The 537,500-nt window shown below is 37.7% G+C and overlaps 22 protein-coding genes and 3 long non-coding RNA genes across 54 annotated transcripts in view; 13 read left to right on the forward strand and 12 right to left on the reverse strand.

Annotated features, from left to right (window-relative positions):
* sh2b3 (SH2B adaptor protein 3) overlaps positions 1–18,769 on the forward strand; it is a 78,184-nt gene extending 59,415 nt beyond the window's left edge. Inside the window, exons 4-8 of one of the 2 annotated variants that reach the window (XM_067439550.1) lie at positions 179–273; positions 3,693–3,778; positions 4,092–4,309; positions 5,131–5,302; positions 15,189–18,769. In XM_067439550.1, coding sequence (XP_067295651.1) covers positions 179–273; positions 3,693–3,778; positions 4,092–4,309; positions 5,131–5,302; positions 15,189–15,541 — 924 coding nt within the window. In that variant the 3' untranslated portion in view covers positions 15,542–18,769. The remainder of the gene's footprint in view (positions 1–178; positions 274–3,692; positions 3,779–4,091; positions 4,310–5,130; positions 5,303–15,188) is intronic. The other variant, XM_067439551.1, reaches the window with a different exon arrangement.
* A 1,644-nt stretch (positions 18,770–20,413) lies between these two features.
* Positions 20,414–67,517, forward strand: gak (cyclin G associated kinase). 5 transcript variants are annotated; one of them, XM_067439534.1, is made up of 29 exons: positions 20,414–20,767; positions 28,360–28,421; positions 28,923–28,982; positions 29,193–29,307; positions 30,645–30,787; positions 31,343–31,468; positions 32,894–32,983; positions 33,198–33,333; positions 33,453–33,565; positions 34,592–34,642; positions 36,205–36,280; positions 39,919–40,039; positions 43,145–43,194; positions 43,296–43,444; positions 44,137–44,259; positions 45,583–45,716; positions 48,975–49,169; positions 49,261–49,378; positions 50,919–50,998; positions 51,098–51,291; positions 53,200–53,364; positions 54,463–54,888; positions 55,420–55,554; positions 59,434–59,574; positions 61,264–61,350; positions 61,448–61,708; positions 64,583–64,749; positions 64,841–65,017; positions 65,583–67,517. In XM_067439534.1, exons 1-29 carry the CDS (start codon positions 20,623–20,625, stop codon positions 65,682–65,684), a joined length of 3,942 nt encoding a protein of 1,313 aa, XP_067295635.1. In that variant the 5' UTR covers positions 20,414–20,622; the 3' UTR covers positions 65,685–67,517. The 5 variants fall into 5 exon arrangements, with proteins under 5 accessions (XP_067295635.1, XP_067295636.1, XP_067295638.1 ...); XM_067439535.1 differs by having other exon boundaries at positions 64,601–64,749; XM_067439537.1 differs by lacking the exon at positions 59,434–59,574.
* Positions 67,518–77,118: 9,601 nt separating this feature from the next.
* Positions 77,119–96,173, reverse strand: LOC137071495 (UDP-glucuronosyltransferase 2A2-like). Of its 3 annotated transcripts, XM_067439554.1 has the most exons (8): positions 95,461–96,173; positions 93,807–93,808; positions 84,032–84,656; positions 82,339–82,487; positions 81,693–81,824; positions 79,083–79,170; positions 77,798–78,020; positions 77,119–77,700 (listed from the first exon to the last, which is right to left on the reverse strand). In XM_067439554.1, exons 1-8 carry the CDS (start codon positions 96,164–96,166, stop codon positions 77,418–77,420), a joined length of 2,208 nt encoding a protein of 735 aa, XP_067295655.1. In that variant the 5' UTR covers positions 96,167–96,173; the 3' UTR covers positions 77,119–77,417. The 3 variants fall into 3 exon arrangements, with proteins under 3 accessions (XP_067295655.1, XP_067295653.1, XP_067295654.1); XM_067439552.1 differs by lacking the exons at positions 93,807–93,808; positions 95,461–96,173 and having other exon boundaries at positions 84,011–84,914; XM_067439553.1 differs by lacking the exons at positions 77,119–77,700; positions 77,798–78,020; positions 79,083–79,170; ... (2 more) ...; positions 84,032–84,656; positions 93,807–93,808 and adding exons at positions 91,533–91,925; positions 92,023–92,245; positions 92,617–92,704; positions 92,881–93,012; positions 94,778–94,926.
* Positions 96,174–97,410: 1,237 nt separating this feature from the next.
* LOC137071492 (UDP-glucuronosyltransferase 2A1-like) lies at positions 97,411–148,822 on the reverse strand. 8 transcript variants are annotated; one of them, XM_067439543.1, is made up of 13 exons: positions 131,601–133,412; positions 130,965–131,113; positions 127,129–127,260; positions 126,865–126,952; positions 120,478–120,697; positions 120,233–120,336; positions 102,824–102,972; positions 101,143–101,274; positions 100,879–100,966; positions 100,284–100,506; positions 100,083–100,186; positions 99,179–99,251; positions 97,411–97,544 (listed from the first exon to the last, which is right to left on the reverse strand). In XM_067439543.1, exons 1-12 carry the CDS (start codon positions 132,304–132,306, stop codon positions 99,190–99,192), a joined length of 2,157 nt encoding a protein of 718 aa, XP_067295644.1. In that variant the 5' UTR covers positions 132,307–133,412; the 3' UTR covers positions 97,411–97,544; positions 99,179–99,189. The 8 variants fall into 8 exon arrangements, with proteins under 8 accessions (XP_067295644.1, XP_067295648.1, XP_067295645.1 ...); XM_067439542.1 differs by lacking the exons at positions 97,411–97,544; positions 99,179–99,251 and having other exon boundaries at positions 99,281–100,186; XM_067439547.1 differs by lacking the exons at positions 97,411–97,544; positions 99,179–99,251; positions 126,865–126,952; ... (1 more) ...; positions 130,965–131,113; positions 131,601–133,412 and adding an exon at positions 120,898–121,015 and having other exon boundaries at positions 99,274–100,186.
* tal2 (T-cell acute lymphocytic leukemia 2) lies at positions 143,769–145,348 on the reverse strand. Its single transcript, XM_067439556.1, has 2 exons — positions 144,851–145,348; positions 143,769–144,679 (listed from the first exon to the last, which is right to left on the reverse strand). The coding sequence occupies exon 2, from the start codon at positions 144,662–144,664 to the stop codon at positions 144,335–144,337; it is 330 nt and encodes a 109-aa protein (XP_067295657.1). The 5' UTR covers positions 144,665–144,679; positions 144,851–145,348; the 3' UTR covers positions 143,769–144,334.
* Positions 148,823–149,179: 357 nt separating the features above from the next.
* Positions 149,180–174,095, reverse strand: LOC137071491 (protein shortage in chiasmata 1 ortholog). Of its 2 annotated transcripts, XM_067439539.1 has the most exons (29): positions 173,720–174,095; positions 173,360–173,480; positions 172,361–172,451; positions 171,739–171,929; positions 171,310–171,469; positions 171,088–171,193; positions 170,829–170,973; positions 170,372–170,467; positions 170,141–170,270; positions 169,739–169,833; positions 169,390–169,653; positions 169,206–169,235; positions 168,392–168,922; positions 167,116–167,283; positions 166,163–166,333; positions 165,952–166,047; positions 165,070–165,245; positions 163,921–163,984; positions 163,761–163,830; positions 163,492–163,667; positions 163,088–163,202; positions 160,721–160,829; positions 160,508–160,635; positions 159,143–159,230; positions 158,860–158,991; positions 155,366–155,515; positions 151,272–151,455; positions 150,178–150,552; positions 149,180–149,483 (listed from the first exon to the last, which is right to left on the reverse strand). In XM_067439539.1, the coding sequence occupies exons 1-29, from the start codon at positions 173,813–173,815 to the stop codon at positions 149,398–149,400; spliced, it is 4,344 nt and encodes a 1,447-aa protein (XP_067295640.1). In that variant the 5' UTR covers positions 173,816–174,095; the 3' UTR covers positions 149,180–149,397. The 2 variants fall into 2 exon arrangements, with proteins under 2 accessions (XP_067295640.1, XP_067295641.1); XM_067439540.1 differs by lacking the exons at positions 149,180–149,483; positions 151,272–151,455 and having other exon boundaries at positions 150,184–150,552.
* Positions 174,096–174,867: 772 nt separating this feature from the next.
* susd1 (sushi domain containing 1) lies at positions 174,868–203,193 on the reverse strand. Of its 3 annotated transcripts, none has more exons than XM_067439558.1 (20): positions 202,967–203,193; positions 202,409–202,867; positions 200,672–200,815; positions 200,392–200,541; positions 188,746–188,898; positions 185,766–185,918; positions 185,390–185,569; positions 185,122–185,301; positions 184,384–184,563; positions 184,102–184,281; positions 182,681–182,860; positions 182,321–182,500; positions 180,950–181,114; positions 180,323–180,414; positions 180,047–180,233; positions 177,318–177,411; positions 175,408–175,663; positions 175,273–175,312; positions 175,073–175,166; positions 174,868–174,970 (listed from the first exon to the last, which is right to left on the reverse strand). In XM_067439558.1, exons 2-20 carry the CDS (start codon positions 202,461–202,463, stop codon positions 174,928–174,930), a joined length of 2,706 nt encoding a protein of 901 aa, XP_067295659.1. In that variant the 5' UTR covers positions 202,464–202,867; positions 202,967–203,193; the 3' UTR covers positions 174,868–174,927. The 3 variants fall into 3 exon arrangements, with proteins under 3 accessions (XP_067295659.1, XP_067295658.1, XP_067295660.1); XM_067439557.1 differs by having other exon boundaries at positions 185,766–185,945; XM_067439559.1 differs by lacking the exon at positions 182,321–182,500 and having other exon boundaries at positions 185,766–185,945.
* Positions 203,194–203,407: 214 nt separating this feature from the next.
* si:ch211-12e13.12 (uncharacterized) lies at positions 203,408–209,211 on the reverse strand. Of its 3 annotated transcripts, none has more exons than XM_067440288.1 (3): positions 208,488–209,211; positions 208,294–208,376; positions 203,408–206,403 (listed from the first exon to the last, which is right to left on the reverse strand). In XM_067440288.1, exons 2-3 carry the CDS (start codon positions 208,319–208,321, stop codon positions 205,751–205,753), a joined length of 681 nt encoding a protein of 226 aa, XP_067296389.1. In that variant the 5' UTR covers positions 208,322–208,376; positions 208,488–209,211; the 3' UTR covers positions 203,408–205,750. The 3 variants fall into 3 exon arrangements, with proteins under 3 accessions (XP_067296389.1, XP_067296390.1, XP_067296388.1); XM_067440289.1 differs by having other exon boundaries at positions 203,408–204,604; positions 205,750–206,403; positions 208,294–209,211; XM_067440287.1 differs by having other exon boundaries at positions 208,294–209,211.
* Positions 209,212–210,779: 1,568 nt separating this feature from the next.
* Positions 210,780–228,828, forward strand: lrp13 (low-density lipoprotein receptor related-protein 13). The gene is made up of 21 exons (XM_067439560.1): positions 210,780–210,932; positions 212,103–212,276; positions 213,477–213,686; positions 215,311–215,511; positions 215,599–215,808; positions 216,605–216,834; positions 216,931–217,060; positions 217,357–217,544; positions 218,607–218,790; positions 219,878–220,090; positions 220,577–220,760; positions 221,060–221,261; positions 222,594–222,758; positions 222,890–223,090; positions 223,954–224,497; positions 224,934–225,053; positions 225,143–225,250; positions 225,491–225,724; positions 227,129–227,450; positions 227,528–227,636; positions 228,743–228,828. The coding sequence occupies exons 1-21, from the start codon at positions 210,881–210,883 to the stop codon at positions 228,767–228,769; spliced, it is 4,008 nt and encodes a 1,335-aa protein (XP_067295661.1). The 5' UTR covers positions 210,780–210,880; the 3' UTR covers positions 228,770–228,828.
* A 5,489-nt stretch (positions 228,829–234,317) lies between these two features.
* rchy1 (ring finger and CHY zinc finger domain containing 1) lies at positions 234,318–243,835 on the reverse strand. The gene is made up of 8 exons (XM_067439561.1): positions 243,719–243,835; positions 243,182–243,301; positions 242,849–242,964; positions 242,630–242,708; positions 242,449–242,552; positions 239,936–239,965; positions 239,579–239,699; positions 234,318–236,935 (listed from the first exon to the last, which is right to left on the reverse strand). The coding sequence occupies exons 1-8, from the start codon at positions 243,770–243,772 to the stop codon at positions 236,750–236,752; spliced, it is 810 nt and encodes a 269-aa protein (XP_067295662.1). The 5' UTR covers positions 243,773–243,835; the 3' UTR covers positions 234,318–236,749.
* A 1,905-nt stretch (positions 243,836–245,740) lies between these two features.
* On the forward strand, positions 245,741–250,996 carry kcnv2b (potassium channel, subfamily V, member 2b). The gene is made up of 2 exons (XM_067439841.1): positions 245,741–248,116; positions 250,724–250,996. Exons 1-2 carry the CDS (start codon positions 246,809–246,811, stop codon positions 250,994–250,996), a joined length of 1,581 nt encoding a protein of 526 aa, XP_067295942.1. The 5' UTR covers positions 245,741–246,808.
* Positions 250,997–263,687: 12,691 nt separating this feature from the next.
* idua (alpha-L-iduronidase) lies at positions 263,688–278,330 on the reverse strand. The gene is made up of 15 exons (XM_067439562.1): positions 277,996–278,330; positions 277,402–277,542; positions 275,462–275,544; positions 275,097–275,204; positions 274,858–274,953; positions 273,527–273,729; positions 272,879–273,058; positions 271,183–271,399; positions 269,898–270,107; positions 268,749–268,870; positions 267,150–267,275; positions 266,627–266,703; positions 266,447–266,547; positions 266,269–266,365; positions 263,688–263,828 (listed from the first exon to the last, which is right to left on the reverse strand). Exons 1-15 carry the CDS (start codon positions 278,154–278,156, stop codon positions 263,807–263,809), a joined length of 1,944 nt encoding a protein of 647 aa, XP_067295663.1. The 5' UTR covers positions 278,157–278,330; the 3' UTR covers positions 263,688–263,806.
* A 629-nt stretch (positions 278,331–278,959) lies between these two features.
* Positions 278,960–280,792, reverse strand: si:ch211-155m12.1 (uncharacterized protein LOC567653 homolog). Its single transcript, XM_067440290.1, has 3 exons — positions 280,691–280,792; positions 280,558–280,605; positions 278,960–279,657 (listed from the first exon to the last, which is right to left on the reverse strand). The coding sequence occupies exons 1-3, from the start codon at positions 280,742–280,744 to the stop codon at positions 278,992–278,994; spliced, it is 768 nt and encodes a 255-aa protein (XP_067296391.1). The 5' UTR covers positions 280,745–280,792; the 3' UTR covers positions 278,960–278,991.
* A 1,595-nt stretch (positions 280,793–282,387) lies between these two features.
* On the forward strand, positions 282,388–283,474 carry LOC137072074 (uncharacterized). Its single transcript, XR_010904612.1, has 3 exons — positions 282,388–282,464; positions 282,548–282,592; positions 283,147–283,474. It is a non-coding gene; the product is annotated as an uncharacterized lncRNA (long non-coding RNA).
* Positions 283,475–284,293: 819 nt separating this feature from the next.
* tnksb (tankyrase, TRF1-interacting ankyrin-related ADP-ribose polymerase b) lies at positions 284,294–320,312 on the reverse strand. Of its 7 annotated transcripts, none has more exons than XM_067439566.1 (29): positions 319,678–320,312; positions 317,551–317,775; positions 315,973–316,068; positions 315,378–315,414; positions 311,493–311,568; positions 309,792–309,908; positions 307,390–307,410; positions 305,186–305,280; positions 304,003–304,069; positions 303,686–303,872; positions 302,502–302,620; positions 302,323–302,414; positions 302,165–302,243; positions 301,107–301,278; positions 300,902–300,981; positions 296,869–297,014; positions 296,608–296,773; positions 294,885–295,104; positions 294,686–294,795; positions 292,547–292,735; positions 291,769–292,006; positions 289,980–290,059; positions 289,762–289,882; positions 289,569–289,666; positions 289,412–289,486; positions 288,695–288,800; positions 287,627–287,813; positions 287,374–287,530; positions 284,294–284,711 (listed from the first exon to the last, which is right to left on the reverse strand). In XM_067439566.1, the coding sequence occupies exons 1-29, from the start codon at positions 320,168–320,170 to the stop codon at positions 284,625–284,627; spliced, it is 3,936 nt and encodes a 1,311-aa protein (XP_067295667.1). In that variant the 5' UTR covers positions 320,171–320,312; the 3' UTR covers positions 284,294–284,624. The 7 variants fall into 7 exon arrangements, with proteins under 7 accessions (XP_067295667.1, XP_067295665.1, XP_067295670.1 ...); XM_067439564.1 differs by having other exon boundaries at positions 302,135–302,243; XM_067439569.1 differs by lacking the exon at positions 309,792–309,908.
* A 4,704-nt stretch (positions 320,313–325,016) lies between these two features.
* On the reverse strand, positions 325,017–327,953 carry LOC137072075 (uncharacterized). The gene is made up of 3 exons (XR_010904613.1): positions 327,736–327,953; positions 327,094–327,131; positions 325,017–326,442 (listed from the first exon to the last, which is right to left on the reverse strand). It is a non-coding gene; the product is annotated as an uncharacterized lncRNA (long non-coding RNA).
* Positions 327,954–329,357: 1,404 nt separating this feature from the next.
* LOC137072076 (uncharacterized) lies at positions 329,358–333,516 on the forward strand. 2 transcript variants are annotated; one of them, XR_010904615.1, is made up of 5 exons: positions 329,358–329,490; positions 330,072–330,186; positions 330,271–330,380; positions 330,520–331,952; positions 331,995–333,516. It is a non-coding gene; the product is annotated as an uncharacterized lncRNA (long non-coding RNA). The 2 variants fall into 2 exon arrangements; XR_010904614.1 differs by having other exon boundaries at positions 330,520–333,516.
* A 1,917-nt stretch (positions 333,517–335,433) lies between these two features.
* Positions 335,434–350,123, reverse strand: agpat9l (1-acylglycerol-3-phosphate O-acyltransferase 9, like). Its single transcript, XM_067439573.1, has 13 exons — positions 349,916–350,123; positions 349,464–349,638; positions 348,323–348,389; positions 346,099–346,393; positions 344,864–344,938; positions 343,974–344,063; positions 340,472–340,565; positions 339,396–339,511; positions 338,583–338,638; positions 338,376–338,461; positions 337,530–337,658; positions 337,320–337,399; positions 335,434–336,202 (listed from the first exon to the last, which is right to left on the reverse strand). Exons 2-13 carry the CDS (start codon positions 349,605–349,607, stop codon positions 336,103–336,105), a joined length of 1,332 nt encoding a protein of 443 aa, XP_067295674.1. The 5' UTR covers positions 349,608–349,638; positions 349,916–350,123; the 3' UTR covers positions 335,434–336,102.
* A 3,998-nt stretch (positions 350,124–354,121) lies between these two features.
* Positions 354,122–400,033, forward strand: adamts12 (ADAM metallopeptidase with thrombospondin type 1 motif, 12). 2 transcript variants are annotated; one of them, XM_067439571.1, is made up of 24 exons: positions 354,122–354,456; positions 355,147–355,505; positions 368,156–368,336; positions 369,887–370,134; positions 370,245–370,328; positions 370,743–370,867; positions 372,325–372,474; positions 374,667–374,810; positions 374,944–375,088; positions 376,882–376,974; positions 377,459–377,604; positions 378,883–379,052; positions 381,139–381,272; positions 383,211–383,331; positions 383,716–383,960; positions 384,571–384,712; positions 386,942–387,068; positions 387,450–387,660; positions 389,364–390,284; positions 391,835–391,987; positions 392,061–392,234; positions 392,711–392,857; positions 395,389–395,542; positions 397,036–400,033. In XM_067439571.1, the coding sequence occupies exons 1-24, from the start codon at positions 354,345–354,347 to the stop codon at positions 397,149–397,151; spliced, it is 4,602 nt and encodes a 1,533-aa protein (XP_067295672.1). In that variant the 5' UTR covers positions 354,122–354,344; the 3' UTR covers positions 397,152–400,033. The 2 variants fall into 2 exon arrangements, with proteins under 2 accessions (XP_067295672.1, XP_067295673.1); XM_067439572.1 differs by lacking the exon at positions 370,245–370,328.
* Positions 400,034–412,438: 12,405 nt separating this feature from the next.
* fgf10b (fibroblast growth factor 10b) lies at positions 412,439–431,224 on the forward strand. Its single transcript, XM_067440292.1, has 3 exons — positions 412,439–412,986; positions 428,822–428,925; positions 430,547–431,224. The coding sequence occupies exons 1-3, from the start codon at positions 412,689–412,691 to the stop codon at positions 430,736–430,738; spliced, it is 594 nt and encodes a 197-aa protein (XP_067296393.1). The 5' UTR covers positions 412,439–412,688; the 3' UTR covers positions 430,739–431,224.
* A 3,531-nt stretch (positions 431,225–434,755) lies between these two features.
* On the forward strand, positions 434,756–461,748 carry mybbp1a (MYB binding protein (P160) 1a). Its single transcript, XM_067439574.1, has 27 exons — positions 434,756–434,997; positions 436,643–436,738; positions 436,821–436,904; positions 437,012–437,086; positions 437,209–437,316; positions 438,655–438,845; positions 440,572–440,739; positions 441,017–441,134; positions 443,241–443,530; positions 444,113–444,223; positions 444,336–444,461; positions 448,493–448,699; positions 448,842–448,950; positions 450,929–451,016; positions 451,264–451,427; positions 452,125–452,247; positions 452,337–452,462; positions 453,026–453,199; positions 453,505–453,662; positions 454,393–454,527; positions 454,657–454,714; positions 454,793–454,924; positions 459,404–459,472; positions 459,597–459,707; positions 460,188–460,286; positions 460,383–460,507; positions 461,147–461,748. The coding sequence occupies exons 1-27, from the start codon at positions 434,815–434,817 to the stop codon at positions 461,469–461,471; spliced, it is 3,753 nt and encodes a 1,250-aa protein (XP_067295675.1). The 5' UTR covers positions 434,756–434,814; the 3' UTR covers positions 461,472–461,748.
* A 2,115-nt stretch (positions 461,749–463,863) lies between these two features.
* On the forward strand, positions 463,864–478,755 carry paip1 (poly(A) binding protein interacting protein 1). The gene is made up of 11 exons (XM_067439576.1): positions 463,864–464,234; positions 465,485–465,615; positions 465,691–465,888; positions 467,314–467,426; positions 467,747–467,858; positions 469,050–469,175; positions 469,452–469,558; positions 470,693–470,810; positions 471,881–471,935; positions 475,601–475,679; positions 477,849–478,755. Exons 1-11 carry the CDS (start codon positions 464,093–464,095, stop codon positions 477,940–477,942), a joined length of 1,275 nt encoding a protein of 424 aa, XP_067295677.1. The 5' UTR covers positions 463,864–464,092; the 3' UTR covers positions 477,943–478,755.
* Positions 478,756–482,384: 3,629 nt separating this feature from the next.
* c3h5orf34 (chromosome 3 C5orf34 homolog) lies at positions 482,385–492,481 on the forward strand. 2 transcript variants are annotated; one of them, XM_067440293.1, is made up of 12 exons: positions 482,385–482,751; positions 483,269–483,358; positions 483,465–484,069; positions 484,222–484,320; positions 485,502–485,622; positions 485,784–485,875; positions 486,420–486,489; positions 486,587–486,751; positions 487,512–487,633; positions 487,710–487,832; positions 488,330–488,370; positions 492,125–492,481. In XM_067440293.1, the coding sequence occupies exons 1-12, from the start codon at positions 482,557–482,559 to the stop codon at positions 492,313–492,315; spliced, it is 1,914 nt and encodes a 637-aa protein (XP_067296394.1). In that variant the 5' UTR covers positions 482,385–482,556; the 3' UTR covers positions 492,316–492,481. The 2 variants fall into 2 exon arrangements, with proteins under 2 accessions (XP_067296394.1, XP_067296395.1); XM_067440294.1 differs by having other exon boundaries at positions 486,590–486,751.
* Positions 492,482–493,056: 575 nt separating this feature from the next.
* On the forward strand, positions 493,057–510,042 carry LOC137072079 (FYN-binding protein 1). Its single transcript, XM_067440295.1, has 18 exons — positions 493,057–493,156; positions 496,705–497,248; positions 498,894–499,044; positions 500,319–500,386; positions 500,642–500,664; positions 500,916–500,956; positions 503,466–503,622; positions 504,078–504,237; positions 504,406–504,511; positions 504,606–504,616; positions 504,762–504,819; positions 505,636–505,679; positions 505,933–505,999; positions 509,066–509,165; positions 509,242–509,404; positions 509,496–509,526; positions 509,796–509,827; positions 509,920–510,042. The coding sequence occupies exons 1-18, from the start codon at positions 493,154–493,156 to the stop codon at positions 509,940–509,942; spliced, it is 1,782 nt and encodes a 593-aa protein (XP_067296396.1). The 5' UTR covers positions 493,057–493,153; the 3' UTR covers positions 509,943–510,042.
* A 545-nt stretch (positions 510,043–510,587) lies between these two features.
* Positions 510,588–537,500, forward strand: part of rictora (RPTOR independent companion of MTOR, complex 2 a) — a 36,890-nt gene continuing 9,977 nt past the window's right edge. For both annotated transcript variants that reach the window (XM_067439577.1, XM_067439578.1), the window contains exons 1-31: positions 510,588–510,677; positions 510,813–510,860; positions 511,646–511,743; positions 516,905–516,969; positions 517,106–517,237; positions 518,934–518,997; positions 519,110–519,236; positions 521,293–521,462; positions 521,561–521,628; positions 522,200–522,267; positions 522,353–522,435; positions 523,125–523,212; positions 523,321–523,411; positions 523,507–523,573; positions 523,667–523,747; positions 524,809–524,909; positions 525,020–525,185; positions 526,072–526,173; positions 526,803–526,849; positions 527,021–527,156; positions 528,739–528,938; positions 529,300–529,426; positions 530,611–530,775; positions 531,051–531,127; positions 531,757–531,835; positions 531,940–532,049; positions 534,453–534,540; positions 534,631–534,723; positions 534,842–534,948; positions 535,518–535,747; positions 536,821–537,500. The exon at positions 536,821–537,500 is cut by the window's right edge and continues 317 nt beyond it. In XM_067439577.1, coding sequence (XP_067295678.1) covers positions 510,608–510,677; positions 510,813–510,860; positions 511,646–511,743; positions 516,905–516,969; positions 517,106–517,237; positions 518,934–518,997; positions 519,110–519,236; positions 521,293–521,462; positions 521,561–521,628; positions 522,200–522,267; positions 522,353–522,435; positions 523,125–523,212; positions 523,321–523,411; positions 523,507–523,573; positions 523,667–523,747; positions 524,809–524,909; positions 525,020–525,185; positions 526,072–526,173; positions 526,803–526,849; positions 527,021–527,156; positions 528,739–528,938; positions 529,300–529,426; positions 530,611–530,775; positions 531,051–531,127; positions 531,757–531,835; positions 531,940–532,049; positions 534,453–534,540; positions 534,631–534,723; positions 534,842–534,948; positions 535,518–535,747; positions 536,821–537,500 — 3,828 coding nt within the window. In that variant the 5' untranslated portion in view covers positions 510,588–510,607. The remainder of the gene's footprint in view (positions 510,678–510,812; positions 510,861–511,645; positions 511,744–516,904; positions 516,970–517,105; positions 517,238–518,933; positions 518,998–519,109; positions 519,237–521,292; positions 521,463–521,560; positions 521,629–522,199; positions 522,268–522,352; positions 522,436–523,124; positions 523,213–523,320; positions 523,412–523,506; positions 523,574–523,666; positions 523,748–524,808; positions 524,910–525,019; positions 525,186–526,071; positions 526,174–526,802; positions 526,850–527,020; positions 527,157–528,738; positions 528,939–529,299; positions 529,427–530,610; positions 530,776–531,050; positions 531,128–531,756; positions 531,836–531,939; positions 532,050–534,452; positions 534,541–534,630; positions 534,724–534,841; positions 534,949–535,517; positions 535,748–536,820) is intronic.

Below are 537,500 nucleotides of genomic sequence, written 5' to 3' on the forward strand. Positions count from 1 at the left end.
AAGTTAAAAATAACATAAAATGGGACATGCCATTTATTCTTTGAAATCTTGAAACTGACACAACTAAAAAGTGTATTAACTGATGCAGATAATCACAGAATAATGTGCCAAGTTCGTTTCTAAATCTTTCATTTTCTTGTGTTCTCTCTCTCTCACTCTCTCTCTGTTCTCTGCTCAGGTTACTGGTTATCCACGTAGTTTTATATTTGAGGCTGATAATGAGCAGCAGGTGAGCTCTTGGACCACAGAGCTCAGAGAATGCATCACCATCAGGTGAGAGCAGCGCTTTCTGCATTTTAACTAAATTTACTTCTGAAGATTCCAGACATCTGCAAAAGTTCCTGACATTCCCCTACTGAGAAAACCCACTCACTTCCTCTTACACACACACACACACACACACACACACACCACATACGCACACACGTTTGGTTTTCTTGTTTTATGGGGACATTCCATAGATGTAATGATTTGTATGCTGTACAAACTATATATTCTATCGCCCCGAACCTACCCATCACAGAAAACGTACTGCATTTTTACATAAAAAAATAAAAAAACATCACTTAGCATGATGTATAAGCTGTTGTCCCCATGGGGACCAAAAAATTTCCCCACAATGTCAAGGATTTTATCTTTGCTGTCCGCATAACGTAGGGTTTACCAGGACCCCACACACACACTCAATAACACAACAGCTCTATTTTAACAAGGCTCAACTTAGTACTGAAGAACACCACAGTGTTTGGTTTCTCATGCATTATTGTAGTTTTTTTTTCTTCTTAATTTAGATGTTTACTTGAAGACATGTTCATACGTACCATGTGTGCGTTCTGTACATGCTATGTCTGTCATAAAATGCATGTTTGTGTGTGTGTGTGTGCACAAATGTGTTTCATTTCCTTTTATTGGTGTGAGGGTACTAAGAACTCAAGCCTGTGTGAATATATCAATGTGAGTTTTAGGAAGAGAGAGAGAGAGAGTGAGGTCTTCCTGTTATTCTGATTACTAAGAATCTCAAGAACTCGACTCAGCACATCTCATGGCCTCCTTTTTCTCCATGCCCCCTTGTCTCTTGTTTACTTTGTAATTTTCTTTATTTTTTTTACCCCTTTTTTTGGTCCACCCTGTGTGTATACGTTCGTCTTGACATAAGAGCATCATATGTGTTGTTGTTTTTTTGGTCTAAGAATTACAAGACACATTTCCTGACTCGAACCAAAAGCTTTTGTGCTGCTCTCTCCCGCAACTTCCCCAAATGCCCCTCCCTAATTCTTGCTTCTGCTCTCTTCCTCTGTTCTTTCCTTCATTTTGTCCCTGTAGGTTTCAAAGTGACGTCTGTTTTCTGTCTAATTTTTAACCTATAGCATCTGCCTTCTTCTCAAACCCAGTTCATCTCTGTATTCATTGCATTCATATTTTATTATTTTATTTATGTATTTATCTTCAATTAGTCCCAAATTTCTCCCTGTTTTTCATGTTTATACACACACACACACACACACACACACACATATATATATATATATATATATATATATATATATATATATATATATATATATATATATATATATATATATATATATATATATATATATATATATATACTCACCTAAAGGATTATTAGGAACACCTGTTCAATTTCTCATTAATGCAATTATCTAAACAACCAATCACATGGCAGTTACTTCAATGCATTTAGGGGTGTGGTCCTGTTCAAGACAATCTCCTGAACTCCAAACTGAATGTCAAAGGTAATTTAAGCAATTTTGAGCGTGGCATGGTTGTTGGTGCCAGACGGGCCGGTCTGAGTATTTCACAATCTGCTCGGTTACTTTCAGGGAGTTTCACACACAACCATTTCTAGGGTTTACAAAGAATGGTGTGAAAAGGGAAAAACATCCAGTATGCGGCAGTCCTGTGGGCGAAAATGCCTTGTTGATGCTAGAGGTCAGAGGAGCCGACTGATTCAAGCTGATAGAAGAGCAACTTTGACTGAAATAACACCTCGTTACAATCGAGGTATGGAAGCCATTCCATTCCAATGTGTGTTGAATTCCAACACAGACACACCTCATTCTACTGGATGGCAAAAACAGTGCTAGTAGTACCTGAAAAGTAATCGGAATCAAATAATAACTATTGACCATGCCAAATTTTTTTTGAAAAGGAATGTTTTGAGTGAGGAAAAGAAGGGTTCAATTCTGGCTTTACTTGCAGAGGGATACAGTGAGCGTTGGGTTGCTTCCATCCTTAAAATTTCAAAGACGGCGGTTCATAAGAACAAGGTCAAGCAGCAGATATTTGGGACAACAAAGCTACAGACCGGCAGAGGGCGAAAACGACTCTCCACTGAACGGAATGACCGCCAACTCATTCGAATGTCACTCAACAACCGTAGGATGACATCAAGTGACCTACAAAAAGAATGGCAAAAGGCAGCTGGGGTGAAGTGCACGGCGAGGACGGTTCCAAGTCGTCAAAGCTAGAAAAAAGCCCTTCATCAATGAGAAGCAAAGAAGAGCCAGGCTGAGGTTTGCAAGAGACCATAAGGATTGGACTGTAGAGGATTGGAGTAAGGTCATCTTCTCTGATGAGTCCAATTTTCAGCTTTGTCCAAGATCTGGCCGTCTAATGGTTAGATGGAGGCCTGGAGAGGCCTACAAGCCACAATGTCTCACACCCACTGTGAAATTTGGTGGAGGATCGGTGGTGATCTGGGGGAGCTTCAGCAAGGCTGGAATCGTGCAGATTTATCTTTGTGACGGACGCATAAATCAAACCCCGTACAAGGTGGTCCTGGAAGATAACTTGATTCTTTCTCCTCTGAAAATGTTCCCCAACTCTGAGGACTGTTTTTTTCCGGCAGGACAATGCTCCATGCCACACAGCCAGGTCAATCAAGGTGTGGATGGACGACCACCAGATCAAGACCCTGTCATGGCCAGCCCAATCTCCAGATCTGAACCCCATTTAAAAACCTCTGGAATGTGATCAAGAGGAAGATGAATGGCCACAAGCCATCAAACAAATCCGAGCTGCATGAATTTTTGCACCAGGAGTGGCATAAAGTCACCCAACATCAATGTGAAAGACTGGTGGAGAGCATGCCGAGACACATGAAAGCTGTGATTCAAAATAAGGGTTATTCCACCAAATACTGAAATTCATCCATTTATCTAAATGTTACGCAATATATTGAATTACAAATTTTCTATTTAAGCACATTAAATTTTTTGTTAATTACAATAACATTTACTTAAATAGAAATAAATAAAAATGATGTATTTTAAAATAAAACAACACATTTTGTATTTTATTATACATATTATACATACATATTTTATTTTTTGTATTATTAAAAAAATAAAAAATTTTAAAGAAGAAAAATATTCTTTAAAATAAATGTCAGCTGGTTTGATATTTTGTTGTGTAATGCAGCGGCATCCACACATTTATAAGTCTAACACAAATGTATGCATACCTTTTAGGGCCTTTTATGCATGGCAAAAACAAAACAAAAATCTTTACCTTGTATGATTGTTTTAGAACATTTTTAAGTCATCAAATAATGTGTATGTGCATTTGCATATGCGATGTCATGTTATGAACTGTGACATTCTGGGACTTCTTCATCGTGCAATTAAAGAAGTACATAGATGTTTATGAGAGTGTGTGTGTGATTCCAGGTCAGATGGTGTAGATGGAGAACCATTTCCTGTTAGTGACTTGCTGAATGCAGCTCACAGAGGGAGCACAGAGCCCAGCGGCCAGGGTGAGTCACGCACATACACACACATCTTCCTCTCGTTTTTCACTCTCATTTATGCAGGTACTCTAAAATAACTGCTTGAAAAGGCATTTGTTGATCTCGGTACCTGTTATAAACGGGATCAAAACTTTTTATTGTTTGCATGTTTTTTACATTTAAACAGTGTGACAGTTTAATCTCAACTGTTAGTTTGTAAAAATGTTGCAGTGGAAATTGTAACTCTTCTGCATGGTAATCAACCACTTGCTGTAGATTGAAAATCGGATAAGAGTCACATTTAGATATCTGTAAACATACGGTCTCGTGTGTCCCTCAGCAGGATCTCTGGGCTTTGGACTCACAGAGCACGCCTACAACAAAACGGATCACTTCCTGTCCTCTTACCCATGGTTCCATGGGCCCATATCACGTGTGCGGGCTGCCTACCTTGTACAGCATGCCGGGGTCAACGGTCATGGGAACTTCCTGGTGAGACAGAGCGAGACACGGAGAGGAGACTATGTCCTCACGTTTAACTACCAAGGCAGAGCAAAGGTAACAAACTCAACATTATTTTCATTAGGGATGTACAGTATATCAATACCAAATGGGTATTGCTAAAAAAAATTCAATTATATTTTATTTATTATTATATTTTTAAATGCATACGTATTAATTTTAAAGGCCTCATCCTTGGGCTACTACTGGAAGTAAATAATATCTGTATCTGTATAATCAGTATAATGTATTTTTGAGGGTTTTAAAAAAAACAATCTAAAAACAAGTATGAAACAATCAATAATCGTTTTACTGTACATGTATACTGTTTTTTAAATGCGCGCACACACACACGTGCACGTTTGTTTCACTATATTAGTGAGGACATTGCATAGACTTCCATTGATTTTATATCAGGTTAATGATATTTTCTATCCCCTAACCCAAATCCCTAAACCTAAACCTAACCATGCCACAAATATGTGCAGAACAATAGATTTATATAAAAAAATGTTTTGGCCTTTTTAACAAGTCAAATGTCCTCACTAATCAGTTGTCATAATATTTTACTATATAAGTGAGGACATTTGTGTCCTTACACGTATAGCCAAACAAGGCACACACACTCACTCAAAAAAGCCAGAAAAAAACTTTCCCACAATTATTACTAGACATTTTACACATTTAAATTAAAATGAAAAAATGCTTTCTATTTAAGTGCATTGAATATTTTATTAATTAAAAATGTTTTTTGCTTAAATACAAATATATTAAAATAATGTATATTAAAATAACACTTTTATCACTTCACATCAATATTACTGCTGCTCATTATTTCCATGTTTATTTCTATATTCACTGTTTTCCTTCCTTTGCAGCATTTGCGTCTATCTTTAACCGAATGGGGTCAGTGTCGTGTGCAGCACCTGCGTTTCCCATCAGTCACAGACATGCTGAATCACTTCCGCAACTGCCCGATCCCGCTGGAATGCGGCGCCGCATGTGACGTTATGTTGGCCAGTTATGTACGGGTAAACCCCACTCACACAGGTGAGACTACAGAAATATATACATGTAAATATATACAGTATAGCATGGCTTTTTACCCGGGGTTATGAAACTCTCCTCCTAAGCCAAACATGGGCAATGTGAAACGATACAGTGTTAGAATAGTATAACTAGATGCCTAGCTTAACCAATCACGTGTCTCATATTCACGTGCTTTGGACCATCACAGAAACCGTTAAATGGTGACGGAAAATTGGCTTGAAGAAAAGAACATGTCATTCTTATCTTTATAAAAAAGAACAGTCCCTTCAGGATAAACTTGATAGTATAGTCTGGTCGGGCTGCAACGGATGGCAGTTGATCCGCGATCCACACGGACCAGGCCCCGCGGTTCGGCACGCATGTGATTTGCAGATTAATTGCCAAGTTTAATCATAGAGTGAAAGTTTTTTTTCTTGACAATTAAAACCATTCAAGCACAGGAAGGGGTGACAGAGAGGCGCGTTTCAGAACACCGTATTGATTCCTCTTTGCGCTTGAACGGACACACACAAAATTGTTAAAATACCCATCTCAGCAAGTATTCTCATAAACACAGTCGGTTATGTCGTAAGTGAACGTAAACAGTTAAGAAAGAAATCGGATGTGTATCAGTATATTGGATTCGTGCGTTTTAGGTCATAAAGTAATTTAATGTTATTTAATGTAATTTAATGTTAATCAAACAAGAAAACACCTTTAACAAAGATTAATCTATATTTAATATATAAGTGAACCCTATAGTGTTATTTTACATTTATTGATCTGTAATGTCTGTAAATGAATTCTACTGTAAGACCTTACTTTGTTTAAAACTTTGTAATATTGTATTTATCTTTGATTGCAATTTGTGTATTTGTTCATATTTTATTACTGACTGTTCTTTAATGTTTAATTATTAAAAGCTAGATTTTTTTGCTGTGGTATCAAAGTACTTAAAGTGGGCTTTAAGTAATAAATGAAAAGCAAAGTTACATTAGTGAACCGATCCGTGACTCAAAAACCGTAATATGATCCGAACCATGAGTCTAGTGATCCATTACGCCACTACAGTCTGCAGTGTATAATGTAAAGATGTGCAGATAGATATATGTTTAGGAATGTACAGTGTGACACGTCAGATAATGTGAATACCTCAGATTAATTGTTAACCCATGTAAACTATGAGCATTGTGAAACATGAAGGAAGATGAAGCGCAGGATTCTGTTTGCTCAGGGTTTACAATGACCCTGGGTTAACTATTTCAAGTGTGAAAAGCCCTATATTTTCGTTCTAATGGCTTAATGCAAGATATATAAGTGCTGTCATGAGTAGTTTTGGAGGGATAAAAAGTCCTTTTAGCATCCTTTTGCACATACAATAAATTGTTGCTCGAGTGCAACAAATGTTTTCTTAGCAGACAACTTGATTTAAATCACTTTTGAGTCATTTTTGCAGCTTGATGTATAGCATCTGATGTTCGAATAGATTATAATTGTTGATTTAGTCACCAAAGCCTTTTTTTCCCAAACATTTGGTGCTTGGCAAGAATTAATTTTGGACTTATTAATGTGTGTAATGTATTGTGTGCAAACCACATTAAATAGCATTATTCAAATATATATAAAAAATGTTTGACTAGTTGTAATCACACACTGTTTAAGTACCAATATCAAATGTTGATGTATCAAAAGTTGAAAACATGCATATAATTATTTTTTTGTCTCTATATGTCAAACACACACACACACACACACACACACACACACACACACACACACACACAAACACACACACACACACACACACACACACACTCAGGAGCGTTTTCCTCTTATGCTTTGTGGTTTAGATGGGTTTTAGTTGTTCTGAGAGACATGACACTCTCTCTCTCTCTCTCTCTCAAACACACAAACACATACGCATCCATACACACTTGTCATATCATCACAACTACAGACTAACCTGGCGTCAAGTCTCTGTTTCCTGCTGTCCCACCTTCACAAGCTGTAATAATGTGGTCAAGCTAAAATACACACATATACGCAAAGCCTAATACCGTGTTTTATCACACACATTTACCAATATGCTCTATTTGGAGCACATACTTCTCTGACACACACTCACTTACGGTTACACTCGCAGAGGATGCTGATGTTGTAAATGTGAAGACGATGCCCTCTATGGGATACAGGGAGTATTGTTTGATAACTGAGGACATTTTTAAAGGGATACTTTACTGCTTTTTCATATTAAACTGTTATTCCCGTAACTAAAACGAGTTGATACATACCTCTCTCGTCTCAGTGCGTGCTCTTAATCTCTCTGACGCGCGGTGACGATCTGATAGCATTTAGCTTAGCCCACTAAGCCCAGTTCATTCACTATGGAACCAAACAGAGATCAAGTTAGAAGCGACCAAACACCTCCACGTTTTCCCTATTTAAATACAGTTACACGAATAGTTGAACGATCAAGTAGGTGACATAAAATAAAACATGGCGCTTTTCTAAGCGAATTAAAAAGGAGAACTATACTGTATGGCGGAATAGCACTTCTGAGAGTACTTCGACTCGGCGCAGTAAAAAGTCCCGGCTAAAACATCCTCCCTCACATCTCGCCCTCACTCTCTCATTTCTGTATATAGGGGGAAGGGGGAGATGTGAGGGAAGATGTTTTAGCAAACAATAACAAAATTTGCATTTAGAAGATGTAACATTTCAAAACGGATAGTCTCTCACTTTCGCCATTATGGATCAATGATTTTAATGACATCACTGTACTTCAGCTTCTCATTAGATTTTCCATCCAATCCAATGCTCTCTAGAATATAAAGTGTCCCGTCCCCCTACATAATAAATAGGCGCTGAAGCTGCGACTGAAATCGGTCACTGGTTCACTCTATCACTATTTTCTACATGATGAGTGGCACATAGTGCACAATATAGGGTATCAGAAACATATCAAACTCATTTGTATTCTACGCAGAATGCCAAATTTTAAAGCGAAATGTAGGAGATTAGGAGGAGAAACGTTTAGACAGAAACAGCACTGACGAATGGAAGAGATAAAACCGATGCCATGCATGCACCAACATAAATTTCAAAACGAAAACTACACTTTTCAAACTACACATCCTCAGCATGATTATGTTCACTGTTTTGTTTTAATAACAGTTTCCAATTAAATCTAAAAGGGGATTCTTTAGACTGTGGCTGTCATAAGCTGTCAAATGCAACTTTGCCAAGCACAATGGCTTTAGCTATTGACAGAAAACGCTATTGGCTAAAGCGCCCTGTCTTCCTGTTTCAGTAGAAATTACATCGTCACATTACTTCAGTAGGGCTTTAATGTAAGAAGTAAAACGCTGGATGAGAAAATAGTCAAAACTAGTTAATAATCAATTTATTTGCATAATTGTAGTATCTACTATTTAAAAGTGTGCGGTTGGTAAAACATTTTTTGTATATTTTTGAACGAAGCCTCTTATGTTCACTAAGGCACAGAAAAAAACACTTATGTTTCAAAAATATGTTCATATATTTTTATACTTGTATATTTACAAGTATAAAAATATATGAACATATTTTTGAAACATAAGTGTTTTTTTCTGTAATGCAAAGCTTAATTTTTCAGTCTTCAGTGATATCTCATGTCTTATCACATGATAAGACAGAAGTCATTCTAATATGCTGATTTAATGCTTAGGATACATTCATTATTATCAATGTTGAAAGCCGTAGGTCTGCGCTTAATATTTTTGTGGTAACCGTGATTCATTTGTTTGGGATTCTTTGAATTGAATGAAACAGGGTGTCCGCGGGGTTTTAAAAAGTATTAAAAAGTGATAAATCAAAATTGTCAAATTTAAGGCCATTAAAAGTGTTAAATGTGGTCTCAGAGGTATTTTTTTTTTTCCGAATTAGGTATTATTTTTTCAGACTATCAGGTGTCCTATTCTGATTGAAATTCTATCTGCGTTCGCGTTAGTTCGTTTAAATATGGGCTTTAGCATATCTGGGCACATAATCAAAGATCTTTCGTCTCCGTCTCAACGTATGTTTGATGCTGACGTCATATTCAGTGGTCGTTCGGCATCATCTCAGATCAACAGAAGTGGCTGGCTTACGTTTTATTTTAGACTTGCTTCAAGGCATATCTTCAACGACTATCCTTGTAAGAGCAATCTTAAATGATTTAGTCTAAAAAGTCTAAAATGAACAAAAAGAGTTGTGAGAGAATGAGGCGCGATCCATAGACAGTATATTAACAGTGAGATCCGCGTATCTGTCGGCTCTTAAAGGGACAGCAGCCAATAAAGCTTCCTGTCAGTAAAGTTAAAGAACAAAGGGAACAGAGAAAATGACTCGCTGCTCTTGACTAAATCATTTTTGTAGCTTTAATAAGGATTAACTATTTAATTTATAGTTTATGCAGTGCAGACTGCATATAACTTTGATAACTTTATTACATTTCTGTATATTTCCTAACTGTTAAGACTATTATGGGTCTTTTAGTGTTAAACTGTTATGACTATTAAGATTTATTATGGGTTTATGTTAGTATTGTTTTAAGTTTACTTAAATTAAAAACTGTTATATTTTTAAAGCCTAATAATAAATGTAAAAATAAAATAAAAATCAGTAGCTAATTAATAGGCGTATCAGTAATAGGCTACTGTCCTTCATTCATAAAAAGATGCCATTTAAACAAGTATTTAAAATATACTGTCTTTGTGTTGTTTCTACATTAATTTGATTAACTGTGAAATTATTATATTAAAAAATATATTAAAAACGTACAAAAACATTTCTTTTTTATTGCGATTAATCACAGAAAAAATGTGTGATTTAATCTAGTTAAAGTTTTTAATCGATTGACAGCACTAGTTTTTAGTATTTTGTTAAATTCAACAACTTATCACAGTTATAGAAATGTAATATTTGGCTTAGGTTTTGTTGTTGGAACAAAACTAAATAATAAATATTATTTAATTGCTGAATACAACAATTCAGCAACTAAATAATTTAATTGCTGAATTACCAATTATTAAATTAAATCAAATGTGTATGCAGTAATGCTTCTCCTTAACCAACCTTTGTGAATGTTGAGATCTAACAGATTTCCTCCTGGTGTCGATTATAATCTATTCTTTTTTGTATGTTATACATGTCAAAATCTGTGTAAATAATAGAAAGGTCGCTGATTAACACTTGCAATTCAGTGTTGTGATGTTTTTAAAAAATATTCTGAAGGTAGTAAAAAAGGTATTAAAAAGTAGTAAATTTAACTTAAGGATTGATGTATATACCCTGTGAAAAGTTCAAGAGAACATTATTTATTTGAAATGGAAATCTTTTGCATGTTTAAAAAAAAAAATCCTAAATTAATTGGTCAAAAAGTGCGGTAACTGAATTTTACAAATAAAAGCAAACTTCTGAATACTTTTGAGTAAGCTACAGTTTCTGATAAAGTGTAATGTTCACCGTCATAGACGGATAAAACAATTTTTGGTTGAATCTAAATGAAAACTGCATTGTTTTATAAAGTTTCCTGGGCTGCACTTATAATGTTCATCAAAAATGTTCATAATTTAGATATAAAAGGCATTTTTCGTATCCTGATTTTAGCCCTCTGAGGTCTCACAGCAGACACGGCCCTTTAAACGGAGCGGTTAAATCAGTGAAAAAGCCCACTGCTGTGATTGGCTAACATCTTTGTATATGAAATATCTAAGTATTACATGTGGAACACTCGAAAACTTGTAGCATGTTTTTAATATTACAGCTCTTAAAGTGAACTAATCTTGAAAAGTTTTGACAATAGCATTATATTTAGATTTATAGCATTATATTTAGATTGTGGCATGAAAGGTGGCGGTAATGAGCATTGCAGCGGATCGCAGACAACAATTGCAACATGATTTCTACACATAAACCAGTGACTAAACACTCAACTTCACGTTGTTTCTCTTAGTAGGATTAACATAATCTCTTAATTAAACTGTGATTTTATATATATATATATATATATATATATATATATATATATATATATATATATATATATATATATATATAATATGTTGAGTGTTTAGTCACTGGTTTGATTTACTGACACTAGGGCTGTTTTGAATGCCATTTTTTGAGCTTTGAAGCTTAGGTGGCAATCAATATCGAATATTTGAAGCTTCGGTGGGTGGGGCTAAATATATAATAATAGTGTTGGTTTGCATTTGTATCATCTTTCACGACTTCACGTTTCACTCTTCGGCATCGTAAATGTGTTGCAGCAGACCCAGTGGAGTGCAGTGTTGCATTTGGTGCAATATGATCAGGTGGCACACATTCTTTAAATATTAATAAACATTTAATAATCTTTTAAATAGAACAGTTTCCGGTACGCATTACACGGGCAGGTTTATGCTCCGAAAACAGACAGTGCACAAGTGATACAAAACACAGTGTAGTGTAGTCTGGCTCCATTATCTTCATTAATTTTCTGAAGCCTTCGCCATCAACTACATTAACGGGCCTCATATCCATAGCGACAAACTCTACTATGGCATCTGTTATCTCTCTCGTTCTTTTCTCTGTTAACGGTTTTCGGATCTGCTGTGAAGGTTTGGGTTTTGTTGAGCATGTTGATGGCTGCGATACCTGTGGATGTACCTATAAACAAATTATTATTAGCCTGTGCTGCTGTATGTTTTTAAATAGTGTCGTATTTGCAATTAGCCTATTTATCATAGCAAATTAAGCGCATAAAAGCAGGTTTTTGTTTTTTTTTGGCGCATGCTACTTACTTGTGATTTTTCAAACTTGTGGTGCTGTTGTGGTAGGCCAGTTTCAAATCGCATATTTGACACACTACCTTTGTCTTGTCATCCTCACTTAATTTAAAGTGCTACCAAACAGCTGAGGTCTTGGGCATTTTGTAACTATTCAGTATGAGATGAAATAAATCACTACGTTCGCCAATGGGTGGTTCAAGCATGAGTGAGAATGAGTCCGCGACGGAAGTCACGTGTAAAAAACAAAAAACAAATATTCGAATCTCAAAACTGAAAATCGAATGCCACCTCACCGAACGAATATTCGATTATTCTAGTACAGCCCTAACTGACACACAGACAAAGAACATCTGACTGTAGATGAATCATTACATATCAGAACTCAATGATCAGGCATTAGAATTAACACAGTTACTTACATGTTGTGGCATTACTGTCAAGTATCCCAAAATTGCGACTGATATACCAAATAATCTACAGTGAAATGTACTGAATAGAAATGAATAATGCTCTGATACATTCATATTGTTGAAAATGGATAACCACTAGGATAAAAAATAGCATTAGGACCTTTTGAAAGGTAATGTTATTTTAAGTCAAGTGATCCTGTCTCTCTTCTCTCCTCGTCATCTCACTAACACGCCTGTGGGTGCGGCCGAAGTTGCAATGATGAAGTAGCTGTTGATCTTCTTCTACAAAGGCAGTAGATACTAGCGGTGTAAGAATATATTGTGTCACAATATATCGCAATACAAAAAGCAACAATATGTATCGTGGATAGTGACTATATGTATTGTGAATAGATCACTTAAATGAGTTTTAGTGTCAGTACTACATTAAGGGTTAGTTCACCATAAAATAAAAATTCTGTTCATCTTCGGAACACAGTTTAAGATATTTTAATATTTGGACCGAGAGCTTTCTGTTCCTCCATTGAATGTACACTCACCTAAAGGATTATTAGGAACACCTGTTCAATTTCTCATTGATGCAATTATCTTATCAACCAATCACATGGCAGTTACTTCAATGCATTTAGGGGTGTGGTCCTGGTCAAGACAATCTCCTGAACTCCAAACTAAATGTCAGAGTGGGAAAGAAAGGTGATTTAAGCAATTTTGAGCGTGGCATGGTTGTTGGTGCCAGACGGGCCGGTCTGAGTATTTCACAATCTGCTCAGTTACTTTCAGGGATTTTCACGCACAACCATTTCTAGGGTTTACAAAGAATGGTGTGAAAAAGGGAAAACATCCAGTATGCAGCAGTCCTGTGGGTGAAAATAGGGACTTTAAGCAACAGCCACTGATGGAACGGCAACGGCGTTCTGGCGTTCTATTGCGCATGCGTGACTTTAACTGCTACTTCGTGACGTTCTACTGTAACCGGGAGAACAGCTGATTTGCCGTAGTCATTAATACGTGACAGATTAGATAAGTAAATATAGTTATGTGGCATTTTAATTGTATCTGTTTATAATTTAATGCCAAAAGCAACCATTTCCTTGCTTTTTAAATTACATGTTTCTTTATGTTTGGTCAAATTATGTTAAATGAACCATTACGCCGTCTCTTTATTGTTGCTTAGTGATTTTTGCGTTCTTTGGCTACGGCAGTTAAAAGTTTATTTCCGGTCGCTGTTGCTGTTCCATCAGTGGCTGTTGCTTAAAATCCCTAATGCCTTGTTGATGCTCGAGGTCAGAGGAGAATGGGCCGACAGATTCAAGCTGATAGAAGAGCACCTTTGACTGAAATAACCACTCGTTACAACCGAGGTATGCAGCAAAGCATTTGTGAAAAGCTTTGTGCCCTGGATGTGCATCCTGCAAATCTCCATCAACTGCAAGATGTTATCCTATCAATATGGGCCAACATTTCTAAAGAATGCTTTCAGCACCTTGTTGAATCAATGCCACGTAGAATTAAGACAGTTCTGAAAGCGAAAGGGGGTTAAACACAGTATTAGTATGGTGTTCCTAATAATCATTTAGGTGAGTGTACACCCCTATTGTAATACCATGTTTAACATTTTAATCAACAGTAAAGTTTTTGTTAACCTTTTACTATATATGTCTTGGTGGATCACAATATCGAATCGTAAGTTCAACATCGTGATATGCATGGGCGTCGGAACCATTGTGTGTGGGTGGGACAAGACCCACCCACTTTTTAAGACTAATGATATTGGACCCACTCTTTTTTATCGTCTCTAATTCAACACATGTCTGCTTACATTGACTACCCCTTAACCAAGAAACTTATTAAGAAACGTATTATTAAACACATGTTAAACGCTTTATTTCCCCTTTTCTAATATTTTCTATTTTTTTATTGAAAATAAATACCTTTCCGATCTGATCCGCAAAAGGCGGAATCGAACCTAAGCTCGATATGCGTCAAAACTTGATGCCATGCGTCTTACCCCTACTCTATAGCAAAGGTAAATAATTCAGTGATTTCTGTCATTTTGTCTGGCCCAATCAATCGTTTAGTAAACGGCACTTTTTCTGTCTGGACACGGAGCATAAAAAACATGCAACTTGTTCACTATCATTATCTGTGAAACTGTTGATTATGGCAGTTAAATTAATATAGCCTTTTTATTAGACTATTGGTATTGACTGGTTTGAGGTCTTTTTTGGTATAGGAAAGGGATATGGCCTAAAACGCACCATAATGCAGGAAATCACATCTATGAAATCATTTTTTTTGGGGGGGGGAGAACCCCCAGACCCCCCGCAAAACAATTTCCCCACCTAGCATATTTTGTCTTAGCCGCTACTTACCCACCCACTTTTTATTTGCTTCCGACGCCGATGGTGATATGTATTAAATCGTGACATGAGGGTATCGTTACACCCCTAATAGATACACATTCCACAACGTGTCGTTCACTGGGCTTGGTTACATTAAAAGCTGTCTTTGGACTAACAAGGAAGTTTTCAGTTCTGAAACTTACAGAATATTCTTATAGTATAATGACCTTTTATGTCAAAAGCTCAAGGAAAATGTGATTTCTCAGTTCATGACCCCTTAAAAGACTAAAAAACCAAAATGCTTAACTAGTTTAAAAAAATGTATAACTATAATAACAGTGTTCTCTCTGTTCCATCTCTCTAGGTCAGAGTTCAGCTATTGGCTCTCCGGTGTTGGTGCCCTTCTCTCGCTGGAGCTCAGAGCCGAGTCTGGCTCATTGTAGCCCGGATTCATGCCCTCACTCCAGCCCTTCCATGGCCCAGTCATTCTCGCCTCCATCAGCGTTAGTCGCGCTTCCCCACCATATGCCCCCTTCCCTTCCGGATCGGCCCGTTCCCGTACCCCTGCGCCGGAGTGAGTCGGTGGGCCGTAGAAACCTGCTCCGCCACCCTAACCCCCTGCCGCCCCTCCTGCCCAACCGGGACTCTGACTATGAACTAGAGCCGCTTGACAGGGGGCGCAAGAGAGCGATCGACAACCAATACATGTTCTTCTGACAGAAACGGGATGAAAAAGCGAACAAAAGAAGGCGCAGATGAAAAGTGCTCCAGAATTCCCGACCGGACGGAGAGCATTCGGCAGACTTGGAAAGAGATCTAGTCGTGCACAAGACTCGGGGTAACCGTGCGACGCACATGTGCCTGAATGATACCGCCAGAGGCCTGACACCTAACACGACGGCTGTCTACCTTGTGAATGTATTATACAGATGTTCCACTATCAAATCTGTGTGTATTATAGAATAACTAAAGTAGGAAGAAGAAGCACAACGCTGCTCATGGGGCTACAGTGGATTTGTTGGAGATATGGGAAAGTTTCACAATGGCAGTAAGTTGAACACAAACCAAGGGTCTATTCAAACACGTCTGTGTCTACACTGGAAGTGGCCGACATTGCGACAACTTGAGGTCGTCTACACTGGAAGCGTTTACAGACCAGTCAGCTGCAAGCTTGAGACTAGACTTGAGCAATTAGTAAAATGACAATAAAATCACCTGAAAAAAAAATCATTATTTTCAACAGAAATCTGTTATAAATTTGATTTTGCGCGTGTTAGTATTCATACAACTGCAGATGTATATGGTTAAATAAATAAAAAATGATCAAAATTAGTACATCAGACCAGAAACGTCTCGAGCTGGCTTTGATATAACGGTCAGAAGTTATTTAAACATGTAAAGAATACAATTTATAGGTTTTCAATAAAAATCACATCATTTTAGATGTGGCTGGAGTAGTCAGAAGAGAAATGGGGCATCCGCATCAACTGCTTACAGTGTAGACAGCTCTGTTAATTATAACCGGAGCTATTTCGTTTTCGTGCTGCCACTTTCGTGCTGACATGTCCGATGTAGATACTGTGTTAAACATCTAAAAGATCCAAATAGTTTAGTCTGGCTCCACGCACACACACACTTTTCAGATTGTTTAATTCATGTTCAGTTGTAGTAATACACAGGTTTTTATGTTTCATGCATAAGGAGACCAAATAATATAGACCATAGAACCGCATGTTGGTCGCAAAGCCGAGGCCTAAATGTAGTATGTCTCTCAACATCATCTTGGATAATAGTGGTTTACAATTTAACTGACCAAAGAGTAAAATTAACCAAACCAATCCAGCAATAAATAGTATTATAGGCAATACGTTTTGTCATGCCTAATTGTAATTTTTTTAACCTTTTAATTGATTCTTTCTAACACATTTTAACTCTTATGTGTTTCATGGCTTCATAAGCTGTGGAAATACTACTTTTAAACTAACAACTACCAAATCGGACACCATAAATAGTAGATTTTAAGCTATTTTTCTAAATTAACGCATTTTTCAGTAAATGCATTAAAAAAAACACACAAAAAAAAAAAACATTGCTCGTCATTTTCGGAGTTTGTCTTCCTTTGTGTCTCTTTGAATCGTTGTGAATGTCTTTCTTTATGGCTTAACACTACCACAATAGTCAAATCTCTGTCAAGTGCAGATACCCAAATTACTTTATATCTCATCCATACATAATTTGGCCAATCTCACATTTCACCCCCCAGTCAAAAGAAAAAAATATGATTACAGTAAAACAAATAGAATTGTGAGTGTGTGTGTGTCCGCGTGTGCGCGCGTGCGTGCGTGCGTGCGTGCGCGTGTGTGTGGGTGTGTACCTGATACTCTACGTAAACCCTACGTTAAGGAGGATGAAATGTTCAGAGAAAAATGTCAGTATCCTAAATCCTTGTGGGGACATTTTTTGTCCCATGATAAAAACTGCTTATAAATCATACTAAGTGATTTTTTTTTTTTTTTTTTTTTTGAAAATGCTGAAAGTTCTTTTTGATTGGATAAGTTTAGGGTTTGGGAGTAGAATAGACAGTTTGTACAGTAAAAAAAAAAATTATATATATGGAAAGTCCCCATAAAACAATGTGTGTGCATGTGCGTGTGTGCATAATATATTTACTAATATAATATTTTTTTGCTATATTTATTTTAAACATTATATTTTTCATTAAATTTAGGACCATAATTAATTCTCATAATGCTTCAAGATTATATGCGTGTTTTACAATTACTGTATAACACAACTTTTATACAATATTATTATTAATATAATTAAAAGAAAATAATAATCAATGTACAATTTAAGATTTTTCTTTTGGTTGTGGGGTGAAATGTGACATTACAGACAGGTTTTGTAAGATTCATGCAGTTCACAAATCCGATTGTCAAGTAATGATGCAAAGCAAGAAACCTTTGGTTACTCTCTCATCTGCTTTGCTGCAGAATTCGGTCTCTGCTACAGTACATTTTATTCCTGCTACTCTTCTGTTGTTTCTTCCTTATTGTAACAAGACTCAATACCACATGAACCGTTTCATACTTAAATATTAGGTGACCCTTTTTACCCTCTATAATTAAATAGTTTTTTAAATGATATGAAAGCGTGAACTGTACCTGTGTATCACTACCTCGCATTGCATTGTGGACTGTGTGTTCCAGGTGGACTGTTTTTTTTATGATTGGACGGACGGTGTCAGAGCAGCATTGCGCAGATTTTATTCAATTACTTGTGTTATTGACATGCATGTCCACTAATATCTTAATAAGTGACATGCTCTATTAAATCAGCAGAGTATTGTTTAACTGACTGATGCTTTGCAGATGGCCAAAAAGTCCTGTTGTAATTATAAAACACTTGTTTTTATGCAAATAGTTTGTAACATGATTTTTTTCATATGTACAGATTGCATTTGGTATCCCTGACTTTATCAGAAAAACAAGAGCTGCATTGTCTGGTAATGAATGGCTTACTCCAAAAGTAGTGCTCAACGGGCCATATTGACAAAGTACACCTCAGAGTCATTTGCACTGTTATATAATGTGATTGAAATGGGGAAGATCTGATCCTGAAGCTGTGCTGTGCTCTTTGAGATGTTTTGTACATACAGGCCCTGAATTGCAGCACTTTGCTTTATTGTCGCAAATGTATCCCTTCTGAGGTCCCTCAAAGTTCAATTGATGAATGTATGTCTTCTCTCTCTATACTGTTGTTACGTTTCAGAGCACTGTAAACCCCTGGGCTTCACCCTCAGCTAGTTTAACCACTCCACCACGGCTTTCTGATCAAACTTTCCAGTTACTTTCTATGTAGCAATATGCATATTAAATTATACCAACTGTATATTTGATCTTTTTTTAGGAAAGAAAAATAAAGTGACTTTCAAGCCACAAAGAATTTTTGCTTCTTTATGGTAGGTGTATTGAACAAAATAAGAAAATATATATACACACAATATAAATAACATTGACTAATTTACTTTCTAATTTGTGTCTTGAAGTTAATTCTTAATTCGAGCATTATTTTGCACCAAAACCTTATGCAATATGCAAATGTACTATGGTTCTGTTAAACACCTAAAAAGTACCATGGCATTGCTAAAATACTTAAGACTTTTTTAGAAGTCATATATGATCACACACCGATCAGGTGAAGTTATTAACACTTATTGTCTCTTCATAGTCGGTGGGATATATTAGGCAGCAAGTGAACATTTTGTCCTCAAAGTTGATGCAGGAAAAATGGGCAAGCATAAAGAATTTAAGCGGGTTTAACAAAAGCCAAATTGTGACGGCTAGACGACAGAGCATCTCCAAAACTGCAGCTCTTGTGGGGTGTTTCCAGTCTGCAGTGGTCAGTATCTATCAAAAGTGCTCCAAGGAAGGAACAGTGCTGAACCGGAGACAGGGTCATGGGCGGCCAAGGCTCATTGATGCACGTGGGGATCGAAGGCTGGCCCGTGTGGTCCGATCAAACAGACGAGCTACTGGAGCTCAAATTGCTCAAGAAGTTAATGCAGGTTCTGGGTGTCAGAATACACATGCCCATGCTGACCCCTCTCCACCGCCAAAAGCACCAACATTGAGAATCAGAGCTGGAGTCTGGACCAGAGTAATAGAAGAAGGTGGCCTGGTCTGATGAATCGTGTTTTCCACGTGCGTGTACCTGCGGGAACACATGGCACCAGGATGCACTATGGGAAGAAGGCGAGCTGGTGGAGGTAGTGTGATGGAGGCCACCGTTTCCTCGGGAGAGCCCCAGCCAGTAGCTCGCTTTCTCTGCCTTTTTGTCATAATATTTCATGACTTGTTATTATTTTCACTCTTTACCATTACTGTAATACATTAGGCTTATATCAAAACATAAATATATAATTAAAAGTTTTGCAGTATGGTAATTATAATTAATTATAATGCAAATATTATATAATTTAAGTGACAGTAAAACTGTGATATATGGTATTAATATTGTTTGTTACAGTATTGCATTTATTGTCCCAACTTATAGTCTAATGTTTTCATTCACTTATGCTTCCACTATATAAGTCAGTGGATAAAACCTTCTGAATATATGATTATGGTAAGTTTGAAAACACTTCAAAAGTACCACGATAATACCAAGGTATATTTTAAAGTACAGGATTACCACCCTCATTCCACAACTGTACCACCCGACTGCCACCTGCTTTTCTTTTGCTTTCTTTCTTTTTTTGTAATTGTAAAGGTTTGGTACCAAAAAGTATGTTTGGGGTATGGTGTGCTACTTGTAGCCTACTATGGGAGTATGGGATTATTCTGGGAAGAGCTTTCCAGTCACTCTACCATGTAAATACTATGAATTTCAATGATGCATCACTGACTGTGGTATTACCACAGTATTGTAGACTTATTCTAAACATTTTAGGTTTGTACGTCAGTAAACTTTGATGGATGAATAGAGTACAGTGCACCTTCTAAACATCTTTTATCAGATAAATGACAGACGGACAGACCTGCCAAACAAGAGGAGAGTTTGAAAGAATCTCGTGTGCGTGACGTCACAGCCCACGTCAGCACCTTGCGGAAATAACGCTGAACGAGAGCAGGTCGATCGGAACCAGTACTCCGAGATGTTTTCATACTCGAATAGAGAGTTTCAGATCTAAATTAACGCATCGTTAATTAGGTACGCCACTAGTTGAGTTAGTGCCCTTGTTTTCCCATCCGGTGCCGGTTCCGGTTAACAGGCGCAACAGGAAAAAGAGGGACAAAATGTCCCTGTTCCAGTCAGCGCTCGATTTCCTGGCCGGGCCTGGCGGATCCATCGGCGCCGCAAGCCGGGATCAGAACGACTTCGTCGGGCAGGTGGTGGAGCTCGGAGAGCTGAAGATCCGGATCAAACGAGTCATTGCGGAAGGTAAAAGCTTCATTCAAAATAGCATCAGGCTAGTCATGCTAACCTGTGATTATGCTACAAACATGTATTTTATTTAAAATAGCTTTGAATTTAACTGTAGAATGGCAGTGATATATTATTATTCACATTTACAAATACTGACTTAAGTGTATATGTGTGTATTTAGGAATTTAGTGTAATGACAGTGGACTAAAACTAGCTGGCTAAGTTGTTAGCAAGTCACTTGACTCTGATACACCTGACATGAACCCCGATATTTCATATGCTCATCTGTATGTTATTGAGGCATTCAGATATATGGATATAGTCATTCAATAGCATATCTATATAAATTGCCACTTAAATAATAGTTCATAAATTGATAGTCCGTAAGTCTCGGTAAATGGTATGTTTTATTAGTGGTCTCTCTCATCCCTTTAAAAAAGTACTATAATAGGAGCATTTAGTGCTATGGAACATTGGAATGGTACTGAATTTCACAAATTTATATCATAGTCATAGTAATTCGGCACTTATTTCTATAAAGTAATGTGTGTGTGTCATATGTCACATTTTATAAGAATTTGTGTCTATTTGTTTCTTGAATGTACACATAGGCTACATGCAAAATTATTTTTAAATGGCAATCTCAGTGAGTATCCTTGCAATGTCATAAACACAGTTGTTCGTGGCTTATGTGAATGTAAACTATTGAGGGGCCCTATCATGATACTGACCGTGCATTTGGATTTAAAGTGACAGCAGCCTTATATTCCTGCTGCAGTGTGGCATTAATGAAACATCAGAATACAAAGAGACAATAACGTTTGTAGCTTTTAGGGATGGCTCGATACCACAATTTTGGCTTCGGTACGGTACCACAATCTAATACCGAAGTACCGATATTAAATCGATACCACAAGGTCTGATATTAGCGCGGGTATATTGCACGCAAATGAGAACAATTATGCAAGTTTTGAGTTTATAAAGTGGGAAAATACCACAAATTTTTATTAGTTAATTAATCAGCAAAGCTTATCACATCAAATCAGTCATTTGAAAACTTTCTTGTGAGAAATAATTTCAGCAAAAATCTCCCAAAATTAGCAAATTGCTTCTGGTTTCAAAAGACATCGCACTACACTAAAGCAATCTGCATAATCCGATTCAACATTTCACGCTCGTCTCGGGATGGAGAACGGAAATCATTTGAACACGCAAGAGATTTTATAGCATTTTGTAATAACAGTTACAGGAGATATGAGCTCATACAACACACACACACACGCCTGTCACTTAGTCACGCTCGCACATTACACATTAAGTTTCCTTAAACAGTCAAATACACAGAATTATGTACAAATGTCCGTCTTTAGTGAGTATTCACATAAACACAGGCGGTTGTGTCTAACGCGAATGTAAATAGTGCAATAGTACGCGTGCAAATATAATGAGATCTAAATGTCATTGGTTGAAACGAACGCTGGAGATTGTGATATTCGATCTTATATTAGGCTATGTGTGTGCGTTGATCAGTGTAAAAAAGAAAATAAATGTCTAAATGAGATGGTTTGAATGATTCACTGACCTGTCGATCTCTTAAGAAGTCTTAAAGTCAGGATAGTGACAGATGCTTCTTGGCTAGGTTTGATGGTTCTTCATCAGTTTTATAAGCAAAGTCATTACAAATTTCACTTCTACTCCTCTCTTTATTAATTCGTTTTGGGCATCTTGAGTGAGATTCAACTGCTTTTTGTTCGTCTATATTGTTGTCACATTTGCCGGTTGTTTCGGGTCAGTTTGGGTAGCGCGCTGCCATCTAGCGGTGAACTTCGGAAAAGCAGCATATACCGAAATGTGCCAAATCATGATATCGTACCGTTTTAAATAAAATATATACCGGTATTTTTCCAGTACCGGTATACCGCGCATCCCTAGTAGCTTTAAATGTGCAATATGTAGTATTTTTGCAGTAAAATATCCAAAAGACACCAGGCCGGTGTTATATATTTTGTTCAGTTGAGTTCTTACAATATCGCAAATGTTTCCAACTATTTGTAAATTGTGAGAAAATTGCTATTTTAACCAAGGAGCCGGGACATCTGAGGGAGTCGCCTGTCAGTGGCGTCATATCTGCGTTACCCTGAGTTTCTGTTTTATTCTGCAGAAGCGCTTTTCTCTTAGCAGTGTGAACGAGTGTCACAGCAGCCGCTGAGCATACGCACAGAGTAACGTCATAACATCATTTTAAACATGCACTTAAATGTATCTAATATGATAAAAAGAGCTGCATCACCTCATACCAATGACCGGAAAAGCAGAAATAGTGCGCGCGCCCGGCGACTGTGTTCCGTCCCGACATAATAAAAGTCCCGGTACTCGCGAGCCGTGTGTTGGCATAACAATCACTCAAGCAGCCGTGCTCAGCTCCACAACACTCGGTCCTGCTCTGCTTCACACTACAGTAACGTTAATAACCGCATTCATGAACATGATTTCTGCCTGAGTCCTATTTTCCACTGGCTGTGAGGTGAAGACCACATGTCCCAAGATGCTGCGCTCAAACTTGGCGTCATCAAACTACCCCTTTGTTTAGAATAGGTGCCCTCCAGTGGACGGAAAGTTGCATAGTGCACCTTTAACAAAGACTAATTATATTTAATTTATGCAGTGAGTACTATGTAGTGTTATTTTTCATTTAATTATTCAATTTCTGTACCGGAATACTGTTAGACTTACACATTAATTAAACAGTGCGTTATGTTTTTCAGGGATCGTTGTTCTATTGTATTTCTCTATGCTTGCAATTTGTTTATGATTTCCTATGCAAACTTTTCTATTAGTATTTGTTTCCAAATAGAGCTATTTAAGTCATCTGGTGATATTTTCATATTGCCAAAAATTTTCCAGTAACTTTCTAATAATGTCAGTCTATAGTGTGTATGAATTTTAAATTGTTTTTGTTTCTGAAAGAAGTCTCTTATGCTCACCAAGGCTGCATTTATTTGATATAATAGAGTAAAACTGTTCTGATATTTCATATACTACTATTTAAAATACTGAATTGTCAGCATCATTACTGCAGTCTTCAGTCACATGGTCCTTCAGAAATCATTCTAATATGCTGATTTGCTGCTCAAGAAACATTTCTAATTATTATCAATGCTGAAAACAGTTGTGAATATAAAGTTCAAAAGAACCACATTTATTTGACATAGAAGTCTTTTGTAACATAATAAATGTCTTTACTGTCACATTTCATAAAATGATTGTGCCCTTGATATATACAAGTTGTTTATTCATAAATTGTGTATTTTGCTCAGGCCTTTTGAAATCTGTTGGATTATGGCAGTAAAATCAGTGTATGTCCATAACTCCTCTCATATAACTGGCTCAAGTGTGTTGACATAAACAGGCCTTGAATGGAAACAGAGGGCATTCTGGGTAAACGGGAATGATTTACATGGTGGTGGTGAGGTATAGTGGTTACAGGTCTAGGCCGGTAACCAGAAAGTTGGAAGTTTGAACACTGCAAGTGGTGAACTATATTCATTAACGCCAGGTTCCTGTCATTGTAATGAGTGCGTTGCAAGTTGTTTTGGATGAAAGCATAATTTAAATGACAAAGTATCTGTCTCAGTATTGTTTACATAATAGTTGTAAATTCTTTGTAAGTTCTTTGTATATGACATTTCTGGGCTGTAATGTTGATGAGAAATTGATTTCAGAAAAGGCGTTCTTGAAATGTTTGGGCTCAGTAAACTTCATACCTATAAGCTCTTCTTCTGTTACTGCGTTTTGCACTGTTCTTTGCAATTTTGTAATGCGTGTGAATGTCAGTGCAGTGTAACGTGAAGCTCGAAAGCTTCTTTTGATTCGTGGAGCCTGACTCAGGCCTCCACTGGTATTCATTTACCCATTGCCATGGTTACAGGTCGTTTTGGTCGCTTGAGGATTGTTTCACAAGTGTCCATAAATACCTGCCATTGTCACTTTTGTTCATCTAAAGACATACACACCTGTGATTAGTTGACCTAATACAGTCAGTCAACATCTGCTTATGGAACCTTACTTTCAATATTTTATTTGTTACATATAATGTTCATTTTAATAATCAGAGGTATATTCTCAGATATTTCTATTAAAATGTTTGTGGCGGAACAGAAACATTCTTGAAAGATGTTTCTTATTTTTATATCTTCGCACATAGATTAGCCTAACTGAGATCATTTTTACTTTCTTAATACATGTTACTGGTCATCAGTGTATTCTTTTACAAAGATAAAAAAAATTTGTCTTTGTAATCTTTCATTAATATGTATATTTTAGCTAGTCATTTTTAAGCTATATAAACAAATGTATATATTTATTAGGGGTGTGACGAGCCACCTGTCTCACGAGAACGAGACAAGATTTTTACATGGTATTTTTAAGAAATCTTCAATGATGAAATGCATAGAAAAATAGTTTGGAGGTGCATTTAAAATGTTTTTCTCATCTTGTAATGAATGTCATTTCAGTTCAACTTTCTTTCTATGAATTATCATATGCAGTAAAAGACAACAAGCACTGTAAAGGTTTTGCCAAAAGCTCAACTGACTGGCTTCTCTCCTGTATGATTGTCTCTTCAGACCTTAGACCTGCACATGAGCTTCTTTTGACCTCCTGATTGAACTCCTTCCCACAAATTGATCATAGATATTAAGTGCAAACAATAACCATAATCAAACTTGTCAATATTCAAAGTCCAAATAGAGACCAGCTTTTTCTTCAAGCATGATACAGAGCAAGCATGATACATTATATATTATATACGATATGATCATATGTATTAGGTCTGGCTCGCAGTCTCCACTCTAATTCATCCCAAAGGTGTTCTATCGGGTTGAGGTCAGGACCCTGTGCAGGTCAGTCCAGTTCCTCCACACCAAAACTCCCTCATCCATGTCTTTATGGACCGACGCTTTGTGCACTGGTGTGCAGTCATGTTGGAACTGGAAGGGGCCTTCCCCAAACTGTTACCACAAAGCTGGGAGTATGAAATTGCCCAAAATGTATTGGTATGCTGAAGCATTAAGAGTTCCTTTCACTGGAACTGGAACTACCCCTGAAAAACAACCCCACACCATAATCCCCTTTCCACCAAACTTTCCACTTGCTTTCCACCACTGCATCCAACACTTTGCATTGCACTTGGAGATGTAAGGCTTGGAAGAGCTGCTAGGCCATGGAAACCCATTCCATAAAGCTCTCTACACACTGATCTTGACCTAATCTGAAGGCCACACAAAGTTTGGAGGTCTGTAGCTATTGACCCTGCAGAAAGTTTGCGACTTCTGCACACTGTACACCCAATTGGACCCCGCTCCGTGATTTTACGTGGCCTAACACTTTTGGCTAAAGCACTATTCGCACGGAATTAGTATTATCTAGGGACCTCTGTGATTTAGAAAACACCCTCTCACATCTGAGTTTTGCGTGGCACATTCGCACGGGATAAGCAAAGCCTGTGATTTTACTTGAATTTACTGACTTCTCCCGGATATGATGTCAAGACTTCGTTATAGATATAGCTGTATGAAATCATAAACAGGTATCAATATCGTTTTGATTATTTTATAGTAATAAATAAACATAATTTCGTTCAGTTAGCGAACAGACGCCATGAACTGAGCTCAGACCAGCGGCAGGAGTCAGATTTCATTTATCACGAGTGAGAAGCTGAATATATATAGGCTACGGCGGAAGATTCAGTTTCAAAACTAAATGTAAAAGCACCTATTTAAACAAGCTTGTCATTGTACTGTACTGTTCTGTTCTGTTTTTCATTAAGAACAGTATTGATGTTAGTATTAAACACACCATTCAATCAGATTACTCCCAAATTGATACTCATTCTAAAGTGAAAGTATAATCCGTGCGGGCGCGGCTGCACAGGAATTCGTAACGGTGCGCATTTTGAATGCAGAATTTATTCTTCGTGAAAGATAAAGATAGAAATGCTCACAGGAAGAAAAAAAAAGCTTGCCAAAATTATATACGATCCGCCTAATCCTGTCGAAATCACAGAGATGTCGATTCGGACGGGACTACTATTATCACAGGACCTCAGTGTTCGGCGAAATATGGTAGGTCATTTAAGGGGGAATTTTTACTTTACAAATTAGAGACATGGCCGATTCGCATGGGATTAAGATCACAGACATTCTCTGCAATTATTACAAATCACCAGAGGTCCCCAGATAATACTAGTCCCGTGCGATTGGGGCTTTTAAGTGGCTGTTGTTCCCAATTGCTTCCACTTTGTTATAATACCACTAACAGTTGAACATGGAATATTTAGTAGTGAGGAAATTTCACAAATGGCATCCTATCGCATTTCCACACTTGACTTCACTGAGCTCCTGAGAGCGACCCATTCGTTCACAAATGTTTGTAGAAGCATTGCATGCCAAGGTGCGTGATTTTATACAACTGTGGCCATGGAAATGATTGACACACCTGAATTCAATGATTTAGAGGGGTGTCCCAATACTTCTGGCAATATAGTGTATATTGTTCCATCTTTTAAATTACTTGCATTTTTAAACTCGCCATGAAATCAAAATTGATCATTCTTATTTATGTACTATTTTAGTATTTATTATAAAATATTTATCTGTGCACTTCATTATTTTTTTAAATTCATGTTCTCGCAATCTTCTCTACCTGTTATGTGCTATGGCGCGAGGGCCAAGCTCCATCTTACATCTTTTCTCACTTCAGAAGCTGTTTCGATTTGATATACAAAGGGCTGGGCGATATGGCCCAAAAAATGATCACAATATAATTTTCCATATCAGTCGATATCGTTAAATATCACGATAAATGTAAAATATTTATTTCTTTAAAGTTTAAAGGCATATTTTTGCTCCTGAGTGAAAGATGTAGAAAACAGACAGTTGACTGTGGTATTAAAGTATCCTTTATTGTCAAAACATAAACACTTCCCAAACAGCTGAACAGAACAAAACTGAGGTAGATTTATTTATTAAAATCTTAACTTTTACTTATTCATACTTTTCAGTAATTCAATATTGGGTCTATTGGTAAATGGCACATTTGAAATTTACTTTTGAAACATTCCATGTTATTTATTTTTTTAAGATTATGTACTTTTAAAAATCAGTTCTATTTAGTTTTTAAATTTCTGCCATATCATTTCAGTTAGCTAGATGTTTTTAAATGAATGCTGTGCAATAAGATAAAGATCCTATCAGTGGTTCATAAATGTTGTGTTGTCGTAGCTGTAGTCGTGATGAGTTAATTCCTTGTGTGTCTGTTTGTTGAATAATGATTGCTGAAGGGAGACTTTTTTTCTTTTCTTTTCTTTGTGAATGTTGCAAATGTACTCTGGAATACTGACTCATTCATCTGTTGAGGGTTTTATAATGTGTCATTAATTACTGACTCATGTGCCGGCTGATTGTGTAGAGTAGTCTACTTGTCTTTTCGGAAATCAGCTCTCTGTCTCGTGTCCTGTTTGTGCAATTCCAAGTCAGCATAAAATTCAGATTGGTGTCATCACAGTGAACCTAAAATAAACATTGATGCAATGTTCCCTTTCTTTATAGGTGGCTTTGCGTTTGTGTATGAAGCGCAGGATTTGGGCAGCAGTAAGGACTATGCGCTCAAGGTATGATGACCTCGTCACACGTAAAATATGTTAACGTTCAGATTGTTTCAGATAACCTCAAAAATGACTGCCATTATATGTGCTAAAGAAGTTCAATATAGCAGTGAATGAATATTTACCAATATTTATCCCCCTGTAAAATATATATTTTTAAAAATCTTTACTTAAGCATTTTTTTTTTGTTGCTATTAACGATCATATAACAGTGTTGTTATTATAAACTTAGACTATTACTTTTAATGGTATTATTACCGGTACTTTTTTAAATCAATAAAAAATCTTTGGTAATTGAAATGATGAAATAAAATAAATATTAGAATTAAACTTAAAAAACTTAAACCTAAATTAGAAATGTTCTCTTGGCAACTAACTGAAATAAGTTAGTACTATCATTACTATAAAATTAATTAAAGCAAAATATTTATATTAAAATAAGAAGAAATTAAAAATATTTTAAAAAGAAGTTGTGGTTTATTTACTAGTTTGTATGTTTGTGTGCAGAGACTTCTCTCCAATGAAGAGGAAAAGAACAAGGCCATCATTCAGGAAGTCTGCTTTATGGTAATAACTAAACAGCTTTGTTTAAACAAATTGACTACATTTATTACACAATGTCCTAACTAGGCACAGCTTTTTCATGCCTAGTTAGATGAAGATGTTGCTGGCTAAAGCATCTCTTGCATTTTTCTTTCACCAGTTTGTAAAAAAAGAGCATTACCCAGTAAATCAAGACCTTTCTAAACACTGTGCTTCTCCATATTCACTGTGTAGAAAAAGCTCTCTGGTCACCCCAACGTCGTTCAGTTCTGCTCCGCTGCGTCCATCAGTAAAGAAGAGTCGGACACGGGCCAGGCTGAGTTCCTCATCCTCACAGAGCTCTGTAGAGGTATGAACACATCATCACATACACATCTCGTTAAAGGGTGTGTTAGTAATATGCACCTATAAACCACCTTAATGGCAAATGAATTGATGTATCAAATTCAAGTCACACTTTAAGAAAATGTAATTGTTATTTGCAGATATCAAACTGCAAAAGGGGGTTGAGTCTGAACACCGGTAACACTGGAAACACAGACTATCGTAGCAAGCCTAGCCTGCACATGTACTCTGTTAGCCCTTTGCTGCGTACGATCACACCGGTGTGATTAGAACCGTCAGTGCATCACATGATTAACTGCTAAATTCAAATGTGCTTTTGCGCTTTGGCTGGCTCAGAGCATATAAGCTTTGTTTTAGGTTTTAGACATTTAAATGCAAATAAGTATCAGCATAATACATTTATAGTTTGTAAAATACACACTGATGTCTATGGAAGTGGCAATAACAATCTATTCAAATATAAATGTGAGCCAACAAGCTTGTGAATATTTTGAATAAAAAAAGGAAATAAAAGTGATCCTACATAAAAGCCATACATCTGTCATACAGCGATATTGTGGCTGAGGTGTCACGTGACAAGCATGAAATATATATATATATATACACTAGCCTAAATAATATTATTTTGGTAATGTTTTCATTTAATTTTATGCTTGTTGGAAACAATGTTCAGATTAAAATATTTTGCAAATATCAAGCTTATAGTCACTGTCAATCTTTATATTGATGCAGAACCTGCATATACAAATTAAGAGAACGTTCAACATGCAAGGTAATTATGATTAATATAAAAAAGGGGCGCTACCCAATTGTAATGCGACAAGTGGGAAGAATGAGCCTAGAGTCCACTAAAAAAAATATCACAAGTATTTTTTTTAAATATACAAATTGGAACATAATATACATTTTATATAAATTGCAGTATTTTTAAAAGCTTTTTAAAATAACTTTTCTCTCCATTTCTTCTATTCTCTTGCTTGCTTCCTAATCTAGTTGTCTAATAAACCTGGCGTTACAAATATTGTTGGTTCTTTGATAAATGCTTTTGTTCCTCTTTTGTAAGTTGTTTTTTTAAAGCTCCTGTTAAATGTGGAAAATATAAATAAATGTTAATGTAAAGAGATCATGGCATTAATCATGATTTAACTGACTTTAACAGAGTTTGGTTTTAGTTACTGGATGATCACTGATTTGCATCTAAACTCATGTATCTTCAGTTTTTATAAACGCGAAAGGGAAACTCTTGACTGACTTAACACATTCCACTCTCTCCTTCTGACTTTCTGGCACTGGCATTGGTTTCCTGTGTAAACGTTGACCTCCACCCTCTGTTTCCTGCAGGCCAGCTGGTTGATTTTGTGAAGAAGGTGGAGCAGAAAGGACCCATGTCATGTGACACAGTGCTGAAGATCTTTTACCAGTCATGCCGTGCTGTGCAGCACATGCACAAACAGTCTCCACCAATCATACATCGTGACTTGAAGGTGAGGCTCCTCCCTCTTTCAGACTGCAGGCTGAATCCTTGAATAATGATTTATTTACAGAACATCAAAGTGAGATATGAACAAAGACGTGTTTATTTATTAGGTTATTTATAATAAGACTTATTAAAGCATTGGGGTGAATTGCTTCGAAACATATTTTGACGCTAAAATCTAGAAGTGTTTTGTATTAGAAAATTGTAACTTTATTTTAATGACAATTTCAGTTAATAAGTACATTTTAATTTTATAATAATAATAATATTTTTAATTACATTAATTATTTATTTATTTGTATATTTTTTGCCATTCATATATTCTCTGGAGTTGATTTTTATTACAGATTTTTTTGTTGATTTATAATAATTTTTGTAAATTTAATTTAAATAAAATGTTTAAATCTAAATAAGCATTATGCAGTACAATGAATACTACGATAGTTTTTTGTATATATATTGGTGACACATTGCTTTAATAGTATGCAAAACAATGTGTATTCTCTTTTGAGCTGTGCCAAATGATTAAGTAAATTGTTTGATAATTATTTCTTCTCTGTAGATCGAGAACTTGTTGATCAGTCACCAGGGCACCATGAAGCTGTGTGACTTTGGCAGCGCCACTACCGTGGCACATTACCCAGACTACAGTTGGTCTGCTCATAAGAGATCTATGGTGGAAGATGAGGTAAGAAATGCAAAACATGAATCATCATCATCGCCATGAACCCATCCAGCTTTATGCTATATAAATATTAGTACCAGTTTAACATCGTTCATGACATCCTTGTCCTCTGGTTGGTTCATTTTGCTATAGACTGTGATTTATGGATTGTCACAATAATTGTGGAAATGATAACATTATGTGGCCAGAGAGAAATATTTTGCGGTGATTGTATTAAAATCTCTGGCTATTTCCCGTGGAAGCCTCTACTGATTTAATTGTTTTGTTGATTAAATTAGTTTGTTTGGTTTCTGCTCCTCTTAAATCAGTTATTGGTAATAAATTGAAACCCACGCAGTGCATAAAACCTGCCATTTCTCTACACATGAATGTCTTTTTTTGCTTCTTCAATTTTTTTGCTACTTTGCATTGTGCATTTTTGTAAGAACCCAATGAGGACCCATTTTTAGCATTTTGCAAGCTTTTTTTTCTGTAGTGTTTTGTTGTTTAGTTTTTTATATGCACAGTACATAGATGTTGTGTTCTGTAGTGGAATATAAGAATTTAATAATTTGATTCCACATGGATGCTTTAATTTATTTGCAATAAAAACATTAAAGGTGCACTATGTAGTATTTTTGCAGTAAAATATCCCAAAACCGCTAGGCTGGTGTTAAATATTTTTTTCAGTTGAGTACTTGCAATATCCCAAATGTTTCCAACTATTTGTAATTTGTGAGAAAATTGCTATTTTAACTAAGGACCGGGACGTTTCAGCATAGCGTCTGAGGAAATCACCTGTCAATTGCCTAATATCTGCGCTACCCTCGGGTTTTACTTGGCAGGAGCTCTTTACTCTTAGCAGAACGCACGGAGTAACGTCATAACATCATTTTCAACACGCCTAAATGTATCTAATATGATAAACAGAGCTGCATTACCTCATAATCATAACCGGAAGAGCGGAAATGGTGCGGGCGCCCGGCGAATGTGTCCCGTCCCGTCATAATAAAAGTCCCGGTGTTCGCGAGGCGGGTATTTGTGTAACAATCGCTCCAGCAGCCGTGCTCAGCTCCACAACACTCGGTCCTGCTCTGCTTCACACTACAGTAACGTTAATAACCGCATCCATGAACATGATTTCTCCCCATGTCCTATTTTCCACCGGCTGTGAGGTGAAGACCACATGTCCCAAGATGCTGCGCTCAAACTTTGCGTCATCAAACTACGCATTTGTTTTGAATAGGCGACCTCTAGTGGACGGAAAGTTGCATAGTGCACCTTTAATGTTACAAAAAATGCTTTTAAATAATAATTCAAATACATGCTGAACTTTTTATTCCTCAAAGAATCCTAAAAAATATTGATCTTTTAACACAAAGGCCACTTAAACATAAATCATTTCTCTTTTATTTTTATTTTTTATTCTCTGTTCTCTGTGTCTCTCAGATCACTAGAAACACGACTCCAGCGTACAGGACACCAGAGATGATTGACCTGTATTCCAACTACCCAATAAATGAGAAACAAGACATATGGGTGAGTTAGTTCATGAGTAAGAACAGTTAGGACTGAATGGTTGGAAAAATAAGAAGTCTGAAAAGGAAAGATGATTTAGAGACAAAACAAGTTGATGCAAAGTTTTAATAAAAGATTACAAAGGTTTGTAACACAGTGTAACACACTCTCTTTTTTTTTTATTTCTCTGCAGTTATTGTAAGTTGTGTTTTTAAAGAGTCTTTGTTCCCTATAGGCTCTGGGCTGCATCCTGTACCTGCTTTGTTTTAAGCAGCACCCGTTTGAAGAGGGAGCCAAACTCCAGATAGTAAACGGCAAATACAACATTCCACAAAATGACACCAAGTACACAGTTTTTCATCAACTCATCCGTAAGTATCCCACAGGCAGCTAACTGCATTCCCTCTTCCCGAACTCTTTCCTACTTCATACAGTCATTTTGGTCGTGAATGCAATTGCATGAAAAAAAAGCCTTGTGTGTTTGTTCCAGGATCTATGTTGAAAATCAATCCAGAGGAGCGATTGTCCATCGGTGAGCTTGTTAACCAACTGCAGGAGATCGCTGCAGCCAGGAACGTCAACCCCAAATCTCCCATTACTGAGGTACTGAAGGTCTCTTAGATCAAGTCTTTACTAGTCATTCATAGGTTGCTAAATATGTGATGCAGGAGTTTATAATGGTCAACCAAAATGGCTTTTTAAAAATCAAATCACCTGTTCTGTTAATCTGCCAAGCCGACACAGTTATTATAATTTAGCTAGATTGATTAATCTGTCAGTATTTAGTCATTCTGAGATCAGCCGATAACTGTATCCACTTTGCAGATTAACCAAGGGCCCTATTTTAACGATCTGAGCACATGGACTGAAGTCCATGGTGCAGGTCCTCTTGTGCTAGTTTAACAATGAAAAAAAAACGCTCTGCTCTAGATGCATGGTCTAAAAGAGTTGTACCTAGTGTCTCAATGAGTCATGGGTGTGTTTTAGGCATAACGTGCAATAAACCTAGCAGTCTCATCTCCTATTCCCTTTAAAAGCCAGTTGTGCTCGCATCATGCCGGGTACGCTATTTACATGTCGGAATTTGCGAGTGGAAAGACTAAGCGCTTTTGAGAGGATTCCTTTTATTTTTAAAATTTAAAATGTTTGTGTGCTGCTGCGCGTCCCTGTGTGTGTAATGAGCAGTGTAGGCGCAGTTGTGCACCTGCATATAGGCTCATATTACTAACACACCCTTTAAATAACAGTGTGCTATTGACCAGGTGTTTGTTGGTCAATGGTGCAGTCATTTTCCGTTGCCCTAAAATAGCAACACACCAACAATGCGCCTGAACACACTTGGTTTTCAGACCGGCACACCCAAGATGGGCGCGAGTGCATTTGCTATTTAAACAGTGTGGTGCTGGACATGAAAATCTTTACTCTGTCAGGCTGAAACTCGCATTGTGCCAGGTGTATGATGGGGACCTTCTTGCGTTTTTACTGATCAGATGATTTGTTAAAACGGTTCTATTTACACTTGGCCATACGAATATAAATCCGATCTTCAATTCCCGTGCTATATGCAAATTTAATGGAGTTCACATCGACGAAAGCAACAGATATGAGCTGTATTTTATTTATCATCAGCTAATTTCAAGATCAAAGACCGCAATAGGAGAGAGAGCGGCATCAACACTGGTAAGATCATTTAGTCTCACTACTTTTAATGAAGACTATTGTGTGTTGAGCGTCTGCAGCATTCATTTGCGGCAGTTTGTCATAATTGGCTACAGCATGTTATATAGCCTATAACATGCTCTCACGCGTTTATTTCTTTTACATTTTTGAGAGGAATAAATATTTACATATTCGTAAATATTTCACATGTGATTTCAACAACCAGATGAATTTACACTTTCATTCATTCACAACCTCCTGAAGTGGTTTGAGTCCGTCTCGAAAGCGTCTCTGAGGGGGTTTACACCTGGTCTTTTCACGATCGCATAGCTATCCGATCAGAGAAAACGCATGAAGTGGCCAGGTGTAAAACAGGCCTCAAGATGTAAGCTTATGTCAGTTATACATATATATGTAGTGCTGTCAAACGATTAATCGCATCCAAAATAAAAGTTTTTTTACATAATGTGTGTACTGTCACTGTTTATTATGTATATATGAGGGTTTTTTATTTATATATAACATATTGATATTTATATACGGTATATACATGAAAATATTTCTTAAATATGTGTGTGTCCAAATGTGTATGTGCGCACACATTATGTAAACACAAACTTTTATTTTGTATGCGATTAATCATATTACATCTAACTCCATTACAAACATTTAATATTCTGTGTACATTTAAAATATACGAATAATTTGCAGTCATTCAGTTATTGCAAGTAGTATGTGTGTGTATATATGTGAAATCAAAAATCGCCCTCTGGACTCAATATATCAGCATGAGCTATTGAAAAAGCCACTGTCAATTCATCTTGATTTTAGTAAACTCTCCTTCCGAGCTTCTGTTTGATCACCAGACGGGTTCGGTTGGTTGAATGAGGCTCTTTTGGTGCTTTATTTGAAACAGACCTCTCATTCTTTCACACTCCGACATGCGCGCACACACACATGCTGAGACGGGCAGAGTCTCACATACTGATCGCAACTCTCTGAAGGGCCATTTAGAGACGCCGCCACTCTCTTCCTTTCGAGTTCTGTCCTTCTTTCCTTTCCTCCCTCCATGACCTCCTGGAGACAAAGGAGCATTCTCATCCCTCTTTTTCTCTCTGACCTAATGGCCACTGATCTCACTACATAAGACAGAAACAGGACTGGTAAACAAGTGGGTGGACAAGAAAAGGATTGGGCTGTGGATTAATAATGATGCATGCGTATGATCTAGTTAAGAGCGTCCATACAGCATTTGAATGAGTGTTTGCTTACAGAAGTCAGTGTTATGGTCCTATGTGCACACATGGTGGAGAGGGCGGCTTTAGATGCATCTGATCTGGGTTAAGAAGGGGTTTCTCTCTGGATTAAAGTGATTACCACCAACAGCCAAGCAGAGAGAGAGAGAGACAGAGTCATCCTGATGTTCTGCAATCACTGACTAGCGTTCAGATCCATAAATATTCTGGAGTCTGGGTTCCTGCTTTTCTCCTGATGTGTGTGTGCATCGGACTGTTGTCCAGATGAGTCTGTTAAGTTCTTACTACTGTCTGAAGTCTGTGTATGACGGCTATGAATCCCTACAGCTCCTGGAGCAGAACGGAGGTTTCGGGAACAACAGCGCGCAGCTTCCTTCTCAGATCAACAACATCAACAACGCCGGTGAGTTCTGCGTTCAACTCCTCTTCTTTTTTTCTAGGTTTATGTAGATTTGACATGTGGCTGCGTCCTCCTCATTCAGATGTCATTCCCTGTGTGTAACTGATGTGATCTGTTCTCTGGAGTGATTTCACAGACTGTGCTGTTCGATCTTATCCTGTCGTACGATCTGTTGATGCACTGACCTCCGGTGTTTAGATGCATTACATGTGGCAAGTTTCTCTTTTTTGTGATGGCGCTTTACATTTTCAGTTCTTTAACATGCATATAGTTAGTTCATTATTTTAGTTGGTATATTTATTTTATATATGTTAACTTGGTTATAATTATTCTTGTTAGTTATTATTTTGTTTGTTAATGCTTGTTTGTTTTTTATTTACTTTTTTAGGTCACTTTTTAATGATTGTTTGAGTTATCATTGGTTATTGTTGGTTGTTTTTAGTTTTATATTTGTTAGTTATTGTTATTATTAGTTACTGTGGATTAATTGGTTAGTTATTCTTTAGTTTATTAACGTTGTTTTGACTTTTTTTAGTTAACTTTAGTAACTGTTTGGTTATTAATTTGTGTTTGTTATTTTTCTAGTAATGTTTTAATTGGTTGGTTATTTTTTGTAGTTAGTTTTCTTATTGTTGCTTGGTTTTTGTTTTGTTTGTTATTTTTAGTTTTTGTTAATATATCAGATATTGTTATTCTCAATAATTATTAGTTGTTGTTTGGTTATTCATTTTTGTTAGTTCTTTTTGATAGTTTTTTAGTCCGTCATTATTTTATTAATGTTTATTTTTCGGTTGGTTCTTGTTTATAGTTAGTTTTTTTTTATTGTTGCTTGGCCTTTGTTTTGTTTGTTATTTTTGTTACAATGTTTTAGTGATTGTTATTGTTACTAATTATTAGTTGGTTTGTTAGGTATTTTTTGCTGTTAATGTTTTCTGTTAGTTATGTTTGTAGTTACACGTTATACATTTTTAGGTAATGTTTATGTTAAGGGTTGTTTCATTAGTTAATCCTGTTGGTTGTTTGATTAGTTATTTTTTTTAATGTTTTTGGTTTGGTTTAATTAGTATACATATACTCTTCTGTGAAATATTTCATCACCTGTAAAGCTTACTCTTTGTGAGTGCTTGTGTAGAGTAAAACTATTAACCTCTACAAATTATAACATGCAGTGTATAATAATATAGACAAGTAATATCCGGCACAGCTGTATTTTAAATTGAACACTTTGTTAAACTGCTAAAAAGCTCTTAATACCACACATTAATGTGTTCAGGAACTTGCTAAGTAGTGTAAACAATGATTTCTGGCTTTAGACCCACCAGCTTTTGTGGCAATGAGAAGTACTTTGTTTGTGATAGATTCATATCAAAGGTTATTGAAGCTTTTACCGGATACAGCTCCATCAGTCATGTTATTATAGTTTTTTTTTTAAACCACACACACACCGTTTGAATGATCTCTTCATGACACCTATGAGTTCATCAGCGTGGCTTTTCACCTTACAGAAATTCTCACACACACGCAAATGCATTGAATTTATTGTACATAAAGACATTCGCTCATGCCTGCTCACACCACTAGACTTAATAGGGATCCGAGACGTGTTTCATCCTTCAGGATGTGACTTGAACAGCAGTGGATGGATGCATCAGTAAGAACCAACTTAATTTTCAAAAAAAAATCCTGGACATTATATTTCATCCAAAATGTTTCAGAAGTGTAACCCTCCACTTACCTTCATGCTGCCATAATACTGTACACAAACTGATAATGCCTCATACACACCCCTGCCCCCATATTTACCCCAACGGATGGTTTCTCTCTCCATGCTGTAAGAGGATTGACCTGTAGCCACCATCTGCTGAGTTTACTCTAATTTTCTGACTGAATACAATCAGAAACCGATAATACTACTCACGTAACCGCACATGTGATCCTGTCTCAGTTTTAGCCCATTAAAAGGGTCATATTTGTAGCGTTTCCTTTTTCACCTTCAATCCACTTGTAATGTTAAGCAAGGTTTGTGGCACCACAGATAATTAAACAGGCTGTTTTTGCTAAGACTTCTACATCTAAATAGCCTCTGTAATCTTCGGAGACTAGTGTAGTTTACAACGTTTTGGTTTGTTATTGTTAGTAAAAAAACTAATGAACTAAAACTGTTCATTGTATGTTAATTTTAGTTATTGTTGAAATTAACATTAACTTGGATTAAGAAATGTTGTTTGTTCATAAAGATCTTGACCAAAAATTATGCAACTTGTGATGGTAATTAATGTTGTGATGTTATTTACTTAAATGTTTGGTCAATATCTTGTGTTGGCCATGCAAGAGTCCAGTACTCTGAAAAATCTCCTCCAGCACATCCAAAAGCCTTTCATTTAATTTAAGGTCTGGACTCAGAGGAGCCAATTCAACTGTGAAAAATAAGTTTTCATTAGCTTGACATGGTCATACTCAATTCTAGTCAGAATATGAGTCTGAAACTGCTCCATTGGGCTGTGATTATGGTGCATGTTTCAACCGAACCAGGAAAGACATCAATTGGATAAACCTACAACCAATCAGAGCAACGACGCGACGTCAACAGAGTTCAACTGCACTGTGTTGCCAAGTCGGCGTTTTTTTCCGCGGGCTGTTTTCTATGTCCGCGACTACTGTGTGATATATAGACCCATGAGTGCGAATTTTAGCAGGCAACCTTGCCAAAATAACACATTTGACCCCCAAACACAATTTTTTTTCCCGGAGAACCCCCCGAGAAGCTATTGTTTAGGTCTAGTAGTTGCCGGGTTTTGTTGTAAAAACTTGGCAACCCTGTCTGCACGCACGCTGAAATAAACGATCTTTGCCGGTGTTGTAAAAAAATAAAATAATTTGATGATACACAGAGTACTTACCCAACATGATTATACATGAATGATTATACATGAATGATTATATATGAATGCATATACAAACAAGCTCTCCGTTTAGGATTCGAGCAAATATAATCCAAGCCCCTTTGATGACGTGATGATTACGTTACTGTTGATCATCTGTCCGTCATCGTCTAAAGCCCGCCCTGATGATTTCATTGGTCTGAACAGTTTCTGTTCGGAGATAATTACTCCTTTATGGAGCGAGGCCAGACCGAACTGCCCGGCCTAAAAATGTTGTGGGCAGGGCTAGATTCGGCTGGCATCCAGGCTAATTTTTCATGCTCCCACACAACCATTCTTTAATCATTTGAGCTGATGAATCTTGACATTGTCATCTTGGAATATGGCCATGATTTGTCTTCCTTACATGGTTGTTTAAGAAATGAAAAGCTACATACTCCATCAGTTAGGATTAGAGGAAATGTTACCAAACATAACATACTAGAAACATAACAATTACTGCAATAATAATCCGATCATTCACTTTTTAAAACCAAACAGTGTTTTTTTTTTTTTTTTTGAAACGGACAGTGAATGCTAGTTATTTGGTTTTGCATAGCATTACAACTATGCAGCTTTTTCTGGTTAAAGGCAACCTACCTAAACTGGAAGACAGCATCAGACACCCATGCAAAGCTCAGTTTGCATGGTTTAAAATCTGATTTAACTGTGCACTAATACCTTTTGTATTTTAAAAAATGTTGGTGTTTGTATCTCCAGGTGTGTATGAAACAGACCCAGCCATGGGTGGAGGCTTCCTGGATATTCTAAAAGGAGGAACTGAAAGATTCCTCACCAACATCAAAGACACTTCATCCAAAGTCATCCAGTCGGTGGCCAGGTGAGCGACTCATTCATACTGCAGTAAAACACCCCTGCGGCTGCCGCCCATTAACATGTACACACGCCTTGCTCGAGTATGTTTTTGCATGCCTTGGTTTCGCTATGATGCATCACTTTACGCTGAGCCATTGACAGATTTAGCCTAATGAAGGAAGAGGTTGTAGTGGTGTAGAGAGTACTAGTAATCTTCTGGCGGTTTATCTGATATCACATAATCTATTCTAGTTCACAAGCAATGCCACCTGCTGCTAACTTTAAGCATGTTTTCTATAGTCTGTGCTCTATTCATGATATAAATAGATTCAGAGGCTCTTTTTTTCATGTTTGAAAATGGAAAGATTCCTTTGGACAAATTGTGCAGTAGCATTACACGTATCATTCACAGAGCGAATGCATTGGGATGGGAACAAAAAATAAATTAAGATGGAGGACGAGTAACTTTATAACAAAAGAGAAGATAATTACTCACCCTCATGTCCTTGCAAACCCATAATACTATCATTCATCTTCGGAAAACAAATGACAATCTTTTGTATTAAATCTGAGAGCTTTTTTTTTTGAGAGCAATTTTGTTGTCTTGACATTTTTATTGTCATTTTTGTAATTCTAATACTTTTAAAACTGAAATAATATTTTATAAGTTTATGTTTAAAACTTCCACTTATTTCAGTTAAGGCTCCTACACACTACAAGATAATAAGGATGATTGTGGGCCCACTTCTCCCCTTCGGAGAAATCTAGGATTATATTGATGGTTCTACAGATTATATTATCTTTTTTTCTGTGGGGTGTTTCCTGTGTTTGTGATTTAATCTGCTCGAAGAATGTCGGGCCGCACCAATCTCGTATAGTAAATATCCAACATGTTGAATATTTGCGATCAGAAATCCTGTTGTGTTGGGGAAACGCCTGAGGACAAACGTGCAGGCACTCTATAGATCGCGTGGAACAAAACGATATCCGATCAGAAAGTGAGCGGACGGAAGCTTAATTATCTCTGAGACGTCATCTAAACTTTTTATCTTTTTTTTCCCCCTGTAAAAGGCAGTCCAGATGATTTTGCTAAATATCCTGTTTACAGTCAGGACTGTTGTTTGTGAATACAGTGTGTTAGTGTGCGTTGTGCTGTCTTGTTCACATCTTGGCACTCCTCCCACTATAGCAGGGGTCTCCAAACTCGGTCCTGAAGGGCCGATGTCTTGCAGAGTTTAGCTCCAACTCCAATTAAACTCACCTGAACCAGCTAATCAAGTTCTAAATAGGCATACTAGAAACTTTCAGACCGCTGTTTTAGAGCTGGTTGGAGCTAAACTCTGCCGGACAGTGTTTAGTCACCCCTGCACTATAGGAACAAAACTATAATTAAATCTATAGTTGTTGTTTGTTTGTTTTTATCTCTCACATTTTGAAAATCTCTTACGATTCATAACTTATTACCAGTTAGTAAGGTAGTTAAATTTTGGTTTTGGGCAGGATTAGGGGATGTTGAATATGGTCACTAATAAACAGCCAATATCCTAGAAAAATGCATGCTAATAAAAAAAACTAGTTAATAGTGACAATTGGACCCTAAACTAAAGTGTTTGTTAACGTTAACAACAAAATAAAAATGTTGTTTCATCAGATTCTACCTTATTTGATTACGTGCTGCACAATTATTCCTGCACAATAAACATGTAATCCCTGATATCCTATTTTACAAACCATCAATTTGTATGATTTTTTTCTTTTTAATGCTCTGCTTTTGATAATTTTTCTGTAGAATAACATGTGCTTATGCGTCCTACTCAAAAACGAAGGACATTCATACAAGTAAATGGGTCAATTCTGAGTCCATGTTGATTTGATCATCAGAAGGTAAATTTGATCTGTCTAATTGTAGTGACTGGATGTTAATCTCTTGGTAAACTCAATCAGGGTTTTGTTTGACACACACCGATCTACCAGATCATAAATTCCCCTCCATAATCCGTTTGCGTTTATTAATCATGTTTAATAATCACCCCCATCGTCCCCACAAGTCTGTCCTGTTTATTTTCTCCTCAGTTGGCCCAATTTGCTTTAATTTATTTTTGTTCATTGTCTTTTGTTCATTTTGTTCCTGAATCACATTTCTCGGTCCCAAATCACCAACCCCTTTCAGCTCCAGGTAACTATGGGACAACACCTTTGTGTCTGTGTTTGCGTTAACCGCGTGTGTGTGTGTGTGTGTGTGTAGGGATGTTGTGTGAACTTCACTTCACGTTCATCTCATGGCTTTGTATGCTGTTTGTTCATAACCACAGTCTGCTCCCATCAGCACAGCTTAATCAATAGAATTAAAGTTTGAACAGCTTGCCTACTAAATACATATGTGTGAATGCTGCTCTTTGAAATGACTTTAAAGGAATAGTTCACTTTATTATAAACTATATCATGTAATCAAAAATATAATAGTAATCAAAATATCTATAGACCTTATGTGGCCCTGTCCCTTTTCAGTGCTGTGCTTATTGTGTTCTGTCTTCCGATTTGTATTTCCACAGTATGAAGGTAAGATCTTACGGATTTATGAATGAACCACTCATTTTAAAATCGGACATTTATGACATCTGCTCATGACAAATTTATTTTACTCTACAATAAGTAAATCCACTTCATCAGCTAAAAACTCTTTGACAGCAATGCCATAGAAATTTAGAGCTAAAGCAAAAACGGAAGTTCAAACACAAAATTCGAAAGATGGCTGCGTGCTTGTTTCTCTGCTGCATAAGGTCTACAGTAACTATCAAAAAATGTTGTTTTTGAAACATGTCTTTCTCACCAAGTCTGATCGTAAAACGTGTGGTCAGAGCTGAACTTTCAGCATCATCATTACTCTAGTCAGCGTCACATGATCCTTCAGAAATCATTCTAATGTGATGATTTGCTGATCAAGAAACATTTCCTTTTGAGTGAACTATCCCTTTAACTGTATTCTTTGCATTTTTAGTCCCAGATTTAGTAAAGTTTGATGACTTGAGTTTTGATACAAGTCGTTACTCTTATTCCTCTTGTAATCTAGAGGCTTTTCTTGCTTTGGTGTTGTGTTCACACATTTAAACATTTGTCTGTACTGTCTCAGTTATGCTAAGGGAGACCTGGACCTGTCCTACATCACCTCCAGACTAGCAGGTACACTCGCCTGTGCAATAGGACTCTAGATTGATTTTGAATGTCTTAATCCTAATGGTGTAAATTTAATGAATTGTCTGTTTGTTTATGTGCTTTTGCAGTCATGTCTTTCCCAGCTGAAGGAGTCGAATCTGCCATTAAGAATAATATTGAGGATGTGCGTCTGTTCCTGGATTCTCGACACGCGGGCCATTATGCAGTATACAACCTCTCCAAACGCTCCTATAGACCAGCCAGGTTTCACAACAGGGTGAGTGTGTATAGCTAAGCGTTTTGTGCTTTTTCTAAAATTCAAATAATTAACAGATTAGAGTGACATATTGTTGTCTTTCCAAATATTATAAATCCAATGTTGTAAATAAATAAACTAGCTTTAGATTTAAGTTAAATGAGTTGAAGTAAAATAAAAAATTTGATTAAAAAAAACTTACAACACACACCAAAGACATGTAAGCAAACCAAAAACAGGATATGATATCATAAGATTCAATAATAGCAATAATAGAAGTGGTCTAAATATTAAACAAATGTACATATAGATTCATGCGGAAGTCTCAGGACCAAAACATTGTCATCCAATCATTGCATTTGGACCGATATGAAATATGAAAATAAAAAACTCATTTGAAAATAATAATAAATACTATAATTGTAAATAATAACTAAATAAACCCATTGTAGATGCCATACCTAATTTGATAAATATGAAAAAAAGCCTAGATAGAAGTACAGCAACATTGATTGAGCCAATGGCATAAGTTTGTGGCGGGGCTATTAAATGAAGAAACCTGCTGTTTGTCATATTATCATTATTGGCAGGTTAATGACACCCTTCACTTTTAAATATGGTGTTGACTCGGTCTATTGTCAACACATATTGTAATTGTTTTTCTGTGCTGTTGTGTACTTAATAAAGCTCATAATTGTATCGTGTGTGTGCAGGTATCAGAGTGTGGCTGGCAACCTAGACGAGCTCCTACTCTGAAGAACTTGTACAGTATATGTAAGAACATGCATCAATGGCTCAAACAGGACCAGAGAAACATCTGCATTGTACATTGTCTGGTGAGCACACACACACACACAGCTCTTTTCCACCGACTTTACTAACTACATTTACATGGACACCTTTTGTTCAGATTACATTTGGATGAATTTGAAGGTAGTGTTTTCATAAACGTCAGATAAAGTGATCGGGTTAATGTCACAAGCTTCAAATCAGATTTTTTATTTATTTTTGCATGCATGCATGCAGTTTCCTGCTGTTTATTCATACGAGCAGACTTAATATTTATCTATTTCGACTCCTAATGAGGAGACAACGAGCACATGAACCGTTGTGCGATGCAGTAAAAATGCCAGAAACAAGGACTGGTGGGACCTCAGTATTTTCAGTTTTCGGTTTTCAACCTGATCATGTCTTTACATGTCCTCTCGTTTGGATTAGAAAAGGTTTAGACTACCGTACTTCTAGCAGTCAGAATAAAAGTCAGCCAAATCATTCTGACCTGGTTACGTTTGACTTTTTTTGTTAAGTTTTTATTTAATTGTGTTACTAGTCCGATTACAATCAGATTATTAGGGGCCATGTAAACGCTAGGGGTATGAATCATCACTGGTCTCACGATTCACTTCATATATTAATCTTCAATTTTTTTTCTATTGCTGCACATGGCTGTGTTTTTGTTAATGAATACAAGCAGTCAGATACCGGTATATAATCTCTCTTTTTATTTTATCTGCTCCAAGAAAGTACACTTCCTGAATATAGCAAACATCAAACCAAACTCTGAACACACAGTCTGAACACAGCAGACGACAGGAGCATTTAGAGCTAATAAACGAGTAAATAGGCTACTAAAAGCATGAAACTGTCAAGTAATGTACTTTAGTTACAATAACGCTCTCACACCCACTCACAAGGGCTCGCACACACAGACACACACATTCTCGAGCACGCACACACTCGCAGGCTGTAAATGGTAAAATAGTGGGTGCATTTTTTAAAATTATTATTATTCACTTTTTTTTCTCCTCCTTCCGGCATTTTACTCCAGCATGAGAAGCGTGTGTGTAACGAATGACGTCAGTAGGCTATAATCGATTAGTCTATTACTGCATCGATGCTGAATTGTCCACGTCCGCATCGATGCAATGATCATATTTCAGCACCCCTAGTAAATGCAGCTACTGTCTGTTAATTCTTAACCTGTCCACAAACAAACATTACATTGATGTCTTTGTTGACAAGTCGTAATCTTAGTTTTGATAAACTATTTTAACATCCCAATTAATTTAATTCAACATTTCCATCAGAAAAAAAATTACAAGATACCCAGGTGTGTCTTTTGTCATCATCTTAATGTACCTGTGTGTTTTTGTACACAGGATGGACGGGCAGCGTCGGCTGTGGTGGTTTGTGCGTTCCTCTGTTTCTGTCGTCTGTTTTCTACGGCCGAGGCTGCAGTTTACATGTTCAGCATGAAGCGATGTCCACCGGGTATCTCGCCCTCACACAAGCGGTAAAAACTTCCCCTTTTTTTCTCTCACTTTTTTACATCGAATAAGACACAACGTGCACACATGTCAGGACAGGTTGTTCTAGAACAGAAATAGATGCTTTGTGGATAAATTCAGCAGAACATGAGCAGTGAGCCACAAGTGTGGCAGTTCTTTTGGTGCTGAGGTCACTTCCTTCCACAAATGTTCTTGGGCTCGCCAAGAGCTTCTGAAGAACTTTGCAAGCTCACGGGACTCTTTTGACTCTAACCAAGTGTGAATGTACTAGATGTAAAGGAAGTGACATAACCTTGAACAGGATCAATTCTGTTGCTCACTAGAAGCAAAGAGCACTGATCTGCCATTAAAGGAATATCCTCAGGCAGTCCTTTTCTATTTAGCTATAGTTAATCTTTTTTTTAGTTTTAGTAATTTTAGTACTAACTTAAATCAGTTAGTAGCCAAGGTCCATCCATCCACTTATCCACTTCCACTTATCCGGGGCTGGGTCGCGGGGGCAACAGTCTAAGCAGAGACGCCCAGACTTCCTTCTCTCTGGCCACTTCCTCCAGCTCCTCCAGGGGTACCCCGAGGCGTTAAGAGACATAATCTCTCCAGCGTGTCCTGGGTCTTCCCTAGGGCCTCCTCCCGGTGGGACGTGCCCGGAACACCTCCCTGGGAAGGTGTCCGGGAGGCATCCGAAATAGATCCCCGAGCCACCTCAGCTGGCTCCTCTCGATGTGAAGGAGCAACGGCTCTACTCTGAGCTCCTCCTGAGTGACCGAGCTTCTCACCCTATCTCAAAGGGAGCGCCCAGCCACCCTGCGAAGAAAGCTCATTTCAGCCGCCTGTATCTGGAATCTTGTCCTTTCGCTCATGACCATAGGTGAGAGTAGGAACGTAGATTGATTCACCTTACGGCTCAGCTCCTTCTTCACCACGACAGATCGGTACATTACTGCAGATGCTGCACCGATCCGTCTGTCAGTCTCCCGTTCCATCCTTCCCTCACTCGTGAAAAAGACCCCAAGATACTTAAACTCCTCCACTTGAGGCAAGAACTCTCCACCAACTTGAAGTGAGCAAGCTACCATTTTCCGACTGAGAACCATGGCCTCGGACTTGGAGGTGCTGATTCTCATCCCAGCCGCTTCACACTCGGCTGCAAACCGTCCCAGTGCACGCTGAAGGCCCTGGTCTGAGGTTGCCAACACGACAACATCATCTGCAAAGAGCAGTGACGGAATCGCGTGGTCCCCAAACCGGACACTCTCCGGCCCTTGGCTGCGTCTAGAAATTCTGTCCATAAAAGTTATGAACAAAACCGGTGACAAAAGGCAGCCCTGCCGGAGACCAACATGCACCGGGAACAAATTTGACTTACTGCGGTATAATGTGAACCAAGCTCCTGCTCCGGTCGTAAAGGGACCGTACAGCCCTAAGCAAGGGGCCCCGGACCCCATACTCCCAGAGCACAGGGTGCCACAAGGAACACAGTCGAATGCCTTCTCCAAATCCACAAAGCACATGTGGACTGGTTGGGCAAACTCCCATGAACCCTCCAGCACCCTGTGAAGGATATAGAGCTGGTCCAGTGTTCCACGACCGGGACGAAAACCACACTGCTCCTCCTGAATTCGAGGTTCCACTGTCGGCTGAATTCTCCTGCAAGCCATTGTGTCTATTCAGAAGACTTGGATTTGGATTAGACACTCAATTAGTTATTTTTACAATGCTTTTAAGACATTTATTGGATCTTTTACATTTACATTTACGCATTTGGCAGACGCTTTTATCCAAAGCGACTTACATTGCATTCAAGGTACACATTTTACATTTTTGTCAATTCTTGCTTCCCCTGGGAATCGAACCCATGACCTTGGCGTTGCTAGCGCCATGTTCTTCTCATTGAGCTATAGAAAAGACAAAAGACTTCTGATCCAAAGTTTGAGAGGAATGGACAGTCACGCCGCTGGCCGTCTTGATGCCCTAAGCGTCAATACTTTGATGCCCGCAGCACTGGGAATGGACTTAAATGGAGGGACAGAAATCGCAGGTTTTATAACAAACATCTTTATTTGTGTGTAGAACCTAAACGAAACAACACATAGGCTGTGTGCACGGCTTCTGTGCTATTTTGCGTGCATTCGACCAGTCAGCGTACTGCTGTCACAGTGTAACATGCTATCCAAGCACGCAGGTGAATTTTTTTTTTTTTTTTTTTTTTTAGTAATCGCGGCTTTGATTGATTACATAATCGTAGCATCCAAAATCGTAATCGCGATTAGAAATTAGATTAATTGTGCAGCCCTGCTTTTAAGCAACTTAACAACTCAAGCAACACACATTTTTGTACATATCTCATGATATCTCCTGATATGTGAGATCTGCTTGAGGATTTGGGGTAAGTTCACAGCAACGATTGCATTGATCTCTGTTTTCACTGTTCATGAGAAGGAGGTCAGACTTCTCATACCACACCTTAGATGTTAATGATGAACTATGAGGATTTCGTAGGTTGTTAAATAGAGCTTTCTAAGCAATCATCACGGGTTATATTTTAAAATGTTCACTATTGCTTTTGAAAACCTCTTTGTTTGAACCTGTGGTATACTGAAATATTTTGAAGCAATTATTTAAGGGGCTATTCAACAGTTTTGTCACTTTTTTTCCATTAAGAAGTTACAAATGTGTTGAATGTTGCCGCTTAAATGTGTTTTGGTCCAAGAACAGAATGTTATGTTGTTGAGCTGTAGATTTACACTACCGACCAAAAGTTTGGAATTATATTTATATTATATTATATTAGTTAATATTTTCTTATTTTTCTGAAAGAAGCCTCTTAGCAAGCTGCAGTTATTAGATCAGAGTTACAGTAAAAACAGTAATACTTGGAAAACATTTAAAAATAATATTTCAATGTTAATTTTTAATATCGTTTCTCCAGTATTTAGTGTCACATGATCCTTCAGATTTCACATAAATATTAAGTAACAAAAAACAACAACTTACATTACTAATAATTGAGCACTAATAATTGATAACATTTTGGCGCCAAAATCATCATATTATAATGCAATAAAATATTACTGTTCTACAGCACTTTGGATAAAATAAATGCATCCTTGGTGAACATAAGAGAAGTCTTTGCACTGGTTGTCTTACTTTGGCACGACCAGTGCATTTACGACCAGTGCACATAAATGCACAGGTCGTGCATGTCATCATAACTGTGTTAACAGATTGCCTTTACCAGTGACTGTTGTTGTTGTTGTTTGTAGGTATATTGAATACATGTGTGATATGATGGCAGAGGAGCCCATAATCCCCCACAGCAAGCCTATAACCGTCCGCTCTGTCGCCATGACACCCGTACCACTCTTTAATAAGCAGCGGAACGGCTGCCGACCCTTCTGTGAGGTTTACGTCGGTGATGAGCGCGTCGCAACCACCTCTCAAGAGTATGACAGAATGAGGTAAGTCCACACTGTGATGAAACTTGTCACATAATCCAGTACTGATGGATATGATGATAATCATCTCTAACTAACTTTGCCGTTTCTGCAGGGATTTTAAGATGGAGGATGGGCGAGCTGAGATTCCTCTGAATATAACCGTGCAGGGTGACGTCCTGATAGTGATTTATCACGCCCGCTCCACGCTTGGTGGACGCCTGCAGGCCAAAGTAAGACACCACAGTGACTGATATGTGTGTATATTCTCCCCATACATTAGCAAGATCGGGGTTAACATACAAAAAAAATGGAGTTACTGATCAGTTGGCCAGTAGCTGTGTTCGGAAATGCTTGATTATGACAAACACAAAAAAATGTTTTTTATTTGAAAGAAAGAATTAAATTTGTATAGAGGCAATATTTTTTACGTTTTTAATCTCTCCCTGGCTAACCCAGAATAAACTGGCTTGGAAGAAATTAATTAAATTCAATTTTAATAAATAAATACAATTAAATAAGTTGCTTAGGGCTGGGCGAAGCGCAAAACATGAGCGCAATAGCCAAACATGTCCACCAAACAGTAGGGAAAATAGCTCAATGGAATGCAAAAACCAGTAAAGAACTACTACTGTATGTTTGATATTTCATGTTTGCATGATGGTGACAGGCTGAAAGATGCTGTTCCTTTAAACGTTTTTACAAAGCATTTGTTGTCAGTAGCCTATGACTGGTGTTATTTATTGCTATTACTTTTTGTCTAAGAAATATTTTGCATTTTTCTTTTTCATTATATTATTTCTGAGTATATATTACTTATAGATCAAGATATTGATATTGTGCAATATTTGCCTTCATATTTCATGGATACATGATGGATGTGTGCCCTTGGAATCTAAATTTCACCAGATGGTTTGTAACGAGATTTTTTAACTTTCAACCGAAAGGTTGGTGGTTCAATCCCCGGTTCCACCTGACCAAGTGTCGAAGTGTCCATGAGCAAGACACCTAACCCCAGCTGCTCCTGACGAGCTGGATGGCGCCTTACATGGCTGACATCGCCGTCGGTGTATGAATGGGTGAATGTGAGGCAAAATGTAAAGCGCTTTGGATGGCCATAGGGTCTGTTAAAAGCGCTATATAAATGCAGTCCATTTACCATTTTACCATTTACTTGCATTTTAAGTTGACGAGTTCAAAAAATCGTGCTATATATCAAAAATCGATTTCTGAAAAACAGAGATTTCGTTTTTTTTGCCATATCGCCTAGCCCTATAAAAAAAATAACCATCCTGCATCTTTAACAAATTGTACCGCATTTGCCATAATTCCACCAATTTTAAGGCACCATGATGAAAATACAAGGAACACAATTAGGATGAGTTTCTTCTTGCCACAATGTGAGGGATGGATGGGCAGATAATTCATTTGTCATAGGGGGAACATATAGATGAATATATACTATTAATGAAACAATGCAAAATACTGTTGTTGTTTTTCCTCCTGAATATAGCCTTTTCATATGCCGCATTAAATAAAACAGTAAAATAAATAGTGTTTTAGACAATAAAAATATGAATGGACTGGTAAATGTTCTCATTTCAGTCAGTTCTATTCCATTTTCCTCTATTACTTGCTTTCAACAGATCTTCACACCTTATGTTCCTCAAACCTGACAATTTCAACTCATAATTCAGGACAAGCTGTTCATATTTTGTTGGTGCTTCTTAGTCATTGTCAGTCATTGCAGACATGTTGCGTTGTTTTTTGTAGATGGCTTCCATGAAGGTGTTTCAGATTCAGTTCCATACAGGCTTTGTGCCGAGAAACGCCTCCACTGTCAAATTTGCAAAGTAAGTTTCAGATTACTCTTAAAAGGATCTCATATCAATTTCACTTTCAGTTGTATGTCAAAATGTGATGCTCTTTTGAAATGATGCATGTATTTACAGATATGATCTTGACGCGTGTGACATCCAGGAGAAATACCCTGACCTCTTCCAGGTACATGTAAATGTTGAGGTGGAGCCTCAGGATCGCCCTAGCAACAAGACTACGCCCTGGGAAAACTTTGCCACAAAAGGACTCAATCCCAAGATCCTTTTCTCCAGCCGAGATGAACAGCAAGAGATCCTGACAAAATTTGGTGAGCTTTCTCTCTTTATTTGGTCGTTTTTTCCTGATTCTTCAGGGTTCTTGTAGAAGTCTTACTAAGGACCTTATATAACATCTTATTAAGTCTTAAAATGTCTTCAATTCAGTTTGATCAATTTTAAGGTCATAAACAACCTTAAATCACTTAAATAATATAGCAAATGTCTTAAATATCATGTTAGGACATCTTAAATTTGGGTATGAAAAAACAGGAATCAAGATACGGCCTATTGTGATTATATAACTTCAAAAGGCCATGATTTCATTCAAATGATTAATGTGAACCATTGATTGGTCTGCTGTTGATGAAGTATGGCAATGTTTTTTTATTGTGTTTGTATTGTAATATGTTGCAAATGGTTGTAAGAGAGTATCATTTTGCTTCGTCAGCTATTTGAATGAGCAGCTGGATGTTGTAAAGCATAGACATTTAAAAATAAAAGTACTGGTCTATTTCAGGCTTGTTTTTAATTAAAAGTACTGTATTAGGCATAAAATCTTTTTCTTTTTTTCTGGATATTACTACTACTTTGGTTACACAATAAACTAGGGCTGTGTGTTAAATCATAAGTGATTTTCGATTCCATCCAGGGCACATTCCCTTCCTTTACAATGGTGTGTTTTCCTTCCTCCCTAAAAGCCCAAACTTAACAACCAAATCAGCCAAATAAGAAAATGTAGTAAAAGGGAGTCTACTGTTGCTAAACTGCAGGACGTGTTTGATATTAAACAGTGTTGTTAGAACCGCATTAAGCCACAAAAGAGACACTGTTCCCCAGGCGGCTTTATGTGCATCCGATCCAAGTCAGAGCCAAACGCGGATGAGCTAATGGACTTCGGATATGTGCCTAAACGCGCGTAAAAAAAAAAAAAATTGGATGAGTATTCACATAAATACAGTGGGTGATGTCTTACATGCATGTGTAATGGCAATATTGGATCTGTGCATTAGCTCTTATAGTGACAGCAGCCTAATAAACCTGCTGCAGTCTGTCATTAATGATAATCAAACAAAGGGAAATCATTTATTCATCTTGACTGAATAACTTCAGTAGCTTTAAGAAGGAATAATCTATATTTGTTCATCAAGACTATTTCATGTTATATGGAGTGTTATTTTACATTTGAAAAATGTTTTTTGTTCGCATTTTGAAGATAAAAGCATTCGAAATGTACAGCGTCTCACTTCCCGAATATGGATCAACGATTTTGATTACATCCTTCTGCACCCTCAGCTTCTCATCAGTTTTTCTGTCCAATCAAATACTCTCTAGGATCTGAAGTATCCCGCCCCCTCCATTATAAATAGACGCTGAAGCTGCGGCTGGAATCAGTCACTTGTTCACACACTTAATATTTTCTACATGGGGAATGGCACATAGTGTGCTATATAAGGGTACAATTTAGTCAGTGTAAATATTCTTTCTATTGGGGCGAATGAAGTCTAGTTTCACGTTGGTGTCACTCTAGACCAGAGACAGCACAGGGCGGATCATATACATGAGTCGGCTCAGACCACAAAACATATCTGACCATTTGAATTCTACCCTGAGAGTTGTATTTTAAAGCAATATGGAGGAGAAATGGTTAGGCGGACTCTGCATTAGAAACCACTCTATTGAGTAAGACACACCAGTGCCATGCAGCAACATCAAGTGCACACTTTTCAAATTGCAGATCCTCTGCATGATTATGATCACCGTTTTGCTGTAGTAACAGCTCTACAGTATCTGCACATTGTGTCCCACCCTGTCTTCCTGTTTCAGTGGAAATTACACTGAATAACGTTTCAAGGAACTTCAGCAGGACCTAAAGCTCTTAGATACCCTGCATTCATTGTTACACATTTCCAATTAGTTTTACCTTGACATTTTTGCTCCTAATCTTTCTGATTGGTCAGGTAAACCAGAGCTTCCACGTCAGCCTGGTTCAACAGCCTGCTACGCCTCTGAACCTTCCCAGCCGGAGCACTCGCCTGAAGGGCCTCAGACCGAACCCGATTCACCTTCTCCTCAAAGCACTGACACCAATGCCAACAGCTTCTTTCAGATGCTTGACTGGGAAGGTATATAGCACATTTATATCCATTTCAGTTAATAAGAACACAGTCCCTACACATTGTTGGCTGCCTCTGCACATTAAAGGTGAATTATGTAACTTTTTAAATGTTAAAACTAGGGCTGTGATGCTCTAAATAAAGTGCTCAAATAAAAAAATCTTCAGTTGCTATCTACCTTTGATTGTGATTTACTCGATTGCAATTTACCCCTTTAACCAGCAAAAATTCATAAAATCTGCATTATTAGATCTCTGCATATGTTTGGGTTGCTTATAACTTTCAACTGGGAACGCATTGTGCGGCATTTCACCAAAACTTGTCACCATTTTGTTTTAATGTAACTGTAGCATTTCTATTGTAAAGAAGTGGACGAATATTAAAGATTAAATAGTCATTTGAATTAAACATAGTTAGGCCAATATTACAACAAAAATCACCAGGCCGATGTCGGCATGTTATAAAATGTAATGTACATAAGTTAATTATTTATATTATGTATTTTACATTTATTTTAAGTGCTCTTCAATAAAACCATACGATTACTTGCTTTTTATTCTTAATTTGAATCAATTATTATTGCCTCCTTATTATATATGTATTGTAAGGCATTTTAAAAGCTATTGTTCACTTAGGTCTATTTTTATTACCGCAAAAAAAATATTATTTTAGTACTGGAATAAAATATTATTTGAGTACCAGTATTCAATTAATGGTCAAATTATCAACTGAATATTTGATTACCAAAATAATCATTAGTGACAGCTCTAGTTAAAAGTTCACATTCAATGAAGAATGCTTATTTTATTCCCAGCGATTGCTCATGATCTGCTATTGATGAATTATGACCGTTTACTTTGTGATGTTTATATTGTAATATGTTTTAGATGGATGTTAGAATGCATATTTTATCTCATCTTTTTGATTGAGCAGCTGGAAGTAAAGACATTTCAAAATAAGAGTCTTGGTCTATTTGGGCTTGTTTATAAATAAAAGTCCCGTATTATGCAGAATTATGCGTCACGCCCTGAAGTTTATAGCACTTAATACACAGAAAGTGATTTTAATTTTGACATCTGTTTGTACTGTTTTATGGTGTATTTACAGATGGCAGTCGGCATTTCGATCGCTCCGACAGCCAATTGGATGACCAGGAGGATTTGAGCGGCGGTTCGGAGGAGGAGTCCGTGTCATACTCCGCCCCCATTGACGGGACTCTGTCACGTGACACCAGTGAACCTCTTTTCGAGGCGGATTTCACAACCACAACACCTGACCCCCAGCCCGACACAGAGGACCTGCTCGGCCTGAACTCTGACCCCTGTCCTCTGGCCGAGACCTCTCAGCCGGGCGTTTCTGCAGTGACTGGTTTGAAAAGTTCTGCTAGTAACAGTGATTTACTGAACGATCTGTTCGCTCCTCCATCCAACGCTGCGCCTCCTGCTAGCACAGAAGACCTGATTGGAGAAGGTACAGGAGAAGATCTGTTCTTCTCCAACACGTCCAGCCAACCGGCACCAACGGCTAATAAAGGTACAAGAGATTTTCTACAAGAGTGTTTAAATATAGTGGCCGGTAATTCATTTTCCTCTTTTATCAATTATCATTACTGTAATGATAAACACATATATATTTTATTTATAAATGTTAATACATAATCTTTTATGCCAAATGTTTTTATTTATTATATACATACTAGGTGGAGAAATTGCACCAACATCAGCATTAGGTTAAATTATTAAATTAATTAGTAGTGATGAAAATATTGCCATAGTATTACAAAAATAGGGTGTTATAATACAAAAATTTGAACTATCAATGAAAATAACAGAGGCACTGAATAACATTTATTTATTTATTATTTTTCATTTTATGTTGGGGTAATATCACCTGGACATTTTCTTTGATATTTACCCTCATATTATTATTTATTTATTAATAATATTTTTACACATTTTTCCCCAATTGTTCTAAATTACAATGACTAAATAAAATGTAATGGTTGAGTTGAGACCCCTGATATGATTATAAAATATAAACGCCTCATTCATTCATTTTCTGTAGACTTCTTTGACCCCTTTGGTGTGGGGTCTGCATCTTCAGGGTCAGATCTGTTTGGTGACCTTCTGGGGTCAGACAGTGGAAGTAGTGGGTTCAAAGCTCCGCCTCCTGCATCCAACTCCAGCCTTTTTAACCTCAGTGAGTTCTGCTCTGGTTTACATAGTATTGTACTACTAAATCATTGTCTTTTTTTAAAAATATATACAGTCCCTGACAAAAGTCTTGTCGCTTGTGTACAAATTGACCTAAAGTGCCACTGAAATATATTTCTAATCAAGATTTTTTTTTACAAGAAATGGCTCATTTTAATCCCATCAGCTTTTGTGATAATGTTTCAGTGAAAAACTAAACTTTCAAAAAGTATTCTAATATTCACAGCTTGGTAAAGCCCATTGAGTCAATTTTTGCAAAGATATAAGTGTTGTCACCTTGTCATATGAGCTTCACCTGTGACTAATAATGGATCGATTAGGTCTCAAGTGTGTATAAAAAGAACCCCAGTACTCTAGACCTTCACATCAACTGCAACTAGACCTTTGCAAACATGCCTAAGATTCACCCTGAGACTAAAGTTTTAATTATCAAGAGGCTGAAGACCAGATCCACTGCTGATGTGGCAGACACCTTCAATGTGTCTCAGCGTCAAGTACAGAGGATAAAAAAAGATTTGAAGAGACTGGAGACGTTTTTGACAAGCCCAGGTCAGGCAGACCCCGCAAGACAACTGCTCAAGAGGACCGTTTGTTGGCTCGAAAATCCAAGGCCAGCCCATTTTCCACTGAAGCAGAGCTCCACGAGACCTGGTCACCTGAAGTCCCTGTGTCAACCAGAACAGTTTGTCGGATTCTGTCTCGAAATGGCCTCCATGGTCGAATCAGTGCCCAGAAGCCAGCACTAAACAAAAGACAATTGAAAAACCGTGTGGCATTTGCCAAGGCCCACAGCCTGCTAAAAGGATGGACGCTGGAAAAGTGGCAGAAGGTGGATTTTTCAGATGAATCTTCTGTTGAATTACACCACAGTCGCCGCAAATATTGCAGGAGACCTACTGGTGCCCGAATGGATCCGAGATTCACCCAGAAAACAGTGAAGTTTGGTGGCAGAAAAATCATGGTCTGGGGTTACATCCAGTATGAGGGTGTGCGAGAGATCTGCAGGGTGGAAGGCAACATCAATAGTCTAAAATACCAAGAAATCTTAGCTACCTCTTATATTCCCAACCATAAAAGAGCCCAAATTCTGCAGCAGGACGGTGCTCCATCGCATACTTCCATCTCCACATCAAAGTTCCTCAAGGCGTAGAAGATCAAGATGCTCCAGGATTGGCTAGCCCAGTCACCAGACATGAACATCATTGAGCATATGTGGGGTAGGATGAAAGAGGACGCATGGAAGATGAAACCAAAGAATATTGATGAACTCTGGGAGGCATGCAAGACTGCTTTCTTAGCTATTCCTGATGACTTCATCAATAAATTGTATGAATCCTTGCCAAACCGCATGGATGCAGTCCTTCAAGCTCATGGAAGTCATACAAGATATTAAATTTGGATCTCAGCACCACAACTTAATTTGCTGACATATTTTTGTATTTGCAGTAAATTTGTTCAATTTCTGTATAGGCGAAAACTTTTGTCTTGCCAAAATTTGACCTTTCTGTCTTGATTAAATGATAAATATTTTTTCTATGAAAATTATTTCTTTCAGTGCATTAAACATCATTTGGAAAGGTTTTAGCTTTTCATATGAGCTATTTCTAACACCAATTAATTAATTAAAAGTCAGGTTACTATCAGGTATTTCTAGAAAATAGATAAGTGACAAGACTTTTGTCAGGGACTGTATATGTATATATATTATTGTGATCGTGTTAAAGTATAACTTTAAGATCAGCTATTTATTTTTTTAGGCTGCTTTTTAATACATTTTTGTTTTTAAAAATAGGGCTGTCACTAACAATTATTTTCATAATCTGACGATTATTTTACAGATTAATGGAGTAATTAGATTTTTTTTTTTTTTTTTTAACTAGACCTAAGCATCCAATAGCCTTTAAAATGACATGTATAATAACGAGGCAATAATAATTTTCATATAACAATTTCAATTATTAAAATCAATTTTATACTCCAAAAAATGTATAAAAAAAAATAATATACTATACATAAAATAGACAATCATCTTTTGTCCATTATGTATTATAACAAATGCCTGCAGAGTACGGCTGTCAAAATTGCTCAAAAATGACTTCCGAATATTCCCCCTTAAAAAAATCTGGTTGTGCATTTTGTCAATGATGCGCATTACGTCAATAACAGGACAAATTAATACAAAGAGACATAACTACTTGTATAGTTTGTCTATTTAAGTTTAAACAGTATTACTTACACAAAAACAAGTAAATTAACTAATGGCCGAGACCGCAGAGTGCAGACCTCTCTCTCTCTCTCGCCCTCAGCTCACTCTCTCTGTGCATAACTGTTTAAATGAAAAAACTTTTAAGTGCTGATCAAGAGTTTTGTACAAGCAATTAAAGGTTGTGACTCTTGTCTCAAATAAAGCAGGCTTCATTAAGTGATTGAAACAAATATTATTAATATTAATTTAAGTTTTACAGCATATTGAACGCTCCTAGGAAGCTGTAGTAAACATGGAACTTTTCCTTGACATGAAACGGTAAATAATCACACCATTGAAAGCAGTGCATTTATCCTTTATTCATGCAATATCTCTTCAGTCAGTACAGTAGCCTACACTTTAGTAATGCTTCTGTTTAACATTAAATAAAATGAGGCATGGTATGCTAACTGTATCTTACAAAGCTTGCATACAACTCTATCTCGCGGCTAAACAATTTTACTTCCTACCGACCAAAATCCAAAGTACTTTCAGACATGGCTTTTTAGATTTTGGTGTTAAAATCGCTTTCTCTGCTGCGGTCGAGTTGGCCTGTGCACTTTCTGCCATCTTCCATGCAAGACACGTCAACTTTCAGCATTGACACTGTGCCGCCTGACTGACAGTGCGACTCCTGTGACCTGTCCCTGAACCCAGGGCCGCGTTATTCTAATGGGCAACATGGGCTGCAGCCCAGGGCCCCGAACACCAGGGGGCCCCCGAGACAATTCTCTTTTGCGTTATCCTTTTTGTTTTTTTTGGGATCGAGGTAATTATGCGTACGTTCTACGTTGAGCATCGTTGTCACACACCCGAATTGAGTCACAGCGGACACCCAGTACATCGTCACCTCAACATGTCGAACGAAAATGTAAGAAAATATGGGCCCCGCAAAAGCTTAGCCCAGGGCCCCACAAAGGCTTGACACGGCCCTGCCTGAACCCCCATGCGCGCGCTCACTCGCAAAGCAGCCAGCCACGCCTCTACTACCGCGGAAGGTTTTTTTCCCACTTTTATTTTTATTCCAATAGTAATTTTCACCTTCGAAATTCGTTTTTTTTTTTTAACTATTCGATTATATATATTTGAATTTAGAATATTCGTTGACAGCCCTACTGCAGAGTGTTGTTACAGATCAAATCCTGGTTTAATATTGGCCAAACAGTATTTAATTATAATCAATTGATTAAATGATAACTTAATGTTTAATATTTGGCTACTTCTTTAAAATAGAAATGCCACCGCCACTGTAATTTTTTGAATAAGAACATTTGGACATCAAAGTTTAGACTTTTATTTTGAAATCTCGATGAACGGTTTGCAAATTTAGAAGCATATAATGACGTATTCTCCTGTGTTTACCTATATTTATAAATGATGTACCTTACAAATCTGAAAAAATTATAAACATTGCGTTCCCAGATGAATGTTATAAGCATCTCAAACTCACAGCAAATCAATAACTCAAATTTAATCAAGGAATCGTGACAGCCCTAATTTTAAATATAAATATACAGTTTAAGTTCTGTGTTGTTTTCAAACTAAATGTTGGGGTGTCTAAAAAGTGTTTTTCATAAAATATTTCATATAAAAATTTATATTTATTAAATATCTTGCCAGATAAGTTAGCAAGTGAGACTCCGAAGATGACATCATCAGCGAGTCAGCCTGATCTGTTAGGTGGGTGGGACAACTGGACCACAGGTGGAGCCAGCACGACTATTAACATGTCCACCGCTGCCAGCAAACCTGCTATGAGTGGTAGTCAAACATTCATTCCTTCATTCAGATAACCAGACCTTAAAAGCAGTTACTTCATTTAAGTTGGTAATGGTAACACTTTACAACAACGTCTAATTTGTTAATTTTGCATAAACTAACAATAATATTAGCATGAAAAGGAAGTTGCAATAGTTTTTTCCTTCTCTATTGTTTTTTTTTTTCTTTCCTATTGATGTATATTAGATTTAAACAGCTTCTCGACCAAAAAAACGTAGGGCCTTTTTGTTGATAGGGAATGGATTGGATGGTTGTGGTTTGCTATTGGTGGATCTCATGAGTGACAGGTTGTCCCGCCCTCACACCAGTAAACATGTCATCAGAAAAGAGAAGAGCTGTTGAATTAAAAAAATATATATATAAATTTGTCTGATAAATCATTTATAATAAACACTGTATTCCATGAAAAATATGAACAATGAAAAATATACACAATATTGCCAAAATTCTTAATCCACAGGGTTTAATATAGAGTTGGCCCACCCTTTGCAGCAATAACAGTTCCAACTTTTCTGGGAAGGCTTTCCACAAGGTTTAGGAGTGTGTTTATGGGAATTTTTGACCATTCTTCTAGAAGCACATTTGTGAGGTCAGGCACTGATGATGGACGAGAAGGCCTGGCTCACAGTCTCCGCTCTAATTCATCATAAAAGTTTTCTATCGAGTTGAGGTCAGGCCAGTCCCTCCACACCAAATGTCTTTATGGACCTTGCTTTGTGCACTGGTACAGTGTCATGTTGGGACAAGAAGGGGCCATCCCTAAACTATTCCCACAAAGATGGGAACATGAAATTGTCTAAAATGTCTTGGTATCCTGAAGCATTAAGAGTTCCTTTCACTGGAACTAAAGGGACCAAGCCCAACCCCTGAAAAACAACCCCGAACCATACACCCCCACTCATTCCAGGAAGCTCTCTACACTGTTCTTGAGCTAATCTGAAGGCCACATGAAGTTTGGAGGTGTGTAGCTATTGACTCTACAGAAAGTTGGCGACCTCTGCGCACTGTGCACCTCAGCATGCGCTGACCCCACTCTGTGATTTTAATTTTTATGTGTCCTACCACTTTGTGGCTGTTGTTCCCAATTGGGGAATATTTAGTAGTGAGGAAATTTCATGAATGGACTTATTGCATCACGGCACCACGCTTGAATTCACTGAGCTCCTGAGAGTGACCCATTCGTTCACAAATGTTTGTAGAAGCGCCTGCATGCCTAGTGCTTGATTTTATACACCTGTGGCCATGGAAGATATTGGAACAACTGAATTCAATAATTTGGAGGGGTGTCCCAATACTTTTGGCAATATAGTGTATTTTACAGCAATTATTTTTAAGCTTTGTTAATGTTAGTTAATAAAAAATGTCTTGTTCATGTTGGTATTGGTAACAGATATAACTTTTGATCTTTAAAATGTATTTGTTAATATTGAGATTAACATTACCATTAGTAAATGCTAGCTAGACGTATTGATAGTTCGTTAAGTAAGGTTTCATTTGTTTAAATTATTTATTTAAATACGTTATTGTAAAGTGTTACCATTAAATGTAACAATTACCCTGTTAATGCAATCAAACTTCCTGTTTACCAGCCAAACAGTTTACAAGATTATTTGTAAGACTACTCATAAGTGTTTAATAAGTTTATTTTTGAACCCATCTTTTTTTGTGCAGCCTTAGGTCTCTCATCTTTCTCCAAGGCCAAATCTCAGAGCTTTGACCCCTTTGCAGACCTGGCCAACCTGGGCTCAACACTACCTGGTATGTTTTACTGTGTAAAATGTCTGGGTTGACCCTTTATCAGACTACTAAGTCCTAAATCCTTCACATTATATTACTAACACTAATTTGCGTTTAGGCTCGTCCAGTGCTGGTTTCTCTGGTTCAGGTTATAAAGCGGCACCCTCTGCTGGTGGCCCAAAGAACTCAGCTCAGCAGTGGCAGAAGACTCCTCGGCCCTCATCTGGCCCGAACAAACCTTGGATGCCTCTTAACTCAGCTTCCAGGCAGCAAACCCAGCCCTCCAAACCTGTTACCCAACCGGCTAAACCAAACTACGCCCCCAGCTTCAGTGTAATCGGTGGACGAGAAGAGAGGGGGATCCGTGGACCAACATTTGGTAAGGCTTATAAACAAATGCATGAAAGTTGCAAACACAAATTTGAAATGAGGCCATTGCTAATAATTGTTTGAGCAAAAAACAAGATATTTAATCTTGCGTATTCTGCATGTTTCTGCAAAGTTACAAAGTCCATAGCAAAAGAAGTGAATCCCTGAATCAGAAAACACTTGCCTCGTTTGTAGTCCTGCCATTATTTCCATGACTTAAAGGGATAGTTCATTCAATAAATGACAATTACCCCATGATTTACTCACCTTCAAGCTATCCTAGGTGTATATGAGATTCTTCTTTCAGACAAACACAGAGTTGTTACAAAAAAGTCTTGAATCTTCCAAGCTTTATAAGTGGCAGCCCAACGTTTAAAGCCCAAAAATGTGCATCAATTGATTATAAAAGTGCTCCATATGGCTCCAGCCTTTTGAACCGAAGCAATGCATTTGTGACCAGTCACGGAAACAGACAGGGATAGATTCTGAAAGTGTAGTCTCCAAGCTTTCCAACGATGTGCAACACATGGAAATCTGATCATATTTGGAGAAGTTGTGGCCATCTGAATGTAGGCATTTAGAAAAGTTTAAACGAGAGAATACAGCCTCTAAAATTTTGCAGTTCTCACCTGTTCTCACCTGCTGGGAGTGACAATAGGGCTCATTTACATCTCATTTAGATAAGCCATATCCCCTGTAAAGCTGCATGGTTGCTAGTAACGACAGACACTACGGGAAAAATCAGCCCGCATACTATTAATAATAAAGGACAGCAGATGCTAACATTACCAACTAAAAGTCCATTATAGTAAGGGGGGTTTTTGGCAACTGATACAATGCTAACGATTACATTTAAAACGACAGTTAAGAACAATAGGTAGGTATGGGAAGGTCTAAACATGAGATAACGTGTGTGTGTTCTTAGAATGAACACAAAACAACAAACTTTGGTGTTTATGGAAACACACCCCATAAGAAACAGAAAAGTAAACCTTCAATGAAATAAGTCGTTCGGGCACACTTTCTGTTTCCCGGGGTCTTCTTAATGGATATACTTTGTGTCTGTTTGAAGGGGATAAAGATAGAGAAATGGGTAAAGTCCAGAACCGTGGCTATAGTGTAGGGGTAAGGCGCATTTCATTAAGTTTTGACGCAAATCGATCAGAGGTTTGAATCCGCCTTTTGCCACACTCTCTAACCGAGAAACACTTATTAATAAACACATGTTAGATGCTTTATTTCTACTTTTCTAATATTTTTTCAATTCTTTTTGAAAATAAATGCCTTTCTGATATGTGATGGGAAAAGAGAGTAGAGAGAGTGTAGTAAAAGGCAGATTCAAACCTGATTGAGTTGCATCAAAACTTAATGACATGCGCCTTACCCCTTCACTATAGCCACGGTTACAGATTTGACTCTGTCTTTATCCCCGTCAAATGTTACTATCGATATAGCCTTCTTACGGTCCAACTCGTCTGACGCCAGTCTGATACATTCTTCCTTTTCTTCATCTTCGCTCAGTTGTAGATTAGGGTATTTTCCAGTCTTATTATGCCGCTTTCATCGTCGCTCAGATCATCTCTACAGACGGCCAGAGCGCTGCATAAATAATTAGCCACGCGTCCCTTGGAGGGCAGGACAATAACAAAAGCCAGTATGAAAATACACACAGACAAAACAAGGTGATTTCAACCTCAAAATGTACACTTTTATATATACCATTAATGCCATCTCAAACACGGAGAGGCTTCTTCGTGATTTCAACTAACAGATTCTGCAAAAAAGCGAAAATCATATAATATGAAAAAAAACCTGCTTCTTTCTCATTTTGCTTGAAAGTAGAGCTGCCGACTTGTGTCCCTTGTTTCCGTGACGGGTCACATTTGTGTAAAAAAGTAAAGTAAAAATATCTAGCTTCCGCCAGACTGCCTTCCATATTGAAGTTGCGAAAAACGCGCAACTGATGTAACGCAGGGCGTAGCTCAAGTGTTTTGATCTGTGAAAGGTGTTACACTTCATTCATAAGTTGAATACAGATGGCGGTCTAGAACATCGATTCGCTTCAGAAGGCCTTTATTAACCCCCTGGAGCCTTATGGATTTACTTTTGGATGGATGGATACACTTTTTTGGGCTGCCATTATAAAGCTTAGATCAGCCAGGATATTTTTAATATAACTCTGAATGTATTTGTCTGAAAGAAGAATGTCATATACACCTTGGATGACTTGAGGGTGAGTAAATCATGGAATAATTTCTATGGTTTCAGATTTTTGCCATAATCATAATCTCAGCCCGACTGAGAGGGCAAAAAAAGAATAGGATGAACTTCCAATACTTGCGTCATTGTTTACGTAGATTTAGCACTGCTTACAGCTGCTCATGGAGCCTTGGGAGCTGAAACTTGATTATGGTTAAGGGGCATTTAATTTCTGACCCACATGCTCTAAGTGGTTGACCAATCAGAGCAGACTGGAAAGTGGGCTTTAAAAAGGCAGTAACTAAAACAGATGCTGCGCCCCAAATCGAATGCCAAAAGAGTAGTGTCACCGAATACATATTATTCGGAAAAAGTAGGCGAAAAGTCCTCGGATGACCTAGTACTTCCACTGATATTCTGAAGTGTGCATTCGATGGACTCTTTACCTACCATCAGGGCCACGGGAAAGGATTAATGAAGGTTGCAAAGTAAATATAATTCAAATGTATTCTATCAGACTCCAAATAAAAATTAAATTATGAAATTGTAAGCGACTTAAAAATAATATTTCTTATCAAGACTGAGTCTCAAATGGTGACTGAATGCAATAATTGTCATGGGCGATTTGGTGCATTAATACTTTTCATGCATTTGTTGTGGTTGTTATTGTGCTTTTGTTGTACAGAGTGTTTCTGTCCTTTAGGTCCAAAGCCCAAAGTGAAAGAAGACGACTTTGAGGATCTTTTGTCCACACAAGGTTTTGGCTCCAAACCTGACAGGAAGACGCCCAGAACCATTGCTGAGATGAGGAAGCAGGAGCTGTCTAAAGACATGGACCCTCTTAAACTTCAGGTATAGATGACCGCTTGGCTCAGATTCTTAAGAACATATTTGCTGGTGGATGTGCTTTGGGCTTGATGATGTTTGTTTGTTTGTTTGTTAGATCTTGGATTGGATCGAGGGGAAGGAGCGGAACATCAGGGCGCTGCTCTCCACGCTGCACACGGTCCTTTGGGAGGGAGAAACCCGCTGGAAGCCCATCACCATGGCAGATCTCGTCACACCTGACCAGGTGAAGAGGGTCTACAGGAAGGCTGTGCTTGTCGTGCACCCAGACAAGGTATGGGATATTTACATTGCAGCAATGTTCAGAAGACGAAGAAGGAAAATAACACATTTTATTTTTTCATCAAAATGTACAAACTTAGCCTCTGAATTTTTTGCAGAGGCTGTATAGGTGGAGAATTTGTTTTAAATCAATAATACCAGTCTATTTCAGTCAAGTCACCTTTATTTCTAAAGCACTTTATACAATAGTGATCATTTCAAAGCAGCTTTACAGTGACAACAGGAAATCAATGATTCAGTGATGCAGACAGAATTCAATTCTTCTGTAAAGCAGTGCTATTTTATGCCACTGAACACGTTTTTGACATATTTTGAGTTTCACTCTTCAACTGTTGATTAAAAGTAGTTTAGTCGCTATTTTTCATTAAAGATTATGAAGGTCCAAAAAAAAATGTTTATGGATTGATCGTTCACTATCAATCCAGTAACCTGCATTAAGACAATAAAAAGGGTCACTTTTGATTTCATTCATGATGCTAAAGAATTGGTGTAACTCATCTTTGTGTCCAGGATCAATGAAGAAGTAATGATTTTTTTTTTCTTCTCTGGTCTTCCAGGCAACAGGTCAGCCGTACGAGCAGTACGCTAAAATGATCTTCATGGAGCTGAGCGATGCCTGGTCCGAGTTTGAGAACCAAGGAGGCAAAGCCCTGTTCTGAACGCGCTCAGTGAGCGTCTGCCAGGTGCAGCGTGCCCCCTACAGGCAGCCTGAGGCACAGCGCGCTCTCTCCACACACACACACACAGGCTGACAGTAGGACAGATCAATCACAGGAAGAAAACAGACCTCTTTCTGTTTGAGGAACGGACAGATCTCTTCCTGAACTACCACATGCGCTCTGGCTGAAACCTGTAGCGTTGGATTTCTTCTGCTTCAAAAGGGCACCATGCTAGCATCCTTTTGGCATTTGTAGACAAAATAACCACACACACCTGAGACTAAAGTCTGTCTTGCACTTGAAAACAGACATTATCATCACTGATCTATTTTATGCCATTCTATGCATCACACGGTCATTCTTTGGTTTTCACCTTTTTGGTTTCCGATCAGTGTGGTTTGTCAAATATTGATGTAAATATTCACTCGTGTGTGTTTGAGGGTGGATCGTGTTCATGTGAAGAGAAAGCAGAGACTTCTGCTCTCCACGATGTGAAGTTTTTGTTAGACTTTTCATTACTTTCACTTCAGTTTTATCATGTTTCCACTGATCTCAAGTGTTAATTCTCTCCAGGCACCTCGTTGGAAGGTGTTTGTGTATTTGTGTGTTCAGGGCTCATTTTCTGTAGTCCAAAGGGTATTCCAGTGACCGATACAAACTTAACATCAACAAAACCTCTGAGCTTTCCATAGTTTTTTTTTTTTTTTTATATCAAGGACCAATCAGAAATGTCTGTCTTATTTATTGTTTTGAAAGCTGTACTTGGCTGATGGATATTAAAAAATAAGGACTAAAATATCAAAACTATTGTAAATGGAACAAAAAAAAAGCTGAGCATTTTGCAAAACTAAAATCATTCCAAAGCATCTACTAATATGAATGTGCTTTTTAAAATTATTGCTGGCCATTTGGAATGTAATTCTGTCTCTTTTTTGTTTTTGTATTCCTTGTACTATTATCCTATTTTTAATGTGTTAGCAAGCCTTCACAATATTTTATTTGATGTTTTCATAATCTCTTAATAATGACACTAGAAAGTTTGCACCAATCCCTCCAGTCATCAGGCCAAATTCAAAATGCACCCATATCAACAACACAAAAAAAAAAGAAAAATTCTGATGCAACTTATTACACAATGACGTTAGAGTGGAAATGATTTAGTGTTGTTTTTATATATAGACCTTTAGCTTCCGATATTTTTTTGTTATAGAAAAATCAAAGACTGGACGAAAACACTGAATCATTTAGACATGGCGAGTTAAGTTCCGTAACCTTTCTGAGATTATTGACGTGTGAGGCTTGCAGCACAGGAGGCGATACAGTCGGACTGAACCGAACCGTACCCTTCCATCTGTTATTGGTTTCTGAGAGCTAAAGCGCCCACTGTTGAAGAGACTGATGGCTCAGTTGAGTGATTTTGGAAATGTTTCAGCTTATTCACCCTCCACCAAAGTCATAAACGGCCAGAAATATTTCAAACTGGAATGTGGCATTTCCGCTCAATCTTTACTGATTGTATTAAATGGATTCTGATGTAAATAAATGACTTTGTTCAGGCTAAATAAATGTCCTTATACTTAAGTTATGGGTAAGATAAATATATTCACAGGATAAGAAGTATATGTAAGTAAATAAACAACGCTGCTGTATTTTGGTGGAGAGTGAATATTTTAATAATAATTTTCTTCCTCTTGCCCACTCACCTTTCCTTTGGATGTAAAACTGTTTCTCGCCAGCTGCCTCCTGCAATGGAGAACAAAATCACGGTCTTAAAAGATTCTTTTTTTTGACATTTTCTTTTGACCAATAAACCATAATCATGGTTTGGGGTTAGATTGTCTCTTATTTGAGTCTATATGTCACCTAATGATAAAAAAGTAAGTATTTGAAGGTTTGGCGATATATGCATTTTTGTACATTTGATCTTGAATGTATACAAAATTGTGCATATCATGCACGTTTGACTATATGCATTAATTATTTACCTCAGTTGATCAGTTTAACCATATGCCATTCATTTTTAGTATGCACTACTAGTACATAGTCGTGACGGTGTCCAAAATCGAAACAATTTGTAGTAGTCCGAGACCTTTAGTGGACATTATCGAGTGAATTCATTCAATCCCATGATGCACTACCATTACAAGAGTATATAAAATACATATGTAGTATATACGTCTAAATCCAAAATCACCTACTTTCCTACTATATATACCTATCATAGATTCTGAAGTGTGCATCGCATATCTATGGAGTAGTGATCGAACTATTTTTTTAAACGATACCGATTATTTGAGTGTTTACGTGCCGATAACGAAGAACCAATATTTATTTATTGTATTATTTCTGTTTCTTACAATTATAGCAACAGCACCGAACTGAACTTTTTAAACACTGTAATTTTTGCAATTTCACTCCCTTACATACAGAACAAAAAAAACATTTACATCAATAAATAGTGAGAAATTAGAGTTGTTGTTTTTTTAAATACAGCACAAAATGTCTTTTAAACATTAATGCCGTTTCATTTTTTATTTATAAATACAGCATATTAACAACAGGCAAAATAAATGTTCAGTCTAATGTTTTCAAATGGAGAACACAAATAAAAGAGTTGAGTCTATCAACTTCCGCATAACTAGAAGCATAAATATAAGCATTCATTTTAAACTATAGTTTTAAAAGATGTATGTGTTTAATAGACTAAAGTGAATATTTTCTGGAATATGCGTTGTCAGAAAAATAAACATAACCGCGAAAACGTCATAGCTATTACAGAGTCTGATACTTTATCAAAATTATTAATAATGTTTGTGTCGGTCTAGATCAGAGATGCCCAAACTAGGGCCCGTTGGCCCGTGGTAACCTTTGATTTGGCCCACCGAGGTCCGAGAGAGAGAGCCTACATTTTGAAATGATAAACGCTCAAACATTATAATAAGCATGCATGTTTATTTTCCGTCAGTGAAACAACTCACTGCAGCCTGTAAAACAATTAAACAATTATCAGTAAATAATGGTAACCCAAAGAGTATAAGAAAATTAATTATTAGTTAAAAAAAGATTTGTAGATAGATTCCTAGCCTTTTCCCCCTTAAAGATGCGTCCTATGCCGGTCTGCGCTTTGAGATGAATGTGGGACATGAGCTGGATAGACACCTTTTCTAATATCTTTGTCTTCATGATGTTGCAAAGCAACACTTGTTGTAAAAGGGCTGAAGAGTGAATTTTATCTTCCACAGGGCCAAGACATTTAGGCTATGTTTGATTATGCACCGCTAGAAAAAGCGAAAGTAAAACCGCTGGGTGCACGTGAACTGCGCTATTCAAATAAACTTGACGCGTAAAACAGCTGGGTGCACGTGAACTGCGCTATTCAAATAAACTTGACGCGCCTCAAATCTAATAACAAGCACAAACATAAAATTTAATAAAATAAAATTTGTCAAAAGGTATTCGTCCTACAGTCTTTACCATAGATGTGAATGGGCAGGGCCGGTGCTAGCCATTTGGGTGCCCTAAGCACAAATGCTTGGCGGTGCCCCCCCCTCCCCTCCCCCTACCCACCCAACCCTATCCTCCCCTCCCCAAACAAACACCCACCCACCAAAGAAATAACTACCATTCAGAATTTCTTATTTAGGTTCTCTTTACTTCCAAAATAACTGCTGCAAATGAATAATTGAAACTGAACAATGTAAACACAGAAAGTTAAAAGTGCAAAAAAAAAGTTTTGTGTAAATAGAATAAGTCTATGAATTTTATAAAGTATGAATTTTAAAGTGCACGTTTTAAACTGCTAATAACCATGCATAACTGCACAGTACAAATTACTCAACAGAGGGACTACATCTCTATAAAGAGTCCATTCTGCTATTCTATAGAACTATATTAAACATTTTCACTACCATCAGTTGTCAGAGGCCCTACAGAGGCACACGTCTACATTTCCTAGCTGCAAAATCAGCTATCAGGTCATCATATGACAGTTTCTGAGCCACGTCCCCATTGATAACCACAAGACAAAATATTCAGGGATTCTACTGAAAACCAGAGGGAGTCTAGCACAGAGATTCACCTTTTTCTCGACTAATTTGGTCTAGGCCTATGTTTTGAAGTACTTAAATTGTCTGGTTGTAATTGGTTGCAATCACTATGGCACATCCAGTTAGAATGCAATAAGGACTCTGATGTTTCTTCTGTAACATTTATTCTCCACCATAAGTCGGGGCAAGTTTGTGGTTCTGAAAATATACATACAAATTGGTAAATAACAATATACAAAAGGATGCCAATAGCAGTACACATAAATGATGTGTAATTATGATAACAATGGACAAATAACAGTACAAAGTACTAAACTGTTACACAAGAAATGAAATCCGCACTTACTAGCCTATAAATTGTCATGTAGGCTTATTTTATCATCATGTAAGAATCCTGTTCTGAGCGGGGCTCGAACTCCCGGCCGTAACGTCATTAGCGCCATTCCGGCTGCCTTTATGTAAACAACACAACGGTGCATTTACGGCATACACATTTAGCTCGCGAATGTACAACAAAGAATATAGCACTCATGGTAAATATATGTAAACATGTCTTATAATAATTATAGTACAGAGGAATACTCGTTCTCCATTAGAATTGTCTATGCACGATTGCGATAGATAAGGATCTATGCTACTAATACTTTCAGTTCGCGGTAAACTATGATTTTAAACAATCATAGTACATTATTATGTACACATGACAGTCCTTCATAACAGCCTATATTACTTTTGTATTGCATTTGTTTATTAACATGCTTTTAGAAATATTTTATGTGTTATTTATACTAGTAGGCTAGCCTATTGTGATGATTTTTTCACGACCCAGATTTTTTGGTGCCCCCCCAAGCACTTGGTGCCCTACGCGCCGTGCGTGATGTGCGTGTGCGGAGCGCCCTGTGAATGGGTATAATATACTTAATTATACGCAAACGAAAGGAAGAAGCATTAATATTTTCCTGTGAAAATGAGTGCGACGCGAGTGAAGATTTGAGAAAAGAAACCAGATGTCCATCAAATCGGGTGACCAGAACGCAAAACAGAATTAAAAAGCTGGCAGATCTTAAATTGGGCTCAGCCCACCTCTCTCATCCAGGGCTGCAATGTTACATCTGCGAATTTATTTCCTTTTTAAACAAAGTTTTGTGCTTTTACTCCTGTGGTAATATTCACGTAAAACAGCATTCAGATACCAAACACTGGGTTAATGACGAAGATAGAGCTTTAAGTAGAAAATAGTTTTTATGTAAAGAGATAAATTAAAATAAAAAGTGCACAACTCTTCTTAAGTGGAAGGAAGCTACCTTTTTTCCCCATCACGTGGAAACTTGTGCGGGTGAGTCCTTATTTGGGTTAATAAAATAATGAAATTATAGTTTTTAAGTAGAAAATAGTATTTATGTAAAGAGATATAATTTACTATACTCTGTATTTTATCTTTTTATAAAAATAAAAATAAACGACGATATCATCGTCCATTGCGATGTTTTACTGTAAACATTGTCAACTGCCAATTTAGGGGACATCTCCCAACCCTATTTGCAAACAGTCTGTTCCTTTTTTTAAAGAGTAAAATATCCGTCAACATTATGAATCTGGATCATTGTGTATTTGACATTGAACCGTATTTTACATTGAACACTTGGGGATTGTTGCCCATTTAATTGGTCATTAAAATGCAACACTTTACAAATAAAACTGCATTAGTTAATCAGATTACATTTGTTTTATATTTATTGTAAACATTATGAAATGAATAAACCCATAGCAACTTTAATGTAGGCCTAATACAGTTTGATTTATGATTTTTTTTTTAATTACTTTCGGCCCACGTCTCTCAATCAAGTTTGATTTTTGGCCCTTCATAGGAAAAAGTTTGGGCACCTCTGGTCTAGATTATGAAATATGATGACAAAGCGCTTTCTTCATCTCGCAGAGGACTAATAATTCATTTTCACAGAGCTGTAATTCTTTAGATGTTCATTATATAAATGTTATATAGAAGACGTTAATATAATTTAAGGAGTTTTAATTAAACGAGTCAATCTTCTTTAAAGTTACATATAGTGACTGCTGGAGCGACTTTACGAGATGAACATAAACAGAGAGATAAGTTTGGCGCTTTTATTTCTATTACGTTAATTATTTAATTATTATTACGTCTTTATTGTGACATGACGGATTAACTTAACCTGACTGACTCCGTGAGTTTGTCTCTATTTTTAGCGCCAAGTTTAAACTACATAAGGCATCTCATGACATCTTATCTGTGCATATCTCATTTGTGCATTACTATTATGTTAGATAAAGTTTATAAATTAAGGGCTGCAGGTTATTTTACCTTTGAACCATGCTTTGAACACTGTTGTTGACTCATCTCCCCTCAGACGCAGCTAAAGGCGTGCTTGGGCACATTTCTCAAAACCTCCACATGCCACAAGATGGCGTCATTTATCTGTGAGTCCGATTTTACAAACCTGATACCCGATTATGGGAAAATGCTTAAATATCGGGAAACCGGTCGATCACTTACGAGGCTTGTTTCTGCAACAAGAATGCATGAAAAAAGTAATTGTGACTTTTCCCCTCAGAATTGCATGGTCAGAACTATGAGATTAAAAAGTCTTTTAAAAGATCTTATATATTTAAACAAGCTTCCATAACTATCCCACACTGTAAAAACATATTTAGAAAAAAAGTTAACTGGTTGCCTTAAAATTCATTGAAATTAAAATTGAGTTAATACCATGAACATTTTTTTGAGATCGACAACCTTTATTAAAATTTTATTAAAATATTTTGTAAACATAATTATGTGCGGTAATTGTGTTTTATTTCGGATGACGCAGTGAAACATGCCAAATAGTGCTATTTTCATGATTTATCAATTTTTTATGTGGTTCAGATACAATCATATTTTGAGTTTCTATTTATTAAACAAATTTCCTTAATTGTATCAACTCAAATTTTTTATTTCAATAAACTCAAAATTAAGGCAACCAGGTTACTTACTTTTTTTAAAGTTAAACCAACAAAAAAAACTTTTACAGTGCATGAGGCCACGGGAGAGGATTTATTAATAACTCTGGTATAGGTCACGTACTACATCCGCCATATTGTCATTATCACATCCGGATTGCATTCATAATACACACATTCATATGGTTGTGAAGTAATTACTTATTTAAAATAAGTACCTAGAGTGTATCTGATTTCGGACACAGCCCACTCAATGTCCACCCATTTTCCAAACCGCTGATCCAATGTGTAGCATTCCTTTTTTTAATTTTAAGGTTTATACATGATACTTTTCATGACAGAGTTCAAGATAAATCTTTTAACCCTACTACTGAAGCAGCTCCCAGTTTGCTCAATTTTAAATTATTAACCCTTTATAGTTGCTACAGAGCTACCATATGACAAGAATTAACTTCTACTAATTTCCTTGTTATTCAGGGGAAAAAATACAATATATTGCACTGTGGGAATTAAAACGGTAGGCCTTAAAGTAGCCAGTGATGTGCTGTTTTTAATTTGAATACGTACTACCGGCACATCCGGGAACTAAACTGTCCATTTCGTCACCGCCCCTTTAAGGGGAAAATAAACGCCTTCCCATAGACTTCAATAGGTGGTCAAGCATTTGTGCTTTGTAAATTTAATATTTCTAAAGTCCCTCTTAAATTGTCTACATTCCACCAGCAAGTACTTTTAGCCTGGAAATTTTGCATGAATTTGACAGTCACATGCCAATATATTGGTTGCCAATAAATCCTTATTTTTAAGGAATCGGTTTAACAGGGATATTAACCATCTTATGAATTTGTTTGACAATTGTGGAAATCTTTTAACTTACAAACAATTCATGCAATTCGTTGTTAAAGCTATTTCTCCTACTCTGGTTCAGCTTGTTAGAATTCATATTCAATATAACTCAACAATAATGATAAACCCAAAATTAATATTAAACAGCATTGAATGGATTGATTAAACAAAATGCAACAACAAACATGTTGGTACTATTTTTCCAAAGAAATGACACCTAGATGAACTTTTTTGGAACTCTATTATTAATACTATTAATTATTGACAGCTTGTGTAGCAGGTGTGCTTTAAGAATTTTGTGATTCCACTTGTCATGACCATTTTTGGGTTTTCCCCTTATCTTTCCGACCGCCATGCAGATTTGGGGGGTGGGCACACTTTGCTACTTCCCAGTCTGCATGAGATTTCACAGCGGTAGGTCGCATAAGTTTATGTGGTGACTTATAAAGGGCCGTATATTGTGTAATTGATTAGTTTACACAATATACATGTATGGTTGTCCCTCTGTAATGTGTAATCATATACTTCATTGCTTTATCTTCTTTCTTTAAGTGTTTTTCCTAACTTTAATTTAATCTTTATCTTTCTCAGCGTCGTGCATGGCTGCCGCGCGCTGTTCTAATTGCTGCACGAGTCCTCATATATGTCTCTGTTACACCAGGTACATGAGTTATTGTTAAAAGTTCTTAAAATGTGCTTTTGTAAAAGTATATTTGCCCCAGTCTGCATGAGATTTCACAGCGCGTCGTGCATGGCTGCCGCGCGCTGTTCTAATTGCTGCACGAGTCCTCATATATGTCTCTGTTACACCAGATCAATAAAAAGGACTTGATGGGAGAAAGAGTTTGTGAGTGATTCCTTAAAAAGATAACACAACGCAGATAATACACCGCTACACTTGGTTAATTCCCATTTAATGGTATTAATAATAAAACTAAAGAAACAGAATTTTGCATCCCATCTACCCTGTTAAATCGTTCATTTCAAGATACTTTAATATTGATCTCCTTTTGTAAAAGTGAGAAACAGCTGTTGACATTTGTTTTTCGAATGCAAAATTATTCAAAGTTTTTATAGGGATTCGACAGATTTTATCTTTAATTTAGTGAAAATGTATTATTTTACATTAAACGATATTATGAAAACAATGTTAAAGATCATGAATACATTGTTAATCTATTTATATTGCTGGCAAAATGTTATACACATAAACAAAAGTATGTAAATTCATCCCCAAACTTTAAAGTGTTTATAAGGGAATTTGACTCTTATGTATTAGCATGGTTAAATTATAAATGTTTGATCCCCTGCTATCAATTAATGCCACACATTGTTAAGCACTACTGTATGTTACGCAGCAAAAAAGTTACTTTGAAAAGTAATGCATTACAATATTGTGTTACTCCCTTAAAAAGTAACTAACTGCGTTACTTAGTTACCTTTTAAGAAAAGTAATGCGTTGTTACTTTTGCATTACTTTTTCTGACCTGGGCTGGGATTTTGTTTTTTATGACATCATTGTTCTATTTCTGTGCAAATTTAAAAAGCCTTTCACAACAAATTTGGAATAATAAGCTGAACGAAATGCAAACCCACATGAGTACAGTAGAGGACGCAGCTCCAACAATACTTTAGCTGTGCCGCCGTTCTGGAAACGGATGAATAAGATACAGGAGAAGAAAGTTTAACACCTACTGCACCAATAAAAACTAAACAAAAAAAAATATATGTTTTTGCTTATGGTTTAACTGAATTATCAAAGGTCAGCAGCAAGTACATTGTCAATAAAATGAGATAAAAGGCATAAAATGTTTTATTTAAAACATTTATCTATTGGAGGTTGATTTAGCATTTAGCACAGATTTGATTCATTTTAAGAAATACTGAATCTTTTTGTGCAAGTGAGATGAGTAAATGGCTGTTCACATTTAGTCTAGAGCTAAAATAACCATCATGTTTACGCACAACGCTTTTGATTTTTTCCCCAGCACTGAGACAAAAGAGCTGTCAATGGGAAAAAGTAACCGGAATTACTTATTTGAAAAAGTAACTCTGATATTTTGCTGTAATTAAGTCGTTTTAAAAGTAATGTCCCACCCCCCAAACACAACACTGATGTTATGCTATGTTTGTTATCTGTTCCACCTTCAATAATAATAATATAAAAAACTAAATACAACGGCTTGACAGAAAAGTGTACTCAGTACTCTAAATATAAAGATATAATATATACATTTAAAGAAGTTACTCAAAAACAAAGTAAAATCATGGCTTACCTGGAGACTCTCTGAGTTACGAGTAAATGTCCAAGTGAGACAGCTCTGGGTGGGTGCAGTCGTTACACCAGTTTGACACTGGGAGAATGATTGCATGAGTATATAAATCTACCTTTTATTAAAAAAATATTCTAAAAGAAATGTGCATTTCATTTAATCTAATCGAATTTATTTAAATTTAATCGAAATTGATTTGTATGGCTGAAGCCATGTCATGCAATAAAAACTTATTTGAAAAAATAGTTCATGCTTAGAATAATGCAGGAACATACGAGGGTTTTAAACGGGAAGCACAAACTATACAAAAGTGGCAGCCTTTCCAGCACTCACTCCTTCAAGTGGACTATATTAGTGGAGTAATGTAAGGGAATAGTGAATGAGGGTATAAATTTGAACCACAGACTGTAAAAAAACAGAGCTTTTAACATTTAAACAGAGCTGTGCTCTCAGGTCACGCAGCGTCAGCGTCATCTGTTGCGTCAGAATACGCCGATCTGTGACGTCATCATGGACCACAATGCTCTTATTATGAAATTAGAAACTTTTCCTAAATTTTTAAAGACCTTCATAATTTGCAACTAACACAATTTAACTTTATTTGATAACTATACTAACTCAATTACACAAGCTGCATACTGTTTAAAAAGTACTACGATTATTAATACAATTCAGTAATAAGAATAATTTTAATCAAGCTGGTATGAACCCGCTACAAGTCTAACGTTACCCATCTAAAATACAGCCTACAGTTACATTTCAGACCATCATCCACGCAGCAAATCTCTTGCTCACCAAACTGCTCTAATCATCTCGGGTTTTAACCGATCATATAAGGAAAATTGACAGGATCACATGAAGAGTTTGCTTGCTTGTTGATGGTCGGCTGGTTGTTCGCGATGTGTGAAGTAAACTACTAAAGGAGACATTACACCTTTAAAATAAAAGTCCCGTTGCGATGATTTACAACGACCACTGAGGGCAGTCACGTTCCTCACGAGTGAACGCAGCATTTAGGGTTTCCTCTTCATCATTTAAAATTAAAAGTTCTAATGTTTAAACACAATATTTCAATCCGTTTTAAAATCTTATATGTAAAAATACATTTAGATCCCAGTCATTTAGAACAGATTTATCCAGTGACTGAAGAAAAATAAGGGCAAGACCAAACAATATTAGCACTACAATATTGAATGTCAAGAGTAAAGCACAGTACAAACGCAAAACAGCACTGTATATGATGAAAAGTAAACAGATTTAGTGTTTTATTTGTAAAATACTTAATTTAATTACAATGTATTGATATAGTGCTTTTAAAAATATATCATTCAAAACAGTAAGAGTAGTGCCTTATAATCTCAAATCAATCAAAACAAGGTTACAGGGGGAAAATAAGAATTATTATAATTATTGGTATAAAAAATTACAGCATTCTAGTCTAGTATTGTAAAATGAGAACATCTAAAGTTGAGTGATGTGGTGATGAGCAATGTGCTATTGACAGCTGAAGGTAGAGATGCAAGTCTTGCGTTGGTAGAATATTGTTCATAATGTTCAGTTAAAAAAAATGATACGTTTTTTTTTTTAAATCACTCTTTTTTGCTTTTCTGCTTTGATCTAAAACAACAGCGCATTAAGAAGAATTTGCACATTTTAAAACAGACGTAGAGGACTACAGTCAGGATAGTGAAAAGAAAAGCGAACACATCCAGACAGTGGTACTGGTACCAGGTAAGGTTGTGCGCTTCTACACGCAGGTGTTTAGCACCTTTATTGCGCATGACGAACTCAATCCAGAACACCGACTCATCCAAAGGCTTCATTGGTCTGTCATGATGAATCCTGGACAGACGCATTGCATTCTCTTTATACCTGCGGAGATGAAGAGATATAATGTAATATGTCTGTGTATACTGTGTCTGTGTTATTCAGTGCCAGCAGTGTAAATCAAATGATGTGAGTGACTCACGAGGGATCATTAATGATGGCGTTGAGTCCATCCACCAGCTCTTGCGGCTGCATGGTCTTGATGTTGTCCATAATAACTGCAACCCCTTTGGCCTTCATATGAGCCAAATTATCTGGCTGGTCACCAAACAAGGGGATCCCGACCATTGGAACAGCATGATATATGGCCTCATATATGCCATTAGTGCCTCCATGAGTGATAAACGCTCTGGTTTTAGGGTGGCCTGGATCAGGAGACAAACAACACATGAAGGGGACAGTTTATTGCGCAAACTCCCAATTAACAAAACTTTTAAGAAAACTTCTATTTCATGCATTCTGACACTGTTAAAGAGTTGGATTCTCATGATAAACACGCCCATCAACAAGCTTCGTTCAGGTTACGGAAGCCGTCTGCAGCGCTGTCGTTTTGTTTTTAGACCACAAAATCGACAATGTCCCTAAAGAAGTGTGTTTCTGGTTGTTAGGTAAAGATAACCTTGGTTAACTTCCCAAATAACCCAGCGTTAAGGAAACAGTGGGTGCAGTTTGCTTTCCCAGAGCAGGAACGGAGCTGTGCAAGTGTGTTTGTTTGCTCCCGGTCATGAGTCAAATCTGCAGGCGGTGATCGAAAGTGGATCAAATGTCTGTTTTGTTGGCAATTGGCGAGTAAGTGCTTATTATGTAAACATAAACGTATAATGAATATAAAGTTATCAAAGGATAATGCCATGATGCATTTTGTGTGTGTGTGTTCGCGCTTGTGACTCTTTAGCTTCGCCCACTGCAAGTCTGCATGAGTTTGTCTGTTTTACATTTACATTTTACATTTATGCATTTGGATAATTTTGTCCACAGCGACTTACATTGCATTCAAGGTATATTATTACATTATTGTCAATTCTTGCTTTCTCTCGGAATCGAACCCATGACCTTGGCATTGCTAGTGCCACGCTCTACTGGTTGAGCTACAGGAAAGTCTATGCGATTGGAGTTGGAGTGAGCTGGACTGGAGTTGGACTGAGCTATGCTGTTTTAGTACAGCATATTTGTCTTTTACAAATCTGATAAAACTAAAGACTCTTTGGAGATATGAAGGATGTAATACCACTCTGTATTGACTGAGACTGGCAGAAACTGTGTGTGTTATGTACCCATTAACAATTATCTTCATGTTTTTTTTAAACCCATGCGGACCTCATTTACACACACTACCAGGTTAATGTTTCATCATTTTCCTTTTTTTATTTTTATTTTTATTAAAAATAAATTAAAAGTTAAAAACAATGATAAATTATAATACAAACCCAATAAATCATTCTGAGGGATCCACTTATATATTCTGGTGTTTTCACCAAGAGTATCTGGCTTCTCTCCACCGTATCTCCATAAGACCTGTGAATAAAACACACAACCACACTCTCCACTGATCAGTGTATGATGACAAAGGTCTCAGTCAACTCCCTAGTTCAGTAGTCAGGGCACTGATCAGGGAGTCGGACATTTTAATCAGTCCTACAAGTGTACTGAAACATTGGCACTAAAAAAATCCCACAAAGCACTGTCAAAACCAGGGGAGCCTCGATGCTCACTATTTTCCTTTAATGGAAGTCCTGAAGCATGGAACATAAATCATGTGAGCCAATACACGATAATATAGTTGTTGTTTTTTAAAATACAAACCATTATTTAATAATATTTCAGTATAAACCTTTTTTTACAATCTATGGTATAAACACACATCACCAGTCTAGGCAGGTAATGAACATAATCTGGCAAACATTTATCATTTATTTACGGCTGAAAAGTTGCAGTAACAAGCAAATAATTTAACATGATGTAACATGATATTGCGCCAGAACGCTCACCACACACCAGCTGATTGGTGGAGAGAAGAACGAATGATTAAGCCAATCATTATATGGCGATTATTAGGAGGCCATGATGGACAGAGGCCAGTGGGCAAATTTGGGGATTTTTAACAAACACATAGAGTCGGGACCTCAGTTTAACGTCTCATCTGAAAGATGAAGATATTAGCTCTGCTGTTGTTCATAAATAAAAGTAATGATATCATACATGTTATACAATAATGTATGTTATACAACATTGTCATGTTTGCTGAAAAAAAGTCTTAAAGGGTTAGTTCACCCAAAAATGAAATTGATGTCATTAATAACTCACCCTAATGTCGTTCCACACCCATAAGACCTCCGCTCATCTTCAGAACACAGTTTAAGATATTTTATATTTAGTCCGAGAGCGTATGGAAGTGTACGCACACTATACTGTCCATGTACAGAAAGGGAATAAAAACATCATCAAAGTAGTCCATATGTGACATCAGTTAGTTAATTAGAATCTCTTGAAGCATCGAAAATACATTTTGGTCCAAAAATAACAAAAACAACTATTCTGCATTGTCTTCTCTTCCGCGTTTGTTTTCAAACCTCAAATAAAGATTAAAACGGTCATTAATCAGCGGATTGATTCATGATTCAGATCGCGTGTCAAACTGCTGAAATCACGTGACACTTGGGGATCTGAATCATGAATCAATCCAAAGATTCATGACAGTTTGAATCTTTATTTTAGCCTGACGTGGTCATACTCAATTCTAGTCAGAATATGAGTCTGAAACTGCTCCATTGGGCTGTGATTATGGGGCATGTTTCAACCGAACCAGGAAAGACCTCAATTGGATAGACCTACAACCAATCAGAGCAACGAAGCGACGCATCGTCAAATGTCAACAGAGCTCAACTGCACTGTGTTGCCAAGTCCGCATTTTTTTTAACCGCGGGTTGTTTTCTATGTCCGCGGGTTGAAGCGACTATTATGTGATATATAGACCCATGAGTGCGAATTTTGGCAGGCAACCTTGCCAAAATAACACACATTTTACCCCCCAAACTCCATTTTTTTTTTCGGAGAACCCCCGAGAAGCTATTGTTTTGGACTAGTAGTTGCCGGATTTTGTTGTAAAAACTTGGCAACCCTGTCTGCACGCACGCTGGAATAAACGATCTTTGCCGGTGTTGTAAAAAAATAAAAGAATTTAATGATACACAGAGTACTTACCCAACATGATCATCATTTCTGAGAGAAATTGTGAAGGTGAATGCAGATACAAACAAGCTCTCCGTTTAAGATTTGAACAAATATAATCCAAGCCCCTTTGATGACGAGATGATTACGTTATCATGTTGATCATCTGTCCGTCATCGTCTAAAGCCCGCCCTGATGATTTCATTGGTCCGAACAGTTTCTGTTCGGGGATAATTACTCCTCTATGGAGCGAGGCCAGACCGAACTGCCTGACCTAAAAATGTTGTGGCGAGGCTAAGTTCGGCTGGCATCCAGGCTATCTTTAATTGAGGTTTGAAAACAAACGCGGAAGAGAAGACAATGCTGAATAAAGTGACCAAAATGTATTTTCGATGCTTCAAGAGATACTAATTAACTAACTGATGTCACATATGGACTACTTTGATGATGTTTTTATTAGCTTTCTGGACATGGACAGTATAGTGTGTATACACTTAGATACGCTGCCGGACTAGATATAAAATATCTTAAATTGTGTTCTGAAGATGAACGGAGGTCTTACGGGTGTGGAACGACATTAGGGTGAGTCATTAATGACATCAATTTCATTTTTGGGTGAACAAACCCTTTAAGTGTTCCAAAGTGTAGCGAGTACTGTCCTTACCAGTGCTCTAATTTGTGTACATAATATACTGATTTACAACCTAGTCAAGGGAGCTGATTGCACCCAGTGAGATTTTAGAAACTCAATAAATGAGTAAATGTGACAATGTAATGAGAACTGAACTATGAACAATGAAATTAGTTTCCTTCATTAAAATCGCATAGAGAAGCAGTGCTTATGAGTTCATGATATTTATTGATATTACCTTCTGTGGGATCTGTGCCAGTGCAGAGGCGATCCTATTGCTCGTCTCATTGGGCATTTTGTCTATCAAAGACCCCAAAGTGAAGACCACAATCCCATCATCCCCTGAGCTCTGCACAAACTCCTCCATGTCCTACACATTAAAAGACATTGTGTGAAAAGGGACTCTGCATAATATATTTTTGCAAAATCAAATATGTCTTAAATAATGGCGGCAAGATCAGTGTTATTTGATAGCACTTTGCCCATTCACATGAAGGACTAGAACTTTAAAGTTTTAATAATAATTCTGATTCTATGAGAATAGGGAAGTCCACATCAGAGCAATGGATGAACCCAACCGACTTTAAAGTCGAGTCAAATTCAAAGCGTTATTGTCATATGCACAGTGAGGAAAACAAGTTTCCCAGTATAATGAAGTTCTTTCTTTGCTGTCCACATTGAATGCCAAGAAAAGTGCAAAGTATGTAAAATCCAATCAGAGCAGTTACTGGATCAACAACATTTGATTCACTTACTAAACTACAAATTATTTAAAACCATGATAATTCTCTTGGATTTACGATTCAAGTCATATGTTTTACATAATTCAGATCTTCAATTAACAGCAAAAGGGGAGAATATATATTAAAAAGAAAGACATGCACCTTGGGTAATGGCTTGGCGGGAGTGCAGTGAAGCCCTCCAATGTATTTGAAGTTGGGCAGGAATGGCCGTGGAAACTCAAAATCCCAGTAGGTTCGGATTAACCAGATATCAGCTTTACCCATCATCTCACAATAGGAAGTGGGCCGACCTGAAATGAGGTTAAATACAAGAAAAGCTCTTTCAACAGCATTTTTCACATGTTTATTTCCACTGAAAATAATTTCAGTTCATTCCTCAAATAAAACAAAATGTGTTTAACACTTTAAAAATCCAAAATTTCTTTTAAAATTTTAGTTTTAGACTTTTAATTCATGACCAGTGTTTTGTGTTGCTCTATCCTCTGCGGAGTCTGCACTGCAGTGTTCGTCAATACGTCATGTGTCAGGTCAGGGGTTACTCTTTCTCCGTAAATCCATGTGTAATGGCTAGTTATTTTAGTTTGTAAAGTTTCACCGCTCATCCTCACGTCCACTGGCTGTTGAGCGATCACAATGTGTTGCGTGATATCTCTGCGCCCAAGTGCTTCGACTGTGCTTCCCCATAATATAGTCCCAAGTCAATATCTGCCTAGAAAATCACCTAGTCTTAATCTGCATCACTATTTGTACTGATTGTGAATACACAGGCCACAAGAAGTAATAGGGTGGGTGTTGTTGTTTTTTTGGATCACTTTTTCTCAGGACATGCTAGCTGGCAACATAGGATTCCATTCATTATGCTAAGCTAAGTTAGCGGCGACCCTGCCAAACTAAAACAATGCATGCACTGAGACAAAAAAATGCATTTGCCCGTTGAAAAAGCCCTATTTCAAAAAAAACGGTGGAGTGTTCCTTTAAAGGCACAATGTGTAGTTTTTTGCTGTTAGAGTTTTTGCTACTAAAAACAAAGGCACAGCTTGATGATGCTAAGACGGAGAGTGGATTCATAAGAGATGTCGTCTTTACCTCACAGCTGGGAGAAACGAATCGGGACGGGACTTGGGCAGAAATCATGTTCATGGATGAGATTATAAACGCTACTGTAGTATAAAGCAGAGCAGAGCTGAGTGCTGTGGGAGCTGAGCAAGGCCACTGGAGTGATTGCTAATGAGAGACAAGCGTGACACGCAGCTGGAGAGCAGTGGAACTTTTATTTTGCCACAGTTGCCACTTCGGCTTCTTCCAGTCAAGCGTGGTGTAACGAAGCTCTGTTTTATCATATTAGATACATTTGAGCGTGTTGAAAATGATGTACTAACATTTATCTGTGTATTCGCTCGGCGGCAACTATGTGACACTTGTTGCACACTACAGTGAGCAAGATCGATATTAGTCAACATGGTAGGCTACTCAAGGTAAAAAATAAAAAATAAAAAAAAATATTCAAACAGCGTAACTAAACGCGTAGAGCTATATAGCAATGACTAGGTTTTTCCTTTGTCTAATAAAAACGTGTTTCTGGTGTTTTGATGGTTTCTACAAAATAAAACCGAAACTGATGGTAATGTGAGTATGATCATTCCTGGTAAAATAAAAACTCTACCTAATTTTAAACATTTTTGGTAACATCTGGGATAATGCAAGTGCACAAGTCATCAAAATATAACACCGTTCTAGTGGTTTTGGGTCATTTGAATCCAAAAAATCTTACATATTGTGCCTTTAATAAAAATGGGAAGTAGGCTATACTTACGTAAGGGTTTCTTTAACTCACCAAAATATTCTGTGTAATAGTTGTCAAATTTTTTCCAAGCAATAATGGCAAAGGCATCTTGAGAAAGGTAGAACAGCATATTGATGATTCGCTCAGTAAAGCTCATCTTGTCAGTGAGTTTACTCATGGCTCCAGGGACAAATGATGGTGGAGCTGGTATCTGACCACACATCCGCTCTGCAGTTTGTGCGATGGAGAATCGGAAGGTGTAAACCAAGGGAATGTCCAGCTCTTCAGCCACAATATCACTGCACGGGTAAATCGGATCTGACAGAACAACATCGAACTTTCCATTACGCAGTTTGTCCATCAACTCAGGAGATTTCAAAATGCCGTCACAGTATGACAGAGACATATCCTGAAGTTTGGAAGTAATCTTGTAGACTTTAATTTGAATCTGCAGTAAGTTTAACTCATCCATTTCATACATTGAGAAGTGCAGAAAATCCTCAAAGAAATCTCGCATCTCCTGTTCATCCATGGACACGCTGAAGGGCTGGTAGGAGAAGCGATCCGATTCTTTAGCTTTCATGAGGAGAGAGACATCCGGTACCAACACCGTGACATTGTGTCCCCTGTCAATCAATGTTTCCAACACAATCTTCAGATTGATCCAGTGACTGCCCTCAGTATACCAAACTAAAATATTCCCACATTCTGTAGGGCTGAACACAGTAAGGAAGAAAAGAAAACCGACTATGTGTCTCATGATTGCCCGAGAAAGCGTGAGATCAACAGTGTCCCGCCTCGAAACACAGTCCTTAACCTGATATATTACCAGTGCAAAGTCAAGGCGTTTATCAATAAAGTATTCAGGTAAAAAGCTGTAGGCCAACGAGAAAGGTAAAGGAAGTTCACGTGTAGCTTTTATCTTCTTTGTGATTGATAACTGGGGGAAAGTACCAACTATGTAGGCTGCGGTCTTTCAGCATATTTGTTCTATAGGCTACGATTAACCTTGACTGAACATTTTACGTTTCTCGTCGTAGTTCATGCATATTCATATTTCGCAAGGACCATATGCAAGGTCCAATAAAGTTTATGGTTTTCCCCTTTCTCTGTTTATGACTTTCCGCGTTCACTTTAAATGTAAACAGAGTTGATTATCAGTCATTTGAATGGGCAGAGCAGAGAGCACAGTTTCTGTTAGTCATGTTCATACATGAACCTTTATGGCAAGCCGTTTTAGCATTTCATGCCCTTGTTTGTTGGCCTGCTCGGGGCTAGTTCTAGACATTTGGAGGCCCAAGGCAAAATTTATGTTTAAGTGAGTTTACTCACTTCGGGCACCACACCACTCAAAAAACATAAGATTCCCAACGTTTTTATTCATAGGCCTACATTTCATTTGTAGAGAGAGTCTGGGCACTCTCCATTAACAAGTGTTTACTTCTGCAAAGGCAGGAACTCTGTTGAAGTTCAAAACTCTGCCCTGAGCCACTCTAGATCTGCCATAACCAATCGCTAACGTTTGATCGTGAGGTCATGCGCCCTTCCTGTTTCTCAAAAATCCGTCAAAATAAATGTGCAGGCCACCTGATAAAACCATAGGATAAAACCTAAAACTTATTCGGATTGTGATTTATTCACGCCACGGTTTCACAGAGTTTTTTGATCGGGAACATGATTGTATGCTGTAAATAAAATGTCATATGCTTGGTATGATAATAAATGCTGCTATAAATAACTGACCAATTCAAATGTTTACATGCTTTTTTTTATTTGTTTGAGCGGTGATGAATATTGCTCTTGTAAATACTTGCCAGCAGTTTAAAGAAATACAAGTCTAGAAATGCATCCAAATAACAGCAAAGCACAACCGTACGGTTCTCTGCAGTGGTCAAAAATGATTATAAACAGTGAATTTTGAAGTTATATATTCTAGAAAACTCAGAGATGTGGATTCAGCCAGCTATTACATCACCACACGACCTTGGTGTTTGTCAAAAGCAGTAGGTAACTCGGCTGGGGATTTTTACGCAGGTGGTGGGAATTAACGGACCGCAATAAAATAACTATAAAAGCCGGCCCCTAAATTAAATGATGGTAATACCTTCCGACCCCATGAGAAACACTTACTGTCCGAATAGAGCTTCAGCCAAGTTGCAATTACAATTAGGCCTATATCTGCATTTATGTTAACCTACACTTTCAAACATGAAAATGTAATTTATTAATATGTATTCGTGTCAAAATGGCATATAAACATCTTTTCCTAATCTATTTTGCCTAGCAACGCTTCCAACACGCTCGCGTGTCGCGTGAAAAATAGGCGTCTCTTCTATTTGAAGCATGCATGCGTTTTCCGCGTGGCTCGGACCGCTCGTCTGACGCAGGTCGAAATAAAAACGGACACGCCACGCAGCCGAGACGCTCACGGCACGCTTGCAGTGTGTCCCCGGCCCAAATACCAAACATTTAAATATTCTTCTGTTATTGAAAAACTGTTGCTTTAATTACCTTTAACAAAAGTTAAAATTGCTACTTAATGCCACGTTCCTGACAACCCATTTCCCGTGTTTTTCAAACCTACCAGTGAAAGTGCACTGGAACGGCCGTTAAACCCATTATTTCCCACCCGTGAACATGGCAGCCCCTACGGATGTGGTGTTTATGAAGCTTTTTTAGTGGTAGCTTGTTCTCAGTCCATTGAGTGCAAGAATAAATAAATACCAAATACATTTCCAAATGTAATGTAAAATAAAAGGTATAACAGCTTCTCTTGCCTTATGCTCCGTTTTTCTCCTCCGTTTCCCTCAAATGAGCAAGGAGTAAGCACCTTTGGCAATAGAAATGATTGTAAATGAGTTTAAGCGCTGTACGGTCCGACATGATTTGTTTACATCTAGCTACCACAATTTCTGGAATGCTACAAAGTCGTGAGTCATGGTTTGAATTAGTAACTTGCGGGCTGACAAAACTGCCTGCAATGCAGCCTAAATCTACAACATGTTTTAAACCCTCAAATATTAGATCAAATTAGTGCACAATCAACTTTGCACTGCTGCCTGCGATTGTGTTAAAGATCAGACAAATTTCCACATGCATCTTCAAAACTGGATGTTTTGGGAAGTTCTACAGCAAGTTTTTGTGCCATCAAGTGGTTTTAGAGAAAAAATAAATAATATATAGCCGCGCGGAAAACGCGTGCATGCTTCAAATAGAAGAGACGCCTAATTTTCACGCGAAACGTATAATATATATATATATATACATTCACGAATACATATTGATCAAATACTTATTTTCCTATATATATAGTGAGGAAAATAAATATTTATTTATTTATTTATTTTCCTCACTATATATATAGAAAAATAAGTATTTGAACACCATGCTATTTTGCAAGTTCTCCCACTTAGAAATCATGGAGGGGTCTGAAATTGTCATCGTAGGTGCATGTCCACTGTGAGAGACATAATCTAAAAAAAAGAATCCAGAAATCACAATGTATGATTTTTTTTAACTATTTATTTTTATGATACAGCTGCAAATAAGTATTTGAACACCTGAGAAAATCAAAGTTGATATTTGGTGCAGTAGCCTTTGTTTGCAATTACAGAGGTCAAACATTTCCTGTAGTTTTTCACCTGGTCTGCACACACTGCAGGAGGGATTTTGGCCCACTCCTCCACACAGATCTTCTCTAGATCAGTCAGGTTTCTGGCCTGTCGCTGAGTAACACTGAGTTTAAACTCCCTCCAAAGATTCTCTATTGGGTTAAGGTCTGGAGACTGCTAGGCCACGCCAGAATCTTGATATGCTTCTTACAGAGCCACTCCTTGGTTATCCTGGCTGTGTGCTTCAGGTCATTGTCATGTTAGAAGACTCAGCCTTGAGCCCTCTTCAATGCTCTAACTGAGGGAAGGAGGTTGTTCCCCAAAATCTCCCAATACATGACCCCGTCCTCTCCTTAATATTGTGCAGTCGCCCTGCCCCATGTGCAGAAAAACACCCCAAAGTTCTATTTTGGTCTCATCTGACCACATGACTTTCTCCCATGACTCCTCTGGATCATCCAAATGGTCTTTGGCAAACTTAAGACGGGCCTGGACATGTGCTGGTTTAAGCAGGGGAACCTTCCATGCCATTCATGATTTCAAACCATGACGTCTTAGTGTATTATCAACAGTAACCTTGGAAACGGTGGTCCCAGCTCTTTTCAGGTCATTGACCAGCTCCCGTGTAGTTCTGGGCTGATTTCTTATTTCTTTATGTATATACAGTGAGGAATATGTATATGTATGTGTGTGTGTGTGTGTGTGTGTGTGTGCGTGTGTGTGTGTGTGTGTGTGTGTGTGTGTGTGTGTGTGTGTGTGTGTGTGTGTGTGTGTGTGTGTGTTTCGCCCAGAATTTAGTGAAACTGTGGTGGGTGGACCTCAGTCCCTCTAGGGAGGTCTGAGGGCATTGACTTTGACTGAACTTTAAAGGGGACTAAAAGCTCTTTTTAGTTGTGATATAGTGTCTCAGTCTACTTTACACTACATACTACTACTACTAATAATAATAATAATGATAATAATATGTAATATGTAATATAAATGTGATATTATTCCTATGACAGAGTAATATCCAACAAATGCACAAAAAAAAAAAAACTGTCCAAATATTGCGTAACTGGTGCCCTGAGAAGAAACAAAACAGATAATGATAAAAAATGTCTGATGTTGTTCTGCTTTGAGTTTATGGTTGATATATCACCCAACACTTCTTTATTTTTAAATTAAACTGAACTTTCAAACTGCTGATTTCCTGGTTTAAAAGGGGGGTGGCTCCAAGCTCCAAGCTCAGGCATTTGTCAGGTTAGAAGACATATTGAATTTCACACAAATTAAAATGTGAGGTGTACACGTCTTTACAATGGCATGCATTGTATTTTTCCCTGTAAAGCTGCAAATGCTACGCATGTAGGGTGTTACTGACCTTCATGACCCTACAGTTAATCTTTACATGCCCCATGTTTGCTTGAGCCAAAAAGCATAATAGCAAAAAACTAAGCTCAAAATGCCTAAAAAAAATACATAATTTTAATTTTGTATGACTCAACATACATAAAACTAACTAAAAAGATTGCATTTTAACAGATGAACCTTTAATATACTATTACAAATGTTAACCTGGATTTTGCAAATATTTAAACATGAATACCCAAGATTAATTACCAACTCAGGTTTAAAAAATTAAAAGTATGAAAGATAAAACAATTATGATTTTAAGTGTGAAAAGTGCACACACACACACACACACACACACACACACACAAAATACTGAAGTACAAACAGATGCCTTTATGTGTATACAAATAAACAAATTTATTTTAAATTCAAATAGAATCTGTGTTGGTGGGATGGTTGAAATATGTTTAGGATAAATTGCTGGTGAATTTTTAATAAGTATAACATGTTCCTAGAGCAACGTCTTTGTTGATCCTGGAACAACATTCCAATTAGATTAGATTTAAAATTAGATTAGACCAATTAGATTTAAAGGGTTAGTTCACCCAAAAATGAAAATTATTTAATTAATGACTCACCCTCATGTCGTTGGACACCCGTAACACCTTCGTTCATCTTCGGAACACAAATGAAGATATTTTTGTTGAAAGCTGATGGCTGAGAAAGGCTTCAGAAAGGCCTCCATTGGCATTCAGTACATTCCCACTCACAAGACCCATAAAGGCACTAAACACGTCGATACGATACTTTATCCGCCGCGTGATAGTGGCGCTCCTCTCCTCTTCCGGGTCATGAACAGCGGATCTGCGTCATATTCTCACGCATGCGTCGAGTTTACGTCAATAACTTGGTGGATAAAGTCGTTACTTTGATTTTTGTGCACACAATAACTTTTTTCTTCGCATTGTAAAATTATTGTACAGCCACTGTAGTGAGATGGACTTTGTATCGATGTGTTTAGAGCCTTTATGGGTCTTGTGAGTGGGAATGTACTGAATGCAAATGGAGGCCTTTTTGACGCCTTTCTCAGCCATCAGCTTTCAACAAAAACATCTTCATTTGTGTTCTGAAAATGAACGAAGGTGTTACGGGTGTCCAACGACATGAGGGTGAGTAAATAATGAAATCATTTTCATTTTTTTGGGTGAACTAACCCTTTAAGGGACAAGTTTACTGTTTATGCCACGTTTGGCTTACAGCCGGGGTTAGGTGCTTCTACATCAGTGTTATTCACTACCATTTCCCTCTGATTTTAGGGATCACTTATGAGTAGGGTTAGGAATACGACTACATTTTTGGATAAAAATGTAGTTCTCGGATCAACAAAATATGCTGACCCAGAAACGTCTTACTTGGCAAAATCACAGAGACCATTTCATAGTATGTTTGTAGCACAAGTCTTTTAAGGGGTGATGAATTGAGAAATCAACTTTCCCTTGAGCTTTTGATATATATATATATATATAAGGTCATGATAATATACAATTATCCTGTAAGTTTCAGAGCTGAAAACTTTCTTTTTTAGTCAAAGAAAAGCTTTTATAGACACCAGGGCCAGAAAACGATCGAGATCTTCATTCTTATGTCATAGCGCTACGAAACATCACCTCTTCAGAACGTGTAATTCAGGAGCCCTGCCCACCGACTCATGGAGCTGATCGGCTCTAGCCAGCAGCAATAAACATGCTGAAGAAGATAGCAAGATATTGTGGAAGAACACAGTCGCTGCATAAGCTTCCTTCGGATCCTAATATTAGGAATGTGTGATGCTTCATTTATTTTTAATGAAGTTCCAGCTCACGTGGGGAAGAACGTTTGTGTGTTCACTTCATTTCACTGCAGAATCGTTCATAAACAAGCCTCAAGTGCTGGATTTGCAGACACAATGTTGTGCCTTCTATATTAGATCCGACAGGGATGGTGCAACAAACTTTTGATTTTTGAACGTGATTAAAAAATTCTATTTTTATATGTAATAGTAGTCCTGAGGCTGTACCAGATCAAAATGTACGCCCGTTGGCAGAAATTATTTCTTGATCTGGGCGCGCACGTGTGTGTGTGTGTGTGAGCGTGTGGTTCGCGCTTATATCGACTGATCGTGCGGGTGCGGGCCTTGTAATACAATCGCGGGTGGATCAGAATAAAATGTTTGTTTGATAAAGGCAAGTTGCAGTTGCCGCTTTCAAAATAATCTCTCCTTCATGTGAATTGAACTGACAGGGGCTAGATATGACAGCGGAGCTGAAGCTCATTAAATATGCAAATCTTATCCAATCGTAGCCGTGGGCGTTTACTTCCAAGTCTCCAGTGCGGCACGCCCATTAAACCCAGTGTTCAGAAGACAGCCTCAAAACCAGTGTAGAAAATAGCCTATTGCTTATTAGTTACGATGTTTTGTATGTAAAAAACACAAACATTTAAAAAAAAGAAAAAAAGACAGTTCACGACACCTTTAAAAATAAATCTTCTGTCTCCAAATGACCACTAAGGGCCACAATGTATTGCTTACTGGTGTTGTGTTATAAATAAGAGCCCAACAATATAGCTAGATCCCAAATATACATATATTAAAAGTTTAACATTTCAAGTGTAAATCATTTGAAAACATTTAAAATGAATAAATCATACAGAATGTTCAAAGCAATGCAAAACACTATCACTCTTTTTTGCTTTTCTGCTGTGATCTAAAACAGCAGCGCATTATGAAGAATTTGCACATTTTAAACCAGACGTAGAGGACTACAGTCAGGATAGTGAAAAGAAAAGCGAACACATCCAGACAGTGGTACTGGTACCAGGTCAGGTTGTGCGCTTCTACACGCAGGTGTTTAGCACCTTTATTGCGCATGACGAACTCAATCCAGAACACCGACTCATCCAAAGCCTTCATTGGTCTGTCATGATGAATCCTGGACAGACGCATTGCATTCTCTTTATACCTGCGGAGATGAAGAGATATAATGTAATATGTCTGTGTATACTGTGTCTGTGTTATGCAGTGCCAGCAGTGTAAATCAAATGATGTGAGTGACTCACGAGGGGTCATTAATGACGGTGTTGAGTCCATCCACCAGCTCTTGCGGCTGCATGGTCTTGATGTTGTCCATAATAACTGCAACCCCTTTGGCCTTCATATGAGCCAAATTATCTGGCTGGTCAGCAAACAAGGGGATCCCGACCATTGGAACAGCATGATATATGGCCTCATATATGCCATTAGTGCCTCCATGAGTGATAAACGCTCTGGTTTTAGGGTGGCCTGGATCAGAAGACAAACATGGATTAACAATCATGGAAAAGCAAAAGTCATTGGGACAGATTATATGAAGTAAACTCCAAATTACACAACCAAGACTCAAGAAGAATTTAAACAGTGCAAATAATAAATTGTTGTATAGCCTACTGAATAAATAATGGCCTATAAGAATAGAATGACAGGATTTTTTTAAACCCTCCGCCTAATTTTCTAATTTTCTTCCAATGTTACCTTTAGTGTATTTTTTTTAAACTATTTTTAAGCAGGAATGCTTTTTTTTAATATAATCTTTTCATATATTTAAAAATATATAAATGAAAGTATTTGTATTTGCTTTAAAAAAGTTGCATACAATGATAAATCATAATACAAACCCAATAAATCATTCTGAGGGATCCACTTATATATTCTGGTGTTTTCACCAAGAGTATCTGGCTTCTCTCCACCGTATCTCCATAAGACCTGTGAATAAAACACACAACCACACTCTCCACTGATCAGTGATAATAACGAGATTATAAAGAAACTACTTGAGTAAATGTTCACAAAACTACTTTCCTTTATTAAAATCACATAGATCAGCAGTGTTTATGAGTTCATGATGTTTGGGTGGAACAGATGTAAGAATGGTCAGTTACCTTCTGTGGGATCTGTGCCAGTGCAGAGGCGATCCTATTGCTCGTCTCATTGGGCATTTTGTCTATCAAAGACCCCAAAGTGAAGACCACAATCCCATCATCCCCTGAGCTCTGCACAAACTCCTCCATGTCCTACACATTAAAAGACATTATGATCGTATAGTGTGAATATGTACACTGATCACTGTTAATTCAAGTGCAAATGACTCGAGTCATTTCTTTTTAGTTAATAAAAAATATAAAATAAAGTTTGTACATTTTGTTTTTATGTTTAAGTTGCATACAATCACAATTGAGCTAATATAAATGACGCAAAAAGACTTGAGCCACTGCTGACTCCAGAGGAGATAAAATGATAGACATTGTGAGCGTACGCCACCTTGGCAGTTGATGTATCTCAGTATGCCACTGCAGTTGAGGTAGAATCCAGGAGGCCGAGGCTGCATGCCCATTACATACAGTGCCCCAATATATTCTGGAGCCATCTGTTGTGACAAAAACATGCCTGGATACTTGTTCTAAGGGCCCTCCGGCCCATGGGGACGTGGGGAGACAGGGACAGCTCAAAGGACCTTGTACTGTTATGCCTGACCCTCAAAGGCAAACCACAGAAAAGGTCTGTGTCGAGGTAGAATCACGATGTGAAAGTATGTGTCCTTCAGGTCGATTGATGTGAACCAATCTTAGGAATGAATGCATGTGATGATGCACTTCTGCGCTAGCATCTTAAACAAAAGCTTGGAAAGGGCCCAATTCAAGACACACAGATCAAAGTTCAAACATAACCTACCACCTTTCTTGGGTATGATGAATTTAGGGCTGTAAAACCCACGATCTCCATGCACAGAACATGGACGTTTTTGCCTGCCACCGTTTGGACGTACAGCTGCATGGTAAGCCTTGGCAGCCAGCTGCCGTTGTCTTACATCTCTTGGACTTGAGACGCGGACAATTCTGCTAGATGGCAGCAACTTTGCAATTGCATGCTCCACCTGGGGAATGTTCTCGTAACCCCTGGCAGCCCCACCATCAAGCGTAGTGAGAGCGGAGAAGATTGGGAAGCAGCTTCGGGCAGTAAAAGTTGCCTTACACAACTTAAAAATCTCCTCATGCACTTCCGGAACCGTTGTGGCTGTGAACCACATGCCGCACCCAGGAACCAAACATCCAACGGTAAGTGCTTGGGACAAGGTGGAGGGTTCCTCTCCAAGCCCTCGGGCAAGCATGGCTGTCAACTCTGCATCATCTTCCTCTGCGCAGGACAATAGCCCATCTCTTCACTCTGAGATCAGATGTCAATATGCTAGGTCCATGAGAAGGACCACCATCATTCGGCACAGAACACTGCAGAGGAGTGGGAGGTCCGTGGGGACTGGCTACCCCAAATTTACCCCTTTAGGTCTCCCCGAGTGTTAACCATGCTTGTGGCTCTGCGTTGCACGCTGCGTGCTGGGTAACAGCAGAAGGGAATCGATCGCTCACAAGGAAGGAGTCTCACCACAGTGTTAACATGGTCATATTCTTGCAATGAGGAGATGAACCATCCATGAACACGGTCTCAGCATGCTTTCAGCAGTGATCGTGGCGGTCAGATGAAAACAGATTCAGACAAATTCCACTCACCAATTCAACTGGCTGGTGATCCCTAGTGAGTCCCCATTTGTCAGTCGACATAACATAGTAGCGACTGACAGATGGGGAAATGCAAGTTATTACTGATTTAAGTGTATGTTCTTGAACCACCAACTTTTTTTGACCTTTTTGCGTTGCTTGTGTTTGGCATAGCACCTAATTTCTTCCATAATTGGAAGAATTATGTGTGCTAGATAATTTGTTCAGATATCCTATCCTTTTAACAACAACAAATGAGGTAGAATCTTTAAAAAGACAGATGCACCTTGGGTAATGGCTTGGCGGGAGTGCAGTGAAGCCCTCCAATGTATTTGAAGTTGGGCAGGAATGGCCGTGGAAACTCAAAATCCCAGTAGGTTCGGATTAACCAGATATCAGCTTTACCCATCATCTCACAAAAGGAAGTGGGCCGACCTGAAATGAGGAGTGCATAATAGCTTTACACAAACAAAAAAAATTGTTGCACACTGTGTATTTAAGACATGCTTCATACATAAATGCAAATCTGTAAATGCCATATGAAGAAGTTTGAAACCGTAGGAAAAACGGATTGGTTGATGGTCCAAGAATTCATAAACCCTTTATTTGGTGACTATCAGCATGACTAAACTGAAATGTGTCCCTTATATTGATTACATGCTGTGATGATGACAAATGTCCGCACTGTGCACTGATCATTTCTCTTTCAGAGTTTGAAGGAATATTCTGAGTTAGTTGAAGGTAAGCTCCATCAACATAATTTGGGGCATGTTGATTACACTTAAAATAAATTAAAATAATTTAAATTTGTTCCCCAGATGAAGCTAAATATCTTAGTTAACAGTAAGGTTTAAAATAGAAAAGAGTCATGCTCAGGCCAATGATTTATTAGCTTATATGGGTTTGAAACTACATGATGTGACAGAATTAATTTGTCAGTAAACTCTCCGGAAACTTTCTTTAACTCACCTAAATATTCTGTGTAATAGTTGTCATATTTTTTCCAAGCAATAATGGCAAAGGCATCTTGAGAAAGGTAGAACAGCATATTGATGATTCGCTCAGTAAAGCTCATCTTGTCAGTGAGTTTACTCATGGCTCCAGGGACAAATGATGGTGGAGCTGGTATCTGACCACACATCCGCTCTGCAGTGTGAGCGATGGAGAATCGTAATGTGTAAACCAAGGGAATGTCCAGCTCTTCAGCCACAATATCACTGCACGCGTAAATCGGATCTGACAGAACAACATCGAACTTTCCATTACGCAGTTTGTCCATCAACTCTGGAGATTTCAAAATGCCGTCACAGTGTGCCAGAGACATATACTGATGTTTGGAAGCTAACTGATAACATTTGATTGCAATCTGCAGCAAACTTAACTCATCCATCTCATACACTGAAAAATGCAGAAATTCTTCAATGAACTGTTGCATCTCCTGTTCATCCATGGACACGCTGAAGGGCTGGTAGGAGAAGCGATCCGATTTTTTAGCTTTCATGAAGAGAGAGGCATCCGGTACCAACACCGTGACATTGTGTCCCCTGTCAATTAATGTTTCCAACACAATCTTCAGATTGATCCAGTGACTGCCCTCAGTATACCAAACTAAAATATTCCCACATTCTGTAGGGCTGAACACAGTAAGTAGAGAAAGAAATAGTACGAGTCTCATGATTGCCAGTGATAGATTGTGAGATATTTAGTCTCTTACCTCATGTGCTGAACAGTCTGGTATAATTATTAACATAGTATATAGATTTTGACAAGTCATGGTGCTCATAAATCAACAGGGTAAAAGGTAGAGGCCAAAGAGAAAGGTAAAGAAGGTTAATTACAGCTTTAAAAATGTGTTATTAGAAATCACTCTTTATTACAATATTTGAAGCAGAATTGTGTCCCACCCTATGTATCTAATTCATGGTGAGAAAAAACTTTTTATTCTCATTATTACAAGTATTGAACCTTACAGCAAGTGCAAATCTACTCTCATGGTAGGCTTACTTGTTTTTGAGCTTGATGGCTTTATACATTTAACGGCCGTTTCCTCACGTGTGATTAACGCACAGAGGTGATTTACTGCGGACGCAAGCATCAGTTGTGCGCTCAGTTATTAATGGCATTTAAAAATGGAATTCAATATCCAGTAGAATGCATGTAGTGATTCCATTTTTGTGCTCCACTATCGTACTTTTTTTAGCAATAGCAGTGATATAAATGAAAACCAGCAGCTGATTGGACAGATGCACAGACCCAAGTCACATATATCTAATCACCTGCTTTTTTATGTTTCTTATGGGCCAATGAGGGTCTTTTTTTGTTCGCGCTGAAGTAAATACATAGGGTAGTTAAAGGGGTGATGAATTGAGGAATCAACTTTTCCTTGAGCTTTTGATATATAAAAGGTCGTGGTAATATAAGAAAAGCTTTTATAGACACCAGGCTCAGCAAATGGTCCTGTGCTTCATATTGACGTCAGTGCGCGACGAAACACCGCCTCTACAGCGAGTCTAATCCAGTAGCCTCGCTCACCGACTCATGGAGGACTCGTGCAAGCTGGTCAACAACAATAAACATGCAGAGGAAGATTAAGATATTGCGCTATTCCTGGTTGTGAAGAACACAGTCGCTGCATAAGCTTTCTTCTGATCCTAGGAATGAGAGGTTAAACTTTATTTTTAATGAAGTTTCAGCTCACGTGTGGAAGACATGTTCACTTCAGTTCACTGCGGGATCGTTTCAAACAAATCTCCGGTCGATGCTGGATTTGGATCCGAAAGGAATGGTGCAACACACATGTGAGTAAAACGTGTTTTTATATGTAATAGTACTGCATTGTTATAGATCATTTTGCTTATGTGTACGTGTCTGACAGAGCATACCTTTAGCACGCTGGACTCAGACATGTATGGGCCAGGGCTCGTAAAGCCCAGCAGGCTGATCAATCTCTTAGTATTCCGTTCTTGTTCTGCTATTCTCTCTCTCGAGTTGACATCTGAAGGGCGTCGCTCGCGCCGAACATGTATGTGTGTGATATCGTCTGATCTTGCAGGCTACGTGTAATATAAAAATAATAGTCAAATCAATCACGGGTCGATGAAAAATAAAACATTGTTTTTGTTTGATAAAAACGTTTACGAGCCCTGTAATCGAGAGAATCATTCTGGTTGCCGATTCTCCCTCATTCTCTTCTCTCTCTGAACTGACAGAGGAGCTTAAGCTCATTAAATATGCAAATCTTATCCAATTCAAGCCGTGGGCATTCCAAGTCTCCAGTGCTTCACGCCCACCAAAACCCAGCGTTTTGGAGAGAGCCTCAAAACCAATGTAGAAAATAGCCTATTACTTATTAGTTGATGTTTTTGAATGTAAAAACCACACAAACATCATTAGTTGACCACAGACAACAGTATAAAAAAATTAAAAAGACAGTTCATGACACCTTTAAAAAAAAAAAAAAAGTCTGGCCAATCCGGGGCCCCCTCTACACATCGGGCCCCCTAGGCAAGCCTGTGTGTTAATCCGCGCCTGCTTGGGCGACTGTCACTCTCTCTCGCTACCCTGGCTAACACCGCTTTCGCTACAGAATCTCCCCACCCGTTTAATTTGAGCAGTTCAAGAGGCACGAAACCTAGGCGAAATAATGGCAGAAAAACAACATTCAAAGTTCACAGTGCCGGGTTTTGCAGTCAGCGAAGGCAAACAATGCAAAAAAAGGAAGACAGTACAAGAAAAGACAATGCACAAAAAGTATTTGGATAAACAATCAAATGCGAGTAAATATCAGCGTGGCTTTTCAACGATGGCGAGAACTGAGGTACCTCAACGGGCTGAAAAACGACTCCTTGATGGCTGTATTTCTGCTGGACAGGTAATCTTTCATTTTGATTATAGATTTTTTTGGTTTATGTTTTCATGAAGCATGTATCAAGAGCACATGAAGCTGCCTAATATAGCTAACATAACAATACTTAGCATAAAGTTACAATATTATACACTTAGCCATTAGTAGAGATGATAAATACTCAATATGCGTAGCTCAAGTTAATCGCTGTCGTGTTGAATTTCGCAAAATTTAAATTTAGATAACAAAATGCATGTGTAAAAGCTAGTACACCGCATCCAGGAACTTTTTTTAGAACTAAGTTAGCTTTAGCTGCTAGTAATCAACAAATTCATCTTCATCACAGTATAACTGATGTTATTGGAAAAACATGTATCAATGATAGCCTTTTCTTTGCCTTGTAAATATAACTAGCTCATTACCGAATCAAACAAAAATATATTTTAAACTTTACTAGTACCGGTATTCTAGCTTGATAGTGAGTACTAAAAGACATCTTATTTGTTTATATTCATACTGATAAAGTTAGATGTTTTATTACATGTGATTCTGACATGTTGTCACTACATGCACACTGCTCATCTGAGGTGAATAATGCGTCTTCCAGCTGAGCGGTCGGTGAGGCGCGTTCGTGTGTTTTGGGGGCGTGGCTTTGGAAAGAGCTCAGAAGGGAGAATGTGGAGTGAATGGAAATAATGAGCTGTCTTTAAAACAGTCGTGAGAGGTCTACAGACACTCAATTTTTATACTTTCTTTTTCAGAGTACTTACATTTTAAATATGTATTGATATATAAAGAAAGTTTAAACAAATTTGGAAAAAAAGTTTTTTAACCAATTCTTACCTACCCTACCTTTAATTGTCTTTCTCTCCAGAGCAGTTAACAGTGGGATTATCATTGCAGGTGAAGATTGGATCTGAAAGAATATCATCAAACTTTCAGTTCCATAATTTGTCCTTCACAGTACATCCTCATATTTAGAAACAATCTCGTAAAATTTCATTTTAATCTGCAGCAAATTTAGATGATCAGTCACATGCACTGAGAAATGCAAAAGCTCTTCAAGGAAGTCTTGCAAGTCCTGTGCAGTCACAAGCACATTGAAGTGCTGGCAGAAAAGGCAAACCGATTCTTTGGTATCCGTGAAGGATTCGGCACAAGCACGGTTACATTGTGCCCGCTGCCAATCAACTTTTCCAACATGACTTTCAGATTGATAAAATGACTGCCTCTAGTATGGCAAACTATAATATTCCCACATTCTCTAGAGTTGAACACAGCAAGTAGATGAAGAACAATACAAAATTGTAACCAATACTGTAAAAGAGTCAAGGTTTTCATTCAATGGTACACACTTTAGGGCAATATGGTCCAGATGTCCCGGTTTCACTTTTTCTACTTTGAAATTAAGAATCTGGATTATTATAATTCATTGCAAACATAAACTGACATTTCTTACAGGCACACTTAAGCAGAAAATATAAATAATCAACAGTTGTTAGGAATTTAGCGTGCCCGAGATGCACATATATGAACTGTATTTTTCTATCGGTCAAAATCAATCACTCGTTTTTTCTTTTGCTTTTCTGCTGTGATCTAAAACAGCAACGCATTATGAAGAATTTGCACATTTTAAACCAGACGTAGAGGACTACAGTCAGGATAGTGAAAAGAAAAGCGAACACATCCAGACAGTGGTACTGGTACCAGGTAAGGTTGTGCGCTTCTACACGCAGGTGTTTAGCACCTTTATTGCGCATGACGAACTCAATCCAGAACACCGACTCATCCAAAGGCTTCATTGGTCTGTCATGATGAATCCTGGACAGACGCGTTGCATTCTCTTTATACCTGCGGAGATGAAGAGATATAATGTAATATGTCTGTGTATACTGTGTCTGTGTTATGCAGTGCCAGCAGTGTAAATCAAATGATGTGAGTGACTCACGAGGGGTCATTAATGACGGCGTTGAGTCCATCCACCAGCTCTTGTGGCTGCATGGTCTTGATGTTGTCCATAATAACTGCAACCCCTTTGGCCTTCATATGAGCCAAATTATCTGGCTGGTCACCAAACAAGGGGATCCCAACCATTGGAACAGCATGATATATGGCCTCATATATGCCATTAGTGCCTCCATGAGTGATAAACGCTCTGGTTTTAGGGTGGCCTGGATCAGGAGACAAACATGGATTAACAATCATGGAAAAGCAAAAGTCATTGGGACAGATTATATGAAGCAAACTCCAAATTACACAACCAAGACTCAAGAAGAATTTAAACAGCGCAAATAATAAATTGTTGTATAGCCTACTGAATAAATAATGGCCTATAAGAATAGAATGACAATTAAACCCTCCGCCTTATTTTCTAATTTTCTAATTTTCTAAATTTTGTTACCTTTAGTGTATTTTTTTTAAAACTATTTTTAAGCAGGAATGCTTTTTTTTATATAATCTTTTCATATATTTAAAAATATATAAATGAAAGTATTGTATTTGCTTTAAAAAAGTTGCATACAATGATAAATTATAATACAAACCCAATAAATCATTCTGAGGGATCCACTTATATATTCTGGTGTTTTCACCAAGAGTATCTGGCTTCTCTCCACCGTATCTCCATAAGACCTGTGAATAAAACACACAACCACACTCTCCACTGATCAGTGATAATAACGAGATTATAAAGAAACTACTTGAGTAAATGTTCACAAAACTACTTTCCTTTATTAAAATCACATAGATCAGCAGTGTTTATGAGTTCATGATGTTTGGGTGGAACAGATGTAAGAATGGTCAGTTACCTTCTGTGGGATCTGTGCCAGTGCAGAGGCGATCCTATTGCTCGTCTCATTGGGCATTTTGTCTATCAAAGACCCCAAAGTGAAGACCACAATCCCATCATCCCCTGAGCTCTGCACAAACTCCTCCATGTCCTACACATTAAAAGACATCATGAACTTATAGTGTGAAAATGGACTCTGATTACTGTTAATTCAAGTGCAAATGACTCGAGTCATCTTTTAGTTAATAAAAAATATAAAATAAAGTTTGTACATTTTGTTTTTATGTTTAAGTTGCATACAATCACAATTGAGCTAATATAAATGACGCAAAGAGACTTGAGCCACTGCTGACTCCAGAGGAGATAAAATGATAGACATTGTGAGCGTACGCCACCTTGGCAGTTGATGTATCTCAGTATTTGGGTAGCATCCAGGAGGCCGAGGCTGCATGCCCATTTTATACAGTGCCCCAATATATTCTGGAGCCATCTGTTGTGACAAAAACATGCCTGGAGACTTGTTCTAAGGGCCCTCCGGCCCATGGGGACGTGGGGAGACAGGGACAGCTCAAAGGACCTTGTACTGTTATGCCTGACCCTCAAAGGCAAATCAAAGAAAAGGTCTGTGTCGAGGTAGAATCACGATGTGAAAGTATGTGTCCTTCAGGTCGATTGATGTGAACCAATCTTAGGAATGAATGCATGTGATGATGCACTTCTGCGCTAGCATCTTAAACAAAAGCTTGGAAATGGCCCAATTCAAGACAAACAGATCAAAGATCAAACATAACCTACCATCTTTCTTGGGTATGATGAATTTAGGGCTGTAAAACCCACGATCTCCATGCGCAGGACATGGACGTTTTTGCCTGCCACCGTTTGGATGCTTCCTCTGTACAGCTGCATGGTAAGCCTTGGCAGCCAGCTGCCGTTGTCTTACATCTCTTGGACTTGAGACGCGGACAATTCTGCTAGATGGCAGCAACTTTGCAATTGCATGCTCCACCTGGGGAATGTTCTCGTAACCGTTGTGGCTGTGAACCACATGCCGCACCCAGGAACCAAACATCCAACGGTAAGTGCTTGGGACAAGGTGGAGGGTTCCTCTCCAAGCCCACGGGCAAGCATGGTCGTCAACTCTGCCTCATCTTCCTCTGCGTAGGACAATAGCCCATCTCTTCGCTCTGAGATCAGATGTCAATATGCTAGGTCCATGAGAAGGACCACCATCATTCGGCACAGAACACTGCAGAGGAGTGGGAGGTCCGTGGGGACTGGCTACCCCACTGTAACCCTCAGGTCTCCCCGAGTGTTAACCATGCTTGTGGCTCTGCGTTGCACGCTGCGTGCTGGATCACAGCAGAAGGGAATCGATCGCTCACAAGGAAGGAGTCTCACCACAGTGTTAACATGGTCATATTCTTGCAATGAGGAGATGAACCATCCATGAACACGGTCTCAGCATGCTTTCAGCAGTGATCGTGGCGGTCAGATGAAAACAGATTCAGACAAATTCCACTCACCAATTCAACTGGCTGGTGATCCCTAGTGAGTCCCCATTTGTCAGTCGACATAAGTAGCGACTGACAGATGGGGAAATGCAAGTTATTACTGATTTAAGTGTATGTTTTAAGAAATGCAGATATCCTATCTTCTTAATAACTACAAATGAGGTAGAATCTTTAAAAAGACAGATGCACCTTGGGTAATGGCTTGGCAGGAGTGCAGTGAAGCCCTCCAATGTATTTGAAGTTGGGCAGGAATGGCCGTGGAAACTCAAAATCCCAGTAGGTTCGGATTAACCAGATATCAGCTTTACCCATCATCTCACAATAGGAAGTGGGCCGACCTGAAATGAGGAGTGCATAATAGCTTTACACAAACAAAAAAATTGTTGCACACTGTGTATTTAAGACATGCTTCATACATAAATTCAAATCTGTAAATGCCATATGAAGAAGTTTGAAACCGTAGGAAAAACGGATTGGTTGATGGTACAAGAATTCATAAACCCTTTATTTGGAGACTATCAGCATGACTAAACTGAAATGTGTCCCTTATATTGATTACATGCTGTGATGATGACAAATGTCCGCACTGTGCACTGATCATTTCTCATTCAGAGAGTTTGAAGGAATATTCTGAGTTCAGTTGAAGGTAAACTCCATCAACATAATTTGGGGCATGTTGATTACCCTTAAAATGATTAAAATTTGTTCCCCAGATAAAGCTAAATATCTTAGTTAACAGTAAGGTTTAAAATATAAAAGAGTCATGCTCAGGCCAATGATTTATTAGCTTATATGGGTTTGAAACTGTCATGTTCTGTAGGAATATTTTGCGTTTAGTGTTACTTTCTCCCCCTAGTGGGCATCTTGGAGTAATTCATTGTGTTCATATATAATTCTTACATTGCTTTCATTGGTTGATTTTATCACATGGTGCAGTCATATCAGGAAACCGATTAGTAGTTATATTCCATGCGGTCAGCTTGCAGCTCTAGTCACCTTATCCTGTCTCATATCCTGTTTGTGCCTTTGGAAAGCATCGCTTGTAAGTTATATTTGAATTTATAGTTAATTACATTGATTCACATGCGTCATGTAAGACTTTTTGTGATGTTACTTGAATATTTATTTGTTAACATGTGAAAACTGCCACTGTATAGCATTTCATATATTGATAGTTTAGCTATTGAGCTGCACGTAATATTTAGATGTTATTCACAGCTATAAGCATACCAGCTGAATGTTATATGTTACAACTTTGTAGCTTAAAGGTATATTATTTTATGTCTGTTAATTTATGACGTGTTTTCATAGCATTCAGTGATTGTACTATCTTTCTGTATCATTTCAGTTTTACAAAGATTCCTTCATGAGAATTACGACAACAGTAAAGAGCATTGAACTTTACTTCAGCCTCTGACTTTCTCTTGAAGCCTGTTAGCTATCTGTCGATTTGTGTACAGTCACACACACTGAGGACAGAATAGTAAAAAAGCGACTTCACAGCGGGCAAAACAACAACGAGAAGATTAGGAACTGAGCCAGTACATTATCTCAAGCATACTAAGGCTTCTTTATATATCCCTTCTAATACATCTTGGAGGATCGTTAACCATAATGTCGCAAACCAGTGAAGCAGGATTGGGAAAAGCGTCCATCACTGACGGTGGTGCTAAAGAGCAAGAGACAGCACATGAAGCAAGATCACAACGTTCCATCTCATCAAGCACATCTAAAGTATCCTCAGCTAGCAGGGCCGCTGCTAAGGCCCGTGCTAAAGTTGAAGCTGCCCGTGCACGCGCCACGTTCGTTCAGAGAGAAGCTGAACTGAAGATAAAAGAGGCACATCTAGCAGCTGATTTGAAGGTCAAGGAGGCATGTATAGCCGCCGAGTTATCAGCTTTGGAGCATGAGAGGGAGATTGCAGTAGCCTTGGCTGAAGCTGAAGTTCTTGAGGCAGCAGTAGAGAACGAAAGTTCACAGGGCAGTAAGAGTCTCCACGATTCAGTTCAAGTCGCCATTCAGCGCACCCGTGAATATGTCGAACATCACTCCCAATTACGTCTTAATGAGGAAAACCCCCCAGTACTTGAACCATACACGCCATCACGGTTGCCGTTAATCAAACCCGATGTCCAATCAGACAGAAAGGAGCATTTCCCTGGTCCCAGCAGTGCTTCTCACTTCGTACCCAAGAATGAGGGTGCAATCCAGGCTGCAGCACAACAGCCAGAAAAAGCAACGTCTGTGGTTCATCAACTCACCACAAGGGATGACAGCCATAAAGCGCAGCAGCCCGAAAGGCCAACACCAGCAATTCATAACTACTCCTTTGAGCACCTCATCTCTACTCATCCTCACCCTTGCTCTGTCAGTAGAGCCTCAGTACAGCCACATAAAGCGTATGTGGACGACAGGGCAGGTATGAGCGATATTGCAAGGTACTTGGTACGTCGAGAGCTTGTGAATTCTGGCCTGATCAAATTTAATGATCGTCCAGAAAATTACTGGGCATGGAAGTCTTCATTCTGCAACGCTATTGTAGGACTGAACTTAAGTGCAGGTGAGGAGCTTGACCTCTTAACAAAATGGTTGGGAAATCAGTCTTCAGAGCACATCATACGGATACGTTCTGTGCATGTTGCCAGACCTGATATAGGTTTAAGAATGGCTTGGGATCGCCTAGAGGAGTGCTACGGCTCCCCTGAGGTTATTGAAAGAGCGCTCTTTGAGAGGATGGAGAACTTTCGTAAAATCAGTCATAAGGACCCTGTAAAGCTCAGAGAGTTGGGAGACCTGCTAAGAGAGTTAGCATCTGCAAAATCTGAGGGTTTTCTGCCAGGGCTCTCATACTTGGACACCGCCAGGGGTGTCAACCCTATCGTTGAGAAGTTGCCTATTGGCCTGCAAGAGAGGTGGTTAGCTCAAGGCTCACAATACAAGGAGCAACACAACGTATGTTTTCCTCCATTTGCATACTTTGCAGACTTCATATGCAGTGAAGCACGCCGAAGAAATGACCCAAGCTTCACTCTCTCAACAGCCACTGTAACCCCATTGAATAGTTCCCACAGGTTTGCTACAGGTCCATTAAAGCTTGAACGAGGGGAAAAGAGACCAGTATATGGCAAAAGCTATGTCTCTGCTCACAAGACTGGAATTGCATCGCTTCAAACAGCTTCTCAGGCAGACAGTTCAAACAGCAGACGAGGAGAAATAGACAAACAATGCCCTATCCACAAGAAGCCACATCCTCTGAAAAAGTGTAGAGGTTTTCGAAGTAAGTCACTAGAAGAGCGCAAGGCTTTTCTTAAGGAAAATAGGATATGTTTCAGATGTTGCTCTTCTACCATTCACCTGGCAAAGGACTGTGAGGTAGCTTTGAAGTGCACAGAATGTGAGAGCAACAGCCATATTGCAGCACTGCATCCTGGACCCCCAACATGGGAAAGGAGAGGTCCCTCCTCAGAGCATGGCGGGGAGGGTGAAAGAGAAACACTTTCGCTGGCAGTCACCTCTAGGTGCACAGAGGTCTGTGGTGAGGGTAAGGAACCTAGATCCTGTTCCAAGATTTGCCTAGTGAAAGTTTATCCTAAATCACGCCCTGATAAAGCTGTGAAAATGTATGTCGTTCTGGATGACCAGAGCAACAGGTCCCTGGCCAGGTCAGAATTCTTTGATCTCTTTAAAATTGAAGGGTCGAACTCGCCATACACTTTGCGCACATGTTCAGGGGTCACTGAAGCATGTGGGAGAAGAGCCACAGGGTTCATGGTGGAGTCACTGGATGAAACGACAAGTTTGATGCTTCCTACACTCATTGAATGCAATCACATGCCAAATGACCGCACAGAGATTCCAACTCCAGCAGCTGCACAGCACTACACACACCTGAAGTCCATAGCCCACAAGATACCACAACTAGATCTAGAGGCCCAGATACTCCTTCTTCTGGGACGCGACATCCTCCAGGTTCACAAGGTCAGAGAACATCGCAATGGGCCACCTAGAGCACCCTATGCTCAAAGACTAGACCTTGGCTGGGTTGTTATAGGTAACGTCTGCTTGGGCTCAGCTCACAGGACAGAGTCTGTGAATTCTTTTCGGACTAACGTGCTGGAAAATGGACGACCATCTCTCCTTACTCCATGTCCCAACTATATTCAAGTCAAGGAGAGGTTTGGGGACAAAGGAATATACTGCACATCTCTTCGTGGCCTTACACACCACACCCCAGTCCTCCATGACTGCAGCCTTGGCAGTGCGATCTTTGAGAGAACCAAGGATGATGACAAAGTGGGTCTCTCCATCGAAGATGAGCTTTTCCTGGAGCTTATGGATAAAGAAATGTTTATGGATGAGTCCAACAGCTGGGTGGCGCCTCTTCCATTTCGATCACCACGGCGACAGCTGCCAAACAATCGAGAGCAAGCTCTTAATCGCCTTGCCGCTTTGTGTCGCACATTTGAAAGAAAGCCTGAGATGAAAACTCACTTTGTGAACTTCATGCAGAAGATCTTCGATCACGACCAGGCAGAGTTAGCTCCATCGCTGCAAGAGGGAGAGGAACGGTGGTACTTACCCATATTCGGTGTCTACCACCCTCAGAAGCCGAATCAGATTCGAGTCGTGTTTGATTCCAGTGCTCAGCATCATGGGATTTCTCTCAACGATGTGTTACTTAAAGGCCCAGATCTGAATAACAGCTTACTTGGAGTTTTACTACGCTTCCGCAGAGAGTCAGTAGCAGTGGTAGCAGACATTGAGCAGATGTTTTACAGTTTTACTGTCAGAGAAGACCATCGAGACTTCCTTCGGTTCCTCTGGTTCAGGGACAACGAACCAGGCAAAGAGATTGTTGAGTACAGGATGAAAGTCCATGTGTTCGGCAACAGCCCGTCGCCAGCGGTAGCTATCTATGGTCTTCGTCGCGCGGCACAACATGGAGCAAAGGAGTATGGCTCAGAGGCCCAACACTTTGTGGAGCGCGACTTCTATGTCGACGACGGCCTCAAGTCTCTACCATCAGCTGTTGAAGCCATAGATATGCTGAAAAAGGCACAGGAGATGCTTGCCAGCTCAAACTTACGTCTCCACAAGATAGCGTCGAACCACTCTGACGTTTTGGATGCCTTTCCACCAGAAGACCACGCAAAGGGTTTGCAGAACCTGGACTTCAATGATAATTCAGCCCTCATTCAACGCAGCTTAGGGCTCAGCTGGGATCTTAAACATGACATTTTCACCTTCAGAGTAGCATCTACCGAGAAGCCTTTTACCCGTAGAGGTGTTCTAGCCACCGTGAACAGTCTGTTTGACCCTCTCGGATTTGTGGCGCCAATCATTATACAAGGGAAGTTCCTATTACGAGAACTCACTAGCACTGAAGCCCTCGACTGGGATAAGCCTCTTCCACACGAGAAACAAGCTGAATGGAGAATGTGGAAAGACTCGTTGCAAAACCTGAGTGAGCTCAAAATTCCAAGAGCTTACGCACCTACTACCCTTACCACTACTCAAAAGAAAGAGCTCCACATCTTCTCGGATGCCTCAGTGAAGGCCATCGCCGCTGTAGCTTACCTCAAGGTGATCAACAATGATGGAGAGTGTCACGTGGGATTTGTTTTGGGAAAGGCAAAACTGGTGCCCTCATCTACTCACACTATCCCAAGATTGGAACTGGGAGCAGCGGTATTGGCAGTAGAAATGGCAGAGTTGATAGAGAGTGAGTTGGACATCAAATTAGACGCATTGCGGTTTTACACAGACAGCAAGGTTGTCTTGGGGTACATATACAATCAGACCAGGCGGTTTTATGTCTACGTTTCCAACAGAGTCCAGCGAATCAGGAAGTCCACCAAACCTGAGCAGTGGCACTACGTCTGTACCACGCAGAATCCGGCAGATCATGCTACACGTTCTGTGCCTGCGGCAGAGTTAGCTAGCACAACCTGGCTCACAGGGCCTCCGTTTTTGTCCCTTCCTGAAGGAGTAGCCACTTCAGAAGAGGAGTCATATGGACTCATTGATCCGGATGCAGATGTTGATGTGCGTTCTCATGCCACCACTCTCTCTACTCCATCATTTAGTCTGGGATCTCATCGGTTTGAACGGTTCTCGTCTTGGAAGTCTCTGGTTCGAGCTATAGCATTCCTGACACACATCAGTCAGTCTCAAAGAAGTGCAGTAAAAACCAAGGTTGACATCTGTAGTGGCTGGCATCGATGTGAAAAACCTCACAAGGCAGAAGAGCTGTCCAAGGCAGAAACTCTTATTGTCAAGTGTATGCAAAGAGAAACTTACAGCAAAGAGTTCACCTGCTTGGTTGCTGGGAAAGACATCTCAAAAGATAGTTCATTGAGAAAGCTGAACCCCTATGTGGATGAAGAGGGTCTCCTGAGAATAGGAGGCAGGCTCAAACATGCAGAACTTGACACTAATGAAAAGTTCCCTCTCATTATTCCAGGTCGCAGCCATGTTGCAACATTGCTTGTGCGTCATTACCATGACAAAGTTAAGCATCAAGGTCGTGTTTTTACAGAAGGCTCTGTTCGTGCAGCTGGATTCTGGATCATTGGAGCTAAGAAATGTATCAGCAGTATCATTCACAAATGTGTTACATGTAACAAGCTTCGGGGGAAAAGCGCTGAACAGAAGATGGCAGATCTACCCATAGATCGTCTGAGTACTGAGCCACCCTTCACTTACGTGGGGCTTGATGTTTTCGGCCCTTGGGCTGTCACCACAAGAAGAACCCGCGGTGGACAGGCTAACAGCAAAAGGTGGGCTGTACTTTTCACCTGCATGAGCACACGGGCCGTGCACATAGAGCTGATAGAGGCGATGGACACGTCAAGCTTCATCAATGCATTGCGCAGATTCTTTGCTCTGCGGGGGCCTGCTAAGCAAATCCGTTCAGACTGTGGAACCAACTTTACAGGTGCCTGCAAGGAGTTGCACATACTCCTTACCGATCCCAAAGAGCCCAATGTAAGGAGGTACTTGGGTGAAGAGGGTTGCTCTTGGATATTTAACTCTCCACATTCCTCCCACATGGGAGGATCTTGGGAGCGAATGATTGGTTTCGCCAGACGGATACTCAACTCCATGCTTATGCAAACCAACCCTTCATGCCTCACTCATGAGGTGTTGTCTACTTTAATGGCAGAGATCACAGCAATTATTAATGCTAGGCCACTCGCACCTATTTCTTCAGACCCGGAGTCACCCTTTCTCCTTACCCCTGCTACACTTCTGACTCAGAAGATGTCTACTTACCCTCCTCCTCCGGGAAACTTTGACAATACAGACCTTCACCGCCAGCAGTGGAGAAGGGTGCAGCATCTGGCCAACACATTTTGGAGCAGATGGAGACGTGAATACCTTCCTACACTGCAAAGCCGAAGCAAGTGGCAGGACGTACGACCTAATATTGAGAAAGGTGACCTGGTTCTGCTTAAGGATAACCAGGCGAAGCGGAATGAATGGCCCATAGCTCTGGTTACAAGGACATTCCCTGATGAAGATGAGAAGGTCAGGAAGATCGAACTCAAGGTCACAAGATCTGGGTCAGCGAGGACCTTCTTGAGACCTGTTTCTGAGACAATCCTTCTCAAGAGTGCTAAGGAATTAAACTGATTTAGTTCCCCTTTATTCAGACTCAATAAGATTATCCAGATAGTGGTATTTAATCAATACCAGACGGGGAGTGTCATGTTCTGTAGGAATATTTTGCGTTTAGTGTTACTTTCTCCCCCTAGTGGGCATCTTGGAGTAATTCATTGTGTTCATATATAATTCTTACATTGCTTTCATTGGTTGATTTTATCACATGGTGCAGTCATATCAGGAAACCGATTAGTAGTTATATTCCATGCGGTCAGCTTGCAGCTCTAGTCACCTTATCCTGTCTCATATCCTGTTTGTGCCTTTGGAAAGCATCGTTTGTAAGTTATATTTGAATTTATAGTTAATTACATTGATTCACATGCGTCATGTAAGACTTTTTGTGATGTTACTTGAATATTTATTTGTTAACATGTGAAAACTGCCACTGTATAGCATTTCATATATTGATAGTTTAGCTATTGAGCTGCACGTAATATTTAGATGTTATTCACAGCTATAAGCATACCAGCTGAATGTTATATGTTACAACTTTGTAGCTTAAAGGTATATTATTTTATGTCTGTTAATTTATGACGTGTTTTCATAGCATTCAGTGATTGTACTATCTTTCTGTATCATTTCAGTTTTACAAAGATTCCTTCATGAGAATTACGACAACAGTAAAGAGCATTGAACTTTACTTCAGCCTCTGACTTTCTCTTGAAGCCTGTTAGCTATCTGTCGATTTGTGTACAGTCACACACACTGAGGACAGAATAGAAACTACATGATGTGACAGAATTAATTTGTCAGTAAACACTCCGGAAACTTTCTTTAACTCACCTAAATATTCAGTGTAATAGTTGTCAAATTTTTTCCAAGCAATAATGGCCAAAGTATCTTGAGAAAGGTAGAACAGCATATTGATGATTCGCTCAGTAAAGCTCATCTTGTCAGTGAGTTTACTCAAGGCTCCAGGGACAAATGATGGTGGAGCTGGTATCTGACCACACATCCGCTCTGCAATGTGAGCGATGGAGAATCGGAAGGTGTAAACCAAGGGAATGTCCAGCTCTTCAGCCACAATATCACTGCACGCGTAAATCGGATCTGACAGAACAACATCGAACTTTCCATTGCGCAGTTTGTCCATCAACTCAGGAGATTTCAAAATGCCGTCACAGTGTGCCAGAGAAATATCCTGATGTTTGGAAGCTAACTGATAAAATTTTATAGTAATCTGCAGCAAACTTAACTCATCCATCTCATACACTGAAAAATGCAGAAATTCTTCAATGAACTGTCGCATCTCCTGTTCATCCATGGACACGCTGAAGGGCTGGTAGGAGAAGCGATCCGATTTTTTAGCTTTCATGAAGAGAGAGGCATCCGGTATCAACACCGTGACATTGTGTCCCCTGCCAATCAATGTTTCCAACACAATCTTCAGATTGATCCAGTGACTGCCCTCAGTATACCAAACTAAAATATTCCCACATTCTGTAGGGCTGAACACAGTGAGTAGAGAAAGAAATAGTACGAGTCTCATGATTGCCAGTGATAGATTGTGAGATATTTAGTCTCTTACCTCATGTGCTGAAACGTCTGGTATAATTATTAACATAGTATATAGATTTTAACAAGTCATGGTGCTCATAAATCAACAGGGTAAAAGGTAGAGGCCAAAGAGAAAGTTAAAGAAGGTTCATTACAGCTTTAAAAATGTGTTATTAGAAATCACTCTTTATTACAATATTTGAAGCAGAATTGTGTCCCACCCTATGTATCTAATTCATGGTGAGAAAAAACTTTTTATTCTCATTATTACAAGTATTGAAGCTTACAGCAAGTGCAAATCTACTCTCATGGTAGGCTTACTGTCACAGAACGCTCAACTGCGCCTCCTCCTGGTTTCACCAGATCCCTCTCTCCTGCGTATTAGGACTGCATGCTCCTATTAACCTCATTAACTCTGTATCATCACCTGTGGACCCTCAGCTCACCTTTATGGACTGCTATGTTCTTTGTTCATTTGTGAAGTCTTGATTTACCTACACGCTGTCTCTAGCTTATTTCTTGTGTTTGCTCTTGTATTTTTGACATGGACTTTGATATAGTTTTTGAACCTAAAGCCTAGTTCAGACTGCACGATTTTCAAACTCGTCGGGTCACTGCTCTATTCACACTGCGTGACTATCTGGGGTATCATTCAGTCACTGCTGTGTTCACACTGCACGATGGTTTGATGACAGAGGAGTTCACACTGCATGACTGAACAAGAGGAAGAATCGCCGACAACTCTCTCTCTCTCCGGTGTGCAAACTGCGTTTCCCGAGTAAACAACGCGAGATCACACGTGCGTCAGGCCGGAGTTCTCCCGCGAGACTTTGAATTGTTATTAAAAATGATAAACTGCACAAAGTTTGCTTCAAATTGTATGTGTGCTGTTTGGGGAAAAAAAGATTATGGCGGAAGAAATTGTTGGAGAGACAGAGGGAGCCAGGATTGTGTTCTGCAAAGACAGTTTGAGGTAAATAAACAATTTTGTAATGTGCTGCTGCTGTGGCTGGATGTGCAAATGTTTGGCCGTTGTTTCTGTTTGATAGAATTGTAAATATATTTATAAAAATACTGAAATTCTGCTCTATAACTCCTCCCTGAACCTCCTGCTGCCCTGTATCTCACTCTTTCATTGGCTGTCGGTCATCGCCAATGTAATTTTCAGTCAGAACGCAGTTCACACAGCAGGAGTTTGAATCGCCGACAGGTCCAGATATTTAGCATGCCAAATATCTCACCGGCGTCGGCGACTCGTTGGCGATTCTCTCTGATCGCGTCTTTGATCATTCACACTGCGTGATTGTCACTCGCGTGCACGAGCACAGATTTGCCTATGATCTAGGGCATTTGTCAGCGATTTCGCAAAACCTGTCGGCGACTCAAAATCGGGGCAAAAATCGGGCAGTGTGAACTAGGCTTAAGCCGCCTGCCTCTGACCTATGCCTGTCTGACCTACGTTTCTTGGATTGCCCTTGTTTTCTGTATTAATAAAACACTGCAGATGGATCCGAACGCCTCAGTCTCTTCGTCACAGAAGATTTCACCACAACAGGATCCAGCAGATTTCCTTCGCCTGGCCTCCGAGGTTTCCGCTCAAGCTAAGGTGCTGACTACCCATCAACAGCAGCTGGTGAAACTAACCTCCCTCACGGAGGAGCTTGTGAGATCTGTCCGAGGACATTGTCTCAGACCGTGGGCCTCAGTTTACCTCCCGTGTCTGGAGAGCGTTGTGTGGCAAGCTCAATATCAATGTCAGTTTAACGTCTGGTTACCATCCCCATGCCAACGGGCAGGTCGAACGTCTCAATCAGGATTTGATTCGTTTTCTGAGAATGTACTGCCATCAGAATCAGCAGGACTGGAGTCGCTTTCTGGCCTGGGCGGAGTATGCCCAGAATTCTCTGTTAAAACCTGACAGCAAGAAGCTGTCTCCTCGTTTCGTCGGACCATTCAAGTTCCTTCGTCAGATAACTCCTGTTTCTTTTCGTTTGGAACTCCCCGCTCATTACAAGATCTCACCCACATTTCATGTGTCCCTTTTCAGACCCGCTGTTGCCCCCAGGAGAGAGAGGAGCCGGGAGGAGGTTGCTCTGGTGCAGACTCCCCCCATTGAGATGGACGGTTTGGAGGCTTTCCGGGTGCGAGAGATCCTGAACTCCAAGCGTCACGGCGGGGGGTTGCAATACCTCATCGATTGGGAGGGGTACGGCCCAGAGGAACACTCCTGGGTCAGGTCCCAGGATGGGGGGGGGGGGGGGGGGGTTCTGTCACAGAACGCTCGACTGCACCTCCTCCTGGTTTCACCAGATCCCTCTCTCCTGCGTATTAGGACTGCATGCTCCTATTAACCTCATTAACTCTGTATCATTATCACCTGTGGACCCTCAGCTCACCTTTATATGGACTGCTATGTTCTTTGTTCATTTGTGAAGTCTTGATTTACCTACACTCTGTCTCTAGCTTATTTTTGTGTTTGCTCTTGTATTTTTGACTTGGACTTTGATATCGTTTTTGAACCTAAGCCGCCAGCCTCTGACCTATGCCTGTCTGACCTACGTTTCTTGGAATGCCCTTGTTTTCTGTATTAATAAAACACTGCAGATGGATCCGAACTCCTCAGTCTCTTCGTCACACTTACTTGTTTTTGAGCTTTATGGCTTTAAACATTTAACGGCCGTTTCCTCACGTGTGATTAACACACAGAAGTGATTTACTGTGTACGCAAGCATCAGTTGTGCGCTCAGTTATTAATGGCATTTAAAAATGGAATTCAATATCCAGTAGAATGCGTGTAGTGATTCCATTTTTGTGCTCCACTATCATACTTTTTTTTAGCAATAGCAGTGATATAAATGAAAACCAGCAGCTGATTGGACAGATGCACAGACCCAAGTCACATATATCTAATCACCTGCTTTTTTATGTTTCTTATGGGCCAATGAGGGTCTTTTTTTGTTTGCGCTGAAGTAAATACATAGGGTAGTTAAAGGGGTGATGAATTGAGGAATCAACTTTTCCTTGAGCTTTTGATATACAGTATTGTTCAAAATAATAGCAGTACAATGTGACTAACCAGAATAATCAAGGTTTTTCGTATATTTTTTATTGCTACGTGGCAAACAAGTTATCAGTAGGTTCAGTAAATTGTCAGAAAACAAACAAGACCCAGCATTCATGATATGCACGCTCTTAAGGCTGTGCAATTGGGCAATTAGTTGAAAGGGGTGTGTTCAAAAAAATAGCAGTGTCTACCTTTGACTGTACAAACTCAAAACTATTTTGTACAAACTTTTTTTTTTCTGGGATTTAGCAATCCTGTGAATCACTAAACTAATATTTAGTTGTATGACCACAGTTTTTTAACACTGCTTGACATCTGTGTGGCATGGAGTCAACCAACTTGTGGCCCCTCTCAGCTGTTATTCCACTCCATGATTCTTTAACAACATTCCACAATTCATTCACATTTCTTGGTTTTGCTTCAGAAACAGCATTTTTGATATCACCCCACAAGTTCTCAATTGGATTAAGGTCTGGAGATTGGGCTGGCCACCCCATAACATTAATTTTGTTGGTTTGGAACCAAGACTTTGCCCGTTTACTAGTGTGTTTTGGGTCATTGTCTTGTTGAAACAACCGTTTCAAGGGCATGTCCTCTTCAGCATAGGGCAACATGACCTCTTCAAGTATTTTAACATATGCAAACTGATCCATGATCCCTGCTATGCGATAAATAGGCCCAACACCATAGTAGGAGAAACATGCCCATATCATGATGCTTGCACCTCCATGCTTCACTGTCTTCACTGTGTACTGTGGCTTGAATTCAGAGTTCGGGGGTCGTCTCACAAACTGCCTGTGGCCCTTGGACCCAAAAAGAACAATTTTACTCTCATCAGTCCACAAAATGTTCCTCCATTTCTCTTTAGGCCAGTTGATGTGTTCTTTGGCAAATTGTAACCTCTTCTGCACATGCCTTTTTTTTTAACAGAGGGACTTTGCGGGGGATTCTTGAAAATAGATTAGCTTCACACAGACGTCTTCTAACTGTCACAGTACTTACAGGTAACTCCAGACTGTCTTTGATCATCCTGGAGGTGATCATTGGCTGAGCCTTTGCCATTCTGGTTATTCTTTTATCCATTTTGATGGTTGTCTTCCGTTTTCTTCCACGTCTCTCTGGTTTTGCTCTCCATTTTAAGGCATTGGAGATCATTTTAGCTGAACAGTCTATCATTTTTTGCACCTCTTTATAGGTTTTCCCCTCTCTAATCAACTTTTTAATCAAAGTACGCTGTTCTTCTGAACAATGTCTTGAACGACCCATTTTCCTCAGCTTTCAAATGCATGTTCAACAAGTGTTGGCTTCATCCTTAAATAGGGGCCACCTGATTCACACCTGTTTCTTCACAAAATTGATGACCTCAGTGATTGAATGCCACACTGCTATTTTTTTGAACACACCCCTTTCAACGAATTCAACTAATTGCCCAATTGCACAGCCTTAAGAGCGTGCATATCATGAATGCTGGGTCTCATTTGTTTTCTGAGAATCTACTGAACCTACTGGTAACTTGTTTGCTACGTAGCAATAAAAAAAATATACGAAAAACCTTGATTATTCTGGTTAGTCACATTGTACTGCTATTATTTTGAACAAGACTGTATAAAAGGTCATGGTAATATAAGAAAAGCTTTTATAGACACCAGGCTCAGCAAACGGTCCTGTGCTTCATATTGACGTCAGTGTGCGACGAAACACCGCCTCTACAGCGAGTCTAATCCAGTAGCCTCGCTCACCGACTCATGGAGGACTCGTGCAAGCTGGTCAACAACAATAAACATGCAGAGGAAGATTAAGATATTGCGCTATTCCTGGTTGTGAAGAACACAGTCGCTGCATAAGCTTCCTTCTGATCCTAGGAATGAGTGGTTGAACTTTATTTTTAATGAAGTTTCAGCTCACATGTGGAAGACATGTTCACTTCAGTTCACTGCAGGATCGTTTCAAACAAATCTCCGGTCGATGCTGGATTTGGATCCGAAAGGAATGGTGCAACACACATGTGAGTAAAATGTGTTTTTATATGTAATAGTACTGCATTGTTATAGATCGTTTTGCTTATGTGTATGTGTCTAACAGAGCATACCTTTAGCACGCTGGACTCAGACATGTATGGGCCAGGGCTCGTAAAGCCCAGCAGGCCGATCAATCTCTTAGTATTCCGTTCTTGTTCTGCTATTCTATCTGAAGGGCGTCGCTCGCGCCGAACGTGTATGTGTGTGCGCGTGGTTCGCGCTTATATCGTCTGATCTTGCAGGCTACGTGTAATATAAAAATAATAGTCAAATCAATCGCGGGTCGATGAAAAATAAAACATTGTTTTTGTTTGATAAAAACGTTTACAAACCCTGTAATCGAGAGAATCATTCTGGTTGCCGATTCTCCCTCATTCTCTTCTCTCTCTGAACTGACAGGGGAGCTTAAGCTCATTAAATATGCAAATCTTATCCAATTCAAGCCGTGGGCATTCCAAGTCTCCAGTGCTTCACGCCCACCAAAACCCAGCGTTTTGGAGAGAGCCTCAAAACCAATGTAAAAATAGCCTATTACTTATTAGTTGATGTTTTTGAATGTAAAAAACACACAAACATCATTAGTTGACCACAGACAACAGTATAAAAAAATTAAAAAGACAGTTCATGACACCTTTAAAAAAAAAAAAAAGTCTGGCCAATCCGGGGCCCCCTCTACACATGGGGCTGCAGCCTAGGCAAGCCTGCGCGTTAATCTGCTCCTGCTTGGGCGACTGTCATTCTCTCTCGCTACCCTGGCTAACATCGCTTTCGCGACAGAATCTCCCCACCCGTTTAATTTGAGCAGTTCAAGAGGCACGAAACCTAGGCGAAATAATGGCAGAAAAACAACATTCAAAGTTCACAGTGCCGGGTTTTGCAATCAGCGAAGGCAAACAATGCAAAAAAAGGAAGACAGTACAAGAAAAGACAATGCACAAAAAGTATTTGGATAAACAATCAAATGCGAGTAAATTTCAGCGTGGCTTTTCAACGATGGCGAGAACTGAGGTACCTCAACGGGCTGAAAAACGACTCCTTGATGGCTGTATTTCTGCTGGACAGGTAATCTTTCATTTTGATTATATATTTTTTTTGGTTTATGTTTTCATGAAGCATGTATCAAGAGCACACGAAGCTGCCTAATATAGCTAGCATAACAATACTTAGCATAAAGTTACAATATTATACACTTAGCCATTAGTAGAGATGATAAATACTCAATATGCGTAGCTCAAGTTAATCGCTGTCGTGTTGAATTTCGCAAAATTTAAATTTAGATAACAAAATGCATGTGTAAAAGCTAGTACACCGCATCCAGGAACTTTTTTTAGAACTAAGTTAGCTTTAGCTGCTAGTAATCAACAAATTCATCTTCATCACAGTATAACTGATGTTATTGGAAAAACATGTATCAATGATACCCGTTTTCTTTGCCTTATAAATATAACTAGCTCATTACCGAATCAAACAAAAATATATTTTAAACTTTACTAGTACCGGTATTCTAGCTTGATAGTGAGTACTAAAAGACATCTTATTTGTTTATATTCATTCTGATAAAGTTAGATTTTGTATTACATGTGATTCTGACATGTTGTCACTACATGCACACTGCTCATCTGAGGTAAATAATGCGTCTTCCAGCTGAGCGGTGGGTGAGGCGCGTTCATGTGTTTTGGGGGCGTGGCTTTGGAAAGAGCCCAGAAGGGAGAATGTGGAGTGAATGGAAATAATGAGCTGTCTTTAAAACAGTCGTGAGAGGTCTACAGACACTCAATTTTGATACTTTCTTTTTCAGAGTACTTACATTTTAATTATGTATTGATATATAAAGAAAGTTAAAACAAATTTGGAAAAAAAGTTTTTTAACTAATTCTTACCTACCCTACCTTTAATTTTCTTTCTCTCCAGAGCAGTTAAAGGTGAACTATGTAGTATTTTTGCAGTATTATCTGTATTATAGTATTTATCTGCTTTACCCTCGGTTTCGACTTTTATTTGGCAGGAGCGCTTTACTCTTAGCAGTGTGAACAAGTGAACGCACGGAGTAACGTCATAACATCGTTTTAAACACACTTAAATGTATCTAATATGATAAACAGAGCTCCATTACCTCAAAATCATAACCGGAAGAGCAGATCTGTGCAGGCGCCCGGCAAATGAGTCCCGTCCCGTCATAATAAAAGTCCCGGTATTCGCGAGGCGGGTATTTGTTTAACAATCGCTCCAGCAGCTGTGCTCAGGTCCATAACAATCGGTCCTGCTCTGCTTTAGACTACAGTAACGTTAATAACCGCATGCATGAACGTGATTCTGTTTCCACCCCGCCCGAGTCCTATTTTCCACCGACTGTGATGAGAAGACCACATCTCCCAAGATGCTTCGCTCACACTTTGCGTCATCAAACTATGCATTTGTTTTGCATAGGCGCCCTCCAGTGGACGAAAGCTGCATAGTGCACCTTTAACAGTGGGATTATCATTGCAGGTGAAGATTGGATCTGAAAGAACATCATCAAACTTTCAGTTCCATAATTTGTCCTTCACAGTACATCCTCATATTTAGAAACAATCTCATAAAATTTCATTTTAATCTGCAGCAAATTTAGATGATCAGTCACATGCACTGAGAAATGCAAAAGCTCTTCAAGGAAGTCTTGCAAGTCCTGTGCAGTCACAAGCACATTGAAGTGCTGGCAGAAAAGGCAAACCGATTCTTTGGTATCCGTGAAGGATTCGGCACAAGCACGGTTACATTGTGCCCGCTGCCAATCAACTTTTCCAACATGACTTTCAGATTGATACAATGACTGCCTCTAGTATGGCAAACTATAATATTCCCACATTCTCTAGAGTTGAACACAGCAAGTAGATGAAGAACAATACAAAATTGTAAATGAGTCAAGGTTATACTGTTATACAATACTGTAAAAGAGTCAAGGTTTTCATTCAATGGTACACACTTTAGGGCAATATGGTCCAGATGTCCCGGTTTTACTTTTTCTACTTTGAAATTAAGAATCTGGATTATTATAATTCATTGCAAACATAAACTGACATTTCTTACAGGCACACTAAAGCAGAAAATATAAATAATCAACAGTTGTTAGGAATCTAGCGTGCCCGAGATGCACATATATGAACTGTATTTTTCTATCGGTCAAAATCATTCACTCATTTTTTCTTTTGCATTTCTGCTTTGATCTAAAACAGCAACGCATTATGAAGAATTTGCACATTTTAAACCAGACGTAGAGGACTACAGTCAGGATAGTGAAAAGAAAAGCGAACACATCCAGACAGTGGTACTGGTACCAGGTAAGGTTGTGCGCTTCTACACGCAGGTGTTTAGCACCTTTATTGCGCATGACGAACTCAATCCAGAACACCGACTCATCCAAAGGCTTCATTGGTCTGTCATGATGAATCCTGGACAGACGCATTGCATTCTCTTTATACCTGCGGAGATGAAGACAAATACAATGTCTTTTTATATGTTGCATACTGTTCATCTATCTATTGTGTCAGTAATGAATATTAATAAGAGAACCATATCAACACAGAAGTCTTGTCATAGCTGTATAATGACAGTCAACTCACGAGGGATTGTTAATAACTGCACTGAGTCCATCCACCAGGTCTTGAATCTGCATTCTGTTGAAGTCCATGACAACTGCAACCCCTTTGGCCTTCATATGAGCCAAATTATCTGGCTGGTCACCAAACAAAGGGATCCCGACCATTGGAACAGCATGATATATGGCCTCATATATGCCATTAGTGCCTCCATGAGTGATAAACGCTCTGGTTTTAGGGTGGCCTGGATCAGGAGACAAACACAGAAGATTGTGTTGGTAACAAACCTCAGTAGGGGGCGCTAGAGTTTCATGCAAATTTAACTGAATGTAGCATTATTTAGTCAGTTAGCTATAAATGTCAACAGTTTAACATAAGTTATTCTAATATCTTTATTTGTCTTAAAATTAAAATAAATACACAATCACAAATTATAATACAAACCCAAAAAATCATTCTGAAGGATCCATTCATATATTCTGGTGTTTTTACCAAGAGTATCTGGCTCGTCTCCGTTGTATCGCCATAAGACCTGTGAATAAAACATACACAACCATACGCACAATTGATATGTGTATATAGACAATAAGATTATAGAGAATCACTATCTGACGTCAAACTTCCCATTCTGCAATTTGTCCATCAACTCTGGAGAGTATAGAGCACCATCACAGTATGCAAGACACAAATCTTGATCTTTGGAGACAAACTGGTAGAATCTGATATGAATTTGCAGTAAATTTAACTGATCCATCTCATTCATTGAGAAATGTAAAAAATCCTCAAAGGAGTCTTGGATGTCCTGTGCAGACATGGACACGCTGAAGGGCTGGTAGGAGAAGCGATCCGATTCACTGGCATGCATGAAGAGAGAGGCATCCGGTATCAACACCGTGACATTGTGTCCCCTGTCAATCAATGTTTCCAACACAATCTTCAGATTGATCCAGTGACTGCCCTCAGTATACCAAACTAAAATATTCCCACATTCTGTGGGGCTGAACACAGTGCGTAGAGAAAGAAAAACAACTATGCGTCTCATGATTGCCAGTGACAGAGTGTGATCACTCAGTGTCCCACCGTGAACCTTTATTGCTGGAACCGTTCCATCAAAAACACACTTCTTTGGTGACATGGTTGAAATCGTGAAGTCCTGTGACAGCAGTGGAGTGCGCATTTGCTCTCTCGCTCTGGTCGTGCTTGCACCCTTCCAGGAGAAAAGCCCGTACAAGGAAATTCGCCCCATTCTACGTCACAGACCCATACACGAAAAAAACTTTCCGAAACTTGTAAGAAACCAAAACTTTTGCGATATTTTCTAAATGTCGATAACAAATTATTGCGAAATGACAAAGTTTCCATTATCCGCAGTTAGGCGACTAAAATGTATAATTTTCCTGTCACGACATTTCATTCCAAAATGATGGCACTTGGTAGGCTTGTATATCCCATCCACTGCACCAGCCATTATTTTTTTGGAAGGAGACGTGTGTGATATCCAAGCATTAATGGCAAGGAAAGCCCCTTAGGTGTGTTTATATGAGGTATATACCCACGTATATGAGGTGTGTGTGTGTTTCTCCCTCAGATCTGCTTCAAAGTCTTCATGATAATGTGGCATTTCTGTTTAGAATCCGGTATTCCTGTAATTCTATTGTATTTTATAAGTTTAATAAAGAACTCAGTCTCTTCTGTCCAAACAAACCGTCATCTGTTAAGAATTATCGACTTTTAAGCACGCCAGGTTGACGCATATACAGGGAGTGCAGAATTATTAGGCAAATGAGTATTTTGACCACATCATCCTCGTTATGCATGTTGTCTTACTCCAAGCTGTATAGGCTGGAAAGCCTACTACCAATTAAGCACATTAGGTGATGTGCATCTCGTAATGAGAAGGGGTGTGGTCTAATGACATCAACAGCCTATATCAGGTGTGCATAATTATTAGGCAACTTCCTTTCCTTTGGCAAAATGGGTCAAAAGAAGGACTTGACAGGCTCAGAAAAGTCAAAAATAGTGAGATTTATTGCAGAGGGATGCAGCAGTCTTAAAATAGCCAAGCTTCTGAAGCGTGATCATCGAACAATCAAGCGTTTCATTCAAAATAGTCAACAGGGTCGCAAGAAGCGTGTGGAAAAACCAAGGCGCAAAATAACTGCCCGTGAACTGAGAAAAGTCAAGCGTGCAGCTGCCAAGATGCCACTTGCCACCAGTTTTCAGAGCCATATTTCAGAGCTCCAACATCACTGGAGTGCCCAAAAGCACAAGGTGTGCAATACTCAGAGACATGGCCAAGGTAAGAAAGGCAGAAAGTCGACCACCACTGAACAAGACACACAAGCTGAAACGTCAAGACTGGGCCAAGAAATATCTCAAGACTGATTTTTCTAAGGTTTTATGGACTGATGAAATGAGAGTGAGTCTTGATGGGCCAGATGGATGGGCCCGTGGCTGGATTGGTAAAGGGCAGAGAGCTCCAGTCCGACTCAGACGCCAGCAAGGTGGAGGTGGAGTACTGGTTTGGGCTGGTATCATCAAAGATGAGCTTGTGGGGCCTTTTCGGGTTGAGGATGGAGTCAAGCTCAACTCCCAGTCCTACTGCCAGTTTCTGGAAGACACCTTCTTCAAGCAGTGGTACAGGAAAAAGTCTGCATCCTTCAAGAAAAACATGATTTTCATGCAGGACAATGCTCCCTCAGTACTCCAAGTACTCCACAGCGTGGCTGGCAAGAAGGGTATAAAAGAAGAAAATCAAATGATATGGCCTCCTTGTTCACCTGATCTGAACCCCATTGAGAACCTGTGGTCCATCATCAAATGTGCGATTTACAAGGAGGGAAAACGGTACACCTCTCTGAACAGTGTCTGGGAGGCTGTGGTTGCTGCTGCACGCAATGTTGATGATGAACAGATCAAAACACTGACAGAATCCATGGATGGCAGGCTTTTGAGTGTCCTTGCAAAGAAAGGTGGCTATATTGGTCACTGATTTGTTTTTGTTTGGTTTTTGAATGTCAGAAATGTATATTTGTGAATGTTGAGATGTTATATTGGTTTCACTGGTAAAAATAAATAATTGAAATGGGTATAAATTAGTTTTTTGTTAAGTTGCTTAATAATTATGCACAGTAATAGTCACCTGCACACACAGATATCCCCCTAAAATAGCTAAAACTAAAAACTAAAACTTCCAAAAATATTCAGCTTTGATATTAATGAGTTTGTGTTCATTGAGAACATGGTTGTTGTTCAATAATAAAATTAATCCTCAAAAATACAACTTGCCTAATAATTCTGCACTCCCTGTAGAGAAGAGTGAAATGTTTGAATTTGCATGGTGGTAACAAATTTTTTTTCTTTTCTTTTTTTGGACCCACTTTATATTAGGTGGCCTTAACTACTATGTAGTAACATTTTAATTAATAATTTGATACAATGCACTTATTGTGTAAGTACATGTTTTTACATTGTACTTACATTTTTAAAAATACCTGCATGTAATTACGTCTGTAATTAATTTCTGTAGTTTGTAGTTAATTTCTGTACATTTGTAATTACACAGTTGGCACTTCCCTTACACCTAACCCTACCCTTAAACTGACCCACACCACCACACCTGACCCTAACTCTACCCGTATTACCAGCTACTCTACTAGCCTAGTGTTTTAAAGTTACGCACTGTCCTTATCAGGAGAAAATATATGTAGTTTTAAAGACATAAGATCTCGTTTTTACGAGAAAATATGTTGTTAAAAAACACAGTATCTCGTTATTATGACACAATTGAGTGGGAAAAATAATATAGGCCCTATAGCAGCAGGGGGCGTTTTCATTGCAGTTTTACGAAAATGTCCTTTTTCGAATTGCCTGTAAAACCACCTCATGAGAATGTAAAAACATTTTTGCGATATATAGGAGAAATTGGCGCAAATCCATTGGCCGTATTTTCAATTCGCAATTTCAATTTGTGAAATTTGAAGGGTAATGGAAACGTTAAATATCGTTGGCTATCGTTAAATTGTGATTACCATCATTTTTCAAAATATATTCTTTGGTGTTAAACAGAAGAAAGAAATTCATACAGGTTTGGAACAACAAGAGTGATAGTAAGTGATAATGGAATTTTCATTTTTGGGTGAACTGTCCCTTTAACCCTCTACACCCTTACCTTAACCAATACATTTGCTTCTGATTTGCTCTGAACTTGTTTAGGAGGGGGTGGCTTCAGGCTTTTGTCAGGATAGAAGACTGAAGATTGAATTTTGCACAAATGAAAATGTGAGGCATAATGTACAAATCTTAACAGTGGTATGCACTGTATTTGTCCCTGTTATGCTTGCTTGCTCCAATGGTACGCATGTAGGGTGTTATAGACCTTCATGACCCTACAGTTGATCTTTCCATGACCCATGCTGCGAGCTTGGGGCAAAAAGCATAACAGCAAAAAAGTAAAGCTCAAGCTGTCTAAAAAAATACATAATTTCAATTTTGCATGACTCAACATACTTAAAACTAACTAACAAGGTTGCATTTTCACAGCTGAACCTTAAATATACTATTACAAATGTTAACCTGGATTTTGCAAATGCAGTGTCAAATATTTAAACATGAATACCCAAGATTAATTACCAACCCAGGTTTTAAAAATAGTATGAAAGATGAAACAATTATGATTTTAAGTGTGAAAAGCACACACATACACACAGACACAAAAATAAATAAATAAATACTGAAGCAAAAACAGATGACTTTATGTGTATACAAATAAAACACAAATAGTGTATTAATATGCCCTAGTTCCTATTTTTCAATCTAAAATAAAAACAAATTTATTTAAAATTCAAAAAGATTCTGTGTTGTTGGGATGGTTGCTTTATTTTTAGGATAAAATGCTGGTGAACTTTTTTTTTTAATAAGTACAACATGTTCCTGGAGGAACATCTTTGTTGATCCTGGAACAACATTCCAGTCCACCAATTAGATTTAAGGGACAAGTTTACTGTTTATGCCACATTTGGCTTAAAGCCAGGGTTCTACATCAGTGTTATTCACCACCATTTCCCTCTGATTTTAGGGATTACTTATGGGTAGGGTTAGGAATACGACTACATTTTTTGATATAAGAATGTGGTTCTAGGATCAACAAAATATGCTGACCCAGGATTCCAGGAACATGACTTACTTGGAAAAATCACAGTGACCATTTCACAGTATGTTTGTAGCACAAGGTTTAAAAAAAAAAAATCTCTCTTTTAAAAGATAAAAATAAGTCTCCTAATGACCCCTAGGTATAAGCCACAATGTATTGCTTACTGGTGTTGCATTATAAATAAGAGTCCAATGACATAGCTAGAGCCCAAATATGCAGATGTTAAAAGTTTAACATTTAAAATGTAACTAATTTGAATAAATCACACAATGTTCAAAGCAATGCAAAACACTATCACTCTTTTTTGCTTTTCTGCTGTGATCTAAAACAGCAGCGTATTATGAAGAATTTGCACATTTTAAAACAGACGTAGAGGACTACAGTCAGGATAGTGAAAAGAAAAGCGAACACATCCAGACAGTGGTACTGGTACCAGGTAAGGTTGTGCGCTTCTACACGCAGGTGTTTAGCACCTTTATTGCGCATGACGAACTCAATCCAGAACACCGACTCATCCAAAGGCTTCATTGGTCTGTCATGATGAATCCTGGACAGACGCGTTGCATTCTCTTTATACCTGCGGAGATGAAGAGATATAATGTAATATGTCTGTGTATACTGTGTCTGTGTTATGCAGTGCCAGCAGTGTAAATCAAATGATGTGAGTGACTCACGAGGGGTCATTAATGACGGCGTTGAGTCCATCCACCAGCTCTTGCGGCTGCATGGTCTTGATGCTGTCCATAATAACTGCAACCCCTTTGGCCTTCATATGAGCCAAATTATCTGGCTGGTCACCAAACAAGGGGATCCCGACCATTGGAACAGCATGATATATGGCCTCATATATGCCATTAGTGCCTCCATGAGTGATAAACGCTCTTGTTTTAGGGTGGCCTGGATCAGAAGACAAACATGGATTAACAATCATGGAAAAGCAAAAGTCATTGGGACAGATTATATGAAGCAAACTCCAAATTACACAACCAAGACTCAAGAAGAATTTAAACAGCGCAAATAATAATTTGTTGTATAGCCTACTGAATAAATAATGGCCTATAAGAATAGAATGACAGGATTTTTTTAAACCCTCCGCCTAATTTTCTTCCATTGTTACCTTTAGTGTATTTTTTTAAAACTATTTTTAAGCAGGAATGCTTTTTTTAATATAATCTTATCATATATTTAAAAATATATATGAACGTATTTGTATTTGCTTTAAAAAAAAGTTGCATACAATGATAAATTATAATACAAACCCAATAAATCATTCTGAGGGATCCACTTATATATTCTGGTGTTTTCACCAAGAGTATCTGGCTTCTCTCCACCGTATCTCCATAAGACCTGTGAATAAAACACACAACCACACTCTCCACTGATCAGTGATAATAACGAGATTATAAAGACACTACTTGAGTAAATGTTCACAAAACTACTTTCCTTTATTAAAATCACATAGATCAGCAGTGTTTATGAGTTCATGATGTTTGGGTGGAACAGATGTAAGAATGGTCAGTTACCTTCTGTGGGATCTGTGCCAGTGCAGAGGCGATCCTATTGCTCGTCTCATTGGGCATTTTGTCTATCAAAGACCCCAAAGTGAAGACCACAATCCCATCATCCCCTGAGCTCTGCACAAACTCCTCCATGTCCTACACATTAAAAGACATTATGAACTTATAGTGTGAAAATGGACTCTGATTACTGTTAATTCAAGTGCAAATGACTCGAGTCATCTTTTAGTTAATAAAAAAATATAAAATAATGTTTGTACATTTTGTTTTTATGTTTAAGTTGCATACAATCACAATTGAGCTAATATAAATGACGCAAAGAGACTTGAGCCACTGCTGACTCCAGAGGAGATAAAATGATAGACATTGTGAGCGTACGCCACCTTGGCAGTTGATGTATCTCAGTATGCCACTGCAGTTGAGGTAGAATCCAGGAGCCCGAGGCTGCATGCCCATTACATACAGTGCCCCAATATATTCTGGAGCCATCTGTTGTGACAAAAACATGCCTGGATACTTGTTCTAAGGGCCCTCCAGCCCATGGGGACGTTGGGACAGGGATAGCTCAAAGGACCTTGTACTGTTATGCCTGACCCTCAAAGGCAAACCACAGAAAAGGTCTGTGTCGAGGTAGAATCACGATGTGAAAGTATGTGTCCTTCAGGTCGATTGATGTGAACCAATCTTAGGAATGAATGCATGTGATGATGCACTTCTGCGCTAGCATCTTAAACAAAAGCATGGAAAGGGCCCAATTCAAGACACACAGATCGAAGTTCAATCGTAACCTACCAACTTTCTTGGGTATGATGAATTAAGGGCTGTAAAACGCTGACCTCATCTCGGCTAGAGGGACCGCAATCTACATGCGCAGGACAAGGACGTTTTTCCCTGTCACCGCTTTGACGCTTGGCGAACTGAATCACATAGCCGGGTCTGAATGTCTTTTACCCCTTTTTCCACCAAGGCAGTGCTGGTGCTAGTTCGGAGCCAGAGCCTAGTTTCAAATCGGTTCTTTGTTTTTCCACAGCCAAAGCACCAGCTCCGATCTAGAAAAAGTGGTTCTTAAGTAGCAGCAAAACATTGCTGGGCTAGAAGTAAGAACCGCTTGCGTCAGCAGCTGGGGGCAGAAATATCATGATCAACAAGACGAATACAAACTTGTGACTGACATTTTTTAAATAGCAGCTAATCAAGCTAACAGCAGTTCAATTATAATCTCCGTCTATGCAAATCATGGTGATCTGCACGAATGTGTTGGATTTGCAGCGTTTTGATGCCGATGTAGGATCATACAGCCATGATTCATTGTTGATAGAAGGCTTGTTCGAGATGCATCAAGCTGTGTGCAGCCCAACTACCGTATGACATCAAAGTAATGTTACAGTGAGATGCGAACGACTCCTTATGCTTCTGAATCCCTCATGTGGTATTTTGATATTATACGCAGATCGGTCCGCTCAGCGCCGATGCATTTCGAAAAAGCCTGTCATGTTTGTATTTCCCGCTGCTGCGCTAGCATTGCTGAGAACGATGAGACGCATACAGTGACATAAGACCTGGCTCTGTGGTGGCTCTCTAGCCTGTGGAAAGCCAAACCGGTTCTTAAAGGCTTGTCCGTCGAACCAACTTAGAACTGACACTAGCACTGGCTCTGAACTGAATCTGTCTCTTCCGTGATACCCTGAAAATTTTGAATAATCCGATCTAATATGATTTCCGACCTGTAAGGTTGCCAGAATAATAATCTTACACGGTGTGTTAATAGGCCAGAGGAGAACTGGCACCCCGACTGAGTCTGGTTTCTCCCAAGGTTTATTTTTCTCCATCATGCCCCGATGGAGTTTTGGTTCCTTGCCACTGTCGCCTTTGGCTTGGCTTGCTCAGTTGGGGACACTAAAAATATGATTAAAGTTATTCAACTTATTATACAAATAAAATATATGAATTAGGTCTTATTTAATTCTATAAACTATAATACTGATCTGCCAACATTGTCGCTATATGATAAATTAAAATAAGCTGATAACATCACTGTTTTCTCCAGTACGGCTGTACAGCCAAATCTAATTTTGTCGCAATATTACCCTGTTTGACACTGTGAAGCTGCTTTGACACAATCGTGATTGTAAAAGCGCTATATAAATAAAGTTGATTGATTGATTGAACTAACACCTGGTTCATTCTGGTGGAAAAGGGCATTATGTAAGCCAACTGGACAGGCTGGGAAGCGCTAAGCACACAGGGTGGAAGTCATCTGTCCAGCGGCATGGTAAACCTTAGCGGCCAGAGCTGCCGTTGTCTTACATCCCTTGGAGTTAAGAAGTGGACAATTCTGCTAGATGGCGGAATGATCTCGTACCAACCATTAATGGTAGTGAGAGTGGAGAAGATTGCGAAGCAGCTTCGGGCAGGAAATGTTGCTTTTCACAATCTTCCTTGTGAATCTCCTCATGCATTTCCGGGAAGAACCGTTGTGGCTGTGAACCACATGCCGCACCCAGGAACCAAACATCCAACGGTAAGTGCTTGGGAGAAGGTGGAGGGTTCCTCTCCAAGCCCACGGGCAAGCATGGCTGTCAACTCTGCATCATCTTCCTCTGCGTAGGACAATAGCCCATCTCTTCACTCTGAGATCAGATGTCAATATGCTAGGTCCATGAGAAGGAACACCATCATTCAGCACAGAACACTGCAGAGGAGTGGGAGGTCCGTGGGGACTGGCTACCCCAAATTTACCCCTTTAGGTCTCCCCGAGTGTTAACCATGCTTGTGGCTCTGCGTTGCATGCTGCGTGCTGGATAACAGCAGAAGGGAATCGATCGCTCACAAGGAAGGAGTCTCACCACAGTGTTAACATGGTCATATTCTTGCAATGAGGAGATGAACCATCCATGAACACGGTCTCAGCATGCTTTCAGCAGTGATCGTGGCGGTCAGATGAAAACAGATTCAGACAAATTCCACTTACCAATTTAACTGGCTGGTGATCCCTAGTGAGTCCCCATTTGTCGGTCAACATAACATTTATTATACTGATTTAAAGGGTTAGTTCACCCCAAAACATTTTAATTTCATTAATGATTCACCCTAATGTCGTTCCACACCCGTAAGACCTCCGTTCATCTTCAGAACACAGTTTAAGATATTTTATATTTTAGTCCCAGAGCATATGCAATCTATGCACACTTTACTGTCCGTGTCCAGAAAACTAATAAAAACATCATCATCATTTTGGTCCAAAAATAACAAAAACTACAACTTTATTCAGCATTAGTCTTCTCTTCCGTGTTTGTTTTCAATCCTCAAATAAAGATTCAAATGGCCATGAATCAGCGAATCGATTAATGATTCAGATCGCCAATGTCACGTGATTAGTGTGCAGTGTCCAGCAGTTTGGATCACGTGTCAAACTGCCAAACTGCTAAAATCACTTGACATTGGCAATCCGAATCATTGATCGAAAACACATGCAAAAGAGAAGACTATATACTGTTATTTTTGGACCAAAATGTATTTTCGATGCTTCAAGAGATTCTAATCAACCAACTGATGTCACATATGGACTACTTTGATGATGTTTTTATTAGCTTTCTGGACATGGACAGTATAGTGTGCATAGACTGCATATGCTCTGGGACTAAAATATAAAATAACTTAAACTGTGTTTTGAAGATGAACTGAGGTCTTACGGGTGTGGAACAACTTTAGGGTGAGTCATTAATGACATCAATTTCATTTTTGGGTGAACTAACCCTATAAGTGTATGTTTTAAGAAATTCAGATATCCTATCTTCTTAATAACTACAAATGAGGTAGAATCTTTAAAAAGACAGATGCACCTTGGGTAATGGCTTGGCGGGAGTGCAGTGAAGCCCTCCAATGTATTTGAAGTTGGGCAGGAATGGCCGTGGAAACTCAAAATCCCAGTAGGTTCGGATTAACCAGATATCAGCTTTACCCATCATCTCACAATAGGAAGTGGGCCGACCTGAAATGAGGAGTGCATAATAGCTTTACACAAGTTTTTGTTTTTTCACAGTGTATTTAAGACATGCTTCATACATTAATTAAAATCTCTAAATGCCATATGAATAAGTTTGAAACCGTAGGAAAAACTGACTGGTTGATGGTACAATGACTAAACTAAGAAATGTATACCTTACTTTCATTACATGCTGTGATGATGGCAAATGTCCGCACTGTGCACTGATCATTTCTCTTTCAGAGTTTGAAGGAATATTCTGAGTTCAGTTCAAGGTAAGCTCCATCAACATAATTTGGGGCATGTTGATTACCCTTAAAATAATTAAAATTTGTTCCCCAGATAAAGCTAAATATCTTAGTTAACAGTAAGGTTTAAAATATAAAAGAGTCATGCTCAGGCCAATGATTTATTAGCTTATATGGGTTTGAAACTACATGATGTGACAGAATTAATTTGTCAGTAAACTCTCCGGAAACTTTCTTTAACTCACCTAAATATTCAGTGTAATAGTTGTCAATTTTTTTCCACAGACTAATGGCCAAAGCATCTTGAGAAAGGTAGAACAGCATATTGATGATTCGCTCAGTAAAGCTCATCTTGTCAGTGAGTTTACTCATTGCTCCAGGGACAAATGATGGTGGAGCTGGTATCTGACCACACATCCGCTCTGCAGTGTGAGCGATGGAGAATCGGAAGGTGTAAACCAAGGGAATGTCCAGCTCTTCAGCCACAATATCACTGCACGCGTAAATCGGATCTGACAGAACAACATCGAACTTTCCATTACGCAGTTTGTCCATCAACTCTGGAGATTTCAAAATGCCGTCACAGTGTGCCAGAGAAATATCATGATATTTGGAAGCTAACTGATAAAATTTTATAGTAATCTGCAGCAAACTTAACTCATCCATCTCATACACTGAAAAATGCAGAAATTCTTCAATGAACTGTCGCATCTCCTGTTCATCCATGGACACGCTGAAGGGCTGGTAGGAGAAGCGATCCGATTCTTTAGCTTTCATGAAGAGAGAGGCATCCGGTACCAACACCGTGACATTGTGTCCCCTGTCAATCAATGTTTCCAACACAATCTTCAGATTGATCCAGTGACTGCCCTCAGTATACCAAACTAAAATATTCCCACATTCTGTAGGGCTGAACACAGTGAGTAGAGAAAGAAATAGTACGAGTCTCATGATTGCCAGTGATAGATTGTGAGATATTTAGTCTCTTACCTCATGTGCTGAACAGTCTGGTATAATGATTAACATAGTATATAGATTTTAACAAGTCAACAAGATTTAACAAGGTGCTCATAAATCAACAGGGTAAAAGGTAGAAGCCAAAGAGAAAGGTAAAGAAGGTTCATTACAGCTTTAAAAATGTGTTATTAGAAATCACTCTTTATCATAATATTTGAAGCAGAATTGTGTCCCACCCTATGTATCTAATTCATGGTGAGAAAAAACTTTTAATTCTCATTATTACAAGTATTAAACCTTACAGCAAGTGCAAATCTACTCTCATGGTAGGCTTACTTGTTTTTGAGCTTGACGTCTGCTGTATACATTTAACGGTCTATTGTGTTGGATCTCTCACAAAATCTTTACTTGCTTTAGCAACCCTGTTAAGAGACTATGATAAACGTTAAAAATGGCAGATGATACTGTTTCACAATATCACTTCAGCAGCTCCTTTGTGTTAAGGATCGATTTATTTCATCCAAGAAATATTTAAAGTAGTATAAGCTGTGCTTGCCTGTGCAAAACTTGCTCATTGCTACATGGGATGGCTGTTAGGTCCCAAGTAAAAATGGGTTAATGATAAAAATTGCCTACTTTATCCCAATTGTAGTTTTTAACCAACCCTTCACAAAAATCAAACAGAATGAACAGTGCATTTTGGAAAAATATCTAATGACTATCCTGAGCTGTGATTCCAAAGACAGTAGAATGTAAAAAAAAAAAAACAACTTAAAAAAGTTTAAAATGTTAATGACAAATATGTTCTGACACTTTTGTTCATATCACAATTTTTTGTGGGGTTGGTAGGATAATTTTTTCCATGGAACACAAAAGAAATAGTTTCTCTGCACAAACTATTTAAAACTGTTATTATACGGGGTATTTGACATTATGCAACAAAGGCTGTCGATAAATCTTATAGGAATTAGTGCACTAAAAAATTAATTTCTATAAATACCCTCGTCGCACCAAGCCCTAGTGTGATCACCTTTGTCAAGCATTAAAAAAACACCCACCATAAAAGAATGATGTACTCTCTTCCAAGTCTTCTAATTATTCATTAATTGTCTTTCTCTCCAGAGCAGTTAACAGTGGGATTATCATTGCAGATGAAGATTGGATCTGAAAGAACATCATCAAACTTTCAGTTCCATAATATGTCCTTCACAGTACATCCTCATATTTAGAAACAATCTCATAAAATTTCATTTTAATCTGCAGCAAATTTAGATGATCAGTCACATGCACTGAGAAATGCAAAAGCTCTTCAAGGAAGTCTTGCAAGTCCTGTACAGTCACAAGCACATTGAAGTGCTGGCAGAAAAGGCAAACCGATTCTTTGGTATCCACGAAGGATTCGGCACGATTACATTGTGCCCGCTGCCAATCAACTTTTCCAACATGACTTTCAGATTGATACAATGACTGCCTCTAGTATGGCAAACTAAAATATTCCCATATTTTCTAGAGTTGAACACAGCAAGTAGATGAAGAACAATACAAAATTGTAACCAATACTGTAAAAGAGTCAAGGTTTTCATTCAATGGTACACACTTTAGGGCAATATGGTCCAGATGTCCCGGTTTCACTTTTTCTACTTTGAAATTAAGAATCTTGATTATTATAATTCATTGCAAACATAAACTGACATTTCTTACAGGCACACTTAAGCAGAAAATATAAATAATCAACAGTTGTTAAGAATCTAGCGTGCCTGAGATGCACATATATGAACTGTATTTTTGTATCGATCAAAATCATTCACTCGTTTTTTCTTTTGCTTTTCTGCTTTGATCTAAAACAGCAGCGCATTATGAAGAGTTTGCACATTTTAAAACAGACGTAGAGGACTACAGTCAGGATAGTGAAAAGAAAAGCGAACACATCCAGACAGTGGTACTGGTACCAGGTAAGGTTGTGCGCTTCTACACGCAGGTGTTTAGCACCTTTATTGCGCATGACGAACTCAATCCAGAACACCGACTCATCCAAAGGCTTCATTGGTCTGTCATGATGAATCCTGGACAGACGCGTTGCATTCTCTTTATACCTGCGGAGATGAAGACAAATACAATGTCTTTTTATACGTTGCATACTGTTCATCTATCTATTGTGTCAGTAATGAATATTAATAAGAGAACCATATCAACACAGAAGTCTTGTCATAGCTGTATAATGACAGTCAACTCACGAGGGATTGTTAATAACTGCACTGAGTCCATCCACCAGGTCTTGAATCTGCATTCTGTTGAAGTCCATGACAACTGCAACCCCTTTGGCCTTCATATGAGCCAAATTATCTGGCTGGTCACCAAACAAGGGGATCCCGACCATTGGAACAGCATGATATATGGCCTCATATATGCCATTAGTGCCTCCATGAGTGATAAACGCTCTGGTTTTAGGGTGGCCTGGATCAGGAGACAAACACAGAAGATTGTATTGGTAACAAACCTCAGTAGGGGGCGCTAGAGTTTCATGCAAATGACTGTGCAATTTAACTGAATGTAGCATTATTTAGTCAGTTAGCTATAAATGTCAACATTAGTAATTGTAATATCTTTATTTGTCTTAAAATAAAAATAAATACACAATCACAAATTATAATACAAACCCAATAAATCATTCTGAGGGATCCATTCATATATTCTGGTGTTTTCACCAAGAGTATCTGGCTTGTCTCCTTTGTATCGCCATAAGACCTGTGAATAAAACATACACAACCATACACACAATCGATATGTGTATATAGACAATAAGATTATAGAGCATCACTATCTGACCTAGATGGACTGATATTAAAGGGATGATGCATGAGGGTGAGTAATTCATTTTTGGGTGAACTAACCCTTTAAATGTAGTGCATGTAAAAGTTTCTATTTTCCCCTTCCAAAGAAAGTAAAAATAATACAGAAAAGAATATAAAGGTGGTAAAATAACCTTCTGTGGGATCTGTGCCAGTGCAGAGGCGATCATATTGCTCCTCTCTTTGGTTATGTTGTTTACCATGGACCCCAGAGTGAAGACCACAATCCCATCATCCCCTGAGCTCTGTACAAACTCCTCCAGATCCTACATAAAAAAGAATGTTAATTTCTTAAATAAAGAACTTTAATTTGTTGTTTTTCATGGCAAAGGTGAACTTGGCTCCCCTACATAAAAAGGATTTTATTAAATGTATCAATTCTCATGGCAAAGGCGAACGTGGCAAGAGCCTTTTGATACATCATCCTCTTTTGTTTAGTTATTATTTCTGTAAGCTTAATGTTGATTGGCTGCCAATCAACACAAGACAGAAATGTCAGAGGAATTTATTCAATCCTCTTCTATTTTGAAGGCTCGAGTGTAAAAAAAACAACAACAACAAAACAAAACAGTGACTTAATTTCATCAAAATCAACCTGTAGGTGTTTTAAATTGGTAAGAGGGCACTCAACTTGAGCCACTGAAAATAAACACTGACCCCTAGAAATAATTACATATTTTGGAGTCATTTGTGGGATTACGTTTGGTACCTGTCAGGTATCTTTACCAGTATCTTTACCATACTGTTTTTCTCCCCTAGTTTGAGGATTCAAAGCACGTGTCTCATGAATTTCATATTTTGTGATGTTTTTTTTTTTACAGCAAATGGAGCAGACTATTAAAAAGACAGATGCACCTTGGGTAATGGCTTGGCAGGAGTGCAGTGAAGCCCTCCAATGTATTTGAAGTTGGGTAGGAATGGCCGTGGAAATTCAAAATCCCAGTAGGTTCGGATTAACCAGATATCAGCTTTACCCATCATCTCACAATAGGAAGTGGGCCGTCCTGGAATTAAAGATTGTAAACAACAAAAATTAGTTTTTATTTAAAGTACAATAATTGTTTTCTCCTTGTTTATTCAACTCACCTAAATATTCAGTGTAATAGTTGTCAATTTTTTTCCACAGACTAATGGCCAAAGCATCTTGAGAAAGGTAGAACAGCATATTGATGATTCGCTCAGTAAAGCTCATCTTGTCAGTGAGTTTACTCATGGCTCCAGGGACAAATGATGGTGGAGCTGGTCTCTGAGCACACATCCGCTCTACAGTGTGAGCGATGGAGAATCGTAATGTGTAAACCAAGGGAATGTCCAGCTTTTCAGCCAATACCTCACTGCATGGGAAGATCGGATCGGCCAGCATGACGTCAAACTTCCCATTCTGCAATTTGTCCATCAACTCTGGAGAGTATAGAGCACCATCACAGTATGCAAGACACAAATCTTGATCTTTGGAGACAAACTGGTAGAATCTGATATGAATCTGCAGTAAGTTTAACTGATCCATCTCATACATTGAGAAATGTAAAAAATCCTCAAAGGAGTCTTGCATGTCCTGTGCTGACATGGACACGCTGAAGGGCTGGTAGGAGAAGCGATCCGATTCACTGGCATGAATGAAGAGAGACGCATCCGGTATCAACACCGTGACATTGTGTCCCCTGTCAATCAATGTTTCCAACACAATCTTCAGATTGATCCAGTGACTGCCCTCAGTAAACCAAACTAAAATATTCCCACATTCTGTAGGGCTGAACACAGTGAGTAGAGAAAGAAATAGTACGAGTCTCATGATTGCCAGTGACAGAGTGTGATCACTCAGTGTCCCACAACCAGGTACTGTATAATTATTAACCTAGAAGGGCAAAGTCATGGTTGAGGTCAGTCAATAAACTGTACAGGTAAAAGGTATCGATCTATCTTTAAAATATTTTGTGGTAAAATTATTAATTTTTATTTTATTTGTTTATGTAACAAATTAGCCAAATGCTAATTTGCAGCCCCAGTCTCTGGTTAGGCTTAACAAACAATAGAAGCTGAGGCTGTGCACAACCATCAATGTTCACAAACCTGCTTTTGTGTGATATTTTTTATTTTAGGTTTCTTCCAAAGTAATGCACCTTTAACTAAAAAAGTGGATTGTGCAAATTTAGTTTTTTTTTTTCTTCGTACTATGCAATTCTGATTAGTTGCACCTCTTGTGGTGATTCCCTTACTACTCTGTTTGGATATTAATTGTTATATGATATCTGAAACATGACTTTATACATGTTAAAATATTTTAATTTTAAGAAATTTTAAGAGACTTTAAGAGATAAATTGAAAATAAACAATTTTCAAAACTAAGCAAACTATTTTTTGGAACATATTTCAATGATGCCACCTAATTGATTTAGGTTACATCTTATTTGGTAATACTTTATTTTGCAGTGTCATTGTAACATGTAGTAACTTTAGCAATAACTATTAATTACAGTGTAATAATACACTTAAATACACTCAAAAAATTATTTTGTTACATTTAAATTCTGTCCACTTTACTTAAACATATCTAATTTTGTCTCAACTTAATTTAATTAAAACTGAAGTTTACTTAATTAATTTGTGTTAAAACTAAATGAAATATCTGTGCTGACATAACTAACTGGGCAGTGGATCTGTAGTTCCCAGCATGCTTTGCAAGGGACTGCGTTAGGAGAGTAAATTTATGTATTTAAGTGTTATTTTATGTGTTTTTCAGTAAAGGGAAAGATGTTGTTAGTTTATAGTGTTTATGTTGGTCATTGAGGATATAATTTTGTGGTTACCATTATGCAGAAGAGTGGCGCCTTAAGCTGTGGGCACTTATGCACAGATTCATTGGATGGAATTCCTACTCTAAATAAAATCTGAGTTAGTACAATGAGTCGTTTTTGCATTTTATTTCTAAAAATATGATTGTTGTTATTTGAAAGTTTTAAAGGTAAATTAAATTGATAAATGTTTACCATACATAATAAACTTTTATAAATATAACATAACATTATTAAGTAAATTGCAAATATAAATATTATGTAACAGTAACAAATTCAAATCAGTCAGCGTTACTTGAATTTCTTTTGTTCATATAACTAAATTATTTGTAAAAATTGCTCAATAAAGAGATATTTTCACGGCCGCAATTCAAGACGGAACAGCGACGCAGCCGAGACGCGGAACATCCCAACATCATGCTGGACGCTGATGACGCTAGCCCGGTGCAAACGCCGCCAATCATCGGCAACCTCAGCCACCATGCAGTTCAAGCCCGAGGGAGACCACCAGCGAGCAGCCGACACCCAGAAGAGAGAGCAGCCGCAGCGAGCAACATCAAATGTCCTTATAACCAGAAGCAACCACAACAATTTAAAGAAAAACAGCAGAGAAGCGGTGAAAAACACTGAATGGTGAATAAAGTCCTCTCAGTGGCTTCCAGCAATCAGCAAAAGTCCCGGTGTATATAAAAAAATCAAGTACCTAGGCATTCAGATGCTTCTACAAACATTTGTGAAAGAATGGGTCGCTCTCAGGAGCTCAGTGAATTCAAGCGTGGTACCGTGATAGGTTGCCACGTGCCACTTGTGCAATAAGTCCACTCATGACATTTCCTCACTACTAAATATTCCATGATCAACTGTTAGTGGTATTTTAATGTTAGTGGAAGCAATTGGGAACAACAGCAACTCAGCCACAAAAGTGGTAGGCCACATAAAATCACAAGAGCGGGGTCAGTGCATGCTGAGGCACACAGAAGTCGCCAACTTTCTGTCAGTAGTTACACACCTCCAAACTTTGTGTGGCCTTCAGATTAGATCACCAAGTGCAATGCAAATCCAACAGGACTGTGCACCAGTGCACAAAGCAAGGCCCATAAAGACATGGATGAGGGAGTTTGGTGTGGAGGGACTTGACTGGCCTACAAAGAGTCCTGACCTCAACCCGATAGAACACCTTTGGGATGAATTTGAGCAGAGATGCGAGCTTCTCGTCCAACATCAGTGCCTGACCTCACAAATTAACTTCTTAAAGAATGGTCAGAAATGCCCATAAACACACTCCTAAACCTTATGAAAAAAAGCCTAATGGGTTGTCATTAAGGTTCATGTGCATGTAAAGGCAGGCGAAACAAACTCACAGAGCAATATGCACCACGTTGCTAGGAGACACATAGCAAATGAAAACAATGTGTTCTAGACATGTTTGGTATCTTCTGAATGGCTGGATTTAGTTTAAAGCTAAAAATTGCAGTATGTGCCCATCCCTGCATTATTTTCTGCAAAATCTGTCAACCCTAAGTGCCCAAAATTGGTTCCCGATTCCCGGTCATTTGTTCCCTGACATTCAGCAACTACACTGGAAAAAAATGTTTTGTAGGATTTACTTTGAATCTATTTTGACTCAAAAATTGCTAGTAAATTTTACAAATAGTTGTAATGAAACTGCAATTGAATTAAACATGAAATTCTGAAGTAGAAAGTCAAACAGTATTTTATTTTAAAGCTACACTGTGTGATATTTTTGGGGATATTTCACCCCCATCTAGCGGTGTAAAGGTATATGACCATCCAGTGAATAATAGTTTCTGTTCCTCTCAATTCCGATTTCGTTTTAACTCCTACGGTGGCCTATTTAGTCCAAGATTAAGATGGCCATCCCCCTCTTCACATTCAACATGGTGCCATTGAGTGTTAAAACGCGAAAGGCGAAGCCTGAATTTATGGGTATGTCCCTCTGTGGCTAATGTACTTTCAAATTGGAGGGGCAACATGGCGACCGGCATTCGAACCCCTCACCCGTATGTATTTTCAATGGCATATTATAAACTTATGAAAATACTTTATTACTTGAAAGAAGTAAATATACATTAATGAGCACATATATTTTTGAAAAAACTAAGTGTTTTTAGCTAAGAATAAACTAAAAAAGTTACACAGTGTAGCTTTAACACTTCTAATCTTGGTTTTATTTTTTTATTGTTTTTAAAAACATTGTTTACACTTAATTTTAAGGTGTCAGTATTACAGTGCAATTATACATTTAAGTGTTAACTACATGTTCTAACTATAGGGTTAGGGTTAAGATTAGGGTTCGGTTGAGGGTTAATTGCACGTAACTATGCATCATTTTTATGTATTACCATGGTACCTACATGTAACGTGTAACAATGACACTGTAAAACAAAGGGTTACCTAAAAAAATTGCCAGTGAAACTTCAACTCTTCCAGACTGTGTACTGTGCCACTAGGATGGGAGAACATATTTCTCAATAACAACTAAAAACATAAATCACAATAGCAAACATTTATAGCCTTCTCCATAGTATTTCTGTTTCTGTTTCAGAGGTTTTACTTTTCCCTTAATCCAAAATGTTTTTTTCACTGTGAGTTACAGCATGTTGCTTTTTGAAGTATATATTTGCTTAATCTGATTACAGATCATTGGATTGTCAGTGTGCCATAAAAAAGTGCTCTAGAGAGAGCCGCTGTCCAGCCAACAATGGCCGTCCCTCCAGCCAGCAATGCACCTGCCGCACTCTAACCAGCTCTCCTGTCTTGCACAGATAACACTTTCTACCCTCTCTTCCATTTTTTATGTGTGTGGGGGGTGCAAATATAAGGATTTATGACCCCTCCAGTCCTTTTTTTTTGGAGACGGGGGCTCAGACAGAGTGGGAAAAATTTTGCATGCAGCATGTGAATTGGTTTAGACGTATAAAGAGATCAGGGCTAATCGGTTGGCACCAGAGACACTTCTGCATTCAGCCTCCTTTCGGGGAGGGCAACGGAGCGCGGGAGTGAATGCATGTGAGAGAGGGAGGGAGGGAGAAGCCCATGATCTGCTCCATTGTGATAACAGATTTAGGCAGAGTGTGGGGTTCCGATAAGGAAAAGCACACTCAATAGAAGATTAGCCGCATACTTGGAGTAGAACAGTGAAGGAGAGGAGGACACTTGGAAAGAAGAGGAGACGTGGGATGTGTTAGTCATGCTGAAACAGATTCGGTTTATTATTTATTATTAATAATTACGCTCTTTTCATCATGTTAAAATTTGCTTTAAATATCAGTTGCTTGTGTTATAGAGCTTAAGTCTAATCTTAGCAGATTTATCCATTTAAAACGTATCACAGCACAATATATTGATGAAAGAAGTCTTAGATATGCATAGTCCAAAAAAAATATAAAGTGCTTTTCACAATGCACATTGTTTCAAAGCAGCTTTAAAGGAAATCATGATGATAGTGTTTATAATATCTTAATATCATCATGCCTTAAATTTGCATTAAGCAGATTAGAGCTGGATGATAATATAGTTTTGTGACAAAAAAAAAAATCAAGCAGTTGAGATTTGCTATTTAGTTCATATCTAAATGGGAGTATACTGTATGTACGCAGATTAAATTGGTCATACTTATATATAAAGCTTTGTATAAAGAGCGGGGGCGATGATAAAGTAACATTTTGTGCCGAATTAAAAAAAATTAAGCAATTTAGTTTTGCTATGTGGATAAAGTTAGATATACTTACACCGTGTATATATATATATATATATATATATATATATATATATATATATATATATATATATATATATATATATATATATATATATATATATATATATACACACTCTAAAAAATGCTGGGTTGTTTTAACCCAATGTTGGGTCAAATATGGACTAACCCAGCGAATGGGTTGTTTTAATCCCACGGTTGGGTTAAATATTTGCTTAAAACAATCCAATCTCTGGGTTAAAGCAACCCAACTGCTGGGGTAGTCCATATTTGACCCAACATTAGGATGTTTTTTACTCAGAATTTTTTAGAGTGTATATATATATATATTTAAATATATATAATAAATATATATAAACTTTATATAAAGATCTGAGTGATAATCTAGTTACATTTTGTGTCAGAAAAAAAATTATACATAAAATCTCAATTGCTTGATTTTTTACTATGATATAATATATGTGAGTATACTGTATGTATAGCCTATATCCCACTTTATATATTGAGCTGTGCAATAAATTAATTGTTTATGGTATATGTTTAGTTTATTCTAAACATTGTTCGTTTTTTCAGATATTTAAAGTTATGACGTGTGTTGTTTGAACATTAGATCTAAAACAGAAGGGTTAGGATTAAAATTAAAATAAAATTAGGATTAAAATTAAGATAAAATCATATATATGAAAAATCATTTATATAAAATCTTAATTGCATGATTGTTTGCTATTAATTGTGAGTATACTGTATGTATACCCTAAATCCCACTTTATATATTGAACTGTGCGATAAATTAATTGTTTATGGTATATTTTTGGTTTATTCTAAACATTGTTAGTTTTGTCAGATATTTAAAGTTATGATGCGTGATCTTTTGAACATTAGATCTAAAACAGAAGGGTTAGTTTAAATAAGCATTAGTAGCCTTTCACAGTCGCCAGCTTCGCTTGTCCGTGTTTGGTTTTAGGATCACAAAGTTTCCTTTTTTGTGTTTGCAGTTGTGATTGTGTGTTGTGTTAAATGGCGATTAGTACAGAGGGCGGTCAGCTGCTGATTTCAAACGGAACAGCTGCCCATAAACTCACTCTTCCTCTGTGATGATGACTCGAACACGTTTTCTTTTACACTTAAGGTCAAAAGTGGTCTATAGACCAGTGTGATCGGAACATAAACAATAGATGTATGCTCATTCCCAGTGTTACATACATTTATCCAAAATCATCTTATAATAGGCTGAATGTCACAAAGTAATTGTTAGGTCTTATTTCGCCCCAAAAATCTAAATAAAATAAATACATTTTCAGTTTGACCTCCTGACTTTAACACATTTACCCCTCAAAAAATATTAATTGCAGTAAAATATGACTTGTTCTTAACATGCATAAAGGACATATTCTTTGCATGTTCCATGGGATTCGGCCAGCTACTAAACATTTGAAATAGTCAGTGTATATGAATCATTTGTTTAGTCTAGTCACTTCTTTATAGGGGTGCAGTTTAAGAGGTTAAACATTTTTTTAAAACATTTTTTTTTTTTTTACAAAAGTAGAGACCTCAGACACACAGTTTGTGTTTTTAGTTTTGTGTAAAATCCTTTTTAAATGTCTAATTAAATTACGATACATTTTCTGAACTGATGTTCGATTGTAAATCTTTCTGCACCTGATTGGTCACTGGCGAGTGTGGATTTTGACTCCAAGATGACCTCTGGCATTAGACCAAAAGTTAAGCTGTGTATACAATCCCCTCTCTCATGTGGCTTGGACACTTCCAGAGGTCATCGCTATGGTCACACAGCTCTTAAACTGCCGCTGCAGTGACCAATTATCTGACCACAACATAAAAGCCAGCATCTTCAGAGCAGACCAATACGGTCACACACACTTTCACCAGCCTGATGACGTTCGATTAAGATATTTTAGTTAATTCGAAGAATGTTTGAATAAGCCTTTTTACTTATTTGAATATAAAACCGACTAATAAATGAACAAAATACATAATAATTTTCAAGTAACATTTATACGATTCATGAGAAAAAACATTCTACAATATTTTATAATAATGAATGCACAAAAATAATCTTTGGCAAAACATATTTTGTATTTGCAAATGCAGAGAAGTTTAAACAATAACATTTTCCATTTAATAAATTACAATTTAATGTACAACTAGTTGCATGTGCTGAATCCATTGTTAGCATAAATATTAAATAAAAACATTAAATACAATCAAATAAATTAACATTTGAAATCTGAGCCGTTCACTGGCTTCAATCTCAAACAAAACATTCTTGAGTTTTTAGGAGATTAAATTATATTAATACTAAAAAAAGTATTGAGGAGATGCTTCCAAAGTGCATTCTTGACAATGCTTATGTTGTTCAGGGTTTCCACTCGATTACGCATGACAGCAAATTTTAAAGTACTGGTGAATAAAGTGTCTCTGGGTTCCCACAGATCATTCATTTCCAAAACAGCACGAGTGATTGTGATGTCATAGTGAATACATGAACATTCCGAGTTCCGGAAATCCACTCCAGCTTCGTCTCTCTCCATGGCGATGGAACTTTCAAAAAAATGTCACAATCACAGAATCCTCTCACAGAATGCTCACGCCTCAGTTCAGAAGCGCATGTTGGTTCAGTTCTACCACGCTTCTGAACTGTCGCAGCTGGATCCGGGCGAGGGTGGGTCGGTGTCGCTGGTCCAGGTGCGGTCGGTGCGCAGGTTCTGCATGTTCCCAGTGAGGAGCGTGAGGAGCGCGGCTTGCGAGTGAGTCGACGGCTCTCCGCCCTGGCTCTCCAGCAGAGTCACCAGGAAGTTGATGTAGCGCATGGCCAGCCGCAGGATCTCGTTCTTGCTGAGCTTTTTCTCAGGCGGGTGCGTGGGAATGAGTTTCCGCAGCTCCGCGAAGGCTGTGTTAACATTGTGTTGGCGCCAGCGCTCTCGTGTGTTGGTGAAAACCTTCCTGGTCATGATACTGCGGTACTTCTGAAAAAAACACACACAAAAAAACAGACGGTCATGCCATTGCATATTACCTATTGGGGGGAATATATATATATATATATATATATTTTTTTTTTTATATATACATACAATATATACTTTTTTTTTTTAATTCGATAGAACTAATTCTGTTACAAACAAACAATATCTTACCACTTTCCGTTGTCTTGAAGCTCTATGAACGCTGGTGCATCAGGAACAAATTTTCTTGCATGAAAAATCCAAAAATAGTCCCGACGGCAGGTGAAAGGAGCAGCGAGCAGAGGGTTTAGGAAAGATAAAATGCTGTCAGGTTATACTCGCCCGCATCCGTCCTCTCACTCTCACTGAACCCTTGAAAAAACTCCTCAGACAGAAAACAGGGTGAGGGAGAGAGAGGATGTGAGAGAGGGGTGGGGTTTGGCTTGCGCCTCTCATTTTTATAGTCATGCTGCTGTGACGTCGCAGGGTGTGAGTGGAGGAAAATATTTTACATCTGCCATTAATGCGTTTAAATCGATTAACATAATTCATCATGTTCTCATTCACAGCTATAGCATTCAGGGGCTAAATACGAGGAAATCCAGCTTTTGACCGACTGAACATGTAGAACAAAATGCAGTCTAGTGTTTAAACCAAGCACGGCACATTAATATAAAGCTTTTGTCTCATGCAGCGTATCCCAGACTTAATCTTGACTTCACAGCAGCGTCAGAAAATCTATTCTATTTTTGCTCTATTCTTTTATTTTTTACATTATTAAATGTTTAAATTATATTAATATAATAATTTATATTAATTATAATTATAGTAATTTATAATTTATATTTAATCTTGACTTTACAGCAGTTACAAAACTATATATTAAATACTAAATATTCATTTTAATTTTAAATATATACATTATTTTCATGACATTTAACTTTTTTAATTACAACTTTCAAGGTTTAAAAGAAATACTGCATTCATAAATACTTCACACTGCCAGGCGGTCATATAAACAGGCCAAACTAATTAAAAGGAAGGTATAATCATATGATTTTCATTCTAACATTGTGTTTAACCAAAAAGTTCACTATGCTTCTAAATTGTTTTGAAAGTTATTTTAGTGTTTTGATGTTTAATCCACTGAATAATATCCAATATAATAATGCTTTCCTCTCTTTAAATGTCAGCTTATAAATCTTCACAATGCAGATCTTCTCTAATGGCACTTAATGACGTGAAGGAACCAGCGTATACCATTTTTATTGATGTGAGTTTAAGTTTATTCATTATTATTTTCTTACACACTTTCACATTCACCCCATCGGGCAACAACAGAAACGACGGACTATTCAAAGCAGACTTATTGCCTATGAGCTCTAACAAATACGTGGCCGTTGTATAAAATGTGTTTCTCTCTATTGTCGGGATGCTGGACGTCCACCTGCTAACAGATCTATTACAGCCACTCTGACCCATAGTGAAGTGACATCATAATGAAAACCTTCCTCTGATTGGACAACACGGTGCCAAAAACCGCACGGCATATTCACTCTGACGGAGTAATAATATGGGTTTTGTCTGGATGATGGTAATCTTGTTTAGCATGTCCTGGGGCTCCACATAAATTACACTAGGTTATGACAGAGGCAAGCTTGTGGATCAGCACATTCTTTGGGGCCAAGGTCTCCGAAGCCCCCTCTCGCCCTCTCCCGCACTCTCAACCTCCCTTCAGATCAAAAGCTGGTGTCTCGCTGCAGCAATTGTTGCGTTAAAAGTCTCTCTGAGAATTGTGGGGGATTTGCATAATGGGATTATGGAGGGATTAGGAGTCAGGCAGAGGACAGACACAGTTAGAACGGAGTTGAATTCACAACTCCATTCATACAGACTCGACCGCTCGACACTCCTTGCACCTGCAGAGCTGCCTTTCAGATCGGCCAAAAACTTCAACAACACGCAAACCTGCCCGAAACGAAACTCTCAAACTTTCGGCCTACCTGAGCTCCGGTTTCTCGCGGCATATCGCAATTGTTTCTCCAGCAATGCAAAATGAAGGCTTCAGCTGCCCAGATGTTTCTCCTGTGAAAATACTCCAGTAATCTCTCAGATTCGGTCCAAAATCTGCAATCAAAAGTTATAATAGTCAATATTAATTCAAATATTTCTCATTAAATTCTTATAACGATACCAATGATCAGCGCTGTGCAATCCAAACAAACTATCAAATACGTCTGTTTTCATTAAGCTTCATGAAATTCCAAGACAAAGCTGATGTTTACATGAATTAAAAGCAACTGAGAACTAAATTTTAAGGAAATATGAAAGAAATACAATTTTGCTTTAAAAATAATAATATATATTTATACATTACATCATTTAAATACATCTAAAATTTATATTATATATTTAAACATCACACATACATCTATTTTAAATATCAACATTTTAATAAATGTTAACAAATATAAATTATATTGAAATATAAATTGTATAATTCATATTTCATCAGGCAAATAGCTACAATATATTATTTAAAATAAAAATAATATAAAGTAAAACTGTAAAGTATACACACACACACACTTTTTAGTATCTATTATTTAGATTTAAAAATAAAAATATATATTATATTTGAAGTATATACAGTATATTATATTATTTGTATTATTTGTATTATATATACAGTATATTATATTATTTGATATTATTTGTACTGTGTGTGTGTGTGTATGTGTATACATAAATAAAATGGGTGGAAAAGGAAAAAAATAGCCAATTAGCAAAATAAAGCAAGTAACTTACTGTATGGTTAGTGGTTTGTTCAGACTGCCTCAGCGAGGACCTATTAATGGTAGGAACCTTTCCCAACTGTTTCCAAACCCATTTGAGCATTTAGTACACTGTTGACAATGCAGTAAGAGTGACAATTGATTTGACCCAATGCTTGCAATGAAGAGAGCAGTTAAAAAGGGTCAGATTTGAACAGCATGCTCTGTTCTCACAGCTTTTTTCCATCTGAAAGAGCGCGGTGATTACGGTCACATTACTGACGCGTTTATTTAAAGCGCTGTGTTTTACTGCCTCAGACTGGACACACGTCTTCCCCCTCACGCCCTTGTGTCCGAAAACTGTGGTTTTATTTGCTTTTGTTTGTGTAGGCAAACGTGGCAGTTCAGATGGTGTTCGAGTTATTTATGGAGCTTGTTTAGCGTTTTACAGAGGCTGAGACTAACGGGGGGTGCAGAGAGAATGAAAGGGAGCGTGATGGAGAGAGGAAAATGCCCTATGGGAGTGTCTTTTCTCGAGCTCATTCCTGCGAGGGGCTGCCGTCAGACTGCTGGCGCGCTGAGATAAGCCCCTCCGACCCCCATCACTCTCCCTCTCTTCCTCCTCCTCTCAACGTGCGCTGCTTTCTCGCTGCTCTGACTGTCAGCGATAAGAAGATTGTCCTGTAATTGAATGACTATCTTTCTATCACACTCATTTAAGAAAATAGCGAAGGGCTGGAAACGTGTGTGGTGTGGGAGATAAATTAATGGCCACTGTCACCATATTCACCAAATGACATCCAGACCGGTAATTTAGAAAATGTTTTTTTAATGCCAATCAATTCAGCTTCACATCCCGAATGATTTATTCAGTTCCAGACCAGTACACAAATGCGTAGCCACAGCGTGACCTCCTCTAAATAAGCGATGTTGCAGGAGTAACGTGTAGCAAGAAATGCACGCAGTCGCATGTTTGTCAATACAGTGGCACATTTGAATAGAGCTCTTGCATCTGAATGCAGATGCATTCTTCACACCTGCTTCTGTGTACATACTATAAAGCTAACAGATGCATGTGTGCACACGTTCACTCTCCACTGTAGGTCAAAGGTCAGTAGATAAAGGAGCCACGTAATACTGCGGCCTAGTAATTAGAGGAAAAAAACAACACGGCACTAAATACTTTTGAACAATCAAAACTCAAACCCTCTGCTGTGTCCTATGTACGTTTAAAAAGAAAAATCTAGTTAAATCGAATAAAAACCTGTTCTAAAAAAAATAACAAATAAAATAAAAAACCCACAAAACTTCACACATTTAGATTATGTAAATTTCCTTGACTTTACTAGCTGTTTGTGATTTTTTTTAATGTTTATTTAAATTTTAGAGAATAACTGTAACAAGTAATTAGTGCATTATTTGTAGTAGTTATTTATAATCATATATTAAAAATAATTGTATAGTTGAACATTAGAAAAAAAATTAGTTACAGATGTTTAATAAAATAATTTTTATTTTAAACCACTGACTCTGGGACCCCTTTGAAAAACAATAAATACAAAAATTATTAATATATTTTTAATCTGCAACTGTTAAATAAAATAAATACAACTATTAAATCTAATACAAAGATTAAGTTAAATTTAATTAAATAAAAATGCCAATTTATACATTTATAAATGACAGAAATGTTAGATTTTTTTTCTTTACTGTAATTTCAGTTAACTGTCCTGACACAAAGAATACTATAAATACACCTAAAAGATGATATCTTTAATATGAACAATATCTACAATATCTACATATATGTTGATATAAAATCATTACCCATACAAACATATGGATGAAGTGTATTAATTTCACATTATATTCAACATAAAAATTTAAAATACATATGAACATGAGAAGTATTCTGACATTTCACTCTAACGAGTGATATACCGAAGAGAAAGAAGGAAAACTTTCTCAGAAAAATCTCAGTCTGGTCTGTCCGTCATTCCTGCCTGGAACTCGCTCACATAGCAGTTTTCCTCTCTTGCATTGTGGAAACACTGGGAATAAATACACAGACAAACTAATGGAGCAAAACATTTAAAAAATGTCTGGTTTTGACCATACAGTGAAAGACAATGGGCTCTACATGCCTATGGAGCTAAATTAATTAATTTAGAAAATATGATTCCCAAATGCAAAAGCTGATTCACACTCACAAAGAGTTTATATTTACAAACAACAATTCACAAACTCGTAACTCAATTCATATTGACAAAATACATTTACAATCACAAATGCAAAGTACAAATACATACGCACGTTTCTGAATGCTTTGTATATTGTGGATATGAATTAGGCAAATAAATTAAAAAAACTGTGAATGTTAAGTAGCTTATGCATTTGTGAATCATGTTTTCTGAATAAATTGAGTAACTATTTTAGCTCTATAGATCTAATCTAAAAATATTTTTGACAAAAGAAAGTCATCCATGTTAAGATTCACAAATGCAAAGCACACTTTCATAAAAGTATGTATGCATATTTATGAATGTTTCATATTTTATAAATTAAGATTATGAATTTTTTTGAACTGCTGTTTGCAAATATATAAACTTTTTGGCGAGTGTGAATTAGCTTATTGAGACTATTTTAGCTTCGTAGATCTGTTGTTGTTTTTTTGTGCTCTGCAGATGAAAGGAAATCACACAGGTTAGTATGTTGCTGCATGTGTGTGTGTGTGTGTGCATGTACCACTGTGCGCGTCTTCTCCTTGCCTCTTCCTCTCCTCTCCTGTCTTGTGAGGCGGATCGTTCTCAGGTGAGCTCCAGTGAGTCTGACCCTCCGGCCTAGAGCTGAATGCACACACAGTGTTCCTGCTCCATAGCACTTCAGGAGTTAGCAGAGGAGCCAAGGGAAAACCGGCAGACCCTCGGGTAACAGCTCGGCCTGGCACTGGATTTGGGTTTTGAATGAATCCTTCACCCTGCGGCTGCCAGGCGCTCGCTGTAGCTGAAGCTTGGCTGAACTGACTTGGCAATAAGGGTTTGTATGAGTTAGAGTGAGTTGAATCTGGGAGAGATAATTTGTTTTCTCGCCATGTTTCTTCTCCTCTTCTTCTGTCATGACCTGCAAATGTGATAAAGAAACTATTTAAATCATTGCTCTGTTTTTATCTGTGGACAGAGTCAACAAACTAGGTTTTCCCCATAGCCATACTCACACCTACCAACCATTTATCTTTCTAACTGGGCAGTAAACTGTATAGTGACATGACGTGAAGGCCAAGTATGGCAACTGATAATGCCGAACTATATTTAGCATTATCATTATTGTAAGAAGATACAATTAATACAAATCAATCAATATACTGTATCTATATATTGTGACATTGTGAGAGGGTGCGTCATAGAAGGGAGGTGTGCGCCATCTAGTTGGTTGCAGAACGGGGACCACAATCTAAGATGGCCACCCAGCTCCTGGACTACAATTACAAGGTTCCTCAGCGGCTCAGCAGTTGTGAGTAAAGGAGAAGAGCTGTTAATGAGCTAAGAGACAGAGAAAGGGTAGAATATATAGAGAGAAGCTGAAAGAGTGTTTTTTGTTGTAGTTTTGGAGCTTTAAATTGATGATTAAAAAGAAACTAGTGGCTTGATCTCTGCCTGGACTCGATTTGTGACGCAACCCCTACCCTACTTCTCACAATGTCACTATATATATATATATATATATATATATATATATATATATATATATAGATGTTTCATACCAATATATTGGTGCCTGGCAAGTATTAATTTCGATCCAGTCTGTGAGCACAATTGTCTTCTCTAAACACTAAGACTGACCAAATAACAGGCTACGTGGCATCTTATCCTCCAGGTCTAACTGAGGTTTATCAAGATCCTGAGTCCAGGAAGGCAGATGAGGATGAGAAGGGTGAGCTGGGCTGTTTATGTGTGAGAAGGGTGTATTCTCACTCTTCAAGGTGGCCGTTTTGACTTTGGACTCGGCTGTAATATCACTGAAAAGCTGCAGAAAAACAAAGAGTGTGGAAAAAGCCATGTTTCCTTTGACCTATTTTTATGCAAATGTTAAGATATTTGGGATTTTAAAAACACTGGATGGAAACGCCAAGATGTGCATAAATTCTACAATGTAAATAAAACATGTACGCACTCATTTTGAGGCAGATCGTATTTTTTTATTCAAAAAGCGCATTATGGGGACCATTTTTTCCCCCCGATGCGCAACCCAAAAAATAAAAAACTCACGTGACTTGCCTCAACAGAGGATATGATCAGGTCTGTGTACTTTTGCATTCATTCATTTTTCGATTTAATATCAAGTTGAAAAATTAGAAAACGGCTCATTTATAAATTTTTTGCCACACAGATTTTGATAGTTGGACTCAATAAAACCAGTGGTGTGTCAAAGAACAAACCCGAAAAATGTATTAATGAGCCATTTTCAATTTTTTCAACTTGATATTAAATCGAAAAACAAATGAACGCAAAAGTACACGGACCTGGCTCATCAAACAACCGGACTAAGGAATGCTTTGACACAGATCATGCTGGGCAGGGACTAGAAAGGGTTTTCTTCTCTATAGGCATGAGTTCGACAACCTACGGAGGGTTGCCACCTTCAATACAGAAAAATAAGGGACGCCTGCCGCAGCGGTGGCCACACCCCTTGGGGCCACGATGACCACAGTCCCGATGGTGTGCCAGTGCAGTGGTCGTATTTCATAACTTAAAACGTGTTTTCATAATTTGTATATATATTAAGATTGATACCAATGGACATTATAATAGGATATCTGCTATTGAAATCAGTGTGAACAGATGCACTCAGTATAATACACAGCTATGACAATGAAAAACAAACTCAGCTGCTGTAACCTAGAGGGGAGTAGGATAAGAAATTGCTTACTCGAGTAATTTTATGTTGTGAACAAAGATTTTGACTAAAATATTTGTCATTGTTTGCAGTAACACCATCCAAACAGTGAAACCACACCTAAATAACTGTAAATGATATACTATCTATATATAAAATCATTTCTTATTTTAATAACACACATAACATTTTTATTTTTGGTAAGTTAAGTAAATATATTTATGTATTATTCCGTTTTTATATAGTCTGTTAATTCTATAGTATTGGATGATGCAATTATTTAAATTTGTTAAGCATAACAAATAGTTGTCTATTTTATTCCTAAAAGGTCCTATTTTGATTAAATATGTATATATATCTTATCTCTTATTAAAGTAATGCTTGTGTCTGACTGTACAACTTAACCTTAATAAACAAATACCATAACATCATTAATGTAGCCTACATTATTAACATTGTTTCTTAATAGGCAGCATATGAAATCTAACGTTATCAATCAAAAAATTATTTTGATATAGGGTATTTGGACCTGCATCCGCCATCGTTTCAAATGGATTCTGCCCATATTGAAAAGAACCGGCGAGGCGGGGTCCCCTCCTCTTCTGACTCTGATTGGCCGTGATTCACGGCCTGTGAACCTGAAACAAACCAATCAAACAAACCAACGACGGCAGCGACCCAATTAGGGGCAGAATAGGACGTGTCTTCACACAATGCGGGTGGACCTATGTAAAATACGGGACATATCAAAGCAATACGGGACGCGTCATTTTTCCTGAAAATACGGGACGATTCCGTATTTCACGGGACGGGTGGCAACCCTAAACCTACGTGCAAGAGAAATATTGGCTGATTATTCCAGAAATAATAATGTAGGTTTATCTCGCATTGGCACCCACATAATTTATGATGAACCAAAAAAAACCTTACCCAATTGCAGCAACTTTCATTTTTATTAGACATTTTGCACCCCTAATGTGGCGTGCTGCATAGTCAATCACTGAAACGACATTGACTTGATTTGAAGAACAAATAACATACACAGCAGTTGGACAGTGACGTTTAGCGCTGCGGCGAAGAAGAAAAAAATTACGCCATATAAGATAAAAATCAAGAAAAATGATTTTCTTGATTTTTCGAAAATCGAAAAATATTTTCGAAAATCGAAAAATAAATGAATGCAACATACACGGACGGGATATGATTGCATAACCGGTGAATCAATTTCATCGCACAGCATCTAAAATTTGGCTTAATCATTCTGAAATGCCAGTCTCTCACCAAAATTATTTGGTATAATGACCACCCAAAAGAGTCTCACATGACTGTGTTCCAAAACAACAGGCATCCGCCTCTGAATTCAACATGACAATGTTTATTGTGTTTCATTTGCTGTGCGCTCTGAGGCGGAAGTAATTTATGATGTACAAAAAAAGAGCCACAGTGGCTTCCCCAATTGCAGAAACTTTCATTTTTTTTACATACATTTTGGACAAACTTCCTAGGAAGTGATGATTTTGTTCTCTTAACCCTTAAAGACCTAGAACATTTTAGGGGCGCCTGATGTGCCTCTACTTTTCTTTGTTTTTCTCCCCCATTCTAGCAGTTAGCATCAAGTGCTATATATCATTTTAAACAGGAGAACCTGAAGTTTCCATCTAGCTCATTTGATGTCCCAATTTTACATTTATTTATTCTGAGAATGGATTCAATTAATATAATTTCAAGAAAAATGGCAGCAAAAATATGATGTTTTTACTGTGAACTCGAACAGAACTTCATGAAGTTTGGATTTTTTTCCTTTAGAAAGTTAGACTTGGTTGTTTTACACTTCCAGATGAAATGTTGTCTACATGTAACAATCCCTCAGCAAGTTATAGCCATTTATTATAACATTATTCTAGGCGTTTCTAGGTTTTTGAGTGAAAACAGGTGTATTTTATTGACTGATAATGTGTCCTAAAAAGTTCAAGTAATAAAGTAAATAGAAAGATTGTTATATAATAACAACACTGAAACAAACATTTTTCTTCAGAGAAATATATTATAATTTGGGCATGAAAAACAAACACAAACAATACATCAAGTTGTGACAAGAAACCGTGAAATAAAATATACTGAGGCTACTTTTACATGTGGGCGGCTATTTTCATAAACGGACATTTCAACTTCTCTGCACATAATCTTCTCAAACAAAAATTGAGGAAAATATAATAGTGAAAATGTGTAAAACACAAACTACATACAAATAGAGAAATATACTGACTGTGTGCTTTGATCTGAGAGAGAGCGCTTTGCACGCGTTTATTTCTGTTTGGTTTCATGATGCATGCAAATTCACACCCACGTTCATTTTTCAGAGAAACGTGATTCGTGGTTCAAAAGACCAAACACTGTGTTTATTGGTTGAGTTGATGAAAGTTTCAACGAATCTGGGCACAGGGGGGTGGGACTAATAAAAAAAAAAAATCTGTTTGGCACAGGGGAACAACCCACGTGTGTTTCTTGGACAAATCAATGCTGCATATTTTGATGACGCATCCACGCTGACTATGGAGCCTCTGAATGATCAATCGCGAAACATATTATACCTATGGAAAGGGGAGATTCTCCTCTTTACGGTGCAGTTTACAGCATACAGATTGGATCAGCGATTAAAAAGTTATTAAACATTTTGGAACGATAGTTATTTTTAGTCAATGCTGCATATTTTGATGACGCATCCACGCTGACTATGGAGCCTCTGAATGATCAATCGCGAAACATATTATACCTTTGGAAAGCGGAGATTCTCCTCTTTACTGTGCAGTTTACAGCATACAGATTGGATTAGCGGTTAAAAAGTTATTAAACATTTTAGAACGATAGTTATTTTTAGCCGCGGGCGGCTGTCTCGGTCTTTAAGGGTTAAACACATGGGATGGAATCTTCATTCGCAAATTATTTATGCAATAAGTTAAATCTGCAACTTTGGATGGAAACATAGTTACTGTCAACAAGACCTGGCTTTGATTTTGGATACTAGTGAATCTAGCAGTACCTTAATGACTTTTTGAGGGATCTGTGGGAACATTTCCTGCAGCTCAGAGAAAGAAGCTCCCAGCAGCCACTGCAGTGATGGAGCTCTCCTCAACATCACTTGAGCGATCAGAGGATTAATGCATGGAAACTGCAATAGGCAATGCTCTGCCTAAAACAAACACACATTAATGCATCAGTGAGTTGAGCACACAGAATGAAATTAAACACTCAGCTCCATCTGTTGAAGAAAATCTTGTGATGTTGACAGTTGTTGATAATTTTCTATTTTTCACACACATATTAAATCTTTCCCCGCTAAAATTGCGGAATTTTCGTAATTTGAGTGAAAACACTTTTATGCATCTTTTGAAAGAGTACTAAAACTATGGATCAAAACACATGCTAAGTAGATGCAGAAACAAGCGATATCATATGTAATCATATTCATATGGGAAATAATGTGATTCTCACATTAAACAGCATATAAATCAAAACTGCCTAATGTTAATGAATGAAATGTCGACCCAGAACGAGCGTTAGGACTGTAAAGCTCTGTCTCGGCTCTGTGTAGTGTCCGTTTTTATTTCGGCTCCCATGTTAACAGGTTAGAGCTTGCATACTGCCTGTGTGACACTTGCATCTCAGACGCAGCTTGAGCCGCCCCGAAAACATGTGCATGCTAGAAATAGAACCGACGCATATTTTTCACGTGACACGCAAGTGTGTTGGAAGCGTTTACAGGCAAAATAGAATAGGAAAAGTATAGAAATGTTTATATGTTAAAATAAATTCAAATAAGCTGATAACATCACTGTTTTCTCCAGAATGACTGATTTCAACCAGATGATCCTACAGTCAGTGTTTGTATCGCTGCCTGTCTGACAGACATTTCTGACTGGATGAAGGAGCATCACCTTAAACTCTTAAAATCTTCCAAAGACAGAATTACTTGTTTTCTCAGCCAACCCAGCACTTCATCAAAATTTCTCCATTCAGCTTGGTTCATCAACCATAACTCCATCCAGGACAGCCAGGAACTTTGGAGTTGTGATTGATGACCAGTTAAACTTTACTGACTACATTACTGCAACAGCCCGGTCCTGCAGATTTGCTTTATACAACATTAGAAAGATCAGACCCTTCCTATCAGAACAGGCTGCATAACTCCTGGTTCAAGCTCTTGTTCTCTCCAGACTGGACTATTGTAATGCTCTTCTGGCTGGGCTTCCAGCATGCACTATCAAACCCTTGCAGCTGATCCAGAATGCAGCGGCGAGAGTGGTCTTTAATGAGCCGAAGAGAGCGCATGTTACGCCTCTCTTCATCAGACTGCACTGGTTGCCAATGGCTGCTCGCATCAAATTCAAGGCACTAGTTCTCGCCTACAAAACAACCACTGGCTCTGCACCAATATACCTAAACTCGCTTGTTCAGACTTACACAACCTCCAGAAGCTTGCGTTCTGCGAGTGAGCGGCGCCTCGTGGTTCCATCCCAAAGAGCATGAAATCGCTCTCGCGGACATTTTACTGGACCGTTCCCACCTGGTGGAATGACCTGCCGATCTCAATTCGTGCTGCCGAGTCTGTAGCCATTTTTAAAAAACATCTTAAGACACATCTTTTCCAATTGCACCTGACCAATACAGAATAGCACTTACTGATCACCACAACAACGACCAAAAAGCGCACACTTCTGGATCATATCTACGTCTCTCATCCGGATTTGTGCCTTCAGGCGGGTGTGTTACATAGTTATCATAGCTATCATAATCCAGTGTACTGTATTTTGCGTACGTGAGTTTTTGTTGTGGATGGCTATTGTTGTGCGTTTAGCTAGAATGCCATACAAAACCAACCCATTGGGCCACTGAATCTGCATTAACGACAACAGTTGGGGCAACAGCCTTAGTCCTAATGGGTTGTTATCATGGCTATCAAAATCCAGTGTTCTGTATTTTGCGTACGTGAGTTTTTGTTGTAGGTGGCTATTGTAGATGGCTATTGTAGATGGCTATAAAATAAAAAAATAAAATAAAAATTGTGTACTGTGCTAATTAATTGAGACTTCTTACAGCTCTTACAGGTTGTTGGCCTTGTTTGTTTCGTTGCTTCTATTGCTCTCCCCTTTTTTGTAAGTCGCTTTGGATAAAAGCGTCTGCTAAATGATTAAATGTAAATGTAAACACTGTGAAGATGCTTTGAAACAATCGTCATTGTAAAAGCGCTATATAAATAAAGTTGATTGATTGATTGATATATCATTTTGACAAAAATACATATTAATAAATGACATTCTGATGTTTGGAAGTGTCTATAGGTTAACATAAATGCAGATATAGGCATAATTGTAAATAATATAAAAAAAACATAATTATCGATTTTGAAATTTTGCACCAGTCAATACAGAACAAAATATTCTGTAGCATATTTTGCCATCAATACTGCCGACAATGTCTTTATTGTATCAGTAGGCTATATATCTATGCTTAATATGAAGTATAGGCCTTCCCTGTATGTCAGCAGCGTTGCATCAGACATGCTTCTGATGTGCAAAGACACAGAAAACGGTATGTAGCCGTCACGCGGCTGACACACAACAGAAACGTCACGCTCACACCACACTTGCAGTGTGTCGCCGGCCTTGGACAAGTCTTACAAATTAGTATTTTATTTTTCTTTAAGACTGGTCACAACTTTTTCAACTTCAAGTCAACTGAAAAATAAGATTGATTACTCCTCGGAAACTGCTAATTGGTGAAACTAGTTCTTAAGACACAGTCTTAACATAGTGACTAAGTTTATGCCACTTGTGTTACTAGCTATTGATTGGGTACTAAATAGATTTATAGAAATGCACTAAGTAAATTTTTTTCATTAATATCTAACAGTGTTGACAAATCGTAGGCACACAGTCATGAAATATTATCTTAAGTGCAATCTTATGAACGTCTTAGTTATGTTTTAACTTAATTTAAAGTAAAATACTAATTTTAATAAATATTATTTTAGTTACATTTTTGACAACTTGTATTAGCCTACCATGGTTCCAGAAACATGGCAATAGTATGTGAAAGTGTGGGAGAAACATTTCTAATTTAATCAAAGACAACAAGTAAATAAATATTTCTTCAATATTAATTTGTGCATTTTTAAAATGTTTAATAAAGATGCAAAAAGTCGAATAGAAATGCGAAAAAGAACTCAATTTTTATTTTGTGTTCACGGTTCTAATTTAAATGTTAGTATTCAATATAGTTTTTTTGTTTGTTTTTTCCAGTTTTCTCATGAATAAAATAGAAATGTATGCAAATGCACAAAGGGACCATTTCTATTTATCTTTAATATATATTTTAATCTACATTATATTAAGTACTATATACTGTTACATGTATAGTCTGAGCACAGATGATTTAGGGTACTGACGATCAGTGACAAGTTTTAAGAAATAAAGAAAAATAATTTAAAAAAGTAAAATGAGTATGTACTAGAAAAATTTTAGACCTATCATTCACCTCTGTGGGCTGCACACTGAGCCAGTCTCTATCCAACCAGCTCAGTCCATCTCTCTCTGAATTCATCAGAGTATGTAAGGAGATCTGATAGATGTAGCTGGCTATCTCTTCTTCCTCACACACCATTATCACCTGAAACACACACACATGCCATGGTCAATAAATATTGACACAAACTATATATATATATATATATATATATAAAATGTCAAACCTGGCCTTGATATAACCTTTTGAAACCAATGTTTGTTATCTGCTATTAAAATGGCCATAATAAATGTACCTTGACATCAAACTTCTCAGACTTGTTTCCAAACAACACAGATGCAGAGTAGATGTGAACCAGATTTATATAGATACTACTGGAAATCCTAAAAATGAGGGAAAACAGTGTTTAGTCTTTTAATCTATATAAATAAAACTGTGTCAGTCACGGCTGGTGTTTTCATGGCAAGAGTTTTGTCTTCTGATGGCTATGCATAGGAATCAACACATTGGGGCCTGTTTTAACGATCTTAGCGCATTGTCTAAAGTACACGGCAAAATCCACTTTTGCTAGTTTTTTAGTATTAACTACAAAATTAGTTGTTCCAATTTAGCAGACTTTAAGTATACCATTTAGTATACAAAAATAAAAATTGCAGGGCATTTATATTAAGTCCAGAAATATGTAAATGTATTTGTAGTTATACTTATAAATGTATTTCAAATACATTTTGATATATTTATTTTTCACTAGGGTAGTCATTCTGTCTTGTGCAAGTTCCAATATCTATCAACAACCTTGCAAAAAAAATATTCATAGTATATTAATATCATCTATATTTGTATTTTGAGCGAATATGGTGTAAAATAAATGTTCATTTAAAGGTGCAGTGTGTAGTATTTGAGGATCTATTGAAAGAAATGCAATATAATATCCATAACTATGTTTTCAGTGGAGTATAAAGACCTTACACAATGAACTGTTATGTTTGTATTACCTTAGAATGAGCCTTTTCTATCTACATACACCGCAGGTCCCCTTACAGTGAAGTCACCATTTTGTGCCGCCATTTTTCTACAGTAGCCCTAAACAGACAATATTCTCTACTATTGAGAATAAGCTCTACTAAGAGCTAGCTACTCTCTACTGTCTCAGATGACGATATCTTAGTCCTTTGTCAGCCACGGTAGCTTCTCCACCTGCTTCGAAAGGAAGGGGTGAGTGGTGGGTGGTTGCAGTTTGCAACCTCACCTATAGATGCTGCTAAAATTTACAGTCTGCCTTATAAATTTAACTATTTCAACCACTGTATTTCATATCATTCATATGGATACTGGTATAGGCATCGGCAATTTTGGCAACTAATTAGAGTTAAAAGGCATGATTAGATATGGCTTGTTAAATTTCCAGTTATGCATGTAACATTTAATTTAAGATATACATCTGGCACATAAAATGCAAGGCTAACAATAACATTTACACAATCATTGTTTTGTGCTGGGGTGAGTGAAAATCTGAATCAGTCTTAGAAAGAAATGTATGTTGCCACAAGTAAAATCTATCTGTCCAATTGGGACTTCAAAAAACAAATCCTTACTGTTGAGCCCTGATAATAATGAATGGTAACATGATCAGAAAGATGTAAATTTATTTCAAACTGACAGTGCCCTGTGGTTCTCGGTGCAGTGCAGAATGAGCCAGCAGCGGCTGAACTGCAGAGATAGGGCTGAGAGTCTCTTGACGACAAGCTCAGATGCTTCTCCAATCTTCTTCTCTAACTCACTCAGATCCTGAACACAAACATAATTTACATTGTTCAGTCCAGGGTCACTTTGTGAATGGTGGTCTGGTGAGCAAGTGTGTATGGAGCGTCACCTGGATGAGGATGGCAGTGATCTCATCCACAGTGATGACATCATAACGGGATCCGCCCAGATGCAGTGCAGATGCAGAGTGTTTCCTCTCCAGCAGAACAATATCGTACCTGCCAACAACAGTCTATGTACATCAGTATACACTTTTAAAAAGTTTCTTAAATAAAGGTTCTATAGTGGCATCTATCGGTTCCATGAAAAACCTTTAACATCCATTGAACATTTCCTTTCCAAAAAAGGTTCCTTTATAGTGGAAAAAGGTCCTTTCGATTTTTTAAATGTTCTTCACACTAAGGTGCGTTCACACTTGTCATGTTTGGTTCGATTAAAACGAACCCTGGTGCGATTGCTCGGTTGGTGCGGTTCATTTGAACATATGTGAACGCTGCCATCCGAACCCTGGTGCGCACCAAAAAAGCGGACCGAGACCGCTAAAAAGATGGGTCTCGGTCCGCTTCCAAACGAACTCGGGTGCGGTTCGATTGATATATGAACGTAACACGGACCAAAGACATGTAAACAGACCAAAAACCGGACGTAATGTCACATGATGCAACGCATTGTCAGCTGATTTGATGACGTGGAAAGATCGGTGTATCCAAAATGAGTAACGTTAACGTTAGAGGGCAAACGTGGAGCAACGAGGAGGTGCCTAATCAATATTTGGCCAGACGAGCGTGTTTCGAAAATGCTAGAAAAAACGCACAAAAAGCAAACCTGGTTCTTATCATCAAAGGACCTGTGTTGCCCATTATTATCCGGTTCAGACGACAGAACGGCCGTCTCTTTTCTGCACAACGGAGGAAATCCTAGTGCTGTTTTGAATGTTTTGAACATTTTATGAGCTCATGAGTTCTCGGCGGGTAAAAATAATGCCAAATGTACACGCATACAATGACCGCGTTTAATCCAGCACACAGCGTTGTTTTGAATGTTTTGAACATTTTATGAGCTCTTCATGTGTTCTCAGCTGGTAAAAATAATGCCATATGTACACGCATAAAATGACCGTGTGTAATCCAGCACACAGCATTGTTTTGAATGTTCGGTAAGCAGCTCCTACGTCATATAAGCCGACCAATCAGGTTGTGAGCGTCTCCCTATGTCTTTGGTTCGGTAACTTTAGGTTCGCTGTTAAAAATGCCAGTGTGAAAGCTAAGCGGACCAGGACTATATGTTTTGTTTTTTGGTCCGGACCAAACGAACCAAACTAACCGAACTACAAGTGTGAACGCACCCTAAGAAAATAATGGTTATTTTAAAAAGGGTTCATTGAAAGGTTCTTTGGGCAATCAAAAATGGTCCTTGTATGGCATTGCTGCAAACGCCCCTGGTGGAACTTTTTTTTTTTAAGTGTCATGAACTGGCTTTTTTAATATTTTTATACTGTTGTCTGAGGTCAACTAATGACATTAGTTTGGTTTTTACATTCAAACTCATAATAACTAATAAGTGATGGGCTATTTTCGACAGTGGTTTTGAGGCTCTCTCCTGAACGCTGGGTTTTGATGGGCATGCCGCAATGGAGACTTGGAAGTAAACGCCAATATTAGCTTTTAATATGCTTCAGCTTCTTCCGTTCATTCATATGTGGAGTAACACAGCACTTGTTTTATCATATTATATACTGTGGCAAGGGGGGCGTGGTTTAGCGAGGTCTGCAGCGGGAGAGAGAGCCGCGGGACGAGCGGTAAGTGAGTGGGTTGGACGCAGATTAATAACAACTGTATCTTGTTCCAGTAATGGGCGTGGAGAGAGGATAAAACGCCAGTGGAACCGGAAGCCTGAGAGAGAGAGACGGACTGTTGACGCGACAACTCCAGAGACTGAGATATCCCGGAAGCCGGAAGTGCCAACCCGGAAGTGATCGTTGTGTTTATGAGAAACCACACCATTGAGTGTGCTGATGTGTTTGAGAGTTACAAATAAAGTTAAAGCGTCAACAGTCCAGCCGACCCCTGTGTCCTCTTCCTTCCACACCCACGAACTCGTTACATATACATTTGAGTGTGTTGAAATTTATGTTATAATGTTACTCTCTGCATTCACTCGGTGGCCACGAGATACTTGTTGCAAACTACAGTAAGCTAGATCGATATTCGGTATGGTAAAATAAAATCAATGGTAACGCAAGCATGATGTCATTGGTAGGTGATTTCTGAAGGCTCGTGTGGCACTGAAGCCTGGAGTAATGATGCTGAAAATTAAGCATTGCATTTTTAAATATATTAACAGTTATTTTATATAGTAATATTTAACAAAACTGTTCTTATCAAATAAATGCAGAATTTATATAATATATAAAACAATGACACACCTATTTAAAAAAAATGACAGTAGTTTCTGACAACAACTTTGATAAACTCACGTAGTCTCCAGTATGCGCTGCACCTTTAAGCGGTTCAGTAAACCATCCGTGATGAGCAACACAAACGGAATAGTGTCCAGATATGATTTAACAGTTGATTCCTCTGAGATATCTGCTAATGAATGATTCAAATGACATCATTCAAATGAGGATCATGCAACACTGAAATCATAAATAAGCTTATTAAAGAATCCATCATCCAACATTTTATCAGTCAAAATTTGTACCTATAATTGTACTCGAATGTTTAACACTGTGTTGAATGCTGTGTTAAAATAAAGGAACGATATTTCTTCCAAGCAAATTCAACCAGATAATTGTGCATTAAACATCAAATATGTTCTTCTTGGCTGTGATTATTGACTTGACAGCATCATGTGAGCATAAAGGATTGTTGGACTCACTGGTTTCAGGCACTGCAGTGGAGAAGGAGATAAAGTTGACGTTTTTCTCTGAACACACACTGCCAAAGGGCGAGTGACCCACACAGGAAAGCTCAAACACAACACTGAAACTCTGCCATGGGAAATCAGGACCAATGTGCTGACTGCACACAACGACACACCTACTGTAGGACAGTCTGAGGGGAAAGGAGACAGACAGCACATTAAATCAGGCCTTATATCAACACCTCAGTATTCAGTATACAGCTTTAGATAGCACAAAAAGAGACCTGTCCATCACTTCTCTGCTCAATACTTTATGCTTTCCTTCATCCGGGATGATTTCAGACACAGAGTTTCCTAAACACACACACACACACACACACACACACACGGAATCAGGCAGGACAATCACATAGTAACAATCTTGTTCTTGAGAAAATAACTCACCTGATACCTGGTTGAGAGCTCTAAGCAGGTCTGTGTTTACACCATTCACAGTCAACACTAGGACCTGCTCACATACAACAACAGCCATTAAATATTCATTCTGTAAAACGTGCTTTCTTTGAAAAGTATGCTTAGTCAAGTTAAAGGTGCACTATGTAACTTTTTAAAACAAAGGCATAGTTTGTTGACGCCAAGTTTGAGTTCAGAATCCTGGGACATGTGGTCTTCCCCTCACAGCCACCTGTATAGCGATGTGTGAAAGCGTTCATGTGATTGGCTTATAAGTTAACAATCCTCCACGTGGGGTGCGTTCTTGTGATTGGCTAAAACAAGGGCGATATCTGATTGGTTGCTGATCATTCCCTGTTTAAAAAGGGCATTTGTGTGTTGAGCCAAATCAGGGGAGTCTCAAAATTCACACACAAATGCAGTGGAGTTTACAGACCGCAAGCAGTTTGTAAATCAAGATATATTTGTGTGTGCATCAGAAATACATTTCTGAATCTTGCCCTGTGCATTTCTGAATCTTTGCATTTGTAAATTTTCTTTGCATTTCTGAATTTTGTGTGTATTTATGAATTTTGTGTGCATTTATGAATTTTGTGTGTATTTATGAATTTTGTATGCATTTGTGAATCTTCTGTGCTTTTTTAATTTTGTGTGTGCGTTTGTGAATTTTTTGTGCATTTGTGTATCCTGTGTGTGCATTTATGAATCATGTGTGCATTTATTAATCCTGTGTGTGCATATGTGAATGTAGTGTGTGTATTTATCTTTATTGATACTCATTTAGCTCCATATTGATGTTTGATACTGTCGCTATGGTTACTGCTATGGTTAGGTAGAATGCAGCTGTGATTTCAGGTGTTTGATCATACTGCTGAATGAACATATTCAAGCAGCTACCTTAATCTCCTGAATGAACAAAACATTTCAGGATTCACAGTTGTAAGCAGTTGCTGCTGTAAATCCCAAGAAGTGAACCAGCCATAGTAAACACAATTCCTAATTAGGCCTACAGTCCATAAACTGTCTTTTGTGATAAATAATACCATAAGATCAAAGTTCATACATAGATTGTTTACGGTTATTATTTTTGGTAAATTATTAGTTATTAGGTATTGGTAAATTAACCAAAGGAAATCTCACTCTAATGTTGTGGTTATCATGGGAGTTCATCCATGTGTTGATTTGCTCCTGGAGCTCCAGTAGTTTAGGGTTGGACTGCTGCCTCTTCTGACTCAGATACTGCAACACCTCAAACTTCCTTAACAGCTCATCCAAACAGCTCAGAGTACAGGAGTCCTTCACCTGAGCCAGGTACTCTATTCAAAGACAGATTTTACAGGTGTGTGAGTAAATTTATATTAAAGCTACACTGTAACAATCAAATCACAAATGATTCTCAATTCAAAGAAAAAATCAAGACTGTGATTTAATTAAGTATATAGTCTATGAGCTTCAGAGTGGCACTGTTACAAGCATGCAGCTAACAGTGTTTTAAACAGTTTTGTTTAAAATAATTCACAATATTTACTAAAATATTTTATGTGCACTTGCATGTAATGTGACCATTAATCAATATCAGAGAACTGTGAGCATGCAAATGTGTCATTAAATTACTGAAATATTAATTGAAAATCTCAGGGGTTACATCAAGTAAATATTTTATGTCTAAGGTGTTCAGCTGATAAAAACAAATGTTTAGGAACCAAGCTCCGGAATTTTCTCAAGATCTCAAGAATACCTCAGATATCAAGATACCAAAGTCTGCAATGTAAAAGTTCATATCAAACGTTTCTCCTCCAATCTTCCAAGACAAATGATCTGAGCTATACTATCCACATTAATTTGAAAGCTCCATGTTAACAGTTGACTCATTTGCTAATATTTTATTTCAGAAAATCTGATATAAAGTTGATCAATAAATGAAACAAGCAAAATCACCAGTCATACGTAATGAAAGGGTGACCTTTCAGCAATATCATACCATTTCTATGAGACATGAGTGTTTTTCTCCCTAAAATTTACCAGTGGCTGCGTTGAGGTCACATCTGAACAGGACGTGTTCCTTCAGCATTACCAGAATATGTAGCAGTGCCATCTCATTAAACGCACTGTCTGCATCTGCCACATAAATAATACAAAACCATCTTATTTAAAAACAATCATGTGGTGAGATATGGAAAGTACCGTGTAGTTGAACCACTACAGACTCCTGTGAGAAAGTGTAACTTCTGACCCTGATTTTTCTGAAGCATTTGCTCTTGCTGCTTTAGGAGGAATCGTGTGAGTTCAGAAGACAGAGTGCCAAAATCTCGGCTGTTCAAAGCAGAGATGCCAAACTTCTGCATTTTTTTTAGAGAGGGCAGAGCCAACGCATGCAGTTCCTTATACGCATCTCTCTGACATTCTACAGGAATAAACAGAGAAATACAGTGAATAATTTCCAAATTTAAACAAATAAATAATTAAAAATATACAAAAACATGTTTGTGCTTACAACAGTTTGTCTAATAATTAAACTACCGTATTTTCCGGACTATAAGTCGCTCCGGAGTATAAGTCGCATCAGTCAAAAAATGCATCATGAAGAGGAAAAAAACATATATAAGTCGCACTGGACTATAAGTCGCACTGGACTATAAGTCGCATTAGGGCAGTTTGAAGTGAGTGAGAAACTTGTAAGGGACTGGCGAAAAGCAGAGGTTACTTTAACTGTAATGAAGAAAAAAAAGAAAGCTACTTGCGGACTGTAAGCAAGATGGCTAGCCCAGAACTGAAAAGAACGAGTCCATAGATGCTTGAACTCTCTGCCGGGAGAGGCTCAGGACCGCGCAAGACGAACGCTGTGTGAATCATTCTCCGCTGCATAGTTTACAACATGCAGTTTGTAATTTGCAGAATAAGATTTTCTTTATGGGGGCATTTTGTTTGTGTTCAGTCTTTCTAAGTTGTTGTCTTTAAGTTAATATTTCAGTTAAGAGTTTTTTTTTTCTGTTTTCAGTTTTTTTTCTGGGGTAGGCAACAGGAGCAGCATAGAGCGCCCTCTCGCGGCTATATGTTTATTCTTGTCAGTGTGAATTAAATTTGATATATAAGTCACACCTAACTATAAGTCGCAGGACCAGCCAAACTATGAAAAAAAGTGCGACTTATAGTCCGGAAAATACAGTATTTCAAATCTGCTGATACCTGTGGCTTGGACGTATACAGTCTTGCTGATGGTCTCTTGTTTCTCTTCACAGGGAAAGCTCTTCTCAGTGGCAATAACACTCCTTTTTGTATCTGAAGCATGATTCACTGCATTTATTCTGTTATCTGCCAATGCTTTCCCAGTAGAATTCTGACTCGCGGTTACATCTGAAAGCAAAAATTACTTTTGAAATATGTGTCTTGTGGAATCCCAACAATGGATTTAATAACATATGCCTGTCAACATCAACATCACCTATTCGGTGACAAAAAAGCAATAAGGTAGAAGCAGGATAGATGCTAAGTAAGCAGAATAAGATACTTGTGTTCCGGTTGTATAACTAATATATGTCAGAGAAGTCCAACAAACATTTTGCTGTTCCTATACACTTGTGTTCTATATAAATATCACTTAAAAATCAGCATGAAATTAAAATAGACAATTCTTGTTTTTGTTTTTTATGGATTATTTTAAGATTGAACATTGGTCTGGGGAGTCTGCTCTATATTTTCTACTGCACAAGAGCCGTGATAAATGAGAATTATTCAGATGACTGTATGCAATTGGATAGTCCTTCAACCAATCAGACCACAAGAGGCGTGATCAACAGGCAACGACACATCGCTTCTCTATCTGTTATTGTGTTAAACCAGCTAATAGCGCACCAGGTGGATAAGCCAGTCTGTGATTGGTTTCTGCAAAAGTGTAACAGAAGCAGTAGAAATGAATGTACAGGATTCCAGACTGAGTTGCAGGGATGAAATCAAATCACCAGCAGATCAGGCTGGGTTTACCCAGTCTAATGGTATATAGCAGTGTGTTATAAATTATTTATACAAGCACTTCATTTTGTGCACTCCAGCAATCTGTCAGTCAAATTACATGTGATCAGAGGAATTAGAAAACAGTAACAGTCTAATCAATTCTTTAAAAAAACGACTGGACAAAATCAAGTACCCCCTACATTTTTTACTCATTCAAGATGCCATTTACTTAGACATGCATCAAAATAAGGAAGAAAGATCCTATCCTGCTTCATACTTTTGTAACACTAATAAATCTTTAATTCATTAACTCATCAATGAATGAGTTCCCGTCAGATTCTCTTCCACCGGCAACAGGTGGAGACAACTAACATGATTCCACAAAAACAAAGACGTCATCAAGCTACACCTTTGTTTTGAATAAGCGACCTCTAGCTGTGAAAATTACATATTGTTCTTTGAAGTTTCATGCCAACTTTAAACACTATTAATAGTCCTGGATTTACTCTACCTGCAGATGTTGGACTGCTCCATTGAGGTTTTTGCACTGGACTTTTCTTCATCGTTCTTAATGTAACAAAAGACAACAAAGAGTCCAAATTTTCATTTTTGCCTCGCAAACTGTTTGACAACAGAGATGGTTTAGAGATTCTCTCTTCTCTTCTCTGTTCTGACTTCTCAGGAAGCTTGTGTAAAGTGGATATCACTTCAATATCTTTAACACTGTGCTTCAATAGAGATAACTTAGGCATCTCGACCAATTTAGAAAAGCTGTGTTGCTTTTCTGAAAGACAAGCGGAGGAATTTGTCTGACTCCCAAAGCAACTTTCTGGTGGACAAGACATGTGTTGCTCTATCTCTGCAGCTTTACAGCCTATTCCTCCAGTTGTTGTCACTGTAGAACTGTCTGCTTTGTGAGAAATGCGCTCCATTATAAAGAATTTCACAGTCTTCCCTCTCTCCACCTGTGTAGGTACGGCTGACTGCAGAGGCTTACTCTGGGAAGGGTGAACTGCAGTGTGACAACCTGAAGGTGGCACTGCTGAGAAACCAGAATAAAGCATTTAAGTTGAGCTCAAACAACAGCATATGTGGCATAATATTGATTACCAACTTAAAGTAAAAAACTCCTGCGAATGTTTACGTTTATCTTGATTGTTATATCTTTGTGAGTACAGTCTATAGAAAAAAAATAAACGAAATTTTTAAAATAAACGGAAAAATTTTTTTTTATTATATATATATATATATATATATATATATATATATATATATATATATATATATGGCTCATAACTGAAATGAGAGAAACATAAAAAGCTCACCAGCATTTGAAGCAAATTTACTCAGCGACTCTGTAAAGACCCAACATTAACATACAGAATTTAAGAGCGACATTGCATTTTGGCAAAACCTCAAAACCATTATTTGTATATTTAAAGAGTAATATTGCATAGCCATTTAAAATAGATCTTTAGACTACACGCATAGTTTACAATAAGATCTTACCATCTATTTTCACAATGGACAGTGGTGAGAATATTTCATCCATGTGTGGCTCTCTCACAGCTCTCTTGCATTCTTCTGAGGAAATTTTCTCAGTATACATGGAGAGACTACTGAAGTTTTTAGGCAATGTCCCTATACTGTCCGTTGGGTAAAACTGGCCCATATTGTCTTTGGGTTCTGGAACTGGTTCCATCTCCACCTTCAGCTGTGTAAGAAGCTCTGGAAGTGACTGAAGGTGGACCATGGGCTTAGTTACCTTTGGTTCTGTACACACAACAATGAAGTTTAAGGACTATTCACACATTATGGATAGAAACCAATGCATTCTCACATTACATATCCACATTACCGGCAAGTAAAATCTGAGACACACAATGGGGATGTTTCTCTGCCATCCAAACAGCTTTTTCCATATTTTCACAATGACTGTCTGACAAGAAACGCCTATGAAAAGTATAGTAAACATTATTGCCAGTGTTTTATGAATTATGAGTAGTCTTTTCATTAATCTAAATGAAATGAAAACTGACCATATTAACATGCATGGTCTTATTGTGAACAAGTCAACGTTTTTGCACATTATTTCCCCAAAATATCCTGCATACTTGAAAAAATGTCACATTATGAAAGCAGAATTGAAAAAAAATTTAAACTAACCTGTTGTAGGTTTCATTGAACATCCTAAGACATATTTACTGCAACAAACATTTACAGCCTTCTCTCCTTATAATAACAAAAGCAACAAACTCACAGCTTATAAACTGGTGACAGTATTTCAGCTGACTGTCTGCTGGACACAAACAGGTCTGGTAGACACAGCGTACGATTACAAGGAGAAAGAAGCAGGTCTAATTCCAGCTCAGCATAAGACCTTGAAGCAGCTGGAATGAAAGGTTTTGAAGTCACTGGAGATTAGCAGAGCAATCTACAGCAAGAAAAACTCTTTGATTATGATTAAATATGAAGAGTCAATGCATACTACCTGGAGATTTTGGCTGCTCAAAGGTGATGTTAGCAAAGCTGCTTTCAGCCATTTGCAGGACCTCTAACTCAGTAGTGTGTTTATCAGCAGAGATGGCTATTTTTTAAATTAAAATAATTATTGACATTTTATGAAATACAATGGCTCCAAAAAAGTCCCATTTATATAATCTAAATGTATTATTGCAATTGCATTAGATAACAAAATATAAAAGCAAGTGGCATTTGCACTTTTCTGACAATTACTTGCAATGACTTTTATTCAACTGGTGTTTGAACAGTGGATCTATTGTTTTATTTAAAACCTAACAAATGTCCTTTTGTGAAATGCTTTGCTATGAAGGTGTACTTGTGCTTCTTTCTTTATAATAAAAACCACTTGCTTTAATATTTACTCTAAAATAACTGCTCTTAGGGGCCATTGTATATTTTTTTGTTATGAATAGGTCATGATTTACCTTCTTTAAGAAGATCTTTTAAGGAGAAACATTCATCTATTGGTTCTCGGATGACATTTAGAAAATCTTGTACTTTTGCAATGGAAAAAATGGGCTCTTTTCTTTGGGAGGAATCCATACATACTTCAACAGGCAACATTAGTGACTGTGGAGAAATCACAGCTAGTGTATTTGAAATACTAAAGCATATTCATTAGCTGCAAAAAGCACAACCAAACAGAGATTTTTTACTATAACATGACTCAGTTTTGTAGTTTACCTCTTCATTCAGTACTGCCTCTATTTTGAACTCCTCTGTAACATTTCCTCCAGTAAACGTGGCACCCATTACCTCATCTAAAACTGCATCGTATGAGGCACAGTGTCTAGAAGGAAACATAGGTGAGCTGAAAATACCATTTTAGTGCATACATATGCATTCATATGCATTACAGTAATGATCCTCTCTTCCCAGAAGAAAGAAATATATAGCATTTTGTACCTAAAAACAACCCCTTCTAAGAGATTTACTGAAGAATTGAGAACAGGATCCGAGACAGTCATGACCTTCAGTTTATGAAGCATTGTTTGAAATGGAGGCAGGTGGCTTTTGAACCGCTGCAGATGGTCTCCGAATATCACCTCCTCTGGCAGAGTCAGATCTGAGATTTCAGAAACAAGTTGAGGAAGGATTATCATCCTTCCACTGAGAGGCCATCAGAAGGACTTCTAAGGTCCAAGAACGTATAAAGATCCTTTTGAAATCCCTTTGAAACCAAGCCATGTGATGTGCTGGGTATTTTTAGCACACGTCTACCCCTTTTTTAGGTAGAACATCAAAAGCAAAAATAAACTGGGCTGATATAAAAGTGTTGCAGTATAGAGAAATGATACAAAAATATAAATAAATACTAAATACTCCAGTTCTTACCATCACAGGTAAAGCAACATGCATCTGGTGCACATGGACTGTAACTCTCTTCCCAAGGTGATCTGATGGCACTGCTCTCAACTCCATCTAAAAGCCAGCAGACTTCTGAGGTACCAATACTGCATTGAGAGGCAGGATTAGAGCTGGGAACCACTTCCCCAAGTCCTTTTCCCATCAGCAACACACTGAACCTAAACACAACAGAGCTCAATATGAAGAACCTGTATTTAAACACAACAGAGAGAAATGCAGGGGCTGTTTACACGACACCAAATAAAAAATTATAATAATAATTTTGCATTTATGCATTTTGGCCATTCATTCACATGACAGCAGCGTTTTGGCAGCCTGAAAACGTTCATATTTAAAACTGGAGATGTCTTGCGCATGCATATCACGTGTTCAGTCTATAGGCGCGTAGTGTTTCTTTACAAAGTGACAACGTCAGCTACTGGTCTGGCATGCATAATAGAGCATAAAAAGCAAAGGAAAAACTTTAAGTACATTGTTGTCGTGTAAATGTACCCTTACTCTCCGCTTGGTGTGGACACAATCTGCAGACACAAATATGAAAGCAACTGAGATAGATCATTTTAGAGGGCATTACAGAAACAATTCAAACCTTTCCAAACAGTCACTGAAATGTATGTTGGCCTTCAAGTCATCCATCACAGATCCAGTCACTTGTAGAGTACACATGGATATTTTGTTCGCTGTCATAAATGACACAAGTCAGTGTTTATATGCTATCAATGAATATCACCAAAAGTCTCTGGGGGTTAGATAGCAACATGATATTAACAGTACATTATTTTAAGAGCAAAGTTTTTCATTTCCATACAATGAAAGTAGACTTCTTATTCAAAAAAAGCCTTGCCCCTTGTGAATCACGAAAAGAGCAAAGGAAGCTTTATTTAGTTAACAAAAACTGAAAAGCTCAATTGCATTACACAGGGGGGGAAAAAAATCATCTTATTTCATCTCCTCTCATTTTAGAGGTCTTCAACCCTGCTCCTGGGGACCCACTGTCCTGCAAAGTTTCTTTCCAACCTGGTCTCAAATTAACTCATTTCCTTTCATTTAGACTATCTTAAGTTTAACTGATACTGGGCTGGGATTTTCTTAATTTCCCAGCATTTTGCCCATAGCACTCAAAATGCTAAAATTAAGTGTTAGTAGTGATTCATGTTTTGTTATGTTTGAGTGCCTTTTATGGGCCTTGAGAGAGGAAATGACATTGGTGTCAATGAAGCCTGTCTGAGCTCTTGGATTTCAACAAAAATATCTTCATTTGTGCTCCGAAGATGAAAGTGTTACAGGTGTTGAACGACATTAGGGTAAGTAATTAATGACAGAATTTTCATTTTTTGGGTGAACTAACTAACCCTTTAAGCTATATTGCCAAGTCCTATTAAAGATGGCTTTCATTTTCTTGCTAAACTCAGAATTTTGAGGGGGTTTGGGGGAAGCAGCGAAGAATATGTAATCTATGCTGCCTTTAAAAATCGATCAGGAAGTGAAGCTAACATTAGATTCATATTGGCCTTGATGCCATCAGCCCTTACAATTCATCCTCTGAAGGCAGCATTTTTAAGATTTTTGCCAAACTTGCGATACTTACTCCATGGTACTCGGTAAGCAATGTCTGACAGGTGTCCATTGTGAGGGTAAAAGTTACTGACCAGCTGGAATGGAACTGGAAGTTCTAACAAGTCCATCATCAGTCTGCGTCTCACTGAGGCCTAAAACAGATGACATCTCAATATTAACAAGTTTGCTTATTTAAGTATATATTTCATAATTGTTGTACGTTACCCTTATTCTCATTTTTTTTTATTACCCCCTCAAGCAGGCTTCCTTAGATGTTTTTGTAAAATTGCTATGTTTATTCAAAAAATACATAAAAATCTCAATAGAGGTTAACTAAATATGACAGTAACGTTAGATGAATGAAAATAAGTGTAACACGTTATGAACTTACCTCTGAGATGTAATCAATACCCTTATACCTGACAGTGATGAAACTTGCACTTTGTTGGGTTTGACCACATAAATTAGACATGGTGTGATTATTCATGTTGAAACCACACCAACGGATATTAAAACAAACAAAAAAACTAATACATTTAAATATATCGTCCAAATATCGTCTCGCTTGTTGTGGATTAACGTTAACGTTAATCTGAAATCGTGAGATGTCGGTTATTTTGAAGTGAAGAACGACGACGAAAATATTAATTACATTAATTTATACAGGATTATAGAGTTAGACAGTCAGTTGTGTGATTAAAACTGATCGTGACCAATAAATCCAAAGTTAAACTGTCTGAGGCGAGACCTCTCATTTCCGTCGCAGCGCGCCTACTCGGTGATTGACAGGAAGCTACAAGACCACGCCCACTGCGAGCTTTCTCTACTGAATTTCGTTTTTCCTGTTTTTTTTCCACTAACAAAATTTAAATGATAAATCATACACACACACACACACACACACACACACACACACACACACACACACACACACACACACACACACACACACACACACACACACATATATATATATATATATATATATATAATAATATATATAAATTCAGTAGAGAAAGTGCATTACAAAACAAAACAAAAAATCTCAAAATTAAAATGATAAATCAAATAATAAACAGACCCCCCCCCCTTCTCTCATATATATATATACAATCATACATACATTCACACATATATATATGTGTGAATGTATGTATGATTGTATATTCTCTCATTTAATATTCCAGACAATCCATTTCATTGGCATGCTGATGAAATAAAACAGTTGTATCGGGGAAAGCAGTGGTAGTGCTCTGCCATCTAAAGGACATATTTATATATATTTTTAAATCCTCATGCAAACTACTACCTTTCAACACTGTGAAAAGCAATGCTGTCTATGTGCACTCTGAGCAATATTTAATATACTTTTCTTGATATTATTTTTCTCAACTTTTTAAGCGTTTCTGTTGGTTTTTATTATAATAAAATATCCTTCTGTAAATTATATTCACTAACTTCCTTTACTATGACTGTACAGTGAATACCATGGTAGGATGTTTCTGATCCCATGATTTAAAGATGACACAAGATAACTCATCAGTATCATAAACAGTACAGCTTTATTTCAGAACAAAGGAATCGGTGTGTAAGGACGGTTTATAAAACTGGAGAAAATCTAGGACTGGACTTTTTGCAGTACCTGTAAAAAATAAAAAAAAAAAAAAAAAACATCAGAAAATATTTTGACAGCGTATAAAGAAAATACAAGGCACAAAATCTGATCCTGTCAATGCGATCTCACCAGCTGTACCAGTATCCTATGACAATGACCGAGCCAACAGCACTTATGGATCCAAAAGTTACAAGAGCAGACATCTTCATGATGTAGGATGTCCCTAATGTGAGAAAATAAATGGTTTATATTGAGCCACATTGGGTTATTTTTGACATAAAATTTGCATGTGGCACAAACTATATCACAAAGAGATTTATGATCCTTACCTCTGGCCTTAGCCCAGACTACACAACACTGTGTTCTAGACTAAAACAAAACGATAACACAGAGAGAAATTAGAGAAAATTCAAAGAATTTTGTAATGCACTAACTTTACAGGTTCTCTTAAGATGTCCTCCCACCTTTCCCCATTGACATAGAGTGCGGAGGATAATATGATAGTCTTTTCCATTTTCCAGAGGTGCGTTGAAGTAGTCTCCATACAGCTGTTGATCCCCTACAGTGAAGTTCAGTTCTGCACCCAGACCGCTGAGCTGTATCTGGGCCGTAACGTACCCTTGGTCACATATCTGCTGCGAGGAGAACCGCGGACTTACAGACGAGCTGCAGTCAAACAGCATCACGCCCTCGACTGGTAACACAAACACCTGGTACATACTGAAAACACATTCACAGAAACTGAATGTTGAATTAATTAGTATATGCAGTGGGATTTTATACAGTATGCATTTTTTGGAACACTTTTTAATAAGGATTTATTTGTTAACATTAGTTGACACGGACTAACAATAAAGAAAAAAGTGAATTCTTAAGTATTTATTAAAGCTGCAGCACGTGGGTTTTACTGTCAGTCACCGTACCGATGTGGATACTGTACTTCAGAAAAAAAAAAAGAATTTTCACCGTAAAATGTCATCTGAACAAGTAACATGCCTGCCACTTTTTTAATACTAACTGAGGAAAATAAGCATTATAAATCGCTTAGCTCATATCACACCAAACTGTGCCAATTATTATTATTAGTTAAACTTTGTTGTCAAATTTTTCATGTTAACAACATCAGCATTGCATGACTACATGTATTTAGTGTGTATTAATTAGTAAATTAATTACCAACTTTATCAACACATTATTACAAGCTTACCATTGTGAATCGGGCTAAGGTAAGAAGATAGTTTTGAACACTGGCTGGTTATGTACTTGCTCAAAAATATATTTTGCATCATTTTTAACCAAAAAAAAGTTACGTACTGCAGTTTTAATCTTAGTTAAATGTTAATTTGAACATTTTCTAATGCATTAAGCAAAAGGTGTATCTGTTAATATATTATTTGATTGACCTGAGCTACAATAACATTGAACAGTTGTATTTTTATGAATTAATGTTAACAAAGATGGCTAAATATGGTAACTAATGTATTGCTCAAAGTTAGTAAATGTTAGTCAATTGTCACACCCGGCTTTGCCATGCTGGGGGTGCTTATTCCACTATAGATAGAATGTGTGGGTTGTGTTTCTTCCCCCAGGCTATAGGGGGAGCTGTCCGTTTTCGGTCCATCTGATTGTAGGGGATGAAAAGGATCTCCAGCCAGTTGCTCACTGCTCAAGGCTGCTGCTCTGAGCTGGGCGTCTCTGCTTTTGCTCCTGCTTTTTTGTTGTTTTCTTTTGTATTGCACCTGTTTGATACTTTACTGATTGGCACTACATTTTTGATTAGTTTATCTTTGTTTCTCTTTTACTGATTAACAGTAATTGATTTCAAATCATAAATTCATTATCTTTATCCGTGTTGAAATAAATTATTTTGGATTTAACTTTACTAACGGTGTGGTCTCCCCTATGTCATTGCTACTGTGATCTAAGTGGTCATGACACAATGCATGAACTAATTTTAACTATAACTGGACCTTATTGTAAAGTGTTTCCCATTTTTAAAATATTTGTTCTTTTCCAGGTCACTAATTAAATCAACTAATTTCTGACTTTGATCATCAGACCTTCTTTGTACAAATGATTTAAACATCTCAAATAATGCGGGAGAACATGATCATCAGATTTTGTTCACATCAGCTTAAGTGTCATATAAAACACATTTTTCAGTGCACATTTTCAAAAAGTCTTATGCTTGTACTATAATTTGTAATTAAAACCTGTATTTTAAATTAGAAAAAAAGTCAAAGCATTTTGAGTCTGGTCTCAGATGTTTGAATCCATTGCATATGCCCATATGGCATTAACTTCTTATTATTTTATTAGGCATTATTTGGCATTAACACTTTAAAAAAATGAAACTTATAAAAACTGTCCTTACCATATTGAGTCAAGTGTGTTGGCCGATCTCCGTAATTTGAGAGTGGGCGATGAACCCTCTACTTCACTGTATTTAATCTCTGGTGTGGGGGGCACTAACAAAGAACAAGAAGTACAGTGTACAAATCAAAATACAACAAGAATTTTTTTTGTTTTGGATGTCAGTAAGTACTCATGAATCCAACTATTTTAATGCAAGTGTTTGTGTCAGAAATTCAACATGGAAATTCAAATGTTGAAATTCAAATTCAACATTTCCCAAAAATGAAAAATCTGTCTTAATTTTCTCATCTTCAAGTTGTTCCAAACTTGTATGAGTTTCTTTCTTCTTTAAACACATTTGTTCCTGGTCTTATTGTCAACAATTCAACATTGCACTCCAAAACACTTAAAAGTAAAATTAGTTGGTTCAACTTAACTAAGCTTTTAGAGTTTACTTGTACTAAACAAATTGGGTTAGTCTGTCTATAAAATTCTCATGACATTTACTCATCAATTACTAAGTTGTAATTAATTAACATGTTATTTTAAGGTGACGTAGTTAGTAGTTACATGTTAATACATGTACTTACTATTAGGGATGGGCATTTTCCCAAAATATTGTATTCGAATATTTGGGCTCATAAAAATCGAATATTCGTTTATTTAAATTAGGTATTTTGAGAAAATAAGAGATGTTTCTTTTTTTTTCTCTAAACATGTCGTCACCATTTCTGAACAAGCTTATGATTAGGCAATGTACACAACACGCTTACGTTATATCTTAAGGTTTTTAAAACATTAAACAGTGTGTAAAAAAATGCCTAAAGAACAAAAGCATTATAAGCTCAAGGAGCACGAGCGCAGAGCGCGTCAGTTAGCGTGACGTACACACACACACACACACACACAGACGTCAATAGGCTATAGCCTACCGACCTGTGTGTGTGTGTGTGTGTGTTTGATATGGCTGATGTGTTTACTTTGTATTGTTTCACATTTTCATGTAGGGATAAACTATATTATTGGATTATGATATTATTCTCGGGTGAGAAAATGCGCCACTGACAGGCGTTGCGGAGACAAAGATAGCGGTTAAGTGAAGTTTGAGTGAAGAACTTTGTGTTTTCTGTTCATAAACCCTCAAAGAACTTTAAAGGAAGCATTTGTCTCGAGATCATTTTGCTATCATAAGTTATCTCACTCGCACTCGGGGTAACTTAGCTACAGATGAGCTTACCTGCACTCCTGAGCAGTGATCGCTCATTCCACTGGTGTTTGGATTTCATGTGATTCTCGTTTGTGGTGGTGATATCATTATAACTCAGTTTCAGTAATTGATTTCATCAAAAGTAACTCCATTTTGTGCATTTTCATCATAGTGCAAACAGCATTTTCAATTTTCATCGAAGTAACGTTAATTCCAAACATTGCGAGGCAGACGACGACATTGTGATCAAATACACTTAACTTATTAACCTGCTCCACAACGCCACCCAGTGGATTGAGATATAACTGCGAGATTTAGAGGGATTTCTCATGGATTCACTGTGTAGCCAGTTGCTTGTGACTTTTTATTTTATGTCATCCTACTTTTATTATTTTATTTTACCTTACCTTATTTGTGTTGAAATAAATATTTTTGTAAATGTTTTAACTTCATCACAACTTAATGTTACCCTTTCATTGTTATTTATGTATAATTTTCAATGGTTCCAGTCGGGAGTTCCTACCAATTGTGGTAGGTGGGGCCTTAATTAGTGGGGCACCTTAGGATGCGTCATCGCTTCCTCTTTAAGCGTTCGCGCTCAGTCTGACTGTGAATGCAGACGGGGAAGTGCGGCGTGAGACAGTAGGCCTTCCAGTGTGTGTGTTTTCTAATTTTGCTCCAACCTAGTTTTTCTTTAAAGTAAATAAATGTACATCCTTCATCTCATCCATGTTTGGCTGTCCTTCTGTCCTGAGGGTACCACTTGATATCTGCTACAACTGCATTTACTGCCAGCCAATTAACAAAATAAAATTCGAATAGTATTTTGAGTTTTCGAATGTTAATTACAGATCGACTATTCGAATATTCGTGCACACCCCTACTTACTATATTAGTAATAACAGTAAGTTATGTGTAATTTCAAGTAACTAATCCTAAACCAAACCCTAACCATAACTCTATAGTAAGTACATGTTGTTAAATAATATTACTCAGTACTTATTTGAGGAAGTACAATGTAACTACACCACCTTAAAATAAAGTGTAACCAAAAATTGTTACCTCAACAGTCTTTTGTCAAAATGCAATAACTTGCTCCACCATTGAAACAACTTCCCTTTTCGGTTGACATCACTTAGGTCGTACAAACTATTGATTTGTTTCAATAGCCATTTAGGCGTTTCTTCACTCATAGGTAAAGCAACTTAAAAACATTAACACAGTAATTTATTGTCTGTTTAATTTACTCTATGAGTCTTTGCAATAATGTAAAGTCAAGTCAGTTTTATTTTAATAGCGCTATATACAATAGTAAAAAAGAATGTCATCAAATATTAGACAGGCAAATAATGGCAATGGCAATTAACAATTTAAATGACGCAAAACAACTAATTTAATGTTTTTCACTGAATTTCCTATGAGTTTCGCTCAGAAAAATGTCACCTTACACAAGTAAAAATAAATTGCAAATGCCATTTGACCTTGACATTCGATGTTTGTGGGTCCTGGATGTTTGCACGAAAGCAGCTTTTATTTTGTACCTGGTATGCTAGTGTTGGCCGTCACTGTAGACGTGGCTTGTGTGGACTCGGCTGTAATGGTTATGGTGTAGTTTGTAGCAGGCAAGAGATTTAAACAGAATACGGGCACTGGAGCTGTGGAGCTGAACATATTTTTTCTCCTGTCACTGAACAGCTGATCAAAGTCTCGCAATCCAACGAATGTCACCTGTGTTGAGATCGTACATACAACCTCATTTCATGAAGAGACAACTTTGGGAATGCAACAGTGCAAAGATGTAGCTGATGAATACTCACTATGTATTTCTCCGTATATCCCTCGTTCTCTGCATTCCAGCGCAGACATCTTTCATTAATCACCACCAGATTGTTAATTGTCAGTTTCAGTTCTGGAAAACAGAGAATCAGGTGCAAATTAGACCAGATTTTATATCAACGCATGGGCGTCGCTAGGCCCTTTTAGGGGGGCTTCAGCCCCCTTAAACTTATGCCTCAGCCCCCCTAAACATTTTTTTATTAACCTTTAAAACATATGAAACTGGCGGGAGGCTTCGACTTCATCTCTACAATCCGCAGCGGCTCTGAGCAGAGCTCAGTGCACGTCAGAAGCAGAGGTATGTGTGTGTGTAGTGATGGGGAGTCGACTCCAAGAGACTCCAGTACAGGAGTCAACTCTCAGTGTCGACTCTGTTGTTGTGTCCGAAATCGCTCTATTTTACTGAATCTCTCATCTAAAGTGCATGGAAGTTGAGTGCACTATAAGCAAGGAGTGAGTGAAATGAAGCGAGCCACGAGATAATACACTGACATCGTGGACACCGCATCAGAGAGCTGTCGCAGAAACTTTGTCACACATTTATTTGAGACAACGGCCACTCTTTTGGCTATGTGACACTTTGCTGAACAATGACAGTGTGTGTTTACCTTTGCAATGCAGGGTGGCTTTCTGCCACTTCCCTGTGATGTCACATATTGAAATGTCACTTCCTGCGTGTCTGTAGTGTCCTTTAACACAGCGGTGGATCACTGCAGTGCTGTTGTCCCATGCTACCTCTGCTTGCGGCACCTCTGGTGCAGGGCCACAATGTGCTACAGAGAGAAAAACACAGAAATGGTTACGAATATTTGTTCAGATGTTGTTCTGAAATATGTTGATTCAAATATAGGACATTTGTGACAAAATAGATGTGAGTTTGTGCTCTTTTTCTCAGTAATTTGTCCTTGTGGATTAGTAGCCATTCTGTATTTGGCTGGCAGTCATATGTTATTTCTGACAGTCAGTTTAACTACAAAAAAAATATTGAACATGTCCACTATTATTATTACGCAAGGGGAAAATAGATCATTTAAAAGTTGGTATCACACTACAGACAATAAAAAAGTCAATTTCCACAACATTCTGCATTAAAAACAATTATGAGATATTTAACGGTTCTTGAGCTAAAATTAAACCATTATAAAACACAAAATGAGGAAACAGCTAAACAAATGAAATCGCAAGATAGAAAAGCATCAAACCATCCTTTTTGCAAACAGAAATATTAATTAATAAATTGTAAAATGATAAATATAAAACGTTTGACGTTTATAAGCAGCAACTGTAATTATAACTCTTACTTGAATAGAGGAAGAGTTCACTGTGATAAACTATGTGATTTTAATGTGTTCATTTCACTTTTTTTGGATAAGTTCCTAAAATATAGACCTTCTAATCGCTTCACACGTGACAAACAACCCCTGTTAAAAAAAAATACAGTATTTATGGTATTCGTGGTATTTACACTAACAATCAAGTTTAGGGTCAGTGAGATTTCTTCAATAATTTTTTGAAACAAGTCTCTTATGCTCACCAAGACTGCATGTATTTGATCAAAAAAGAAAAATAACAGTAATATTGTGAAATATTACAATTTAAAATAAATTCCTGTGATCAAAGCTGAATTTTCAGCATCATTACTCCAGTCTTCAGTGTCACATGATCCTTCAGAAATCATTCTAATATGAGGATTTACTGCTCAAAAAAAGCACTGCTTACTATTATTATCAGTTTAAAACAGTTAAGTTGCATTTTTGCCTTTTTGTTGAAACTGAGACATTATTTCCATGATTCTTTAATGAATAGAAAGTTCAAAAGAACTGCATTTATTGAAATTGAAAGCTTTTGTGACGTTAAATGTCTTTACTCTCGCTTTTGATTAATTTAATGCATCCTTGGGGAGTTTTAGGAATTAAAAAAATCATTGACCCCAAACCTTTAAGCGTAGTGTATGTCATTATAGGAATTCAGTTGTTTACCTGTACATGTTACAGACACTTTTTCCCATGTTCCATCTGATGTGCATGTTGACGTGTTTTTGTCACTCTCCTGTTTGAGTCCATTTTTACATGTGTACTGAACCACACTGCCTAGTACGGATGCTTTGTTCCACTTAATATCAGTTAGTGGGAATTCTGGGGGAGGCCCACAGTTTATCTCTGTTCATTAAGAACAGTGTAGAGTGTTAGAAATAAAGATCACTGCAAAAATGGTGCATATATCCTTATTTCCAATTGAAACTATGATGAACTAAAGCAGTTTAAATGTTTTTTTTTTCATTTGTGAAGTATAAAAATTGATGTGAAGGTGAGTAAATGATGACAGAACGTTGTCAGTACCTTCACATCTCATGTTAACTTTGCTCCACTTTGCATTTGGGTTACACAGTGACACATTTCCTTCACCCACGGTGCGATATCCAGCTTCACACACATAAAGGGCCACAGAGCCCAGACTGGAGCTGTTATTCCACAACACAACTGAGTGAGGTAGTGAGATGGGGACGCCACAGTCTACTTCTAAACAAACACACATACAGACACACTGTACATGTGCATACATTATCAGCTTATTAAAGAGGACAGCACGGAAACAACACATAGGTCATTCTCATGAAATGGTCTACCACAAATGTGCAGTGTGTGAAATTTTGTGGCATCTAGAGGTGAGGTTATGAATTGCAATAACCCACCACTTACCCCTCCCTTTCGAAGCACATAGAGAAGCTACAGGGGTTGACACAGGACAAAAATGTCGCCGTCGGAGAGAGCAGAGAGTGACTAGCGCTCTGTAGAGTAGTTTGTCCGTTTAGGGCTACTGTATAAACACGGCAGCACAAAATGGTGACATCACTGTAAGGGGACCCGTGGTGTAAGTAGGACAATTCTCAGTATGCTGGTGCTGAACAGAAAGTCTAGACAAATCATCTAATGCATTTTCTTGGAAAATGCACGAAGCATTTTACAAAATAAATAAAACTGAAAGCAGGCAAGGTTATTTTATTTCATGTAAAATTCAAATGTAAGGCTGTTAAATGCATATTAGTGGGGGAAAAAAACATTTATTTTTAAAATTTAAACAGAATTTTTGCATTTCTAATACACTTAATAATGTTACACATATTACCGGTATATAATCTACAGCTAAATTCAGTAATTATATCACTATCATATTATAATTACTAATATTAATAATAAAAATTGTCCTCAGTAGAGCTGCTTTTAGCTCAATCAGATTTGTTTCATGAACTCTGCAAAATCAACAACAACATCGTCGGCCACTCTCAACTGACTTGAACTGAACAACAACTGCTTATAGCCAAATTAATTGTTTCATAATTTGATAATTTTGCACTATTATTGAACTAAACTGAATCAACAATAAACTGACCTGAGCTAAATATTGACATGATTGTCTTTTGCTTTATTGTTAAACAGATTTTGCTTCATAACTAATGAACTTTCAACATAACACTTAATTAACTAATTTAAATCAACCTTGGACTAAATTGAGTTGACTGGCACTATTATCTTTTTAGAGCTGCTTTATTGTTTTTGTTTCATAACTGAAGAACAGAAATACTGCTCGTTTTCAGTTTATTACTGTGAAGCTGCTTTAATACAATCTATATAAAGTGCTTTATAAATAAATGTGACTTGATTTGACTTGACCGACATAAATTGCACCGTTTCCTGAGAATGACCCATTCACGAAATAAAGAGAAAACATGTTAACAAGAAATAAAAGTGCAGAAATATACCTTGACAAAGAAAATCAGGATGACTCCAGATTCCCTCTGAATCGCAAACTGACGTATCTCCTTCCCTAACATTATGAAATCCTTCAACGCACTTATAAGACACACTAGACCCAACTTTAGTGTCTCCTCTCCATATCATAACAGAGAGGGGAAGAGAAGGCGGTATACCACATCTCACCTCTGAGAAACAACAAAAACCTTGAAAAAATCTTCAGTTTACACAGTAAAAAAATTCATTTTTAAACCTAATTTTGAGTCAAAATAAATCATGCAAAGAATTACCTTCACACAACAGAGTTGGTTTTGTCCAATAACCGTTCTCAGCGCACACAGATATATTATGTCCTTGTTTAGGATAGTAACCGTGTTTGCAGTGATATGTTACAATGCTGTTAAATGTGACTCTGCCATTCCATATCTGTACAGTGAGGGGCAGTATAAGAGGATCCCCACACACAATCTCTGTTGAGAAGGAAATTACATGTCAATGGTTATGACAGAATCACTGCAGCATAAAGAGGATTAACTTTGCTTACACACTCAAAAAATAATGGCTCTTTATTGGCATTGAGGGTCCCATAAAGAACCTTTAACATCCATATAATCTTTCCATTGCACAAAAAGTTATTTTTCTCTTTAAAATAGGGTTCATACTATAATATATATATATATATATATATATATATATATATATATATATATATATATATATATATATATATATATATATATATATATATATATATATATATATTATAGTTTATATATATATATATATTATATTATATATATATATATATATAAAGTTGCATGGGGAACCGAAAACCATTCTTCTATTGCTGCAAAACACCCCTTTTTGGAACATTTATTTTTGAGTGTAAGAAAAATAGTCAGAAGTTGAGGTAAGTATGTGTTATTATTAAAAAATATATATGGAAAAATGTTGTTTAGATTTAAAGTTATCTGTGCTTTAAATGTCTTTTAATTTTCTTTAAACATAAAAAAAAAGAATCTCTGTACCTTCACAAGAATAGTCTGGGTTACTCCACTGACCGTCGGTTTTACACACGGACATATTTCCTGTATCCAAACTGTGATATCCAGTTAAACAGTTATACAGAGCCACAGAACCGATCTTACTGACACCGTTCCAGAATAACACTGAGTAAGGCAGGACCGGAGGAGAACCGCATTGTATCTCTAAACACACATAAACAATCTCTCAACAGATTCTTTCCTTGAGATACGCCGTCATATTTCTGTTGACATAATAAACAGAAGCAGATACCTTCACACTGGAAGTCAGGACGGCTCCATGTCCCATGAGCAGTACATACTGACACATTCTCACGTCCACTGTTATAAAACTGTGGGTCACACACATACAGCGCCAATGATCCCATTCGAGAGACGTTATTCCAAACCATTTTTGAATGAGGCACAAGCAGAGGTTCCCCACAGTCCACTTCTATATAGAAATTGATTATATTTGATATCAGGTGACAGTTCAATATGCAATTAATTTGTATAAGCCTGTGTGTTTAATCCCAACACTTTTTGTTTGTGTTGAATATCTTGTTGTAACAAAATGTGTGGAACAATTGCTGTAATTTTGTTTAGCAAATGTGTTGCAATTGCTGTGTCATATACCTAATTTATGTTACCTTCACAGATCAAACTTGGTCCATGCCACTTTCCATCCAGACCACAGATGGATGAGTTTTGTCCTGTCCTCCACTGAAATCCCTCCTTGCAGCCGTACTGTAGTTCACTGCTGTAGTGTGTGATACTGGGGGAGAGCTGTTCGGCGTGGATGACTGAAGGAGGAGACCCGCAGTCTATCACTATAGAAACCATACACACCAAAACAGATCCATTATAAATTAGATGTTTATCTGCTTACCCCCAGTGCATCAAACATGTAGGTGTCTTTGTTTCTTCAGTTGAACACAAATGAAGATTTTTAACTTCAACCGTTGCTGTGTGCCAGTCAGTTGATGGTGTGAATAGGTAACAATTCTATGAGAGCAAAACAAACAAACAAAAAAACATGCTTAGACAACTAAGAAACCGAACAGTATTTAAGTTTTTTTTTTTTACCTCATATCCCGAGGAGTCTCATCAAGTTTTCCCACCGCTGTAACTTCCGTCTGATAAGGTTAAACTGATGCGATCATAGATATACATTATTTAGATGCCTCATTCGACCGATCCGCACAGGCACTAATGAGGAATCTATATTTATATCTATGATCATGTCAGTTTGACCTTATCAGATGGAAGTTATAGACGATGGGAAACTTGATGACACTCGTCGGGATATGAGGTAAAAAAAAAAAACTTAAATACTGTTCGGTTTCTCACATTAAGAAATCAATGTGTCGTCAGGAGCAGCAGGGGTTTTGTGCACGTTGTCTAAGCATGTTTTTTTTTTCTCTCATAGAATTGTTACCTATTCACACCATTGGATGCACTGGGGGTAAGCAGATAAACATACATTTTTTGGGGGCATGAACTAACCCTTTAATATTAACATAAATATCCTCACCAGCCACTGTGTGTGTTTTCCAAAGTTACAAGCCACTCAGCATTTTCACTGGCCACAATTTTGACATTGATACCATGAGGAAAAACGTCCATAAATATTTTATAATATCAACTCATCATTTGTCAGCAGCAGGTATATTAGGCTGCTGTCACTTTAAGACCTGACACACAGATCCATTACACTGTTACACATGCGTTTTCTTTCTCAACAGTTTACGTTCACTTAAAACAGAACTTGCTGTGTTTACATGAATACTAGCCAAGACTGGCATTTCGACATTATTTTGTGTGTATTTTACTGTTTAAAGCTAAACTGTGTAACTTTTTTTTGTTTATTCTTAGCTAAAAACACAGTTCTTTCAAAAATATATGTGCTCATTAATGTATATTTACTTCTTTCAAGTAATAAAGTATTCTCGTAAGTTTATAATATGCCATTGAAAATACATACGGGTGAGGGGTTCGCCATGTTGCCCCTCTATCTTGAAAGTACATTAGCCAAAGAGGGACATACCCATAAATTCAAGCTTTGGCTTTTGTATTTTAACACTCGATGGCACCGTGTCGAATGTGAAGAGGGGGATTGCTTGAGACAGCCATAAGAAAAACCAAAATCCTTTTTGAAAGTCTTTTGCTGATGGAGGATCACTCTTATTCTCGAGGATATGTATTAAAAGCGAAAAAGAGAATTAAGATGGCAACGCAACAGGCAAAAAACAAGACAAAAGTGAATATTGGAGTGGCCTTTCCAAGATGGAAAGAGCTCATGAGGAGCAATGATTTTAAAAACGACGCCAATGGTGCCTGCTTTCTTCTCGACAGGTAATCGGCCTACATAGGAGTTAAAACGAAATCGGAATTGAGAGGAACAGAAACTAATATTCACTGGATGGTCATATACCTTTACACCGCTAGATGGGGGAAAATATCACACAGTGTAGCTTTAAGTGCAATAAGCAGTGAAAAACAACTCAATTTAATACTGAGAGGCGGGTTTATGTGTGGACACTTTGTGCGAGCACAAAATCTGCGGGAATGTGAAAAATTATGCGCTTTATTATGCGCAACCCCAAGCCGACCTTCAAGCCCTGTAACACCAAATATATTTATCTGGAGTGTGTGAGGAGAGGTGGGTTTGTGTGTCAACTCGCTGTCGGAGAGATGCTGACACAGCACAGCTGGCTCTATTCTGCGGAAAATGAGTGTTGGAAGTGTTTCAGATATTTTACAATAGATATATTGTAACAATACATATATTTACAATAGATATATTTTACAATTGTTTTTGAAAAATTTATATTTGTGACATTACTACATTGCACTTAGATCAGCAGGATTTTTTTTGACGGTCCACTTTAGACATTTTAAGACCGATAAGTAATTTTACTTATACCCAAAGTGCACGCACATAAAGCCACTTCTCACTATTCGTTTTTTTTTTTTTTTTGCTGCTTTTTGTGCCTAAACAATCAATACACATAAAATAATGTCAAAACGGCAGTCAGTACTTGCTCAGGTTATCTAAATGGTTACTAGGGCATTACTAGGTGGTGGCCAAGTAAAAAGTCTGATATTCCGGTCTCTAGATATGGTTCAGGTCTCTGCTCCAATGTAAATCTATGACATTTTTTTATCCAGTAAAAATCACAAGTCTTGTATAATTTAGAAAACTAAAAGAACACCTCTCCTTAATAAGCTATGCAATTAGAGGTATGTTCTGAGCAAGCACCACTATTAATATCTTTGGACAATTCTCACTATTAAGTTAACTAACTATTGACTTTTGCCTCAATAAACTCCTAAACACTGCTTATTAATAGTTAGTAACATGGTAAGGTAGTTAAGTTCAGGTACAGGGTAGGATTAAGGGATGTAGAATATGGTCATGCAGAATAAGGTATTAATATGTGCTTTATAATAACTACTAATCAGCCAATATCATAATATGCTTGCTAATAAGCAACTAGTTAATAGTGAGAATATTACTGCACTAAATAAAGTGTTCTTTTCATTCATTCATAAACCATTCAGGAGATTTCAGGTTCAAGATTTCAATGAGTGATGTGTTAATGTAAAGGACATTGGCCCCATTCTTACCCTTGCAGTAAGCTGCGTCTCGGTTTGGATTAAAGGGTTCAGATCCATCTTGGACTTTGTAACCCGTCTGACAGGAGCAGGTGAAATCTCCCTTTGTGTTTTGGCAGAGACCTCCTTCACCACAGACCCCCTGGACACTGCATTCGTCTATATCTATATACAAAAACAACATCGTGAAGTGAGAGAAGAAATGTGCTGCCTGAAATCACCAGAACAGAATCTATGATGACAGCATTTTAATGCCACTGTAATGTGTAGATCTATGTCTCTTTAGTTTTAGTTTGGTTCTGGTTTGCCTGAGTTAGATTTGCTTATTAGTTTCCATAGTTCACAATTTACACACCTGTCCAGTTTTACGTTGATTAGTGTATTTTAGGGGTTGAACGACTTCAGATTTTATGCGATTAAAGTTGAAGTGACGTCAGTTAGTCACATCATTAATGAACAAATAAGCCTTGAACTCAGGTTGCCTTGTGCATGGCATATGACGCTGCACTGAACACAAGGCTATTGCTGCTACATAACACCTTATTTCTATTAGTTCTTTTGCAGTTTATTAGGGCCCAAGCCCTGAAAGGGCGCAGAGCCCTATTGTTCTTCTAAGGATTATTAGGGCCCAAGCCCTGAAAGGGCGCAGAGCCCTATTGTTCTTCTAAGGATTATTAGGGCCCAAGCCCTGAAAGGGCGCAGAGCCCTATTGTTCTTCTAAGGATTATTAGGGCCCAAGCCCTGAAAGGGCGCAGAGCCCTATTGTTCTTCTAAGGATTATTATTATTAGGGCCCAAGCCCTGAAAGGGCGCAGAGCCCTATTGTTCTTCTAAGGATTATTTTTTTTTTTTTTTGTTATTATTATTATTTATTATTTTTTTACGCGACTATTTGGGCATTTTTGGGGCCCTTCCCATGCTCGAAAACTCTTGAAACTTTGCACACGCATCAGAATGCGCGGCCATCAGGGCCGGGCTGAGGCTGGGACCCGGGCGTGGCAGGGGGGCTCGACAGCGCCCCCTAAAGTGGGCTCTGAAAACGTGGTCTATAAATCAAACACACTTGCACGTACACATATGAAACTCGGTACACATATAGAGCTCATCGGGCCGAACAACTTTCGTGCTCTAAGTTATGCGTCAGCCCAACAGGAAGTGAGCTATTATGGGTTGTTCAGAAAACCCATGCTGTGGAATTTGCGATACTCCTCCTAGACGATTCACCCGATCAGCACCAAACTCGGTCAGCATGAAGTCAAGACACTGAGGATGCTAGATTGCGAGCAACTTTTTGATATCTCAAACGGTTTGGCCGTGGCGAAGAGACGAATTTACGGCGAGAAAAGGCAAACAGGAAGTGTATTATAACTTCTGCATACATTAATTCATTTTGATGAAACTTCAGCTGTGTGTTCGTTGTAAGAGGACGATCACATGGATATGACTTTTGTGAGTCAAAGTTATAGCGCCACCAACTGGCAGCAGGAAGTGTGTCACTTTCAAAAATGCTTTAAATCCCCATCTTATTTTCACCCGATTTACTTCAAACTTCATCAGTATAATGTCAAAACATGGCAGATATAGACATATAAATGGATTCCTGATTCTTGAAATACTGTTGTCATGGCAACGTGTCAAAGTCCAATAATCTTTTTAGGTGTTTTTGAGACACTTAGCATGCTTGAAATTGCATGAAACTCAACACACACATCTGACATGCTGTCCAGAAGATGCAAGCAAAGATTCAGAAACGGGCGTGGTAGAGGGGCTCAGTAGCGCCATCTTTTGTCCAAAGTGGGGGGTTAGTTTTATGTACATTCACCAAACTCGGTATATATATTGTACATTTCGAGCCGGACAACTTTCTAATTTAAAGTCATTAGCTCTGACCAACAGGAAGTCAGATAATTTGGTTGGAAGATAACAAGAAGTCGAAAGCGAGCTCTGAGTTTTTACCTTCTCCTCAAAAGCGATTCATTGAATCTCCTCCAAACTTGGACAACATGAAGTAAATATACAGAAGATGCTAAAATGCGAACGGTTATTGGATATCTCAAACGGTGTTCCCGTAGCAAAAGCCTAAAAAATACAAAATATGGACACAAGTACCTGGTTCATAAATAAGGCTATACTCCCACCTGCTGGTTATTCTATATATCACACTGTTTTTTTTTTTTTTTTTTCAAAACTTATGCTCTCCCTTAAATGACCAGTAGAGGGCAATATTGTATAAGTTTTCAAGCAGAAAAACGTGCCTCTGTTTGTGTGTGTGAATGGTTTTCTAACCTGGTGGGGACTTAAACCTGAATGCACACAGACTCATGGGGACGTCCCAATGGGTACAAAAGCTTATAAATCAGACAGAATGAGTTACTTTGAAAATGTGAAAATGCAGAAAGTTTCCTGTGATGGGCAGAGGCAGTGTAGGACAGAATATATGGTTTGTACAGCATAAAAACCATTATATCTATGCTGAGTCCCCAAAAAGATGGTGAACCAGACGTGTGTGTGTGTGTGTGTGTGTGTGTGTGTGTGTGTGTGTGTGTGTGTGTGTGTGTGTGTGTGTGTGTGTGTGTCTGTGTGTGTCTGTGTGTGTCTGTGTGTGTGTGTGTGTGTGTTGGGAGGGGGGGATGGGCTGAGCTTAGCTGATAAGGGTTGCCTGCAGCATACTTCAGCATTACTACTGTGTGTGTGTGTGTGTGTGTGTGTGTGTGTGTGTGTGTGTGTGTGTGTGTGTGTGTGTGTGTGTGTGTGTGTGTGTGTGTGTGTGTGTGTGTGTGTGTGTGTGTTATTTTTTCTAGCCTGGTGGGGACTTCAACCTGAATGCACACAGACTCATGGGGACACGTGTCACTGATTTCTACTGTGTGTGTGTGTGTGTGTGTGTGTGTGTGTGTGTGAGCCACTCTTCTGTCTAAAACAATTACCTGTCAATGCTGTGCTTTGGCCTGCATTAAAGGATTAAACATATTATTCTGGGTTTGAATAAAAAAATAAATGTATAAAACCAGTTTATTTGTAGGGCATTGACAATATTGTTTTATATAATTAGTTACCCCCCCCCTCCTCAGGATCACTCTGTGTGTGTGTGTGTGTGTGTGTGTGTGTGTGTGTGTGTGTGTGTGTGTGTGTGTGTGTGTGTGTGTGTGTGTGTGTGTGTGTGTGTGTGTGTGTGTGTGTGTGTGTGTGGAGGGGGTCTCTCTCACTCTGTGTGTCACCTTGTCTCTTGTTTTTTTAATAATTTAACCCTTTCATATCATAGGCTATCACAAATATCTATCACTTTATTGTGAAAAATAAGTAAAACAAAAACATATATTATATCTTTAATTAAATACTGGTCTTTTGAACTTACAAAATTTTGAGCTGCAAAAAATACATTTGCACATAATTGAAAGTGATATCCTAATACTTTTAATTGTTTTCTATAACATGGGCTTTAAAGAAGGTCATGTGCTGTGTTTGCAAAGATCACGCATGACACCTCTTTAAACTAATTATTTATTAATAGAATTCAAATGAATAAAAAAATTAAATTTCACATGAATTTATAAAAGTGGCTGTTTATAATAAACTTCCATAAATTTTATGCACGCATATTACTCTTCCCTGACACTGATATTAAAATCATTGTTGCGGTCTCTGTGATTTGGCTTAATTTATTTTTAAGAGAAGTGTAAGGATAATACAACTTCAGCATTTGGACAGTATTCTGCACTCATTTTGAAATTGACATTTGAAATCATCTGACATAAAATTAATGAATAAAATGTAATTGATCTCAGAGATGTGAGTGTTGTGGTTCCTGGTCATAGCAGCACCAGTTGCTGCAGTTAATGAGGTGAATTCAAATGACTTTGACATAGTCCCTTTATTTATTTTTTCCCATATTAAATGCCTATTGGCCTGCTGTGCACAGTTAAGCTGATGCCACCGGGGTGGCGGTGCCCCCGGCTTGGGCCCGTCATCGCTGCTCGCAGCTTTAATTATTATTAGGGCCCAAGCCCTGAAAGGGCGCAGAGCCCTATTGTTCTTCTAAGGATTATTTTTTTTTGTTATTATTTATTATTTTTTTACGCGACTATTTGGGCATTTTTGGGGCCCTTCCCATGCTCGAAAACTCTTGAAACTTTGCACACGCATCAGAATGCGCGGCCATCAGGGCCGGGCTGAGGCTGGGACCCGGGCGTGGCAGGGGGGCTCGACAGCGCCCCCTAAAGTGGGGTCTGAAAACGGGGTCTATAAATCAAACACACTTGCACGTACATATATGAAACTCGGTACACATATAGAGCTCATCGGGCCGAACAACTTTCGTGCTCTAAGTTATGCGTCAGCCCAACAGGAAGTGAGCTATTATGGGTTGTTCGGAAAACGCATGCTGTGGAATTTGCGATACTCCTCCTAGACGATTCACCCGATCAGCACAAAACTCGGTCAGCATGAAGTCAAGACACTGAGGATGCTAAATTGCGAGCAACTTTTTGATATCTCAAACGGTTTGGCCGTGGCGAAGAGACGAATTTATGGCGAGAAAAGGGAAACAGGAAGTGTGTAATAACTTCTGCATACATTAATTCATTTTGATTAAACTTCAGCTGTGTGTTCGTTGTAAGAGGCCGATCACATGGATATGACTTTTGTGAGTCAAAGTTATAGCGCCACCAACTGGCAGCAGGAAGTGTCACTTTTGTCCAAAGAGGAGGGTTAGTTTTATCTACATTCACCAAACTCGGTATATATATAGTACTTTTCGAGCCGGACAACTTTCTAATTTACTGTCATTAGCTCTGACCAACAGGAAGTCAGATAATTTGGTTGGAAGATAACACAAAGTGGAAAGCGAGCTCTGAGTTTTTACCTTCTCCTCAAAAGCGATTCATTCAATCTCCTCCAAACTCGGACAACATGAAGTAAATATACAGAAGATGCTAAAATGCGAACGGTTATTGGATATCTCAAACGGTGTTCCCGTAGCAAAAGCCTAAAAAACACAAAATAGGGACACACGTGCCTGGTTCATAAATAAGGCTATACTCCCACCTGCTGGTTATTCTATATATCACACGCTGTTTTTCTGTTTTTTTTTTTCTGTTTTTTCAACACTTATGCTCTCCCTTAAATGACCAGTAGAGGGCAATATTGTATAAGTTTTCAAGCAAAAAACCTTGCCTCTCTGGGTGTGTGAATGGTTTTCTAACCTGGTGGGGACTTAAACCTGAATGCACACAGACTCATTGGGACTTCCCAATGGGTACAAAAGCTTATAAATCAGACAGAATGAGTTCTTTTGAAGAAAGTTTTGTGTGATGGGTAGGTTTAGGGGCAGGAGCAGTGTAGGATGACAGAATATATGGTTTGTACAGCATAAAAACCATTACATCTATGAGTCCCCAGAAAGATAGTGAACCAGACATGAGTGTGTGTGTATGTGTGTGTGTTTGTGGGTGGGTGGGTGTGTGTGTGTTTGTGGGTGGGTGTGTGTGTGTGTGTTGTGGATGGGGGATGGTGGATGGGCTTAACTGATAAGAGTTGCCTGCAGCATACTTCAGCATTACTACTGTGTGTGTGTGTGTGTTCATGTGTTCGTGCGTGCGTGCGTGTGTGTGTGTTCTTTTTTCTAGCCTGGTGGGGACTTCAACCTGAATGCACACAGACTCATGGGGACACGTGTCACTGATTTCTACAGTGTGTGTGTGTGTGTGTGTGTGTGTGTGTGTGTGTGTGTGTGTGTGTGTGTGTGTGTGTGTGTGTGTGTGAGCCACTCTTCTGTCTAAAAAGATTACCTCTCAATGCTGTGCTTTGGCCTGCATTAAAGGATAAAACATATTATTCTGGGTTTGAATAAAAAAATGAATGTATAAAACCAGTTTATTTGTAGGGCATTGACAATATTGTTTTATATAATTAGTTAAATAATTGTGTTAATACAAATAATTATTAATAAAAAATATAAATATAAAAAAACATTACTAACAAAAGAAAAAACCCATTTAATTGTCTTTAAAAAAAAAAAAAAAAGTAGTGTGTGTAACTTAAAAAATGAGAAGATTAATGCCTTTTGTTTAAGGACAAAAATGAGAACCAATGAGCTACCGGCATATAGAATAACCAGAAGGTGAGAGTGTAGCCTTTTTTAGTAACCAGGTTGGATATGTCCTAGGGAACACTGTTTTGAAGATTAAACTATTGTTGTTATTGCAACACAGTGTTTTCAGACAGTGAAATAAAAACAATGTTCTCTCACTGTTTAGATTTTGTGTCTGTAATTCCCCTCCCCCCTCTCTCAGGATCACTCTATGTGTGTGTGTGGAGGGGGTCTCTCTCCCTCTCTCAGGATCACTCTATGTGTGTGTGTGTGTGTGTGGAGGGGGTCTCTCTCACTCTGTGTGTGTCGCCTTGTTTTTTTTTTTTTTTTCATAATTTAACCCTTTCATATCATAGGCTATATCAGCAATTTCTATCACTTTATTGTGAAAAATAAGTTTAAAAAATGTATTATATATATAACACTGGTCTTCTGAACTTACAATATTTTGAGCTGCAAAAAATGCATTTGCACATAATTGAAAGTGACCTATTATATCCTAATACTTTTAATTGTTTTCTATCACATGAGCTTTAAAGAAGGTCATGTGCTGTGTTTGCAAAGATCACGTATGTCACCTCTTTACACTAATAATTTATTGATATAATTCAAATGGATTAAAAAAATAATTTCACATGATCTTATAAAAGTGGCTGTTTATAATAAACTTCTATAAATGATATGCACGCATATTACTCTTACCTGACACTGATATTAAAATCATTGTTGCGGTCTCTGTGATTTGGCTTAATTTATTTTTAAGAGAAGTGTAAGGATAATACAACTTCAGCATTTGGACGGTATTCTGCACTCATTTTGAAATTGACATTTGACATCATCTAACATAAAATTAAAGAATAAAATGTAATTGATCTCAGAGATGTGAGTGTTGTGGTTCCTGGTCATAGCAGCACCAGTTGCTGCAGTTAATGAGGTGAATTCAAATGACTTTGACATAGTCCCATTATTTATTTTTTTCCATATTAAATGCCTATTGCCTGCTGTGCACAGTTTAGCTGATGCCACCGGGGTGGCGGTGCCACCGGCTTGGGCCCGCCATCGCTGCTCGCAGCTTTAATTATTATTATTATTATTATCTTTTCGCCTTTTGGGCATTTTTGGGGCACTTAACGTGCTCGAAAACTCTTGAAACTTTTCACACGCATCGGAATGCACGGCCAACAGGGTCGGGCAGAGGCCTTTGACCCGGGCGTGGCAGGGGGGCTCAACAGCGCCCCCTTGAAAAACAGGGTCTATATATTAAACACACTTGCACGTACATGTATGAAACTCGGTACACTAATAGATCTCATCAGGCCGAACAACTTCCGCACTCATAGTCATAAGCTTCGCCCAACAGGAAGTGAGCTATAATGGGTTGTTCGGAAAACGCATGCTCTGGAATTTGCGGTACTCCTCCTAGACGATTCACCCGATCAGCACCAAACTCGGTCAGCCTGAAGTCAAGACATTGAGGATGCCAAATTGCGAGCAACTTTTTGATATCTCAAACGGTTTTGCCGTGGCGAAGAGACGAATTTATGGCGAGAAAAGGGAAACAGGAAGTGTGTTATAACTTTTGCATACATTAATTCATTTAGATGAAACTTCAGCTGTGTGTTCGTTGTAAGAGGCTGATCACATGGATATGACTTTTGTGAGTCAAAGTTATAGCGCCACCAACTGGCAGCAGGAAGTGTGGCTTTTGTCCAAAGTGGGGGGTTAGTTTTATCTGCAGTCACCAAACTCGGTATATATATTGTACTTTTCGAGCCGGACAACTTTCTAATTTACAGTCATTAGCTCTGACCAACAGGAAGTCAGATAATTTGGTTGGAAGATAATAAGAAGTGGCAAAGCGAGCTCTGAGTTTTTACCTTCTCCTCAAAAGCGATTCATTCAATCTCCTCCAAACTCGGACAACATGAAGTAAATATACAGAAGATGCTAAAATGCGAACGGTTATTGGATATCTCAAACGGTGTTCCCGTAGCAAAAGCCCAAAAAACACAAAATAAGAACACAAGTGCCTGATTCATTAATAAGGCTATACTCCCACCTGCTGGTTATTCTATATAGCACACTGTGGGTTTTTTTTTGTTTTTTTTTTCAACACATCCTCTCCCTTAAATGTCCAGTAGAGGGCAATATTGTATAAGTTTTCAAGCAAAAAAAACTTGCCTCTGTGTGTGTGTGTGTGTGTGTGAATGGTTTTCTAGCCTGGTGGGGACTTCAACCTGAATGCACAAAGACTCATGGGGACTTCCCAATGGGTACAAAAGCTTATAAATCAAACAGAATGAGTTACTTTGAAAAGGTGAAAATGCAGAAAGTTGTGTGATGGGTAGATTTAGGGGCAGGGGCAGTGTAGGAGGACAGAATTAATGTTTTGTACAGCATAAAAACCATTACGTCTATGGTGAGTCCCCAGAAAGATAGTGAACCAGATATGAGTGTGTGTGTGTGTGTGTGTGTGTGTGTGTGTGTGTGTGTGTGTGTGTGTGTGTGTGTGTGTGTGTGTGTGTGTGTGTGTGTGTGTGTGTGTGTGTGTGTGTGTGTGTGTGTGTGTGTGTGTGTGTGTGTGTGTGTGTGTGTGTGTGTGTGTGTGTGTGTGTGTGTTTTTCTAGCCTGGTGGGGACTTAAACCTGAATGCACACAGACTCATGAGGACTCGTGTCACTGTAGGGACCTAAACTGAGGTCCCAATGGGTACAGAAGCTTATAAATCAGACAGAATGAGTTCTTTTGAAAAGGTGAAAATGCAGAAAGTTGTGTGATGGGTAGGTTTTGGGGTAGGAGCAGTGTAGGAGGACAGAATATATGGAGTGTACAGCATAAAAACCATTACGTCTATGGTGAGTCCCCAAAAAGATAGTGAACCAGACATGAGTGTAAGTGTGTGTGTGTGTGTGTGTGTGTGTGTGTGTGTGTGTGTGTGTGTGTGTGTGTGTGTGTGTGTGTGAGAGAGAGAGAGAGAGAGAGAGAGACACTTTTCTGTCTAAAAAGATTACCTCTCAATGCTTTGGCCTGCATTAAAGGATTAAACATATTATTCTGGGTTTGAATAAAAAAATAAATGTATAAAACAAGTTTATTTGTAGGGCATTGACAATATTGTTTTATATAATTAGTTAAATAATTGTGGTAATACAAATAATTATAATTAAAAAAATATAAATATAAAAAAATTACCCCCCCTCTCCCTCTCTCAGGATCACTCTGTGTGTGTGCGTGTGTGTGTGTGTGTGTGTGTGTGTGTGTGTGTGTGTGTGTGTGTGTGTGTGTGTAGGGGGTCTCTCTCACTCTGTGTGTGTGTCACCTTGTCTCTTGTTTTTTCATAATTTAACCCTTTCATTTCATAGGCTATCACAAATATCTATCACTTTATTGTGAAAAATAAGTAAAACAAAAACATATATTATATCTTTAATTAAACACTGGTCTTCTGAACTTACAAAATTTTGAGCTGCAAAAAATACATTTGCACATAATTGAAAGTGATATCCTAATACTTTTAATTGTTTTCTATAACATGGGCTTTAAAGAAGGTCATGTGCTGTGTTTGCAAAGATCACGTATGACACCTCTTTAACCTAATTATTTATTGATAGAATTCAAATGGATAAAAAAAAAAAAATTCACATGATTTTATAAAAGTGGCTGTTTATAATAAACTTCCATAAATTATATGCACGCATATTACTCTTACCTGACACTGATATTAAAATCATTGTTGCGGTCTCTGTGATTTGGCTTAATTTATTTTTAAGAGAAGTGTAAGGATAATACAACTTCAGCATTTGGACAGTATTCTGCACTCATTTTGAAATTGACATTTGACATCACCTGACATAAAATTAAAGAATAAAATTTAACTGATCTCATAGATGTGAGTGTTGTGGTTCCTGGTCATAGCAGCACCAGTTGCTGCAGTTAATGAGGTGAATTCAAATGACTTTGACATAGTCCCTTTATTTATTTTTTCCCATATTAAATGCCTATTGGCCTGCTGTGCACAGTAAAGCTGATGCCACCGGGGTGGCGGTGCCACCGGCTTGGGCCCGTCATCGCTGCTCGCAGCTTTAATTTATTTTATATTTCTCACAGATTTCGGCTAGTTCTACAATCTACAGATACAAATAGAGTTACAGCAAAGATTTCATTTATATGAATGCATTATAGAGAGAGAGAGAGAGAGAGAGAGAGAGAGAGAGAGAGCGATTGCATGTGAATGAATTCTACCTGGCAGCATCTCTACTGATAGTGAAGCTGTTGGTTTTAGTAACTATGAAAAATATGCTAAAACTTTTCAGTTTAAGCTATTTTATTGATAAATCCTAGAACAGTGTTGACAATACATTTCTGCACTCCTAAATTATTCTGTGTGGATGGTTTCAATGTGATGTTTGAGCTACTGTCTGAATGTGTGTGTGTTATGATGCAGTAGCGCATTAGTTTATAATCTTACGTGCACAATAAGCTGTTTAAAACGTGCATTTACACGATCGATTTTGAGCGTCCAGATGGTATAATCAAACATATCTTGTGGAGCACTCTTTAAGTATGCATTTTTCATTTTAACTGTTGAAAACAGAGCGTAAAAGTAGACTTCAAAGATTTATTATCCTTTTGCGGCCTCTGTAGGCCACGATCAGCGACTAGTCGATGTCAAGCTTGAAGCGTCATGGCAGAGCATTAAAGTCGACTAGTCTGTGCAACCCCTGTATTTAACCCATCAGTTCATTCAGTTCTTCTAGTTTCCAGATCAAAACAAAGCAAAATAAGATTTATATTACACATCATTAACTGAATATTTTTTATAGTTTATTATTATTATTTTTTACAAATACATTGCAATATATAAAAAGGGCTTACAAATGAGTAAAATCTGCATTTTTATTATAGAACGATTTCTTAACCTGTTAACAGTCAGTTAACACTTGGTGCACTGTAAAGTTTGCTTTACAGTAGACTTAAACTTGTATAACTTTTTCTACATTTTTAAAGCTTTCACTTCTGCAATAATCTGCTGAGTGTCTGAAAGCAATTATGAATTACAACCATTTAAGTTCTGATCTATGCACTCAGAAAGGGTAGTGACAGGCAACAGGTTGTTTTCTGATTTGTACAGCTGCATAAAACAGCTTAAGTGCACAAGTGTTGTGACACTTATTCCCCCCAACATATAATGTAATTTGGCAATTATTCGTTCAAAATTATTTCTATGTGCTATGCTGTTCATTTCTCAGTTTTCGTAATGTTTTTTAGTTTGTTCATTGTTTGTTTTTAGCCAGGAGAAGTGTGTTTCCTTTAATGTAGTTTAACACATTTCACATGAAGCAACTCCCACTTAACATTTTTGAGCCACAGTTGTGCAATACATTTCACAGAACTTGTTAGCAAATTATGCCATTCAGGATATATCACTTTGGACACACCATGCTCACACCCATCCTGTAACATCTCGTTGAGAAGTACAATCAGCAAAACAACAATGCAATGGGGAAGATGTGCTGCGGCACAAATGATACGGCTCCAGAAATTAATTCATTTACTGAACTGAAAACTCACCATGGCAGTACGTTCCATCATTGGGTATGAATGTGTTCATGTGATTTGACGGGCTGTAGCCTGCAAGACAGGTGCAGTAATAGCTGCCATACGTATTGTGACATTTGGTGTGATCGCCACAGATTCTACCCAGCTGACACTCATCTTTATCTGTAAAACCAGAGGAATAAATATGATAATCACAGATGTGTGTAGTTACAGAAGCCCACACACAATGGCAGGCCTGCCTAAGTTGAGTCATCTGTTTATCAATCAAAAACAGTACTCAGAATATTCAAACCTTGGCAATAAGTCCTTCCGTTGCCAACAAATCCATACATGCAGTTGCACACTTTCCCCCCAGATCCGTCAGTTTTATCATCACAGGTAGCATTTCGATGACAAGAGGCACAAACATCCACTGTGTCTGCCTTCACTCTTATATCTGAGGAGAAGAGTGAAATAAATGAATACAAATATATACTATTGTGTGTGTGTGTGTGTGTGTGTGTGTGTGTGTGTGTGTGTGTGTGTGTGTGTGTGTGTGTGTGTGTGTGTGTGTGTGTGTGTACACACTATATTGCCAAAAGTTTTGGGGCACCTGCCTTTACACATATTAACTTTAATGACTTCCCATTCTTAATCCTTACCTTTGTAGCTATAACAGCTTCAACTCTTCTGGGAAGGCTTTCCACAAGGTTTAGGAGTGTGTTTATGGGAATTTTTGACCATTCTTCTAGAAGTGCATTTGTGAGGTCAGACACTTATGTCGGACGAGAAGGCCTGGCTCACAGTCTCCGCTCTAATTCATCATAAAAGTGTTCAATCAGGTTGAGGTCAGTCCAGTCCCTCCACACTAAATTCCCTCATCCATGTCTTTATGGACCTTGCTTTGTGCACTGGTGCACAGTCACATTGGAACAGGAAGTGGCCATCCCCAAACTGTTCCCACATTGTTGGGAGCATGAAATTTTCCTTAAATATCTTGGTATTCTGAAGCATTAATTGCTCACTCCAGAGAATACGTCTCCACTGCTCTAGAGTCCAGTGGCTTTACACCACTGCAACCAATGCTTTGCAATCCACTAGATGTAAGGCTTGGATGAGCTGCTCGGCCATGGAAACCCATGAAGCTCTCTAAACACTGTTCTTGAGCTAATCTGAAAGCCACACGAAGGTCTGTGGCTATTGACTGCAGAAAGTTGGCTTCTTCACACTGTACGCCTCAGGATGCACTGACCCCGCTCTGTGATTTTCATGCTTCCTTTCCTGGTGATTTTCAACCTATCACGGGACCACGCTTGAATTCACTGAGCTTCTAGGAGTGACCCATTCTTTCACAAAAGTTTGTAGAAGCGTCTGCCTAGGTGCTTGATTTAATAAACCTGTGGCCACTGAAAGATTGGAACACCTGAATTCAAAGATTAGGAGGGGTGTCCCAATACTTTTGGCAATATAGTGTGTGTGTGTGTGTGTGTGTGTGTGTGTGTGTGTGTGTGTGTGTGTGTGTGTGTGTGTGTGATATTACTGTGTATATAAAACCTAAATCTTTTTTTATTTATTTTTATTTTTTTACAAAAAATAAATAAGAAATATTTTAAATTCTGCACATTTCGAGGAAAATTAGTTACATTAATTGAGACGGTGGTCATATCATTTTGGATGCTCATCAGGTTAAAGCAAATATAAACACTTTATCAAATCAACACTAACTGTTATCGTGGTAATATCATTTGTAATGAAAGGATTAAAGAATTAAATTTAAAAAATGCTAAAAAGAATTTTAACTCTTAAGATTGGGTGTACTGTAAATATCCTAAATTATATGGTATACACGTATATATATATATATATATATATATATATATATATATATATATATATATATATATATATATATATGCACACACACACAATTTTGACAATCAATAGTTGCATAATTTTATTAACTTAAGGATTAAATCATTTTATTTCAATCTCTGATAACTATTTGGAAATATTAGAAAATTGTGATTAGTATAAAGTGACATATACTGACCTTTAAAGATGCTTTGAATCATCAGGAAGCATAAGGCCACTCTTTTGACTGTCATCGCTGTTTTTCTCTCCTCTCTTCTTGCGAACTCAGTGCATCACTGTTCTGTTCCACATTTCTCCTAATTTCCCCCTAAAGACCCTCCTCCTCCATTCTGAACTCTGTTGATAGTGGTGAATGAGTGTGGTGCAGAACGGTTAGTTGAGGTCAAGCACATCTCCTCTCAGCTTTCTGAAGGACATAGCGGTCTGTGTGGTTTGTAATGAGCGTGCGTCTATTATCATCAGCGCTGACACATTCAGTTAAATGTCACTCTTCATGAGGGAACCTGCTCCTTCTTATGGCCACAGGAATTGCACCATCACTGGCCACATGCTGATTATGACTATTTTTGGCTGCTGTTTATGAAAGCTGCCAAACTGCTGTGAATACACCCATCTTTCATTTCCGCTGATGGGAAATCTATAAAACAAAAAATCCTTTGTGTTATCGGTGTCATTTTGTTTACATGTCACGTATGATTAAAGTTGGCTACTAATAACATTAAATTCATAGCCTTACCTTTTTGGAGGTGTAGATCTCGTCTACATATTTCTGATGCACAGAAGAATAACCAACTTTTAATAAAACAAAATTAAGTATTAAGTTCCTTTCCAAAAATGTCACATTAGAATCATTCTTAATACAAACAAACAATAAAAAAATGTCTTTATAATGTCATGACAAAAAGAGTACAAAACTAAATAAATGAACGTACAAGCGAGTGACACATCTAGTGGATGGTGAGTTAACCCAGTTTGGAAATGACAGATAAGAGTTCTCTGCCCTATCACCCTCCTTACACACCCCTCACATACACACACACACACTAACACAGCAACCCCTCCCAACAACGCACACACCCTCACTCAACTCATCCGGAAACCTCCACTGAGATGAGAACCCATTTCCTCCACCTGATCTCTGCACATGTGAAACCGCAGAGAAACAAAAGCAATGTGCTGCTGTGAACATATGCACTGCTTTTATTCAAATGTACAAAACAGACACCATTGAAGAGCCATATGAAGAGCTCATGAGCACAGTACAGAAAATGTGCAGTTCTACCGTCTGAGATGTTTGGCTATGTTCTGAATTTAAAACTAGTGAATACTGCAAAGTACACACTCAATATTTTTAAGCATGTGAAACAGTGTGCTAAAGGTTTTAAAAAGTAGTATGCACCATTGTTACAGCATTACATGCAAGATAACTGGACACTGAAATGAAAAGCTTTTTAGCCTCATTATGCATAGAAATGTTGTGTAAAAGGTTTTGGTAGTCAGATAATAATAATTTAAAAAAGTTGAAATAAACATGTTAAAAATCGCAGCTGATCTAACATCGGGCTCATTCATCACACTGGCCATGGATGGACACAAAAGTTCAAATTTCAGATATTTTCTGTTATATACTGGTAACAAGATTAAAAATACTTTCAAATGCCACTGCCATTTAAACAGCAATAGTGTTATTTAGGTATACTACAGTTTAAAAGTCAGTAAGATTTTTTTGTCTTTGAAATGAACACTTTTATTTAGCAAGGACGTATTAAATGAATGAAAGTGACAAAGATATTTATAATGTGACAAAAAAAAAATAATTTCACATAAATGCTTTTCTTTTGAACTTTCTATTCATGAATCCTGAAAAGCCCTGAAGCCACAAAACTGTGTTCAACATTGATAACATATTAAATATAACATTATACATTTTTAAAATGTATTAAAAGAGAAAATAGTTATTTCAAATTGTAATAATATTTCACAATATTAATGTTTTACTGTATTTTTGAATAAATAAATACAGTTGTGGCATTGTTATTTTTTATAATATAAAAATCGTGCCGACTCCAAACTTTTTAATAGTATATCTAGCAATAATCATATTCATCATGTAAACGAACACCCGCTAGCACCTTTGAAGGCAGAGCACAGTTACACAGAGTTTTTAACAGTGTTCTGATACATTTTAGTCACCGAACGAACAAAATCGTGCTTGCCTATAGCTATAAATATCTGCCTATATGGCTAGAAATATCTGCGTCTGAATTTTTCTCTGTGCAGTTGATTGTACCTGCACATTTCCAGCGGTGCTCTCTGACTTCTTAAAAACTTAGCTCAGCACTGAATATTTCACAAGCCCAGGGTTACGGCACAACTGTGATGAAAGACAAACACATACAAATGTATAATTCACAAAAACACTATTGTGCCAGACATACAGGAAAAGCAACCCAAACCTGGTAAGGTTTAAATTAGCTCTGACTGGCAGCATCAGCTTTCAAAACCTTTAAAAACTAGCTCCTCACAGCAATTGTGCTCATGCAGAAACAAATGTACTCCTTCAGGAGGCATATCATGGAAAACAGGATTTTTTTCAGCTCTTAAGAAGTAAAAGATTTTCACTTTTCCTTCCCTACCTTTTTTCCTCATATAATATATATATATATATATCATTTGCTTCATTCTAAGGGATCAAGAGAGAGCGATTTAAAAATGCTCCTAAAAAACTCAATTATGACCTTGACTACCATTCTGAAATGTCATTTCCTATCTACCTTTTTTCTTCATTAAAATATTCTTTAGCTAGGAAACATGTCACGTCATGGAAGTAAAAATAGGTTATGAAAGTCATTTAATGACTTAAAAAAAGAAAACAATAAACTTGTTCAATTCTAAGGGTCAGAGAAAGAGTTAAAAATGGTCATGAAAAACATAATTATCAGTGTTTGGGTGAAAGAAACCTTGACTAAAGGCCCGTTCACACCAAGGACAGTAATTATAACAATAAAGATATAGTTTCTATAATAAAGATATATTTTAAAAATCGTTTTAAATGTAAAATAATAGCACCACAACATAATGACAGGAATGATTTTGTTGGAATCACTTTCAGAATTATTTTTTCTATCCGATGAACGATAAAAAAATTGAGGGCCAATCTTCTTTAAAGCGCTCAAGTATTTAAAGCGGCAGATTACAAAACTGCAGTGTGTGTAACTGGTCCTACTTGGCCCACTCCGAGCAGGATTCGAATTGCAGTCTCCGATGTGGGACCGGGCACACTAACAAGGGTCTGCTAGCGACTCTTTCGAATGCCTTTTGAGTCCAGGGGAGTGAGGTTCACATGCAAAGGTCTAACTGTCCGTAACGTGTTTATAATAAACAGTAATCTAATATAGTTGATGTTATAGTCATCTTTATCGTCCTTGATGTGAACGGCCCTTAACATCCTAATATTACTTTTAAGGGGGGAAAAAATACTGCTAAAAACTGTATAATATTCCCCTTGTTTATAGAAACCTCATATGATAACACAGAGGCAGCAGGAGCGTGTGTGTTTTTTGGGCAGCTCCGGCTCCTCATGAGGTGTCTCCATGGTTGAGCCCTGCTCTTGACTCCGCCCATCACACAAAGAGTGGGAGGAGTCAGATGAGATTGACTGGAGACGCCCACACACAAGCTCAGCAGCGTTCCCGTCAGTGGTAGACATGTCCGTCACTGTCCTCTCTCTCAGGGACATATCATCATCATCCTCATCAATCAGCACCACGTCTGCTTTAACGTCCACCTGGATGCACGGAACGGTCTGAACATCCTCCGAGCTCTCCAGGTTACTAGAGTCGATGAAACCCATGAGAGACGACTTGTCCATGTCCAGTGACGCGTCGATTAGACTGTCCTCGGCCTCGTGCTGCAGATATTGCATCTCTTTCAGATTTTGGAGATTGGAAACGCTCCATACATTACATGTCTGTTCATTCACAGCATTTTCTAGAACACCGTTCACTGCGACTTCTGTCGGATTTGCTTTTCTTCCATCATCAGTCGTGACCTCTAAGGTCAGTTCGGGCTCCAATATGGTCTTCTGCGGGTCCCTGAAAAGCGTCCCAGCCTTTTGAGAATTGTTCATCATACACTTTCGCTTCTTCACACAAGTTGTCTTTCCAACAGAGCCTAGGACAGTGAAAAAGAGGACGCATATTGCTATACATCTTAAATAATGCAAAAGTCACTGTTACGATATCAAGGCACTTATGCAGTTGATAGGAAGTTCACAATTTTGCATGTGTTGCGATGTAATTGCTTTGTCAAAAGAAACAGGGGGCCCCATCATGCAATGCAGCACAAGACACAACGCAAGTGTTTTTTGCTAGTTTCAGCCCGCACAGTTATCATTTTCACGTTGTTTAAATAGGAAATTCACTTTTGCGCATCTGTTCGCCTATGGGTGTGCTGGTCTAAACACGAGGTGTGTTCAGGTGCATTATTAGCGCATTGCAATTTTGAGGTGACTGACCAACAAAACTGGTCTAAAGTCAATAGCACAGTATTTTTTTGTGTTATTTAAAGAGCACATTAGTAATATGCAGCTATAGGAGGGTGCACAATGCACGTACACTTCTTATTAGAAACAGGGAAGCGCAGCAGCACACAAACATAGAACATAGAATAGAAAAATAAAAAGTATTACCATGTCAAAGATTATTATTTTGTACATAAAGATAAAAGTGCCTACGTCATAATGGATAGTCATTGCATTGTCAAAATACCTATTTGCAGTAATGAAAAATTTAATTGACTACATATTTAACCAATCGTGCCAATACGCACATGTATTTAAACTGATTTGTTGGGTTGAGGGTGTTTATATTCCGCCATGTAAATAGTAAATTAAAGGTAATGGGAGATGAGATTCTGATTGGTTTATTGCATGTTATGCTCAAAACACACCCCATGACTCATTAAGAGACTAGGTACAAATCTTTAAGACCATACGTGAGCATTTTTTGTACTTGCAAAAGTGGATTTGGACACGCCCTTAGTGCACCTGCGCCATGTGCTTCAGAGAATGTGCTTTGAACGTTAAAATATGGCCCTGAAAGAGTCTCCATAATATCCTGATCTACTGTAAAAATTGTAGGAAAACAAATTGCTGCCTTAAATACAATCAACTTGGATAACTAAGTTATTTCAACTTAAATTACATTAAACTGACATACAGTGAATAATGACTTGAATCTCATTTAACTTAAAAAAATTTTTATTTTGACGAGAAATGTAAAAACATATATGTTGTCAATTTATTGATCATATCATGTATAATGACAACTAGTATCTATAGATATGGCTTGATTGATATCCCTTCTTTAATCGGTTTAAGATATGTTTTTCATCCATAAATCATATGTTCAAGCACTTCTTTTTAACAAGCCACACAATTTGAGGAAACATTCATATCTGGGATGAGTTATACAGTATGTTGAGTTTGTGTTATGTTTAGCTTAACAGTGGTTCACTCAAATCACTGAGCAATAGTAAAAGTTACGATTAGCAAACAATTCTTTTTTTATTTGTCATGAATTTTGAATGAACAATCTGTCTGTTTATACCTTTCAATAATTTGGGATCATAAGATTGAATGTTTTTGAAAGAATCCTCTTATGCCCATCAAGGCTGCATTTGTTTGATTAAAAATACAGGGAAAAATTAAATATTGTGAAATAGTATTAACATTTCAAATATCTGATTTCTATATGCATATATTTTAAAGAGTAATTTATTCCTGTGATGTTAAAGCTTATTTTTCAGTATCATTACTCCAGTCTTTTTATCAATTTTGAAAACAACTGCTTCATATTTTTGTGGAAAGCATGAGACATTTTATCTATCTATCTATCTATCTATCTATCTATCTATCTATCTATCTATCTATCTATCTATCTATCTATCTATCTATCTATCTATCTATCTATCTATCTATCTATCTATCTATCTATCTATCTATCTATCCTGAATGAGATGTTTTTGTTAAATTAAAGTGTCCTGAGATCCTTCTCTACTCACCAGAGTTAGCGTTGTCTTTGGTGACCATGGCAAGCCCTTTCTAACACACCTCGGAGAGCGCTGGTCCAAGAGAGAGATCACATCTGTAACGTCAAGGAAAAAGAAAAAGAAATAAGATCTCCTCTAAATCCTCTACAGATTCAGGATTACCACAAAGTAATTAACCTCTTGCTCTTCCTCTACCACACTAATACCTCAACATCCATTTCTTTACTTTTAGTATCCACAGATTCAGCACCGTTAATGCCCCAGATGTTGCAAACAAACAAACAAAAAAAAAACATATACCCACAGATGCACTAAGACACTTTATGATATTGAGAGAAAAGAAAGATGAAGAAACAGCAGTGGATAAGGGAATGAAAATTGGAGGTGGGCAGTTTTTTCCCCGGCACTCTCCACAGGATGAATACAGACATGAAGCCTTTAAAAGCAGCAAAAATAACTCAAAGTTCCCAGGAGACTTCAAGGCATTTTCAGAGGAAGAAAGACATTCTATCCGGCGCGGCCGTCACTCGTGAGGAACACAAAAAAAACCCAGACACATCTGCATATCAAGAGTCACAAACAATACAGCACAAACTACAGAAACGATCCTACTTCTCTTAGAAATAAGATAGTAAAGTTTTACCAAAGCTTATTAGACAATATTGAACTTACACTTTCATTATTTTCTTCTTTGATCACACACAGAAGCTTTTCTGCTCACCGCTCCAAACACACTGATTACACATGACTGCACATTACACACGACAGAATCAGGCCTTTATGAATTAATGATGTCGATATGAGCAGTCAAGAATTCACTCTTATAACAGATATTATTTTATCTTGTCTAAGTCTATATATATTGTATGTACGTATGTATGTGTGTATACATATATATGTGTGTGCGCATATATGTACAGTAATATATATATATATATATATATATATATATATATATATATATATATATATATATATATATATATATATATATATATATATATATATATATATATATATCAGGGTATATGCAGGAATCCTGAAGTTAATTTCAATACCTTTTTAAGACTTTTTAAAGCCGTGATAAGACTTTTTAATACTTTATCACCTTTTAATACTTTTCAAGACCCCGCGGATACCCTGTATATACTGTACATATACACATATACTGCTATATACATATACATATATACACATGCATATGTAATACACACACACACACACTATCTCAAATGTTTCTAAGAATGTTTAAATCCAGAGAAATAAGCAATTTTAACCGGGACATGTAATATCGATATATCACTGAGCTTTTTATTTACATTATGACAATATATAATGCTTGACAGATGTTTATAAAAAAATACATCAATTTAGTCTGAACAAAATATAAATGGTATATAAAATAAATATAAATAGTTTAGTAACTTGTTTTAAATAGACTGTATTACTTAGTGATCATAGACATTCAACTAAGTGTCTTTAAGTCAACTTACTTGCAGTTGGTCAAAGTTAAAACAAGCTCGTCATTTGAGTCTTTGTTTTTCCACAATTGTCCTCGCTTTTTGCGGAGAGATTCATGAACATATCTGGTCATAAGGTAAACAGAACCTGGCAAATGTCTCTGGGAGTCGAAGACTGTGTGAGTTTTAAAGGAGACGTGAGAAGTGTAAAAGCCAGAATGAAAGAGGCACGCCACAGTTACACCTGCCACTACAGCTAAACATGCGCTAAAATGATACATATTCCAGCTTTTTTCCAAAACATGTAAAGAGGAATACTGTTTATGGTGTCCTCATAGTTATTTTATGATACATTTTTGCTCGTTTCTTCTTTCTGTTGATGTTTTTTGATCGTGATTATAGAGGAGAACGCAGCGCTTTATCGCCCTCTAGTGTCTGGGAATATCAACAGCAAAAATTGCCAACGTAACCACAACCTGACAAGATGCACATTATTAATTATTAACTTTTAGTATATTAAATAACTAAATGAAATGTTATAATGATAAAAAATTATATTTTTTATAATAATAAAATTATATGTTTATATATAAAATGATATATGACACTAATTAAAGTAGCCTATAAGTATTAAAACTAATAATATAAATAAAATTATGGAATTTATGCTGCCTTCACGTGCTATCGGCATTATCGTAAATATAGTTTCCTAGTTTCAAATTTGGTCATGAATGTGCTCTCAAGTCACAATTTGAATGCTTGTAATCACTTCAGAAGTGGGAAGCTTAGGAAATTTCCAATAGCACGAGAAGGTAGCAGTAGCCTAATAAATTGTGTTTGATATTACTGTATTATTTCAATAATAATTGTTAATATTAATAATAAGGTAATACATTGGTAATATTGTATTAACTCTAATAAATAAATAAAAATAACTAGGCTATAGAAATTAATTTAAGTAGACCGTTTATTACATTTGTGTTCGGTAGGCTAGCCCAGGGCCGCTAGCCTATTAAATCTGACATCATCACTCAGGTGTCAATCATCTGATCAATTAAACCGCATCGATCGCAGCTGCTCGCGCGCTTAAAGCGGCACACTGTGACCTAAGGAGTTTTGACTCGCTTTTCCCTTCAGTCATGTGTTTAGCGCTGCTGAGCATCGCTTCAGGAATCCTTCTGCTACTGAGAGGTCAGATGAAAGTCTCACATTTAACTTTAGTGTAATATTTTCCTCCTCCGCCGATTTAGGCGACTCGTCCAGATATCGAGAAACTAGGGCAGCAATAGGTGGCGGTGTTCGTCGCTGCATACGAAATTACAAACGAATAGCAAACTATATTCCTCCTGTTAGAATAAACCACTTTATTTTCACTTTCATAGACAATTTAGTATTTATTTCAAGACTCTCTGATTGTATCTTTATAGTTTGCATTCTTGCAGGCACTGCCTTAATTTGCATGCATCGAAATACAAACTTCTTTCTCTACAATTTGAAGCTGCCTTTGCTTTTAATTTGACCAACAAAAAAGATGCTTTTTTGTATAGGCTATATAGAGCCTATAGACCCACATTTATGTTTTTATTTTTACTTCATCTATTCAGACACATCATGAACACAGAAAATCATGGAAATGGTTTAAAATGGTTCAATCATCCTGAACAAAGCCTCACTTGTATTGTCCGTGTTAGATGAAATCTGTTTCCCGTTTATTTCCGATGGAAACTAAACCAAAATCTTACTGAAAGCTCACTTTTTGAGATATTAGGCTCAAATGTGCGATACAGCCAGTAGTATATTCCTGCACAACCGGAGGCTGCAGTTTCAGGACCCTCGCAGTTTTAGAGTTAAATATGTTTTGTTAGATTTCATTTAAAATGGCATGCATAATACGCATACAATTCTATACCTTCAATTTAAGTTTATTTTTTTACACTTTTCACTAAAGCAATTTACCAACTTTCTTCCTTAAAGAGCCCAAGCTGAGTCTATGCCCCATAAGCATTCAAGACTTACAACTGTCGAAGTTGCAAATTTCACTTTCAGGTCTATGCTCAAAAAGTGAGTAAATGGATAACTATTGCATAAATATAATTTAGTAGCAAAAATCCCCTAAAAATACAATATTTACTCAAACATTATCAAACTAGAATACAGTGCACTAATTTTATTAAAATTAAAAAGAAAATTGGTCATTTGACCGCTGCGCAAAGGGCACAGAAGAGTTAAATGATTTCTTCCCAACAAAACTACAATGATTAAATTGTGCTAATAGGCTACATCTTGGTAGTTTTTGTTGTAATGCTTTGAATTTAAAATGAGTGCATTACAGTAATTGATGTTGTGCTGTCTCTTCTCTAGCTGAATGTGTTCTGGCTGCAGAGGCTTCTGAACATGTTCCCCTGCGCTGCAGATTGGGCTTCACACCCTGTAAGGATGGATCAGAGTGTGTGCTCTACAGCCATGTGTGTGATGGTGAGACTGACTGTCCTGACGGCTCAGACGAAGATGAATGTGCCTCTGTCTGCGGCATAGGTATGTTTTTATACACTTGTTACAAACATTTTTATTTAATTCTCAAATTATTTTCCAGAATGCAGGGTTAATAAAATATAACAATACATCAATATAACATGAATAATTGGTATCTGCTGACAGAAGCAGTTATTTTCACCATCAGCTGACAATTGTTTAAAAACAGTCAATGATCAGGGCCGATTATATACTGTAACTCAAAAGGGGGTGGAAACTTGTAAGACTGCAACTTATACTTTTTGTGAAAAAAATGATGTATTGATTTTAGGGATGTTGAATTTAGACCGACAATGTGTTTAACTGTTTTAAGTCTTATCCGGCTCTATTTGAACCTATGAATCCCTATGGATAAGTCCCAGCGTTCATAATCTGTCCATTTTAAAATTTAAAACGATTCAAACAAACAGCGTTTTGACGCTCATGAATATGACGTGACTGATTGCCATGCAAAAAAATGCATGAACATTGAAAGGTGTCTTGTAATCGCTCAAGTTTATAGTTCAAATTATACAGGCATGTTTGCTTAAATTTGTCATGAGTTTCTTTTAAACTACCTTGTGTGCATTTGAGTTGTAGCTCTACAAACATTTGTTTTATTTGTGTATTTATATCTGAACATAAATAGTCATTGAATATTATTTTGGTTTTTTTCTAGGTTTTTTCTTTAATAAAATCAAACTAGCCATTTAAGCAGATATCATTTCTGAATAATCTGCTGTATCTGCAGAAAAATGTAGTATCAGTGCATTTAAAGTAGATGCCAAGGCAACATCTCATTTTCATTTTAGTATTTTTTGATATACTAAAACGACTAAAACTGAAATGGAAAGTAATCAAATAAAATTACTAACTTTCAAATTGAAATGAAGACAGAACACATTAAAACAATTCTAAACTACATTATCTCAATACTAAAATAACACCATGGAGACTTTATTCTCTGGCCTTGTTCACATTTTTTGGTTGAAGTCTAACCACTTTTTAAATTCATATAGATGTATAGAATTGTAGTGTAGTCTGTTGTTTAAGTCTATATAATGATGCACTTACATCAGAAGTAACTAATTACAGAATAGGTTTTCCCTTTACTTTTTCAGAGGGAAAGTAATTAAATTACAGTAATGCGTTACATCAACTATCGCCATTTGTTGTAGGCTTAGAAGAATGATTTAACAGAGCACTATTTCCATCTGTTCTCAGGTCAGTTTCAATGTGCACATGGTAAGAAGTGCATTGAAAGACGGCAGATGTGTGACGGTGTGGCTCAGTGTCAGGATCGCTCGGATGAAGTTGACTGCTTTAAGCAGGAGGATTGCGCTCATCGTTGTGACAAAACCCGCTGCATCCCAGAATCCTTTGTGTGTGATGGAGACTCCGACTGTGTGGACGGCAGTGACGAGGCCAGCTGTGGTAGGGGTTTTATGTATTACTGGATTATAGACTTGATTAGAGGTGTAAAATCATCTGTGTAGGTTTAGAAAGAGCTTAAAAGAATACATGCTTCATATATTTAAGCATGCACTTATGTATATTGATCGAGCATAACATTAAGCAATGAGCACCTTCCTAATATTGTGTTTATTAGGAAATAATAAACACCCTTTTGCTGCAAAAACAGCCCTGACCCGTCAAGGCATGGACTCCATTAGACCCCTGAAGGTGTGCTGTGGTATCTGGCACCAAGATGTTAACAGCAGGTTCTGTAAGTTGAGGTGGGGCCTCCATGGATCTAACTCTGATCAACACAATTGGGTTGAGATCTGGGGAATTTGGAGGCCAAGTCAACACCTCAAACTTGTGCTCCTCAAACCATTCCTGAACCATTCTTGGTAGCAGGGCTGGTTGTCCTGCTGATAGAGGCCACAGCCACCAGGGAATACAGTTTCCATGAAAGGGTGTACATGGTTTGCAACAATGCTTCGGATGGCAGGACCCAAGGTTTCCCAGCAGAACTTTGCCCAATGCATCACACGTACTCCAACTTGTTTTCCCACAGTGCATCCTAGTGCAATGTGTTCCCCAGTAAGAGAAAAACATGATTCATTAGACCAGGCCACCTCCTTCCATTGCTCAGTGGTCTAGCTCTGATGTTCACAGGCCCAGTGTTTGGCCCCTGACTGGTCTGTGGCTATGCAGCCCAATACACAAAACTGCAATGCACTGTTTCCTGATGCCTTTCTATCAGAACCAGCATTAACTTCTTGAGCCATTTGAGCTACAGTAGCTCGTCTGTTTGATCGGACCACATGTGCCAGCCTTCACTCCCCACATGCATCAATGAGCCTCGGCCGCCCATGACCCTGTCGCCAGTTCACCACTGTTCCTTCCTTGGAGCACTTTTGATAGATACTGACCACTGCAGACTGGAAACACCCCACAAGAGCTGCAGTTTTGGAGATGCTCCTCAGACCCAGTCATATAGCATCACAATTTGACGCTTGTCAAACTTGCTCAAATCCTTGCGCTTGCCGATTTTTCCTTCTAACACCAACTTTTAAGGGGGATGTTCACTTACTGCCTTATATAGCCCATCCACTAACGGGTGCCATGAAGAGAATTGGTATACTTCACCTGTTGGATCATAACATTATGCCTGATCTATATATCTATTTACATCACAAGGTTATTGGTGCTGATGTTAACTGCTAAAAAAACAATTCACCTTGACCCTGAAAACACTTTTTTTTTTTTTTCAAATTAATCTGGGTGGGTAGCAACTTAAACCAGCTTCATCCAACAGGCCTAAAGACTTCTAGTTTGTACTTGAGTTTTTTTTCCTCATGATTTCTCATTCTCAGACTTTATACTTCTCAATTCTGGTGTTCTACAGTATCTTGCAATTCTGGCTTTTATAGAATTTGAGAAATCTGCATTTGCAAGTTATAAACTCCAAATTGCAAATAGTCAGAATTGCGAGGCTTTTTGAAAGATGGAACCTCTTATACCTTTTTATTTTGGTCTGTGGTGGAAACTACAATTTCCAAAAAACATGCTTTTTTTTTTTCTCTTGCCGGCTCCAAAATTAACCCTGAAGATGGCATCAAGGAGGAAGACAATACAGTGGAGGAAGTTGCAGAAAACATTCCTGCAACTAAAGGACCCCTGCGCTGTTCTATCGGCTCTAAGTTATGTAGAGACGGGATGGACTGTGTACTGTATAATCACCTGTGTGACGGAGAGTTGGACTGTAAGGACGGATCTGATGAAGAAGAGTGCTCTGTGCAGTGTGAATCTGGTGCGTAAACCACATGGTAACATTCATTCATGGACTTTTACAGTACATTCCTGCTTGAGTGTTGGTGTTCTGTCCATCTGTTCTCAGGTCAGTTTCAATGTGCACATGGTAAGAAGTGCATTGAACGACGGCAGGTGTGTGACGGTGTGGCTCAGTGTCAGGATCGCTCAGATGAAGTCGACTGCTTAAAGCAGGAGGACTGCGCTCATCGTTGTGACAAAACACGCTGCATCCCAGAATCCTTCGTGTGTGATGGAGACTCCGACTGTGCGGACGGCAGCGACGAGGCCAGCTGTGGTAGGGGTTTAAATCTTTCTTGAGGCAGCAACTTTGGTTGACTTTTTTTTTTTTTTTTTTTTTTTTTTTTGTGGGTGTGGGGTTAAAATTGTCAATTGCTCATTGAAATTAAGTTTTCGTTCACCTGAAATAAGGGAAAATATACACATTTTAGATAAACTAATTTGCCATAGCCATTTCAAGGTTTGTTTTCTCTAGCTGCCAGGCGCTGTTGTCATGCGGATGAGCGGCCAGAACGCATTTTGTTTTCTATTTTGGGTGAAAATGGGGTCTCGTATGTGGTCCCAAAGTAAAGAACAAACTGTTTTTTTTGGGAACAGAAATTAATCAATCAAACTCTAACTGGACTAAACTGTTTCTGGACTAAATGTTGCTTTGGCAACTAACTGAGAAATTGAAGTGAAAATATAATGCATTTAAAGGAATCTAATCTAACTATTACTAAAATGTAAAGTTAAAATTAACTGCAAATATACAAATCAAAGCGCATTAAATATGAAATGCTATAATGGTAAACTAATACTATAATAAGATACTAAATTAACAACTGCTACATTATGCATGTTTCTGCAAGTCTGAGATCAGCTTTACAATAAAGCATGGTTATGAAAGTAAACATCCCATGATTTATTTTATTTTTCCTTACTTGAATTTAAGGTATACTTCACTGCTGGAAAATTAATGTTTATTTATGTATTGGTTCTAATTCTAAACCGAAACTCAAATGAGCACGGGCTTTCATTCACGGCCGCAGATCACTCATGTTTTAAATCCCCTTTCACGTCATGTCCTATAGGTGAGGAGAGCTGCAGCAGTGCTGATTGGCGGTGCAGCAGCGGTCAGTGCGTGTCGGTCGGTATGCGCTGCGATGGACACCCAGACTGCAGAGATCATTCTGATGAGGAGGACTGCGCTGAACCTCCGCCGTGCAGCACACAACGCCGCTGTCCCAAGAGCCAGGAGTGTCTGCTGGACGAGTGGATGTGTGATGGAGAGATGGACTGCAAGGATGGCACAGATGAGAAGGTGTGCATTTAAATGACCAAAAACACACTAAAGGAACACTGCACATGAAAATGATTGGGATCTCAACCATCTGACTGACTTTCTCACGTGCAACAGAACTGTAAGGAGATTCCAGTGCAGTGTGGGGAGTTTCAGTGGCCGTGCTCCTCTAAAACGCAGTGCATTCCACAAACCTGGCGCTGTGACGGCTCTGAAGACTGCAAGGATGGGAGCGACGAATCTGGTTGTGAGTTTCTACAGTTATTATACTGGAACAGGCGGAGCCCAGCTCCTTCCCCAATGCAAGAGAATTCCCAAATGCTTTAAACATTAGAAATGAGTCGACATAATCACTATTTTTCTATTCTACTCCATTTACTTTAATACACATTCCTGTTCTTATTGTGAACAATTAATTTAACAGTTCTCCTACCACTTGTCATAGATACCTTTAACAATTATTAATGGCTGATCAATGGCATTTATTTCAAAGCTTTGGGAGAGTCACTCCATTTAATGAGCGTCTGGTCTGTGTTTTAACAGGTCCGAGTGTGTCCTGTCTTCCTCATCTGTTCCAGTGTGGTAGTTCGGAGTGTGTGGACCTGTCTCAGCTCTGTAATGGGGTTACTAACTGTCCGGATGGTTCTGATGAGGGCGGAAGCTGCCAGACAGACAAATGCTCTGAACAGTCAAAGTGTGCACAGGATTGTCACAGCACACCTACAGGGACGGTACAACTTCCTCTTTCTGTCCTAATATTATAAAATGTCTGAATATTAAAAGCTACCAGGCTCATAGTTTGCGTAACAAAATAGAAATGCAATAGTTATAAAATGTTGGTGTGTAAGTTTTAAAATGTTTTTTAAAAGTCTTTTATGCTCACCAAGGCTGCAATTATTTTTATAAAGACAGTAAACAATATAAAACATAACTAATATTAATTTAAAAAAAAACTGAATTCTCATCTTTTTTGTGGAAATTAAAAAAAAATTAGGATTATTTTAATAAATTGGAAAAGAACATTTGTAATACTTTTTTAACGTTATAAATATCTATTTAATACATCCTCTCTGAATAAAATTATTTAAATGTATAAAAAAACATCAGGTGTTGCCATCATACAACCTAAATTTGGGTAGGAAAGTTTCAATGAAATTTAAAAAGCAGAAAGATAATTTGGCTGATCTTACAAAATAGTTATATTCAGCATGCCCCAATCTGCCCTCAGGTCGTTTCATGCATAATTTGGTGTATCGTAAATTATATTTTGTGTCCTGAATGTCTGTTAAATGCAGAGTAAGACGATTGAAATTCACCAGTTTACTACTTGCCATTTTCACGAATAACAGGCAAATTACTAAATTAGGAAATGTTAATGAAATCACAGTGAAATGGGACTGCTTGTCTGACAGTATTGCACATTTATTGACACTAAAGCCCTTTTTTTGACAGTCAGTCCAAACTAGAATGACATTTGACATATCGACATAGAATTTATACGCTAAAGCTAAAAGACTGTTGGCATTTGCAGAATTATTAATAATTGGCATTTCCATCAGGTACATCAGTTAACACGACCTTTTTTCGCATAAAAAAAAATAAAAATCCTTGGCTTGAAATCTGGCTGATGTTGACCAGTTAGTGGCACTGTCCTCAGACTGGTTGTTTTCAGGTCATGTGCTTGGTTTCAATATAGCACAGCAATATCAAGATGCAACCTCTCACTTTGGTGCTTGGTCTCTTATTGCTTACTAATATTATTTTGTGCCTCCTTTTACTGTTATTTTCTATAGCGCTGTTGGTGCAGGATTGGCTACAAGCCTGTAGATGATGGTCTGGTGTGTGTGGATGTAGATGAGTGTGTGGACCATCCAGGTGTCTGTTCACACTATTGTAACAACACTCAGGGCTCATTTGTGTGCTTCTGTAGTCAAGGTTATGTTCTGGAACCTGATGGTCGCAGCTGCAAAATAACAGGTATGTTATGAGCAAAAGTTTAATGCACTTTTTTTCTGGTGCAATACAGGCATGCACAGTGTGGCATGCACACTGAGGAAAAAAGGTGTAAAACTATGCATGTGCAACTAACATTTTAAATATGGTTGTTTTACCTAATTGGATGCATATTTAATTCACCTAGTGTTATCTAAAAAAATAAAACTATTTAGCATTTCAAAGAGGTTAAATTGCCTAATTAAAAGATTCTTGTTGCACAAATGAAAGCATTGTGGGCTAGAATATTCCACATTAGTGATGCATACTGTATATATAAGCAGATGTAATGGGTTGTGAGTACTGCATGTATACACGGTAAACGTACTGTAGAAATGCAGTAGTAGATGTTCAATGGGATAAAGGAGACTGGGTTTGAAAGTAAATTTGTTTGTTTTTTTAAACCACTAGATGGCAAACGCATCACAGCACTTATCTAAACATCTGCTTTTCACTAGTGATCCTTCAACAGTTTTATTAGTGCCTTAAGTTAGGACTAAGTGCACAATTAACTGTAAATAGTTGGCTGACTTAAATTTCTTGATGTGACATGGTTAATCATTTAAGTTGGGTGTCCACCATATTTATAATACATTTACAAATGATATGAATCATCATAGTCATTAATACTGTAAATATACTGCATATTAGTAATTTCAGAAACTCCTCTTGACTTTTTTCTGTATTTTTAATGATAACTGAGTTTGAGTAATTTTTTTTATTTATCAAAAACCGTAAACCTCAAACTTTCTGAAGTCATTGTTTTGAACATGTAAAACATAACTTGTGCTAAAGTATTTGAAGGCCTATCAATACTGGATACCACCTCATACATTTATACAATATTCTTAAACCAAACAAATGTGTTGCTCCATCAGTGTTAAATAAAAAGTAATTAATTATACATAAAGTAATGAAAAGCAAATTTTCCTTAAGGTGTTTCTTTAGCCCTGTTGTACCCCTATGGTAGTATGCTATTCCAAAAATAGTACATGTGGGAAAGGTCACTAATACAAAGCAAACACACTGTGGTGCACTCCAGTATATTCATTCACCTTCAATTCTGTCTCAGGTGAGCCGTACCTGCTGGCATCAGTGCAGTCTGAGGTCTTTCTGCTGGGTCTGAGGAGCTCCAGTCTGGACGTTCTCGTCTCGTCAGAAAAGCATTTTGTCCTGTCACTCGACTATGACTGGCAGAAGCAGAAAGTGTATTGGATCAACCTCAACACTGACAACATAAAATGGCTGTCACTGGATCAGAAAAGCAAAGGGACCATTATTAAAGGTCAGTAGTTACCTATGAATAAAAGTATTAAAAATATATATTTTTCTGAAACTGAATAAACAACTATTATGAGACACTTTAACCAATAAAATAAAAATTTGACAAATGTTGGGGTTACTAAACTGCAGAAAAAATAAGTAGATTAAAGCTAAATATAAAATAGGAATACTATAATAGTATGTAAATGGTAAAAATAATACAGTTAAAGGTGATACAATAAGTTCCAATGAGTAACATTTGTCATTTTTAAATCCACTTAGTCATTCAAGGTTTCTACACAGACATTTTGGTTCAAAATTTGTACTAAACTAATTTTTAAATGACATGGGCATTAAATTCAGACATTTATGATACTGCCTGACCATGACTCAACAGGTCATGTTTCATTGAAACGCACAATGTTTAAATATGGCTGGTTTTTTGGAGTTCATGTTTTTGATGTCACAGACTTACTTGCTCTTAAATTTGCATTTCTATCTTTGTCAGGTATCAATGCACACAGTCTGGCAGTAGATTGGGTTGCGAGAAACCTCTACTGGGCCGATGGCGTCAAAGGTCAAATCAATGCAGTGGGACTGGAAAATGATGCCAGCAAAACCACAGATCGTGTGACAATCCTGGGTGAAGATCTTGGGGAGCTTCGCTCAATCGCTCTGCTGCCACAGAAAGGGTGAGTAAACATTTGTCGTCATTCTTGGTTTTCAGATTTATTTTTGCCACACATTATTAAATCAATTAACATCAAGCAACCAGACATTCTGCCTGCTGCTTGGTTTGGATCATGATTGCATAATGTTTCTGGCATGTTTGGCAGCTGTATATGATTTACAGAGCTGCCAGTGAGCACTAATGTTTCAGTCAATGTTTAACATAAAATATTGTGTGTATGTATATTAGTTACACTTTCATATTTGGGAATCACTGATTGGGAAAGTCTTATGTAAGCTGACCCTGATGTCATCCTTTCAGAATAATGTTCTGGTCAGAAACTGGGGACGAGGCTCAGATAGAAAGAGCAGGGATGGACGGCTCAGACAGACGTGTGCTGGTCAGTCACTCTCTCCGGTGGCCGGTCAGTCTGACTGTGGACAACATTCATCAGAGACTCTACTGGACGGATGAGAAACTCAAGTGTATAGGCTCGGCCAATATTGATGGAGGAGATATTAAGGTAGTGGTTGTGTCCACAATGCATTTTGAGGACTGTTGCATTTAAAAAAAAAAGTATAATAGAGCAAAATGGTAGCTTCTAACAGGCTCTGCTAGTACCTGAATGTTTATAGTTGTGTACTTTGTTTTTGGATGAACAATCCTGTCCATCAATCAATTTTCTGTTGATACACAACTCAAGTACTTGAGTAATTGTTCATTAGGAGATCTGCACTTTTACTCAAGTGTACATAAACTTAACTTAAGTACATTAAAAATCAGGTACTTTTACTAAAGTGAAATTGAATGGGTAAGAAGTACTGATCAATGTTTATTCATTTATTCTAGCCAGCACTACTTGGACTAGTCCTTGTTAACTGCACTAGGAAAAGTTTATGTAATCTGCAAATTAGCAAACTTGTATTACCAAAAAATGATTACACGCCATCAAAACATTAAACTTCAATAATACTCAATTAAAGTTGCTGATAATGTAAGTGTGAATAAGGGAAATGTACCATATAGAATGGTGTTAAAATTAGGGAAAATGTAGTAAGATTGTAAGAGGAACTTTATGCAAACATTCTAGTTGATATTATCTGAAGCTGCTACAGATGGAGAGGCAAATGCAGACATGTCCACCTTCAAACATTTAATTGGGCTTAAACGGCCTTGGTTTCATAAATATCAAAGGAACCTGAATATGATTTTCGTTTATAATCACTACTAAAATTGTGACAATCATTGAATCTGAGTTGATTCAAGAACAGCCATTATCAGATTTGCCAGTGACTTGTTCTTTTTTTTTTTTTCTTTGAACCATTTCAACGTGTTTATTGGAATGAATTGGCTCGTTCACAAATCGAACACCGTTCTCTTGCTTCTCAGATCGAGTGGTTATTTCTTCAGTTCAGATGGAGAAATTAAATGCTTTGACATGTAAAGGTCACTTCAGATTAGGGTCCAATTCTCACTATTAACCAACTGTGGTTTTTGCCTAAAAATCATAATTACTGCTTATTAATATTTTGAAAGGTAGTTGTAATTAAGTTTAGGAATTAGGAAGCTCATGCAGAATACAGCTTTAATATTTGCTTTAAGTACTAATAAACAGCCAATATGCTAGTAATATGCATGCTAAAAAGCAACTAAATAGTGAGAATTGGACCCTAAACTAAAGTGTTACTCAAAGTTAATATACTTTGGAATTTAATAAAATGTATAGATACTTGAAGTGTGACTACTGTCCTCTACTAGATAGATATGGGTCCTCCAAGTTGAAAATGATCAACTATTCCAGCATCTTTTTAAAACATTCAATAATTCTCCTCCTCTCTCTTCCACAATTTTGCAGCTCTTGCAGCTGATGGAGACCCCCAGTCCATTCTCGGTGTCTGTATTCAATGATAAGGTCTACTGGTCTGACACTAAAAGAGGAACCATTCAGAGAGCTCTCAAAACCACAGGCAAACAGCGCCAAGTCCTGCTCAAACGTCCTGGACAGCCATTCGGTTTGAAGGCAAGTATTTGAGCACTCAAACAAATTAAACCCAACAGATGTTTTTAAAGTGTGTATTTGCTTGCTTGAAACGTACATGTGTAATTTGTAATGAAGTTCAAATTGGGTAACTGGTGCTTGTGCCTCTACAGGTCATTCATGCTCTTTTCCAAGAGGGTGTCTCTAACCCCTGTGCTTCCCAGCACTGCTCTCACCTGTGTGTTTTAGCACCAGGGCTGAAGGCCGTTTGCAAGTGTCCATCTCAGTTGATGTTGGATGAAGATGGCCTCACCTGCTCCAAACCCAAAGACTCCTCCTTCCTGCTGTTTCTTTCTCCTGCTGCAGTCACACAGGTTTTGCCATTAATACTTGATGGTTAAAATTAGATGTTATAAGTTAATATATTAATTCATAAGTGTGGTTTATGTAATTGATCTTATAAATTCATCTTGCTGTGATTTTTGCCAAAATGTGGTGAATGACAATTGAAACAGTCTCTTTGATTCTAGCATGGTCAGGAAAAAGGTTAGTTAGGCCTGTTTGAAAGCAATATTTGAATGCATTAAGTCTGCTTCCCTGATGGATGCACGTTTTAATAAACCACATATGATCCAGTTAAGTTAATGCGCACCTGTAGTTGCACCAAATGAGAGCGCAAAAGTAATGAATTAATAAAAGAAATATATTTTAAGTCGCTGTGCCCCTGCATATGTTTGGAAACATTTTATTATTGATAATTTATGGCATGCAAGTGTAATGTAAGCATGAAATGAGACTTTATTGCATCTTTTTTGCTAAATTAATTAACTATGTGCCTGGAACACTATCCTAACCAATGGATAGAACAATGTGCCTGCCCTACATTTAACAATTCATTGCACTCGGATAAATGTTACAATATGGAAGGATATGTCACCTAGATTGTAGTCATACAGTTGGTAACGTGGATGTAGCAAACATGACTGCTTTTAAAACATCGGTAAGAATATGATAAACCACAAACCAATCAGTAATTTTGCATGTCACTCTTTTCCAGCAAAAACAATGTTTATGGATTTGAGGTACATTTTATAGCTGTATAAATTCCAGATTTTGTAAGCTAAAACTGAATTATTTAAATTCAGTGGTTCTAATAAAGTTTTAAGAGAAATCCTTGAACGTCATACATCTCAAGTCTTCTATGCAAATTCTGTATTAAACATTGTCTTTCTCTCAGATTTATTTACAGAACCGCCACAGTGGTGTGGACCTGAAAAACTGGCCTGAACATCGCCGCTTGGACCTTCCCAACATGGACAAGTCAACCATGTTAGATTTAGTGCTTCGCGACCTTACCCTGTACGTGTCCGATGGTGGTCAGCCAGTTGTGAGACTCTTCAAGATGAAGGACGCCGCGCTGGTGCCTCGTGGGAAACTTCTCCAGCTACATAAAGACTCGCTGCGCGTGTTTGCCGTGGACTGGATCACACTGAATGTGTACTGGAGCAGTGAGAAGCTTCCTGGCCTGCAGGTCACCTCACCGGATGGCAAGCACACCAGTGTGTTGATAAAGGACGATGTCGGAGCCATTGAATCCATTGCTTTGGACCCACACAGTGGACGCCTCTGCTTTTCAAACAAAGTCCAGGAAGGTCAGATGACCAGGGTGGAGTGTGCCTTTATGAATGGACAGAACAGGACAGTGGTGTGGAGTACTTCAGTGCGGCCAACCTCACTGCTCTTGACAGATGAAGGGAATAAACTGTACTGGGCTGACACTGGTAAGCTTTTTTTCTTGTATGTGTACACAAAGTACTGCTCCATTTGGAAACCATTACCATTTTAATGTTTTTGAAGTCTCTTATGCTCATCAAGCTTAAATTAAACTGTAATATTGTGAAATATTACAATTTTAAATGGTTTTGTTTTAATATACTTTTAAAATGTATTCCTGTGATTCAAAGCTGAATTTCAGCATTGATTTATGATTCATTTGATTATGCTTATTTATTTGTACTTTGAATAGTTTAATTTGTGCATTTTATTTTTGTTAACTTGTTTTTTTTTTATTGCTTTGGTTTTTGTCAATTGTTAATGTTTTACTTTTGTTTTTCCCAAAGGAATCACATTTGAGCTAGAAAGATTTTGTAATGTAGTAGTTTTTACACAGTAAGATCAGTTTACACACTTTTCCTTTTAAAATGGTCTCTTCTCTAGGTCTTGCAGTAATTGGTTCAGTTGGCATAGATGGTTCTGGATACAAGGAAATAAAGACAGAAGACGGCTTAACGGCATTTGCTTTGGTTAACAAAGTGCTTGTTTGGATTACTAAAAAAGGTACATTGGTATGGAAGAACACAACTTCCCCATACAATCTTAAGGTGTTTTTTGTTGTTTTTTTACCTGATAATCTGTCCATTGTTTAGGCTCCACTAAGTGTTGGTTCAGTGATAATGAGCATATGGGGAAGCCGTGGTTTGAAGTGGACACTGAGATCATCGATCTGAAAGCATTTGCAAAGTCAAGACAAAAAGGTGAGCGGGAAATCATTTCAAACCTGGTAAACTTCACTTAACTGTGGGCCATTGGGCATTTGTAGATGCTGTGGTACAGTGGTAGCAGATTCTTGTTTCTTTAGTCCAGACTCGAACCCGTGTCCTCTGCCTGTCATTTCCTGATCTCATTCTTCCCTCCTATTGGTCCCTCTTCTGTCCTTTCTTTCAAAGGCATAAATACATGGAAATTATGGAGCATTAATTAGTTTCCTATTTCAGGCACTAATCTCTGCTCTAATGGTAACGGAGGCTGCAGTCACCTGTGTCTTGCGTTCCCTGGAGGAATGACGTGCCACTGTGCCCATGATCACCGCCTTGTCAATGGCAAAGACTGCAGCTCAGACCCCCGCTGTCCTGAAGGCACCAAACCTTGCCTTAGTGAGGACCTCTGTCTACCTCTGGAGAAGTTCTGCAATGGTGTCGCCGACTGCCCAGATCATTCTGATGAGAACTGTGAGGAATCGCCCAACCCAACCTTAGGCTTAAATTATTATTTTTTTTACAATTTGGGAAGGGGAAAAGTTAGCTTTAAGTGTGGATTATGCTGATGCACAGGTAGTCACTGAGGTGAACGTGTATGCACCATAAATAAGAATCTCAAACCTGTGAATAATGTAAAGGTCATTTCACCCCTAAATCAAAAGAGAAAAATAGGAAATTAAATTTTGCACAATGCAAATCATAATTGTCCTAAAAATAAGCTTAACTTTTTAGGACACTTTCTTGACAATTATGCTTATGATTGTAGGTTTTCCTCATTTGCTTTAAATAATTTTATAAATTCAGAATTAATTTAATTATATACATTTACAGTACAAAAGGATTAGGGCCTTTTTTTTTTTTAAACCATCTTGAGATTAAATTTATACAAGCTTAAACTCAATTTTGAAAATGAAGTAGTGTTTTGAGAAACTAATTAAATTGAGAGTTGAAAATAGTTAGTCAATTGAGACTGTTATGTCCTATATTCATATGCAATGAACTGAGAATTTCCTTTATTTTTAGAAAAAAAAGAGTTAAATTGAGTACTCAACATTTTTTGTAAATTTCTAAACTCTATTAAAGCATGTTTATTCTCAACATTTAGTCTTTTCTCAATTTAACACTTCTCAACATTTCTTAATTCTAGTAAATGTAATCTCTCATGACTTCCCTAATCCTATTTTATAGTAATAAGAACTGCAAAACTATAGTAATGGTCTTAAAGGGTTACTTCAGCGATTAGCATATGGCTCTGTCAGTAGAAACCCTGGAGTATATTCAAATTATTGTGCTCCCAGACCGAACACGCACTGTGACTGTATGCTGCAAGCACTGTCGCGATTTACCTCAGCTCTCCTCATGACGGTGAATGTAATCTGACTCCTGCAGCGTTTGTGCCGTGACACTCGCTCAACGACTCGCTCATTATATTGAACAGACACGTTCAGTATTTAATTGTACTTTATCACTTTCCCATTGTTCCTTTTCATAAAAGGAGTTCAATTGGAGAACAGTCACAGTAAACCAGTAGTTTGCTTGGGAGTGGCCTCACAGGGCAGCGACACATTCTGGGAACTGTTCTTTCATCCCCATGAGACAAATACATTTATTTTCTCAGTCTAGAAGGCACAATTCAAAAACTTCATTTCTACTACATTAATGTCCCAGTTTAAATAGATTAATCTTCCCAGCGCTGAAGTACCCCTTTTAAGTAAGCCTATATATCAGTGCTATCCATGAACTGCTGTGTTTTATAAATTTTCATCTAGCTTCTGTTTTCATTTTAGTTCAAGTTGTCTTTTGGAAGTTATATTTATGTATTTTTTCCTAGTTAACTATAATAACCCTTTGTTTATTCTTGTTTTAACTCCTCAGGTCTCCAAGATACAAAACCAAAAACCGTTCGGATCAATCCTAAATCGTTTCGTCCAGGTTTAAGTGAGACTGTCATTCCAGAGAACGTGGAGTCTAAGGCATGTGGTGACTCACTGTGTAACGGCAAGGGTAAATGTGTGACCCAGAACGGAGCGCCCGTGTGCGTCTGTGAGGCAGGTTATGGTGGAGAGCATTGCCAGGATGGTTCAGGTGGGCTCTCACAGGGGCCGATTGTGTACGGAGGGGTTGGACTGGGTGTCGCTGTTGTCGTCCTTGGGGTTGCTGTCGGCATCATCCAAAAGAGAAAAGCCGCAAATCAGAGGTACGCTGTAATCTACTTTCATTTACTCAAAGTTAAAATCATATTGGTATTGAGGATTACAGTATGTTTGTGTTTAGGCAAGGAGCACAGGCTGTGGATGTGCAGGAAACGGGCATGAAGGAACTAGAGAGCGTACAAAAGCCATCTTCAGCAAACCCTAATGGAAAGGAGACAGAATTGTCAGAGGTAGGAAATAACGATGAAGGGGTGTAACTATATGCATTTTTCCTGGACCATCACAGTTCAGATGACATAGTCACAGGCAATCCACACTACAGTCCAGAAGAGGGCACATGCGTTAATGCAATGCTGTTTGCCAACCGCCACATAACGGAAAAGACAATCAGCACCAAACTAAAACAAGAGTTCAGATGGCACGCTATAGCTTTCTAGTAGCCTATATAGTTTCAATTAATTTGACTCTCCACAAGCTTTAAGGAAAGGAAACCGAGACTGCAGAAAACGGTATTCTGCGGGGGTTTTGCTTTAACTTTTTTTATTGTAAGTATGCAAATAAAAACAGTTAATGGTTTGTGATGTCTTACGCTTATCTATATGATCATAGAGTATTAAGTTGTTTCCACTGTTATGAGACTATCATTTATCACTGCCAATTTTTCAGTTAGTCTCAGTACAGTCCAGTGATGAGGTGTCCTGGAAATTGGATGCCTCGGGTGCTATTTTACTTGCGGTCTTCTCGTGAAAGTGAAGTAGGCTCTTTCTCCCCCTTGCTCAAATTTCCCTGATTTCTTGAAAAAGCATAATTGAACTGTGCAACCGCCATTGTCACCACGTTAATGAACTCTTTCCCTGAAAATGCTAGCATAGGCTATGAACAACACATTAATCAAACCAGCATTTTACAGCGCAGCATTTATTACTCAAATTGATTGATTGACCAATTTTAGAGTATTTTGGGGGGTACACACTGAACTGTGACTTTCGTGTATGGTTACACCCCTGATAAAATGGTAATATAACCCAAAAATTGTCATTTACTCACCCTCTTTTAATTCCAAAATCTTAATTTTTCATTTCACTGCTGATGAAAAATATTCCCATGAGTGAAGATTGTTAGAAGGTTTTGCCATGATTTCAGTCTTTGGAACTTAATTCATCTATGCCAAGACAACTGAGACTGGTACACTTCTATTTCTGTGCTCCACAGAAAAATCCATATTTTGGCTGTAAAACGCCATGAGGGTGACTGATTGACAAATGTCATTTTGGGTGAACTATTCCTTTTAATGTGAAGAGTACAAGATTTAACATTGTCTTTGTTCTGTCTTTAGGAAACCGTGGTAACGTCTGTGGACTAGCTTCATCATGTCAGCTGTAGCATCTTGGTTTCTTTGCAATAAAGTCCTGTTACAGTTTATTAACTTTGCAATCTGTAATCAAACTGTTTCATAACCATCATTCTGTACTTATTTTTTTTTTAATGGGTCCAAAGGCAAAATCATTTGAAACTTACCAACTTGGATGCCAACTGATATCTTGGTTTACCACATAAGTACAGCAGAAATTAAGTTTTGCCACAGCACCACACTGTACCTGTCAAAATGAAAGATTAAAGTCAATTTTTAAGAAACCTGTTGTGAAATGATCTCCTTGACCACAAGTTTGGGAAGGAAGATAATGGGTGGGGCTGCCTGGAAAAATTTGACCCCACCTACAATGACCATCAATTCAATAGAGGTTTAGCACTTAAAAACTGCATAGGAAGGTACAACACTAGAGGACGACTGAGACATCGACAGGTAACGATTTCGTTTCAATTTTTACTCTTAAATACTTGTAATTTGCATAAAATCCGTTAATCTTTTCTAAAATAGGATGAAGAATCTTATTTTTGTCAGCCTACTAAGCGTTGCCCTTGGCTTTCCAGTGGGTTCACCTTTGCATAAGGTGAGTTTCGCAATTAATAAATGTAATTAAATATAATTTAAATTAATTCATAATTAAATGTAATGTAACTAAACTAATATTGTTGCATTTAATTATAAAATATAATTAAACTGCATTTAATGACTTGTCACAGACGTAATGAATGGTTTCAGTAAACTGTAATCAGTTCAAATAAACAGGTTTTTGTCTTTTATGATCCAGAGAGAAAAACGCAGACATCAGCTGGGTTTTGGTCATGGATATGAACAGGTTAATCTGTTCATTCAGCCGGACCGTTACAATGACTTCACTCCTGTAATTCACATCCCTGATCGTGCCAGACCTTCCGTTTCCAGGCCAGTGACCCAACGGCCAAGAGTTACCTCACAGCAACGTCCTACAACATCAATGGTGCAGCCGGTGACTTTTGGTGTCCCCTGCCCTCCCCCCAGAGGTGACGGTTTAAACAATGACCAACTACCAGTTTTCTTCTACGTCGACCCCAAGGAGTGGAGCTCGATGGGTGCGGACGGACCCCTTTCCCCTGGCCAGTCTGGTTCCAACAACCTTCAGCCTGGTTTCGTCATTCTCCCTGGTGTCTTCCTCCCTGCATCCGAGGACGGCCAAGTAACACAAAATACCGATGGGCTAAAAGCACCAGACCCCCTGAGGGTCACTGAATCTAACAGAAAACAGAAAGATTGTTAATGAGACTGGGATTTCTCTTAAGAGGCAATATATTCACTTAATGATCTTTTAAGGCCCATTCACACCAAGGAGGATATTGATAGTTAAAAATCGCTCTAATTCTATTAGGTTAGGTTAGTCCAAATAAAACAATTTAAGCATTTAACTGTTACCATCCTACTGGCGAGATGCTTGCTGCTTTTTTTAAATTATCATATTTTAGTGATTTATCATTAAATTAGATATAATTTGAAAGCTTAACTCATTCATCCTGTGAAAACAGTAATTTGGGAAACTTTTTTTTTAATCCATGAAATGTGGATGACACCCAGTGGCTGTTATATAGTGCCTAAATCTCACAGGAACTTAAATTGTTTTGACGTCAACTTAAATTTTACAACAATTACTATAAAATATTTTTAAATAAAATTTAGTAGTTAATTTACAGTAACTTAACTTCCACAATTTTCATCTTTTGAATTGCGTTTCACTTTAGCAATAATCTGCTGAGTGTCTTTGGAATAAAGACCCAAGTTTGGTCTTGTTTTTAAAGCACTCTTGAATTACAGCCGTTTACGTTTAAATGTGCATTTTCACACCTATTCTCAAAAAGGGGCAATTTAAGGGATTAAAAGAGAACTGCTTTTTAAAAACTTTTCTTCCTTGCAGTTTTCTTGCGATTCTAACAGTTGTGAGTTTATCACACAATTCTGAATTAGTAACACTCAATTGTTAGTTACCTTTTTTTAATTCTGTGGCAGAAACCCCATCGCTTCCATTCCACACTGCAGCTGTTATGATGGCGAAACCAATGAATGATATTGTTGGAATCACTTTTGACAACGCTTAAAATAAACAGAACATTATCATTAATTTTGTGGAAATGGATTAGGTTTTTTTTTTAGTATGAACAGGCCTTTATGAATACATTGGTTTCCCTGAAATTGGCAAACTGCAATATATTTTTCTTATATAATTTCCCAAACAAGGTTATATATATGAACAATTAAATACTGAAATAGAAATGTACTCATCTTCATGTTCTAACCTTATTTTAGATAGTCTGCCAGAAAATAGTCAAAAGAATTGGAATATACACAAATTATACTGTCTTGAATACGTTTGACTTTATTCTGCAGAAAACAAATACAATGGAAGTCAGTGCGGTCTGACATTGTAGATCTTTGTTCCACAGAAGAAAATCATACTTCTGTGGAATTGACTGACTTGAGGCTGATTAAATTATAGAATATTCATTTTTGTGACAACTATCCCTTTAAATATTTACAGTCTTGTGTTTGTGGTTTTATTCCAGTTTGTGTTGATTAAAAATAGTTGTGACTGGGTTTCCTGCTGTGTTTTTGTGCTCCGACTGGAATCTCTGCTGTAGGCTGTTTGTCACACTGTGGCTCGTCTCATCATGTTTTCACCACAGACATGATTAATGTGTTTTCTTGTAAAAGCATTTTGGGCTTTTTGAATAATCTTTACCATAAGAGTACATAACTAGTCCTTGGGTGTGCTTTTAATTAAGTTCAGTCAACCAAACAAAACATGTTTACTGGAATTAACAAACCACCTCCATACAATCTCTTCAGGGGAGGTCTGGCTTCCGTCTAAAACCCTGCAAACCTAATGTGAAATTATAGAGAAAAGGAGCATAAACCAATCAAAGAATTGACACAACGTAAATTTGTCTGTGGGAAACTAAGTCTCATAAATGCTGTTCCACTAAGTGCAAGACTGTCATACTGCAAATATTTTATTCAGAGAAGGAACAAGGTAATGTTACCAATTTATACTTTTATATTGCATTATTTTGAAAGCAATGTTTGTTCCCTTTAATGTTAACAATTTGTCTTTATTGTCAGATAGTTTTTATCAGTTTTCATTCTCTAACGGGGAAAGCCGTTGAATAAGAGATGGATGGTTTGGCACCAGCACTGTTTGGATTATTTTTAGTGTCTTTCTCCATTTCTAAACCGGTAAGAACACTTCATATTTTAATGTTCACAAGCTTAATGAGTGCATAAGTAAACAGTCAGGTTGTTTACTTCATGGTAATTAATACAGTATTTGTGCCCACTTGATACTTTTGTATGGCATTTACTTGCACATTTATAAATTTGTGAAATGGATAACCAGTGGTTATAGCCATTGCCTCTGTAAACATTTACAAATTAAGATGAATCAGATTAATAATTTAGAATAAAAACCCAACACATCTTTGTCCTGAAACAAACGCTGTAAAAGTGATCTGTTGACTTAACGTAAAAACAGTATTGCCTTCTAATTAAAGGGATAGTTCATGTTCAGATCAAATCAAATGAAAGTCATTTACTCAACCTCATGTTCCAAACCTGTATTTCTTCTGCTGTAGACACGCTGAAGAATGTTGGGTAACCAACCAGTTGTTGGGCACCATTGACTTTTAACATTGACTTTTTTTTATGGAAGTCGATAATGTCCCAATACCGTTTGGTGACAAACATTGTCATAATGTACTCATCCTCAAGTGGTTTCAAACCTGTATACATTTCTTCAGCACAAACTCTGATCAAAATATCACCTTTTTCGCTTTTGGGTGCACTATCCCTTTATGTAAATAAACTTAATGTGTAATTGAGAAAATTAAGTTGTGGAATTGTCAAGGTCATACCTTAATTGTTCAATAAAATGTTTATTTACTTTAAAGAGTACATAAAACAGTTTCTGCCAATCTCATGTTAATCTTGCAGTAGCCTATTGCATCATTCATATCCCTGAAGAGATTAGTTTTAAAAGACAGATGCGCTGTACCGATTCTTTCTGAAAACAGAAATTTCAACACTCTTACAGTGTAAATGTCAGAGTGCATGAAATGGCATTAGACCCCCCCCTTTAAAATTAAGTCAGCTGATCACTTTGTACAGTGTATCTTTGAGTAACTGTACAGCACTGTGCTTTACAAATACATTACAAAAGATCTGATTATCTAAGAAATTGCAAAGTGCTTTTTGTTTATGTATAATCCTCTGACAGGTTGCTCCGTATCACAGGCCGGCGTTATCCAGTTCTGAATCCTCCGAATCAAATGATTCGAGCTCTTCTGAGGAGACTACAGTACTGAGAACGACACAACCACCCATTGAGCTGAACACCATGAGACCGGACGAGCTGCACCAAACCAGTGACCATACCGCACCTCCAGGCCTGGCGCAGACCTCACCTCCCTCTACCAACACGGAGCAAAAGGTTGTGGAGCTGGACCTGAATACAAGCCTCGGTCCTCTTCCGCCGGTCACTGCTGCACCAGCTCTCGTGGCTCCAGACGTCACCACCCCAGAACTACGGTGTTACACGGTAGAGCTCACCAGTCCGGAGGCCAAACCTGCCAGAGGAGATAACATTTAGTTAGCCAGCTTATATTTACTTGGCTCGTCTATTCTTAATGTCATGGTTTTTGTTGTAGGCTTACCTGTAAGAGGTTGATTCTATTCAACCTATCTTCTATTGCTTTCACTGTTCTTAGCAGCAGTTGAATTATTTTCAGACTTGCAGTGTAACTTTTATCTGATGCATTTGTACTTTTTTTTTTTTTTTTGGTAACTTAACAATAAGGTTGTGTTAATGCATTGGTTAACATGAGCTAATCATGAACACATCTGTTTACCATTAGTGAATCTTTACCATTGGTTCATAAAGCTGTTCATGGTTTATTCATGTTAGTTCAGTGTATTAACTAATGTTTACAAGATTAATAATGCACTAGTAAATGTTGAAGTTAACATGACCTAATAATGAACTGCACTTATAAAGCATTTATTTGTTAATTTAGTTAACCTTAAAATAAAGTGTTACCGGTTCATTACTTAACATCAGTTAAGTTATTAACTAGTTGCTTATTAGCATGCATATTACTAGGATATTGGCGCTTTATTAGTACTTATAAAGCGCATAATGCCTTATTCTGCATGACCATATTCTACAGCCCTAAATCCTACCCAATACCTAAACTTAACTACTACAAAAACTACCTTACTATTAATAAGCAGTGATTTTAGGAGGTTTTTGAGGCAAAAGTCGTAGTTAATAGTACGTTACCCATGAACCTTATTGTAAAGTGTTACCCATTTTTCATTATTAGTTGAAACATTTAAAGAGAGAGTTCACCCAAAAATAAAAATTGTTATTGTTCCTCACCCTCATTCATAAAATGAAGGTTGAACTACTGTAATCACGTGGACCATGTCTTTACTACCTTTCTGGACCTTGAAAGTAACCAGAGGACCAGTTGAAACATTAAATGTCACACAGTATTCAGCATTTTATTTTAAATACAAACAAACTGTATATTTTGAAGGAAAAATAAACATGTGAAATTCAGTAAAATATCAGTATTTGGCTAAAAGGTTGTTTGCATTCAGAACAGGTCCTTGATTTGTGTTTACAACTGCTCAAATTTAATTCCCCTGCCTAGTAGGATTTTTTTTTTTTCTTCCTTCATTACTTCTCACTGTGACAATTACTCATTAACAAAAATGGTTATTTATTGAATGACTGATCTAGATGTTCTAGACCTCTATTAAGTATGGTTTTAACTTTTCAAAAACATTGGCTTTGTGTCGTCTGTGTGCAACATGCCAAATAGAAGCAATTAATAAACATATTTCTGACCAGTGTACAGTGGCTTGTTTTTTATTTTATTTTTAGCAGTGTTCACCACATGTAAAACTTTTGGGACAATATGGTACTCCCAAACAGCTTTTCTAAAACCCCAAAGGAAAATCCTGACGCATCCTATGATGTCATGACTCAGGAATGCATACTGAAATCTCCTTTAAAATTTGGTATGGTAGCACTATTTCCTTTTTTTTTTTTACTTGGATTATTCCACAATTCATCCCTGATATGTAATCAGAGACTGTGTCAACTAGACTCTCCCCTGTGAAGGCCTTCATTTACCCCACTGTACATGTTACAGAAATTAAAAACGCTTGCACACGTAGTCGGCCATACTTGCCAAAAGATTAAATGTGTAATGTGTGTATGCGTCACCATTTTAACAAATTAACTTTTAAGTCTACATGAAGTTTCAAGCTTTGTTTTTCCTCTTTCCCTGGGGACCCACTGACCTGCGGTTTAGCTCCAAACCTAATCAAAGATGGCAGAAGCTAGTCAAGCTCAGGATCACTTGTTGAAAAATCACAGGCAGGTGTGCTGAAGCAGGTTGGAAATAAACTCCAGGACAGTGGCTCTCCAGGGGCTGGTTGCATAAACCACTTGGGCTAGTCTTAGTCATCTAACTTTTTTTTTTTTAAATCAGTTAGGTAAAATGGTAGATTGTTTCAATTTTTAAATTAGAAAAGTGATTACATTTTGACTAATTGCTAATTGGACAAATTAGTGCTTAAGACAATCATAAACATTGTGGCTAAGTTTATGCAACTAGCCCGAGGAGCAGTGTTAAAGACCTCTGCTCTAGCCACCAGGCGCTGTTGTCGTGAGGAGCGGCCCGAACACATTGAGTTTCCTGTTTTGGTTGAAAATGGTGTCGTGGAAGTGGTCTCAAAGTAAATGTTTTTTTTTTTTACAACAGAAATTAATCAGTCGAAAACGTACTTTAGCTGGACAACTTTTTAAAACAGCCAAAACAATCTTTCGTTAATTTCCTATCACCATAAAGCTGCTTTGAAATGATCTGTATTGTAAAGTGCTATATAAAATAAAGGTGGTTTGATTATTCATGGTAGTTTTAAATAAAAGTATGTCAATAACAATTTTACAATTAGTTAATGGTTCAAATGTCATCTCAAAAATAACATTTCCGGTTGAGAAAAGCACCGTCTCCTACGCCTGAAAGCTGCATGAACTTGTATTTCACAAGCCTTTCAGCGACGCTGAGCTCACCATTCACTGCTGCCAGCAGAACACAATATGTGAAAGTCATAACCTACCGCTGCAGGAACGGGAGATATTGCAGAAATGAATACCACCATCTCATAACTGGATGGTGCAACCTAATGGGTAATGATCTGACTGAAATGCGGTTTAAACCCTGCAGGCGGCAATTCATGACGTTTGGCCACCGGTGTTTTTGAGAGCAAGTAAGGTGAGAAGAAAAATGAATTACATTCTCAAACATGCCCGAGAGTCTGTCACACTCAAAACATATTTCTGAAAAAAAAATACAGAGGACAACATACTTTCTAGAAGGGAAAACTTTAGGAACATCACTTCAGGTTTTTTTATTTAAAAAAATTAAAATGCGCAACACGATCATTTGGTTTTATTTTTATAACACAGTTAGTTTTTTTTGTCCAGCATTAACCAATAAATAGCATTACATCATTTTAAAATAAGCAAAAGTCCGGCAATGAAATCCACTGTCCCTGACTGAATATCTGAGCTCACCTTACTTTTAATATTATTAAAAAATATATATTCTTGATAGATGATGAGGATTCAGTAATCAGATCATAGTAAAAGTTGATCCTCGTTGTACAGAACTATCTAACATTCGTTATGACAAAAAGCATGTGGAGAATTCAAGAAATATGTATGTTGCAAATCCTATTGTTCCGGAACAGTTGGTTTCCATCACAGAAAAATAAAAGGCAGCTCAAAGTTCTCATCCAGTTTAATCCAGCAAAAAAAAACGAGAGCAGCTGTACAGTGAGAAGTAATGAGGGAAGAGTGTCAATTGTGTAAAAGCTTAACTGGGAGATGATTTGTGAGCCTAAACGTCACTCGTGGTGCGGCGTGTCGGTCTCCTCTTCAAGCGGCTGCTCCGCGGGCTGTTGTGCGTCTACAGCAGGGGGCGCAATCAGCCCGCCGTCCTGCGCCGTATTATAAGAGCCACAGGTGCTGCACTTCATGCCCAACACGTGGAAGGCCACAGTGCAGTGAGCCTGGCAGTCATTGCATATGATCTGTGAACACACAGTGAAGCTGACTTATTGGGGAAAATCGCAAAAACATTTCACAGTAAAATCAAAGGAAAAAATAAGTGCAACTTTTGTCAGTTCAAAAAACTGCAAACGTCTTATTGAAGAAAATTGAAGCTACTGCTCTGTTTATTAAAAGCACAACTCAGTGATCGATTATATGACAAAAACACAATTTGGAAGATTGATTCATGGTGTATATTTTGAGCAAAGAAAAGTTATATAGTGTACTTTAAAATAAATAAAGCAAAAAGAAAATAAAGCCCACTGAATGAATGAAGCCACTTTTAGGGTGATTTTTAATGTATACATTTTTGGGTCACTTTTTTGTCATTCCCATTATTTTCAATCATAATTCTCATTTTCTGTAAAACAGTAAAAAGTACTATAACAATGACATTTTATTAAATCAATTATTATTTTATTTTTTGCATAACAGAATGCCATTTTTTTAAGAAATGTTAGAAATGTTATGCCATTTAGAGGAAATGTTCTTAATTGTTATAAAAACAAAATTCATAATGGTCCTACAAATACAATAATTTTTTTTTTATTATATATATATATATATATATATATATATATATATATATATATATACATAATATATTTGTGTATAATGTATTCAAATATATAATAATAATATATACATACACGAGAGATATATATATATATATATATATATATATATATATATATATATATATATATACACACATAATGGCATATGAAAATTAGAAATGTTGCCTGAAAAAAGGAAGTTGACGTATTACTAAAACTAAAATAACATTCTTAACTAAAATATTTAGCTTTAAAAATTTTAAACTAATAAAAGTGACAAAAGAACAAACTAAAATTAAAATTAAAACTTAAAACATAAAAATCAATTAATATTAAATACTATTAAAAAAAATACTACAATCAGGGTATATACATCAATCCTTAAGTTAAATTTACTACTTTTTAATACCTTTTTTACTACCTTCAGAATATTTTTTAAAAACATCACAACACTGAATTGCAAGTGTTAATCAGCGACCTTTCTATTATTTACACAGATTTTGACATATATAACATACAAAAAAGAATAGATTATAATCGACACCAGGAGGAAATCTGTTAGATCTCAACATTCACAAAGGTTGGTTAAGGAGAAGCATTACTGCATACACATTTGATTTAATTTAATAATTGGTAATTCAGCAATTAAATTATTTAGTTGCTGAATTGTTGTATTCAGCAATTAAATAATATTTATTATTTAGTTTTGTTCCAACAACAAAACCTAAGCCAAATATTACATTTCTATAACTGTGATAAGTTGTTGAGTTTAACAAAATACTAAAAACTAGTGCTGTCAATCGATTAAAAACTTTGACTAGATTAAATCACACATTTTTTCTGTGATTAATCGCAATAAAAAAAGAAATGTTTTTGTACGTTTTTAATATATTTTTTAATATAATAATTTCACAGTTAATCAAATTAATGTAGAAACAACACAAAGACAGAATATTTTAAATACTTGTTTAAATGGCATCTTTTTATGAATGAAGGACAGTAGCCTATTACTGATACGCCTATTAATTAGCTACTGATTTTTATTTTATTTTTACATTTATTATTAGGCTTTAAAAATATAACAGTTTTTAATTTAAGTAAACTTAAAACAATGCTAACATAAACCCATAATAAATCCTGTCTTAACAGTTAGGAAATATACAGAAATGTAATAAAGTTATCAAAGTTATATGCAGTCTGCACTGCATAAACTATTAATTAAATAGTTAATCCTTATTAAAGCTACAAAAGTTATTTAGTCAAGAGCAGCGAGTCATTTTCTCTTTTCCCTTTGTTCTTTAATTTTACTGACAGGAAGCTTTATTGGCTGCTGTCCCTTTAAGAGCCGACAGATACGCAGATCTCACTGTTAATATACTGTCTATGGATCGCGCCTCATTCTCTCACAACTCTTTTTGTTCATTTTAGACTTTTTAGACTAAATCATTTAAGATTGCTCTTACAAGGATAGTCGTTGAAGATATGCCTTGAAGCAAGTCTAAAATAAAACGTAAGCCAGCCACTTCTGTTGATCTGAGATGATGCCGAACGACCACTGAATATGACGTCAGCATCAAACATACGTTGAGACGGAGACGAAAGATCTTTGATTATGTGCCCAAATATGCTAAAGCCCATAGTTAAACGAACTTACGCGAACGCAGATAGAATTTCAATCAGAATAGGACACCTGATAGTCTGAAAAAATAATACCTAATTCGGAAAAAAAATAATACCTCTGAGACCACATTTAACACTTTTAATGGCCTTAAATTTGACAATTTTGATTTATCACTTTTTAATACTTTTTAAAACCCCGCGGACACCCTGACAATAGTACATTCAAATAAAAATCAGGATAGGCAATCTATAAATGTAAGAAAAATATTATATTGAGGTTCACACTGAAATGAGCAAAGCAGATTTCTCCACATCTGAGCTGAACAGTACATCTTACAGACTCATTAAGGAATATTCACTTCTGCTTGTCTATGCATTGCTCCTCATTTGCATGTCCATTGGGATAAAGTGTCTGCTTAGTGGACATGCAAATGAAGGCTCCGTTACCTTCACTGTAGTATCCTGGTACTCTGTGGGCATGGGAGACTGGGCAATTTCCATATCTTTCTGTTCCCAATACTCCTTCATGTTAAAGGCGGAGTGCATACACAGGGGACAGCGGTAAGCACTGTGGGACAGACCACCAGATGTAAGCACATCTCTCCAATACTGAACATTATCCTATACAAGGCCATGACTGGTTCAATGAGGATCATATAAACAGTTTAGAGAGGCTGATATTGTATATCAGATAGCTGTGACACTTCAACAGTAAAAGAAATGTCACTATGAATATATGCAAAATCAACCTCAAGTCATATGAAATCATTAATACAATAGTCCCAAATCAATAACATTCCTTACCCAGTTCTAAACATGTCCTCAAAGCATGTTCTGCAAGAAAGAAAAACAGTGTTTTTACATCAAATCACATTAATTTGACAGCACATGGGTTAGGCCACCAGATAATACACACACAGTGACAGATTTAATTTATGCTTTTATTCACATACACCCTAGTCTGAATGCCAGCCGAACTCAGCCCCGCCTACAACATTTGAGCTTGGGCGGTTCGGTCTGGACTTGATCCACAGAGGAGTGATTATGCCTGAACAGAAACTGTTCGGCCCAATGAAATCATCAGGGCGGGCTTTAGACGATGATGGACAGATGATAAACAGTAGCGTAATCATCAACGTCATCAAAGGCACTTGGGTTGAATATGTTCAAATCCTAAACGGAGAGCTTGTTCGTATATGCATTCACCTCACTATTTCTCTCAAAAATGATGATCATGTTGGTAAGTACTCTGTGTTAGGGGTGCACCGATCCGACTTTTTCAGTCCCGATACTGATGCCTGGGCTTTATGTATCTGTCAATACCCGATACCGATCCGATACTATTAAATTGATAATAAACTGTACACCTTCCTTGAAGAGACTAAAGGCATCAGACTTTACTAAATCAAGATAATAAGACAAAATAACAGACATATGCACCATGTTGAATTCTTATTTATTTAAAAAACAATTGTGCATTCAAATCTAAAATATAATTTAGGGCTCGACATTAAGCATGCTCATGTCTCTCCTTCGGATAAGTAAAATGGTCATTCACTTGTCCGAGTAAAAAATGTGCTTGTCTGGAAAAAAGTTAGATGTGTTAGGTGTGTGTGTGTGTGTGTGTGTGTGTGTGTGTGTGTGTGTGTGTGTGTGTGTGTGTCTGTGTGTGTTGTAAATATAACTTATTCTGAAGCAATATTCACTCACAGTTAGTGTTCAATCAGCTTTGACATATTTCAAATCTGCATATTTGTGATATTTTACCTTTATAAAGGGCATTTTCCCCTAATCTTATTAAATATAAGCTATGCATCAGGTTTCATATTATATTCTTAAATTTGATCTATACATTAAATTAAAATAAGACACTATAGAGATGTTACCAATCAAATTAAATGATTTACCCAGAAAAATTACTACTGCATTAAATAATGTTATGTGATTTGTATTTTTGAATAAACAAAATAAATGTTGAAAAATATAGGAAACTAAACCACCAGTATAGGTGAGTCTTAATGAGTGAGTCATTGAGTCATTAATTCAAACGATTCATTCAAACGACTGATTCCTTTAAGAATGAGGCAGTCGTTTACGAACAGGTTATTGAGTCTTTGATTCAACCACTGAATCGTTCAAAACACGTGAGATGTGTTATGGTTCTGCTGTTTGGAACTTTGTTTGGAACTATTTTCGCAGCTGAAATAGAACAAAAACACTCAATATTGCATCTAAAATGTAAGTAACTAATGTCAATGATTGTTTATGGAGCTGTCATAGGAAATCAGTGATATTTTCAATCGTGATGGTATTCAGGAAAACAGCCCATTTGGTTGTGTGATGTTGTTTAACTGTATCATATGTTATAAAGATAAAACGTAACATTTTGAATGTTTGCCAAAATTACTATGTGTGAGCGGCGCTTTTTTGATTTCTTCTCAAGATGCGCGAGCGTCAACAGCGTGTCGTTACCGTCAGTTCACTACATTAGCCTTGGCTTTATCCATATCCACTATCAGTCACTTACACTAAATTCATCCTTTGCATAGTGCAAAGTCAGATGCTGAGCTGTATTGTCCACTCCTTTAGTGTTTGCTGAGCTGCAGGAATGCAGCGTGCTTTTTAACATGGTGTTTCTGGATTAAATTGGTAGACGAACTAGTTGGCGTGGTAAGCATAAAATCTCTCTACACATCCGTCTCTCTGGCTCGCTCCATGTTGCTTCGAGCATGCGACACACGTGAAGCTGACGAATGACGTAGTTCTGCTGCGAAAAAACAAAAAAACAAACACCTGGATCGGCCTGTGGATCTGTTCATTTTTCCGATCCCCGATCCAGCTTTGTCGTCAGTATCGCGGCCGATATCCGATCCTAATATCGGATCGGTGCACCCCTACTCTGTGTATCCTTAAATTATTTTTTACGACACCAGCAAAGATTGTTTACACTCATCTTACAGGTTTGGAACGACATGAGGGGGAATTTTCATTTTTTAGTGAACTATCCCTTTAAATCAGGTACATAAATCTACCACAGCTTTAAGCATGCGAAATGACATCACACTCTGCAGCCTCTTTTTTTGTTTGTTTTTACAAAAAGAGATTTTAAAAAATGTAATATGCAATCTACTCCACTTTACTGCAACAACTGCAATCTTGCGGATTTAAAGTTAGGTTTCAATTTGACTTTTCTAGTTCACTTCTTCGCTTGAGCTTGCGTTTCTAGTCTCTGACATTCACATGTGTATGAATGGAAGTCAATGGAAAGAAAAATGTAGCGAGACCGCTCTTACCATATCAGATTATCAAACACTCACTTGTGTAGCAGATGGCCACATGAGAGCACATGAGCCCCTATTCTGGACGTGTGGATGTCCTCCATACACACAGGGCAGTTCTGCCTAGAGACATTCTCAACACACTGAAATGACAAACACTGCTTAATATTTCACTAATAACAATAAAACGATCAAATAACACACGGATCAGGAGACTTACCTTGTGATTATCTTTAAGATCATTGGCTAAACATAAATTACACTTTGTACAATGGAAGTATTTCTCTCTTGGGCCAATTCTAAAAGTGACAGAAGGAGGAAGGGGTCAGTAAGAATTACAAATGTTGTGCTTTGGATCAATAATCATGGCACCTCTCATTTGTAAGATGTTTTGCATGAAAGTGTGTGCTAAATTAATAAAGGTAAATGGCATGCAAACCTGCATATCCCACAGGGCTGGCAGTGGTACTGCTTCTTGTCTTTGTCAAATAGATGGCAGATGTCACAGTAATACTCCCCAAACTTCACTTCACATTCTTTACATGTCTGTTGAGCCTGATAAACACAAAAGGGGAATTATGTCAAATGTGCCTGCGAATGCCAATTAATTATATGTACTTATAGTACTTGAGAAGAGTATTAAAAGACAAACTTTATTCATTCTTTCACTTTTGTGATAAAATATTATCCAGAAATAATAACCAGACATTGACAGGATTTGTGAGACTCAAATTCTATGATGTTCAGAGCTAAGCTTAAAATGTGTCTTTACCTCTTGTATAGTATTGCACGCTGCACATTTGACTTCTCGGACCTTAAATCGGTCCATTTGATGGTTCTCTTCACCATCATGACAAAGTCTGCAAACATAAAACTTCCCACAGCAGGGCGCCTGCAGAGAGACACACCACAAATACACAATCCATCACCATCAATGTATACAACAGTCCGCACATCTTATAGCTAACACAGCAGTCTCTACTTAGCGTTACATACTTCACAATATGTTGCAGGTAACGTTACAACTAAAAATGCTATTTATTTGAGTAAAGCAACACGTCTAAACTAACCTTATTTGTTGCCTTTAAACCAACAATAATTTAAATTTTAACTTCATAAAGCAATCGTATATTAAACATAACAAATAGTAAATGGGTGTTCACATTTCATAGTTAGCTATATGCTAATTACTTATGTTTCAATCACACGTTACCGTAAGATCACTGAAATATTTACCCAAACGATCATGCTAACTTATTGACATTGGCAAGCATATGAGAAACACAACGTGTCATTAAATGACGCTTACTTTTAACAAACAGCTGCGAACATAATGCTCACATCCAGCTTCTGTGGCGGCCATGTTTCCTACAAATGCAAGAAAACTTTATTTAACACTCAGCTCCGTAGGTTTCTTGAAGGAGGCTAGATGATTTTATGTTATATATTTTTAATGATACAGTTTGCAGAGTACAACGGTCTACTCTAAAGGCACACCTTATTAAAAAATAGCTTTTCATTAATCTCATGGTGTTTGCAGATATATGTGCGTGAAAAATAAAAGTGGTTTATTTTGTTTGAAAATCAAAGCTGATACTTGTTCAGAACAATCACTTTAGCAAAGTTTTTTATTTAAAAACTTTTTCTGTTTATTTTGACTAATAAAATACTATTTAAAATCCACAATACTCAATAAAAATGCTCAGGCTACGAAATAATTTTAAAAAGATTCTGAAAGCATTGAAGGAGATCCCATAATAATTTAATATAGATTTGCAGTAGTAACAAAAAAATTAATATATTTTTTAATATTTCTTTCATAATAAATATGGTGATTATCTCTATGGTGAACACCCTAATATACAATATTTACAATAAAATTCTAGCTATGTAATTTCAACATTTGGAAAAGTTAGCGTATTATAATTAATATGCTAATTATTGTGCTCCCCCCCCCCCCCCCCCCCCAACAACAGGGAAGCTGTTAACCCCCAAAATACCATACTTTTACATAGATATTCTTGAAAAATTGTCGGGTTTTTTTTACCTTAATTTTACCTTAATTACCTTAAATAAAACTGAAATTCATTAAGAAGACATTTGTCTTAAAATATATTAAATAACTGTAGCAATTATTTTATGCTACATCAATCTACAACCTTTTTTTTAAATCAAATATTAGATCAAATTAGTGCAGAATCAACCATAGATGGAATCAATTGCGAAAGATCAGACACATTTCCACGTGCATCTTGAAAAGTTTTGGAGAGTGCTGAGACGTTTTGTGCCATCTAGTGGTTTAGAGTAGAATAAAATCAAAGGATCCCTTTACTCGGTCCCAGTAGTTGTCCCTTTGTTTTAATATAAAATCATCAATATTGTAGTTTAGTGGACAAATCCTTTATTAGATGAACTGCAAATAAAATCACACCCATTTCAATATCTTTAAGCTCACTGAGAATAAAAATCTCTTTTACAGGAGTGCCTTGGCCAAGATAAGCAGCCTAAATGTGAATATCACCCAGATGCCATATCACCCTGTTGCCCAAGTCTGGTTGCCGACTGAAGTTAAGCAGGGCTAAGCCTTATCAGTATCTGGGTGGGCGACCTCCTGGGGGGTAGCTGCTGGAAGAGGTGTTAGTGAGGCCAGCAGGGGGTCTTCCTCACCCTATAGTCTGTGTGGGTCCTAAAGGCCCAATGCTGACACTATGCTCTCAAAAAGCACCATATACTTCAGATGAGATGTTAAATTGAGGGCCTGACTCTCTGTGGTCATTAAAAATCCCTCTATGTCCTTCGAAAAGACATCCTGGCCAAATTTGCCTATATAAAAATTATATCATCCCCCCATATAAATCCTGGCTTCATTACTCTGTCTCACTGTGTTGGTCATGAACTGAGCATAGTGACAGACGGTGGCAGCATCTGCCCCTAAAAGATTAAAAACTTGCCCATTGTCTTTCCTGAAATGATTGCCTAATCTGATCTTCTGTGGATTTAAACCCTTAAGAGTCTATAAGGCACTGAACATGTAAGTATTCATGTTACATCTGAAAACATGATTTATTAAGGGACTTGATATTGTAAAACTTGCTTACATGCTCAGTTACTCTCTCTTTCTCTATCATGCCTTTGAGATCTGGAGAAATGTGGATGTGCTTGATGGCTATTATTTATTTTATATAGTGGATTATTTGTGCATTGATTCTTAGTTACAACCTATTTAGACTTTTATATGGGGAAAAAATGTTTTTAAGATATAGAATAAAGAGCTATAATAACAAGAATCAAACCAAACAGAATACAATAGAGAAGTTTATATGGATTATATCTGAAGAAGAGAAAACCTTGTAGAGGCCTAGTAGATGTGGATGACAAATATCTTAACACAAGTTACTGAATAAATATAAATGAATTCTTTCATATATTTTCCATACAAATCACACTGTACGTTTTGTCATGAGATCAGGTTGAAACCTAGATCTCGAAGGTCTTAGTGAGCCGGTTACCTTAAGTGACCTTGCTTTATCTCTTCTGCTCTTTCCAATGTTTACAACTCTAGATTCATGCCTATTTGAATTTTCTTTTTGAAACCAGATAAACACTGCATGTTATTCAAAGAAATCATATTTTTGAACCTCCATTCATCTTCCCCAGTTTTATATCAGGTTATACATATCAAGTTCAAAATAACATTTTTAAAATAGAAGTATTTAGTAACATTATACATGTATTTCCTGTCACTTTGATCTATTTAATGTGTTTTTGCTGAATAAAAGTATTTATAAAAAATAATCATATACCTCACAATTTTGAATAGTGTACCAAAGTTTCCACAAAAATATTAAGCAGCAGAACATGTTTTTAACATTGATGATAATAGTAAATGTTGCTTGAGCAGGAAATCCACATATGACAATGATTTCTGAAGGATCATGTGACAGTTTTAAGGTCTAGTTTCCCTCCTTCATGAATTCCTTCATGTCCATTAACTTCTGTTTGGCTGCTTGTTTAAATGTTACTATCATTATCCTCTAGTCTAGTAAATATCTGCTTTACCATTAACTAGATAAAAATACCCATAGTTTAGAAGCAGTTTATGAATAAGATGGATGTCGAAAGGGTCTGGGTAAGTTGGTAAGACGAGCATTCATTCATTGGACAGCGTGCACTTCAAAGAATCCAAAGCCGACGTCACCCTCAAGCAAAAGCTTAATGGATAATGTCATTTAAGTTGAACTCTTAGCTCCTTATAAACAGCATTAGGGCACTGGTGCTTCCTCCTGCCTCTCTCTTTACACTTAAATAGGGTAGATTTCCCATCAGTTAAGCTCTGAGATTTACAGGAGCGCTGTACAGTTGCTATCCTCCTCTAGGAGGATAGCGGAGGACTGAGAGGATGTTCAGCTACCAGAGAAACAGGAGACAGAGCCTCTTTCCCAACTGCAAACTAGCAACCTCTGAGTCAACAGACGACGGTGTCCCGTTCGCTAAAGAGCGTTTGGTAAAACAGTGGAGCTCTTTAAGCGAACTACAGACAGATATCTATGACATCTCTGGAGATGTCGACCATGAGGAGGTTGAGAAGCATTTAGAGCCTTCATTATGGTTTACCAGCATATCACCAAGCAGGAATTGCACGCTTAACCTCAACGTTGGAGGAAAGTCCTACCGGATCACCTATAAAATGGCAGCGAGATACCCACAGAGCAGAATTGGCCGTCTGGCCACCTACACTGACCTCAACATGAAGCTGAACCTCTGTGATGACTACGTTGTGAAGGACAACGAATATTTCTTCGACCGAGATCCAGACGTCTTCAACAGCATCTTCAACTTCTACAGGACTGGTGTGCTGTGGATCAAGGACGAGCTCTGTCCGAGGAACTTCTTGGAGGAGATCAATTATTGGGGCGTTCGGATAAAATACTCTCAGAGGTGCTGTCGGATCCTGCTCGAGGAGAAACATGATGAGTTGTGTGAGCAGCTCAAAGTTCAGAAGGAACTTGAGGCAGAGGTGGAAATCGAAGAAAACGAGGAGGCATTCGACAGCATGTTTCTCGGCGAGATGCGGCACTCGCTTTGGAATTTCATGGAGAAACCGTTCTCCTCCATACCGGCCAAACTCATGGCGGTCGCCTCGAGTATGTTTGTGCTGGTGTCGCTGGTTACTATGACTCTGACTACGGTAGAAGAAATGGAGAACTTGACATCTACTAACCAGTTAAATGACAAGACATACGGAGAGTTTGTAGAGACTGTGTGCATAACCTTCTTCACCACTGAGTACCTGTTGCGTCTAGTTTCAACGCCCAATATCGGTCACTTCGTTAAGAGCATACTGAATGCAGTAGACCTCCTGGCCATCCTACCGCAGTTTCTGCAGCTCATACTTGAGGGATTTGAGCCCTTTGGTTCAGGGAACCAGAATGCTGACATGGAGACTGTAGGTCAGGTGAGCAAGGTTGGACAAGTGCTGCGAATCATGCGACTAATGCGTATTTTTCGGGTTCTGAAACTGGCTCGGCACTCCACAGGGATGAGAGCGTTTGGCTTCACATTGAGGCAGTGCTATCAGCAGGTGGGATGTCTCTTCCTCTTTATCGCCATGGGGATCTTCACATTCTCTGCCATGGTTTATAGTGTCGAACACGACGTCCCTAATACCAACTTTACCAGTATTCCACATTCTTGGTGGTGGGCATCTGTAAGTAAAAAAAATTTCTATTAACCATGCATATATGATATAGATGATGTTACTCAGTCAGTACTCATCCTAATGCCTTTCAAAACCAGTATCACTTTCTTTTCACTGTGGAAAACACAAAAGGAGATATTAATAGAGTGTAACAGCAGGGTATTGAAGACAAAATCACATTATTTTTCTCCTTAGGGAAAATTACTAAGATAAACCAATAAACCTTCTTTGGAATTCCTGGAGAAAAATCTATCACCAAACCAAGCTCTATCTTTTAAGATTGAACATTGGTCTGGGAGTCTGCTCTGTATTTTTTACTGCACAAGAGGCGTGATTAACGGGCATTGTTCAAATGACTCTATGCAATTGGATAGTCATTCAACCAATCAGACCAACGATACATTGCTTTTCTATCTGTCATTGTGTTAAACCAGCCAATAGCGCGCCAGGTGGATAAGTCGGTTTGTGATTGGTCCCCGCAAATATAACAGAAGCAGGATAAAAGTATGTACAGGTTTCCAGCCTGAGCTGCAGGGCGAAATCAAATCGCTGGCAGATCGGGCTGGGTTTACCCAGTCTAGTATTAACCATGATATGAGTCAGAACAAGCAAATCATGCCAAAATAACTTTTTTCACTCTCATGAAGCACTGCAAATGAGGTGATAAGCTTCATTCTCCCCACTATAAAAACATGTGTCGACTAAACAACAAAAAATGACACAACAGTTTGCAGAATTTTTTTAGTCATTACAACATTTAGTGAATTTATGTTCAACCATCAAACAACCTTGAGTTAGAAGAATAATACTTATAATTATTGGAAGCATAAACACAAATTTTTAATTGATTACTAAAATAAATTAAGCTGCTCTAACTATCAGAGTTGTAGCCCTGGAACATATTAATCTTATCTATTTCAGTTCAAATCAACAGCTATCGTGGCACATGCTAACATAACTTTTGGATAATTAATGAACAAGTTAGATATTACTTGTCACCGGCATTAGCACAGTCATTGCTTACAGAGTCACTGTAGTGTGTACCTTCATGTACACTTCTACTTCTCAATGGTAATCACCAAAACTTCAACACAGAAAGCTAAAGCACAGATCCATTATACGGTTACATGTATTTTCAATTTACATGTAACGGTTTACGTTCACCTAAAACTGTGTTTATTTGAATAGTCGCCAAGACCGACATTTTGACATTATTTTGCGTCTATTTGTTTAAAAAGCAGCAAAAAATAACTACATTTAGAAGCGGCTTCATGTGCACACACTTTGGGTGTGAGGAACACTTTGGGAATGTGTCCCGCTCCGAAATCCAACCCTGTAACACCAATATTCTTCTGAAGCAAATGAACAAATGAGTGAGTGAGGGAAGGCAGGCTTGTGTGTAACTCCCTGTCGGAGAGATAAGAGGAGAGGCGCAGCTGGTACTATTGTGTCTATTTTGTGGAAAATGTGCATTGGAAGCGTTTCAGATATTTCAGTATCGATATGTATTGAATTTTGTTTATTTTTGACAACACTACATTGCTCTTTGTTTATTAAAGGAAGTGTATGTAAGATTGTGGCCAAAACTGGTACTGCAATGACTTTCAAATGACTGTAGAGCGGTGTATCCCCTCTCCCCCTCCCCCTGACTCGAGGCTGCCAGGTTGGCTGCAGGATCAGCAGGAACGTTTGTAGCTGCAGCTGTGGTAACTAGAGCAGATCTGGCAACCCGGATGCCCAAACACTACTGACTTTGTGATTGGTCGAAAGGTGGAGGGCGGAGCTTCAGGCCAAAACACAACATGTCAACATCAGTCGAGGGCTACAACAACAACTTTTAAATGACAATATCCTGGCCGGACTACTGTTGTCAGTGATATAAGTATTTGAAATTAACATGATTTAATTAATGTCTACTGACATATAAGGGTCATTTTATGATTAATTGAAATACATTTCTTACATACAGTTCCTTTAACTGAAATATATATTTATATATATATATATATATATATATATATTATTGTAGGAGTGTCTGTGTTACTGCTGAAATCCACCCACATCTGGCAGGTGTTAATGCCAAGGCCTTTATGTATTTATATAAGCATCTTTTATTGAATAGTGCTATATTTCTCCATTGTTTTTAATTTGATTGTCTTTTGCAATCCTTTTTCTTTCCCACAGTTTTGTACCTTTGTAGTTTTGTACAATTTTCAAATGTTGTGATTCACCTTGTAGGTTGTTGGTTTGGTGCATGGCTTACAACTCTTTTGCAAAAAAAAAAGTTTAATATGGGAAAAATACTGAAAAAGTTGCCAGGCATTATTTCTCTCTTTAGCACAATATCATGATTTGCAGTAAATTTTCATTGAAATCTAATATGTCTATTTCAGACTTGGAAAATGGTGCACAAGTCATTTTAACTAATTTATGAAGTTTGCATGGTGGTTTTGGATCTTGACTACTCATGGTCCCATCCACTTTAAATTGTGTGACGTTCTGCTAAACTTCTACTTTGGTTTTCTATGGAAGAAAGAAAGTCATAGAGGTTTACAACAACATGAGGTTGTGTAAATTATTTATTTTGATAAGTTTACCAACAACTTCTCATTCCAGGTGAGCATCTCCACTGTAGGCTATGGTGACATGTATCCAGAAACCCTTTTGGGACGGATATTTGCCTTTGGCTGCATTTCCTTTGGGATCATTTTGAATGGCCTTCCAATTTCTATCCTCTTCAACAAGTTCTCAGATTACTATGCTAAACTGAAGTCTCACGAATACACTTCCACCATGAAGAACAGAGGGAAGCTTAACTTCATCCTGAGAGCAAAGAAGAAACTAAAAGAGTGTGGCTGCATTGAAACTACTGACACTAATGTTTCGTAGACACTAGAAAATTGAATTCCCAAAAATGTACACATTGTTTTAATGTTTTGCAATTGTTAAGATGTACTGAATCTTGTCTGAATGGAATCATTTTCTAGAAAGTCTCTTATGTAAAAGTGCCAAATGATAAAATTTTCAAACACAAGTATTAAGTAACACAAACAAGTGGTACATACTTACAGTATGTTTATTTAGAACAGAGCTCCTGTTCTTTGATCATTATCGATTGTTTCGTTTTCATGGCATAAACACATCTTTGTAAATAAAGTAGCTACATTTTAATGTTTGGACATAATGTTTTTTATAATTCGATACCAAAGTAGTTTTAATTAATTCATACAATTTTTAATTATTTTCATTTTTTTTTTCCTGGTTACAGAAGCACATTTAGCCACATAACACTGACTCTGACCTGCATTATCCTCACAGCTGACATTCTACCTTGCACGTCTTGATTTAGCCGCATTTCTTGATCCACAATCCCGTCCAAAAATGTTGTCCTAACCATATACCCACCCCTTAACCTAACCCTATACCCATAACTTATCTCTAAAATCAGAGGGAAATGTTAGTGTGGCAAGGGGGGCGTGGTTCAGCGAGGTCTGCAGCGGGAGAGAGAGCCGCGGGACGAGCGGTAAGTGAGTGGGTTGGAAGCAGATTAATAACACCTGTCTCTCGTTCCAGTAATGAGCGCGGAGAGGGGATAAAACCTAGGTGGAACCGGAGATCCAGGAGAGAGAGAGGGACTGCTGACGCGACACACACACACACTCACGGACATTGAGTTGTGAGACACGTTGACCCGGAAGCGGAACGTTTAACCGGAACCCGGAAGTGACTGAGAGAGATACACACGGGCAATAGCCGTGTGAAGAGACTGAGTTTTGTTATAATAAAGAGAAGCGTCAGCAGTCAAACCGACCCCCTTGTCCTCTTCCTTCCTTACACAAACGAACTTTATCACACTGGTGCCGAAACCCGGGAAGGAAGTAGGACAGCGCCGCCGCCATGACAACGCCCTCCGCCTCGCCATTTGCGGACATCATCACCTCCCTCGCGGTCCTCCACCAAGACCAACATCAGGCAATGCTGGACCTGCGGGCGGACCAGGAGCGCCGCTTCGAGGCGATTGTCCGCGGCCAGCAAGAGGACCGCGAGCGGTTCCGGAGCTGGATGGATCGGGAGGTTCGCGCCGAAGCCGCCGGGCGGGCTAGCGCATCGGTCCACATGCCCCTCCACAAGATGGGGCCAGAGGACGATCCGGAGGCCTTCATAGACCTCTTCCAGAAGACCGCGGAGGCCTCCGGCTGGCCCCGGGCACAGTGGCCGGTGCGCCTCATTCCATTACTAACAGGAGAAGCCCAGGCGGCCGCCCAACATCTGCCGGTAGCGAACCTCCTGAAGTACGAGGATCTAAAAAGGGCCATCCTACAGAGGGTCGGTCGGACCCCGGAGCAACACCGCCAGAGGTTCCGCTCCCTGGAATGGGGCGAGGCCGGCCGACCCTTCGCTATGGCCCAACAGCTCCGGGACTCGTGCCGCAGATGGCTCTTGGCCGGCGGAAGCGACGTGGACCATACCATCGATCTGGTGGTGCTGGAGCAATTCATCACTCGGCTCCCAAGAAAGACCGCCGAGTGGGTCCAGTGCCACCGGCCCACGTCGCTGGAGACGGCCATCCAGCTGGCGGAGGACCACCTGGTGGCGTGCCCGGGGGTCGGCGAGCCCTCACTAACTTCTCACTCTCTCTCTCCCCCCTCTGTCTCTCCCTCTCGCCCTGTCCCTCTCCCCAGGTCCCGTCCTCCAGGCCCTCCTCGCGTTCCCCCCAGAGGTCGGGGTGGGATGGGCCCAGGACCGTCCGGGAGTTCGCGGGCTCCGCCCAGGGGGGCGGGGCCGCTGGGGGCGGGTGGTGATAATGGCTCCGGTTGCACACCCTCCCCGCGCTCATTTTCCAACCCACTCCCCGCCGCAGGGGTGGCGGGTAAGCCTGGGCTGGCCTGCTGGCGGTGCGGTGATCCGGATCATTTTGTGGACCGATGTCCGAGGATGGACATCGGGACAATGATCCGGATCCCGGACGTCCAGCGGACCACCCCCGATCAAGCAGGAGAGTACCAAATTCCTGTAAGTATCAAGGGGGGTACATATCAGGCCTTGGTGGATTCAGGATGTAACCAAACCTCGATCCATCAAAGCCTGATGCAGCCTGGGGCATTGGATACAAGCCGCATGGTTAAGGTGCGGTGTGTGCACGGGGATGTGGTGGAATATCCGGTTGTCCCAGTCACGATACAGTTTAGGGGGAAAAAGCATAGTGTTGAGGTGGCGGTTAGTCCCCACCTCCGGCATCCGCTAATTCTGGGGACGAATTGGCCCGCCTTTTCGGCATTATTGGGGTCGTTATGCGCGGATGCCGCTTGGGAAAACAAGGCTAGGAACGGGGCGGTGCGAGTGCAGGTTGGCGAGACTGATACGGGACCCTTGGGAACAGCTTCAGAGGAACCGAGCGGGGTCGAGAGACTGATTCTCTCGGACCGCGATGACTTCCCTCTGGAGCAGTCTCAAGATGAGACCCTAAAACATGCATTTCAGCAGGTCCGCTCTATCGACGGTCAGTCTCTCCAACCCGCGTTGCCCGTCACGTATCCTTATTTTGCCATAATTAAGGATCGGTTGTATCGAGTGACCCAAGACACTCAGACAAAAGTGGATACAACCCAGTTATTAGTACCAAAGAGCCGCCGGGAAATGCTTTTCCAGGCGGCTCACTCGAACCCGATGGCGGGCCACCTGGGGCAGGCGGCCACACTGAATCGCTTAATGACCCGATTTTTTTGGCCAGGCATTCATGACAATGTGCGCAGGTGGTGCGCGTCTCGCCCTGAATGTCAGTTGGTGAATCCACTGGCCGCCCCAAAAGCGCCATTGCGCCCCCTTCCATTAATGCAGGTCCCCTTCGAGAGAATTGCGATGGACCACATCGGGCCATTGGAGCGATCCGCACGCGGACATCGTTTTGCGTTAGTCATCGTGGACTACGCAACACGATATCCGGAGGCAGTGGCTCTCCGCAACATCTCCGCGAAGAGTGTTGCGGACGCACTGTTTCGTCTGATCTCCCGAGTGGGGATTCCGAAAGAAATCCTCACTGATCAAGGCACGGCGTTTATGTCACGCACGATGAGCGAACTCTACGGATTATTGGGCATTAAATCCATTCGAACAAGCGTCTATCACCCACAAACGGACGGCTTGGTCGAACGATTTAATCGCACTCTTAAATCCATGATCCGTAAGTTCGTACAGGAAGACGCCAAAAATTGGGATCGGTGGTTAGAACCCCTCTTATTTGCCGTGCGGGAGGTTCCACAAGCCTCCACGGGGTTTTCCCCCTTCGAGCTTCTCTACGGACGACAGCCACGGGGGGTGCTGGACGTCCTACGAGAAACTTGGGAGGAGGGACCTTCTTTGGCCAAAAACGAAATTCAGTACGTCATGGACTTGCGAACAAAACTCCACACCTTGGGGCGGCTATCTAGGGAGAATTTGTTGCAAGCCCAGGACCGCCAGAGCCGGTCATATAACAGGGGTACAAAACTACGCAAATTCACACCGGGAGAGAAAGTGCTCGTTCTACTCCCTACGTCGAGCTCAAAATTAATGTCAAAGTGGCAGGGGCCGTTTGAGGTCGCACGACAGATAGGAGAGCTCGATTATGAAGTGATACGATCCGATAGGAACGGGGCACGTCAAATATACCACCTCAACCTGCTAAAAAAATGGAATGAGGTGGAATCAGTGTTGTTGGCAACGGTGATCGGGGGAGAGGATGATCTCGGGCCAGAGGCGAGCATTAAAGCGCAATCAGTCGCGCTGGCCCCTGGGGGAGATCACCTCTCACCGTTACAACTCGCTGATTTATCAAAATTGCAGGCGGAGTTCGCTGACGTGTTCTCGCCCCTACCGGGACGTACCGACTTGATTCAGCACCATATCGAGACCGAGCCGGGCGTGGTAGTTCGCAGCCGGCCGTATCGCTTGCCTGAACATAAGAAAAAAGTAGTTCAGGAAGAATTAGGCGCAATGCTCGACATGGGAGTAATCGAGGAGTCCAACAGTGACTGGGCGAGCCCGATAGTTTTGGTCCCCAAAACAGACGGCTCGGTCAGGTTCTGTGTGGACTACCGCAAGGTGAACGCTGTGTCGAAATTCGACGCGTATCCAATGCCGCGGGTTGACGAGTTGCTTGATCGGTTAGGCACGGCTCGATTTTATTCGACACTGGACTTAACAAAGGGCTATTGGCAGATCCCCTTGTCTCCATTGTCCAAAGAAAAGACAGCTTTCACCACGCCGTTTGGATTACACCAATTTGTCACGCTTCCTTTCGGCTTGTTCGGAGCGCCCGCAACCTTCCAGCGACTCATGGATAGGATTTTGCGCCCCCATGCGGCGTATGCTGCTGCGTACCTGGATGACATAGTGATTTATAGTCACGATTGGCAGCGGCATATGCAGCATGTGAGGGCGGTCCTGAGGTCGCTGAGGGGAGCGGGGCTCACGGCCAACCCAAAGAAGTGTGCGATTGGGCGGGTGGAAGTAAGGTATCTGGGCTTCCACTTGGGTCATGGTCAGGTGCGTCCCCAAATTGATAAGACTGCCGCAATTGCAACCTGTCCGAGGCCCAAGACCAAAAAGGAGGTAAGACAGTTTTTGGGGCTGGCGGGATATTATAGACGGTTTATACCAAATTATTCGGACCTCACCAGCCCTTTGACTGATCTTACTAGAAAGGGGCTACCAGATACGGTCCAGTGGACGGAGCCGTGTCAACAGGCTTTTACCCAAGTGAAGGCTGCTCTATGTGGCGGGCCGCTTTTACACTCCCCTGACTTTTCTCTCCCTTTCTTGTTGCAGACTGACGCGTCGGACAGGGGGCTGGGCGCAGTCCTGGCCCAGGAGGTGGAGGGGGGAGAGCGGCCGGTGCTGTACATTAGCCGTAAGCTCTCCAAGAGGGAAGCTAAGTACAGCACCATAGAGAAGGAGTGTTTGGCCATCAGATGGGCCGTTCTCACTCTCCGCTATTACCTCCTGGGGCGGGAGTTCACCCTCTGTTCGGACCACGCTCCTCTCCAATGGCTCCACCGCATGAAGGATACCAACGCGCGGATCACCCGTTGGTATCTAGCTCTTCAGCCGTTTAAATTCAAGGTGGTCCACAGGCCGGGTGCTCAGATGGCTGTGGCCGATTTCCTCTCCAGAAATGGGGGGGGGGGGGCTGCAGGCCGGACGGCTCCCCGGCCTGAGTCGGGCGGTGGGGGTATGTGGCAAGGGGGGCGTGGTTCAGCGAGGTCTGCAGCGGGAGAGAGAGCCGCGGGACGAGCGGTAAGTGAGTGGGTTGGAAGCAGATTAATAACACCTGTCTCTCGTTCCAGTAATGAGCGCGGAGAGGGGATAAAACCTAGGTGGAACCGGAGATCCAGGAGAGAGAGAGGGACTGCTGACGCGACACACACACACACTCACGGACATTGAGTTGTGAGACACGTTGACCCGGAAGCGGAACGTTTAACCGGAACCCGGAAGTGACTGAGAGAGATACACACGGGCAATAGCCGTGTGAAGAGACTGAGTTTTGTTATAATAAAGAGAAGCGTCAGCAGTCAAACCGACCCCCTTGTCCTCTTCCTTCCTTACACAAACGAACTTTATCACAGTTAGTTAAATAATACTGATGTAGAAGCCCCTAACCCTGGTTGTAAGCCTAAACTTGACATAAAATCCCTCAAATCTGGATTGGAATGTTGTTGCAGGATCATCATGATGCACTTAGTGAAAACAGGTCTACTTCTAACCTTACCTCCCCCTTTGAACTCGACCTGACTGACAACCACAATAGAAGATTAATCTAATTTATAAATAGCAATAATCTAATTTACAGGGATCCCATGATGTGTCCAATTGAATTAACGCTGTATTTAGCCTCCAGAGACCGAGCTATTCCTTATTTGTTCTCAGCAATTTCTCTGAGACCTTTGGGTTCAGTAAGGTCAAATTAGTTTCCAGTTTTTATATATAGCATTTTAAAGGATTAGTTCACTTCAAAATTAAAATTTCCTGGCATTTTACTTACCCTCATCTCATCCAAGGTGATCCTTCTTCAGGGTGAAAATAAATAAAAAAAAGTGTGGAAAACTTTTTTTGGGAGGGTGGAGGATGGGGGTATCAGGATTTTCATTTTGAGGTGGTTTTAGAAATATAATTACATTGGCTATATTTTTATGTTTTATAAAGAGTACAATTAGTAAGTGTAAGCCACATTTCTTTAACCTTTTTCTTGTAAAGATGTAAAACTCTGCATGATCTAATTTCTGATTATTTTAGTAAGAAGCTGTAAAAACTTTTAAAAGGTACATTATTTTCTTCATCCATTGCATACAATATTGGATTTCCTCTTGTATAACACACACAAACTAGTAAACAATTTACACTCGTTATTTACTACATTTCAAACAAAGATGGCAAATTAACGACTAGACAAGTAACACATTTATTAAATGTTTTTTTTTGTGTGTGTGTGTGTGTGTGTGTGTAGAAAACGTGTCATTTTTATGTAGAAAGACTTAGAATTAGTACTCAAAAATTCTTGTTTACAACTTTAAAAACGTACTCGGTTACTTTCGTAACCTCGGTTCCCTGAGAGAGAGGAACGAGTATTACGTATGGGAAAAACTCCTTTTCTCGAGAATGTGAAGCAAAACTTTTAATAAAGGTATCTATGTAAAGCGCAGTGAGCTGCACGGCCATAGCCCAGCGCGACGAGCGCTCTGATTGGCCGGGCTGCGGCAACTGCAGGAACCTATGGTGAGGCGGCTGAGAGGAACGAACCAATGGAAGCCAGAAGCCCGCCGAAAAAGGTGCTTATATTTGCATACAGGAGGCTATATAAGACCCTAATTCGCCATAGGTGTCAGGTTTTAAGATCGACTGAAGCGATACCTGAGAAGCATAAACACGGCACGGAACGTAATACTCGTTCCTCTCTCTCAGGGAACCGAGGTTACGAAAGTAACCGAGTACGTTCCCTTTCGAGAGAGGTTCCTCGTATTACGTATGGGAACACAATGTAAAGCGCCGTGTGTGCTGACTGACCCAATATACCCAAAGCACATGTTATAAACCCCCGAGACACCGACAGAGGCGGCTTATAAGGGGAATGAAGAACCGGAAGAGTCGGTTCGTTTGAACAGCTGATCGGACATAGTCGGATCTTATGATGAATGAATAGTGCTTAAGGACTAATGTGTACAGGCCAAAATGTAAGGCAATCTGTTTGCCAGGGTCAAGATAGAGCCTAGATGGAGAGAAGCCCTGCTTGTAGAGCTGGAACCTCCAACTTGTAGAATCTGATAAAAGTGGACGGAGAGGCCCAGCCTGCCGCCGCACAGATATCTTCCAAAGAAATGTCACACGACCAAGCCCAAGATGAGGCCATGCCTCTAGAGGAGTGGGCTTAAATGCCTGTAGGACAGGTTAGGTCCTGGACCTATATGCTAGTGGGACTGCATCCACTATCCAGTGTGAGAGACTGTTTCATGACAGCACAAACTTTAGTGCGGCCACCGAAGCAATGAAGAGCTGATCCGACTGCCTGAAGGGGGCGGAGCGCTCTAGATACAATCTCAATGCTCTGACTGGGCAGAATAGGTTTGCGTCTTATTCTCTCTGAGACGCGGGTTAAGCAGTGCAAAGACCTGCATACTGAAGGGGTTGATAGCACTTTCAGCATAAAACCATGCCTCGGTTTGAGCACAACCTTGAAGTTGCTGGACCCAAACTCAAGACAGGAAGGGCTCACGGAGAGTGCAGGTAAGCCACCCACTCGGTTAACCGAGGCCACAGCCAGCAGAAAAACGGTTTTGAGTGATATGTGCTTCAAGCTCGTGTTCTGAAGTGGTTAGGAGGGGGAACCCTTCACGGCCTCCAAAACCATGGCGAGGTCCCAAATAGGGACCGAGGTAGGGGCAAGGCGGGCTGAATCTCCTGGCCCCTTTAAGAAAACACACAATAAGATCACTTTTCCCTAGTGAATGTGCCGCGATCGGAGCGTGGCTAGCTGCTATGGCGGAGACACACACCCCGAGTATGGAGGGGGGACGACCCGCATCCATTAGCTCTTGGAGAAAGCGAGCGGTTCCGCCAGTTCGCATGAGTGTGCGTCGATGTTTCGCGTAGCACATTGGTTAGAAAACCACTGACCACTTCAAAGCAGAGCTGCCAGATAGCAGGGGCTCTAGCTTCCGAAATAGTGTTCATAACTTGTCAGAGAGGTTCCCGGATACCGTTGATGGGCCATACGTGGAGGGCCCACAGCTCGGGATTGGGATGCCAGACCTTCCCTTTCATTGGCAGAATAGGCATGGGGCTGTGTCTGACAGCTGAAACAGTATGGAGAACCATGTGCGGTTCTTCCAAAGTGGGGCTATTAAAAAGCACAGACTGCAGCTGGATCGCGATCGGAGGGAACATATAGAGGGAGTCTGGGCCAACATGGGCCAGGGCATCCCTGCGTTTGCAGAAAAAATATTGGGCAGCGTGTGCTGTGCGAGCTGAATTGTTTGCGGGTAAAGGGACCATCCCCCTGGGGACATGGGTCCTCTGGATAACATGTCCGGACCCTGATTCAGAATACCTGGCACGTAAGCCGCCCTTAGGGAGCTCAGATTGTGCTCTGCCCATAAAAGGAGATGCTTAGCCATGCAGTGAACAGAGTCTGATCTCGGCTGCCCTAGCGATTTTATGTACATTATCAAGACGTGGTGGTTCTTATGCCGTAAGTCTTGAGTCTATGACAATGACTGTACTGATAAGCCTGCCCCTCGAAGGCGAATCTCAAGAATGGCCTGTAGTGGGGGTGGGGGGTTATCGTAACGTGAAGTATGCGTTTTTCAGATCTATTGAGAAAACCCAATCCCCGGGGCGAATGTGCGCGAGGATTTGTTTCACCGTCAGCACCTTGAAACGAGAGTGTCATAAGTGCTTTGTTCAGATGCCTGGAAAATGGGCCTGAGACCGCCACCCATTTTCGGCATGAGGAATTAGCGACAGTAAAAACCTGACTCGCTAGCGTCGGGTGTACTGTTTTCGCCGCTCTCTCCTTTAACAGTCTCAATGCCTCAGCGAGAAGCACGTGACTGACACTGCTTCTTACAGAGGGCTCGACCACGGCTTGAATCGCGGGGTCTGCGAGCAACACTGTAGCGAGAACCTCGTTTTATATGTTCAACACCCAATATTATATACCAGGAATGGCCTGCCAGGCCTGGGCTCGTAAAGCCAGGGGTTGAATTAGATTCGGGGGCTGGCCGCTTAGTAATAGGGGCCTGTTAGCCGGGTTGCTTGTGCTGTAACACTGCTTGTAACACTGTGGGGATAGTGTTAGTTTTGGCGGTGCAGGCTTTGCAGTGGGCGCACGCCTCACATTTATATTGTGTGTGCGAGAGTGAACTTTGTGAAAAGTGCTTGGGTGCAGGAGTGCAGACTGTAAAGTGGGCACATTTCCTACATAGAAAGCTCTTTTGTGTGTAGTGTAAACAATGTGCAGTGGCGCACAACCTACGTAGAATACCCACGGTGCAAACCAGTGAGCAAATCCACAGGGGTAAACGCACACAGCATTAGTGTGCAGACGAGCGTGTTTAACACAGGCTAGTTGACTGCAATATTTCATCTCCAGTCACTTAACTTAAGGGAACTGGGAGAATGTAAGGAAGTGCGGGTGGTATGTGAGCCATTCCACAATGCCGTTATGCTCTAGTCTAGACTGAAAGCGCGCATGCAGACAAGCGTGTTTGACCACAGGCTAGTTGACTGCAATAAGGCTAGTTGACTTTATATGGTGTAATCCGGCCGCGGCGGGATTTATTTGTGATTTTGTGAGGCTGAATTAACAGTGCTTATGTAGGGGTGCACACTGTGTAGTGGACACTTTGTCTACAGTGTAAAAACCTTTCCAGCCGCCTGAATAAAGGGGACTGGAAGTGATAGAGTGAAAAAAGGGCTTAGCTTGGCAGCCATTTTCCGACGCCCTTATGCTCTGACAGTGAGCGCGTGCTATGACGTAAGCCGCGCTCTAGTCAGCAACGCGCTGTGGAAGGGGCGCGCGCTATCATGACAAGGCAGCCATTACAACTTCCTTGGCAGTAAGCGCGCGCTGCAGCGACATTGTTCTTGACATACCCAACAGCCCGAGCTCGCTCGTCTAACTTACTCTAGTATTCTCTGTCCGCAGCGCTTCAGCACGGCGGCGGTAGAATGAGCACGGCGAGAGCTTCGGCTCGAGTTAGTTTATTCACTCTAGTATTCTCTGTCCGCGGCGATAGAGCGACAGGACGAGAGAATTGGAAGCGTGAGGTAAAACTCTGTCCGCGGCGCTTCTAGCACGGCGAGAGCTTCGGCTCGAGTTTGTTTATTCACTCTAGTATTCTCTGTCCGCGGCGATATCGCGACAGAACGAGAATTGGAAGCGTGAGGAAAAACTCTGTCCGCGGCGCTTCTAGCACGGCGAGAGCTTCGGCTCGAGTTAGTTTATTCACTCTAGTATTCTCTGTCCGCGGCGATAGAGCGACAGGACGAGAGAATTGGAAGCGTGAGGTAAAACTCTGTCCGCGGCGCTTCTAGCACGGCGAGAGCTTCGGCTCGAGTTTGTTTATTCACTCTAGTATTCTCTGTCCGCGGCGATATCGCGACAGAACGAGAATTGGAAGCGTGAGGAAAAACTCTGTCCGCGGCGCTTCTAGCACGGCGAGAGCTTCGGCTCGAGTTAGTTAATTCACTCTAGTATTCTCTGTCCGCGGCGATAGAGCGACAGGACGAGAGAATTGGAAGCGTGAGGTAAAACTCTGTCCGCGGCGCTTCTAGCACGGCGAGAGCTTCGGCTCGAGTTTGTTCATTCACTCTAGTATTCTCTGTCCGCGGCGATAGAGCGACAGGACGAGAGAATTGGAAGCGTGAGGTAAAACTCTGTCCGCGGCGCTTCTAGCACGGCGAGAGCTTCGGCTCGAGTTTGTTTATTCACTCTAGTATTCTCTGTCCGCGGCGATAGAGCGACAGGACGAGAGAATTGGAAGCGTGAGGTAAAACTCTGTCCGCGGCGCTTCTAGCACGGCGAGAGCTTCGGCTCGAGTTTGTTCATTCACTCTAGTATTCTCTGTCCGCGGCGATAGAGCGACAGGACGAGAGAATTGGAAGCGTGAGGTAAAACTCTGTCCGCGGCGCTTCTAGCACGGCGAGAGCTTCGGCTCGAGTTTGTTTATTCACTCTAGTATTCTCTGTCCGCGGCGATAGAGCGACAGGACGAGAGAATTGGAAGCGTGAGGTAAAACTCTGTCCGCGGCGCTTCTAGCACGGCGAGAGCTTCGGCTCGAGTTTGTTTATTCACTCTAGTATTCTCTGTCCGCGGCGATATCGCGACTGAACTAGAGAAGAGGAAGACTGAGGAAAAACTCAATCTGTCCGCGGCGCCTCCTCAGCGCGACGGTATAGTGACGAGAGCTTCGGCTCGAGTTCGCCTATTCACTCTAGTATTCTCTGTCCGCGGCTGTAGCGCGACGGAATGAGAGAAGAGTGGGAACAACTCTGTGGCAGCGGCGGAAGAAGAGCCGCGGCGGCGGCAGAGTGAAGAGAGCTTCGGCTTGAGTGTGCTCATGTCCTCTAACATTCTCTCTTTCCGCGGCGCTATTCAGCGGGACGGGATGAGAGCAGAGGGAGAGTGAGAAGAGCTCCGGCGGAACGAGAGAGTCCTCGAGTAGAACAAGCCTGTAAGCTCTAGAAGTGGCGTTGCAGCGGCAACACACACACAAACACATATAACACTCAACATAGACACAGTTTAAAGGATATATAACGCCGGATGGCGTAGCTGGAACGGCAGAGAAGGCGGAGAGGGAGTCCGTCGTCCTCAGCTGCAGGTTCCGCTGGTGCCTTTTCAACGGCGGTGCTTCTTCCGGAGACCAGCGAAGGTATCGCTGAAGGAGATAAAATCTGACACCTATGGCGAATTAGGGTCTTATATAGCCTCCTGTATGCAAATATAAGCACCTTTTTCGGCGGGCTTCTGGCTTCCATTGGTTCGTTCCTCTCAGCCGCCTCACCATAGGTTCCTGCAGTTGCCGCAGCCCGGCCAATCAGAGCGCTCCTCGCGCTGGGCTATGGCCGTGCAGCTCACTGCGCTTTACATAGATACCTTTATTAAAAGTTTTGCTTCACATTCTCGAGAAAAGGAGTTTTTCCCATACGTAATACGAGGAACCTCTCTCGAAAGGGAACAATGGTTTGTCAGGTGGCTCTGACAAAACACTCCCAAAGATGCGAGGAAGAATCCTTGGTAGGGAGGAATGAATATACTATCTCAAGATACTTTTTAGGTACACACATATTTTTAATATTACATATTTTATAAATAAATAAAAAAGAATTGCAAGCCTCTTTTCTGACTCGTCGACGACAGCGCGGTTGGACTCCAGACCTGCAGGTGGCGGTGTGACGTCAGCGAGCTCATATAAGCGTCACTTCATCTCGCTGTGCTCTTGCGCTTCCCTGACCTCTGCAGACTGAGTGCGGTCCTGAAGTCCGGCGAAATGGTTCCTCCAGTGCAAGTCTCGCCGCTGATTAAGGTTTGTCTTCACAAATCCATTATTCTAGATGTTTATTACTCGATTCAAACAAAGAAAGGGGTCTACAGGACTATCTTTCCCTCCTCATAGCGGGCTAGTGTGTTGACGTCTGTTAAGATGGCCTGCATGCTGAAAGTCATATTTCCTTCCTTCTCTCTCTGTTAATAAAAACAGAATTATTGATATTACTGAGATTTGCTTTGTCTTTCAGACAGCCAGATGGTCTGCATTGCTTGTTGGCATTATCTATGGAAAGCGCAGATATGGTAAGAACGAGCAAGTTTATCTGAACCCGTTTGACAGGTGTTCAAATGACATTCTGTGGTTGAAAGACTTATATCACATACACCTAGTGTGTGTGTGTGTGTGTGTAAACATGTAACATGTTTTAGAGGTTCATTCACACATATATTTAAACTTATCAACTCTTAGAGTGCATATTCCTGTAGGTTTGAACTACATAATATCGGTTTTAATTCAATAGAAAATGTATAAGACTGATAGTTGGTGACCAAAGTGTTGCTGCATCTGTTGTAGAAAGTAAAAAAAAAAATTACACTCTTTATAAAGACCTTGCATTTGATGTAAAAGATTTTTCTTTATCTCCAGATAATCTGAAACCAATTGCAGAGGAGGAGAGGAGAATAGAAGAGGAGGAGAAGAAGGTGCGAGAGGAGAAGGAACGCATTGCTAAACAACTAGCAGAAGGTAAGGTTTCACCTTAAAGGGTTAGTTCACTTAAAAAATAAAATTCTGTCATTAATTACTTACCCACATGTCATTCATCTTCGGAACACAAATTATCCTCCATTGACACAGTTATTTCCTCTCAAAACCCATAAAAGGCACTAAAGACGTTGTTACAAAGCCCATCGCACTACAGTGGCGCTACATCTACAATCATTCTATGAAGCGTCGAGAATAGTTTTGTGCGCAGCGACTAAAATAACAACTTGTATAGTTATGGGCCAAAGCCACGTGATTTCAGCAGTTTGACACGTGATCCGAATCATGAATCGATACGGATTCATAACGCTTTGAAAATTTGTTTTGATATTGGCCCATCACTGTATAATTATTTTTATTTTTTTTGCACAAAAACTATTCTCGTTGCTTCATAAAATGATTGTAGAGCCACTGTAGTGAGATGGGCTTTGTAACGACGTCTTTAGTGCCTTTTAAAAAAAAAAGAGAGAGGGACTTTGTAACAATGTCTTTAGTGCCTTTTTTTTTAATGGTCTTGAGAGAGAAAATTACATTTGTGTCAATGGAGGCCTTTCTGAGGCATCGGATTTCAACAAAAATATCTTCGTGTTCCGAAGATGAACGGAGGTTTTACGGGTGTCGAACAACAACATAAGGATAAGTAATTAATGACAGAATTTTCGTTTTGGGGTGAAGTAACCCTTTAACATTTTAATAGAGATTATTCTGTAAATTAATCAGTTGTTTGCTCATTTGGTCACCCTAACTCTTTTTAATTTTATTTATTATTATTCAACAGCTAATGAGGATACAATCCTGAAGTGAGCTGCCCAAAATGCCATTGTAAAGATCTTGTTATCTGTCTGGATAAAGAATGATGCTTGTATTCTGCCATTTTGGTTTTACAGTGCCCTTTTCAAACCTTTCAATGTTTTCTCTAATAGATCATGCCAGACTAGTACCTTTTTTGTGTAAAAAAAATATTCACTAAATACATGTGAATGACCTTGTATAAATTTCCTCTGATCTGACACTGGTTTGTTCTTTTATTGAAGAACCTTTTGATTGCAACATGATTCAGATGTAGTACATGCAATGTAATGTTAAATATACCCTGAATCAGAGTTTCACTTTGGTAAACATCCACACCAATATTTATTAATAAACTGTTTATCCCTGTTTCTTTGTATTTAATTTTGATGTGTAAAAATAATTGAAATGTCCAGATTGTTTAAAGCATGAATTGAGATTGCAGTGTTTAATGTTAAACAGTATTGTTTCTGTGAGAAAAGGAAATACTTCAAGTTATTCAAAAATTCATTATACAGTTATGTTCCATTCAAACATTAACCAGTCCACTTTTATCTCAGATGCGTCTGTGGACTGTCTTTTATACTGCAATCAAATCCTTGTGCCAAGCTCTGGTCTGATTGGCTGGCTTTATGCAACTTCAGTTAGTTAAAGGTGCACAGACTTGTATAATTCTGCTGGTTACAAAATAGTTGTTTTTAAGTTGTGTGCTTTTTATAAACTAACTATGTTTGTCAGGTTAGAGTTTGAGGAACTTGGTAACTATTATTTGAGTGTTCCCTCACTTATAGTGGTATCAGGTAAACGCCCATAAATACATGTAAAAACAAAATGAACTGTGGTTGGACACTATGTTGGTCAAACCAATCTCATCTTGTATTAATGAGTGTCTGTTGGTCAAAATAAGATACAAAGTGAACTATAATAATGTATGTGGACAGTTATTTTAGTGTCATTGAGATACTATTATGGTTTTTGTTCATATTTTGGTAAATTCACCCAAAAATGTTTGAATTAATGACAATTTTCATTTTTGGGTGAACTTTCCCTTAAACTATAATAACCCTGGCTGATCAAGACTACCGGTCCTCTGAATATTTCTCTGTGACAGAATATTCTCCATTTCTTCCCCAGTAATCCACAGCTCTCACTCTGTAGTAACCCCTCACCTCCAGACTCTCTGTGGAGGGAAAAACACAAGCAGTTCGACATATAGATCAGTGCTTGAAGGGATGCATTTTGAATCCAATTGAGCTCATACCTGGAGAATAAGTGAAGTGTGTGAAAATAGTGTCTCTGTGATTAATCCTCTGGAAAGTTGTCTGATCTTTGGAAAACTCCACTTCATATGTCTTTATACACCTACGAAGGGCATGCACATTGCATTTAGTGTCATTAAATTAACTATTTTGATGAACCGCTGTATTTAAACAGTTCTTACTTCGTGCCGATGCAGTGATCCTTCCAAATGATTAGAACTTGTCCTTTGGTGACGGTGATGAAACGCACCCCATTCACCTGCAGAAGGATAACTGCAATATTAAAACCAAACCACAAGGTTTCTAAATCTCTGCAAATAACATGCACCTGGAATGCAGAAGTTTTGCAATCATACTTAAATTAATTTCATGCACAGACAGATGCAATTTTGGGACGTAAATGAACAGCAGATGTAATAAATTCACTCCACAGCATGACTTCAACATTATACAATATTTAACTCAAGGGCAGGTCCAAAACGTGCATCCTGAGAAGCTTTTAAAAAGTATTAAAGGAGTTCACATTGATAAACACGTTTTATATTTGTCTACAAAACCAATTTAAAGTACTTCAGCATCAACCTTCAGATCAGAACATTTTTAAAATCATGAGAAACAAATTTAGTCAAGTGTGATTGGTAGTGTAACCTTGATGCATTAAATAAGATGGCTGTGTTGTCAATGTTATGTCATGTAGCCACTAACCTGGTTGGGCTTTTCTTTAGACTGGGCACATATATGTACAAGCAGCACTGAGGGGACAGAAAGCGTTGTCTTCAGTGTCAGAGAGCCATCGGATGGGACCGGCAGAGGTCCATCAGTTTGTGGGTCCTAGGACATACACATTCATTTAAAGACTCCAAAAAACCAGTTTATTTTGAAACCATAAAGGTTTTATAGCTCATTAACATGTGGCCACTCACACTTTAAAAAAAAATCTACGATATAATTGTAGCAAATAGTGATGGCCTAGGAAATTGACATCTTCAATATTAATTTAAATATTAATAAAATTTGTTAAAAGAGTCCGCAATGAAATTGTACTAACATAAGAAATTATGAACATTTGCAAAACCAAGAGAGAACTAAAGAATGAAATATTAATAACTGATTATGTTGTAGTCAATGTATGCTTATTCCTGTGAGCTATTTTTATGTTATTTTTTTGCTTAGCAAAATAAAACCTGTAGATGTGGTTTGCCTTCTTTGCTAAATAATTTGGTCATACAAATACCGTAACCAAATTTAGAGTTTTGTTCTTTCCTCATATTTAAAATGTATAAAAATATAACATTTTCCTGACAATTTGTTGGTTTAATTGAAGTTGTACGGTCAGTAAAAACAAATAGCCCACCCGGACATCACTTTTGACCACTACAGTAAATAAAAAACATTATTGGAGTATGTTTTACTGGAAAGTACCATTTCATACGGTTTCTACTTCAAAATTTCACATTTAATTCAATGTGTTATCTTTACGTATTAAAGGTACCGTAGCAAAAACAGCTTATTTAAATGGTTAGTTCACCCAAAAAATGTAATTATCCGATAATTTACTCACCCTCAAGCCATTATAGATGTATACGACTTTCTTCTTTCAGAGAAACACAACCTGAGTTATATTAAAAATATCCTGGCTCTTCCAAGGTCACACGGGAGTGAATGGTACTCTAGATGTTGAAGTCCAAAGTCCATCATAAAAGTGATCTATAAGGCTAGTTCTGGCAAAAGAGTGACCTCTGACCCGATGGATGACGTATTGATGAACGTGGAAGTGCAGAGGATTGAGCAAAACAAAACACTGGTCATGAATTAGACGTCTAAAAGACTAGAATTCTAGAATTAATGTCAGAGGAGCTTGAGTTTGCTGCCCACGTGCCCAGCCCTATTTCTTTAAACCGCGAGAGGTGTCTACACTCATCTAAGCTTACACTACTTTATAATGGATGGATACACTTTTTTGGGCTTCAAAACCTAGGGTACCTTTCACTCCTATTATAAAGCTTGGAAGCATCAGGATATTTTTTTAATAACTCTGATTGTGTTTGGTTGAAAGAAGAAAGTCATATACACCTAGGATGGCTTGGGTGGGAGGGTGGGGTAAATTATGGGATAATTTTGGGTGAACTAACCCTTTAACACACAAGGTCAGAGAAAGGTTGGAATATGGTCATAAAACACTAAATTATGTTTTGGCGCAAGAAACCAGTAACATTATAAGCAAATGTCAAGGAAGTCATCAATAACTGAAAAAGTGTGTGTTATAAAGGAGTGTGCATGTGTGTGTGCGCGTGTGTGTTGAACCTCTTGGCTCCGCAGCTGTGTGAACTGCTGTGCAGTGGGATATTCAGGGCTGCCCATGCTCTCCCAAAGTTTAAATGGGTTTGACACATTATTATCCATGTAGTGTGTCACATACATCAGACCTACAAATACAGACAAGATACTGACTATAAATACAAGCATATTCTATATTTTTGTTATACACAATACACATAGTTTCAAAGCAGCTCATGGGTCAGAAAAAGCAGCAGAAAATCATGATGTTAATGATACAATAACTTTCAGCCATAAAGTTGCATTTAGCAGATTAGAGCTGGGTGATAGTATAGTTTATTTTGTGACGATAAAACCAATCAAGCAGTTTTTGCTATAGTTTATATCGACCCGAGTATACTGTATGTATGCGGATAAAGTTAGAGATACTTATATATACAACTTTATATAAAAAGCTAGAGATAATGAAAAATTGAATGGTTGTCCTAAACTGTATGACAATTTTTGAAAATAAAAATTGTTGTTCAAAAAAAAAAAAAAAAAAAAAAGCTAGACGATAATTTAGTTACATTCTGCAACGAAATACAAAAAAAACAAGCATTTGAGATTTGCTATATCGTATTTATCCCTTTATGTGACTGTACTATATGTAAAACAATGCAGTTAGATATAACATATATATATATAACTTTATATGCGAGCTGTGTGATGATTTAGGTTACATTTTATGATGAAATAAACAATAATCCAGCCAAAATTTGCTGTACAGTATATATTGATTTATGTGAGTATACTTTATAGTATATGTGGGTAAAATTGGATGTAGCTTATATCCAAATTTTAATATATCATTGGGCGATAATATATATTTTACATTTTCCAAAGATAAAGAATTGAGTAATTATGATTCGCTATATAGTACATACTGCTTAATGTGAGTGTACTGTATCTGCACTTATAATAGCTGTAGAATTCATTATTAATTATACAATTATTAATTAATTCAAATTATTAATTCATTATTTGGTGATATGGAGAATTATGACACCTTATGAAAAGTTTGTTCAGTGTATAACTATTTGATGTAGTAAAGCCTATTCAGTTCTACATTAATGAATACATATATTGATTGAAGTGTTTTTTTATTGCATAGGATGGTCTTTTGTGGTTACTGACCCATACGTTGAGGTATTCCAGAGAGGCGCAGACTGATGATGTCAGCGGTGGTGGAGGTCTGGTTATCTCTGCTGTTGTATAGCAGGACGGTGGTCTGCCAGCTATCGGCTGTGTACGGCACCCGAGGGGCGTGAACGGTGGCCAACACACCCACCGACGAATTCACTTGAGAGCTGTCAGTCAACACCTCAGCCTGCACCTGAGTCTCACCTGAGGAACAATAAATTAATATGAGATTATCACAAACTCCTATAAATACCACTGTGTTTATCTGCAGTGCTCACTGATCATAAATCAACAGCAAAGTCTAACAATTCGGAACAATTATGCACTGTGTGATATGCAGTAGTAGTGGGCGATATAAGCATTTATACCAATTTTATTTATTTTTATTAATAAATTAGGGCGTTGTGTTTTCAGGTGTTAAATTAAGCTGTAGTTAAATTCATCTGAAAATTTGTTCAATGTCACTGTTTCACTCAGTGAGTTCAGCCCTCCAAAACAATTTCGGCCAAACCTAAAATTCAGCCAAATATTTTCCGTTATTTTCCTCACTAATATACACGTTTTTATGGCACATAAAACGTTAAATATTTGGCCCATTAGACTTATTTTAAATGAACATATTAAACTTAAATTAAACTAATTAAAATAAACATATTACATATTAAAGTAAATATAGCAAAATATTATACATATTATTATATAAATATATATAGAATTACATAAATTAACAAAAAAATAAACATTACAATAAGGTTTCATTAGTTAACATCAGTTAACTACATTAGTTAGCATGGACTAACAACAAACAATACTTCTACAGCATCTATTAATCTTATTAATGTTAATTAATGTACTAATACATGATTCAAATCAAAAGTATATTTGTTAACATTAGTTAATGCACTGTGAACTAACATGAACGTGCAATGAACAACGTTATATCAACTTAGTTGGTGTTAGTATACATTAACTAATGTTAACAAATGAGGCCTTTTTTTATAAAGCCTTATCAAATTAATTATATACATTCATTTTTATGTTTATTTTTAAATAGAATATTAAATTATATTAATATTTTAGTCAATATATCAATACATATTTTTATAGAGAAGTAATTCAAAGATTCAGCACATGTTTTATCTGCTTGGTATTCTTTCTTCTAAGTTTTGAAACACATTGGCATCATTCTGTTGAACTTCTTTAGCTGATTATACAGTTTGATATACTTAACTGGCATATCACCCACTAACACTGATGATTCATTATATACTTTCATTACCTAACAATGCCAGCAGGCCCATCACAGTCAGGACTGGTTTTCGCAGCAGCTGCACGTGTGGCGGGTTTGTGTTGTTGATCTGGAATCGAGCGGTGAGCGTGCGCTGGGTAAATGGGTGTGGGTGGTAACTAAGGAAAGCATTGTCGTTGCTAAGCAGCGTGTAGTTGATGGTACTGTTCTGGTCAGCGATGAGCAGGTTCTGATGCTGTGAGATGACCTACAACACACCAGAGGCATGACTGGAGACTGTAATACTGCATCAAATATACATAACTTCCTAAATTACAGAGCTTTAATGAATTAATAAGGAATGCAATTCATTTAAGAAAAAATAAAATAAAGACCCCATTAGGAAAAAATATATATTTTGTGTCTTTAAGTTTAAGGTAGTGCTGCACAGTTTGGTGGAAAAAGTCTCATTGTGATTTTTCCGAAAAACAATTAGTCTGAATAAAAAGAATAAATAAATATATAGTACCTTTTTTATGTTTTTGAAACAAAAAGACAGCTATACTGTTAAATATTATTACAATTTAAATTAATTGGTTTCTGTTGTAATATATTTTAAAATGTAATTTATTCCTGTAATCAAAAAATGAATTTTCACGTCACATGATCCTTCATTAATCATTCTAATATGCAGATTTGCTGCTCAAGAAACATTTATGATTATTACTAATGTTAAATTAATATTATTATTTTTCTGGAAACATTGATGAATCAAAAGAATCATTAATTATAAATAGAAAGTTTTTTGTAATATTTATTAATTACATAAATGTCTTTTGTGATCAATCTAATGTGCCTTCGCTAGATAAAAGTATTAATTTCTTTCTTTTTTCCATAACTGTTTATGTATAGTGATACAAATCCATTTACTCTATTTTATTTTATTTTTTAATCCTCAAAAAGCTTTAACACTTTCAGTAATCAATCCAGCCCTTTTCTGAGCAATATAATATCCGCCTACGACCACTGATGGACCTTCCCATATTAGCATATTTCAACCCTTAGCCAGTTGTGCATTGTCCACCAAGGCAAAAGACAGGTGGGGTGAGCAGTAGCTCATTGTAATTTAAAGAGAATTGCACTAAAACGGGTCGCTGGCTGTGAACAGAGCTGTTTTTGAGGAGGAAAAAAGGGTGTTGTTTTACACAAAATTTTAGGAATTTTAACCAAAGTACGCTACAGACTTCATATGAAGTCCCTAAAGAATCATTCCAGCTTGTGAAAAATGGCCATCTGATGACCACTTTAAAGGGATAGTTTACTCAAAAATTAAAAATTCATAATTTCTCACCTTCCAGCTGTTCCAAACCTGTATGTGTTTCTTTGTTCTTCACGAATGAAGATATTTTGAAGAAAGTTTGTAACCAGGCCGCTTTGGGGCACTTTTGACAAAAAGTTTCCCACATTCTTCAAAAAAATCTTCCTTTGTGTTCAACAGAATAAAGAGATTTATACAGGTTTGGAACAACCTGAGGGTGAATAAATGATGACAGAATTTTTGGGTGAACTATCCCTTTAGGAATGGGATCTGGACAATATGATTGGCTGAATGCAATTCTGATCCAGGACCTACAAGGGATGTTGAATGAAGAATATGTCCTTCATGTAAATCAAATTTAGATATCGTCCTACTGACAAAGTATGAAATGAGATATTAGAGTGAGAACAGAGAAGCACTCTCATTTACCTTAACCACCATGGCTGCATAGGTGACATCCGCTCTCCAGGTGAGCGGTTTGTTCCAGCCAACCAGCGGATCAGCCTCGTCATTGTAGATCGGCACAGAACCGAACTGTGGAAACCTTTGCAGGATCTCGCGCACAGTGGCCACTTCCTGCTGCAGGATGGGTAACGAGCTTCCATCTCCCTGAAACACAAAGATATACATACTACAATAATTAAAAATCTAATTTGTAATTTAGTTGACAGATTTATGGAGTACACCTATTGCAGGAACAAGATTAAAGTCGACATTATTATCACTTATTGCACGGCTCTCTGAAATCCTCGATTCTGATTGGTCAGTCATGTCTGCATCATTATTTCTGTGTTGAAAAGCTGTTTAATAAGTGATGTACAACTGTACATTATTCCTTAAATGTCCATCTTAACTTAACTTTCATACTCAAAGCAGTTTGCTAGGAACCATTTTTCTTCGCTGAAGCTTTGTGTTTAATAAGATGATAAAATATCCCCATTTAAATCAATATTTCTTGTCTAATTATTTATTTCTGTGGCAAGCAGCAGTGTAATGTGCGCATCAGGGGCTTGCTGTCAGAGTTTATTTTGCAGCTAAATGTACATTATCCCTTACTTATCATAAACTTTCATGTACCTTCTTGTGTAGTGCGATGTAGTCTAGCCGTACACCGGTCTCTCCAGTAAAGTAGTTTGTGCCGTTGAAACAGTGCTGTAGCATCTCCCAGCAGTATGGCGAGCGGGGTGGAGAATGACAGGAGTCTCCTGGACCCCCGAACTTCAAGACTGGACTCGCTGCACGAAGGCCCTCAGAGCAGGCATCATAATAGTTTAGAAACCCTAGAGGAGTGGAGCAGGAAATATTCACTGTCACCACAATGAGGTGGGTAGATTGCCCTCAGCAAAACCACTAATTCTTCTATATGGTAGCATTTAATTAAAACTTGTCAGACACTTTTTTTTGTTTTTATCCACACCACAAAGGCACATTATTTCTGTGCTCAAGGACACCATGTGCAGAAATACAACACAAAAACATGCCATCTCACAGACGCTGCTACATAAATCCAGAGTGGACTATATTTATTTACCTCATAAATATGCAAATTAATCTATCAAAGAAGTTATTTTGAAAAATGTTTTATAACCAGACAGTTGACAGTAGCCATTGACTTCTAGTACTTTTTTTTACTCCTATGAAAGCCAAAGTCTACTGTTAACTTTTTTGATTATCCAAAATCAATTACCAATATCAATACTAATCTTGTGTTTAACACATAAAGAAACTCATGCAGATTTAGAATAACTTGAGGGTAAATGTATGACAACATTTGGATTTTTAGGTGAACTATACCTTTAAGGCAGCTCAAGTAGCTTACTTTAAATAGAAATTAAAAATTTTAACACTTCTTCAAAACATATACATATGCACATTTCCCCAAAATACACACATAAACATATGTCTATTTCCACATCTCCCCACTACATGGAACAATAAAATTGTTGATTACCAGTTAACATATGAACATTCAAAATATAGCTGCAATTACAGGGCCTGAGGTTATGGTACCCACAAGACACGGTCCCAAAGGGGTCTTGAGACGTTTTTTAAAAGTTGTGCAACTTGCACTATTATTAACTTGACACGGAGTCGTAAAAATGCAGCACTCATTGCGGGATGTTTAAAGAACAGAGCAAGAGATGCAATGCAACGTGCGTGCCTGTCAGAAGACTAATCACATCAAAACTAAAATAAAAATACAAGAGGGAAAAATCTAGACATCTAGATTTTAAGAATCTTAGAACATTTTGTTTCTAGCCGATTTGGATCAAAACTTGTAAGCAGAAAAGTCAACCTTGCTGCAAGAGCAGCTTTGAGTTCTTGGTGGTTCTAGATGGTTGAGAACACTACTTCTTAGACAGACAGTGTTTCGGCTCACACAGCAAAAAAAATATATTATACTGTACCTTGGATTGACACAGTGATGTTGTCAAAGTCGTGGTTATTCGGCTCATTCCACGTCTCAAAGTTCCACTGAGAGACAAAGCTGAGGCCGTATTTCCCTACAGGAACAAACACAGTCAGAACGTTTGGAGCTTTGCGGTAAAATATCTGGGATAGTAAACAAAAGGTTCAAACTGCACAACAAGTGCTTCATGATCTATCATCACCATCGAAGACATTACGACTTTACTCTCATACTCACATATGTATCTTTTGGCGATCAAATAGACCAAATTCCTCCATTCAGTAACTTGATTTTTGTCTTCGAAGTTGCTGAAGGTGTTGGACACACTGCCCATGAGTTCAAACCCTTTTGAAAAAGAAGCAATTTTCTTTGACACAATGCAAAGCTGTGTTAAGTTAACCCTAGTGGCAGCAGCCTGATCCCACATTAAGCAAGCAATAGGATTTTACTGTAATGTTTGAAACCTTAGTCCTGCTCAGCCATGAAATAATGCAGTACTTAGATCAGGACAGTAAAGCCAGTAGAAGATGAATACTTCCTGATCTGAGCCTGCTCGCCTAGTTTCACCAACTTGCTCCGTATGTGTCTTTTGCATTACATACCCGGCTGCAGCCCATTCTGCCAGAGAAGGTCAATCAGCTGGTCTAAGTGAGTGAAGTTGTAGTGATATTCTCCACTGTTAACTCTACATAAACATCAGAGATAAAAATATTAGTAATACAGTAAACAACAACCAGATAGTTTATATGAAGCTGCATGGAGAATATACAGAGATCAGGCATAATATTATGACTAATATTGTGACATAATTTTGTGTTGGTCCCCCTTTTGCTGCCAAAACAGCCCTGACCCGTCGAGGCATGGACTCCACTAGACCCCTGAAAATGTGCTGTGGTATCTGGCACCAAGAGGTTAGCAGCAGATCCTTTTAGTCCTGTAAGTTGCAAGGTGGGGCCTCCATGGATCGAACTTGTGTTTAGAACATCCCACAGAAGCTCAATTGGATTGACATCTGGGGAATTTGGAGGCCAAGTCAACACCTCAAACTCATTGTGCTCTTAAACCATTCCTGAACTATTTTTTCTTTGTGATTAACTGTTTTCTGACACCTTTCTATCAGAATCAGCATTAACAACTTGAGCTATTTGAGCTACAGTAGCTCGTCTGTTTGATCGGACCACACGGGCCAGCCTTCGATCCCCACATGCATCAATGAGCCTTGGCCACCCATGACCCTGTCGCCAGTTCACCACTGTTACTTCCTTGAACCACTTTTGATAGATACTGACCACTACAGACCGGGAACACCCCACAAGAACTGCAGTTTTGGAGATGCTTAGAGATTTGGACCCAGTCATCTAGCCATCATAATTTGGCCCTTGTCAAACTCCATCACATCCTTACGTTTGCCCATTGTATTCTCTTCCGCATTTGTTTTCAAACCTCAAATAAAGATTAAAACTGTCATGAATCAGTGTATTGAATCATGATTTGGATCGCCAGTGTCACGTGATTTCAGCTATTTGACATGTGATCCGAATCATGAATCAATCCGCTGATTCATGACAGTTTGAATCTTTATTTGAGGTTTGAAAACAAACCCGGAAGAGAAGACAATGCTGAATAAAGTCGTAGTTTTTGTTATTTTTAGACCGAAATGTATTTTCAATGCTTCAAGAGATTCTAATTAACTAACTGATGTCACTTATGGACTACTACTGTTTGTATTACCTTTCAGGACATGGACAGTATAGTTTGCCTACACTTAGATATGCTGTCTGACTAATTTTAAAATATCTTAAACTGTGTTCTGAAGATGAACGGAGGTCTTACGAGTGTGGAACGACATTAGGGTGAGTCATTAATTACATAAATCTCATTTTTGGGTGAACTAACCCTTTAAGTAAAGATTGTTGTTGATGCACAAACATAACATCAGAATGTCATAAGCAGATTCTAAGAGAGAAAAGAGATCATATGCAACATTTAGAATGTATGCATTTATGCATAAGATACAATGTACATCACCCACTGAAAACTAATGAAATCTTGGTTACATTTTTCAATAAGGTTATATTTTTTTACATTAATTAATATATTACTTAACATTAACTAAAAATGAACAATACTTCTGAAGCATTTATTAATCTTAGTCAATGATAATTTCTATATTTACGAATACATTTTTTTATTTGCACTCTGAACTAACATGAACAAACAATGACCAGTTCGATTTTTACTAACGTTAAAGAAGATGTTTTAAAGTGTTACCGAAATCTTTAACAAACAATAAATGCTTGATGAAATAAATATTGCAACTTAAACAGTAACTGTAAATCATTAGAAATTTATCTTAATACTTTGAATTTAAATTTGTTTAAAGCAAGATGTTCATAGAAAAAAAAAATGCATATTTTGCTTACTTGCGAGGCTACACCACAATCACAGATTTGTAATAAGAGAGAGATGCATATTACATATTAATATCAATCATATTCTTTATATCTGCATATTCTCACTCTGGGAATATGGAGAAACTGACCGAGCGGACACCAGCTCCAGCATCCAGTGTATCCGCACCTGCTGGATTCCTCTGTGCGGCACAGAGCCGATCAACGCCAGATTTATCTGCTGGTCTGGACTGAGATCATACAGGTGTGCATCAGGGTGTGGTTGTGGAGGGCTGCAAAAACAGGAGACAACGGTGTACATTTTGCTTATTCTTATTTATCCACTAAAACAAATCCATAGACACATTTTCCTGGAAATGCTGTTGTTGTTTTTTTCCATTTTATTTATTCATTCATCATTTATTAATAAAATAAGGTAGCAGTTCAAGCATGTACCATATGTACTACCACTACAATAGTCTACTAGTACTACTTCACTTGAGTATAATGTAACACCGTGATATATGAATATGCAATCATGCAGTGTTATGGTTTCCCTTAAAGTGTCAGCACCATTCTGTAAAGGTATTATATCAGAATTTAATAGTATTAAAATAATGGTAATTTATATACCCCTTGGTATTTAAATGGTACTCCAATGTCTAATGTACTTTTCGCCGTGATATAATGTGATACTCGCTGTACCATGTTATAAACAGTAAAGTTTAAGTACAGTTTATTCCTACCAGAATCCTGTGCTTCTCCAAAAGTGCTTCAAGTTTCGTAGTGGCTTGCCAACATTCACTTGTACCTCCACAGGTGACGATATAACAGACTGCTGCTGTTTTATCATCAGCACTGATATAAACACTGTCCATGTAAACAAACTGGGTTTACATCTATGCATGTTGCTGACGTCAATTTTAAACACACACGTTCACTGTACGTGTTACAGTTTCAATTAAGAACTTCATAGATATATTATGTCATGTGTACATTTTCCGAAATCGTATTCGGTGACGGTAAAAAACATTTCCCCCAACTGTTTTCATAAAATGTGCGAGCTCTTTAGAAAAGTTGATAGACTGACGTCATTGACATGCGACTTGTCTTTTTAACAGCTGAATGTCGCAGCCTGCTGGTCTAAATGTGAAATTAAAAGTACCATTTTACACTGTTACACTGCGTTTTTCTAGGCCAATATAGTATAGCACAATATAATGTAGTCGCCCAACTAATATACACACTTATGCTAATGTTCAAATGTCCGTCCTAATGTATAAATCTTTCAAGGTTGTTAAACTTTTATTTTATCAGTCTTTTTTGTTTGTTTTTTATAGCATCTGAAGTAAAATGACTTTTAGGGTAACTGAAAAGATGTGGAAGACATTTTCGGGTCCTTTTTATTTATTATGATCAATAACAGGCAAGGCTAAAATATTGATATCCTATAGGGTATACATTTAATAGATTTATATGAATAATATTTCATAAATGCATAATATAGAAAGAAAAGAAAATCATATGAGATCCAGTGGATGAAAATAAAGGGAAAAAAGCATAACAACATAAGCATTTAAAATAATTATAATAAAAGTAAAATAAGACATGACAATGTTTTACAGATTGCAACTACTATACTGCTAAAGCAGAATGTATAAGATGAGAACAAACAATAAAAAGTCCCATCCTTTAACTCTTTCATCCAAGTCCCTCATCCAGCTACTAGGTTACAATCTGACTTAAAATTGTCCCGGTGCAGTAGCTGTCTGCCCACGCTCCCTGAATATGATGGGGGGTGATATTGCGACGTTAGGCATGCCATAGTTAGAATAAGGATTGGGAGGATACATCTGTGAATGGAAAGAGTATGGACCAAATCTTTGAGGAGCCATGACGGGATTTACAGGCTGAAAGTAAGGGTAAGTATGTGGGCCAAGGAAAGCAGGACTCTGGAAATGACTGATCATTTGTGGATATGCATGAGAGTGAGAGGGAATGCTGACTGGCATTACTATGGCATTCTGAGGCAGAATGGAGCTGTACTGAGCCGGAAGTGCCACAACCTGAGCAGGACTTTGCATAGCAGGCATTGACTCTGGATTGGCCAGCACTAGCTGCTGTAAGGGTGATTGTTTGGGAGGTTCAGCTGCTGTTGCCCTGTTCTGCTGGGGAAGGCCGGAGATGAAAAGATTAATATTTGGCACAGAAGGGTTCTGTGCTGGTTTGGGGTCTACAGGAGGGCCAAGGGGAACAGCAGATAATGGATTGAGGATGTATGCTGTCTGGACCTGGGGAGAAGGTTCTTGCAGTTGAAGACCGGCTGGTTTTGGGGTTGGATCAGCGATGCGGGGTTTATTGACATTCACGAGAGTGTCCCGCATCTGAGTAATCAAGGTTTGAAGCCCCTAAAGGGGGTAAAATAAATATATTATTATGCTATTTATGCCATAGCATCAGATTGTCTTAAAGGAATAGTTCACCCAAAAATGAAAATTCTGTCATTAATTTCTCACCCTCATGTCGTTCCAAACCCCTAAGACTTTCGTTTATCTTCGCAAATTAAGATATTTTTGATGAAATCTGAGAGCTTTCTGACCCTCCATTGACAACCTATGCAACTACCACTTTGATGCTTCAAAAAGTTCATAAAGAGATCGTAAAACTAATCCGTTTGAATTGAGCAGTTTAGTCTAAATTTTCTAAAGAGACTCAATCGCTTTATATGATGGACAGTTTGATTTTAGGCTTTTATTCACATATAAACATTGATCAACCCACATATCAACCAATGAGGATCATTCTCGTGTTACGCAGCACGTTTGAGCTTACAGTCTTGAGGTTCATTCTCACGTGCAAAACATGTTCGCTGATCAATGTTTAAATGGGAATAAAAGTGTAAATTAAATATGTTAATTTAATAACGCAATCGAGTCTCTTCAGGAAAATGTAGAATAAACCGCTCAATTCATATGGATTAGTTTTACGATCTCTTTATGAACTTTTTGGAGGGACAGAAAGCTCTCATATATTATCACAAACATCTTCATTTGTGTCCTGAAGATGAACAAATTCTTACAGGATTTGAACGACATGAGGGTGACAATTTAAATTATTGGGTGAACTATCACTTTAACAATGGCTTAGCAAAAACTAATAAAGCTGTCAGGTTTAGCAAGGGGAAAACATATTTTCTTCAGAAAAAAATAGTTTTCAATATCAAGTTTAACACACAAAATACAATGAATTTTAGAAAAATAAGATGAGGTCTAGTCGAGTTTAAATGATTGACAAAAATAAATCCTTACCTCCTCATCACTCGCAGATCTGGCTTCTATGTCATGATGCTGATCCACCTGTGAGACAAAAACACACTCTTTAAAAAAAAAATACCAGGCTTTTGTACATGCTGAATATGAAAGTATTGAAATATGCACTTACTGGTGCAGCAGTTATCAAGAATAAGTTGCTTAATATTAACACTACTGTCTTCATGCTTCCAATATATCTGTAATTATATTATAATGTTACAAAAAGCCTGCAACAAATAAAATAAACAAACAAATAAATAAAAGCATACATTTTTCATTAACATTTTATGTTTTTTTCTGTATTGATTGATTGAAAGCAAATATGAAGATCAGCACAATTGTCTGCATGCTTTCAATATAGTATCTGCAACAGTATTAAAATATTATGCATATAAAAACCTGTTAAACAAACAAATAAAAGAATCAGATTTGCATTAACAGTTTTTCCAACAAAATCAGCTAATAAAATGCATACCGTAGTTTTTTCCCCCAGTATGCCTGCAATAATAGAACAATATAAATACATAGGTTCTGTTAAACAAGCAAATAAAAGTATCAAATTTGAATTTATGTCCAACACAACTCACTAATAAAACTCTTACCTTATGTGAACACTTGAAGTGGAATTCCCTCAGATTGGAGTATTAATGGTGTTGAAGATGCTTTTAAGGCCTCTTATTTTAGTAGGAGTTGGGATTCATCCAATCAATGATGCTGTTTTTCCTCATTCCCCCCAAAATTGCAGAATGTCTCAATATTAAACACCATTACCGCTAAAAAGTCCTATACCTTATAATTAAGGTTATTGGTTTTAAAATGTTTTAATATCATTATTATGATGCAATGCTTGTAGTGTAACATGTCTCGGTATGTTACGCAATTGGCTTTTCGAGGAAAAACCTAAGATATGAGACACAACTGACTCATTGTGGGAGGAGAACTAGAGGAAAAAACCCAGAAAACACTCTTTTAAACACATGCATAATGAATCGACCTGAAAATTAATGTTACAGCAGGGGCCCTTTTTTATTCTAATAAAAAAAACAACAACTTTTAAATGCATTAAACAAAATTAAAATACAGTCAACTTCAACTAAAGCTGAAGAAATTGTTTCATTCTCCCTTGAAATGTAAGAAGCTAAATTAAAAAGCACAAGTATATGATTCTTTGCTATTTATATACATACATGAATTAGATTCTTATGCATGTTATTTTAGGCCAGACTCAAAATGCCTCACTCAGTTTTATACTATGAAGTATTATGTATATACTATGAAGTATTATGTAATGCCATAATGTTTGTTAATGTATTAGTTCTTGTGAAACGCTGTAGATAATTGAGGTAACTGTCAAACCAATACCACGAGGGATTTCTTCAGAACTCAAATACTTTAATTAATTTGAAACCATCTAGATTCATTTGAAAGATTAGGCCCAAGCATCTGTTCATCATCCTCCACAGCAGTCAGTTGTGGGAACGAACCACAGATGTTTTATTGGGTGAATTCGAGAAGGTTGCCATATAAAATCACAAGCAGGTATTGACACACCAGCATTTGTGAAAAAGACCAAACGGTAGGTGAAAATATCATTTGTACACATATTATAATTATATTATTATGAATGTATAAAATATCAGGCATAATATATTATTATTATATTAACATATAAACTTAATTATATGTACCATAATAATATATGTTTTTATTATTGTATCCTATTGATTATATTAATTTAGTTGCTAAGTGGGTCAAAAGTCTGTCAAGCAAGATAAAATTATGGAACGACCATTTCATGATTGTAATGTTAAAGCGGTTCACTTTGCAGGTCAGAATCAGCGATGACAACCCTAATCTTGGTTTTCAGTCTCCTGTCTGCAGTCTGTCTGAGTCTGGCTGCTCCTGTGAGTTGAAAATATGACTTTCACAATGTAAATAGGTAATATATAATGATAACCATTCAAGTAATTACGTCTGCTGGATATAGGTGGAGAAACTCAGGAGCAGAAAGGCGAGAGATTTGAGTTTTGAGGTAATCCTTTTTTTTTTAAACCCTTATTGGCCCGCATGGTGATTATATGCAGAGATATTCCAGTAGCTGTGGAATATGCAATCATCTTTCCCGAATAAGGGTTTAAAAACCGATTTTATTTTTTTAATATTCACTGATATAAAATCAATGATTCATTAAATTGTTTAAAAGTGGAAGACATTTATATTATAGTTTTGTTTAATAAAAGCTTTACTAAATGTGATAAATAATAAAAAATAGCACATTTTCCACAAAGAATTGTTTCAACTGATATTAATCAGTTATGTTTCTTGAGCATCAAATCATCATCTTAGAAGGATTTCTGATGGATCATCTGACACTGAAGAGTGAAGACTAGAGTAATGATGCTGAAAATAATTACATTTTAAAATATACTCCAACAGAAAATAATATTTTGCAATATTCGTTTTTGTAACGGTATTATTTTATTACATAAATGCAGCCTTATTAAGCATAAGATACTTTTTTCAAAAACATATACTATACTCGAGCTGTTCACCGAATCTGATACGAATCATAATTGTGTTTTTCAGGACTTCTATCGACCGGTCTTTCCAGTTCAATCGGTGCCTTCATTTCCTTTTATCATGCCTATGCATCAGTTCAGTGGAATGCATCTTGCACCCTACAGGTTTCAAAGTATCGTACATCCCTTTCCACCTGGTTTCTACCATTATCCATATCAATATCCGCATCAATATCCACATCATCCGCCCGTATACCACTCCAGGCCTGCAGTGGCTGTGCAGCCGCCCATCATTGTGCTAGAGAGGTTCCCCAGCACTGCAAGCCCTCCAGCCACAGCCGTTCCCTTTTAGGATGATGACCATCTATCAGGAGCCAAAAATCCTCAGCTGACTTAAAGCAGGAGAATGACTTGAATTGGATATATTTTTAACTAATAACCTTATCTTTTTTTGTCTTGGTTTTTTGTTTTTGCAATACGCGCTTTATATTTCCCTTTTCTACTGTAATTTCTGTTTTACAATCTGCTTAGCCTTCAAAAGTCTAATCATTAAGCTCAAAATAGTAGTGCACTTAAAATATTTTACAAAATTTGTACTGCAATAACTTTTTCACATTACGTGATTGCTTGTGTTAAATAAAGTTTGGTAGCACATTCAAATCCGTGTTGCATTTACATTGATGTATAAAATGGCTGTGAAGAAAACAGTTTGCAACCCAAATTCCTAAATGAATGACCAAATAAAAACTTAAGCTGATTATATTTTCTACACTTTCATGTAGATTCCCAATGACTTTCCTATGAGTTGGTGTCTAAGTAGTATTTAAATTGTCAGAGATGATACATTGTCTTAATAGTAAATATGTATTTGTAGATACCAATCTACTGGAACTGTTTTCAACATTGATAATAATCATAAATGTTTCTTGAGCAGCAAATCATCATATTAGAGTGATTTCTGAAGGATCATGTGACACTAAAGACTGGAGTCATGATGCTTTAACATCATAGGAATAATTACAGTTTAACATCGGTATTAAAATAGAAAACTGTGATTATAATTTATAATATTTCACAATATTACTGTTTTTGTGGGCATAGTTTATTATTTTTACTCCCCTTTGCAATTCCAGCTTGTAATGTTGAGACTAAACATAATGAAGGCAATACCATTTCATATGAATAAACAATCAACAGCGAGTCCTATGAATGAGTCCTGTTGATGAGATTTATTTAAAAGAAATGAACAGACTCAAAAAAAAAGTTCCATTAAAATACAACTCAAATAGCATTGTTAAACAGTCAGTTTTACATGTTTTCTTTATACTACCTGTACATTAGACTTCACAATTGCAACTATTTTCAAATAACTTAAGTAACTTGTTTTTAAAAGTGCAAATTCATAATTCATACATGGGAATTCCATGGGTAAGACGTGGGTACATGGGAAAGTTCACATTTCCTTTGTGCAACGAGAGTGAGAAAGAACGAGTGAACGAGTGAGTGAGTGAGAGAGTGAGTGTGTGTACAAACGCAGTGTGCTGACTATGACTTCTGCTCTGCTCCCGTGGAGGACTGAGGCGTGCTGTCCGGCTTTATTATCTGATAAGTGATGAGATACTCTGGGTAGGCCTGAAAAACAACAACAACAAAAACACATTAACAAAACACATTTTTTTCATTCCACTGCATTACTTTTCCATTGTTTTTCAATGTAAATGCACTAGACGGACATGTTTAACCATTGCCATTCTAAAAACACAACGCTCAAGTTAAAGAGGTCCTGTTATGCTTTTCCACTTCTTCAGCTTTAGTTAGTGTGTAATGTTGATGTTTGAGCATAAAAAAATATTTAATATGCAAGGTTACAAAGCTCAAAGTCACTCCAAAGGGAGATGACTTTAAGAGAGAAAACCCTTTACAAGAACTGCAACAAACAGCTCGTCTGGACTTCAATGTACTTCTTCGGGATCTTGTGAAGTCACAATATCACAGATTTAAATAATCCCCATCCACAGAATATGTGAAAAAGAGGACGAGGTGAGCTGCTCTAGAAAGACCTGTATAGCATTTTATTGCCATGTCGAAGATTTGCTTATTTTTTCCACCCCAGTTCCAAAAGCCATTTGTTTGGCCTTTCTATAAGGCAGACTAACTTAGAAAACACTGGTTAAAATGTATTCTATCTGTGTGCTGCCCATTTTTACCGAGGATAGCTTCCAGAACCTAAAGCCTTATTTCACACTACCAGCGACACACAGCGACATGATGCCATTCATTTCATTGGAGCGCTGGCGACTTCCAGCAACAGTGACCATTGGAGAAAAAAGTTTATGCAAATTAGAAGTACATTTCACGAGCGACAACCAATGGGAGTGACATTTTAGTCATTTTTGACAGTACAAGTGAGTTTAATTTGTTGATAGTTCAATCATTAATCTAATTAATAATTTAAAATGCTGAGCACTGCTGTAGTTTACATAGTACTCTGCAGCTTACTTTTAATTCTTTTAAGTCTAATTTCTAGTCAAATTAGAATAATATCTTAGTTTATATCTTAGTGTAATATCTTAGTGTCTCCGACGCAATAACTCCGATCTTTCAAGTATTCATACTCTAGTGTAATCGACACACCATCCTAAATAAACCCGTCTCTTCCGGGATACCCTGAAATTTTGAATATTCCAATCTAATATGATTTCCGACCTGTAAGGTTGCCAGAATATTAATCTTACACGGTGTGTTAATAGGCCAGAGGAGAACTGGCACCCCGACTGAGTCTGGTTTCTCCCAAGGTTTATTTTTCTCCATCATGCCCTGATGGAGTTTTGGTTCCTCGCCACTGTCGCCTTTGGCTTGGCTTTCTCAGTTGGGGACACTGAAATTATGATCAAAGTTATTCAACTAAATATACAAATAAAATGTATGAATTAGGTTTTATTTAATTCTATAAACTATAATACATGTCATCATACTATGTCATTTTGTTGCAATATTGTCCTGTTTGATACTGTGAAGCTGCTTTGACACAATCGCGATTGTGAAAGCGCTATATAAATAAAGTTGATTGATTGATTGATTGATTGATTGATTGATTTATATATCACTTGTGAATGCATTTTCTATAGATATGGCAAGATGTGCAGTCCACCAATAACATTACAGTGAAAGCATTGGGCACGCCCACAAGTGACTTCACAGCACAGAGACTAGAGACATACAGCAACAAAGTGGGGGCTAAGAGAGTACAATGCCAGCTACGCACAAAAGCTTCTTCTGAAAGAGAGCAATTCTCAATTTTGTTGTACAATCTGTTATTTGTTGGTAATCGTTTTTTGGGGGGTTGGGAGTTCAGTAAAACCGCAGTTTCCTCCTAATCTTGAACCCAGTGTTGGGTAATTTACTCTACAAAAGTAATGAATTACTAGTTACTAATTACATCTTCAATAGTGTCATTAGATTACTGAACAAATTACTCTGACCAAAAAGTATTTAATTACTTATTACTAATTGGACTGCATTTATATAGCGCTTTTATCCAAAGCGCTTTACATTTTTGCCTCACATTCACCCATTCATACACCGACGGCGATGTCAGCCATGTAAGGCGCCATCCAGCTCGTCGGGAGCAGCTGGGGTTAGGTGTCTTGCTCATGGACACTTCGACACTTGGTCAGGTGGAACCGGGGATTGAACCACCAACCTTTCGGTTTGTAGACAACCTACATGAACCACTGAGCCACTGCCGCCCCTCTAATTACTTTCTAAATCCTAAATCAACTTTGAGTTAAGCAATTCACGGATAGACATAAAATGTCTCAAATACATAATATAAAACTGCATACATTATTCTTATTAACTGACCAAAGTATTACAAATATGAGAAAGATATGTAAAACATGCATTTTAAAGTTAGACTTTTAATGCTGATTTTAATTACACTATTGTATTATATATTATTATAGTTAGTTCAATTAAATCAGAAGTAACTAATTAAATTACAAGAGTAATCCCTTACTTTACTTTTTCAAGAGAAAAGTGATTAAATTACAGTAACTGATTACACCCAACACTACTCGAACAGCTTCTCTTCCCTATCACTTTAAAATACGGTGTTCTGTGCAGAATTCAAATGGGATTTTGAATGCTTGTATCTTCTACATGTGAATGTTATCATTGTTTTGGATCACTATAGATAACAGTAAGAGTAAAAAATTCATACTAGAAGGCATAAAAACAGCCATTTTGATTTCATGGGAGCTTTTAAGATGCAATGTTTCTTTTCCAGCCGTACCTGTTCTCCGCGGTAGATCACATACTCGGCATAGGCCAGGCCATTGACACTGGGACGGCCGATCACAGAGTGATGTCCAGGGGGAGCGTGGGCCATCTTCATGGCGCTGAACTGCAGAAAGGACTTACCCAATGTCACACGACAGAACAACATTTGCCTGTGGAAAATCAACACAGAGGAAATCATGAAAAACCTCTACTTGTGCATGTGTTTATGTTGCATCTCTTAGTGTATCAGGTGTGTGTTTATGTACCTGTGGCACACGTAACAGGAACGGTCTTTGTGAGTGGGGCAGCCAGTGCCGCCACCGATACCATAGACGTACTGGTTACTCTTAGAGGAGTTCTCTGCAAAATATATGCCAGCTCCAAACATGCCACCAATATATGCGTGCCGCTCATCGAATCCTTTATGGATGATGGCATTTATGAATGGAGATCCTGAAAAAACAAAAAATGTTTAGGATTAGGATGATGAAAACTACTAAAATGAAACCAAAACTACAATTCAAACAAAACAAAATGGAATTGATGGCTACATATAGCAGCAACGATGCATTTACAGCATATTTCATTGACAGAAAGTACTTTTAACTTAAACTTTGAAGGTCATTTAGAAATAATCATTTAATTTGTATAGGTAGATGGTAAGGTTCGTGGTCTTATAAGGGATAAAACTATAATGGCCTACTAAAGGTAAATAATTAACAATAAGCAGCTCAAACATAAGAGCATGGTCTGTATTTTTTTTTAAATGTTTTTGAAGTTTGTCTCTTTTGCTAATCAAGGCTGTGTTTTGATCAAAAATACAGTAAAAGTAATATTTTGACATATTAAATTGTAATTTATTCCTGTGATGCAAAGCTGAGTTTTCAGCAGAAGTCAGTCTTCAGTTTCACTATTATTAATATTATCAATGTTGAAAACAGTTATGCTTAGTGATACTTATTTTTAATTTATAATTTTTAAAAGAACTGCATGAATAGCTTTTTCCCTGTTTTTAATATTAAAAAATATTTTAATACAGCAATGCATTGATGGATTTAATATTTTATGTATTTATATATCAAAATATTCCCAGTGTGAAGATAATTACACTGGGACAAAAAGGTAAATCTTAGAATAGACCAGAATTATTTGTGTCCAAACAAGGAAATCTACATTTCTTATCACTGAGCTGTACTTTTTATGCACTATAAAAACTAAATAAGCAAACATTAAAAATAAAATAAAAACGTTGTGAATAAAATGATATATATTCTTTACATTTTATTTGTCTAAGCATGTTTTCAATTCATAGGACAAGCAAGGTCAGCACTTACCGTGAAACAGCATTCGCTCATTGTGGTGGTTGTGATTCTCATCTGCGATCTCTTTCTGCCTGTGTGTGTATCGCTCTCTCAGTTTCTTATTCACCACCTTCTGGATCTAAGTCACAACTTCAGTTAGACTTTGCTCAAGAATAAAACAGGCATACTTAGAGGGATAGTTCACCCAAAAATTTTAATTCTGTCATCAATTACTCACCCTCATGTCGTTCCAGACCCATAAGATTTTAGTTCATCTTTACAACGCAAATGATCAGCAAACATTGTTTACAGCATTAAAATATGGTCACGGAAGCTCAAGCATGAGAACCAATGAGGTTCATTATCGTGTTGCGCAGCACTTTGAGCTTCTGTGTTTTCACGTGTTTGCTTGAGCTTCGGTTTCTGTTCGCTGATCAATGTTTACATGTGAATAAAAGCCTAAATTCAACCTGTTTATCATATAAAGCAATTTAGTCTTTTCAAGACATGGATTAAACCGTTCAATCCATATGGATTTATTTTACAAATCACTTTATAGCCGAGTTTTGGGTGAATAGACTTTTGTTGGAAGGAGAGAAATCTCTCAGATTTCATTAAAAAGAACTTAATTTGTGTTGCAAAGGTGAACAAAAGTCTCATGGGTCTGGAACAACATGAGGCTGACAATTTTCATTTTGGGGGGAAATAACTAGGTTAAGTTGCTATATTATATAATTGGTGTGTTTTTACCTTGATGACATTATATCGACTGAAAACGCCACCCGCATTTCCTCCATCCCTGTGCTCACGAATTGTGCTTTGCATCTGTGATCAAAAAACAAACACCAGTCACACAGAGCCGAAGCAGAAGGGTATTTGAAACAGCCCAGAGGTGTTCATGTTTTACCTCTTCCTCAACGGACTGAAACTCTTTATCATCCACAGCCAGGTCGATTAAAACTGTGCCCTGATTGGTGCAATGGAAGGTCAGGTATGGGTTGGCACCTGCAGCGTCACAGATAAAAGGATTCAAATCTAATAAAAGTATACCGATGCAAGCAGGACCAGCTGAACTGCTATTTTATGGGATTGACACTCACCCTGCTGTCCTCCCAGCAGCCTCTCAATGCCTTTGATGAGTTTATGGCGGTGTCCGTAAGCGTTGATGCCGATCTCCTTGAGCTCCTCGTGACCCATGTCAGCCAACACATCCAAAGTGATCTAATGGAAAATGGACGAACCGTAACAAACACGATGAGACCTTGAAACAACGCACAAGAAGAAATAAAGTTCAAAGATGACTGTCTGTCTATCTCACCTGTTCTCTCTCAAAGATGTCCCTCAAATGTTCAAGCCCCAGACTCTTTAGGAATTGTGAGATGTTCATATCCAGGACAGCTATGGAAAAAAATGACATTAACAAAATAAAAGTGACAAAAATATAAATAGTTTTTTTTTTTTTTTTTTAGATGTGAATGATTTTAAAATGAAATAAGATTCAATTAGAGGTATTCAAACTTTCGTTCCTCTACCAGTGCGGAGAAAATGTCGATCTGAAATAGTTTAACAGTGTTAACTGAAATAATATTCAGCAGAAATTCAACACGGTTACAGAACCTACAGCGTGATCAGCGCAGTCTGATTACCGAACAAATGACTCTTATGATACGGTTCTTTTAGTGAATCAAAGGCATACGGTGCAATAAGTAGTTTTATTCCTGAATGAATGACTCATAAGCTGGCTTTTATAGTGAATCAAATCCATACAATGCAGGGTATAGTTTGATTCTTTAATGAATGACTCATAAGCTGGTTCTTTTAGTGAATCAAATCCATACAGCGCAATGAGTAGTTTGATTCTTTAATGAATGACTCATAAGCTGGTTCTTTTAGTGAATCAAATCCATACAGCGCAATGAGTAGTTTGATTCTTTAATGAATGACTCATAAGCTGGTTCTTTTAGTGAATCAAATCCATACAGCGCAATGTGTTTAGTTTGATTCTTTAATGAATGACTCATGAGCCGGTTCTTTTAGTGAATCAAATCCATACAGCGCAATGAGTATAGTTTGATTCTTTAATGAATGACTCATGAGCCGGTTTTTTTAGTGAATCAAAGCCATACAGGGCAATGAGTATAGTTTGATTCTTTAATGAATGACCCATAAGCTGGCTCTTTTAGTGAATCAAATCCATACAGCGCAATGTGTATAGTTTGATTCTTTAATGAATGACTCATGAGCCGGTTCTTTTAGTGAATCAAATCCATACAGCGCAATGAGTATAGTTTGATTCTTTAATGAATGACCCATAAGCTGGCTCTTTTAGTGAATCAAATCCATACAGCGCAATGTGTATAGTTTGATTCTTTAATGAATGACCCATAAGCTGGCTCTTTTAGTGAATCAAATCCATACAGCGCAATGAGTATAGTTTGATTCTTTAATGAATGACTCATGATCCGGTTCTTTTAGTAAATCAAAGCCATACAGCCCAATGAGTATAGTTTGATTCTTTAATCAATTACTCATAAGCTGGCTCTTTTAGTGAATCAAATCCATGCAGCGCAATGAGTATAGTTTGATTTTTTAATGAAAGACTCATAAGCTGGTTCTTTTAGTGAATCAAATCCATACAGCGCAATGTGTTTAGTTTGATTCTTTAATGAATGACTCATGAGGCGGTTCTTTTAGTGAATCAAATCCATACAGCGCAATGAGTATAGTTTGATTCTTTAATGAATGACTCATGAGCCGGTTCTTTTAGTGAATCAAAGCCATACAGCGCAATGAGTATAGTTTGATTCTTTAATGAATGACTCATAAGCTGGCTCTTTTAGTGAATCAAATCCATACAGCGCAATGTGTATAGTTTGATTCTTTAATGAATGACTCATGAGCCGGTTCTTTTAGTGAATCAAATCCATACAGCCCAAATGAGTATAGTTTGATTCTTTAATCAATTACTCATAAGCTGGCTCTTTTAGTGAATCAAATCCATACAGCGCAATTAGTATAGATTGATTCCTGAATGAATGACTCTTATGGAGGCGGCTCAATTCTTTCTTTTCACTAACTTCTTTTCACAACTTCTCCAAGTCTCTCACCGTCTCCTTCCTTCCGCTCAGTTCCGGAGGCTCCGTCAGCGGGACCGGACGCCCCTCCACTGGCCCCGTCGCAGAGTGGCCCGGCCAGGTTATCGATGCTGGAGGCAGCGGAGAGGCAGGAGGGTGTGGAGGCGGGTGATATCAGAGCGGCACTGAGTACGGTGGACTGAGGTTTGAAACAGCTGGGGAGGGCATCAGGTGGCATCGCGTCCATCAGCAACGCACGGATGTCATCGGCCTGATACACAGATGAATGAAAATAAACTTGATACTACAGTCAACATGACTTCCAAACTTTTTTACTTTCTAATGTTTCTGGTTGTATTGTCCATGATTCATCACCATAAGAAAGTAATGTTGGTAACACTACAATAAGGTTATTGTAGTTCACTACACTAGCAAACATGAACGATGAAGAACACATCTACAGCATCTCAATGAATGTTGATATCAACATTGAATAATACATTTTAAAGTCAAAAGCTGTATGCGTTATCATTAGTGAATACACTGTGAACAGCGCTGTGTTCTGTTATTTCAGAAACAGGTCATGTAGTTTATGTTAGAAATATATTTTCACAAAGTATTTAAACAATTGCTTGTATTCCTCATTTTAAAGTCTAAATGAATAAATGTAAATGCATATTTTTTTCTTTCCTTTAACATTTCTTTTGCAGTGCTATAAAGTTGATCTTCAAGGATCAATCTCTTATCTTTAAATCAAGTCAGTTGTTGTCTTTTCATAACTAGAGCATTATCTGACAGTTGGGTAGTTTACCGTGGCCAGGTCCAGAGCTGTCTGTCCCTCCTGGTTCTTCATGGTGGGGTCAGCGCCGTGTGCCAGCAGTAATGCACACAGCTGCGTGCGGCCCTTCTGCGCTGCCTCGTGCAGCGGAGTGAACGCCCACTTATCTGTTGCATTTACACACGTGTTATACTTGATCAGGAGGGCCGCGATATCCACATGCTGGACAGAACGAGAGAGAAGGCAATTATAGAAGCAGCATTAATGTCATGATTACACCACAATATTTCTGTTCAGCATTGGGTACAAATTCATGATCTACTGCTAGACAAGAACAATCAACTAATATTTAGCCAGTTTGAGAAGGTGTGCATTTGCTAATAACTGAGTCAATTCAAATATTTTACAGAGCTTCAGAGTTTTCGGTTTTAAAACAAGGGGGTGGACAGATACTCTTAAAAGAAATTCCAGGACTTAAACAATATTGTTAGCATCTTTCAAATTCTAAAAAAAGGTAAATCCATAGACAAGTAAAAAAAAAAAAAAAATGGTACAAATTAAGTGTAGCACATGCTATGACTGTGGTAACTTCAACCATTGAAAGGATACTTCGACAAAGATATTGCTTTCCTTATTCGCACTGACATTTTTCTCATGAATATACGATTGACCTAAGGAATAAAAGCCGTATCATAAACTTGGAGCAATATCACGCTCATAGTAATGTGAAATAGCTCTATATCTATATCAGACGGGCTGCAGTGCTCATTTGGTGTGAAAAAATAGTTATCAATAAAATAAACACTAATTTCACAAATATTGTCTTTTAATAATGCAAGAACTTTACAAGTACCTTTATAGTAGTAAAGGTACTTTATAGTAGTTCAAGCAATTTAAGCACTTTGTACAAACCCACTGGAGTAAATAGATGACACTGTTAAATGCTTAATAAAAATGTGAGAATACAGTGTAAAATGTTTCCTTTTTGTGCAATTCTACGCAATCTCATGTTATCATTACTTTAAAATTGTAATAGATATAGGCATTACATGCCCTACTGTTCTCTACTGACTTTTGGTCTGTAAGATTCTTTTTTGAAGAAATTAACACTTTAAATGAATGCATTAAATTAAAATACAGTGACAGCAAAGACATGTATGTTACAAATGGCATGTATGTAATGTTACAAATGGTTACTACTTCAAATAAACAATGTTCTTTTGAACCTTTTACTTGTCAATGAATCCTGAAACAAGAACTGTTTTCCACAAAATCATTAAGCTGTTCTCAACATTGATCATAATAATAAATGTTTCTTCAGCAAATCAGCGTATTAGAATTACTTCAAAGGATCATGTGACAAGTGTGTTACAGTAGGCTTGTTCGACTTCCCCTAGCGATGCGCAGACCGATCGGCGGCTGACTTGAAGCAGTGCATGCCGGTTAGAAATTTTGTCCGACTTGAGACAGCGCCGACGGCACGTGACTGTGACGTATGTCAACAAAGTACCGCGAGAGCGATTCGAGAGCAGCCGGCTGATGCAGCCGGTGCAGATTCTCAAGGGTGGCTGCAGGAGGCTGCTCGTGCTCTGATGACGACACAGCTGATCCACGATTGGCCGGATTCACCGCAAGACAGCGACCACGTGTGTTTCGTGTTTATTCTAAAACCTTATGTTACACTAATGCTCACAAATCATTTATTTATAACAGTAAAACCTCTTTTCATGTAGTCGCAACGTTATATTGTCATGTTTATCAAACTAAAACTGATAAAAACCGTTGAAAACACTTCATTGACAGTGTATTTTTATATGTTGAACTTTAATCTTGTCCAAATAGACGCTTTATTAAACAGTACATAAAGTATTGGATGAAAATATCATTTGAAACATCTGTGTATTTGAGAAATGCTGCATTTATTCAACTTCAGCTGTGATAAAGTTTGCAAACGCAGCGCAAGCGTCACCACGAGAAGCAGAAAGTGTCCGACTTCACGTCTCCGTTTGCAGCTCCTCCCCGACTGCACTCGGCTACTCTCGCCGATCGCATCCATCCAGCCGCAGCCGATGTCGAACACACCTAAAGACTAGCGCAAGTATTCTACAAAACCCCTCCTTCATAGATATGCAGAATAAAAACCTTTGACCTTCCCACACCCAGTTCTCTCACCCCATATGAAGCAGCGTTATGCAAAGGGATGAGTCCTCCTTTATCCTGAGCGTTCACATCTGCTCCGTGCTCCAGGAGATACTCGGCCACCTCCAGGTTATTGTAACCAGCTAATTAAAAAACAAATTCATCATTAAAACACCAGACAGATGAGACAAATGTGTGTTCAATGTGAGGAAAAAACCTTGAGTTACGTTACCTGCAAGGTGCAGTGGTGTAGAGTTCCTGCCCTGTGTGTCTCTGCAGTTGATGTTCTCAGGGCTGCAGAGTTTCTGCACTCGAGCCAAACAGCCCTTCTTGGCAGCATCCAGCAGGGCTGCATCTCCCCGCAGCAGGTCCTGAATGTCCGTGTCTCCATCCTTCACCATGTCCAAAGCCATGTTGCCATCGCGGTTCTTCTTAGATGGGTCAGCTCCATGCTGAAGAGAGAGTCAAAATGTTAGTGCTACATTTAAGATTGCAAAAAAGGCAAAATATAATTTTGAAGTTGTCGCTAAAGGCACAGTTTTACCTAACAGACTTGGAATGAGGACAAAGACGAATGTCCCAGGTGAAAAAGACATACTATTAAATGTATTAAAAAAGCATTGTAGTATATTTGTATTAGGGCTGTCCTCGACTAAGGATTTAGACAATCGAATCAGAATTGTCGAATCTCTCTATGGTCGACTGATAGTCGAATCATCTGTGTGTGAATGGGTTGGGAGGGGCACGAGTCACGACACTGTCAGCAGAAGGGTAAAACTATTTTTATTTTCCTTTACACACTGCACACAGCAACACCTTTTAATAAAGCGACCAAAACTGCCTGCCAACTGAAAGACGAACTGACAATGGCTTTCTTATTTAGGTTTAGATAGCCTAAAAGTGTGGATAAACATTAATAAACCGTTTTCTCATAACATGGTAAAGCCGCGATCGAAATACAGAACATCACACAAATATATAAAAGAACATTTTGATAAATAAACCTGAAAAAAATACCTGCCTAGAGAGGAAAAGAACACGTTGAGTGCGTTTACATGCCGATTTTGCCTAAAGGAAGACACACGCGAAGCTCAGCCCCGCGCGCCTCAGGATCTCATTCACACCGCCACCTGGCACCTGAAAGCGCTCTGTGGTGCAGCAGGATTTTAAACAACTTCCCGAGTGGCCGCGGACAGGCGCTGAATGCTGAAATTTTAAAGGCGCAGCTCAGCGTCCTTAAAGGGGTCGCACACCGATGATCAGCTCAGCGCCGTGACACGTCTTTAAAATATTGAGCACCCCCATGTTGCCAAAATGGTATGATCCTCGTTTTATAACACCCGCGAAGATTCGACCGTGAGATCGAAGGTCGAATCAGGCTCTGCATATCGATGCATCAAATCTTCGACTTTTCGGGGTCACCCCTAATTTTTATTGTACTTAAAACACTCAAGAACATTTTAATGCATTTAAAAGCATGTATTTTTTTACCTGGGGTACATTTGGTTTTTATCTAAATGTCAGCTAAAATGTTAAATGAGATTCTCAACCAAAAAATCTTGTGTATTGTTAGGATACTGTTTGTTTTTATAATAAAAATTGTACTAAAAATTGTACAAATATACTGTATTACAGATATATATAAATATATATATATATATATATATATATATATATATATATATATATATATATATATATATATATATATATATATATATAAATTCAGGCCATTGAATAATATTATATTAATACATTATATACCATACACATAAGCTGTGTAACATGGATTTGTTTATCCAATAGTATTTGTTAGCTGAAAGTGAAATGTAGAGTGTGGCAAAATAAGACGAGAGCATCTCAACGATATAAAAATTATATATGAAATTCCCCCGCAATAATGGTATTCATTATGAGGCAACATGTGCATGATTTCTCCATCTGATGTATCAAACCTTGAGCAGTAGTTTGCAGATCTCATATTTGCCCTTGGCTGCAGCTTCATGCAGCGGTGTGAACTTCCAAAGGTCCGCCACATTCACAGAAGCTCCATGTCTCACCAGCAGCTCTGCCACCTCATAGTGACCATATGAACACGCGTTGTGCAAAGGAACCAGACCACTGATCAAGAGAAAAAGAGTCAGTGACACTCAGATAATGTCAACACAGAGCTAAGACAGTCACGCCAACCATGATTCGGAGGAAGATGATCGTACCCCTTATCTTTAGCGTGCACATCGGCCCCGTGATGCAGCAGGTATTCCACCACAGCCACGCGGTTATAGCCGGCAGCGAAATGCAGCGGGGTGGAGTGACGGCCCTCCAGATCACGACAGTTCACGTTTTGAGGAGAGCACAGTTGCTGTGGAGGACACAAAAACATTTTCCTTCACAAACCACCATCCAATAAATCATTTATTAGAGATAAATCCCTGTTTACATGAACAAATTTTTGTCAATCGGACTGAACATTATGTATATGTGCATTACTTTTTTTCATTACTTTTTTTTTTTTAAAAGTGCTGTGCTCTTCCGCCATAATCAGAACCGGAGAAAGTCTATCCTGATCATAATTTGCCTTGATGACATATCTTAAAAAAAGCTTTTTAGCACATATTTAGTAAACATTACATTTTCATCCACTAACCAGTTCATAAGACAAAACATTCACATGTTTATATGATGCAAAACTTATGTAAATCATAACAATGGCCCTGTGCACAAGGAATATTGGAATCCGACTGATTAAATAGTCGGATTCATGCTTAAAGGACAACTCCGGTGAATTATTAATTTTATCTTGATCGTTATATCTTTGTGAGTATAGTCTACACTGTAAAAAATTTAGGTTATTTTTTGTTGGTTTAACTTAAAAAAGTAAGTAACCTGGTTGCCTTAAAATTTTGAGTTTATTGAAATTAAAAATTTGAGTTGATACAATGAAGGACATTTGTTTAATAAATAGAAACTCAAAATATTTTTGAATCTGAACCACATAAAAAATTTGATAAATCATGAAAATAGCACAGTTTGGCATGTTTCACTGCATCATCAGAAATAAAACACACACAATATGCTTAAAAAAACTTTTAATAATATTTTAATAAAGGTTGTCGAATCTCGAAAAATGTTCATTGTATTAACTCAAAATTAAGGCAACCAGGTAACTTTTTTTCTAAATAATTTTTTACAGTGTATAGAAGAAAAAAACCCGAACCGGATTGGTCCTTGCAAAACGGAGTTATTACAGTTAATACCCAGAGCCCCCCTCAGCTAAAACAGCAGCTTTGGGGGCATGCACGTAACTGGTGTCTTTGTGCCTCTTAACAGACACAATTCAAATGTCTGTCCAACATGAACAGGTCCCTCACACGACAACAAGATGCGTTTAGCCACTTAGCCATTGTTTAAATTCACCTGTTTTAGGCGGCTAGCTGTGTCTCGCGCTGAAGTCCTGCAGTAGACGGAAAAACAGTCCAGTGGGGAAGAGCATCGTGTGTATGAAGAGGCTTTGCTCATTAGCTCGACGGTTCTCAGTATTGAACGTGTCCGAGAGAAACAGTTTTCGATTCTGTACTGCTGATCCTGAGGAGAGGACCGCTGCTCGTTCAGTTACTCGCGCATGCTCAGTATCAGCGGCTCGTGAGTTCATCAGATCTCTAACTAAAGTAACGTGTGTGATCAATGCTGATTTGAGACGCGAACCGTTTAGAACGATTCAGTCCAATTTGGTGAACTGGTTCGCCCGGTTCACTAAAAAGAACCAGTTCAAAAGAAAAATTCGTTCGTGACCGGACATCACTAGAGTGAAGATCCGATCGGGCTCACGAGTGAAGAAGTTGTTCGCGTTTGTGCCTTTCCGAATTGTATAAATTTGCAGCGAACACTTGACTAACTTACAAAGCCACAACACAGCCGGGCCGGTTGAAGAATAATGCCATTCCATGGTTAAAGACGGGTGCAGCCACTGTGGAGGTAATGTAAACTTTATTTATCCGTCCATTTGTGCACACACTAGGGATGGCTCGATACCACAATTTTGGCTTCGGTACGGTACCACAATCTAATACCGAAGTACCGATATTAAATCGATACGACAAGGTCTGATATTAGCGCGGGTATATTGCACGCGAATGAGAACAATTATGCAAGTTTTGAGTTTATAAAGTGGGAAATTACCACAAATGTTTATTAGCAAATTAATCAGCAAAGCTTATCACATCAAGTCAGTCATTTGAAAACTTTCTTGTGAGAAATAATTTCAGCAAAAATCTCTCAAAATTAGCAAATTGCTTCTGGTTTCAAAAGACATCGCACTACACTAAAGCAATCTGCATAATCCTATTCAACATTTCACGCTCGTCTCGGGATGGATAACGGAAATCATTTGAACATGCAAGAGATTTTATAGCATTTCGTTATAACGGTTACAGGAGATATGAGCTCATACGACACACACACACACACACACACACACACACACACACACACACACACACACACACACACACACACACACACACGCCTGTCACTTAGTCACGCTCGCACATTACACATTAAGTTTCCTTAAACAGTCAAATACACAGAATTATGTACAAATGTCCGTCTTTAGTGAGTAAGTTATTCACATAAACACAGGCAGTTGTGTCTAACGGGAATGTAAATAGTGCAATAGTACGCGTGCAAATATAATGAGATCTAAATGTCATTGGTTGAAACGAACGCTGGAGATTGTGATATTCGATCTTATGTTAGGCTATGTGTGTGCGTTGATCAGTGTTAAAAGAAAATAATGTCTAAATGAGATGGTTTGAATGATCACTGACCTGTCGATCTCTTAAGAAGTCTTAAAGTCAGGATAGTGACAGATGCTTCTTGGCTAGGTTTGATGGTTCTTCATCAGTTTTATAAGCAAAGTCATTACAAATGTCACTTCTACTCCTCTCTTTATTAATTCGTTTTGGGCATCTTGAGTGAGATTCAACTGCTTTATCCATTTTGTTCGTCTATATTGTTGTCACATTTGCCGGTTGTTTCGGGTCAGTTTGGGTAGCGCGCTGCCATCTAGCGGTGAACTTCAGAACAGCAGCATATACCGAAATGTGCCAAATCATGATATCGTACCGTTTTAAATAAAATATATACCGGTATTTTTCCAGTACCGGTATATCGCGGATCCCTAGCACACACGGCTTGAGGAAAGATGTGCAGTAATTTAAAATCTTGCTTTACACACACAACGCTCTTCCCCAACTGGACAAGAGGCATTTCCTCCTTTTTTCCGTCTACCGCTGAGACCCCACGGGACTTCAGCGCGAGACACAGCTAGCCGTCTAAAACAGGTGAATTTAAACAATGGCTAAGTGGCTAAACGCATCTCGTTGTCATGTAAGGGACCTGTTCATGTTGGACAGACATTTAAATTGCATTCTGTGTCTATTAAGAGGCACAAAGACAGCCGTTACGTGCATGCCCCCAAAGCTGCTGTTTGAGCTGAGGGGGGCTCTGGGAACTCTAATAACTCCGCGTTGCAAGAACCAATCCGGTTCATTTTTTTTCTATAGACTTTACTCAAAAAGATATAACGATCAAGATAAACTTAAAAATTCACGGGACTTGTCCTTTAATTTTTTCCCAATACAGTGGTGCAGGTATGACTAAATTGCCACTGGTTCCGTTGGGATTATGGGGTTTATTTATTTATGATTTACCACCATATTAGCAGAAATGGCTATATTCATGGCAATTAACAATATATACATTAAAAAAATATTATGATCATTACAATAGTCACTTCAATATACCTTTTAAAATAATTTAACAATTTTGCATATATATATTTAAATTGAAAAACCCCTTTATACGTAAAATCCCATAGGAAAATCTCAAAGAAACCAGTGGTGAATTAGTCTTCCACTCTATTGATCAGGTTATTAATTTAGGTCCACAGCATCCCTTTCAATCTGAATCAAAACTGTATTTATATCAAGCTCAGTTAGATTGGTCAAGGGGTTTACATGAAGGCTTTTCAGTCGGATAAGCCATCAATCCGATTATTAACAGATTATTTCAGTGCAAGTACATATAGCTATTGATTTCCTGATGGATAAAATCTGTTTTAAAATTCCTTTTTGTCATTTGGGTTACCAGTCTGACTCTATAACCATTAGGCCAAGACTGCCCCAAAGTGCCTGGAAGTGAAATAGATTTTGAACACGTTAACATTAAAGTAGCTAAACTGTTATTTACCTTCACTGTGTCAAGGTCTCCGGCTTTAGCAGCCTCGAGAAAGCGATAATCCACATCCGAATTACGGGGAGGAATGTTCTCTGGAGAAATAAATGCGTGAAAATCACAAGAGATTAAGGACATCTTTAGCGTTTAAATGACAGAAAATGCATTAAACACACTGCAAATAAAGCTCAGAGTAATAGATGTAATACTGTAATAGTACCATTAAGTATTTGTTGAATAGCTTCATTGCCCATCTGTGAGGCGGTGAAGCCCTGCAATGAAATGATTGATGGGTCGGCTCCATAATTCAGCAATAGTCTGCAAGTCTGGATGTGGCCAGCAAGGGCCGCTCTGTGCAGAGCTGTCTGTCCCAGTGTGTCCGCAGCATTCACCTAAACACACACACACTCACAGAGCTCAGTGAAAAAGGTTTATTACACAGAACAAAATAATACACGCAACACTTTTGTTTTTGCCTGAGCTGAACTCAAATATATAAGACTTTTTCTATGTACAAGAAAGGCCTTCAGTCAAAACAAAAGTTTGATGGTTTAATGTCTGAAAATTAAGACATTTAGACAGCCATAAATATTAGTATTGTAATTTAAAGAGAATACACTTATTTGTACAGTGAAATAATACAGTAGTAAAATTTATTATATATTGTCAATTTTATATTTTTATTTAATTTATATATTTTTTGTATTTATTTCATATAAATAAATAAATAATTGAGTGAGAGAGAGAGAGAGAAACACTTTACAATAAGGTTTCAGTAGTTAAACTAATAATCAACTGCAGTTTTACAGTATTTTTTCAAACGTTGCTCATGTTACCTTAATTTCAACATTCACTAATATATTATTAAAATTATTATTAAAATCAAAAGTTGTATTTGTTAACAATAGTTAATGCACTGTGACCTAACATGAACAAACACTGAACAGTTGTATTTTTATTAACAAACGTTAAAGATTAAACACAACAACAAATGTATTGCTCATGGTTAGTTCATGTTAGTTCATACATTAATGTTAAAAATTGAAACTTAATTGTAAAGTGTTGCCATTATTTTGAATGTATCATTGTTTTATCCTTTTCAATTTGATTCATTTAAAAAAAGAAGCCCTGGAGTGTGACATCATATCCCGTGTAGGGTCTGAGATAACAGATAAATGTATGCGTTTAAAATATAGTTGAAGATAAAAGGAGCTGCCAAAGTAGACGGCATATAGCAAAGCAGCTCACTAGGTCCTGGAACAGATCCCATGCTGATACCTTTGCTCCATGCTTCTGCAGAACTTCAAGCACATCATTATGACCCCGCTCAGCTGCTACGTGGAACGGAGTCATAAAACTACGGGAAGAAAGAATAAGAGCACGTAAGAAACGGCAACCGAGAGATTTGACTGTATCTAACAAAGTCGAACACTCACTCCTTGTTCTTCTCATGAATGTTGGCACCTTTCCGCAGCAGTAGCTCTGTGACCTGTTTGCGTTTGGGATGAGGAGAGGCTACGGCGCAGTGCTACAAACAAAAACGGTTAGATAGAGATACCTTAATAAACACATCCTTAAAAGCCTTCATTCAGAGGAGATCCTGTCCTGCACTCACCAGAGCAGAGTCGTGCGAGTGAGGGTGTTTGAAGCTGATGATCTCTTGAGCCGTTTTCTTGACCTTTGCCATGTCTGCCTCACGGGCCGCTTGCAAAAGCGTGTGTCCTTTGAACTCATCTGAAAAAGAAAAATTGCACAAGGTCAAATGATTGCAACTAGTGCTGGGCGGTATGACCAAAAACTTGTTTTTGAACAATATTGTTCTAAATTATATAATTTTCTCTGTATACGACGGTATTTTTTTTTTTATATGCATGACTGGGTGTTAACCACATTTTCTACTGATTGAGAGAGGAAATACTGCAGTAGGTTTACTGTCATGAGTGAATATTGTAGAAAAATTCCACACTACAGTTAATACAGGTTTGCAAAACCCCACAAAATGATGCTGTGGGGAGACAACAACCGATAAAACAGACCAGCAACACACTCATTACAAATACATGAATATTAAAATATAACCACGGGGAGATTTTTTTTTAGTTGAGGGCACCTTAAGCATTTTAAAAATCTAACCCTATATAACAACAAACTGCCGAAACGAAGGAGAAACGCAGAAGAACAATTAAAAAGGTCTAAGGATATTTTCAATTAATTTAAGAGCTCTACAGTCGCTGAACAAATGACAAGTTTAACACAGAAGGAATAAAGCAGTTACTTTTTTTGCCCAATCTTCTTTGAATTGTCAGTCTGTTTATTAACTGGCATCATTGTCACGAACCACTCTCATGCGTGTGCCACGTGAAGTTTGAATTCTCTGCTGTCACCAAGGACTGAATCCGAAATCGCCCTCTATATAATCATTATTTGAAGGGACAGCCATTTGTAGTGGTGTCCGAAACCACAGTGGACATTATTGAGTGCACACATTCAATCTCAAAAAGAGTTTACAGATATACTTCACACACTTGATTTCATTCACTCCTTCAAGTGAACTATATTAGTGGATAACATAAGGAATAGTGAATGAAGCTGTGCTCACAACAGTGCAACAGGACCCCTATATAAAGTGTTGTGCTGCACCGCGTTTCAAACGTTGTTTAAAGCAACATATACCAGTATTGCGGTATCATCAAAATTCATATCATAACAAAAATAAATACCTGTATTTGGTTTGAACCGGTATACCGCCCAGCACTAATCGCAACTAATATTGAAATAAGCATGGGGAATGGCACTTACAGGTGAGTCTCTCTTTAAGTTCAGGTGTGGGCGCCACGTCCACCGCACTCTTGCCGTGGCAGTTGAGCAGTGTGGGATCGGCGCCGTGACTGAGCAGCAGTGAGCACACCTCCACTCGATTCTTACTGGCCGCCTCGTGTAGCGGGGTGAACTGCCATAAGTCCATGGCATTAACACACGCCCCGTGCTGGAAGGGAGACGTACAGGAAACCATCAATCACAATAAAGAGAAACTAAGAATCAAAACAATAAAGCATCTGTGCTGGGGGAGCAAATATATTTCAATCAGTAAGTATGGGCTAGATTATTTTATTTACCTTCAACAGGAGCTCTGTGACCTCGTAGTGACCATAAGAGCAGGCATTATGCAGAGGAACCAGACCACTGAGAGAGAGAGAGAGAGAGAGAGAGAGAGAGAGAGAGAGAGAGAGAGAGAGAGAGAGAGAGAGAGAGAGAGAGAGAGAGAGAGAGAGAGAGAGAGAGAGAGAGAGAGAGAGAGAGAGAGAGGAGAATTTCACAATTCAGATTGTAATACGTGCCAAGAAATACGGTGTGTCAGAGTGTAATGTTAGAATATTGCAAGCACTTGTCTGGCTATCACCATTGGTCTGGCGAGTCTGCTCTGTAGTTTCTACTGCACAAGAGGTGTGATCAACGAGCATTATTCAAATGACTCTGTACACAATTGGATAGTCCTTCAACCAATCAGACCACAAGAGGCGTGATCAACAGGCATCAATCCATCGCTTCACTATCTGTCATTGTATTAAACCAGCTAATAGGGCACCAGGTGGATAAGCCAGTCTGTGATTGGTTCCCACAAAAGTGTTACAGAAGCAGTAGAAATTACTGCACAGGATTCCAGACCGAGTTCCAGGGCGAAATCAAATCGCTGGCAGATTAGACAGGGTTTACCCAGTCTACACAAGCGCATAAAGACAGCCTTGACAGACAAGAACATAACAGTCAAAAAAAGCTTACTGTATAAGAGCCTTGTGACTGTCATGTTTGTGTGGCACTCTGACGGGACCAACCCTCCCCCGTATGTGATTTTAAAATGCAAGATAGTACCCAGATCTCTTCTACTGTTAATGAAATTTTGGTAGGCCACATGGTTTTCACTATGAGATGAATAGCCTAATTGTTATTAAATTCAAATGTACTACAGGTTATTTTTACGGTATGCCAAAAAGTATGGAAAATATGCACTATGACAATTATTTTGAAATAAGAACATTTTCCTAAGAAAAATGTCCTTTATAAAATACGATTTTATAAATTTTATAAATACGAAATAAGATTTGGTCTTCAAAAAGCCTTTTTCCTAAAGGTACATTCTTGAAAAAGCGGGGCTCGTCTTTTATTCAGAACAATGCGGTAGGTTTTAGACTTTAAAATGTGCCAAATTGTGGAAGTAAAAATAGGTTGTATATTATGTTGGCTTTACATTCGGGACACTACATGATTAAGAGAGAGAGACAGGAAGGAGTAGTTGCTCACCCTTTGTCTTTGGCATGGACGTCAGCACCGTACTGCAGCAGTAGCTGCACAATACGCACACGGTTATAACCAGCGGCCAGGTGAAGAGGGGTGGACTGCAAAAGAAGAGAGAAATATTAACAGCCTGTCTGAACATATATTTAGTAAACTTAATGGAGCTAAATTATAATCATTAATAATACAAGTGCTCATCTCACATAACCTAACCTCAAATTTAATTATAAAAACCTGACTGTAACTCTTCCCAACATTAGTCAGACAGCTAACTTCTTACACAATGAGCTGTTCAGGTTTGAAATGACATCCTAGTGATGCAAATGGAGAAGCAGTGCCTAAAGGCCTGTTCACACCAGGAACGATAACTATATTAGCGTCACACCAGTGGACGATATCGTCCTGTTTATTCTAATCACGTGCTGCAGTTTTGTCGTCTGTCACTTTAAGTGCTCGAGCGCTTAACAGCAAGATGGATTCTGATTGGCTGTCAATGTTCAATAGCTGTTAATCATTCAATAGCTGGTAAAAAATCTTTCTGAAAGTGATCCCAATGATATAGTTTCTCTGTGCTATTATCATTATAGTTAAGGTGTGGTCTTGAAGCTAGATTTAGTTTAGACTGATTTTTTTAAAAACTTTGTTATAGTTATTGTCCTTGGTGTGAATGGATCCGTTTCTAGTCCACATTGAATTGTAAATATACAGATATAATTAAACATCTTAAAGAACTTGTAAACGCCTACTCGCACCAAGAACAGAACAAATAAAGTGGAACAAATCACAGACGAAAGGTCACACCGAAAAAGCGAAACACTTGGGCCAAATCACATGCCTTAAAAGGTGATGCGCATTATACTTCATTAGCCATGATATATGCTAAATTCAGTGTCTCTACCCATAGTTCTCCTAAAAGTGTCCAATAATAAGAGGAAATAACCACTGTCACATAGAAACAGAAATAAAAAGAGGCAAAAGAACCAACAACAACCTCCCATGAAGCACTGAAAATGATGTCCGTTCCCAACATTATTTGGCATTAAAATGAAAAATACATTGGTTTTATACTTATAATATACAATACTTATGGTTCTATATTTTATATTACCATCATTTTTAATTAAATTACATAATTTGCATTGTATTGCCTTAAATACACAGACTCAATTGTCAGTCAGAGCTGGTTGAATTTGGTTCATGGCTTAGATATCTTGGTTAAAAGATTTTTGAATTTCTTTTGGTGAACATGGGAATAATTTGTGGAACCACTAAAAAAAGTCAGCAGTCACTGTTGCGCACTATTGCCTCTTGGTGCAAATAGGCATTTACAGCTGCAATCTGGCATTGAGCTCAATCGCTTAAGAGGAGATGATTATAAGTGACTCAATAAACCACTAATAACTTTAATAGTCTAAACACACAAACACACACAAAAAAAATCTCATTTTCAGATCATGCAGTGAATAATGAAGAAATAATGGTGACATGCCCTTGTGACAGCCTAAACACAACCACAGCAAAACAACCAGCATGACAACCAATCTCAACAACGCAGCCATTCAGTAATGAAGATCTGCCTCAAAAGTATGACGCATTCTCTGAGAGAATTATATTATTCAGTGCAGGATGGAGAGGCAACATTCATGTTCATATCATTATTAATGAGAACTGAAATAGAGTACAGCACAAGCAATGGGCAACAGTGCAACGTTTCTAGCAAACACACAATGGGTCTGAACAGGACAGGATGTCAATCAGAAATCAGGAGTTAAACACCACGTTCGTGGAGAGCATGCGTGCTGATCACAACTAATCAAACAAACGGATTCAAGAACGTGAGCGATGATGCGTGGATGTGGAGGCGGGGTTTAGGTGTGGAAACATGGTGGAGTTCTTGCAAAGGCAGACAGTTTAGAGAAGTTTTGTGAAAAGAGTAAATAAAAATAAATAAATAAAAGACTGAGGTAAAAGAAAGCCTTGATTTTTTTTCAGAACCTGCAGGAGTCATCAAAACATTAGCAGCGCTATTGATTGATTGATGGATTGTGACCAGCAGAAAATAAGGCAGGTTTCTGTGCGTTTTGAGTGTGAACCAGCATATGGATGGATTTTTAGGGGCAAAAATGAACAAAAATAAAAATAATAATAATGAAAATAAAAAAATCACAAGACCAAATAAAACTAATTTCTGTTTCACAAAATAAACTTACCAGCATTTTTTGTGATGTTGACTGAACGTCGCCAGAACAAAAAACAAAACAAAACAAAAAATTAGCTATAAACTAACATATTATCCATCAGAGCTAACTGTGGTGCTTGAAACCTAAAACTTAAAGGAACCCTCCGACTTTTTGGGACTTTAGCTTATCCACCGTATCCCTCAGAGTTAGATAAGTCCATACATACTATTCTCATCTCTGTGCGTGTCGTAACTCTCTGACCCACACACCGCTAGCCTAGCTTAGCACGAAGACTGGAGGTCAACAGCTCAATCTAGCCTACTGCTCAATAAGAGACAAAATAACACCAACATTTTCCTATTTACATGTTATGATGTGTATAGTTACATTGTCTACTAAGACGGACGGAAAATGAAAAGTTGTAATTTTATAGACTGATATGTCTAGGAACTATTCTCTCATTCCTGCGTAATAATCAAGGAATTTTGCTGCCGTACCATGGGTGCAGCGGCGCAATGATATCACACAGCGCCTGAAAACAGTCCCCACCGTGCTTTCTGTGCTAGCAAGTTGTCATGTTGGTTATGTTGATGGAAGTTAGCCTATTTTCAGGCTAACCCATGTTATGGCCGCAAATTAGGCAGGAATGAGAGTATAGCTCCTAGAAATATCAGTCTAGAAAATCACAACTTTTCATTTTCAGTCAGTCTTAGTACACAATGATCACAACATGTAAATAGGATGTTGGCATTATTTTGTCACATATTGAGCAGTAGGCTAGATGGAGCCGTTTACCACCAGTCTTTGCTAAGCTAGTAAGCAAGAGTTATAGCACGCACAGAGATGAGAACGATATGTATGGACTTCTCTAACTCTGGGGGATACGGTGAATAAGCTAAAGTCCCAATAAGTCGGCGTGTTCCTTTAAGCTAAAGCATCCTATATAAAAGCACAATATCTTATTTCTATGAATGGTATAATATTTTTATTGATCAATTCACACAGAATGATAAATGGTAAAATCGATTTGAAATTTCCAATTGCTGATATAATACTAACATATATACACACACACACACACACTATCTTTCAAAAGTTTAGGGTTGGTGACATTTTTTTATTTTGTTGAAATAAGTCTTTTATGCTCACCAAGGCAGCATTTATTTGTATTTTACTGTTTTTATCAGTAAAAACAGTGATATTGTGAAATATTATTACTATTTAAAATAAAATGTTTACATGTTCAAGTGTATTTGATTTTTCAGCTTCATTACTCCAGTCTTCAGTGTCACATGATCCTTCAGAAATCATTCTAATATGAATAATATTTTTGATTATCGATGTTGAAAAGAGTTGATTCTTGTGGAAAACATGATTCTTGGAAATGAATAGAAAGCTCAAAAGAGCAGAATAAATGTCTTTACGGTCACTTTCGATCAATTTAATGTGTCCTTGTTGAATAAAACTATTCATTTATTTTAAATCCCCAAACTTTTGAACGGTACATACACACAATTTAATGACAGAAAAGGAGAGACAAAATTATTTAATTACTTTACATAAATATTTCTTTGATATTCTTAACAAAACATATGACAACAGAAAATGTGTATTATTGTATCGGCGCTTCCATTAGGCCTGTAACCCCTTTCTTTGGTCATCTACTCATTAAAATGCTCAGATATCAAAAACTATTCCATTCATCATATATATACAAAGTTTGTTGCATAGATGTTTCCATGCGAAGAAACAAAAAGTCAGCTGGCCAGAGATATTTCTAGGTTTGACGTCTACGGCATGATATCACTGACAATATTCATGTCTATGTGGAGTCAATTCAAGCATGGATTGTGCTTGGTGATCAACTGTATTGTCCTGTATTTGATGTGAAATGTGGTATTAACAGCTCAAGAAAATGCTAAACACTACTCTCAAATTATCAGTCCAATTTGTATTACTACACAATTTACAGGTATCAAAATCTGTATTGTTACAAAAAAAATTATATCCAGGGCTTGACATTAACATTTTGGTTCAGCAGCCATTGTGGCTAGTGTTTTTCCAAAGTTACTAGCCACTAAGGATGTGACAGATGAAATTGTACCACTGGTTAATCGACATGTGACAACACTGGTAATATTGGAATCACCGGAAGGGGCTAATCGCTAATTGTAAACCGAAAGTATAATGTGCACGGCTGCACAAAAGAGCAGAGTAGAGCGAGTGTTTTCAACTCATTCCTGCTTCCATAGGAATGAACTGAAAGCGATCACTCTCTTCAACACACAGTGGACGCGCATAATTATGATTACCAGTGCAGCCGTGCGACTGTTGGCTTCAGAAATACCGCCAATCTTGAGGCGGATTGCTTGAATGGTGTGTTCAATATTATTCTTAATGAAAAACAAAACAGTATAATGACAAGCTCTTACATTTCGCTTTGAAACCAAATCTTCCGCCATCATCTTGTCAGTCAGCTCTTCACTCTTGCGATAAATGAAATCTGTCTCCTGCTGCTGGTCTGTGCTGCGACTCTCGTTCGGCTCACGCTGTATTGAGCAGACACGTTCAGTTTTTAATTGTAGTGCCTGTTCTCTAACTGAACTAAATTATTTGTATTACTAAAAAAAAATCAAAATGACAGTGAGGGCGGTGCCACAGTGGGCAAGTGATGTAACCGGTGTTGCAGCTGAACACCGATAAAAAATGACTATCACAGCAAACCTACTAGCCACTCAGCATTTTCACATTGATACCATGGGAAACTGACACATAGATATTTGTAATAGTATCTCATAATTTGGCAGCAGGTTTATTAGGCTAGTGTCACTTTAAGACCTGATGCACGAATCCAGTACACTGTTACACATAAGTTCTTTCTCAACTGTTTACGTTCATTTAAAAGAGAACTGGCTTTGTTTACACAAACACTGCAAGACCAGCATTTTGACATTATTTTGTGTGTATTTGTAAAAAGAACTCAATGTATTAGGCTACTGAGAGGCAGCTTTATGCGAGCACACTTTGGATGTGAGCACACAATCTGTGGGAATGAGTAAAATAATGCGCAATCCCATGCTGAATTTCACATAACACGAGTGAGTGAGGAGTGGCGGGTTAGAAGTTTGTCTGACGGAGAGATGAGAGCGAGAAAGCACAGTATCTGTTCTGAGGAAAATGAGTATTGGAAGCATTTCAGATAATTCAGTATCAATAAGTATCGAAAGACTATATTTTTGACAGCCCTACATTGCACATAAGTTTACCATTTCAGATGTCATTTTAAAATACTACAATTAAAAGATTTATACATTATATATAAAACTCAATCCGCTAAAGTGGCTAGTAGGAGTGACTGCATTACACGCCAATGCTGAAATACAAGCATTTGACGGGTGCTAATGTCAAGCCCTGATTATATCACCATACTACAGCAACATAACAGAATCCACTACGAGACAATCAGGAGACTAAAAGAGCAGCAAGAGCAAATATTTAAGGAAAAAACAACAAACTCATTCCTAAAAATCCCTTCTGATATAAAGACACAGAGGTCTGGAGGGAGATCTGACGTATGAAGTGACCTGAAATGATCAGGGATGATAGAGGATTTGAGGGGAAAATCAAGGTCCTGTAATTATGCTGTGATCAGAGAAAGAAATGCATCACAAAAGCTTTTGTCTAAAACTTCATACGGGTCGGATGTGCATCCAATAGGCATCAAAGATCAATCCATTGTATAAACTGACATTAAAAAGCAGCCCAGAGTGAACAAGGGGGCAGTTACGACTCGAAACAAACATTATAAAATAAAACCATACAATACGTCCAGACTTAAACTCATTATGGGTGAAACTAGGTCAGCGTTGTTTTCTCTAAACACAGTATTACGGAAAGAAAAAACTCAAACAAGGGGATTTAGGATTGCCTTGACCTACATCTATATCATTTACACGACCAGTGAAATGCATAAAATCACATCCTGTGTTTGAATTTGAACAGAACTTTTAGTATAGAAACAAAGTCAGACATACTTTCTAAAATAGTCATATTAGGAATTGACATCTTATAAGGTACATCAAATGTTAAAAGCAACGTTACGCAGATTAAATAAAATATCTTGGATATGTTACCTTGCGTCCATCACTGGCATGACAGTTGACGTTAAGCGGGGTCAAAAGTGCCATTAGCTTTTCCTCGTTTCCGCTCCTAAGGAAGACGTTTTTTAAACAGAGGGAGAGAAACGTTGTTAGGAATGGGAACTTAGAGAAAAGACATTTCTGGATCAGTGACAGTCAGAGAAGATTCAAATGTACTTAAAGGGACCACATCATTTTTTGAATGCACAATGTAAACTTACAGTGTGTTTTAAGAAAAACCCTCCTTTCTACTCTTATTATTGATATCTAGCTGCAAAAAATGGCTTGCTTTAGGATTGTTTTGTAAGCTGTAGCTAAATGACGGTGCGGAGACTCTAAAGCAGGGGTCGCCAACTGGCGGACTCCGGTCCGGATCCGGACCGCGAAATGCATCCATCCGGACCGCGAAGCCTTTTGACACACTGAAATAACTAAATGCCAAATGCGATTTAAAATAAATGAATAATCACATTTATATCAGGCAGCTCAGTAGAACCGTTTTTCCTATGTTGCCACAGTTGCGTTGACAGTTAAAGGGGTCGCACACCGGACTGAAGCTCATGGGTGCGTCTCAGGATCTCACACCGGACGCACACATTACGCGCAAGCTCAGTTTTGAATCGACTCCTGACAGAAGAACTGCACGGTGAGTGTATCTCTTGTAGCACAGGGTGAAATCAGTATGTACATGGACGATATAATATAAATGTAATACATCGTGCAGCTCTTCTGTCAGAAGTCGATTCAAAACTGAGCTTGCGCGTATGTGAGCGTCCGGTGTGAGATCCTGAGACGCGCCCATGAGCTTCAGTCCGGTGTGCGGCTACGTTACTATGCTCACTATATGTTTAGACGCGCAGTGAAGAGACTGAAGAAAACGGCGCGCAAAACAGAGGCTGAATCAGAAATTGGCCCCTTAACCCTCATTCACTATTCCCTACGTTTGTCCACTATTACAGTTCACTTGAAGGAGTGAATGAAAACGAGTGCGTGAAGTCAGACGGCTGTTGTGTGTACATCGGCTGTACACCCGTTATTGTGGTGCAACATGTGAGTAGCCTACACTCAAACATGTCCACTGTGGTTTCAGACGCCACTACAAATGGCTGTCCCCTCAAATAATGCCCTATTTAGGGTATAGTGGCGATTTCTGATTCAGCCATACACATTTTAAAGACCCCTTTTTCCTCAGCAGTCTGAGGTAAGGGCGCAGAAAATAAATGAGCCAATTTCTCACATGCACTGAAGTTCAGACAATGTAGCTATATTCACTTTTTATTATTTTTATTATTATTTTTGGAACAAGGAATGTTTATGCTTCCATTCCATCTTTAAGCTCAACTCAGCTTAGTCTTTTGAGAGGTTATTTCCGTTTTTCTGGATTTAAAGGAACAGTTGAAATAAAGAGATAAAATATTTTGTGCACTTTTTAATTTTTCCAACACTGGTGGCACCTTATTTTTGCCTGTTTGTGTTTCTGGATGATATTGCTAATGATTTTTTACCAGAGCAATTTGAAGCACAGAGAGAGCAGTGCTGAAGATAGTCTCTACCTAATGTAGGCTATACATGTGAATGAACATAAAATTATGTTATGAGATTTCTGTTTTGTTTTTTTAACCAGGAGGGTTTGTGTTCATTGATTGTTACTGTTTATCTCAGTTCAGCAGAAAAAACACTTTACTAGTTGCTAGTAATGTTGAAATGAATGTATTTTCAGTGCAGATTTAGAGATGAAGGCATTTTTTCATTCATCATATTTTTGTCAGACATGGCTACTGGTTGAATTAGATATTTTGTACCAACACAACTTAAACAGAATAACCTCAAAATGAAATACATTTTGTGAAGGATTACCTATGTTTGCTTTAACAATATGAAAAGACATACTTTATCTATATGAGAACATTTTATATTTTGTTCAATAAATACATTTTAATCTACACTAATTTCTTTAGTCTGGCAAAAAGACATCGATTCATGTTTTTAGGTATATAACTGTCCGGACCTCGGCCGGTGAGAAGGTTTTTTTTCTGGACCCCAAGCTATTTTAGTTGAAGACCCCTGCTCTAAAGGGACATGAGGAGGAAGAAGAAAAAAATAAGATGGTAGGAAAATCTGGCAATAATTTTGCATTCACTTGCAAAATGTTTGTGTTACCCCTAGAACCTTTGTATTCACTCACAACACAAAAGCAAACACAAAAGCTTTTGCGAGAGAACATTTAACTTCTTATTTTTCCTCCCATCTCATATTTTTCTTCTCACCACCCTGTCCCCTTAGGGGCTCCATAGGATGGTGCCACTGCAACTATATTTGACTCGTTTTGCATGCAAACAGAGCCTTTAAAGGCACAGTTTAAAAAAAAGGGAAAAAAGGCTGTTTAAATTCTAAAACATCTGAGAAATGGTAGAAACTAGTCATGAAGACACTGATTTTGGGTGCACATCTCATGTCACTACTAAGACAATATTCTGTCATTTTAAGATTTGGGATTCTCTAAATTAAAGGGAACATGTCAATATGTTCTCGAAATGTAAATGTCTAAGCACACAATGACTTGTATTAATGAAAGTCAAAGTTTAAAAATACAATTTACAACAGACCTCCATAATTCTTTAATCAATTTGCATATCAAATAAATGTATCTTGATTAAGAGAAGTTTTAAATTTGTACAAGAGAACAAAAAAATCCTGAGGGAAAATGTTAACCAAATTTAGGGCCCTATCAAAGAGCCCTATGTTCTGTTTTTAATGGTTAAATTAAATGATGGACTTTTGTTCATCTTCAGAAGACAAATATTTTTAATGAAATCAGAACAATTTCTGTCCCTACTATGACACTTCAAAAAAGTTCATAAAGAGATTGTAAAAACGAATCCATACAAATCAAGCGGTTTATTCCAACATTTTCTAAAGAGACTCGAACGCTTTATTTGAGGAATGAAAGTCTTACGGGTTTGAAACGACATTAAGGTGAGTGAATGGTGAAATTGAAGTGCAGTGAATATAAAGTGTACTGGCCTACTTTTGATTTATTCATCTAAAATTTGACAAATTCCATTTTCTGTGTTGCAGAAGTCATAGGACCTTAATTTAATGCCATGATAAATTTAAGACTTTCAGATCCAATTTAGGACATTTTTAAAGCTACACTGTGTAACTATTTTAGTTTATTCTTAGCTAAAAACACTTAGTTCTTTCAAAAATATATGTGCTCATTAATGTATATTTACTTCTTTCAAGTAATAATGTATTCTCGTAAGTTTATAATATGCCATTGTAAATACATACGGGTGAGGGGTTCGGATGGCGGTCGCCATGTTGCTCCTCCATCTTAAAAGTACATTAGCCAATGAATTAATACCCGTAAATTCGAGCTTCACCTTTGGCGTTTTAACACTCGATGGCACCGTGTCGAATGTGAAGAGGGGGGTTGCCATGTTAATCTTGGACTAAATTGGCCACCGTAGGAGTTAAAACGAAATCGGAATTGAGAGGAACAGAAACTATTATTCACTGGATGGTCATATACCTTTACACCGCTAGATGCGGGAAAATATCACACAGTGTAGCTTTAAAGCCTTAAAACATAACTAAATGTTATGTTGGAAGGTCAAATTAAGCCTTTTTAAGACCCGTGGAAACCCTGCAAAATATCCCCAGTTCAAAAAGAACATTTTTCAAAATTGAAGTTAGCTTAACATCAACATATGACCAATATGGCCTGTGCCAGGTTGTGTGAAGCACCTACAGCTCTGCTCATTCTTCTCAAAGCACTCCAACAATCAAACCAATCACAACCGTGAACCCACTTATAGAAGTGTTTATTTTGGCAACACAAATTCAATTATTATAGTTATTGTGCAATAAGCTCACCTCGCTGCCTCCAATAGCTCATCCTTCTTATATTCACCTGCGGAATAAAGAAAGACTGCAGGTGTCAGAGAGACACGATTTGAAAGATGCATCATAATGTGTGTGAATAACAGCTATGTTCAGACTGGAAACCTAGCATACTGTTTATATTATGCAGTACTTTGCACTTTGTTTAATTAACATATGCAACATTATGTGTTAAATAAAGTTTCAAATAGATGTGTGATTGCTGCAACATCACTCTGTTTAATTTGGCGAGTGGTGTCAAGATGGCATTTTAATCCAATTTTGCGTACAAATGTTTTAACATTTGACCAATCAAATAATGGATAATGGAAATGTGCCGGATAATGGCCTCCACTTTTCACATGAGGGCAGAACATTGAGGCACTTGTTGTAAATTGCACTGTCATATAGGCATTCCGTGCAGTCAGAAATCTAGGGGAAATGATTTACTGTGAATAATACACAGACTGCATAGCACAAAAATAACTATGCCCTTGCAAACATACCCAATGTGCATTTACATGTCTGCTCATCAGATTGAGTGTTTGTTAATGACTTTAAAGCAGATGTATGTACGTGCATGTCTCACCAGTGAGGACGGTCTTAGCAGAAGGGTCTGCCAGATCCAGAGCTGATTTGCCATCAGTGTTTCTGATGTTTGGATCAGCACCGTGCTGGAGCAACACTATAAGCAAGATAGAGAATCAAGCAATACAGTCACTTTTTTTATACTGACGATTTCAAAAGAAGATAATGTTTTAAACATAAGCCAGTAACTACAATTGTCTATACTGCTTTGCTGCCTAAAGTGTTCATACTAGATCAGCAATTTGAAATTTTAGTACAATCGTACATTGAAATATTTCGCCAAATGAGAGTAAAAACTAGCAATGGCAAGTATATATAATGGTGTTAGTCGGGCAAGTTGCCCGGTAACATTTATAAATTCTAACAATGAACATGAACGAAACCCCGGGACAGTTGATGGGCCAGCACTGCATCGTCATTAAGTTTAAGCCTGCACAATTTAAATATTAAATTAAATATATATTGTGGATAGTTTTGTGTGCGTAAACAGCCCCGTGCGTCTCAGACAGTGTGCTGATACTAAACTGAGCTCCTTTCACGTCTTCTTGCACTTGAACGGACAAATACACACACACACACAAAAACGAGTATTCTAGTAAACATAGTTGGTAATGTCTTAAGTGAATGTAAACAGTTGAAAAAGTAAACGCATGCATACAGTATACTAGATCCATGAATTCATACATATTATATATTCATACACACACACACACCTATATATATATATATATATATATATATATATATATATATATATATATATATATATATATATATATATATATATATATATATATATATATATATATATATATATATAAATAAAACACACATACATATATCTACTAAATATTTGGGCCTCAATTAGGTCTTCTTAAGGTCTCCTCCGCTAACATTAGTTAATGCATTAGCTAATATGAACTAACAATGCGCAGTATTTTTAACAGCATTCATTCATTTATTAAATCTAAAACAACTGTTCCATTGTTTCTTCATGTTAGTTCAGTCTGTACAGTTTACAGCACATTAACTAATATTTAAAAATCCTGATATTATCGGTTTCTAAAATCAGCATAATATAAGATGAAAAGAAAATACAACAATGATCAAAATTGATATTTTCACCAATATATTGCACATCCCTGACAGTCACTCTCTACACTTCGCCAAACAACTCTGAAGAAATAGTACACACTGTACTCAGACAAACCCATTCATTGGGTAACTAAAGCAAACATTGGAGGTCCTGTCAGTTTTTCCTCACACATGGTGTGCTGTCTCAGCACAGATGTATTCAGCCGGACACTATGACATCAGGCCGGAGGAGATAATGCTGCAGGACAACAACATTACTATCACAACACAGCAATACTGCAGCATGCTGGAACAGCTCTGTACTCCACACAATGTTGACTCTGACTGATTATTAGACAACTCATTCATTGCCTTTCAGCAAGGGATGTACAATATATCGTTGACCATCAGAATTTTTTAATGATTAGAGCTTTTATAATGATCAATATTGCTATTGATTATTGAAAACTGATGAAAACACAGGATTTCTCATATCAATACGCACCAATGCACACGTCTATTTTGCCCTTGATGGCCGCCTCGTGCAGAGGTGTGTAGTTCCAGTTGTCTCGTGCGTTGGGGTCCGCGCCGCTACACAGGAGCAAGCTGACCACCTCAGCGTGGCCGAAGGAGCAGGCGTTATGGAGCGGGATCAGACCACCGTCGTCGCGGGAATGGACATTTGCTCCGGTCTGCAGGAGATGCTCAACCACATCCTTTCTGCCAAAGCCTGTCAAACATCACAAGTGACAATCAGTTTAAAATGCATTGAATCTAATGATGAATTTAAAAATCACACATCAGATCGTATTACACCTAAAAAAAAACTTGGAAGCAGTATTGGAAACATTTTAGATAATAAATGGTGATAGTGAAAATGTATTTTGTTTAAATGTGGCAATTCTGATGAATATCTTTTAAAGGAGCTGTATGTAAGAAATGTATTTCAATTAATCATAAAATGGCCCTGATATGTCACTAGACATTAAGAAAGCATATTCATTTTAAATACTTATATCAATGACAACAGTCGTCTGGCCAGGATATTGTCATTTAAAAGTTGTTGTTGTAGCCCTCAACTGATGTTGACATGTTGTGTTTTGGCCTGAAGCTCCGCCCTCCACCGATCTACCAATCACAAAGTCAGTAGTGTTTGGGCAGCCGGGCTGCCAGATCTGCTCTAGTTACCACAGCTGCAGCTACAAACGTTACTGCTGATCCTGCAGCCAATCTGGCAACCTCGAGTCAGGGGGAGGGGGGATACACCACTCTACAGTCATTTTAAAGTGGTTGCAGTACCCCTTTTGGCCACAATCTTACATACACTTCCTTTAAATGACATTTCACCCAGAAATTGAGTGAACTAGAATTTATGACATTTTAAACCCTTTGATTTCCTTTAATAAACAAAACAAGATGTTTAGTAAAATGTTAAAGGATTAGATCACTTCAAAATGAACATTTCCTGATGATTTACTTATTTATTAAGTTTATTAAGAATTAAGTAGCTTTTATAAACGTTCCCTAGAAAAAAAACATTACTGTTATGCATCTTAAAGAGTTAGTCCACCTTCATCTTCGGAACACAGTTTAAGATATTTTATTTTTATTTTTTATTTGGACCAAAATGTATTTTCGACGCTTCAAGAGATTCTAATTAACTAACTGATGTCACATATGGACTACTTTGATGATGTTTTTATCCCCTTTCTGGACATGGACAGTATAGTGTGCAATGCATACACTTGCATGCGCTCTCGGACTAAATATAAAATATATTAAACTGTGTTATGAAGATGAACGGTGGTCTTACAGTTGTGGAATGATATTAGAGTGAGTCATTAATGACAAAGTTCATTTTTTGGGGTGAACTAACCCTTTAAGACAAAACAATGGCGTTGACATATTTTAAGATATTTCAGTGCAAGTTACTTTCAGTTAAAACACCTCAAACATGCATTTTAGTCTAGGACTAGTATAAGCATTGTCTGTGAAACCAGGGAACAGTCTGTCAACTAATATGAGATCATGAAAACTGCATGCTTATTATGCTTACTAATGCTGAAAATCTCTCATTGTATGGACAAGTCACCATGGGTAATGTTTATATGGGATATAATAGGAGGCAAAACTTAACCGCTTAACTTTTTTAAGCTTATAAGAAAGGTCTTATTTACTGCTTCATTAGAAATGGATTTAGTCAGTCTATATGACTCACAAAAACATACACTTTTAAGGTAATATGTAACCTCATGCCAGTCCTTTTTTTAAAACATAACCCGATTAGATCAAGTAACTTATATAGGTTTATTTAGTATGTCTGTCCACAAGGGCCATTTTTGGTTTATACTAGGATTTAAAACACTTTTGCGTTTGCATCTCAAAAACCATCTTTTACACGAGCAGATTTGCTTCAAATTGTAGTAGTCAATGTACAGTAGCCTACATAATATAATTTCTGTATGAAAACAGCGCTCGCTCGCTCTCTCTCTCTCTCTCTCTCTCTCTATATAACGTTATATATTTACCAAAAACCACAAAGGAGACGTTTTGTTGTTTTATAATGTAACAAAACAAAGCAAAGCCAGATGCTTAAAAACGCATTGGATATGGCAAATACGTAGATACAGACCTGCAGCGAAATGCAGAGGGGTTGATTTTCGTCCGGCCATGTCTTTGGCGTTCACATTCACCGAATCCACCAGCCTTTTCACCCGCGACACATCTCCGTTCCGACAGGCCTCGAATAGCTCTCTGAACGCCCCGCCAGCCCCGCACACTCCTTCCCCGGGACTGGTCGCTCCTGAGCCGGGGCTCTGGCTGCCTGCGGTCGCGATTGAGCTAATGCTGCTGCAGCTGGAGCTCCCGGGTGCTGACGACGCTGCGCCGGCCACTGCAGTTGCTGGGGTGGGCCGGTCCGGGGAAGAAGCGGAGGAGGCCGCTGCGGACTCCATCGCCGTTCCACCGCATTCCGCTGCACCAGTGGTCGAGGGGCTCAATAAACACGTCGATTCGGGAATAATCGCGGGCGGCGATTCTGGAGGCGGGGACGCGATCAAGGCGTTCCGCGGAGACGGTTGCAAACTGCTTTGTTGGTGCTGTGAGGATCGACGGGACACCGCCATTTTCCCCCCGAAGCTCCGTCTGTCAACAATAACAGCTGGAGCCGCAGCGCTTCCGCTCAATGCGAGAAGGCTTCCGGTTGGAGGCTATGCGCTGCTGTTATGTCTTAATTTCTTTTACTGCACAGTTATATTTATTATACGATCTATCTATCTATCTATCTATCTATCTATCTATCTATCTATCTATCTATCTATCTATCTATCTATCTATCTATCTATCTATCTATCTATCTATCTATCTATCTATCTATCTATCTATCTATCTATCCATCCATCCATCCATCCATCCATCTATCTATCTGTAGATCAGACATGTAAACCCTGCCTAAAGCCCTGCTTTTAATTTATTTCTGTAAAAGTTAAACTAATCAAGAGCAACATAAAACTGAAAATAATACATGTGTGTATATCTTTCATGATAGAAATGTTCTTTTTGACCAGTTTTACGGTTTTATTAAATTCTTGTTCCTGAAATCCACCCTTCTGCTGGGATTATAAAATCCTGATTTTTTTCCTCTTTTTTGGATCAAAGATACTTCAATCTTACTAAAAAACAACAACAAAAACATATGATTTGATCCAAAACCAAGATTGGATTTTTCTAATGTAATCTGATTTCAGAATCCTTTGAACAAGCTATTTTCAAGATTTGAACCAATCCGTTAATAAATCAGATTAATTTTGAACAACTGGGCCCAGGTGTCTGACTGAACGTTGTTGAAACTTTGGGCTTCAGGGTGAGATTATCCGATCCTCTGCCTCTTGATGTGTGACACAACTCTTTGTGGACATTCAAACTGTTCTGTTTTATGGGGCCCTGGCTGTAACTATGGAAACAACAACAAAAAACCCCTATTGCACTAAAACAAGGACTAGCAGGTTGTATGGTTAAATGGAAATTATATCTAATACAGTTTAACAATACATATTAGTTCAGGGCAAGCTTGTGTTCTGTTGGTTGGTTGGTCTGGGTGTTAAAAAAACAGTGTTAAAAAGTGTATTGTGTTGTTAATATCTAGCTGGAGAGATGCCCACTTCTTCTCGTGTTACAAATACAGAAATTAGGAATCAAGATTCCTATCTGAAGAGGTAAGTTATTTTAATGCACACATTTTAATGCATTAATCAGTTTTTCATTATAATCAAATTTAGCAGACAGGTTCTGCAAATGAAAGACGGCCACTTATAGGCACAATATGATTTTTGGATTCAAATATACAAAAAACACAAGAACTAGAAATATGTTATTCTGTTGACTTGTGTACTTACATTATCTCAAATGTGTTCAAGAATGTTTAAATCCAGAGAAATAAGCAGTTTTAACCATGTGTTGCATGACATCATAACGTTACCCGCCTAACCCTCGATTTCTGGTTTTATTTTTTTTATAAACTAATGATTTTTATATAGCTCAACACAGTCTTATTGTTTAAATCTCATTACGGCAAGGAACGTTTTACCATGCATAACATTGATCTAGCTTACTGCAGTGTGCAACAACTGTCCCATAACCGGCATAGAGTATAACAACTTTCAATGCACTCAGATGTATCTAATGTGATAAAACAGCGCTGCATTAACGTTACCCCACATAGGCATGAGCGGAAGAAGCGGAAGTGCTCGTCCGCGGCAGAATAATGAAAGCTCAATGAAATCAATGCGTCATCAAGCTATGCCTTTGTTTAAAGTGACCTTTAGCTGTGAAAAATGACATATTCTGGCTTAAATAGTGATTGTAAAGTGAGGGCACTTTCATGCTTTCAGAGGAACAATTACACGCTACAAAGTTTTGGAAGTAACGTTAGCATCAAAGTTATATTTGCGTGTTTCAATCTCGACATTGCAATTGACTGATAACTAACGTTATCCCCCGACAAAAATATGGCATGTCAAAATAGATGTGTAATATAAATGCAGAATCATTGATTAGCCTACTAGAAAATAAAAAATAGAAAATATTCGTATCAATATATTTTTTTTAATTCCACTTTGATTATTTATAAAAGTAATGACCTCTGTGTTTCTTAACTGTGTGTGTGTGTGTGTGTGTTGGTTATGGGGGCCTTCATGGACAAAAGGTTGGGAACCATTGGCCTCTATGGGGTACTTGCCCTGAAAAACATTATTGAAGAGCCCTGATGTAAATGATATCATTTTAGTACCCATTCATTCCCAGGTATTACAGAAGCCTTCCTGAGGAGAGAAGATTGGTGATGGAAAATTCTTTGATGGTACGTTACCAACATTAAAGAAATAACAGAATACAATTCTGTGATCGTTTGAATTGAGTGATGAGGACTGAAGATAAATCATGAGACGTTTAATCTTCTTTCATTAAAGTCTTTTCATTTTTGGAGCTTGACAGCCTCAATGTATGGATTCGGACACTAGGGAAAATAAATTAGGTTTGGGTGTGTAAATAAACAATGACAGGATTTTCAGTTTTGAAAGAGCTATTCTGATTAAAAAATTATAATGACCGACCGTGTCTTCTTCTTAATTAGCAGGCACATGTCAGCGGTCTAGAGAAGGGGAATGTGGGGAGTCCCTCACAAGGTAAGAGGTCTAAAACCTATTAAGTTCAGAAAAATGAAAAATCCAACCTATCAGATGCTTGCAAATGTTGATGTATGTTTCTGTTTGTAGTTCCTGATCCAAAAAAACCTGCTGTTGGACACAGGAATGGGAACGATGCTGAAGGCAATAATCACAAAGAGCCTTCGTCCAAAAAATCCTTCACATGCATTCTGTTATAATAACATCACTTATATATTCAGAATTTTCCCATCAATAAACAAATGCCAGTCATAATTTTTTTCATTAAACTTACTGGAATAAGTATATAATTGCAATGTGTTAGCAGTGTTAGCAATATTGTTTATTTTTCAACAATATTTAATAAGACGTTTTGTGACAGTTGATTATGATGAAATTGATCTGCATTGGGACTTTTTATTGCATTAACACAGTTCGTCATCACTTCATAAGTGCTGGTTTGAAAATAATTATGCATGAAAAATTCTCTTATATTTAATTTCAAATCAAAACTGAATCAGTGTTTTATTGAATGAGCAAGTTTAATTCTCTATGCAACAGCAGATTCAATGCAGCCGCAGTCTGTACGGTATAACGTTACACTGTAAAAAAAAAATCATGTAATTTTACATGTGGTCTGTACTGTTTTACATAATCGTCTTGTTTTGTCATTATACAATGAAATACCTGCTGTTTTACAGATATTTGCTGTATTTTTATATGTACACTATTAGTTTATAGAATTGTTTGTATTTTACAACACACTTTCACAGAAAATTGAAATTTAAAATAATTTGTGTTTCAATTCATATGTTTCCTCAATATTTGTAGGTGGCATTTGTGAAAATGTATACGAATATTTACGGTATCATGTACATATTTTCCTTACAAGCAAAAACTTTTTTAAAAATAAGCCCAAACAACCAGCGACTTGCAAAAAAAGAAGAACCCAAAAGTCTCTTGTTATTCACCTTATTTTCAAAAAAGTGAAAAGGCCTACGCGGAACTGGCAACTACCGTATATTAATTTTTAAACTATATTATTTTTAAACTGAAAGTGTAAAAAATTGCGCCGAATAGTCTTGACTCCGCCCTTCAATGACTCATGCCTGGCCAGACGAGACGACGAGGTCGCCATTTTATCCTGAAACTACCGAGACGGTAAGTTGGGTTGCTTTCTCCACGTTCTCTTTCTAAAATTAAATATTAAATACATTTGTAATATGGTGGTGAACACATTTAGAAATAAATATTAAAGGATTAAGGAAGCTCGTCAAATTCATGAGATGCAGAGATGTACGTTGATTTCATGGATGAAGAAGGTGATTTTATGGTTGAAACGTTGGAATGTGCTTACTGCTTACAATTTGTTATATATATATATATATATATATATATATATATATATATATATATATATATATATATATATATATATATATATATATATATATATATATACACACACACACACTTTAAGCTTATTTCATTTTTTAAATAAGCGGTTTAGGCATTCCCGCCTTAAGTCACTCAGAGGCCTAACGACGAGTCTGGCAGCCCAGCAAACACAGCAACGTTGTAAAAACGTTGTTTTCATGTTGTGAAAAGGTCGCGATAACGTTTTTATCCGACGTATTTAATACGACAGATGTCGGGTTTTTTTCACGTTATAAATACGTTTTTTCACAACGTTGCAGAAACGTTCTTATAACGTCTTTATCACGTTGCCACGTCTCCTTGTAACGTTGCAGAAACGTCTTTATCACGTTACCGCGTCTACTTACAACGTTGCAGAAACATATTTATAACGTTTTTTATCACCTTACCATATCCTCTCCTTCCAACATTGCAAAAATGTGTTTATAACGTTTTTGTCACCTACCACGTCCATCTCCTTCCAACGTTGTATAAACGTACCACATTCAAACTGGTTCTTCACTTCACACATGCTGTGATCAAAATGTTTTTTTGTTTTTACTGTTATCTTTAATATAAAAACAATATTATAACTACAGTAATAAAAATATATTGTGGTCTTTTTAGATCTCTGTATAATTTGTCAAGGCTAATCACACGTTATAATATTTCTGTCAATCTTAATATTCAGCTTATTAATAACGCTTTTTACATTTCACCTTACCTGTAGGCCTTACCTCTGCTTGTTTCCCATTTTATTAAACTACATAAACATATGTAGTACTAATAATTTATACTACACACAACATTTGTCAGTCATTGTATTTATTCACACAATATAAAAAGCAATATGATAGAGGTAAGTTCACAAAAAAAGAAAAAATCTGTCATTTACTCATCCTTGCATTATTCCAATCTAAATCTGTATGACTTTCCTTTGTTAAACACAAAGGGAGGTGTTAATGTTAACCTTAAGTCAGGAGATATTAAGCATAATGTTCCTTATACACTATTCACTTTTTTGAACAAAAGAAAGTGAATGGTGAATAAGAAACATTAACTCGAATGTCTAACAAAGTCATACAAGTTTGGAACAACAACAGAAAAGTTACATGATAACAGCTTTTTCATTTTTAGTAGAGATAATGTAAATTGAAATCCTTGAGATAATTGTAGAAGACTACAATTAAAGCTCTCATTAATAATAAGAAAAAAATTCTAAACAGATAAATAAAAATACCGGTATGCCAATAAAACAAAATGGTACAAATAAAGTACAGCACATGCAAATTATGCAATGACTGGGAATTTAAATAAGAACATGAACAAAAAAATGTAGAGAAAAATCCATAAAAATTCAGTGCACAGATGTTATAACAAAAGAGATTAATTTATAAAATGTAAATTCTCATTTTAACTAATTACAGATTATGTTATTGCATATGTTATTTTACTGCAATCTATTTTTTCTATTGTACCTGGTGTACATTAAACAAGCTAAAAACCCCAGGAACAAAACCCAGAAGTTTTTATAAGCTGTTGACCAAAAAAACAACGAGTGTTTAAAGACTAAAGTGGATACAGGCACTTGAGACAGAGCGCGTCATGCTATATTACACTGAGAACTACACACACTGGAGGGGAAAGTAATCAGCAAAAGGAAATATAATATATAATATATAAAACTGACATTTGGATATTTAACAAAAGGTTTACTGCACACGTAGGCATATGGAGTGTCAGGATCCCAAAATTGACCCATTCTTCTTGCTGAAGCTTCACGTTTTATTGCCTGTATCCACTTTTGTCCTTAAACGCTTGTTTTTTGGGGTCGACAGCTTATAAAAACTTAGTTATGTGTTTTTTACCTTGTGTGCTGCACACCTCGTCACATATGAGCTTTTAGACATTGCCGTTTTTGTTATAAGTAAAAAAAGACGAGGTGACCACTTCACGCAACACAAAATCAATGGAGAGCGTTGGAATGTTTCCTCCCCGGTGTGGGCGTGGTCTAAATACACTCTGTCTCTATTAATGTTCAATAAATAATATTTTATAATATTGGCATACCTGATTTTGAGAAACAGTCAAGTGTTTTAGTCTGTTTCACATTGGTACACTAAATAGATGTATTATAGCAAACAAAGTTTAGTCGTGTTCCTGAGTAATATCTGCATGCACCTAATTCTGCAGAGAACATATAATACACCATTAGACAGCAATCCATATGAGACAGAAGTCTGGTCTGGAAGGTGGATCTGGAACCGACTTCTGTCCTGGTTTTCACAACATCTCTTGTTTATCCGTCTTCACAAACTGCCCTGAAATACAATTCAAACATCAACAAGGATTGTTATAAATATAATGTGAGGTTCGTACATTCACAATGCTCATCTGGCCTCGGTGGTGAAGTGTGCAGAAAATTCTGCCGGACTGAAATTTAGTCTTTTAGTCTTACCCTTCTTATACTAATGGTAACACATTTATAACACAACAATAATTCACTCTCAAAGCTACCTCTCTTTAATACTGCAAATACCACGTAGAGCCAAACATGGATGAAATCACAGAATCCAGTCACAAATGGAATTTACTGTATTAAGCAGAACGTTACAGAATTTGGAAATATTCTTTATGTATAAATCAAAATAAGGGCTCTACAATGAATCAGATATTGATACAGACTAGTGTCTGAATATTAAAGCTCAAAAAGACTGGAACTGAAATCTGAAGTCTTTGTTCTGCCATGTCTATAGTATGTAAATAACTACTACTACTTAAACCGAAGCACGCCAGACACTTGTGATGATTTCAGTATCTACTGTCTCCCTATACGCACACATGAACTGCATCTGCAAAGTTGATCTCAGAGTTAATTAATGAACATTTAACCATTTAATTTGCTAGAATGATCAACATATACACACAGGAATGTATGTATGGTTGTATGTATGTATGTATGTTTTACTTACAAGTCAGATGGTTCATAGTGCTGGACAGCCATCACAATCTAGGAACATAAACAATTTGTCACAGAGCCAACAATAAGTGGTAAACTATACAATGTCACTCAGGTAGGTTTATTAGAAATAAATAAACTAGTGCATAGGTGAAAATGCAGCAAAAAAAAAAAAAAAGATTAATATACAGGATATATACAATATATAATATCGTAAGATACCAGAATTTACGTTTAGGTTTTACAGATGCATGGTTATATACGTGGTCAATACTTGTTTACTATGAAAGATCAAACATGTTTGAAATAGCGCATGTGAGTGACGTCACCGAGTCACGTAAAGTGCAAACTGTTTGGTTAAATACTTAAATTAACGTTCCTTTCATTCAACCATTGACAAATAGCCAGCAAAACATTAACAAAACCTCTTATCTACACATAATATGGAATTAAAAGCCCAACTTTCATAAATAAGAGCTCAGGGCTATAGTTAGCCTAACGTTACCTCTCAATTAGCCTAACGGTTAAGACGCTAACGGACTTTTTCCGAAGACACTAAACCATTTCTTTACAGTAAATATTCAACAGAAGCGTGTTAGAAAGTGTCCAGAACAGTTGTATGTATTATATGTGTAATATTAGGGACTAAACTTACCTGAAATTAGTGAAAACAACAGTGACAGACGGAGCTTTGCTGCTTGTTGTCAGACGAGCTGCCCCGTTTCCATGGTAATTCCATCCGCTCCAGTTTGTTTAAAAGCGACTCGAATGTTCAACACGCACGCACGTTAAACACGTCATGTGTAATTTGTGCAGTGTTGCGTTTACATGAATACATATTTTTATACTGAAGTATAATATCCCGATAGTTAAGTAGGCCATCGTTTAACTGCAGCCTATGCCTACGTAAAACTTTAAATGGAATGAGAATGAAATCTTGTATAATATAATATAATATAATATAATATAATATAATATAATACTCTAATATAGCTATTCTATCAGTTAAATGAGCACCTTAAAGTATATTCACAACATTGATATAGAATGCTCAGCTCTGCATCAGCCTCATCTGTTACTCGATCAGTCACTGAATCGTTGATGTTAAAATGTTACTGTCACGTTCTGTTTATATTCTGTGTATATTTTTCACAAACAGAACATAGCCTACCGTTGGAGGTTTGGCATATGGTTGTATTTTGGTACTACCATGACGTTTTTAAAACGTTTTATTTCAACGTTCAGATCACGTTATTTTAACACCTGGATAAAACGTCTACCAAAGGTTGTAGTTTGGTCTAGTTTAGTTTTCGTAGTAGACAAACGTGATATTTACGTTTTTTTGACTACTTAAAGAAAACGTCCCAGGTTGGTATTTTCACAACGTTTTTAAAACGTTTTTTTCCAACGTGCAGATAACGTTATTTTAACACCTGAATAAACGTCTCCCAAAAGTTGTAGTTTGGTCTAGTTTTGTTTTCGTAGTAAACAAACGTGATATTTACGTTTTTTTGACTACTTAAAGAAAACGTCCCAGGTTGGTATTTTCACAACGTTTTTAAAACGTTTTATTTTGGTTACATTATTTTTCTATTTTAAAAAACGTTTTTAAAACGTCTTTAAAACGTTGTACTACAACATTACCTAATTGCAACCAGAATACAACGTTGTGGAACGTTGTAAAAACGTTTTGTGTTTGCTGGGAGTATGTATGAGGAGGTATCTGGATTGAAGCAGCCATTTGGCTATTTTTCTGCAAAGATTTTCTGATAATTCTTCAAATGTTCATTTTTATTTAAGTTTTGAAAGCATTAAGTGTGGCATTGAAAAAGTGCCTGTGTTTAAACATAAACGAATTCCGTTTTTGTGACGCATGCGCATTTACAGCGTTGCTGAAATGTCTTGTAGCCTGCAGTGCAAACAACAAATGCAGTTTTTTTTGCTGATTGTTATTATTATCTAGGTCCCTGGTAATTTAGAAATTACTCCCCCACATCTGATAATATGGAAATGGAAGCGACTAAAGTGCAAATTCTCGACAGGCTCCAGAAGGAAGCAGACTCTCTTTGAGTGTAACTTTACAGCAGAAAAAAAACTGTTTACAATCTGGTACAAATTGTAGTTTTGGTCTATACGGCTAATTTTGCCCTTCTGACAACTGTGAGGGGGGTGTTTTTTAAATCACTTTGGATTTAATTAATTTATGGTTGGTTTAATGATTATGAACACAAGGTGAACCATGTAAAACCAAATCTATATTTATTGCATTTAGATACGGTCAGACCCCTGCAGTGTCAAGTGAAGGAAGCTCCTCTCATGAGATGGCTAACCTGAGTCTGATGACACTGTTCTTCAGAGAGATGGAGGCCCTTCAAGAAAGCAACAGAATGCTGAAGATGAATCCAGAATTGTGAGTGTCATTAAATATTATTCTATGTCCAGTACAAATTTTAAAACATAACGAATGAACATGAGAAATTAAAACATGACTGGGTAACCAACCACACAATATTTGCCTTTGTTCAGACCTGGAATTTACATGTGTCTTGGCTCTTGGGTGATTGATGTGTCTTGATTCGTGTTAATTCAAGACTGGACAAAGTTAAAGGGTTACCCAAAAGTGTAAAATTGTTGTCATTTTCCCCCCGCATTCATTCCAAAACAGAAAAGACTTTAGTTAATCTCTGAAACCCAAATGAATATATTTTAATTATAAAGAGCTATCTACCACTTTTTTGAGGGGTGAACTTTTTTTCTTTTTCCTTTAGAAAAAGGATATGGCCTAGACCTCATTATAACAATCGAATCTCAATGTGTTTGTGTGTGATTTACACCTGTACTTAAAATTGTTCATTTGTGCGTCACCCAAGATGAATATTAATGTCCGGTGTAAACAATGCTACTCTGTGACTACGCTGAACAAAATGGTTCCTGAGAGATATGGTTGTCAATGTGCTATGTAACTGTTGGATGTTTTTGTTTTTTTGTTAGTTTTGATTTTTGGTAAGAAGACCTCAACTGGTTCCTGAAAAAAGCTTCTTCCAAGACCTTCAAGGACCTGATTGACTGCAGAATCTGCTGTGAAACGATAAAACAGATGATTTAGGTTCGACTATAGTTCAGAATAAGATTTTCTATACATGTTAATGCATTTTTTTTTCATGCTGAAGTTGTCACATCTGTTATTTAGCATCAATTCGTCTCTTACTTCATTTGATTCCACCATTACACAAGGGTGCCAGAGACCTGGAAAGATGTCCTCATTTCAAGCTAAAAAAACACCTTGTTTTCTTCAAAAAGGTGAATTTGGACATGTCTGTCACACTACCTGTTTGCCTTAAAATATTTCCATTTTGGTTGATTGTATTGTTGAAAAGTAATATAAAGATGGCCAATTGGAGAGCGGACTTTGAGTGTTATTTATGTCTTTAATCTTTAGGCAGGGACTGACATACAACAACACCTTGATTGAGAGACTACACAGCAATACCTGCTCGTTGATGGGACAAAGAGGAACAGCATTCACGGATGCTACACAAGTGTCAACAAGTAGCTTTCTGCAGTCTTGTTTAAATGTACCCATCATATTTGTTCACGTCTGGGCAAATTTGATAATTTTATGCGTTTTATTATTATCATTTTTTTATTATCATTTTTCTGCAGCACCTCATAAATGTGATTGACTAATTGACATTTACACATCTGGCATTTGTTCTAGATTAGCCACTTTGCCCATATACATCTGTCTGTAAACTCTTGATTTTATGTCTGCTCTTGTACATGAAATTCAAAAACAGCAGTGACTGAGAGGAAAAACAGAGAGAGCACAGACTACTTGCAATGTTGACATATTGCATGCTCTTTAGAGGCTAATTTAACCACCACCTGGTGGACAAAAACAGGATTTGCGTTAGAATGAATTTATTCCAAGTTCACATATTTCAGTCATTAAACCTGAAGAGACAAGTAAAGTTTCATAAATTTAATTTTAAACATGTAGAAATGAAAATTGATACCTGAAGGTTATCTTTCAAACGAGTCGCTGCATGAACCGTTCCAAAGCCTCCTTCACCCAGTTGAATGCCGATTTCATAGCTGTATGAACTGATGTCTGTATATGAGGTGTTGACATGAAATATCAAGCAGTGACACCAGCTACTTCATCTAAAACTATTTCAACAAGATTTGTCTGATTTGTGTATTTAAATTACTAAAATGTATGCTTTAATATTTGTGCCTTTTAAATTGATTGAATTCATCACTACAGGACTATTTAAGAAAACTCTTGTAGGCATTAAAAATGATCAGTGTAAAATATGCAACTTCACTCACACCTAAACATTTAAAGCGTCTTCTGGTAGACGGTAGTAGACATCGTTGTTCGCTCAAGTCCTCATCGTCATGAGGGTCACCAATGATAGGTTGCTCCATTGACTGGTCTTGACTCCGGTCATCATTGACTTCAGGGTCATCAGTGATAGGTTCCTCTGCAGTACAGTGTACTTCAGGATCATCAGTGATAGGTTCCTCCATTGACTGGTCTTGACTCTGGTCATCATCGACTTCAAGGTCATCAGTGATAGGTTCCTCTGCAGTACAGTGTACTTCAGGATCATCAGTGATAGGTTCCTCTGCAGTACAGTGTACTTCAAGGTCATCAGTGATAGGTTCCTCTGCAGTACAGTGTACTTCAGGATCATCAGTGATAGGTTCCTCCATTGACTGGTCTTGACTCTGGTCATCATCGACTTCAAGGTCATCAGTGATAGGTTCCTCTGCAGTACAGTGTACTTCAAGGTCATCAGTGATAGGTTCTTCCCATTGACTGGTCTTGACTCTGGTCATCATCGACTTCAAGGTCATCAGTGATAGGTTCCTCTGCAGTACCATGTACTTCAGGATCATCAGTGATAGGGTCCTCCATTGACTGGTCTTGACTCTGGTCATCATTGACTTCAAGGTCATCAGTGATAGGGTCCTCCATTGACTGGTCTTGACTCTGGTCATCATTGACTTCAGGATCATCAGTGATAGGGTCCTCCATTGACTGGTCTTGACTCTGGTCATCATTGACTTCAGGATCATCAGTGATAGGGTCCTCCATTGACTGGTCTTGACTCTGGTCATCACTGACTTCAGGGTCATCAGTGATAGGTTCCTCTGCAGTACAGTGTACTTCAGGGTCGCTGGTGATATCCTGATAAGAAGGCTCACCTAAAGATGGTAATGACACAAATATTACATTATTAATAAACTTACTTTAACTGTGCTTCTACATTTTTGACTTTCTTTTCGTTCTTTATAAACAAAAATAAGTGCAGAGCCAGTGCAGACTCCAATAAGCAAAAAGTTACATATTCTCTTAATATGAACATCTCGTTTACCATCATCACTCTAGTCCATGTTTTCATCTTGACCTGAGTGGGTGTTTTCGTTCCCGCTGGTAAAAAGCGTACAGTCCTAATAAAGTCAACAGCACCATTTTGATGCCTTAAATAGGCTAACCGCTAACTGTCACTGCAAGATGTGAAGTGAGGTCAATGGTTTATTTATCGGTGCTGATTTAAGTCGTGTACAGATAAAAATGGTGTAATATTGACAAATCTATTGCGCAATAAATCAGTGTATTTAAAATGCAAGCAAGTTGTTGTGATTTAAGCATGAATCAAGTAAAGACACAAGAAACAACGTTCGGCCTAAATAAGTTTAGTAAATTAATTCACAATATATACATTAATCTTATTCCTAATGATGAACATCTTAATATTTATGTAATTATTACATGAAGCACGTAAATGATAAAGACCTAGTTTGAAATTAGACAAAAGTGTATTAGTTTGTCTGATTAACATTTCTGTCAAATATGATGTTTAATTTAGCTGTACTTGCATCTGTCTCACACTTAATGGCTGTTTACTGAAGCGTTGAGCCAGAATTTACACTGAGCAGCTTCTGTGAACATAAAGCCCGCCTACTTTGATTTGATTGGTCATCCCAAATATTTTGTCATGGAGCCATGGACCCTTTTCACAGAGCGTTAGTGAAGGCTCGTTTTAACATTCACCGGCATCAGAAATCCTGCCAGGTTTCAAAGTCCTTTATTCATAATTTTTTTTAAAAGAGAGGTTCGACAGTACACCCAAAATATTTCATCATCTAACAATTATAAAGCTTTTAAGGCAATAAACTTCCTCTTTTTTTCATTAAAAGTTTTCTGTTCTGTTTTTCTTTTTCTGTGTATATAATCTATTTAATCTATTTATGTTACCTATATATGTATAAATGATGCTTTGCTGTTATTATCTTTTCATCCTGTGTAACTTTTAACTTTTTTTCACTATATACTTGTATGTGGCATTAATTGCACTTATTACTGTTGACTGCACATTGATGTCTACAATAAATTAGTTCCTATTGGCATTTTAATGTAAAGTTACTACAAGACAAAAGTTTCTGTGAATCTTTTAAGCATTTTTGGGATGTGAAAATGTAATTCTTCGGTGGAAATTGGTAAAGCATAGCCTGACGTGGTCATACTCAATTCTAGTCAGAATATGAGTCTGAAACTGCTCCTTTGGGCTGTGATTATGGGGCGTGTTTCAACCGAACCAGGAAAGACATCAGTTGGATAGACCAACAACCAATCAGAGCAACGAAGCAACGCATTAGGTTAGTTGTCAAATGTCAACATAGTTCAGCTGCACTGGGTTCAGCTGCACTCCCAAACCCCCCGGGTTGTTTTCTATGTCCGCGGGTTGAAGCGACTATTATGTGATATATAGACCCATGAGTGTGAATTTTAGCAAGCATCCTTGCTAAAATAACACATTTTACCCCCAAATGCCATTTTCCCTCCGGAGAACCCCTGAGAAGCTATTGTTTAGGGCTAACGTTAGTAGTTGGCGGGTTTTGTTGTAAAAACTTTGCAACCCTGTCTGGCAACCCCTTTGATGACGTGCATGATTACGTTACTGTTGATCATCTCTCCGTCATCGTCTAAAGCCCGCTCTGATGATTTCATTGGTCTGAACAGTTTCTGTTCGGAGATAATTACTCCTCTATGAAGCGAGGCCAGACCGAACTGCCCGAGTCAGCCCGACCTAAAAATTTTGTGGGCGGGGCTAAGTTCGGCTGGCATCCGGGCTAAGTAATGCACATATAAGGGATTTGTCAACAATAGGCCCTACTACATTTTATTGACTAGAGTGGATTGAGAGAAATTTCTGTCATTGAACAGAACATGATGAGAGCTTTCTGATAATTTACATGAGTGGACCCAAGCAATTTCTAAACAAGAAACTCAGAGGTGCTTCTGTGAGGAGCAGGGTTTTATCAATGAAAGATGAACGGGCCTACTTTTTATATATATATATATATAAATAATATATATATATATATTTTTTTTTTTTACTTGGAACAAAAATTTACAAAAAATAACGATGTATAGTTTGAAAAACAGTCATGGTCACAATACAAGTGACTCCGTAGAAATGTCATTATGATAAGAAGAGACAAAATTAATTTCCCTATTTTACACTTAAATTATTATTATTCCTAATATGATGAAAACAGCTTTGTTAATGTTTCTTGTCCTTTCGCATTGCAAGTTACTAGTTACATGAAACATGTAAATGATAAAGGCCTGTTCGAAATGAGACAAAAGTGTGTTTGTCCGACTAACATTTCTGTCCTAAAACAGCTGCCAAATATTAGATAATTAATTTAGCTGTACTTACACACTATCATGAGTTATGACGTGTTATAAGCGGTCACCAGCATTGTAAATCCTGCGGGGTTTTTGTATATTTTCATTTAAAGAAAATATGTAGAAAAAGTGAATACTGTGAGGGTGTTTTTTACAAGTAATGTGAATACATTTTTAAAACTCTTAGTACAAAAACGGATCAAAATTGTCAACGGTCATTCTTTCAAAAGCTGATTTCATGCTTTCATTCTAGTTGTACATATTTTCATTTCATTCCATCTACATTATCATTGCTTCAAGACAAGATAATTGTGATATGTACCGGTATTGAGAACATCACCAAAAACGCAACAGAATGTTTTTCTTTCAATTTGGTACTTTTAACAATCAGTTCACTTGTTAGCAAACAATGCAATACATGTTTGAAATCACTCTTATAGCTGAAACAATTACTGTACAAAGGATACAGATGCCACATTACAAAATACACTTATATTACAGAAATTAATACATTTACATAAAATCCATATTTATAGTAGTATCTATTCAGTGTGTTAAAGTGTGATGAAGTATGACATCCACGAGGTTCTGTGCTAGAACAGTTTGCTGCCAATACATTTATTAAAATTAGGCAATGCACTGTGAACTAGCAACTATTTTTATTAACTAACAATAACAAAAGATGAAACAATGTATTGTTAGTTAATACACAGAAAAGGGTGTCACAATTGTACCTTTAGGGGTACAACAGCTTGTCAATGTGGCAGTACCCTAGACTAGAGTACAAAGATGACCTTAAGTTACTACTATGAATATTTTTTGGTGAAACATTTTTAAATATGTCTTTTAAGAACACTGCCCTTAAAAAACAGCCAATCAAATATTTTTTTAAATAAAATTATTTCACAAATTCCAACAAAATTTGATCATAACAGTAGACATATCTGACAAGAACAAAACTTTAAAAAAGCACAAAAGTTTATTTGAGAAATAAATTAGCATACATTAAACTGAATATTAACCCCAATCATGTATTTATGAATTTGTCCTTTTTTTGTACATATTCTGAATGTAAAAGCCTTTTCACCCAAATAACTCTTCACAGAAAAGCAGTGCAGCCCATTTGACAATGGGATCTACAGCATTTGCTATACCTTTTTTTGTATTTCCATTTATTTTTTAACCCCATTGCTAAACATCTTTAACTGTATTATAGCAGCAGTATAAATAGTCCCTCCTGTACATTTATCAATGCGTTGACATGTTTCCAGTGATTGGTCAATGAGAATATCAAGCTCTTTGATCATTGGTGTTTGTTCAGTCACTGCTGTCGTCGCCCACCACCATGTGGCTGTACTTCTTCTGCTGTTGTTCCTTAAGTGAATCCTTCACCTTTCCCCTCTTCAGACCCCCATCCCTGTGAAACACACAACACAACACACAAAGTCATAAACCTTTAAAGAGGATTTTTTACATGTTGCTGTTTGAGCATAAAAAGGGTCTGAAAAGTTAGAAAGCACTGTTTGTGAACTCCCTGAAACACCTCGATTGTAGTCTTGAGTTTACTTCCAGAAACAAACACGTCATAATATTCCTCGTTTAAATAATTCCCGCTTAAGGCATAAGCAAAATGAAGCTGTGAGGCCTGGTTGAGTTGTGATAGTAATGTGTCACAACACACCGATCCAGGCGACCAATCAGAGCACATTGTGCATTTAGGAAGAAGGGGCTTTATAAAGACAGGAACTAAGCAGAGCATTACCGATAGACTGGAACGACGGGTACTGCAAAAATGTAAAAAAAAAAAAAATGTTTAGACATTCGAGCATGAAAACCTATAGAGACGGAGCACATTTAAGACACGCTCGCCCACACACAATCCACCCATTGATTTTGTATTGGGAGTACAGCAAACAAGCCAAACAACACAGTCTTACATTTTTATAAGCTACCAAACCGTAAAAGCCAGCCTTTAAAGGGGGCAAAAATGGGATACAGACAATAAGATGTGAAGCATTTGCAGGAAGAATGGGTAAATTGTGGGATCCTGACACACAGTATGCCTACGTGTGCCTTTCAGGTTCACACAGGATGGTGAAATAATCCTGTGACATGGTTAAAAAAAAACATTTTATTTTTATTTTAGCATATCCCATCATCACCAATTATGTTCCCCTCCAGTGGGTGTAGTTCTTGGAGTAAATGTAAAAAAATGTTTGGGTTGACAGCTTATAAAAACATAGTTCTGTCAGGACCACTATCGTCAAAGATGATTGACAGTTACTATACAGTTTGGCTTGACAGTATGGTTCTGTTCTGGGCAAGAACTCAGCCTAGCATGGATCAGAGCAGGGAGAGCAGCACTAACCCCCCTTAGGGTAAACACAACAGAACCAACATGATGAATTGCAGATATTATTAATGTCAATATTTAAAAGTACAAAATAACTTTGGAATTTAGTCTGATTGAAAGGGAATAAGAATACCAAATTCTGATTGGACGAGAGGAGCTGAAGAAAATATAATTTACATACCAGGCCAAGTCCACTAAACCTCCTTGGTGTGCAATGGTTGATTTCACTCTGTTGGCAAACTGCACAGCATCCTCTTCTTCCTGTGCACACAGGAAATGAGTCAGTGAGGGTGTAATCAATCACATCAACATTGTTGCACAAAAATGCTGCAGCTCACTAGGTTTTGGAGCTGACGACAGCTACTTTACAGTTATCTGCTCGATCTCTCACCTTCTGTGTCATTGGAGGCAGATACCAAACGTTACACACGATCGCCCAGCTCGTCATCATCCGCAGCAAATAGCTCACCATGCTATATTTGCTGCTGTTCCAAAATGCATCTCCAAACTGAGGGTCATACTATATATAACACACACAGACATTGCATGAGGGTCACAGCAGGATCACACACACACACACACACTATAAAGATTATTGCAACATGGAACCAAAACACAGTACTCTGTTTGAATAAAAACTGTATACTACCAATTTATTTCATAATAAGTTATTTATTTTATTACATTTAATTATGTTTTAATTATTATTTTCTAGTACTGGACAATTGATTCATTGCATCCAAAATAAAAGTTTGTGTTTTTACGTTATGTGTGTGTGTACTGTGTATAATTATTATACATATATAAATACACACACACGTATGATATATTAAAGAAAATATATTATATAAATACAGTATATACATGCAAATATTTCTTACATATATCATGCATGTGTGTGTGTTTATATATCATATTAATTATACACAGTACACACACATATTATGTAAACAAACTTTTATTTTGGATGTGATTAAGCGTGATTAATAGATTGTTAACACTATTATTTGTATTAATTATGCTACAGGAAATATTTTATTTATAACAATAAACATCCAACAAAGTGACAATAAAACTTTAATTAAAATTAAAATGATACTAGAAAATATTAAAATAAAAGCTAATTCAAAATATTACTAAAAACTATAATATTTTAAACAACAGTAAATGACCCCATTACATTATAATCCACTTTATAATGGGTCATGTGCATAAAAGACAAGTACTGATATATTACCTTTATAGCCACGGGGTAAATAGTGCCTCCAATTTCAAAACTTCCCTTTTTAAACATCATTACTGATGTGTTATTAATGCAAGTTCCTGCGGGGGAAACCAGGTGCATTAAACAACTTTAGGCTTTAGAAACAATGTTGCATAGCACGACCTGAAATACGACTGAAACACGACCTCGGTGTGTTTCTCACCGTTATTACGCACTTACCCTCAGGGAAGATGAGTATTGGCAGCTTTGTTTTGTTATTTACGTGATCTCTTAACCTGTGAAGGATGAGAAAACAAGAAAGTTAAGACAATATGAGGAGGAGACAGGATAAGTATATCCTATCATGTGACAAGATTCATGGAAATATGCATGAAAAGTTGATAAATGGAAGAAATCATAGCATAGCGGATATAAGAAAGGATGTCAAGCCTTTTGAGTTATTAGAGCCAAACTCCTGTTTGGTTAAGGTGTAGAACCATATAGTTATATAGTTAGTCCAAATATTTTTGGAAAACTCTCAACAGGACTGTACTGACACGACTGTAAAATAGCTGCCTGGGACGCCTCCAATGTCCATAAACTGAAATGACTTGCTTTAAAAAGGCTTGATCTGGGCACAAAAGAAAACAGACTGACAACAAACCCCACTGAGATCGCTGAGGAGGTCATCTGTGCATGATATTCTACTGTGGCCAACATTAGACGCCACAGTACTATGCATGAAATTATATTTGTGTGTGTGCCTGTGATTCCCAATACTGTCCTCAATAAATGTCAGAACCCTGCGTGTTGTGTTTCTGTAGTGCTGTGAGGCACATAGCAGCTGACTCACAAAGACATGACCCAGCATGAAACAGGGAGGTGTTCTGTCTAAAACTATGTAGAGAAATATATGCATTTGTTTATGCAAATATGCAGCTTTACGGAAAGATGGAATGAAATAGACAGAAAGTTTGAAAATCATGAAAATGATTTGTTTCTAGTGCTTTGCACTTGATTAACAATAATAGAACATTGTTGTTGTTGTTTTACCTTTGTGTCACCAGGTGGCGGTCTCTCATCTCTGCTCTCTCAAACCAGATATGAGGGCAGGATCGCTCCATGGCGCGCTGGACAACTCCCATTAAACCACCATGAACCTGCCCTACCTGTTTAGAAAAAGAGAATCTGTTCACATTTCCCCTTTGAAGTGCAGAGAATGAATTCCTCTGTACTAAAGCAGCGGTTCTAAAATTATTTTTAGATGAATGACATTATGTTGAATGACATAAAACACATTGAAAAACAGATTATTTACCTGCATTCATATGATGAATGAGGAAAAAACTAAACTGGATAAACATTTTTTCTTGAAAATAAAATATAGAACATGTGAAGTATTCTAAAATGGCTTTTACAATTTCTCAAAAATAAATTAATAAACTATACTGAACTGAAATGCCCAAAGGCTTTCATGTCTCCAAACTCCAATGACTTTTATTTTTTTATATACAAGAATAGAGGTTGGTGAAAATGCGTAATGTACAGTCTGCTTAATGTGAAAAGCGGTGTCATATTCATACAAGTAGTAATATAGTCACTCGCATTTCACTCCATTCAAATACTAGCCTGGGTAAACCCAGCCCGATCTGCCAGCGATTTGATTTCACCCTGCAGCTCAGGCTGGAAACATGTACATACTTTTATCCTGCTTCTGTTACATATTTGAGGGCACCAATTACAAACCGTCTTATCCACCTGGCGTGCTATTGGCTGGTTTAACACAATGACTGATAGAGAAGTGATGGATCGTTGGTCTGATTGGTTGAAGGACTCTCCAATTGCATAGAGTCATTTGAACAATGCCCGTTAATCACGCCTCTTGTGCAGTAAAAAATACAGAGCAGACTCCCAGACCAATGTTCAATCTTAAAAGATAGAGCTTGGTCTGGTGATAGCCAGGCAATACCCCATACAGATATGTCTGCAGGCCTGAGCACTATATACAATAGAGATGATGATAGAGCATTCAAACCTGATTGGTTCTTGCGTTCATTGTAAAGGCGGACAAGAAAGTGAAACAAGATTTAACAGGCACTAAACTAAAGTGTTAATTCTATCTCACTCACCATGGCATAACAGCCGTCATTAGCCAGAATAACCACATCAATGGGCGAAGTGTGATTAGCTACACAAATGCCTCCTCTCTTAGGTCTGTTCTGTCTGGAAAAAAAATAATTAACATTACACAGACTCAATTTACACAATTTATACAGATGTTTCAACTAGGCCCTGGTGGTAGATGCTGCAACTACAACATTTTGGGCATAAAAAAAAGCAATTTTCTCCACTACAGCCATTCTTTACATTTATGCATTTAGCAGACACTTTTATCCAGAGCGACTTACATTGCATTCAAGGTACACTTAAAATTTTTGTTTCTGACAAAAATTCTAAAGTAGACATTGGACAAAATATAAAAAGGCAAGCAACATAACAACATTATAATATTATAGTCAGGGCTTGACATTAACTTTCTAAAGTTACTAGCCACTCAGCATTTTCACTGGCCACAATGCTGACTGATGCTACAGGGAAAAACTGCTGTATAGATTTTTTAGATTATCTCATAATCTGCTGTCACTTTAAGACCTAACGGACAGATCCATTACACTGTTGCACACTGTTTCTTTGTCAACTGTTTATGCTCACTTAAAACATAACTGACTTTAAGTGAATATTCGCCAAGACCAGAATTTTTACATTATTATTATTATATTATGGTGTGTATTTAAAGGGTTAGTTCACCCAAAAATGAAATTGATGTCATTAATGACTCACCCTAATGTCATTCCACACCCTTAAGACCTCCGTTCATCTTCAGTGAATCGATTAATGATTCGAATCGCCAATGTCACGTGATTTCAGCAGTTTGGATCACGTGTCAAACTGCTGAAATCACGTGACATTGGCGATCCGAATCATTAATCGATTCACTGAATCATGGCCGTTTGAATCTTTGAGGCTTGAAAACAAACGCAGAAGAGAAGACTGATGCTGAATAAAATCATAGTTTTTGTTATTTTTGGACCAAAATGTATTTTTGATGCTTCAAGAGATTCTAATTAACCCACTGATGTCACATATGGACTACTTTGATGATGTTTTTATTCCCTTTCTGGACATGGACAGTATAGTGTGCATAGACTGCATATGCTCTGGGACTAAAATATAAAATATCTTAAACTGTGTTCTGAAGATGAACGGCGGTCTTACGGGTGTGGAACGACATTAGGGTGAGTCATTAATGACATCAATTTCATTTTTGGGTGAACTAACCCTTTAACTGTTTAAGCAAAATAAGAAGCGAAAAATTATTTAGTAGCCTGATGTGGTCATACTCAATTCTAGTCAGAATATGAGTCTGATACTGCTCCATTGGGCTTTAATTATGGGGGCGTTTTTCAACCGACAAAGGAAAGACCTCAATTGGATAGACCTACATCCAATCAGAGCTACAGACTAGAGAGCTACAGATGCTAAAGACATCTTTCCCATCGACAAATGCCTTGATCACGGTCCTCTGTTCCTCTTTTAAAATGAATGCGCTGTCGAGATCTTCTATAACAGACACAATGGCGGAATCTACATCTCAGTTCTTCAACAAGCCATCATTGCTGTAAACTAATTCAACCCAAACGCTCTTTGATGACGTGGCTGAAACGTTTCTGGTGATAATCTGTCAATCATTGCCCTGACAATATGATTGGTCCGAGTTTCTGTTCAGGCATAACTTCACTATGGATCGAGTCCAGACCGAACTTTCCCAACCTAAAAATGTTGTGGGCGGGGCTAAGTTCAACTGGAATTCAGGCTATCAATTTAGTACTGAGGTGGAATCAATATTTTTGACAATAGTTTATCATTTCAGATGCCTTTAAAAAAAAACTACAATTGAAAAATGTAAGATTCAACCCGGCAATTGGCTAGTAGGAGTGATTGCGATTGATACACGCCACTAATGAAATCCACCCAAATTTGGCGGACTGGCGGTATCAATGTCAAGCTTTGATTATAGTAGATGCTATCTGCAAAGAGTTCAAAGACAGTGATCAGCCACATAACATTTACAGCTTAGTTCGCCTTTGGATTTTGGCTTGCTTAGTTAGAGACACTAAATATTCAACAATATTACTGATCTGCCTGCATTGACACTGTATTGTAAAAAGCGCTATATAAATAAAGGTTACTTGACTTGACTCAGGTGATTGGCTAAAAAAATGTATCTGGAAATCCACATAGAGCAAAGATGGCAGGATCTAGTTTGGGTACATCTGCTGTGATGTGGAGCTTTTTAAAGGGTTGGGGGGACGCTATTTGGCAGACCATCACAGAACATTCAGGGCGTTCTCGGAATGTTAAGGGGACAAAATTTGATTTGGAAATTTGATATTCCCAGTATGTTCTCAGAATGTCCTCTTTGGTGTCAAGGACATCACCTAGTAATGTTTCTAGAACACGAGATGGTCATGATGTGGAGATTTTAAAGGGTTTGGGGACGTTATTTGGCAGACCTTCTCGGAACATTCAAGGATGTTTTTGGAGTGTTTAGGGGAATATATTTTATTTGAAAATGTGATGTTCCCAGAACATTCTCATAAAGTCCCCATTGGTATCAAGGGGCTTTGCCTCTGAAACAGTCACATGCATTTTTTTAAGGCTTGGTGAATTTTATTTGGCGGACCTTTAGGGAACATTCAGGAAGTTCTGGGAATGTTTAGGGGACCATTAATAAAGGACGTTCCCTCTAGATCACTACACTACATTCCTAAGATGTTAGCAGGACCTTTAGGGGACCAACCAAGAATGTTATTTTTTGGTCCTTTTTAGGTCCTTCCATTACGTTTACTGAATGTTTTTAGAACATTTGTGTGAATCAGTGTAAACTGGGCTGCTTTGCAATTGCAAATGAGGGTCAGTAAAGTGCAGGATTTGCAAAAAAAGTTGTTTCTCAAAGATGGATCAATACGAACTCTTTAAGATCCATTGCCACGGCATATCAATCTTCTATTGGTCAGACCGCTTCAAGTAATATGAATTTGCAGGTCAGAGATCACCAAACTTGAACTTTGGAACACATACAAAACTCTTTCGCATGAGCTTGCGTTTCCTGTCTGCAGTTTTCGCATGCGTGTGAATGGAAGTCATTGGAACGAAAAGTGCAGTGTGACCGCCCCTTAAGAAGGCAGCTGACTAGTGTAGTGGACAGCACATTCCAGGGCCCAGTTTATGGCACATAACAGTGGACAAAGGTTTGCTACATTTTGATTGGACCTTGTTGGACTAGCACAAACAAAATGTCCAACGCCATCAGATAAAGATGCTTGAACAACAACCAGACAACTCTTTGAGGGCAAGAAGAAGACCTCTGGTTTCAAGCCTAGGAAGGACAGGAGAAAGAAAGACAAAAATAATCCATCCAAATCCATTCACAACTAGGTTTGGAAACCTTAACTGATGTAAACTACACACATCCATTTCATACTTATTCAGAGAAATAAGTATTCTCAGTGACAGCTATTTGTAATGCAACATCTTTTTGTTACTGGAGAAATGGAGACTTGAACTCACTTGTTGTGGTAGTGAATCGTAGCTGAGAGGCCTCTTGCACAGATCCTGTAGCACATCAAGTGGACTAGTTCACTCAACCAACCCTTCACTCTGAAACAAAGGATTGCAATGAATATAGTTAGGATTAAATAATACTTTAATGGACACATACAGAAAAAAAAGATAAATGTGGATGTTTTATTATGAGATGCCCATTGATTAAAAAATGCACTTTAAACATTTGAACATTCTGCATAGACAGTTATCATTTACATTAGTTATCATTAACATTAATCATTATGGAAATAAAGACATTTATGTAAATGATGGAAATAAACACATTGATCATTGATATCAATGCAGATTTGATAAAGCACTTCTTAGCTATCGGATCTTTGGGGGTCTCAACTGTTTACCCATAATCACTTGCGACACATCAAATGTTTTGGGAGAGAATTTGATTTGATCTGTTCATCAAGCCCACTGAGACTATAGCATTATAAAAATGTGCTTGGCTTTAAACATTTTTTTAAAAATGATCCCACGTTATGATGTATTTAATTGCAAATGATGCTGGTGAAAATAATAAAGCCTTAAAAAAACTGCAATAATACCTTATGATTTTCTCAGCATCCAAGAGGTGTAGATGCCTCAGGTTGAGTTCAGTAATTAAAATGTTTTACTTGTTTTTGGCTAAGAGGTCTAGCATATTTAGACATTTGATCCTAAGTTGTGTGGTTAGGAAGCCTAGTGGAGACCAGCACACCATTCTCTCATGCTGGAGACACCAGTGTCTAAAACATAATACAGACTGGCGGTCCTTAGGCTTTTCAGCATGAAGTGATATCAAATTTATGTAGTCATGAATAATTCACACGTTTGTAAGGCTGAGAACATAACCAAAGCATTACCTGAAATTTGGGAGGTAACCCACCAACGTTGTGCCAATTACCAACCAGCTCAGTCCTATAGCTGCCAGTGTAACCCTGAGACAATAAAAGAAGGGCCTCTGCATGAAAGAGATCATATACTATATATACACTATTAAACATTATTTTACATCATTGAATCAGATCAAACTGAATTTAAATCAAATAATGACTTTCAACAAAGCACTAAATATATATACAAACCATTTAAAAGATTGGAGTCTTAAAGATTTTTTATTGTTTTTGAAAGAAGCAACATCTGCTCACCAAGGCTGAATTTATTTGATACAGTACAAAATACAGCAAAAACAGTACTACTGTGAAATATTACTACAATTCAAAAGAACTGTGAATGTTAAAGGGATAATTCACCCAAAAATTTAAATTCTGTATTGAATTACACACCCTCATTTTGCTTCAAAAAGAGATCGTAAAACTAATCCATATGAATTGAGCAGCTTATTCCACATTTTCTGAAGAGCTTCAGCGAGAACCAATGAGGTTCATTCTCGTGTTACGCAGCACGTTTGAGCTTCAGCGAGAACCAATGAGGTTCATTCTCGTGTTACGCAGCACGTTTGAGCTTCAGCGAGAACCAATGAGGTTCATTCTTGTGTTACGCAGCATGTTTGAGCTTCAGCGAGAACCAATGAGGTTCATTCTTGTGTTACGCAGCACTTTTGAGCTTCAGCGAGAACCAATGAGGTTCATTCTTGTGTTACGCAGCATGTTTGAGCTTCAGCGAGAACCAATGAGGTTCATTCTTGTGTTACGCAGCATGTTTGAGCTTCAGCGAGAACTCCTGACTCAAGCAGAGTCAGTTGAGCTTGTTTATGTTCGCTGATCAATGTTTATATGTGAATAAAAGACTTCAATTCAAGAATTCAATCTGTTCATCATATAAAGCGATTGAGTCTCTTTTGAACATTTTGTTTTAGCCACTTAATTTATATGGATCCATTTTACGAAAGTGGTAATTGCATAGCTGTCAATGGAGGGACAGAAAGCTCTCAGATGTCATCAAAAATATCTTCATATGTGTTCCAAAGATGATCAAAAGTCTTACGGGTTTGAAAACACATGAGGGTGAGTAAATGATGACAATTTTCATTTTTGGGTGAACTATCCCTTTAAATTCTTTTTAAAAAATCTTACTGAACCCAAACATTTGAACATTACTGTACTAGGTATTAAGTATTACTGAATTGGTACATTACCGTAACGGAAGCAATATGCAGTATCTCACAACCACGCCAACCCCCCACAGTACAGTGAGCCTGAGAGAGATGTACTGGAAGTTGTTGTTGGTTCGGGTGAGGAGGTTCCAGGACACCAGCTCCTCTGAGGTGAATCTCTGCGTGACATCATCTTCCACTATGCTCTCAATGCCTTTCCTGGTGAAGTACAGAATGTCGCTCAGAGTGAAGTCTCCGCGCTCGGCCGACTTCGGCCTGTTCTGTCTCAACTCCTCAATCTCCTGCTCCAAAGACGAATTATCCCGCTGAATTAAACCTGAGTCACACAGACAAAAGTCCTGGTTAACTTTATAATTAAATGCTCAGCAAGGACAGTATTTATTTGGTCAATAAAAAAACTGTGAAATATTGTAATATACAGAAATAATTACTACATTTTAATACTTTTTAATGTGTAATTTATTCCTGTCATGCAAAGTTTAATTTTTTTTTCCTTCAGTGCCAGATGATCCTTCAGAAATCATTCCAATATGCTGATTTGGTGAACAAGAAATATTTTTACTATCATTTAGCATTGATGATGATTCGAAAGAACAGCAATTATTTGAAATAGAACTCATTTGTAACATTATAAATGTCTTTACTGTTTGTATCCATTCATCAAAAGAATAATGTGAACATCTATTTTTTTATATTCTAGGGAAGAAATAAAGTCACACGTGTTTGTAGCAAATTGGATGAGTAAATGACGACGTTTCCCTTTGATATAAGCACAGTGAACACACTAAAAATGCACTCAAAAAAGAAGTCACTTTATAATCAGTAACGCTATCATCAGCTAAGATGTTGATCAATCAGTGAGGTATTGATAAAGAGTTTGTATAAATCTAATGGAAGGTGTAGCTGATAAAGACAGACTGAAGTCCATTATGAACGTGTGAGAGAACAAGAGCGACTGTAATCATTGTGTAACACGTGATTGCCTGTGCAGACAGATAAGCTGAGAGCCCAAGAGATCTCAGAGCTCTGCTTGCATCATGCAGCTAAACTAAAAGGCAAAATAGATGTCTTCTTTTACATGAACATGAGGAATGATATAGAAAGGACAGAAGCTCTTTTTTTTTCAATGAAATACTCAATAATTCAAACCAGTGACAAACATTATTCAGTTATTTTGCTTCAATGATCATTGTGAGTGACTTCCTAAATTTCAGCTTGTTCCTTATACAAAGCTGTTGTCATATACTTCATTTGAATTGGAATATAGTGCATGATTCATATGGACCACTTTTATGATGCTTTTACAGTATTATGTTTTGTATGGTTTATTTTGAAGCTGGGCAGTGACTGTCATTGTGTTCTATTGGTTAACATTTTTTGAAACAATGTAAAACATTGATTCTGCAAGGATGCATTCAATTGGTCAAAAGTGGCAAAGAAGGCATTTTTAAAATTACAAATAATTTCTATTTCAAATCAATTCTGAACATTTTTGTACAATTCTTTTGAACATTCTATTCATAAAAGTATCCTGAAAATAATTTATCACAGGTTCCATAAGAATATTAAGCAGCATGACTGTCTTCAACATTGACAATAATCAGAAATGTTTCTTGAGCAGCAAATCCTCATATTAGAATGATTTCTGAAGGATCATGTGACTGAAGACTGGAGTAATGATGCTGAAAATTCAGTTGTTATCGGCTAAATAAATAAAATGTTAAAATATACTAAAATAGAAAACAGTTATTTTAAATTGTAAGAATATTTTACAATATTTCATAAACATTAAAAAAGACCCCAAACAGTAGTGTACATGCTTTTTTGGAAAACAATTAAATTTGCTTAACCTATTTTACCTGGTTATAAAATACCTGGATTTAGATGTGTTTGTGACTGTACAGGGCTTTTCAAGCTTGAAATAGTTAACCCTGGGTCATTCTAAACCCCAGGTAAAGCGAACTTATATTATTATAGTGTTTCCTACAGCAGTACTAGTTCTACAGTATTTACTCTGCTCTAATATATATATATATTATTTCAGGATTTACCCTTCCTGAAACCCTCCTATGGCCAACTTTGGACATATCCAATCCATCTAACCTACATGTCTTGACTTTGTGAAAACAAAACAAAAAACATCGAAGCACCTGAAGGAAACACACCCGGGGTTAAAAGTGGTGTTTAGAGAGTGATAACCCTGGGTTAAGCACAGTGTGAAATGCCCTTATGTGTGTAAACTCACCATTCGATGCAGAATGTTTCAGTATTTCCTCTGCTCTACTCGCTCTTTGTATTCTGTGTGTTGCCCACTGTAAAAACACAGAGTAAAGCTTAATATACATATTGTATGATTCAATTTGCTTCTGACACTAGGCTTTGCATAATGAATCACATTGAAGACCAAAGGGCACTTATCATTGTGATGATACAGCACATTTCAGTTTAAGAAATTTATCTGATTAAGCCACAGTGTTCATTGGTCAACAAAATTGTTTCATTTCCCCATTTGGTGGGTGTGTGCAATAGTGTAGTGCACTGGCAGATCCTAGAGTGGGTCATGCCGTACATCTTAAAGTTTGTCTCAACATTTGTGATGAAATAATATATATGCGGTTTTTAAAAGCTCATATCAACAGAGAGACTTTTATAAAGAAATTTACAACAGCAGAACTATTTTTAATGCAGGACTACCATTTAAAAAGCTAAATTATATACAGAGTGATTAAAAATGGTTACAAACACAAAGTCAACATGAACTGAATGGCTTCACAACCCCTTTACTCCTCTACTATAGAAACCAAATGTAGGGCATGACTTGATTTTATCTTTTGAAAGTCACCTCATGGGTGGAGGAAGTTACAACATTTTGATTAAGGATTACATGGATTTTTTTTTCTTTGGAATAATATGTGTAATCAGTTGTTCACATTAAGATGTTGTGTGTTAAGGAAGTAAACAAGGACAGTTTTACTGTTAGTAATTATAGTACTTCAAATCCAGTTACTCATCAAGGCACCATCTCCCAAAAATGAAATAAAAGCCTAAATTCAATCTGTACATCATATTAAGTGAACGTGTCTCTTAAGAACATTTTGGACTAAACCGCTGAATTTATTCATATGGATTCATATGGATTAGATCTCTTTATGGACGTTTTGAAGCGTCAAAGTCGTAGTTGTGTAGCTGTCAAAGGAGTGACAGAAAGCGCTCAGATTTCATCAAAAAGATCTTCATTTGTGTTCTGAAGATTCATGAAAGTCTTGCAGATTTGGAACGACATTAAGTTGAGTAATTAATGACAGAATTTTCATTTTTGGGTGAACTATCCCTATCAAAAAAAATTTTTTTTAATAGTTAACAATAGCAACACCAGTCTTACACACCTCTAAGGATTTGATAAGGAGCTTCATGTAGGTCTCTGTGATTCCCAGAGAGATGCCAAACATGGCAGGCAGCATGATCAGGACCACCACACAGGTGAACCAGATCCTCAGCACAGGGAACACCGCAGCCCAAAAGCCCTCCATAACCACAGTACTACACCACTTTCACTGTACACTACAACATTGGGGTGAAATGAAATGCATTTAGGAAACTGTTGATACATAACAGTAATGTTTTTTTAAACTAAGCATAGACATTTATGATAATAGTACAACTTGACTGGAACAGACTTTTGATGATGTGATACAGTCTTGAAAGTCTTAAAAAAACTGCATTTCACTTTTAAGCGTCTATTAGTCAATGCAACAGAGTTTAAGACATAAAGCAATATAACACAAACAAAGCAGTTAAGTTAGCTATTGTTTTCTCAGTAAATTAAGCTCAAACTCACCTGGTTTGATGAAATGAGAGCAGCTCTACAGTACAGGAAGCAGAGAATGCCCCTCGCTGTCATACTCCTCTGACCCTTAACATGATAGCGACTGTAACCTGAGGTGTTTAAAAGTCCGTTTAAGGAACTTCTGCAGTCTTTACACAGAGTGATTGGGAAATAGCAGCGCTTGAAGACGTCCTGGACCTGTAAAATGTAGAACAAAGTTCAAGAGCAACCATAGAAAACTGCGCCATCGTGAGGAAATGATGTGTAGTGCATGTATGCGCAGATGTGGGTTAAAAATAAAGGTAGTAAATAAAGATATGACCTTTTCTCAATGGTTCTCAAACCTGTCCTGGAGTACCACCACCAGCCCTGCACATTTTGTATGTCTCCCTCATCTAACACACCTGATTCAGCTCATGAGCTCATTAGTAGAGACTGCAAGACCTGAAATGGGTATGTCAGAAATAGGGAGACATACAAAATGTGCAGGGCTGGTGGTACTCCAGGACAGGTTTGAGAACCACTACTCTGTATCAACAGTTAGAATATATTAGGGGAGAATGGGGTAAGATGAGCCATTTGTACTTATGTGGTCCTCAAGATAAAGAAAGTATCTACAGTAATTTCAGGATGTTTGCTATCATTTTAAATGATCAGAATACATCTATGTCAAAGGGTTCTTAAAATATGGTTTTTAAAAAATGTGTTTATGTGGCTCAATTTACCCCAGGTTAAGGGTAAGTTGATCCAAGTCAGTGGGTAAAGTTGCACAATCTTTGGTGTAAACGGACCATCTAACTTCATTTGAATCAAACTCATTTGAAATTGTAAAGATAATTTACCTTTTTTAAAACACCTTCAAATTTATTACCAAATTTTTTGAAATTTAAATATTTTTAATTGTTTGCCTCTCTGAAACAATAGGTTGAACACCAAAGTAACCTTCTAAAAAACAAAGTTTGAGTAAAATTAAATAAAAGTTAAAGTAAGTGTATGTAAGATTGTGGCCAAAAGTCGTACTGCAATGACTTTCAAATGACTGTAGAGCGGTGTATCCCGGCCCTCTCCCCCTCCCCCTGACTCGAGGTTGCCAGATTGGCTGCAGGACCAGCAGGAACGTTTGTAGCTGCGGCTGTGGTAACTAGAGCAGATCTGGCAACCCAGATGCCCAAACACTACTGACTTCGTGATTGGTCGATAGGTGGAGGGCGGAGCTTCAGGCCACAACACAACATGTCAACATCAACATCAGTTGAGGGCTGCAACAACAACTTTTAAATGACAATATCCTGGCCGGACTACTGTTGTCAGTGAGTATTTAAAATTAACATGATTTCTTAATGTTGAGTGACATATCAGGGCCATTTTATGATTAATGGAAATACATTTCTTACATACAGTTCCTTTAAATAAAATAAAAAAATGAATTAGAATAAATGAATAAATGTAACTAACCCCGCCATGCGAGGTAAACATTGAATAAACATTACATAAACAAACTAATAAACATTAAAACTAAAAAACATTTTAGTCAAAAGGTTCTTGGCATGCTTGTTTTTCTGCAATGTCAAATATGTTAGGTCAATAGGGGTGAAAGATATATTAATATAATTCATATAATTAAATAATTAATATTAATATTAATAACATTTTCTGGGTCTTATCAGAGAAGGATTTGCTGAACTTGTATATTGTTCCTATCAAATAAACTAGATTTTCTTATCAAACTGAACCAGTTGTGTAGCATTACATCGAAATTTTACCAGTTTGTACTTCAGAGAATTAACTCACTAAAGTCCCTTATGACGGGGTAAGGTAAAACCCTGGCTCAATTTACCTCAATACCCCACAGCATTTAGCTCACTTTGCTGCCATTTTGGATAAAACTACATAGCTAGCTTACCAATTCAGGCTAATATTTAGCTAAATGATTTGTATGGTTTTATACATTGCTAAATAACCAATATGGATCATAAATAATTTAGACCCGGACAAATTTGTTTAATGTAACACCCATTACATCTGTTATGCTAAAACTTTACTTTGACAAGCCAAAAACAGCTTTTAAAATAAACGGGAGCCTTCCACTCCTCCCATGTGCTTCTCATTTTCACTGGCAGAAATGATTGGTGGTTCCAAAATATATATTGTCACATGACAATAAAAGTGTACAGTTACCAAGATAAAGGGGATGGGTCTACCCACTGCCTCATCTTGCCACTCTACCCTAATATATGTTTTAACACATACTATAATATGTGCATTTACATTCATTCACACTTTTTAATCAACTTAGAATAGAGGAATATAAGCCATTTGTCACAGAATAATATTTGTAGTCTACAATATTAAATAATAATAATTATTATTATTAATTAATTAATAATAATAGAAGCAGTAATAACAAATCTATGGTTTTCATTTTTAAGTATCCCAAAACTTTCTATGTTTATATAATATGTTTAAAATATTAATACAATAATTATTTTTAACTGACACTTTTTAAGACACTGTTGTCACTGCTTGAAATTGAATTTACTGGTTGGTTAAATGATTGAATGAATGAAAGAATTCAGTGAATTCCTCTGTTTTCTACACAGCATTGCATTCACTAATAAAAAATGAAGAATATAAATAATAATTTGTAGGAAATTAAAGGTTAGCCCATAAAATTAAAAGATCTAAGTGCTCTTGATGGGAAATAAAATCTGCTTGCAACAATATAGAGCCATTAATGTTGGGGTGTGAGAGCATGTGTGATCCATATGGATATGAAATCTTCTCTAAAATTAGGCAGTCTTTAATTAAATAACCATATCAAGATGAGACAAAGGAACAAGCTCAAAATAGTTTTCTTCCCCTGTAAAAGAATGTGTTTAAATCAGGAGAAAGGGGATTTGCCTTTGGGTATTTGTTCAATTTAAGTCAAATTATTACTGAAGTGTACCAAATGTACTCATTTAAATTTACCACATGACTTATCATGTAGCTCAAAATAGCACAGTAATGCTAGAAGTTTTAAAACTCTTGCGCTTCACTCTGGAATACTTCATTCTGTTTGGTCAAAAGCCCCATCCAGAGGTGAGATATTCCATAATATTCGCTGTCGTCCGTGGTAACGCGGTGATACCGCTCTTCCCGGTACATGAAACAATGCACTCTCAAAAAAGTATTTCAGTTACATTTACTGAATACAAATGATTACACTACTGTATTTGTAATGATTTTTACACTGTAAATGTTTTTTTTATGTAAACATGCGGACGCACCTCGCATCTCACGTATGAAAATGGCGTTCTGCAGTAAGCATAGGCTAAAAAAGATTCTTCCCTTCATAAGCTCCTTGTGTTTGTCAGTCTGTGTCGTATCCTCGTCTTGTCTACGTCTCCCGGGCCCCTGTGTTGGTATGTCTTCATGTATTTTCTAGTTTATGGTTTTCCCCCTTGTGGGTTTTGTTTTGTGTTTATGTTTATGTTTTATTTTGTTGTAAATAAATTATCAATTCTGCACAATTATCATTTCCTTTGTGTGTTCCTGACTGTGACAAAAAACAATGAATTTTTCAGCCTGGACAAAGCTCATACAGTAACGCATACATAATCCTCAATGCGTTTCTCAGAACACTAAGACCCCTTAATCGGAGTGCACCGTTTTTGGTATAGTCCAGTTTACTGCAGAAGAACTCATCAGAATGAAATAAACAGTTATGGAAATGTAGAAATTAAAGTTAAAGCTCCAGTCTCCTCCCGTAGATCCTATGTGCTTCAAATGGGAGGGGTGAGTGGTGTTTGATTGCAATTCACAATCTCATCGCTAGATGCCGCTAAAAGTCACACTGTACCTTTAACTTGAGTGTTTCTGCTATAGGCTATGCAAAAGAAGGCGATCGAGCGCTTAAACAACATGTTTACATAGATTTATTGCGGTATCTCTTAGACAATGTATGTAATTTAAAAAAATAAATAAATCAGTATTTCATATTTACTTATTTGGTGAGCAGCCGTGAAGCTGGATTATATACAGTCAGCTGGTCTTATCGTCATAATAAACCCCTCAGGAATAATGACCGCCAGACCGTACATTATCCCTCATTTAGAGACGTCCCAAATTCTGGGTTGCACCAAGAATTTCTTATGTAAGGCACCATGCAGTTACAGTCTATTTTTGAAAAATAAAAAAGTTCCATTTGAGCGTGTAGTAGGCCCTACCTCCCTTCGCTCCTGCAGCCCGTTGTTTTTAGAGCCCTGTTGATCTCCTCTCCTCCTGCGCGTGGAAACAGAATCTCTCCTCCCACATCATATTCCTTCATTCTCCGTTCACTTTCTTTCTCCGTCTCGCTGACCCCACAGGTCTCCTGCTTTCACCAGAAACTCCCCTCACAACTGACTTTTTACCATTTTTTCGGCTTCATGCCGCAAAGCGTTTACCATTTAAATCAATAATGCCAAATCGGGTCAGCGTTGCGATTTTGCGGTGGAATTGTGTTTTCTTTCTGGCTGCGAGCCACGTCAAGAGCTCTGAACCGGACTACCTCTTTCCAGACACAGAACAAGGTTTGTGTTTTCATGCATAAGAATTAGTTTTGTTCAAGCATATTTGATTTAGGCTACAACTCTTAGGCTGTTTTATCTACAGAAGGAGCTGTAAATTCCTCTGATATGTCAAGTGTTTCACTGAGGCGAGTGGTCAGCACTCAGCAGCTACGAAGTCTATGTTTCTGTTTCTTTCTGGTCTTTCTTCAGTCTTGAACTTTACACAATCTCATTCTATAAAAACACGTTTTTGACCCTTTAATGCACGAATTATTCAATTACAAATGATTTTTAAAATAAACATTCTCAATCTAGTATTTGGGGAAATTTGCCACTTTTATTGCAATAAATTAACGTAGCCGTTTGGTGTTTTTAATTGATTTAATTTAAGAAATTAAAGTATTATCACAGAAATAAATTACAGCCTATTATAAAGTATATAAAAATAGAAAAAAATATTTTAAATTGTAATATTTCACAATATTAGTTTTTTTCTTTATTTTTGATTATATAATAATCATAGTAATAATTTGATCATAGCCTTCTTTCTAAAACATTAAAAAAAGTAAAATTTCCAAACGTTTAACCTTTACTGTATGTATGTATAGCACTTATCCTCTGGTAGCTCCAGAAATGATTGTCTGCTGTAATATGTACATGAACTGAAAAATGTAAAGTATTTAAAGTGAACTGTCTTGTTTTCATTCCTAGACCTCTTTATCAAGCAACACTCTGAGTTTTACATTGATCATCCTGAAAAAGTGGACGGGGATGGGAAATTCATCTCATATGCTTTATCACATCACTTCACTGAAAGGCGACATAAGAGGGACCTGAATACAGCGGCGAGGAGGGTGTATTACAAACTTAACTACAAAGGTCGGGAGTTCACTCTCAATTTAACCACTAATGACAACCTGCTCACCAATGAATATGTGTTGGAGAGATACAACGGGACTTTAATGGAAAAGTGGCCACAAACACCTGGCAAAGGCGCCTGTCACCTTCTTGGCACAGTAATGGATGAGAGCGTGTACGGGACGGCTGCCATCAGCACCTGTGAGGGACTGGTGAGAAATATCTATCTTAATCTGTGTATTGTCAGTTAACTGTCAATTATCATGAAGTTCATTTCTGGGGCCAGTTGCATGCTTAAACTAGTCTTTAAAGTTTGCCATCTCTTAACTTTTTAAAGTCAGTTACATAAAAAGGTAGATCTGACTAATTTGAATTAGAAAAGTAAGACTGATTACCTCCTGACTACTTTCTAATTGGTCAAATGAGTTCTTAAAAAAAAAATTGTTGTTCAGAGAAAAAAATAGCTTTCTTTAAAATGTGCAGAATTAGAACAGAAATATCCATTAAAAAATTAATAAGGTCAATTGAATTGATGTTTACTTTAACAGCTGATGACAATTAGTGGCTGTACACTCGTTATTGCAGTGCATTGTGGGATAGAAAGAGTGCACATGATAACGTCCACTAATGGCCGTCTCCTCAAATAATGCCCTATTTGAGGGTTTAGGGGGCGATTTTGGATTTAGCCACAGCCATAGTGGCTGAGTTTATGCCACTGGTGTAAATTCACATTAAGTAGTGCAGATATTAATCCTAGAAATCTAGATGCACCCTAGTGGCAGAAAATGTATTTTGCAAGTCTAGCAACTCTCTGTTGGCATGTGAGCTGAAAAAAACAAACTCTGGTCAGGCCAATCACATTGTGTTTAGAGTTAGTGGGCGGGCTTAACATAATGATGGCAGAGTTCCGGAGGTTCTGCGTGCTACTTAAAAACAAAGAAAACCCGGCTTTGGCCGCGACTCTGGAAGACTTGGAGTTAAGCTTTTCTTTGAGAAAAGAACAAAGTACTAGCCTGACAAGCCAGACCCACATCAAGATGTTTGGTCTGGAAACTTACCATTGACAGGTCTCAATCCGAGGGGCGGGATAAACGGTTGTCTTTCAAACTCCCTCTGCACAGAATTGGATAGCGCTTCACCAACCAGAGCAACGAAGGTGAAGCAGAGCTAGTTGAAAAATTTAACTTTCAACATCTGAACACATCTTCCCTTTTTAAGGACTTTAATGCAGTTCTTTGTTCTTTTCTCAGAGAAAAGCTTAACTCCAAGTCTTCCAGAGTCACAGTCAAAGCTGATTCGAAAGATTATGTTATTATGTTAAGCCCCGCCCACCGACTCTATACACGATGTGATTGCCATGACCAGAGTTTGGTTTTTACAGCTCAGAAGTGTATTGAGAGTTGCAAGACGACACTCGCGGCAGATTAGATTTGCTGCCGCTAGGGTGCGTCTAGATTTCTAGGCTAACAATGTACGGCGCTTAAGTCATTCCTAAAAAAGGAAGATGTGTTCGGAGTTTCTTCGCCAAAATTTGAATCTATCAATTAGCACCACTTCACCTTATTTGTTGCTCTGGTTGGTTGTAGTGCTATCCTATTGAATGCCAAGGGACTTACGGCCACCAGAACTGAGCCCAATGGTGTGTTCCCAGACCAAACATCTTGATGTGGGTCTGGCTTGTCAGGCTAACAGATATTGTCATCAGCTGTTAAAATTAACATCAATCGACCTTATTACTTTCTTAATGGTAATTCCTGTTCTTATTCTGCACAATTCATTACAGCACATTTTAAAGACAGCAATTTTTTTTCTCTGAACAACTCAATTCATATCACCTTTATTTCTATAGCACTTATACGATAGATATTGTTTCAAATCAGCTTACAATGATAACGGCAAAGTAATGATTTAATGATGCAGACAGAATTCATTATTCAGTTGAAATCCGTTCAGTCCAGATTCAGTTCGGTTCAATAACTGTAAAGTCAGCTATAGAATGAGTTAAATTAATATGACAAAGTGATGTCATTGTCCAGCTTAATTCAGTTATAATGCAATAGTGTCAGTACACGAAAATAGCCCTCCAAATTTTATCTTAAAAATGTAGTTTTTTTAAAAGTTCTTATCCAGCCTTACAGTTTTGTTTTTAATATTCCTTTTCACTCTGAAATCTGCCACGCTGGCAGTAGAATGGGTTGCTAATGCCGTTTCATTTATTTGAAATTAAAGGGTTTGTTCACCCAAAAATGGAAATGATCCCATAATTTACTCACCCTCAAGCCATCCTAGCTGTATATGAGTTTCTCCTTTCCGCCCAAATACAATCAGAATTATTTTAAAATATACCCTGGCTTTTTCACGGCAGTTATTATCATTTACTAAGTTATAAATATGGATATTTTTCTTTAAAAAGGCATTGCTTCGCTTCAGAAGGCTTTTATTAACCCCCTGGAGCCGTATGAATCACTGTTATGATGACAGATGCGCTTTTCTGGGCTACAAAATCTACGGTACCATTCACTCCTATTAAAGCTAGGATATGTTTTAATATAATTCATATTGTTTTTGGCTAAAAGAAGAAAGTCATATACACCGAGGATGGCCTGAGGGTGAGAAAATAATGGGATAATTTTCATTTTTGGGTGAACTAACCCTTTAATCTTTTCTTTCAGAGGTCACTAGTAAACAGTGTTATTTTAGTTTAGTATTTTAGCCTAGTCCCAGACTAAAATGCATGTTTGAGCTGTTTTAACTGCATCTTGCCCTGGCTACTGAAATGTCCTAATCCTTGATTTATCTAAGCCTGTCTATGAAACCGGGCCATATTTTTATTTTATTACTTCAACTTAAACATATAACATATCAATATGTCTAGTTTTTTAAGTTTAAGTTTCATCTTATATTCATGTTTATTTTAATTAACGAAAACCAGTTTTAATAGTTTCTGTTTTAGTTAACAATAACAACACTGCTGGTGAAGAACTCCCGTAAACGTAAACCTGGGGGTCCCAGACTGAACAAATGCCTGTCTGGAGCAGCATCGACTGGCTTGTTAGACGCTTAACTCTTTGGCCCCTGTTTTGTCTGCAAAAATAAGTCGGTGTTTGGCCTTTAGAGTGACTCTATAAAGAAACAGCAGCGTGTGGGCCGGCTGTGTTTATAAGAGTTTTTCTGATAATGACCGTCGGACTGTAAATCATCCCACTTATGACACGAATACTTACCAAATAGATGTACAAATGGACATGTGCTATTGATCTGAGTTTAAATGATTTTACAGTCTAAAGCCCTATTCGGACTGGATTAGTTTAACATGAGGACTTGGGGGTAATGTAATTATTACCAGAGGTTCTCAGTGATTTTAGTCCCGTCCGAATGTGCCATCTCAGTAATCATTACGGACAATGTCAGTAAAGATTACCGAGACTTTTACCTTCTGTAAAAAGGTATGGAAAAATGACCTCGGGTAATACTAATCCCGTTCGAATAGACCTGCTGTAAAAATGTATGGTAAAATTCCGTCATTTCCTGTTTAAAAGTTAAAAAAAGCGCATTTTGCGACCTTGGAGGCGCTTGAAGCATTCGGTTGCGTTGTAGGTGGTGGGACAAATCTGTGGAAAATGTCCAGTATTTTCCGCATATCATTTAAAGCAAAAAGAAGATCAAAAGCACTTATTAGAGGCACAACACATTTTAGCTCTAGGAAAGTGTCTATTACCAACATAATCCAATCAGAATCGTTAGACTGGACCTAACTGTTTATTAAAACACACATATTGGAGACGGAGTTCAGACTGGCGCTCAGGTTGTGTGTTTGCTCACGTTATAACGGTAACGTCATACGCACATGACGTCAAGGAGGTGCGTAAAGCGAGTTACTCCTCCCACTTCTGCTGGTTTTACTGAGATGTCTTATCCCGTGCGAATTGGCCATTAATATTACAGACGTCCTGAGGTAAAATGACTTTACCCCCATGTCCCCATGTTAATCTAATCCCGTCCGAATAGGGCTTAAGAAGGAGATTGTGTGGGACAACAGTCAATTATACTACAACAATATTTCACTGCAGAATTGACTGATCAGAATTAGCTGTTCCACAGACCCGTGTTAAAAGATCCTGTAATTCGAAGTGGAAGTTCATAAAAAGCAGGGAATTTGAGAAGAACTGTAACCAGGTCAGTGTGTCAGCACATAACATGACTCATTCCAGCTTGGCAATTGAACAAGAAGTTGCAAACTGGGAAAAGAGGAGAGGCAGAGTGAATCGAGAGTGAATTGTCGGTGAAAGCACAGGAATGAGTTCTGGACTTGAAAATGAGCTTTGATTTATAAAGTGGATGCATAATTTGCAGAAGTATGCATGCAGTACTTGCACTAAATGCTCTCTCTGTCTGTCAGTCACTGCCTGAGCATGCATGCCCCTCCTGTAAGGTCGCGTTTATGTCAGTCAACACTGCTTCATTCGGTTCTCATGTTATCTTCCCCTAAAAACATTCTCTCTCAGTCTCGGGTGCTATTACACTCGCATTCCATTAACTTTTATGCATTCACTCCTCAGAGACTCAGGTGTTTAATGTATGAATGAGAGAAGTGAAAAAGATAGACCTCACCTGTAAAATTGCTGTTCAGGATGCTGAGACAATGTCAGCTGCTTTTGCTTTTAAAGTGGATGAAGTCAGGATTCTTTGTGACCAAACGAAAATATGATGAGGTGCAAATGATCAGTAGAGAGTGTTTATGCGCTACAGCCATGCAAAACAATAATGCTAATGTTTTGTGCAATGCATTTTCTGGTGGCCAAAACCTACACATGTTCAACATTGCAGAGTTTGTGGAAAGTTTTCTGTACTTTTTAAATGAATAGTTTACCCAAACATACAAATTCTGTCATCATTCTTATTTATTTTTTCTTATTTTTTGTGTAACAAAAAAAATGAATTTTCAGCATCATTAGTCCAGTCTTCTGTGTCACATGATCCTTCAGAATCATATATGATGATTTGCTGCTCAAGAAACATTTCCTATTATTAACTATGTTGAAGACAGCTGTGCTGCTTAATATTTGTGTTGAAACCAGAATAGTTTTTTTTACCTTGATACTTTGATGAACATAAAGATCAAAAGAACAGCATTTGAAATATAAATCTTTTGTAACATTATAAACAGCTTTACTGTCACTGTTGATCCATTTAATTTGTCCTCACTGAATAAAAAAAAAAGTATTACTGCAACAGTGTATCTTGAAAGCATTAGAGAGCCACAGTGTTTATACTTACAGTCGTCTCCCACATTAATGGGACAAAGTATTTTAGTAATGTGGTGTATTTCATTTGCACGATAAACTGAACTTTTAGACTGTTTACTGTTTGGTTTATGGACCTTGTGAAAAACTCATTAGCACTGAACTCTGTTGACTTCATTTTTCTTCAACTTTTATTTCAAACCAGAGCATACAGATATACAAAACTACCCTTCACTGACCTGCTCTGCATTTGTCATTAGATCCATACATTCTTCCTGCACTCCAGAGGATGTATGGCTGGTTTTGAAGTACTATACTATAGTTTGAAGTCATATATATCCTGTTTGAAGTCCTACCAAAACCTGCAGGAACTCTGGAAGCCCAGCAACACACACATGGCTTCTGTATTTAGCAGTTCAGCTTTTTGTTTTCACAATGCCCCCTGACACCAAAGCTCACGTTTCTGCTGAGAGGAGCAGATGAGGAGAGAGAAAGAGAAGCCTATAAAACACAGAGATGGAATTAAATGTCTTAGGTGCATAATATAAACACATATACATAAACAAATACTCATATGATCATACACATTGGTCATGGTATTTAGTCAGTACTAGGGTGCAGTTATAGTATCAAATGGCAATATCATGGTAGCCTACTTTTAATATTCATTATATTGCCAAAAGTTTTGGGACGCCTGTCTTTACATGCACATGAACTTTAATGACATCCCATTCTTAATCCGTAGGGTTTAATATGGAGTTGGCCCACCCTTTACAGCTTCAACTCTTCTGGGAAGGCTTTCCTCAAGGTTTAGGAGTGTGTTTATGGGTATTTTTGACCATTCTTCTAAAAGCACATTTGTGAGGTCAAGCACTGATGTCGGACGAGAAGGCCTGGCTCACAGTCTCCGCTCTAATTCATCCCAAAGCTGGTCTACCGGATTGAGGTCAGGCCAGTCTTTATGGTCCTTGATTTGTGCAAAGTTGGGAGAATTAAATTGTCCAAAATTTCTTGGTATACAGAAGCATTAAGTCTTCCTTTCACTGGAGCTAAGGGGGCATACGCATCCCCTGAAAAACAACACCCACACCATAATCCCCCCTCCACCAAACAAGTACCGTTCTCCTGGCAACAGCCTAACCCAGACAGAGAAGCGTGATTCATCTTACAGAGAACACTTCTCCACTGCTCTAGAGTCCACTGGCAGTGTGTTTTATACCACTGCAACTGATGCTTTGCATTGCGCTTGGTGATGCAAGGCTTGGATGAGCTGCTCGGCCATGGAAACTCATTCCATAAAGCTCTCTATGCACTGTTCTTGAGCTAATCTGAAGGCCACACGAAGTTTGGAGGTCTATAGCTACTGACTGCAGAAAGTTGGCGACTTCTGTGCACTGCACCTCAGCTTGCGCTGACCCCGCTCTGTGTTTTTTACGTGGCCTAACAGTTCGTGGAGTTTCTGTTGTTCCCAATTGCTTCCACTTTGTTATAATACCACTAACAGTTGAGCGTGGAATAATTAGTAGTGAGGAAATTATTCATGAATAGACTTATTGCACAGATGTAGAAGCGTCTGCATCCCTAGGTGTTTGATTTTATACACCTGTGGCCATGAAAGTGATTGGAACACCTGAATTCAATGTTTTGGAGGGGTGTCCCAATACTTTTGCAATATAGAGTATATTAAACTGTATCAATTATTCTGTATCATAATATGATAATACTAGTATTATCATGGTAAATGCCAAAAAAACATGGTATTTCTATGGTACAGGTCCAAAATCTAGGTACTTTTTTGTAGCATGAATGCTTAAAATAATGATTTATTTTGGCTATAGGACTTACTCAGCTGTTGCACTTTCAAGATATTTTTATTTTAAAACTTTGTCCTAGACATTAAGAGAAATAACAATAGACACAAATGAGACACTTGTTGACATATAGAAGAGTATACACTCTAAAAAATGCTGGGTTAAAAACAACCCAAGTTGGGTTGAAAATGGACAAACCCAGAAATTGGGTTGTTTGAACCCAGTGAATGAACCCGTTCAAACAACCCAATTTCTGGGTTTGTCCATTTTCAACCCAACTTGGGTTGTTTTTAACCCAGCATTTTTTAGAGTGTAGCAGCTCAGATTATTTGGTTTTGGGAGTATTTAATGAGAAATGTTTTTGAGTCCATATTAAGATTTCTGTTTTTTGAGGCCATACTTTGGTATCTTGGTAAACCTGAGCACAGTTTGAGATCTCTTCTGAAAATCTAGAAACTCTAGAAAGATTACTGGGTTATTATCTCCGGAGAAAAATCAGAGAAAGAGACAGACAAATATATATTTACTCTACACTTTTGTCTCAGGGAAGCAATTGAGACACTAAACAGATCTCAGGTTTTTTTCTATCATTCGAGGAGATATGTAAGAGTGCTTCTCACGCCATACCTGTTGTGTGAGTGTGTGTTGCAGTGGTTAGTATTGTTTAGGCTTTGTGGATGATCGACATGGCTGAGTCAATATTATGACTGTGTCTCCGGCCCCCTGGAGAATTCATGGTGTATTCCTCTGTCTTTCCACTAATCCTAGTATCTGTTTTGCATTACATGCAGCCCAGTTTCGAAACATTTGGAATGTTTTTTCTGTCACAGTTTATTTAGTTTGTACTGCACACACGCACACACCTGTTTTTGGCCCGTGGGACTGATTCATTCAGAAGGGCGGTGAATGAGTGCATGAGTGCAGTAAAGCTGGGATTTCACTGCAGCTCGAATGGCGAAAAGAGGAAAATGGCACGTTTCAGAGATGTGTTATTTGCCAAATCAAGTTTTCAGAGTCCAAGACATACAGACAAACACAGTTTAAGAACAATGTAAAAAAAAAAGTGAATACGCAACCTGATCTGACCCTTAAAATGTGAGTTTAACAGTTTGTTCAAAAAGTATAAGCAATAGCAATGGTGCTTAAGATTGAACTAATTTATAAAAGTGACAGTAAAGACTATTATAACAAATTCAATAAAAAAAAAAAAATCAAAATTTCAAAGCATCCTGAAAAAATATATTACAGTTTCCACAAAAATATGAACCAGCACAACTGTTTTCAACTGATAATAATAAGAAATGTTTCTTGAGCATTAAATCATAATGCAGAATAATTTTAAAGTATCATGTGACACTGAAGACTGGAATGATGCTGAAAATTCAGCATTGCATCAGAGGAATAAATTACATTTGAACATATATTCAACTAGAAAACAGTTATAATTTGTAGTATTTGACACTGTATTTTTGATCAAATAACTGCAGCCTTGAGCATAATACAATTTTAAAAAAATCTTATCGACCCAATGGTGCAAATGGGATTGCATGGATGTGTGGCATTTAAAGGTCCCATTCTTCGCGTGTTTTCGAATCATTGATTATGTTTACAGTGTGCAATATAACATGAGTTCATGTTTCGTGTGTAAAAAAACACAGGATTTTTCACATAATTTACTTATCTGTATACCGCTGTTTCCTCTGTCCTAAAAACGGCCTGATGATTTCCTTGTGAAGTCCCTCCTTCAGAAATACGTAACGAGTTCTGATTGGGCCACCGCTTCCCGTGTTGTGATTGGACAGCAGCTTAGCGCACTTTGCCCGGAAAGGTCCCGCCTCTTACCATAACGGGGAGATGCAAGCATAGACATAATATACGTAGACTCCCCATAGACTTACTCTGCCTATTGGAGCGGACGTATCAGCGCGGCGCCATCTTGGATGGGTCCCCAATGCGCCGTCTCCCGCATTTATTTCTACTGAGGAAGATGTATTCTCAACAACAATGATCATAACTCCCCGAGTTTTTACCGGATTTTCACCCGGTTTGGTTTGTTACAAACTGCAGAGACTTAGTTATGATACAGGATGCTGTCACACATTGAAAAATTCTGCTTTCATGTAGAAAGACTTTGTATTACGAGTTTTAACTAAGACTTATGGTAGACTATGACATATTGATAAATGTATAAATGAATGAATTTTATATTTTAATAAAGAAACCAGTTTGATTTTTCACTTAGATTTATTTCTCTCTCTCTCTCTCTCTCTCTCTCTCTCTCACACACACACACACACACACACACACACACACACACACACACACACACACACACACACACACACACACACACACACACACACACACACACACACACACACACACACACACACACACAAACACACACACACACACACACACACACACACACACAGCTCTCATATATATTGTACCAGCTCAGAATTATTATTTTTGTAAAGGGTAAACGTTATAATTCCAGGTCATTCCAGCATCTTGCATTACCCTGTCAGGCTTGCAACTGGGTTAAAGCTAAAATCCTTTAAAAAGAACTGTTTTGCACAGCTTCTTGCGTATGCTTGCACTCTGTAACTCCAGGGTAGTTAATTTTGAGATGTGTTGCAGCCTTACTTTGTGAAATAGGCCTACAGACACCACAAATGACACAAGCATGAAATAATAATGATGTATAAATTGTAAAATAACCTAAATTATTGTTCAATCTTACTTGTGAAATGTAATCCCATGCGATCTGGTAGAAATATTGCGTTATTGCAACCGTAAACTGCATAAAATACGGGCATAATTGCTCGCTCTCCTTTGACACAATGCTAGCGTTGAGTGGAGAGACCCAACCAATATGGTGGGCGACTCTGGATCACGCTCCAGCACATCATGGGGCGTCTACGTATATGACGTCTATGGATGCAAGCGCTGAATGCGCGCTCTTCTCCACATGGGAGAGCAACAAGACCACGCCCCCTATTTTGCGTGTTCTTGTGGGCGGAGGGTTAGTCAACAAACGGTTCTAGTGACGTCATTACATCCCTGCACTTCCTGCTGTAGTCCATACCGGCCGTTCGCTGTAGGCTTTGAAAGGGAACTTCTGTTAAATAAAATATCTCGCTTGGCATTGAACAGAGCTTTATAATTTTACAGATATTATTTATGCTCTAACAGCAACATTACACACTAACTAAAGTTTGAAAGATGGAATCGCGAAGAACAGGACCTTTAACGGATGCGATGAATGTGTATAATGAATATGTTTTGTGTTTTAGCATGTGCACATGACACGTTCTGGCACACGAGGTGGGTAATCTTACTAAAGCCCCTGCAGTGTGGAGAAAATGTCAGGACTGGCAAGAACTTGCAGGGGAAATTAACAAACAGTGGGAGTGTGACAGGGAAAATACCTTCACTGCATTCAGCAGAATTCCAACAGATCTAAATAATGAGACCTGACACCTGAAGTGTCATTACAGTACAAACTACTTTAAACGATTTGAACAAACCCTTATCCCTAAGTTTAAAATGTTAATGCGTGACACATCCCTCACTGTTCTACAGTTTGACCTCAAACTGAGTAGCTTGTTGCAGAAAGCTGGGCTGTAAATTTGTTGGGTGTGCCATTTTACAAATTAAAATAACTGGTGGATGGTAAAACAGGTGAAAAATTACCATAGACTTACACTGACAGTGCGAACACATGGGACCTCTAAATCATAGGTACAGGATAGTAGGCTCTTTTGCTTATGAGCAATGTAATCAATCAATCAACTTTATTTATATAGCGCTTTTACAATGATGATTGTTTCAAAACAGCTTCACAGTGTTAAACAGGACAATATTAGCCTGGCAAGCCAGACCCACATCAAGATGTTTGGTCTGGAAACTCACCATTGACAGCTCAATCCGAGGGGCGGGATAAACGGTTGTCTTTCAAACTCCCTCTGCACGCGATAGGATAGCGCTACAACCAACCAGAGCAACGAAGGTGAAGCAGAGCTCGTTGACAAATTAAACTTTCACCGTGTACGGTCGGCTAAACTCCGAACACATCTTCCCTTCTTAAGAATCACTTCAGTGCCGTTCTTTGTTATTTTCTCAGAGAAAAGCTTAACTCCAAGTCTTCCAGAGTCGCGGTCAAAGCTGATTCGAAAGACCGCCCGTCGCCAGTTTCTGTGTTTACTAGAAGCACGCACACGGGCAACTCGGCCGTCATTATGTTAAGCCCCACGCAGCGACCCTATACACGATGTGATTGGCCCGAACAGAGTTTGGCGTTTACAGCTCAGAAGGGTATTGAGAGTTGCTAGACGACACTCGCGGCAAATTAGATTTCCTGCCGTTAGGGTGCTTCTAGATTTCTAGGCTAGGAAAATATTGCAACAAAATTTAATTTGGCTAGTTTGATATGGATAGTTTACAGAATTAAATATGACCTAATTAGTACATTTAATTTGTATATTTAGTTGAGTAACTTGGATCATAATTTTAGTGTCCCCAACTGAGCAAAACTCCATCAGGGCATGATGGAGAAAAATAAACCTTGGGAGAAACCAGACTCAGTCGGGGTGCCAGTTCTCCTATGGCCTATTATTAAACAGTGTATAATTATTATTCTGCTAACCCTGCAAGTCATAAATCATATTTTGAATATTCAAAATTTTGGGTATCACGCAAGAGACGGGTTTAATGTACAGACTCAAGGTGGCAATTTTGGAAAGAGGCTCAAAACACAAGGCTGTTCAACTCTTTGGGGTTGGTAAGATTTGTAAAAGTTTTTTGAAAAAGACACCCACTTAAAGCCCGTTCACACGAGGAAAAATTATTATAAATATAATGATTATAATATAACGTGTCCAGACCAGTGGTCTGATATAGTTTTCTTTATTCTAAACGTGTTGCAGTTTTGTCGTCTGCCGCTATAAATGCTCAAGCTCTTTAAAGCAGGATGGATTCTGATTGGCTGGCCATGTATTTATCACTCATCACCTGGAAATATAAAAAATATATAATTTCTCTCTGCTGTTATAGTTGTGATGTGGACTCTGCTATTCTTTTTTTAAATTTATAACGATTTTTAGAATAGTCATCGGTGTGAACGGGCCTTTATGCTCATGACGGCTGCATTTATTTTACCAAAAAAACAGTAAAAACCATAATATTGTGAAATTTTATTACAATAGCCAACTCAAATGTGAAAACGATTCTTCATGCTCCCTCCCAACCATTCTTTCACAATCTGAGCTGATGAATCTTGGCATTGTCGTCCTGGAATATGGCCATGATGTGTCTTCTTCCTACATGATTGCTTAAGAAATGAAAAACTACACACTCTATCAATAAGGGTTAGAGGAACTGCTGCCAAACAGATAACATGCTAGAAACATAATTATCACTGAAATAATGATCCAGTTATAGACTCTTAATTTGCCTATTTAAATCCAAACAGTAACTTTTTGTTGCCCGGGAAGTGTTTACATTATATATAATATTTAAAATATAATTTATTCCTGTGATGCAAAGCTGCTTTTTTTGCATCAGTGTCACATGACCCTTCAGAAATCCTTCAAATAGGCTGAAATGCAAATATTTACCCTAATCCCCTAAAATACCCTGAAATGCAACATGATAAATGTATTTTCTGCCACTTTTGATTAATTTAACACATCCTTGGTGAATAAAAGTATTAATTTCTTTAAAAAAAATTTTTTTACTATTTAAACGCTAGCATAAATGACATCTGTTATGGTTTATGACTAACTGTCTTCTTTTTTCTTATAGAGAGGGCTGTTAAATTTACCGGATGGGCCGTTATTGATCGAGCCGGTCCGTGGCCACAGCCCAAATGTCAGTCATCCGAGACACCCGCATGTGATCTACCGGAGTGTAACCTGGAGCGGCCTCAGGCGGCGACGCAGCACAGATGCGCACAGCATTCACTACAGTCCCTGTGGGGTTAAAGGTCAGATTAACAAGAAATGCTTTTGATTATGTAGGATGCATAATCTTAATATGGTATTCAAAGGATATTTGAACCAACAACAAAAAAAAACTTTTCCTGATTTCACAGACAGGGTTTAGGTCTAGTCCCAGACTAAAGTGCATGTTTGAACTATTTTAACTGAAAACAACTTGCACTGATATATCTTAAAATACATCAGTGGCCTTGTTTTGTCTGCACACCAGTAATGTTTTTTTTCTAAGGCACGTTTATAAAAGCTACACTATGTAATTTTTCTGTCTGCTAGAGGGCGCCTATTCAAAACAAATGTGTAGTTTAGTGATGCCAAGTTTGAGTTCAGAATCTTGGGACATGTGGTCTTCACCTCACAGCCGGTGGAAATTAAGACTCGGGCAGAAATCATGTTCATGGATGCGGTTATTAACGTTACTGTAGTGTGAAGCAGAGCAGGACCGAGTGTTGAGGAGCTGAGCAAGGCCACTGGAGCGACTGTTGCACAAACACATGCCCCACAAGCAACTGGACTTTTATTATGAAGGGCGCAACTTCCACTTTTCCGGTCATGAGTATGAGGTAACGCAGCTCTGTGTATTATATTAGATTCATTTAAGTGTGTTTAAAATGAGGTTATGACGTTACTCTGTGCGTTCGCTCAGCGGCTGCTGTAACACTGTTCACATTGCTAAGAGTAAAGTGCTTCTGCAGAATAAAACCGAGGGTAACTCAGATATGACGCAATTGACAGGCGACTCACTCAGATGTCCCGGCTCATTGGTTAAGCCGGGTGCACACTGTGCGATTTTGGCCACGATTTGGCCGTCTGAGACAAATTTAGCAAATCCTAAAAGATTCCTCTGATCCTAGGCTAAAATCTGACGTCTTTGGCCGTTAGTTTGACATGTTCACCGGCAGCCGATTAATGAGCGCTGCGATCAAATTTTACCTCAGACGAAATTCTGGCAGTGTCAGAAGATTTGGCACACAATCCTGCAGTGTGACTTCTCCTACGACGACAGTCAAATTTCTCTGTTTTTTTAAGACAATCTATGACCAAAACGAGAGCTAGAGATTTTTCTTTGTAGCCAGCATTTCAGTCCCGCGTGTAATGCCGCTCACTGTCACCGAACGCGTCATTCATTGATGATATAAAACTCCGGACGAGTTTTCTTGTGCGCGTCCGTTTTTAGCGCGCCTTCACTATCGTGCAGTCTGACATTAATGAAAACTGAGATCTTACAGAGTGACATGGCTTACACCGGGGATCATGTTCGTACAGTCTGACAAGGGATATTCACAAAGGATTTTGAAAAATCGCACAGTGTGCAGGACCCATTAATCTCACAATTTACAAATAGTTGGAAACATTTGGGGTATTGTAAGAACTCAACTGAACAAAATATATAACACTGGCCTGGTGGTTTTTGGATATTTACTGCAAAAATACTACATAGTGCGCCTTTAATCCAAGCCTTGTCTGTGAAATAGGGCCTACATTTTTTTAATCATTGTAAACTGTGGTGCATGAGCAGAATTTGTGTGTGTTTGTGCAGATGGTTCCAAGTATTCCCAACAGGTGGAGCAGGAGAGAGAGCGCTGGGAGCAGGAACAGCAGGGTGGGGATCGTAAGGACGATCCAAATCGAGAATGGAGTCAAGAGAGGGAACGACCTCGGAGGATCTCCCCTCGCTCCATCAGCAAAGAGCGCTGGGTGGAGACCATGGTGGTGGGCGACTCCAAACTCGTGGACTACCACGGAAGTGGAAACGCTGAGTCCTACATCTTCACCATCATGAACATGGTAAGTGATTCAGTTTGAACTAAGACTTTCATCATATAGAAAAGAGCAGTTTGATGAAATGTTACTTCAATTGCACCTCTGACTAAATATTTCGTATAACTTTCTTGTAGGTGGCTGGAATTTTTCACGATGCCAGCATCGGTAATGCAATCCATATTGTATTGGTCCGGCTCATTCTGCTACATGGAGAAGAAGTACATATTCATTTATTTTGATATTTATACACTGTAAAAAATAAAAACGGAAAATGTACTGGTAATTTTCTGCCAGTACATTATCCAGTGATTTTACGCAAATTTCCGTTAACCCTTGAAACATAAACTAATACAATGTGTAATTCAAAATACAGGAAAAACACTTGTAAAAAAACAATACGGAAAATTCCTTCATATTTATACATTACATTGTGCCCTATTTATGGACTTTTTTTACAGTGTAGATTTATTTGGCCAAACTCCTGGATAGTGCTGGTCCAACTGATGAGGCTGGTTAAACATGGACATCAATGCTTAAGAAGTCTGAACATATGCACAAAATAACGTGCTTTTTTAACAGGGTAAATAGACACCAGAGAAATAAAACTAGTTTGGACATTTGTGTGTTTTCAGAAAGGGCTAAAGATCATTCACCACGCTGATACGACTCTCAGCAGCTTCTGTACCTGGCAGAAAAACCTCAATCCTCAAAGTGACACTCACCCTGCACACCATGATGTCGCTATACTCATCACACGGTAAAAACAATGTTCATATCTTTTATATTATTTAGATATTTTTTATTTATTATCTTTTAAATTTTTATATATATTTTATATCCTTATGGCAGTAATTTCAACCGTTTTTACAGTTGAATGGTACCTCAAATATAAAGTTTAAATTATAATAAATAGTATAATAAATAGGCAATAAAATAATACATAGTAAAGACAATAAAAACATCAGTTGTGTTTTTATATATATATATATATATAAAGCTTGCATTTGTGTGTTTTTTTTAATTAACTTTTATTTTAGTTTTAATTTGTTATTTTTAGTTTTATTTTAGTTTTAGTTTTTTATTTTATTTCAGCTTGTAATTTTAGTACTTTAGTACTTATTTCACTTAGTTGCCATGGCACATTTTCATTTAGTTTTTGATTTAATACTTATATTTATTTTATTTCAATTAATGAAGGGATTTCTGAAGGATCATGTGACACTGAAGACTCGAGTAATGATGCTGGAAATTCAGCTTCGATCACAGGAATAAATGACATTTAAAAAATATTAAAATGTAAGTTATTTTAAATAATTTAAAATTAAATAATAATGTAATAATTCAGTTCAAATCACATTTAGTTGTACAACGCTTTCTACAATACATATTGTTTCGAAGCAGCTTCACAGAAAATGCATGCATCTACATTACAATTTAAAGTGGTTCGTTATATCAGAGGAGACTGTGTCGGAGTTATGTATTTCAGAAATGTACATATACTAAGCACACAGTTAACAATGTATTATTAATCAATGTAAAAAAATAAATGAAAGCACAAACAATGGGCTAAGTGAAACAAGAATACATGATTAGGGTATATAGAAAATTGAGCATTGATGCATGTTGATGCAGAGTTGATGATAATTTTTACTATATATATATATATATATATATATATATATATAATATTTATTCTTAAGCCTGTCAAATGCCAGTTGTCAGTATCTAAATAATCCAAATAATTTCTAAATATCTTTATCTAAATTAACTGGATGTATTCAAGTAAGTCCATGAAATTGTGATACAGTGGAATGTACCACTGAAACAATTGCACATATACAGCTACCTAGAACATAATACCATTACCAATGGGTAAAGTGATGTCAAACACACACATGAACTCACTCACTCTCATTTATTATCATAAATGTCAGGTTCTTGGATACAGTAAGCGAGCTGACTGTCTCTGAGCTTTTAACAGTCCCTAAACACTCTCTTTTCAACCCAACGCTCCACAGATTGAATGACCTCTTCATGTTCTGCATCCAAGGCCTTGCGATTCTCCAGGGCTATAAATGGCAAAGAATTCAACCCATGGCCATAATTCTTCTTCAGCAGTTTTAGCCCTGCAGCACAACTTTAGTAGCCTATAAAATGAATAAAAGCAGCTGTTGTGCTCTTTTGTGTCTGACCTGATGTGATCTCTCCTCTCAGGAAGGATATCTGCGCAGGCATGAATCAGCCGTGTGAAACGCTAGGCTTGTCTCACCTGTCGGGCATGTGCCAGTCACATCGCTCCTGCAATATCAACGAGGACTCGGGGCTACCGGTTGCTTTCACCATCGCTCATGAGCTTGGACACAGGTACGTTTGTATGAAATACGTGCAGTTAAATATCCAAAAACCACAAGGCCAGTGTTATATATTTTGTTCAGTTGAGTACTTACAATATCCCAAATGTGTCCAACTATTTGTAAATTGTGAGAAAATTGATATTTTAAACTAAGGACCCGGGACTTTTCAGCATAGCGTCTGAAGAAGTCGCCTGTCAATTGCGTCATATCTGCGCTACCCTCGGTTTCAGGTTTTATTTGGCAGAAGCGCTTTACTCTTAGCAATGTGAACAAGTGAACGCAACATCATAATATCATTTTCAACACACTTAAATGTATATAACATGATAAACAGAGCTGCATTACCTCATAATCATGACCGGAAAAGCGGAAATAGTGCGGGCTCCCGGCGACTGTGTCCCGTCCCGTCATAATAAAAGTCCCGGTGCTCACGAGGCGGGTATTTGTGTAACAGTCCCTCCAGCGGCCGTGCTCAGCTCTACAACACTCAGTCCTGCTCTGCTTCACACTACAGTAACGTTAATAACCGCATGCATGAACGTGATTTCTGCCCGAGTCTTAATTTCCACCAGCTGTGAGGTGAAGACCACATGTCCCAAGATGCTGTGCTCACACTTTGTGTCATCAAACTACACCTTTGTTTTGAATAGGCGCCCTCTAGCGGACGCAAAGTTGCACAGTGCACCTTTAAATATTTAATTTATTATATTATTTTTTATTTTAAATGGGGGTTTAACGATGGATATGTCACGTGGTTGAACAGAAAGTGTAAATACATTTTCTGATAAAACATTTTAGAAAAAACTGTGAAAAATCCATTTCTCTATTATAATATAATAAAAAACAGATTCAAAGTACATCAATGGCAAATCAAAGTTTTGCTCAAAATGGGTACTCAACAAGAAAAAACATAAAAAACAGGAAAAAGTCGGCACACCACGGCTCCAAAATATGTAAAAATCCGAAGCTAGACTCCCACACCGTTGGTAACATTTTGAGCACATAGGCTCTTCATCAGACTTTGTCAATTATAATATAATAAATGCATGCAAATGTAGTGCATCTATATACAATTAAATTGTTTTACATTGCACACTAAAACTATCAAATAATGTGACGTTATTTTACTTTTTAAATACACATTTCTGGTGTTTTATTTCACTATTCAACTGTGCCGGTTATTCCAAAGAAATAAAGGTTTGCTTTCATAATCCTTCATTAGAAAACTTGCTCTCAAAAGACTTTTCATTTCAACAGATCACAAATCTTTTGATCAATTCCTGATCCAGTCATTCCCTCTATTTTATTTCCTTGAAATACACTACCATTCAAAATTTGAGGTTGGATAAAAAAAAGAAAAGAAAAAAAAGAACAATGATTGATGCTTGTTTCTTGCCACATAATAAAAAATAAAAAGGTATTTGAGACTTGTCTCACAATTGAGACTTATTTTCTTCTAATTGTGAGTTTATATCTCGCAATTCTGTCTTCTTATCTTAGAATTGCGAGATATAATCTCGCAATATCTCGTGAGATATAATCTCGATTATATCTCGCAATTACGAGTTATAAATTCAGAATTGTGAGATGTAAACTTGCAATTGTGAGATAAAAAGTTGAAATTATCTTTTAAATTTTTTTATTCTGTGGCAAAAACAAACTTCCATATCAAATAGATCAAAAGTGTCAGTTAAAGCATTTGTAATTGTACAAATAAATTACAAATTTCAAATAAAAAAAAAATTCTATTAAATTACAATTGTATTTATTTATTTATTTATTTATTTATTTATTTATTTATTTATTTATTTATTTATTTATTTATTTATTTATTTATTTATTTTATTATTACAATTTAAATATTGTTCCCAAACGTAGTAAATTGGCTATAATTAATGTTGTATGTATAAACCTGAAGCAGCTTGTGTACTGCGTTAAGACTACTGCCTTAGCCCTAGTGAACAAGATAAAGGGGACTCACTAGAAAGATACAAAGCAAACATATACAATTCTGGAAAGTAGCCTATATATACGGCAAAAATGGAGAGAAGCGGTAATGAAATCCGAAGTATATTCGGAATCCATTTTTGCTTTGTCTTTTTATTCTCTGAAATTGTCTTGGGACCCTTTAAGACCTTCTGGAGGAACCCAGGTTTGAAAACCCCTGAATTAAAGAGTGATTCACCTCGTTTTGTGTTGTAGTTTCGGAATCCATCACGACGGTCAGGGGAACGACTGTGAGTTAGTGGGGAGACATCCCTTCATCATGTCCCGCCAGCTCCACTACGACTCCTCTCCTCTCACCTGGTCCTCCTGCAGCAAGGATTACATAACACGCTTTCTCGAGTGAGAACATGCACTCATGTACAGGAACATGTAATTGCATGCTTTATATCTTACGTCTTACCACAAATTTTTGAGTATTCCAGACAATAATCTTCATTCATAAAGCTCTGTTACCTTCCTCTCACCTGCTCAGTCGTGGCTGGGGTTTCTGTCTGGATGATCGTCCATCTAAGAGGGACCTCAGCACCCCGGTGGCGGCACCTGGAGTACGATACACACCCCAGCACCAGTGCCAGCTGCAGTACGGGCCCAACGCCACCTTCTGCTCGGAAGTCGATGTAAGAAGTGCCTTGTTTAAAAAAACAAGATAAAAAGAAAGGGCAAGATCCATATATATTTATATTCCCTTTATCTATTTATGTCTAACTTTATCTGCAGACATAGTACTTGCAAATCTCCTCATATAGCAGATTTTATAGAGATTGACTTTTATTACCCAGCTCTAATCTGCTGAATGCAACTATAATATCTTGAAATATTATACACATTAACATTGTGATTTTCTGTTAAGCTGCTTTAAAACAATGTGTATTGTGAAAAGCACTATATAAATTAAAAAATTGGCACATAAAAAAGGGTTATTTGCCCATGCAAAAGTGACCACCGTGGGGATATTAATAACTTTACTTCCACTTTTTGTGACAGTAGCCCTAAAACTGTGATCCATTAACTTTGGCACGGCCCATTTATAAGACAGTTTTGGCAAAATGTTTGTGATTTTATCACAAAGAACATGGATGGCCAATTTGTGTTGTTTTAAAAACATTTATTATTTGGTCTTTTGGAGAACTGTTGAGTAAAGCACACTCAGGTCTATATAATCAATATCATTTTATTCTTTTAATGGCAAAATTCCATGTTCACAAATGTAAGTTTTCCTGTAAAAAAACTCAGTTTTACATCATTCAATAAACAAATGGAGCATTATATTGAATTAATCCGATTTTCTATGAAGCAATAAGCTGTTCAAATTTTTTAAATGTGTAAACTTTTCAATGTCTTTATGTAGATCTACATTAAGCACTCCCCCTAGTGTTTGTTACATTTACGATTAGTTTTCTGTCTTTTGTTAATAAAAAAAGATATGAATATATATATATATATATATATATATATATATATATATATATATATATATATATATATATATATATATATATATATATATATATATATATATGAAAAGAAGTGTGATACTAGCATGTTCTGGATGAATTCCAGGGCATTGCAATGCGGTTGCTAGTCGGATTTTAGTGGATTGCTTTGCAGCTTCCAAGGTGTTCCTGGTGGTTGTTTATTGCCTCTACACTGTAAAAAATTATTGTTGTTTTTTGTTGGTTTAACTTAAAAAAGTAAGTAACCTGGTTGCCTAAAATTTTTAGAGTTTATTGAAATAAAAAAATTGAGCTGATACAATGAAGGAAATTTGTTTAATAAATAGAAACTCAAAATATTATTGTATCTGAACCACATAAAAAATTTGATAAATCATGAAAATAGAAATATTTGGCATGTTTCACTGCGTCATCAGAAATAAAACACACACAATTCCCCAATATGCTTACAAAATCTTTTAATAATATTTTAATAAAGGTTGTCGAATCTCAAAAAAAATTCATTGTATTAACTCAAACTTTTAAGGCAACCAGGTAACTTTTTTTCTAAATATTTTTTTTACTATGTACTTCTGTGGTATTTAGATCCTTAGATTTGGATTGGGACATTGTGGAATTTTTTTGGCCATTTTACTTTCCCCCAGCATAAATTGTCCAATCAAAACTTTCTGATTTTCTGAGAGAAAAAAAAAAATCTAATCACTTAAATGAAAACATTATTTCATGCCTCTCTTCAATAAAATGCATGATTTGGTGCTTTTATATCAGAGTTTAATGCTTTAGGTGTTTGCTCAAAAAGTTAAAAGTTTTTACAAGCTGAAGGATGAGTTGAATTTTTTTTGGTAATGGTCACCGGTACAGTTTATTTGATTTTCTTCTAACATATAATGTACTGTCTTGTCTCAAATAATGTTCTTCAAGTTGTAAAGTAATAATTCTGGCCCTTTTGGTTTCAGAATGTGTGTCAAATTCTGTGGTGCGCTGTAAATGGATCATGCCGCTCCAAACTGGACTCACCAGTTGACGGAACCAGGTGTGGACATGAGAAGGTAGGAAAGATTCACATGTAGAACGAAGTTGACCTAAAGGGTCAGTTCACCCAAAATTGAAAATTCTGTCATTCCTCACCCTCATGTCGTTCCAAACACGTAAGACTCTCGCTCATCTTCGGAACACAAATCAAATTGTTAGTTTTGTATGAAATCCGAGAGCTGTCTGACTTTTTTTTGCACACAAAAAGTATACTCGTCGCCTTATTAAATTATGGTTGAACCACTGGAGACACATGGACCGTTTGAACGATTTCTTTACAACATTTCTGGAGCTTGAAAGTGTTAATTAAATAGCTGAATATGGAGGGATCAGAGAGCTCTCGGGTTTCATAAAAATTATCTTCATTTGTGTTTTGAAGATGTACAAATGTACGGGTTTAGAACGATATGAGGGAGAGGAATTAAAATTTTTGGGTGAACACTTTTTTAAAAATATTTTTTTGTATTACTATATATTTAATGGTGTATCTGTGTGTGTCAGTGGTGTATCTCTGGTGAGTGTGTCATCGTCGGGAAGTTACCAGAAACAGTGCATGGAGGCTGGGGTCCCTGGAGCCCCTGGTCCTACTGCTCTCGGACCTGTGGAGCCGGCATCCAGTCAGCTGACAGGGAATGCAACCAGCCCAAGTACCACAGCCACTCTCTTCTGCTTCTGCTCTGCATTATTCCTCACAGTTTTTCTTTTATTCATTAGTGTTTTATGGTCAGTACGATTTTTTTTTAAAGAAATTAGTACTTTTATTCAGCACAGAGGCATTAACTTGATCAAAAGTGACCAGATCTAGAATGATTTCTGAAGGATCATGGGACACTGAAGTCTGGAGTAATGATGCTGAAAATGCAGCTTTGATCACAGGAATAAATAAAAAATAAAATAAAATAGAAAACCCTAAATTGCAATAATATTTCACATTATTATTGTTTTTAGTGTATCCCAGCAAGCAATTTTGTTTTTAAAAGACATCTAATATCCTAACACAGCCTGAACGTGACGCCTAGGCTAGTTTTCTTCAGTGCTGTGACGTATTTCCAAGTGAAAGGGAATATTGAATAAAGGGGAGGGTTTGACTTCAGTGCTCCTCCTCTCCATCTCTCGCTCATAGCAGAAAGCACAATCGTTTGAATATACTCCAGGGTTTCTACTGATACAAAGCCAAATGCTAATCGCTGAAGTAACCCTTTAAGACCTGTAACGTGCTAACAAAGTTAATAGGGGCAATTTTGATTTCATAAGGACTTTAACCTAGATGGTGAAATGACAGCTATTACTTGCTGGGTATGTTTGATCAAATAAAGGCATCACTGGTTAGCATAATAAACTTTTTTCAAAAACATAAACAAATCTTACAGATCTCAACCTTTTGAGTGTTAATGTGTCAGTCTGTATATATGCATATAAATCTATATATATATATTAAAAATTAAAAAGTAAAAAATCGAATGATTCATTCGTCACTAGAAATTAATGGTCAAGTCGGGCACATTGCATTCTGGGATATACTATATTCTGTGTGCAGTGTGCTTGTTGTATTCTGCACATTTTTCAAATGTGATGTACCATTATGGGGTGGATATTCTAATTCTATGCATACAGATATATTACATATGGGCTACTACTATAAACACACTGCATAAAAAGTATTGATAGGATGCTATCCTTTTCATGTATTTCTGCATTCTATCTTCTGTACTACCAGCAGAATACACTAGAGGGCACACCTGTATCCTGTTTGCAAACAGCTGCCTTTAGTGCTGTCATAAATTCATAAAACCAAACCAATTTGAGTCTTTATTAACTTATGTCCTTTTATTTCTCCCCATTTCAATTATTTCCCCTTCTCAGTCTTTCCTTGTACATTTTGCTGAAAATATAATCTGTAGCATGATTTTTGTTCCTGTTTGCAGACCTGAGTTTGGAGGGAAATATTGTACGGGTGAGAGGAAGCGCTACAGGATTTGCAACACGAAGCCGTGTGCCAGAAAACAGCCCTCCTTTAGAGAGATGCAGTGCAGTGAATTTAACACTGTACCTTACCACAATGAACTCTACGAGTGGATACCTGTTGCGACCTCCTGTAAGATCAATATTAAAATATTCAAATTCAAATATGTATATGTGCAAGGATGGAACAAGATCAATATTTACGGTCAATTTTCCCAGAAGAGAAAATATATTAGCGTTTAAAATTTTGAGGTCGGTGAGATTTTTTAAAAATGTTTTTGCAGGAAGGAAGTCTCTTCTGCTCACTATGGCTGCATTTATTTGACATAACATACAGTAAAAATTATTAAATATTATTACCATTTAAAATTTTAAAGTTTTCTATTAAACATAATTTTTAAATGTAATTTTCAAAGCTGTATTTTCAGCATCATTAATCCGGTCTTCACTATCACATGATCCTTCAGAAATCATTCTAAGATGCTGACTTTAAATTATGAATTTAAATTATGAATTATGAATTATGATTAAATTTGATATGAAATTTCTGATTATTATCAATGTTGAAAAGAGTTGTGCTGCTTCATATTTTTGTGGAAACCAAGATACATTTGTTCATGATTCTTTGATAAATTTAAAGTTCAAAAGAATAGCATTTATTTGATATAGAAATCTTTTGGAACATTTCAAATGTTTTTACTGTCACTTTTAAGTAATTTATTTAAAAAAAAATCTTACTGACCCCCAATTTTTACTATTGTATATTAGTCTTAACTTTCATTAGTACATTAGCATATTAAAGACTATTGATATATTTAGATTACAATAATTTCATGGGTCTAGCTTATTCAAAACTTATTCTCCTTTTAGTTCATGTAAAGTGCTACATCTGTAAACCATAGCGTCTGGACTAAACCACACCTAGTTGACTCCTTTGGGCCTGTAAGCAACCATCCCCGCTTCTGATTATATTTCTTCTCAAGAACAGTTTGAATAAACGACTGGCTTCAGAACTGCAGCGCTATTAATGTGTGTTACACTTGAGAAATGAAAACATGTGCTCTCTACAACTGAACAGCTGAGCCAAGACACTGAGTTAAACACGCTGCGGCGGGTCGAGGCCTGTTGACATGAACATAAAGCGTATTACACGTGGCTTTTTAGTTTTATAGAGTTTGTTGGTTCACTTTCAAGAATGCCCCAGTTTTATTAGCCAGCTTTAGAGGCGTGTGGATTCCTGACATAAATGTTTAGTCATTGTTGTTTGCTCTGTTTAAGCAGTTGGAGCACAGCAGGAATGTAGATTATAGCCTAAAGACCATTTGATGTTTGCATGGTAACAATATCTATTAATTATAAACTTTATATGATTTTTCTGGGTCTCTTGGTAACTTAGATTTACACACAAAAAAGAAGTTATGTGACAGTATCTGTGCCTAAACTACTGTTCAAAGGTTTGGGCTCAGTAAGATTATTATTATTTTTTTAAATAAATTAATATTTTTATTTAGCAAGGATGTATTAAATTGATCAAAGTCACAGTAAAGACATTTATAATGCTACTAAACATTTCTATTTCAAATAAATGCGAACTTTTTATGTATCAAAGAATCCTTAAAAAAAAAGTCATGGTTTGTACAAAAATATTAAGCTCCACAATTGTTTTCAACATTGATAATGATAAATGTTTCTTGAGCATCAAATACTAGAGCCTCATATTAGAATGATTTCTGAAGGATCATGTGACACTGAAGACTGGAGTAATGATGCTGTAAATGCAGTTTTGGTCAAAGAAATAAAATACATTTTAAAATGTATTTTAATAGAAAACATTTATTTTACATTTTAATAATATTTCACAATATTTTACATTTGCATTTTTAATAAAATAAATGCAGCATTGGTGAGCAGAAGAAAATTAAAAATCTTGACAGTGTATATTCAAATATAAAGCACTTATAAACTGTAAGTAAATTGAGGGTTTGGTTGCATGTATGTACAATTTACTGATATTACTATGGTAAGTATGTGTAACAAACGTAACAAGGACACTGTAAAATAAAGTGTTTACTACCATGGTACTTTTTTGTATTTTCCATGATATTAAATCTACTAGTATACATCTATAATGTATTAGTATAAAGGATTTTAAACAAACACAATAATAAAATGTTTCACAGTATCATACCGTAAATAAAAGGCCCGTCTCTCTCTCACAGCGCGCCAATGCGAGTTACACTGCAGGCCTTTGGATGAGGACTTTTCTGAGAAGATGTTGGATGCGGTCACAGATGGAACGCCCTGCTTCATGAACAACAACAGCAGGAACATCTGTGTCAATGGTGTGTGCAAGGTAGTGTGGCTGGGTATGTCTTACTCAACCCATTTGTGCTTGTGTGTGCGTCCGTGTACAGATGTTTTGTTTGAGTTCTGTGGCTGCACACCAAGTTTATAACAAAGTATTTTGTGACACCGTTACATGTCTGAATGTCATAACATATTATCAAAGCAAGCATCTGTGCTGCACAAGCTTCATTAACAACATTTTCTTCATTCTTCTTCTTCAATGTCTTTGAATCAGATGAAGCTTATGTGACTTTTAGTGGATGTATGAAGTCAGTTCTCCTCAAGTAACTACAGGTCTAATTCATTACATTAACTTGAAACATATTCCACTAACATTTCACAAACGCAAAGTGGCGCAGTACCTTTTAGCTTCATTTTGAACTAGGCACCATTCAAAGCTTTTTATGCTCACCAAGGCTGCAATTATTTGGTCAAAATACTGTAAGAACAGCAATATTGTGAAATATATATTACATTTTCTATATTAATATCAGTAATTTTAATGTTTTAAATGTGCTATGTATTTTCTTAGATTCTTTGATGAACAGAAAGTAAGGTAAAAATAACTATTTATTTGAATATAAATCTTTTATAACAATATAAATGTCTAGATAGAAATAGTAAAAGATTTCTCGTCTAGGTGAAAAGCTGTCTCTTAAGTGTAAGGGTGAAGTTAGGATAGAATATGCCAACGCTACGTTTACATTACGATTGCCCTCTAGTTTTGCTTTTCATAGAAATAAAAACAATTTAATTTAGGTGGATAACCGTCGCTTCCGCATGTTCACAGAATTTAAAAGTGAATGTAAACAGGAACGCTCCTTCAAACACGATTTCAATGCGTTACTGCTGTTTGAATGCGGCTCCCTGAAGCATGTAAATATCTCACAATATGAAAACTATCTCTTAGCTCTGTATCTGTATGCTTGAAGAAAAATCTGGTCTCTATTTGCACTTTGAATATTGACAACTTTGATTATGGTTATTGTTTGCACTTAATATCTATGATCAATTTGTGGGAAGGAGTTCAGTCAGGAGGTCAAAAGAAGCTCATGTGCAGGTCTAAGGTCTGAAGAGACAATCATACAGGAGAGAAGCCAGTCAGTTGAGTTTTTGGCAAAACCTTTACAGTGCTTGTTGTCTTTTACTGCATATGATAATTCATATTTAGAAAGTAGAACTGAAAACTATTTTTCTAGTCATGTATTTCATCATTGAGGATTTCTTAAAAATACTACATAAAAATCTTGTGTCATTCTACTCATATTCGCTGTTCTGCCTCAAGAAATTTGATCTGAAACACGGATTGAGGATCCGAACGCAGCTTTTATTGGGGCAATCCAGAATACATAATTAATCCATATCCATAATTAATCGTAATCCATAAAACAGGCAATTGTTCAAAACCACAGAGCAAACCATCCAGATAATAACAAAGGTCCAAGGCACAGGAGAATAGGCAGAAAATCAAGACCATATCACAGAAACGGCGCTCAGAAATGCAGTGTAACCCCAACAAGACTTCACAATGAGTGAATGAACACAGCGGGTTTAAATAGGCAAACATATATGAGATAATGATAAACAGGTGATAGTAATCAGAACATGGCAAATGGGTTATGGGAAATGTAGTTCAGCAAGTGGTGCCAAAGTACTAGGGAGGCGTGCCATCTGGTGGAGATCAAGAGCACTCCAGCCTGTGACAAATCTGGCATTATTTAAATTATGACATTATTAAAAAGTCTTTAATTATTATTTTTACATATACATATATTGGTTGGTCAGAAGCATGTAGGTGCATTTTTTTTTTCTCCTAATATTAATCTTTCATGAATTCTGAATTATGTTTTTGTGCTATAGAGAACAACTATATTGTGTGTGTGTGTGTGTGTGTGTACGTGTGTACGTGTGTACGTGTGTACGTGTGCGTGTAATCTTTCTCCAGGAGGTGGGTTGTGATTTCGGCATTAATTCTAATGCTAAAGAGGACAGCTGTGGTGTTTGTCTCGGTGATGGATCCACTTGTGAGACGGTGAAGGACAACTTTGTGAAGCAAGATGGATTTGGTGTGTAGTAAATACTTGACTTATATATTTAGATATTTAATAGATTAAATCATATTTAACAAATGATGAATAAAATGACATATGTCCAGATGTATACGTACTATACGTGTGTGTTGAAACTCCAATGTTTGGATGATGTCTTTATAGGGTTTATAAGTGAGATCATGTGATTTCCTATAAATCACTATAGGCTTTATATATCACTAGGCTTTCCTATAGCTCAAACAGTAGAGCATGGCACTAGCAATGCCAAGGTCATGGGTTTGATTCCCAGGGAGAGCAGGAATTGACAAAATGTAAAATGTGTACCTTGAATGCAATGTAAGTCGCTTTGGATAAAAGCGTCTGTCAAATGCATAAATGTGAAATGTGAATGTGATTTAGGTTACATGGACCTGGTTTTGATCCCTAAGGGAGCTCGGGATATCTTCATACAGGAAGTAGAAGAGGCTGGGAATTTCCTTGCGATCCGAGCGGCTGATTCAGATGAGTATTACCTCAATGGGAATTACATCATTCAGTGGAACGGAGAGTATGAGGCAGGTGGCACAAAGTTTTACTACGAGCGGAGCGGTAATATGGAGAATCTCACCTCTGCAGGACCAACAACTGAACCTGTGATGATCCAGGTACTGATCCTCACACATGTAAACACATCTGCCTAAATGCACATATATTAAAGGAATATTCTGGGTTTAATATCTTTTAAACTCTATAGATACCATCAGGTTTAGAAAAATGGTGCACTTACATTTAATGTCTATAGGGCAAGAGATTGTGAGAGTTGTAATGTAAAGTTAAAAAACAATCATTAAATTAATTAAAATAGTGAGAGTTCCATCACATCCTTTTGTGACACAGATATGCATTTTTTTTTTTGTATTAACATGTTGAGTAAAGATTCAATGTTATTTACTGTGGTTATCAAACAAAAACAACCCACTAAACCTGAAACATTTCTTTGAGGAACCAATGGACAATTTGCCCAGAAAGCATTTTTGTTAGAATACCGAATTTTTAATCAATTCAATTCTCTGGTGAAAAATAATTTCATTATTGGAGCAGAGTGATTTTGATTTATCCCTCTTCTTCTGACATTATTTATGTGAGAAAGCATGAAAAAATAGCATGACAAATAAAGCTGTTGCATCTAAGACTGGCAGCACTTGCAGAACAAGATGATTTCTTGAATACAGCCATGAAATGATGGATGTTTTTGTTTTAATTTGAAATGTTCAGTTGTTGTTCCAAGAGCTGAATCCTGGTGTCAAGTATGAGTACACAATTAAGAGGAGTCGCCCCCTTGGAAACAAAATTCTGGAACCAGAATACATCTGGAAATACGGAGCCTGGACTGACTGCAGCACCACCTGTGGCCTTGGTATGGACAGAGATTCTCTGTACTTTTCATTACAGTCCATATTTAAAGTCCTCATGAAATAAAAAAGTTGTTAGTTAGTCTTGTTAAACTTACTGTTATCTATAATAATAATAATAATAATAGATTTTATTTATAATGCACTTTTCATTCCGAAGAATCTCAAAGTGCAACAAAGGGGGAAAAAATAACAAAACAAAACAATGAATAACAAGTAAAAATATAGAATACTACAAACAATCAACCAACACAGAAAACAGAACAGAAACAGAGCTGATGGTGAACAGAAACAGAGCTGATGGTGAACAGAAACAGAGCTGATGGTGAACAGAAACAGAGCTGATGGTGAACAGAAACAGAGCTGATGGTGAACAGAAACAGAGCTGATGGTGAACAGAAACAGAGCTGATGGTGAACAGAAACAGAGCTGATGGTGAACAGAAACAGAGCTGATGGTGAACAGAAACAGAGCTGATGGTGAACAGAAACAGAGCTGATGGTGAACAGAAACAGAGCTGATGGTGAACAGAAACAGAGCTGATGGTGAACAGAAACAGAGCTGATGGTGAACAGAAACAGAGCTGATTGTGGAAGTCTCTGTTAGCTCCGCAGCACACTGTGGTCCACTCCATGTTTTAAATTTCTCCCAGCGGCAGTGTCCTGATGACATCGTCGAGGCATGACAGCTGAAGACCAGAGATGATGGGTCTTAGATTTACACAAAAAAAAGAAGTTATGTGGCAGTATCTGTGCCTAAACTACTGTTCAAAGGTTTGGGGTCAGTAAGATTATTATAATTTTTTTAAATAAATTAATATTTTTATTTAGCAAGGATGTATTAAATTGATCAAAAGTCACAGTAAAGACATTCCGCAGCCGAGAAGCGGAACATCCCAACATCATGCTGGACGCCGATGACGATGGCCCGGATGACGCTAGCCCGGTGCAAACTTCAGCCACCATGCAGCTTAAGCCTGAGGGAGACCACCAGTGAGCAGCCGCGGCGAGCAACATCAAATGTCCTTCAAACCAGAACCAACCGCTGCAATTCAAACATAAACATCAGAGAAGCGGTGGAAAACGGCGAACGGTGAACAACGTCCTCTCAGTGGCTGCCAGCAATCAGCAACAGTCGCAATTGTAGCTCTGACTGTTAGACTAGTCACAAACATAAGAAAATAAAATAAAATCTAAATCTAATAGTACAGTAACATGATTTGTGGGTGGAGAAGCGGCCAACAGACAACGCCAGCGTCCTCTCCCCCACGTTGCCTATATGCTAGTGTGATCCAAAACAATGACAAAATTCGCATTTAGAAGAAATTAGCATTCAAAACTTACAGTCTCTCACTTCAATGATTTTGATGACATCACTCATCAGATTTTCTGTCCAATCAAATGCTGTCTAGAATCTGAAGACCCGCCCCCTACATTACAAATAGACACTGAAGCTGAGGCTGAAATCGGTCACTTGTTCACACATTTACTATTTTCCACATGGTGAATGGTGCATAGGGTACTTTATAGGGGATAGGGAACGATTCAGCCTCTAAATATGCTTTCTATTGGGGTGAATGAAGTCTGGTTTCACGGTAGTGTCACGCAAAACGCTGCAGTACACACACACACACACACACACACACGTTTGTTTTTTTGTGACATATGGGACATTCCATAGGCGTAATGGTTTTTATACTGTACAAACCGTATTTTCTATCCCCTTACACTGCCCCCCCCCCCCCCCCCCCCCACACACACACACACACACTCATATACACACACTCACACAGACAGACAGTCTGGTCCAATCCAGAGACACAATAGCACACAGCAGAATATATGCACGAGTTGGCGAAGACCACAAAATATATCAGACTCATTTGAATTATGCACAGAATGCTGTATTTTAAAGCGATATGAAGGAGATTAGGAGTAGAAATGGTTAGAGATTAGGAGGAAACTGCAGCTTTAATCACCTGCTCTGGTCGAGATATAAATGAAACGCTATTGTGTTTTTAAAAGGGGTGGAACGGCACGATATGTCCCGCCTTGTCTTCCTGTTTCAGTGGGAATTATGTCAACACATTGAATAATGCTGTGTGTCTCAAGGCACTTCATTGGTCTTTAAATTGACTCATCATAATCTTTTTTTTTTTTTTTTAAACAATTGAAATATTTTTTTCAATAGCTTTGATAGCTGCTGGTATGTCAATTTTTTTTCACTCTGTATAGGTGAGCAGCTTCAACCTGTGCGCTGTTTTGAGGCAGAGGTTGGCGTGGTTGAAGAAACACTGTGTGACTCCAGTACACGTCCTGATGACAGGCATCGCAAGTGCAAGAACATGGACTGCCCTGCACGGTACGATACTGTAAAAATAATGGCTATGTGTTAAGAAAAGCACACCATCATACTAGTCTTATTATTTCTGCAGTGTGTGGTTTGTTTACTATGTATATAATCATTGTTTTTAAAATCGGTTTGTTGAACCTAGAATAAAAATGCTTTTTATTTCCTTAAATAGGAAAAATGTATCTTTTAATATTGTATACAGTTTCACATAAAATATACATCACCATTAAAAAAATTAAATGGTATTCTCAGCAAACTTCCAAGGGGAAAGTATTTGTATTAGTATTTATATATTTTTATAATGAATATACATATTTCTAGTTATGCTAAGCTCTAAAATATATTTTATTGCGTAGAAACTGTGTAAACTAAACTCTGTGCTGACTTCAGGTGGTGGGTTGGAGGATGGCAGACATGCTCGGCTACATGCGGTCCAAACGGAGTGAGAAAGCGTACCATTCTGTGTGTGCGTACGGTGGCCGGAGAGGAGCGGGTTCTGCACCCTGGGGACTGTAAGCAGCTGCTCAAACCCAAACCTGTGGTACCTTGCAACCGAGATGTACCGTGTGGGTCAGAATGGACTGTGGGGAACTGGAGCGAGGTGGGCTGTTTTATTGCTGTGTTATTTATGGAAGATCTATTTATCTGTGTATCAGTTTAGAGAGCCCCTAAATGGACATTAGAATTGTAAAAAGATGGAAATTGCATTCACTCGAAAATATTTTGCCTTCCCCCAAGTAACTTTGCGTTCACTCGCAGAAACATTTGTGATGGAAATAATGACGCTGGAGGGAAAACTATATTTCAGTGCTTTTGGGAGCAAACGTGAAGTTTGTCTTAGTAATGTAATAAAACTTTTGCAAGAGGTTTGTGAGTGAACGCAACAGTACTGAAGTATAATTTTTCCTACCCTCTCATACAGTTTTCCCATCACCATGTCCATTAGAACCTTTGTAACAGTTACATGTTTTGTTTGGAATTGTTCTGGATTTGAAAGAAAACTTCACCCTGAAAATTAAAATTGTTTTAATACGTTCTCACATTTTGACTTTTTTTCTTTGACTTACTTCAAAGTAACTATTTTTGGCTTTCAAAAGGCAAAAATAACAGTAAAAGTAATAAAATCATAATGATGGATGGATGTGCAGAATGGATGGATGGATGTTCAGGATGTGCAGGATGGATGGGTGGGTGGATGGATGTGCAGGATGGATAAGTGGATGGATGGATGTGCAGGATGGATGAGTGAATGATGGATGGATGAGTGGATGTGCAGGATGGATGGATGGATGGATTTGCATGATGGATGAGTGGATGGCTGGATGTGCAGGATGGATGGTTGGATGTGCAGGATGGATGGATGGATGGATGGATGGATGGATGGATGGATGGATGGATGGATGGATGGATGAAAGGGTGGATGGATGGACGTGCAGGATGGGTGGATGGATGGATGTGCAGAATGAATGGGTGGATGGATGTGCAGGATGGATGTGCAGGATGGATGGATGGATTTGCAGAATGAATGGATGGATGGATGAGTGGATGAATGAGTACGATGGATATATGAAAGGGTGGATGGATGGATGTGTAGGATGGATGAGTGCATGGATGGATGTGCAGGATGGATGGATGGATGAAAGGGTGGATAGATGGATGGATGGATGGATGGATGGATGTGCATGATGGATGAGTGGATGGCTGGATGTGCAGGATAGATGGATGGATGGATGGATGGATGGATGGATGGATGGATGGATGGATGGATGGATGGATGGATGGATGGATGGATGGATGAAAGGGTGGATGGATGGACGTGCAGGATGGATGGATGGATGGATGGGTGGATGTACAGGATGGATAGATGGATGGATGTGCATAATGAATGGGTGGATGGATGGATGTGCAGAATGAATGGGTGGATGGATGGATGGATGTGCAGGATGGATGGATGGATTTGCAGAATGAATAGATGGATGGATGAGTGGATGAATGAGTACGATGGATAGATGAAAGGGTGGATGGATGGATGTGTAGGATGGATGAGTGCATGGATGGATGGATGGATGAAAGGGTGGATAGATGGATGGATGGATGGATGAATGAATGAATAGATGGATGGATAAATGGATGGATGGATGGATGGATGTGCACTATTCCAAGTCTTCTGAAGTTATGCAATTGCTTTGAATGAAGATGGGACCGAAGTTCAAGTTGTAGTTGTCACTTTTGTATAGTAATTAGTTGCATTGTAATTATTATTTAATTTTTGTGTTACTGGAATATATGATTGTCATCCCGCAGTGCTCTCTGTCTTGTGATGGAGGAATAAAGTCCAGAATTGTCAAATGTGTGGCAAAGCAACCCAGCCAGTGCAGCCCTTCCAGTCGACCTCGTGCCACAATCCTCTGTAACCTCCAGAGCTGCTCGTCCACTAACAGATGGACAGGTTCTCCGTTTCGACCACGATTCCGACCTAGAGTCCCTCCTAAAATCCCAACGCAGGCCCCCGGGACCCAAACACCAGGATATAGCACCACTATCACGCCTCCAAACACCCCTACTTCTATTACGACACACACCAACACTTCCCCAACAGACACAACATCTGACATCATCCATGAAGAGGACCGAGACTTTATCTTGGTGAGTGATGGTCACAAAGATAGTGGCGGTCGGGGAACGGTTCCCACAAACACTAAAGATCAGGGAACTGCGGACGACGAGGAGGGAAGTACAGACCTGCAACCTCCGGATAAAAGCTACACAACGGGTTATGATTATATAGTAGAAGATCCCACTGGAGAAGAAAGGGCACGTGATGTTGATGTGTTTACCAGCACTCCTAAAGAAGTCCCCACATCCACTGTCAGACCAACCACAACTCGAGCACCAGTGCATACTAACACTGACACTACAAAACCAGCTACTACCAGCAGAACCCAATACATTGATCTGACAACACAGCAATGCATTAAAACAAGCCCGTATGAACTAAATACCACCCCAAACCCAAAAGTGATGCATATGAATACTCAAAGTCCACAAGTAACTTTTCCTACAGTGAAGATACTGAGAAAGGCCTTGCAAACACCGAAAGGACCAAACAAAGGGAAGGCGCCTAAATCTCTAAAGACGCCGACCACCACCGATGACTACGGGAACCTGAATGCACGAAATCCCGTCAGTAGGAGTGCATTCTGGGAAGTGGGCAACTGGAGTGATGTAAGAATGCAAACTTATTATTATTTAATGTCTAAGGGGATCACCTGCCTCTCGTTAAGACTTATCACTAGAAGTGCATTTCCAGAAGGAAACGGCAATGCTTGTGTGGTAGCACAAGCATTAGGTTTTAGACTTTGATGATGCTGTTGTCGTTTTCATGAATATCGGAATATTCTTGAATCAAGATATATCTACAGAGCCCCTTTCACACTGCGATACCGGCAAATACACGGTTAATGCGACCCGGCATTTGTTCCCGGGCCGCTAGATTTGGTCCATTCATACTGCCAGCGAAATACCATAATATGTGCGCTTTCACACACAACTGGTAACGGTCCCGGGTCGAGTTGACATGCGACATCCTGATGTGACGTATAATGGCGAGCAATCTCAGCTTCAGCGCGGATAGTAAGGAGCTCCGTGGTCTCGACTTGTGTCCAGTTTGCGCACATTTCTGCTTGATTAACTTTAGTTTCTTTTGTATACGAACACTCTCTGCATTTAAAACACAGACTATCTCTTCTGGCACTGCAGGGTTGTATTATTGAAAAAACAAGCTCTAGGAGTCGCACGATAACTACGTACACGTTGCGGCATTAGTTTCGGCTTTTGTTCACACAGCGCTCGTCCCGGGTCAAATCCCGCAATGTTACTAGGTCCCCGACCCGGGTTCAATTCGGTAATCAATTCCGGGACGTGGTTGCTTTCACACAGAAGGCGACCCGGCAATGTTCCGGGAATATTCCGGGTCCGACGTGCAGTGTGAAAGGGGCTCATGAGACGCAAAATAACATAAGATTATGGGCCAGATTTACTAACATTTTAGCGCAAGCTCAAACCCTCTTTTTGGTGTTTGCGCTCGTCAATTTACTGGTATTTGCTCCATTATTTACCGCCTAAAAATCTTAAACAATACACTAGTTTGCGCTGCTCTTGGTAGATTGTGTTGGTCATTATGGAAATGATCCGGCTGTGTCTTTGCACTCCCAACTTTCCTCTCCCATCTGTGTTTTTATGGGATTGCGCTCTCACGCTAATTTTCCCTGTTTAGAATCTGGCCTTATTTCTTGTTTTCTGATGAATTTTATAAAAATTAAGTGAGTTTATGCTCAAAATGTACAAATATCTGTCAATTGGGTAATAAATAAATTGTAAAAAAATGTTTTTTGATTAAAACAAATTTGGCTTACCCCATGGGATTTTTTCTTAAGGTAAGTTTAGTTTTCTTATCCCATTGGCAATATTTTTTTCTTGTTTTAATTACAAACACAATTTTGATATTTCTCAGAATGCAAGACTTTTACCCAGGATATTTTGATAAAAATAAATGTTTTCACGTTTGATACAATTTAGGAATAAAATATTAATTTATTTCCAAAAAAGAAAAATCATTCTGACCCCAAAAATGTTATCATTGAACTTCAAACTAGTGTACCTTTTTATTTACACTTGAATCACTTAGAGGAACCCATCTGAGATAATGAAAAGCAGTACTAATAATGAATTTAAAGCACTCGAATATAGTCTCTAATATATATTCTTTGTCCCAGTGCTCCACTACGTGTGGTCTTGGAGCGGTGTGGCGGTCTGTAACCTGTAGCTCAGAGCGTGAGGAAGATTGCGCCCGTGAGGAGAAGCCAGAACCTGCCCGACGATGCAACCTGCGACCCTGCGCCATCTGGAAGAGTGGTAACTGGACCAAGGTAAAGCCACGTTTCCAAACGAGACCTTGATTACTGTATGCTGTTCTGAACTGTGAGATCTCCCTCTCCTTAGTGTCCCGAGGGCTGTGTGTCTGATATGAAGCATCGAGAAGTGCAGTGCATCGACACCAAAAGCAGACGTCCATTGAGGCCGTTTCACTGTCAGGCTCTTTCATACAAACCACCCATCAGTCTGCCCTGCAACAGTCGGCCCTGCCTGCAGTGGATGTACTCACCCTGGGGAGAGGTACTAATTTGACATACTGATGTTACAGTGCAGACAATTGTCTAGTCTAGATTAGGGATGTGACCGTATCAAATTTTAATATCACAATAATTGCTGAAGCTTTTATTGATAAGTTACAAAGTTACAAAACTTAAAGTCATCCTAGGTGTATAAAAAATGTCCTGGCTCTTCCCAGCTTTATAATAGCAGTGAATTGTTGCTCCGTTTTTTGAAGTCCATAAAAGTGCATCTATCCATCATATAACACAGCTCAAGGGGGTTATATAATTCCTTCTGAAGCAAAGCAATGTGTTTGTGTGAGAAAAATATCCACATTTAAAACGTTATAAATTAAAATATAGAGCTTCCGCCAGATAGGGAAAAAATTTAACTGGTGTGCAATGTAGTCAGACGTAAATTGTTATTATTGTATATCGTTTTGCCATATATCATCACATGTCTAGTCTAGATCAATGTTTTTCATCTGTGATTGACAGTGCTCTAAAAGCTGTGGGCAGGGAGTGAAGGAAAGACTTGTGTACTGCCCAGAGTATCAGCGCTGCAATGTCACGCTCAAACCCTCCAGCACTGAGTCCTGCCATCGGCAGCCCTGCATCGGCTGGGCGACTGAAGCCTGGGGTCAGGTAAAACACTGCTCAAACCTCACTCTTCATTTATAGAAAGGAGTAAATGTAGTGTTTGGCTAGAGATCATGAGAAATGCAATATGTTGACACACTATTAGTAAGAAGAAATGAATGCTTTAATTTGGCAAGGTTGCATTAAACTGATCAAAAGAGACATTCAATACATTCAAAAAAATGTCTGTTCTTTTGAACTTTCTATCAATCAAAGAATCATGAAAAAAATGTATCGTGGTTTCAATCATATCAAATATGAATCAGCCTAACTTTTTCTTCAATGATAGTAATAAATATTTCTTGAAAAGCAAATCATTATAATAGAATGATTTCTGAAGGATCATGTGACACTGAGGACTGGAGTAATGAAGCTGAAAATTCTGCTTTGACCACAGGAATAAATTACATTTTATCATATACAGGTCCTTCTAAAAAAAATTGCATATTGTGATAAAGTTCATTATTTTCCATAATGTAATGATAAAAATTAAACTTTCATATATTTTAGATTCATTGCACACCAACTGAAATATTTCAGGTCTTTTATTGTTTTAATACTGATGATTTTGGCATACAGCTCATGAAAACCCAAAATTCCTATCTCAAAAAATTAGCCTATCATGAAAAGGTTCTCTAAACGAGCTATTAACCTAATCATCTGAATCAACTAATTAACTCTAAACACCTGCAAAAGATTCCTGAGGCTTTTACAAACTCCCAGCCTGGTTCATTACTCAAAACCGCAATCATGGGTAAGACTGCCGACCTGACTGCTGTCCAGAAGGCCATCATTGACACCCTCAAGCGAGAGGGTAAGACACAGAAAGAAATTTCTGAACGAATAGGCTGTTCACAGAGTGCTGTATCAAGGCACCTCAGTGGGAAGTCTGTGGGAAGGAAAAAGTGTGGCAAAAAACGCTGCACAACGAGAAGAGGTGACCGGACCCTGAGGAAGATTGTGGAGAAGGACCGATTCCAGAGCTTGGGGGACCTGCAGAAGCAGTGGACTGAGTCTGGAGTAGAAACATCCAGAGCCACCGTGCACAGGCGTGTGCAGGAAATGGGCTACAGGTGCCGCATTCCCCAGGTCAAACCACTTTTGGGCTACAGAGAAGCAGCACTGGACTGTTGCTCAGTGGTCCAAAGTACTTTTTTCGGATGAAAGCAAATTTTGCATGTCATTCGGAAATCAAGGTGCCAGAGTCTGGAGGAAGACTGGGGAGAAGGAAATCCCAAAATGCCTGAAGTCCAGTGTCAAGTACCCACAGTCAGTGATGGTCTGGGGTGCCATGTCAGCTGCTGGTGTTGGTCCACTGTGTTTTATCAAGGGCAGGGTCAATGCAGCTCGCTATCAGGAGATTTGGGAGCACTTCATGCTTCCATCTGCTGAAAAGCTTTATGGAGATGATTTCGTTTTTCAGCTCGACCTAGCACCTGCTCACAGTGCCAAAACCACTGGTAAATGGTTTACTGACCATGGTATTACTGTGCTCAATTGGCCTGCCAACTCTCCTGACCTGAACCCCATAGAGAATCTGTGGGATATTGTGAAGAGAAAGTTGAGAGACGCAAGACCCAACACTCTGGATGAGCTTAAGGCCGCTATCGAAGCATCCTGGGCCTCCATAACACCTCAGCAGTGCCACAGGCTGATCGCCTCCACGTCACGCCGCATTGAAGCAGTCATTTCTGCAAAAGGATTCCCGACAAAGTATTGAGTGCATAACTGAACATAATTATTTGAAGGTTGAATTAATTTTTTGTATTAAAAACACTTTTCTTTTATTGGTCGGATGAAATATGCTAATTTTTTAAGATATATAAATATATGAAAGTTTAATTTTTATCATTACATTATGGAAAATAATGAACTTCTTGAACTTAATGAACTTATCACAATATGCAATTTTTTTTAGAAGGACCTGTACTTGCATAGGAAACAGTTATTTTAAATTGTAATAATATTCAATAATAAAATGCAGCCTTGGTGAGCATAGGGCAGATATTGCAAGATACTTCGGTAACACTTTACAATAAGGTCCCATTTGTTAACATTAGTTAACATTCAAATTTCAGCAAATACTTATACATTATTAAAATAAAAAAATGTATCAGTTAATATTATTTAATAGAGCTAACATTAACTAATATTTAACAGAATGTATGTTTACTAATTGGTGTTAAAAAAGATTAATAAAAACTGTAACGAATATATTGCTCAATGTTACCTAAAGCATTAATATTGTCACCTATAAATAAAGTGTTATTGTAAATTGTCACAGAGACAAAAACGCTAAATCAAACTTTTGAACAGTAGTTTATTTCCTATTAAAACAGGAAGGTGGGGCAGGACATATCAAAAGGGCCTTTTGTAAAAGTCAAATCAGGTTTAATTTACAATCCATGATTTGCGTGGTATTTATAATCATGTGTGCGGGATGTTCGTTTTTACAGAGGGCATTTTATTGGACAAAAATTGGTATACGTCCCTTCCTGTGCACCAATCATGTAATCAAGGTTTTTAATGATTAACAGTGCTCCAGAAGTTGCGGTGGAGGGGTTCAGAAGAGAGAGGTGAGGTGCTTAAACCAGGAATCCGGCGAGGAAGAAAAGACATCACTGTGTGCAAATAGCAATAAACCCGACAGTGTGCAGAACTGCAACCCAGAGGAGTGTAAAACTGAACTAGGTAAACTCAGTTATATAATATCCTGTCCTGTTTGTTTCATAATTTATGATAAACTTACACTGTCCCCTAAATGTATTTGGACACTTAAAATGCCTGAATGTCATTGCATTAGATACTGCAAGATCTTTTCTCTTTACTCTATTTTTGTGGATGTGTGAAGTCAGTTCTCCTTAAACAAGTGTCTAAGCAGAGGAACCATAGTTCATTACATTAACTATGAGCATGATTCACTAACATGCTGATCCACTGGATGTCTAATGCAATGACAATTTATAGATTTTTAAGCATGGCTTATGTGTGTCATTGTTTGAAATCTTATATATATATATATTTATAATATATATATATATAAGAGACCAAATACTGTATGTATCTGTTTTCCCCAGATATATCCAAGAAGACATCCTGGAAAATACACAGGTGCTGGTCATATAATTAGAATATTTTGAGTTGATTTATTTCACTAATTCCATTCAAAAAGTAAAACTTGTAAATTATATTTATTCATTACACACTTTATTACACAATTTATTCATTATTCATTTATTCATTACACATCTGATATATTTCGGAAACTTTACACTGGACCTCAAGAAATGTGGATTGTGTGCCTCTCCTCTCTCCCTCCAGACTCTGGGACCCTGTTTCCAAAGGAAATGCAAAATTAACTTTCATCAGAGAACATAACTTTGGACCACTCAGCAGCAGTCCAGTCCTTTTTGTCTTTAGCTCAGGCGAGATGCTTCTGACGCTGTCTGTTGTTCAATAGTGGCTTGACACAAGGGATGGGACAGGTGAAACCCATGTCTTGCATACGTCTGTGCGCAGTTGTTCTTGAAGTACTGACTCCAGCTGCAGTCCACTCTTTGTGAATCTCCCCCACATTTTTGAATGGGTTTTGTTTCACAATCTTTTCCAGGGTGCGGTTATCCCTATTGCTTGTACACTTTTTTTTCTACCACATCTTTTCCTTCACTTCGCCTCACTATTAATGTTTGACACAGAGCTCTGTGAACAGCCAGCCTCTTTTGCAATGATCTTTTGTGTCTTGCTCTCCTTGTGCAAGGTGTAAATGGTCGTCTTTTGGACAACTGTCAAGTCAGCAGTCTTCCCCATGATTGTGTAGCCTACAGAACTAGACTCAAAGACCGTTTAAAGGCCTTTGCAGGTGTTTTAAGTTGATTAGCTGACTAGAGTGTGGCACCAGGTGTCTTCAATATTGAACCTTTTCACAATATTCTAATTTTCTAAGATACTGAATTCGGGATTTCTTTAGTTGTCAGTTATAATCATCAAAATGAAAAGAATTTAAACATTTGGAATGGAATTAGTGAAATAAATAAACTTTTTGATGATATTCTAATGACCAGCACAATAGATATTGTGTTACCATATATCACTTATTTTAATGTGCCGTTCCATGTCTTTATAGTTTATTTTTAATGTTAAAGTCCCTTAAATATTTTTAGTTGTTTTGTTTGTCTTCTTTGCAGGTCTGGTTTGCAAGAAAAACAGCATGTCGACACGTTTCTGTGAGAAACTCAAGCTGCTGGGTCGCTGCTCCCTGCGCTCCATCCGCAAGCAGTGTTGTGTCACATGTATGATGTAACACTTGCAGAGGTCAGGCTTGGGTCATTGACCAAAAGCGCAAACCGCTGGACATGCTGCAGGCAGGGTTCATGGTGCTCTAGAAATGCAGACGTCCCACTCAAATATATGAAAATATGAGGTTTTTACTTGAACAAAGAATCCTGGACATGTTTCCCTCCATTTGTTTCAAAGTGCGTCATGAAATGCATCTGGATACATCAAGCTTTAGTTACAGGATTCATCATCTTCAACCGTTATCCAATATATTATTTTTTGCACTAGTTTTGGAAAATGACATTCTTTTTAACCCAAAAAATGTGTTTTGAGAGGTTTACTGCTCAAGATCTGGTTGAACACATAGCAAGACACCTGTTTAATCATTATTTAAAAATCATGGATTAGTTGGAAACTGCCATGAAGGGAGCAAAACTTTAGCGCATACAAACTAATATTCAGGTTATTCGTTAAAAACAGTAGTTATTATCTGATCTATTAGCGTTTTCACTGTATAAGGGGAACATGTTTTTCCATTCCAGTTTTTCTATGTACACACGTGCTAGAATGACGTGTTTAACAGTTCCGTTCACGTCTTATTGCAGCGTCTCAAGCATAACACGGCATTCTAAAACTGCACCGCTCAAAACGTTTCAAAAACGTTCTTTTGTTGTTGTTCCCCTGACCTCGTGTTTTAACCACTAAAACGCGTTCTGTGTGAAATGGGCATTTCTTAAAGTTAATACAGGGCTTTTTACTGTAGGTTTTATTAAGGTAAATTTAAGACCTTTAAAAGTTATTTGTAAGACCAAGCAGAGAAATTTTAAGGAAAAAATACAAAGGAGCCCAATACGTCAATATGTTCACTAAAGGAAAAAAGAAAACCTTTGTTCCCAACCACTAGAATATGCCTTTTACTGATCACATTGCAAAAAGGCATGTTCTCCTCAGTATTTTTGTCTTGTTTTCCTGTGCAAATTTTAAAAAGATTCTTAAATGAAGATGCGTTTTACTGGAGATGCAAAATGACTAAATAAGTTCTAGTTTTAAGCATAAACTTTTGCCAAAATTTTCAAGACTTCATTTTACAGTTGCATCTCAAGTAACTTGATTTAAAGCTGCAGTCCATAACGTTTTCAAATTTAATGTTTGAGCGAGTACATAACCAGCCAGTGTTCTCCGGCTAGTAGGCTATCGCATGTGTGGGAGCTACAGGTGGCAGATCATTTATAGCTTTTTCTCACAGCAGCTGGAATAATTAAATTTTTAATTTTGATGGTGGATTGCAATTCACCAAAAGGTCCAAATGGCAATCATCAGTGACAACTGGAGATTCACCCAGATTCAAAAGCAAAAGATTAGACTACAGAAAATAAAATCTGCAGGTAGCGCTAATAAATACATGTAGTAATGCAATGCTGATGTTGTTAACATTAACAATTTGCAAACAAAGTATAATTTGTGCGGTTTGATGTGATGCGAGCTAAGCGATCATTAGTTTTCATTTACCATTATAGCGCTATTTATTGAAACGCTTTTTTTTCTCAGTGTGTCAGAACAAAAGTGGCAGACATGTTACTTTTTCAGATTACATTTTCTGGTAAAAAAAATCTTAATTTGGTCATACTTCCAAGACGTAGAATCTGTGATTCGGAAGTACAGTATCCCCACCGGTGCGGTGACTGACGGCAAGCCACACATACTCCCTAAAACTTTAGATTAATCTGCGCAGAGGAGCCGGTGCTGATGCACGACTCACGTAAAGATGATAATTCTGCAAAAAACTGCAATTGCAAGTTTCAAACATAGATAGCTATAAAACAAATTACATATATTTGTACTAGAAAACAGGAAAAAATATTGAGGAAGTTATAAATTATTGGCAATGCATTTAACATTTAATGCCATTAAGACTTTCTGCTCTGACCCTTTTAAGGCCTTATTTTGTGTAAGGACAAATTGAGACCCACAGACACCCTGTTATAGAATCATTTGTGAATATGTGAATCAGTTTGTGTAGAATTATTAAAAGATTAATACAAGATATTATTAGACAGCATATTAATAGGCTGCATGAAAAATTAAGGACATACATTTGATTTCAGAGAGTTATGGCTTGTATTTCATTTGTTGCAAAAATAGTTTTTAAAATTTGCATGAACAAGCAAATAACATCACTAACATCTCAATATAACTTGAAAATTTTAACACTTTTTTATGTTTTCATTCGGTGAATGCTGTCATGAAATCTTTTCACCTGCAGTTTTTCAATTTCTGTAAACAAATGATGGCCTAAGATTGATAATTATAAATGCACCAACAACAAAAAAACACACACAAAATGTAAATGACTGAAAAATAGCAAAAATGCAAAGAGCAAATGACTGTGAAAGGTTTTAAAAGAAGATAAATGGTACTTTAACTTCATTCTCAAACCTTTTTAAGATGCTTTTAAAATGAACAGCTTATGAGTTCTTGTCATCCAGTGAATCATCTTTAGTATTGTGATGAAATGCAAGTCAGATATTTCAGGTACAAAAAAAAAGTTTGTTTTGTTTTAATAAAAATGAAATTTATAGATTTTTAATAAGTTGTTGCAGGATATAAGATAGATTTGGGTTATCTACACTGTATTTGTGGTAGGTTTTTCTAGTTAATGTATTTACAGTCATCTGAAAATATGGATAAAAACTGTGTGAATAATGTGTTCCTGTGGCTCATGGGAGCTTTGTGGTGCTGTAAACTGTTGGTGCTCAAGCGTTTAAGACATTGTTAACAAGTTAAATGCACATTACACTGAGGATGGAGGTGTTGCAGGTCAATCCTCTTTGGCCTTTAAAACAGGCCTGAACGTTTTATACTGCTCATCTGCACTGCTGATATGATTATAAATAAATGCAGTCATGATGCATGCCATATCTGTTGTTTGATGATTTGCCTGATTGTTTTCAGATCATTCTGAGATCATGTGTGAGATTCTGTTCTAAAACCCGGCGAGCTGCCCTTTAAGATCTGTATAACACCATTGATATTTCCATTCATTTCAATGGCATGTGCTTGACCTTATGGTAGTTCTGTAAAAGGACCTGTAGGCTAAACCTTTTTTAAAGTCTCCATCCTATATGCATTGTGAGCAGCTCCGTTAAAAAAATAATCAGGGTAAGACAAAAACACATTTTGGAAGAAGGATTGATGATGCATTGACTACATTTTGTAATTTTGAACTAGTTAATATATACTTTACTATCCAGTATTAAAATATTTTCTAAAAAATATTAATTCCTTAATGAAATAGATCATCTCTATTATTTCTAATAATGTTAATAATGCTTTCTACATTGATATTTATATGATTTTTTTTTTAATTAAAGCTACACTGTGTGATATTTTCCCCCATCTAGCGGTGTAAAGGTATATGACCATCCAGTAATTTTAGTTTCTGTTCCTCTCAATTCCGATTTCGTTTTAACTCCTACGGTGGCCGATTTAGTCCAAGATTAACATGGCAATCCCCCTCTTCATATTCGACACGGTGCAATCGAGTGTTAAAACGCCAAAGGCAAAGCTTGAGTTTACGGGTATGTCCCTCTTTGGCTAATGTACTTTCAAGATGGAGGAGCAACATGGCGACCGCCATTCGAACCCCTCACCCGTATGTATTTTCAATGGCATATTATAAACTTTCGAGAATACTTTATTACTTGAAAGAAGTAAATATACATTAATGAGCACATATATTTTTGAAAGAACTAAGTGTTTTTTAGCTAAGAATAAACTAAAAAAGTTACACAGTGTAGCTTTAAATTAATGATTTCTGAAGGATCATGTGACACTGAAGACTAGAACAATGATGCTGAAAATACAGCTTTGATCACAGGAGTAAATTATAAAATATACATTTTAAATGAAAACTGTAATTTTAAATTGTAATAATATTTCACAATATTACTGCCTTTTCTGTATTTTTAGATTGGAATACCTTTTACCCATGTGCTAGGATCAGGATAATCCTTGTTTTTTGAAACAGATGTATCCCAATTAATAAAACATTTTGAACTCACTGACGCTTTGAACCAGATCAAAACCTTGATTGGTTTTTGTAATCTAATCCGATTTCAGAATCCTTTTTTTCTTTCTTTTGAATGACCCATTTTAAAGATTTGATCCCTTTCAATAGCCAAAATCATAAAGAATCATTATTTTTGAATATATTTATTTCTAAATAAAAATGTGATGTGGCTTCAGACCTTTGACTCAGTGTAAGTATTGGTAACTCTTAATGTCTAGGACATGCAGAAATATAGTTCTTTAAAAAAACATAAAAGTAGCCTGCCGCTCACCCACTGTTTGTTCTTTCCTAACACTTTTTCAGGTCACCGTAAAATGGGAAGAGGTGACTCTGCAATCCAAACCGTGCCGAATCAGGCTCCATTACAGAGGTCGGGTTAAATTAGGCCAGATTTGGCAGGTTCTTCTATCCCTTATAACTTGAAACCAACTTGGCACCGCAGCGTTGTCAGCTAGGTCACAGAATGATCACATTTGTCAGCAGTGTCACACCATGTTAGTGCCCTAGATTTAATGCTCTTCATGACAAAGCGCATTACTTAACCTTGATTCTAGCTCAGTTATATAATCACACATCACCGTAATGTTCCTCCAGCAAAAGAGGTCCGAATACAGAGGTGCGACTCTTGAATGGCAGCGAGGCGACTTCCCTTTCCTGTGTACGACTAAATAATTCAGACATCCAGTCAGAGCGAGAGACCTGATTCAATGGTCCTGATTAAACTAAAAGCAGATCACTCCATAATATTAGTTAACTAGAACAACTTGTCTAGCTTTACACCTTAGGTGGCACGTCAGTGGAGACGCACACACTGCAATATCATGACCACACAACGCCTTGGAGAGTCAATGAGTTTAATTCAATGATATAAGACAGTTTACACTACAGGTTATAACTTGGGTTAGGATGAGTTTGTCATATCTGTTCATTTACAGGTGATGTAAGTTCAGGTCAACTGATCAGTGATTTCATGACAAGCATGTCCAGAAGCAGAAAAACAAGAAACCATCGGTGCAAACCCGACACCCCAACACCTTCAGTGGACACTCGCCTCATAAAATATTTACATTTAGTGACTGGCAAAACTGCTCACGGCTAGAACGGACAAAAGCGAACAGCGTTGGAAGAGACAGAGATTTCAGAGCCAGGCTCAAATCTACTGAATATAACAGATTTTAACAAATCCCTTTTGTTTATAACTTGAATGTTTATGCTACAAACATGGATGACACCATACAGGGGACCTATTATGATGTAATATGTCTCAGGTGTCCCCAGAATGTGTCTGTGAAGTTTCAGCTCAAAATACTCCATAGAGCATTTATTATACAATATTGTAAATGGCCATTTTTGAGTTGATGCAAAAATATGCTGTTTTCGTGCATGTACCTTTAAATGAGCTGCTGCTCCTCATCCCTATATCCTGTGGTCAATTTCTCATACAATGACATAACTAGCTGCTTAACTAGTACAATGCATTGTTGAAGAAATCAACTACGGTTAAATCATCACTGTTTTTTCCAAAACCGTATTGTTGCAAATTAGTTGTTCAACCACTTTCGTTAAAGGAACACTCCACTTTTTTAAAAAATAGGCTCATTTTCCAAGTCCCTTAGAGTTAAACAGTTGAGTTTTACCGTTTTTTAAATCCATTCAGCCGATCTCTGTATCTGGCGGTAGCACTTTTAGCGTAGCTTAGCATACATCATTGAATCAGATTAGACCATTAGCATCGCTCTCAAAAATGACTAAGACTTTATTTTTTCAAAGATAACTACTATTCTGTAGTTACATCGTGTACTAAGACCAACGGACTTCTTCTCTCATTCCTGTGTAATAATCAGGGAACTTTGCTGCCATGCAATGGGTGCAGCAGTGCAGTGATATTACGCAGAAAATAGTACCTAGCTATATCAGCTTAAAAAAAAAATTGTTTTTCATTTTCCCTTGGTCTTAGTACATGATGTAACTACAGAAGAGTCAAGTTTTAAATAGGAAAATATAGTAAAAGTCTTTTGAGTGCGATGCTAATGGTCTAATCCGATTCAATGATGTATGCTAAGCTATGCTCAAAGTGCTACTGCCAGATACAGAGATCGGCTGAATGGATTAAAAAACGGTAAAACTCAACTGTTTAACTCTAAGGGACTTGGAAAATGAGCCTATTTTCAAAAAAAGTGGAGTGTTCCTTTAATGATGTCACGCAGATGGTGGAGTAATAACGTCTTTTAACTAATCCGACTGAGATTGAATTAATGCTAGATTCTTTGCTATAAATTACGGACATGGGATCTGAAGACTAGCTCTCTTTTTTCTCAGTTATTTTGCTTTTCTTCCAGATTCAATCATAGACTCGTTCTTATTCGTTCTAATTATTAAAATGTAAGCAAAAAACATGCTGTTTTTGTGCATGTATCTTTAAATGCAAATGAGCTGCTGCAATGCGACGAAAATAGTTTTTGTGCGCACAAAAATCTAAATAACGACACTAAGTTATTGACGTGAACTCGACGCATGCGCGAGAATATTACGCAGATCCGCCATTCAGATTCATGACCCGGAAGAGGAGGAGCGCCACTATCGCATGAGTTCACGTCCGAGACCAATATGGAAGACAATAGACCATTTCAGAATGTTTGTAAACAATGGGGACCAGGATACTTCCGGGTGGCAGAACGCGAGCGGCTTCTATTGACAAACTGAAGAGATCCAGCCGGCTACTGTAAACGGTTACATAGTTACGAAGAACATTGTTGTTGATTAAAGTTGAAACTATGATGAAAACGTGTTGGGTTTGGGGTTACGCCATCAGATATACAGCAAAAGGTGTAGGATTGTATCGATTTCCTTCAGAAAAAAGTAAATATATCCAGCAAAACCTTTGGGTGAGGAGGCTAAAGCGATTGGACGTTGTCAAAAGTGGCGCTACAGAGAAGTATTCTCAAAACGGTCCATCTACAAAATCATAGCAGAGCATAATTATCTTCAGCTGGGGAAATTCAAGACTAATATTAGTAAACTTTAGATCTCTTTTAAAGATCGAACTCATTGCCAGTCACTGCCTGAAGTAAAAGTAGGAAGAGACAGAACTTCGTGTCATGTAGGCTACTGATCGAATGTCAATGGAAGAAATGGGAAAAGCAAAACATAATTGTAGGCTGATGGATGATTGATGCATGTACAACAAATAACTACTCAATGGTAGCCTGAGGCTCATTTAAAAATTATGGTATTAGACTATGTATCGCTATCTCCTGAATTAATTAATCAGTCCCTCAATAATCATGTTAACTATGTCTGAATCCCAAGCAATTAGCGTTGCCATTGGAACGCTTCGGCTTTTGCCGCCCGGAAGAGCGTTTACTACTGTTGTGACGTCATGGTGAATTGTCGTATAACTTTGTATCAAGGCACCTCAGTGGGAAGTCTGTGGGAAGGAAAAAGTGTGGCAAAAAACGGATAAAGTCATTATTGAGATTTTTTTTGCGCACAAAAAATATTTTCGTCGCATTGTATTCAGGTCCTTCTGAAACTTTCATATATTTTAGATTCATTGCACACCAACTGAAATATTTCAGGTCTTTTATTGTTTTAATGATGATTTTGGCATACAGCTCATGAAAACCCAAAATTCCTATCTCAAAAAAATAGCATATTTCATCCGACCAATAAAAGAAAAGTGTTTTTAATACAAAAAAAGTACACTTTTAAATAATTATGTTCAGTTATGCACTCAATACTTGGTCGGGAATCCTTTTGCAGAAATGACTGCTTCAATGCGGCGTGGCGTGGAGGCGATCAGCCTGTGGCGCTGCTGAGGTGTTCTGGAGGCCCAGGATGCTTCGATAGCGGCCTTGAGCTCCTCCAGAGTGTTGGGTCTTGCGTCTCTCAACTTTCTCTTCACAATATCCCACAGATTCTCTATGGGGTTCAGGTCAGGAGAGTTGGCAGGCCAATTGAGCACAGTCATACCATGGTCAGTAAACCATTTACCAGTGGTTTTGGCACTGTGAGCAGGTGCCAGGTCGTGCTGAAAAACGAAATCTTCATCTCCATAAAGCTTTTCAGTAGATGGAAGCATGAAGTGCTCCCAAATCTCCTGATAGCGAGCTGCATTGACCCTGCCCTTGATAAAACACAGTGGACCAACACCAGCAGCTGACATGGCACCCCAGACCATCACTGACTGTGGGTACTTGACACTGGACTTCAGGCATTTTGGCATTTCCTTCTCCCCAGTCTTCCTCCAGACGGTCCAGTGTTGCTTCTCTGTAGCCCAAAAGTGTCTTGACCTGGGGAATGCGGCACCTGTAGCCCATTTCCTGCACACGCCTGTGCACGGTGGCTCTGGATGTTTCTACTCCAGACTCAGTCCACTGCTTCTGCAGGTCCCCCAAGCTCTGGAATCGGTCCTTCTCCACAATCTTCCTCAGGGTCCGGTCACCTCTTCTCGTTGTGCAGCGTTTTTTGCCACACTTTTTCCTTCCCACAGACTTCCCACTGAGGTGCCTTGATACAGCACTCTGGGAACAGCCTATTCGTTCAGAAATGTCTTTCTGTGTCTTACCCTCTCGCTTGAGGGTGTCAATGATGGCCTTCTGGACAGCAGTCAGGTCGGCAGTCTTACCCATGATTGCGGTTTTGATTAATGAACCAGGCTGGGAGTTTTTAAAAGCCTCAGGAATCTTTTGCAGGTGTTTAGAGTTAATTAGTTGATTCAGATGATTAGGTTAATAGCTCGTTTAGAGAACCTTTTCATGATAGGCTAATTTTTTGAGATAGGAATTTTGGGTTTTCATGAGCTTTATGCCAAAATCATCAGTATAAAAGTTGAATGTTTATCATTACATTATGGAAAATAATGAACTTTATCACAATATGCTAATTTTTTTTAGAAGGACCTGTATCATAACAAATTATTGTACAGCCACTGTAGTGAGATGGACTTGGTATCGATGTGTTTAGAGCCTTTATGGGTCCTGTGAGTGGGAATGTACTGAATGCCAATGGAGGCCTATCTGAAGCCTTTCTCAGCCATCAGCTTTCAACAAAAACATCTTCATTTGTGTTTAGAAGATGAACGAAGGTGTTACGGGTGTCCAACGACATGAGGTAATTAATGAAATAATTTTCATTTTTGGTTGAACTAACCCTTTAAACTGCAGGTAAATTTGGCCCAAATCCGCTAAAATGTGACCCAGTTCTGTTTTTTCTCATGACAGTGTAAACAGCACAAACCACATTGAATCTGATCTAAATTCATCAACTACCATTTAGTAACTTCCTGTTGCATTCTACATGTTGAAACTTCTTTGTGAGTCTCTCCAACATTGTCCGACTCGGGTTTAAAGATAAAAGGCTGAACAGTTTCGGACATTTTCAATTTGTGACTGCATAATCGGAGCAGCTAACACGAGCTCTTGAAGCTCCTCCCTCTTTTAGAAAGGGGGCCAGGAGAAGCAGATAATTTGCATATAAAGGGACACACACAAATGGCATGTTTTTGCTCACCCTCAAAAAGTGACAATTTTAACCAACGGGGTAATCTATCTCTCGGAAAGCGTGCCTTCCATAGGGGCGGCCATTGCTAACCAAGCCATCACCTGCTGTTAGCATCCCATTGACTCCCATTCATTTTTGAGTCACTTTGACAGTGAATAACTTTACATCTGAGGCGTTTAAAGACTCCATTTGTCCATTGTCTATTTCTAAAGAAACATGGAGACATAAAGTCTGATTAAGTCAAGGGGGGAGAATGGGGAGAAGCCCATAGTGAGCCAAAAGCAACAGGAGAAAATATTAAAACAACTTTATTCAGATTTCACTTTCCACAACTACTAGAAGACCTACAGCTGTCAGACAGGTTGCCTACGTCACATCTACGTCGTCAAGCTCAGTCTGAGCCTGCGCAGTTCGCTCAGCCATCAGGAAGTGAGTGCCTGTAATTGACCTAATCTTCCGCCGTTGACGTCTATGGGATCGCTCTGTCCATTTCTTTTACTGTCTATGACATGCTATAAAGAAATGAGCTGTGGGGTATTTTGAGCTAAAACCTCACATACACACTCTGGGGACATCAGAAACTTATTCTACATCTTGTAAAAAGTATTCGAACATACTACTTTGTTGGCTACTGGTTTTGGCATACTATATACAAGGGAAGTATTCGATTTTGGATGCAGTGTCTGTTTAAGATAATGGAGAAAACAACAAAGAAGTGGATGGATTTTTACCACAGTTGAGGGGTTGTTACTGTGTACACACACTGCAGACATGTAATTATGTTAAAGGTGCACTATGCAACTTTCCGTCCACTAGAGGGTGCCTATTGAAAACAAAGGCGTAGTTTGATGACGCCAAGTTTGAGCGCAGTATATCTTGGGACATGTGGTCTTCACCTCACAGCCAATGGAAAATAGGACATGGGCAGAAATCACGTTCATGGATGCGTTTATTAACGTTACTGTAGTGTGAAGCAGAGCAGGACTGAGTGTTGTGGAGCTGAGCACGTCCGCTGGAGCGATTGAAATGCAAACACCCGCCTCGCGAGCACCGGGACTTTTATTATGACAGGACGAGACACTGTTGCCGGGCGCCCACACTATTTCCGCTTTTCTGGTCGGGAGTATGAGGTAAAGCAGCTCTGTTTATCATATTAGATACATTTAAGTGTGTTTAAAATGATGTTATGACATTACTCTGTGTTCGCTCGGTGGCTGCTGTGACACTTGTTCACACTGCTAAGAGAAAAGCGCTTCTGCCCAATAAAACTGAGGGTAACTCAGATATGACGCAATTGACAGGCGACTCCCTTAAACGCTATGCTGACACGTCCCGGTCCTTGGTTAAAATAACAATTTTCTCACAATTTATACAAAAAAATTATAAATAGTTGGAAACCTTTAGGATATTGTAAGTACTCAACTGAACAAAATATATAACACTGGCCTAGTGGTTTTTGGATATTTTACTGCAAAAATACACCTTTAAAAAACGATATAAAAGTGAATTTTGCATAATAGGGTCCCTTTAAATCATGTCTTTTAATGATATTTAAATAAATTATGAAGATGTTCATATTCCAAGCCCTTTTCACTACTTTATTTATTATATGTAGGAAAATTATTTATTTTTGTATGTATTTATAGTTTTATCAAAACAAACGTACTGTCATTCAATGTACTTTGTAATCATGCTCTTATTTAATGTAAATCTCTCACTGGAACTCGAGTAACTTTGCTGTTTCTAAATCTGTGCCTGGATTTGAGAGGCATTACCGTGATAGATCTAAACGCTAAAACCCAGATCACAGAGAAAGATAAAACTCTAGCTTCCGCACAAGTCCCCTAAATCTTCCTTATATTACATGTGGCCCGAAAAAGTAGATGGAAAAGGCCACATTTCAATTGCATTGACTCTCTTCCACGTTTTTCAAATAAAATCCATGACCGCCAGATCGCATACGAGGCGGTTCTTGGCTACTGCAGCATTTGACTTTATTTGAGTTTTATCCGTGGGTTACGAAAACAAAGCCTCACAGAAAGCGAATGCTGCACACTCACTGCATGGTAAAATGCAGGAATGTGTGACTAGGACTGGATAAGGGTTACGGCACTATGGCTTTTTATGATTGCATAATTCAAGAAAAAATAAACACATTACAAGTCAACCTCATTTCCAGGGGGGCAGGAAGTGCAGATAAGATAGTGATGTTTGAGCAGATAAACCAAACTGGAAACACTTCAGTTCATCAGTACTCCATAAATATCTGTTGGGTGGGATCAATGCGATCTGTGTAGAAGTCACACAAGTTTTCCACTCAGCTGAGAGCTGGAATAGAGGTGTTTAGCTCTTGTTTTGAAGAGATTTTACCGAACAACAACTATTTCTAAACAGAAAGGCAATAGAACAGTCTTAGATTAAGCTATAATTCGCCGATAAACAAGGTTACTTCCGGCAAGATTTTTAAGTGTGCATATGTAACCCCTTCTGTTCGGACCGGGACTCAAACACGGGTCTGCCGGCATGAGAGTCGGACGCTCTAACAAGAAGGCTAAAGGCTGCAACCGCTAGCATCAGTCGCTAGAGTTTCTCTTGAGGTCAGAGGAGTGACGTTTACTCGCACAGTGACTACTACTAGCTGGCCTCTGTTACACATACAATGGACACTTTAGGCCCTGTGGCCTTACAATGCCCACTGCATGCACGTTTCTGTTAAGTCCACAAGATTTTACGGCGTCCCATTCTTCATTTAAGCTTAAAGAAGGGTGCTCGTGAGCGCCCCCTTTGCGGCTGCTATGCCCTTGATGCGCACTTCAGCTGAGCCTACAAGTTTGCAAGCTACGCAGAGGACTTCTCGGCAGTCTAAGCGGCATTGCGTCGTGAAAGTGTGGACTCAGAAGAAGACCGTAAGGGTTTAGGGAGCCATTTAGGACAGGACCATACTATCCCACGAGGCCACTTGAGGGGATTTATGAACGGACGTGAAGCGGCGCAACTGATGTTGGTATGTCACTTGATAATGACTTGGCGAATATGTTCAGATCACATTCATACAACACACATTCATAATATATAGGACTTTTTTAGTGGCTGTTAAGTAATTATACACAAGAGAGTGTGATTTCGGACACAGCCTCTTATTTCAGCAATAAAAACAACATTTATCTAAAGTTATATTTGCTTATTGGCATGCTTGATCAACAGAGGTCAGCAGCAAAGACATTAGTTAATATAGTGAGATTAAATACATAAAGTACATTATTATTTAACATATTTAATTATTTTTGCGTGATATTCTGAGTTGTCATTTCACTGTTTTTATCCATTGTGAGGAATACTGTATCTGTTTTTGTGCAAGTGAGATGAGTAAATGCATGCTGACATTTAGTCTTGAACTGCAATAACCATGTACACAAAGCAGCACACACACACACACACACACACACACACACACACACACACACACACACACACACACACACACACACACACACACACACAAACAACCAACGCCTCTACACTTGCTCCTGATTTCTCTCAACATGGGGAAGGAGAGCTGTCAGTCCATTCACAGGGAAACAAAAGATTATGCAACTCAAGTTACTTGTAATGTGTAAACCCCAAACCTGCTGAAAATGATTTCTATTGGCTACTTTTCTTTTGATATATGCTATTTATAGTTTTTGAAGTCGTATAATGTATTTTGTGTATTAAACAACGTTCACAGTAAATGTGTCTCTCTGCGGAAGCTCTGAAATCTCATTCTTTGTCCTTTATATTTGAACTGGCATGTTATGTTTGGTTGCAGCATGTATGAGAACAAATTGTTCAGGTGTCAATACAGGCAAACCTGTCGTGATGCTCCAACTTGAATGAGATTTCAGATCTTTGATAGAAGCGAATAACAACTTAAATATGTGTACCTCACACAAATCTATATCGTTTGGCTTCAGAGGAATATAGTGCCTAAGTCATATGCACTACTTTTATGATTCTTTCATGGTGGTTTTCAGAGCTTGACATCTCCAGTAAACATTTAGTTAACAGGAAAAAGGGAAAAACCTCAAGTTTGTCATATTTTATGTGAGAGCACCATGGGTATTATGGAGTATTTTTATGCTTGTTTTATGTCTTTATTTTACTCGCTCACTATGAACTGTCATTGTATGCTCTCTAAAAAATGCTGGGTTAAAAACAACCCAAGTTGGGTTGGAAATGGACAAACCCAGAAATTGGGTTGTTAGAACCCAGTGAATGGAACCATTCAAACAACCCAATTTCTGGGTTTGTTCATTTCCAACCCAATTTGGGTTGTTTTTAATCCAGCATTTTTAAGAGTGGGGACTTATTTTGCGTTCAACTGAAGACCAAAGTGGTCCTGGAACAACATTCTAATCAACCAATCAGATTGGAGGAACACATTTAAACACATCAAGTTTACACAAAAAATGTTGGGTTAAAAACAACCCAAGTTGGGCTGAAAATGGACAAACCCAGCAATTAAGTTGTTTTAACCCAGTGAATGGGTAGTTTTAACCCAAATAAATGTTTGCTTAAAACAACCCAATCACTGGGTTAAATCACCCCAATTGCTTGGTTTGTCTATTTTCAACCCAACTTGGGTTTCTTAACCCAGTATTTTTTAAGAGTGTAGGCTTTTAACCAGGGTTCGGTGTTTCTACATCAGTGTTATCACCACCATTGACCTCTGATTTTAGGGATAATTTATGCGGAGGGTTAGGTTTAGGGTTATTAGATATTAGATATGACTACATTTTCAGACAGGAATGTTGTTCCAGGATTGATCAAATATGTTGATCCAGCCAGGAACATGTCTTACTTGACAAAATCACGGTGACCAAATGAATATAAACTTCAATAAACGTGTTCTTTAACCCTGAACACAACACAATGCAATGTGTATGCAATTCAAAATCCAGGTAAAACACCTGAAAAATCAACACAGATAACTGAGCCTTATTTTTACGGACTCTTCTTAGAGTGTAGAATCTTCTTTAAAAAGCAAAAGAAGCTTTTAGAATCTTTAGAATCTGAAATTCTTGTTCTGAAGACAATTTAGAACTTTCTAAAAGTGTTGTGACTGTTTGAACTACATCGCTCGCTTTGGTTTCTTTTCTTCACTGGAATGTTAATGAAATGCCTGTGGCTCCGATAAAAGAATAAATTCATAAACCTGTTCCACAGAATAATAATAACACGTAATGTGTAACAGACAAAACCAATGTTGCTTTTTAGACCTCAAGATATCATACGAGGTGAAAGGGACATGATCCACAGCGAAAAGAAAAGACAAAACACTATGATTCCGGAACGTTATCCAACTAAAAGCTTCTTATCATCAGATGGGACCAATCAAGAGTGGCCTCTGGTTAGGTTTGTTCATCTTTTTCAAGCGTCTGTGCTCTTTTTCCTAGTCCACTATCAAAGAGCTCCAGATAACAGCCATTCACAAAAGCCCTATCAGACAAACCCTGCACCTAGGGAATTCAGCGAGGAGGGGCAAACGCTGCCCCTCACGAGTGTGAGAATGGAGGCAGGGACGTAAAATGACAGACAGGAGTATAGGGAGGGGTGAGGAACCGAGAGAGAGAGAGAGAGAGAGAGAGAGAGAGAGAGAGAGAGAGAGAGAGAGAGAGAGAGAGAGAGAGAGAGAGAGAGAGAGAGAGAGAGAGAGAGAGAGAGAGAGAGCTGCATTTCTATGACCATCCTGGAGGTAGGAGATCACATCAGGAGACAGGATGCCAGGAACAGGGTCGTTTTGACGTGCATTCCCTGGAAACGCGGGAGGAATAAGTGTTTGTGTGATAATGGTTCCCAAATGGGATTAATAAAGCGCTCTATCTCACCATCAGAAGCTTCACAGACTTGCTGCTCAGCCTAATTCAACAACTTCATGCTTTCTTCACTGGTCTTATGTGGAGTTCTCTGGAGCTTGAGGCATCCATGCACATTCACTGAGCAGCATGTTCCATGAGGAGTACCATGAGGAGATGGACAGTGAGTAACAGTGTGTCTGCATGCTGGTTGGTGTGTGTCGTGTATCTTCTCGCCGTCTCCGTCACCTGTGGCAGCGCATGTCCCGGGCAGAGGGCGCACAACTCCTCATCCGCCTCCGCCTCCACCTCCACCTCCGGCCGGCATGTGCGCAGCTACGTGCACCTCCAGGGAGACGTTCGCCAGCGGAAACTCTTCTCCTTCCAGAAGTTCTTCCTTAGGATCGGGAGAGACGGGACAGTCAACGGCACCAAGAGAAAAGACGATCCCTACAGTGAGTTACCTCATTATACGTTCAGTTTAGTCAGAATCACGACGGTAATAATGGCCAAACAAAAACAACGCGCGTCCAGCGTTCAACGTCCCCGTGAACATTATCATCATGTGAAAATATAGCTATTAATCATCCAAAATTATAGTTTTATTATAGGCTACATTTAAAATGTAGGTTATATTTACCAATCGGCTAAAATAAACTTTTTGAAGTTATGAACTTAATTGTCATTTAGAATTAAATGATGTCCAAAAAAATAACAATATTTTGTGAATAATAATAAAAAGAATCATATTAATTTGGTATAATTAGTTTTAAATCCTTTTAGAATAACTCCATTCATTAGGCTATCTAACATACACGTATAGCGTTCAATCATGTATTTAAAAAATATGAATAGATATGAAACTTTATATATATATTAATGTTAGTTATATTTATTAAACATATGAAGTGTTTCTGGATTATGTCTTGAAAACAACTCTAAAAATCTTGAATATTGTGACATGAAATGAATGTTCAAATCCAGATTGTTTTATAGGAACAAGAATGTATCATATTACATTTGATCATATATGAATTTTTTGAATATATGTTGAATTATTATAGGCTGCAACATTTGTTCAAACTGAAATTGGTAACAAATTATATCAGTAGACTTTAAATCATTTCCAAGCCAAACACCTAATGTGAATTCAAAGGGCTGTTCTGTCTTAATGAACCACACAAGAATAATAATACTAATATATAAACCCCATAAATGAAATTAGCTGCTCTAATAAAACAAACAAAATTAATGGGCCGTTAAAGAATGGTGCTATTGGCTGTAATATCCTTTTAAATGCATAATTGTGTCCTGCTGACACCCAGAAATCTGAGAGCAATTAACCCACTTATTGCTGTAAATATTTCCCCTGACACAGCAAAGGAAAAGCATCCTTTATACTGTGATCAAGGGTTACGCTTGTGCTTTCAGTGCCTATATATCCCTAACAGAGTCAAGTGTCTGTTATTAGATAGTTTTTGGGTTGTTTTTATATTATGAGCCTATCAGTGAAATGCACAATGTTTTCGGTGCTTTACACAGAACAAGTTAATTAGCCATTGCTCATATGGAGCCCATGTGCAGATAAGGGTCTTCCTGTTTCCTCTGTGTGTGTGTGTGTGTGTGTGTGTGTGTGTGTGTTTGTCTGGTGTCTATCCCTTCCTTTTCAAGGCCGCGGGGCATCTCGATTCAGAAGCATGTGGTTGTTTGTGGCTGGTGCTTTTATAATCAAACTTTCTTTTTAATGTCTTAGTTGTTTCTCCTTTATAAAGCATTGAGATGTCTGCTGCTTCTCCGATGGTTCTCCCGACAAAAGACCCCAGTAATCTCACACGTGTCTCCTCTTGAGTTTCAGAAGAGATCTCAACAATGTCTGAAAGTGTACCAAAGACTGCCATTACAAATCAGAGATCTTAAAGATATATCATCAAATTCTTTCATTAGCTGCTAAACAAAACCTTAAAGAGTCTTAAAGGAATAAGAAATTTAAATTCTGTATTTAATTACTCAAGATTAATTACTCACCCTCATTTCGTTCCAAACCTGTAAAACTTTTTTTTTCGAGACATTCAGATTGAATGTAGGCTTTTATTCACATATAAACATTGATCAGCAAACATAAACAGAAGCTCAACCGACCCTGCTTGATGAGAGAATAAACCTCATCACTGAAGCTCAAACGTGCTGCGTAACACGAGAATGAACCTCATTGGTTCTCATTGAAGCTCAAACGTGCTGCGTAACACGAGAATGAACCTCATTGGTTCTCATTGAAGCTCAATCGTGCTGCGTAACACAAGAATGAACCTCATTGGTTCTCATTGAAGCTCAATCGTGCTGCGTAACACAAGAATGAACCTCATTGGTTCTCATTGAAGCTCAATCGTGCTGCGTAACACAAGAATGAACCTCATTGGTTCTCATTGAAGCTCAATCGTGCTGCGTAACACAAGAATGAACCTCATTGGTTCTCGCTGAAGCTCAAACGTGCTGCGTAACACGAGAATGAACCTCATTGGTTCTCGCTGAAGCTCAAACGTGCTGCGTAACACGAGAATGAACCTCATTGGTTCTCGCTGAAGCTCAAACGTGCTGCGTAACACGAGAATGAACCTCATTGGTTCTCGCTGAAGCTCAAACGTGCTGCGTAACACGAGAATGAACCTCATTGGTTCTTGCTGAAGCTCAAACGTGCTGTGTAACACGAGAATGAACCTCATTGGTTCTCGCTGAAGCTCAAACGTGCTGCGTAACACGAGAATGAACCTCATTGGTTCTCGCTGAAGCTCAAACGTGCTGCGTAACACGAGAATGAACCTCATTGGTTCTCGCTGAAGCTCAAACGTGCTGCGTAACACGAGAATGAACCTCATTGGTTCTTGCATGTCAACTGAACATGCTTGAGCTTCCGTTTACCACAACTGATGTGTGAGTTGATGAATGTTTATATGTGAATAAAAGCCTAAAAGTGACCGTGTCTCTTCAGAAATTGGAACGACATGAGGGAGAGTAAATGATGACAGAATTTTCCTTTTTGGGTGAACTATCCCTTTAAATTAAACTTAATGGAGAGTCTTTTATGAGCTATAAAAGAGCAACCTCTGAGCAATAAAAGTTTGATCTGAACATATTTTGAAACTTTTAAGAAAGTTAATTGTAATGTGTTTAGGTCATTTGATATCAGCATGGAAATGTACCGAGTGTTTGAGTTGTCCCTGTTAGGGGGCAATGTGTGTTTGTGTAGCGTCAGACATCACTGTGACATCTGACTGTGTAAACATGTAATCAAGCCCTCGGAGGTGATCAGGCGTTGAGAGGAAATGTCTGTCAGATCTGTGTGTGTGTGCGTGCGTGTGTGTGCGTGTCAGTTTCCTTCTGCTAGACTCATCTGTGATAAAACAACAGACACAAAACACCCTAGCAACAACCCCTGAGAACATCCAGCGATCAGCAGTGCCCTGTGAAGCACGTGGGACACCTCAGCATTGTGGCAGCATGTTTTGCTTGAGTAAGCTCCGGTTTTATGTGTCTTTAGGCAAATATGCCTTAGAAAAAGCATTTTAGTGCCATTTTAACCGTCTCATCTTTTAGCCATTTCAAATTTCACAACTCATTTATTCACAAGCGAGTAGATAATTTAAGCAGTGTACAGCACAGCTGCTGGCTCTTATGTCTATAAGGGGTGAGCACATGTTACGTGTGTGTGTGTGTGTGTGTGTGTGTGTGTGTGTGTGTGTGTGTGTGTGTGTGTGTGTGTGTGTGTGTGTGTGTGTGTGTGTGTGTGTGTGTGTGTGTGTGTGTGTGTGTGTGTGTGTGTGTGTGTGTGTGTGTGTGTGTGTGTGTGTTCATGTTTTTCTATCCTGGTGGGGACTTCAACCTGAATGCACACCGACTCATGGGGATTCGTGTGATGTGGGGAAAATGTAAAAATGCCTGTAGTTTTGTGTGAATGGGAGGTTTAGAGGTGGAGAGAGTATACAGATTGTACAGTATAAAAACCAGTCTATAGAGAGTCCCTTCAAAAGATAGTGAACCAGACGTGTGTGTGTGTGTGTGTGTGTGTGTGTTTAGGGGTCTATGTGTGTGTGCATGTGTATCGGGAACAGCAGCAGCAATACACATGTTCTCACTTAACTGCTCTCAACTTTAACTAGCCCTTAAGAGTCTCATGAGAGACTGAAACATCACATTCGGTTAAAGTTTCTTGATGTGAGAACGAGCAAAACAAATGTGACAGTGATCAACATGTAATCCCAGAGGAAAATATTACTGCTCGAAGATATCGACTCCATCTTAGATGTTTATCCTGGAAGTAAAAACAGACACAAAAGAAACAATTGCTGACACACACAGTAAGAGTACAGAGTTCTCTCAGCTCATCAGATACAGAGATCATTTGCTCTCAGCTGAATTTGATGAGAAATGTTTTGAATTCATATTAAGATCTCTGACTTCAGGTTCAGTATCTTGAGCAAATCAGAAAAACTGTTTAAAAGGAGCTGTATGTAAGAAATGTATTTCAATTAATCATAAAATGTCCCTGATATGTCACTAGACATTAAGAAGTCATGTTAATTTCAAATACTTATATCACTGACAACAGTAGTCCGGCCAGGATATTGTCATTTAAGAGTTGTTGTCGCAGCCCTCAACTGATGTTGATGTTGACATGTTGTGTTTTGGCCTGAAGCTCCGCCCTCCACCGATCTACCAATCACAAAGTCAGTAGTGTTTGGGCATCCGGGTTGCCAGATCTGCTCTAGTTACCACAGCTGCAGCTACAAACGTTCCTGCTGATCCTGCAGCCAATCTGGCAACCTCGAGTCGGGAGGTTTTAATATTATACACTATATTTTTTATATTATACACTATACTAGTATTATTTTTTATGTTTTTAAATTCTTTTGTATCTCTTCAAGGCTGCATGTATTTGATAAAAAGTAAAACAGCAATATTGTTAAATATAATTTACAATTTGAAATAACAATTTTATTTTTAATAAATATTTTAATAAAATTTTTTAATGTAATAAATACAAATTATTTATTCCTGTGATAAAGCTGAATTTTCAGCATCATCACTCCAGCCTTCAGTGTCACATGATCCTTCAGAAATCAATTTAATTTCAAAACATTTCTTATTATTATTATCAATATTGAAAATAGTTCTGCTGCTTAATATTTCTTTAGAAACAGTAATTAATAGACAGTTCTTTGATGAATAAAACCACATTTATTTTAAATAGAAATCTTGTGCAACATTAGAAATGTCTTTACTGTCTCTTTTGATTAATTTAATGCATCCTCACTGAATAAAATTATTAATTTTTTTCAAAACAAAACATCTTACTGACCCCAAACTCAATATGAAGAACAACTGAGATCAAGAGATTGCATTGGGGATTTTTCTCACCTGTGGAATGTTTCTATACAGTCCAATACTCTTGACCAAAGCATTTTCCAAGCACTATACATTTTTGATTTTTTTTTAATGGTTGATGAACGCTTCTAGACTTTTCTTGCACTGCTGTAAGAAACAGAGCGGCTAGTGTTAGTCTGCAGGCAGAGTTTCATGAATGGCGTGATGTGAATATCACCAGCATCACATCAAAGGTGAGCGTCTTTCACATTCAGCAATGGGCTCCGACAAAAGAATAATCCTCAGCGGGTGAAATGACACTAGTCTTTATAGCACAGATCCAGTGTTGGTGGAAATGGATACTGCAGTAGTGATGCTGTCCTTTAGGCAAGACATGATTTGGGGAACACTGGCCTTTGAGGTGCTTTTGAATGATGTCACACGTTTGAAAAGACACCGCTGGCTGGCTGGGAAAAACAGAAACAAAGGGGTCTGTGAGGGGTGTGACATCATTCTGAGGACCATGATGGAGAACTGCAACAGCTCACGCCAAAAACGTACAAAATGTTTCGGATCGTGTTAGATGCAGGTCATCAGATTAATGTTAAGCTAAAAGAAATATCCCTACAGAAGTCTAATATCATTACAAAAGTGTAAAAATTGTACCATTCAAAAGTTCAAGTTCGGTAAGATTTAAAAAAAAAAAAAAAGAAATGAATGATTTTATTCAGCAAGGACACATCGATTGATCGAAAGTGACAGCAAAGACATTTATAATGTTACAAAAGGTTTCTTTTTCAAACACATGCTATTCTTTAAGCTTTCTATTCATCAAGTTTTCAACATTGATAATAGTTAATCATCATATTAGAATGATGTAATGATTATACAGTAATGATGCTGAAAATACAGCTTTTGCATCACAGGAATATGTTACAATCTCAATACATAAGGTTATCAAAAACTATTTTCAAAGAGTCACATCAGGTAAACAAACAGAAAAAGCATCATAGGTGCACTATGCAACTTTCCGTCCGCTAGAGGGTGCCTATTCTAAACAAAGGTGTAGTTTGATGACGCCAAGTTTGAGCGCAGCATCTTGGGACATGTGGTCTTCACCTCACAGCCGGTGGAAAATAGGACTCGGGCAGAAATCATGTTCATGGATGCGGTTATTAACGTTACTGTAGTGTGAAGCAGAGAAGGACCGAGTGTTGTGGAGCTGAGCACGGCTGCTGGAGCGATTGTTATACAAACACACGGCTCGCGAGTACCAGGACTTTTATTATGACGGGGCGGGACACATTCGCCGGGCGCCTGCACTGATCCCCTCTTCCGGTTATGATTATGAGGTAAAGCAGCTCTGTTTATCATATTAGATACATTTAAGTGTGTTTAAAATGATTTTATGATGTTACTCCGTGCGTTCACTTGTTCACACTGCTAAGAGTAAAGCGCTCCTGCCAAGTAAAACCCGAAACCGAGGGAAGCGCAGATATGACCCAACTGACAGGCGACTTCCTCAGACGCTATGCTGAAACGTCCCGGTCCTTAGTTAAAATAGCAATTTTCTCACAATTTACAAATAGTTGGAAACATCTGGGATATTGTAAGTACTGGCCTAGTGGTTTTTGGATATTTTACTGCAAAAATACTACATAGTGCACATTTAATGCAACATGAAATAAAAAATATTTCATTTTTAAAAAATAATCATATTGTGCATGATTTATCAATGCATAATATTCCAATGAAATTGTTGTTTTTTCATTATAATTTATTTACAGCCACATTCAGAAATACATCACATTATATAATAACAATAAAACATTTCTTATTTATTTTTTACTAATGAATTTATCTGTGTAAAAAAGCATGTGTACGGCCACAACACCAGTTGTATTTCTATTGGATTAAAACTGATGAGATATGAAGGTCTCACAAAAGATTTTAGCATTATTTGTTCTACACGACGTTGAAAGCAACAACTTTGCTGGTGTGCAAGCGCGAAATGTTCCTTGATCGACATCTTGGTTGATCCTGTAGCTTTTATTCCAATCCACCAATCAAATTTGAGGAGCAAGTTTACAGTTTAAGCCAAGTTTAGGTTTACAACCAGAGTTATGTGCTTCTACATCAGTGTTATTCCCCATCATTTCCTTCTGATTTTAGGGATACCTGTCTGAAAATGTAGTCCTAATCCTATCCCTACCCCTAAACCTAACCCTACCATAAAGATTGTTGTTCCACGATCAATAAAATGCATTGACACAGAAATGCATCTAACTCTGCAAAATAAGTACACATATTGTACTACATTGAGTATGGCGAATTCAATTGTATGTAAAAGTCTAGGGGAATTGAATCAGACTAATGATGATAGCGCAGCGGGGGTGTTTAACTCAGCGTCTCGTCTGTCCCTGTGAGAGACTCCAACAGATTTATGAGCTTTTATGGGGATTCCAGTGTAAAGCTGTCCCACGTGTATCCTGATCCTGTTTGATAAAGTCTGCTGTCTATCTGACAGGAACAGCGTTTGATGCTAATAATGCCTCATGCTAACTAACCCATGCTACCTAAAAAATCCAATTAGCAAAACAAACAGACAGGGATGATTACTGAATATTTGTGCATTAGTTTGTCATTTGCGTAAAAAAAAAAAAACCTTCAAAGACGTTTCGATAACATTCCCATTATGAAATTCTCATTATGGAAACATCATTCCTGAATGCCAAAAGTCCAGTTTTCAAAATGTTTTAAAAGCATTTTTTTAACAGTTATGTGAATGTTAGAGATAACATTAAGGGATTTTTTTATTTTATCAAGTGTTTTTGTGAACATTAGGGTTACACTTTAATTTGATGGGTTCCTTTAAACAGTGTGTTGACTAGAAGTAACTTTGCACCTGCATGTCTAACTCTCAGAGTACTAGTATTATACTTTATAGTAGCCTGACAAGCCAGACCCACATCAAGATGTTTGGTCTGGAAACTCACCATTGACAGCTCAATCCGAGGGGCGGGATAAACGGTTGTCTTTCAAACTCCCTCTGAATGCGATAGGATAGCGCTACAACCAACCAGAGCAACGTGAAGCGGTGCTCGTTGACAGATTAAACATTCGCCGTATCCGGTCGGCTAAACTCCGAACACATCTTCCCTTTTTAAGAATGACTTCAGTGCCGTTCTTTGTTCTTTTCTCAGAGAAAAGCTTAACTCCAAGTCTTCCAGAGTCGCGGTCAAAGCTGATTCGAAAGACCGCCGTTCGCCAGTTTCTGTGTTTACTAGAAGCACGCAAACGCAACTCGGCCGTCGTCATTATTGCCCCGCCCATCGACTCTATACACGATGTGATTGGCCCAGAGTTAGCTGTTTACAGCTCAGAAGGGTATTGAGAGTTGCTAGACGACACTCGCGGCAGATTAGATTTGTTGCCGCTAGGGTTCGTCTATATTTCTAGGCTTACTCTAGACTATAAGGGAATTATTAGGTTTTGTAAAATATGGGGTTCGAGTAAGTAGAACAAGTTGCCGTGTACTTGCAAAGTTATTTATATTCATTAGAATGTCTGTTAGGGGACCATCACAATAAAGAGTTAGTCCATATTAAAGAAGACAGTCTACTAATGAGAGTTAGTTGATATGCGTTGGTGCAATATTACTTTTAGCCAACAGTCAAAATAAAGTGTTACCAATGTGACTTTTGAATGTTCTCTAAACCATCTAAAAAAGTTGTAAGTGCATTAGTAATGCTATAAAAACATTAGACTAATGTCCAACTAAGCTGTTTACAAATGCATTTTGGTCGATCGGATCACAGGTGAATGAGGCTGAGTTGTCTACGTTTCACCACTTCCAGAGGTAATTGAAAACGCATTCGACCGGATAGCTCTCATTGTTTTAACGCTCATGTGTTCGAATGTGCTCAAACAGCCACAAAAGAACATCTACTCTCCTCCTACTGACCTTATGCATAAGCATTATGGGAAGCGCAATAGCCAGACGGGATATAAACTATCGGCTGAAGACCCAAGTTTGGTTTGAAGACAAGTACCAAGCACAATGTTCTCTCACCATTCCTGATTTCTAACACACACTAACAGCGTTCGGCTTGTCTTGCGGCAGAAACAAAAGCTGCTGCTCTCCGTCTGTTTTTCCCACATCTCAAGTCGCATTCATATGTAAATTGCATGAGCTTATTTCACCTATTAGTTGGAAAAATCTGAAAAAGCCCATACATTTACCCGCCCACTGACCCTCCCCTTAAAGAAATCAGGACAGAAGTGGTTGAAAGTGGACAAGAGACGGATTAAAACACCAGGTGTAAATGGGAATGTGTCTCCCTCGTCTACTTGTGATCCGATTGACCCTTAATACCAGGTATAAATAGGGCCTAAAATGGTTCAGATGTGTAAATAACATTGTTGTGCTAATGTTTTAATGACCAGATCACTTTGAACATTCTGTCAATGTTACTGGAAGAACATTTATTGGAAAATAAGAAACAAGTACCATGGTATACGGAATAAAACTTGATATAGCAACAATTTTCTCTAGAAATTGCTGTTATATTTTATAATCAATAGAGTGGTGCAGGTGTGACGTCAGAACCCAGAAGACTAATTCACTGTTGGTTTTGCTGATTTTCAATTTATGAGTAAAATAAAGCCTGTGGTGAACATAAGTTGATGGTACTCTGATGTTTTGTTCTACAATGTAAAGTGCAGATAACTATAAACCCGATATCATCCGGCTACGAGTAACCCACTTCTAGCCAAAATAACCCTGAATTTGGTTACATGTCGTTTTCACCAAAATAACTCGCGAGATGTGTCATATTCCAACATGTATGAAAGTCAACAGTGATTACAAGATGTTTGGTTTCATTTCTTTGACGTGTTCATGTTCTAGATGAATAGTGTATTACTGCGCTTTGGTTTGACGTCTATTAAATTTTCACTGACAGCCTAGCCTAGAAATCTAGACGCACCCTAGCGGCAGCAAATCTAATTTGCCGCGAGTGTCGTCTAGCAACTCTCAATACACTTCTGAGCTGTAAACGCCAAACTCTGGTCGGGCCAATCACATCGTGTATAGAGTCGGTGGGCGGGGCTTTAACATAATGACGGCAGACTTGCGCTTGCGTGCTTCTAGCTTTCTTTTACTGTCTATGGCTTCTAGTAAACTCAGAAACTGGCGACTGGCGGTCTTTCGAATCAGCTTTGAGTTGAGCACGACTCTTGAAGACTTGGAGTTAAGCTTTTCTCTGAGAAAAGAACAAAGAACAGCACTGAAGTCATTCTTAAGAAGGGAAGATGTGTTCTGAGATTTGCTGACCGGATACGGCGAATGTTTAATCTGTCAACTAGCTCCGCTTCACCTTCGTTGCTCTGGTTGGTGTAGCGCTATCCTATCACGTGCAGAGGGAGTTTGAAAGACAACCGTTTATCCCGCCCCTCGGATTGAGCTGTCAATGGTGAGTTTCCAGACGAAACATCTTGATGTGGGTCTGGCTTGTCAGGCTACTGACAGCCCAAATTTTGCCTTGTTTTAGCCTAGACATCAGGGTTGTGTTCGGACGACTATTAGACATCTTTTAAACGTAACATTGCTTGCTGCATAGACTTTCAAAAATTAACATAACTGCTTCAAAATTCGTTTTTTCGCTATGGGTGTGTTCGTTCGGTATGTGTAATTTACTTTGTAGAACAAAACATCAAAGTACTGTCAAGTTATGTTTACCACAGCCTTTATTTTACAAATAAATGGAAAACCCCCATTACAAAACCCCATAATAAAAATCTCAAAGGTGCCACTCTATTAAAGGTTCACTGTGTAAATTTTAGCGGCATCTATAGGTGAGGTTGCGAATTGCAACTGCCGACGGCTCACTCCTCCCTTTCGAAGCACGTAGAGAAGCTACAGTGGCTGACAAAGGACAAAAATGTGATTGTCTAAGACAGCATAGAGTAGCTAGCGCTCTGTAGAGAAGTTTGTCCATTTAGGGCTACTGTAGAAATATGGCGGCACAAAATGGTGACTTCATTGTAAGGAGACCTGTGGTGTATGGAAATAGAAATGGCTCAATCTGACGTAATTAACAGTTCATTATGTAAGGTCTCTATACACCACTGAAAACAGTTATGTATATTATATTGCATTTCTGTCAATAGATCCTCATAAATACTACACACTGCACCTTTAAGTAACAAATTGAATTAAATATGACTGAAATAATTTTGTAAAACACACTCCAATAATCTTATCAACGTTGAAAAATCATTTTATACAGTGTACTAGCATGGTATTATTTGAAATGCATTTAAAATTCAGTAGCATGTTTTTTCCCAACATATTCTATGGTAAATCTTTTTTTTATTTTTTATTCTGGCTTTCTTTAAAGTACTTATTTAGCCCATTTGTGTTTTCCTTTACATGAAAGTAAAGACTAAATATCAGCGATGACAGAAGGGTTTATTTGTTGCGTCTCAACCATAGTCTAGGCTACTATCATGTCTTTCAAACATCCTCTTTGTAGTTGTCGCAGGAAGCAGTCAGGACGCTTCAGGCATAAGCCGGACGTACAGGAGACCACCAGTACGGTGCGAGATCGCTGCCATGTGTGCCACAGATGGCTTCACAACTCCACCAACACAATAAAATCAACGCAAGCGCCTCAATATCACTGACAAATAGGCATGATGCAATGACTGGTGCAATGCTGTTTTGTAGTCTCAGAAATTACAACTGTTTATTTAGCTTATTTTAGGCACCAGACATCATCACGCCAGCACATAAAGCACGGCCAGTTTTGGCAGAGCGCTGTGGAAAATGCACGTCTGCACAAACAAATGCAAGCCAAAGACGCAGCATTTAGTAACGTGCAGCAGAGCACGACGCGCTCGGGAAAACAACAGCGGGTAAAGAAAAACCGAGCAAACAGGCCCAGTTTAAACTTGACCTCCTGGTGCGCGTCTCCACATCTGCTGAGGGTTTTCTCGCTTTCAGTCGCTCTCGCAGGTGTTTGGCTTGTATGCGTTAAATGGCGATGGGATTACAAACACATTTACTGTAATGGCTTGGCTTGTTCATCCAGCTCTCTTGTGGTTAGTAATGTGTGGCCACACTGACATGATGACTTCAGAGCCAGGCTCGGTGATGAAATTAGTGCTTCATTTTAGTATAAAAGTCATCAAAACAGAGGGATGGGAAATATAAAGTGCTCTGCACCCTAACGCTCAAAATAATCAACTGAATATAGCCAACTCAAATTAAACAAATGAGTTCAAACTAATTAACTTTTATAATTAGTAATTAACAAATTAGTATTTAGAACATATATTTCTTTTGAGTTCTCAAAACGGATGCCTTCTGAATTGTTTCATTGTTCTGAGTTTTATGAACTTGTTTCTTTTAAAGCTACACTGTAACTTTTCCATCCGCTAGAGGGCGCCTATTCAAAACAAAGGCGTAGTTTGATGACGCCAAGTTTGAGCTCAGAATCTTGGGACATGTGGTCTTCACCTCACAGCCTCACAGGTGGAAAAGAATCGGGATAGGGCTCGAGGCAGAAACCATGTTCATGGATGCTATTGGAGGTTATTAACATTACTGTAGTGTGAAGCAGAGCAGCGGTACTTTTATTATGATGGGACACAGTCGCCGAAGCTACTTACGCTTTTCCGGTCGGGAGTATGAGGTAAAGCAGCTCTGTTCATCATACTAGATACATTTAAGTGTGTTTAAAATGATGCGATGACGTTACTCTGTGCGTTCACTCAGCGCTGCTGTGACACTTGTTCACACTGCTAAGAGTAAAGCACTTCTGCAGAATAAAACCGGAAACGCTTGATATGACGCCACTGACAGGCGACTCCCTCAGATGTCCCGGCTCCTTGGTTAAAATAGCATTTTTTTCACAATTTACAAATAGTTGGAAACATTAAGGATATTGTAAGAACTCAACTGAACAAAATATATAACACCAGCCTGGTGTTTTTTGGATATTTTACTGCAAAAATACTAGTGCACCTTTAATTTAGACTAACTTAAAATGAACTGAAACTGGGCTGGGATTTTTATTTCCCAGCATGCTTTGCCATGACACTTTAAAAGGGACAGTAAATGCCAAAATTAAATGTTATATAATTTTTTGTGTGCAAGATTTAGTAGTGTCTGTTTTGTTCGTTTCGAAGAGTTTCTGTTATGTTGTTGTTTTAGTACCATCATGGGGACGAGTGGAGCATGAGCTTAGTTTAAGAATAAATGCATGTTAAATGTATTATATCGCTGTCCTCTTTCACATATGCTAATGCTACCAAAGCATATTATATTTGAGCTTCTTCTTTGTCTAGATTCCAGCTCTGACGTTCATCAGCCTACGTTATGAGATGGATCCTGGGAAGCTCTTTTGTTTCTGTTGTTATTTTAGTATCATTGAGATACTATAGTTTTTATTTTTATGTTTCCCATTTTCACTTTTGGTTAAAGTTTTAGCAGCTTTGTTGTCCGTTTGTGTATTTTTATTTTTTGTACGTTTTCTGTGATGGGTAGGTTTAGCTGTAGGGTCAGTGTAGTGTGTGTGTGTATGTGTGTGGTACAAACATATGGCAGGCTGACATGCGTGTTTAATTTTACATGAACTTGTTGGTGGTTTGTGTGTGTGTGTGTGTGTGTGTGTGTGTGTGTGTGTGTGTGTGTGTGGGAGAGAGGTTCATTCAGCTTTTTGCAGCAGGCTTCAGCCGGGTGTCGCCCTCATCTTTGATCACTGATCATTGAAGCTTCTCTAATCCGTCTCACTGTCATCCTGTCTGTGTCGTTCCTTCCTTTCATGCTTTCATCCCAGCTCTGAGAGGACACTGAGCACTCAGATAGTTTTACCGTCTCACTTGATACCTGCAACCCGAGACCCCAATGGAGCCACTTCACACGCGCACACATACACACACACACACGTACAAGGATAGATGAGTGCACACTCTCTGACACTATACTTACGGACACATTCGCTCGCTCGCGTTCATGCAAAATGTTGTCTGATGTTTTTTTATGTTAAGACCGAAAAACCATTGATTGCCATTAATAATACACTAAAAACTATAGACTACTAGACTAACCTGACTAGAACACTAAAGATCTTGAAATATACATGTGAAACAAGAAGTGAAATACACAGTGATATTAGACAATGAACAGTTGAAAACTGATAACTTCTGAAACTTAAATTAGAGATTAGAATTAGGGGGGAAAATGATCACAAATGAGTTCTCTTTAATATCTTAATTGTCTCTTTTATGATCATCAAGAGGATTAAAAGGAGAACAAATGAAGAAATTCAGGCATATAGCTTTATTACCAACCAATTATCATTTGATTATCACAATATGGCATTATATATTTTCATATTATGTATACAACAACAACAAAAAAATAATAATAAAAATAAGTCATACAAACTATAATAGTAGTATGTATGTATATTATATATTATAGTATATATTTTTTTATTTAACGTTTTTTTGTGTTATTTTATATCTATTTGCCATTTAAATAAATGTACCATCTATTTACTATTTACCACAAGTTTTAGTAATTTCGTTCTTTGTTTTTGCTGTTTTTTTAAAGTCTATATTGATTTTAATTTAGTTATTTTAGAACGTTAAGTTAAACTAAATGAAAATGAAAACATTTTTGATGAAAAGTTTATGAAGTTAATTAATTAATAGTTCCCCAAAATAAATACTTTATATTTTAAATAACCTATATAGCAGATCAAATAAATATTGAATATCATAAATTACTATATATATATATATATATATATATACTTTTTAATTTATAATATTGAATAATCATTTTATCGGTCATATTTAAAAGATAAAAAATATAGCTTATATATTTAGTATTTTTTATCTTCATAATTATTAATCATTAAATCAACATTATTTATTAATTATTATTATTATTAATTCAATAATTTAATAATATAATTTCATTAATATATTTTCATATTATGTGTCTATAAACAAAAGAAAACAATTCTCATCAAATGTCTTTCCTATTTTAAAAAAAATGCAGGAAAATAATTACAGACAAAGTCAATTTTCCGTTGAGCTGATGATCTGTACCATTGTTAGCCTAATCAGACCGATAATTACGAAAAACTCAAATATTGATGTACAATATCACATATACATTTTTAACATAACCCAATGCCACACAGACTCTCTCAGTGGATAAACAGTGAACAGTGTTTTAGTATAATCACAGATCTGAGGAGCACATCCAGTCTTCCTCTTTATACACTCTCAGAAAATATAGGGGCGGCAGAACTGTTTTGAGGGGCGGCTTTAGCTGTCATGATAGAAGCATCTTTCTTCACTTTTACGCTGATCAAAGGGCAGCCGCGGCAAACCCCCCGCAACTCCAGCCCCAGGGTTCACACCCGCAGCCACTGGGGTTATCTGAGTCTGATAACCAGGAGTCACATGCTCCTGTGTGTGTGTGTGTGTGTGTGTGTGTGTGTGTGTGTGTGTGTGTGTGTGTGTGTGTGTGTGTGTGTGTGTGTGTGTGTGTGTGTGTGTGTGTGTGTGTGTGTGTGTGTGTGTGTGTTCGCTGTGCTGCTGCGTTGACAACTGAATTAAAACCTGCAAGTGAGCAAAGGTCAAACAAAACTGTTATTTCACCTCTGACCCCTTCACAGGAACACGCACATACACACATTGTTCGATTTGTCCCCCCAAAATCGTATTCCTTATTGAGGTTTTAAAGCAAAAAAAGTACAAAAATTTACAATTGCTGTAGAAAATGTGAGGAGTGTTTGCTCATGCAAGAGTTACCGCCTCAATGAAGGTTTTCTGGGTGTTAAAACTAACTAAAACGATATACTTCCATATGTATTCTTCCGTTAATTGTTGGTGTGTTGTGTATTTCAGGTATTTTGGAGATCACGTCAGTGGATGTTGGGATCGTTGCCATCAGAGGTCTTGGCAGTAAACGTTACCTGGCTCTCAATAAGAGAGGAGAACTGTATGGAGCGGTGAGTGTCCACAAGAACACACGGGGATTTTAGTCCAGGGTTTGTTTTTATACTTTAGGAATCTTAAGGGAGCCACAAGTGGGTGCTGTAAAATAAAATAAAATAAAATAAAATAAAATAAAATAAAATAAAATAAAATAAAATAAAATAAAATAAAATAAAATAAAATAAAATAAAATAAAATAAAATAAAATAAAATAAAATAAAATAAAATAAAATAAAATAAAGCTTGTTTCCACCATGGAATAATACATTAAAAAAATCTTGCAATTCCTTATTTTCTCATGAGATATAAGCTTGCAATTGCAAGTTATAAAATAAAAAATAATTTCTTGCAACACGCAATTCTAAGAAAAAAAGTCAGAATTGCGAGATGTAAACGCAATTGCAAGAAAAAAACGGTCTCAATTACCTTTTTAATTTTTTATTCTGTGGTGGAAACAAGCTTCCAGAAATTCTTTTATAAAATCAAATGTTATAATATTTTTATAATTGATAATTTCACATAATACATAGGGCTTTATACATGAAAATATATAGCTTATATTTTAGGAGTTCAATAAAGGACTCTTCATATCTGGGGGTCCATGTTTGGAAACCTTATGCCTTCTGAAAAAAGGTGATGTGTGATGCACTGCCTGTCATTGGTCAAACAAACACGTAGCCCCGCCCCAAAGTCATTCAAATGTTGATGTGCCAGACTGGTTACGATTCTTAGTGCACAGTCATTGTGTCTACACTTTTTTGAGAGGAAAAGTAGAAATAGCTCACTTATTTGTTATTTTAGTATTCAATACAATATACGCATCACCTTTAAAGGTGCAGTGTGTGAATTGTAGCGCCAACTAGTGGTGAGATTGTGAATTGCACTCGCCCACAGCTCACCCCTCTCCTTCGAAGCACTTAGCGAAGCTATGGTGGCTGACACAGGACAAAAATGTTGTTGTCGGAGAGAGCAGAGAGTGACTAGCGCTCTGTAGAGAAGTTTGTCCGTTTAAGCCGCGTTTCCACTTCACAAGACAGACGACAGCCGTCGGACCGGAAGTCATTCATTTCCAATAGAGAGTCGTACAGGGGTTGTGTGGGGTGTCGACCATCTGCGAATGCGGAAATTTCGGATCCGATTTGAGCTTTTTAATAAAAAAAAATAAAAAAATAAAACTACCCTTAAAAGACGCAGCGTGTCGTCATGTTTTTGTGTAACGTAACCTATATGAGAAGAGTTGTGATATGATTCTAGAGAAGTATCATATGGGGAATGGGGGTTTCTGACCGCGAGGTTCTCTCCCATGTTGCCGTGTAGCTACGATCATAATGAAATTTCCGTGCGACTGCCACTAGGGGGAACAGTCGTGTTCGAATGTCGTGTGCAGTGGAAGGGGAAGGGCTACTGTAGAAACAAAATGGGGATTTCACTGTAAGGGACCTGCGGTGTATGGAGATATAAATGGGTCATTCTAAGGTAATAAAAACATAACAGGTCATTATGTAAGGTCTTTATACTCCACTGAAAACATAGTGGAGCAATTATTATTTTTAATTTTTTACAGTGCATGCCTATAGGTATGACCTGGTTTTCCTGACAGGATATGTTACAAACTCTTTGTTTTATGCATTTCAGAGAAAATATGGCATAAACTGCCGTCTGAAGGAGCGCATCGAGGAGAACGGGTATAACACATACGCATCCGCCGAGTGGAGGAGCAAGAAACGACAGATGTTTGTAGGTCTGAACGCTCATGGAAGGCCTCTGCGTGGGAAAAAAAACCGAAGGAAGAACACAGCGACACACTTCTTACCCATAATGCTGTGACTTTTGTTCTGTAATGCTGACGGGATGGAGAGAGAGACTTTGTCCTCTGACATGGGTTCAGTGTTTGCTTGCTCCTTCATTGCTCTTTGGTTCCAGGCACTCATTATAAGTTTATGCTCATGCCAGCTGATATTAAGTGGTAAAAGTTCACGAATGCATGGGCTTTCATTTCCATTGTGCGTTATTCCAGTGTTCTATAATTGTGGATTATGTGTGCAAGAGTTTCCTTCAAGCTCTCTTCAACAGGATCATATTTCTAAGATCTTTTATTTCTAATGGACACGAACATCTTGTGGGAGCGGCTCTTAGGCTCCAGGCATCGCACAGAGAAAGATAGTTGGGATGTTTATGGGAAATTTGTATCTTCAGTTTTGGACTGCTTTGAAATAAATAAATTATTTATTTGTATTGTATTTAAATAAAATACTCTAAAAACATATTAAAAGCATATCAAATGGATAACCTCTAATAATAAAATCTATTTTGTTATCCTCCTGCAGAGCAGTGTGTGCCGTGTTTCATGTTCACCTTCCCGACTGGAGGAATAAGAAGTAGAAATGTGCGGGAATGTTCAACTCAAAATCAAAAGAAAAAAATACATTTTGCAAAATAAATAAAGGTCTGGTTATTTTTCATATTTTCATGATTAAGCACAAGTATCATCACCGTTTTTTGTATTTATTTTTATTCAACTATATACTAATAATTATCTTTAGACTCTTAATTAAATAAATAAATAATAATAATAAATTTTATTTATAATGCACTTTATATTAAACTAAATCTCAAAGTGCTAACTAAATAACACTTATTAAATGAAGCTGATATATAAACATAAGATGTAATAAATATAAATATTAACATTAAACTGAATGAAAATGAGAAATGTTGCCTTAGCAAATATGTTGAAGCACCAACATGAATAAATAAAATGGAAATAAAGGAAAATAAAATTAAAAGTATTAAAAATTGTTCAGATTAAACCTAAAAATGACAAATGAAAATCACATAGATTAATAAAAATGGCATGAATTAATTTTCACATTCAAGAAAATTACAAAAAATTTACTAAAATTATAATAAAAAAATTAAGAGAAATAGATTAAAAAAAGTATAATAAATAAAATGGAAATAAATAAAAACTATTTTATGTATAATTAAATGTATTAAACATTTTCAGAATTAAAAAAAAATAAAAAGTCATATATTCATAAAAAATGACAAGACTATTACTAAAAATTATTACTAACGAAAATATCAATTTAAAGGTGCACTATGTAGTATTTTTGCAGTAAAATATCCAAAAACCACTAGGTCAGTGTTATATATTTTGTTCAGTTGAGTTCTTACAATATCCCAAATGTTTCCAACTATTTGTAAATTGTGAGAAAATTGCTATTTTAACTAAGGACCGGGACGTGTCAGCATAACGTTAGCTTTTGAGGGAGTCGCCTGTCAATCGCGTCATATCTGTGCTACCCTCGGTTTTATTCTGCAGAAGCGCTTTTCTCTTAGCAGTGTAAACATGTCACAGCAGCGCCGAGCGAACGCACAACATCATTTTACGTCATAACATCATTTTAAACACACTTAAATATATCTAATATGATAAACGGAGCTGCATTACCTCATACTCCCGACCGGAAAAAGCGGAAGTGCGGGCGCCCGGCGACTGTGTCCCGTCCCGTCATAATAAAAGTCCCGGTAATCGCGAGCCGGGTGTTTGTAGAACAATCGCTCCAGCAGCCGTGCTCAGCTCCACAACACTCAGTCCTGCTCTGCTTCACACTACAGTAACGTTAATAACCGCATGCATGAACATGATTTCTGCCCGTGTCCTATTTTCCACCGGCTGTGAGGTGAAGACTTGGCGGCATCAAACTGCGCTTTTGTTTAGAATAGGCGCCCTCCAGTGGACGGAAAGTTGCGTAATGCCCCTTTAAAAGCAAAAAATAGATAAAAGTGGATAACATTTTATTAATAAATAATAAATAAAATAGAACTACATAAAAACTAAAATAAGTGTATTACATTTTTTTCAAATCAAACCTAAAAAAAGGACAAATGAATAAAAAGCACATACAAGAAAATGGCTAAAAATGAAACCAAAATCACAATTAAAAAAACTGAAAAATAAACATATAGTATGTAAATAATACTAAAACAACAATGTAATTATAAATATTTTACATTTAAATCATATACAGCAATGAGAGGGAGGGGTTTTATATTATTTTTGCATTATAATAAGGTATAATCCCATCTGAGTGGGATGATGAAGTTGTAAATCATCAGCGCTGTGGATTCTGTTGGGTTACAGCAACACTTACAACAGCCCAGAATGACTGAGAGCTGGAGCTGGAGCTGAAACTGACACTTACAAAACAAAGTTAAACACTAACCATTACATTTTCCACTCGCTCCTCGACTCCATCAAATCATTTGTTTAGTTTCACACCTATTGCATTTACTTACAAAAGCAGTTCCTTCACACTCGGTCATTTACAGTCAAAAAACATTCAGTAACGGGAAATAAATCCTGCTATCTTTTATCTAAATAGCTCTAGAAAATTGAGGGGAGCGAAGGGCGCTCACTCAGATAATGTGATCCAGCTTAAAGAAACAAGTGGAAAAAGACTCGGGGCTAGTCTTCTAATGAATGCCTGACTCTGACACACAGGTTGTTAATGGCTTCTTCCCAGTGACTCGTGGCCCATTGAAGCCTTATGGGGGGGTCAGGCCTGGTTTATAGGGGGCCTTCCTTATTAGGGACTGTCCTGCTGCTTCAGTCTGGCCTTTTCTATGAAGAGCTTCACAGCGTGCAGGAGGCCTCACACATCAGACCCAAATGTGTCCTGACATTCCACTTAAAAAAGTGATCATCTGTCAGCAGTCAGTAATGGAAATTTAAAGATGCAATAGACTTATGCTTTTTAAGTGCATTGGTTAAAAGTGAGTGACATGTTTTTATTTTTTATTTTTATAGATATATTAAAATGTTTAGATTCATTTGATATATTAATAGATTTAAATATATACATTTTATGAATACATAAAAAGTATATATTTTAAACTACATAGAAATTATAATATTCAAAGTAAGATAAATATTACTCATAAATCTTACTAATTCTACTACTAATTCTAAACCAAACTAAACCAATTCTATATAATTTTGAAAATAATGTATTATCAGTATTATTATATTTTAAAATAAATCTATTTTGATAGGCTATATTATGTAAAATATATTTATTTTAAAATAAACTAATACTATAATAATATGAACAATTTAATTACTTTAATAGTTTAATTGCTTTTAAATAAATTATATAATATAAAAAGATATTACAATTGGTTACATTTTTAATACATTTGTAATTATTTTAATAATTACATTCAAAATAAAAGTTTATATTTACATAATATATGTGTGTACTGTGTATAATTATTATATATATAAATACACACTCCTGCATATATATATATATATATATATATATATATATATATATATATATATATATATATATATATATATATATATATATATATAATGTTTCTTATGTATACATATTTTACATATAAATATATCATATTTTTCTTAAATATACATGCATGTGTGTATTTATCATAAATAAATAAATAAATAAATAAATAAATGCATTTATCCATGAGAATTTCATTATAGACTTTCAACACATAATCATATATCCAAATTAAATAGCAGAAACAAAATTAAGTTACTACATTATATTGGTTATAACAAACAGAAAAAAACATACAATTTATTCTACAACAACTCTGTTAAAGGCATGCGTTTGTGGTATTATTTAAGTAAACTATTTTTAAATTTTAAATAAAATAATTGTAAAAAATAACCTTATAAAGAATCAAAATAATTATGTATAGCAAAAGTTTCCGAATCATTTCGTTTTTGTGAAAAAAGCTTTTACAGTTCAGTTAACGGTTTGAGACTTTTATTTTGAATTCCCTGCGCGGAAGTAACCCAGGAAGAAAACGTCTTCGCGACCTCCCCCCACGTGTGCGCCATACACACTCTCGTGGCTGTAGTGATGCAGACAGACATGGGAGAGATCGAGAACAACACCGCGCGACCCAAAGTTACCGATGCGAAAGGCATTCTCAAACAGAACCGACAGTTCCTGGATTATTTCTGGGACATCGCGAAACCCGAGCGAGACATCCGCCTCAAAGCGATAGAGGACCTGATCGAGCACCTGAAGCAGAGCGAGAAGGTAAGAAGTGTCACTCCGGATCGGTTTAATATTGGCTGGTCACTGTGGATCAGTGTTATTGATCTCAGATTGAGTTGGCTGCTGTTGCTGTTCTGTAAACCGGTGTAATAATCTGTCATTACCTGGACACTGATCCGTCGGGAATCGGGTTTGGTTGTTGATGTGAACACGTGGGTCGGGTCGCGTCGCATGGGGCTGATGTATTTGGGTGATTTTTCATGTATGAAAAAAGGTTTTACAGTTTTCATTTTTCCATTTACAGTGTTTAAATTATGTTTTTATTTTGTCACTCTGTAACAAATATTGAGTCTTTTTGTTGTCACATTTCTATCTGTCTGTCTATATTCATTCATTCTATCCATCCATCATCTTTCGTTATATCCATCCATCTGCCTATATGTCTAAAATTATCTTTCTATATGTCTAAAATTATCTATCTATCTATCCATCCATCCACCTATCCACCGTCTGTCTATCTATCCATCCAAACATCCATCCATTTTAAGTCAATCTATAATCTATCCATCTAAAATCCATCCATCCATCCATCTCTTTATCCATTCATCTATCTATCACCCATCATCTATCAATCTATTCATAATCTATCATTCTATTCATCCACCCAAAAGCTGTCCATCTATCATCTTTACATCTATCACTCTATCTATACATCTATCACTCTATCTATCACTCTATCTATACATCTATCACTCTATCTATACATCTATCTCTATATATACATCTATCACTTTATACATCTATCACTCTATCTATACATCTAATCTATACATCTATCACTCTATCTATACATCTATCACTTTATCTATACATCTATCACTATCTATACATCTATCACTCTATCTATACATCTATCACTCTATCTATACATCTATCACTCTATCTATACATCTATCTCTACCTATACATCTATCTCTATATATACATCTGTCACTCTATCTATACATCTATCACTCTATCTATACATCTATCACTCTATCACTCTAGCTATACATCTGTCACTCTATCTATACATCTATCACTCTATATATACATCTATCACTCTATCTATCACTCTAGCTATACATCTGTCACTCTATCTATATATATATCACTCTATCTATCACTCTATCTATACATCTATCACTCTATCTATCACTCTATCTATACATCTATCACTCTATCTATCACTCTATCTATACATCTATCACTCTATCTATCACTCTATCTATACATATATCACTCTACCTATACATTTATCACTCTACCTATACATCTATCACTCTATCTATACATCTATCACTCTATCTATCACTCTATCTATACATCTATCACTCTATCTATCACTCTATCTATACATTTATCACTCTACCTATACATCTATCACTCTAGCTATACATCCATCAACTATCTATCATCCATAATGTTTCATTCTAACCATCCATCATCTATATTCTATCTATCCATCTGTCTGTCTATCTATCTAAAATCCATCCGTCTGTCTGGCTGCCGGTATTTGTTTACAAAAATACCCCTAATTGAATAATATTACCAAACAGATCCAGTGACCTTGTATAATGAAGTCAGTGTACTGTAGATGATGGCGTATACATGTTTCCTGAGTGCTTATGTTCTGTGTTTCATCCAGGCCGATGAGTTGAAGTATTCACTGAAGAGACTCGTGGATGGTCTTTCTCACACGAGAGAAGATGCTCGATCAGGATACAGTGTGGCTCTCGCGCAGGTATTTTTCAAGTTTTCTCTTCAGGCCTGTCCTTATGGCAGTCCTTAGTTCTGTAATCCACTCTTATTGTTCCTGCATGCAGCTGCTGAGTGTCTTTGAGGAGATCTCACTGAAATCCACACTGGACAGCGTCAAAGAAAAGCACAACATCCAGACAGCCAAAAAGGTGAGATTTGATTTTATTTTATACGGAAGCCTTATGTGTTCATATTTTATTATCCTAATCATCAATCTGTCATGATCACGGTCATCATGCTTTGATTCTTTTAACAGAAACTCATCAGAAATGCAGCGTTTGGGAATTTCTTCGGGGTGCTCGCCCTGTCTCAGTCCACACGTCTGCATAAGGTAAGAGAGACCTTGTGTATTGTTACATCACATACATAACTAATGCTTTTTTTGGCATTTGGGATGCATGTAAACAATCATTGGTGTTCACGATCTCTTTCTGTCACCACATCACCTTTCAGGATCCGCAGGTCATGCTGGAGTGTGTCCAGCTCCTACAGAGTCTGTCCCAGTACAGAGAACACCTGAAAGACCTGCCCAGAAAAACCATGGTCGACATCCTGTCAGAGGTGATTAACGTTATTCTGGCATCTTTACTAATCTTTCATTTTCATCTTCAGAAAACAAATGTCCTGTCCTTCCATTGACAGCTAGGCAACTGACACTTTCAAACCCCAGAAAGATAGTAAAGACATAAGTAAAGTAATCCTTATCATGTTATTAATCTCCAACAGACATCATGCCACAACTCAACACGCATGCATCGTGTTGCTCGCGTGAATGCATGTTGGAGATTATTAAAATCATAAATAAATAAAATCAAATAATAAATTAAGTGGTACATTGTGTTGTTTGCACAAAACAAAGCGATCGTGTTGCTTCATAAAACCGAGGTTAAACCACTGGAGTCACATGATTACTTTAATGTCTTTACTACCTTTCTGGGGCTTGAAAGTGTCAATTGCGTAGATGTCAGTGGAGGGACAGAAGCTCCCAGATTTCATCAAAAAGATATTCATTTGTGTTCAGAAGATGAATAAAAGTATTACAGGTTTGGAACGACATGGTCCCTATTTTTGGGTGAACTATCCAATATGTGTGGAGGTATATATCAATTATCAATTTTTTATAGTTTAAACAACAACTATAATAATTATTATATGAATGTTAAATATTAATACTAGTATTTTTTAGTATTTTTATTATTACATGTAATATTTGTATATCATTTTTTGTTGTTGTTTTGTTGTATTTATTGAAGGTGTTTGAAAGGTGCTTTTGAGCATTCTGATAGCAGTACAAATATGTATAGCTTGAATAATAGACATAGTAATATTCTATAAAATTTAATATGATGATGATAAAAACCTTTATTGCCCCATGGGGAATTTGTTTTACACTCATGGTAATACTAAGACTATAAATTTGTATTATATATATTAAACACATTAAAGGAACTGTATGTAAGAAATGTATTTCAATGAATCATAAAATGACCCTGATATGTCACTAGACATTAAGAAATCATGTTAATTTCAAATACTTATATCACTGACAACAGTAGTCCGGCCAGGATATTGTCGTTTAAGAGTTGTTGTTTCAGCCCTCAGCTGATGTTGACATGTAGTTTTTTGGCCTGAAGCTCCGCCCTCCACCTATTGACCAATCACAAAGTCAGTAGTGTTTGGGCATCCGGGGAGCCAGATCTGCTCTAGTTACCACAGCTGCAGCTACAAACGTTCCTGCTGGATCCTGCAGCCTATCTGGCAACATTGCATCAGGGGAAGGGGGAGAGGGGATAGTGATTGCAGTACCAGTTTAGGCCAAAATCTTACATACACTTCCTTTAATAATAAAATGTATATATTATGTGTAATGGTTATTTTGCGTGGTGGTTTGCTGTGTAGGCGTCGACGGATGTGTTTGAAGAGGTGCTCTTGAGCGCCCTGAAGTCCGACCTGACCTCCGCCCTCAACACCCCCGAGCAGCTGGAGCTCCTCCTGGTGGCCCTGCAGAAGTTTCCCTCAGTGCTCAAGCCCAAAAAACTCAAGAAATTATTGGGAACCACAACAGTCATCACTAAAGAGAACATGCCTAAGTGAGTGTGTTCAAACTGCCCTTTTTGAGCTCCTTTCAGAGATTTTTTTGAATATGCAAAAAATTAAAATATATATATTTACTGACTATTTTAACTAAATGAGATTAAGATGTGGTTTAATTGTTTTAATTTATTTATAATATAATTGATTAATAATCATTTATTTGTGTTGATTTTATTTGAAAGAGCTAAAATTGTTTTATAGATGGGTAGGTTAAAGGGGGGGTGAAATGCTGTTTCATGCATACTGAGCTTTTTACACTGTTAAAGACTTGGATTCCCATACTAAACATAGACAAAGTTTCAAAAACTAATGTTGGACGTTTGATGGAGTATTTCTGTGTTAAAAATACTCCTTCCGGTTTCTCACAAGTTTCGGAGAGTTTTTTTCCAACAGAGCGGAAGGTCCTTGTATGGGCCGTACGGGCTCTGCTTCCGGTAGGGTGTGCGCGCGCGTGACTAGAGCGAGAGAGAGGAAATGCACACCGTAAACACTGCTCTCAGGTGCAGATCCACTCGTCCGTGCAACACTTCTGTCGCGCCGCGCTCCACTTTATTCCTATGGGTGACGTCGAGCGACTTCAACGCTTCAGCACAGCATTCCGGGAAGGCAGAGCTGCATTTGAACCGATTTGAACGCAGAAATGACGAGAAGCGTCACATCACGCTTCAGTCGCATTACAAAAGTGGATCTCCACGGTCACTGCTGTCACAGGACTTCACGAAATTAACAGTTACCAAAGAAGTGTGTTTTTGACGGAGCGGTCCCAACGATAAGGGTTCGGTCCTGCTTTGGAAACAGGCGGTGCTTCAAATAATAAACTGCTTCAAATGTCTGTGTTGTTGGCTATCGTCGCATAAGTAAACATCAGTAAATCAATGGAGCATGCGATCTATGGTGTGTGTTTAAATACATTTGTTTAGCTGACCAATATAGGTGTCAGTTTGTTTATTGTAAAACCACCCAAACATAAACCTAGCGTTCTCACAACACGCTTTCTGTTCTCACAAAGCGTGCTTCATCATTCAAATGCGCTAACGGACTCCATTGTTGTTCTATGTATAACGTTACACTAGTCTGACGTGCAAAACCGTTTTGCTTGCTACTTCTAAGGTCTAGTCGCATACAATAGTAAATAAACCGAATCATGTCCTCATAAGCTGCGAGTAAAGACACACAAATGTTGACAGGCCACTAAATACAGTACATACCACAGAGACGGACGTCCTGCTGCTGCTGTTTCTCCTGTTCAATTTATTTCTGCCTCCGAATGATTCTGGATCATTATCTGTATTAGTTGAATCTGATTGATAGCCATGGTTTATTTAGGGTAACGTTTTCTTCTCCACGCTTGAGGACGTCACCTCTTTGTGCGCTCGTCATTCTTTAGCTCCGCCCACACGATTCGCCTCCAGGCGCTCGTTTTTTTTCTGGAAAGACTCGGTACAGCCCATATTTCTTTTATAAATATAATAAAACTAAAGACTTTTCGGAGATATGAAGGATGCAATACTACTCTATAGGTACTCAAGATTGACATGAAACTGAGTGTTTCACCCCTTTAAAACATGCTAATTTGTTTTTTTGTAATTTGTAATTATTTTTAGTAATATATTGATTGTATTGATTTTATTCAAAAGGGCTAAAATGTTACACATATATGATAAAAAGCATGTATTTTGTGTGCTTTATTGTTTTATTCATATTTTTGATGCGCCCTCCCAGGTTAGTGGAGGTTTTAAAGATGGCCGCCCGCTCCGTGAAGAAGGAGAACGTTCTGCCGCCGGTCGCTTTGGACTTGCTGCAGGCATCTCTGCGAGAGGAGAACTTCGAGATGTTCTGGGCTGATGCCATCCTCAGCGGCATGATGTCAGAGATGCCTGGACCCACACAGTGAGTTTTACATGTGTAGAATTTTAATGAAACATTTTTTTTATGTCTAGAGAAATTCATGATTTAAAATGGAATCATGGGTACATTTTTACTGATCTGAATCGTTTCAAAACCTATTAGAATATGATCTCTTTCTCTCTCTCTCTCTCTCTCTCTCTCTCTCTCTCTCTCTCTCTCTCTCTCTCTCTCTCTCTCTCTCTCTCTCTCTCTCTCTCTCTCTCTCTCTCTCTCTCTCTCTCTCTCTCTCTCTCTCTCTCTCTCTCTCTCTCTCACACAGTTATTTGGGTTTCCGCTTGCTGGGAGCCTCTTTGCCGCTGCTGTCGATCCCTCAGCTTGAGTTTGTGCTGTCCGGTGATGTGATGAGATATTACGGTGAACACATGCTGTCCGCACAGGTCTGTCTTTGTTTGGTTATGTATGTTTCATGTGATGGATGAGTTTGTTAGGATCTATAGTTTTTGCTTTAAAGAGGAAAATCATTAATTTAATACAAATGCAAAAGTTTTTTTGTTTGGTTTTTTTGCTTGTAGTTGTATGCTACAAACATCTAGCATACTGCTGTTTGAAACATTTATACATACATTCATGTGTAAGGAGGCCCTGAACCGAAACATAAAAAATAAAAAAAATGCTGGGAATTAGTAGGAATTTCAAGAATAAAGTCGAAGCATAATTTGAGAATAAAGTAGGCCTACAAATATGGAAAAATGCATATGAAAATTTCAAACTTGGTGAGCAAAGACCTTTGCTTATCGCCACCTACTGGTATAACAAAGTAATTAATGCAATCTCAGGTTTACGTTTAGGAAGTTTTTCCTTTGATTTTTTTCCCTTTCAAACAGACATTGTTGGAATGATCCCCGTTTACAAAGATCTGGGAAAACAACTGAACTCTGTATTCTGCTGCCAGCCAGTAGCTGGCGATGTTGTTTCGTTAATAAACTTATAGACTAAAAATGTAATACATGTAAATAACGTCACTGTTTTCACAAATTTTGTAGTTTACTCGGAGACTATAACGGTATAGTTTTCTAAAAGGTGCAATTTAAAGGTGATTTACTTTGATCGCTACCATAGACATCAATGTTAATATCTGAACTATATAGTTTTGTCCCAGTCCTTGTGTGATGATTTGAGTTACTGGAACACAGAAATAATCATACTCTGTGTTGATACGTCTGTTTGTGAAGATTTGAATGTTCTGCTGTGATTGTACTTGTCAAGGTTTTAATAGACATAGCCGAATTGTTGTCATTTAGGAATAAGAGAACGTGGTGTTTGAATCAATCTTTTGAAGGGGTGGTTCAGTGTTTTTTTTCTAGGCTTAGTTGTGTTTATGGGGCGCAGTATAACATGTCTTAATACTTCTTTGTTTTAAAAACGCCATATTTTTCTTATATTTGACCTTTATTCCACACCGCTGTCTCCACTGTCCTTTGAATGGCTCGTTTGCTTCCTGCTTCAATGAAGCCCATCCCTCCGAAAAACGCAATAGTCTTAGGGTGTACTCACACTAGGCACGGTTGCCATGAACCGGGCCCGAGTATGATTGTCCCCCCTCCCCACTCCCCCGCTGGCCTGCACTCACATAGGAGGGTTTCAGCATTCGTGCCGGAGCACGCTTACGTCATTATGGTGCGCCGGTTTCGGGATAAACAGGAAGAGCGGTGCTCTCTGAACACAATGGAGTCAATCGCTCTGATTTCTTTGTGGATAATTTTGTGTCGTTTGGTCCATGGTGGTCCACAGCCCTCTCACAGCCTGTTGTTAAACAGATGTGTCGCCTTAGTGGCGCGAAAATGTTCACGTAATCGTGCTGCTCGTATTATGAGGTTTGCAAGGTACCAGCTGAAGTGCAGCAAGGACTTTGCAGCTTTGATTACGGACTCCAGCACAGTTAGCGCTCACACTGCATGTGAACTGCGCCCGAGTCCATGCTCTGGCCCACCTCTTCCAAGCGGGCCAGGGCCGGCTAATCGAGCCGAGCCCGGGCACGGTTCGGAGCACTCACACTAGTCAAACGATCCGCGCTTTGGTAGTCAAACGCACTCGGGCACGGTTCAAACTGGCTAGTGTGAGTACACCCTTAGATTGGTTAGATGGCCAAATGTAGTATCATTTATTTTTATTGGCTGAAGTGCCAAGCACAGGTTGTCCGGAAACGCCACGCCCCTTCCCATTACAGGCAGAAGTCACATCTGCGGTGACTAGCAAGGGTTTATATGTCACCAACCCGGGAAGAAGCTCATTGTAGTCCAAACCGGCTGTTTTTGTAGGCAATAAACTGCCGTAACTTTAAAAGACAATATCTCTGTTTGCATTGAACTTCCAGCTCTGTAACTTTGCTGTTACTGTTTATGCTCAAGCAGTGACATTACACACTAACTAAAGTTCAAAAAGTGGAATCGCATGCAACCAGCCCTTTACCGATTAATCGTGCAGATCTACAGTGCGCTTGTGTTTCACTCAGACTGTTTCTTATGGCGTGTCTTTCCCTTCAGTTGCCAGACCGATTCAAGTTTGCTCCGGAAATGGAGAAGTACGTGAGCGAGTTCATGCAGGGCTGCCCTGACGCTGACAAACAGCTCTCAGTGATGCTCCGCTTCACCCAGCTCACCAACCAGGGCTACCCTGTGGTCCCGTCCTACTGGAGGGTTCTGGAGCACATGGTCCCGTCTGCGCTGGAGCAGTACGTGGAGTGGCTGATGGACGCGTTCTGCAAGCCACAGCTGGATAAATGTCTGGACTTCAGCACCCGCAGACAGAAAGGAAACCAAGAGTCTGGATTAGAGTCAGTTTACATTATATTCTCTGAGAATTTACTTCATAAAGTCTTTAAGATTAGATGATTTGGGGACAAAAGTATCATCTTTAACAAAGCAGATTTTAACTTTGTGATCTTACGAATTTTCAGTCGGTTTTATTTATTTGTATTTATATACAATTACATTTTTTTGTTCATATTTTGATTTGGCTTTTTTTATTTTAGTTGTAGTAGTTTTGTTGTGCTTTTGTATTTGTTATTAGTTTAAAAAAATATATATTTCTATTTAGCTTTAATTTATATTTATTAATTGTATTTTTTTAATTAATTTTAATACTTCAATTTATTTTATTTCCAGGTCGGCAAGGCAACATTTAAGTTTTTTTTCATCTAATGATTTTATTTTATTTTAGGTAACAAAAACACATTTTTTAATACTTTAAATTCTTATTATATTATTACTGTTAATAAATATATATATTTTTATAATGATTTGATCATTTGTATCAATTTTAATTTTCAATTCAAGGATAATTCATTTTTTTGTCACTTCCCATGCATTTTTCTTATGTCAGTTTCATATTTTTTCTATTTTACTTCATGCTGTAGGAGTGACGCCTGTATTGCCAGGTTTCGTAAATGGATCGTCCCACGCCTCACTTTCATTGTGGACAACCATCAGATTAAGAAGCAAGAGGATCTCGTCATGAAAATGGCTAGGTAACTATATATTTCTATTTTATATTGCACCAGTGACCTCTACATGACCTCTCTGTGGCATTTATACTGACACGAGTGGACGGTATTGTGATGTTTTTTCTTACTCCTATAGGTTTATTTTCTTCCACGGCTTCTTTGATGTGAAGAAACCCACCCCAGAAATCCCTGAGACAGTGCAGGCTCTCTCAGTGCCCATAGATCAACAAACACGAGCCACGCTCTCCTCAGCCTTCTACAGGTCTGATTTATGTTCTTCACCTCCACACCATACATGTTTCATTATATTAATATATGATTCCCATTCTGTGTATCACTAGCTGTGTTTACATGGACCCTAGTCAAGTCACCTTTATTTATATAGCTGTTTTTACAATGACAATTGTTTCAAAGCAACTTCACAGTGCTAAAAGGATACCTTATTCCCGCTGTTATTCCCTTAAAGCTACACTGTGTAACTTTTTTAGTTTATTCTTAGCTAAAATCACTTAGTTCTTTCAAAAATATATGTGCTCATTAATGTATATTTACTTCTTTCAAGTAATTAAGTGTTCTCGTAATTTTATAATATACCATTAAAAATACATACGGGTGAGGGGTTCGAATGGCGGTCGCCATGTTGCTCCTCCATCTTGAAAGTACATTAGCCAAAGAGGGACATACCCGTAAATTCAAGCTTCGCTTTTTCGCGTTTTAACACTCGATGGCACTGTGTCGAATGTGAAGAGGGGGATTGCTTGAGGCTGCTATATGATGATGGAGGATCACTCTTAGTCTCGGGAATATGTATCAGAGTCGTCAAGGAAGCGGAAAAGAGAATTAAGACGGCAACGCGACAGGCAAATCAACAAGACAAAAGTAAATACTGGAGTGGCCTTTCCAAGATGGAAAGAGCTCATGAGGAGCAACAATTTTAAAAAGGACGCCGACGTTGCCTGCTTTCTTCTCGACAGGTAATATTAATTCAGCCCATTCGTGTATATTGGAAGTTTTATTGCTGCTTGGCTAATTATATCATGGTGTGCTGTGCATAACACTAGAACGACGTCTAGGATAGTTTTCCTCGCGTCAATGATGAAAAAGTATTGTTTACCTTATAACATAAATCCGTGTTCTATGACGGATAACATGAGATTAATATTTTAATTGCATTATAATTTGTTTGCCTTACGCTAGTGGTGTCGTACAATATACAGAATAACGATAGTACTGATAAAAGTTACTTTACTAAGATTAGCTCGCATTCGTCTGGGAACCTGATAGCTGATGTTAGCAATGAAATGGTAAAAAAAATACAGAAAACGTAAAACTTTTATTCATTTTACATAGATTCATTTGATCATAGATCATTTGGCAAATTAAATAACTGCAAATTATAATAGTTTTCAAAAGTAACCTCATCACTTGAAGCAACACTCACTGAAGAGGTCGAACTTGAAGCCATGACTAAATCGGCCACCGTAGGAGTTTAAACGAAATCGAAATTGAGAGGAACAGAAACTATTATTCACTGGATGGTCATATACCTTTTCTCCACTAGATGGGGGAAAATATCATACAGTGTAGCTTTAACTAAGACAAGTTGATCCATACCTCTCTCGTCTCAGTGCGTGCACTTAATCTCTCTGACGCGTGGTGACCAAGTATGGTGACAAAAAAGCAGGTTAAAAAGGAGAACTATAATGTATGGTGGACTAGCACTTCTGAAAGTACTTCCGACTCGGCGCAGTAAAAAGTCCCGGCTGAAACATTCTCCCTCACATCATTTGAGGGAGGATGTTTCAGCCAGGACTTTTTACTACGTGGAGGTGTTTGGTCGCTTCTAACTTGATCTCTGTTTGGTACTTAATAAATGAACTGGGCCTCGTGGGCTAAGCTAAATGCTATCAGAACGTCAACGTGCATCAGAGAGATTACGTGCACACACTCAGATGAGAGAGTTATTTATCAACTCGTCTTAGCTAAGGGAATAAAATAGTTTAATATGAAAAAGAGGTGGAGAATCCCTTTAACAGGAAAGTAATGTAACAGAATTTGATTCGGTTGTACAGCTCTGGAGGAAATGGTTATGTCATCTAGCTCAGTTCAATTATCATATAGTCAGTAATATAGTTGAAAATTTAGTGTCCCCAACTGAGCAAGCTAAAAGCGAAAGTGGCAAGGAACCGAAACTCCATCAGGGCCAGATGGAGAAAAAAAAACCATTACAAGTCAGAAGTCAGATTATATCGGAACATTTACAATATTGGTCCAGTTTCATCTGGTTGAAGATTGGAATACTCATGCAGGAGACGGGCTTGTTGAGGATCAGTGCCACTGGATGTTGTGTCGATGTGGCCTTCACAGAGGAGAGTCTAGTTGACACTTCAGGTCTGCGTTAAGTCCACTATCTGATCTGGATCCGGCCCGGATCCGGCTAACTACAGTAGTAGCACAATCAGAATGAAAAAAAGTCACATCACGTATCCACGTCAATCGGAATGAAATGCCCAGATCTGTTTAAAATTTCATTCAGATTGTAAGGGGTGATTTATTTCTTCTGCAATCTGATTGAGAGGACAAGTAAATACTTGATTGGATTCCAAACTGAAACTGGAGAGTACTGCGCATATTTTTTCTTAATTAATTAAATAATTATAGTAATGCTAGTAATGTTAATTAAATTAATTTAATATATATGATTAAATTAAAGGTGCTGTATGAACATTTTTTTTGACTGTGCTAAACCATAAAAATCCAATAATATTTTTGCAGAGATTTTGCTAAGTTCACATGTTGTTTCTCAGATAAACAATTCTACTGCCAAGTATTCTACTTTGATATGTGTGTTCGTGTTGGAATGGCTGTTTTTTGTTTTGGTCTCTGTATTTCGACACCCGGGGTTGCCAGTTGGCATAAAACACTGCGTTTTTCAGCCAGTGGAAGCCAGCAAATAACTGGGTCAGAGATCGCAGGATCTACCCGACTAAAAATCCTCACTATTCATCTAAACCGTTCATCTAAACTAGGGGTCGGGAACCTTTTTTGACTAAAGAGCCATTTTTTTCATTTTTGGATAATGCATTTTTTCAAAAGACCACATTAAAAAATAATATACTATTATTATTAAAAAACTTTTTTTCCCCAATAAAATGTTCAACAGTAGACTAGCTAGTTATTAGGTCCACAATCAACTAAAAACAAACAAATATGCAGCAAACAATAAATAAGTTGCAATATTATTGCAGAGAGAGAGAGAGAACGCAGTGCTTACATCTATTGTGTTTATGTGAATACTCGACTTGGCATTTTGATATATTTCTGTGTTTATTTGGCGTGCAGCCGAAGACAGGCTACTATGCTTGTCCGTGCTGCGCTCATAGCGCGCGCACAGCATCCTGTCAATAGAATTCAGTTCTCTTTCGCGACTTATCGCACTTTTAATATACATATGTAATATAATTCAATATAAAGCACATACCACTCTTTTCTTTCTCATTCATTCATGTTTCGTTATTAATAACTTTATCTGCGCAGATTATCATAAATTCGACACATAGGACCCGCTGGCAAAAGGGAAAGTAACCTACCAGCGGGTGAAATGTTTGGAAATGTTTTTTTGCAGAGCAAAGCACCAGTTTCAATAAAAGCAAGGATATTAAAGTTTAGATAGCCTACTTTTTACATTTTCGCTGCTTTTCTAAAAATGGTTTTGCCATTACCTTAACAGCTGCTTGAATCCCAGTGCAGGAGCTCTTACCATAGAAACGTGAGTGGTTGCTGTCGCGTCCCGTGACACGCGCGGCTGGTACAATTTGAATATTATCATAAAGGTTTCATTTACTTCGGTAGGATGTACAACAAGGGAATTGTAATTAGCTGCCTTTCTGTAGAGCGCGGATCTCTGTTGATGTCTTTTTTTAATTTTTTTTATCGATCATTTATTGGTAAAGGGTGAGAGATCTGGCAGGCCATATGATTTTTGTCAAAGAGCCAGGTTTGGCTCGCGAGCCATAGGTTTCCAACCCCTGATCTAAACCATATTAAAATGCAGATAAATCAACTGATCAACTTACAGAGGCCTTTTATTGTCAATTGTGCTTGGTTTATGTTGCATGTCCTCAATCTGGCTTGAATCTGCTTGAGGGTTAAGTCTGAAGAGGAGGGGAGGGAAAACAACTTCTTTCCAATATTTTGAGTTTGGGCTGCAGTAGCCAGTTCAAGCATTAGCTGTCAATATTACTTACTGAACTTTTAAATTAAATTAATTATTATATACTTCAACTCCTCCAGTCTTCTGCAGGGCCTGAACACAATGGCTGTGTTAGGAGATTCACCTGAGGAGGAGGGGCAGAACCCCAGGAGGATTCTGGGTGTTAAAGCAGACGGAAGCATGTGGATTTACTGTGTGGTGCAGTACGCCTCCACGCTGCTCAACCAGGGCAAATACGTTCAGAGCGTTCAGACCTTCAGTTCAGAGCAGAGACAGGGCTGGGACAGGTGATGTATCCTACATAACACTACTAATAATGTCTGTCATAATACACAGAAGAGCAAGAAAAAGCTCTTATCCACAATATGACCTTTTAAATGTAAACAAGAAAAGTGAGATGCTTAGTGATTTTGTGTTGTGTGTGTTCAGTATGCTGGAATCGGTGGAGGCCTTGAGGAAAAAAGCAAAGAAGTCTTCTTCACCCGAACACGCAGCGTTCCAGCACCTCTTCCTTCTCATTGGGATGCAGATGTTCAAGGTTTGAATCTTCCTGCCTTAATAAATGCCTGCTGCTTTAGATCAGGAATTCACTAAATTTACTCTTGATGTAAAATATCTTATATAAATAAGTTCCTCTGAGATTTTGTTAAAGGGTTAGTTCACCCAAAAATGAAATTGATGTCATTAATGACTCACCCTAATGTCGTTCCACACCCGTAAGACCTCCGTTCATCTTCAGAACACAGTTTAAGGTATTTTATATTTTAGTCCCAAAGCGTTTGCAGTCTAGCCTGAGGTGGTCATACTCAATTCTAGTCAGAATATGAGTCTGAAACTGCTCCATTGGGCTGTGATTATGGGGCGCATTTCAACTGAACCAGGAAAGAAATCAATTGGATAGACCTACAACCAATCAGAGCAACGAAGCGACGCATTACGTTAGTTGTCAAATGTCAACAGAGCTCAACTGCACTGTGTTGCCAAGTCCGCGTTTTTTTTCCGCGGGTTTTTTTCCATGTCCGCTTGAAGCGACTATTATATGATATATAGACCCATGAATGCGAATTTTAGCAGGCAACCTTGCCAAAATAACACACATTTTACCCCCCAAACGCCATTTTTTTCCGGAACCAAGATGGCGCCTGACCGTAAACGCGAAATGCACTGTCTTTATAAAGTATCTTCTTATTAAAACTGTTTGTACACTTCCAAAGTTCTCAATGCTTCGGTTTGCATGTAGGGACTCTCATTATGCTGCCGTTTTAGTGTGAGGCTATTTTGAGCCTTATTAGTGGTATTAACTAGCGATTTAATTTCACTTACTATGTGCCACATAGACAAGCGGTATAAGCTAATCTGTTTTTAGAGATAAAACGCTTTACATTCGATTTTCATGAAACCGCATCCCAGAGAACGATGGACTCGGTGACCATCTTAAACCATCTTAAAGGAGTTGTCCTTTAAAAGGCTCAGGAGTAACAAGTTAACTTCTTTTTTATGGCTTAAATGGTTAAATACATACAAAATTGTCAAAATGCCTGTCTTGCTGAGTATTCAGGTAAATCTAGTCAGTTTTAGAATGTAAATAATAAAGAAAATGGATGTGTACATGGTTGTGTATTAGATCAGTGCATAAGCTCTTATAGTGATGGCAGCCTAAGAAATCTGCGGCAAAAGACAAAGAGAAAATCACTCCCTTTTCTTCACTGAATAACTTTTTTTTAACTTTAATCGTAAGAATTAATTTCTGTATTTAAATTTTTACAATGAAAACTATTCAGTGTTTTTGCATTTGATTACTTTAATTTATGTAGTATTTCTTACCTGGTTACTACTGTAAGACCCACCTGAATAACTTAGCCATATTTTTATAATTGGTCTCTTCATTCAATTGTAGTTATTTTGTTATCTTTTGCAATTTGTTTTTGTTCTTATTTTATTACTGACTCGTCTTTTTTTCTTTTTCGTAAATGTAGCTCAACAGTTCAAATAAATCCTCCCTGTGGTGTGTATAAGCCATTACAACAAAATGACCCAAATTATAAAAAAATCATGAGAAGATGATTTATCTGTATGGCGGTATATATGGCAGTTTTCCCTGTGGAATGGAATATGCAACGTATATGCAATATGATATTTTTAGCATCCAATGTACAAAGCTCCTAGATCACGTTTTCCACATGTTGCCTGTAGTTTTTGGCTTCGTAAATCTCTTGGAAAGAAATGTTTTGTCAGCAGAACAATCCAAAAACTCATTAATTAATAGACCCACTGAAAAGATCTATCTATCATCACAGCCTTGCTTTAATTGTCATTAAAAATCAAAGATCTTTGTTGTGTGTGGTAAGATCTTTGTGTTGATACATATTCACTTTGCTGTTTTTGGATATGCAGTACAATAAAAACTAATGTGCTTCACATTCCTGTTCCAGATGAACCAAACAGGTTCTTATTCCAGAAAATTCTGCCTATATTTTGTGATCTTTCTTGACACAAGTGTTCTTTCCTCACTTCAGGCTCCAGAAGAAAGTTTGGAACTGTTGAATGATTTGCGTACTTGCATGGAGAAAGCTCAAGCTAAGAAATCCAAAAAGAAGAAAGCAAGTAAGTTGGAGCGGTTCAATGCAGTTAATGGATTTAATGAAATACAGCCATCTTTTCGGCTTCTGTTATTGATTTGTGATCCATAAAATCCTGCTGTGTGTTTGTTCATTGTGGCTGTTGTAAATGAGAAATCTGTTGTTTATACACTAATTGTGTGTGTGTGTGTGTGTGTGTGTGTGTGTGTGTGTGTGTGTGTGTGTGTGTGTGTGTGTGTGTGTGTGTGTGTGTGTGTGTGTGTGTGTTACAGCTGGCAAGAGCTCAGATGAGGAGCCGCACTGGGTGGAGGTGGTTGTTGAGATCCTGTTGTCGCTCTTGTCTCAGCCCAGTCGACTCATTCGTAGTGTGTGTAAATCTGTGTTTGGCCGTATCTGCCCTCACATCACCCAAGGAGCTCTCAACTCAATCCTGAGCGTAAGAGACTATTGACTAATTAACAGTGTAGTATTATTTGTATACTATTATAGTATTTATTTAATGTTTTAAACTTGCCATTTTTGGTAAGACTTTAGTTTAGGATCAAATTCTCACTATTAACTAGTTGCTTATTAACATGCATATTACTAGGATATTGGCTGTTTATTAGTGCTGTTTATTAGTGCAATAGTCTCTTAGTGAGCGTAAGAGACTATTGACTAATTAACAGTGTAGTATTATTTGTATACTATTATAGTATTTATTTAATGTTTTAAACTTGCCATTTTTGGTAAGACTTTAGTTTAGGATCAAATTCTCACTATTAACTAGTTGCTTATTAACATGCATATTACTAGGATATTGGCTGTTTATTAGTGCTTATAAAGCACATATTAATGCCTTATTCTGCATGACCATATTCTACATCCCTAAATCCTACCCTGTACCTACATTTAGCAACTACCTTACTGACTATTAATAAGTAATTTTGTAGTTAATAGTGATAATGTTATCATAAACTGAGCATGAGTAATTTTCCCAATTTCCCCATCCACATAAAAGTGATTACAGTTTAATAATGTTCTGAAAAACTTTTTTTAAATTTTGTAAATGTGATTGTTGTTTGATCATGTCAAAAACGATAATTTATTAAGAAAGTAAATGTGGTCTGTTTTGATTTCTTGTTGATTTTTAGGTTCTGGACCCAAACAAGGATGAGGATGAAAGTGGCGTTGTGGTGATGGATGAGAAAGATAAAGAGAAAAAGAAAAAACAAAAAGAGGACGAAGAGGTAGATGACGAAGAAGAGGATGAGGAGGTGAGACTGATCATTGTAAATATTTATGGCATGAAACCAAAAAGTTGGCAAATTTTGAAATTTTTCTTTCTTTTTTTTGATTACGTCAGGATGAAGAGGGTTCTGATTCATCAGATGATGATGATGATGAGGATGAAGCCATGGAGGAAGGAGGAGAGGTTGATCAGAACTTCCGTTTGGAGTTGATGAAGGTTCTGCAGGGTCAGAACGCTCTGGTATGAACAAAACATGTAATTTGCACTACCAAAACGCAGGCCTGGGCAATACACTGATATGATCACAATATATTTTCTGACAATATAAAATTTTGCTCAATTGTGTACAATGTTAAATAAACCTTATTAAGACAGTAAGCCAAATTCACGCACGTATCACGAGTATGTCAGCTGCTTTCAAATGCTCCAGTGTGTGTGTCAGCACTCCATCAAAGGTTTCTATTTACAACATGTTTGACTGTGTTGAGCATTGTAGCCAATCACAGACATGTCTGTTGAGTGGCAAACGCAATGACCAATCAGAGGTGTTTAAGTTATTTAGTGGCGCGAAAACATAATACTGCTCCAGCTCGCTCACTTACTGAGCTCTTCACACTCACAAACATTTCATTTTATCTAACAACATGCAAACACAATGTAAATAAGAGATGTATTGCACAATGTAGGCAACTTCAAATGTGACGAGCTTAGTCAGTGATTCAAAAGGGAGCGCTTTTTACTCACTCTCTGTTTTATAGCTCATTCACAATTTAAACAGTAGCCGATGTTTTGTTCTCACTTAGGCCACGGAACAGGATGGCAGTGATGACGAGGATCTTGATGATGCGGCTATGATGAAGCTGGACGGAAGCCTGTCTTCTCTCTTTCTGGAGCAGAAGAATAGGATCCAGGCCAAGAAAGACGAGAAGAACAGAATCAGCAAGGAAAAGGTCCTCGTGCGGGACTTCAAGATTAAAGTATGTCTCTATTATTTATTTGATCACAATTGATTTTTGACAATTTGCACCGTAAAACCCTTTGTCGCTGCAGACTTTGGCTGTTGTGTTGCATCTAGCAGGTTTTTTTTAACATGTTTTTTCGTGTTAAAAATAATCAATAAAAAAAAAAATCATTTTGTAAACATCCCCCCTGAATCTGAAACCAGCCTATTCGTTCAGAGCTTCCTTAAGACTCATTAGTGACTGGTCAGTTTTGGGGGAAAAAACAATGCAGGTTTAGTCTCTCAGTGTCTAATTGAAATAATTGTATGTGTTATTTTCAGGTGCTTGACATGGTGGAGATGTTCTTGAGCAAACAGGGGAGCAGTCCTCTGGTTCTTGGGATGGTGGAACCGCTGCTTAGTGTGATCGAGAACGGGATGAGCTCTGAAACCAGCCAACAGGAACAGGACTACCTGCGCAAGGCCGCAGACATCTTCAAGTGAGCAGTGTTATTTTGTAATTTTTTATATACTTTATATGTAATATATTATATTTTATTTTTTATATTTTCATAAATAAAAAAAAACTTGTTTTAAGGTAGGGTTGGCAGTGTTAGAGAGGCTAGCGATAGCAAGGTAGCTTTAAAATGTATAAGATCCCACCCTCCCTTCAGCGTGTCTTTATAGCCACACCTCCTCCAAAGCATGAACGCACACAAAAGCGTCACGAGAGCACAAGTCTCAAAGCACAAAACATTAACAATAATAATGAACGCAAACTTACAGCGCTCTAGTTGTACCACCTGACTGCTGCAGATTGATTTCGGCATTGATAGTGTTAACATAGAAACGTATAAATCCGAGTCTGAGGACGTGAAAAGCACCGGACGTCACTGGTTGCCATCTTGTAATTACGGTTATGACACTGCAGGAACGTAAGCTTGTTGTTTTGGTTCAGGAGGAACTGTATAAGGTGGCTGCTGTTTGACAATTGCATTTTAAAAATATATATATTTCTATATAGCTTTAATTTATTTAAAAAAAAAAATATTTATTTATTTGTTAAAATTTTTCATCTAATATTTATTTAATTTCAGTTTCATTTGGGTTAATTCCTTAAAACCTGAAAGCAGAAAACATGCTGCTTATTTCCTTCATGACAAAAGCTAGTTCTGTTGGTTTTAATTTCATGCAATTCTTATAGTTTGCCTTTCTGTCTCTGATTGGCAGGAACCGGCTCTGTCGTGGCAAGTATTACTGCAGGGAAATTGATGGACGAGAGGTGGAGCTTCATGAAATGTTTGAGCGTCTGATTGGTCGAGCCCAAAAGATGACAGACTCGTCCGTGTCTCTGTACTACTTCAGGTGAGGACTTCTGGATATTGATGTTTATGTAGATGTTGCAGGCCAAACTTCCACCTGTAGTATACAAACTCTCATTTTTAGTTTACTGTGATTTAAATATGTCTTTAAATTGCGTTGTCGTTTTTGTAGTGCTGCACTCTATGTGCTGAAGGTGTTGAGAGGCGTTGTGAGCGAACAGAACTCAGAGGTAATATACAATCTCAAATTGACACCGTTGCTAATCTACAAGTATTGAGGTTTTGAAATAATTTTGTGCTAATTGCAGGCACATTTTATGGGTAAAGTGGATGTTGAGAGGGTCACAACTTGCTTCAGGGACGCACTGACATCTTTCATGACGAGAAGGAAAAGCCCTCTCACTGGAGCCATGTTCAGCGACCTCTTCGGCAGGTTCCCTGTGAGTCTAAACAGCTTCAGTAGTAAATATCAGTTGTATGCGTTGAGCGTGTGTTATGAGTGTGTTGCATGTTAGTGGATTAGACCGCGGTGGAGGATTCGTTGTGCGGCAGAAGCGCCAGACTTCAATTTTTTAAATGTGCGTTTTGCACCACTATTCACAGAGTACACACGATCGTAAAATTAAAAGGGAAAGAAAAAGGGAACGCGCGATTTCAATGCGCTACTGCTCTTTGAAAGCGGCTCCCCGGGGCATGCGAATATCTCACAATATGACCATTTTTAAGGTGTAACCATCTCTTAGCTCTGTAACATGCTTGAAGAAAGTAGAAATGAAATAACATTCATTACAAGTTGATTAGTTAAAACATTTCAAATGCACCTCCAATCTATGTTTCTAGTCATGTATTACATCATTGAGGATTTCTTAAAAAAATACTATTTAAAAAATCTTGTCTCGTTCTTGTGAACCCAATCTCGTGTCTCGTCTCGTGAAGTAAGCGTCTCATCAGACCACAAATAATCGCAATAAGCCATATTGTGATTTTATTCTGATTAATTGGTGTAAGCCCTATTTAAAGGTAGGTAGCTTATTATTAGTAAGATTGATACGACCAGCATAATTTTTGCTATTGCTCATGGTTGGTTTGGGAATTGTTCAAAGAATTAAACGCTGATTGAACATCTTTCACTGGAAAACACCATTTAAATGTTCTTGAAAATGTAAAAATGTAGGCCATGTCAGAGCATATGAGCGGAGTGGAGCGGTGAGAATCTCCGCTCATCGCTCACGGAACTGTTCACCCCTCCGCTCCCCCGCTCAAAGCTACATCAGGCCGCTCCACTCATTATTGCTCAGCGCTCAACGGAGTTTGCTTCGCGCTCCACTCAAATCGCCCCCCGCTCGCTCCAAAAAAGAAAAAAAATCTACATGTATATCACTGAGCAACAACAACATTTTTCAAATAGAAATGTTTTATTCCAAATTACAAATTAGGCTAGTCACAAAAAGTCCTGTAAAATTAAACGAACAATGGGCATAATAATATAAATAAGAATGATATAAACAAAAATATACATAAACGTTTTAAAAGTAAATTAACTATTAGGCCAGAACTTTGATTAGTGAACTTCTGCGCAACGCGCACGATTAAAATTTAAATAGGCTTATATCACCCATTGTACACACAAACTGCTGTAAAATTAAATGAATAATTGGGCCTAATAATATAAATAAAATGTATAAACAAAAATATAAAAAATCCAGAAACATTTTAAAAGTAAATTAACTATAGGCCAACATTCTTTTAACTGATTTTTGCGCAGCGCGCAGAATTAATTTAAAGTTAAATTGGCTTATATCAATTGTAGCCTACAAAAAAAAAAAAAATGCTGTAAAATTAAACGAATTAATGGGCCTAATTATATAAATAAAAATATACAGGCTATAGGCCTACATCAAAGTTTTAAAATTAACTATTAGGCCAAAAGTCTTAACTGAACTTTTGCGCAGAGTGCAAACAAAAAAACAAAACAAAAAAACACTGCTTTCCTATCTACAGTTCTTTTGAGTTCACCTTCAAGAACACAAGTTTGGACAATGTCTGAGGCTTCAGACTCATGCGGTGGTTTCTTGAGAGCAGGCCAGCAGCGGAAAAAACCCTCTCTGCGCTCGCCGACCCGCTTGGGATGCTGAACACAATGCGAGCCACTTTAGACAGGCGGGGAAAAGACGCTGAGCTTTCTTTCCAAAATCGAATGACATCTGCGTCCGGGTTCTGTCTCGGGGATGAGAGGTAATTTTCAACTTCACCTTTGGCATCTCCAGTGCGTTGCTGCTCGCTGAAGTATGAACCGAACAGGCGAACTCTTTTTGGTTCAGGCTCGGGATTCAGGTCAGCGGCGGGTGGTGTGTCGTTCTCGGATGTCCCGGGACCGTTCATTTCCTCCGCTTCTTTTATGAGGAGTTCACGGATCTCCCCGAGTTTGTTGCATACAGACTCATCTCGGATTATCCATTCTGTCTTGAAACGGGGATCTAACACTGATGCTAAAATGAGATGTTTATCAGTATAGTATATTCCATAGCGAGTTGACACATTGTTTGCCAGTGTTTCTGCAAAAGCAGCGATGCCCATTGGAAGTGCAGCGTGAGTGTCATCGGTGAGCAGGGATTTTATTTCTGTGACAGCAGGGAGGATCATCCCCAAGTTCCCCAGCTCCTTCTGCATTTTGTCTGTGAGATCTGCCAGAGGTGTAAGCACACTGACAAGGTGCGTCAGCTGGCGTACTTGATTCAGGGTGATGTTAGCAACATTAGACTTGAGTTTGTTTTGCCATAACGGGTCTTTTTGGAACAACCGGATGACCGACTGAATCATCCGAAGCTGGCTGCTCCATCGAGTGGCGCAGGCATTTGTGGGGCGGACCCCTAATTGGTCTGTTTCCTCTGTGTTCAGGGTGCTCTTGCGTACACTTTTCACCAGCTTGCCGACTTTCACTAACAGCCTATTAATGTTGTCGTGCTCGTTAACGGCATCTTTGATTGCTAGTTGAAGCATGTGAATGGGGCATCTCAGATGTAAATTTGACACAGTAAAGTACTGATTAATCATAGTTTCTACATTAGTTATTATCCCTTCCACACTGACTTGCGAGGGCGCCGGTGGTTCCTCATCCTCCTCTTCATGTTCAGCGCTGCTGCTGGCATCCGCGGTCACTTCACCCTCCTCCTCCTCTTCAGTACCAGGGAGGAGGTTAAAGGCCTTGATCATGTTGCTGGCACTGTCAGTGACGACACGAATCACACGTCTTTGCACGTTCCAATATTTCAGTACACTTTCATACTTTTGATAAATACGATCTGCGGTGTGGTGCCCTTGTATGTGCTCACAGCCCAACAAAATCGTGTGCCCCCGGAACGTCCCATCAATGAAACTGGCCACGATGCCAAGGAAGCTGTGCCCTCTTCTACTGGTCCAAATGTCCGCCGACAGAACGAGCCCATCACTATTTTGCAGTAGGTCTCGCAGTTTGGCTTCCATCTCTTCCAGAGCATGTGGCATTAGCGTGTCGCGTACGGTATTGTAGCATGGGGGTGTGTAGCCCGGTTGAGCTGCGCTGGCGAAGAGTTGCATCCCTTCACGTTCTCCTTTACTCAGCGGTTCATAGTCCATGTAAATCATTTTAAAAAATGCTACATCCAGCTCTCTTTTTCTCTCCCTTGTTATGGTTGGGCCTTTGCGTGCAGTGAAGAAACTTTTGAATTCCTCAACAGTTTTCTCTTGTTGCTGCTGCTCCTCCTCTCGCTCTATCAAATACAAATTCACGGACGACACAACATAAATAAAACTAACCATTAGGTCTACTTGAATGACAAAAATGTGTTGAATATTACGCTATATTTAATTTACACTTTGGTACAAGTTCAATTTGCTAACCTTTTGCTTTCTTCCCTGCGTGTTCACGTAGCACACTTTCATGCTTTCGGGAGATGTGCCTTTTTAGATTCCAAAAGGAATCTTTACTAACTGAAACGATGTCTCCACATTCGTTTTCTTGTACCCCATTTTCACTAGTTCGTTTTTTAATCGTACACCTGTATGATTTCTCGTTTTCTTTTTTGAAGTACTGTTTGAACTCCATTATGAGCAGTTGTGAGCCGAGGTTTGAATGAAAATAGTCTGTTGATGACAGTGCAAGACAGATGGATTCTGGGTCAGGCTTGACTGAGCATGCTTCAGACTCGTGGTGTGAGCGGAGCGAAATTGGAGCGGGAAACCAACGCTCCGTCCTTTTTAAAAATGCCGCTCTGCGCTCTGTCCAAGACCTGCCCGCTCGCGCTCCCCGCTCGCTCGCGCTCCACTCCGCTCACATGCTCTGGGCCATGTCCACACTAATACGTTTTCATTTGAAAACCTATATTTTTCTCTCCGTTTTGGCCTTCCGTCCACACTGAGACAGCGTTTTAAGTCAATGAAAACGTATCGTTTTGAAAACGCTCTCCAAAGCGGATAAATTGGAAAACGCCGTCTTCGCGTTGTAGTGTGGACTGTGAAAACGGAGGCTTTTTAATACGATGACGCATTTTTAGCCATGTGATGCAGTCATATGACCAATTCAGCCAAGATGGTGAACGACATTGTACAGCAGTTATTTTGTATGCTTTCTGTTTTGACAGCCTTGTTAAATATTAATGTCAGTTTGTACATACTGTTTAAAAAACTCTCGGCATTGCCGCAAAATTTCAAAGAGTTAAATAAATGAGTAGCGGAAATGACGAAGCGTCTTGGATTTGCTCATGCGCAGTACGGGGACGTAAGCGTTTTCAGACGTTTCAGTGTAGATGAACATTTTTGGGAATGTTCTTAGAGCGTTGGAGCTTTTTTAGACAAAAACTCCACTTTTAAATTTATCCGGATTAGTGTAGACGCAGCCATAGTCTCTGTCTCAAAGTGATCAATTTGCTGTGTGTTTGAAGGTGTTTTGTGTGAACCTGTTGGACACGGCTGTGGAGAACATTACAGGAGGACTGAGGGAACATCAGCAGGTAAAAAGAAGCCTAATCCAAAATCCCTCTGTTATGGCATTTTGGAGCATCTCAAATATTGATATATAATCCTGTACGAGATCTTTTCATTATTATTTATTGTTATGTTACATTTTTTCTTCAGAGTCAGGCATGTGTCATGGTGCTGAAGGCCCTGCAGTCTAAAGATGTGAGGAACATGCCTGATGTCCAGAGAACTGAGCTGCATCAGAAAGTGGCAGATCAGCTGGCAAATGTAGGCTTCCTTCAGCTCATCGCTTGAATTTCTCAAAATGCAAAAAATGTTGACAGATGAGTATCTGTAGCATCGTGTGAGTTTGTGTCATGTGTTGCACAAATTCCAGTGAAATCCAATTGAAAATGAATACACTACCATTCAGAAATCTGGGGGCAGTAGGATTCTTTTTTTAGTGTTTTTTATCTGATCAAAAATACAGGAAAAACTGTAATATTGTGAAATATTATTACAATGTCAAATAAATGTTTTCTATTTAAATATGTATTGAAATATAATTTATTCCTGTAATGCAAAGCTGAATTATCGGCTGGCTTATAGCAGTTATTTAACACAGTAAATAACTTCAAAATAGATGAGTTATTTATTCACGTTATATTAATATTTAACATTTTGACCAAGAAGTGCTTTTGACTGCTTTCATTGAGTGCTCATTAAGGAATATGCGCATATCACTAATAACTAATTTATTTCTTCCAGAGTTTTGAAAATGTGCAGTGTAAGAACAAAACCGTTCGTGAAAAGATGGTGAAGGTGCTGGAGCTCTGTCAGTACCTTATCAAAACCGTTCACAATCAGGTAATGACTCACTGTTTGTACTATAAACCTTGTGCTTTTTCATATTTCAATTAAATTGTGAGTGTGATAAAGGGCCTTTTGTTTCTTTCTGAGCAGAAAATGCAAGTTAACCTGGAGGCCCTTCAGAATATTCTCACATCCATAAACGCTGAAGGGATCCTACAGAAATCAGGACAGCTGGAGGACACGTACTGGAGCGTGATGAAATTATTTAGCATTCTGTGAGTCACGTTATTAACATTTATTTGGATTATACTTTTGAGCATGTGTGTGTGTCTGTATACATGTACATTTCTATTGTATAAGTATAAGTATATTAAAATAGGCAACCATTATTTTAAATTGTAATAATAATTCACAATATTACTGTTATTTTTAACACTTTTTTTAATGTTTTGTAAGAATGTTTTATTTCATTAGAAAATCTATGACATATATATATATATATATATATATATATATATATATATATATATATATATACACACACATACATACGTGCATGCATGTGCACACACACACACACACACATATCATATATATATGTGTGTATGTATAATTAATTTTTTTTATGAAATAAATGCAGGCTTGATGAGCATAAAACATTAATAATAATGTTTTTAAAATTTTGACCGTTATAAATGTTATATATAATTTTATTTATAACGTGAGAATCATTTGTTTGCCATGAGTAATCATCTCTTGGTTTGTGTCCATGTCATAAATAAAAATAGACAATAATAATTTTTGTTAACATTTTAAAAAATACAATACGGTAATTATAGAATTTCCAGAAAATATAACTATATTGCTAGTACCGTCCATCTGATAATGAACCTGTATTCAATGTTCCTTTATAGAAAACCAAAGATAGAAAAGGTGAAGAAAGTTGTAGAGGCAGAGCAGACAGAAGAGACGACAAAGAAGAAGAAGGGCTTCCTCCCAGAGACAAAGAAACGCAAGAACCGCAAGAAGCCCGTGGTGCTGGAGGGGAAAGAGACGGCAGCCTCCACAGAAACCCCTGAAGGAGCGTCAGGAGAGGAGGGAAAGAAGAAGAAGAACAAGAAGAAAAACAAGAAAAGGAAACAACAAGGAGGAGAAGAGACACAAGATCAGCCGGCCAGTAAGAAAACCAAAACGCAGCCGCAACAAAAGAAGAAAAAAAAGAAAGGAGGGCAGCAGTGAGATGATGGGAAGTAATTGGACAATAATGTGATATAACTGTGATGAATACAGGACTGGCTGCTGTTTGTCATATGCAGCCCAAACTTTAGGCCTGGTCATCATAATTCGGGTGATTTAATGAACGGCTCAAATTCTGTTCAGAGAAATCCGCCAGTGTGAAGAGAGAAACTGTTATTGTTTCAGATATATCTGTATTATTTGCCTTTTTGTGATTACCTGCAGTATGCAATGTTTGTCAAAGCAATACATGCAATACTAAATGGTATTTTATTCTTTATATGTGGTTTCAGTGTTTTCACTTTATGTGGCAGTAATTAAAAATGACTTGATTTGTTCCAGTTACACCGTTAAAGCTACAAAATTACTACAAAATTAAAATTAAATAGTTTTAGTAGTTACTCAAATAGATAAGTGTAAATAGATGGATTGATGCAAAGTTAGATAAATACAGGATGGCTGAATATTTGGAACTTTGGATGGATGAATGCATAGATGAAAACTAACGCCCTGCCTCCAATGATATCTCCCGAAGGGTAGCATGTACAGGGTGAAAAAGCAACGGCCCTAATACTGAGCCTTGTACATGGAGTTACTTGTGGTATGACTCCTACTTCCATTTACTGCTACAAAATAATGGCCGTCAGATAAATAAATGCAACCATGCCAATGCAATTCCACTAATGCCAACATAATTTTTGAGCCTATTCAAAAGAATGATGTGTTCGATAAATCCAGTGCTAAAGTCTAGTACAACAAATCGGAGAAGCAGTCTTCCTCAACTTTCACCATTTCTTTCTAAAAAAGGATTTTTGACGGAAAAGAGAGATTTGAGATCAGTCTGTAGTTAAAGAGTTAGTTCCCCCAAAAATGAAAATGAACCTGTGATTTACTCTCCCTCAAATCAATAATGATTTTTGTCATAATCGTGCAGCCCAAGTCGTCTTTCAGACGAACACAATCAGAGATATATTAGAAAATGTTCTGGCTCTTCCAAGCTTTATAATGGCATTGACACTAGGTTAATAAAGGCCTTCTGAAGTCAAATATAGAGCATACAAGCTATATGCATTAGTCATTGTGCAGATTTTAGACGATTGCGATGAAACTATAAAAAGCTTTTTGGCAGCAAACACACCAGATGGTGCAAACAGGAATAAAAGGCACCCTATGTCCACGGTTAAACATACCGCTGGATCTTTAATGTTGTGTGCCTGTTTTGTTTTTGCTGGAGGTCCTAGACATCTTGTTCAGATACATGGTATCCATTCTAGAAAATACTAGCAGATAAAAAAATAAAAACCTGAAAGCCCTTTGCTAGAAATCTTATAATGGGCCGTGGTTGGATCTTCCATCAGGACAACGATCCAAAAGAAACATCCAGATCAACACACAAATGTGTCACTGAGCACAAAATGAAGCTTCGGCTATGACCCCTGACCTGAACCCTACAGAGAATGAGTGGAGTGAACTAAAGAGAAGATCTGTGAATCTGACGGATCTGGAGAGATTCAGTTTGGAGGAATGCTCTCTGATCTCTTGTCAAGTGTTCTCCAAACTCATCAGGCATTATAGGAGAAGACTCAGAGCTGTTATCTTGACTTGGCAAAAGGAGGTTGGAAAAAGTATTTAATAAAAGGGTGCCAATAATTATGGCCAACAAGTTTTGGTGAAAAGCATTTATTTCATAATGTGATTTACCCTCTGCTTTAAAATATTTTACTTCAATGAAAGGGTAGATTTTTTGTGAATCTTTTTAATAAAAGAGCAAAAGGATACACAATGAAGATACATTTTTACAGCCATATTTGATCATTTTTACCAAGGGTGCCCATAACTCTGACCACAACTGTAAATATTATAAGCGTCATTAAATAAGGGTTGAGCAACATTTTTTTCACTAAAGAATTTTTTTTAAAAATAAATAAAAATTGTATGACCTATTTTGTCCCCCATTTATGAAAAGTACATAATAAATTCAGTATTTCTGTAAAAGTGAAGCTTAACATTTGTTTTAAACATCAAATATATAACAAGCAAAAAAAAATTATTGATATCCATTGTAGTAAAAAGATTTGTATAAATCAGTAATCTGACCAGGGGTCAGGTCAGGAAGTAATCAAAATGATATATTTTTTTTTGTTTTAAATTGTGTTTTAAATCGTATGTGTTCCACATTCTATTAACAAGCTGTACAAATTATAAGCCTTAGCATAAACTTACTTTTATAGGGCCTATTTTGTACCCTTTTTATGGAAAGTACATAACTGTTGTATTTCTGTAAAAGTTAAGCTTAAAATGCCCTACATCTGTTTGAAAAGACATGAATTACTGCAACATTTCTTCCCCAGGGGGATTTTTTTTATTTCCAATAGATGGCAGTGCTCCTCAAACCAGCAGGTTTTTCAGGAGAATGACTGAGGAAGTGATTAGTTCTCTACAGACTAGGGCCAGATGCCAGAAACAGAAATAGTAAACATGAAAGTGAGAAGCAGACTGTAGATTGAAGCTGTCTGCCTCTGTAGTGTTCAGCGGCCTCCTGAGATCTGATCCGTGTGTTTATTCGTGTCTGACGCCAGACAGTTGTGAACGCGACCGGAGAAAAGAGCACCGAGAAGAAGATCATGTATAACAACAACAACAGTAGCAGCACACCATCGTCCTCCGCCTCGTCCGAGGCTGGAGATGGCAGGAGTACGCTGTTTAACCCGGGAGAGCCGCTCAGACAGCCGCGCACGTCTCCTCCAGTATCGGACGGCAGCACAGGTGAAGTGAAGTTCACTGCTAGCTGACATGCTAGTCCGCTAATAACCACCTTTGTGAAGTAGCTAATTGTGTCAGAACCTTTTGAAATTAATATAAATGCCGTCGTCTTTTTTTGTTTACTCCTCTTTGAGTTCGCCTCGGCTAAAAAAAAAGCAGAGCATGTGGCTTAATTAGCCTGGGGAGGAGTGACTTGAGTCGATGGCAGTTAATGCTAATCACTGTTTAGAAACATAATGATCGTGATTTGAGTTCTATGCAGATTGAAATATGTATTTTTTTTATTATGTGTGTGGTAATATATGTGTATGCATGCTTATTATATAGAGATGTAGACTAATGCCTTGGCGGAGCAAATATTCTTTTGTTACAATGCCAGTATGCCTGAAAATGGATTGCACCTGTTTGTGTAAATGTGCGAGGTTACTAATGCTTTTACAATGTAACGCTTCTTTTTACAATTTCAATACAGTTGCAGATAGATAGATGGATAGATTATTATGCTAGATGGTTGCATGGATGGATGTTCGACAAAGGTAGATGGATGGATGGGTGGGTGGGTGGATGGATAGATAGATGGATGATAGATAGATGGATGATAGATAGATGGATGATAGATAGATGGATGATAGATAGATGGATGATAGATAGATAGATAGATAGATGCATGATAGACTAGGGAGGGAGATAGATAGATAGATAGATAGATAGATAGATAGATAGATAGATAGATAGATAGATAGATAGATAGATAGCTAGCTAGCTGCTGGATGGGTGGATGGACAAGGTAGATGACAAATGTATAGATGGATGCACAGATAGATGGATGGATAGCTTAACAGATGGATGGATGGATGGATGGATGTAATTTATATTTGGTTGACTTGTGATCTTCTCTTCTGTTTAACTGATTTGTGATCTTTCTGGTTAAAATCTTGACACACTTGTAAACTTTGTTGTGTGATGAAGGTTATTGCCATCTTTGAAATAAAGCTGGTTAAACGGTCACCAGCAGTCAGGGGGCGAGACGGTTAATCTGAACAAATCTGTCATGTGACATGAGTGGAGAAGTCGTCTCGTCTTTGATGTTACTTTTCGGGTTTTCTTTTGCATCGACACTTGAAGTCATTCTTATTATGGTTTCCCATGTCTTAGCATTGTCATCAAGGTTAAGAAATAATGCAGATGGGAATTAGGTTGTGACTACAAATGTTAAATGGATTATTAAAGGTCTTCATTGCTTCATCTTCCAGATAGCAGAGTATCCCCTGTACTTTCAAATGTAGGACACAATAGCAGCAGTGCTGCAGATGCACTGGTGAAGAACTCCAAACTGTCTGCTGCCGCACCTGAGTTTGTCCCAGGATGTTATGCATCATTCCAGGTGAGTCTATGTGGCTTTTTATGTTGTTTTCTTTTTTTTTCACCTGTATGTTAGTCTAATATTCTCTCTCTTTAGGATGATGCGTATTCGGAAGAGTCTGAAGGATGCTACGCTGAGGCCTCACTGGCTGATTTAGTTCAGGATTTTGTAAGCCATCTGAACTCATCTCCGGGGTCCTTTGAGTCAGAAATTGAGTATATCACAGACACTCTGAACAGCTGGGTCACTACTGAGGAGATACTGCAGGAGCTCGTAGAGCTCATCTATGTACAGGTGTGCTTGTGATGAGTTTCTTATTATGGATCTGTGTGTTAACCTGTCAAAGTGCACATCCTAAAGGAATAGTTCACCTGAAAATTAATTTTTCAGCAGTATTTACTGACCCTCATGTTGTTCCATAATTATGACAGATTTTTCCGTTTTGAGTGAACTATCATTTTAAATCAAAATTGGGGTTGACGTCATATCAAACTTTTTGACTTTGTTACTGTACTAAATTATATAAATGCGTTTTCAAATCTATTCTTAACCTATTGCAGAACAAAATTAAAACAGTATGCTATAATAACGTATTTTCTGCATGAGAATATTGTTAAAAATGTGAATGTGTACAGTATGTATGTTTACAAATACAGTTGGGATCTTACTGTACAATTTAAAAAAAATTTTTAAAAAACTTTTTAATTTTTAACATTTATTAATTAACATTTTTTTCTGTTTTCAATTGTAATTTATTGTAAAACGTAATTTATTCCTGCTATCAAAGCTACATTTTCAGCATTATTACTCCAGTCTTCAGTGTCACATGATCCTTCAGAAATCATTCTAATATGAGGATTTACGGCTTAAGAAACATTTATGATTATTATCAATGTTGAAAACAGTTGTGTACAATGTTTACAAGTCAACTTCAAAATTCAGCATTGCATCATAAGAATAAATTACATTTTAAAATTTATTTTAAAAAATCTAATCCTAATTTAATCTAATAAATGCAGCCTTGGTGAGAACGAGGCTTCTTTTAAATGGCCAGTTCTTCGTGTGTTTTCGAAGCTTTCATTATGTTTACAGTGTGCAATATATCATGAGTTCATGTTTCGCGTGTAAAAAATTCGCATTTCGCTGAATGCGCGCTCTTCTCCACGTGGGAGAGCAACAACACCACGCCCCCTATTTTGCGTGTTCTTGTGGGCGGAGGGTTAGTCAACAAACGGTTCTAGTGACGTCATTACATCCCTGCACTTCCTGCTGTAGTCCAAACCGTTTGCTGTAGGCTTTGAAAGGGAACTTCTGTTAAACAAAATATCTCGTTTGACATTGAACTTTGAGCTTTATAATTTTACAGGTATTATTTATGCTCTAACAGCAACATTACACACTAACTAAAGTTTGAAAGATGGAATCGCGAAGAACGGGACCTTTAAAACATTAAAAAATGTTCAGATCCCAAACTTTCTAGCGGCAGTGTGTATGTATAATATGAAATCTAAATGATGACAGAAAGCTGCATGAACTTTACTCAAAATTGTTTAATTTAGTTTTGCATGCTCATTGTCTGTTCTGTTGAAAAAGCATGCATGCAACCTAAGATGGCCTCTGTAACACCTTGGGTATTTTTATATTATAGATAATCAGTTCATACATTTTGTAATGGGTAAATCTCAAATCATGCATCAGTGCTGTATTTCTTTTCCACAGTCCACGTCTATCCCTAACTTCGCCTACACTGGTGCGCGGCTCTGTAACCATCTGTCTCATCGCATCCGTCTCACTCCACCCAGCGGTAACTTCCGACAGCTGCTGCTGCAGAGGTAAACCATCAAAAAAGCCTCTTTTAAATGGTAACCCTCTAACGGTTAAAAAACAAAACTGCATGGATTTTGCATATAAACATTGTTTTGGTTGCGCTTTGGCTCTGCCTGACTGTGCAGATGAATATGGTTATCCTACTGCTCTTAAAACCTTCACTACTAGGCAAAAGAGAAATAATCAGTTTGGAAAGAATCTCAAGCTGACTAGCTGAAGACATGACTGTGTCTTTACCCATTAATAAACACGGTACTTCCTTTGCTTTCAGTTTTGTACGTTTAATTTATCCTTATTTAAACTCCATTCTGTGGTGTCTGTGTAGGTGTCAAACTGAGTATGAACAGAGGGAGCAGGCCGTGAGAGGAGATCCAGAGACCCAGAAAAAGTTTCACTCATATGTGCTGTTTCTGGGGGAGCTTTACCTTAACCTGGAGGTCAGTTCATGACACACACAAACACATATAGACTGGGTCGCCGTTAGGAGCTCAGTGAATTCAAGCGTTGTACTGTAATAGGTTGCAAATTGGGAACAACAGTAACTCAGCCACTAAGTGGTAGGCCACGTAAAATCACAAAGTGGGGTCAGCGCATGCTGAGGATCACAGTGCGCAGAAGTCGCCAACTTCATGTGGCCTTCAGATTAGCTCAAAAACAGTGCGTAGAGAGCTTCATTGAATGGGTTTCCATGGCCGAGCAGCTCATCCAAGCCTTACATCACCAAGTGCAATGCAAAGATGACTATAGATACTGTATATCTCGGTTTATTTATTTTGTATATATCAGTCTAAAAGTCTGTCCTCACTTATAAGTTGCTTTGGATAAGAGCATCTGCTAAATTATTAAATGTAGATAATGTACAGTATATATTTTTTTATATTTAAATATAGCTCACTTGAGGATTTATTTAGTACGATTTTACGAGAACTTTTTAAAATGATCATATTTTAGTGTTAAAAATCTTGTATTAATTGCTGTATTTTTTCTGTTTCCTTGGTTTAAATTTGTATTGTATATATGTAATTCTTATATTTTTGTAATTAATTTTTTGCCATGAGATTAAATAAAACTATACTGATACTATTAATTTAAATTACTTAATTGTTTTAATTTCAGTTGAGTTCAGATAAAACCAGATATTCAGATATTTATTGTGCTTCAATTTATTTCAGTTAAACTTATTTCACATTTTCAGATATTTTTTTCCCTTGTATTAATTTTTTGTTTTTTTCAGTTGACAATTTTTTAAAATAGTTTTAGTTTAGTTAAATGTAGTTATTTTAACTAACCCTGGTACAATCAGCTGCTCATCATTACTAAATAAACCTCGACTGAGCTTGACCTGCTACGTCTGAGACAATTATGTAATGCTAAAGGCTAAACCAATTAAAACCCTTTGTCTTTTCCTTTGCAAAACCTAGTACATAAAACCTCCCATATATGCTTGAATTCATATGTCAGATTTTGTAATGTTTATGTTATAGTTAAAAATGCAAAAAGCTATCAGATTTATAGCTTGTCATTCAACTGTAGCTGTGCATTTATTCTATTTCCCAAATATATGACTTATTACAATTATTTCCCAAATATATGACTTATTACAGTTTCAATTCTTTAATGTTTTTCAGGTGAAAAGTGGGAAAGGCACACCAGAACGAGCTAATATCTTACTGGGAGCACTAAAGAATCTTTTAAACACATTATTTTCTCACCCAGATGACCCAAATCTAATGTGTGCTGTTAAATTACTCAAGGTTTGAAATATTCCTGTTCTTATACACTGCAGTAAATGCAAGACATAGTAGTTTTTCAGAGCAAATACTCTGCAGGAGTAATCAAGTGACCTCACGACCTTACTAAAGATCGTTAGTGACAGTAATCCTGATGTAAACAAACACTTTGAAATTGCTAGAGACAACTTAAAACACTGAAATGGAATAAATCCTTTAATTAAATCAATCTGCAGATAATAATGCACTACTATGCTTTTGGCGCTGACTTGCATTGTTTTACTGTACTGATCTGACAAGCTGAGCGGATCCATTCTGGATGACACATGGAAGGAGAAAGGGCAGTCAGACATGAAGGAGATCATCAAGAAGATTGAAGAAATTTTGTTGGACGCCAAATGCAGCCGGTGAGTGAGTCGGCCAACGGTAGATTGTTTAGTATATAGAGTAGTGGCCAAAAATGATGTCTAGCTAAGGAGAATCGACATATTAACCCTTTATTTAAATAATAATGATTTATTAAAGGGTTCCTTGTTTATGATTTCACTTTTTTAAGTTTAGTTAGTGCAATGTTGCTGTTTGAGCATAAACCACATCAAGTTCAATGCAAAGGGAGATTTTTTAGGACTACAAACGGCTGGTAGGGACTACAGTGAGCTTCTCCATGAGTTGGTGACATCACAAACCTTACAGTTTACATAAACCCTGCCCCTGGGAACACACAACAAAGGGGGTGAGGCCATGTTGGGCTGCTTTAGAAAAGAGGAAGAGTTTTTGTAGCACATTTAGGAGTCTGCTCAAGCTGTCTCATCCGTCTTTTCACCTTTATTGCAATACAGTACGTAACACAAGTGCAATAGCATGTCATAAAAGCAAGATGACAATATAGGTTATAAACGTAATTAAAATAACGCAAGCTCTTGAAGCTCCGCCTTCTTCTAGAATTTTTTTTACTAACCCTCAAAAAGTGACAATTTTAACATGAAAATTATCTATGGGATATTTTGAGTTAAAACTTCACATACATACTCTGGGGCCATCAGAGACGTGTAAAATCTTGTAAAAAGGGGCAAAATCGGACCCCTTGAATGGGTTTTGTAAGCATATTGCGTAGTTGTCAATTGTTTTCTTTGTGATTGCATTGAAACAAGCCCAATTGTCCAGACATTGTACTGTCATACAAAGAAATTATGAATACTTGCAAAACCAAGAGAGAACCAATGAAATATTGATAAACCTGATATTTTTATGTTGTGATTGAACTAGGGTCATTGAAAACAAATATCCCCTCCAGACATCACTTTTGGTCTCTACTCTGTATGTGGTTTTGAGCTTTATGAGCATCACTGTCTGCACTCCCACTGGTAATCACTGTATATTTGCTTAAAAGCACAACTTTGGTTATTGTTGCTCATGACACTAGAAACTGTCAACATCCAGTTGCTTTATTTCTGCATATGACTGTCAGTGTGAGTTGCCTTTATATTGATGTGAGTAATTCAATTGCATTATTGAGATGTCTATTGTATCTGCTTTTGTAGAGATGTCAGACAGATGCTATTGAAACTGGTGGAGTTACAGTCCAGTAACTGGGGCCGAGTTCACACAGCCGCTGTGTCCAGTGATGCTACACCTGACAATGACCCCAACTACTTTATGGTGCGTGTGTGCAGAAGAAATTAAATTAATCTAGATGCACATAATGAGGTTTTGGAGTAAAATATGCAATCTGTGACCGTCTCTTCTGCTCACCAAGGCTGCATTTGTTTGATCAAATCTACAGTGAAAACAATGATATTTTGAAATATTATTACAATTTAACATATTAGTTTTTCTATTTTAATATATTTTGAAATGTAATTTATTTATGTGATTAAAAAAAAAGCTTAATTTCAGCTGCAATGATCAGTTGAATGCATGCTTGTTGAATAAAAGTATTGAAGGGGTAGTTCAAGCAAAAAGGTAAATTCTGTCATTAATTTTTCACCCTCATGTGGTTCCAAACCTGTAAGACCGTGGTTCATTTTTGAAAGAAAAATTAAGAGATTTTTGGTCGAATTCAAGAGCTTTCTGTGCCCATGTAGACGACAACACAACGGCCACTTTCAAGGTCCAGAAAGTTGTCAGAATAGTCCATGTGACTGAGTGACTCCAGTGGTTCAAGGTTAATGTTATGAAGTGATGAGAATACTTTAGTGCTTAAAAAAAAAACAATAATAACAATTTCTTCTCTTCCCTGCCACTCTTATGCTATTTACTTTGTTCGATTATTCACAGTGCAGCGCTTCTGAGTTCTACGCCAGAAAGGCGGCTCACTATTGGCTGAGCACCGCATACATGTGTTGTGGTGCTTACATGAATCGCGTAAGAGAGATTGTTGAATAGTAGATTTTTTTTTTTTTTTTTGCAATTTTTTTTTTCTGTTGCTTCATAACATCAAGGCTGAACCACTGGAGTCACATGGACTATTTTAACAATGCCTTTACTATCTTTCTGGACTTTGAAAGTAGTCGCTGTGTTGATTTCTATGGAGGGATCAGAAAGCTCACAGATTTCATCAAAAATATCTTAATTTGTGTTCTGAAGATGGTCTTATGGGTTTGGAACGAGGGTGAGGAATTAATGACAGAATTTTCATTTTTGAGTGAACTAACCCTTTAATTTCTTTTTTTTAAAAAGTCATCTGTGACAGTATCTTAGTCTTACTGTGTTTCACTAATGTTCCTCAGAATGAGCCAACCTTCTACACAGCTGATGGGACGCCTTTCACAGCAGCAGATCCTGGTGAGTATTGGCAGTCTTTAGTCTTAGTAATATGACACATGTACAATGACAGTGACGTCCTCATGCTTTTATTAAGTGGATGAATATCACACAACTTTTCAACTGAAAATGTTCAAAAATAGTTTAAAATCTAAAAATATATTTTGCAGAAAATCTAGCCTATTTTAGGAAAATTTTGACTTGAATTATTTTAATTTTTGAATATATATATTTCCACAAATAAAAAAGGGAAAAAAGTTGTAGATTAATAATAATTATTTATTTTGTTGATGTGATAATTTCTTAGTTTGTTTTTGTATACTTCATTACACAAAATATAAGTCAATTTTGTTTTTAAAAATATAAAAAATAAAAAATAAATAAGAATAAGTTTCTTATGCTCACCAAGGCTGCATTTATTTTATAAAAATAAACAGAATTTAAAAAATATATATTATTACAATTTAATATAACTCTTTTCTATTTGAATATATTTTAAAATTAAATGTATTCCTGTGATGTAAAGTGGAATTTTTAGCAACCATTATCAGTTTAATGTATCCTAAATACTTTTATAAAAAGCTTTTTTATTTGCATTATGATGAGAAATGTTTCAATTGCTATGAAATATGTTGTGGTATATTCAAATGTCACAATGCGCATACAGGCTTAATTTTCTCGAAGTGATGTATAATTTATATATACTCACCTAAAGGGTCCTGCACACTGTGCGATTTTTCAAAATCCTTTGTGAATGTCCCTTGTCAGACTGTACGAACATGATCGCCATGTCACACTGTAAGATCTCAGTTGACATTAATGTCAGACTGCACGATAGGGAAGGCGCGTTAAAAACGGACGCGCGCAAGAACACTCGTCCGGAGTTTTATATCATCAATGAATGACGCGTTCAGTGACAGTGAGCGGCATTACACGCGGGACTGAAATGCTGGCTACAAAGAAATCTCTAGCGCTCGTTTTGGTCTTAGTTTGTCTTGAAAAATGGAGATATTTGACTGTCGTCGTAGGAGAAGTCACACTGCAGGATTGTGTGCCAAATCTTCTGACACTGCCAGAATTTCGTCTGAGGTAAAATTTGATCACAGCGCTCATTAATCGGCTGCCGGTGAACATGTCAAACTAACGACCAAAGACGTCAGATTTTAGCCTAGGATCAGAGGAATCTTTTAGGATTTGCTAAATTTGTCCCAGACAGCCAAATCGTGGCCCAAATCGCACAGTGTGCACCCGGCTTAAGGATTATTAGGAACACCTGTTCAATTTCTCATTAATGCAATTATCTAATCAATCACATGGCAGTTGCGTCAATGCATTTAGGGGTGTGTTCCTGGTCAAGCTAATCTCCTGAACTCCAAACTGAATGTCAGAATGGGAAAGAAAGGTGATTTAAGTAATTTTGAGCATGGAATGGTTGTTGGTGCCAGACGGGCCGGTCTGAGTATTTCACAATCTGCTCAGTTACTGGGATTTTAAATGGTTACTGGTGCAACCATTTCTAGGGTTTACAAAGAATGGTGTGAAAAGGGAAACGCATCCAGTATGCGGCAGTCCTGTGGGCGAAAATGCCTTGATGCTCGAGGTCAGAGGAGAATGGGCCGACTGATTCAAGCGGATAGAAGAGCAACTTTGACTGAAATAACCACTCGTTACAACCGAGGTATGCAGCCAAGCATTTGTGAAGCCACAACACGCACAACCTTGAGGCTGATGGGCTACAACAGCAGAAGACCCCACCGGGTACCACTCATCTCCACTACAAACAGGAAAAAGAGGCTACAATTTGCACAAGCTCACCAAAATTGGACAGTTGAAGACTGGGAAAATGTTGCCTGGTCTGATGAGTCTCGATTTCTGTTGAGACATTCAGATGGTAGAGTCAGAATTTGGCGTAAACAGAATGAGAACATGGATCCATCATGCCTTGTTACCACTGTGCAGGCTGGTGGTGGTGGTGTAATGGTGTGGCGGATGTTTTCTTGGCACACTTTAGGCCCCTTAGTGCCAATTGGGCATCGTTTAAATGCCACGGCCTACCTGAGCATTGTTCCTGACCATGTCCATCCCTTTACGACCACCATGTACTCATCCTCTGATGGCTACTTCCAGCAGGATAATGCACCATGTCACAAAGCTCAAATCATTTCAAATTGGTTTCTTGAACATGACAATGAGTTCACTGTACTAAAATGGCCGCCAAACGGCCATAGCTGTTTTAGTACAGCTAGTATGGCTGTACTAAAAAATGTAATATTTAAAAATATATATATATTTTAGACAGGTAGGCCACAGTCACCTGTCAGCCATCTTTGGGATGTGGTGGAACGGGAGCTTTGTGCCCTGGATGTGCATCCCACAAATCTCCATCAACTGCAAGATGCTATCCTATCAATATGGGCCAACATTTCTAAAGAATGCTTTCAGCACCTTGTTGAATCAATGCCACGTAGAATTAAGGCAGTTCTGGAGGAGAAAGCGGGTCAAACACAGTATTAGTATGGTGTTCCTAATAATCCTTTAAGTGAGTGTGTGATATATATATATATATATATATATATATATATATATATATATATATATGCGTATTACGTTATATATATTAAAATAAAAAAATGATTTGTCTTGGACAGGTTTCTACAAATATTTTCATATTCAATGCAATTCACATGTATTTGTGCAACACTTTTCGCATACATATCTTTTTAAAGCAGCATTACAGAAAATGCATGTTTCTATGTTACAATTAAAGGGTTACTTCAGCGATTAGCATGGCTTTGTATCAGTAGAAACCCTGGAGTATATTCAAATGATCGTGCTCCCCCCCTCATATCCCCCTGAGACAAGAGATTTATGCATTTTATTTCTGGAAAAATTCCTCTCGTGACACAAATTGACGATATTTGCGTCACGAGAGGAATGATTGCCCAGAGGCTAAAGACTACAGCCAGCAGAGGGAGCCATTTCCGAATGTTTTCAACTCGTGCATAGGGAATGGAGATCACACTTACAGCACAGCTCAGCTACAGGCATTAATTTAAACGGATGCTAAGCAATGTGAGTGTTTTAACTTCTCAAATTAATTTCTATGAAAGTTAAGCTTCCAAAGGCATGAACTGAAAACGCGTTGTGAATGTATGCCGCGAATGTGGTCGCGATTACCTCAGCTCTCATCACGAGAGCTCATCAACTCATTTATGACGTTAAATGTAATCTGAGTCTGCTGTGAGACTCACGCGGCAACTCGATCATTATATTGAACAGACACGTTCAGTATTTAATTGTAGGAACTCAGTCTCTGTAATCCAGGCCTCTCATGGCCTCACAGCGCAGCGAAGCATTCTGGGAATTGTAGTCTTTCATCCACATGAGACAACAATACATTTTCTGTCTTTTCTCAGTCTAGAAAGCACCACATTAAAAAATAATTTCACATTTCTACTACATTTATGACCCAGTTTAAATACAGATTCATCTTCCCAGCGCTGAAGTACCCCTTTAAGAGTAATCTGTTATCAGTGGTGATTGTCAAAAGAATGTCAATTTGGCAGAAATGTACAGTTCCAAGATAATACAAATCTTGCAGTTGGCTAGCGTCATGCATTCATTTAAAGCAGAAACAATGAGCATGCTAAAGTGTAATTTGTCCTTCTTCTTTTTTTTCACCACAGAATACTCAGACAAATATCAGGAGATTCTAGACAGAGAAGACTACTTCCCTGATGCATATGAAGAGAATGGAAATGAATCGTGAGTAGATGTTTATAAAATTGTGTGTAGAATATCTAGTATGTATGTCTGTTTACTGCACAACTTGGTAATAAAGTAAATCTGAGAGGATAGTGAGGCCAGCATTTATTGAGGCCTAGTGTTATTTTAGTATCATTTGAGATTTAAAACAAACAAAAAAGGTTCATTATAGTTTTTATTTATTTCATTTATTTTAGTCAAATTAAACTAATTGAAAATGAGAGATGTTACTCTGGCAACTAGGAGAAATAATTTTATTTAAAGTAACAAAAGTTGTATTGGTTTTAGTTATAACTATAATAACCCTGGTGTGACCATCCCCTCTGCTCAAACTCCAGTAATTGTCCTTATCACAATGACTCTGGGTGGAGTCAAAGAGCTCATTTTTAGTGAAGTCAGCAGTCCAGGGAGAGAGGGGGCTTAGCAAGACCTGCCAGTCTTATTCAGCGTAGTCTTCATCCCATTGGATGGGCCATGAACAGATGTACCTTTTGGGACAAGTCTCTCACATCCCCATGTATTCGGTGCCCATGCAGGAGACATTATGACAAAAAATACTTAATATAATAACATATATATAAACCATAATCAAAAATTAATAGTTCATGGCGCAGTAATCCAACCTTATATTGAGATTAAGACAACTTTAGTCGGCATTAAGGATGCTCATAATTAACTGTTAACCTACGGTTAGAATTTTGACCAATTTATATGATCAGTTAATCGATTTAAAGTGCTTTTTGAAAACGTTTGCTGCGTGGTTTAAAAATACGCTATACATTGGGTTTCTGAGAGAGAAGAAAAAGCATAATTTGCTTAGAAGTCATTATCTACGCTGTGTAACTTTTTTTGTTTATTCTTAGCTAAAAACTAAAAGCTAAAAAAATATATGTGCTCATTAATGTATATTTACTTCTTTCAAGTAATAAAGTATTCTCGTCAGTTTATAATATGCCATTGAAAATACATACGGGTGAGGGGTTCGGATGGCGGTCGCCATGTTGCTCCTCCATCTTGAAAGTACATTAGCCAAAGAGGGACATACCCGTAAATTCAAGCTTTGCCTTTGGCGTTTTAACACTCGATGGCACCGTGTCGAATGTGAAGAGGGGGATTGCCATGTTAATCTTGGACTAAATCGGCCACCGTAGGAGTTAAAACGAAATCAGAATTGAGAGGAACAGAAACTATTATTCACTGAATGGCCATATACCTTTACACCGCTAGATGGGGGAAAATATCACACAGTGCAGCTTTAATGTAAAAAAACGCTAAATAAAGCAAAATATTTAGGAATATTATAAACACATTGTAGCTATAAGCTATTTTAGTTTCCCTCACGCCACAATAAATCCTCTCAATTTAATGATAATCAGGTCTGAACAAGAATAAAAAATAAAAGTAGCTAGCCTACATAAATCAAGCCAAAATTAATTAATTTAAAGCGAAACAGAAATGGCATGGTGATTAGCTGATGAACAGCCTGTCTGAGTTTAAATGCAAGTTTCAATAAATCGATTACTCTCTATTTTTTGTCTCTTGTTCCGGTTTCTTCTTTTGGCATTTTGAAGCAGTACTTATAACCCAGTTTCAAAATTGGAATACTTGTAATGTTTCGCATCCTGAGGAGGGTGGAGCTGAGACACGAGGAAAGAAGGCGAGAATGCTCAAATAAAAATTGAAGCACCCAAGATGTCATTTATAATAAATTTTGCAATATTCCATCAAATTTAAGAATGGTTGGTGACTTTAAAGCAACACTGTGTAACTTTTTTAGGTTATCCTTAGCTAAAAACACTTAGTTCTTTCAAAAAAATATGTGCTCATTAATGTATATTTACCCCTTTCAAGTAATAAAGTATTCTCGTAAGTTTATAATATGCCATTGAAAATACATACGGGTGAGGGGTTCGGATGGCGGTCGCCATGTTGGCCCTCCATCTTGAAAGTACATTAGCCAAAGAGGGACATACCCGTAAATTCAAGCTTCGCATTTTAACAATCTGCCACCGTAGGAGTTAAAATGAAATCGGAATTGAGAGGAACTGAAACTAAAATTACTGGATGGTCATATACCTTTACACCGCTAGATGGGGGAAAATATCACAGTATAGCTTTAAGAAAGAGGCCATGTAAATACATAAGCTTTCACTGTACCTTCTGTTTCAGCTTCAATGACGACGATGACGATGAAATGGATCCAGAGATCGAGGAGGCGTTCGAGAAGTTTTGCATGGAGTCGGACGCAAGAAGAAAGAAATGAGCGATTGTGAGGTTGTCATGTTAACACGTTACCCGACCAGCTGGAATGTTTCAGAGTGGGCGGAACCAAGAACGTTTTGGTTGATTTTCGTTTCATTTCTCAACAAGCTCTTCTTGGCTACAGTGTCACTGGAATTATGGCTGGGATAACTGTTTAGTTGAAATGCAGTATAATTTGCAAGTCCATCAGGCCATCAAATTGTCAGTAGCCATTGGTTTGGCATTTGGGTTGTTAGATTTATTTTATGCGTGTTCTGATTTATCAAACATCCCAACAACAAAAAAAGTTTGCCGTGAGATTTTAATATGAGCTGGAGAGTTGCATCATCAAGTGTACGTGTGGTTTGTTTGCAAACTAACTGCTCCGTAAATGTTGGAGGAATGAGGCGGGACACATCAGTTTGGGTTTTGCTCCTCAAGGATTTGCCATTTACAGTTACAGAGCACAGGAAGTAAGACGTTTTAAGAACCAAATTCTATTGTTCTTCCTTTCTCTGTTTCTCCTTGAAACATTTTTAGAGTTTTACTTTCAATTTATGCACATGTTTGAGGAAAAGAGGAGCCCCAACAAAACGTTTGTTTTTTGGAATGCAGGGATACATTTTCCACATATGTTAAGTGTGTCAAATCAGATCGCGAGGAAAATCTCAGTCCAGGTTTGGGGCTTTACACAGATTCATCTGCCACTGTGATTTACAGATGTTTTCTCATCACCAACATCTCATGGATCCCAGATAAAGGAATGTTTATTTTAATATAGCTGTAAATATTATTTGCTGCATTGTTTGCCTGCAATAAATCTTTATTAATAAACCCTCTCTTCGTGTTTCTGTTGGTCAGACCTGAGCGTTTTTTGATAGTCCTGTTTTTCCCCCTCAGTTAATGGACTGTTATATGAGATGCTGTCCAACTTGTTGTGCAGTATATTAACTCTTTCACACATGGCATCCCAGGTTAAATCCCCAGTTGAACTAAAGGTATATTTTAGGCTAATTTAATATACAATATCGCATTAACTGACCATTCGTTTGACTCTTGTGAAACTGGTGATTGACAACTAAATTGTGATTCACAAAACAAAAATAAAACGTTTAAATGGTACTTTTGATATTCAGTTAACATTTTTATATGCAAACATTTATTTATATGCAATTAATAGTAATAAAATGGGTGAATATTTTACTTTAAAATAATAAAAAAGATGGCAAATTATGTACAGCTCTGGAAAACCATTAAGAGATCACTTAACAACATTGAGAAATCAAATTTCTCTTAATTTTTTCCAGAGCTGTATGTATTTCTAAATCAAATCAGCTCAGGTTGTATCTTTGCCGCAAGGGGGCGACAACAGATCGCTATATGGAGTGATTTTTGTGCCATAATTAAACAAACAAATCCAGCATTTTGCAAACAAACACGATCTGCTTTGCAAAGGAAAACTTAACTTGCAAACAAACAGAAAGCAATGTGCAAATACAAAGAGCAGTTTGAGCGAAAACGCAGAGGAGTAACAAATATATGTATTGTGTTTTGCAAATAAATGAGTGAGCATGCATATTTCACAAATAAATACAAACCATCCTACAAATTGCATGTAACCTTTGAACAAATACCAAATCTAGTCCACATAAATGCATACATGTTTGTTACTATCACTCAGCTTAATTTTCTCACAAATGCAGTTCAGGCTGATTTTCTCACAAATGCAGTTCAGGCTGATTTTCTCACAAATGCAGTTCAGGCTGATTTTCTCACAAATGCAGTTCAGGCTGATTTTCTCACAAATGCAGTTCGAGCAGATTTTCTCACAAATGCAGTTCAGGCTGATTTTCTCACAAATGCAGTTCAGGCTGATTTTCTCACAAATGCAGTTCGAGCAGATTTTCTCACAAATGCAGTTCAGGCTGATTTTCTCACAAATGCAGTTCAGGCTGATTTTCTCACAAATGTAGTTGAGCAACTTCCTCTACCAGAACAGCAGATGGCGCTTTGGGTCAATTTACGATTTTCAAACACGTTTCTTTTCAGACGAAAATGAGCGAGGAACCGGATGCAGTATTTCTGTCTTACTGTATCTGTTATTAATCATTTTGAGACTTTCACTTTGTCACCCTATTTCATAAAAACAAAACAAAAAAACATAAAAATATATAGATATTATTGTGACCATCAAGTGCAAAATCAGTAGTGACATTATGGCTGAAAACATTTTTGCTAGGGCTAGTTTTTTTTCATTAAAATGCTTGCATCCATCCTCCATATCATTTATCCACTGTAGTGTAACGGGATATAAAAAAGTATTTACTTTTATGTAATTTGTACATTTGATGATACAATTCAAATGAGAACATTCAAAATAGTGTAAGGGTGTATCGTGTCACAATATATTGCAATACAAAAATGCAACAATATGTATTGTGGATTAAAGTTTAGACCGATTTAGTTTTGTATATGTTACTGTCACATTAAATATGGTAAATCCTGATAAAATAAAATATATTTTAAGCAGAGTAGGCTATATATTATAAGCAGAATGGTTAATATTTGTTTTTCTGCTGTCACCATTTCCCTGTGTATGGGGGAGAAGGACCAAGCCCAGCCAACTATAGTTCACCTCTGATGCAATATCAAATTTAGCACTTTAATGAACACTGTTAAAACTATACCATTTTAAATATTTTTGTTCAAAGTATTGTGGGTGTATTGCACTGCAGGGTCGTAACCACCATAGACATTGAAGGGGAAAAATCCCCCCCCCCCCAATAATTAGAAAGGGCCAAATTGACCCCCCCAGAGGCTCTGTATGTTGTTGTTGGGATGTCAAAAAAGTTTAAAAGTAACATTTTAGTCTGTTTTGCCTCAGGTCTAACTGCGGTTGTCAATGTCAAAATGATTAAGATGGCCAATCAAATCAAAGTAGGCGGGGTATGCGTTCTCTTTTGGCTTGTGCATACAGCCTTCACACACAGACGAGCCAATCTATCGCTTAATGCCGTTGCGGAGAGAGACACTCCATTTCCTGTGTCCCTGCTCTTAATATACAATCATTGAATATCTTTGATTTTAATGAAGAAGAAGAAAAAAAAAATACATAAGAGCGGATTAGAACCAGAAACCTTTGACACGGTTAACATAAATGCTACCACCAGACCAGCAAGGTATACAGATGTATATAAGCCGCTCGATGTATTTATTCACTAAGGCGAAGAATCTCGGGACTAATAATATATTTAACACAAATTAATGCAAATATTGTTTGTGAATAGTCCCAAAGGGCTTATCTCCTCCCCCCCAAAAATGAGTGAATTATTACATGCCTGAAATCTGCTGTTTTGGAAGAGAATTGCATTTGTGAGAAAATCAGCGCGAACTGCATTTGTGAGAATCAGCGCAAAGTGCATTTGTGAGAAAATCAGCGCGAAATGCATTTGTGAGAAAATCTGCACAAACTGCATTTGTGAGAAAATCAGCGCGAAATGCATTTGTGAGAAAATCAGCGCAAACTGCATTTGTGAGAAAATCAGCACAAACTGCATTTGTGAGAAAATCAGCGCGAACTGCATTTGTGAGAAAATCAGCGCGAACTGCATTTGTGAGAAAATCAGCGCGAACTGCATTTGTGAGAAAATCAGCGCAAACTGCATTTGTGAGAAAATCAGCGCAAACTGCATTTGTGAGAAAATCAGCACAAACTGCATTTGTGAGAAAATCAGCGCGAACTGCATTTGTGAGAAAATCAGCACAAACTGCATTTGTGAGAAAATCAGCGCGAACTGCATTTGTGAGAAAATCAGCGCAAACTGCATTTGCACATCGCTCTCTGTTTGTTTGCAAGTCGTGTATTTCTTTGCAAAGCAGATCGTGTTTGTTTGCAAAGTGATGGATTTATTTGTTTAATTATGGCACAAAATTCATTCCATATCGCTACTGTACTGTAGAAGAAGTGGTTCGTCCAATCAGCGTCGTTCTCTTCATCACCCGCGAACATTTATTTACATGGCATCTTGATCTTGATGGACAGTCAGATTCATTTCCGAATCGATTCTTTAGAATTGAGTCATTTCAAAGAAAAGAATCAAACAATTTGGCGATTATTTGGTCCCTGACATCCTAATCTTGCAATAAAGTCTTATCTAGGCACACATTGCCATTTTATGTTTTCACGAGTAATAATCAATAAATGTGTTGTAATTTCGTGTACGCGTTTTGATTCATTTGATAAAAATCATTCGAATCTACATAAAAACGAGACTTCCACGTTTTGATGTAATGCAATGTAATCAAACCAACCGAGTCATACAATCAAATCCTACATTTTCAATATGTTCTATTTGTAACGTTTCTGTTATTCGGCTGTTTAATCAATTTATTTTTCGCCCGCTCCCTTCGTTCTTTGCTTCACTCCCAGGTTTGGAAACTGATTCATTCAAGAGATCCGACTCGCAATGACGAACGATTTACGAATGTAGCAACAGCAACAATTTGACGCGACTTTGGTCTTTGTGTCACTTCAGTGATTATTAGTGTTTAAGTTTCGGCAATTGCAGTCAAATGATCAAATAATTGCTTTTGGTTCCAACCGTAGCGCGTTCAGTGTCATGTTAAGCGAGTCATCATGTGTTCGGTTAGGTTTGTGGTCATGTATGTGGATGAGTCTGTGGACGTGTATTATACAGACGGGCACAGACTTCAGCTCTCACCCTGCGGATCTGAATTCATGATAGAGAAACACTTGCCACCCTCTGCACACCCGCTACAGGCCAGAGAGAGGGTCAGGCAGAGAACCAGATTCGCCATCAGCGAGTATAAGGTAACGTTACATATCACACTTTCATCTCTAGAACTATTATTACTGTATCATTGTAACTTAATGCAAAACGTCCAGTATCTATCTATCTATCTATCTATCTATCTATCTATCTATCTATCTATCTATCTATCTATCTATCTATCTATCTATCTATCTATCTATCTATCTATCTATCTATCTATCTATCTATCTATCTGTAATGAGTTGGATGTTGTTTGGTCCACTAGATGGCAGTAATGGGAAGTATAAAGTGGGGTGCATTGAGTGAAGAAGTAGTTGGTAACTTGTATGTGATGGAAGTCCCATGTGGAATAAAGAAACCAGTTCCAGTAATCTCGAGTTGATCTGATTTGTCTGATGCCTGAATAATACACTATCTATCTATCTATCTATCTATCTATCTATCTATCTATCTATCGGCTGTTTATTTATCTCTGTTGTTTGTTGTATTTTACTGCTGTTAATATGGTTGCACTGTATTAAAATAAATATCTTATTTGTTTTCTCTCTCGTTTAGGCACTGGTATTAAATGCTTTAGCATTCAGAAACAAGTATGCAACTCATCCATATGTGCCTGAAGAGCTAATGACAGATGAATTCAATAAGGTTAGACTGTCCTAAAGCTGTTGTAAAGGTTTACCTCTTATCACTGAAATCATGTAAATCCAGCTTAATTTCTCACTAATGCGTATTTGCAAATGCTCATTTTCAGAAGTTCAGCAGTGCCATAACTGAGGTGGAGTGGCCTGGGTCTGACTCTTGCACCACTGAGTCGCATGGAGAGATCACCGTGTGCTCTGTAGATGGACATGCTCAACTGGTTCTTTCTTCTTCTGGAGAAGAGTTCACGGTGGAGTTTATCTGTCGTTCCAGCCAAAATGAAGTAGAGTCCCAGTATTTGCAGCTTCAAGGTCACCAACACAATAGCACATGTTTATTGAGTGGCTTGACATTAAAATCTGCCACGGTTAAGGGTTTAAACCTCTCTGAAGCCACAGCGGGTGCTCAGATGGACCATTCTGGATCGGTCGGAAAATCCCCTAATATGGAAAGACTGGGATCAACAAGCTTGAAGTCTGAAAAGGTGCATAAGTACACCAGAGTGATCCAGCAGTATTCCCGAGTGCTTTGCCCACCAATATGGTGCTATCCTCTGTCATTGGCTGTCAAGCACTGGGAATCACTAAAAACTAAAATAAATAATGTCAATGGACAAGATAGAAAATGTTTAACAGACAGAGCAGACAGACAAACAGGGCTGAAGACCCATCTTCCCAAACCATTGCCTTTAAAATGTCCCTCTCCTCATCAGCACAGGTGAGGAACTCCACACAAGCACAACACTTATCTCATCTCATCTCGGTCTCTCTTTGGCTTTATATGGATAGTCACGCCCTTTCAAGAACAAATCATATTTCACCCCTAAATAAGTGTCATCCCTAATATCGAGTCGACCATGTGATGTTCAGGTGGAGATATGACGCTGTGAATCCTGATTGTCTGGAACAGGAAGGGGAAGTCACTGCTGAGCTGGTGAAAGTGGTCTGGTGCAAAGGCATTATATACCGGTGATTACCGATTCATTTAACGTTCATACACCATTAAACACTGCATCATCTTTAAGATCATTAGGGTAAAAACTTTACCAAAGCACAGATTGGTAGGCAAAAACATGCAATTAAATTGGAAACAATTTTTAAAGATCCCAATAGGATTAAATAATATCATCATCTCTCTCGTGTGTGTGTGTATATATATATATATATACACACACACACATGCATATTGCTTACACACTTTCAGTAGTAGGCCATATTATATTTTTATAATGTTTTTTCCATAATACTTTTAATTAAGAAGATTTGATCCAATTAAGGATTGCTTCCAAATTCTATGAAAAAAATGAAATATATGTACTTTTTTTGTTGATTGAGTTACACACAGTCCTTAAAGGGGTAGTTCACCCCAAAATATAGAACTCCATAGCAGCTTTCATTGGCCAAGGACTGCCCAGAGGCCATCTGACTGACATATACAGCAACCAATCATAGTTTGTTTTGTTCTGCGTCATATTTAGGGGCGTGAAATTGTAATGCCAATATCCCTAGAATAATAGTGTAAAACTCTTGGACATATTTTAAAGAGTTTATGCCGCAAACTTTACACACAGTGCTTAAAATACTTTTAAAAATCCTGCGTTTAGTTGTCACAGTTGTAAACATGACAGCGTTCTTCCATGAGGGGGCTTGGTGTCACAACAACTTTGTTTCCAGGCTGACCGTTAAAAATCGCAACACACGCATCTTCCAGAAATTCGGTTAAATTCCACCAATCAGATGACAACTTTGTAGATCCTGAAATGTTCAGCCAGCAGTCTCTGGGTGTGACATTTCAGACTGAGAGTACCCAAAAATGTTACTTTTACTCACCATTATGTTGTCCCAAAATCAGCATGACTTTCTTCTATAAAACATAAAAGAAGATATTTTGAAACATGTTTATTTTTGTCCATAGAATGAATGTCTAAAGGGTCCAGTGTTTTTTGGTTCCCAGCAATTTTTCAAATATCTTCTTTAGTGTTCCACAGTAGAAAGAAAGTCATTTGGGAAGGTTTGGAAAGACATGAGGGTGAGTAAATGATGACTGCATTTTCATTTTTGGGTGAGCTGTTCCTTTAAGGACTATGTGCCAAACAAATCAAATATGCCTTAAACACTGATAATATGTCCATGTATTTTCTCTCCTTTAGTATAGTAGATGGAGTGATACCGATGGTAGAGATCTCACCTGGGGATGGTTCAGTGATCAGATCCAATGGAGTTCTAGCCAATTACTTCACACATTACAAAGCTGGAGCTGCTCACAGAGATGTAAGACAACACTGAAGTGTATACACTATCAAGTCGGGTGAATTAAAGGTGTTTGGTCACTCTGAGAGAGAGACCGACGTTGTACTGATACAGAGAACAGTACATGAATGAACGTTTTTATATGTATGGTTCAAAAGATGAGTTGGTTTTTGTGTTCTCAGGCAGTGGAGTGTGTGTATTACCTGTGTGGTCTCCCCCCTGACGTACCGGGTCAGCTGTATTCTGTCCAATCTATTGTCACACGGGCCAGCAGGTGAGACGAGAGGTTTACTAGCAAACAGGACAACTAATATATAAACTAATAAATTCATGTGTAGAGTTCAGCCACTGGGGGGTGATAATGAGTACCAAAAATAATGGGACTGCAAAAATATTGAACAATTGTGTTTTCCAAGACAAGCATACATTTTATTAAAGGAAATAAATGCATTTATTCAGCAAGGATGCAGTGATTTGATCAAAAGCGACAGTAAAGACATTTATAATGTTAAAATTATTCATATTTCTAATAAATGTTTTAGTTTTTAGCTCATTTTAAAAGTTTTAGTTCTTAACATATATTATGGTTTCACAAAAATTATTCAACAATGACAATAACAAGAAATGTTTCTTGAGCAGCAAATCAGCATATTAGAATGATCATGTGACACTGAAGACTTAAGTAATGCTAAAAATTCAGCCTTTCCATTACATTTACAGAGAATTCTTTCAAAAGCACATTACAAGCAAATAACTTGAATGGATATGTAACTACATCACTTGAAAACAAAGAGAGAATATTTTGTCTGTTTTGTTAGGATTCTGAAATGTTTCGTCCAGGCCAGAAGCTCCTTGAGGGTCCCACTCTCTTTTTACTGCTGGAACGAGGTGCGTGTGATATATCGCTCTGATGGAGACTCGCTCAGTGTCCAGTGTATACAGGACGGTGTGTGTGTGTGTGTGCTAATAATGCTTCTTTCTTCAGCAGGCTGCTGTGTGTGATTGTGGACGAGTAGTTCAGGAGGTGACAGTGGCAGGTACAGGATGCTTCAAAGCTCTCTCAGACGGGACTGTCGAGGTCTTGTTCCTGGATGGAGTTAGAGCTCAGATGATGTGGAAGTCTGAGTCTGACACATGTACACCTGCACAGGTACGTAAGCATACTGTATGGTTAATTTCATTTGCATACAACTACACACTGATCATAAATCATCTCACCAAACTGCTCGTTTTCTTTCACATTTAATCAGCTTCTCACCAATTAATAAGTTGACATAATTTGTTAATGCAATATGCTTACAACAATTCACATGCTAAGTTTTTAGTAATTAAGGGGGATTAAAACATGTTCACAGTTACACCAGGCTGTATGTTGTTTTTTTCATAATTTAAAAATATTAGTAATACATTACTATTAATCATTAAAAAATATTCTTATAATTATTAAATAATTAATATGGTAGTAATTTATTAAATATTGCTGGTTAATCGCTTTGAATGATTATATTGGTTTATACAAATGAAAAATAAATATAATGTTATATAGATCTCAATATATAGATTAATTATATAGAATATAATGTTTATTATTTATTTATTTATTTCAGTTAACATTTATTTTATGTCAAGTAACATTTTTTTTTATGGTATTTGTTTCAATAACTATAATAACCCTGGATTATACCTGCATTTTTATTTTAATTTGTTCCTTTTTTTCCTATATTCATTTTGTCATATGTATTGTTTTAGCTATTTGGGCCAGTCCTAATCAGCATGCCAAATACTCAATAGAGTCACATTGGAACTATGTCTAAACAATGTTTAAAATCCTGTTTTGTTTTTTGTTTGTTTTTTTAAGGTTATGAATTCATGATGTTTAGATGTGTCTTTTGATGTTTTTGTGATGGCAGTGTGGAGAAATGGAGCAGAGATTCAAGACAGGAACCAGACCATCCCACAGGTGGTGCCAGCTCAATTTGCCAGATGGGCATCAAACTCTTGTCCAAGTCGAGACAGACAAAACATACCAAAGGTAAATAGATCATGGAAAATTAAATGCACCATTTGCTTAAGAAAATACGTAATTTCATATTATATATCTCTTTCAGGTATGTGTCAGCAGTAGTGCAGTGGTGTGACTGGGTGAAACAGACAGAACAGAGCATGAGCTCAGTGGGTGTGGCCCTCTTAGACTCCGCCCATTCTGACACACCTCAGCCAATAACATGCAGGTATTAAGGAATTATTTTTGCCAGTATCATGTTTATTATAGTCATTCACATGGATGATGCATATCAGTCACAGTTTATAGAAGTGAACGCATATTTCACCCAGAAATCTGCTCGCTATTTTCTTTCCAGGACTTTTAAAAATATAGTTATCCAGAATAATTTTTTTTTTTTTTAATGTGGTGAAATTGAATTGAGGATTGCAACAATAAAGTTACTTGTCTGTTTACTAAGTTTAATGCATTACAAAGTGTAAAAGGATAAAGTCTGAGAAAATAATAGTTTTTATGTTACAAAATAATCACTTTTTGTGACATGGTGGTCCGTTGAAAAATTTAAAGTTGAAAAATGAAAACACGACTCAATTCTGAGCTGTTTGCTAATTTTTCTACTTAAAATTTTGTAATTAAAAAACGAATAAACACAACGTACACCGACCCGGCATCAGAATTTTAATTTGTCTATCTGTTCATCATCCTGAATTCTTACACCCCTTACAGGTCTGTTGTTTCAGAGCTGGAAAAGATCAAGAGGTTTAACTGTATCCTTTTTTGGTGAGAAAATGATATTTTATTATGTTAGGGCTGTCAAATTAAAATTAGAATTTCAAATATTCAGTAAAGTTAAAATAAAAATCCACATTCAAATACAAAAACGGTGCATTTTCTATGCAAACATGCGCTGGGCGGACATATTTGACCATTGCTCTCGTAAAAAAAATGGGGGTTTTCCATTTCACTGCATGGAATCAAAATACGCTGTGTGATCGGCTCTTCGGCTCTCTATTAAACTATGCATTAGTGCTGTTACACGATTGATCGCATCCAAAATAAATGTTTGTCTTTACATATGTGTGTGTGTGTGTGTGTGTGTGTGTGTGTGTGCTGTGTATAATTATTATGTATATTTGAATACATTTAAATGAATTATTTTCCTCAATATTCTTGAAACAATACCCTATAATGACAATTTGAGAGAAAATTTTGTACATAAGTATTCACAACCTTTGCCATGACATTTAAAATTGAGCTCAGGTGCTCCTGTTTCCACTGATCATCTATTAGATGTTTCTATAGTTTGATTGGCGTTAACCTGTGGTAAATTCAGTTGATTGGACATGTTTTGAAAAGGCACATACCGTATTTTCCAGACTATAAGTCTCTCCGGAGTATAAGTCGCATCAGTCAAAAAATGCGTCATGACGCGGAAAAAAACATATATATATAAGTCGCACTGGACTATAAGTCGCATTAGGGCAGAGCTGGAGCCGCGCGCATGCGAGCACGCGAGCACCCGCGCGCGCATGCGACCACCTGCTCGCGTGCACTCGCTCGTGCCCGCTTCACTGCATAACCCGAGCAGAAGAAAGAAAGTTTGAAGTGAGTGAGAAACTTGTAAGGGACTGGCGAAAAGCAGAGGTTACTTTAATTGTGATGAAGAAGAAAAAGAAATCTACTTGCGGACTGTAAGCAAGATGGCCAGAGCTGAAGGAACGAGTCCACAGAGGCTTGAACTCTCTGCCGGGAGAGGCTCTGCCGCGCGAGACGAACGCTGTGAGAATCGTCCTCCGCTGCATGTTTTACTACATGCTGTTTGTATTTTGCAGAATAAGATTTTCTTTATGGGGGCATTTTGTTTGTGTTCAATCTTTCTAAGTTGTTGTCTATAAGTAAATATTAGGCTACAGGAGCAGCATAGAGCGCATTCTCGCGGCTATATGTTTATTCTTGTCAGTCAGTATGAATTAAATTTGATATATAAGTCGCACCTGACTATAAGTCGCAGGACCAGCCAAACTATGAAAAAAAGTGCGACTTATAGTCCGGAAAATACGGTACCTTTCTTTATAAGGTCACACAGTTAACAGTGCATGTCAGATCACAAACCCAGCCAGGAAGTCCAAGGAAGGTCCAATTGAGCACAGTGGCCTTCATCTTCCTAGAGCTGTCCACCCGGCAAAACTGAGCGATCGGGGGAGAAGGCCTTAGTCAGGGAGGTGACCAAGAACCCAATGGTCGCTTTTCTCTGTGGAGAGAGGAGAACCTTTCAGAAGAATAGCCATCTCTGCAGCTCTCCACCAATTAGGCTTGTGTTGGAGAGTGGCCGGACGGAAGCCGCTCCTCAGTTAAGGGTACACGAAGGCACCAAAGGCACCTGAAGGACTCTCAGACCATGAGAAACAAAATTCTCTGGTCTAATGAAGCAAAGATTAAACTCTTTGGCCTGAATAGCAAGCATCATGTCTGGAGGAAACCAGGTGAAACAGTGAACAGTGAAACATGGTGGTGGCAGCAGCATCATGCTGTGGGGATGTTTTTCAGCGACAGGAACTGTGAGACTAGTCAGGATCGAGGGAAGGATGAATGCAACAATGTACAGAGACATCCTTGATGAAAACCTGCTCCAGAGCACTCTGGACCTTAGACTGGGGCGAAGGTTTATCTTTCAACAGGACAACAACCCTAAGCACACAGCCACGATAATGAAGGATTGGCTACAGGACAACTCTGTGAATGTCCTTGAGTGGCCCAGCCCAGCCTTGAACACGATTGAACATAGATCTGAAAATGGCTGTGCACTGATGCTCCCCATTTCAGCTGATGGAGCTTGAGAGGTCCTGCAAAGAAGAATGGGAGAAACTGACCAAAAATGGGTGTATCATGCTTGTAGCATCATACTCAAAAAGACTTGAGGCTCTAATTGGTGCTAAAGGTGCTTCAACAAAGTATTGAGCAAAGGCTGTGAATACTTATGTACCTGTGATTTTTTTTTTTTTTTTATATATTTGCAAACATTTCAAACAAACTTCTTTAAAAGTGCCCTAGAATGAGTTGAAACAATATGTTCAATTGTTCTCTGATATCTACATAGAGGGTATGTGGCTTATTTTAGGGCAAAAATTGTCCAGATACAGTTTTACAGGTCCATTTACAACCCTTTAAATTGTCCCTAGGATGTAATGCTCTGTTTTTGGCTTATTTGGAAGAGTCATGAATATTATTGTTGAGCTCTGCTCTAATTGGCTTATTTCAGCAGCTCACAGCACAGCAGTTCAGTAAAGCAGCTCGTGAGTCCTGACAGAACACAGACCGACTGAACGACTCACTTTAAGCAGAACATCTCAAATGGAGATTTCTTAAATGCAGCTTACTTGTTTATTGGTGTTTTCAGATCATCTCTCTTGTGAGGATGATCTGAAAACACCAATAAACAAGTAAGCTGCATTTAAGAAATCTCCATTTGAGATGTTCTGCTTAAAGTGAGTCGTTCAGCCTACATTTTAGACTTGTCTTTTTTCATCAACGATATTGCATGTTTATGTAACGTTAGTCACAATGTAGGCTACGCAGTGACTGTGAAGTGCTCTGAACAAGCATGCGAAAACATCATAGGCCTACTTCAGTTCTCAAAAATATAAATATATAACTTATATTTTTACAAAATGAATAGCCTTGTCCAATGACTGTTGTTTTAACTTATATGGTGGTGGATGGAAAAAGTGATGTTTGCTAGAAGGATCAAGTGAACAATCTGTAAGCAACGTATCTACGGTTGTATTTTGTGATACAAAATAATATTACTCTTTGTCATTACACACTTTTTAGTTTTGTATGGTATTTGGAGTTTCCTATTGTTACTGTACTAGCATCTTGCGTCATCTATTCTAGACAATGCTTTCTCTCTAAGAAACTTTCAGTTTAATCAGAAATTGTTTAAACAGCTAACGTTAGTCAATAAGTGGATAAATCACTACTTACTGCTTGCAGGAATATAGTTGACCCTTTCTTCAGTTTAAGATGCTGAGCGAAGCTTGCTTGAAATGGGACGAACAAATGAACGATTTTGAAATAAATTGTTTTGGTATCCAATTATAATAAACCTCAACCATGACTGTACAGCCTGAGCATGACATGTGTCATGAGAGCCGTTTTTGCTATCCTCAAGTGACGCTGTAGTCCTGATGATTCGGCTCCATGACGTCAGTTCCTCCTGACAATGCACATGTTTGGACAGATGCAAATGTTGGGGGCGTGCATATAAATGATTCCCAACACTTGCGTCACGGTTGGGTTTACGTTGAGAAGCACTTATTTTTCAGTGGTGTTTTTGATTTTATATCGGGAAAATAAAGAATTGAATCATTTTTGGAATAAGGCTGTAACAACATAAAATGTGAAAAAAATGAAGCGCTGTGATTACTTTCCGGATGCCCCTTTTGTGACTGTGTTAATGCAGAAATTGTTTATTGAGAACAGGATGCATATGTGTTGAGAGTTCTTTGACACAAACCACAGTTTTGTTGGAGAACAGCCCTGTCCTGCGTTCTACAGTGAGATCTTTGAGCTGTGAGCGTTCTCCTGATCTCTCTGAGATCAAACTCACAGAGAACTGCATCTCTGAGGCTCTGCAGAAAACCTCCAGAGCCATTCAGGACATCGACACGCTCTTATCGGACAGACCGGATGGATCTTTTTCAGGGAAATGAAAATGAGACCGTTTGGGACAAACATGAATCTCACTAAACCTGTCTAGGTCATATTTTACACCAAAATCAAAACCACATAAGAGATTATATTTTATTGTAAATGAAATAAAAGAAAGGCTTTTTTAAAGAACTGTAAGCACATTTACCCCCAATTTCCATTATTCTAATAATAAAAAATCAAATTAAATAATAATAAATAAATAAAAACGATTATATTATTTAAATTGAAGGAATGTACATAACATTTTTGTACTGCCTTCATCACTTTTAAAAATAATTATAATTGTTTTTTTTAATAATGGGAAAATGTGCTTAAGTGTTACGCTATTAATGTCTCAGACAAAGGTGGATTAATTTTCATGCAAAATAATTATTTTATTATATAATTTATAATTTATATTATACAATATTATTTTTCTTATTCTGATGTTGGGGTGAAATGTAACCTATATATGTTTAAGCGGGATTCACCTGTTAAGGCCAGTGGTTACATAATAATTTTCCTTAGTTTTGTTTCCATTGACACACACACACACACACACACACAAACTTCCTTTTTCATTATCACAGTTAATTTACATTTGTAAGTTTTTTTTTTTTTAATGGAAACATTATTCCATGCAATATCATAAGATTGTAATTTAAGTGACGAATTAAATGAAGTTCTCTCTTCCCTATAAATACAATTCTCAGTCATTGATTTAAGTGTGTTTTTCTCCATTTAGAAGGAAGAAAAAAAGATTTAGTCATCAGTTCTCCTGTGTTTTCAACCACACTTCTTAAAAAGACTCCACAGACAAACTTACTAACCCTAGTGGTAGTTGTTCCAGTCATCATTATGGTGAGTCCTTTTTGTTTTCTCTAACAGAGGTATTTGTGAAACACTTGTGTGGGTTTTAAATTAGAAGACTGACATTTATATGCTGCTCGCCTAAACACCAGATATACTATTATTGTTATTATTATTAATGCTTATATTAGAATAGTGATCTTATTGTTGTTTGACCATCTGACCAGAGTTTGTGTTGTTTCTCGCTCTAAATGGCTGCCCAAAGAATGAGATTGTGGTTTTGAGCTAATAAACCTGGTCCCAGATCAGGGCTGTGATGCTCGATATTGAAACCCTGGTTACACCTCTTCCTTATTAAAGTGATAGAAACATGCGTTTCCTTTGTGTGTATTTGTGATTCTCACCAGTTTCCGAGCCACTGTACTCCTACACACATGCATGTGCTGGCTGGGTGAGTTTGCAGACAAATATTGCTGCATTATTTAAATACTATCTTTTATTTTGTGAGTGTCTTTTGTAGTTGACAGTTTTAGTTCTTGATTATACTTGTGTTAGTGTAGCATAATAGAGCGGATGCCCTTAGTAGCATGATGATTGCAGCATAAAAACTGACTAGTGTAAAGGCGGGACTCAAAAAGTGTGAAGTTACAGTTTCACAGCTTTTTAAATGTACAAAATATTTTTTTTATCTGTAGCCTGGTTAAGGAGGTTTTCTGCATGAATTATAATATTGGTGATTATTGTAATAAATACATTTTCTTATTTTCCTGAGCCAGTGCTACCGCAGTGCTAGGATGATGTGAGTGGTTGCTGAAGTGGTCAGAGTTGCTTTTAGTGTGTTAAAGGTTCTTTATTGGTGTCAGTGGTTCCAGAAAGAACACCTGTGGAGCCTTTCTATTCTACAAAAGGTTCTAAAAATGAACGTTCTTTATTGGTATTGTTGGTTTCATGAAGGCCAGTTGCATAAACACAGCCAGTATGTTAAGACAGTGTCATAAGAACTAGTCTGACTGACTAGTTAACCAAGAGATAATCGTACTTTTCTTGTACTCTATTTTTTTTTAACCTTTTTTAACTAAAACATGGCCTGGTCACTTCATTCTTATCTGATCTGGTAGCAATCCGATTGTGAAAAGATCAGGTGTGAATGCATGTTTTAAGATGTATTCCAAATGAAACAAATGCACCTGGCTGTTGATACCACGTGTACATTTTATTTGGTAAAAAGCAAACATGTGAGAGCATGTTATATGCTGTATGACGTTACATTTGACAGTGCTTATATGACTGTGCTATTACAGTATCACCACAGATGTGACCTGCTGCAGATGAAGCTGAGTATCTCTTCAGCAAGCAGACGCACAAACTGCTACATGGAACTGAAAGTTGTGAAGTGCATTGGGGGAAAAGTTGTAAATGTTCTATAAAAAAGCTAAAAGTTTGTGACGCTCAGCATGCACAACCATCTTGTGTTTTGATCTTACCAGTGCTGATGCCGCTCTCTCTCTCCTATTTCGGTATGTGATCTTAAAATAATGTTTGTTTCTTCATTGTGAACTAAACTATATGTGTATTTAGCTTAAAAACCAAAGATTTATATTCATTTTGTGGAGGCACATGTATGTGGTAAATTTTAACAAATCGGATAGCTAACCGATCAGTAAAAAATGTTCATATGACAGGTCTTAAAAAGATAAAAAACGATTAGCTAGTTTATGCAACTGGTCACTGTTCTCTAACTGGTTCCTATGGAAGCCCATTTTAACTCTAAAAGGCCAAGACCATAAAGAGAAATCCGAAAAATAGTTTCTTGCGTTTTTCCAACTTATTAGGACACAAATAATACAATTTCATGTTTAGTTTTTTTTAAAAACATGACTTTTATTTTAAGCTTACGCTTAACTTTTTTAACAAGTCCCCTCCATTATTGTAAATGAAATATATCAAGTTTTATCCGAAGGCGAGTAGATTAATTAATTAACTATAGGTGGTCATATTGTTTTTAAATGCGGCCAGTGAACTAAAAGAGTGTATGAACAAAGTCACCAGATCTAAATATACACAACAAACACCCTTTCAGCATGAAACCAAAAAAAGTCTCTCAGAGTCCTGTCCCCCAGTATACCTCATCCCTTTTAGGGTTAAACATGTAGGCTATAACTCTTTTATACAATTTCAACTTTATTTCTTAAAACTGAGACTTTTTTCCATAACTTTTTTATTCTTGTAATTGTGCTTTTTTATATTACACTGTTTTTACTTTATATCTCACAACTGTAGCATTTTCATATTTTAATTTAATCTCAAAATGATTTTATATGTATGTATGTATGTGTATATATATGTGTATGTGTGTGTATGTGTATATATATTACCAGTATATTATATTATTATTTTGATTTGTTTTATAGGTGGAATCAGGTTAACATGGGTGTCCCCCTCGGTTGAAATCGCAGGGGACCCCAAAGGGCAGGGGCCCTGAGAATTGTCACCACCTTTCTCCCCTCTAGCGAATGCCCTGTGTGCCTTTTAAGTACTAATATATCCCTTTACAATAATAATATTCATTGTTTTGGGTACTACCCTAGTCACACTTATTGTACCTTATTGTACTACATTAGTTAACTTAATGTACTACATTAGTTAACATTAACTAATGATTAACAATACTTCTACAACATTTATTAATTTAGTTAGTTTATTTTTAAGTTTACTAATTCATATTTAAAAACAATAGTTGTATTTTGTTAATATTAATGCACTTGTGAGCTTAAGGATGTATACACACTTGGCATGTTTGGTTGGATTAAAACAAACCCTGGTGCGGTTGCTTTGTTAGTGCGGTTCATTTGTTTTAATGTGAACGCTGCCATCCAAACCCTAGCACGCCTCAAACAAACGGACCAAGAATGACGAAAAGATATGTCTCGCGCCATTTCCAAACTAACTCTGATGTGGTTCGAATGAAATATGAACGCAACTTCGACCAAAGACATGTAAACGAACCCAAAACGGAACATGATTTCGCAAGATGTGACCCTATAAAGGACAGAATGCTCAAAAAAAGTGTTAAGTTTGTCCATTAAGAAAGGGATAACGTACATCCAGACGGTTGTTATCGGGGTCATGTATCACCCTGAAGGGGATTATTCTGCGATAACAACCAGCTGGACGTAGGCTACATTTATCCTGCTTATTACACGGCTACTTGCCACATGAGTAGATAATTATTACACATGAAATATTGTCAAAATATTTGATTAGCTCTTCAAATGCAAAGCATTTCACTAGATAAACTACCACTTACTACATGGCCTTCCACCACATAAATAATTATGGGGATAAGAGATACTTATTTGAGATGAAACCGTTTAAAAAAATATACCCATTTGTGTAAAATCCTTTACAGTGTACAAAACAGTCATCTCAAAATGGTAGCTGCGTTTGTATGAAACGAGAGAGTGAGTCCGAAATACCAGTTGAGGTTATGGGTTTGGTTATGGGTTTGGGTTATGATTAAATAACTACACAAAATATTGATTTGGGTTTTAATATTTTATTAGCTCACCAATGTTTCTTTTATATTTGACTTCTTTTAGGCCACTCTCACAAATGTACAGGCGCTGATGTCTCACTTTAACTCAGTGATTGATCAGAGCAATCAGTGCAGGAGCACCAGGACTGATGACCAGAATCTGCTGTTGTTCCCCAAGGCGGTGAAACTCAGACCTGTGGACATGCATAAAGGCGCGGGCGTCGGGCCCCTCCCTAAACCGCTCATAGTCAAACCTAACTTCACGGTCAACTCTATGGCGGCTAGATTCAATCCTCCAGTTTCTGGCAACAGGACCGATGGTGACTCAAGAAGTGTTGCTGTTGGAGCAAAGCCGGCCAGTAGTGGACAGCAGGAGAACTCGTATACCAAAGCCCCCTCTGCCGGAGACAGACCCTGGATCCACAACAAAACACCTGTTCCACTGAAGCATGTTCTCCATAAAGACGTCTCTGCAGCACCGGGAACTACGACTGATGATTTGTCAGTGCCAAAAATAAAGCCTCTCCCCAATGTGTTTGCTTTAGGGAAGTGTCCTGCCAAACCAGAGAGACCTCCACATGTTAACCTCAACAAATTTAGAGGGGATGGTAAGACATGGACATCCATGATGAAGCTGTTTTCATTCACATTCACATTCACCATGTATGGCTTCATTCTTTTTAAATGTCTGGAATTAAATGAGTATAAAACCAAGACTATGTTCAGACATTGTTCAAAAGTTTGGGGTCAGTAAGCTGTTTTGTGAAAAGTCTTATGGTCATCAAGGCTGCATTTGATTGAAATTACAGTTAAAAACAATAATATTGTGAAATTATTACAATGTGCAATAAATGTTTTGAATTTAAATATATGTAATTTATTCCTGTGATCAAAGCTGCATGTTCAGCATCATTACTCCAGTCTTCACATGAAATCATGTGTTCCTTAAAGGGTTAGTTCACCCAAAAATTTAAATTGATGTCATTAATGACTCACCCTAATGTCGTTCCACACCCATAAGACCTCCGTTCATCTTCAGAACACAGTTTAAGATATTTTATATTTAGTCCGAGAGCTTTTCTGTTGCTCCAATGAAAGTGTATGCACGCTATACTGTCCATGTCCAAAAAGCTAATAAAAACATCATCAAAGTAGTCCATATGTGACATCAGTTGGTTACTTAGAATCTCTTGAAGCATCAAAAAAAAAAAGATCCAAAAATCACAAAAACTACAACTTTATTCAGCATCGTCTTCTCTTCCGAGTTTGTTTTCAATCCTCAAATAAAGATTCGAACGGTTATGAATCAGTGAATCGATTCAAAATTCAGATCACCAATGTCACGTGATTTCAGCAGTTTGACACGATATCCGAATCCCGAATCAATCCGCTGATTCATGACCGTTCTAATCTTTATTTGAGGATTGAAAACAAACGCGTAAGAGAAGACAATGCTGAATAAAGTTGTAGTTTTTGATATTTTTGGACCAAAATGTATTTTCGATGCTTCAAGAGATTCTAATCAACCCACTGATGTCACATATGGACTACTTTGATGATGTTTTTATTATCTTTCTGGACATGGACAGTATAGTGTGCATACACTTGCATGCGCTCTCTGACTAAATATAAAATATCTTAAACTGTGTTCTGAAGATGAACGGAGGTCTTACGGGTGTGGAACGACATTAGGGTGAGTCATTAATGACATCAATTTAAATTTTTGGGTGAACTAACCCTTTAAGAAACATTTATTTTCTTAAATTCTGAGAACTTTACAGCAGTTATTTGAACATTATAAAATTATTTGCTGTCACTTTTGAATTATTTATTGTGTTTCTTGAAGAATAAAAGTATTAATTTATTTTTTTTAAATATATTAGTGACCCCAAACCCTGAACTTTATTTGAAATCACTACTTTCATTGTATTATATATTTAAAAAAATCAATATAGTGTCAAACATGAATACATTTCACAAAAATATATTTTTAATATTTTTAAGATTATACAAGAATAATAAACCATATTTGACATTTATATTTTACATAAAGAAAATATAGTGTGACTCATGTCTAAATATTTTTTTTACCATACTCAGCCTACCATATTCTTGTTTAAACATCCAAACCCCATTTCTTGAACTGTAACATTTAACCTCTAGTTAAAAAAAAAAGAAGATTACATTTACACACTTGTGCACGATTCGGTGTCTAACTACTTCGTTCTTGACGCTTTGTTTCGTTTCTATCAGCTGGTTCATCAGTATCCAACACCAACAATCCTGAGCTTGATCCTGAAGTTTTCCCTCCTCCACCCCCACGGCCAGCTGAATGCCTGCCAATCACATCTCTGACTCCACCCTCACTGCCAGACTTCACATTTCCACCTGCTCCCCCTCCAATGTGAGTGCTGCTGACTTTATGAGATGTGTTCAAATCTGTATCAAAAACAATTCAGGAAGTACATACAACATAACGATACAATACAAAAAAGAGTATCATGAAATATGAATTACCTACACAAAGGTTTAGTAGTGAAGTACACTGTAAAAACAATTATTTCGAAGTTGTAAATAAAACAAAGTACCTTCTTGTCAAATATACTACAATCATCTATTTCAGTCTTTCTGCTTCAAAACGTCACATTTAATTCGCTGTCACTTGTTTTTTTTTTGTAATTATTTTTGAAATTTACAAGCAATTTCTGAGTGAGAATGGCCTCAAACTAAAGCCTGTATATATGAATATGTGTATGTACCATGGTACATGAATATGGTATTCTTCCAGCACACAAAACCACTGCATTGAGGGAATGCAATAGTACAATTGCATGTATTATCATTAAAGACAATGGGCTCTATTTTAATTATCTGAGCACATGACGCAAGTGCACTTGAGGCGTGTCCGAATTCTCTTTTGCTAGTGTAACGGCAGGAAAAATGGTTGGAGTGCCTGCTGCATGGTCTAAAAGGGTCGCCCCTATTGTTTTAATGAGTAATGGGTGTGTTTTTGGCGTAATATGCAATAAACCAATCAGAGTCTCATCTCCCATTCTCTTTAAAAACCAGGGGTGCTTGCACCATGGCGGATTCGCTATTTACATTGCGGAATATAAACACCATCAACCTGATGAGTCAGTATAAATACATGTGTGTATTGCCACGATTGGTCAAATAATTTCATTTCTAATTACTGCAAATAGGTAATTCTGACACATGCATTGACTATCCATTATGACATTTAGCCATGTTTATATTTATTTACACAATAATACACTTTTAAATTTTGAATCCTTTAATTTTTCATATTTAAAAATGTGTGTGTGTGTGTTTGTGTGTGTGTGTGTGGACCCTCCTATAGGCGCATATTACTAACATGCTTTTTAAATAACAGAAAAAATAATGCACCATTGACTTTAGAGCAGGTTTTTGTTGGTCATTGCCACAGTCGTTTTCAGTTGCCTCAGAATAGCAATGCACCAACAATGCATCTGAACATATACCTCGTTTTCAGACCAGCTCACCCATGGGCGAACAGATGGGGGGCGAATGCATTTGCTATTTAAACTACGCAGGGCATGAAATTATAACTGCGTCAGGGCTAAAACTAGCAAAAAACACTTGGAAGTAAGCTTGTATTTACTACTGTGAAAACTCTGTTTGTTCTGTTGAGAACAGGGATCCGACTCTCCTGGAGGATTATTATGATGACACAGACACCATTAACAGGACACAGTCTTCACTAGGTATTCATATGATCACAGAGAAGTTATATAAATGAATTTCAAATGAACGTTTGATATGTACAATGACCCCAAGAAACGTTTGGTTATGTCTGAATGTCATTGCATTCAATTAGAAAATATCAATGATATCAAACTTATTTTAAAGAAAGAGCGCTTGCATCACATGCAATGCCATTTAGACATTTATAGGTGTGACTTTAGACTTACTCCATTAATAATGATAAAATTCTGTATTAATTCTCTTTTCTGTTTTAGGTAAAAGCAGCAACAACCCTGAGGTAAAGTTTGTTTGCTTAAATGAGCTGACATCTATTGTAGAGCTGTTTTAAATAGCATATCAACACTATCGAGGCTTCTGAGACACTGGGTAAAAATAGTCTGCAAAAGAAGCAGAATCTCAAAAGGACATGAAGGCATTAACAAGACAGTCGTGACTATAACAGACTGAAGAAATTATTATGAACATAAAACACTGAATTTTTAAGATGAGTTAATTTCAACTTTCACTGTTACTGTTTGTTTCTTGTAGGATGAGAGTGAGGAGATGTACGAGGATCTTGACCACAACTGGTGAGGGCTCTTATTTAATTGTGGGCTCTAAGACAAGCATTATTATTACTCAAAATTAGAATTAGTGATTTAAAGTACAGACCCCTAAATCAAAACATTAAAGACTTTAGTACATATAATCATCAAGGCCTTTTGCATTGCAAGCGCCGATCTCGGTGTCTGACATGCGGCATTTCTGTGCAAATGCTGGTGTAAGCATGGCATGACAGAATCGTGCCCTCTGTCAGCGCAGACCGCCAAGCTGCCCGGTCTTCTGCAAGGTGATGCCATCGGTCAGGGTTGATGTTTAAGACATTCATGTCCCGCTTGACAACATCCTTAAAGCGGAGCTTAGGTCAGCCACGTGACCCCCAACTAACTCCCCATGGAAGATGGACTTTGGAAGACTTCTTCCGGCATACGGCGTACATGGCCGTTCCATCTGGCAAGTCTCCTCCGGATGGTGGTGTAAATGTCACTGCTGTTAGTGAGCTTCCGCACTGTGGTGTTCAGGACCCGATCCTTCCATGACAGGGCAAGGATCTGTTGTAGACAACAGAAGTGAAAAGCATTATATTTGGCTCTGCCAGAATAGGTTTTCATGGTTTTTTTGTTGTTGCAGCTCCTCTCATCCCAGTCTGTCAGTAATGCTCTGTTTAGTTCTTGTCTCTGTGAAGCCCCTACTTATAAAAAGCACAATGTGCTCTGATTAGTTGTCTGGACCACAGGACTAGTGTATTGTGACTGGTCAACCGCTTTGAGCTTGTTTTGCAAATGTCCCTTCCTTTACCATAACCGCAAGTTTTTTTAGTTTTTTTATACCTATGGTTTTAACCAAGCCTGTAGCACTCCTCTTAGAAACTGAAGCATCCAGGCCTCGATCGCCCCCAGGTGGTTAGTTCCAGTATAGGTCATAACCCTCGCCCCTCTGTGTTTTCTAATGGACGCGAGGCAAACTAAACAATCAAACTACACTTCAAATTATTTTTTCCCAAAGTTGGTTTCTGTAATTTTAGGCAGTTTTTTATCACAATGATTTCATTTCAAGTGTTCGTTCTTTAAATAAGTTTAGTTTTAGTTAGTTATTTGATGCTATAAAAGTGGCGGGTGTGATGTCATGATTGACAGCTGAGATTGACGGCTTCTCTGAGTAAAGTTGTCACTAAGGCACTTACAGACTTTTTTTCCGTGATTTTCGTGTGGAGATTGGAGATTTAGCTTAAATTCCCATAACTGGAAATGTACTAACCCCGAACCCAGTTTATTTTCGACTGGGTAAACCCAGCCTGATCTGCCGGCGATTTGATTTCACCCCGAAAACCTGTACATTAATTTCTGCTGCTTGTATTACACTTTTGCGGGAACCAATCACAGACTGGCTTATCCAACTGGTGCGCTATTGGTGGCTTTAACATGATAATGTATAGAGAAGCGATGTGTCGTTGCCTGTAGATCACGCCTCTTGTGGTCTGATTGGTTGAAGGACTATCCAATTGCATACAGAGTCATTCAAATAATGCTCGTTTATCACGCCTCTTGTGCAGTAGAAAATACAGAGCAGACACCCCAGACCAATGTTCAATCTTAAATTGAGCTTGGTCTGGTGATAGCCAGACAATGTTTATTTCACACCAACATAATGAATTGTCCTGGATCTGCGAGAGTATGGGCGGTATCTCGCTTCTACTTCCTGCTCTCTAGTCTACTGTGCAGACCCGGTCCCAAATTTGCGCAAGATGTAAGCAGCATATTCGGACCTCCAGAGGCTTCAATTAGTTCAACGTAAGAGAATGAAGTCAACACAAATCAAACAGGCCCCGTCCCTTTATGTTGTGAAGTCCTTGGGCAGTAATTATTTAAATGAGGAATATTGTAACGTTCATTTCTGGAAGAAAACTCAAGACTACAAAGGATTTGTTTTTTATGAAGTTTACAGAGTTTTTAGAGAAATAGAGAACAGCTCCCTTTGGAGTGACTGTGCTTTGTAATGTTGCAGAACTTATTCATACTCAAACAGCAACATTACATACTAAAGAAAGTTGAACATGTAAAAAGCATAATATTTCCTCTTTAAACACAGCATGAAATGGAAGTCATGATAGTCTTTTCTTCCCTGTTGTGACGTATATATCCGAGTGAAACACCACTCACATGAGATCCACCAACAGCAAACCATCTGAATGCGGGGGAGGGAAAGTTATTTTGATTAAAGATTACAATTTACATTACATTATTATTTACATATAAATAAATAAAAATCTAATTAAAGCATTCATAATAAATACTGCAATGTTCCATAAAAATAGCAGTAGCCATTTTTGATTTTACAGTGATTTTAATCTTCACTCCATCACTATTACTTTATCAAGTAATTTTCAACAAACTTGTGTACCAGCACCCATTGTAAAAGCAGATTCTGCACAGGAAAATGTCACTCACATTATCCTCAGGAAATGTAGTTACTCTTTAGCAAAGGCTGCAAATCAGTTGGACTCAAAGCTCTGCTAATGGAAAACTCTCCTCTACACAGGCCAGAAATCAACAAAGAAACGAAGGTGGAAAAGATCACAGAATCAAAAGAACTCAAGAAAAAGCTTGAAAAAGAAGAGAAGAAACGCTTGGAGCAGGAGAAGAAAGAGAAGAAGGAGAGAGAGAAAAGGGAGCTGGAAGCCAGGAAAAAGTTTAAAGTGATTACGAAACAGCTCAGTGCTGGATATCTCTGTTTTGATATTATGTGGCATAAGGGTTTTTTATTTTCCTTTTATTTGAATTTGAATCTCACAAAACCTGTCAGAACATGCCTGGAGACACATTTGACCTCAAAATCTAAAATTATATTTCACATTAGAAGATTTAGACATTTGATACAAATCATTTAGTTCATGCTGATTTTAAAAATAACCAATTGTATTACATAAATTAGAATTGGCTTAATTGTAATGAAATATAGGCTATATACATTTATATTAAAGTTATATTACATTTGTGTGTGTATAGGTGATAAGTGTGACCTAGACCTAGATTTGCCCATACATAGACATTATTAACTAGAATTTCTTTGCATGATATTATTTTTTCAAATGAAGGCTAACATTAGAAGCACATGGAGACTTCACCATCACTGTAATTTCTGCTTGGACAGATTAAGGGTACGATTGCTGTAGTTGACACAGTGAAGGCCAGAGTGGAGCACAAGGGTGGGAAGAACAAACTTCCACTGAATCCGGGAGAGACCATTGAAATCGTGCGCAAAACAGAAAACCCGAAGGACTACTGGCTGGCCAGGAACACTGAAGGCCACTGTGAGTTCATTTGCCACACTGCTCTGGATTTACATACAACATATATGCTGACATTCTGATACATGTACAGTGTGCAGACATATCCTGTTAAACTGAACATGCTCAGTCTAAATTAGCTACTATTTTTGTATCGGTGTGTTCCCCCCCCCCCCCCCCCCCCCATAATAGATGGTTTTGTGAAGCCTGTCACTCTAGATGTGTGTGGTGAGGTGAGACAAACACAGGATGGACAGGAGGTGTATGATGATGTGGTTGGAGGTGAAGTCGTCAATAAGTAAGAGAGTAACTAGTACACTCATTTGGATTGTTAACATTATTGCGGTTACTTGATTATTTTTATTTAAACTAAAAACTTCAATTTTTTTCAGTCTACCAGATGGTAAGTCAGTGCTTTATACATTTAATAAAAATAAATCAAAATAACATTGCCGTCGTTTACTGCGTATCAAGTGAAGGAAGTGTAAAAGGAAATCATTTTCTTTTGTTTCCCCTGGTTCACGATTTTGTCTTGTGACTACTAACAGCAGTTGAATGTGATGCTGATATTTATGAGTGTGCTGATGATATTCAAGCTGATTTCAGGTGATTTCATTTTTCATGTTCAAAAGCTATTAATATTGCATAAAAAACAGCATATGCATCTAATTAATTAATTAATTACAGCAATTTTCCTTTTTCTTCTTCTTTCAATTAACGTTGCTTCTCTTTTGTAGTACTTTTATAGTTCTTAAATGGGCACTAACTGTATGTTTTAATTGCCTGATAGCAACCACAAAGTTGACTTAACAGTGTCAGTGTCGAATTGAATCAGTGTCAAATTTTAAACTCCTAAATTTAGTAATACATATCAATTTAATAAGAAAATAAAAGTAATAATTGAGATTAATTGTACCTAACATAAAGTGTGTGTGTGTGTGTGTGTGTGTGTGTGTGTGTGTGTGTGTGTGTGTGTGTGTGTGTGTGTGTGTGTGTGTGTGTGTGTGTGTGTGTGTGTGCGTGTGTGCGTGTGTGCGTGTGTGTGTGTGTGTAATACTATAAATATATTTACTTTTTTTAGTTTTTATATAATATAACATAATATATATTATCGTATAACAATAAATAAATATGTTATTGTATTTTAAATTATATTAAAGTATGTTTAAAATGTATATTAAACATATATTTGTATAAATACATGTTGCTGTATAAATGTAAAAATGTTATATTTTATATTTATAGCAATGTTATATTTTATATAATAACATATATATTACTTTATATAAAAAAATACTAATCTCTAAACTTTTAAGTCTTAAATCCTTTTAAAAAAAACAAACCAATATTATTTAAAGCACATTTAACCTTTGTGAAGTACATATCTAGTGGATTTACTGGCAGTTTTCTGTCATTTTGCAGCTTCCTCCCTCCACCTCCTCCAGATCTTGAATTTAATGGTCCAGGTAAGTAATACTTCACTTCACTGTGCATTAATATAATATTAATTAAGTGTTAGCACAACCATATATCTAATCTAATGGCACTCTCTTTCATTTAACATTTAGAAATGTATAAACTAAAATTATATCTCACTCCCATATAAGAATAGATTGTTCTTGTAGCTCAAACAGTAGAACATAGGTTTGATTCCCTGTGAATGTAAATGTAAAAGCTCCACCCAGAGCCCCTGAGATGTTTTTGGTTTATGCCCAACAGATGTCGCTGATGAGACGTATGATGATGTGAATCCATCAGACTTCCCTCCACCTCCTTCTCCTAGCAGGTTACTTTATACATGCTACAATAGAAGTATAGAGGACACTAATTTTCATTGACGTTATTTTTGGAGGTATCCATTTTATGAGAATTGGCAACATGGTCACTTTAAGCTTCATGACTTTAAACTGGTCTTTTACCTCAAGACCTTAATGGTCTAGAATTTAAATTCCTATTGTTGTCTTAGAACCCTTGAGTTTTGGTGCATTCAAGTTCATATTTATAAGTCCTTATAAAATTAATTGTCGTCAAAGCATGATGGAGGTGTACCTTCTCTGAATTGACTAAACAAAAATACATTCTAGAAAATTAAGATTGTTGATGAAGAATGTTTTTATAACTCATCTGTTTAAATTATATTAAGCCTTAAAAGGTTAGTTCACCCAAAAATGAAATTAATGTCATTAATGACTCACCCTAATGTCGTTCCACACCCTTACGACCTCCGTTCATCTTCAGAACACAGTTTGGCATTTTTAACAGTTTGGCAGTTTGACACTCAATCCAAACTGCTTAAATCACTTGACATTGGCGATCCAATTGATCGATTCACTGATTCATGGCCGTTTGAATCTTTATTTGAGCAACACGGAAAAGAAGACAATGCTGAATAAAGTCGTAGTTTTTGATATTTTTGGACCAAAATGTATTTTCGATGCTTCAAGAGAATCTAATCAACCAACTGATGTCACATATGGACTACTATGATGATGTTTTTATTCCCTTTCTGGACATGGACACTATAGTGTGCATAGACTGCATATGCTCTGGGACTAAAATGTAAAATATCTTAAACTGTGTTCTAAAATGAACGGAGGTCTTACGGGTGTGGAATGACATTAGGGTGAGTCATTAATGACATCAATTTAATTTTGGGGTGAACTAACCCTTTAATAAAGTTCTGCATAATTAAGGGCTCGCCACTTGAGTGTCAGGTGTATTGCTACTGTGGTCGAGCATGGTTTCAGCAACCAGGCACCTCGGCTTCACCCACGTCCCGCCTCTTTGCCCATTTTCAGTTATCCGGGAGTTATGTGCGGGGGGACACTGCCAAGATGGTGTTGGCCGCCTCAGCCCACTTAAAGAGATAGTTCACCCAAAAATGAAAATGTGATGTTTATCTGCAACCCAGGGCATCCAAGATGTAGGTGTCTTTGTTTCTTCAGTAGAACACAAATGAAGATTTTTAACTCTGTAACTTTGAACCGTTGCGGTGTGCCAGTCGTATAATGCATGTCAGTGGTAACATTTTAGAGTATGAGAGTAAAAAAAACATAGATATGAATCCATATTAAACCCTGTGGTTCATGACGACACATTGATGTCTTGAGACACGGAACGATGTAAAGTATTTAAATAAAAAATATGTTTTTACCTCTAATGCGAGGTAAAGTGAGGCCAAAATGCACGATATTGGGTAGAGATTACGCGTGAGAGAACGCTTTCGCTGTTTGTATCCCATTGAGATACTCCGTATCTTATTCAGAGAAGGCTGTTGTACATAGATTGCAGTCGAGGTAAAAAATACTGTTCGGATTCTCGCAGAAACTGATCATTTCGTGTCTTTAGACATTAATGTGTCCTCACGAACTGTAAGGTTTAATATGAATTCGTATGTGTATGTTGTTTTTTTTAACTCTCATAGCTCTCATACTCTAAAATGTTAACACTAACATGCATTATATGACTGGCACACCGCAAAGGTTTGAGTTAAAAATCCTAATTTGTGCTCTACAAAAGAAACAAAGACATATATATCTTGGATGCCCTGGGGGTAAGCAAATAAAAATCTAATTGTCTTTTTGGGTGAACTATCCCTTTAAGGCTTCAAAAATGCTATTCAGAAACCTACAGGTGATGTCATGGACACTACGTCCATCATTTTTTACATTCTATAGTATATATACTCTTTACTCCAATACATTTGTGATGAGTAATGCAGTTACTCATTACATTTTGCCTAGTCTCTACCTCAGACTTAACTGGAAACGAAAAGTTTCTAAGTCGTTATCTGATTGGTTGAATTCTACAGGATTTCTGGGAAACGTGTCGAGTTCTTTAACGGTCAGACCTGATTAGTGCCTCTTGTGGTTCTATTTAGCCAACTATTATGGTATATGGTAAATGGACTGCATTTATATAGTGCTTTCAACAGACAACTATGGCCATCCAAATCGGTTTACATATTGCCTCACATTCACCCATTCATACACCGACGGCGGTGTCAGCCAAGTAAGGCACCATCCAGCTCGTCGGGTTTGTAGACAACCTACATGAGCCACTGACTGAGCCACTGCCGCCGATTAAAATTATAATCATTCATCATATTTTTCTCTTTCATTAGTTTTGGTAGTAACTTTACAGTTCATGTGTATTGAGCAAAGTCTCTTATGCTCACCAATGCTATATTTATTTTATTCAAAAATACAGCAAAAACTGGGTCTGGCTTGTCAGGCTAAGCAAAAACAGCAATACTGTGAAATATCATTACAATTCTTAAATGTTTTCTATTTTATTTCTGTAATCAAAGCTTAATTTTCAGCATCATTTCTCCAGTTTCACATGATCCTTCAGAAATCATTCTAATATACATTTTCAAAGATGAAACCGTTGTGCTGCTTAATATGTTTGTGGAAACTGACAAAAAAAATTCAGGATCCTTTGATAAATGGAAAGTTTTAAATTATTAGTGTTTATTAAATTTATTTACTGTCACTTTCGATCAATTTAATGCATCCCTGCTGAATAAAATAATTGATTTCTTTAAAAAAAATTCAACTGATCCCAAACTTTTATGTAAACTTATTATGTAAACTTTACATTGTAAAGTATTAAAGGCATAGTTCATCCAAAAATTAAAAATCTGTCATTTACTCACCCTCATGTTGTTTGAGTTTCTTTCTTCCGCTGATCCCCCCCTTCATATTATGGAAGCATATATGTTCGCTTACCCATATTCTTCAAAATAGATTATTTTGTGTTCAGCAGGGAAAAAAAGCCCGTCAGTGAGTTTTGCGCCACTCCAATGTAAAAATCATGTTTTGTATCTTCTTTTCTTTCATGTTCACTGCAGTATCCCAAACCTCTGCTCAACTAGCAAGACAAACGAGATGGACCCGAAGAAAAAGAAAAAGTTTGAGAAGGAGGAAAAGGAGTTTAGGAAGAAATTTAAAGTAAGACACACTCTTTTGACTGCTGGTGTGGAAGCGGACCGATGACTATACTAACCCATGTTGCCTCTTCTTGCAGTATAATGCAGAAATCAAAGTGCTTTATCAAGCCACTGTTCTCCCAGCACTGTCTATAAAGAAGTTTGGTAATAAAGACCTGCCGATAAAACCTGGAGAAATTATTGACGTGATAGTTCACACAGTAGATGACAAACTCATTGGACGGAACAGCGAAGGGAAATGTGAGTTGTTTGAGAAAATAATACTTGTGCTTAGATGCACATTACAGCAGAAGATATAGCTGTTATTAAATTAAGTATCTCTCTGTTTCAGTTGGTTACGTGTCTACTGCTAATTTGGAGCAGTAAGTACTGTCTTCCGGTTCAATTCTATTTCTATTCTGGTGCTTCTGTTTACATGTACAAGTATATGCGTTTTCTTTCAGACCAGTTCTTTTAGTTACAGTTTATAGTTACACTGCCTCATTTGATATGGCTGTATCTTTGTGAATATTAGTGAATTTTGTAAATAGTTAAGTAAATAGTTAATCAGCCACATTGCTCTCTTGATGTGTTGACTGATCAGTTGACCACAACTTCATATTTTTTTGTCTCACTTCCTCTCCTCTCTAAGGGACGGATCTATTTATGATGATGTTGGTAATGGTAAGACTTAACTTGCACAGGCACAGTTAATGAATATGCATTTACTTTACATCCTTTCACTGCAATTCATTTTTTTCAACTTTCTCTTACAGAGTGTATCTATGACAATGACTAAGCACAGATCAACTCATCTACAATGTGTTTTCATCACTTTTTTGAACATCCATATTTGTCATCAATCCTGTTACAAAACACGTTTTTTTTTTAGAATAATATACAGTATATATGTTGTATATACATATAGTAACCTCAGTAGGAATAAAGTAATGTAATAAAAAACTCTGAACATGTCCTCTCTTTCATGAATTGAATGTTTTGCTCTAGTGACTTTAAAAAAACGTACACCAGTGAAGTAGCATCGATATTAAAATCTACATTTAAAATTAATATTTCCACATGACACCCCAAGCCATCAAAAAATAAGTGCTGGAAATGGAAAAATAAAAACCGGTGCACCTGAGGCATGTGAGTGTCATATAATATTATTCTAGATATATATTATATAATATAGTTATCATATTCCAGATAGGCTACATAGCATTATGTCTTGAAACCTAAAGGTGCTATGTGCTTCCTGATTCACTGTTCAAAGCATAGAACAGTATGTGAAGCGTAAAATAATTAAATATAGTGTTCTGTCTGTTCAATTATTCTTAGGCAAATAATACAATTAAATGGACTACTTCGCGCTTATATATTTTCTAACCATAGTTTCTGACAGCCAAGATATTGAAAGCAAAAGTAAACCTCGCGAGAGTTTACGAGAGTTCCGGTGTTGTGATGATGAACGTCCCTGCCAACATGGCGGTCAGCATCCGCGGCCGTCCGACCCGGAGTGTACGGATGAGAGGCAAGTTAACGGCACCCACACCCCCGTCTCCACGCGTAGCATGCGCTGTTTAAACACCTCCGGGTGTGCAGTTACCGTTAAGCCCCGGATAAGGGCTTACTATGTCTTAATTGTGTGGTTTTTTGTGTTTGACAGGTCGGAATGACAGCGGAGAGGAGAATGTACCGCTGGATCTTACGCGGGGTGAGAGTCGTAATAGAGATCTTGAGGAAGATCTTAATTGTTTCTTTGTAGTAATAACAACCAGGCCATGACCAAAGCCACCTTAAATTCGTGAAATGTGTGTTAATAATTTTCCTTCGTCTCAATCTGGCCTGCAGACAGGAGAATGAGGGGGAATAAGATGTTGTCGGTTTCAAAACCTAATGGGTTTTCTTAATAGACTGCATTTTTTTTTTTTTGCGTCTGTGCTGCCCCAAATATGCAGTCTAGCCAGGCAACTTACAAGGATTTGGGAACCAGTTTTGTTTTTGTCAGTAATGCTTAGTCTCATCAGTTTGCGTTGTCTAGTAAACGTCTGCAGAATAACTGCAGTGCATTTAGCTGGGTTTGGCTCTCAGTAAACAAACATTCACTGGCTTAAAAGTCATTCATGATGCTTTCATATCTTCGTATTCTGCCTTAATAACTTTGATTCTTGTAAGCTGTTGTGTATTAAAAGCAGAAAGTCTTTAATGAGCCTTTTCTTGATGAAGCTCGCTGTGAAAGCTCTCTTGAGAAATGTACTATATAAAGACTAATATGCAAAAAGTCACTCGCACACATACAAGATCCCGAGAGGTTTTATTTGAGTTCTGCACAGGGGAAATTAGGCTACATATAGTACATATGGTGATGAACTATGTGATTATGCATTTACATTGTTAAATAACACATTTGTAAGCATTTTGCTGTTGCTCTAAAATATCTGTTCAGATGGCAATTAACTTTTTTTGTGCTTTTTATTTTGTTGTTTATGCTTTCCACAGAACCTTCAGATAATATGCGGGAGATCCTGCAGAACGTTGCCAAATCTCACGGGGTTTCCAACATGAGGAAGCTCGGACACCTGAACAATTTTGTTAAGGTAGTGTAACTTTTTATTTATGTTAGTTGTGCTTGTGAATGATTTCAGCAATGAGAGAAGATCATTACTAGGTCTGCATGAAATTGAAGACCCAGCACTGAAAACAGTAAATGCAAACACGGTAGAAAATGTTTTTCAATGGAGTTGAGAATACTGCACATTTACTAACTGCTGAACGCAAATTTCCCCCAAATACTTCCCCAAAATGAGTTCTCTAGGCAACCTAGGCATAGATTTTGAGTGGCCCTGATCATGACCTGAACTGCATGGTCTCAGGTTTGTATCACAAAAGCTTTTAAGGCAACACACCATAGATGAATAGGGTAAAAATATCACCATACTTTTCCCAAGTTGCGTTATCACAGTACATTAAAGCAATTGTTTTGTATTTCAAGTTTTTCCCAAAAAGAAATCTGAACATTGGAGAAAGTCAGGTTCTTAACTGTTTTATTTTGTTGATATCTTAAAGTTAAGGGGTTTAACTGATGGAACATAAGTCAGAAAATAATGTCAAGAGCCAGGAAAAATAAAATAAAAAAATGCTTGCATTTTGCAGAAGAACATTGTTTTGGTTAGGCTTTGTCTTTGCATCACTGTTTGGATGAATATGGTTATCCCTCTGCTCATAAAACATTCACTAGACTAAGGAGATATAACCAGTTTAGATGGAAAGGAACTCAATCTTACTAGCTGAAGACATTATTGCGTCTTTACCCTTTAACATACACAGTACTTCTTTGACAATGAATTCCAGCACAACTTTATAACAACCATAATGAAACAAGCCTTCACAATAGATAATGCTTTACAATAAACTCTGTTAGAGAGCTACATATACATTTATCTGTTTAATAAATTACCTCACTCATCTGTTGAGTTTTAAAACGACATCATCTCCACACCAATTTTACAACCTTTAAAATCTCCATGAACATTTTTTGAAATGCCAAGCCGATGTTGATTCTTGTTTTATTACAAGCTCTGTCGTGTTCTCTTGCCAGCAGAGTCTCCTCAGTTCAGATTTAGCACTCCATGTCAACATTTCTTGCTCGTTGTGAAAACTAACTTACACCACTCCAACACCAGACACATAGGATTAGTGGTTTATTGACTCCTTATTTAAATTTTATTTATTTTAAACAAAAAAAGTTGCATAGTGGCACCTTTAAAGATACAATATATATTGTAAGTGAAACTTACAGATGCAAATAGATAAAATGTATTAAACAAATGTGTTAAATGTATATTTTAGATGTCTTCATTCAGACTAGTGGAAAGAAAAAAAGCAAGGTAGCCCAAATTAACCAGTGCATGAAAAATAATGATTTTACCTACAGTGTCTTAAGTCAGAAGTGTTACATTTCGGCTCATAACTTAAAATTAAGGTGTACATGTAAAACATAATCATAAAAAATATTTTATTTTTGAGTTTTTATTAAAACAGAAGTATGATACATAACAGCTTACATAGAATGGCATTTGAATATTATACATTTTTTCATATTATGCCAAGACTTTTAACCCATTTAACATCATTTTAATAGTCATAGTCCTTTCATAGTGATTGCCAAATAGTCATTAGGCTTGTCAGTACTTCAAAGGGTTATAAATCGAACAAAACCAAACAAGTTTAATAATTCTAAATATCACAGATTAATAACTCAGATTTACAGATACTATAAGTATATCCAACTTTATCTGCATAATAAAAATCTTAACTGCTTGATTTGTTTATATTGTCACAAACTATATTATCGCACAGCGATCTGTTAAATGATTATGCAATATGATTTTTTCTTCATCATGATTTCCTGCCAAGCTTTTAGTCTTTACAAATTGTATTGTGAAAAGTTCTATACAAATACATTTGACTTGACAAAGAGGGGCTTTGGAGTCAATAAGATTGAGATACACTGTATTAGAATAAGTTAATAATGTAATTTTTATGTAATGTAAATAATAATGCAGTGTGTTTTTGCCTGGTCCTGTAAGCAGATCTGTAACGTGGTAAACAGCAGCTGTGTGTGTGTGTGTGTGTGTGTGTGTGTGTGTGTGTGTGTGTTGTTGGGTTGTTTATCTTGGGTGCCCTCCTTTCGCTTTCAGTTTCTTTCTGAGAGTTTGTTGTGTGTGTCTGGTTGGGATTTTCTCAGCTTTGCTCAGTAATATCTTGAGCGCTGTGTGTGCATGAATACTATGTGTGGCCTTTTAAGGATGCTGAGATAGAGGCGATGTAATCCTCTCCGAGGGTCACACGGCCCCTTCTGACTGCCTGAGCTCTGACATCATCATAAACACATACATATGCACAGCCTGCCAAGGTCATCACACTCCACAGAAACACAAACATGTTTAATAGACACAGTGCACTAATCTGACACTGTATGGTCAGCTTTGAGCAATTGTTGATGTGTCTTGTGTGTTTTATTTTTGGGTTCAGTTTATGAATCTTATCATTACCAGATGATGTTTTGCATCATCTTTACTTGCTTTGATCATATTCATACTAGCTTTGAGAGATTTTAATGAAGGACTTTTTTTCACTTTTAAAGAAAAGTATACTTGTGTTAGGCTTGGGCGGTATCCAAATTTTGATACCGTCAAACCTCTTCTTGGTTTTACCTCGGTATACTGTATTATCGTAATAATTAAAAATGATGACGGAAGGCTCAGACAGCGTCACCAAACTATTGGCCTGTGCCTAAATCGTTCAGAAACTGAATACCAAACACAAATACTGAAACAATAACAAAATAACATGCACAACAATATTAACAAGTTAGCAATATTAGCAGTTTATAAAAAAGTGCAAATACAACAGTCAACCAGAATTAAATTAACATAAACATCCAGAACAGTTTTCGTGCAGACACGCGCAAAATAACAGCGAGTTGCCCAGTCCTGCCGATAAATGGATGGTGAATAAATGATTGAATTAATGAATAGGCCTAAATAAACGAATTAATGAATAAATAGACATAAATAAACAAATGAACGAAAGAATGAAAGGGCATAAATAAATGAATGAATGAATGAATGAATGAATGACTAGGCCTAAATAAACAAATGAATGAATAAATAGGCATAAATAAGCAAATGAATGAATAGGCCTAAATAAACCAATGAATGAATAAATAGGCCTAAATAAACCAATGAATGACTGAATAGGCCTAAATAAACCAATGAATGAATGAATAGGCCTAAATAAACCAATGAATGAATGAATTAGGCCTATTTGTTGCACAATTTGCAAATTGCCTCATCCGTATTTACCACCTTCTCGTTCGGGTCAAAATATCTTATTTGGCAATAAAATATTGCCAAACTGCTGAAGTTGTGTTCTTTTTCGGTCCCTCAGTACACAACTCGCCATCTTTCCCCTTTGTATTTCCAACATCCCACCCTTTCTCTCTTTCTCCTCCACGTCGTTGTCATGACAACCATGCATACGCATTTTTAAGCATTAAATAAATTATATTTAATATTTAATCCTTGTCTCCTATATAAGTGCATTTTATGACAGTATGACGGTATTGAAACCGATACTGTTGCTATTTTTAGATCCCGCGCATACCATATTCCTGTATTACCGCCCAAGCCTAACTTGTGTATTTTCCTGGATGCCTAGTGGTTACAGTAAAATACCCAATATATTAGCAGCAACTGTTTACCTTTCTTTGAATGTCAGAAACTAGAGCTACTTCTAGTGCAATGAAAACACTAATCAAAATAGTGTTGTAAGGAAAATCATTATTTTAATTTTTATTCAGTTTTATGCTCATTCTGTGTCTAAAAATGTTATGTTGACTGGTAATATTGCTTAATATTAGTACCTTTTTAGTACTTATTTAGGTATAAAATTGAAGGGTTCTAAATATACACTGCCGTACAAAATGTTGGGGTAAGTAAACTTTTTTTTAAAAACTCCAAGGCTGCATTTATTTGATCAAGAACACAGTAAAACTGTAGCATTGTGAAATATTATTACAATTTTAAAGAGCTGTTTTATATTTAAATATATTTTAAAATGAAATTTATTCCTGTGATCAAAGCTGAATTTTCCAATTACTCCGGTCTTCAGTGTCACATGATCCTTCAGAAATCATTATAGTATTCTGATATCTTTATTATTATCAATGCTGTGAAGGCGGTTGTGCTTTTTTCAGGATTATTTGATAAATAGAAAGTTCAAAAGAACAGCATTTATTGGAAAAATCAATCTTTTGTAAAATTGTAATTTGTAATATTGTCTTTACTGTAATTTTTGATCAATTTAATTAGTTCTTGCTGAATAAAAGTATTTATTTTGATAAAAATAAAATAATCTTTTAAACTGTAGCGTATTCTGTAAATTCTAAACACCATAAAAAGTTAAAAAACAAAAATATTTGTGATTAGTAATGTTAACCCTCATCCTTCCAGCACGTCATTTTCACGAGGGTTAACATTTATTTTTATTTATTTTTAATTACAAATAGTGTTCATCAGAGTGCTCCAAGACCTCGGGACTTTTGATGCACTTGAACTACAAATACAGAACAATTTACTGGATTCAATGAGTTTTGTGCTTGAAATTAAAAAAGTAACATCCTTCCCTCGTGGGTCAATTCTGACCCCCTTAGGAATTAATGGAATTCTTCAGTGCACAGAAAAAAAAACTAAAAATGCTCAATTCAAACAAAACAAAAAATGCTTAAACTTTACCAAAAAAAAAATATTTTACAATGTTTACATGTGTATCTAATTATGAATGTATACTGAAGAGAGACACTTAAGGCCCAGCGGAACAGCTCATTTGCTCCATATAGAGCTATAAGGTCATCTAGTGGCAACAGTCATGAAATATTTGTATAATTTGTAGTCATATAATTTTGCATGAAGTCAGCAAAAACACTGTAAAATATTTTATGCTGAATTAAAAGGGTTATGCATGAAATTGTGAGCTATTTAGAATTTAATTTGAAAGAATGTGCTGAAATTATGATTTATTTATTATTATTATTAATTCTTTTATATTTAATTTGAAAGAATGTGCTGAAATTATGATTTATTTATTATTTTTATTAATTCTTTTATATTTAATTCTAGGGCTTTGGGTCCTTTTGACTTCGCAAGGATTTGAATGGTAATAAATATAATCTCTCTCTTTCTCGTTTTCTTTCAGCTCCTAATCAGTGTAAGTCACTGTGAAGAGAAATTAGGATTTACACACGAGGAAATCATCATTTGGTAAGTTCAACAGTTGATCATTTTCCCTTATTCTGTTCTAATGGCTGGTCACTGACTACATAGGCGCCATCCATCTCACAGATGAATGATTTGGAGAGCTCTTCTTGTGTTTCTCATTCTTTCTTTATTGTTTTAGTCTGCGTGTGGCATTGCTGAATGAGGTGAAGGAGGTTCGGGCTGCAGGTTTGAGAGCGCTGCGGTATCTGATCTGTGATAGCAGCATCCTCCAGAAAGTTCTTCAGCTGCAGGTGGATTACCTGATCTCCAGGTGAGCTTGCACACCTGCTAAACTTCCTCAGTGTCTAAACAAAACAATGAGATGATGTAGATGCCTTACTGTCTTATGTTGTGTTTATGTCTGAGATTTGTGAAATAATTTGTCTTTTTGATGTAAAATTAAATTGTTAAAGCGATACTCCACCGCTTGTTCATATTAAACTGTTATTCCCTTAACTAAGATGAGTTGATGCATACCTCTCTCGTCTCAGTGCGTGCACTTAATCGCTCTAAAGCGTGGTGACATTTTGATAGTATTTAGTTTAGCCCACTAACCCCAGTTCATTCATTATGGTACCAAATAGAGATCAAGTTAGAAGCGACCAAACACCTCCACGTTTTCCCTATTTAAGTACAGTTGAATGACCAAGTATGTTGACACAAAATAAAACGAAAAATCAGGGAAACGTGGAGGTGTTTGGTCGCTTCTAACTTGATCTTTGTTTGGTAACTTAGTGAATAAACTGGGCTTAGTGGGCTAAGCTAAATGCTATCAAAATGTCACCACGCTGACATTGGAGTGGAGACAACCGGTGGAGTATTGCTTTAAGCTTTAAAGCCCCACTTGGCTACTTTTGCTCTCTGGGTCCCCCTACAGTTTGGAAAAAATAATGTCCTCAACTACTGTCGTAAGCTCAGTCATCCTACAACAGGGGATGCCATCGCGCGTGCATTTGTTGACATGACAACCCTGATAGCCCTGAACTAGTGATGCGTGGGTCGTCTCATAACCCGCTGACCCCGTATGTCTATTTAATGGTCGCGGGTGCGCGGCGTGTTGTAAAAATATATACAGTGGTGCGGTGCGGGCCAAATAACTTCATAAAAGCGTCCCGCGGGTCGGTGCAGCACTAACAGAAAACTGCTGAAAACCCCTGAAAACTGCAAGAGGAGTTCTTTTGGCGTCGCGTGTGAAATGTCTTCATCCCAGGTAACGTTACAGTCAGTGGCTTATGTTTCAGCATGTCATATGAATATAATTTCATGGGTTTTGTTTTTTTCAAACGCCAAATAATCATGATGCTCACGTTTACAAGCCAGCGTCATTATAGTAGTCTATTGGTTACCGTTTTACAGAATCTATATGATACTTCAGTTCAATGTTTGAGTGGTAGCTCACCGTAACAAGCAGGACCGCATCGGTCGGGCACGCCTCCTTCAGCTCACGCCGACGAGCAAACCCTGGTCACATTTTGATCCTCGTCCTGCCTTTAATCCCATCATTTTTTCATTTCCTCTTATTGCTTTCCTCCAACAAAACCTTTTCTTTCTTATTTGTCTCTGCTGCTTCGGACATGACTATATTATCCGACGAACAAAGTTGGGCTCGCACGTCCGAATGTAAGGAAGTGTGTGTGTTGGTGGAAGTGACGTATATGCCGTAAAGCAGTCGAATTTTGTAGTTCTTTTCTTTTTCTCGGGTTACTACCCGAAACCCGAAGTTTAAAAGTACGATTAAAAACGATACAGACCCCATCAGGCTATGGCAGACGTGTCATTCAACCTATTGTAAGTCGATTTATCATCACAAGAGTCTTAAAAAATATATTATGAAGGTTGAAAAGTTACCTAGTGCTGCTTTAAAGTGCTCGGTGGGTGAACTTGACTTTCAGTGCCCTTGTCCTGGTCAGAAGGCCTCAGATGAGAAGTTTGAGTGTTTATCTTCAAACTTGCTGATTTGTGTTCAGGTGTATTGACATTCAGCAGAGTAATGAGGTGGAGAGAACTCAAGCCCTCAGACTGGTCAGAAAGGTACGATCTCTAAATTCTCATTCAGGTTGACACTGTTGAACTCAGTGTAACCTCTTTATGTTTTATGTGCTGGGTGTGCTTATGATCTCAATCTGTTATTTTGCCCATTCAGATGATAACGGTGAACGCCCAGCTCTTTCCCAGCTCTGTGACGAACTCTCTGATCGCAGTGGGCAATGATGGGCTGCAGGAGAGAGATCGCATGGTTCGAGCCTGCATCGCCATCATTTGTGAACTTGGTGAGTTATTAGTGGTGTTTAAGTCAGTGATCACTCTTAGTATTCTGTGGCACATACCAAACTGTCAAATCTTGTGGCATGTTGAGGAGAGGTGCACTAATACTCATTTTAGTGAATGAACGTGAAAAATATTTAGATGCTATATGTGCTGGTTAGTGTTGTCAAAAGTAGCGACCACGATACCAAATCGATGCTGAAATATTCAAATGTGACTTTGAGCTCTGTTGAGCTGGAATCGTAAACACCTCTTACTGGCCATTGTGCTCACGCACTCATCGGATGTGCCTGTGATTGGCTATAATGATCAAATGCGCAGGAATGTTTGAAAGTGTTTTGAAAGTACAAGTAGGCATCAAACAGAGGACCGGTAGGCTGATAGGCCATGTCCTAAATGGCACCCTAAACCCTCACTGTCTTCCTTTGAGTCCGCACTTTCACAATGTAATGCCGTTTTAACTGCCGTGTAGAAGTCCTCTGCGTAGCTGGCAAACTTGCGGGCTCAGCTGAAGTGCGCATCGAGGGCGCATAGCATCCGCAAAGGGGGCGCTCATGAGCACTTCTTTAAGCTTAAATGAAGAATTGGACAGCCTTCGGTCTTGTGGACTTAGCTCACATACCGAAAGACCGATAGATGAAGAGATGTGCATGTTGTTATTGTTGTACAAGCAGACTGTGATGGCTGGTCAGTGTGGTGTTTGTTCCCCCCATCCTCCACTGTGAATGGATGGCTAGGTAAAAGTGGCGGTTATGAGCGATGTGTTTTACCCAAAGTCAAATATTTAATCCACAGAGCACTTGGCACTTAGATGCTTACGCCGCATTCACACGGGGCGTAGGCGTTAACGCTTGACGGAGGGCGTGGCTGAAGCTGGGTGCTGACGCGATCGTCATAGTGCCAACAGCCAATCACATTAACTTGCCGCTTGGACCAAAACACAACACAAAAAAGCGCCTTTTTTGGTTGTATGTGCCAGTGCGATTGCCCGTGTAGTTGTTGTCAGCGCACTGCACAGGTGCACGAAGCTGTTAAGTACATTAAATCCTGAAAAACCGCCGACAGCGGGAAGAATATCACGTAGTGGTCCAGGAGCTGCGTCTGGATTTTTAACGGTCTATGGTCTGGATGGTTCACGGAGCAGTAATGAACGCAATTGGCTAGCGTCTGCTGAGGACATTTGCATACGGCGATCTGATTGGATGACGCCTGCGCTGGCGCTTGAAAAGTTGAGAATTCTTCAACTTCTGCCGCTTGCAACGCGAGTGAAGCGCCACGACGGAACCCACAATTCAGTTCGGCAACGGATGATGTCACCCATTCAAAGTAAATGGGAAGCGTTAACGCCTACGCCCCGTGTGAATGCAGCGTTAGCGCCTTGTCACGCTGCTGTAGTTTTAAAACTCAACTATCCCATTGAAAAGAGTTTAAATAATATGCTAGTCTCTGGAAAAATTGCTTTGGTGGACACATGACTTTAATGCCCATTCTATTTTGATATAAATGTGACTTATTTTTGGCAAAACATTTTTTTAAAGTTTTACTAAAAAAAATTAAAAATGTATTTGAAAGATGCAAAAACACATCTTATTTATTCCTCCCACCCACCCACCCATTCATTTCATTATCTTTTTTTCCCTTTATTTCTTTATATATTAAAATTTTACATTAATTTAATCTTTTCTGGATTTTGTGTTTTAAGATTTAATACAATAAAGGTTATTATCCAAAATGTCTAAGGGAATGAATACATAAAACAAATTAACATTTAATTAACAATTAATCCATCATTTAAAATAATACATTGTAACTATAACAAATAATTTGCAACAAAACATAGCATTTTTATTTTTTAAATTAAAACATGTATAAAAAATATCTGTTTCATATGATTTTTCCTTATTAATAATAACAGCGCACACAGAATATGCAGACTTTAGATGTAGGATAAATATCTATTTATCGACCAGCCATGTGTTATTGTATAATTTAAACCATATAATGAAGGTAATGTCTTTTATGACATGTGTATATCAAGAATATATCTCTGTTGTCATCCAGCACTGAAGAACCCAGAGGTGGTGGCCCAGCGGGGGGGTCTGAGCACCATCCTGAAGAATGTCATCGACTGTCAGCTGAGCCGCATCAACGAGGCCCTGATCACCACCATACTGCACCTGCTCAATCACCCGCACACACGCCAGTACATACGCCCTGATGTTGAACTGGAGGTATGCATACCATACGTGCATGAGTCATGAGTCTTGCTCAGATTTAATTTAATTAAGTAAAAATGTCTGACAGCAGTGAATGTTCTTGTCCCCCCCAGCAAATCCTTGCACCTTACACAGACTTTCACTACAGACACAACCCTGACACAGCAGAGGCACAAATCAAGTGAGCCCTGTTATTTTATTCAGTTGATTACATTTTAAATGATTAATAGAATTTTTATTATTTTATTTTATCCATAGTTCTATGTATAATTTTTAGTAACACTTTAGTTTAGGGTCCAATTCTTACTATGAATGCTTATTAGCATGCATATATCCAGGATATTGGCTGTTTATTAGTAGATATTAATGCCTTATTCTGCATTACCATATTCGACATCTCTTAATCCTACCTGACACCTAAACTTAACAACTACCTCACTAATTTATAATAAGCAGTAATAAGGAGTTTATAGAATAATAAGGAGATATATAGAATATGGCAATGCATAATAAGGCATTAATATGTGCTTTATAAGTACTATAAATAGCCAAAAATCTAGTGATATGCATGCTAAGCAACTAGTTAATAGTGAGAATTGGACCATAAACTAAAGTGTTACCGTGTGTGTTTGTTGGTGATGCTGTATGATGCTTTTGTGCATGTTTCTGAGCTGTGCCAACCTTATAAACCTGCAATGCACTATGATCATGTGCAATTTTAAAATAGTTTATTGAATTGTTGTGCTCCACAGGGAGGACAGAGAAGCTCGTTTTTTAGCCAGTAAAATGGCCATCGTGGCAGCGTTCCGTTCTTGGTCAGGTATGAAATCTACTTCATCCATCAGTAGAAAAGAGAAACACCCAGATTCTGCTCTTCATCCTTCTCTTCTGCTGTTCTCCTACAGGTATCATAAACCTGTGTAAAGCAGGAAACTCAGGGGTCCAGTCTTTGATAGGCCTGCTCTGTATACCAAACATGGATGTCAGGGTGAGCATTGTTTTTTTGTGATTTAGACTAACGTGTGTTAGCTTTATTAACTCTCTGCTCTCTTATCAGAAATGCTGGACGAAATAGCTAATACAAAATTGAATTTAATATATACTACCATTCAAAAGTGAAAGTAAATATGTTTAGTGTTACGCAATATTTTTATTTCAAACAAATACTGGTATTATTGTTCAGCAATGGATAGTGGGTATTTCTACAAAAATATTGCAGAACAACTGTTTTCAACATTGATTATAAGAAATAGCAAATCGGCATATTAGAATGATTTCTGATGTTTCATGTGACACTAAAGACCGGAGTAATAATGCTAAAAAAAATCAGCTTTGATCACAGGAATAAATTAACAATTCACAATTAAATTGTAATAATATTTCACAATATTACTGTTTTTATGGTTGGTTAAATGCAGCCTTGGTGAGTATTAGAGACTTAAAAAGACAAATATAACCTTCTGGGCATACATGAACAGCAATATTTACATACATATATTTTAACTAAAACATTATAAAGTGCATTAATTTCCATTTGAATGATGAATTAGAAACCTAGAGTAAGTGTTAAAACATTGTTTCCAACTGATTTACTGAAAAGGTCAGTTCGAACGAACTGATTCACAGAAATGAATCAATTTTAAAGCCAGATCTGCCCGTTTATGTTTTTGTCTACAGAAAGCCTTATTAGAAGTCATGTATGAGATCTTCAGATTGCCTGTTCCTATAGTGACAGGAGATTTTGAGGAAGCTCTGCACAGTGTGGGTAAGGAACACCTCGATTCATTAGCGCAAAAATGCCTCACGGACTGCTGTAAACTCAGAGGTCTTTGGTCTGGGATGTGCGTTTCATGCTGATGTTTGTGCTATTCAGACCCCAGCAGGATTCAGGACAGCTGGAGACTATCCGATGGGTTTGTTGCTGCAGAAGCCAAAGTCATATTGCCTCACAGAGCACGATCCAGGTGAGACACATCCAACTGACTTAACACACATCACATATTTTGGGAATATTCTGGGTTATATGTTGTATTCCTGTTCTTCTGTTTTCCATTACCAGACCAGACCTCATGGACAACTACCTGGCTCTACTGCTGTCTGCCTTTATCAACAGCGGACTACTGGAGGTATATAATCACAAGATCTCTTGATGTATCCTTGGTTTCCTTTAATGTGACAGGTCTGTGATGTTATTATTTATGATTTTTCGGTTTGCTCAGGGTCTGGTGGAGGTTGTAACCAGCAGTGATGGACAGATATCAGTGAGAGCCACTATACTGCTCGGAGAACTTCTGCACATGGTACTACACTACAACAGGCCTGTAAACAGGGCCCAACATTAACTTTTTACAGTCTATAATTATTCATTACTGTGCTGTAAACTTATAATATGTAATTCATATTAGACACCTATGTTTTTATAAACTGTACACAAATGCATGTAGCTTTAGTTAAAACATTTTTTAGAAAGCTCTTCAACAATCAGATCTGCCACTTTTATTACTGTAATATTGTAATAATTTTTTTCAGTGCAATATTTTTTGTTCGTTCACATTTTGATGGTGCTATTGAATTTTTTTGTTAATTTTGCCTATGGCATCAGTGATGTTATTAACTAAAAAAATGTTTTTGGTCATTTCAAATAAAGCTGAAATAAAACATAAATATAAATAGAATTTTATTCTAAAGTTATTCTAAAGAAAGTTTAAGTACTAAAATTACTGAAATAAAAATAAATAAAAGCTAAATTGATTTTTTTATTAATAAAAATTACAACAGCATATATAAACTAAACTTAAAATAAAATAAATAAAAAAAGCTTAGTCAAAATAAATACTATAATAGTATATAAATAATACTAAAATAGCACTGTATGGCAGTGAAAGGAATAAAAACCTTCTTAGATAAACTTTAAATATATATCAACCAGAAATAAATAAAGACTCATTGTGAAATTGAGAATTTGGGTGTCAAAATGTGCTTAAATGTCCTGATGATAACGATGTAAATAACATTTAATGATCCTAAAGCTTCTTTCTTAGATGAACTTTTGCTCGTAAATTAAAAAGGATTATGTAAAAACAAAAACAAAAGGTTTTTGGACGATGTACCATAGTGACTGATCTGTTAGTAAACCATTCATTTTACATTTGGTTTTACATTGCGGTTTAAAACTTATATAATGTTACAATTTGTCAAAATGTATGTGATTTGCTTGCGATTGTCACTTACGTATGTAAATGTTACACTCTGTCTGCACACACATTTGGACTGCTGTTTAATTTCTCTTTTAGCCTTTATTTTTTTAAACCTAAAATGCTTTATTGACCTACATCTTTATCTTGATTCTTCTCTCTTCCAGGCCAATACAATTCTTCCTCACTCTCATAGTCATCATCTGCACTGTCTCCCTACGCTAATCAACATGGCTGCTTCCTTTGATATCTCTCAGGAGAAACGGCTGTGAGTGCAACAGTGCAAACACACTCAAATAATAATCCATGAGCATGTGGCCAACAGCATTCTCTGGTAACGGGTAGTTAATTTTTGCTTCTGAATCTCGTTTGCTCCAGTCGTGCCAGTGCAGCCGTGAACCACCTGAAGCGATTCCACGAAAAGAAGCGACGTGGCCCCAAACCTTACAGTCTATACCTGGATCACATCCTGCACAGGACGTCCACCTCCACTCACAAGAGAGACCAGCACCAGCGTCCGCACAAGGACATCTATATTGTGAAGGTACACACACTATATTATTAGACCTTTCAAGCACATGTCTGGATAATTTCACCCCAAAATCAAAAGAATGCTGAAATTCAATTTTGCTTAAATAAAATGGTGCCTACGTTTAGAACCATCAAAGTACCCCATTATGCTTTTTTTAGTTATTACCTTTCATGTAAGTGTGTACTTTAGTGGTTTGTGAATGTAAAAGTCTGCAAAGTTTGGATGAATGGAGTTAGAGTCTCCTAAAAGAAAGATCTGATTCTGCCTGAAACGAGTCATTAGTAATTCCAGTCTCACTTCCTGCTCAAATCTACGTAGGTTTGTAACACATTTGCATATTGTCTTCATTGGCTGCCCATGAGCAATGTCTAATTTGACCCGCCCTCAAACACAGTAATTGTAGCTGAGACTGGAAGAGTATCGTTCATATTGTTGACATGCTGAAGATGCTGTTTTCTGTACTGCAAAAACATATGCATTTTGAATGCACATCGAAAGGATGAGAACTTGTACTCCGAGTTAACACGATAAAACCAACACCATCGTTACTGTTCGTATCACTGTATACAAGTGGTGTGGAAGCCTGTGGAGCTGAAATTCAGAAATTGTTATAGGCGTTTCTTTTCTGGCATGCACCATTATCTCTCAACCAATCATAACACTCCGCTATCTGACCAATCAGAGCAGAGTAGGCTCTCAGAAATGAGGGGTTTAGAGGCTGAGTCCTTTATTAAACTGCTTCAGACATTGTGAGATAAGAGTTGACGTTGCAAATTATATCATAAGAAAATGTTAGTGTTTTTTGACCTTAAATGCATTTAAACCTATTGCAGGAGATCTCCAATCAATATATAGATTAATGTAATAAGATACGTTGTTTGTTGTTTGTGTGATGTAGGACACTGAAGAGGCCCTGATGATGAATCTGAGGGACAGTCAGATCCTCAATCACAAACAGAACCTGGATTGGAACTGGGTTCTGATTATCACTATACTGAAGGTAATTTTTGTACTGAAGGTAAAGTTTAATGCTACAGTGTACTATCTACTGCCTACTAATTTTGACAAATTGTATGTAAAACTGTTATGATAAACAACTGAGTAGTTTTCAGAGTGTAGTGCTATGGTGTTACTACATTGCATGCTTAATTCAGGAAGTTGCATTCATATATTCCTGAAATAATACATATTTATAATTTCCAATCTGTAAAATATCTCTGCTTTAAACAGCTCAATATAGAGCTATATACTTTAATTATTATAGTGTGCTATACGGTGACCCTTGACACTTTAGTCACTTTTAAATGTCAGAATGTCATTTAATTAGGGTGTTTAAAAAAAAACAGGGTTTTTTTTTTTTTAAAGCATCAAATCCTGATATTAGAATGATTTCTGAAGGATCATGTGACACTGAAGACTGGAGTAATGCTGAAAATTCAGCTTTGATCACTAATAGATTACATTGTAAAATATATGCATATGAAAATAGTTTTTTTATAGTATAAGAAACTTCTTATGCTCACCAAGGCTGCATTTATTAATCAAAATTACATTAATAACAGTAATATTGATATATATTACAAAATCTTACCGATCCTTCTTTGTATGTTGTTGTTTTTTCTATTCTAGTGGCCAAATGTGAATCTCAGAAACAACAAGGATGAGCAGATGCACAAGTAAGACCAGCGTGTGTTTTGTGACCCATCAGCAGACATCAGACATGTGCGTCATTTTCGTTCTAAGCATTAACCTCAAACTACATCCCTAACGTGTGTGTGTGTGTGTGTGTGTGTGTGTGTGTGTGTGTGTGTGTGTGTGTGTGTGTGTGTGTGTGTGTGTGTGTGTAGGTTTGTAAGGCGTTTGCTGTATTTCTATAAGCCCAGCAGTAAGCTGTACTCAGCCCTGGAGCTGGATCACGCCAAAGCCAGACAGCTAACGGTGGCGGGCTGCCAGTTCAACCAGTTCCTCTTGGATTCGGATGAGGTGAGAAGGCAAACAATTAAGCTCCTGAACCTATTAATAAATTAGTGCAATTATCAAATCACAAAGGCTGTGATAAACATAATGTGCTGCATGTTTCATAGTGGAGCTCGGCACTGTGTTCATCACACAAGCAGTTCATGATCTGGTGTTTTCAGTGTTTCAAAGCATCTTGGTTCATTTAGCTGCTCCAACTCTGCATCTGCTCTATTTGGGAACGCAACACCCGCTAACTATCTTCTCAGACTTGTAATGCAAAGCGCTCGTCAACAAAAGAGAAGCTTTAAGGACTCCCTGCGATGTCCTGTCTAAATAAAAGTCAGAAAATTAAGAAGGCAAGAGTTTTGTCATTTTAAAGTTGTAAAGTAAAATAAAATGATCATATTATTTTCTTAAATACTCAGTTTTTTTGTTTTGTTTTTGCAGTTAAATAATACAATAGGAATATTTCTTATTGTTTTTTAGTCATTTGTATATTTTAATTATATTAATTATTATTGTTTTATAGCCATATTGATGTACTGTATAATCACAACATTTTGAACAAACTGTGCAGCCCTAAAATCAACCGTTTATTTATTTTTTCTTCCTCCCAGCATTTTAAAGAAATACAAGTCTAGAAATGCATCCAAATAACAGCAAAGTGCAACGTACGGTATTGCAGTGGTAAAAAATGATTATAAACAGTGAATTTTGAAGTGATATATTCTTTAAAACAGCTTTTACATCACCACACGACCTTGGTGTTTGTCAAAAGCAGTAGGTAACTCGGCCGAGGATTTTTACGCGGGTCTTGAGAGATGGATGGCAATAAAATCACTGACTAGCCCCGGGCCCTGTAACTTAAATGATGGCAATACCTTCCGACCTCACGAGAAACAATTAGCCTACCGTCCGAATAGGGCTTCAGCCAACTCCTTCACCACTAAAGAAGCAAGCTGGAAAATAAAACTTTTCCCAAATTCACCCTGTTGGGGAGGAGAGCCACAACATCATGGCCACCAACAAACCTCAGCAAAGATTGTTCTTGCTCCGGCTTTAACTTCTGGATATTCAGCAGCGGTGCCACAACAGAATGAATGGTTTCACTCGCATCTTTCTCCGCCGCCATTACTGAACTACAAACTCAAACTAGCGCACGACATCAACGTCATCGTTCTCAGCCACTTCCTCTGTTCGTTGATTGGACCGGTAAAAAACGGTCCAGACCGTAGTCTCAGACGTAGTACTGAAGGAAAATGAAAATTGAGCGGAAGTACGTAGGAGGGCAGAGCCAGGCTAAAGCACTGCTACTTGGGCGCAGATATATCACGGCTCTCATCCTCACGTCCTCCGGCTGTTGAGCGATCGCAATGTGTTGCGTGATATCTCTGCTACACAAGTAGCAGTGCTTCGCCTGTGCTTCCCCATAATAAAGTCCCAAGTCAATATCTGCCTAGGAAATCGCCAAGCTAGCACAGCCCTGCCAAACTAAAATGCTTTTGCCCACATATCTAAATGTAGGAAAAAAGTTGAATAAGACCTATTTCTAAAAACAGTGGAGTGTTCCTTTAACTTGGTTTATTGCCTTCTGTTTTTTTTGTAGGATGGTCAGATGTATTTAGACGAGTTGGTGAAGGATATCGTCCAGTGGCTCACATCCTCTTCTGGGCTTAAACCTGAACGCAGTCTCCATAGCAATGGCCTTCTTAGCACCCTCAGTCAGCACTACTTCCTGTTTCTGGGTACTCTTTCTTCACAGCCAAACGGGGTCAAAATGCTGGAGAAATGTGGTGCATTTCAGTGGTGAGAACACACAATTTAATATGTTAAGTGTTGAAAGTACTGTGGTGGTAACATATTACAGTGATGTAACGAATGGTATTATTACAATATTCATATACACCAGTTCTTACTTCTTACTCCAGGATATACTCACGGTGGTATCATGTTACTCCATTTAACTGTGGTATTACTATAGTACCATGTTCAGAAAAAAAAACATACAATACAAAAATGTTGTGTTCAAGCAAACCTTTAACATTACTGAAAATGTGCTGCAAATAAATATGCCACAAAAAAAAACATGTTCCAGTCATGTCAATACTATGGTGCATTGGTAGTAGTGTGATTTAAACTATTTTTGGTTTTGATCTGTTTTGTACAGTCTGTTAAACTTGTGCTCGATGAAAAACCATGACCAACTGCTGAAACTAACGGTCTCCACTCTGGACTACAGCAGAGACGGACTCGCTCGAGTTATTCTGTCCAAGATCCTCACGGCGGCCACTGACGTAAGATCACACTCAAGGCATTTCTGCTTTCTCAGCTGGGTTGTTATACTTTACTGAAACTAAAACCATAAAATTTTTTGATTTATCTGAAATAAAATAAAGTTTAACTGAAATAAAATCTAATATAAAAAATGTAACTTGTTTCTTATTTTTGTTTCGTTTAGTTAAACTGGAATAAAAATTAATAAAAACTAAAACTATATAGACATTAAAAAAGGAGGGAGGAAGGGAGGGATGGATGGATGATGGATGGATGGATGGATGGTTAAACAGTATGATGCTGGATGGATAGATGGACAGAATGGCGGACAGATGGATAAACAGAATGATGGATGAAGGGATGAATGGATGGATACAGATAGACCATTATGTACTCATTTGCCCGCAGGTAGTTCTTCAGGAATGACACAGAAGACTCCCTTGTTGTGATTGTTCATTTTTGAGGCTCAGTTTGTAGTTTGTTGTAGATAAGTCTCACAGGAGGCAATCATAACATTTAAAACGCTTATTTTATTGGGTACATTACAATACAAGCTCTAAACAGCAATATTGGAGATGCTGTTAAGCATCCCTCTTTAGGATATCAGGAGTCCTTCAGGCAGTGCTTTTTATATTTCAGAGTCTTTTTAAATTTCTTTTGGGGGAATTCCAGTTCATTTATATTGAGCCAATTTCCTGTAGTAGGATTATCAGTCTCTGTGACTTGTCCTTTCTCCTCCTACGCTGTCATTTTTCTTGCACTCTTCAACTTCGTCACTTTAGTGACTTCTCTACTTTCTCAGCTTGTGGTTTTAAATCTCCTCCTGTGCGCCCTCTCTTTAACCCTTGTGGTTAGTTGCAAACATTTAAGTTCATGAATTTACTTTTCACACCTTTAGATCCTTTCATTCTGCTACATCAATATAAAGTGTTGCAGTTACTTTGCAAGCACATAGCATTTAGATATCTTAATATGGCATTAGAAAGCAAACATATAACATTTCTTTGAAACTGGTAAAAAAAAGAAGGCAATTTAAAGATCTAAAGATGCTTTATTTATTCTGTAGTAATCTGTGTTTCATTCAAGATTTGTTTATAATTTGTATATCCATCCTATATGATTCTTGTAAAACCTGACTGTATATTTGAATTCTGATTGATCTGAATGAGGGTTTGAGTGATTCTCCCTGTATGTCCTGCTACAGAACTGCCGTCTGTACGCCACCAAACACCTGCGTGTGCTGTTGCGCGCTAATGTTGAGTTCTTCAGTAACTGGGGGATGGAGCTGCTGGTCACACAGCTGCATGACCACAACAAAACCGTCTCCATGGAGGCTTTGGACATCCTGGACGAAGCTTGTGAAGACAAGGTAATCAGCATCACAGCTACAGGGAGTTGATGTAATCCAGATCACTATTTCATGTAGTTTCAGAAATCAATGTTGAAATGTCTAAATATTTAGGCAATAATCTGCTAAGCATTAAATAATTAGGGCCCGAGCACCATCGGTGCGAAGACCTTATTGGAATTGCAATGTTTATTATATAATACTGTATTTTGGTGTTTTTTAAGTGTTAACCAGGACTCTGACTGGTTTTTATTAGGTAAATATATTCTTACAGCAACTCTTTTTTTTAACTCCAGGCCAACCTACATGCTCTGATCCACATGAAACCTGCTCTGTCTCACCTGGGAGAGAAAGGCCTTCTGCTGCTGTTGAGGTAAAACACTCTTGGTTTTTAGTTAATGTATGCTTACTACATAAGTCAGTTGCTTAAGGGATAGTTTAAATTAGCTGTTAAAAGGATAGTTCATCCAAAAATAAAAAAAATGACCCCATGATTTACTCACCCTCAAGCCGTCCTAGGTGTATACGACATTCTTCTTTTAGACGAATACAATCTGAGTTATATTAAAAAATGTCTTGGCTTATCCAAGCTTTATAATGACAGTGAATGGCAGCCCAAAAAAGTGCATCCATCCAATTAAAAAATGTAAGAAAAAAAAAACTATATTTAACATGTTTTAAATCAAAATATATAGCTTCTGCCAGACCACCTGGTGTGCTGAAGGAAGGCGGTCTGGTTGAAGAGGGTATCCGCGGGGTCTTGAAAAGTATTAAAAGGTGATAAATCAATTTTGGGAAAATTAAGACCCTTATAAAGTATTAAAACGTTTTATCACGGCTTTATAAAGTCTTAAATTTTGAAAGTATTTTGTTCAAGCTTTGTCAAAAGAGTTTGACTCCAAAAAGGATTTATGAATATATTACCTTTTTTTTTTTTTTTTTTTTTTACAAGAAAAAAAACATTGCCAACATAGTGTTAAATGTCTCCGTTCTCCTCTGTAGGTTCCTGTCCATCCCAAAGGGCTTCTCTTACCTCAATGAAAGAGGCTACGTCAACAAACAGCTGGATAAATGGCAGAAGGTGAAAGCATCAAACCAATAATACTCTCTCAGTGTTTTGTTTCACACCTGTGAGTGTTTGTTCCTCTTGAATGCAAATGTGTTAAGCCGTGTGTGTTTTTGCAGGAGTATAATCTGAAGTATGTGGACATGATTGAAGAGCAGTTGAATGAAGCTCTCACAACATACCGGAAACCTGTCGACGGAGACAACTACGTCCGGCGCAGCAACCAAAGGTCCGAGCGCTGCTTATCTCATAAATGAAGTCATATATTAACAAATTACCATTGGTAGTGCAAATACCTTACCACTTCAGCTATGCAATATATTTTGAATGGTTGAATGCAATATTTGACCCATGGGTGGGGTGCAAAGTTAACGTTAGGGATTTGATAAAGTCCCTGACACTTGGTATGAATTAGTAGTGTTATTGTAAACTAAAACTATTTTAAAAAACAAGTTTTCAGTAATTGAAATAAAGCTGAAATTAAATAAAATATTAGATGAAAAATGTAAAAAACTTAAAAATGTTACCTTGAAAATATGTTAAAAGTTTACAAAAAACTAACAAAAAAAATGCTTGATTAGATATTTATAAAAACAGCACATAACTAAATTACTCAAATTAAAATGAAAACCAAAAATTAAAGCAAGAACACTGTACAATAAGGTCCCATTAATTAATGTTAGATAATGCATTAAATAACATCAACAAACAGTGACAAATGCATTGTTTTAGTATTTATTTATCTATGTTAATGTTAATTTATACATATAATCATACATATTTTAATACTGTTCATTATTAGTTCATGTTAGCTTAGGTTCATAAAATAATATTAACAGGTACATCTTTTGATTTTAATAATGTATTTGTAAAGGCTGAAAGTATTTTTCATTGTGAGTCCATGTTAACTAAAGCCCCATTCACACAGAGATTTAGGAAAATGCACCATCATGAGATCATTTGATTTTGGTTCATTTACACTGTCATTGATTTTCTCAAATCTGTGCGAGCATTCACACACATCTCGTGAAGATCTCATAAAGACACATGACATTGATGTAACATGTAATGTCTCTGCAGCATCTTAAGTTTACTTTTCTCTCATGAGAAACCATGCTCGTGCAGTTGTCTTCTGATTGGATCTTAAACTAGTGCCTCGTGTACCTTTTCTGGCGAACGATTTCAGCTTCAGCATCAACGCTATGGCACATTTCTTTATTACATTGATCCGGGATTGATCGCGGAATCAATGCCAGGATGTGTTTGCGTTCACACGAAAGGCACTTGGGCAATTTGATGGCAATTTTCGGGGATCAACGTGCTGTGTGAAAGGGGCTTAGTATTAACAAATGAAGAGTTTTGTTGCAAAACGAGATATATCCATTTTGAGAAATGTTGGTTATTTGACATTATTATTTAAGACATCAACAGTCAAGTTAATTCACAATTGTTGTACATTAAACTATTACTTGAGCTCAGTGCAGGCCAGGGGACACAATATTCTTCAAATCCAGGATATTTTTAATTTAATTTTATGTCCATAAATAGTTCATAAAAAAGTCAAAAACCATGCCAAACTGCAACATATTTATCTTAACATTGTCAAACATCTTAAATTGGTTAAAAAAAACAATACATCATAAACATATGGAATAGTATATACAGAGATTGATTAATAATAATAAGATTCCGAGTAAGTTTTGGCCAGAACATACATATTATTATTATTTTTTATTTTATTTTTGCAAAACGCTATATATCCACCATAGGCTATAATATTCTACTGTAATACCATTAAGTAAAGCTTGTGTGTGTGTGTGTGCGCGCGCATGACACAGACCAACGTTACTCGCAGTTGCACGATGACAGAAATAAATCTTTGGATGTTTTCGCTCCCCTGAATGCCTTGCCCGTTTGGTCTTCTCCCTTTGATGATTTTCTTAAGATGCCTTCCTGACCGGCTCCAATCCGTCATCGAAATCCATAACGTTAAGCTTGACTCTGAAGCTTTGATTCTCTGACTGACAGACAGCTGTTGATCAGTGACGTAGCCTATACGTGACTGACAGCTCGCCTACAGTATAAACAATTAAATGGTAAACCTTTTTTATTTAGCCTATTGAATCCTCTTTTTAAAAATGTTTTTTGTTTTGCTATTATCGTTAAATCACTGAGCAAACTCGGAGCACTTCACCGGCGGTGACTCTCTCCTCGCGTGACATCCTGAGCTCGCGCAGCATCCTGAACGTTCTTTATCGCACTTTGTAAAGAAACTGGGCTGGCGGATATCGCGTTTTGTGAAAAAATCTATTTTGTAGGAGGCTTAAAATGAAAATCTTTAAATCTTATTAATGGCAGCAATTCACACATAGATTAAGGTACATCTAAACAGTGATTTCCAATAATAAAATCTAAATGTCAAAAAAATGGCGTTTATCGCGTTTTGCAACCAAACTCTTCAAATGAAACCTTGTGTTCCCCTTAGTTACCCTAAAAGCTCATTCAAAATATGAATTAAATACTATAATAGTATATAAGTAATACTAAAATAACACTCTTATGAATATGAAGCATGCTCTTTCTTTTTGTCTGCAGATAGTATATATATATTTCTCTCGCTCTCATGTTGTAGGTTACAGAGGCCAAATGTCTTTCTCCCTGTGCATTTATATGGGCAGTTGGTCCATGATAAAACCGGCTGCCTGCTGCTGGAAGCTCAGGTAACCGATTATGCACAAACTGATGGCTGACAATGTATAGCTTTGTGTTTTGTGCATTTATTTGATAGTATTTGTGTGTGTATTTGTTAGGGTGTTATCCCTGATCTTAGCTACACAGTCCGATCTCCAGTGTTGGATAAATGGGAAGGTGTTAAACTGCTGAAGGCGGCGCTATGGGCTCTGGTCAGTGGTAGTTTTGACTTACTGCATGGGTTTAGTAGCTAAGGATGTCCTTAAATGTCTTAAATGTTATTGTATGTGGTGTTTATGGTTGTAATCTTTAACATTTTATATGTTCCAGGGCAACATTGGCAGCTCAAACTGGGGTCTGAACCTCCTACAGGAGGAGAATATCATTCCAGATATTATTGCTCTGGCTCAGCACTGTGAAGTTCTGTCCATACGTGGGTAAGACTGCCTTATATAGGAATATACTGGGTTAATTACAACTCAATGCACATAGACAGCATCTGTCGAAAATCAAGAAGTTGATGCATAACATAGTCATATCAATATATATTGAGCCCTTTAACCAATCAGACCACAAAAGGTGTGATAAATGAACATAATTCAAATGAATCTGTATGCAATAGGATAGTCCTTTAACAAATCAGACCACAAGAGGCGTGATCAACAGGCATCCATCGTTTCTCTATCTGTATTCGTGTTAAACCCATCAATAGCGCGATAGATGGATAAGCCGGTCTGTGATTGGTTCCCGCAAAAGTGTAACAGAAGCAGCAGAAATTAATTAACAGGTTTCCAGACTGAGTTGCAGGGCGAAATAAAATTGCCTGCGGATCATGCTGGGTTTACCTAGTCTAGAAGCTCTGTTCTTTCTTTTAAAACATATTGCATGTCCAGATACAACAAATTATTCTGGAGGCCTTGAAAGTTTTGTGAAAAATATCAAAAATGCTGGCAGTCAATTAAATATGTATATGTATAGTAAGTAACCACCAGCATTGTCCTTGCAGTACGTGTGTGTATGTGCTGGGCGTGATCAGCCGCACGCGACAGGGCAGTGATGTGCTGAAGGCTTTGGGATGGGACTCCGTACGGCACAGCCGCAGGCATCAGTGGCCCGTCAGCCCTGATGAAGTGGACGCTCCGCTGCCCAGCGAACTGTCATCTGTGCCCAGCACACTCAGCCTCAACTCTGAGTCCACCAGCTCACGCCACAACAGCGAGAGTGAAAGTCAACCCAGTGAGTCAATGCACATGGTTAACATGTCAACAGCAGAACAATTGCATAATATCGCATAGTTTTGTAATATTTGTATTGCATTATTGGAATTTTTCATCTCAGAATTCTTTTAATATGCCAGATAAATTGTCTGAACTTTTTTAGTCCTTCTTGAGTTTCTTATTTATTTTGTTAATCAAAGTAACTTAACATTGCCCAAAGGATATTTAGTACTGATTAAGGAAAAATTGCAGTGTATTGACTTTTATGCATGATTTAAATATTTTTTATATATATGCATTCATTAATTTTAGTACTTTAACTTATTTCTGTTAGGTGACAAGGCAATATTTCAAATTAATTTCATTTAAAGGGATAGTTCACCCAAGAATGAAAATTGTCATCGTTTACTCACCCTAATGTTGTTCCAAACCTTTAAGACTTTTTTTCATCTTCAAAACACAAATGAAGATCTAGAGAATCTAAGATTTATTCACATATAACCATTTAATTCAATTTAATTAAATTAACCATTTAAGTTTAAATTTAAACCATTTAAATTGTATGATACCATTTAAATTTAAACCATTTAAATCATTTAATTAAATTAACCATTTAAGTTTTTGATTAAAAGAAAATTTAACTTTTAATTTCAGTAAATTAAAGATATTATTCATAGTTTTGGTTTAAGTTAACAGTAACACTGATTATTGTATCCACGCAAAATTGTATGCATAACTACTAGGGTTGTAACGGTACACGTATTCGTACCGAACCGTTTCGGTACAGGGCTCTCGGTTCAGTGCTCGTGGGATCCCTATATAGTTTACAGCATTATCTTTAAGAAACTTTTAGTTATAATTAAATTAATTTAAGGACAGACACAACTTTTTGCAGTATATATAACATTGTTGAATAAAAAATAAATAAAAAGCAATTTTGTAAAACTGCTGTACCGAAATCGTACCGAACCGTGGCTTCAAAACCGAGGTACGTACCGAACCATCAGATTTGTGTACTGTTACACCCCTAATGACTAGCCATTGCAATCTGTTGTTTTATGTCTATTGTAATATTGCATGTGTTGCTCTCAGGCTTGTATTTCATGGATGACGATCGCGAGGGTTTGGACATGTACGAGGATTCTTCTCTTTCTATACACACAAAAACCTCGAAGGACAGAAGCCCGTTCAACATCCTCACCCCCTCGCATCTCAGAAACCGCTTTCTTAACTCCCTATCTCTTCCCAGTAAGAAGGGCCGAAGCCCCACTGACACTAAAGGCACAACCAATGCAGGCAAATCACCCGAGGAGCTCCAGCTCATGAGGCGCATCCGGACTATAACCGAACCCTCAAACTATTCTCCAGGCCACTCAGGGCAAAGCGAGGTCTTTTATAATGGCAGTCGCATGCCCCGCAGCCCGACGGTTAGCCTTGAGACCTCGTTTGTGGGTATAAAGGCAGTAGCAGAGCCGTACGCCACTGAGGGAAGCTCGGATTCGGAGGGCAGAGGTCAACATAAGCGAGAGCGGAGTAGCAGGGAGCGTTTGACCTGCGACGGTGCCTCTGTGCTGCCAGGAGGCGGCACATTTAAGAGCCGCAGTCAGAGCTTCAACACGGACACTACAACCAGTGGCATCAGCTCCATGAGCTCCTCACCTTCCAGAGAGCCACCCTCCGCTGTGGCAATGGATACGGACTGCGCCAGCCTCAACACGGTGGTCAGCGCTAAAACTGTGAAAATGCAACATTCACTCAGTGCTCAGTCTAAC

Source organism: Pseudorasbora parva, chromosome 3 (assembly GCF_024679245.1).
Source record: "Pseudorasbora parva isolate DD20220531a chromosome 3, ASM2467924v1, whole genome shotgun sequence".
In the NCBI taxonomy this organism is placed as follows: domain Eukaryota; kingdom Metazoa; phylum Chordata; class Actinopteri; order Cypriniformes; family Gobionidae; genus Pseudorasbora; species Pseudorasbora parva.

What these genes read in the sequence shown, in the direction of transcription:
- idua (XM_067439562.1), bottom strand. Translation starts at nt 278,156, where the DNA reads ATGCATAGATGTAAACCCAGTTTGTTTACATGGACAGTGTTTATATCA. An exon ending in TGGAGAAGCACAGGATTCTG is followed by an intron (nt 277,543 to 277,995) that starts GTAGGAATAAAC and finishes CTGTTTTTGCAG; the next exon opens with CCCTCCACAACCACACCCTG. An exon ending in ACACTTCACTTATTCTCCAG is followed by an intron (nt 266,366 to 266,446) that starts GTATGAGCTCAA and finishes TTCCCTCCACAG; the next exon opens with AGAGTCTGGAGGTGAGGGGT.
- agpat9l (XM_067439573.1), bottom strand. Translation starts at nt 349,607, where the DNA reads ATGGAGGGCTTTTGGGCTGCGGTGTTCCCTGTGCTGAGGATCTGGTTC. An exon ending in TCCTTATCAAATCCTTAGAG is followed by an intron (nt 348,390 to 349,463) that starts GTGTGTAAGACT and finishes GTGTTTTTACAG; the next exon opens with TGGGCAACACACAGAATACA. An exon ending in ACGATTCACTACCACAACAA is followed by an intron (nt 340,566 to 343,973) that starts GTGAGTTCAAGT and finishes TTTTTTTTCCAG; the next exon opens with ACAGAACAGACCTAAGAGAG.
- tal2 (XM_067439556.1), bottom strand. Translation starts at nt 144,664, where the DNA reads ATGACCAGGAAGGTTTTCACCAACACACGAGAGCGCTGGCGCCAACAC.
- mybbp1a (XM_067439574.1), top strand. Translation starts at nt 434,815, where the DNA reads ATGCAGACAGACATGGGAGAGATCGAGAACAACACCGCGCGACCCAAA. An exon ending in ACCTGAAGCAGAGCGAGAAG is followed by an intron (nt 434,998 to 436,642) that starts GTAAGAAGTGTC and finishes TGTTTCATCCAG; the next exon opens with GCCGATGAGTTGAAGTATTC. An exon ending in ATGAAATTATTTAGCATTCT is followed by an intron (nt 460,508 to 461,146) that starts GTGAGTCACGTT and finishes GTTCCTTTATAG; the next exon opens with AAAACCAAAGATAGAAAAGG.
- susd1 (XM_067439557.1), bottom strand. Translation starts at nt 202,463, where the DNA reads ATGACAGTCAAAAGAGTGGCCTTATGCTTCCTGATGATTCAAAGCATC. An exon ending in CCCAGACTATTCTTGTGAAG is followed by an intron (nt 184,564 to 185,121) that starts GTACAGAGATTC and finishes CCTTCTCAACAG; the next exon opens with AGATTGTGTGTGGGGATCCT. An exon ending in ACCAACTCTGTTGTGTGAAG is followed by an intron (nt 184,282 to 184,383) that starts GTAATTCTTTGC and finishes GTTGTTTCTCAG; the next exon opens with AGGTGAGATGTGGTATACCG.
- gak (XM_067439534.1), top strand. Translation starts at nt 20,623, where the DNA reads ATGTCCCTGTTCCAGTCAGCGCTCGATTTCCTGGCCGGGCCTGGCGGA. An exon ending in AGTTTTTCATCAACTCATCC is followed by an intron (nt 33,334 to 33,452) that starts GTAAGTATCCCA and finishes TGTTTGTTCCAG; the next exon opens with GATCTATGTTGAAAATCAAT. An exon ending in CTCCAGCCTTTTTAACCTCA is followed by an intron (nt 55,555 to 59,433) that starts GTGAGTTCTGCT and finishes ATATCTTGCCAG; the next exon opens with ATAAGTTAGCAAGTGAGACT.
- fgf10b (XM_067440292.1), top strand. Translation starts at nt 412,689, where the DNA reads ATGAGGAGTACCATGAGGAGATGGACAGTGAGTAACAGTGTGTCTGCA. An exon ending in GAGAAAAGACGATCCCTACA is followed by an intron (nt 412,987 to 428,821) that starts GTGAGTTACCTC and finishes TGTGTATTTCAG; the next exon opens with GTATTTTGGAGATCACGTCA. An exon ending in GAGGAGAACTGTATGGAGCG is followed by an intron (nt 428,926 to 430,546) that starts GTGAGTGTCCAC and finishes TATGCATTTCAG; the next exon opens with AGAAAATATGGCATAAACTG.
- tnksb (XM_067439564.1), bottom strand. Translation starts at nt 320,170, where the DNA reads ATGGCGGTGTCCCGTCGATCCTCACAGCACCAACAAAGCAGTTTGCAA. An exon ending in GTGCACGCTAAAGATAAGGG is followed by an intron (nt 296,774 to 296,868) that starts GTACGATCATCT and finishes TCTCTTGATCAG; the next exon opens with TGGTCTGGTTCCTTTGCACA. An exon ending in TGAGCGAATGCTGTTTCACG is followed by an intron (nt 287,814 to 288,694) that starts GTAAGTGCTGAC and finishes TTGTTTTTTCAG; the next exon opens with GATCTCCATTCATAAATGCC.
- lrp13 (XM_067439560.1), top strand. Translation starts at nt 210,881, where the DNA reads ATGTGTTTAGCGCTGCTGAGCATCGCTTCAGGAATCCTTCTGCTACTG. An exon ending in CAAAGGGACCATTATTAAAG is followed by an intron (nt 220,091 to 220,576) that starts GTCAGTAGTTAC and finishes TATCTTTGTCAG; the next exon opens with GTATCAATGCACACAGTCTG. An exon ending in TGCAAAGTCAAGACAAAAAG is followed by an intron (nt 225,251 to 225,490) that starts GTGAGCGGGAAA and finishes TTCCTATTTCAG; the next exon opens with GCACTAATCTCTGCTCTAAT.
- rchy1 (XM_067439561.1), bottom strand. Translation starts at nt 243,772, where the DNA reads ATGGCCGCCACAGAAGCTGGATGTGAGCATTATGTTCGCAGCTGTTTG. An exon ending in CAGCCCTGTGGGATATGCAG is followed by an intron (nt 242,709 to 242,848) that starts GTTTGCATGCCA and finishes TGTCACTTTTAG; the next exon opens with AATTGGCCCAAGAGAGAAAT. An exon ending in ATCTTAAAGATAATCACAAG is followed by an intron (nt 242,553 to 242,629) that starts GTAAGTCTCCTG and finishes TTGTCATTTCAG; the next exon opens with TGTGTTGAGAATGTCTCTAG.
- adamts12 (XM_067439571.1), top strand. Translation starts at nt 354,345, where the DNA reads ATGCCAAATCGGGTCAGCGTTGCGATTTTGCGGTGGAATTGTGTTTTC. An exon ending in CTTTCCAGACACAGAACAAG is followed by an intron (nt 354,457 to 355,146) that starts GTTTGTGTTTTC and finishes TTTCATTCCTAG; the next exon opens with ACCTCTTTATCAAGCAACAC. An exon ending in AGAGTGGTAACTGGACCAAG is followed by an intron (nt 391,988 to 392,060) that starts GTAAAGCCACGT and finishes CCCTCTCCTTAG; the next exon opens with TGTCCCGAGGGCTGTGTGTC.
- LOC137071492 (XM_067439542.1), bottom strand. Translation starts at nt 132,306, where the DNA reads ATGAGACTCGTACTATTTCTTTCTCTACTCACTGTGTTCAGCCCTACA. An exon ending in TGGCACAGATCCCACAGAAG is followed by an intron (nt 126,953 to 127,128) that starts GTAACTGACCAT and finishes TTTTATTCACAG; the next exon opens with GTCTTATGGAGATACGGTGG. An exon ending in TGGCACAGATCCCACAGAAG is followed by an intron (nt 100,967 to 101,142) that starts GTAACTGACCAT and finishes TTTTATTCACAG; the next exon opens with GTCTTATGGAGATACGGTGG.
- si:ch211-155m12.1 (XM_067440290.1), bottom strand. Translation starts at nt 280,744, where the DNA reads ATGAAGACAGTAGTGTTAATATTAAGCAACTTATTCTTGATAACTGCT. An exon ending in TCTTGATAACTGCTGCACCA is followed by an intron (nt 280,606 to 280,690) that starts GTAAGTGCATAT and finishes TTTGTCTCACAG; the next exon opens with GTGGATCAGCATCATGACAT. An exon ending in GATCTGCGAGTGATGAGGAG is followed by an intron (nt 279,658 to 280,557) that starts GTAAGGATTTAT and finishes TACCCCCTTTAG; the next exon opens with GGGCTTCAAACCTTGATTAC.
- LOC137071491 (XM_067439539.1), bottom strand. Translation starts at nt 173,815, where the DNA reads ATGAATAATCACACCATGTCTAATTTATGTGGTCAAACCCAACAAAGT. An exon ending in CTGTCACCAGTTTATAAGCT is followed by an intron (nt 169,834 to 170,140) that starts GTGAGTTTGTTG and finishes TACTTTTCATAG; the next exon opens with GCGTTTCTTGTCAGACAGTC. An exon ending in AGCTCTCAACCAGGTATCAG is followed by an intron (nt 163,831 to 163,920) that starts GTGAGTTATTTT and finishes GTGTGTGTTTAG; the next exon opens with GAAACTCTGTGTCTGAAATC.
- LOC137071495 (XM_067439554.1), bottom strand. Translation starts at nt 96,166, where the DNA reads ATGAGACTCGTACTATTTCTTTCTCTACTTACTGTGTTCAGCCCTACA. An exon ending in TGGCACAGATCCCACAGAAG is followed by an intron (nt 79,171 to 81,692) that starts GTAATATCAATA and finishes TTTTATTCACAG; the next exon opens with GTCTTATGGAGATACGGTGG. An exon ending in CCCTCAGAATGATTTATTGG is followed by an intron (nt 78,021 to 79,082) that starts GTTTGTATTATA and finishes CTCCTGATCCAG; the next exon opens with GCCACCCTAAAACCAGAGCG.
- LOC137072079 (XM_067440295.1), top strand. An exon ending in AAAGCAGCAACAACCCTGAG is followed by an intron (nt 500,665 to 500,915) that starts GTAAAGTTTGTT and finishes TGTTTCTTGTAG; the next exon opens with GATGAGAGTGAGGAGATGTA. An exon ending in TCTACTGCTAATTTGGAGCA is followed by an intron (nt 509,527 to 509,795) that starts GTAAGTACTGTC and finishes CTCCTCTCTAAG; the next exon opens with GGACGGATCTATTTATGATG.
- kcnv2b (XM_067439841.1), top strand. Translation starts at nt 246,809, where the DNA reads ATGTTCAGCTACCAGAGAAACAGGAGACAGAGCCTCTTTCCCAACTGC. An exon ending in ATTCTTGGTGGTGGGCATCT is followed by an intron (nt 248,117 to 250,723) that starts GTAAGTAAAAAA and finishes TTCTCATTCCAG; the next exon opens with GTGAGCATCTCCACTGTAGG.
- si:ch211-12e13.12 (XM_067440288.1), bottom strand. Translation starts at nt 208,321, where the DNA reads ATGGTCACCAAAGACAACGCTAACTCTG. An exon ending in CAAAGACAACGCTAACTCTG is followed by an intron (nt 206,404 to 208,293) that starts GTGAGTAGAGAA and finishes TCACTGTCCTAG; the next exon opens with GCTCTGTTGGAAAGACAACT.
- paip1 (XM_067439576.1), top strand. Translation starts at nt 464,093, where the DNA reads ATGTATAACAACAACAACAGTAGCAGCACACCATCGTCCTCCGCCTCG. An exon ending in GTGCTGTTAAATTACTCAAG is followed by an intron (nt 469,176 to 469,451) that starts GTTTGAAATATT and finishes TGATCTGACAAG; the next exon opens with CTGAGCGGATCCATTCTGGA. An exon ending in GAAGAGAATGGAAATGAATC is followed by an intron (nt 475,680 to 477,848) that starts GTGAGTAGATGT and finishes CTTCTGTTTCAG; the next exon opens with CTTCAATGACGACGATGACG.
- c3h5orf34 (XM_067440293.1), top strand. Translation starts at nt 482,557, where the DNA reads ATGTGTTCGGTTAGGTTTGTGGTCATGTATGTGGATGAGTCTGTGGAC. An exon ending in TGCAAAGGCATTATATACCG is followed by an intron (nt 484,321 to 485,501) that starts GTGATTACCGAT and finishes TCTCTCCTTTAG; the next exon opens with TATAGTAGATGGAGTGATAC. An exon ending in ACACATGTACACCTGCACAG is followed by an intron (nt 486,752 to 487,511) that starts GTACGTAAGCAT and finishes TTGTGATGGCAG; the next exon opens with TGTGGAGAAATGGAGCAGAG.